Source organism: Drosophila virilis, chromosome 3 (assembly GCF_030788295.1).
Source record: "Drosophila virilis strain 15010-1051.87 chromosome 3, Dvir_AGI_RSII-ME, whole genome shotgun sequence".
Lineage (NCBI taxonomy): Eukaryota > Metazoa > Arthropoda > Insecta > Diptera > Drosophilidae > Drosophila > Drosophila virilis.
Window position 1 is genome coordinate 15,494,048 of NC_091545.1, and position 558,267 is coordinate 16,052,314.

General features: G+C 41.0%; 67 protein-coding genes, 4 long non-coding RNA genes and 1 other non-coding gene across 126 annotated transcripts; 31 read left to right on the plus strand and 41 right to left on the minus strand.

Annotated features, from left to right (window-relative positions):
• Positions 1–26,892: 26,892 nt before the first annotated feature.
• On the minus strand, positions 26,893–33,445 carry LOC6624603 (organic solute transporter alpha-like protein). Of its 3 annotated transcripts, none has more exons than XM_015175142.3 (4): positions 33,378–33,445; positions 28,587–29,075; positions 27,165–27,899; positions 26,893–27,099 (listed from the first exon to the last, which is right to left on the minus strand). In XM_015175142.3, exons 2-4 carry the CDS (start codon positions 28,717–28,719, stop codon positions 26,990–26,992), a joined length of 978 nt encoding a protein of 325 aa, XP_015030628.1. In that variant the 5' UTR covers positions 28,720–29,075; positions 33,378–33,445; the 3' UTR covers positions 26,893–26,989. The 3 variants fall into 3 exon arrangements, with proteins under 3 accessions (XP_015030628.1, XP_070064229.1, XP_032290674.1); XM_070208128.1 differs by lacking the exon at positions 33,378–33,445 and adding an exon at positions 33,130–33,249; XM_032434783.2 differs by lacking the exon at positions 33,378–33,445 and having other exon boundaries at positions 28,587–30,459.
• Positions 33,446–38,573: 5,128 nt separating this feature from the next.
• On the plus strand, positions 38,574–65,105 carry LOC6624574 (uncharacterized). Its single transcript, XM_002047544.4, is given in 8 exon segments — positions 38,574–38,911; positions 53,738–54,097; positions 55,338–55,425; positions 55,720–55,805; positions 57,991–58,098; positions 59,917–59,976; positions 61,696–61,767; positions 62,508–65,105. Coding segments are annotated over 7 exon segments (1,452 nt in total). The 5' UTR covers positions 38,574–38,911; positions 53,738–53,929; the 3' UTR covers positions 63,378–65,105.
• LOC26531358 (uncharacterized) lies at positions 60,173–61,161 on the minus strand. Its single transcript, XR_011416336.1, has 3 exons — positions 60,910–61,161; positions 60,651–60,827; positions 60,173–60,588 (listed from the first exon to the last, which is right to left on the minus strand). It is a non-coding gene; the product is annotated as an uncharacterized protein (transcript).
• A 418-nt stretch (positions 65,106–65,523) lies between the features above and the next one.
• Positions 65,524–66,943, plus strand: LOC6624325 (uncharacterized). Its single transcript, XM_002047546.4, has 2 exons — positions 65,524–65,693; positions 65,760–66,943. The coding sequence occupies exons 1-2, from the start codon at positions 65,540–65,542 to the stop codon at positions 66,893–66,895; spliced, it is 1,290 nt and encodes a 429-aa protein (XP_002047582.1). The 5' UTR covers positions 65,524–65,539; the 3' UTR covers positions 66,896–66,943.
• Positions 66,944–67,394: 451 nt separating this feature from the next.
• Positions 67,395–68,800, minus strand: LOC6624446 (uncharacterized). Its single transcript, XM_002047547.4, has 2 exons — positions 68,626–68,800; positions 67,395–68,553 (listed from the first exon to the last, which is right to left on the minus strand). Exons 1-2 carry the CDS (start codon positions 68,783–68,785, stop codon positions 67,427–67,429), a joined length of 1,287 nt encoding a protein of 428 aa, XP_002047583.1. The 5' UTR covers positions 68,786–68,800; the 3' UTR covers positions 67,395–67,426.
• Positions 68,801–75,408: 6,608 nt separating this feature from the next.
• Ir75d (Ionotropic receptor 75d) lies at positions 75,409–78,626 on the plus strand. The gene is made up of 4 exons (XM_032435207.2): positions 75,409–75,861; positions 75,925–76,630; positions 77,108–77,968; positions 78,026–78,626. The coding sequence occupies exons 1-4, from the start codon at positions 75,624–75,626 to the stop codon at positions 78,270–78,272; spliced, it is 2,052 nt and encodes a 683-aa protein (XP_032291098.1). The 5' UTR covers positions 75,409–75,623; the 3' UTR covers positions 78,273–78,626.
• Positions 78,240–81,404, minus strand: Prp6 (pre-mRNA processing factor 6). The gene is made up of 4 exons (XM_002047549.4): positions 81,202–81,404; positions 79,623–81,141; positions 78,611–79,564; positions 78,240–78,552 (listed from the first exon to the last, which is right to left on the minus strand). The coding sequence occupies exons 1-4, from the start codon at positions 81,297–81,299 to the stop codon at positions 78,328–78,330; spliced, it is 2,796 nt and encodes a 931-aa protein (XP_002047585.1). The 5' UTR covers positions 81,300–81,404; the 3' UTR covers positions 78,240–78,327.
• An 85-nt stretch (positions 81,405–81,489) lies between these two features.
• Positions 81,490–83,399, plus strand: CSN1b (COP9 signalosome subunit 1b). The gene is made up of 2 exons (XM_002047550.4): positions 81,490–81,640; positions 81,705–83,399. Exons 1-2 carry the CDS (start codon positions 81,608–81,610, stop codon positions 83,259–83,261), a joined length of 1,590 nt encoding a protein of 529 aa, XP_002047586.1. The 5' UTR covers positions 81,490–81,607; the 3' UTR covers positions 83,262–83,399.
• Positions 83,400–83,692: 293 nt separating this feature from the next.
• LOC6624016 (corepressor interacting with RBPJ 1) lies at positions 83,693–85,163 on the minus strand. Its single transcript, XM_002047551.4, has 2 exons — positions 84,977–85,163; positions 83,693–84,908 (listed from the first exon to the last, which is right to left on the minus strand). Exons 1-2 carry the CDS (start codon positions 85,046–85,048, stop codon positions 83,781–83,783), a joined length of 1,200 nt encoding a protein of 399 aa, XP_002047587.1. The 5' UTR covers positions 85,049–85,163; the 3' UTR covers positions 83,693–83,780.
• A 141-nt stretch (positions 85,164–85,304) lies between these two features.
• On the plus strand, positions 85,305–86,217 carry arx (asterix). Its single transcript, XM_002047552.4, has 2 exons — positions 85,305–85,705; positions 85,793–86,217. Exons 1-2 carry the CDS (start codon positions 85,532–85,534, stop codon positions 86,153–86,155), a joined length of 537 nt encoding a protein of 178 aa, XP_002047588.2. The 5' UTR covers positions 85,305–85,531; the 3' UTR covers positions 86,156–86,217.
• Positions 86,186–87,147, minus strand: LOC6624136 (gametocyte-specific factor 1 homolog). Its single transcript, XM_002047553.4, has 3 exons — positions 86,893–87,147; positions 86,581–86,835; positions 86,186–86,523 (listed from the first exon to the last, which is right to left on the minus strand). Exons 2-3 carry the CDS (start codon positions 86,758–86,760, stop codon positions 86,257–86,259), a joined length of 447 nt encoding a protein of 148 aa, XP_002047589.1. The 5' UTR covers positions 86,761–86,835; positions 86,893–87,147; the 3' UTR covers positions 86,186–86,256.
• A 181-nt stretch (positions 87,148–87,328) lies between these two features.
• On the minus strand, positions 87,329–88,418 carry RpL26 (ribosomal protein L26). Its single transcript, XM_002047554.4, has 2 exons — positions 88,270–88,418; positions 87,329–88,017 (listed from the first exon to the last, which is right to left on the minus strand). Exon 2 carries the CDS (start codon positions 87,997–87,999, stop codon positions 87,550–87,552), a length of 450 nt encoding a protein of 149 aa, XP_002047590.1. The 5' UTR covers positions 88,000–88,017; positions 88,270–88,418; the 3' UTR covers positions 87,329–87,549.
• Positions 88,419–88,779: 361 nt separating this feature from the next.
• Positions 88,780–93,408, plus strand: LOC6624036 (short/branched chain specific acyl-CoA dehydrogenase, mitochondrial). The gene is made up of 4 exons (XM_002047555.4): positions 88,780–88,978; positions 89,051–89,156; positions 92,037–92,515; positions 92,586–93,408. Exons 1-4 carry the CDS (start codon positions 88,943–88,945, stop codon positions 93,207–93,209), a joined length of 1,245 nt encoding a protein of 414 aa, XP_002047591.1. The 5' UTR covers positions 88,780–88,942; the 3' UTR covers positions 93,210–93,408.
• On the minus strand, positions 92,705–94,583 carry NijB (Ninjurin B). 2 transcript variants are annotated; one of them, XM_032435205.2, is made up of 3 exons: positions 94,289–94,582; positions 93,634–93,788; positions 92,705–93,560 (listed from the first exon to the last, which is right to left on the minus strand). In XM_032435205.2, exons 1-3 carry the CDS (start codon positions 94,515–94,517, stop codon positions 93,429–93,431), a joined length of 516 nt encoding a protein of 171 aa, XP_032291096.1. In that variant the 5' UTR covers positions 94,518–94,582; the 3' UTR covers positions 92,705–93,428. The 2 variants fall into 2 exon arrangements, with proteins under 2 accessions (XP_032291096.1, XP_032291095.1); XM_032435204.2 differs by having other exon boundaries at positions 92,705–93,788; positions 94,289–94,583.
• A 1,429-nt stretch (positions 94,584–96,012) lies between these two features.
• Positions 96,013–109,467, plus strand: LOC6623555 (long-chain-fatty-acid--CoA ligase 5). Of its 3 annotated transcripts, XM_032435198.2 has the most exons (8): positions 96,013–96,244; positions 98,057–98,238; positions 99,177–99,331; positions 105,979–106,152; positions 106,217–107,394; positions 107,454–107,682; positions 108,079–108,252; positions 108,331–109,467. In XM_032435198.2, the coding sequence occupies exons 2-8, from the start codon at positions 98,172–98,174 to the stop codon at positions 108,466–108,468; spliced, it is 2,115 nt and encodes a 704-aa protein (XP_032291089.1). In that variant the 5' UTR covers positions 96,013–96,244; positions 98,057–98,171; the 3' UTR covers positions 108,469–109,467. The 3 variants fall into 3 exon arrangements, with proteins under 3 accessions (XP_032291089.1, XP_015031342.1, XP_015031343.1); XM_015175856.3 differs by lacking the exons at positions 96,013–96,244; positions 98,057–98,238; positions 99,177–99,331 and adding exons at positions 101,566–101,639; positions 103,608–103,870; XM_015175857.3 differs by lacking the exons at positions 96,013–96,244; positions 98,057–98,238; positions 99,177–99,331 and adding exons at positions 103,774–103,870; positions 104,087–104,122.
• A 175-nt stretch (positions 109,468–109,642) lies between these two features.
• Positions 109,643–114,822, minus strand: Uggt (UDP-glucose-glycoprotein glucosyltransferase). Its single transcript, XM_002047558.4, has 2 exons — positions 114,388–114,822; positions 109,643–114,272 (listed from the first exon to the last, which is right to left on the minus strand). Exons 1-2 carry the CDS (start codon positions 114,632–114,634, stop codon positions 109,849–109,851), a joined length of 4,671 nt encoding a protein of 1,556 aa, XP_002047594.1. The 5' UTR covers positions 114,635–114,822; the 3' UTR covers positions 109,643–109,848.
• Positions 114,823–115,062: 240 nt separating this feature from the next.
• Positions 115,063–116,705, plus strand: Rad9 (cell cycle checkpoint control protein Rad9). Its single transcript, XM_002047559.4, has 4 exons — positions 115,063–115,172; positions 115,232–115,458; positions 115,518–115,669; positions 115,731–116,705. Exons 1-4 carry the CDS (start codon positions 115,139–115,141, stop codon positions 116,662–116,664), a joined length of 1,347 nt encoding a protein of 448 aa, XP_002047595.1. The 5' UTR covers positions 115,063–115,138; the 3' UTR covers positions 116,665–116,705.
• Positions 116,661–117,344, minus strand: Blos3 (Biogenesis of lysosome-related organelles complex 1, subunit 3). Its single transcript, XM_002047560.4, has 3 exons — positions 117,209–117,344; positions 117,031–117,154; positions 116,661–116,965 (listed from the first exon to the last, which is right to left on the minus strand). The coding sequence occupies exons 1-3, from the start codon at positions 117,338–117,340 to the stop codon at positions 116,724–116,726; spliced, it is 498 nt and encodes a 165-aa protein (XP_002047596.2). The 5' UTR covers positions 117,341–117,344; the 3' UTR covers positions 116,661–116,723.
• Positions 117,345–117,585: 241 nt separating this feature from the next.
• Grx1 (Glutaredoxin 1) lies at positions 117,586–118,434 on the minus strand. Its single transcript, XM_002047561.4, has 4 exons — positions 118,314–118,434; positions 117,981–118,206; positions 117,811–117,915; positions 117,586–117,742 (listed from the first exon to the last, which is right to left on the minus strand). The coding sequence occupies exons 1-4, from the start codon at positions 118,334–118,336 to the stop codon at positions 117,647–117,649; spliced, it is 450 nt and encodes a 149-aa protein (XP_002047597.2). The 5' UTR covers positions 118,337–118,434; the 3' UTR covers positions 117,586–117,646.
• Positions 118,435–118,685: 251 nt separating this feature from the next.
• Positions 118,686–123,816, plus strand: Pex23 (peroxin 23). The gene is made up of 5 exons (XM_032435195.2): positions 118,686–119,923; positions 119,985–121,366; positions 121,431–121,694; positions 121,762–123,040; positions 123,102–123,816. The coding sequence occupies exons 1-5, from the start codon at positions 118,838–118,840 to the stop codon at positions 123,138–123,140; spliced, it is 4,050 nt and encodes a 1,349-aa protein (XP_032291086.1). The 5' UTR covers positions 118,686–118,837; the 3' UTR covers positions 123,141–123,816.
• Positions 123,675–124,911, plus strand: FRG1 (FSHD region gene 1). Its single transcript, XM_002047563.4, has 5 exons — positions 123,675–123,816; positions 123,877–124,065; positions 124,122–124,320; positions 124,389–124,588; positions 124,650–124,911. The coding sequence occupies exons 1-5, from the start codon at positions 123,758–123,760 to the stop codon at positions 124,795–124,797; spliced, it is 795 nt and encodes a 264-aa protein (XP_002047599.1). The 5' UTR covers positions 123,675–123,757; the 3' UTR covers positions 124,798–124,911.
• A 133-nt stretch (positions 124,912–125,044) lies between these two features.
• in (protein inturned) lies at positions 125,045–127,934 on the plus strand. The gene has a single exon (XM_002047564.4). The coding sequence runs from the start codon at positions 125,317–125,319 to the stop codon at positions 127,930–127,932; it is 2,616 nt and encodes an 871-aa protein (XP_002047600.1). The 5' UTR covers positions 125,045–125,316; the 3' UTR covers positions 127,933–127,934.
• An 862-nt stretch (positions 127,935–128,796) lies between these two features.
• LOC6622907 (uncharacterized) lies at positions 128,797–132,148 on the plus strand. The gene is made up of 3 exons (XM_070208587.1): positions 128,797–129,031; positions 129,088–129,484; positions 129,540–132,148. Exons 1-3 carry the CDS (start codon positions 128,797–128,799, stop codon positions 129,880–129,882), a joined length of 975 nt encoding a protein of 324 aa, XP_070064688.1. The 3' UTR covers positions 129,883–132,148.
• Ide (Insulin degrading metalloproteinase) lies at positions 129,854–134,178 on the minus strand. Of its 2 annotated transcripts, XM_015175141.3 has the most exons (15): positions 134,015–134,178; positions 133,821–133,922; positions 133,624–133,761; positions 133,423–133,557; positions 133,068–133,338; positions 132,783–133,011; positions 132,514–132,716; positions 132,370–132,455; positions 131,857–132,316; positions 131,451–131,801; positions 131,163–131,394; positions 130,896–131,102; positions 130,530–130,822; positions 130,264–130,473; positions 129,854–130,201 (listed from the first exon to the last, which is right to left on the minus strand). In XM_015175141.3, exons 2-15 carry the CDS (start codon positions 133,901–133,903, stop codon positions 129,968–129,970), a joined length of 3,132 nt encoding a protein of 1,043 aa, XP_015030627.1. In that variant the 5' UTR covers positions 133,904–133,922; positions 134,015–134,178; the 3' UTR covers positions 129,854–129,967. The 2 variants fall into 2 exon arrangements, with proteins under 2 accessions (XP_015030627.1, XP_002047602.1); XM_002047566.4 differs by lacking the exon at positions 133,821–133,922.
• Positions 134,179–134,423: 245 nt separating this feature from the next.
• RhoBTB (Rho-related BTB domain containing) lies at positions 134,424–140,192 on the plus strand. 3 transcript variants are annotated; one of them, XM_032435197.2, is made up of 13 exons: positions 134,424–134,740; positions 136,237–136,433; positions 136,500–136,603; positions 136,665–136,862; positions 136,933–137,466; positions 137,534–137,792; positions 137,851–137,964; positions 138,026–138,112; positions 138,397–138,480; positions 138,545–138,787; positions 138,857–139,127; positions 139,449–139,638; positions 139,700–140,192. In XM_032435197.2, exons 2-12 carry the CDS (start codon positions 136,353–136,355, stop codon positions 139,613–139,615), a joined length of 2,142 nt encoding a protein of 713 aa, XP_032291088.1. In that variant the 5' UTR covers positions 134,424–134,740; positions 136,237–136,352; the 3' UTR covers positions 139,616–139,638; positions 139,700–140,192. The 3 variants fall into 3 exon arrangements, with proteins under 3 accessions (XP_032291088.1, XP_032291087.1, XP_002047603.3); XM_032435196.2 differs by having other exon boundaries at positions 136,237–136,429; positions 139,470–139,638; XM_002047567.4 differs by having other exon boundaries at positions 134,425–134,740; positions 136,237–136,429.
• On the minus strand, positions 140,177–141,781 carry LOC6624710 (charged multivesicular body protein 7). The gene is made up of 4 exons (XM_002047568.4): positions 141,311–141,781; positions 141,036–141,252; positions 140,766–140,975; positions 140,177–140,704 (listed from the first exon to the last, which is right to left on the minus strand). The coding sequence occupies exons 1-4, from the start codon at positions 141,779–141,781 to the stop codon at positions 140,259–140,261; spliced, it is 1,344 nt and encodes a 447-aa protein (XP_002047604.1). The 3' UTR covers positions 140,177–140,258.
• Positions 141,782–142,132: 351 nt separating this feature from the next.
• fbl (pantothenate kinase 3 fbl) lies at positions 142,133–148,486 on the plus strand. Of its 4 annotated transcripts, none has more exons than XM_015175860.3 (7): positions 142,133–142,653; positions 145,997–146,175; positions 146,977–147,269; positions 147,347–147,472; positions 147,531–147,707; positions 147,768–147,903; positions 147,967–148,486. In XM_015175860.3, exons 1-7 carry the CDS (start codon positions 142,611–142,613, stop codon positions 148,264–148,266), a joined length of 1,254 nt encoding a protein of 417 aa, XP_015031346.1. In that variant the 5' UTR covers positions 142,133–142,610; the 3' UTR covers positions 148,267–148,486. The 4 variants fall into 4 exon arrangements, with proteins under 4 accessions (XP_015031346.1, XP_002047605.1, XP_015031345.1 ...); XM_002047569.4 differs by lacking the exon at positions 142,133–142,653 and adding an exon at positions 143,493–144,128; XM_015175859.3 differs by lacking the exon at positions 142,133–142,653 and adding an exon at positions 145,010–145,132.
• Positions 148,487–148,662: 176 nt separating this feature from the next.
• Positions 148,663–150,871, minus strand: LOC6624090 (F-box/WD repeat-containing protein 4). Its single transcript, XM_032435199.2, has 4 exons — positions 150,855–150,871; positions 150,473–150,798; positions 149,835–150,413; positions 148,663–149,778 (listed from the first exon to the last, which is right to left on the minus strand). Exons 2-4 carry the CDS (start codon positions 150,658–150,660, stop codon positions 149,331–149,333), a joined length of 1,215 nt encoding a protein of 404 aa, XP_032291090.1. The 5' UTR covers positions 150,661–150,798; positions 150,855–150,871; the 3' UTR covers positions 148,663–149,330.
• Positions 150,872–152,770: 1,899 nt separating this feature from the next.
• Positions 152,771–159,605, minus strand: trbl (tribbles pseudokinase 2). 2 transcript variants are annotated; one of them, XM_070208584.1, is made up of 3 exons: positions 159,520–159,605; positions 157,875–159,051; positions 152,771–154,089 (listed from the first exon to the last, which is right to left on the minus strand). In XM_070208584.1, exons 2-3 carry the CDS (start codon positions 158,795–158,797, stop codon positions 153,456–153,458), a joined length of 1,557 nt encoding a protein of 518 aa, XP_070064685.1. In that variant the 5' UTR covers positions 158,798–159,051; positions 159,520–159,605; the 3' UTR covers positions 152,771–153,455. The 2 variants fall into 2 exon arrangements, with proteins under 2 accessions (XP_070064685.1, XP_002047607.1); XM_002047571.4 differs by having other exon boundaries at positions 159,389–159,577.
• Positions 159,606–162,462: 2,857 nt separating this feature from the next.
• LOC6624662 (cationic amino acid transporter 4) lies at positions 162,463–165,449 on the minus strand. 2 transcript variants are annotated; one of them, XR_011416495.1, is made up of 3 exons: positions 164,809–165,449; positions 162,736–164,734; positions 162,463–162,671 (listed from the first exon to the last, which is right to left on the minus strand). XR_011416495.1 is itself a non-coding variant. In XM_002047572.4 (2 exons), exons 1-2 carry the CDS (start codon positions 164,948–164,950, stop codon positions 162,882–162,884), a joined length of 1,995 nt encoding a protein of 664 aa, XP_002047608.1. In that variant the 5' UTR covers positions 164,951–165,449; the 3' UTR covers positions 162,463–162,881. The 2 variants fall into 2 exon arrangements, 1 of the variants encoding a protein (XP_002047608.1); XM_002047572.4 differs by having other exon boundaries at positions 162,463–164,734.
• Positions 165,450–166,828: 1,379 nt separating this feature from the next.
• On the plus strand, positions 166,829–185,271 carry zye. Of its 7 annotated transcripts, none has more exons than XR_011416492.1 (13): positions 166,829–167,058; positions 167,179–167,690; positions 167,947–168,029; positions 168,091–168,216; positions 168,267–168,519; positions 171,913–171,983; positions 172,048–172,289; positions 172,359–176,960; positions 177,180–179,884; positions 179,953–180,081; positions 180,138–180,244; positions 180,302–180,461; positions 185,077–185,271. XR_011416492.1 is itself a non-coding variant. In XM_070208582.1 (8 exons), exons 6-8 carry the CDS (start codon positions 171,942–171,944, stop codon positions 179,320–179,322), a joined length of 7,248 nt encoding a protein of 2,415 aa, XP_070064683.1. In that variant the 5' UTR covers positions 166,829–167,058; positions 167,179–167,690; positions 167,947–168,029; positions 168,091–168,216; positions 168,267–168,519; positions 171,913–171,941; the 3' UTR covers positions 179,323–179,903. The 7 variants fall into 7 exon arrangements, 1 of the variants encoding a protein (XP_070064683.1); XR_011416493.1 differs by having other exon boundaries at positions 172,359–175,262; positions 176,898–179,884; positions 185,077–185,269; XR_011416487.1 differs by having other exon boundaries at positions 172,359–179,884; positions 185,077–185,270.
• Positions 185,272–188,561: 3,290 nt separating this feature from the next.
• LOC6624673 (dipeptidase 3) lies at positions 188,562–190,209 on the minus strand. The gene is made up of 3 exons (XM_002047574.4): positions 189,376–190,209; positions 189,136–189,311; positions 188,562–189,072 (listed from the first exon to the last, which is right to left on the minus strand). Exons 1-3 carry the CDS (start codon positions 190,207–190,209, stop codon positions 188,727–188,729), a joined length of 1,356 nt encoding a protein of 451 aa, XP_002047610.2. The 3' UTR covers positions 188,562–188,726.
• Positions 190,210–190,276: 67 nt separating this feature from the next.
• LOC6624456 (integrator complex subunit 15) lies at positions 190,277–191,902 on the minus strand. Of its 2 annotated transcripts, XM_070208586.1 has the most exons (3): positions 191,742–191,902; positions 190,637–191,681; positions 190,277–190,554 (listed from the first exon to the last, which is right to left on the minus strand). In XM_070208586.1, the coding sequence occupies exons 1-2, from the start codon at positions 191,821–191,823 to the stop codon at positions 190,657–190,659; spliced, it is 1,107 nt and encodes a 368-aa protein (XP_070064687.1). In that variant the 5' UTR covers positions 191,824–191,902; the 3' UTR covers positions 190,277–190,554; positions 190,637–190,656. The 2 variants fall into 2 exon arrangements, with proteins under 2 accessions (XP_070064687.1, XP_002047611.1); XM_002047575.4 differs by having other exon boundaries at positions 190,277–191,681.
• Positions 191,903–192,149: 247 nt separating this feature from the next.
• Positions 192,150–197,127, minus strand: LOC6624632 (WD repeat-containing protein 26 homolog). Of its 2 annotated transcripts, none has more exons than XM_070208583.1 (4): positions 197,037–197,127; positions 194,824–195,815; positions 193,667–194,619; positions 192,150–193,607 (listed from the first exon to the last, which is right to left on the minus strand). In XM_070208583.1, the coding sequence occupies exons 2-4, from the start codon at positions 195,394–195,396 to the stop codon at positions 193,127–193,129; spliced, it is 2,007 nt and encodes a 668-aa protein (XP_070064684.1). In that variant the 5' UTR covers positions 195,397–195,815; positions 197,037–197,127; the 3' UTR covers positions 192,150–193,126. The 2 variants fall into 2 exon arrangements, with proteins under 2 accessions (XP_070064684.1, XP_002047612.2); XM_002047576.4 differs by having other exon boundaries at positions 196,907–197,102.
• A 247-nt stretch (positions 197,128–197,374) lies between these two features.
• On the minus strand, positions 197,375–198,918 carry Las (lipoyl synthase, mitochondrial). Its single transcript, XM_002047577.4, has 5 exons — positions 198,766–198,918; positions 198,348–198,680; positions 198,138–198,294; positions 198,025–198,082; positions 197,375–197,955 (listed from the first exon to the last, which is right to left on the minus strand). Exons 1-5 carry the CDS (start codon positions 198,802–198,804, stop codon positions 197,448–197,450), a joined length of 1,095 nt encoding a protein of 364 aa, XP_002047613.2. The 5' UTR covers positions 198,805–198,918; the 3' UTR covers positions 197,375–197,447.
• A 657-nt stretch (positions 198,919–199,575) lies between these two features.
• Positions 199,576–203,161, minus strand: M6 (neuronal membrane glycoprotein M6). 2 transcript variants are annotated; one of them, XM_015175139.3, is made up of 4 exons: positions 202,712–203,161; positions 200,522–200,681; positions 200,156–200,460; positions 199,576–200,076 (listed from the first exon to the last, which is right to left on the minus strand). In XM_015175139.3, the coding sequence occupies exons 1-4, from the start codon at positions 202,713–202,715 to the stop codon at positions 199,799–199,801; spliced, it is 747 nt and encodes a 248-aa protein (XP_015030625.1). In that variant the 5' UTR covers positions 202,716–203,161; the 3' UTR covers positions 199,576–199,798. The 2 variants fall into 2 exon arrangements, with proteins under 2 accessions (XP_015030625.1, XP_002047614.1); XM_002047578.4 differs by lacking the exon at positions 202,712–203,161 and adding an exon at positions 201,103–201,687.
• Positions 203,162–203,766: 605 nt separating this feature from the next.
• On the minus strand, positions 203,767–206,856 carry SAK (Sak kinase). Its single transcript, XM_002047579.4, has 7 exons — positions 206,529–206,856; positions 206,369–206,464; positions 205,532–206,309; positions 204,981–205,473; positions 204,409–204,925; positions 204,210–204,347; positions 203,767–204,148 (listed from the first exon to the last, which is right to left on the minus strand). Exons 1-7 carry the CDS (start codon positions 206,562–206,564, stop codon positions 203,861–203,863), a joined length of 2,346 nt encoding a protein of 781 aa, XP_002047615.1. The 5' UTR covers positions 206,565–206,856; the 3' UTR covers positions 203,767–203,860.
• Positions 206,857–207,164: 308 nt separating this feature from the next.
• Cdk12 (Cyclin-dependent kinase 12) lies at positions 207,165–214,149 on the minus strand. The gene is made up of 9 exons (XM_002047580.4): positions 213,805–214,149; positions 212,931–213,245; positions 212,578–212,854; positions 211,583–212,520; positions 211,061–211,232; positions 209,730–210,999; positions 209,274–209,662; positions 208,726–209,199; positions 207,165–208,650 (listed from the first exon to the last, which is right to left on the minus strand). Exons 3-9 carry the CDS (start codon positions 212,790–212,792, stop codon positions 208,491–208,493), a joined length of 3,618 nt encoding a protein of 1,205 aa, XP_002047616.1. The 5' UTR covers positions 212,793–212,854; positions 212,931–213,245; positions 213,805–214,149; the 3' UTR covers positions 207,165–208,490.
• Positions 214,150–214,212: 63 nt separating this feature from the next.
• On the minus strand, positions 214,213–215,374 carry Arv1 (ACAT-related protein required for viability 1). The gene is made up of 4 exons (XM_002047581.4): positions 215,144–215,374; positions 214,963–215,082; positions 214,770–214,902; positions 214,213–214,707 (listed from the first exon to the last, which is right to left on the minus strand). Exons 1-4 carry the CDS (start codon positions 215,243–215,245, stop codon positions 214,340–214,342), a joined length of 723 nt encoding a protein of 240 aa, XP_002047617.1. The 5' UTR covers positions 215,246–215,374; the 3' UTR covers positions 214,213–214,339.
• A 124-nt stretch (positions 215,375–215,498) lies between these two features.
• Positions 215,499–218,351, plus strand: Mkrn1 (Makorin 1). Of its 4 annotated transcripts, none has more exons than XM_070208585.1 (5): positions 215,568–215,762; positions 216,126–216,326; positions 216,375–216,978; positions 217,217–217,490; positions 217,685–218,351. In XM_070208585.1, the coding sequence occupies exons 2-5, from the start codon at positions 216,170–216,172 to the stop codon at positions 217,781–217,783; spliced, it is 1,134 nt and encodes a 377-aa protein (XP_070064686.1). In that variant the 5' UTR covers positions 215,568–215,762; positions 216,126–216,169; the 3' UTR covers positions 217,784–218,351. The 4 variants fall into 4 exon arrangements, 3 of the variants coding, with proteins under 3 accessions (XP_032291091.1, XP_070064686.1, XP_002047618.2); XR_011416496.1 differs by having other exon boundaries at positions 215,571–215,762; positions 216,126–216,978; positions 217,685–217,939; positions 218,030–218,351; XM_032435200.2 differs by having other exon boundaries at positions 215,499–215,642; positions 216,126–216,978.
• Positions 218,352–219,797: 1,446 nt separating this feature from the next.
• Positions 219,798–220,304, plus strand: COX8 (Cytochrome c oxidase subunit 8). The gene is made up of 2 exons (XM_002047583.4): positions 219,798–219,982; positions 220,084–220,304. The coding sequence occupies exons 1-2, from the start codon at positions 219,872–219,874 to the stop codon at positions 220,177–220,179; spliced, it is 207 nt and encodes a 68-aa protein (XP_002047619.1). The 5' UTR covers positions 219,798–219,871; the 3' UTR covers positions 220,180–220,304.
• A 99-nt stretch (positions 220,305–220,403) lies between these two features.
• Positions 220,404–221,915, minus strand: Rpn10 (regulatory particle non-ATPase 10). Its single transcript, XM_002047584.4, has 3 exons — positions 221,823–221,915; positions 221,616–221,756; positions 220,404–221,553 (listed from the first exon to the last, which is right to left on the minus strand). Exons 1-3 carry the CDS (start codon positions 221,846–221,848, stop codon positions 220,545–220,547), a joined length of 1,176 nt encoding a protein of 391 aa, XP_002047620.1. The 5' UTR covers positions 221,849–221,915; the 3' UTR covers positions 220,404–220,544.
• Positions 221,916–222,230: 315 nt separating this feature from the next.
• On the plus strand, positions 222,231–223,006 carry VhaM9.7-b (Vacuolar H[+] ATPase M9.7 subunit b). The gene is made up of 3 exons (XM_002047585.4): positions 222,231–222,479; positions 222,538–222,585; positions 222,709–223,006. The coding sequence occupies exons 1-3, from the start codon at positions 222,385–222,387 to the stop codon at positions 222,833–222,835; spliced, it is 270 nt and encodes an 89-aa protein (XP_002047621.1). The 5' UTR covers positions 222,231–222,384; the 3' UTR covers positions 222,836–223,006.
• Positions 223,007–223,421: 415 nt separating this feature from the next.
• Positions 223,422–233,939, minus strand: Wnk (Wnk kinase). Its single transcript, XM_032435194.2, has 12 exons — positions 233,828–233,939; positions 232,614–233,773; positions 232,381–232,553; positions 229,453–232,321; positions 229,253–229,384; positions 228,738–228,800; positions 226,933–227,814; positions 225,590–225,973; positions 224,390–225,518; positions 224,264–224,328; positions 224,030–224,201; positions 223,422–223,965 (listed from the first exon to the last, which is right to left on the minus strand). Exons 2-12 carry the CDS (start codon positions 233,601–233,603, stop codon positions 223,811–223,813), a joined length of 7,014 nt encoding a protein of 2,337 aa, XP_032291085.1. The 5' UTR covers positions 233,604–233,773; positions 233,828–233,939; the 3' UTR covers positions 223,422–223,810.
• Positions 233,940–233,958: 19 nt separating this feature from the next.
• LOC138911139 (uncharacterized) lies at positions 233,959–235,637 on the minus strand. 12 transcript variants are annotated; one of them, XR_011416499.1, is made up of 4 exons: positions 235,388–235,426; positions 235,182–235,300; positions 234,298–234,453; positions 233,959–234,099 (listed from the first exon to the last, which is right to left on the minus strand). It is a non-coding gene; the product is annotated as an uncharacterized lncRNA (long non-coding RNA). The 12 variants fall into 12 exon arrangements; XR_011416507.1 differs by having other exon boundaries at positions 235,283–235,300; positions 235,388–235,404; XR_011416497.1 differs by lacking the exons at positions 235,182–235,300; positions 235,388–235,426 and adding an exon at positions 235,526–235,637.
• An 860-nt stretch (positions 235,638–236,497) lies between these two features.
• CapaR (Capability receptor) lies at positions 236,498–238,987 on the plus strand. The gene is made up of 10 exons (XM_002047587.4): positions 236,498–236,574; positions 236,924–237,250; positions 237,307–237,457; positions 237,517–237,607; positions 237,663–237,862; positions 237,919–238,092; positions 238,153–238,227; positions 238,289–238,433; positions 238,504–238,714; positions 238,775–238,987. Exons 2-10 carry the CDS (start codon positions 237,059–237,061, stop codon positions 238,904–238,906), a joined length of 1,371 nt encoding a protein of 456 aa, XP_002047623.2. The 5' UTR covers positions 236,498–236,574; positions 236,924–237,058; the 3' UTR covers positions 238,907–238,987.
• Positions 238,988–239,813: 826 nt separating this feature from the next.
• Positions 239,814–242,662, plus strand: LOC6624495 (uncharacterized). Its single transcript, XM_070208426.1, has 3 exons — positions 239,814–241,566; positions 242,228–242,414; positions 242,480–242,662. The coding sequence occupies exons 1-3, from the start codon at positions 240,106–240,108 to the stop codon at positions 242,512–242,514; spliced, it is 1,683 nt and encodes a 560-aa protein (XP_070064527.1). The 5' UTR covers positions 239,814–240,105; the 3' UTR covers positions 242,515–242,662.
• A 561-nt stretch (positions 242,663–243,223) lies between these two features.
• Positions 243,224–247,311, plus strand: LOC6624553 (mucolipin-3). Its single transcript, XM_002047589.4, has 3 exons — positions 243,224–243,889; positions 245,065–245,915; positions 245,977–247,311. The coding sequence occupies exons 1-3, from the start codon at positions 243,494–243,496 to the stop codon at positions 246,713–246,715; spliced, it is 1,986 nt and encodes a 661-aa protein (XP_002047625.1). The 5' UTR covers positions 243,224–243,493; the 3' UTR covers positions 246,716–247,311.
• A 1,828-nt stretch (positions 247,312–249,139) lies between these two features.
• LOC116650662 (uncharacterized PE-PGRS family protein PE_PGRS20-like) lies at positions 249,140–251,330 on the minus strand. The gene has a single exon (XM_032434985.2). It carries the CDS (start codon positions 251,328–251,330, stop codon positions 250,986–250,988), a length of 345 nt encoding a protein of 114 aa, XP_032290876.1. The 3' UTR covers positions 249,140–250,985.
• A 27-nt stretch (positions 251,331–251,357) lies between these two features.
• LOC6623963 (frizzled-2) lies at positions 251,358–364,218 on the minus strand. Its single transcript, XM_032434983.2, has 7 exons — positions 363,642–364,218; positions 361,146–361,437; positions 319,351–319,427; positions 303,694–303,763; positions 295,719–295,763; positions 268,918–268,985; positions 251,358–253,600 (listed from the first exon to the last, which is right to left on the minus strand). The coding sequence occupies exon 7, from the start codon at positions 253,404–253,406 to the stop codon at positions 251,358–251,360; it is 2,049 nt and encodes a 682-aa protein (XP_032290874.1). The 5' UTR covers positions 253,407–253,600; positions 268,918–268,985; positions 295,719–295,763; positions 303,694–303,763; positions 319,351–319,427; positions 361,146–361,437; positions 363,642–364,218.
• LOC116650663 (uncharacterized) lies at positions 321,584–352,807 on the plus strand. 2 transcript variants are annotated; one of them, XR_011416454.1, is made up of 4 exons: positions 321,584–322,328; positions 325,957–326,655; positions 326,730–327,078; positions 351,877–352,807. It is a non-coding gene; the product is annotated as an uncharacterized lncRNA (long non-coding RNA). The 2 variants fall into 2 exon arrangements; XR_004303683.2 differs by lacking the exon at positions 351,877–352,807 and having other exon boundaries at positions 321,591–322,328; positions 326,730–327,399.
• Positions 364,219–372,213: 7,995 nt separating the features above from the next.
• Positions 372,214–373,068, plus strand: LOC6624730 (microtubule-associated protein Jupiter). Its single transcript, XM_002047592.4, has 3 exons — positions 372,214–372,541; positions 372,593–372,787; positions 372,852–373,068. The coding sequence occupies exons 1-3, from the start codon at positions 372,535–372,537 to the stop codon at positions 372,944–372,946; spliced, it is 297 nt and encodes a 98-aa protein (XP_002047628.2). The 5' UTR covers positions 372,214–372,534; the 3' UTR covers positions 372,947–373,068.
• A 9,135-nt stretch (positions 373,069–382,203) lies between these two features.
• On the minus strand, positions 382,204–383,022 carry mRpL21 (mitochondrial ribosomal protein L21). Its single transcript, XM_032434984.2, has 2 exons — positions 382,860–383,022; positions 382,204–382,788 (listed from the first exon to the last, which is right to left on the minus strand). Exons 1-2 carry the CDS (start codon positions 382,924–382,926, stop codon positions 382,250–382,252), a joined length of 606 nt encoding a protein of 201 aa, XP_032290875.1. The 5' UTR covers positions 382,927–383,022; the 3' UTR covers positions 382,204–382,249.
• Positions 383,023–383,140: 118 nt separating this feature from the next.
• Positions 383,141–385,071, plus strand: Poc1 (Proteome of centrioles 1). Of its 2 annotated transcripts, XM_015175862.3 has the most exons (3): positions 383,141–384,123; positions 384,184–384,381; positions 384,612–385,071. In XM_015175862.3, the coding sequence occupies exons 1-3, from the start codon at positions 383,242–383,244 to the stop codon at positions 384,744–384,746; spliced, it is 1,215 nt and encodes a 404-aa protein (XP_015031348.1). In that variant the 5' UTR covers positions 383,141–383,241; the 3' UTR covers positions 384,747–385,071. The 2 variants fall into 2 exon arrangements, with proteins under 2 accessions (XP_015031348.1, XP_002047631.2); XM_002047595.4 differs by having other exon boundaries at positions 383,144–384,123; positions 384,184–385,071.
• Positions 385,072–393,228: 8,157 nt separating this feature from the next.
• sens (senseless) lies at positions 393,229–399,330 on the minus strand. The gene is made up of 4 exons (XM_002047596.4): positions 398,908–399,330; positions 397,172–398,319; positions 394,830–394,980; positions 393,229–393,810 (listed from the first exon to the last, which is right to left on the minus strand). The coding sequence occupies exons 1-4, from the start codon at positions 399,056–399,058 to the stop codon at positions 393,581–393,583; spliced, it is 1,680 nt and encodes a 559-aa protein (XP_002047632.1). The 5' UTR covers positions 399,059–399,330; the 3' UTR covers positions 393,229–393,580.
• Positions 399,331–409,346: 10,016 nt separating this feature from the next.
• Positions 409,347–410,777, minus strand: LOC6623665 (tetratricopeptide repeat protein 36 homolog). Its single transcript, XM_002047597.4, has 3 exons — positions 410,408–410,777; positions 409,560–409,735; positions 409,347–409,485 (listed from the first exon to the last, which is right to left on the minus strand). Exons 1-3 carry the CDS (start codon positions 410,718–410,720, stop codon positions 409,414–409,416), a joined length of 561 nt encoding a protein of 186 aa, XP_002047633.2. The 5' UTR covers positions 410,721–410,777; the 3' UTR covers positions 409,347–409,413.
• A 3,997-nt stretch (positions 410,778–414,774) lies between these two features.
• On the minus strand, positions 414,775–416,622 carry LOC138911039 (sex-determining region Y protein-like). The gene has a single exon (XM_070207919.1). It carries the CDS (start codon positions 416,620–416,622, stop codon positions 415,915–415,917), a length of 708 nt encoding a protein of 235 aa, XP_070064020.1. The 3' UTR covers positions 414,775–415,914.
• An 87-nt stretch (positions 416,623–416,709) lies between these two features.
• dysc (whirlin protein dyschronic) lies at positions 416,710–451,846 on the minus strand. Of its 5 annotated transcripts, XM_070207918.1 has the most exons (17): positions 450,676–451,846; positions 438,142–438,991; positions 437,942–438,080; positions 436,215–436,345; positions 433,857–434,155; positions 433,470–433,790; positions 433,006–433,177; positions 432,826–432,936; positions 432,723–432,752; positions 431,205–431,299; positions 430,795–431,080; positions 429,891–429,962; positions 421,151–421,231; positions 417,990–418,076; positions 417,054–417,248; positions 416,903–416,995; positions 416,710–416,847 (listed from the first exon to the last, which is right to left on the minus strand). In XM_070207918.1, exons 2-17 carry the CDS (start codon positions 438,970–438,972, stop codon positions 416,719–416,721), a joined length of 3,072 nt encoding a protein of 1,023 aa, XP_070064019.1. In that variant the 5' UTR covers positions 438,973–438,991; positions 450,676–451,846; the 3' UTR covers positions 416,710–416,718. The 5 variants fall into 5 exon arrangements, with proteins under 5 accessions (XP_070064019.1, XP_032290444.2, XP_070064018.1 ...); XM_032434553.2 differs by lacking the exons at positions 416,710–416,847; positions 416,903–416,995; positions 417,054–417,248; positions 417,990–418,076; positions 421,151–421,231 and adding an exon at positions 421,671–422,655 and having other exon boundaries at positions 433,857–434,143; XM_070207917.1 differs by lacking the exons at positions 416,710–416,847; positions 416,903–416,995; positions 417,054–417,248; positions 417,990–418,076; positions 421,151–421,231 and adding an exon at positions 421,672–422,655 and having other exon boundaries at positions 438,142–438,985.
• On the plus strand, positions 423,918–429,658 carry LOC6623105 (uncharacterized). Of its 2 annotated transcripts, none has more exons than XM_002047600.4 (2): positions 423,918–424,077; positions 428,987–429,658. In XM_002047600.4, the coding sequence occupies exon 2, from the start codon at positions 429,012–429,014 to the stop codon at positions 429,327–429,329; it is 318 nt and encodes a 105-aa protein (XP_002047636.1). In that variant the 5' UTR covers positions 423,918–424,077; positions 428,987–429,011; the 3' UTR covers positions 429,330–429,658. The 2 variants fall into 2 exon arrangements, with proteins under 2 accessions (XP_002047636.1, XP_032290445.1); XM_032434554.2 differs by having other exon boundaries at positions 423,918–424,063.
• A 4,288-nt stretch (positions 451,847–456,134) lies between the features above and the next one.
• Positions 456,135–457,499, plus strand: LOC116650554 (uncharacterized). The gene is made up of 2 exons (XR_004303558.2): positions 456,135–456,960; positions 457,020–457,499. It is a non-coding gene; the product is annotated as an uncharacterized lncRNA (long non-coding RNA).
• On the minus strand, positions 457,152–476,976 carry Rgl (Ral guanine nucleotide dissociation stimulator-like). 5 transcript variants are annotated; one of them, XM_070208145.1, is made up of 6 exons: positions 476,611–476,976; positions 473,121–473,480; positions 460,499–460,600; positions 459,521–460,399; positions 459,307–459,459; positions 457,152–459,243 (listed from the first exon to the last, which is right to left on the minus strand). In XM_070208145.1, the coding sequence occupies exons 2-6, from the start codon at positions 473,145–473,147 to the stop codon at positions 458,068–458,070; spliced, it is 2,337 nt and encodes a 778-aa protein (XP_070064246.1). In that variant the 5' UTR covers positions 473,148–473,480; positions 476,611–476,976; the 3' UTR covers positions 457,152–458,067. The 5 variants fall into 5 exon arrangements, with proteins under 5 accessions (XP_070064246.1, XP_032290379.1, XP_070064245.1 ...); XM_032434488.2 differs by having other exon boundaries at positions 459,521–460,402; positions 476,611–476,975; XM_070208144.1 differs by lacking the exons at positions 473,121–473,480; positions 476,611–476,976 and adding exons at positions 464,784–465,377; positions 471,282–471,522.
• Positions 476,977–477,199: 223 nt separating this feature from the next.
• On the minus strand, positions 477,200–478,392 carry LOC6624588 (uncharacterized). Its single transcript, XM_002047604.4, has 2 exons — positions 477,924–478,392; positions 477,200–477,860 (listed from the first exon to the last, which is right to left on the minus strand). The coding sequence occupies exons 1-2, from the start codon at positions 478,344–478,346 to the stop codon at positions 477,498–477,500; spliced, it is 786 nt and encodes a 261-aa protein (XP_002047640.1). The 5' UTR covers positions 478,347–478,392; the 3' UTR covers positions 477,200–477,497.
• Positions 478,393–478,482: 90 nt separating this feature from the next.
• On the plus strand, positions 478,483–480,282 carry LOC6624592 (uncharacterized). The gene has a single exon (XM_002047605.4). It carries the CDS (start codon positions 478,528–478,530, stop codon positions 479,944–479,946), a length of 1,419 nt encoding a protein of 472 aa, XP_002047641.1. The 5' UTR covers positions 478,483–478,527; the 3' UTR covers positions 479,947–480,282.
• Positions 480,283–480,371: 89 nt separating this feature from the next.
• On the minus strand, positions 480,372–482,013 carry RpL10Ab (ribosomal protein L10Ab). 2 transcript variants are annotated; one of them, XM_002047606.4, is made up of 3 exons: positions 481,871–482,013; positions 481,232–481,387; positions 480,372–480,932 (listed from the first exon to the last, which is right to left on the minus strand). In XM_002047606.4, exons 1-3 carry the CDS (start codon positions 481,873–481,875, stop codon positions 480,440–480,442), a joined length of 654 nt encoding a protein of 217 aa, XP_002047642.1. In that variant the 5' UTR covers positions 481,876–482,013; the 3' UTR covers positions 480,372–480,439. The 2 variants fall into 2 exon arrangements, with proteins under 2 accessions (XP_002047642.1, XP_032290384.1); XM_032434493.2 differs by having other exon boundaries at positions 481,027–481,387; positions 481,871–481,885.
• A 28-nt stretch (positions 482,014–482,041) lies between these two features.
• On the plus strand, positions 482,042–486,273 carry LOC6624682 (NADH-cytochrome b5 reductase 3). 6 transcript variants are annotated; one of them, XM_002047607.4, is made up of 6 exons: positions 482,042–482,184; positions 482,256–482,461; positions 482,537–482,610; positions 484,295–484,948; positions 485,010–485,109; positions 485,949–486,273. In XM_002047607.4, the coding sequence occupies exons 3-6, from the start codon at positions 482,587–482,589 to the stop codon at positions 486,119–486,121; spliced, it is 951 nt and encodes a 316-aa protein (XP_002047643.1). In that variant the 5' UTR covers positions 482,042–482,184; positions 482,256–482,461; positions 482,537–482,586; the 3' UTR covers positions 486,122–486,273. The 6 variants fall into 6 exon arrangements, 3 of the variants coding, with proteins under 3 accessions (XP_002047643.1, XP_015031349.1, XP_015031351.1); XR_004303555.2 differs by adding an exon at positions 485,627–485,868 and having other exon boundaries at positions 482,047–482,184; positions 482,256–482,610; positions 485,949–486,088; XR_004303556.2 differs by lacking the exons at positions 482,042–482,184; positions 482,256–482,461; positions 482,537–482,610 and adding exons at positions 483,339–483,670; positions 485,627–485,868 and having other exon boundaries at positions 485,949–486,088.
• Positions 486,274–487,163: 890 nt separating this feature from the next.
• On the minus strand, positions 487,164–494,126 carry CycA (cyclin A). Its single transcript, XM_002047608.4, has 7 exons — positions 493,330–494,126; positions 492,278–492,471; positions 491,911–492,208; positions 488,614–488,837; positions 488,331–488,535; positions 488,011–488,258; positions 487,164–487,950 (listed from the first exon to the last, which is right to left on the minus strand). Exons 1-7 carry the CDS (start codon positions 493,540–493,542, stop codon positions 487,797–487,799), a joined length of 1,536 nt encoding a protein of 511 aa, XP_002047644.1. The 5' UTR covers positions 493,543–494,126; the 3' UTR covers positions 487,164–487,796.
• On the plus strand, positions 489,719–491,238 carry LOC6624595 (RIB43A-like with coiled-coils protein 2). Its single transcript, XM_002047609.4, has 2 exons — positions 489,719–489,971; positions 490,037–491,238. The coding sequence occupies exons 1-2, from the start codon at positions 489,846–489,848 to the stop codon at positions 491,054–491,056; spliced, it is 1,146 nt and encodes a 381-aa protein (XP_002047645.1). The 5' UTR covers positions 489,719–489,845; the 3' UTR covers positions 491,057–491,238.
• A 1,217-nt stretch (positions 494,127–495,343) lies between the features above and the next one.
• Positions 495,344–498,811, minus strand: LOC6624533 (lysosomal alpha-mannosidase). The gene is made up of 6 exons (XM_002047610.4): positions 498,677–498,811; positions 498,235–498,605; positions 497,702–498,172; positions 497,036–497,646; positions 496,714–496,982; positions 495,344–496,575 (listed from the first exon to the last, which is right to left on the minus strand). The coding sequence occupies exons 1-6, from the start codon at positions 498,758–498,760 to the stop codon at positions 495,376–495,378; spliced, it is 3,006 nt and encodes a 1,001-aa protein (XP_002047646.1). The 5' UTR covers positions 498,761–498,811; the 3' UTR covers positions 495,344–495,375.
• A 1,267-nt stretch (positions 498,812–500,078) lies between these two features.
• Positions 500,079–501,757, plus strand: LOC6624606 (alpha-1,3-mannosyl-glycoprotein 4-beta-N-acetylglucosaminyltransferase B). 2 transcript variants are annotated; one of them, XM_032434490.2, is made up of 3 exons: positions 500,079–500,207; positions 500,281–500,427; positions 500,492–501,757. In XM_032434490.2, exons 2-3 carry the CDS (start codon positions 500,388–500,390, stop codon positions 501,529–501,531), a joined length of 1,080 nt encoding a protein of 359 aa, XP_032290381.1. In that variant the 5' UTR covers positions 500,079–500,207; positions 500,281–500,387; the 3' UTR covers positions 501,532–501,757. The 2 variants fall into 2 exon arrangements, with proteins under 2 accessions (XP_032290381.1, XP_032290382.1); XM_032434491.2 differs by having other exon boundaries at positions 500,130–500,207; positions 500,495–501,757.
• An 83-nt stretch (positions 501,758–501,840) lies between these two features.
• On the plus strand, positions 501,841–503,129 carry LOC6624521 (cathepsin L). The gene has a single exon (XM_002047612.4). The coding sequence runs from the start codon at positions 501,984–501,986 to the stop codon at positions 502,977–502,979; it is 996 nt and encodes a 331-aa protein (XP_002047648.1). The 5' UTR covers positions 501,841–501,983; the 3' UTR covers positions 502,980–503,129.
• Positions 503,130–503,294: 165 nt separating this feature from the next.
• On the minus strand, positions 503,295–509,735 carry mop (tyrosine-protein phosphatase non-receptor type protein myopic). Its single transcript, XM_002047613.4, has 10 exons — positions 509,547–509,735; positions 508,890–509,240; positions 508,438–508,836; positions 505,766–508,378; positions 504,719–505,696; positions 504,534–504,662; positions 504,288–504,469; positions 504,037–504,224; positions 503,857–503,976; positions 503,295–503,796 (listed from the first exon to the last, which is right to left on the minus strand). The coding sequence occupies exons 1-10, from the start codon at positions 509,628–509,630 to the stop codon at positions 503,684–503,686; spliced, it is 5,157 nt and encodes a 1,718-aa protein (XP_002047649.1). The 5' UTR covers positions 509,631–509,735; the 3' UTR covers positions 503,295–503,683.
• Positions 509,736–545,169: 35,434 nt separating this feature from the next.
• LOC26531568 (uncharacterized) lies at positions 545,170–546,464 on the minus strand. Its single transcript, XR_001450402.3, has 3 exons — positions 546,150–546,464; positions 545,767–546,065; positions 545,170–545,425 (listed from the first exon to the last, which is right to left on the minus strand). It is a non-coding gene; the product is annotated as an uncharacterized lncRNA (long non-coding RNA).
• Between the last annotated feature and the right edge of the window lie 11,803 nt (positions 546,465–558,267).

The following is a 558,267-nucleotide window of genomic DNA, read 5'->3' on the forward strand; positions in this document are numbered from 1 at the left end:
TGCTGCTGCTGCTACGGCTGTTGGGAAGCCGTATTTCAATAAACTTTGTTGCTGCGCAACTTTAATGAACTCGATTGCAAACGCGGCGAGTGCAGCGGGCGCATGAAAATCGAAACCTAATCAAGCAAATTGACCATAAAAATAAATCGCATTAGCTGGGCCCAGGTTCGCACACCTCTAAGCCTTTAACTTGGCAACTCATGTGTGTGCGGCTGTGTCCTTGTGTGTATGCGAGTGTGCGAGTGTGTGTGTGTGGCTGTTTGTGGGTAAGCACAGGTTGCATGCTGCTGGACGCTGCCAATACACTTCCTCTCTTTCACGCGGTCTGCACACTCGGACCAAAGTGTACAAAATAGTTGACAAAAAGACAAACCCTAATGGATGAAAGTTAAAGTTCAGGCTCAACAGCCTGATTATAAATTTAAAATTGATATAGCCTCTTAAATATTATTGCTATCCTTTTTATATTCCATAAATCCCAATAAGTTTTGATAAAGATATTCAACAAAATGTGTGTTGTTATTGAACAAGCTTTTGGGTAGATTATCTTTTTGAATAACAAGAAATTGAATCAAGTCGTTATCAATTAAGTTATACAAAATGCACTATTTACACAGTTTAGTGCCAGTGTGAAGTGCTGTCTAGTGGCGAATAGCATTTAAGTTTGCTGTGTGTAGCCAGGCGACTGCTCGGGCGCGGGGGTGGGGTGGTGGTTGGTGAAGTGCATATCAAAGCGAACTAATGAATAAATTCATTGAATCCGTAGCCAGTTCAAAGTTTGCACAGCATTCGAATCGGACAGCGAACATGGCTTATGTTTTCAGCTGAGCAGCGAGCAGTATTTTAGTTTGAACACATTTCAAGAACTTTGAAACTTTCACGCATTTCGACAGCCATTTGTACAAACAGACAAACCGATCTAATCGAACTGCAAACCGAAAATTTGTAGCCAAGGGTTGTGCACAAATTTATGCGACCCTTTTTGGCTTATTTATGGGCATTACTCAGGCATAAAATTAAAGTGTTCTTTAAACCAGCTCCCTGGTGCCTGCTGCCTGCTGCTTCTTGAATGAGCTGCTAATTTGAAAACTGGCCATTAAACGAATGCATGCCAACGCTGGCAAAAGGGTGCATAGTATAAGGTTTAATTTGCCTGGCAAACATCGCACCTGTGGCTGTCATTAAGGTGGGTTACACACGATTCTGTATCTGGCAGGTTGCCGGTGGAGTAAGAACTTTTGCCTGCTGGCTGTTTGGCATTTGTCAATTAATCAAGGCAGGCAACTCAATTAAAATTTTACACAAGGCATTGGCTTAACAGAGTTGCCAATTCTGAAGTCCATAAAATTTTAATTTGCTTCAAGTGCTAACTAAGCCAACCGAGAAATCAGAAAGTATCATGACTGTAAGGCGTTCCGGTTGGCATTAGAAACGCCAGTCTATTATTTGTTTGCATTCTCTAACGACTTGTAGTCCTTTAAAAGATTTAAATATAATATAACAAATATTTTATATACATTAAAAAATATCTATTGACAAAGTGGCGAACTTACCTTGGAAAATAAAAATATAAAAAGTAATTTTTTACAAAAACCATAATGCAAAGATAATATAGGTAAACGACACAATATAGGTTTGCTTTCATTTTAAAAAGTATATTAATTTTAAATAACATGCAATTTATATACTATGCAGACAGGACAAAACCAATGTTCAGATAAAAAAGTATGATTTAAGCCAAGGAAATTGAGTTAATATGCGTCACGTAGGGTCTGCCACGTAAAAAAAGCTTATTTATATATTTATATTTTCCGATTAAATACCAATAAGCTGCAGAGCTTAAAGTTGGTTTGCTTTTTGCACATATTCTCAATTAAATTATTTTTTATATATTTGATAAATCAAAGCAAACAAAATCTCTTGCCGTCATGTTGTTGTTTGTTTTCTGTTTGTTCGCTTTAATTTTTCCTCTCGACAGTTTTCACTCGTTACGGAAGCTGCAAACTTTCGGCGTTTTCTTGGACAGGTACATATTAGACAAGTAGAGAGCGCATCTGTGGAGCGCCCGTCATTTGTTTTCCTCAGTGCCAAACTAGGTTTCAGTTGTTCATATGGAACATTGCTGAACATTCAGTTCGAATGACACATTCTCCATCGTTTGTGGTGCCTCCCAGCCGACACATGCCGCTCAGATGTTTGTCTGTTTCCACATTGAAAATGTGCTTAAATTGTACTTAAAATGCGCATTGCGTGTTTGGCAGGCACAGAACATGGCCCAGTTAACCGAATGCCCGCCTCATTGGTATGTGGCAAAGGCAATGTCTGTCAGGGCTTTTGGGACGGAAATCACTGGAAGCGACTGATGTGGCAGCGGCACCTGGGCACGTGGCCAAACAATGCTGGGGATGTTGCATATGCTGCAAGCGGATTCGTTAAAATTTCCACAACGCAAACAGTGAAACCTCCTAGCAAGTGATTTCTTGGCGAACGCAAAGATTTACCAAGGGGCAAATTAAGTTTTCGTTGCGTGTAGAAGCTTATGCTTTACATCAGCAGGAGCAGATTTTCAATTTGCAAATCAATTTTGATTTTTTTTTATTGCATGCAGCCAGACGCTATTTTAATTGATTCAGCCCTCCAGCGACTGTATAATTATGTGACAGCATAAATTGATTTGAGAGACAGACAAATTGAGAGATGCGTAGTGCTGACAGCTGTCAGGCTATGCCAGCAACAAAAAACAAAAAATACATAAATAAAAACCAACAACAAATAACACACGCGGCGTATGCGTGATATGAATGTGTGTGCCCTACGATACAATATGCCCAAGCGTTGACATTCCCTAGACATAATTCCATTTCGGCACACATTTATTATTCCCAGCGCAGAGGGCATACTTCCAGGGCTGCTTAGCTCTAGGCTATTAATACATGTGTCCCGGCTTAGCATTAAATTCTCGTTTCACAGTGCAAAACAAAATATTGAAAATGTTAAAAAATATCAATTTCCACGCAATTTAATGCAAATTATATGCAAGCACCAGAGCTGAAAGCATTTAAAGCCTTAAATTCATCAGCTCAAGAGCTGAACACCGCTCGTTGCCGCAGAAAGAAGTCCTCTAAATAAAAATACCAATTGCCACAAAGGCCAAGGAACGCACGCAGAGAGGCAGCCAGGCGGTCAGGAAGGCGACTTGCAGCAACTTGAGTGCTGTCGTCTCTAGACATCTCCCAGAACATGCAATAGTTTATATTTTATGCCTAACTTGAAGCGGCCCTGATGAGCATCCCGATGGACTTGTCAATTCAAATAGAATAAAGGGAATAAGAAGCTTTGGCAATGTGAATGCTTCTTTAGAGCAAATGTAAATGAAAAGCAAAGAAGTTCCATTAGTCATACACATAATTGTGATCTTTTGTTTATGGCAAAGTTCTTCAGGTCATCAGAATAGTTATATGCTAAATTGCAGTTATTGTTGGGTTCCACTTTGAAACATAGTTAAATATTGGCATACCTAACTATGTTATTGATAAGTTTGCAGTTCTGTAGAATTCTCTGGCCTTTCAAGCGTCAACAACAGCTTCACTCGCAGCGCATACAAATTTGTACAACACCCTGACTTTGCTAATGATTCTTGGAACTGTTGTGTGTGGTCAGCCAGTCCCGCTGACAATGGCTGCCAATTGTGTCTGTTGCAGAGCCAAACGGGGACTACTGCCACATAACAGAGGCAGTAGTAGGAGAGAGAAACAAGTAGCGGGATGCGGAAAGGGGTCAGCTGGATTGCCTGGTGGCATTGCAAGCTGTGCTACCGTTTATTGCGCCAGAGGTGGTCAACAGCACGACGGCCATGAGATGCGGTCTAATGCTTAGTGGACTTTACTAATACTTCCATACCACGACGATATACACATAACTACAATATGTATTTTTGTACTTTGTGCGTGTATGTTCATATGGCGAGCAGACCATTTGCACAGCATGTGGCTGGGTTTTAGATCAGATCAGCAGTTTTCCTGCCTTTGTGCTTGACAAAAAAATGGAAATTTCAACATGTTGCCAAGAGTACCAGCATCAAGGACATGATTACGGCAAACAAAGAAGAAGATTTAAGTGTTCCCACAGTAGAAAATAGCTAGAAACGTAAAAAAACACATTTTTGGTGATTCTCTCAGTTATAGAGCTAAGCTGGGGTTAAAAATATTATATTATGCTGATAATCAAAAGTATTATATATTTAGTACAATATGAATGCATCAAAATTATTCAGTTGTTGTCAGTTGTTATATGGAAGTAAAACTTAATTTCAGTTTCTTATCGCGTGTTTATAATATACAGAATTCTGTTAAGTCAACCTATATTGATCTTAACTTCGTCCAAGATCTTCAATCCTCCTTCATAAACTCGCTCTGCTGCAGATAGACTTGTCCATGACCATCCCAAGAGGGAAACTTTGTACTGCGCTGCGTTTTGAAGAAAAGTTTGTTCCCAACCAGAGCCAAGGCAACCGCCGTCGCAGTCGCAGCCGAACACGTTGCATGATCCTCTGCCACAGTAAGCGCCTCTGAGAGCTTCTCCATTGCCGCATATGGTGATAACACATTTGCCGTTACCGGATGCTTTTCCCCCTGCCGATGCGCATGTCCCATCCTCCACAGTGTAGTCGAGTTTCTTTGCATCGACGCAGCACTCCGACTGGACTACAGGTGCCTGAAGCACCATAAAGTAGCACATGGCGATAGCCATTTATACCAAAGCGTTCTGATCCATTGGAAAAGTGCCTGGCGGGATTAAATGTCTTCTGGGAACTGACCATCAGCTAGGTGCACAGAGTTATTTTATAGCAGAATAGCGGATGACATTTTTTGCTAGGAATTCCAGAGAAATGTGGAGATAAGCAGATGCTGATGGAATAAACAATTGCCGAAACGCTGGGTTTATTATTATTGTTGTATATTTCTTGATAATTGTGTGTCTTAATGGTGCAATTAGCATGTGCTGATAGGTCAAAGGTCTACAGACGCACACACATTTAAAAAAAGATTTCTTGCTGCTGCTGGGAGCTTCTTATATATATAATATAAAAGGCGAGGTCTCTCGCCCTAAAGAGCGCTACCCTACCCTCCCCAACCATTATTTCTGTGCGCATAATTAGCGAAGATCCCAACAAAACATATTTTTCTTGCTTCAATATATTTAATTCAGAATATAATTCCAGGAACCGACTCAAGCGGCACCAACAACAACAATAAAACATAAGTTTATCAGGCTCTACTTAGCCTGAAAATTGAGCTGTCGCGACGTTTAGCAATATAGGCTTTGAAAAAAAGTTGCAAACGTTTTGTAGACATGTTGCCAAAGCGCGCATCCATAATTATATGTTGCTAACATTATTCAGCGACAACGAATTAGTTTCTTATACGGAAATATAATCTTTTGAGACATTGCTGTAAGATTTTTCAAGCAGTCGCGTTAGACTAAGTGTTGATAGCCAATCAATCTATTAATCAGTCAATCAGTCTTATTTATATAAAAAGTATTCGCAATTATATATAATGTATGCCTCAACAGTTTAATAGATCTGAAATACTAACTTGCAATATTATTTAATCGTAAAATTTAATGCACCGATTATTGTTCACTCTCTTGTTGTTATAAAACATTTTCAGCTTTTTAACAATTATTGCTTTCATAATTTTGGTTAAATTTATGTTTGATCGATCAAGCGAGCCAACAGTCAAACTTGTATACAATAATTAAGAGCAGATCATACAGGTAAGCTCGAAAGAAGAAGCGCCAGCCGTATAAATAGGGCTGCCTGCTGCAGCTGCATTTCAGTTGAAGCCGCGAGCTCGCCCTGTGCAGATCTCAAATTCGTTTCAATATCACAGAAGTTATGAAAGAAGAAAGAAAGCGTGTTTTGGCGGACGCAAATTGCAAGAATTTCTTTATACATGCCCAAACACACCCTCACCAGCACTTGAAATGCGATTTTTTAGTTTCTGTTTTTTATACCCTTGCAGAGGGTATTATCAGGCATCTCTGACTCTGAAAAAGTATATATATTCCGTATCAGTATCAACGTACGTCAATATAGCCATGTCCATCTGTCTGTCCGTACGTTGTGGGTATCCCCAAGTCGGGAAATTCCGACTAGAGCCTCTTACATATTTATAATACTGTTAGTGAAAAGTATTATATATTTAGTACAATATCAATGCAACAAAAGTATTCAGTTGTTCTTTTTAAGTTGAACTCAATTTCAGTTTCTTATCGCGTGTCTATAAAATACAGAATTCTGTTAAGTCAACCTATATTGATCTTAACTTCGTCCAAGATCTTCAATCCTCCTTCATAAACTCGCTCTGCTGCAGATAGACTTGTCCATGACCATCCCAAGAGGGAAACTTTGTACTGCGCTGCGTTTTGAAGAAAAGTTTGTTCCCAACCAGAGCCAAGGCAACCGCCGTCGCAGTCGCAGCCGAACACGTTGCATGATCCTCTGCCACAGTAAGCGCCTCTGAGAGCTTCTCCATTGCCGCATATGGTGATAACACATTTGCCGTTACCGGATGCTTTTCCCCCTGCCGATGCGCATGTCCCATCCTCCACAGTGTAGTCGAGTTTCTTTGCATCGACGCAGCACTCCGACTGGACTACAGGTGCCTGAAGCACCATAAAGTAGCACATGGCGATAGCCATTTATACCAAAGCGTTGTGATCCATTGGAAAAGTGTCTGGCAGGATTGAATTTCTTTTGGGAACTGAGCATCAGCTAGGTGCACACAGTTATTTTATAGGAAAAATCAGATGATATTTCTCAAGGGATTGTGGCGGAATGGAAGATCATGAGGTTTGATTTTGATTTATTTCTATTATAACCCCATATACAGATGCTGAAAACAATGTCTTGCTGCAGTTGCCGAGACGTAGTGTTTGTTGTTAATGTTAATATATACAATCAGCATTTGCTGATAATGTTAAATGCTTTCGTATTGTATTAGTAGATCATTTTTATACATTTGCCTCTATGTTTTTTATACCCCTTTGAAGGGTATTATTATTATTTTGTTATAAAGTGCAGTCCCCAATCGGATCATTATTACGTATGGCTCACAAAGGCAAATAAATTTGTTGAATGGACAACTGTGTTCCTTATCAATATTTGCATTAAATCCGGCATTAGTTAGTTTTTCTTTACTTCCTATTTATAATCCATATCGTATCAACATTGGACTGAAATAACCCATAGCAGTAGATAATTTCCACCAAACTCAACGATTACTGGCTTCACTTTTCATTTTTCTCATTTTTTTCTCTTAAAGTAAATACATATAATTTTTGAATAGTTAAGAATATATTTAAAAGCATTTTAGTTCTCAGCTTAAATATAAATTCTTATATAAATTATATTTTATTTTGATTTGGAATTTGTTCCATTATTTCTCAATGATTTTTCAAGCAGCACACAGGCACCCAAGCAGCAGCTACCTATATAATCCACACATACACATATAATCCATTATAAAGCTGTGTATATAAGGTTTCTTTAAATTGGTTTATTGTTGTGGTTGCTGTTGCGAATGCTGTCGTCCCGGTCTCCTGCAGAGAGCAACTGGTACCACCTGGGTAAGGGAAGGTCCTTAAAATGTGTGCGGACCCGTTGTCCACTGCATGTGGTCTAAGCTGCCATTAATAATGCAATTGTCGGTGAAGCCGATAAATTGCTGTGGCTTGACAATTTGCAGTGCCAACCGCAATGCAATAAAACACACGTAAAAATCAACACCAAATTTGTTGCAAAACTTGACAAATCGTTCGATTTGTTGGTTGTAAATAAATGCTTTAAATTTTAATTTCAGCTGCTTTTTGGGAAATTTGCAATTCAGTTAATTTGGTTGTATGACTGTTGTGTTCTAATTTTAATTAAATTACAATACGTGATAAGCGCATTATTATTATGATTATGATTAGGAGTATGTGCTCGTGCCAAATTATTATACGAAAGTCAAAGCAGCAAGTTGAATTGGCTATTATTCATGTATGTGGAGTATATTTGTGTGCACATCATGTCGTATGTGTAATAAAAATGACACGCAATAATTATGCGTTATAATTGTGTGTCTCTGTGTGTATGTCTGTCGCTAATTTAATTTTCAATTAATATAATATAAATGATGTATAAAATTATACGGCAAAAACTTGTAATATTTAGCGAAGCTCTATATTTTATAACCAAAGACATTACTTTGCCACTCATGCTCTCGATCTTGGCGAATTTAAATCGCATTGGATATATTTTAAATTGAGTTTGAAGTCTATTGGAAGAAAATTAACTTAAGTTTTTTACATAATTTGTTATTTAAACTGATCGATTAAACGAGCGCTTTTATACAAGTAGATCAAACATGTAAGCCCGAAGAAGAAGAGCACGACGTATAAATATGACTGTCATTGCCGTTGCGTCGCAGTTGAAGCCGCGAACTCGCTCTGTGCAGATGGTCTAATAGGTGTGTGTGTGTGTGCCTCAAAATTATGAAATCAGATCATACATTAAATCTCGAAGAAGAAGAGCAAGCAGTATAAATAGATTTGCCCATTGCAGTTCGTTTCAGTTGAAGCCGCCAGGTCGCCCTGTGCAGATGGTGCGGTATTTTTTGATTTGTGAGTGTTCTTTAATAAAACTATTAAATCAGATCATGCATTTTAGCTCGAAGAAGACGAGCAAGCAGCACAAATATGGATGTGCATTGTAGCTGCATTTTAGTTGAAGCCGCGAACTCATTCTGTGCAGAGGATCTAATAATTTTTGTGTGTGTGTGTGTGCCTTAGCAAAAATATGAAATCAGATCATATATTAAATTTCGAAGAAGAAGAGCAAGCAGTATAAATAGAGCTGCCCATTGCAACTGCATTTCAGTTAAAGCCGCGAGCTTGACCTGAACAAATGTTCTAATAATTTGTATGTGCGTGTGTGTGTTCCTAAAAAAAGATGAGCAAGCAGTATAAATAGAGCTGTCCATTGCAGCTTGTTTCAGTTGAAGCCGCGAGCTCGGCCTGAGCAGATGGTCCCAAAATTTTTTTTTTTTGTGAGTGCCAAAATATAAATATTAAATCAGATCATGCGTGTAAGCGCGAAAAAGAAGAGCAAGTAGTATAAATAGAGCTGGCCATTGAAACTGCATTTCAGTTGAAGCCGCGAGCTTGGCCTGTGCAGATGGTGTGATAATTTTGTGCGTGTGTGTGTGCTTAAATAAAAATTAGAAAGCAAATCATGCATGATCATGATCATGCATGATGAGCTCGAAGAAGAAGAACAACCATCATAAATAAGGTTGCTCGCCGCATGTGCCTTTCAATTGAAGCCGTGAGCTCGCCCTGTGCAGATGTTCTAATAATTTGTGTGTGTGTGTGGGTGCCTTAAAAAGAAGAAGAGCAAGCAATATAAAAAGAGTTGCCCATGGCAGCTTGTTTCACTTGAAGACGCGAGCTCGACCTGAGCAGATGGTCCGAAATTTTTTGTGTGTTTAAATGCAACCATTAAATCAGATCATATATAAGCTTTCGAAGAAGAAGAAATAGCAGTATAAATAGAGCTGCCCATTGCAGCTCACTTTTAGTTGAAGCCGCGAGCTTGCGTTGTGCAGATAGTGTGAGAATATTTTTTTTTGTGAGTGCCAAAATATAAATCAGATCATGCGTGTAAGCTCGAAGAAGAAGAGCAAGTAGTATAAATGGAACTGGCCATTGAAACTGCATTTCAGTTGAAGCCGCGAGCTCGCCCTGTGCAGATGTTCTAATAATTTGTGCTCGTGTGTGTGTGTGTGTGCCTAAAAAAATATGAGCAAGCAGTATATATAGAGCTGTCCATTGCAGCTTGTTTCAGTTGAAGCCGCGAGCTTGGCCTGAGCAGATGGTCCGAAAATTTTTTTTAGTGCTTGAATAAAAATAATAAATCAGATCATATATCAACTTTCGAAGAAGAAGAGCTACCAGTATAAATAGAGCTGCCCATTGCAGCTCACTTTTAGTTGAAGCCGCGAGCTTGCGTTGTGCAGATAGTGTGAGAATTTTTTTTTTTTTGTGAGTGCCAAAATATAAATCAGATCATGCATGCAAGCTCTAAAAAGAAGAACAAGTAGTATAAATAGAGCTGGCCATTGAAATTGCATTTCAGTTGAAGCCGCGAGCTTTGCCTGTGCAGATGGTGTGATAATTTTGTGCGTGTATGTGTGCTTAAATAAAAATATGAAAGCAAATCATGCATGATCATGATCTTGCATGATGTGCTAGTAGAAGAAGAAGCATCTTAAATAAGGTTGCTCGCCGCATGTGCGTTTCAATTGAAGCCGTGAGTTCGCCCTATGCAGATGTTCTAATAATTTGTGCGTGTGTGTGGGTGCCTTAAAAAGAAGAAGAGCAAGCAGTATAAAAAGAGTTGCCCATGGCAGCTTGTTTCACTTGAAGACGCGAGCTCGCCCTGAGCAGATGGTCCGAAATTTTTTGTGTGTGCTTAAATACAACCATTAAATCAGATCATATATAAGCTTTCGAAGAAGAAGAAATAGCAGTATAAATAGAGATGCCGATTGCAGCTTACTTTTAGTTGAAGCCGCGAGCTTGCGTTGTGCAGATAGTGTGAGAATTTTTTTTTTTTTTGAGTGCCAAAATATAAATCAGATCATGCATGCAAGCTCTAAAAAGAAGAGCAAGTAGTATAAATAGAGCTGGCCATTGAAACTGCATTTCAGTTGAAGCCGCGAGCTCGCCCTGTGCAGATGTTCTAATAATTTGTGCGTGTGTGTGTGTGTGTGTGTGCCAAAAAAAATATGAGCAAGCAGTATAAATAGAGCTGTCCATTGCAGCTTGTTTCAGTTGAAGCCGCGTTCTTGGCCTGAGCAGATGGTCCGAAAAATTTTTTGTGTGTTTAAATACAACCATTAAATCAGATCATATATAAACTTTCGAAGAAGAAGAAATAGCAGTATAAATAGAGCTGCCCATTGCAGCTCACTTTTAGTTGAAGCCGCGAGCTCGCGTTGTGCAGATAGTGTTAGCATTTTTTTTTTTGTGAGTGCCAAAATATAAATATTAAATCAGATCATGCGTGTAAGCTCGAAAAAGAAGAGCAAGTACTATAAATAGAGCTGGTCATTGAAACTGCATTTCAGTTGAAGCCGCGAGCTTGGCCTATGCAGATGGTGTGATAATTTTGTGCGTGTGTGTGTGCTTAAATAAAAATTAGAAAGCAAATCATGCATGATCATGATCATGCATGATGAGCTCGAAGAAGAAGAACAACCATCATAAATAAGGTTGCTCGGCGCATGTGCGTTTCAATCGAAGCCGTGAGCTCGCCCTGTGCAGATGTTCTAATAATTTGTGCGTGTGTGTGGGTGCCTTAAAAAGAAGAAGAGCAAGCAGTATAAAAAGAGTTGCCCATGACAGCTTGTTTCACTTGAAGACGCGAGTTCGTCTTGAGCAGATGGTCCGAAGTTTTTTTTTTTTTTTTGTGTGTTTAAATAAAAATATTAATTCAGATCATGCATGTAAGCTCGAAGAAGAAGAGCACGCAGTATAAAGATGTCTGTCCATTAAAGCTGCGCTTCGGTTGAAGGCGTGAACTCTCTTGCGCAGAGGGTTTCATAATTTTGTGCGTGTGTGTGTGAGTGCTTAAATAAAAATATGAAAGCAAATCACGCATGAACATGATCATGCATGTAAGCTCAAAGAAGAAGAGCAAGCAGTATAAATAAATAAATAATCCGCCGCAGCTGCGTTTCAGTTGAAGAGGCAAGCTCGCCCTATGCACATGGTCAGCTAATCTGCTTGTGCTTCTTTTTAAACAAGAAGAACGTATCGGTGTGGACATTATCGGTTGAAAAATAAGAAAAGCAGATCAAGAAGAAGATGCGGTGCCGCTTGCACCTGCAAGGCAGTTTAATGCAGTTTATAAGGTGAGTACACAATATAAGAATTCTTATAATTTCTAAACATGACTTTGAATCATAGATATTGTTTTTTAGTTGGCTAGTTTTTATAACGAATTATTTACTATTTATACTATTTCACGTCATCAATTTATTAAATATGTTCTAGTTTTTTTCTCTTTCAATTGTATTTTTAAGCATTTTGTGCTTAGTCCTGCTGCATTTTAAATTCCCCTAGATTCACTCGCACTTAAGAGCTTGTTGCCGCACCGAAGGCAGCTCCAACTCGAACCTAATTATGCACCCTCAAGCCCGCATTCTAGACAAGATAAACTAATGTCGCTGATTACGGTTGTAGTCAGCGCTGCGTAGATGTCGCCACGACTGCCGAGCGTTGTGCAAGGCCCCAAAGTATGCTAAGCATTTAACAAATTGAAATTTATAAAACCTTGAAGGACAAGCCAAGCTAATGCAATGCCAGCCAAGATTTGCTCAAGTCAATGGCTTCAATTTGGTTTTATAGCCACTAGGGACGGCTAGGGCGCGGGGGGCTGAAAACTATTTGTCATAGAGGGCAGCGGGCGCACGGGCCCTAAACTGTGTGCTGATTCCCTTCACTTGTTTGCAGCATCATTTGTAGAATGTAATTGTCGCAATTATCGTAAATTCTCGAGCTGAATTGTTGGCGCATTAAAGTAAATTTCAGTTTCTTTGTTTCACACTTTTCTTGGCACTATTTCAGCATTAGGCGAACTTTTGCTAGGCGAAATCAAAACACGTTTGTCAAAACCAAATCGGGGGTTAAAGGAGCCAAAGTCGCGACGGCCTGTTGCACGCCGCGAGAGCTTTCGCTCTTAAGGTCGCCGAAGCGCTCTCTCTTAGCCGAAATAAGAGAAACCGCGTTTCGACCAATTTATCGTCAAGCGTTTCTCAATTTTGGCTTTGCTATTATGCTAAGTGCGCTGGCTGTACTTTGATGCTGCTAATGGAAGTCTTTGGTAGAGGTAGGGACTGGGGCTGGGGCTGGGTCTGACAGCTAACATGGGGGCAATGCTTTGGCTGCTTATGCTAAACAAAAACACATTAAGGCGCTCCTTATATGAGCTGCAAAGGTTATTAGGACCAAAGTTGTTGGCCAAAGCAACAACAAACACTGAGTGTGTATGTTTGTAAGCGAAGCTATCTGGGAGTAGGAGCGCGGGGCTAAAGGGTAATCAACAGAGCAGCAGGTAATATTAACAAACTTGCAGTTTTCGTAATGGAATTAGAAACGGGTACTATACAAAAAAAAAAAAATAAAATAAAAATATGGGAAAGCTAAGAGACAACCGGGGCTGCTGAGCTGATGAAAAAATACAAATTGGATTGGGCTTAATTGCATTAGCTTGTCAGCTAGTTGAGTATTCATGGCAGATGCTTGGCTAAATGAACATTTGCTCAGCACAAGTGCTGGATATGTTCATCAATTTAAACAACGAAATAGTGCTTAAAGCTGGATGCAAAAACTAAAATAAAGTTGATATATTCATTTAAGCAATTATGTTAAATTCATATTTTACTGCCCATTAGAGACAACGATTTTTCTAGTATTAAATATATTTTGTATAAACTTTATACATTTTAAAATTAATATTTTACACATTTTTTCGAATCGTATGGATTTCAATTTTCATGTAAGTTAACGAAACCGAATTCCACTGTATTTTGAGGTCTGAATATGCATCAACTTTAATTTTGGCCAAGTCTTTTTGTAACAGCACATAAGGCCCCAGGAGGCGGGTCGGACAAAATGCATATGAATAGCAAACGAAAAGTGTATGTAGCGATAAAGAAAATTTCCCATAAGGCATTTTCTTAAATGGCAAGCGCCTCACAAACAGACGCTTACAAGAATGCCTTTATTTGGCTCAAAGTACACTCAAAGAAAAGAAATAAAACTTAATTGAAATGTACCTCATATATATAAACTACTCTATGGTACAAATATGCTAGCATGTACGAGTAAGAATTTTATCATAAAAATCACTTTTATGATAGAGGAAACTCTCCACACATATATAGGGTATCTGCAGCATGTGTATATTCAATTTTCGCAACTAGCCCGCGCAATGTGAGATTGCAATCTCAGCAGCGAGTACAAAGTCGAGTAGCGCAGCAAACCGCCTGGGGACTGACATGTGCGGTAAATTCATCACACGGCCCTTAAGACCGAGTCCCCAAAATGTGTCAACATGGCGTGGTGTCAAAATGCCTCGTTGTTAACCGTGGCCGTAGCCGGTGCACCTGGAAGCCAAAGCTGAAGCTCTCTAGCCAGGCATGTTGCCTGTCTGCACAGCTTTGACGAAACGAAAATTTAAATATGCAAGCACACTGTGAGGGAGTCGGGAACGTTGACTATCTATTAACACGTGATGACACCTGCAGCTGAGATTGCCCAAGGCAGGGGGGGGGGGGGGGCAGGGTGGCAAGGTGACAACATTGACAACTAAATGTCAATTTATTTTACATCACACAAGAGACAACGCATCAAAGAGCAAGGTGGCAAAATTCTTGGTAGGTCTGTGCAAGAAAATCTGTGAGAAAGAGTGAAAGGGAGAGAGCAAGAGAAAGAAGCAATAGAGATAGAGATAGCTACAGATATAAAGAGAAGCCGAGCAGCAACTTTGGACAAGTTTTGACTTTCAGTTTTGCAAATGAGGTGCTAGAGACATGTGAAAAGTTTGCGATAAAGCACACACACGCACACACACACAGACACACCCACACACATATGCGACACGCTGAGGTGTTCAGGTATTTGGAAGAGTTTGCTAGGTGTCTGTGTGTTGTTTACAAGTTAACGGATTTATGTTTCCTGATTTTGGTAAGAAAGTTTTCATTTAACACATTTGGATGACACGACACAGCAGCACACCAACTGAGAGTGTGCGGTTGTGTGTGTGTGTGTGTGTTGGTGTGTGTAGAGCTATTTGCAGGCTCAAATGCCGCATTTAAACCGTGTTCAATCTCTGTATTGAACGGCTTTTGGGAAAATTAGGGAAAGAGAATTGTAGCGTGCAACTGAATAGTTGAAAGTGTCAACATCAATGCGAACCACAAATTGGCAAGCTGAATGTATATCTATTTAATTTAAAAATTGCAAAAGTTTGTAGCTTTTATTCTGATAAGCCTTATATAATTGCATATTATTTATTTCAACTAAAACCCAAAAATTTGTTGTACCAATCCAGGGTATAATAGCTGCATAATTTGCTTTAAATATTTATGTGACACAGCACGAAAATAGAACGAATTTCGAATCGCTTCAGTAAACGCGTAACTCATACGCCCCATGCGCCACAGTTCCAATCGAAAACTCATTTGACAGAACGCACGTCCCCCTGCAAGAAAAAAGAAAAGAATAGATGAAAAAATAATAATATAAAAAATAAGAAGCATATACTTGCATTTGCGTTTTATTCATGGCTTCATTTAAATGGAAATTATTAGTGTCATTTGTTGCCATCGCCCCAGGAACGCGCCGCCAACCAAAAACAAATTAAATTCTCATAAAATGGGCTTTTGGCAGCGGGAGGGGGGGGGCAAGAAAAAGCGACGCCACGGCGCATATGACCTTGGTTAAGTTTTGTTATTGTACAGCATCGTCCTGCGGCCCGTTGTTCTTTTGCTTTTTGCGGCGAGGGCCGACCATAATGTTTACATAATTTACTTGCGTCTTGCGTTTAAAGGTTTGAAATGACTTTTTAATTTGGCTTTTCCGTCTTGAGTTACGCGGCGGCAACAAAAAAACCAAAAAAAAAAAAAAAAACAAAATTCAACTCAAATAAATATGCAAATTTCTGCGCATTTTATTGAAAATGTTCTGCAGAGCGGAAGTGGCAGACAATCGGCTGTGCCACGAACGCGGCTTGAGGAGCTCGTAGCATATGCGGCGAGCCTTTGTTATATGTTTTGGGGCAGGCAATTGAAATCCTTTTCGTGTGTATTTCGCCATTAAGAGTTGGGATGAAAAGCATGTTTTTTTTTTATAGGAAAATAGAATCAGGCCATAATTCGTAATTTTATTATCGTCTATTGTACTCTATGCTTTCTTTACATGCCGTCAATATATTAATTTATGTTCCTAAAATTTGGAAGCTTGCATTCCCTTAAATCTCATCTTGATAAAAGAGATTCCAAATTGTGGAACCTTATTTAAATCCTCCACATGTCGCTCGCACTCTTATTGATTACCATACTTGACTCTGCATAATGCCGAACAAAGGCAGAACATACAAAAGAATCGTAGCATACATTGCGGCGCTGCGCGAGGCTGATAGTATTTTTCTTCTTTTATTATTTTTTGTAATTAATTATGCATATTTGCTGCGTACCTGAAGTGCGAGGCTGCAGTTGCAATGCAAGACAAAAGGTGCACAGCAAAAGTTGTCGTAAACTTCAGTCTGCTGGCAACGGGAGGGAGCGGCAGAGGGAGTAGTCGCTATTTATATTGCATGGTTGCTTGTGGGCCCAATGGAAACGGGGAGGGGGCTTGTGCCCAACTGCCGGGCCAAACAATGATAAACCTTCGAACCTCTCACTTGTGAAAAACTGTCAGCATCAGCAGAGACAGCTGCCATGCTGGCTCTCGACTTGGGCCCATTTGTAATTCAACTTTGACAGTGGATGCTCAGCTAAGCAGACATTGATGTGTGGCAGGACAAGCCGCAGGCTAACTCTGCCCTGCACTTGGCATCGATCACACACGATGCCGGCTCAACTCTTTTACCAGGTCACGTGCGGCGCTCTGTGCGCCTAATGGCCTCTGATGCAATCTGCCGTCAGCTGGCTCCATTTCAATATTGATGCATTGCCTGGCTGCTTAGCATGTGGCCAGAGTCAGAGTCAGGCCAAGTGCATGCATATGGCTTCAACGAGCTGCCGCCGCCTTCACCTGACCCATTGCACTCAGACTTTCCGCACACACACACACACTTCTCACATTTGCGGTCATGCCAATTCGGGGCAATTACTTCGTATGCCGTTTGGCATAAATTAGTTTCAATGCCGCTGTCGTTACGGTGCGCACTTGATATATGCGACACATTAGGGCCTCGTTGCCAAGTAATTAAATATTTTGCACTATAAATCAAGGCTTGTGTGCTTGTGTTACCATGTTAATTTACAACGAGTGAATGGCTTCAAACATGAATATGCGATGAGCCTTTGTGAATTACCCAGAATAATTGGTCAAGTTGACAGCATGAATTATTGCTTATGACTGTGTGCTGAATATGTGTTTTATTACAAGAATAATTAGTTTCTTGACGAGATACATGAAATATATCTTGATCTTAGCCACACGCTTGTTAATACGGCTTGCTCTCCAATTCGAATTTAATTTCTGGAAATCTTAAAGTTTGGGCTAGAATTGTGTTTAGTTAGTTCAATTGATTATTTGAAAATATAAAATTGAAGCAAAGTTGAAAATTCTAAGATAAACTATTTAAGCAGGCAGGCATTAAAAAGCCCATGCCAGTTTGAAACCAAAGTCACCAAGGCAAACAATTTAGCCTCTATCCAGGGAGTAAACCGCAAACTAACCACAATTTGCACAAACTGTCTTGAGCCAGCTTTTGTTGCATACCAAAGGAGCCTTAACCACAAATTGCAGCTCATTCAGGGCACAGCTTTAGTTGTCCTCGAAAACTTTAAAACTCTATTCAAAAGACACTGCCTACTTTTCCGGGCCCCGGGGCTATTTTCTTTTTTTTTTTTTATTTTAAGTATGCAAAGCAATCAACATGTGACCAACGCCATTTACTTTCGCACATTTCAAATGCGTATCCAAACAGTTTAACAAATAAACGCTAACAACTACAAATAAACAAACAAATAAATAAATAAATAGAAAGCGACAAATAACAAAAGAGCTAAAAGCCAAATAAAAACTGAAAGCCAAAATCTGAAAGTGAAAAGTTGTACACAAAATGCGTCGTATTAACGCCTGCCCAAGGCCCCACACGTCTCGACCCTCGCGCTAACCCCCGCTACCCCTTCAACTGTAGCCCGAAAATGCCAACACATCTACAACGCACACACACACACTCTCTAGCGTTTATATGCAATCAGTCCGACACGTATGCTCTACGTGCGTTTGCCCTACAACTCACACACCTTCCCCCTCACCATGCCCCACCCCTTTCATTCATCCTCACTTCACAGCTCCAAGGCGTTGGCCATCATTGACACGCCTCTTTCCCAAGTCATGCCGCACCCCTCGCCGACCCTGGAAAGCGAACATAAACCTAAGCTGAAGCCAGAAAAAACAACAACGCGCTCGCAAAACAAGCAAAACTCAATGACCTTTGCCACTAAGATGATGGGCGGAACGCTGGGCGTTGCTTAGTATGTGCCTGTGTGAATGCGGGTGTGTGTGTGCGGGTGTGTATGTGTGTGGGTGTGTGTGTAACTGGCAAACATTTCATTTGTCATGTGCTTTGCGTTTGTTTTGCTAAATGCGCATAAAACGGGAATCGCCGAGCTTGAGAAGTTTTCGAAAATGAACTATTCGACACGGTTATGTAATAGCTTAAAAGATCAAAGATCTCGGTGGCATAATTAGCACGTGCTATGCCATAATTAAAGCAGAGCTAGGCACAAAACGACACCTCCTTGAAATAACCCAAATAAATCCACACAAACATTATTTGGCATGCTTTTGGGCATGAGAAGCACCCAAATTCGAGACGGGCCAAAGAAATCCAAAATGGACGGCAAGATGTCTGTTTCCTTGTCCCCCCCCTCTCTCTCTCTCTCTCTCTCTCTCTCTCTCTCTTCGACTCTTTCTCTGCTGCCGTGCAATTAGCTCTGTTGTTAGCAACAATGCAACCGCAACCAGTCTGGTCCACACTTTTGGCTACCAATTAGAGTCCATTATGCAAAATAAACACATCAATGCACGCACACAGTCAAAACTATTTGTATGGCATTTAGCGCCCGGTCATTGGGTGTGGCATTAGGAATGGATGGATCGAGGGGCGAGGGGGGCAGTGAAGGGGACAGCTCATTTGCTGCCACAAAAATGAGCCTGCAAATTGGCAGAACTATAATGCAATTTGAACGCCATTCTGTGCGTGCTGGCTATCTGAGAATCTGACTATCTGACTGTTTGACATTCGAATTAACAGAAAATAGGGCGCATAATTAATGAACCTTTCAGTTAGTGTTTGGCATCTAACACCGTGTAATAATGCCACAGGCAGGTTGAGTTAAATGGGAATTCTAGCAAGAAATATAATAATAGCTAAAAATTCTTTTGAAAGTGAAATTTGCTGTATATTTAACTTTTATTCAATCAAAACCCAGCCTTATGAGCCCTAACTCCGTTTTGAAAATCCAACCGCTTTTCTTCGAAGAGCATAGCGCTTTGAAGAAACACTTTTGCAATGACAACAAAAAGGTAGTTCCGAAAATGTAGTTCTCCTCCATTCAGCCCAACAAAAAGGAAAGTAAAATGAAAAAAAGGGGGGAAAAAATAAATGCAGCTTAGAAATATAGAGTATAAAAGAGTTCACAAGCATAGTTTCCTCAACGAAATTGAGAAGAAAATAATTTTGTGAATGCGCCAGAAAACTATCTATACTTGGAAACAATGCGACTGGTCAGTATAGAAAATTGTTTTGGTTTGCTTTGAAGAACCCAACCTAAACGGAAATAAAATGGAAAATGTGGAATTTAATGCTAGGAAAACATGCGGGTGGTGCCAAACAGAAGCTAGAAAGAGATGGAAAAAAGGGAAGCATAGGACAGACTTCTAAACAAACACGCGTCTGTGTGGGTGCACAAACATTCCACTAGTTGAAAATTAAATGGATTTCTATTTGGATTTGCTGGCATTCGGGTCAGGCCAACCACTTGACATGCTCTCTCTGGCAAGTGTATAAAAGTGCGTTAAAGTGTAGATGACGACCAGCAAGCGCACGCAGAAATGTCCCTTTTTCGAGTGGGCCAACCCACCTACGCACCACTTGGCCCTGGGCCCTCGGCACTATGACAGCGACACCGCTGTCAGCATGTGACTGTCAGGCGAAGTCTTGAGTGTGCGTAATGATTGTGGCAAGCAAACTGAGTCAACTCACTCTGTCAACTCTCATTCTCATATACCCTACACCCAATGAAGCCACCCAACCAGCGCCTGAGCCACTTGTGAACCTTCTGAAGCACCACCTAGGGAAAATAGTGTTAATGATGCTGATCCCTGTGCATACGCCTGACAGCGTCGAGTCCTTAAATGGCTTTTGTCACTCTTGCCTTCCATCTCTTACTCTATATCTATTTGGTCAAGTGCTTAAAAATTTTATGACCATGTTGCGTACTTCAAGTGACAATTGTTCACGCAGTCACCATGAAGTTTAAACAAGAATTGGGCCAGCTAAAAATGCTCACTTGAACGAAAGTTAACGTTCTGTATCTAATTATATAAAATTGTTTTAGCCAACTGAAAGACCATACTATAAAAGGTTGAAAAATGGGGAGAACAAAATAGTTCACAATTATCTGTATAAAATGCTATTTAACATAAATGCAATAGCATACTCATTCTACTCTGCTACTACTCTTCTGCATGCCCTTCTGTCCGATTCTCATGAATTCAAGTAGCCCTCACAGTCAATACTGTTTGGATAGTAAGTGAATTAAATCCTCTTTCTTCTCCCTTTTTCAGGTAAGTGTATACCTAAGAGACTAGGAACCGTCTGCAAATGATTGTGAATTGTCAGGTAAGTACATGTTTAGATATTTATTTACAATTCATAAAATCGAGAATTTATGTTAAGGCAATTCAGAATTGATCACGGGTTATCTGCCTGTCAATAGTATATCACAAAGACATATCACTTTACAAATCCAATTGAGCATAAATGTAACTAAAAGTAAGAACAATTGAAATATTCAATTAGTATTATCATAAAACAATCAGCTTCAGATTTATATCAATTCGAGTCATTAATAATGAATTTTTCGAGGCCATAAATACTTTTATCCCTAAGAGATACGAGTTTCTAACTGCGACTGTCTAAATACCTACGTGCGTTTGTGTGTGCATATTAAGTATACACAGCGTTGTCCGCCACACATTTTCCTTGCTTGGCTAGCATGTGTTTGCCATGTCCGGTCAATAGCCTTTTGCCGCGCCCCGCATTCGATATTGTAATAAATTGCTTTTGTGAAATTAAATTGATTGCTTTGATCAACTGCGCCTCGCCTACAAACCGTAAGCGGCATTTGAGCACGAGTGGAGCCAAGCAACATGTGGCAGATAGAGAAGCAGGTGGCGTCCATTTAACGACAGCAGCGGAGGGCATCGTTTACCTGAGCGCCCACCTGTTCAATACACATATATTTACCTATGTCAGCATTCCCCTCTTCCTGCTGCCGACTGGTTGTTTATTAGACTGTCTGCCTGATTTGTAACGCCTCTGTGGTCGCTGGCCCCAGTCAATATCGAAATCCCTCAGGGAGCCCAACTGGCTGGAGTGTAATTAGGGTCTGCATTTGTGACTTGGATATCGATGAGCCTGTTGGGTCTGGCATAAAATTATAAATTAATTGTCATAAGAAATAATATACAAAAGAAATTTTAAGCCATGTAGGAAAGACTATATTAAAACTACAGGCATTGACTGTCCCTTTATGAAAGATATCTGATAGTTCAATATTTCGACCAATTGTGCCAATTATCTTAAAAATGAAACATCAAAAGCTATTACCATCTGCTGTCGGGCCTTCCAACACGCCTGTGCTTGTAATTGGACAGCTATTTAATCATTTATCCAATCAAACGGAATTCAAACAATGCCCATCAGGCAGCTCTGCGCTGAGGGATTGTGCCATTCAATTAAGCAGGCATTCGCTGAGGCTGCAACTTTGTCTGCATCTTAATGCAGGCAGCCATCAGCCATCAGACTGCAAACTGCAAACTGGCTTTCTGTCGCCTCCGCTCCACGAACCGTCCCAACTTACACTTGGGAGCATTTGACAAGCGTCTCGTGTTAGCAGCGCCTTATGCCTGCCTGCCTGTGTGTGCTGCATTAGCCCGGGGCTTTAGCCGAGCCACTCACACATGACACCACATGGCATTGGATTTGAATGGGAATGTGAATGAGGATAAGGATAAGAATGGAGCTGGGAATGTGTATTTGGCAGACGTTGAGGCTGTGGCCCAAGTCTCTCGCCTGCTTGTCACTTATGCAAAGTCCCCTAATGGAGGAATGGCAAGGTGTAAAAATAAATAATAAAAAAAAGATGAGAACAGCAAAAAAGCAACGCAGTGCAGCAGCACCCAGAGACGGAGCTGGTGTTGGAGCTGCCTTAACACGAACAGATGCCAGCGTTGCTTAGTCGGTTTTGGTTTTGTTTCTGCTGCCGTTACACACAAATGCTCTTTAAGCGGATTTGGCAGCGCTTTACTTGTTTGCCATTGTTAAACTGAGTGCTCAGCATAAGGCCGGGCCGAAAGAACAACAGGCCCGTTACCCAAACTTACAGACAAATGCCCCCGGCCAGCTGGCTTAGAGGTAAACGGCTGCTAAAGTCGAGCTTCAATTGAACACATGTATACCCTGCAAAAATAAGCCTAATCAGCAATAGCTTAAGCTGCAAAGGAAAACATCGTAAAATTGTTCCCCTAACAATAAAGCACAAACTCAACAGGCAGGGAGAAGAATGCTGCGAGTCCTGCTTTAAGCTCGATTGCAGCTGGAAGTCAACTTAAAACTGCAGTTTATGGCTTGACTGTGCTTTTATGATGTTTCAAGCTGATTTTTAGCAGAATTTATATGAATACATCGGAAATTGAGTGTTCATTTATCAAAGTCGCCTTATGCACTTAAAAGAATACATAGATTAAAATCCCTTTTTTTGTTACGCTTTTCACTGGAGTGTGCAAAGCCCTGTTTAATTATGCCAAAACATGCGCAAATATTTTTCTTATGTTCCGAACCGGCGCATTAATTAATTTAAGGCGCCTGTGCGGCTCCGGCGGCTTAAATGTGTGGCCTGCTGTGACTTTGGCCGAAAAAGTCAACGTTCTAAAAAGTTTTTAATTAAATGATACAAGCCGTGTTTGCCTAATTTCATAACAGCAGCGGGTAGTATAAGAATTGTACTCGGTTCGGCCATGCTCTGCTCTTTGTAAAAAAAAACAGAACTTTTTTATTGGACTCTTGTAAGGACTATAAGCCCAACGCAGGGGCTTGGGCAACGTAACAAAGGGATCTATCGAAATATCGGAAACAAAAGCTAACGAGAGATACATTGCCCAAAACAAAAGTATAAAATATCAAGGCAAATGCGGCCAAACGCAAATGCAAATATATTCAAATTTCCGACCGCCATTCGCTGAAAGTCAAAGCCACATTTCCTGCGAAACGTTGCCTAAAAAAAAACATTCATTTATGACAGTATTTTAATTAAAATTTTTAATAACCTGTAATGTATAAAAGTTGTGTTTCAATTGATTGCCGACAACACCAATAACAATTAATCCGCACCGATATTATCTGTAGCCCGATTTTCATGAATTGAAGTACGGATTGCAGGGACAGGAAATGCAAGGAAAAGTGACTGCAAGAGCGCAGATGAGGTAAATGATGTTTTGATGTTTGTTAAGTAAGACAGGGGAAAAGTGTAAAGGGCATAACAGCATTATCAGGCAACTCTCCTTTTTATAGGCGTGCACACAATTGCAATTCTTATAGTAAAAATCCTTACGATGTCTTAAGTCCATAAAAAAGCAACGAATGGTTATTCAGGACTAAGAAACATAACCGATTTAAAGCAAAAGTTTCGCAAACTCCACAGTTATAATTAACAAAAAATTATAACGATATTTCGTGATATTTCTGCCCAGCTAACAATTTATGAAATCCCCAACAACAAAATACATTACAATGCTTAAAGCGTGGCATTTGTGTTGGGAAAAATCAAAACCTTGGCAAATCGGGACAAAGTTGAGCCTGAAATCAATCAAGCATAAGACACAGACGTACGCAATTTTACGGGGCTGACAGAGAACAGCACAAGCGAAAGAAAGTCATAAAACTTATTTACTTAGCACCAGCGAAATGGGCGAGCAGCTGAAGAAATCGACTCGAGAGCGGAAGGAAAGCCCTCGACAAAGGACAGGCATAAATACTCAAAATGCTGAAATAAACAAAAGACAGAAAAAAAAAACAAAGACGCGAGAAAACATAAAAGGAATAAAAATAAGTAAAAATAAAAACGCCAAGTCAAGTCAATAATCATAAAATGGCTGCAGAAGTTGCGCATCATCTGGGAATCTGTTAAATTATCTGTGAATGACAAATATTGTGTTATAATTTCTATTAGTTGAATTCAACAGCCGCACAATACGGCGTATGCGCATTATTTAATTTGTCTAAGTGTTTTCGCGCGCAAGCAGCCATGAAATTTATCTGCTCATAAGTCATGTCTAGAGTCCAATGTTGCCCGCACTAAGGCCTCATGGCGATACAATGAATATTCCAGTATTCCAGCTTTAAGGAAGCCGGCGTAAACAATTCATTGGACAAGCTTAAGCATGACCCTCTGCCCATCCGCCAACTGCTCGCCTTGGCGTCTAATGGACAGTGACATAAGACACTGTCTGACAGCTTCTCCATTTGTTTGTTGGTGTTGTTGTATTGTCTGATGTTGTGTCAGCTGATGGCCTAACGTGCTTGGACATGGCCAAGAGGCGTAGACAATGCCCGAAGCAGAAGCAGAAGCAGACGTCGCCATCAAGTGGGCGTCACAGTTTTTTCGTGCCGGCATTTTGAGAAAGCATTATCAAATTTTTTATTGCCAAGCACAAAAGTATGCTATAATATTTTATTAATGCTAGCATAATATCAAAATGGCGGAAACTCTGAGCTAAAAATATCAAATACAAATCCAACGATGGGAAACAATTGATTTGTTGATTTATTTCATATAATATGATGAAACTAAACCCAGAAATGATTTAAATAGCCACATTTGGTGTTCGCAGTGGTAAACAGTAAAGTTTACTCAACAATGCCAATCATTTGCCCCTTGAAATAGCTCTTGTTGAACTTTTGTTTCTTTTCTGGTGCAATTGTTCGCCTTTGCTGTGCTCTAATAAAAATTTTTAAGGGAAACTCTAACAAAAGCAAAGGCATATTTTTCGCTTTTGTTCGATAGCTTGCATTTTAATTAAATTTTTTTGCACACAAATTGTGTGTAGTACGCGCGCATATCCGTTGCAAAAATCCAATTTGAAATCAAAAAGCCGCACACGGATTGCATCCCCGCTGCCAACTAATCGGGATGCGTGCCGCGTACTCGTCTTCATCGTTGGCACTTGCAACTCATCAAAATGAGCAGCGGGTACTTAATCTGATTTACTTGCCTTGCCTGGCCGGGCCGGGCCGAGCCGGGCCAAGCTCGTCGACTCCTTGGCGAAGGAGACCAAGTAAACAAGCGTCTTCATAAAAACCGACAGCTTCGGTCCAACACAAGACACAAGAGCTGACAGTGCGCCAAACCAGCCGGGCGGGATAAGGGACTAAGGGCACGAGCTCACTGGCAAAGCCTTTTCATAGCTGTGCTCTGTGGCGTTGTGTACATCATAAAAGAACGATAAGATAACAGCGACCGACCAAGGCACTTGACTGCTGTGGCTCTATTCCCAGCTCAGAACGTGGAAGGATGCCATGCAGGGCATTATGTTTTGCGCAGGCCGTTTGCTACACATAAGTATAATTTCAAGCAAATATATGGGCTGGCCCGAAGCTCAGTGAGAAGCGTGCAAAATTATTGTTGCATAGTTTTGAGCGCAGCTTTAATTAAATATTTATGCAGCAAATTCTGTGCTACACTAGTACATAATATTTTGAAAGGGATTTCTGAATTACTTTCAAATTAATCTTAGTATTATTTTTTGCTAGGGTAAACAAGCTGCTTGGTTGGTCTAACGTCTTTTTGGACTGCACTGCACTAACTCACATTATTTATTTGATTTTCGTTGGCTGACGTTCGTTTCTTCTCAGCGTCTTTGGTGTGATTTATTTCGGCAGCGCACAATGTACTTTCTTTTCAAATAAATCATAAATTTCAACGCACTGCCGCAGCAACACGCAATTGTTGTTGTTATTGTTCTTGTCGTTGTTGTTGTATCTCGGCCCTTGGTCGCTCGTGTCAGCCTCCCGGCCTGCTTCCTACTTCCCCCTATGCTCAAGCGACGGCAATTGAGTTATCCGAAAAAAGGCTATCTAGCCGGAAAGAAAAAAACATACTTATTTATTGTATTTTTATGGCGCCTAGGCATTCGGCCTAAGCCGCATACAATTTTGTTGAAAAATGTAAAGCACACCCTTACGCCTCCCCCTGCCCCTGCACCTGCCCCTAGGGGCCATTGAGAATTATGAGCTAAACGCGACACGCGTGTCCTAGGAGCCACAGGGCCTGAGCTGAGCCGGACACAGAATATATCCAGGCCAGCCCAGGACAACACATGATGATTTGTGGTCGGCTATTTGGCCAACAAGGCAACTGAGATTCGACCCATTTCGTTTGAATTACAACGGCAGCAAAAGTGACACTGCGGGGCACAAGGATTGTTAACTAAATGCGACTAAAATGAACTAAATCAAGCTGATATTTGTTTAAAAACTACAATTTATGTTGTTAAAAAGGTTAAATTGATGTCCTTGGGATTAACTTATATTGGACTTTTAAGCCGAATGCTTATGTAAACTTATTTTACACAGGGGAGGCACACAGAGGAAATGTTATATATTTCATTGATCAAGATAGGATATCGTACGTTCTTGGTACTAAATGTAGTACAAAAAGAAGTCCCATTGCAATGGGCGTCCAGACATAATGCATCAGCCACATATATGAAGATCTTGCAAATTCCCTGCTCTCTGTAAACAAATAAAATTAAATTCTTAGCTGCTTTTTATTGTAATCTAATTTGTCTTTATTATTGTAAATTATCACAATCATTTGCTATAACTCTTGTCCCTAACCAACTGAAATCCACAATCCTTTCAGTTCTGATTCGATTCGTCGATTTGCACCTGAATTGGTGTCCGATAAGCACTTTGTGCCAGCATTGAGACCAGAACCATTTCGACCAGTATCAGAATATTGATGATGGCTGCAAATGAAATAAGTCCCTTTTTAGTTAAGTTACCAAACAAATTGCCCACTCTAAAAACTTACTCTGTTTGTGAATCGTATGATTGATGGGATATTCACCGCCCAGCTTGAAGGAGTTAAGCTGCTCGTAGAGTATCAAATACTGCAGCTTGCAAAGCATCACCACCAGCTGCAGGCAGAACATCTTCTTCCGCAGCTGATAGTCGCCGCGAAGCTTGGTAATCATGCGCACCGTGATTTGCAGAGACCAGGCACCCAATACAATCGACATTATGATGAAGGGTATGAAGAAGAACACCACCTGGCGGTACAGATCCCTATCACGATAATAGAGTATATTCATGATCAGCATTATGCTGCCCTGCCAGAAGGGCATCTGCCAGACCATGTACCGTGAGATGCACAGCTTCGCCTTCGTCGGCACCACCATGGGCAGGCATAGGCAGCAACAGCAGCACGGGGGCGTAGCCAGCGTAACTGGCTCGCCGGATGTTTCCTTCAAATAGTTTTGCTCCGAGTCGACGTAGCGAAAGAGCAGCGTGCGAAAAACTGGTCCGCCTATCATGAACATGACATGCATCACCGTGTGGCACATGAACCAGGAGTACGGCACCAGTATGGTGACCAGGGCCGCCACCGATATGATCGGATACAGACTGACCATCATTATGGAGGGTATCCTGAGCGGTTTGTTCAAATGACGACGCAGCCGCGATACGGTCGTCAGGTATATGGAAATGTTGAGTATGGTCAGCAATGCGGCTATGAAGATGGCCAGCGAGAGAAAGGCCGTCATGTCTGTGAGAGATAAAAAAATAAACAGGTTATTCAATTAGCTTCAGCTAATGGGTGAAGGGGAAATACATGCAGAGTATAACCATTAGCCACATACTTTTATCAGCTTTAACTTATCTTTATCTAAAATGCAGCAGTTAGTTTGAACGGTTTGCTTTGGTAATCAAAGAGTGAGATTATCGGGCATGCATAAGGGGTGTGCTCTTTAAACAAATCTAAGCTATTTTCGGACAGACTGCGTCTATTTGATGTTAACAGGCCAGACAGCAAGCCATAATTAACCAAAAATTAAAGACCATGTTCTTTAAGTTATTTTAAGGTAAAAGCAGCGGCTGTGTCAATAATAATTTAACTTTGAGGAAACTAAATACCTAGCAAAAGATAAATATTATACATTAAAACTCAACTTCTGTCCCACATATACACACATGTTTTCAATGTCTGCAATATACTGAAAGTTTTTACAAAATGTGGCAGACAGACCAAATGACCTCGTTATATAAATATATAGCTTTGTTGTCCTCTTGTCCTGGATATAAATAAATAAAAAAGCACTAACTAATATGCCCTAGCCGAGCATTTGAAGCGTGAAGCCTATTTGTTCACATCCCGCTTGACTTTTTAACTAAGTACACATATTTTGTATGCAAATGAGAACTCATTTGAGCTCAGCTTTTTAGTTTTACTCACGTGTATAATACTCTGAGAGCTTTGGATGGCTGTGCATGCTGATGGTGCGATTTCGCTGCAGTTCCAGTTCCAGAGCGACTTGCTCCTGCTGCTCCTGCAGTCGCAGTTGCTCAAAGTCCTCGCGGGAACTCATATTTCTATCACCGTTTGAGTGTGTGTGCGGTATGTGGACGTGTGTGTGTGTGTGTGTTTAAACGTATGGTAAATTCGAACTAGGGCAAGTTTTAAGCTGACGGCTTTGCTGCTGACTCTTGCTGGTGTTTTACGTTTGCTTTGTTTCACTTCAGTAAACCGCACTTCACATTTTATCACTGTACAAACTGGGCGAGTCTGTCTGTTAACAGATGCGTCTACTTATCCGGCGTGCGGCTGCCTTTTTGTTAGCACTCATAAATGTATCTCAAAGTTTGCACAATATTTTATACACCCGCAAGCGCTGCTGTGTGCCGGAGAAATCTTCGCATAACCAGAGACTACAATGCCAATTACCTAAAGGGAAACATACGAATTTCACAAGGAACTGGTTAATTTAGCTGGTAGTCCACTGAAGATTGCGTGAGGATAATTAAGAATTAATTTGGTTTAATGATGCTAAATAAAAGTCTAGACAATGGCGATAATCAAATGCAAAGCAATGACCCTTAGACAGAAAGCTTAGAAAGTAACATTAACTTTCGGCTTTCAGCTGTATAGAAAATAATTCTTTTTGTGCACAGAAATCCTGCCTCGTTTATAAACTCTTCTCAACTCTGTTCCCAGCTAACCAACCGTTCCTACATCCTTTTCTACGCCCATTTTCGGTTTGATTTGCCGTGCGATCCACGCGAATTGCTGATGCCGACTGAGAAACTGGTCCACGTTTCAGTTTGGTTTCATTTTATATGGTCATGTGATCTTTATAATGTCACAAAACATAGGCGCAGGCGAGTGAGGAGCATGTATAATAAATTACAGAAAACTATTCATTGATTTTGCATTTAAATAATTCAAGACAGCCCAACAGACTGGCACAAATAGACAATCTTAGACTAGCTCGCCCTTTCGATGGAGCTTGTTAGACTGCCAAATGCCCTAAGTATGCCGGGAAACAAGCTCTATTAGAAAAGCATAGAGCAAGAACAAATCTCAAAAAAATAAAACAAGCGCACAAAATTAAACGATGAGTAAATAATGTAAAAATGTGAATCACAAGTCACTTTGTGAATGAGTATTAAAACTAAAATTAAAGACAATTGCCAAACTTAAATCTTATCTGCTTGAATAGATTATATTTTGTTGAACAAGGTGCTCGAGGTTCAGAATTTCATTAGTTCCAAAGTTTCGCCAAATTTCATGTATGATACCTCATGCTTTTCATTCGGCTCCCAAGTTGTCCAAAAAAGTTGATAAGATTCATAATTTTTCGGAAGTCATTTGTCCGAAATGCTATCAACTGCCCGAGGCCAAGTGTCGAGATCAATTTGCTCACGTGCCTGCAAGATCGAAATGAATATGGACAGACATTTCTCATCGAGCAATTGACGATCATAGTGCTAATTATTATCTTTACAAGGAACCAATTGAACGTTTATTAATTTAATATTTCAGATCAATGTAAATAATGTCGGAGCAGATTCGCATCTTTCATCACTTAAGTGATGCAAAACGACTCGTTAATATTAATGTATATAAAGTATTACAACACTGAACCCCTTAACCGAAACAGACCAAGCGTTACAAACGCAACAACAATATGCAGAATGCCTTCATCAAATTTTGGGGGGGGCGAAAAATGCAAATCATAAACGAACCTCAAATTGTTGAAGAGTTTTTAACAAGCCGGTCGAGAAGAAGGCACGTGACTTGGCCTAGGGCAACCTACTAAGCCAGAGAAAGAAAGATAGAGGGGCTGAGAAGAGTGTGTGTGGGAGGGAGGGGGGGGGGGCATCACTCTGCAACTGGCTGTCTATCTCTGTCTCTGTCCGGCCGATGGCACCCAAAAAACAGGTTTCAAAACATAATCAACAAGCGACCGGGCATACTTAAACATTGCCTGTATGCATGTGTGCGTATATACATATGAATGCGTGTACATATGTATGCGTGTACATATGTTTATATGTATATAGCATGTGGTTTGAGTATCTGTCTGTCTTATTGCGCTGGTTATGTAATGAATTGTTGTTGTTTCTCCTTTTTTTTTTTTGTCGTCCGCTTGCAAACCGGCAGTAAAGACAGTCACTGTAATTAAAATATCCAACTGTTGCAGTAGCTTCAAAAGCAGCGCAAAAATAAAAAAAAAAAAAAAAAGAGAGAAGCAAACAACAACACGAAAAATCGGTTACTTTTACCCGGTCTGCGACCTTCACAAGCAGCTGACAGAAAACGTGCCGAAACGCGCTTCAAGTCGTTCGAGAATTGTGACATCAACGAATGCCACATTGGAAATGTAATCGGGCTTTGCTGCAGCCACTGCAGCTAAGTGAAAACTCAGTTAAGCAAATATTTAATTAATGATTAATTTACAACAGCCACATAAAATACTTGATTTGCTTTTGTTGCACAATTAGCACAGAACTCGATTTTGGCATTTAGCATCTTTTTTTTTTTTTTGGTTTTTGATGCGTAAACGAAGCGTCCCCAATAAACGTCATAAAATCATTTTTTGTTTCACATATTTGTTAACAACTTGCAAATGGCCAACGCACGCAAGCGGCAACAACAACAACAACAAGAACAGCAACAAATACAAATAACAATCATTGAAGAACTTAAGCGGGGCTATGTAAAACCAGACAAAGTGCTAAGTTTGCAAAAAGGTTTAAATATATTGTGGCAGTCTCCATCGACTTGATTAAACGTCTATAATCGATAAATTTAAGACAAGTCGTGAACGGGGATAGACTAGATCAACTCTTGGTGAAAATTGTGAAATAATTTTAATTATAAGAAGAAATCTTGGTAATAAATAAGATACTTTTTATTTCATATAAAAACAAATTTTATATAGCCCAACTCTTAAGTGGATAGAAATTTATTGAATTTCTTAACCGGAGCATGACGTGCCAAACCGACCTTAAAATGATTAGATGCCGTCAAAAATGGCACATAAATTCATTATTTACAGTCAAATAGAGCACAAAAACATGAAAGCTGAAAAAATACTCCCTTTCAGGCATTGAGCAACTTTTGGGCAACAATGAACGCCTATAAAGCTTGTTGAAAATTAAAAAATATTTATTTGCCAAGATGGAAAAGTTTTGCAACGCGCTTTTGGCCCACTTAACGGGCAAATGAAATAAGCCAACAAGTTTTAATACCGTGAAGTACTCATTTGCTTTGCCTGCTTGGCATTACTATGTCTGACAGTTGGAATACACCTTTATTTTCCCGACCATGCCACAAGCGAGATTAACAAAACAAAAAAAAAACCCATGACAAGTCTTCATCAGCTTCGTCTTCAGCAGTCGCAGCCTTGTCCCTCGGCTGCGGTTGCTGCCCCTCGACATGTACCAACTTTTTGCGCTCTGCTTGGGGCTTTCAAATATTTCAAATGACACACACGACAAGAGACAAAACAAATACACACAAAAACTGTTAAAGGCTGAAAGAGTAAATAATGAAAAGCACAGCAAAACAAAACGATGCACAACCTCACACAGTACCAACAAAAATACAGAAAATAAAATGAAATTATAAATGCGCGTACTCAAACTGAAGTTAAATGTTTGGCAATTTTCTTCGAACTTGAGCAAAAGTTATTCGCAGCGGTAATCGAAATCACAAAACATCCACAAAATCGAATTTCGATTATTGTGTGGCCACAACTCGACCTCGCGACCTCTCTTTAGGAATTCAAAAGGAAAATTCAAGGAAATCTCATATCAAGCTGGCCCCAGCAGGAGATTGTGCGCAAAAATGTGCTAAATATAACAACGAAGCATCCATTTGTTTTACGCCAATATTGCTGTTGTATAAGGAAAAGGTTTTATTCAAACTGCATTCCAAAAACAAATGCCAATCAGCTCAGCTTGCTGGAGGCTAACAAAATAAAAGGAAAATAACTCTCAATAATTGCAGCTGCTAACTAACATTTTTTCACAAGCCAACACGAATGTAATTACACTAGAAATAAATCAATTGCTGTGCTTATAATATATTCAGATAAATCTGAGCCAGAAGCTTTTCTAAATTTACAATCTCACAGAGATTGCATTGAACACTTTCATGCCCAACAATCAATGCTCAGCTGAATGTTAGTGCTAAATATATATATAAAAAAAAGACAAAAAATTGCAAATTCATCAACATTGACGCGATTTCTAACAATTACATTTAAATGGTCAACTTTTTTCTTAGCTATTGCATAATTCAAAACTCTCAATGGACAAGCCAAAAGGCACGCATTTCGCATAAAATTCACGACCTTGACCATCAAAAGTTGAGTTCACAGCCAAATAGTTTTGTCTGTGACGAGTTTTGTGCACTTTGCATTGTAATTGGCATTTAATTAAAGACATAAGCCAGACAAATTTTAATTAATTTAAAAAAATATATAACTTGCACATAAACAATAGCCACAGATTAATCAACTGTCTTTGTTTATAAATTTCAAGTCGAAACAATTAATTTCATTCAATTGAATAGTGCGAAAATGCAAATGATTTGTTTATTGACAAACTGTTTAGAAGCCAAAAAAAAAAACCGCCGTCCCGCCGGCCTATGTACTCTGCTCGAACCCGAATTGATTTTTATTTGAAATAATTTCGAATGCCATTTCCGCTCTCACTCTCACTCTCACTAATACAGCACCGTTTCGCTCTAGCTGTCGCTTTTCCGCGCCGTGTGTCGTTCGCTCGCGCGCTGGCCACAAACTGAACTCAAATTTTGCTCAGCCCCAATGCCGATCACGAACGAAACAAAATATTATGCGCCCGGCCAAAACAGCCACAACACAAACAACAACAGCAACAACAACATTAATAATAATAATAATAATAGCACTCGCCGCTGACGTTGTTACAGCACCGAATTGGTTAACTGTCGAATTGGCGAATTGACGCACCGTCGAAATTACAAATTGACGAATTGTTGCAGAAATCGGAGAGATATATGTGCTAATCGCCATGTCTCCGAGAAAAGTTGTTGCCATTGCACGAAAATCCGGAAGATGATAAGTGGAAAAACTGAGCGTTAACCTGACTTGATCATAAACGGATTTGGCTGCAACTCGTCCAGAGTTTTTTTGTGAATGTACACCCATTCACAACTCACAAATCGCTGTTAAATCGTTTTTTATTAACGTGACAGATTCCGCAAGGCACAACCCAAAACTTTCGCACATGTAATGTATGAATTCATGTATTTAACATTTTGTTAAGTCAAAAATTTTAACGCAATCTTTGCATTGGCAGTGATAAAAAGAAGTGTTGACCCAATAATGCTCTAGTAATAGCAACGGGCTCGAACCGCAGATAAGGCCAACAAATTTCAAATAAAATGTGTTGCCAGTGGCAGATACTGATTATAACCCTCAAAAGTGACAGAAATAAAAACTAATTAATAATAAATAAAAATTAATAATAATTGTGGACAACGTTGCATATGATTTGATTATTGAAAAACGAACATGAAATCGATTATTATATTTATACGCCTATAAAGGATACTATTATTTTGTCATGAAGTATGTAACACATAGAGGGAGACATCTTTAAGCCCATAAAGTATAAATGTACTAGATGATATAGCAATGTTTGTCTGTCCATCCGTCCAATTGTCTGTCTGCCCATCTGTCCGTCTGTCTGTTTCTATGCGAACTAAGCGCTCAATTTTAAAGCTATCGCCTTGAAACTCAGCCTAGGTACATTTTGCTCTTGCGGCAGTACATATGCCGAAACCGGCCGTATCAATCAACTATATCATATAGCTGTCATGGGAACGATCCCTCGAAAAGTTGGTTCTGATGCGTAAAACCTTTTTATATCAAGATAACTTGACCAAATCCTCATATATATGCAAAATCTTATAAAAATCGCACCCTGCTATTGGAAAGATAGGCATAATAATAGCATCCTATAAGTAAAATACTCTGGATTCAAAGATATTTCAACAAAACTCATCTTCTAGCTGCACCAGTCTCACTTCCTTGCAAAAGGAAAATGTCTACAAGGAAGGTATTAAAGCTTCGGCATGCCGCGGAATTCCTTAGTTTATAGTTTTTATTGTTATCACTTTTAAGCAAAACAAAAGTTTATCTCTTTACATTGTGGCTACTTTGTTACACAAAGCATTGTAGAGCTATCAACAAATATTTAATGAATTGCTTTTATCACATAATAGAGAAAAAAAGGTTGTTGATTACTTAAAAGTTCTGGTGTTATTCAAGATCAACACTTTGTGTTAAAACTTTCGATTGATTGCAAAGTGGAGCAGCAATGTTTCTTCCGGTTGCAGCCCCGTTCCATTCAAAGATGAGCTTGGATTTTCTCCTCATTGCGATTAGCGCTAACAGTTCTAAAAGCTTTTGCTCCACGACAAACCAATTAACATGTCTGTCCCTGTCCGTGCGCTTGATACACCTGGCAACGGTCAACATTAGGCACTCCGATCTGAAATAAACGGGCGGTCGTGACATTTAAAGCCATGGAATGTAATTTGTAATTGCGCATCAATCAACCCGAATGTTTATCTGACACAGCAGTGAATAATTGTCGAACAGATGCGATTAAATTCATAAATTCACATGCTAGCACATCGGATAATTTATATTTAAAATGTATTGTGATTATGGCACACCCGAAATTGCAGAGCTGAGTCGAAAAAAAGGCAATTAACTTACATACACATAATTATGATTAGCCGCACATCCGTTAACTAATTTAATGAGCCGACCAATGAGCCTTTTTTGCCTGATAAAAATGTATAAAGCCGGCTGATATTAAATGCCAATTATAAAGCGCTTGCTTTGCGGGCCGCCCAAAAGTATGCTTTGAATTATGGCCGCGGGGCAACTGGCAACTTGCAGCTTTTTCATGGCACAAACTGCGGCGCCAACAACTCAGGCATAAAAAAAAATCTGTTTGGCCATGTGGCAATTTAAGTTATAATTTGCAAATAAATCTAATTGTGTGTGGCGGAGGGTCAACGCACAACGATATTAAAAAATAACGCAAACAATTTAAAACAAAAGTAAAAGTAAGCCAAGCAAAAAGGCTGCACAGTTCTTAAATTGATAGAGAATTAGAATATTATGCGAAGTGAGCAGCGAGAAGCGAGTAAACCAAAAATAGAATTAATTTAAATTGAATTATGTTCAAGGGACCCAAGTGGCGCTTGTTTGTGTTGGGTAGATGTCATGTGGACATTGCTCTTTGTTTCCGCACAGGACGAGGACGAGGCGTGTCTGCAAAACAAGCATCAAATAGTTGATATTTTCGAATGATGCTTGTCTAAGCGAAAGCAGTTATTGATATAGCACTAAAGGGATAAAAAAAATTGCATTTTAAATCAACTTTGCGCTCAAATGCAATCTCGTTTCTCTGTGCACTTTAACACAAAATACTTTCAACTGGCCAAAAAATATTACCAAATTGTCTTTGCTCACGCAATGCCCCTCCCAGAGTAGCCATCGCCACTTTGGCATCCTCTTACATTTGCTCTTGTTGTCGTCTAACAGTCATGATTGCTTTGGCAAACTGCCACCAATCTGCTGTTTCCTTACCCCCCCCCCCAACTTTCTCTCTCTTTTCTGCTCCCCTCTTTGGATATAGCCAGTGGCTACATCAGCTAGCATCGCTTTGTGGCGCGACGCGGATTTTAGGCGCTCGCGGCGCTGCCTTTGAAGCTGGCATCTTCAATGTCGCCGACATCAACGCCTTGCCACAACGACGGCATCCCATGTCAGTTTTTATTTTCTGAGCAAATAGGGAGCCATGCAATGCTTTTTAAATGCCAAAATGAACAAGTAGGAGTGTACTAGTCGGCTGTGGCCGAACAGAAGATATCCTGTAACGACCAGCTGAAAGCTACTTGAAAGTGCGATTTTAAAATGATTGTAATACTGGGAAGAAAGTTTTATAATAGTCTAGATTTCTCTTTACTAAACATGAAGGTGTATATCATAAGTTATTTCTAGTTCTTATAATCTTCAAGTTGTGCTCAAATAAGCCAATCTTAAAAGTCGACACCTATTGATTTTAGACAAAAGGCACAAGCTTCAGATAACTTGCGTCTCCAGTTCGTATTGTCGCAGAGTCTGTTCCACCCATTTGCACGAGAGCCATTGTCAAGGGTATATAAGAGAAACAGAGAGCAATAACTACAAAGAGCAGCCAGTGGCCGCAGCCGGCTTTGCCTGAGGCTGACTGCTGCTGCTTGTTCTTATGCTCCTGCGCTGCTGCTGCTACTGCTGCTGCTTCCTCTGCCAAGTCGTCAACGCTGTTGTCGTCGTCTTCATTTCAACTTTATCCTTTCGCGAGCCTTTTTTATTTTTGTTTTGTTTTTTTCGACTGTTGTTTGCTGTTTAACGAAGCAAATCAACAAATTGTAATGATGCCGGGCGGCGAAGACTGTTCTGCGACGCTTGCACTTTTCGCCGCGCCCTGCCCCCGCAAATTGGCCCCTACGCCTCCTGAGCTGAATCTGAATGTTAACCCAAGCCCGCAGTCCTTTTTGCATGGCTCGCTCCACTTGGGACGCACTGTAGCGTAAAATGAATTGAGACATTCATTTCGAACCCAAAATAAAAACGAAAAAAAAGAAACGAAAAAAACCGCAAACTGAGAACCCTTGCAAACTTTTCCAACAACTAGTCAGGCACTACGGCCATTACCACACATGCACACTCATAGACACTCAAACACACACACTCACACACACAGAGAAGAGCACAAAGCTGTGAATGCAAAAGTGGCAAACGTTTCACAGCACTCAGCAAATGCTCGGGGGCTGCTGTTGTGCATTCAGGTGTGAAGTTTTTGGTCGGCGCACAAAAGTATGCTACAATTAATTAAATCATGCAAAGGTTAGCGCAACTTTTGAACACGACATGCAAGTTGGACGTCAGCTGCGAAGGGGCAAGAGTCTGGTTATTGTGTGTAGACAAGTTCAATGTCGTCTTTGAGTCCTTGTCAGCCTGTCAGATAGTAGTTGGAGATTGTCTAATCGATATTTATATTTGCTCTTTGTAAAAGGTTTTTGCAATTTGCATACAGCAAATAGTCGAAAGTAGAAAAACACCGCTCTGAGCAACATGGTCCACGCTCGAGTCCCCCAAGTGCCCGCCAGCCCCATCGGCATGCCTTTTTTGTGCAAGCACTACTGCTGGCATTTCCGTTTCCGTTTAAAAAAAAAAAAAAAAAAACTGTACCAAGTCAGACGTTGACTTTTGTGCAGACATTTATATGCACTTTCTTAACTAGTCCAGTGACTGGTTGGAGTGCGGTATTTATCATTATATGATATTTGGTTGTAGGGAAAAACTGATTATATAAATTAAAGAAATGGTTACATTTTGTATATCAGGACACATTGCGAATACACAAACCTAAGCATACAAAATACTCTGCCCGAAAAAAAATAAATAAAACGTATCGCAAGTGCACTTGCAACTTCCAAGAAGCTGGACCAACCGAACGGCAACTCTAAGATAAATTGTAATTTATTCGCTTAGCTGACAGGGGCCCATAAATTATGAGAGCCAAATAATTTGCATGCAGTTTTTTTTGTGCCACCTTCCTGCGCATATGGACAAAAAATGGCCACAAAATAGAGGAAAGCCTGTCCAGACTGAAGCTGGAAATAAACCATGTGTTGGTTTCGCTGCGTCTTCGATTTGTTGCCTTCAAAACAATTGGCGGCAAACAAGTATCAAGTGGCCAAATGGCCAATAGCAAATTGGTCGAAACGGATGCCAACATTGGTCGAAAACTGACGAGTGTGCTCTCGTGAAAGCTCCACGCCCGAAAGCTTTCGCAGTCTCGCCTTAAATACTGGCGCGCTGATAAAACCCAAAGCAGTTGCCGTTTCGTACGCGTTGCCAACACAGCAACATCAGCAGCTATCGGTGTTTGTGTGTGTCTCTGTGAGTGTTGGTAAGAGAGAACAAGATAGAACGTAAAATCATACAAAAACCGTTGCCTACTTTTGAGCGCCAAGTAAAAAGCGCCGATCTAACAGTACCGCATACGATTGCCGGCAAAGTGCATAACGGTGCATGCATGATACGGGTCGGAAAACTTGTCTTAAAGCATTTATTGTGGATGCAGAAGGTGAACCACAAGTGAAAGGTGAAAGAGCAGAGTGAAATAAAATTTGAGTTTTAAATACAATTGCCAAAGACCTGGGTAAGTAGCTCAAGCTTAAGCGTTAATTAGTGCTTATGCTTCACAGGGGATTTGGGTAATTAAACAGGACGTTCTAATAAAAAGAAATTTAGAAGAGAATGGCATGCCTTTTGCTCGACTCCACAGCTGACTTAAGGGATGAATATGTACTGAATCTCTAGTAAAGCGGTCCATTAACCTTTTATAATACAAGATTAGGCAAAATTCATTTGTTAGCAAGAAAGTTTTAAAGAAATTATAACAAAGCAAGAATTTAAAGGCCATTCTCAACTAAAACATATGAGAAAACTTTCTGACATTTTAATTTTCATCTGACTAAGTTTTAAGCTATTCAAAATTGAACTTTATTGTTATTATTTGACTTGCAAATTGGTTAAATAAAAATTTGTAGCAGACAATAAGCAAATATGTTTTTGTGCATTTTCATTCAAGTGCAATGAAATAAAATGCAATTTAATTGTGGCCAATTCATTCAAATTGAGTGACAAGTAAAGCATTAAAAGTTTTGTCTGCCAACCATGCCAAATTGTCAGCAATAGTTTTGACGTTTCTTACAACTCAACCAATGTGAATTCCATTTGCAAATTTTACTTGAATTAAGTTCCGTGTTCAATCAAACATTTTTAAACATTTCTTCAACCGTGTAACTCCTGCCGATGCTACAGGAGGCAACGGAAAACTGCCCAAAACATGCACAGAAATCAGTCACAAAAATGTTGACAAAAAAAATCCCAACGGCATTACGCGAAGGCGGCAATTTTACGGCAGTTTGACTTTGCCAACGGCAGTCGCATCCTTTAAAGCCTACACGTGGAAATGTGCTCAAGCACAGGACGAGCGCGGCACAGGAGCAGCAACAAAAATGGCAATGCTCAAGTGGCGCAGCGCTTAACACAAATTAGACGCACTTAATTACAGCGCAAACAGTCGTCGGGAGTGGCCGTAAAATGTGCGATGAAAACGCTTAAGCCGCAAAAAAAAAATTAAATGAATTGAAGCCAACTTGAGGCGGACCCAAACCAACTTGGGCGAGGGAGAGGCGGATAGATAATGTGATAGAGACCGAGATAGAGCTGAGAGCGGCGCACTGGAATCGTCGACAATTTTCAATTTCAGCCCACAAGTTGCGGCTTAAAACTCAATTAAACGAATTGCCAAAAATTTAATTACATTCCATTTTGTTGCACTTTAAAGCAAATGCAAAGCAAAGCTCTTAAATATTTTTAAAATTCGCGATGAAAATCTTCTATGAAAGTAACTTTTAAGTAAATGAAGACAATTTAGTAGATTTTTAAGAAGAACGAAAGTTTAAAAGTCTTATGGTAATTGTTTTAGTTTTGTGTGTAATGCTTAACATACATCCATGAATATAGCCAGAATTTAGAAGTGAATTATACTCTATAAACAAATACATAACGAGAAAATATCAGATAGCCAAACATGGAAAATATTCAGATATTTTTAAAGCAAGAACACAATCTATGATTTGAACTAGCAACTTTTAATTTAGTCTAGTGGCTCAAGATCATACATTTGGGAATTTTAATCAGTTTTTGTTCTTTGGCACTTGGCCTAAAAATTAATACATATTTAAAGCAATATCTCATTTATATTTATGTAAAGCAATATTTGAGAATCACAACAACAAGAAGTACCAAAAAAAAATAACCCAAGCAATCCATAATCCATGCACATAAGCAGAAAACGCTGGCAAAAGTTTTCAAGGTTTTTCAACCCTTTTGCAAATATCCGAACTGCCCTCGACAACAACAGCTATTTCCTGTTCCGCTGCTGTACAGTTACCCCGCGCATCCGGCCACGCCCAACCATGTCGTTTATCTGGCAAACAATACGCTCATTAGTTGTCGGAGCCGCCTCATTTTAGGCCTCCTGTTGTAGCCATTGCCTCCTAGGCCGGCGACGTCAAACGCTAAGCTAAGTTTTCTTAATTTCGAATGGGAGGCACACATAAAATAATATTTTTGTTTCGGGAAACTTTGCTGGCAATTAAGTTGTAAGTGCCAGAAACTGGCCTAAGGCTCACATCGATGCGCCCCTTTCCAAATGAAGCAGTTCGTTTTAATTATTCAGATTGGGCATTAACCGTGCTGGCGAATTTCCATGCCAAAAATGTTTCAAGGCGAATCATAAAACTGAAAAGCAATATCTGCTGCATTTCGGGTTAACTTTTCCACTCGAGTTGCCCCAGCTGCCCATCCAATCGGGCAGCGGGACAAGCCAAAGCACTCCTCTCGAAACTGGTGACAAAGTAATGCAAAATGAATATGCAAATGGCACGAAGATTGACTGCCCCAGCTAAGTGCTGAGATCCACTCCGACTGCAGCCATGCAGCTGGCAGTCCAACAAGTAATGCCACTTTATTTAAGTTTCTCCTGCGGCCATAAACCTCTGGCCTCGAATTGTTGCCAATGAGTTCAACTTTAGAATGGAAATCGTGGCACTTTGTACGCAGTTCTGCTGCCAATAAAAATCCAACCGAAAAACTTTTGTCTATCAATGGGTGAAATCCTCCAAGGATTACAACGACCAAAACTGCAGAAACTGAGAAAGGGGCTCTTCAAACTTAAAACGATTTGAATGAGAATTAATTATTGGCAAGAGCTAAATGGAATCTCTTTTCCTAGTCTTAGTACTTGACATGGGAAAATCTTTTAGACAGTTCTAAAGTTGCCTTCTTTGTGGCCGTGAAATCAAGACAAAAACCCAACTAAATGTATGAGCTACAAATTTTATAATCAAAATAACATCTAAATAGAAGGATTATCTTAAACTTTCAAGATATTTAAGCGAAAAACTTGAGATGATAAAGTGAGAACTATAAAATTTATTTGGCATAGCTCTCGAAGTCTTTGAGATGCTTTTTAAAATAAAGTAAAAATCGGAATATTAAGAGAATTTTAATATGCCAATTTTGAGTAAAATGTGATGCCAATGTTCACTTAGCCTACAAAATATACTGGCTTATAGGCAGCCGCTTTATATTTATGCCATATAGAGTACAATAACAAAAGGAACATAAAGTCTACATTTTTGCATTTGTATAACCTCTTAGCGCCCTTTCGAGCGCCTCGAACGCCTCGAGTTGTGGCAGCACTTTATAACAATCTGCACTCAACTCAACGCAGCTCAGCTCAAGTCATAAACATAAAAGTCTTGGCAATGAAATGCCAAACAATAAATAATAAAACAAAATGCGAGCAGGACAAAAATCAAATTCCAAACAGGAGAATGAGACAAAAATAGGCGAATGAGCGAGATGGAAAAGGAAATTAAATATTCACGTATGAAAAAGCGAGGCGAGGAAATTACGCATACTAAATTATAAAAGCCAAATAAATGTGGCAACGGAATCCGGCGATTGGTTAGCATGACATTAGCGGGGGGAGGGCCAAGGAGGCTGATGGCTTGAACTAATTAAAACCCCCCCATTGAAACATTGGGTCTATTAGGCGTCGCTTTGTCCTTGCTCACCACACGCAGAGCCATTAATTTATTTTTATGCTTACCATAATTTCTTCTATTTTCTTGCTGCTGTTTTTGTTGTTGTTGTTGTTGTTATCGCAGTGGCAATATTTGTTTTCAGTTTCTTTGGCAAAAATTGGAACAAAAACAAAAGAGCGGCCAGACACGCAGCGCTGCCGAAGAGTATATTCAAGCAGGGACTTTAATGATGCCGCTTAACCAATACCAAGCAACGGGCGCTGGCCTGGAAAAACCAAAAATCTCTCTCCTGGGCATACCCAATATCCATCCCAGTGTGTGTGTGTGTGTATATATATAAATATTTGTGCCTGAGCCTCGCGCGCTGTGTAATTTGAATACGTATGCATACTTAATTTGCCACGGCTTTGGCTACGGCTTTGGCTCCGGCTTTGGCTACGGCTACGACTTGGGCTCTGGCTCTGGATCCGACTCTGATCCCAGCAATGGTACACTACATTATTGATTGGGTATTTGTGCAGGAATTTCATAATATATGTTAATTTTTTTATGGCACGCGGAATTAAATTCGTAGCCGATGACAATAACTAGCGGCTGCAATTGAGATGTTCTTCTAACAAAACCAAATCGAAATAAGCTGCCCACAGCTCATCATATTGATATGATATTGGTGCTGGTCAAGAATGTATACTTGATCTGGCTGAAGATATTTTTTATTCTCGTTTCGTAAGTAACTTTTCACACTGACATAAAAGAATTTAAAATCAACGATTCGATATGTATTATTATGCAAGCATAGCTAAAAGCGTTTTCTGCTTGACTCACATCTCAACTGGGCTTTAAATATCAACTCACCAGAGTATTGAGACTTAGAACACATTTGGTTGCCTTTTTTAAACATGAAATATTTCATTCTCGTAATCTTTGCCTTGGCAATGGGCTTTATAGCAGGAGAGGATAATTTTGCTATGCCACCATCTCAGGGAAAATAAATAATATTCCAAGTAAAATGTGAGAAATTACATTTCGATTGAAATTCTGTATTGTGTTTTATTATGTTCTATTGGCCTGGCTTTTGTATTTCAATCTCGATCTATTATACAATACCTATGCAACTGGGGTCAGTTCTGCTCTTCGTTAAATCACGGAAAACAAAAAACTGAATATTAATGTACAAAATTAGCATCTACTTTAATGTCATATTGTGCTCTGCTGTAGAATATTTACACAGAGTCAAAATTGGATAGTATCCCAAAGGAATTCCGTCGAAGATGTTGAATTTGATTGATTTCATTATCTTTCAATACGCATTGCATCTTTAGCTACACTCTCCGCACAGTCGTAAAAGATGCTCATCGTGAAGGAGGAAGAGGCGGTCATCAAGTGACAGGACGAGACACATTGAACCCGCAATTGTTGGCGGCAACATCAAATGGCCTCAACAGCTGTCCAAACGATGCCCGCCATAAAACGAGATGAGGCTAAAACAAAAAGCGAATATCACGTGGCCTGCATGAAAACCAAGAAGCCCACCAAAACGGCAATACCTCACATTGATTGACTATGGGGTACCCCAGAGTGCGAAATACCAATTAGCAATATTACAAGTATAAAATCCCTTTTTGTTTGTACTCATGCCTGACTTTAATATTCGATTCAACGCTGCAAACATAATGAAATTCTAACTGATATTTTACGATCTACATCATTATTGCGGGCACTTTATCATTTATAACTTCCGGAATACATTCAGTTTAATAGATTGGACATTTATCTTGTCCTTGACTATCTGGGATTAACAATGCAATTTATTATCTAAACTCTAGCTTTCCGTTAACAGAGACAAGCAAAGCTTTTCTTTTTCTTTTACAACTACCTATAATTTTATTTTTTTATTTTATTATGGAACTCGCTCGCAAACTCTTGCTACAAACTTTTTATATTAAATCTAATAAATATTTATCTGTTAGTTAATTTTAAGAAATTCTTGTTCCTCTCGGACTATTCTTGGCTAAGACAGCCCATATTCATAAGTACTTTTTGACACCTTTAGTGCACATACCTTGTCAGCTTGGGACTGCAGGGTAAAAGACTAGCAGATGGCAAAGAAAAGTTTTTGTTAGTCGACAATTGCCTGCAGCTGCACTGAAAGTCGCCCATCTCGCAGACATTGCCGCTTCAGCTTAAGCTGAAGTCCCAGTAAAGCCCACTTGACTTCCTCCCGGCACTTAATCAGTCAAATTTTATGCGTTGCGCAAATAGAGAGCCAGAGAAAGTCAAGAGTGCAAAATATGACAGAGAGGATACTGCCTAGGGGAGCGGGAGTGGAAGCGGGAGTGGGAGTGGAATAAAAATACGCTGGAAGCAGCTGTTGACAAGGGGCTTTAATTGCTTTTAGTTTTTGGACGACGGGCACATAATAATATGTTATTAAATTCGCGTTGCAAGTCTTAAAGCTGACAGCCAAAAGTTTCAGCTGTGCTGCGACTGCAATTAGGCTAAGTGGACTTTAATGTGGCACAGAGTGCTGCGTGTTGCATTTCCCCTCCTTTCCCGCCTGTCCGTTCCTCATCAAGCAAAAACCTAAAAAGACGCTGCAAGTCATTTTAGCGGTTACCAAAAAGTTGCCTACAACCAAACTTTGCATTTGCCCAAAACTTGCTCAAAAGCCAACGGGGGTTAAGAACTGTAAGATCGAGAGAGGAGGCGAGGGCAAAGGAATAGAGGGACGGCTAGATAGGGCAGACGTTAGTTGACAGTTTCAGTTAGGACTGACATACGCTATTGTCCTTGTGTTTTTACCCCTTGCTCAGCTATGATGCAATTTAGTTTGTGGCAAATTATTTTGTGTCTCATCCTCTGTGTTAGAGCTTAGACTGCGACACAGATAGATAAAGTTTCTGTTGTCGCAAAGTTGTTTCTTTTGATGCCCTAGCAAGGCGCACAGGACGGGTATACACACGCTATCAAGTGGTTGGCTCCACACTAAACAATCCCTCTTCTATGAGATTTGACTATCAGGCAGAGGCTTGTTTGTCTAGGGTATCAAATGCTTGGCATCTTTGTTTGCTTTGTCTATCTCTGAGGTCTTTTGTTTAAGTTGAACTTGTGGTTGAATTCGAGGCTTAGATAAATTTGATTCGCCTGCCCGAATGTGGCAGGTGATTTTCTTTTGGTTGCGGTTGGTCCAGCCCTTAAAATAGACAATGCATGTGAATGAAAAATTGATGATTTTGCCAAAGTGTTTTGAAGTGAATTTTTAGTTGTTAAATGACTTGACTCATTTTAGGCCATTTAACATTTGCCTTGAGCTTCATACATCTTCCAATTAGCATGACTCATCGCTGTGCTTAACGCTCATCCATGCAAATTCTATTTTTGCTCAGGAAACTTAACTAACTTTTACGACTCACGAAAATTTTCAGCTCACATTTATCTGGGCAAAGTGCGTAGTGAAAGTGCCTTTCATCAGCCTGAGCCTATTTTAATGTTGATTTATGTCAACCGCAGGATAAAGTTTACTTAACCGCGCCAGAAATGGCTGTGCTTTGCATAGATCCTAGAAGCGCGCCCCATAAAAGTCTTTGATTAAATGAAACCATTTATTACGTAGGTAAAGACAATGTCACGACACCTCTTTACCGGTTGAGTGCGGCTCAAGCTGGGGCATAAAACAATTTCTTTAAAAGTCACGAGCACACGCTGAGTTATGACAATTCGCGTTTAATGCCACGACACCGTCTCGTGCCAGGCCGTGTCGTCTACCGTGCCACAGATTCCCTGATGCAAGGGCAAGTAAATACAAACAAATTTTTAAATTTGTAAACACGCGCCAAACGAGCGACACGGTGGCTAACAGTAGCGTATTCAAGACCCAAAAAACCAACTGAGTCCCAAGCCACTTGACTAGTAAACACACACACACACACACACACACACACACGCACGCCGTCAGAGGCACTCGTGTGTGTGAGCGTGTGATATGTGCTGGTAACAGGAAATCCGACAATTTTTGAATTTCTCGCATGAGCCAAATAAAATAAACAACACGACGAAATACTCGTACACGCCTCCCTTACACGTTACGATTACGGTTAGTTCCCGAGACGTATTCCGGACTTCAATTCCGTCAATCTTTACACAATGGAAAACGGCATGAATATATTTTGCTTGCCTTCAAACTCATTTTTAAAGCAGAAAATTTATAGATTGGATCACCCACGATCAGTTCAGCGGAAAATGGATGAAAAATTGATGGAAATTGACAGACTAGATCATGGATCGGGGAAGATAGTTAATACTCTGCATGTCTGTTCTTCTCTACCAAAGACAGAGCAAGCTTACTTCCCACCGCTGCAAGCAGAAAAACGTATTTAAATATTGCCATACTATGTAATTCTCATTAATTTACATAATTATTATATTTGCAAGTTTTGGCAAATATCTACTAACAATTATTTTCCTTCCTGCTCTCCCTTTAATCAATTCGACAGCCATCTCGTTTTCCTTCGGTTACTCTTACTTATTTACTTATATATAGTTATAAGTTAATTAAATTTAGATTTTCTACTTTTGAGACTGTCCTCGTTACAGGTTCATGCTCTCAAAAAGTGTTGCAATCTCGTGTATTCAAATAGCAGCAGTAACGCTTTTTAATCAGAGTGTATGCGATTTTCTTAGAGCATTTTTGATTAGGCACAAAAACACAGCCCACGACGCCCACATGGGAAGTTAATGGCGCACTCGGCGTATGCGTAATATTGCCTGCTCATATGCCACGCATATTTGCATAATTTGTCTGCCAGCCTCGCACACACATAAAACACCCACAGACACACACACACACACACTTGCACGCCGACACACACACTTGGTTCTTGCAGCACACACATTTCCATCGTTTAGCCAGCCGAGCTGTCTGAGTTAGTAAATTGCACATACGCCTCGTATGCCACAGTGCCATTTGGGCTTAGGGCTTAAACCAAAGGTAGCAACAATGCTTGCATGGGCTAAATGCAAGTCTAGCAGATACCTTGTAAGCAGATTTCAGCTATATATGCATAATCGTATTCAGATGTATATTATGATTTGCAATATATCTACCCAAATGAGGATTCTAATGGAAAATATGCTTTATACGTTGTTGGGTGTTACAAGCTCCTTGGCTCCTCTGTTATACCCGCTTGCTATCAATGTTTAATGTGCACGGGGTATAAAAAGCATTGTTAAGGCCTGCCTTAGATGATTTGGCTGTGTCGGTGTTAAGTGTCTGTTGCAGTGTCTGACGCGCACTTGCTGACAAATTGAGCCTCCGATGTGCGCAAACAGGCAAAGGGTCTGGCAAATGAATAGAGCTGCTTGAGTGGCTAAAACGCTTGTTCCCAAAATGGAATGTGCTGCAGCAACAGGTACTTAGTATGGCTTAGACAACAAAAACCAACCGCTGACTGAAAGGATTGCTCACAAGTCTGTGCACGCCAGGTCTGTCAATCAGTTACAGATCAGATGTGAATGGGTATCTTTGACTCAATCAAACTGGCATGAAACATTTAATTATGTTGTAAACAGTATTTCATCTCTTCTTTATTAATTTACGTGCTCTTGTCGTGTGCTGATCTATTTGTGCTAGTCTACACATCATTTAGCTGCCTTGGCTATTCATTAATAAACGCTGACAGCAGCAGAAGAAGCAGCTGCTGCCTGCGTTTGTTTAACTGCAGAAACATTAACTTGGCTAAAGAACTTCAATATGTGGGCCTAATAAATCTTTTGGCTACCTTTTGACTGTAGGCCCAAACAACGAACAATGAATCATAATGCGCAGGCATGGCAAAACACCTTCGAGCCAAAGACAATATCAGGACGGGGGCACACTCATACGCCCCGTGGCACATGCAACCACCTGGAGGCACAACAACTTGTGGCCAACTGCTAATGTTATGGCGTGTCGAGAAGGCAGGCGGCAATAAAGCGTAGCATAAATTAGCCAAATAAGCAGGCGGCTAACAAACAAAGCACAACACAAAACTTTAATGTTTTGTGCTAGGCCTAACACAAAGTCAAGGCCAGAACAGAGCCTGGGGGCAGGCCAAACAGCTCGGCTTTTCGGAGCCCACAACTTGCGTAACATGTTTGTTATTGTTATTATTATTGTTATGGCTGTTGTTGTTGTGTTGGTTGCTGTGCGTTACATTAGTATAAAAAAGAAGCACACACACAGACTCGCATACATAAACCATAACCGAAAGGGCAATAATGAAATGTCTTTATGTGCCGATTATCTGAACATAACCGGGTCCAATGTGCAATTAACCGGCATGCGGTTTTAACCAACATACACCCACACACACACACACACACACACACACACACACACTTGTGTATATGAACTGATATACATGTGTCATAAATACTATGTGTGGCAGAGATTTGGTAAGCAGCTCGAAATGGTTGCCAATGGCAGCTTTTGCTGACTGGCTTTTGGGTATTAAATCAAAAGCCGCTTTTAGTTTCAGCTGATTATCTCCATTGTCAGTTGTGAATCCAGCAGCTGTTATAAAACTTAAATTTCTTATCAAGCAGCTGTCAATATTTCATAAGCCACTGCTCAAAAAGCATCTCCAACTACATCATAAGATTACATCCCTCACATTGAGCTGCCTTTAATTCAATTTTTTTTTTTTTTGGCAGAAGCTAAGCCCATTTATTTATTAAAAAAAAATTATTTCATACATTCATAACGGAGCTCATCAAATTGTGCGCTCGAAGTGAAAAAGTTAATAACATCAAGTCAAGTTTTGCGCAAGCCGGCAAAAGTCTAGCAAAAAAAAAAAAAAAGGAATCGTTGGACATGCCGTGTAGTTGTAGCTGATGTGTCCTGGCTGGCAGCTAGCCAATATTTATCCAACTATCTGCGGCTAGTCGGGCTTTCGAGCTGCGGGCTTTCGGTTTGTTTGCCATTTTTAAGCTCAACTGTAAATGAGATTTTGCACATTTGCTTTGTGGCCATCTTTCTCATTCATTTTTGCCCTTTGGCCCTCGAATGGCAATTTGCCACACAGCTTTGACGATTGCCCTAACACACGATGGACCTCACTTTCGCCCAACAGACTGCCCCTGATTCTGACTAATAATCAACTAGCTGTCGGCAGTTTCAATGTTATTCCAAAAAAATTCGCGAAAAGCGAAAGAAAAATAAAGAAAATAAATTAAATTAAAGAGTACTTCTTTACAGGCACGCAATATGCAAGGACCTTGAAGGAGGCTTCATTTTGTTATTGTTGATGAATTTAATTTGCAAAAAACATAAACTCAACAAACCTTGAGCCATAATGCTCGAGGTAATACCCTGCACCCAAATCCACAATTGGCTTGAAATGTATAAATAGGAATTAGCGTGCGCCAACAATAATTATTTTTGTGTAAAATTGTTTTCTCTGCTGGGATAGGCTATTATAATTTAGTCATGAAATGTATAACGCATAGAAGGGGACATCTTCAACCCCATAAAGTATATATATCTAGATCAGCATCCACGTTGATATGGCCATGTCCGTCTGCCCATCTGTCCGTCTGTCTGTTACCATGCGAACTAGTCTCTTATTTTTAAAGCTATTGTCCTGAAACTTTGCATAGTTCCGTCTTTCTGCAGGTGAGAACCAGCCAGATGGGATCACTATATCATGTAGCTGTGATAGGAAAGATCGGTCGAATATTGAGTACTTGCAGGAAAAACTTGTTAGTTTAATAAGATATCTTACCCAAATTCGGAATTCGTATGTTTTAATATACTTACCTTCGATATTTGGTCGAAAAGTAAAATTTTATATGGAAATATATTCTGTTCCAAACAGAGTATTTTCGAGCTTCACCTTTCTCACATATCTTCAAAAATGGAAATGTTTACAAGTGTATTAAGTCATCGGCGTACCGAAGAAGTTCTTAACTCAAATTTCTTTCATTTAATATACCCTTTCTCATCTGTTTTTGAACTGTACAGGGTGTAATCGGCAAAAAGATTGAAGCTAAAGAACGTTGTTTCCCTTGGGTCAAAATAAAAACCAGCTAAAGTCCAAATCTCTACTTATTTTATGAAACTCTCGCATAAGCCCGAAATTCCATTAGATTAAATTTAAATATATTTATAAAAACGGAATTAAATTGATGAAAAGTAACTAGATTCCTTTGCGCCACACTAGACACGTGTTCTTTAATTTAGCTGCATCTTTGGCGCTCTCTTTAAAGAAATGCCGAGTTCCAATTAAATTACCGATTAAGACAGCTGCGTGCTTTCACATACTGTGTTGCTGTGCTGGTATGCTTTTGCCTTACACTGTTTAAATTCAAGGTTTTCCATTTAACAGCAATCTGCCCATGGATTTTAATGATATTTTTTCGCTCGCTGCCACACAATGGCACTTAGGTGGCAGTTGTTACTGCGCAGAAAATTGCAATCGACAGGCTTTTCACTTTTCATGTGATTCGTGGAAGCGATGGCCAGGCCAACTGACTGACTGCCACTCGGGCGTATGCGTAATGCGTAATTAATGATGGCCACGAAATTGTCAGTTTTTGACAAGTATCGCTTGATGGACCACTGTCTAAGTCTGTGGCACTTAATCAAGACCAGACAAATCTCCAAGAAGCTTTCAATTAGTTGGCGCTTAAGTAATTATGTCTAATGCAAAAACTTGTGCCGCCTGATTGATGGCCATGGAGAGGAAAGGGCGCAAGTAAGCAGAGCCCATTTCAATAGATAACTCGTGCAAGAAACACAAGTTGGCCCGCATCTGCCAAGGCACAAACACACACACACACACACATATATATATATATATATATATAGTCAGTACTGTGAAGGACTCTTTTGCTATTACTGGCACGCTCTGCTGGTCAGCGTGAAAGGACCCAGCGGCCAACAAGCCAACTGTAGGCCACCATGAATACCCATTCACAATATAAAATGTTTACAGTGTCATAAAAATATCAGCAACAAATGCGAAACCAGAACAAACAAAAGCGAAAAAAGAGCGCAGAGCGCACAACGCGTTAGACAAATAAGAAAATGTTGAAAGCTGTCATCGGAAAATTATCAGATGAAAGCAAATGTTAAGTGCCTATGTGTTGACTTGCCAAAATAGAACTTTCCACTGAAACTAGATGAAGAACAACTAGAACTGCCTTTAAATTAAGTTCAAGTAGCAAAGTTTATCAATTCTATAAATACTATTTAAAAGCTGAAAGCTCGTCACAATTGTAATCCTGTCCAAGTCAAAAAAGCTGGCTTCTTCTTTGTGCATACTTTAAGCCTTTGCTATTCATTCCTTTGACAATATTCTGACATTCCTGAGGTATTCTGTTTTCTACTCAGCGAAAGTTAATTCTTATCTTCATTTATTCTGGAATTCCCTTACCAACCATTTTTCCAGCATTCATTTAGCATGCTAGAAAATGTCTGTTCTTTCTTGGGAAATCTTCTGGCACTCTTCTTGCTCATCTTTAGTCTCCCCATTGAACTTGCTTAAACATATAGTCCTCAATATTCTTCAATTCTAATGGCACTCTAGCTAAATCCTACTGATATTCTCTTTCTACAGAGCGAAAAAAATTAATTTCTCTTCTGGCTTGCTTTTATTCAAGATTTGTGTCAAAGGTTTGTGTGCAGCTCTTGCGTGGATTCCCTCGGAGTCAAGTGGCAAATGCATATTGCAAACATCAAGTGCTTTCATATCAAGCAAAATCATCTGACTAAAATACAATGTGCCATTCAACACCCACTCGCACTCGAATATGCACACGCCCACAATCTGACACACAAGTCCTACGAGAGCTCAACATGAAAATCAATAAAAAATATCGCATTACACACTTTACCCGCTTTGTTTTCGGTTTTATGCAGCATTTTTTTTTTTTTTTTTTGTTTGTGCTTTTATTGTATATGTGCTTTGTGTCGATTTCGATTTTGGCGGCCACGCTGGCGTATGATTGATTTTGGGGCGCAAAGGCACCACAGGCGCAGGCACTGACAAGTCGTCCACCGTGACTAGGCACAAAAACGTTGCATAACTAAAGGCGCCGGCAGCCGATACAAATTGCAATCGCAGCGTTGACATGTGGCAACGTGAAGCAGCTGCCATCAAAGAGCTTCACGAATTGCCAGTCAACAAATTCGATTCAATAAGCGCCTCCCACATGGCCTGCACCAATTTTACGTTTTTATACCCTCCACGCGACGAAAACGGGCAAAAAAGAGTATAATAGCTTTGCGCAAATGTATGCAACAGCCGAAAAAAACGTACATCTGCGAGCCAAAAAACTATATATTCGCAAAATGATGAGCCGAGTCGATCTAATGATACCTGCCTGTCTGAATATACAATAGCTAACGACCTGAACTCAAAGCCTATACTAAAATCTGTAAAAATCGATTATACTTGAGATTCTTTTTTAAAAGTCGGAAATGTTAGGAGCTAAGTACCAAGTACTTGGTATGTAAGCTATCATATGCATTATAATGATATAGAATAAATTTAACCCTTTTGATAACTTCTACCAATCCACAAAAATTAAGCTAGAGAATTGGGTCTGGGTATATACACATATTTAGCTGCTATATTTAAGCTCAGAAAATTTCCTAAGGATCGGACTATAAATACCGAAGTTAAACAAGACTTCAACATTCCAAGGCCTGAGGCAAAGGTAAGAAGAAGCGTAAACTAAGAGTATGTGTGTGTGTGTGTTTTTGTGTGTATAGAATTTAAATTCAGGGTATGTCGTAGTTGATCATCTCTGGCTAGGACACGCTTAGTTTTCATCTTTTTTTTTTTTTTTTTTTGATGATTTCCTCTTCACGAAAGCGACATTGGCATGACTGTGCTCCATATGCATGAGCGTGGGCGTGGCATAAGCTGATCAGAATGCGAGCCTATATCTGAGCATGGAGATGAGTTATTTCGAGTTGTTGCTGGCTTGTTTCTAAGCGGATTACGTGGCCGAATGATTGCGTGGAATGTCAGCTAAGAGCTTAAATTAAAAAAGTATTGAATTTTGATTGTAAACCGGAAAACATTGCGTGAAACACTCAATGCAACCGAATAGTCGTCACATATTTGTCTAAACGAGGCGGAAAATGGCAAAATGTGTACGACGCGTACAAATTGAGGCAATCATAAAGAGAATATGTTTTGAGTATATTGATTGTATTTGAGGAAATGCAAACAGCAAAAATCCGAAAGTGTTTATCGTAGATAGAAGCACACAAACACACACGCACAAAAATACACTCACGTACACGCATGCACACACTTAATGGCAACGATTTAACGCAATATTTAAAATTCGATTTTTATCTTGTATTTTTGCAGGCCAGCACCAACGGGCAACGGGCAACGGGCAACTGGCAACAACAGAGAACAACGTCAGTCAGGGAGGCAACCCTAATGGGCGGTTGCGCAACCAACAACAGCAACAACAACTGGCCACAATAGCGGCAGCAGCAGCAGCAGCAGGAGCTGCGGTAACAGGAGGCATCGCCAACGTGTTACGATGTCAACGTAATGAAAACAAAACACAAAACTTGCATTTCCGTTGCCGCTGCCACTGCGCGTAGTGAAAAAATGAAGTCCGTCATCCTTTATCCATATGGACCGCTAACTGGCGGCGCTCGCTGCTGTCGCATGTTGCATGCCAAAAATTTGGCCATAACAAGCGCAATTTACACAATTGTAAGTGCAACAACTGTCCTTGTTATTATTAAAACTCTGTTAACATCGCATTGCCTTCACGTCCCGCCGGGCGTATGCGCAATATCATTCTCAACTGTTCGTAAACTGTCCCAGTGGCAAAGTTTCTCAATTCTTCCACGTAATTAATACAAGTGCTGAACAACTTTTATGATAATTCCTTTTTTATCTTGAATGCAAATGGGAAAACCTCATTAAATTTACAGGCAACTGACAAGAGTATTAATACCTACGGCAATGTATCAAATATATTATAAATTAAAAGTCAACTTTACCAGTTCAGAGTATAGCTTTTATTTAATTTTTTCATTTCATAACATTTTTAAATATTATTTGTGGGGAATTTTTTAAGGTTTCCAAGTAAACTGAAAAATAGAAGCATGTCAAAAGACATTTTATATGGCAGATATAGTACACAGTAGTCCGATAAAGCCTACGACTACGATTTATATGCAGCCTACATTATCAATGCGAATCTATGCATAGTTTTATTAAAGTCGTTTGTAATACACGCGAAATAAGTTGAACTTTTGTTATCAACATATCTTAATTTACAGCCCGGGCACTACCTGAGATCTATACACACCCACCTTATAAGAACTATGGCCAAATATATGCCAGCTTTCCGCCACGTTGTGGATTCGCTTTTTCTTCATTTTGTGCCTTATAAATTACAATTACATGACGCTCATTATGCCATTTAATTTATGTTAATGGCCGAATCGTGCATGGGATTTTTCTATGTACTAGCAAATGCAAGAGCCGAGCCAAAGAACCAAAGGCAATGGCAACAATAACAACTGCAATTTGCGTATACAAATTATGTGCATGGAACCTGCGAGTCAAATTTGTTGTTGCATTTTAAGTACCTGGTTTTCTACTTCTTCTCTTTTGCCGCCACGTGCAATTAGTGGCACGCTTTGGTGTACTCCATCGGGTTGAATTGTAAGGATAGTCACGGAACGTAATGAATGTCTCCGCAAAGTGTAAAACTTTGTATTTAAATATTAATTGTGCTGTAAAATTGCAGCACATAAATTTATGGCCGTTTCCTCTTCGTTTGTCACGCAGCCATTTTAAGAGCAAAGACATGTTTTATGTACAAACAAAAAAGGGTTTCTCGTTTGGCACCTTTTGAATTGTCGGCACGCATTGCGTATGCGTAATATATGCGCTAATAATGTTCCCCTCTCATTGTGTTCACATTTCTCTGTCATTTTAGAATATATCGCTCTTAATCGTCCTGATCTATTCGTGGCGCATCAATGTTAACATGCACAAATCTGCCGAGCTACAGGATGTCTACTACGGTAAGCACATGTGTACCATACATATACATATGCAAATACATGAGAATGTGTCCCGGCTGGCCTTAAGCTGGGCATAATAAACGTTACACTTTGATAAATATGCAAAATGTGGCGTGTCTCCCAAGGCATAATAAATTAGACCATAATAATAAATAATTTAAAATTTATTTAACTACACATTTTATGTTTATCTTATATTTTATTTATATTTATATTGTGTAGTTTCACATATAGATAGTTGTATCTTTAGAATATTTGTGGAATTAGTTTTATTTTTGTCTTCTTATCTTGCAGGTGTGCAAATTGCATATTTTGCCATAATTGGCACACAAATGTCGATGATATTGTTAAGCATCGTGTTGATATTTGGCATCTGTCGGGTAAGTTTCGTTGTTTGCTAAAAAGCTTTTACCCATTTTACAAAACTCAACAATGGCTTGACAAACAAGCCAAGCACACACACACGCACACACACACACACACACACACACACATACACATACACGGACTGGAAAATCAAATAACTTCAAACCGAATATATGCAAATTATGCACATTTTGTGCCTGTGACCGAGCTGTTTGCAGGCCATAAACAAATAAGGCGCATTCAAATGTAAATTACCAACTTGTGCGCCCATAGGCGTATGTGCCACGCCCCCCAGTGTCTATCGCAGTGCGACGAATGATGAATGAATGAAAGGACCAAAATAAAAGCACATTAGCGACATTTTGAATTTCAAATGTCCTTTGATTATAGATTTCAGTGTGTGAATTTGAAATATTTACTTCAATAAATCAATTTTCTGATAAACATATTGACAATTTATTTAAATAATTAGAACAACTTTTTTGAATGTTAGATGTTAAAGTTGATCGAAATCTAACTAAGCTATTTGCACTTATTTTTAGAGAAGTCGTTATTCGTAATTCGATTTGGATATAACTTGGATTACAATTGAATATTTTTTAGAACAAAGTAAAACAAATAGAAATTTTAATTTATGCCCATTTATGTAAATTAACAAAAACGGAAGGGCAAAATATTTGAAGCTAAGTTCTAGCTTCCACAGCTTAACTATGAATCGAACGAAAGTAAAAAATATTTATTTTGGTGTCTGAAATAAACATATTCTAACGCAACTTTAAGCTCTATAGAATAAGAGATCGAAACATATTGAACAACTTATTCGGGTAAAAACTGACAATGGCTTGAACTTCCTGTGAGAGAATTTATGATGGAGTCATCGTAGAAAAAACAAAAAAAAAACGAGAGATGTAAATAAAGTCGAACGAACCCGCCCAACATATTTAAAAGGGTTGCCAAAAATAAAAATAAAATACCAAAAAAGGAAAATAGAATGCCACGATGGTTGAAAATGTAGACAATTTGTCACACAATTGGGTACACAAAACCATCTGTCGGTTGGCTGACGACTGGCGGCGGCGACACATGACAAAGATTATATATCCAGTTGAAGGGAGCATTGCGTGGCGCATTGTGTGGAATTTTTTAATTTCAACCTAACAACTAAAACAAAAAAAAAAAACAAAAAAATAGAACACAACCAGAGTAACAACAAATGCGAGACGGACGCCAACGAATTGCCCTAAAATGTATGCTACACTTATTTGTATAGCTCAATGTGTGCACAGCACACGTTTGTGTGTGTGTGTGTGTGTATGGGAAAACTGAGCTCTGTATGTTGGCCAAATTAATTGCAATTTGCTCTTAGGCGGCAGCAACCTGGCTGAATGGTAGCCTGTACCCGTTGCGTTTAAATAATGCATAGACCATTGGCATTAATTAAAGCTGGCTGCTTATTTTGACAACAATTTGTATGGAAAACAATTCCATGAAAGTGCACACATTTTTGGCACTGTGTGTGTGTGTGTGTGTGTGTGTGTGAGGATTGAGAGGAGCTTGGCAGAAACTCAGTTAAAATGAGAAATAACTGTTGCAGGTTGCCGAATGTGATATACCCTTGCAGACATTCGGCAGCTAAGTGATTTATGCACTTCATTGCTTATATGGGATTATATGGATTATATGGGATTTAAATGCCTGGGAGATTTCGCTTAAGAGTTTTAGTTTGAAGGATAATAAGTATGCTAGAGCTAAGACATCATGTGTGAATTTTATAGGCTTGAAAACTATAATAGTAAGCCCGTTAAATGTGCGCTATTAAAAATGTGAATATTGTTGATCTAAAAATTGCATATGCAAAATGCGCGGCTAAAACTGTCAGCAACAGCGAAGGCCCTGACCGGGAAATAAATTTAATAAATAAACCTCAAAATGCTACACGCGAAAAAGTGCCAAAAAATGCAATCACAGGTTTTGCACCCTAGTGAGATATATGACAGCACTCACATACGCACACACGCACACATACAATCAAACACACACACAGGGGGAGTGGGGGGCGGGCAGAAAATCAATGCGTTCAATTTGATGCCAGCTAAAGGTGTGCAAATGACTTTGGTTGCCTGCCCATCGCAACCTTTACAGACTATGCTCACAGAGGGATATAATATTTGTGTACCCGTTCTGTTTTGTTGCCCACAGGAAAACCCCGGCCTAATTGTACCCTGGATAATTGGCTATATTACGTTTATGGCCTTAGAAGCTGTCGCCATGGTTTATTCGAATGTATTGCGTGATCATGTGAATAAGGTAAGTCGATTCCTGTGGGGCGACCCGCAAACCGACAGGTGTGGGAATTCGGCGCTCCAGACAAACGCTTTTAATGCATATCTAAGCTGCGTAGCTGGTGGTCCATTTATTTAATGAAAACCCCCCCCACAATCAGCCTTATGCTCAGCCAGCAGTCCAACAAAAGCCTCGGCCCAGCGGGAGCTGCTTGTGAATGATATCAATGAGAGTTCTTGAATGCCGCGTTGGCATAAATCAATTCGAGCCGAAGCACAAAGATCTGGCAAAACAAACAAATAAATTGCACGGACTCAATGCTAGAAAATAACAATAACGAGAACAACAACAACAACAACAACAACAACAACAATGGAATCAACGACAATAACAAAAGACGAGGGCAAAATCCGTTACATATGTAAAAGTTGCTTTTTTATGCTAAAATCAAACAAAGAATTTAGGTTATGGTCGGATGCTAACGACAGTTAAATGCACTACAAACCAGAGACAATGAAATTGATATCTAAACACAAAACATATGCTTTCTTTGTATTGCTGTCTGTGACATGTTTGCATGTTCCCCCAATGACGTTTGGCTCTTTGCCCGGTTTCCGAAGGAAGTTTTGCTGGTTTTTTTCTTTTTGAAAAAACTATTTTTATATGTGAAAGCATATATATTGAATGAAAGTGTCTTAATATTAAAATAAATAAATATCATAGCAAACGAAAATTAAATATTCAGATAAGAACTTTCACATTAGTTTGTCACAGCGCAACTCTTTCGCTTTAAAGGTTTTAGGTTAAAATTAAGGTTTTTTAGAGCGAACGCTTTACCTTTGAATGTTGTGTTAGTCACAGTCTAGATACTAAAAACTGAAGTGCCTGATTAACCAAACGAAGCGCAGAGTCGAGTGCAAAAAAAAAATTAAAAATAAAAGCTTAAACGCACACTTAAAAGTAGTAGCAAAGCGAAGCCGCAAAGCTCAAAGCTGACAACGGGGTTCATTCACTTACTGCCACACATCCAACTCCCCTCTCTCTCACCATCTCGCTTACTCCTTTACTTAGCCAAAGCGGGCGCCATGGCATGCCATAGGCTTATTACACACATGCATTCACACTGTCTCTCTCGCTCTCGCTCACACACACAGGCAAATAGACACTGTATGTGTTGGGCATTTTTGCACGCCAACTTTTGCTGCTCTCCGCTTTGTCCCCGCCGCCATTTTTATTTGTCTTCGACATTTGTTTTTGCGGCTGCTTCTATTACGAACGTGCCCCGACGCGCCCGCTTTTTTGTTGCAATTGTTGCTTGTTTTCTTCCACCAAAGCGTTACAAAATTGCCGCCTCATGCATAATTTATTGCAATTGTGGAGGTAAAACTCATGTTTTTTTCTTTTTTCTTGCGCTCTCTTTGCCAGCGCTGCAAAAAATATTTGCCCCGTTAAAGTTTTGTTCCCCTTTTTTTTAATGCCCAGCAGCCCAAAAAAAGTACAAAAAATAAACGAACAGAAAATTGTGTAATAGGTTATGGGAAAACGTGTTTATATTATGAAACCGTCAATATTAAACAATTTAAAGCCGAATTTGTCAGAATTTCCATTGCACTCATTTAACAAACAAATAAATTCGAAATTTGTTAAAGGATTGAGCAACTTTTGGTTACAAGGTATCTCTTAGACAAACAGCCAAGTGCTTTAAATCTTACCTGGTTTCTTGCTAGCTTCAAACACACCTGAGTAACTAGAGCTGCAATTAGTTTGTCCTTAGTCTTTAGTATTTTAAATTGCATTAATTTTTGATTAATTATTTGAAATAAATGTATATTCATTTTACAGCAATTCGATGCCATGTGCAAAGCGGAGGTGGCATTTTTTATAGCACGCGCTTTTATCAATGTGAGTAATAATTCAAATTTTCGGTGATTGTGTGCGTGTGTGTTACCAATCTAAAATGTTATAAATTAAATTAAATGAATAGATGTGTAAAACAATCATTAAGCTGAGCTTGTGGCAAATCTAAAAAGCTCAATCAAGCGAAAAATGCTTGAAAAGGGTCTCCCAGGTCAACCAAAGTCGAGCATCAATAAATTATATGGAACTCTGAAAATTAGTTTTATTTGAATGTTGAAAATGAATTGAAAATTTGAATTGAATGGAATAACAGAAATATAGAATTATTACAATTGGACAGTCAGTCAAAAATTTGAGCAGGTCCCAGCTTCTAACTTTGCTTGTTTATTTTATACTCTACATTGCTTTAAATAGCCCGCATATTTAAAAATTCAAATACGCCTTCTATATTGCCATTGACTTGAGTATTGCTTCATAGTTTCTTTTGCATAGAATGACAAAGGCAATTTTCAGCGACAAGCCCATTAGTTTAATAGACGTTTGAATGCCCTCGCCCTGCATACTCTTTCCCAACACTTTGATGGACAACTTCAACAGGTGTAAGCCCAAGAAGCCGTAATAATATATCAGCCAGGGTATCATAAGTGCGGGCGCGAACTGTTCAAAGTGGCAAATTATTCCAAACTAAACACAAAAGCAGCGAAAAAACCAAATCTTACGGCTAAGGCAGCATAGGTCAAACCTAACCAGGCATTTATATGTAAAAAACCAAAGCCACAACGCAATTGTCGAGTTAGCTCGGGAGGAAGTATCAGAAATCGATGATTGTGCCACAGAGTCGGCAGCTTGATAGCCAGGGTGCAATAGTGGCACGTAAAGATATACAGACTCTCCAGCTGTTAGACAGTTCAAAGGAATATACACAGATAGATAGAAAGATATATAGATAGATGGGATCTTGGGATCTTAATACCATACCACGCCGTGTAAACACATTAATAACAGAATCCGATGCATTATGAAAAAATAATTGTTGGGTAAATTCAACATTTCCATAGATTGTCTAGATGCGTCCATCTTGAGTTTGTAAGTGCGGGCCATCAATTTAATTTGTTTATCGTATGGTATCAGCTGGAACATTACAAATGACAATTTAAAATATCGCTGAACACGTTAAAACTAATTACACAATTTTGAAATTCTATTTCTTATATATTATTATTATTTTTTTTTTTTGAAATTATACAACTTGATTACAAAAACTTTCTTTTAATTCGACTATTTACATAAATAACTTGGCTTCCTACAATACAACTTGAATAAGCCTCCAATCCAAGTTAACAAACAATACAAATTGATTTCTATTTCAGAATAATCTGTATGAATTTATGTATTTATTTATTCGTTTAGGCGAATTTCCAATAAATGCTATAAATTATTTGATTGTGGTACCATTAGCTTGTAAATGAACGACTGTGCAATACTCTAACTGCAACATGCCTGAACACTATAGAGTAGTTTATAAGGCTAGAAAATTTGTGACTTCAAAACCAATATACCTTCTCTTTCTGTCCATGGCAACAGAGTATAAGCATAAAAATGTTTTTCTGGTCATTTATAGTGTGAGTGTGTGTGCATGTGTGGGTGCTAAGTGCAATTTATGTGACTCAATTAAAACCTTTTTCTCTCTCCCCCTCTCTCTCTCTCCCCCCCCCCCCCTCTCTCTCGCTCTCTCTCTCTCTCTCTCCTATCTAAATCAAACAGGTGCTTGCCATGTGGGGCGTATTACGTTTCTATAATCTGGTGCGTTCGGGCATCACCTGGCGCGGACCGGAGGTAAGTGCGATACAATTCATTTTCCTCAATAAATGGGAAATGAAACAGAAAAACGCAAAAAACAAAAATCGTTTAACATTGTGTGGTCTGTGGCTTTTCATAAAGTAAAGTATTAAGGCGAATTCGGCAAGCCGAAGATTTAATACCCTGGAATGAAACTTAAGTTTATGTGAAGAGAATAGTGCTGCATATGGTTCAAGATATCTTGATAGAGAGTAAAATATATAGATGATTTATAATATAGTAGTTCGATCCAGCCAATTCGACTTATGCGACTCAATGCAAAGCTTCTGAGCAATTAGGAAACATTACGACTTGTTCCTGCGAATTATTCCTGATCAGGACTATGTAAACTTTATGATATCGGTATCCATTACAAAATTATAAAGTCCTCAACATTTGTTCGGTCATCACCTGCTGCGAGCCGGAGGCAAGTGCGATACAATTCATTTTACTCAATAAGTGAGAAATGGAAAAAAACCGAATAAGAAAAAATCAATTAAATGCGATTCGATACCCCAGACTATGGCAATTATGTGAGAAGAATAATACTCATACTGGCTCAAAATATATTCTTAAGGGGAAAGGATTCAGAGTTTCCGTTCGATTACGAAACAGGACAGGATTACTTGGTGCTGATCAGGAACTTGTGCATTGGATGGTCTTTATTCTTTGCCAAAAATTATAATGATTTAAGTATTTATCGGCCATTTGTCGTTGCTCTTTCCAATCGAAACCAGGCCAAGACCACGATCTTCGCGCCCATGTACAAGAGCGTGAGCACCCACAGCAAATCCTCGGTGGTCCATTTGGAGGGTAAACGTGCCAAGCAGCGCCAACGGCAGCGCCGCTACAGCGTCGAGGCGGAGACCGGCTGCTGCGCCATTTTCGACTTTGACTTTGACTACGATGACGACGATGAGGAGGAGGATGTGGAGGACGATGCGGTGGGCTACGATTATGACGACTACTATGACTACTATGAGGACGAGGATGAGCAGCAGCTGGAGCTGGAGCTGGAACAGCAGGAGGATGCGGACTGCAGCATGCTGGGTGCGAGTGCATCCAAGTCGCGCACCCGAACGGCAGCGGTTCGTGTGAAGGGTCAGCGCCAGCGGCGTAACAACAACAACATACGCAGCGTGCTGATCAATAAGCGGCACAACAAATACAAGATCAGCCGGCCGCAGACTCAGCTCGAGGTCATCAACGAGTCGGAACGCAGTGCGGGCAGCGGCAGCGACGAGAACGACTCTCTGCTGGTGGCCTATGACAGCAGCTCGTCGCTGGCGTCGGTTTGACATTGGCCGCCATGCCACAATGGAACTGCAGCAAATGGGAGCCGGAGCCAGGCAATGCCACCAGCTGATGACAGCAGCGGGAGCGGGAGCACAAGCGGAAGCGATACCAACAGCAGCAGCAGCAGCAGCGAGGACGACGACAGTCGCGAGCATCTGCAGCCTGGAGCGCGGCTCTCTGGCAAAAGTTGTGGTCAGCGTCAGCGTAAACGCCGACGTTCACTGCGACGCGTCTACTGCGCTGTAAATGTGTCCATAATGGGTATATTGGTGGCCGTGGAGATATACGCACAGCTGGCCATATTTCTATAGGTAGATCAAATCGCTTGAGGTCCTCCCAACAAAGAAGGCACAGCGATCAGCACGTGACAAATAAATGTAATAGGTATCAAACTTCAAAAATGAATAACCATTTAAAATATAAAAACATAATATATAAAGCAAACATTTGAGAAGATATGCAAATTAACAGCAGACTTGACCTTTATTAAATAAAGACAGCGAGCGGGGAAAAACAAAGATGCAAGAAAAGAAAAAGAAAATTCAAGTGTAGCTAATTTCCATTGCAAATAAGTTAATCTCCACATAGTCCAAGACCTAATCTAATCTAAGCTAATATTAAAAGGCTGCCAAGCCAAAATAGGATTAGTTTGATTCACGATTTGAACCAGCTTTCTGCGGCAGTGAAATGTGTTTGGAAGGGGGGTTTTGCTTTGTCAAACATTTTCGAACTTAACACAATTAAATTTTTTTACTTTCAGTTGCCCGTTGTGCTGAAAATATTGCAATCTCTAAATATTTTCATAAACAAGTTGCGGGCTAAATTAGATATTTTCTCAAAAATTGTCATTGGGTCAACCACAAAATAAATTTATTTTCTAGAAAACTGGGTTTCAGTTCGTTTGCTTTAATGTAAAGAAATACATTGCAGTTACAGCCTTGATATATAAGATATTACAAATACATTTTAAGATCATTTATCAAAAATAAACCATAAGATTATTAAAAATAAAAATAAGTAGGAAGTAGACAGGGATCTCAAGTATTGCAAACTTTAGTATTAGGGCAAATTCTCAACTTAAGCGGAAAGAAACAATATCAAAATGTGAACGGGTTAAGGAAGAGTGAAGCGGAACCGATTTACTAGAAAAAAAAGACCATTATCTAAAGATTATTTTCATGTTGAGCCATAATAATACAGTTTTCAAACTCTCATAACTGAGACTCGCAATTTACTCACAATTTTTGTTTTAATGGAGTGAAGAGCTTTTCGGTAAAATATCTATTGCATTAAATAAGATAAGCAACTTTCTCTCTATCAAAATAGTATATAAATATAAGTGTATTTGCGATGTTAAGATCAGATAAAAGTTATTAAGGAAAATACTTAATACATAATTATCGCACATTTGGCTCTTATCGTTGAGTCACGTACAAAAGCAAGGCAAACTTTAATTTATTTTTTTTTTTTTTGAGGCTAGCCAGAAACAAAGCTTTAAAAACTAACATTGATGTCCGAAGGGATAAGGCAAAGCTAAAATTAAATATTTGAATTGCCTGAGTGCGTTAAAAATATTAATTGTAAATAAACAAATAAAAAAAAAAAACGAATAACAAATCAGCCAGTTCATATTTATTATCAAAAAAAATAATAAAAATAGAAAACAATATTCATATCGCTAATTGTATTATTATTGTACATAATATACATATATATACATATATATATTTAAGTATATACTTGCTAAAAGTACAGTTGCGCCAAAAACAAAAGCTAATCAATTGAATGTGTGTTAATGTATACCCGAAATCAAACCAAAAACTGAATAAACACTTGATATTTGTGCAAACATAGAACACAAACGTGTGGAACACGTGAGCCATACCCCCATATCACACTCATTTTTGTTTCCCCCAGCCTATTATCGACCCGGCACTTGAGGAATGCCGACCCGGCATCGTTTACATTAAGTTTATCTCTATAAGGTGCGGGACTTTTTTTTATGGTTTTCCACACGATTAATTTTGAGCTGCGGGTTTATTTTGTTGCCGGATTTTTTTGCATGACCAAATGAAAAGTGTGTCGTGTAAAAGTGGCCTCTTCCTATCTCTTCCACTCTCTCTCACTCTCTCGAAGATGTCGCCAACTGCCCTTTATATATGTGAGGAGGCGTTAAAACGCAAACTTTGTGACGTCAGAGTGCTAGCCCATACTAATTAAATGATAAGGGGTAAAAACGCAAAAAGCGTTCGCACGACACGCGCAACACGTGATATAACCAAAATAATCAGAACCGCCGGGCGTACTCCAATATGTATATGAATTGACTCGGAGCGAGTTGAAGTACCCGAAAGTACTTGCAATGATAATGAAAATTGGGACTCATCATAGTGGGAAATTTGAGATCTAATCAGTTTGGGGCATTAGATTTAAAAGCGCTTGGGTTTTTCAGAAGGTCCAACAGTAGAGAAACATGTGGAGTCCGGCATTGATTACTCTCAGCGTGCTCCTGCTGCTAGCCAGCAGTCAGGCGCGTCTCCTGCCCATCCACAACGAGCAGCTGTGGGAGGCAGATATGATCGAAGTGCCGCAGATGTTGGAGCCAACCCTGCCGGCGAATAGAGCGGGTAAGAGCTTGGCCCAAATCCTAGACAGGATGACATGATGAACTGGAAGTTGTCTATTCCTCTTAGCTGGCTGCTCCATTAAGATACGAAGCACCGAGATGAAAAATCCACAACCGCTGCTCATTAAGCCTGGCACCACGGAATTCTTTCCCTTCTCGGCGGAAGGCTACGTGGATGTGGAGCACGACAAGACCATTGAGTTCCATTGCACCAGCAGCCTAGACTCGCCGCTTTCGGGCAAATCTGTGACGGCCAAGTGTGTGGGCGGCACGACCTTTAAGGTTGGCGACAAGGAGCATGACATCTCGGCCATCAAGTGCACTTCCTGGCCAGCTTTCGTTGGCAAGAAGTCCGGCTCCAGCTGCAACGGTGGCACCACCCTGATCAAGGTGGGCTTCGAACTGAGCGGCTCCCGTTTTGCCACCCAGTACGAGGTGTGCTTCAATGAGGACGAGGAGGTCACTCGCTATGTCCACCACACTCTGGACTCGGGCAGCAATTACTATGCAACTGGCGTGGATCGTATCAACTTCGCCCCCGGCGGCTATTTCGCTGGCAAAAACGTGGACAAGCTGTACACGCAGGCGGTGCAAAAGGAGACCATCGACAAGGCCCTAGGCACGGATTCGGCCAAGTACTTTGACTCGCCAAAGAACGTTTTCCTCGCACGCGGGCACATGGGCGCCAAGGCCGACTTTGTCTATGCGCCCGAGCAGCGTGCCACCTTCCTGTTCATCAATGCCGCTCCCCAATGGCAAACCTTCAATGCGGGCAACTGGGCCAGAGTCGAGGATGGTGTTAGGGCGTGGGTTACGAAGAACAAGAAGCACGTGGACTGCTGGACTGGCGTTTGGGGCGTCACCACGTTGCCCAACAAGGATGGCAAGCAGACCAGTCTCTATTTGGCCTACGATCACAATGGCAATGGCCTGATACCCGTGCCCAAGCTCTACTTCCGCGTAGTCATCGAACCCACCTCCAAGAAGGGCATTGTCTTTATCGGCGTGAACAATCCGCACTTGAGTCTCGACGAGATCAAGCGTGATTATATTCTGTGCGAGGATGTCAGCGATAAGATCAACTACATCAGCTGGAAGCGCACAGACCTTCTGGCGGGCTACTCATACGCCTGCGAGGTGTCCGAGTTCCGCAAAAAGGTTACCCATTTGCCCGCTTTCTCCGTTAGCGGTTTGTTGGTTTAACTGGTGCAGGATTAGCTTAGATTGAATTAAAGAATTTTTTGCGAATAATTATACATTTCTTTAATATTCATTTTCTACCCACAATGGGAAAGAAGTTGATTTTAATAGAAGTCTTAGTCAATTTTATCATCCAACCTCGATCAATATGCATAAATCCAGGGCAGCAGATCTAAATATCAATTGAATGTGGCTCGGCTCAAGGTTCGAACCAGCGCTTTTTCCTTTAACAGCTCTACAAATGTTTATAATCAGAATGCTAGGAAATAGAAGCTCTACCTAAAATTGATAACCTCCCAAGATAGCTAACTAAATGTAAAGCTTGATGCCAAGTTTAATTGTGCTCTGGGACTGGTTTATGTTTCAGTTCGGCTTGGAATTTAGGGCTTAAGCCCCTCTTGGAGCCTAGTTTCATACATCATACTGATTCATAAGTCGGAATGAATTGTATGCGATGTCAGCTGAACTTCTCAAATAAGTTTTGTTGCAATTTTTTTGAATATTCGATTAAACAGTTGTCTTTATTGGAACAGCCTAGACAAGTAGACCACCCTTGGCCGTCAGAGCGGGCAAATGTTTGACGGTCTTGAGGAAGTCGGCAACCTCGCAGGCATAGGACCAGCCAGCCTTGATGTCCGTCTTCTTCCAGTTGATGTAGGTGATCTGGTCGCTGACATCGTTGCAAATCACGTAGTCCTTCTTGATTTCTTCCTCGGTCAAATGGGGATTGTTGACGCCGACGAAAACGATGCCGCGATGCGTTGAGGGCTCGATGACCACACGGAAGTAGAGCTTAGGCACGGGAATCAGGCCATTGTTGTTGCCATCGCGGGCCAAGTAGAGCGGTGTCTGGACACCATCTTTGTTGGGCAGCGTGGTCACGCCATAGACGCCCGTATAACAGTTGACATTCAATTGGTTCTTGGACACCCAAGCCCTGACGCCATCCTCGACACGTGCCCAGTTACCGGCATTGAAGACCTGCCATTGGGGCGCCGCATTGATGAACAGGAAGGTGGCGCGCTGCTCGGGCGCATAGTTGAAGTCGGCCTTGGCGCCGAGATGACCGCGTGCCAGGTAAACGTTTGAGGCCGAATCGAAATACTTATCCGCATCGCCGCCCAAATCCTTGTTGATGGTCTCCAGCTGTGTGGCCTGCGTGTAGAGCTTGTCCACGTTCTTGCCATCGAAGTAGCCCGCCGTTTGGAAGGTAATGCGGTCCACGCCCGTCTCATAGTAGTTGCTGCCCGGGTACAGCTGGTGGCGCGTGTAGCGGGTCACCTCCTCCTCCTCATTGAAGCACACCTGCATTTGCTCGGCAAAACGCGACGAGGATATCTCAAAGCCCACGCGAATGACCACGCCACCATTGCACGTGGCGCCCGACTTTATAGCCTTGAAGCCAGGCCAGGAGTTGCAGTAGAGATCCTTGAATTCGTGTTCCTTGCCATCCACCTTGAAGGTGGTGCCGCTCACGCAGGTGGCAGTCAACAGGCTGTCGGAGTGTGTGCCAAAGCCGCTGGGGCACCACAGCTGCAGGGTCTTGCCATTCTCCACCTCCATGACGCCCAAATGGTTGAAGGGATACAGGTTCTCCGAGTTGGTTTCCAGATAAACTGGCTCTGGCTTGGGCAGACCGCCGCGGATGGTCACACTGCAGCCTATTCGGAACCGAGAGAGAGAGAGAGAGAGAGTTAGTCAGAGGTCTACACGATTTGAAGATCGATACTCACCGGCAGAACGGCTTTCTGGCAAAGGCTCGACATAGATGGTACGCTCGTAGATCTCATCCTCGAGAACTGGCGGCAACTCAATGTCGGGCAGGGGCTGGTAGGGCACGCGAGCCCAGGCCGCTTGAGCAGCTACTAGCAATAGGAGACTGAGGCACTTCATTTTGCGTATAACCAAAACATGGGATGCGACCCAAACTTAAATAGGCTCGACCACCAAATATAACTTAACATTATCTAATAACATTTGGCAAATTAATTAAAAATATTTCCCAAATCATCAACACGAATATTGATAAAATTCCATATCAATTTAAAAAGATTCGATGGGCTATTTAAGTGCTGCCTCGAGTGCCCCGCACAGATAACAATTGTCGGAGAGAATCTTCAGCTGACGCAGCAGGGAATACGGAACACTTAAGGTGGAGAGGGGCTAAGCTCAATATGTCAAAGTTCGACGGCCATTGGCTTTTATTAATGAAATGTAAAATGAACAAACGGTGTGGATGACAACAGGAAGCGCAGCGAATGAAACGAAAGCAATTAGGCTCAAGGACAAACGATAACAAGGATATGGCAGAAGCTCGAGCCGGCGCCACTTTGAGGGGCGCGCGTATAATTTGTGAAAATTGATGATTTGTTTAGATTTACGAATGAGCGAGCAAAACGAGCCAAATTGGCACGTAGCAAGCACAAAAACGACACCAAAAATGGGCCAAAAAAAAAAAGCAGAAAGCAAAAAAAAAAAAGGACAAGGCACCCGGATCACCAAGGAAACGGAATGTGCTGCCTAAGGGTCCGGTGTGCCAAGGTGCTTTGCTAATTGATTTGATGCAGATAAATGAGCTAAGCTCAATTCAGCCGCCGCCGCCGCCCGCTAGATGGCGCCAGATAATGATTAATGAGCGCCACGGGAACGCAAAACAACATTTCGCAGGCGTTAGGCCGTCTAATGTAATATATTACATGTACATATATATATATATATAAATTATATATATATACAGATTGGTCTGCTGTTCCTTGAATTTTAAAGCCCATAAGCTTGAATAACTTGTTGATTCTAAATAATTGGCATAGCTGCCAATAAATATATGCAGTGTGCAGGTTCATTAATATGCTTGAGTCCATTTGCTGAATAAGTCAATTAGTGGGCAACTGGCTTTGCCAGCCGCAAATATGCTGCCGAATTCAAGCACTCCATTTAAACAATAAATTTGTAAATGTATATTAAGTGTGCCATCCTTAAGCTTAAAATAAATTTAGCTTTAAATTCAATGCCAGCTTTGGCTAATTTAAGCTTTTGCACACGATTAACTAGACTGAGGTTTATATTTTTATAATTTTCGCATGACTACCTTTGGTGTACCTGCACAAATGACAGTTAAGTTAACAAGCTAACAACAATAATAATCTAGCCCCAGCTACATCAAAATTAAACTCCCCACGATTTACGGCATGACAATATAATTTCTGTTCAACGATGCAAAAGCACACATTCAATTTGTGTTCACATTGAATAGTTTGAGTGCAACAGAAATTCCATTCACAACTTTGCCGGCCCACCAAGTTGGTTGAGTTTATTTTAATTTAGCGGGAATATACATATATATTTAAACCGATTGTTCAAGAATGTTTAAGTTGTCTAAGGGATGCCGCAGCTTGTATGCCAGAGACGATGAGCTCTTGTGATCCTAGACATAAAACAACTTCGGATATAGATTTTAATTTTCGATTGATCTTTGCTTTGGCGGCCATCTACATTGTCGCTGCTGATTGATTCACTGACTGCTTAGTCCGAACTGTATTAGCCTTTTGTCATTGCTTACCCCTTGATATGTAAGGCTTAAAAACTTCGTCTCAGCTGCAAATATCTATGCAACATGTTATTTAAAACTTGAGTCAACGATTGTAAATGGAATCCCAGCTATTTCCCGCTCATGTTGTGTTTCCATCTTTCCCCTCTCTTTTTCACTCCAATTTTCTATCGGTGACTCATGTCAGTGCTGTTTGAAAAATTAAAGCTAGCAGCTTGGCCGAGGCAAGGCCGGGTAATACCCGCTGTGAGTTACGCGTATGTGCTTGAATGTTTATATGTATGTATGCATGTGTGTGCATGTGTGTATGCATTGGTGTATGCATGTGTATGTATGCATGCATGCTTGCTTGTAAGCATATGCATATGTTTTACTTTAACAAACGTCTTTTGAATGATGCCCTGCTATGCGATTCTCATAAATTCAAATAGGCTCCGTGGGGCCTCTTGCTTTCACAGTAAGTGAAATGTTACATTAAAAAGTGCGTGCATATGTGCGTGTGTGTGTATGTAAGTATGTATATATGTATGCATGTAATTAATCAGCCAGTGTTGGAAATCTACTAAATTATATGTATGTAAGTGCGTATGTATGTATGCAATCCTATATCTGTATGCCTTGCACGCATACAAGCTTAAATTTAAGATCGCCATTTTTTATTATTTATATATCATAGTACGGGGACTAATTAGTTTTCCAAGTTTGCTGAGTTTGATTAAGATATTTAAAGAATTCAACGATTTTTAAAGCCTTTTTCTCGTCTCGCGAACTTTTCCTGAAAAGAACAGTTACAAAAAAATACTACTAAAGTTATGATACCTTCGTTAGTATTTCCATGGCCAACAATAAATGAGTCATATTAATAACATATGTTTGTGAATGTATAGAAATGTATGTGCATGTGTATGTAGCACAGGCAGATAGATGCCTTTGATTGATAAGGCTGCATAAGCGTGTTTGCTTAGCCGAAGGAAAAGCGAGTCAAAGAAGCCACCGACATTTTGCACCTTTTCAACAGGTTGTAAATGGGCGACGGGCAAATTGAAAGCGGGACTCAATAAAGCTTTTGGACAGCAAAGAGGAGAGAACAGAGAACTTCAGGCTAACGACTATCTGTCTCCCAGTCTGTCTGTCTGCATGTCTGTCTCTTTTTGTGTGTGTGTATGTGTGTGGGGTATATCGACGCTGTCTGAACTCAATGATGGATTAAATGTATTTCAAGAGCGTGAAAGCTAAAAGGTAGCACAAAGTAGCGCATTGTGGTTACATAATAAACATGAAGCACACTTCAATTTGGCTTAAGGCAGCAACAGACACACACACACATACACACACAGATACAGAGAGGCGAATTGAATGGTTGGTCGATTCTGTGAGACCCAATAAAATGTATTGGCTAATTGTCAAAGGCTTACAGCTTGCGGCTTTCGGTCTTATGCAAATCAGGCCACCAGCTGTGCAGTCAGGTGTAACATGCCCGATAATTGTAATGGTTGCTTAAAGCCGCAGAACCGGCAAAATGGATAGGATAGGCAATCAGTTCACCCTTCAACAACAAAGGGATTCAAGTGCCACAAAAAGGGAGATGTAAGCGTCCTGTCAGTATAAACTGACAAACTTCGAGCAGCAAATGAAGCGTGTGCTAAAACACGAGCTACCAGCTCTACAAAGGAAAAATAAATTAATAAAAAGTATTGTATACTTTAAGTACAAACTGGGCAACCATATTTAATTCAAGTCATCTACATGATGCTTAGGGCAAAAATTATTAAATGAAACTCGTTGCTAGCAAAGACAAGGGCGCTTTAGTCAAGAGTGACCAACTAGCAGATACTCTGCTAACTTGTGAAGATCGGAGGCGAAGGATTTATAGAGAAGCAGTTATTTAATATTTATATATGAATCGATAATTGAATCGTTAGTGAATAGTTTTCTTATTTAAAATATTAACATAAAGTGGTAAGAAAGCGACAAGACTTTATGCAAGAGTATGAAATCCTGTCACCAATGAAATATTAAGAAACTTAGAGAAGCGTGAATATTATCAAAGTAGTTGAACATGACGGGCAAATGTCAAAAAATTGCGGACATGATTAATGAAACGCCAGCGCCATCTAGCGTGAGAACTGGGCATTGCATGCAGGCGAAAGGCAGCATAAATTAGTTGCGCGATGAGCTGCAAAGAAATATATATGTAAATAATATGTGCATATATGCGTATGAACAATAATATATAATGAGAAAAAAAAATAATAATAATAAATGATACAAAGAAAATAAATTATGCATATTGTATATTCAAATGCAACCTAAATGAAATCATATTGATTTCAAGCGGCGTATACGTAATATACGTCAAGTTTATTTTTTAATTGTAGGCTCGGTTAATTGGGAAAGTTCTGTAAGCTATATAATGCTTGAAGTGAAAATAAAATGATTTCAACTGCACAAATTGTGGAAAACTTTTTAAAGCAACTGCCATTAAACTGTGACAAGGAGTTAAAAAGCAAATTAGGGCAAAGTTCTGGTTGGCGGCGTATGACGCACATTAAGAAGCAATTAAGAAAATTGAAAGCAAGAAAATCTCGGACCGACAACTGGGAAAAACTGGCATTAGCCTGCTGTCACAAAAACAAGCCACAACAACAGCTCGACAAGCACACACTCTCACACACACAGAGAAAGAGAGAGAAATTAACACAATTACAATCTGCACATGTGTTGGGCTCATAAGTCGCCTAAGACATGCGTTGGCTATAAAGAAAAACCCAATTAAAAGTGATAAAAGTTATTGAAGCGTTGCCGCTGCCTTGGTCTTTGCCATTGCCTTTGCCGTAGACCGGAACGCGCCCGCCAATCGGCCGAATGAAGGAAATAAAAGGCGCAGGAAATACGAATGGGCAACAGGCGAAAGGAGCCAGAAACTCGACCAGGACCAGGAACAGCAACAGAAACACCAAAGATCCAGATTATCACACGTTTGTGTCTAGATGCGGGACAGATACGTGGCACGCGCGGATCCACGTTGGAGGCAAAACCAGCTGGAAAGCTTTTATTTGTTTTTATTGCGCCATTTTTCAAATCAATTAGAGGATTTTCCTTGCTTGCAACGCGAACTGACAAGCCAAAGAAGATAAATTGAAGTCCTGGCCAATAAGCTGGCCAGTTATTGATAGGAAAGGTGTTGAAAGGCAACGACCTAAGGAAATCCGGGAAATGGACGCCTGCTCTTTTTTATTGGTAAATAAAAACAAGCCAAGCTTATCTAATGCGTGTAATAAATATCTAAAAAATATATACAACGGAAAAATTGCCAGACTTTTGGTAAAATTGTCATCTGAAGTGATGTAAGTGCCCACTAGGACGGAGATTTCGAAAATTACATCCACATAGGTGGAAAATAATGAAAAACACTTCACAATTTTTACAAAATTTGATAACTTGATTGGGAAAAACATATTTATAAATATCGCCCTACTATGCGATTCTCATTAGTTTGAGATAGACATGTAGGTTTTCATGCTTTAATCAGAAGTGTTTTACAAATTCTTCTTTAAGTATTATATTAGCAAAATAAATAATATTCCCAGATGTATATGCCAAATTGATTTTGTATATATGTATGTATATGTATATATGTTTGTATGTATGTGTGAACGTATGCATGTGTATATATATGCATGCACTATGAATGAATGAATGAGTGTCTGAAAGAGTGTACGTGTTTTTCTATGTATGTATGTATTTATGTATGTATGTATGTATGTATGTGTGTGTGTGTTTGTGTGTTCGTGTGTGTGTATGTATGTGCGTATATATGTATGTATATATGCTTATAAATTGTCTAATAAAATACCAATAGAAGACCAATTTTTTTTGTTGCGCGGCAAATTTAATTTTTATAAAAGCTGCCGTCCTCCTCGATTCTCAAAAATTTAAGTAAGGCTTGGAGGCTTCACGTATAAGTTAGGCGCAGGTGGCTTCTTCACTGGGAGCTGAGGAGCCGGAGGAGCTTGGCGGAGGAGCACCAAGGGGTATGTAGGTATGTAGGTATGTAGGTATGTAGGTATGTAGGTATGTAGGTATGTAGGTATGTAGGTATGTAGGTATGTAGGTATGTAGGTATGTATGTATGTATGTATGTATGTATGTATGTATGTATGTATGTATGTATGTATGTATGTATGTATGTATGTATGTATGTATGTATGTATGTATGTATGTATGTATGTATGTATGTATGTATGTATGTATGTATGTATGTATGTATGTATGTATGTATGTATGTATGTATGTATGTATGTATGTATGTATGTATGTATGTATGTATGTATGTATGTATGTATGTATGCATGCATGTATGTATATATGTGTGTGTATGTATGTATGTGTGTATGTATGTATAGATGTATATATGTATATATGCAGTGTGCGTATGTATGCATTTTCAAGTAATACCTACAATTCAAGTAAGTTTCATAAGCTTCACTTCAAGTGAAGAAGGGAACGGCAGCTTCAACTATGAAGGAGATGGCAGCTTCGAATCAAAAGGAGGCCTCTTCAACAATAGAGGAAACGGCAGAGACTTTTATATGGAAGAGAACGACAGCTTCAACTTTGCTGAATAAGGCTTCCACTATTAAGGAGACGGCGGCTTCAGCTCTGGAGGAGGAGCAGATTGAGCAAAGGAGAAGTTGTTTTCCAAGCTAAAAATCTACTTTAGTGCTTCGTCTTTAGATTAATTTCAAGCAAGATTATCTATTTCATGCAGACAGTAAAAGTAAACTTTCTATTCTTCGATTTTATAAGCCGGCCATCAAAAGTCAACTTAGAAGTTATGGCTTGTAACTTATATATTTAATGGCATGTAATTGACTTTGGGTGGACAATTTCAGCACCAATTAAACGCCTTCGATGACCAATTGCAGCTGTCGGCAGAAATTGCTGCGAATTGCGGTGCAGGCAACGCGTCGTATACGTAATGGCAGCAGGGCGAAAAGTGAGGCAAAAGTGAGGAAGTCGCTGAAATGTAATCAATGCATAATTTTTTTAAAAATAAGAGCTCAATTATATTTAATGTGCTTACCGCGGTACTTTGCTGGCCAAAAGGTCGACAGGTTCGTATAAAAGCCGCCGCTTAACGGAAGCCTTCTGCAAAGGACTGGCAAAGGACGTACTCCGAGCATGAACTCGTTAATATTCCCAGAGCTGTTTGTGCTGCTCTTGCTGCTGCTCTGGCCGCTGACAGCGTCGACATCAATGTCAGCGCCAGCTGACGCATCAATCCCCCGCGGACAGCAGGAGCAGAAGCAGCTGCTCAAGGATGATTCGTGGGGCAATCAATTGCCGGATATGCTAGTCGCTTACTATCGCCAGCATGGCGTGCACAGCCTGATGCTGGTTGTGTGTCGCGGGGACATTGGTGAGCTGCGGATATACTATATTCCCGGCCGTAACTAAATGCGTGACCCATTCGCAAACACAGATGCGGCACGTTTGCATGCGCTTCTGCAACATTTCATGGCACACAATATTTATGTGCAGCTCTGGACGGAGCAGTGTCTGAATGACCTGCGCCACGTCGGCAACGAGACGGACACACCGGAGGCGCCACCCCCACGCAGCTTTCAGGCGGACAACGAGACCCACTGGGAGCTGGCATTTGTCCTGCCCGCTCTCAACTACAAATTGGGCATTTTGCTGCTGCAGTTCAACAGCTCGTGTGCCCTGAATCTGTTGCGCTGGTCCGCGGCCACGGAGCATAATTACTTTACCACGAATCGGTATTGGCTGCTGCTCACGCAGGATCTGCAGGAGTTGCAACTGCTCGAAGATGCGGAGATCTTTTTGCCACCCGACAGCGAGGTGCGTGTGCTGTGGCACGCTACATCGCAACCCTTTAACGCCACCCTGCTGGATGTGTACAAAGTGGCCGCCTGGAAGCCGCTCAAGCGCCGCTTGGTCGGCCATCGGCTGCGTAATCCGCGACACATGGTCCATGCGCTGCAGCACTTCGGCTCGGCCATTACATACAGACAGAATCTGGAGGGCATTGTCTTCAATACGGCTATTGTTATTGCATTTCCAGATCTGTTCACCGACATCGAGGACCTCTCCCTGCGACATATCGATACCATTTCCAAAGTCAATCATCGCCTCATGCTGGAGCTGGCCGTTCGATTGAATATGAGGTATTTATCAATATCTTTGAACGATTCTTGATTTGGTTTGGCCTGTCGTATTTCGTAGTTTTAAAAGCTTTTGGAAAATGCCTTTCTATGCGATTTTCATGATTTCAAAGCACACATTTATAATCCTTATGTTTAGGCTTTAGTATTATAGGAATCTATTTATTTGCCCCTCTCTACTCGTCTCACTTTCCCTTTTATCTTACTGCCACATCCAAGGGAAACGCATTTTGAAAAAAAACCTTGCTATGCGATTTTAATGATTTAAAGCTACACATTTACAGTCGTTATTTTAAGGCTTTAGTATTATATAATTTCATGATTTCAAAGCAAACATTTTATCTGCCCGATTCTCTCCGTCTCGCTTTGCCTTTTACTTTCTCTCACCAATTGTCTGCCACCAATTGCTACTCAATCGCCTTTTTAAGTTAAGCCTCTCTGCCCCCTTTCCGCCTTCTCGCTATCTCTCTTGCTGGCCAGCTACAACACCTACCAGACCGTCAATTATGGATGGCGTCAACCGAATGGCTCCTTCGACGGCCTAATGGGTCGCTTTCAGCGCTATGAACTGGACTTTGCGCAGCTGGGAATCTTTATGCGCTTGGATCGCATTGCCCTGTGTGACTTTGTGGCCGAAACGTATCGCGTGAGAGCTGGCATCATGTTTCGACAGCCCCCACTGTCGGCGGTGGCCAACATCTTCTCGATGCCCTTTCAGCAGGATGTTTGGATATCCATACTGGTGTTGCTAATCGTAACTATGCTGGTGATGCTATTGGAAATGTTTTTCTCGCCGCACACGCACAACATGTCATATTTGGATTCGGTGAACTTTGTCTTTGGTGCCATGTGCCAGCAGGGTTTCTATGTGAACGTGAGCAATCGTTCGGCGAGGATTATAGTCTTTACCACATTTGTGGCCGCCGTTTTTCTATTCACCTCCTTCTCGGCGAATATTGTGGCTCTGCTGCAGAGTCCGTCGGATGCGATACAGTCGCTGGGTGATTTGGGGCAATCGCCGCTGGAAATTGGCGTGCAGGATACGCAATATAATAAAATCTATTTTACCGAGTCCACAGATCCGGTGACAAAGAGCTTGTATCACAAAAAGATTGCCTCAAAGGGAGATTTTGTTTATATGCGTCCTGTGCTGGGCATGGAGAAAATGCGCACCGGACTATTTGCATACCAGGTGGAGCTTCAGGCGGGCTATCAAATTGTCAGCGATACCTTCAGTGAGCCCGAGAAATGTGGACTCATGGAACTGGAACCCTTCCAGCTACCCATGTTGGCTGTGCCAACACGCAAAAACTTTCCCTACAAAGAGCTGTTCCGCAGGCAGTGAGTAGCCGGCAACTGGATAGTTGCAATCTAATTAAACGAATTTCTCTGGAACAGAATACGCTGGCAGCGCGAGATTAGCCTGGTGAATCGCGAGGAACGCAAATGGATACCACAGAAGCCGAAATGCGAAAGCGGCGTCGGCGGCTTTGTCTCCATTGGCCTCACCGAATGTCGCTATGCATTTGGCATCTTTGGCTGCGGCGCCGCACTCAGCTTTGGCGTGTTCCTCATCGAGCTCATCCGCAAGCACAGCCATGGCATCTACACATTTGTTCGGGGTTACAAGCACACGCTGCATTAAGCTGCATGCCGTTTATTTCGTTCAGTAATTGGTTCTTAGATATGTTAAAAGTAACTTAAATTGGTACAGACAGCTCCCTGACCACGGCACGTAGCACGTCTGGCGTTTTGAACTGCCAGTTGCGGATGCACTTGCTCACACTGCACCATGATTCGCCGTGCGTGGGCTCCGCGGCAATGCAACGCTCGAGCACCTCCTGCTGCTGTTGTTCCGTGCCATGCAACAGCTCAAATTTGTAGAAATATGCCCAGGCATCGCCCAGATCCGGATCAATTTTTACCTGAGTTGAAATTGTTATTGTTGTTAATTTGGAAATTAATTAAAGTATCAGCACTTACCGTCCGATTGAACCAATCCCTACATTTGGAGAACTTGTGCTCCGACCAGAACAGCTTGGACACCGCCAACAGTACGTGCGGATCGTGTTCGCATTTCTTGAGTGCATCCACCGATTTGGTCTTGCGCTGTGGCTTCGTTTCCATGAAGATGGCCTCTGCCCACAGCTCGCCGGCATTGGGACACTCCTGCAGGGCACGCGCCATCATGGTGCTGGCAATCTCCTTAAGCCCGGCACGCAGCTCTACGCGGATGGCCTCCAGCCAGAGCACTGCCACCTTGGGATTGCGCAGCCTTCCTCGCTCCAGTATTGAACGCGCCTTGGTTAAGACACCTTTACGCTCCTCCAGATTGGCGGACAAAATCCATAGGGGTATCGAGGTGGGGCACTTTTTCAATGCCAGCGTGTAGGTGGCGGCCGCATCGTCCGTGCGTTTTTGCTGCTCCTCAATCTGACCCTTCATCATCCAGAGTTTCGGAAATTCGGGAAAGACCTCGACGGCCTCGGCTAGCAAACGCAATGCCTCATCGAAGCGTTCCAGTGCCCATTCGAGTCGCGCCGACTTCATCATAACGCGTGGCGTGGGCGCAGATCCACGTGCCTTGGCCAACAAACGTCGTGCACGCTCGTATTCCGAGTTCTCCGACTCCAACTTGACGGCTGCCAGCCAAATATCCTCGGAATTGGGATTCGCCTGGAAAGCCAACGACAAAATTCCTCGGGCAGCGGGCACATCGCCTGCCATCCACTTGGACTTGGCGCCCATCAGCCAAAGTATCTCCGACTTGGGACAATGCGCCACAGCGCGTTGCAGCAGCGCCTCCAAGGACTCTCGTGTGCCATGATTCTTCTCAAAGTATGCAGCACGCAGCCAAATGCTCTTCTTCGATGGAAACATCTGCAGGGCGTGCGCATAGACGGCGCGCGCGCATTCAAATGCATTTTCCTTGGCGCACTGAAATACAAATTTATATTAGACTAACTTGAAAATGGAATCCGTAACAAATACTCACAAATTCGGCATCATCGATCCAGGTTTGCTTGCGATCCTCCTCCTCGACACCAATCCCGATAACAGCTTTCACAATTGCCTGGCAGCAATTGACAGCGCCCGACTTCTCCGCCTCGATGGCCTCCTGGAACCAGTGATCCCGATTGATTTCGACGCCGTTCGCCGTAAGCGATGTCAGCGAACGATCGACAATCTTTTCAACCATGTGTATGTTGCCATTGGCCTCTTCCAGCTTGGCAGCCGTTGTCCAGATCTGGCGATCTGTGGGTATATTCTCACGCGCCTTGTTCAGCACCTTGCGCGCATTCTCGTAGGTCTCGAGGCGTGCCAAGGCCAGCCACAGCTCCACACTGGTGTTGCAGCACTCGACGGCACGCGACAGCAAGATCCGAGCATCATCGGGATTCTCCAGCTCCACGGCCGCCTTCCACAAACGCACCGAGTTCGGTATGTGCTCCAGAGCTTTGCGAAAGACGCGTCGCTTGGCCTTGGTTTCCGTCTCCAGATCAGCAGCCTTGATCCAAATTCGCACCGATGTGGGAATGTGACGTGCCGCCTGGGCAATGACAGCTTTGGCTGTGTCGGGCGGTTGTAGGCGCGCCGCCTCCAGCCAGAGATCCTCGGATTGTGGATTCATTTCGCAGCCACGCATTATCAGATTACGTGCCATTTGTACCTTGCCTGTGACCTCTTCCAAGCGCGCCGAGGCTATCCAAGCGGGCGGATGATTGGGATTTGTTTCACGCACGCTCTTCAGCAGCAGACGCGCCTTTTTAATGTCATTGATGTCGCCGCCATAGGTGGGTATCATGCTCTGCAGATCTGTCAGATAGCCCTTGGGATCGACCACCGTTTGACCTGTCACAGAGTCCGATACCTGCGAGAGCTTCACATTCATGAGCGTGTTTCGCGCCTGTCCAATTTTGCGCAAGTCCAAATCGCCGGTGGGCGTTAACATGCCGGGCGTGGCCACGCCGGGCACCATGGACGCCAAACCGGAGCTGGCATCCAATGAGGATGCAGTCTCACCGCCCAGATTCCGCGAGAGAACGCTATCCGGCAGCGGAGTAAACTTTTCGGCTCGTGGATTGCGCTGCTTGCGATTGCGACTGTCGCCCACTTCGGGTATGGTGGACCACTCTTCGGTGGTTACTGTGGCCAGCGAGCGCTTCAGATCGCTGAACTGCTGCTGAATCTTGGGCCGTTCCTGACGATACCGCTCCAAGTCCTCGCGCAAGCGTCTGTCGCGATATTCCTTGCGTTTCTCATCCATGCGCTTCTCTATAGAATCGTAAATTGCGTCCGCCTCTTCGTCGTCCTTGTCGTAGGGATCCTTGGAGAAGAGAGAGCCGCTATAGCCGCTAAACTCGTCATAGTTGGAGTCGTTTAAATCCTCATCTTCCTCCTCCTCTTCGTCCTTTTTCTTGCGCTTGGTGGCTGGCGGCGCGTGGCGATCATCGGACACATCGTTGGCATCGCGCGCCGGACCAATATCCGAACGTGTTGTAAAGCCAGTGGCGCTGTGTTACCAAAAAATTAACAATTGTCGAAAATTTGGTGTATATTAAGAAACTACTTACCCACGTCCCACGCCGGCAACATAGCCAAGCGGCGCTGGTACGCCTAGGAAATGCTTTTTATTGCGGTTGGCAATTACCGCAGCTGTTATATTTGACATATTTCGACGGTTTTACGTTATTTTCTCTATTATTTATAATAATATTCAATGATATAAACAAAACGTTTGCGAGGCGCTGGCTGCTTCTTGCAATTGTGCCATTCGCCCACAATGGCAAGTGTAGAGATGGGAATATTCGAAACTCAGTGCACAGGCTACAAAACTATCGTTTACAAATATCGTTGTCATGATTGTAATCGAAATATTTGACAATCTCTAACGATAGCTTATCGAACTAAAGTCGGCACAGAACAGAAAAGCAATTCAATAATTTTCGCAAATTACGCTTGCTAACAAAACGTTGCAAGATGCCCGTGCTGCCTATGCCGCCGCTTATGCAGGTGAGTGACATTGCAGTTTTCAAGCACCCATCAAAGTACTCACGTAGCCGTGACACATTTTAAGAATGCCGTGGAGCCAATGCAAGTGGATGCGCCACCGAACGAAGACAATGAAAACAATGAAGAGCATCAAATTGTGGTTGAAAATCCGACAATCGATCTGGAGGTATATGCCAATCAATATACGGGCATCGCGCGTCTCGATCGCCTGATTTATGTGGCCGACGTTTGCCCACTTCTGGCCCTGGAGGCACTCAAAATGGCCATCACCTACGTGCAGTCCACCTACAACGTGAAGGTCTATCAGATGCTGCACAAGCGTTTGGCTGATCTACAAGCGGCTGCTGGAGTTGCGGGTGCGGCTGCTGCCGTTGTCGCAGGCGGTGATCAAGCAGCCGGCGCTGCTGCCGCTGTTGCAGTTGCCGCTCTGCCCGACATCGCTGCACAGCCGGTAGCAGCAGCTGCAGCTCAGGCGAATGCCACCAGCGCTGGCGGCGAGAAGGATGCCTTTGCCTATGACGCTGTCTGGGTAGATGCCAAAATGAAGAAGGCGGCTCTCAAACTGGAGAAACTGGACTCGGATCTGAAAAACTATAAATCGAATTCCATCAAGGAGAGCATCCGACGCGGACACGACGATCTGGCCGATCATTACCTGAGCTGTGGCGATCTGACCAATGCTCTAAAGTGTTATTCGCGTGCGCGTGATTATTGCACCAGTGGGAAGCATGTGGTCAATATGTGCCTGAATGTTATCAAGGTGTCCATTTACTTAAAGAACTGGGCGCATGTCTTGAGCTACATATCGAAGGCAGAGAGTACGCCCGACTTTTCCGAGGGCTCCAAGGAGGCCAATGCACAGGTGCACACGCGCCTGGAGTGCGCCGCCGGCTTAGCCGAGCTGCAGCAAAAGAAATACAAAGTGGCGGCTAAGCATTTTCTGGCAGCCAACTTTGATCATTGTGACTTTCCAGAAATGATCTCCACCAGCAATGTGGCCGTCTACGGCGGCCTCTGCGCCTTGGCCACCTTTGATCGGCCGGAGCTAAAGCGTCTGGTAATTGCTTCCACCTCGTTCAAGCTGTTCCTCGAGCTGGAGCCGCAGCTGCGTGATATTATCTTCAAGTTTTACGAGAGCAAATACGCCAGCTGCCTAACGTTGCTCGACGAGATTCGCGACAACCTGCTGGTGGACATGTACATAGCCCCACACGTCAGCATACTCTACACGAAGATACGCAACCGTGCGCTAATCCAATACTTCAGCCCATATATGTCCGCTGATATGCACAAAATGGCCACGGCCTTCAACTCGACCGTGGGCGATCTGGAGAACGAGGTGATGCAGCTCATACTGGACGGCCAGATTCAGGCGCGCATCGACTCGCACAACAAGATACTCTACGCCAAGGAGGCCGATCAGCGCAACAGCACCTTCGAGCGCGCCCTGCTCATGGGCAAACAATATCAGCGCCACACCCGCATGCTTATACTGCGCGCTGCCATGCTCAAGAGCCACATCCATGTGAAGAGCGTCTCCCGCGAGACTGGCAGCAATCATGGCGCCGAGCTTTGCGTCTCCGCGGGCTCCAGCACAACCGCACAACTGGCTCGCATCTAAAGCCAACTAATATATATAGCAACATTCGATACATACGCAAAGGGACAACTGTGTTAACCAGAACAAGTTGATCCTTTTCATTTTTTCCTTCTGTGAATTTCTTGTGTGCGGCAAAATAAAGTCTTATAGCGAAGCTAATTAATTCAAAATAAGTTGAAAGTTTGATGCACTTGCTGAAATTAGTATAAATTTGTCAGCATATGTAAATATTTCTTCTGATCCATCTCATTTTCGAATTTATATTTCCACGCGCGGGGAATGTATGAATGAATGGAGCAATCCAAGCTTGTGTCTATGTAGATCCTCGATAAATCTGTCTTGTTTCAGTTTAAACGATCATCTTTCGCTCTATCTGCAGCAGGCAGATATATAGTTCTCCGATCCGTTCAAGCTTTGAGCTTCATATACATAAAAAAAAAAGACAGAGTAGCTGAATTTAAAAAGCTGGAATTCTATTTTAGTAAAAAATGGGTGGGTTTTGCTACAATTGCGATTATAAAAATGTAAATGCTTGCGAAACTAATGTCTCTCGCGTTTTTTGTGTTCCCGATCCCGCTCCCGGCGATTGTCGCCGCTGCGCGAACGCTGTCGCCTTTGCCTGGTTCGCTCCTCTCTGTTTGGGCTACGTGATCTTTCGCGTTGGCCATTGCTATGATGATGATTGTCTCTGCTGGCTTTGTGCCGTTCCTCTGCAGCTGCTTTGGAGCCATTGGTGTGACCACTTCGGCTGTGGGAACGTTCGCGTCCAAGAACGCGTTGCTCCCTGTTTTTGCTGCGGGAATGCGATCTCTCTCTGCTTTTGTGGTTGTGTTTTTGGCGCTTGTTTTGGTCAGCTGGTCCGCTGTCCGAGTCGGATGACGAGGAGGAAGAGGAGGATGAGCTGTCGTTGTTGCTCTCGGTCGACTTTTTGTTCTTCAGCTTTTTGCTGTCCTTTTTGGACTTCTTTTTGGAAGATTTGATTGATTTCCTTTCACCCTTGCGCTTCATGCGCTCAATTTTCTCCAGTTTCTTGAGCAGTTTTAGCTTTTGTTTCTTGCTCAGCGATTTGAGGAACAGCAGCTCGGGATTCTGTTGCTTGGCGGCACGCGTCGCCTCGTCCTCCTCGTCGCTGGGCACCAGCTGGTGGCGCTGCTGCACAGCCTTGATGCTTTGCAGCTCCAGGGCCGAACGCTTCATCATCAGGCCATCTTCCTTCATTTGCTCCTCGAGCACATTCTTGGACATGATGTCGTTGGCCTCCGACTCCGAGTGCAGCTTGCGCGCCTCGCTCATCGATATGCTGTACATGCTGCACTCCTTGTCCGTGTTGATGTGTCCCCATTTGTGGCACTTGAGGCAGCGCACGTTGCGCACCTGAATGCCAAAGGGCTGATCCCGAATTTCGGTGTCGCCCTTGCAATAGGATTCGCGAGGCGCATTGTATTTGCGCTGCCATTCAAACTTGTATTCCGGCTCGGCGTCGTCCTTTTCCCGCTCCTTGCGCACGCCAGGCGGCGGCTCATACATAAAATTAACGCTCAGCTTGTCTTTGCTGTCCTTGCTGAGCATGGCCTTGTTCTCGTGCAGATTCTGCTCCTTCTCATACTGTGTGCGCAGCTCCTCCTGCTTCTTCTTATATGCCTCAGCCTGCTGCTCCGCCATCCATACCTAAACATTTAATACATTTAGTAAACGATTTATTTCATAATAGACATAGTTGTCTGGCGGCTACCTACCCGCTTGAGGTTGTCCCGTGAGGCAGGATGAAAGAATTTCTTGCACATATAATTGTTGAAGCCCTTGCCCATTTTGTTGTTTTCTTAATTCCTATATTTTTGAAGTAAAAAATATTTCACAATGCGTCAATGCGTTCCCAAAATTGTATTTGTGTACGTGCTGCAGTTTAATAATACTAAAATCTATCGATAGATTTGCAATCTCTAATTTTAAAAAACAGCTAACAGTTGCTCATTTGAACGCTTTGAGCCAACTTCTGCAGTTGCTCCGATTATTTTATGCTAGTAACGTATCTTCATAAAAAGTTTCAAACAAAAAATATAGAATAATTTTACGAGTACGTGAAAAAAACTTGATTATTTCTAAGCAGCCGCGTTTGATTGAAGATCGTTTCTTGGTGATACGACAGTTTTAGTAAAAGAACTTTCGGAGCTGGATTCATAACGGAACGTTCATTTAGGCCACGCTTAAACGTTTGCCAACACTAAGCTAGTACGCCAGTACGCAATAACCTAGCTCATTTAAAATTGTGACCTGCGATCCAATTTTGAAAAATGGAAACGGATCCAAATGAAATGATTTATTGTCCCTATAACAAGGCACATAAAATGCTGCGCAAAAAACTGCAACAACATATACTGAAATGTCGGGAGCTGTACAAAGACGAGATTGAGCTGCTTGTGTGTCCATTCAACAAAGCGCATCTTATACCAGAGCCAGATTTTCTAGTAAGTGGCACGCTCGAGTCGATCAACTTGCATCTTGCTCTAATCTCCAGAGGCACACACACACACACACACACACACACCTTGCAGGCACACACAAGATCATGCATCGATCGCAAAATCATTGCGCATTATCAGCACAGTGCACCCGCTGAGCTGACGGAAGATACAAGACACGAAAAAATCGAAACGGAAGAAAACTGGGATGACGACGATGTGCCCGACTATAATCCACAGTTGTACGTTGCCACGGCAAATGTTGTCCGTGAGCCGAACGGCATGTTCCCCTCACAGCGCAAGGCATTCATCAAGGCGGAGCGGAAGCGTTTGCTGGGCCAAGACAGCGACGACGAAGCCAACGAGAAGACCCAAAGCAGAGGAGGACCAGGCAAAGCCACTTGTCAGACATCGCAACGCTCGGCGCCCTACAAGTTGCCAAATCGCCAGCGCTAAGCTAGAAGGAACTCGAATTTATAGCCAAAGTTTAAATATATAAAACATAATTATTTAATGCATGCATACAATCTATATGTATATATAAAATCTGCTGGAATTTATTGTTTTTCAGCAAAACGTCGGCGTTCCTTGGCCCGAAAATCTCGGCGCACGCTCTTGGATTGCCCGTGTAGGCCGCTTGAGCGTATCACCAAGTTCTCCTCACAATAGGCACTCGGATCGTAGGTGGGCGCATCCGGTTCGTTGTCCCAATCCTCTTCACATTCGATCGAAACTTGGCTAACAGGCTCCGCCACCAGCGGCTGCTCCTCTTTCTGTGCATGCCGCTCTAAGCCGGCACGTTCCGGACATATTTTTATGTGCGCCTGCGAAAATTTCAAATGTATTCCAACGAGACGCAACAGGTGGAACATTTTACCAACCTGCAACTGTTGTGCGTCAAAGCGATGGCTCTCGTTGAAGGGGCAGACCAGCAATTTGTTCAGGTTCTCCGGATTGCGGCTGCAGCGCACCAAATGCTTTGTCAGGCGTCCGCGGAGCACAATATGCGCCTTGTTGTACGGACATGAGACGAAATCGTCAAATCGACTTGTGGACGCCATCTTTGAAACCAAATATGCTGTTACAGCGAAAACTTCGCATCATCCAAATCACAAGATCTCGATAGTTGGCAGTTCCTAACGATAACGATGTATTTTCCATTTTCTTTTCGATATTTCAATTTTCGTACTTACCCAAAATCTGCGACATGCGTTAGCTAACTGAAAATTGTTCTAGTGGGATATATGTACATATATGAAATATTTTTTACATTTGCTGAAACTATTGTGAAACTCGGCTTTGCTCCATTTTGTTGGGATAGTGTTGTAAAAAGCAAGGCTTTTTATAGAAACGTATTTTGTCAAAGTCTAGTGTTAGCTGCCTGGATACCAAAAACAAGAGTTGTAAAGCACCAACTAAATTAAATAGTATTTGTAGTATGGGGAAGAAAACATACACCCCCCTCTCCGCCCTAGGTTTCAAATCCAACTCCACTACTTTGTACAATTTTTATGACCGAAATTCTTGATGTCACAGTCAAGGTTTTATCTTTGTATTACCATAATATAGCTTCAATTGCTAAAAATCGAAATTTTGATGCGCTGACGCGGCAAATGAAAAAGAAATAGATTTGTAATTTACAAATATTGGGAAAATTCAACTCTTCTTTATTGTTAAAGAATTGCGGCATTTTCTCACACTTCACACAATTTCGTTTTCTCATTGACACTAAGCGTTACGGTAAAAACTGTAAACAGTGGCGTTGGCATTGGATGTTATTGTTGCTTTTGCTGCTGCTGCGCTGCTGCTGCTGCACATGTTACTGTTGTGGTTGGGGGTGCTTGGGAGATTTACGCTGTCTCCATGGGCTGAGCGGCAGTCTCCTCGGTGTATTTGCCCTTGTCCTTGCCCAATGCAGCCAAACGTCCCTTGCTGCGACGCTCCAAAATGGCCTTGCGATCCTTGTCGAGCTTCAGCTTAACAATCAGCACTTTGCTGGGATGAATGCCAACATAGACATTGGTGCCGTTGGCATTCTCACGCTGGATCTTCTCAATGTAAACGACGAACTTCTTGCGGTACGCCTGCACCACCTTGCCCACCTGGCTGCCCTTGTTGTGACCACGGATCACCTGAACCTCGTCGTCACGGCGAATGGGCATAGAGCGCACGTTGTACTTCTGACGCAGCTCCTTTGAGAGGGGGGCGGACATCAGGCGACGGCGGATGTGTGAGGGAGCCTGGAAGTGACGCTTGCGGTTCTTCCTGCGCGACGACGACACAAACTTGTTCAATTTCATCTTGGTTGGTTGTGCTGGCTACGGAAACGTTAAACAATTGCAATGATTAGCAACATTTATATGAAAATTTCAAAAGTTTTGCATTTGCTCATAATTTGCATTTGTTTATTTTCGCGGGTCGATATTCACATATCAAACAGAGGAAAACCGACACAATTTCACTTAAATAGTGTGTGCCACTGCGTGTACTACACATTTTAATTATTAACTCGCCAAAATAAACAATGATGGCTGAACAAATGCGAAATTATATTGAACATGGAAACTTACACCAAACTACCGTCGTAACAACAACGAAAAGAAAGAATTTTGACAGCTGCGACCGGCGGAAATGTCAAAATTGAGTACTCAAAATGGTTACTATACGCTTTGCAACACTGTCGACTAGCGTTGCCACACAAAGTGGCAATGATTGCGTACATAACATGTACATCATCCGCATTCGGATAGGAATTAAAAAATGAATTGGAATTGTTGAATAGTTGAGTTTTTTAATAACATATATATTAACAATAATTGTAATAATCGCAATTAATTTCGCAAATGAAAACTCTTAATAATAATTTTATTTTAGTGTTGATTGGAATACTTTCTTATCAGTGTTGATCTACATAAAATGTTTTATAAACACATTAATCACGCTTTTTGTAAAAGCACCGTACCATGCATAACGGTCGCACGCTTTGAGCACACTTGCTGTGTTGAGTTTGTGCTCTGAGAGCTTTTTAATTCTTGATTTTCTTCTTACTGATCGCTAACCGAAATCTGCCACTGGAGCCTAATTGGAAATTAGTCGCGCGTGAGAAGTCAACTGAAGCAGTTGTGCGTGGGAAGAGCTCAAAATAGTGTCCAGTTTTCAGTGTCTCAGGTTGATTGAATTTACTGCTTTCAGTACATAACACATACACATACACACACACACATACACATACTCATACACAAGATGATGAACAGCCTGAAGAAGTTGCCCATGCGTATGGTAAGTAAATGCCACGCCTCCACAAATATCCCAGCTAATTATGAATTTGAATTCTTTGAATGTCTTTTATAGCTGGCCAATGCAGCACGTCAGCAAAACGCCGCCATGTCCTCGGCGACGGGCCTGCCTCCCCCGTTGACATACCTCACCGACGACGAGAAGATGATGAAGGAGACAGGTGAGTCCTGCCACTAGGCTATACTATATACAATATGTACGCTAAGCCCTTGCCTCTTAAGTTAGCGTGTTTGCAGTCGGTGCACAAATAATTTTTAGATCAGTTTTTTTTTGTGTTGCTTTCAACATCGGTTTTTGTTACGTAATTTAATCATCGCATATTTTAGTATTTAGTTATTAATTATTATAAAAATTAAGTTACAGCTGCCCATTTGGCCAGCACAATTAATGCATTTTATTAGTATTTTTTTTTATTCGGTTTCTAAAAAAATGTGTATGTGTGTGCGCGCTGATAAAAAAAAAAAACTGTACATGCTTTGTTTGACAATGCGGTGGGCTGGAGGACGTGTGAGGGCGGAGGGCGTGTGCCAGATGGAAGATAAGCGTATTCTAGTTACGATTGTGGAAAAATTGAATGAAAAATGAATTTTCAGCACATATACATATATATAATTTTACATATGACGTATATGTATATGTACATACATATATATAACATTACATATGACGTATGGCGTGTGCAGACATATCCGTTAACATAAATATGTGTATGTCCTGTGTGTATGGCACACATACATATGTATAACGTATATATACATATACGCATTAATATAAATATGCATGTATATGTACTTGTGCGTATATATACATGCATATACACACACATATATATTTTTTGCTACCTTAGCGCTTTATATGGTGTTTGCGGGCATTTATTTAAATTAATCAATTTACTCAATAAAGCCGGTCAGTTATATAATTTTCGACTGTTAAACGCGCTTTGAAGTTCAGTTTAGCTGAAGGAGCGTTATTCAAGGATAACTGTATCCTTGCATAACAATTTGCTTCTGCGCAGCTTTTATCCTTAGCTAAACGTGGCAAAACGCCTTAAATCAGTTTATATCATAAAAATATTTAATTTAATTTATTTGATTTAATTTTCTTTTAAATAACAATTCTCTTTGCTGCCAACGTGGCATTTTTGAGATGTATTTATTTTGTTTTTTATATAACTCAAGATTTATACACATTTCAAACACGCGAAGACAACAAACAATATTTGCATTTCAATTTTCACTTTTTGTTCTACTATTTCCACAATTGCGACGCGGCTAAAAAACAATAAACATAACACCGCACTGAGGGGTATGAGTGTGTGTGTTTGTGTGTGTGTATGTGTGCGCTAAAAATAGTTGCGTCGCAGCCGCTTTAACAGCATTTGTTTTCGACAGCGTAGCTGGCTGGACGTCGCTGGCGCAGCGCGTTAAGTTGCTGCCTTAGTAAATGTTTTATAAAGCTCGAGTTGGCTGAAGAGTCGCATGTTCGAGTGTGGGCAGCGGCAGCAATGAAAGAAGAATGAGAGAGAGATAGGAAAGAAAAAGATAAGAGCGCGTTGAGGGTTTTTAAGGATCATTTCTCTTTCTAATAAATTTCCCTTTATCAATTTGGGATCTGTTCACAAGTCAGTCAGCTGTTCAGTTGTAATTTACATGAACTCCACAGCGTTACACTTGTGATAGAGCAAATAATGCGGCTGTGCCACGCCTCCGCCCATTGTGTCCACTGTTCTAGTGGCGCGCGGGCAACGGATGTGCGAGGCACTTGGTCGCGTAATTCGCCTAGAGAGTTGAGTCAGTGGAGGAGGGAGGTAAAAGTCCTGAAATATGTACCGCTGATTCCTAGTTGGAGAATTGACATATATATATATGTATATGTGTATGTATTTATTTTTCCATAGATAACAAATTTAAATATTAATTGCATTAGGCGGGCGAGGGGGTTCAAGGTGCGACCTGTTGCATGATCTGATGTACATATATGTACATATATACACTTATCAAAATGTTGCGTAACAACTACAGCATGCAAAGTGATCCAGTGTTTGCGGTAAACCAGTTTCAGGAAAACACCTTGGGAAACTTGACAATAAAATGAAAAAAAAAAAAAAGAAAACGTAAGCGCTTTAGAACAGTTTATCGGTACAGTTGCCTCCAAACAAAAATGATATATGTACATACATACATACATACTTGATAAAATGTTAGGCAAATACGCAATTTAAATTAAATTAACTCAATTAACACCATCTGAGCGCAAGGACAGCGCCAGGACAACAGCTGTCAGCTAGTGCATGCACTCTCAGGTGGTTAGTTTGCAAATACAATAAAAGATTAATAAATGCTATTAATTAATCAATTTTTCCAACTATGGCAAAAAAAATTAGCATTAGTTAGCAAAGTGGGCGTGTGCACGGTGTCCACAGCAGCATTTGTTGGCTTTCCGAGCGAAACAACGCGTCAAATAAAAATGTCTCAGAGATACCAATAAAAAACAATAAAAATGTGCAATACATACATACGTATGTACATGTATAATAGATGGGTGTATGTATGTAGGCGCAGGCAGAACTATCGGAAGAGAGAGAAAGAGAGAGAGAGAGAGCGGCACGTTGAGAGAGCGCCACACGAGCTGAGAATCAGCGGCATTATTGATAAAGCGGACACACGCGTAGACACGCACACAGCAATAAAACAAGCTCTCACACACACACACACACACACACACATGCGCGCACACAGCAGCACTCAAATAGAAGCGTTATGGGAACCAGTTTATTTTAACGACTTTTAAAGCTTGTTAGAAAGCTTCCTTAACGGAATATAAATAAAACACAAAGCTTATTTGAAGCTCACCGATCTTATTAATAACTGTGCGCTTTTTTGAACTAAGACTAGAAAAGCTCGAAAGCTTTCGTGGAAAAGTTTTATCTTTGCTTATCTCCCATTGGGTAATAAAAGAAACAAGAGTCAATAAATTAAGAGCTTTTATGGCCGTTATATATTTATTTGATGGATCTTTGGATTGTTGCGTTCGTTTGCAGTTGCCAAATTGGCCCAGGATCAAATCCTGCCGTTGGTCAAGAAAATGGATCTTGAGCACAAATTCGATCCGTCCGTGGTGAAGGCCGTCTTCGAGAATGGCCTGATGGGCATTGAGATTGACACGGAACTGGGCGGCAGCGGCTGCAATTTCATGACCAACATCATCGTGGTCGAGGAGCTGTCCAAGATCGATCCGGCGGTGGCAGCTTTCGTTGACATTCACAACACATTGGTCAACTCGCTGATGATCAAGTTTGGCAATGCCGAGCAGAAGGCAAAGTATTTGCCCAAACTGGCCCAGGAATATGCCGGCAGCTTTGCGCTGACGGAGCCGGGCGCAGGCTCCGATGCCTTCTCACTGAAGACTGTGGCCAAGAAGGATGGCTCTCACTATGTGTTGAATGGCACCAAGATGTGGATCTCCAACTCCGATGTTGCTGGCGTTTTCCTCGTCTTTGCCAATGCCAAGCCCGAGGATGTGAGTATATCGCATCATTTAACTGCCATGAATCCATAATTAATCCCAATCTCAATGCTATATTTGGCAGGGCTATCGTGGCATTACCACCTTCATTGTGGATCGCGAAACTCCCGGTCTGATTGTGAACAAGCCCGAGGATAAGCTGGGCATTCGCGCCTCTGGCACCTGCATGATCACCTTCGACAATGTGCGCGTACCCGAGGAGAATATCCTGGGCACCTTCGGACATGGCTACAAGTATGCCGCTGGCTTCCTGAACGAGGGCCGCATCGGCATCGGCGCCCAGATGGTGGGCCTGGCCCAGGGCACCTTCGATGCCACCATTCCGTACCTGCTGGAGCGCAAACAGTTCGGCGACGCCATCTACAATTTCCAGTCCATGCAGCACCAGATCGCCACGATTGCCACAGAGATCGAGGCGGCACGCCTGCTCACCTACAATGCGGCGCGCCTGCAGGAGGCGGGCGTTCCGTTCCTAAAGGAGGCGGCCATGGCCAAGTTCTACGCCTCAGAGGTGGCCCAGCGTGCGGCCACCAAGTGCATCGACTGGATGGGCGGCGTCGGCTTCACGCGCGACTTCCCCCAGGAGAAATACTATCGTGATGCCAAGATCGGCGCCATCTACGAGGGCACCACCAACATGCAGCTGAGCACCATTGCCAAGTGCGTCAAGAAGGAGTTCTCGGGCTAAGCTATACAATCCGAGCCCCCTAATCCCTAAGTCTACATATATAAAGCTGAGATATCGTACGTCAGATACGTCAAGTGCATTTAGCTGGGCTGGCGAATGGTTTCTATCGATCGTTGCCAACGCATTTACAACAATTTTTTTCCTTGTTAACTTGTAAATACAATTTAATTGTAAAAAGAAACACACACACACACACAAAGGGGAGAGCATTTTAATAATTTAATTCGCATGTCCGTCGGTTGTGGTAAATGCAGCCAGCAGCACATTGATAACAGTGATAAGAAAAACGCCCATCACAAGCCCCTCGTTGGTTCGCATATATCGTCGACTGCGGCAGCGTTTCAGGCGGCGCTGTTGATGGACTCCCGAGTCTGTTAGCTGAATTCAACAAACAACAATATATATATATAACACATTGGCATACCTTAAAGATCAATGCAATGCCCACGAGCACCTGGAGCACCAGCGAGAGTATGACCAGCACCAGGCTGCAGTAGAACGTGGAAGCCTCATGATTGTAGGTGATCAGGAAGCGCAGCTGATTTGCATTTGCCGAGAGCAGGGCTATGTCCATCAGACCTGTAAGTGCAAAAAATCTTAATATAAATTTTCCATTCTATCCAAAATACATCTAAGTACACGCTTGTTCATCCAAGCTCAGGCAAGGTTCAAAATTATTTTAAAGTTATTAATTTATTGTTCTTACTTCTAAATTGAAAGTTTAAAAGTCAGACCTTAACCTTATTCTTTACAAAACAAAGGTTTCCCCCACATTTTCCGCGGTTATTCCACTGGGAAATGCGTATTTCGCAATTGGCAATTGAGGTTAGGTTAGATTTAGAAGAGGTAACAAAAATAACTTAATGTTTTTAGTTTATGCTCTAAGACTTTAACTAATTCTTTACAAAATAAGTTTTTCACCCATTTTCAGCTGTTATTCCACTCGGGAATTCCTATTTCGTAATTGGCAATTGAGGTTAGGTTAGATTAGTTGATTGGAAGCTGATTGTGAACTGATAGAAAAGCTCTTTCGAGCTTTATATTTGTTATACCCATCCATATTTCAGTGTTCCACTTACCCTCGGCTACATTTTTGCTAGTCGCATAGTTATGTCCACCGGATAATTCGCTGGGACTATTTTTGCCCTTGGCCTCGGCTGTGGCAGCCACATCATTTAGCTGCACTGCCTGCCGATCGTCCAATTCGTGCTCTGGGCCACAGCATTGTCCTGCCACGGTGCTGGCAAAGCTGCCCTCGGAGCTGAGCGCATCCTCGATCTCGATGACCTCCTCGCTGACGCTGACCATTCGCACAAATCTGGCTCAGCTGAGCGTTTTAATTGCCCAACTACTTAGCTGAATGCGATTAACAACTGAAATTATATTTACAACATTCTGAAGCTTTTTTGTGCCATTTGTAAACATTCATTGAAAGTTGCGGTTGTCCCGTTTTGTGGTCACTTCTCACTGATAACAAGAACCAGGCCCCACTGTACTGTGCGTTCCACACATGCCGCATAGCTGCCGACTCCCAGTCCAAACATGTGGGGTTCATGTCCGGGCACTGAACAAACAGCCCAATTGTATGCTACATTTTTTTGGGGCGCCCCCATAACTGGGCCAGCGCTGAAGACAGCCACACAAAAACGTTGCAGTACGTATCCATGAGATACTTTTGCTGGGTTGACGCCAGGCTGGCTAGCAAATATTATTTGCAGCCTTGGATTTGATTGGGGCTTAGGCTATAGCGGTCTAAAAGGTTACGGTATAATTTTAAATATTAATAGATCTGTTTTAAATCAGGCCACTGATTTCTTGAGCCAAAATAACAGCTGTCAAAAAGGTCACCCAAAGCGAAGCTAAATACAACTTCGCGCTAACAGCCAAATGCGAGGGTCGCTCAATAAAAACCGGCTTGTCTTATGCAACCCATGCACATGCTGTAAATAGACGGAAATTGAATTTGATATGAATATTCCGCACACGAACTTGGCATGATATATAAGAGGTCTATTAAATGGGATTACTGAAACCTGATAAGAATTTGGCATTAAGTGAGCTATTGCAATCAGATGTAAGTATTTTTAAAAATGTTATTTTCCATTCATCTTTGTATGTATACATATACATATAACAATTGGGGCATAATGGTTGTTAAATAACTAGTTTTTCTTTTTTCGTACTCAACTAATATAAAATTGCTTTATTTATATTTTATTTGCTACAATTTGATTTCGTTGAAACTCCCCTCGCTCTGCAGGAGCAAATGCGTCACGAGTAACGGCTAGCAGACGCAAATCCACCCCAGTGTTGGTTTTCCCATGCACACGATATAACGCATCCCTTTTCCCACCACACAGCCCAGTTTTGCTCAGACAGCAGTCAATACTCCCACGCCACCATGGCTACCGCCTCTTATCGCTCCCTCTGTCTCTCTCTCTCTCTTCCTTTCATTCTGTTTCTCCCGTTCTGCCAGCCTCAGCCTGGCGCTGCACGTGTAGCGTGTTTGCCTTTTAGCCGCTTGTCCGCCGGTTAAAATTGACTTGAAAATATTTGTTTTGACTGTTGTCCCTCTCAGCAATTTACGCGCCGTCTCTCGCTCTCTTCTTGCTCTCTGTCATTGCTGCTCTCGCGGCTTCATTCATGCCGCTGTCGTCGCCGTCGCCGTCAGCGTCGCCGTCGTCGATGCACGCATGCCCCGCCGCTCCATTGGCCATTCGAGCCGAGCTAAACTGACTTTGGGTCTTGGCTTGAGGCTCGGTCGAGGTAGGTTTCTCTTGTTTGGCTTGCGGCTCTGCGTTTCAGTTCAGTTTAGTCGTTCGAAACGTTTGGTTTGTACTTTCTGGTTTCTGGTTCTGTGTTCGCTCCTCCCTGTGCCGCCTTCTGTAAGAAGTGCCGCCGTCTAACCGTGTAATACGTTAAATTCATTGATTTTCCTTCAACATTTATTTATGGACATTTGGTTTTAAGCTGCCAAATCCCGAAATGCATTACAAATATCAGCTCTGATAAACAAACTGCAAGTTTCAGCCGTGGTAAGTTGCACACGTACTAAACGCACGTGTTTCGCCCATTCCATTCAGTGAAAAATCAATGCTCCCCAAGCCGCAATGCAGTTGCCAAAAAAACAACAACACACTAAAATGTAACAATACAAGAGACCAAAGGCCTCTGGAACTGCCTTGACCTCGCAATCAGCGAGCACGAGACCCGACTCTCTCCTGCTGGGTTACCTCTTGCTCCTGCTATTTTTTTAACTGGCTCCGCTTGACCCGGCAAAACTTCAGCATAGGTAATCAATATAGGCCTTTGGCTAAGTGCCATTGCATAATTCCTCAGCTCCAGACAGTGGGACAACAATGGGTCCGTTCTTAGCTCTTTCGCCACTCGAGTGCATAATCTCATTAAAAAGAGTGCAAAGTTTCAGTTTCACGCTGATAAAGTCCGCTTTGCAATCGGTCTATATACAAACAAGTTCTACATATATATATATGTATATACCATATAAGTATGCAATTATCAGCTCTGTCTCGCTGGGATGTGCCAGAAGTGGAGCTTAGAGACCGTTTGGCTGTGCTGCTCCAGCCGGAAGGGAGAAACATGAATAAATAAGCCACAAAGACTCACTGAAGGTAGCGAGGTCTGAACTATGCTATTAGTACTCACATATCTTAGCACCTAAATATCTTAGCTGCTATGAATAGGTGGGCTGTAATGCATTCTATTAGAGAATCTAGAGAATTTTACAACAACTTTAGCTTTGTAGCATTTGCAGCTGATCGTAAGTTGATTTCATTGACATAAATTATAAATGAGCTTGTTGTTTTTCCGGAAAAACCTTTGAAACATGTTAGCTGGGAATTTCGCAAAACCTGCTCAACAATTTATCTAGTTATATCAATCTAAAGCGTCGCTCATGATGTGATAAATTTAGAACTTATTATCTACTCGTATTTTTAAATTGCTAATTTTATACTATATTAATCCATATTATAGTATATATGATATATCTTTTAAGATATCAAACTTGTCGAGTCTGGGCATTATAATAATGGATGATACAAATAATGTTGCTATTTCCGCAATATATATTTTCTAGATATTTTCTGATTTAAAGAAAAAACAAAAACTATATAGAAAAACACTTAAAGTAAGTAGAAGATTTCTCTTAACAAAAATAATGGAAACCAAGAAAAAGACTAGGCACATATGTTATATAGGGTATCTACACGTCGACTAAGTACTTGATGACAATTGCGTACATAACATTTCAAAGATAAAGGCAATAGAACAAAGTTATCTCATATGTCTAACCTATTTGCCTCGGCGAGTAACAGCTGCAGTCGGAGAAGAAACTTTGAGCAAACATAAACAGAATTATAGACAACGGGCCGTCACATTTCAATTATATATATATTTGTTATACTATTTGTTCTAGAAGCTGAGCTTTATTGTTAATATTAAATATAGCTTCGTGCGCTATTCAAAATCCGAGCACAGGTTAATTGCCTGCTAAAAACGATTGGATTAATGTTCTCTCCCCCCTATATATATATATATATGGAAATTGCAGGCAATACAATTATTAATATGAGCGTTTTATAATCGCTTGTTATTGTAATAATGGCAATTATAAATTGTCTATTTGGGCGGAAAATTGATAACTTATGCTGGACATTTGTTTCTTTTTTTTTCGTTTTTTTTTGTTATGCTCGCTGATGCGGCGAAAGTTTGTTGGGGCCGAAAAATGTTTTTGAAATTCTATATGTACTTACATACATATTTATATTTAAATTTTAGCTGACGTATGCATTTTGTATTGATTTATTATTTCGTTTTCATTGCAGGCAAAGTTTTGTGGGCAATCATTAAGCTAAACACGTATCGTACACTCAGGTATAACTAGGAACTACAACACACAATTACAAAAAAAACAAAAAAAGAACAGTAACAACAACAATAATGACGCCAGAGAAATCGGTATTAGCCTATATCAATCACCTCATAGTCAGCAATTTTTCATATTTCTGTAAGTATACCAAGTGCCAAGCTTCGATAATCTTAAGAATTCACTTTACGATATTGGAATTTGATAAGGAAACGTAGCTCCTCATTTAAATAAGGATATCATCTCGGATTTCTATGAAAATATATCCAAAAGAATTGTAGTATTTTTATATCCAGTTTTCTGCACACTAACACGTCTGAATTTCATATTCCACCTTTTTATATAATACTTTTTATACCCATGCAAAAGTTTTCGATTTTGGCGATGCCATAAAGTATTTTTATTCTTGATCAGAATCAACAGACGAGTCGTTATTTCCGTCTGTCCGCCTGTCTGTTTCTATACGATATACTCTTTTAGTTAGTAAATCTTTCTTCATATAGCTGCCATAGGAATTATCAGTCGAAAAGAAGATGCTTGTATGAAAAACTTTTTTATTTTTCAAGTTATCTTGACCCATCTCGGCACCTATTGATTGTATTATGTTCCTCATATATTTGCAAAATTCTATCAACATGGGACTACCATATCACATAGCTGCCTTAGGAACGATCGGTTTAAAAATAAGTTGTTGTATGAAAAACTTTTTTGTTTTTCAAGATATCTTGACCAAAATCGCCACTTATGAGTTTCACTATGTTCCCTACACTTGTGGAAAATCTTATTTACATCGGACCACTATATCATATCGCTGCCAGAGGAACAATCGGTCGAAAATAAGGTTATTGCATTGTTTTTCAAAATATCTTAACCATACTCGGCATTGACTATTTTCCTGTGCTTCTTAGATGCGGGCAAGCCACTAAAAATATTATGAAAAGTGTGGGTCTGCAAGGGTATTAAGTCTTCGGCGTGCCAAAGATAGCCCTTCCCGTTTGTATATTTTAAAATGTGAATTACTCCTATGTCAATAACTCGTCAACTGGCGCTTGTAATTTTTAACAAATGGCCTTTTGCAGTGGACGAAATCGATGGGTATCTGTATTATTTTGGCGGAACCTTGGGCACGCTGACCCTGACCAGCGTTGCGGCCAGTATTGCCTATTACCTGGTAACGCGACCAATACCGGAAAAACCATTAGTGCCTCTGGAAAATCAATCACCATTGCTGGAGGTAAGAATGCACCGCCTTAATGCAGTTTATTTATTCTTTTTTGCTCGATTACCCACTTGCCACTGCCACTGCGGCCATTACATCATCAATTTGTCAATTTGTTTACCTTAAGTTTTCTATTTTGATACCCTGTTGCCACAGCAAATGAGGTTGATCCAATAACTGGCAGAGCATGAGACATTTTCGCTGGCGACAATCTCAGAGACTATTTATAAGAGTTTTCAAGCAGAAGAAGTGTGAACTGAATACTTTAGAGAGACGTTATAGCTGTTATCGATAAAAACAGGCTAGAAATCGATTAATAAATAGAAAGAAATCTACATTCATTTATATTTTTATTTGAAAACGATCTATATAAGTCCCAGGGTACAGGGTATCTGCTAGTCGAGCACTCTTGACTATACATCATTCTAGCTAGTTGCTTTTGTTCTTGATTTTTTATTTGTTGAGGTAAAACAGAAGTCTTTGGTCGGCCTTTGATGTACACATGTCTCTGCTTCTAGTTTGCTGCTGTTGTCGTCACATGATGTTTCACTTGGATTTTTCATTGTGAGCCATTTGTTGGCTCTATTCTGGTTTCTGGTCTATTTTTGCCATGACGCGTCTGCTACCGTGGTGCAAATATTCAAATCCCACGCTCCAATTGTCGGCCTATACGAATGCCACTTGCCAAAATGTGCAATATTCATGTTTCGTTGACGTTGTCGCTGTTCTTGCTAATAATTTATCAAGTGCCGTGCCATAAATCATGTCATGGCTCAATTGGTATAGTCTTTTGCCTTAATTAGTCGGCTGCAGCTCAATTGTTGCTAATTCGATAATAGTTCGATGTATGCAAATTGTTGTAAACATTTGGCAAATATGCATTTATTGACACTGCCGACAATTGTTAACTTTTGACCGTGTGCAAGTTCATTTCTCTTTTGTTTATTTCATTGTAAATAAACAATATCCGCACAGATTTTGACATGTAAAACAAACAATTTAGCCACACACAAGCAATAAGCACACAACAATGGCGCGAAATTCAGGAAAAATGGCCGCAAGCAGCTGATATCGATAAATTATAAGCAATAAATACCGTTACTGCACACACAAAGCATATAATCCGACTAGGTGGCAACGCCGCGCAATTAACGAATGATAACAAACAGAGAGCACAACACACACACACACACACAAACACAATACAATAAGGAAATGTGCACGTAATATAATTATGCACATATTTACAGCTGAGTGACAGGACAGGGACAACCTGTCTGCCGATGCAACGGTAATTTCTAGCGCCCACTTGGCACATTCTCATTTAAAATGTTGTGTGAATTACGAATGCGAAAATGCAAATTGGGTTGCTTATTAAATATCAAATAAATCACATATGTCAATTGATTTTGAATGTGCAATTAATTTTATGTGTGCGTAATGAAGCGAAACGTAAACAATCAGTGCAAATCATAATTTGCCTTGGAGACTCGACAATTATCTTGATTATTTGAGGTTAGAATTGAACGTGCGAGTTATCGATTAAGTGTTGTACAAATCATTTAGAATTAGAATTCGAGAAGTGAGGTTAAAAACGAGTTGTTTAAAGTTAAATGCAGCAATAAAATGCCTATTTAACAGGATTAAAGGCTTACCAAATGTGAATTCTTTTAATCACCACATGGCAGCAAATTCATTTATGAAACCAAAACAAATAATTTTTATGTTTATTTAAGTTTAAAATTGGAATCAATACCTTGCTCCTGTTATTAATCATAAATCATATTGCCCGCACATCAAAGGGCCTTCGAACCCAAATTCCCTGACACAAACATGTTAACATAAACCCCCCTCGCCAATAACCCCCGATCGGAACCACCTACCCCAACGACGACGACGACGTCACATGCCAGCCCCTGTGATCGCAGATCGCGTGCACATAGCAGAGCATCGCAGGCGGGTGGAGGCGGAGGAGACATCTTGATCAAGCCAAGAAGCGGGCATAATAATGGCAAGACAAGCTATATGTGAACGGCAAAACCGTTTAATATGAAAACTATAAACGAATAAAATTCCTAGGCATGCCCCTCCGCAATCCTTCCCAGAAACCATCTCCGAAATAGCCAACGATTTGATATAAAACACTCAGACGTTCTCTCGGCTGGCGAACTGTTAAAAATCTTTAGCCAAAATCATTTTTAGCCACGAGATTTGCCGTTCAGTCCGAAATTCAGCATCGTGTCGTCGAGATCTGCTCTAAAGAAAAGCAGCCAAGAAAAACTATATAAAATAGAATTTCGTCTGCTAACACAAAAAGCAACATGTACATATCGTATATATATGTATAAGTCACGCAATATATTCAATTTTTTTTTGTATATAAATAATAGCTCGCATATACTAAATATTATTATAAAGCGAACAGAAGAACAAAAAACACACACACACACACATACGAGTGGCAACAAATTGACGAAAATACGGTCGTTTAATCATTACGTAAAACGCGGGCCAAAAAATTGAATTCATAAAAAATATATATATATTGAGAAAATAACATATTTAAATGCTCAACGCCCATTTGTCAAAGTGTCAAAGTGCCGATGTCTTCGCTCTATTGCCTGGGCCTGTAAACCCGAACCGCGCAAGTTCAAGATCGCGACGCTGTTTTTACTAATACGGGCGAAAGGCCACCGCCCAGTCGATCTATAAAAAAAAAAAAAAAAAAAAAACAAAAAAAAAAAACAAAAAGTAAAATGAAAGAAAACTTATCAGAAATGAAAACAGAGAAACATGCATAAAAATCAGCTTTAATCGCATCGTTGAAATCATTTTCTTTCTAATTCGCGTTGATATATGGCTTAATTAGTAATAAATTATATTTTGCAGTTAACTTGCGATTCGAACAGGTGCAAAGGCTACTCTAGGTGTTTACTAAATAAACGGTGTGCCGAAATACTGAAACACTGCCATGTGCGTTTAATTGAAGCCTGGCAATGAAACATTTTGGGCAAATGGGCAGAAGCCATTAGAAATGTCTCATCATTTATGCATTAGGCCAGCTGCTGTTATTTGTTTGGAATACTCAAGTGCTGCTCTTTTAATAACAAGCATTACATCAGGAATTTCAGAAATTCAATTACTTTGTAGGAACTTAGACAAAATTCGGACAGTCTTGTGTCTTACGAACGCTCAATCTTACTCAATTGGAAAACTGTCGGAAGACTCTGTGAAGAAAGTAAAAATCTTGAAAAATTAAATTGAAAATATATTTTGAATTTACGCAAAGATGCCATAAATAAAATAAATTATTTGAACTATTCCTTAAGATAATGCTGTTTATTTATAAAATTATGGACTTTAAACTGATATTATTAGAGAGAGAAGAAAAGGAGAATTGGGCTGTTTATACTATTCTAGAAATTACTTTTTAATTTTGGACTCAATTTTTATTAAGAAAAGTATATTTTAAGTTTACAAATGCCCGTTCTACTGAGAATATTGCAATCCCTGGATATTTTCATATCGAACATTCGGGCTATATTTGAGCTCTACCGCAGCTAACAAATAGTTTTAGATATATCCAATCTTTAGGGTCTTATCAGGCTGAGGCTAGCTGAAAAGTATTTCCAAATTATTTTTCGGTTCGGATCAAAAACAAATTGAACCCATTCACAATTAGCCCGCATTAGCCATAGTTTATGGCATTTTTATGGCAACTACAATTACCATAATTTCAAATAATAATAATGCCCCATTGATATTACTCAAACTTCCAATGCCTCAGAGGCAGCCCAACGAGCCGCAATCGCCTTTCCCATGACTCAGGCCCGTTCTAGCATCGGATCCTATATATATATATATATATACGGATTTTTTTGTTTCTGTTTGAGTTGTGCAAAATATTTGACTATCTATTAAAATTGTGTTGTTTGTGTGTGTTGTTGCCTCTCTTTTTGTTGTGTGTTTTGACCGAAAGATAACAACAGAACAACAGAACGACTATTTTTAAACATTTGGGGCAGGCCAACCAAAAGTCGGACGCCTCGTCGATATATCGACTGAGTCTGGGCGGGGTCGGCGATTGGGAACTGGGAACTGGGGGCTGGGGATTGGGGATTAGGGCTACGGCCGGGTGCAGTTTGACAGCATTAAATAATTATTGAGAACGGAATTGACAGCAGGCGCCATAATTATAATTCGCCTTTGATCCGAAAAATTAAAATAAAATATATAAATAAATAGAACGTAGAGAAAGAAAAAAAATCGCAAACTTTGATTCGATTTGCAGCTATTTTGGAAAATGTGCATATTAAACGCGACAACGTCTGCTGAACTGAATAATATATAATATATATACATATATATATATATATATATAAAAGTGAGCTCGCTCTCTATCTGTTCAAACAAATTCGGGCATTAAAGTCGAATAAAGCAATAAACCTGTGAATTATAGTGTTTAAATCTTAAACAAAAACAATGTCTTGTTGCGGCCAAATAACCACCGTGCGCGTGCCCATCGAACTGAACAATCAGAGCGATGTGCTCAAGGTAAACACAACTGGGAATCAATATGCCCAAACAACTTCCGAATTCCCCCTTCCCACCCAAAATAAAACAAAGAACCAAACCTAACCCTGCTTTCTTGAAGATTCACGCCAAACTAATCAAAAACTATTTTTTGCTTCTTTTTATCTTTGTGTTTTTTTTTTTTCGTTTATTTTTTATTACTCTCACACATATTTTGTTCCCTTACCCCGCGGCCAGCTTAAATACGATCCGCAGCTAGACACACAGCACAGGGTAGGCGTGGCATGCCCCTAGGGGTAGGCAGCCTTATTTTCATTCAAAAATATCTATTCGCATCTAAACAAATCGATATCGCAATTCTAACTTAAAAAGCCAACGCATTATGATTATAGTTTTATAACCAACCAGATTTTTAAACTCATTCAAAATAAACAAAAACCATAATAAAAGGGCTTTCTTCGGCACGTCGAAGATTTAATACCCTTGCAGACCCAATCCTTTCATAATGCTCTAAGAAGCACAGAGAAAATAGTAAATTAGTAAGTTTGCATGCAAGAACCTTCTTTTCGACTGATGCCGAGTTTGGTAAAGATATCTTGATAAATAAAAAACTTTTTCATACAACAACTTACTTTTCCACCGATTATTTCTATGGCAGCTATATGATATAGTGGTCCGATGTTGATAGGATTTTGCAAATATATGAGGAGCATAGTAAAACTAATAAATGCCGAGTTTGGTTAAGATATCTTGATAAACAAAAAAGTTTTTCATACAAGAAACAAGCCTGTTGGAGTCAGAGATGTGTCCGTCTATGCGTTACAAATTTCACGACAAAGTTATAAGCGGGCTGCAAGGGTATTAAAAGTACCCTCCCCCCACTAGCCCAATCAGGTTCCCCCTAAAAGCCATCGGGCACTTTGGTCTATTTTGAATACCATTTTCATGCCTCAACACACTTGCCATAGTCCAATTTTCTATTCGCAGCTGTTCGCCATAAAGGAAGTGGCCTATTGCAATATAGTTTAAGTCGATCGCACTTTGCACCTACTATATCTCCGATTGACGTTCGTTTCGCACTCATTTTAATTGGCGATTGATGGTTTTATGCTTTCGGCCCAAAATAAACCATAGATCATGCCAATTGAATTTCCAACATCAACTAGAATCACTTTTTGGCTTATGTCCATCATTGCAAACAGATTTATTGGCTGGAAAAACCGCAAAACAATTTGTTTTTACGTCTGTCCGAAATTGTATTTGGCCGGCGACAAAATAAAATAAACACAATTTATTTAATGTTTCAAGTAAATTAATATTTATTGAAGTAAAAGAAAAATATGTAAGACAAAAAAAAGGAAAATAGCAAAAACTAAGCGCAAAGATAATCTTTGAGGCAAATTGGGAATACTTAAAGAATAAAATGAGGATTTTCTTATAACTATTTTTATTTTAAGATAATAAAATACTTTAGGCAAAGCGAACAAATCCAGTTTAAATGAAAAAATATCGCGCAAAATTATGCAAAATATTGAAGGGAAACTTAGATTCTATATATACAACATATATATACAAAAATTTGAATGCTAGATTACCATGATAATTTTAATATTATTCTGGGCAAGTTCAGTTTGCGAATCGAACCAGCATCCTGCATTTAGGTGCCCTGCTTGAGCCTGGCTTTTTACATTCATGAGTCCAGGTTTTGTTTATATATGTATATAGAAATATGGTTAAACAGATTCCGATTCGCAAGCCCTTGATCGCTTAGGAATGTAATTCCATGGATATTTCTGGACGAGAATGTGGTTCGATTCAAGGATAACTGGTTTGTTTTAAGGCTCTCGAATTATTTAAAACTTTGGATCGATTCAAATAGTTGGGCTTTAATTCGGATAAAAAGGCTATACGAACAGTTTTTGGAAAGAACATTTAGCAAAAGATCGCACATCATAATGTACTTATAATCCTAGAATAATACCATATTGACTTAAACATTGCCCTGACACAGTCATCAGACTATTCATAGTCTGTTTTCTGCCATCGAGAATCTCTTCAAATCCTTCACTCATTTTGCATGCGACACGATTTGTGTTCTTTTTTTCCGTTTGTTTCCAACTGTGTTGCAGGGTCCAGAACAAATACACGTCTCCAAGTTCTACAAGGAGTCCAAGAATGGCAAATTTGTATCCTACATCACAGAGAATGTGCGCACGTTGTACCAGACGTTCCGTGAAGGTGCCTACGCCTCCAACAATGGACCCTGCCTCGGCTGGCGGGAGACCCTCACGTCGCCCTATCAGGTGCGTGCCGAATATCCAATCCCATGCTCCACACTCTTTGGCTAATGAGTATTCCGTTTTACAGTGGATTAACTATGATGAGGCGCTGCTGCGTGCCAAGAACTTTGGCTCCGGGATGCTGGCATTGGGCGCACGGCCCAAGCAGCTGATCGGCATCTACTCACAGAACCGGCCGGAATGGATACTGTACGAGCAGGCATGCTACTCGTTCTCCCTGGTTGTGGTGCCTCTGTACGATACACTGGGCCCGGATGCCTGTGCCTTTATCATACGCCAGACGGAAATGTCCATTATTATTGTCGAGGACGATGCGAAGGCGTCCATGCTGCTGGAGAAGGCGCCGCGCAGCCTGAAGATCATAGTTTCCATTAAGCCCATACGCCAGACGACACTGGAGCGTGCGCGCAGTCGTGGCGTCCAGATCTTCTCCTTCATCGATGTGGAGAAACTCGGCGCCAAGGGCAATCATCCAGAGGTGCCGCCCACATCGGAGGATCTGTGCACGGTCTGCTATACCTCGGGCACCACTGGCAATCCCAAGGGCGTGATGCTCACACACGGCAACGTGGTGGCCGGCGTCTGTGCGGTGATCCTGCAAATGGGTGATCATCGCATCCGGGCCGGAGATGTGATGATTTCCTTTCTACCGCTGGCGCACATGTTCGAGCGCTGCTGCGAGAATGGCATCTACTATGTGGGCGGCTGTGTCGGATTCTATTCCGGCGACATCAAGGAGCTGACCAACGACCTGAAGATGCTGAAGCCCACGGTTATGCCGGCCGTGCCGCGTCTGCTGAATCGGGTCTACGACAAGATACAGAACGATATATCCGCCTCAAGTCTGAAGCGCGGCCTCTTCAATATGGCACTCAAGGCCAAGGAGAAGGAGATCGCGCGCGGCGTGCTGCGCCGCAACGGCTGCTGGGACAAGCTGGTCTTTAAGAAGGTGCATCAGGCCTTCGGCGGCAATCTGCGTCTGATGGTGGTCGGCTCTGCGCCGCTGGCCGGCAATGTGCTGACTTTCATGCGCTGCGCCCTCGGCTGCCTGGTGCTGGAGGGCTACGGCCAGACGGAGTGCACGGGCGCCATAACGCTGACCGTGCAGGGCGACCATGTGCCCAATCATGTGGGTCCGCCCGTCTCTTGCAATGCCGTCAAGCTGGTCGATGTGCCCGAAATGGAGTACTTTGCCAATCAAAACACCGGCGAGGTCTGCGTGCGCGGCTCCAATGTGTTCCACGGGTAAGCAGCCAGCTATTCCAATTGTGGCACTTACTTCTAATAAACGTGTGCACCTGCAGCTACTACAAGGATGCAGAGAAAACGGCCGAGGCCATCGATACCGAGGGCTGGCATCACACAGGCGACGTCGGCATGTGGCTGCCCAATGGAACACTGCGCATCATCGATCGGCGCAAGCACATCTTCAAGCTCAGCCAGGGCGAGTATATTGTGCCCGAGAAAATTGAGAATATCTACACATTGAGCCAATATGTCAACCAAGTCTATGTCTATGGCGAAAGCTTAAAGGTAAGTCCAACAGGGGTAAGGTCTAAGATTAGATATCAACGTAAATGCAATCGAAAGTACGAACTCATCAAGATAAAAGGAGGATTTTAGTCAGCTTTGTTAGTTTCGTTAATTTATCTAAGTTGTGAAAAGATTATGACTAGATAGATGCAAAGGATTCAAGTACAATCAATTGTGGGTGAACGTTTAATTTTCTAATTCAAAATACTTCAAGAAACATGGAATTTTTGTCAAAAAATACCATACTTAAAAGTGGAAAATGAGTGGAAATGGCAACAATTTGAAGAGAATGCTGATAAATGAAAGTGAAAAATATTTAAAGTGATTTAAATTTAAATTCAATTTATGAAAATATAATTTTGTTTATACATTATTATATTAAATTGTTATACGTAGAGCTGCATTATCGCTGTTGTTGTACCTGATGTCGATGTCCTGAAACAGTGGGCCACGGAAAACAATGTACGCGGCACATTATCCGTCCTGTGCAATAATAAGAATGTGAAGGAACTGATCATGAATGACATGCTCAACTGGGGCAAGCAAAGTGGACTAAAGTCATTCGAACAGGTGCTTAAGACTTATATACAAAATCGAACGATATGCAATAAATATATATATATATCATGTCAATTCATTGGAATTCAGGTCAAGGATATCTACATGCATCCCGATCCGTTTTCAGTGCAAAACGGACTCCTGACGCCCACATTCAAGGCCAAGCGGCCGCAGCTGAAGAGCTATTTCAAGCCCCAACTGGAAGATATGTATAAACATTTGGATTAAAGCAATAAACAAAACTAAAGTTAACCAAGTGCAACGAACAAACTAAACAGCATTCAAATTAAATAACAGCATAACTTTATGCCTAAACTGAACAGAACAAAGATTAACAAACAATACAATACAATATTTTGAATACCAAACAATAAGAAAAGAAAAACAATAACAATATTTATTATAGTATTTTAAAACGAACAGCAGTCAAATTTTTTAAAGTTCCGTCAATTCTTAGCATGTAAGCAGCGCAAGAAGATATATATATATATATATCTATATGATGATACAGATACTGATTCTTAACTGACAAACCACTTTTGGCAACAGCATTTTTCTATATAATTTAATCAATGACTAGCAGCTCTTATCAACAAAACAAAAATAATAACAAAGTTAACTATTTCCTAACCCCTATGGTTCTTTATTTAGAATGAGAAAATGTTTCATATATTTAGCAAGAAATGCGTAGTCTGAACGAAAACATATACATAATTGACATATTGAGACAACTTTAAAAAGAAAAAAAAAACCAAAGCTTTAATTACCTAACACTCGTATACTACACTCAGCGTTAGTTAAAACAATGAAAAAGAAAACATTTTTAAAAATTATATACTATGCTAAATTATAAAAAAAAACAAGGAAACTAATACGTTAGGTAACTTAACAAACACGCTTTAAGGAAAACTAAATTAAAAGTGAATTTCTAACTAAAAACAAATTCGGAGCAATTACTGAAAAAAAAAAATAAGCAGCATACTATATATATTTAAATAAATACTACTTGGACTGCACTGTCTGCCTTACAATTGATAGAAACCCGTAGTCGGACACAAAATCCAAAAAGTAAATCTCTATGAATATGCTCTAAACATAAACCAAACCCTATGCTAATAATAACATATTCCTTACATAGGTAAAAAAGAACTAAAGTACGCGAATTTATGCAATGAATTCAAGTTATAATTTTAAAATAAAGTAAACAAATAACAGCCAAGACTTAAATCCATAACGTTTTTCTGACAGCGTTGCCAGATGTCAAATTCAATGTTGGGCAACGCAGAAAATACACACCACACACCGTTTTAAAAATGGTTCGTACAGTTTTTATTAAATCGAACAAATATGACGTACATAGCTTCTTGCATTCAGTACATTTATTTATTATATATTTATCGAGTTCGAATCGTGGCGAGAAGCTCTTGGAATGCAAAATCTTTTTAGACTTGGAGCTTTTCGCTTCCACTGTTTTTTTTTTTCAATTTTAATTGCTAATTAATTTGTCTGTTGTTGCCTGCTAGATTGGTATTAAGCTTAGCTAATTCAGTATTTACCAAGTATAAGGGACATTAGTCTTAAATTTACTAAACAAAAGGTTGACAGCGATCACAGCTCGCCGTGCACGTACTCGGGTGGCGGCGGTTCTGTGATGACGACCACATGCTCCTCCTCGTCATCTTCAGTATTATCCTTGTTGCTGCCGATATTGTGATTCTCGTGATCCTCGATGCGTGCCAATAGTGCCTTCAGCTCCGCATCGTAATCCTTCCACTCGGGCACAATGCGCTGAGCTGCCGTCAGTTTGGCTTCCTTGGTCTGCGGATTGTTGCACAGATCGATTACCTTGGCGCTCTTGAAGGAGCTATCACTGCACCAGGTCTGACACCACAGCCACTCGTCCGGCAGCGATTTGATGGCCACCTGATGTATCATATTGTTGGGCAAATCCTGATCCAGATTGGACAAACTATTTGGATCCTGACTGAGTGCCTGATACTGTCCACGCAGTCGATCACCGGCCGCGATCTTGCGGAAACGCTTCAAGTCCACCACATACAATGCAGAGATATGATAGCGCCTGCCCATCAGATGGCTGCGCCAATAGCCCTGCTTCCAAAACCGAAAGCCCTCCATTTCCTTACGCGAATCACAGAAGGGTGTGTATGCATAGGGCGCGCCGCCCAAATTCAAATCGTAGAGCTCCTTAATGTCGGTGCGCACAATTGCGTCCGCATCCACGAATATAATCTTGCGCACGTTGAGCGGAAAGAGCACATCCAGGAAGAGTATCTTATAGCCCCAAATGGTGCGCTGTTTCTCCGTCTGCTGGTGCAGCCAACGTGGCCATTTGTATTGCACCAACTCGTATTGGAAATTATACTCCTTCGCCATGTGCGGCAGAAAGTCCGTGAATTGTGGCGACAAATAGTTCTTGAGGAACCAGAACTTCACCGGCGACTTGGTGTGCTTCAGCAGGGATACCATCATGATGCGCAACAGACGCTCGTACAAATGTCCCGATGCCACAGAGAATATGTTAATGGTTTCTGTATCCTCATCCGTGCCAGGCGTGCCGCTGTTTCCGCCAAAGCTGCTTGCAATGCTATTCCAAATGCCCGACTGCGAGGGCGCCGTATCATCGGAGAGGAGCTCTGCATGTTGCATGCCTGGCCGCTTGGATACGCGCAGCTTGGTGACGTGCGAACGCAGCGAGGTAATCAGCACCTGGACGGCGCCCGTCTGTTGCTGGTGCAGCGTGTTGGGCCCCTCCGCATGGCTAATGGCATAAATATCTGTGGATTTGCCGTCGCGCAGACGCAATGTCCAAGCGCCAGGATTTGCCTTCAACTGGAAGTAGCCCAAATTGGCCATCACAATGGTGTCCACCAGCGCGGGTTGCGATTTTGTGCCCAGCACCAGCTGCAAGCCCCGCGGCGGCGCACCGCTGGCCGCATCAAAGCAATGACCCTCCAGCAGCAGATACTCCAAGCCGAATTCACTGTGCACAGGACCACCAATGTCGTGCAGCTTAATGTTATCCAGATCGTAGACAGCGCGGACCGCCTCCACCAGCCAGTTCTCTGGCACCTGCAGCTGCTGTGTTAGCAGCGGATTGGCGGGCAAGCCACTGAACTTCGCCAGCGGACCCTCGGCGCGTGCACCGTTCGCCTCGAACTGCACCTCAGATTCGATCACATAGCGGTAGAAATTCTTGACAGGCATATCGCTGTGCTGCGCCACAGGAGTCAGATACAAATGGAGCTGGCAGTTGAGTGTTTGCCGCAATAATATTAGAATCGGGGTGAGTTTCTGTGCCGCTCTCGAGGCGGGATCCAGCACGGCGACAATGTCAAAGTGGGGCTGCGTCTGCTGCTTGGCAGGCAGCTTGACCACCGAGTGGTCCGTCTTCAGATCGCTGGGCAGCTTGAAGCGCGTCTTGGTCTGTCGGGGCAGCAGGCTGGCATAGAGCTTGAGCAGCGTGTCGCTGTTAAAGTCGCTGTCCACCTCGGTAGCGGATTCCTTGAGCACCTCGCGCACCTTGTCGCCGTACTGCAAGTCGCTGTATCTCGCCAGCAGCGCAAAGTCGGCACTATCGAAGCTCTCGGCGGCGCCGAGCGGACCGTAGAGCCGACCGTTGCCAATCACCAGACGCTGTGACTTGGACAGTCCCAGCACGCGCTGTGCATAGACGCGCAGCATCTTCAGATGCAGTTCCGTGCTTCCCAGTATATCCTCCATCTGTTTGGGTATATCCTCGATGCGCTGCTTCTTTTGACGCAGCCATTTGAGCACCTGGTCCGTTGCCTTCGCGGGCTCCAGCGAGTGCATTGCCGCCCAGGCCAAACGATTAAGACTGCGCTTATCGCTCACACCCTCCGTGTTGGGAATGAATGCAAGACGCACGCTCTCACTGCCACGCACATAGTCCAGGGCGTGAGTGAGCAGCTCGCAGCCTTCGGGCGTCTCCAGATCGGCAAAGACCCAAATTGTAAGGAACTGCAGCGAGGCGCGTCCAATGCGCTCGGTGCTCTGCTTGCCGCCAAAGTATTTCAGATTTGCCATCAGCGTGGCGGTCATGTCGCGATTGGAGAGCTTATTCAGCGCTGCAGCATTGCCGAGCTGCTTGGCGGGCATGCCATTGATGTCCAAGTACTTGACATCCTCCTGGCTAAGTATGCGCTGGTTGAGACGCGGCATCACATGCGGCTGATTCATCAGGTAGTTGATCATCTCATCGTTGTCGGTCAGTTCGCCGCGGTAAACGGACTTCTGCAGCGCCGTTGTCTGACTCATGATTTCCGTGAAAATCGCCTCCTCGAAGTCACTGTCCGCACTGATGATATTGCTCGGCATTGGTGCGCCGTTGAGTAGCGCCTGCGGCTGACGCACTGCGCCAAAGCCCAAGCGTTGCACAAATTCGGTGGCCAGTTGCCGTCCGTAATCGTAATCGGATTCTTCGCCGAGCAATTCCTTGGCCTTTGTGCTGCTCAGAGAGCTGAATTCCTTGGTGAGCTGCTTGACAATGTGCTGCTTGGTGACGGTTTCGGTCTCGCCCACTGCCGCATAAATGTCCGTGAGAAAGCTGAGCGCGGCGCGTGCATCCTTCTGCTGGCTCACATAGTTAAAGGCACACGCAATGGCCACATAATCAGCAGCCGTTGCATCCTCCTCAGCCCTAGCATCAAAGACCAGACCTAGGCGTATCGGCGCCTGGTGTATAACAAAGGATTCAGCCAATTTGATGACGCTGCGCGCCTCCGGCTGCAGTGGATCCACAACCAGCACCAGGTTAAACACATTCTTGCGTATGTTGCGCAACATACCGGGAAATGTGGGACGCAGCAGATCCATAACCGATGGCGGCCAGCGTCTGTACTGTGCATCCTGTTCAATATCATTGATCCACTGGACCGCTGTATCCCTGATATCGATCGCAAACTCGCGCTTGTTGGCGCTATTCAAATCCAGGGCTAGCAATGCGCTGGCCAAGCGGCCGTGCACATTATTGCCATGCAGGCTCTCCAGTACGCGTATCTCGGAGCGCAGCGTCTCCACAACTGTGTACAGGTCCATGGTGTCCGCATCGAAGAACAAGCCATTAATAAACAAAGCGCCGTCGGGCGGTGCCACGTTCAAGCTGCGTCCCAGCGATTCAGAATTGTGCTTAATCTCAGCGCGCAGTTCGTCGGACACTTTGTGGGCGAGCAGAGTGCGCGCCAGCATGGGGAAATTATGCGCCGTATACTGGAGTAACTGCAGCGCCTCATCACCCTGTATCTCGGCTATGGCTGCGGCTGCCTGTAGACCCAAATCCTGGAACTCCCATGCTTTGAGCTGAGCAATCTCGTCGTTGCCCTGCAGCAGACGCTGTCGCAGCTGATCCAAGGCACGCTTGAGCGTTGGATGCTTGGATTTTAGCAGCTTGAAGTCAAAGCCCTGAACATCCGTTTCGTTAGTTGATTCTTCAGCTTCGGCAGTGCTGCCGTTGCCAGCCTCCGGCTTGGGTGCATCATCCTGACTCTTGTACTCGGTGGACTTTAAATGTAACTCTACGCCGTAGCCGGACAAGCGCACGGGCCGTCCACTTCGCTCGGCCAGCTGATGGCGTAACAGATAACGCACTTTGCCCGCATTCGCCGCCTTTTCCAGCAGCTTGTGATATGGCCGAAATGCGGCACTGCCCAGATCTCCATAGAGCACCACGGTACGCGTATTATTCTCACTGCCGGGATACACATGATCGAAACTGTAGCTGCCAACCTCTGCATCCAAGCTGCTTGCAGCATGCGGTAGCTTCAGTTTTTGCTCCAGCTCCGCATATGTGCAGGCGAGCTCTGTGCCCACTTGTGCGTATATTGCTCCCTGGCAGGCGCCCGCGGCTCGCAGCTCGTCGGCCAGTTGAAAGTGCGTCTGTATGCGCGGGGTCAAGCTGTGCATGGAGACGACCAGTTTCAGGAGTGGCAGCTGTGGCACACTCAAATGCGAACGTACTAGTTGCAAGGCGGCATTGTACTGTTTTGACTCCGTATCTGCAAGGGTACACTATAACGTTAGGACTAAGCAGTATTTAGAGTACTTAATGCATTTTGCAATACTTTTCTTGTTTGGTCTGGACACTTAACTGTTTACACATAGACCACCTACCGTAATCGTTGAGCGCCGTGTCCAATGTTGTGACAGCCTGCACGTAGTCCCAGAAAAGACCTGCCTGCTCATCTGCTAAGTACTCGGCAATTTCTAAATATAGTGGCGTTTGCGTCCATTTGGCATTAATTAAAGTGGTAATTGGATAACTTTGACTGGACTCCGCAGCCTCCACCGAGACGGAAGCAGGCGACAATATCGTCAACGTCCCCGCCGTCAGCAACAAAACACACACAAGACGTAACATTTTAGTTGTGCGTATATTTATAACTTTTTTTGTTACGTGCACATGACGCACTAATAACAAGTTATTGTGGAATCAAATAGCACTAGTTGCAATATTATTTCACTTTAGCTTTTGTACTCCACTATTTGTTAATTAAATTTAAGGCGAAAACTGATGTGGCGTTTTGCCGGCCGAAAAAGCGTTGCCACCTTGTGTGGTTCTGTTCTGAACCATTTGGTATTTTAGCTTCTTGATTAGTTCCCCTTATATTGATTATCAGAACCAAATGCGAATATCTTATTGGTAGATTTAAGCTTATGTGGTTTGAGAAAATCATATTAGTTTAATTAAATAATTAATTTAATCAGTTAACACGGGTTGAGCAGCATATTTTGCGATTAAGCTAAAATTCTCCAGAGTGACCAAATCTGTATACTTAGTACAAAGTTGCCAGCCTGTTAGTCACATCAGCTGATCCTACTGCATTGTTTATAAACTAATGCGCGCCCAAATTGCGAAGAAGGAATGAAGTGCACACTGGAGGGGGGCAATGCACGCAGTAAGTAAAACGTAATTGTTTATGTTATTATATTAATATAACTCACAATATTCAACTAGTTGTTGCCAAAGCCATACAATCGCTGTCCAAAGTGGGCAAAGAGTTATTCATTGAAGCAGATATACATGGACTTCGTATGCGCTCCATCAATCCCACACAATCCGCTGTGGCCAGCATATGCTTCCACCGCTGCATGTTTGATACATTTCAACTGCCGCCCAGTGGCGATTGCTGTTGTAAAATAGCCATGAAGCCATGCCTTGGTGTATTTCGCAATATGAAACAGGTAAGTTGATGAGCAGAGATTTAATGTCTACTAGTGCCAATGGAATGCTGCTTTTACAGGTTGAGCACTGCGAGCTGAGCATCGTGTGTAATCGGACTAAGTTCCAAGTCAATCTGCGCTGCAAGCTGGAGACCACGAAGCAAGCGCTCATTGCCATTGTGGATGAACTAAATATTACGTCGGATGTTCCTACAGATCGGAGCTCTAACATGTAAAGTCATTTTTTACTACCTACTATTTTGTAGTCATATCATATACATATATTATTATAGCATACGGGGCGATCATAAGTTACTCATGGAAATTTCAAATAGCTTCAATTCTTCCGAAGAAGAACTAACACTCGAGGCTACTCCAGACAGTCTGTCGGCCAAGAACTACATAGAAGGAGCTCGTGTCAATGACAAGTTCATGCGATCTCAACTAAAACTGAAGCCAAGCGAATTCGACCATTACCAGGTAGCCGAGGGTGCAGTCATTACATTTTGCATCAAGGAATTTCGCGCCTTTCTTCTTTTTGCTGAAGCACTGAATGCACAATTGACGCTGGAGTTTGAAGATGCGGGCAGTCCATTCTTTGTTAAGATTAAGAAACACCGCGAAATTGAATGCTTGCTGATTTTATCAACTCTATCTCCCGATGATGTTAGCTTCTCGGAGGATTACCGTCCGCGCGAGATTAGCATGTGTAATTCTACCAATGTAGCGCAAAAGCGAAAGAGCAGTGGACCTGGACAAGATGTACAGCAGAAACGCCGATTGGCCGAAGATACAACTCTCTCGGATGTAGACACGGCGCTGTTTCAGTTTCGCGAGCATCGACCAGAACGGCCATCCGAGGCACCTTCGGTGCAACCCGCGCGACTGCTGGCCGATGGTGATACCGTGGATCTGGTTGAAGAAGAAGCCGACGAGGAGGCGCTACTGCTTGCAGTGTCAGATGCTATGGAAGCAAGCCAGATACCGCCGCCTGGCAGCACAGAAGTATGCTTCTACAATACAGAGGATGCGCCGCCAACACTAATTCCATCACAAATGGAGCATAACGACGATGAGGAGGATGAAAGTATACCGCAGTCCCCGGAGCGGGAACGCGAACAAAGAGTACGCACAATATTCTCGCGCTGTTTCCAAAACACTTACGTGCCGCGCGAGCCATCGCCCAATAGTCAAGTGTATGCGCCCAATTCGGATACAGAGGATTAGCCTAGTTTGTTCGTTTATTAATAAAAGGCTGTACAAACGTATGCGTTTGCAATACTGCCTTAGTTCCTTGCCTCCTTTAGATGGATAACGGGCAAAAAGCTGCTCGTTAACGCCGACGCAACGCGGATCTGAAGCTGTGCGGTATTTTTTTGTGCCTGCTGCAGCGCGGTGTGAGCTGATTGCAAGGAGACCTGGGATTTGATGAGCATTTGATCTGCGGTTAGCAGCTGCTTCGAGGCGTTCACCACAAAGTTGCGCGTGAAGAGAGTAAGTGCTTTCCAAATCTCAATGTTATTCTCGACTGAAGTTGAATGAATGAAAGGATAAGAAACAAATCTGTCAGAACACCATATTGGTGGCACGTACTCAGTTTGCGTTGCAGCAGATTATTGCGATATATTGAGGCGGTTGCACTGGCGCTGCTTGGCTGCTCGTAGATGTCTTCGTCTTCTTCCTCGGTTGCCTCGCCAGAAACTTCTGCTGCGTATATCTGCAACGACTTTGTTATAACAATTTCTATATTTTATCTGTCAAATGTAAATGCCTTCTGTTTCTCCTGCTCCTCATCCGATTCAGACGCTTCGCCACGCACTAAATCTGCCATAGTTTTGTTTATATTATTTGTTGCAATCGAATTGTCAACTTTACCGTATTGTGTCCATAAATCGATTGACATATCGGCAAGCCGATAAAAATATCGATTGTATTTGTGGACAATCGGCAGATTTCTTTTACCCCAACTAATTTTCCTTTATTTTATACCATAACTTTTTACAACATTAACTTCTTTTTGAAATTTATGAATGAGTTTTTACGTTTATTTTTACCAAGCTTACTCATCAACACAAATTTATAGAAAATGCTGACTAAGCTTACTTATCAACAGACTGCGCGCATAAGAAATAACATATTTTTTAGACATAATTGAAAAATTTGCACTACATTTTTTATTTATGTTTAAAATTTGTAAACTAAAACAGGATTATTCGAAGAATTTCTGCAGAGTTCCCAGTTCGTACATTCGCTTAATGTCCGTGCCGCCACCCACAAATTTGCCATTTATAAACACGCGAGGCACCTGTGGAGGGCAAATGTTGAACATAACGATTAGAAACAAATAAAATTATGATTCATTTATGGACTTGCCGTGCGGGCACCAGTCATCTCGCCCAGTACAGATTGAATTTCATTGCCATCTTTCCGTCCATCCAGCTCTACTATCATTGCATTAACCTTCAGTTTTCGGAATGGCTGAAAATTTGTAAAAAAAAAATAAATATAAGAGCATATACTAAACGACCGCCTGTTATCCTTACCTCCTTGGCCATTGTGCAATAGGGACAATAAGTTTTGCTAAATATTGCAACCTTATTTTTGGCAATTGTATCACGAACAAACTGAGCTTCAGCGGAGTCCATGTTTACCACAGCTTTTTTAGGTTTGCTGGAAAAATCCAAGAACGGAAAGGGAAACTTTTTCGATGCTGTTGATGAGGCCCGGAAGTGTAGCCTATTGATGGATTTATAACGGTTGCTACGAAAACTATAAATTTGGCGTCAGAGGTTAATATGAATAACTTTGTAATAACAACGCATTTCTACATGTCAATCGCATGTAGTTGCCAGATAATTCAGAGATGCATAACTTACGATTTACATATAGCAGAGGACATAATTAATATATATTAATATTATTGGCATTTAAATACACTCTATCTCAATTCGTAATATTTTATAGTTCCAAATTTGAGCCACACCACATAAATATTTTACAAGTTTATTTTCAAAGCAATCCTGTAATAGTCTGGCATCCCTCTTTAAATACATCGCTGCTGTTCAATAACTTGATAAAGCCGCTCAGCTTCTGCAGTCCAAATTGTCGAATATTTTGTAACTTATGTTGCAACGGAAGTATAAGCAGTTTCACAATTTAGATGTCCATGGTATAGGTGTTATATTAATATCATTTAATAGGAATACCCATAACATTTAGTTTATTTCTAGTGGACAGCGCTGCCACTCAGCTTTATCATCCAGCTGATCCTATTCGCGCAAAATGTGGCAACTTTGAATCTTCTTGAACGGAAAATCAATTTTTTTTCTAAATGAGTGTCACAATGGAATACAAAGGGCGACTGTTGCTGAAGAACTTTAGTTAAAAACGCAAATCAGCCATGCCCAGCAGTCTTTTGTTCGCTACTAGCAGCGAGGGACGCGTGCATACGCTGTCCACTAGCTCAAGTGGATGGCGCGAGTTTCCGTATCTCGGTCTGGAGTTCAAGAAAATCAGCGCAGTGCCAAATTATATGTGGGCCATTGGCGGGGATCGGCAGGTGTACGTTCATGTTCATGGACTTGATGTGCCCATACGCGTCAAGGAGGAGTCTTACGAGAATGAGCGCTGGCTGCCCATCGAGGGATTTGCGAAAACGCTGCTGCCCACCGACCGTTATAAGTACTCAAATGCTGATGGTAGCATTGAGAGAAGCGTGGACAAGATACGTCTGCCCTCCATGGCCTGGCAGTGGGACGGTGATTGGCATCTGGACCTCGAGCTGGACGGTCAACAGCTGGCCGAAGATGGCTGGATGTACGCACTAGATTTCCCAGCCACGTATTCAGCGAAAAAGTCATGGAATTCGTATGTGCGCAGGCGAAAATGGATCCGTTTTCGCCGATATGCCGCCCTTAACAGCTGGTGCGCAGTCGCACCCCTGCACAAGGACCCCACACAGGAGCCCTTCATCGACGTGGCCATAGGCGGTACACATGTACCCAATGCTAGAGCCGGCACGCTTTGTGTCTGGGCCATAACTGCACATGGACGCGCCATGTTTCGTACTGGAGTCACAGCCTTCGCACCGGAGGGCTTACGCTGGACTGCCATTAACACACCCACCGGCAGCGAACTGGCACAGATAAGCGTAGGACCAACGGGTCTTGTCTGGGCGGTGCTCTACAATGGGCGTGTCATTGTGCGTACGGGCATAACACGCGATAATCTATCGGGCGAGGGGTGGTTGGACGTGAAGTCACCAGTTGCCACGAGTGCACCGACGGACACGCCACGTGGTCTGCGCATTGTACAGATTTCGGTGGGCACAGATGCGGTCTGGTGTATTACAAACGATAACCATGCCTGGTTTCGACGTGGCATTAAGGGGGATGCAGCGGGCATCAGCGAGGATGCCGCCATAGGCAGAGGCTGGGTGGAAATGGTTGGAAATCTCTCGATGATCTCTGTGGCACCCAACGATCAGGTAAAAACATTTTATTTACCTATATTAACAATTTGATAACATTTTCATTGATAATCAACAGGTGTTCGCGATTGGCGCTGCAGACCGCGCTATTTACTACCGATCTGGCGTTAGCGCCGCCGATCCCACCGGCAAAAAATGGATGAAGATCCAATGCCCAATGCAAATCAGTCGCTCCTCCAGTTCCTTGTCAATAGTTTCACGCAAAAGTGGCGGCAGCAGCTCGACGCCCGGCTCCAAGCATCAAAGCTTCTCCAATCTCTACTCAAAGGAGAAGGAAAAGGGCGTAGTGGAAACGTGTGCAGTCATCGAAACCGTTACCACGCACAGCAACGGCTCCTCGAACAACGGGCTGAACAGTCGTTTGAAAAATGAACGCTGGAAGCTGAACGCTGACTCACCGCCCACCATTGGCAGTCTCAATCTGAACGAGCGTCAAAAGCATCGGGCCACAGCATTACGCGAACCCTTGGCACACGCCTCCAGTGCGCCGGCCGCTGAGGTTGCAGAGATCAGCGGCAAATTTGAGACGCAGCTAAAAAATCCGCGTGCCTGGTCGCCGGTGCGTAGTGTTGGATCTGTTGTTGGCACCGAAGCTCATCCGGAGAGTGATTCGGCTGTCTTTGAGTCGGAATCAGCGCATGGCTCCGATGCGTTCCTTGGCGAAGACGACGATCACAACGGCTCGCAATTTTGGACTGAGTGTGCGGTCATGTGGAGCTGTGTGACCACGGGCGCCGTCACTGTGGATGCCAACAACATTCCCAACTGGTTTAACGAGCATCACAATGATGGTGGCGCCGATGCGAATCCCAATTGGCGCAACGATATACTCGAGAAACTGAAGCAGCGCCAGCATTCCATCGCCAAGCTGCAGCAGGAAACACATTACGAAAAGGCAGTCGAGCTCACATCTTGGATTAAAACGGCGGATGCTCGTTACCAGCATCCAGCTGGCGAGTACGACGACTGCGTCATCGAGCTGGAGTGGGTCAGCGGCAATTGTGGCGACAGCACAGAGAACGACTCCGGCACCTTCACCGTGCTCAGCCCCGATGGTGCCGCAACCAAAATACAATTCGCACTCTCCGACATCACGTGCGTGCAGTGCTGCAGCGAGCCAGGTGCCCCGCGTCTGGCAATACATGCGATGCACTTGCGCGTCAATTGCAGCCCGGTCAAACTGCAATTCACCAGTGATGCGGACATGGAGGATTGGCTATCGCACCTGTCCTCGGTGTGCAGCCAAATCAATATGCTAATGGGCAAGCCGGCAAGCAATGCGATTTGGCTGACCAGCGAACTGGGTGATGTATTTGTCTTCGACGCCGCCAACATGAAGGCACAACAGCTGCAGAAAACCTCCAATGGACAAGCTCATTATGTAGAGCGAATGGATGTGTCCACGTGCGAGACACCCTACTACAACACCCTCTATAATGGGTAAGTCTTTTTAGCTATTGTAAAGGTTGCTGCATAATTATACTTTGCTTGAAATCTCTTTTAGGATGCCCTGCGGCAGCGAGCTGGAAATCTCGGGCTGTGTCTATGATGATGCCGATCAGATTCGCTTTGATTTGCAGTGCCATTCGAATATTAAAGCGATGCCGCATCGTGTGGAAAAGTTTCGGGTAATTGCGATGCATTTGAATCCGCGCTTCAATGAGCGCACAATTGTGCTGAACTCCATGATAGACTCGGAGTGGCTCGAGGAAATACGTAACGATCGTATGGTATTTGCGCCTGGTGCGAGCTTCACGGTAAAAATCAGGTAGGTTAACATACTTATCAGTCTTTTTAGCTATAATAATTAATGCTTATTGGAAACACTCGAACAGGGCACTTCAGAATCAATATCAGATTATTGTGAACAATGCGCTCTACACAGATTACAAATATCGGACAGATCCGGCGGCCGTCACGTGCCTCTATGTGAGTGGGCGTGTCAAGCTGTTTAATGTCGAGTATCGGTCGCCCTCGCTAATTGTCTCAATGCAACAGATGCACTGGCGCCAAATGGGCGGTCATTTGAAGCGGGTGTATAACAGCGGCGTCGATGTCGTCTGGGGTATATCCTGTGATAATACGGCTTGGGTGTACAACGGTGGCTGGGGCGGCATGTTCCTGAAGGGCCTGGAAGGCTCGGGCAAAATAAACGCCATGATTGACACGCACACCTACTATGTGTATGAGAATCAGCGCTGGAACCCCATCAGCGGCTTCACTGCCAAGAGTTTGCCCACAGATCGGCACATGTGGAGTGATGCAAGCGGGCGACAAAAACGCAGCAAGGAGCACACCAAGCTGCTGTCCACACACTGCGAATGGATATCGGATTGGGCCATCGACTACAACATACCCGGCGGTGCGGACAAGGAAGGCTGGCAGTATGCAATCGACTTCCCGGCCAGTTATCATGCACAGAAGAAACTGACGGATTGTGTTCGGCGGCGACGTTGGATGAAAAAATGCCGCCTCACCAGCAGTGGTCCTTGGCAGGAGCTCAGCCATTCAAAGATACTCGATGCCGCATTGCAAGTGCTGGACAGTGATGTCGACGGGGCATTAAATGTCGAGGATATGCCCGTAGCCGCTTGGGCCGTTGCCTCAAATGGCGATGTGTTAATTAGGCATGGCGTATCCACAATGAATCCACGCGGCGACACCTGGGAGCACATTGTGAGCGACCAGCCGTTGATTGGCATCAGTGTGGGACCCACAGGTCAGGTCTGGGCGGTTGCCCGCAATGGTATGATCTTCTTTCGCTATGGCATCAATAAGATGAATCCCTGCGGTGACGCTTGGCAGCAGGTGGAGGCACCGTCTGGAATTACCTTCAAGGCCATCAGTGTGGGCCGCGCTGGTATTTGGGCGTTGGACAATCAGCAAAGGCTGGCAGTGCGTAAGGAGGTAACACGTACATTTCCCGAGGGATCACATTGGCAATTTCTTCCAAATGCTGCCAATGTGCCGCCACACACAGAAGCACACTGCGGTTTTCGATCCGTATCTGTGGGCAAAGAAGTGTGGGCCATTTCCCTCAACGGCATCATTTGCCGTCGATGCGGCATAACCAGCGAGAATCCTGCCGGTGCTGGTTGGAACTTGGGCATTGCGGTACGTCTCCAAAAACATTGCATTTTGCAACAGCCTTATTGAATTTGTACATTTATTACAGGGCCAGTGGCAACAGTTATCCCTGGAGGGCTATATGTAACCATCACATTCCGTTTTCAGTATTTATATGTATACTCTGCACACGGAATGGGTATATAGAACGCATATACCTTAAACTTTAAGACGAACAGTGACGATTCAGCAGGCAAAACTTCAGCTGCTGGAAAACTGTGTGCAGAGTATAGTAAAGTCAAACTAACTTGACTGCAGTCTACTTCCTTTTTTCATTATAATATGAAAAGCTTATACATCAGCTTAATTGTATTGAGTGTATTTATTTCCAGAAGTCTGTTGTTTTATTAACTATAATTTATCATTAAGCCTACAGCCATTTCGCTTGATGCAGCATATTTATATATTTATTTTTCTGAATTGTCTTATATATATTAAATACCTATAACGTGTAATATGTTTACTTTGGTGGTAATATTTAAATCAAAGCTGAATTCGCGCTTGTATCGAAAAATTAATTTGAAATAATGATGTATCGATAACAATTATACCTTAATCGTACTTCGATATTGTAATCAATTCAACTCTGTAAAAAAGGCATAAGTGCTAGTGTTGCTTAAAACGAAAAACAACTCCACTTGAGAATCAACAGCGAAGAAAAGTTTATAAATGTATTTTAAGTAAACCCATGACAATAAGTAAAGAATGTCCGACTATGATAGTGTGCGCATAAAAAAGTTGGTTCTTAAGGGAGAAAAACACAAGTGAGCATATGAAAAAAAAACCAAACACGAGTATATTCTAACCACTTTTTTTTTTTGTAGAAAAAGTAAAAAGCGCAAGAAGGAAAAGGAACATAAACATGACGAGACAGCCAAACGTAGCAAGACGGTGACGGATGAGGATGCGATCCAACACGCTGGTTGGTGGACAGCGACAACAGCAGCGAGCATTGTTGGCTCCGTGGCCATTGAATTTGGCGAACGCTGCTATTTGAAAGCCCTGGACAATGGGTAAATTAGAAATTAGACTTAAATGCATATCGACACTAACCGAAATTTGTTCTTAGATTGTTTACTTTGGGCGCGCCTCACAATCCAGGTGAAGGCCCCGACCCGGAGGAAATATTTACGGCGTTTCCCATCAACGATCGCAAGGTCTCCTTCAAATCGGGCTACGGCAAATATCTGAAAATTGAAAAGGACGGCATGGTTACGGGACGCTCAGAGGCTGTTGGCAGCATGGAACAGTGGGAGCCCGTCTTCGAGGTATGCCCACAAAACCATTGATCAAATGTTTATAAATTAACCATTTGCTTGTTTAATTCATCGTTTAGGACAATCAAATGGCGCTACTCTCAGAAACAGGTCACTTTATGTCCATCGATCCGGAGGACGACGCTTGTGTGGCCCTGCACAAGAAAGTGGGACCCCTAGAAATTTGCCGCGTGCGCACCAATGCAGCCAGGGATGTGGTTGTCGACGAACAGCCAAAAGAGGAAAAAGGCGATCTGGGCGAAGTTGAGAAAAACTATGTGTAAGTGTAGCATTAGATTTGGCTTCATTGAATTCCGCATATTAAGTGAGTTCTTTTGCAGCAAAAAGTTTCAAAAGTTCCAGGACAAAAAGATGCGTATTAGCAAGAACGATGTGAAGGAGCTGGAGGAAGCTAAGGCCCAAGGACTGCTACATGAAACTCTGCTCGACAGACGAAGTAAGATGAAAGCAGATCGATATTGCAAATAAAGCGTACAAATTTATGAAACAGGCGGAAAGACAGATCCGAGCAAAGTATGTTTTTCTTTTCCATATGATTTTAATAATTAGAATAGTCATACTTCGAGTGATTTAAAAGTTCAAGTTGTGTGTTGTTTATATTGTGATAATTTGTCAAAGTTGGGTGCAGAGTGTCTTCCATTTAAACAACTGAAGCAGCAAGGAATGAAAAATGCGGCATTTGAAATGTTTTGTTTCGTGAGATAGAACAATAGACACTTCTTTTATTTGGATCTGAGAAAATTGAAAACTGAGATGCTCAAGAGAGCGGCGAAGAGCAGAGAACATTGGAATTTGCGCGAGCGTGAGAACGCCTCCCGACTGCCAGAGCCACAAGAAACCGGTTTGTTGTATGAGCCACGAACTGAGCTATAGATTGAGCTGAACATTCAGTTGGTTTTGGTTGAGGAACTGTGACGGAACAGAGCGCATAACCAAGATAGTTTGACGAAGTATTTGTCTGTTTATATATTTACCTGTTCGGGGGAAATGCGAAAATCGCAGGGTGTGTCGTTGGGCCCGGACAGACGCCTGGGCTTGGACGCCTCAGAGACGTATTCAACGTCGAGCTCCTCGCTCAGCAGCTCGTTCAGCGATGGCAGCGATCTGGTCAACTGGGAGGAGTACGTGGCCGAAGACGGCAGCCTGTTCTATGCCGAATATGTGCCCAGTGTCAAGCTGAATGTGGCGGAGCGACGCGGCGAGCTGCTGCGCCGTTCATTGCGCCTGGGAAAGAAAACAACGCGCCGACAGCAGCAGAATAGAGGCCAACAGGGCAAGCACAATGGCAACCAATACAGCGGCGGCGGGGGGCAGCAGCAGCAGCAGCAGGCACAGACCGAGCCAGAGAATGATGCCAGCAACGGGTTCCGATTCGCAGACATCAAGAGTTCGCACGCCGATGCCAGCAATCAGAAGCAATTGGAGCTGGTTATAACGGCAACGGATCGCTTCCGCTTTGGCCGTCGCTCCACCGCCGTCGAGTCCATACTGGGCTTTCGTGTGCTGCCCTTTCCCGACCAGCCCGAGTGCCTGATGGTGGACAGTTTTGTGCACGACATAAGCGCCATGCAGCATAACATAAAGCGCGGCGATTGGTTCAAGTCCCTGAATGGCATCGAGCTGTATGCCAGCAATGTGGACGAGCTGTTGCAGCAGTTCCTGGAGCCCACCCAGGTGTGTCTGGGCTTTCAAGGCGCCAGCCTTGCCAGTCCCGCTGCCAGCACAGACGAGGCCAGCGGCCAGGCTAATCAAATGCCGCAAGTGCGCAAGCTGGTCAGCTTTGCCATGTTTGCGGATCAGTTCGAGCAGCTGCTGCCGCCCGCTGTGACCGTGCCGGACACATTGACGCCCTTTGGCATGCTGCTGTTGCCGCCGGAATGCTATCAGCATGATCAGCACAAGGATTCGCTCTACTACTACCCAGAGTCGGCGTTGACCAATTTCCTGTACAAGGCACGCGGCAGCTTCCTGACGCTCTGCTCCGTGCTCAACGAGCTGCAGACGCAGCCGTTGACATCGCGCCTGCTGGTCGAGCAGGTGCCCTACTATGTGAACTATCGCAGCCTGAACGGCTTCCTGGTGCTTTTCGCCTATGCGGCACGTTTGTACAGCGCGGCCGAATCGAGCCTGAGGTCGGATGAGCTTATCGGCTACATTAGATTCTCGCTGCCAGGACTGAGTCTGGATAACTTTTCCACTGCCAACGATAGCTCCAACGGTCTGCGCCAGTTTCTGCGTCACTTTTGTGGCATTCAACGCTCGCGACTGCTGGCCCAGCCGCGGGGCGAGCTGCAGTTCGAGCAGCTGCTGAAGCAGTCGAGGAGCTTGCCGCTGCCCAAGGAGGCGCAATTGCGCATATTTGATGCCTTGAGCGAGATGGAGGCCATGGATTATCGTAACTGGAACGATGAGCCTTTGACCACGCATCGCGAGTTCTTCATCTACGGCTGCGCCCTGTACTACGACAGTTTCCTGCTGGCCAGCCTGCTGCCCGCCGAGGTGCGCTTCAATGTGGAGCTCTTCCTGCGCTGTCGCGGCATATTTGACTTTATTGGAGCCGCGCCCGCTGTTCGCGTGCGTGAGCTGTACGTGTGGGAGGAGATTGTGCTGGCCAATGCGACGGGTCGGTATTTTCTAACGGTCTGCTCGCGCAGCCATCTCATCCTGACGGTCATCCTCAAGATGTACGTTGATGCGCCCGAAATGGAGGCCTTTACCGCGGTGCCGCCATCCTTGTTCTACATCGAGGAGATACAGGAGACATTGGATCACCTGATCCAGTGCGGCATTGAATCATTGGCCAAATTCTGGTCCATATCCAATAAGCGCCCGGAAGTGCTTGATCAGCAGAAGCTCGAACAGTCCGGCGAGGAGCAGGAGGCCAGCCGCAAACTGGAGTCGTTCCTCAGGCAGAAACCCAACACCTCACACTCGTCCGCCGGCAACGATGAGGAGGCACAGCTGTGCTCATCCCTGGGCGGCTCCTCCATACACAGTCTGACGCCCAGCGAGGACGAAATGTCGCGCCGGCGTCTGACGCCCGCCGATGACTCGGACAGCGGCTCGGACTGGGAGAACTTTGCTGAGCAGCATCCGCTGCACTACGGCCTCAATCTGAACGCGGAGACCCAAAGCCAGATAACCACATCCCTCTGGAAGGAGATCAACAATGTGCTGCCCGTGAAAATATCCGCCGGCTGGAAGAATTCTGTGCTGCACTACGTTTACGTTGACCTCTCAAATGGCGTCTTGCTCTGCCCGTTCACAACCAGCTCGGAGAGCTTTCCATACCTAAGTGAGATACGCAAAGGCTGTCATATGATTCACCTGGTGCTGGAACGCTCGAAGCATCATCGCCGCCAAATGGTGGAGCCGCCCAGATCCGCGCTGACACATGCTAGCCATGATATAACCATTGTTAAGGAACACGGCATTACCATGGAAATTGCCAATCCTGCCAAGGAGCAGGCTGCCAGGCGCTTCGTTGTGGTCGGCCGACTCTTTCAATCGCCAGCCAAGGAAGTGTATGTGTGCCACTTGCCGGAGGTGCCACAAAATATGGTCGAAATGGCCTTTCGCTTGTCCTTCTTCTCCATGGGATAGTCGATGTTCATTTTAACCAGTTAATAGTATTATAGAAATTGAGTCCCGCTAAATTGACGAGATGGGGAAACATGAAAAGCTAAAATCTAATAATCAAGTGAATTTTATTAACGCTTAAAAATGAATTGGAAGACAGTCGTATAATTCATCATCAATCAATCACTCGGGATTAACATTTATGTTAATATAAAGTTCCACTCTCTTTCTGGAAAGTTAAGCTATAATAATTTCAATGGATTTTAATAATGCTTGAAAATTAGTTGAAAGTCAGTCGTATAATTCATCATCAATCAATCAATCAATCAGTTGGGAATTAAATTTTTATTTATGTAAAGTTCCAATCTCTTTTCGGCGATGTGGAAAAAAAAAACATAATAATTCAAAAGAATTTTAATTTAATTTGAAGATAGTCGTTTAATTCATTATAAATCAATCAATCAATCAATCAGTCGGAGTTTAAAGTAAGACTCTCCCTTCTTTCCATTATTTTATATATAAACAATTGTGGCTCCTTTGTGCGTTTTTTAATTTATGATACGAAAGTTTCTGCGTTTTTCATTCATATTTTTGATCGCAAGGAAAAACATTGGCACTAAATTTATATTTAGATAAACGTACGCACCGGAATATGCGACACGCGCCCTAGTCGCATATTTATAAACATAAATTCATAAATATATATATACATAAATATAGATGTGTGTGTACAAATACAATGTCAACGTTTCATTCTGCAAAAGCTGCCCGCTCGATAGGCTCATCCGTCCGTCAGTCAGTTGTCAATGCGGCCTCCCAGACAGCGGAACACCCAGGGTCTGGTATATTTCCGACGGAGAAAAGGGCTTACATCATTGTTAGCTGGAGATGCCGAAGTGGTTGCTGTGCGTGGCCTGCGTTCTTCTGGCCACGGTACTCGCCCTGGACGAGGTGGACAATAATAGCCTTAATGCCAACGAGACTGAAAGTTCGCCGGATGCGGGAACGGATGCCAAATTGCCCAGCGAGGTGCAAAGAGCCGTGTGTACCGTCAATGCTGGCGAGGTCAGAGCATCCGCAGAAGCCGTCACCACCAAGACCTTGAAGGGTGTCTGCGGATCGGGTAAGGTCCATGCCCAGCTGGAATACTGCATGTCCCATAATGTACTGCCCGTTTAGATGAATTGAATCTGGCTTTTCGCAATCTGGAGGAGAAACTGTTTGGGGAATTGCGTGAAATCAAGGAGCTGCTGGTGAAGTTGAGCGAGCTGCGGGCACAAACAAGCAGCAACTCGAGTCCATTGACATCAGTTCCCTCAACGAAGCCAACTGCCATAAAAAGAATTAAGTTTGAGCAGATCACCATGAAGCCCATCCCGGAGAAGCAGCCGATGCTTAAGCAATTGGAAAACACACCGGAGCGCGAGGAGGAAATTGGCAAGTTTAACAATACAATGCTGGCGGATCAGGATTTTCAGTTGTTCACCTACTATTGGAAGCTGGAGAACTTTACGGACCACGTTTCAAATGCGTCGACCGCAACCGTCAAGAGTCCAATGTTTAGCATTAGAGGCGAGTACTTAGATGGATAATAATCTCTGGAGTCTAATCTCTATTTACCAACCAGGCAGGACACTTCAATTGAAGTGCACATTTCAGCATTTGCATCGCGATATGATAAATTTGCAGCTGGCATTGGCCTATCCGGCGCATGATCCCGGACAGGGCAAGGAAAACAATATAATGCTGGATATGGGCGGACAATGGAAGCAGTTAAAATGGGCGGATCGTGTCGCGTTTAAGCATAAAATTTCACTATTGGATCAGAATCAGAGCCATCGACGCACACAGGACCTCAGCTCACAGGAGCTGACCAAACTCGATATGGGATTTTCCATACCGAATAGTGCGATTTTGGGCAGCAATTATGTAAGGCACAATTCGGTTCTAATACAAATTATTTTATATTTGTGAGAGGTTTACATTTTATTCAAATTAAACCAAAAAAAGCAACCATAAACCCAGACAGACACTACCCGATTAGAAACTTAAGACTACCTTAGAGCTTGCTGCGTGCGCCCTTGGCCTTGATGTCCAAGAAGGGCATCGCAATGGGATACAGCTCTTTGCAGGATTTGAATGCCACAATATCGTTAATTGTTGTATGACGTTCGGAGCTGGTCACCGGGCTTTCATCGTCCTCCTCCGTGCTGGGAGCATTCGGATCTTTCAGTGTCGAGACAATGTGCACGGATAAAACTCTTCGCTCTTCGCCATCTTTTGCTATGAATTTCTGTAAATTCAAACAAATTAGCCATACACATAATTGGAAATTGTAAGAGAAGCGGGTCGCACCTTGAAGTAGTCCACAAAATCGGCTTTCGTAATTTTGCGCAGTATTGCAACTTCGGCCTCCTCGCGTTCGAAGTGATACGTTTGCATGGCAATTTCACCGTAAAAGAGACTAAACTGCTGGAATATCGTTTTGGGCTTCTCCAGCTTTTTGACAATCAACGCTTCCTTATGGCGCGCAAACTCATCCAACGGCATGTCCTCAATGGTTTGCTAAAGATGCAAATGTTGAAAAAATATGGCTCCCATTTCTCTCAACATCTCCTTACCAAATAGGTCTGCAAGAAGTTCTCGATGCGATCTTCGACAAACGCGGGATGCTTCGCAGACTGCACAATAATGCGAATACCATTGGCGCCGTTCACTTTGCGCACGCCACTGAAGACAATGTAGCCTAGCTGCTCCTTTGTGCGAAGGCAATCGTAGCAGGGCTCGGAGAGCACTTGCGACACCAGATTGACCATAATATTGGTAAGATCCGTTTGGGCGCCACACTGCATATAGAGCTGTGTGCAGGAGCTCTTGTGATACTCATTTTCCTTTTCAAACAGATAACTATCACCTGCTCCACGTAAAGCAAATGCAATATGCATTAGAAATTTTCAATTTGTATATGAAAGTGAGTGCTTACTTACCCGGTACCAACTTGTACTCGCGCTTTTTTAGCATTTGGCGCGCTAATATTGGCAACTTTGTAGCGTTTGTTTCCTCTAATCGCTTATTGACGCGACCAGCGATGTCCGTTGCCTGTTGCTTGGTAACGTTGCCAAAAATGAAGCACTCCGTATGCAGTCGCTGGAAGAACTCCTTGGCAAAGTTCAACACACGGTCATAGGAAACAACTAAAATGTGTAAACAGGCGATGATTTGATTACGGAATGGATAACTTTCCAATAACTCACGTTCCATAGCATCTAATAGTTCCACGTTTGCCCAGGCGTTCTCGGTGAGTAGCAGGGCTAGATAATAAATGGAATGCTGATAGGGTTGTTCTGCCTTGAAATTCTTTAATGATCGTATGTACTCCTCCTTGAGTATGTCGAAACGCATCTCATCTATGCTGAAGTCAAACAAGTGATCCAACAGCTTCTCAAGCAGAACAACCTGCTTGTCATTGAAGCCACGTATGGTAAACTAAAAATGGATTTAATTTTTATAGCTGTGCATTTAATTTAATCTTTTTCACTTACATCGATGCCGCCTGGCTTGGTGGTAACGCTCAGCTTAAGGCTAGCCAGCTCTGCGTCATATAAATACTCATTGAGCTGATCCTTTAGCAGCATAACCATCATGTGGTTCAGATTGCAATTCAAGGGATCTAAATAGGCAATAGGATTAGACATATCGAAGGTCATGCATGCTTTGGGCTTGTTGAATTGATTGTCCTGTTTGTGCCACACGCGCAGAATGGGCGTATCCAGTATGATTATGGGATGCTTGGGGGCATCACTGGGCACATCGGCAATTTCAAAATTGCTCGGTATAAAACTGTTTGGCAGTGCCAGCTTTAGATTCTCATTAACTTCGCAACTCTCCCATGCCTATAAGTGATTTGAAATTAATATCAATGATAAGTTTGCTAAGGGCTTAACATACACAAATTGTCTTCTGAGGTATACACTCCAAGCCATATTTCGTTTTATAATACGGCTCCGTTTGATTGGTAGACTGCTCGAAGCTCTGGCTAACCAGAGAAATGCGACTTTTGCTGGGCACCAGTTCGTCTAAGAGCTTGCAAACCAATTCCGGACGCCACTCGTTGCTCATATATGGTGCAATGAGCACCTCTTCTAGTGGGAATATTTGCATGGATGATACTGCATGGGTAACCAAATTCTCGGGCTGCTCTTTCTCTTTGAAACGGAAGCGCATTTCGTTTAGCTTAACACATTCATCAAAAATCCATTTCTTGGGACCCTCTTTACGCAACATGCACAAATACTGAAATATTATGTTCACAATGTCATCAACATGCTCCAAGCCCTCTTGTGTTAGATCCACAACAATCTCAAAGAAACCAAAGCCATTCTGTGTGTTCTGATGGCCGGCCATTAGACTGCAAAAAATCAACATCGTTAGCTACGTATTGGTTAACCTCGACGCACTTACTCATTACACCAGCCAAGCCTGCGTAGCTCGGACAATATGCTGCCTTTGCCCTCGTGTCCAATAAGATGCGTCAAATAATTGTCGGGCTGCAGTTAATATTTTTTTTAGTAAAACAGTTTACCTTACCAATTTCAATATACTTACCCCGGATTTGTAGTACTGTGTCAGATCGTCGGTCGTAAAGCTAATCGTTAATGAACGTATGTCCTTAATGGGCACTATCATTAACTTCTGCCCGTACTGTTCCTCTCCGTAGGGATGCCTTGGCCACTCTGGCACCTTAACATTCTTATTTTCTATTTCTGAGAACTTTTCCATTACCATACTTTCAAGTTGATCTAACGATTCTGTCGAATTTAAATTACAAATATTCAAGATTAATTTGGTTTCACAAATATTGCTACAATGCCAACCTTTTCCAATAACAGCAAGGCACATGATGTTCGCTGAGTACCAATATTTGTGAAATTTTAACAACTCCTCACGCACATCAATGCCCTTGGACTTGGGTATTTCGGAGAGTGTGGCCTTGTTGCCGCTTCCGAACTTGCTGTAGGCATGATCCGACTTGGCCAAGTGCCGATGCACTTGCTTGATCCGCCACAGATCGCTAGATAAATTCTTTTCATGCTCCGAATTAACCTGCAACGATTGCATTTAATGAACGTACAATATGGTATTACTGATATTCCACATACTGCGTTGATTTCTCGCTCGGTTGCGCTGGGCGTGAACAGGGGCGCAATAAAGAATTGCGCGAAACGATCCAGCGCACCGTCTAGCTTGTCGGGGGCAACGTGAAAGTGATATTTTGTCATGAGCGGGTACGTGGCAGCATTGCTGCTACCGCCGCTCTGGGACAGGTACGTGGTATAGCCGTTTTCGTGCGGATACTTCTCCGTGCCCAGAAAGAGCATGTGCTCGCAAAAGTGCGCCAAGCCAGGCAGGTTCTCTGGGTCTGACATGTGACTGCAATAAAAATCAAGTGACGATTAATTATGCATATTTATGCAGAATACCTAGCAATACCTAGGCGCATCTTTGGACTCTTACCCAACCTGCACGGAAAGTGCAGCCGCCGAAACATCAGTGGTTGGATCCGATATTAGTAATACTTTTAGGCCGTTTTCCAACTGCAGGCCACGATAATCGCGCGTGTCCTGTTGCGATTTTTCAATATTGTTTATGCTGGGTAAAATAAATGTAATGTTATTATGTTTATTTTTCGGAAGGTTTTTGATAATTTATATGCACCGCATTATTGGCTCCAGCTGATCCAATTTCTTGGGCTGCGCCTTTTGGTGGGTTGCGGTCTCCGTTAAGGTCATTTTCCGGCTTGATGTATTTGAAAGCGTTCTATATCCGGATGAATTGTTAATACAGTTCCCTCTGCTGTTGATACAACAAACAAGTTTTATTATGTTAATTAATTTGATTGTTTTTAAGCGTACTGTCGATGTAGAACAGCTGTTATGACTTCTGCAAAAATCGATTTGCGGCTGGAAAAAGTAAGACACGTTCGCGGGACAAACATAGAAACGATGTTGCTTTTTCTGCAGAAATTGTTGACGCGTATAAGAATAAAAATCAATTTTAAGAATAAGTCTAATTTAAAAATATTTTTTCTTAGCCTCTAGACTTTTACCAATCCAAAATATTTGCAGATGATTTAGTTTCGCAACAACACCAACAATTCAAAACATGTGTTTCAGGGTTGCCACGCTTGAACACATCGTATAAACAATACTTGATAGTTATGTGAGATGGTTTTGATTATTTTTCAAGGGACCGGTTGTAAAAAATAAAATGAAATAATTGGAAAAGCCACGGTGGCATTAGTTTTTCAATTATTTCTTTAAAAAAAAAACAACTAAGACTATACTATGTACGATATACTTTTGAAAATTAACAGCTAAATCGATACAACTATGATAAAATCAGATCATGTACAAAAATTAATCTTGTCTTGTGCTTAATGTTTGTAAGTCTGGCAACAGCTGAAACTTTTTGATCCGACTCAACACTGGCAATTGCACTTATCGACAAAAACATATCGACTGCGGCGCACGATTGTTGTAACAGTTGTTGTAACTGCATTTTATTATTTAACAATTAATAATAATCACATGCGCATGCCTTGTGTATGTGATGCCAAAAGTTGAAATATAATAAAGTCGGATAGTTGGCAATTGCTGTGCAGAGAAATGCAAGCGTACGCAGTTAGTGTATTTATTTGTATTTGTATTGGTGCAAATATAAATTGCGAATTGTTGTGAATTCCGTCTGTGTGCGTGTATGATAAGTGCAACACGCAAATAAAGAACTGGGAGAGCATAGGACGAATAATACAAGAAAAGCAGCAACTTTAAAGGTATCTATTTCCTATAAGTTGTTCTCATTCAAGAATTCATGTGCACATATATAAAAGTTTATTAAAAACATCAGAGGTGATTGTTATTAAAAAAAAAAAAACAAAAAACAGTCGAATCGTTTATTGTGAAATTGATCTAAAATTCAATTATTGAATATGTAAATTAATACGCACGTATATCTTTTTATGCGTATAAATTTATGTATATTTTGGGAATATGCGCCTCATGCATAAAATTTCGTTGATTTTATTTGAAAATGTCGCTGACGTCGCTCCGACCCGAGTCTGAGTCTGGGTCCGAGTCGGTGGCCAGTAGGCGGCACCGCATTACAACGGAATGAGAAAATCAATAAGCTTAGCAATGGGGCATCTTAGGTGCCGGTCGTTCCTTCGAAGGAGCTCTAATTAATTTGATTGTGGTCTGCTTAATGCATAGCAATTACATTAGCAGCAAATAACATATATTTATACATGTGTTGAGATAAAGTCGTTGACAGAAACTGTTTGAAAGTATATTACAATTTGTATATAGACCAAAATTACAAAAAACTGCAAAGCTTGTGGTGCATTTTCTCAATTTAAGGTAGTGCATTCTTTAAATAATAGTCTCATTTCAAATATGCCAAAAAAAACGAATTTTGTGAGCAAGAGTAACTAAAGAATTTGAACATTTAAGCTATGAAACTGGTCCATACTTAAAAGAAATATATGTACGCAATATATATACTTGCATACATATAAATATACATATCTACAAATACATACATACATAGTACGGTACATTGTGCGTCTCGAGTGCATCCAAAATTAAACGGTATACGAGCAAAACGGCACGTTCAACATGAAAGAAAACAAAAGAGAACAGGTTTTATCTGTGCCGAAGAATAGATACCCTACAGCCATATGACATGTGGCATTTGCGCTATATATCTAAAGTTATTTAAATTTCTGGTCTAATTTATATACATATGTAAAAGCTACGATAAAAATTCTGAACTTAATCAAATATAAAGTGTTATATAGCAGAAATAATATAAGGTATTTTCCTTAACACGGATATATATACAGTAAATATGTTACTAAGCTGATTTTTACTGAGAAAAGTTTTATATCGAATTACTTAAATTTTTAAATCGAATCCTGAGTTCAAAGGTTTTGGTTTTTGATTTGATTCGATTTGATTTGCCTTGTTACAGGGTATAATTTTTGTGCGATTTTCGCTCGAAATTTGATTGAAGATATTTTTATTTCAGTTTCAATTGAGCTCAATTAGACTCTAAAAATGCTTCCCGCAGTATTTTTAACAACGCAATGGGATTGCTTGTGGGCTTGTTGTCGTTTTCCATACTTTTACTTTCATTATCCAGTGTCTGGACAGACTACGCATATCATTGGCAGCACTTGCGTCAATTTGATACTTAAGGAAGAGGAAAACGCATTCGCTAATTCATTTATTTGTTTAACTTCGCATGGTTCTAATCCTGCTCATACTGAAGGTGCATGCCGAAAATGGACAACGAGCAGCCACATCAGGAGTTGGTCAAGTGCGTGCTGGTTGGTGACACTGCCGTGGGAAAGACGCGCCTGATCTGTGCGAGGGCTTGCAATAAGCATGTGTCGCTATCGCAGCTGCTATCCACGCACGTGCCGACCGTGTGGGCGATCGATCAGTATCGCATTTACAAAGACGCAAGTGACAATTTGTCGACAGCAAATCCTGTGCCCTAATAACACACCGCTACAATTAAATGCATTGCAGGTTCTTGAACGCTCTTGGGAAGTTGTGGACGGGGTCAATGTCTCCTTGCGTTTGTGGGACACCTTCGGGGATCATGACAAGGATCGTCGCTTTGCCTACGGCAGGTGAGTTAGCGTCTCAGACTAAACGTTGGCTTATTAATTATGGCTTATTCATTTGTTCCAGATCTGATGTAGTACTCTTGTGTTTCTCCATTGCGAGCCCGATCTCGTTGCGCAATTGCAAAGTCATGTGGTATCCGGAAATACGTCGTTTCTGTCCAGATGTGCCCGTCGTTCTAGTCGGCTGTAAAAATGACCTGCGTTATATGTATCGCGATGAGAACTATTTGTCCTACTTTGGCGAAAAGGGCACCTTTGTACGGTGCGTTGAAGTTATGAATTAGTTTAGTTGGATAAATGCATTCTAAATTGCTTTCTTTTTATATTCGCAGAGCCGCCTTGAAGAGCGATTTGGTCATGCCGGATGAAGCGCGCGCCGTTGCAAAGGAACTGGGCGTTAGCTATTATGAGACCAGCGTCTTCACGTACTTTGGCGTCAATGAGGTGTTTGAAAATGCGATTCGATCTTCGCTTATTGCGCGCCGACAGCAGCGCTTTTGGATGACAAACCTGAAAAAGGTGCAAAAGCCCTTGCTGCAGGCACCATTCCGACCACCCAAGCCACCACCACCCGAGGTTACCGTCATGGTCGGCCATTATCGCCAGGATATCTACAATATGTTTCTTTCGCAAGCCTATGCCGACCTTGTTCTGGTGGTCGGCGGAACCAAGTTTGCGGTTCACAGATTTATGCTTGCCGCGGCATCTGGCATTTTCCAACGCATCCTCAGCACCGAATTGACAGACATGGGTGGCCGAAGCAGCAGCGAGTCGAGCATGGTCAGCTCAACGTTTGGAGAGGCGACCATAGCCGACTTCAACGACGACACAGAATATCTCATACGCTACGAATCACGCACACAACGGTAAGTTATCAGCTCAACAGGTTTTTCCGGTATATTTCTTACGCTTTCAACAATTCTCTTTAAATAGCATGTGGGAACATTTAAAGCGACGCTCCAGCTATCAAGCTTTACCATTGGTGGAGTCAAAACGCTCCGGTGATTTACATAAGGAGCTGCATCATCCAGTGCTGCAGAGCCTACGCCTAGTGCAGATGGAGAACCAACGCGGCGTCAGCTCTATCCAAACGATTGTTACTCTCAGCAAACTCGTCTCGCCCCAGGCCCTGCACCAATGCCTAAGATTCATTTATACAGGAACCATTGACAAGGATTGCACTAATCTGCAGGTAATGCAAACCAGGTCTTCTAGTCGTCGTGAGCTAAGTTTAAATTTATATTCTGCAGGAAATAAGAGAAGCTGCCGATTTATTAGAACTGCCCCAATTAACCATGTTACTTTCCAAGCCACAAAGTGTCATCGAGAGTCCCAGTGATGAACCAAATCCCCACATTTGTCTTGTGAGTTGCCTTAGCTAGTTTTTGTAAACATAACCGTTACTCATCATCTCTATATTTTCAGCGTATAAAGGAGAGTATGGAAAGGCATTGCATTGGAGACGGCTGCTTCAGCGATGTTACCTTTGAGCTGGACGACGGTTTGATGAAGGTGTGCATATATCGCAGCCATGTGGCACAAGTGCAATAAGTATTTAACAGCTCTGAGCAATATATTTGCTAAAAAGAAATTTATAACCTTTCTTGAAGTTGGTAATCACGATATTTTATTAATTATGAATGTTAGTAGGTTATTTAATTATTTAAAAAATGTGTTCCTTTTTCGACTGTCGGTCAGTTATGTATATGTATGTATTTTTAATAACAATCGTTTAGTATAGTATTTTTAACTTTAATCGCTTTTTTGTATTCATTTTCTAACTCAATCATTTACAGGCACATCGGGCTGTTTTAGTGGGTCGCTGCGATGTTATGCGCGCCATGCTCCTGGGCGACTTTCGCGAGGCACATTCTAATGTGGTAAGCCTATTGAATTGACACCAATTGAACATATAAAGGATACAGATGTGGTTTTGTTTTTCAGATTGTTTTCCCTGGCGTTACTATTTATACATTCCATAAGCTGCTGTGCTATTTGTACACAGATCAAATTCCGCCCATCTCAGCGGTTAAATGCCTCAATTTGTTGGAATTGGCCAACCGTTTGTGCCTGCCGCGCCTTATCAATCTGATTGAATGTCGCGTTATTGAAGATCTCACAATTATTTCACAAAACGAAACCAATGAAACGGTCGATCATTGCCTAAAGTTGCTGGAGCCAGTCAAGGTCTGTGGTTTCTAATACACCGTGCAGCGTGGTTTGAAATCATTTAAATATTTTTGTCGATGCTTATAGTTGCACAATGCCCATCAATTGGCCGAATGGTGTATGTCGTATCTGTGCGTCAATTACAACGTTATCTGTAAGTTTTCACTTAAGGGCTTGAAAGCACTGCATCAGGATAATCAGGAGTATTTACGTGAGCATCGGTGGCCACCAGTTTGGTATCTGAAGGATTACGATTACTATCAGCGCTGCATCAATGAGCTGAACAAGGAGCTAAAGCTAAAAAGCACTCGGCGAGATTTCCCTAGCGATGACGAAGGCTGCCTGTGCTTTTCCGGAGGTAAGTGTCATCATCATCCACCACTCACACATGCATATGTATACACCAGACTAGCAGCCGAGGCTTGGCAACGGCCTGCAACGTGATGACCAGAGTCGGAGGTGCCTTCTAATTCTTAGCATTCCTTTAATTATTGCCATTGAGATAAGTATGTAGCCAGACAAAGGAAATGGCCCGGTATAATCCAACTAAATGTTGTGTTTTGAGTGTACTTGGTTTGTATTTATTGTATACCCGATAATATATGTTATATATATCGGTTTCATTGAACACACTGTCCAAACCATCATCACAATATTAACGTGCAATATTTGGACAAAGTGTTCTCTTGCTGGCTGCTAGGTAAATCAAAGCGGAACGGTGTCGTCAGCGCCAGTGGACCCAATGGAGAGAGCAACGGAACAACGGCCGAGAATCAAATATTCAACAGCTCGGCCAACTCAATGAACCACATCGACCTGGAGGCTGACATTGATCTGAATCTCTGACACCCAGCCCTGGGACAGGGCAGGTATGTTATCCTTAGCTACTTTCAAATTAACCTGTATAATGTCTACATATATCTGCTTCAGGTCACTGCGATTTATTGTGATTCTGCCCGTCCTGATTTGTTTCATCTGTACAATTTTGAGTATTTTGATACTTTTCCAAATCCACACATAACGATCCCCGTGGGCAACGGGTTGGTGGCGTCTGCTTTTGGTATTTGAGCTCCGCACAGAAACACATAAGCATTCATTCAATTGCTTTTCTTATATGCTTCAAATATGCCTAACTATAGTGCAATATACATACGCATATGTACATATGTAGTATGTACATATCGAGCCAGTATGTACGATTATGTTTTATTTGTGCGCGCACTTTAAATGCAGAAATAATGATGGAACTGTATGATAAACCAAATCATGTGTATACTTATACTTATGTATTTAAATTTTAAATTCCAGTTTAGGGAAACATTTGTCTAGCCATAGCTTTTAAGCAACATAATATGACCTAAGGACGCATTTTGTACAAAATGATATAGAGTAAAGCCATTATGAATATAAAATATTTAGAAAACTAGAACATATTAAATTTATTAAGCAAACACAAAAATATATAGTACATATGTAAGTTGAATAGTTTTTACAAAGATGCTAATGTTTTTTGGCTAGCCTGAGAGATGGTGCCGTCCTCAACCTCCAGTTCATCCAACATGGCAAGTAACTGCTCATCGTCAATTACAATCTCAGGCTTATTATTATTTTTACAGACATTTATTGGTTTTGCCGCTTCCTTTTCGCCCATCAGATTGCTTAGCTCGATTTCCAACTCTTCCTCATCGTGGCTTGTGACAACTTCTGCCGTGTTACTTGACATAACATCTTGGATCTCCCGATGTTGATCCAGAGTCTCCCGCACATCGGCCAGAACCTCATCGACGTTATCATACTTGAGACCCGAATCGTTAAGAACCTTCTGCAAGGTTTTGGTTCCAATTTTGTATGCATCAAGCACCACGCCATTGTTTTGTGCTTCCTCCACATTTGAGAGCAGCGTTTCTATGTTGTGGAGCGCCAGACTGCGACGCTCTGTGGATTTTTGGAAAAACATTTGTTAAATATTTTAATGCATATGGCCTGTTTGACGCACCGTGATTTTTTTCCAACAAACGCCGCTTGCGCAGGTAAGTTTTGGCTAATTGCCTTTTGTTTTCTTTGACATATTGACGAGCTTTATCGTCGTTAACTTTAATCTCTTCCTCGAGCGACTCCAACTGTTTCATTAGGCTGGCCTGCGTCATCTCCAGGTTATGCACGGCAAGATCTGCCTCGCTTATAATCAGACTTTCATTCTCGTCAGCTGTAACGAAACAAAAAGTTTTTATGAAATCTTTAGCACATGCTTTTAGTAATTACTTGCCTGGAATCTTGATTAGATGAACGCGCTGCGTTTTCTTTTCTATTTTAAATTCTAACGCCACTTGCCGGCGCGCCTGTAGTGTAAGAAGACATAAATCCATAAAATCCTCATGAATGCGCACTTGACACGATTTGCAAAGCGTCTTAAAGGCTTCAAGGTGCAGCAATTTTCCACGGTTCTTGTCCAATACTTTGGTTTCCATTTCGCTGCAGATGATCTGGTTGACAAATGCGTATAGTTAGTATAGATTATAAACAATTGGAATCAAAGCTTACTCGTAAAGCATCCAAGTGAATCCATTCCACAAAAGACTCTGCCAGGGCATCCTTGGCGATTATGAGATGCTTCAGTTTTAGCCAGCTGCGCGATAGAGGGCGCTTCACAAAACTGGTAAGGAACCAGCCGCTCCAGCTGTTGAGCGGATCGTATTCATATTCGGTGCGTAGACGAATCTGTTTTTTTTGTGCCATTTCGGCTATTACAACGTCCAAGCAGGCAGGTATTTGTTCGCCACGCATGAACTGCAATTGCAGTTCTCGCAAACTGAAATTGGCCTTGCCTAAATATGTACAGTACTGATTTATAAGATCCATCCAGAATATCATCTTGCTGTCATATGCTTCAATGTCCCAGTGACGCGTATGAAAGTTCGCAAAGAGCAACCTGATTTTGTCTTTGTCCCGCCAAACTGGCGGAAACTTAAATGCCTCGTTATTTGCGTCCATTACATCATTTCTTAAACTCATTGTTTCCAAATTATAAAAATCATAAAAGAATACGCCAGTTAGAAACAAGCACACGCTTCAATTTTGTTTGTATAAAATAGCAAGCACAAATGCACAATTGTACTAACTCCTTGTTACTTTATTTGTGGCTGTTTTGATTTCTTCATGTTGTTATTGTTTTGTTTATAGTTTTTCGTAGTTATTTCGCAAAAATGCTCAAACTAATAGTAATCGACAGTAGCGCTTAATATATATTCATCGATAGCATATGCGCATATAACTTATCGATGTTTTGTCAGAAACCCATCTCTAATCTGGACCAGAAAACAAAGCAAACAGCTGTTCTGAATTAATGCAAAGAAGAAGATAACGTGCAAGGCCACTAGATTTAGATTTGTATAGTAATTGTTGTAAAGTTTTAATTACAAAGTGCGTACTAAAGTTATCAGAATCAAACTATATTCGAATTCAGAACTCAATTTGCCATTAACAGTTGGAGGCGCTCAGCTTTCAGGCGGCAAAACAGATTGTAAACAAAGCGAAAACATATTTTTGTGATTCGGTTTCCAATGCCAATGCCAACTTGAGAAGCGTAACGTGCTCAGTCGACACACATCCACGACAAGGAACCATCTTGTACAGAGACACCGCCAATGTGAGCACAAGCCTGCTCCGTTGCCATCGAAGTTCTTCCAAAATCCATTTTCCATTCCTGCCTTGTTTAACTATCAACAACGGCTGCAGGTGGCGGCTGACTCACGTTTTCAGTAGCTAAACTTGGGATATACGAAGAACGCGCCATTGCCGGTGTTTGATTATTGATTGCGACGTATTGTGTCTTAACTTGAACATGCAGGATGATGAAATTGTTTTCTGCCACCAGCTGGGGAGAGGTGAGTGTAAATTAAATGAATCTCATGTTGATAAATAGAAAAACCTGCTGCACAGCTTCAATCTTATTGTACACTGAAACACAAAAGTTTTGAAGTGTATCAAAGCAGCGACGTGCATTTGTTTGTGTCCTCTTTCAAAGTAAAATACATACATATGTACCTATCCACAGACATACATACATAGGTACATACGTATGCATATAAGTCTTGCTTTGACGTTTCTGATTTGGGCGCCGCTCTTTTTATTTTTATTGGTCTTTCTTTTGTTGCGCTCATTCTCTTGCTCACGCAGCAGCATACATGCATATACTAAGTACTTTTGGAGTACACGAGTCAAAAATTGCTTTTACAGTAATTTATACAAAATGCTTGCAAAATAAAGTTTGAATTAGAAACAAGCATTTGCATAACAATCAGAGCTGCAAGCCGCACTTGATGCTGTTAATGGCATACAAAAGTGATCTTACTTGACCATTGACCGTCTTGCATTCAGTTCGAGCTCATGTCAAGGGTATTGTTAGGTTGTGCTCGTAGTAAAGTTCAACTTTTGATCGTTGATTTTGTTTTATTTTTGAAATTTGCTTTCGCAATGCTTAAGTTCGGCTTTGCTTTGCGATGTCTCCTATTAATATTCATATACACACATACATATGTATACGTGTGTGCATGCATATGTATGTGTTTTGAATTTTGTGCAAGCGCGCTTCTGACGTAGACGCCAGCTCGGCTGTTGCTGTTGTGGCGGTTACCGCGGCTACTGCGGCCGCTGTCGGCGTTGCCGCATCGTTTTTTTAACGAAGTGACAATGAAATTTCATTCAAACACGTTTCACGCCTTCGAGCGGTCAGTCAAACGGATTGCGCCCGACGGATGCCCGAACCCCGACGCGCGCTCTATACTCAAAACAAAACAGCGAACAGCGAAATCAAAGCTGATCGCTTTTGAGATCATTTACCGTGCTAGCTGGCTGGCTGGCAGCAATGTAAATACAAATAAGCAGTTAATGCTCGACGGCTGCTGGCGAGAATAACTACTATGCTCGGCGCGAATTGGAGACAAGACTCGTTGAGGTATTGATTACACATGCGACGCATTTAAAATGAAAGTGCACGCGCGCGACTCGAAATATTCGTTCAACTTCAAAATATTCAAATTACATAACGACAAGAAATCAACCACACATGCCTCGCTGGCTTCGACCGCCAATCCGTCAACACAAATGATCTCCACTAAGAAAAATTCATGGCGCGCTTCGTGGCGCGCCGCCATTGGAGTCGGTAACAAAGCCAAATCCATCAGCAACTCCGGCAACTCTAACAACAACAGCAACAACAACAATAGTAATAATAATAATAATAACGTAAATGAGGGCAACTCGCAGTCATCGTCGACGAACGATAATTGTTTAATTGAAACATGCAATCAGCCCAAAATGAATCCCGCCAAACACATCCCTAACATTGATGATTTAATGTGTAAGTAATCCGCCATCCAAAGTCGAAACAACATCAAGCATCTGATCCATATCAAAGCTCAATTTTATGTGTTGTACCCAAAGTTGATAAGAACGTCGGCAGATAACAGAGCAGAAGAAAAATCAATTTTGAATCAAGACAGCAACAAATTGGAATTTTTTGTTTGTCTAACAACTAATAAGTGTGCAAGGCACATATACTTTATAAATAAGGAAATCCGAGCTCTTTGAGAAATAGGACAAAATCGGTTAGTTTATGTGCCACCAATTCGTTCAATATGGCAACCTTGCTTTCGTTAAGATGATAATAGAGAAATGAAAGCAGAGCTGTTTCACTCTCTCTCTCTCTCTCTCTATCTGTTGCTCTCTCACGCAATGCAGATAAAAGAAAGCTTCTGCTCTGCTCTCTTTAAGCAAGCAGCTGATATAGCGATTTAACGGTGAAAACGTATAGGATTTTTACAAATTTTGTTCTGGGTTTGTTTATTAATTTTCATGTGTACATACACATAAATGTCTATGTATGTATATGTAAGTTAGTTAAATTGTGATTAGATAGCAGAGTGTGGTTGATTTTGTGACTTGCCGCCGCTTATTGTAACCAATTCAGAGGCCAGCGGTCATTTTAGAAATTCTTAACAGTCGATAACTACAGAGAGTCTAAAGGGTAGATAAGCAGGCATCGATATCGCTCGCTCTCTCGCTCTCCCTCTCTCTCTCTCTCTCTTTCTGGTCGCCCTGAGCGTGTCGCACATGTTTCGCAGTTAGATTTGCCAATATTCATCTACTTATAATATATAATCTAGCAGTTGCCCCTCGAAGTTAATAACGTGTTGCTGCTGTTCACCCGTTAAAATAAAACAAAATGTTTTGGCTCTTAATGGGCACGCGCTAGACATACCCATTACAACCGTGAAACAGTGTATATACGCTATTACAATTACCCTCGCGCAATGACAGAGACTCTGGATTTTACGTCGATCTTTGATCTCATCATTCAAAGCGGTACGTGCCCGACCGACGCAGCCACAAAGAAAGCACAAGAGAGCGACAGAGTAACAGAAAGAGAGCGAGAGAGAGAGAAAGAAATGGACATCTTAAGCACATGTTGTGAAAATTGAAATCTGTTCAACTGATACTAGAACAATCTCAAGAAGCACTCAATATTATTAATTATTGGTGTACACGGTTATAATTAAAACAATGTCAAGTGTGCTAGAGTCAAAGTCAACCGGACAGAGACTATATATGTATATATAGCTCTTGCATGGACAATCGGTCAGAAAGCAAGGTCCGGCATGAATAAGTAGGGCCTTAAAAGATATCTCGGCAATTCGAATTTTTTTTATTATTTAAACAATGTTTTTGGGGCTAAGATCGAAAGAGTTTATCGTACAAGGCAAATTAAGCAAAATTTGTATTTAGTTGAAACAGTTTGATAAGATTAGATTACTTCATGGAAGACGCAGATCCAATGAATTCCTCGTGTTTAATATCTTCAATAACCGGATTTTGTTCAATATGTGTCTTAAATATGTTTTAACTTAATGCAAAGCAAAAACTACAGCTGAAAATGTGATTGTTATTATCGAAATTTGACACAAACCTTACGAATTTGTTTCGGAGTGCTGCAATCGAAATTGAATTAGACACAAAACCAGCCAAATCATAATGTAAATAATAATGCAGCCACGTAAATCTGCACGGGTCTATGTGCTAGTCAATCAAAGGTCCCCGACCCTGTTGCGATTATGCCATCAGAACAGGGTCCTTATATGTACATGCTGTATACCGTTCTACCCGCTATCAATAGGTATTTTATCTATACGAATTGTCGCTAAATGTGAATTTGGGATTGATTTATTGCAGCGATGCCATGGTTTGGCATGGATATCGGCGGGACACTCACAAAATTGGTCTACTTTGAGCCAAAGGACATAACGCCCGACGAGCAGGATTGCGAGGCTGGCATTTTACGCAACATCCGACGATATTTGACCAGAAACTCTGCGTATGGCAAAACCGGCCATCGTGACACGCACTTGCAGGTGAGTTCACATCAATAGATCTACCTGTCTATAACTATATAATATATTGTGTAACGACTTTGATTTGTTTTACAACGCGTGACTTGTTTTATTCCATTTATTTATTTTATTTTTTTTTTTGTTTCCTTCACAATCATTGGCGATAACGTACCGAAAAATGAAATCGTTTGCATTAGCCTAAACGTGAACATTATCTGCGAAAAATTGCGCGTCCAATCGGTAGAGTTCATTGGGTTCATAGCCAGGTCGAATGATTCGTTTGCTGATTTCGTGTTACTTTTTAGTATATTGCATCGATCCGTAAACTGGCCGTGAACCCAGCGATATTTAAGGCATTTCTTGAATTATGCATTATCCAAACTCTCAGAAATGTCAGACTTACAGAAGCATACGAATATGTCATTAGTTGAAAGTTAACTGGAATGAAAGTACGCTAAATAGGCATTCGAATAGCTGGATTTAGCTCTAAAAAGGCCAAATTGTCAACACTGTCCGGAACCTGAATCGTATGCACATCGACATCGTTGACGACAAGTTTACATAGAGGAGCATTCATTGACTTTTGACTTCCTGTTGTCCGGTTTTTTTTTCTTTATTTTTGTTATATTTTAAATGGTTATCGGCTTATTTGCGTCTCTAATTACGCGAATTTGTGTTTAAACTTTGACTAGACAATTTGTTGTTCACGTGCGCTTTTATTTTAATAATCAAGTGTTTTAATGAGCAGCATATTTTGTGCGCTTGGTTTTTCACATATGCAAGCATATTGGAATTTATTTTTCTCTCACACTCTCATTTCAGATGGACAATGTTGAGATCAGAAAGCGTCGGGGTTCTCTGCATTTTATACGCTTCCAGACGACAGATATGGGCAACTTTCTGTCACTGGCCAAGCAGAAGGGCATGGCCGAGCTGGTAACAACGGTTTGTGCCACTGGCGGTGGGGCTTTTAAGTTTGAAAAGGATTTTCGGGATCAGGTGAACATGAAACTGGCCAAGTTCGATGAGCTGGACACGCTCATCAAGGGCATACTCTTCGCCGATATGCACAATTTTACTGAATGCTATTACTATGAGAATGCGCGAGAAATTGTGTAAGTTCCGGACCCAGCCATTGCGCCAGATGCTCCGACTTGACCGCAAATACCTTCTCTTATTCTATGCTCTGCAGTAAAAGCGAGAAGCGGGCCTTTAATTTCTCGCAGCCGTTTCCTTTTATCCTGGTGAATGTCGGTTCAGGTGTTTCAATACTGGCAGTATATGGGCCGGACAACTATAAACGCATTTCGGGCACAAGGTAAGCGATCTCTGTGTTCCAATTATGATCATCAACTAACTGTTTGTCTTCCGTTTAGCTTGGGCGGTGGAACATTCCTGGGTTTGTGTTGCCTGCTTACCGGCTGCACGACATTTGAGGAAGCCATACAATTGGCCACAAAGGGTGACAATCGGAAGGTGGACAAACTGGTCAAGGACATCTACGGCGGTGACTATAATCGGTTTGGCTTGCCCGGCGATTTAGTGGCTTCCAGGTAACAAATAGATTACAAATCATCTTATGCGTAATATTTACCTTTCGGCCTTGCTTGTAGCTTTGGCCAGATGCATCTAAACGACAAACGCTGCTCGGTATCTAGAGAGGATCTGGCGAATGCCACGCTCGTCACCATTACCAACAACATAGGCTCCATAGCACGAATGTGTGCACTAAACGAGAAGATCGATAGGGTGAGTAATGTGCCAAAAAGTTGCCTAGTTCTTAACTAAACGCTTACCTTTCCCCCTGCTTAGGTCGTTTTTGTAGGCAACTTTTTACGCGTTAATCCCATTTCAATGAAATTACTGGCGTACGCTATGGAATTCTGGTCGAATGGCACCATGAAGGGCCTGTTCCTGGAACATGAAGGCTACTTTGGAGCTTTGGGCTGCCTGCTGCAGTTCAACGGCGAACTGGCAGCGGCGCTTAGCGAGAGCCTGGATCATTCACAGCCGCCAAGCGCGAACACAACGCCAACACAACCAACTGACGCGGAGACGTCCACAGAATGCCCAGCCGCAGCGGACAAGCCAAATGACAGCACAACCAGATAGTCGTTCCCTTAAAGTGAATATCAAACTGTATCATAGTGGTTGTGCATCTACAACAAACGGAAGAAGGCAACAGAGGGAATGACAAATAGATGCAGTGGGTGCATTTTCTCGCTATTAACAATATTTTTTCTCTTGGATTAAGTTTACACAATTTTAGAGGATGCACAAATTGTAATTGTATGAAATAAAAAAAAAAAAAAAAACAAAAAGAACGGATAAAGTGCCTGTTAAAAAACGCAACAAAATTAAGGCTTCAAAATATGCTGCTAAATAACTTGTATGATATGTGAACACAACTTGATGCCAAATATCAGCACATTTCAGTTGTTATTCTTGGATGCAGATAGCTCGGTAACTTTGTTTCCAAATCCATATATAAGTAAGCACACATAGATATATTAAAGTATTACCATTTATTTGAACGCATCAACTGATAACTCTTAAAGTATTTAAATTTTATATGGCATATACAACATGTATTTGTGTGCGATATGAAATTGATATATTTTCAGAGCGGCTCATTTTTAGCAGCCAGCCTCGGTTGCAATTCAAATATTGCTCACATAACACAATAAACAGCAAGCGATAATAAATACGCATAACAACATTTGCACTATTACATTTAAGTTTTTATCTTACACATCGATTATATGAAAGTTATTTGTATGTTTTCAATGGATCTTTAAAGGCTTCTTTTTGTTTAGCATAAGTTTGTGGTCTATTAATATAAGATTTTACCTTGTCGACTATTTCAATAAGCTGGCCAATGCAATTTGTTAACCGAAATCTTATTTCGTTTGGAAACAAGCCGCAAGGCAAATGCAAATAAATATATCATCATAATAATAATGGGTATAAAAATAAATAATCAAGTGCTTAACAATTTAAGAGTACAATTCAGAGGAAGCCTGCTCGCGCAAACACAAATTAATCTGCGGTCCATTCAACAAATAGAAGGTACTTTTTAATGATCTTTCTTTTTGAGATCCAAACAATGTCTCTACATAAAAACTACTTAATTTATTTGTGAGTTCAAGCAATTAATTACAAATTTTGTTGTTCGTTTATCTTAGGCTTTCATGAAAATGACTGTAATCTCTTTGGACACCATAGTTGGTTGTGAAATCAAGTACTTGCAAGTTGTGATCCGTGGCAATAAACATATATTGGCTGTCACAAGCAAGACTATATACGGGCGAACTTCTATAGTTCTGTCGTGCCGTGGCGCGTCCCGGAAAATACAATTGTATGTATTTGCCGGGCACACGAATGTCATAAAGGTTGACGCGGCTATGGTACTTGGCACCGCAGAGCACCGCATAGAGTCCATCGTACTCCAGACAGTAGATGGACGAGTCAAACGGATCCTCCCAAACGGCAACATCACGATCTGTGCGTCGGTCAAACATGCGGAATGTGGTATCAAAGTTGGCGGTAAATAATACATGTTCATCTTTGATTTTTAGATCGTAAATCGAAATGGTGTTCGAGTTGAGCACTTGTTCCTCGCCGCTGTAAGACTTGGGCATATAATAATGGAAGATTGCATGTTTAAAACGCGACTTTACCTGTCCACATTGATGGCGCGCAGCGCCTTGCGTCCGGTATCTGTGTAGAGACCACCATAGAGCCACTGGGCATCATCGCTGAGCTTCATGGACTTAAAGGAATGCTGCAGCTGCATGAATAGATCGAAATGGGTGAGTCCAAATTCCGTTGAACGCTTCCATAGCTTGCAGCAGGTGTCCGTGCTGGTGGCATACACCTCGTTAACAAAGTCCACAGAGAACATGTATTCCTTGGCATGATGCATTGCCTGCTCCGTGATGCCATCCGTATCGCTAACGAAGCATGCGCCGCACACGCGTCCAGCAAAAATGGTGTCCTGCTTCTTAACAAAATCGGATATATCCGACAAGGTGGGTGTAGTTATTTCCACTTCATAGCGTCGCTGCAGTGCCTCGGGACCAGCCCGACGATACTTGCGCAAATAGTTTGCATGCGTTATATACAAGGCGTCCGAATCCAGCCAAAGCTTGGATGAAAACATCTGCGCATGATGGTAATAATGACGTTCCATGTAGACACCTCGCAGCCAGTTTCTGGCAACCTGTAGACGCCGAAAGTACGTCAGCTGTATTCTATTCCTATTCAAAAGAAAAAGCGCAATAAGCAAACGAAATGTGGCATGAAAAAAGTATGCTACCTTTTCTCGACACTTGGCCTGTTTCGGTGTCCGCATAGCAGCAAATCCTTTGTCATAGCATAGAATATGTTTTGCTCGATGACGGCGTTAAAATAGTTGCTCGTTTCACACAGAATGACTAGCTCGCGTTCCGACAAATATTTAAAAATTCGCAAAAGACAGTCGATGTTTAGGTCGGTAATCTTCATTTTGATGGATTTTGTTGAATAAATCGGTTTCCTTAGGATTTATTAACGTTTGGAGATGCGAAGCGTTTATTACATAACTACGTTTGGGGATACAGATGGCTACTTTCCCTTCTATGGACATCATACGAACGAAAATATCTTGAAAAACACGGAACTTATATTTATTGAAAAACCACCTTCCTTTTGACACCAACCTCCGCTGTCTTCTTCTTACCTATAAATAACAGCAGCAACCCACACATTAACATTTGCTGTTACTAACTGCGAAATTAGCTATTCGATACTTGTGTTCGATATATCGATAGCTTGATTTTAACAGACCAAGCCACATTCAAATTTCAGTAATTCAAAACGGTCGATAAATTTTCGGCGAGCTTTTTTGTCGTTTTTTTGTTTTTAAATTTTATTTTATTTTCTAAATGTCAGCAAAGAAACGAGTGCTGTCTATGCACATCAATGCGATTAGAGTTATTTAGGACACTCTTTCTCTAATTAGTGACAGAACTTTACAGAAATAATTACGCTAAATACCAAAAATAAAACACATTCCATTGTCTTCATGCTTGCCATTAACTAAGAAGGCTTCGTTGCAAAACTCGCATTCGTTGCTTTTCATTGAGAAATAGAAAAAAATGTTCAAATTGCTCTATAGAAATGGAAAACATATCAATTTAGTTAGATCTTTAAAATTTATTAAGTACGACTACCTTGGGGAAATTTATGAAATAATTAAATTATTTTATTACTTGCTTGCAAATTCTAAAACTGACGTGGAACATTGAAAAGAGCTTGAATTATCATTTCTTTTCGACAAATTTGTCACATACAATATGTATTTATCTGCCAAATAGAAAAGCATAATCAAAATGTTCTAGAAGTACGACCACACCTAATTAAAATTGTTCCAGCATGCCAAGTTCGAGAGAGTCGGGAAGTCACATTGTCTGGCGCCTACGTTGCGCTCAGCAGGTTTAACGTTCTTACGAAATTCTCTCACCAATTTTATAATGATACGATACGATGACTAAAGTAGAAGTAGGCGAAGCTACGTAGAACTTGTCACGTCGGCAAATACATGCGTTGGTTATTGCGTCGCGAATAAAATAGTTAGTAAACACATTTTCGGCATGTGGTTAGGCTTTATCGTTGGCGAATTTAATTAATGAAACCTAAATATGCTATTGTTACCGTCTTCCCCAACTAAGTTTCCAGACAAATATTTAAGCTATTTCGTAGATACGTAAATATGAGCTGTTGCTTGGCTTTAATATGAAATATCTAAAGTAAACATTTTGCTGCTTATATTCTCTTTACCTAAAAGCATAAGCAGCAAATTTTTAAAATATCATATGTATATGTATTTCATCTGTTGCTCCAAGTGCAAATAAATTAGTACCAGGGCTGCAGCACAACAAAAATATTGGTTCGGCTTGCAGCTGGAACCAGCTCATTGAGGTTCAGTTCATTAACCTAGTTCCACATTCATAAAGCCGGGCTTTAGTTCTTGCCCCGATTCAATTTTTAATTCTGTTTTGCCCGTGTTGCTGAAAATATTGTTAAGCCATAAATATTTTCAAACAAACGTTGCGGGCTAGATTTTAGCTCTACCCAAAATTGGCATCTCTAGTTAGATAAATGCAATTATTTGGATCAGCTTTATTTTTACCTTAAAACTGAGGCTTTTTTTAAGTTATTTTTTTCTTTTTTACCAACTCTTTTGAAGTTCCGCTCATGGTGTTAAATTATTTCTGATTTCGAACCGGTTCCTCCGCAAATCGGTTGACATTCCCGATAAGTTAACGTTTATATAAACGTATATGTTTTACCTTGCGATTGGACTCTATATCATGTGAGGCCCAAAGTTGAGGAATTTTTCTGATTCTGGCATTGAAAATGCAATCTCATGTCAGGCAACAGCTGATAACGCTTATCAAGAGATAAACTCTTCCCACGTGCTTGACGTTCGGCCAATGTACACATTTATCAGAGCAATAAAGCACAAAGAAATACCACAATTTTATCGAGGGTGACTAGCAGATATCCTGTACACAAATTTCAAAAAAAAAAAAGTCTGGAATCGAATCAAATTTTAAATAAGTAAAAGATCACATTCGTTTTTTAAAGTGAGATCAAAGTTTAATGTTTTATTCGTTTCATAATTTTCACTTTTTATGCTATTTTTCTTTTTTTGTTTCTTTTCATAATATGCAAAACTTTAAAAAAAATTTAAATAATAAATAACAATTTGCATTCATTGCCATTTGTAAACATTGAAAATAATGCTTTCTATCAATTGATAAGATCAACAATTTACAGCAAAATATTAATTTATGTATTGTACATAAGTTGCTTTTAGGAAGAATCAATTGCAGTTGCAGTTGCAGTTGCAGTCGCAGTCGGAGTTGCAGCTGCTGTTACGAGGATTCGGCGGATGCGGATTGTAACGCGTGAAAGGATTCTTCATTTAGAACGAGCTAATTCGTTTCATTTGGAAGGCAGTGAGTTATTTTTTTTAATTGTATATGTTTACGTGTAAGGTGTGAGCGAGGCTACAAAGTCTTTTTTGTGTGCGAGTTTTGGAGGCTGAATCGCCACCTGAATCGAGGAAGGATGATGACGTGGAGAGCGCGGCCGCCTTAGCCTCGGCTATCGTCGTAGAGAGCAGGTAATGCGCCTCGGGGCGGGAGGTGAAGCATTGAATCCGAAAGCGAGTTAACGCCTCAAGATCACGCGCCAGCGTATACGAGAAAGCGAGCTTTCAGTGGCTTTGTGTCCGGCTCTGTCTCGGACATTGGTCAGCCCATGTCCTCGTCGGCGTCCGCATCAGGCTCGACGGGCAGCGAACTGGAGACGCTAGTCTGGGCCATTTGCAGCGTACTGTGCGTATAGTCTAGCGGCTCCACGCCAATATCCTCGTACTCGTGCTCCCGTTTATCACCCAGCTGACATAGGTCGCTCATGTCTCCCTCCTCCATGTGCTCGTGCTCATCCTGATCGACATCAACGTCCCAGTCGTCGGCAATTTGCACATTGACGGGCAGGTACAAGTGGAACGGCCGCTGTTCCTTCAGCCAAGGCGTCAGGAATATGTGTGTCGCCGTCATGCGCTCCGTGTAGTTCTTCCGCAGCAGCGAGAGCATCAGCCAGCGCACGGACTTGGATAACGACATGGGTATTTGGACATTGCCGTGTCTGATTACCGTTATCAGATTGCAGTTGGCCTTCTCGTAGAACGGATACTGACCCACAAGCATGGTGTACAGTATGACGCCCAAGGACCACATGTCCGCCGGCTTGCCCTGGTACGTCGGCTGCGGGCAGAGGAGCTCCGGTGCAGTGTACAGGGGGCAGCCGATCTTGTCGCTCAGCGTATCATCATCACCGTCGAGTATCATCGAGCCCTCCAGCGATTCATACTGCAGTTTAGTTCTGTAATCAAAACGAAAAAGAAGACAAAAAATCAATTTTAAGTGAATGCTTATCGCATATTATTTATTGTGTCTGCAATCGCAGGCAGCCAGATGCAGAGTTGCATAACGTTCAAAAATTGATGGTGTTGCCATTTAGTAGCGCATTACAACAGACACACACAACACACACAAATCGATTGGCATTGCGTTGGCGTTGATGGCGTTGCCAGCCTTAGTGAGCCAAACTTTGACGTGAACGTATCTATGTAATTGACAATTTAACATAAAGACAAGCCGTGCACCCATCTCTGACAAAGCAGGCGACCCCAAACACCCAAGAGCGGTGACACCATGTTGACATTGGCCTACATTTGCATGCAAAAAAGCTTGAGAGAGAAACAGAGCGAGAGAGCGCGCTCTCATTTAAGCCAGCCTACTTCCAAGTGACGCAGCGTTGTGGCAACTCCACCTACGGCTTCAAAGCTTCTTGCGCAGAGACAACAATGGCAACAGCTAACAAACATTGGAAATCAAAAGCCAAAAGATAATTAAGTGAGCGCCAAGAAAAAAATCAACATTATTTTTTCTTCGATTGTGCCATGAAACAAACAAAAATACATGCATACATATGCATATATATATACACACGAGCTCAAAAACCTCGAACTGACCCTGAGCAAAAAGTGAGCAACAAAAAATTATACTGAGCGCGCCTCTTGCTGCCGTCAAACAAAAATTACAATACGCCACCATCAGCAGCAGCAGCAGAGAAATACGATCCATGGAGAGTAAGCGAAAGAGAGAGAGAGAGGTGGCGAGTGAGAGCAACACGTAGTTTAGTTGTTACAACAAGCGACCTTGTTCGCTCATAGGAGAGGGGCGAACATTGCGCAGCCTATTCATTTGAAGAGCGTACACGATTGCTGCCTCTCTCTCTCTCTCTACCGCTCTTTTTCAGTCTTACGCGCTGTACAAATAATGCGAACGTTGTCGCTTTTTGAAATTAACAAATTGTATTTTCCGAAAAGATACTCGCACACTCAATTAGCCAGAGGAGAGGTGAGCTTGGTGAGGAGGACGGCGGCGTTAATACGTGCTGCTAATTTAAATGCTATTTAAATATCTATGCGCCAACCAAAAATAATAATACATAAACATATACACACAGAAGATCAGAGTCAGGGACGACGCAGCACAATTTGACCTTACAGCCGAATGGGTGCGTCTGTGTGCGTGTGTGTGTGTGTGTATGTATAAGTGAATATTTTTCATTTAATACACGGCTGCCAATCGAAGGTGAGTATGATTTATATTCATTTATCTTTATATTTTAACAATCACATTTATTTTAACACACATTCTTGCAAATAAGTACATTCAACCCAAAATATATAGCATCATTTTGGTACATGCATATGTATGTATGTATGTATGTATGTGTACATTCATATGTACACACAAAATGCTGTTTTAAATGTTTGTTGAGATAATTAAAATTGAGTCAAGAACCTATAATATGCAAAGAAATATGCCTGTTAAGTGAATAATACAGATGTATGTATATACTAGTATACAAAATCTGTTTATCTGGGAAAAATATTTATTCACGTACATACATATATATAAGTATGATTGTAGAAGACTTTTATCTAGACACAAAACTCTTACTCATGCAGAATCATGATGTATTCTGTGGAATACATTGATAGTACATATTTGATTGTTTACGAATGCATTTCATATTTATCAGCTGTTGTGAATTCTTGCACGATTTTATTAGAGACTCATTTTTTGAATTCCTAAATTACAGAGTATTCAAAATTAATACGTATGCATGTTTGTATGTATGTAAAAACAAGTTGGCAACACGAATAGCGGAAAACGCCGATGCAATAAATTTGCTAATTGCATTGGCAATGGAAACGTGAAAACAATACTAACGCAGAAAGTTCAAAAACATTCAACAAGTATTGCTTCATTCGTAAGAACTACACACACACACACACACACACATAAACCCAACACATACTAAGAGAAACCGTATTGCGACTGTGTGTCTCTCACAATCAACAGGTACAGCAGAGACAGCGAGGTACGAAAAAAGAAAAGTTTTTCCGTTCGCCACGAGTCAAGATTAAGAATATATACATTTGTATGTATAAACATACACACGTCTGACGTATGTACAATTGTAAAAAAAAAAAAAACAAAAATGAATTATTTTGCAAGCACACAGACAAATTTGAAGGTGAGCCTAACATTTCGACGTGTACTGTACTCACGTATAAGTACTCACAGCCACACACATACAAACAAGTAAATGAGTACAAAGTAGGAACCTCGCTGCGAGCACTTTGTACGCTCCAGATATACATACATACATACATGCATATGTACACAGTTGTTGTTGTTGTTGTAGCTTTTACTGTATTATCAGTGTTTCGTGTGTACAGTATTGACCAAAATATTGAATACGCAAAACCGTTTTTCATAAAAGAACGCAATATTCTATTTGGAGCCGATGTATTTCATCAGCTACAGTAATTTCCCATAGCTGACTGTATAAATACACACACATTCATATATGTATGTACACATACAGGCGTATTGTCGCTGCTGTTGATCTATTGGTTTTTTTTTTTATTTTTTATTATTGCAACACTTCTTAAATGTTCAATGTTACCCACAACTGGCCGACACCGAACACAACAGCAACAACAGCGACAACGTCGGCCAATAACAAGAGCAACAATTGTGGCACCAATAACACCAACACACAAGCAAAACAAAAAAAAACAACAACTGTTGCTCATAACGAGTTTTTATCGAATTGCAAAATAAAGATATGCAACCAGTACAGCGAGCAAATGTGTGCGAGGTGTGAGAGTGTGTGTGTGAGTTGATGTTGCCGTTGTTGTTGTTGGTGGGCAATATGCGGGTGCCGGGGTAGGGTCACCACCAATCGATTACGAAAGCCATCAACACATGTACATACACACATACATACATACATACATATTTATGTATGTACCGTAAATATGCTAGAATTGGAACTACTCGCATATGTTCATAAATGAACTTTATACAGTGGTGTCGCTCAGCGAACTCCAAGTGGATGCTATATACACATACGAGTCGCACAGTGTTGCCAGCTTTAGAAAAGCTAAATAATAAACTAGTTCTAGCAGCAAAAGTGGGTAAAAGAAAGCTAACTTTAAACGATTTCGTAGTTAATTACTTTTCATTAATGAAGAAACGTATCATTTGCAAGAAATATAAATATTCACAATCCATTATGACTATATGTATATACTTAAGGATTTGCCTTGAATTATGCTGCACGATTTTTTTATATATTATATTAATATGAGAACTTCCGCTGGGGGCAAATATCAAATTTTTCGAAACCTTTAAAACTTACGTAATCTTCAATTCGTAAATTTAACTATAGTCGTTTTATGGTACTCTAATCTAAGCACTAAACCAGCTTATTTTTCCAAATAATTAATACTTAATTTTGTAGGTTTCTATTAGTAAACAATTTTTAAATAATATTTGAAACATTTTGTAAAAAATTAGATAATCTGACTTAAACAGACGGACTTGTTGTTACATATTTCGAGACAAAGCTAAAATCTCCTCTGTAAGGGTATAAAAAACTAACTAAACTTTATCGATTATTCGGCTTCGCAATCGTTATCGATTTCGTATTCAGTGCGTTACATAATTCATGACAAAAGTAGATGGCCCTCGCGAAGGGTATACGAATTATATTTGTATGGCCGAATGGATACAGATACTAACCTCGCCTCGTCAATGAAGTAGAAACGCTTCAGCTTGAGGTCGCGCAGGATGATCCCGTTGCGATGGCACACCTGCACCGTCTGGCAGATCTGATGGAATATGGCTCGTGCCTCCGGCTCACAGAGACGCTTCTCGTGACGGATGTACGTGTGGAGGTTCTCGTAGACGCGCTGCTGGCTCTGCTGGACGGGTGCAATGATGATGTAGGTGCGGTTCTTGGAGAGGGGCACCAGATCGTGCACGCCCCGGATCAGTGTGTGGCCGTAGATGGTGCTGCGGCAGAGCTGCTCGTCCTGCTCCAGCTGAAAGTAGGCGCGTTGCACCTTGTGCAGCGGCTCGTTGATGATCTTGCAGAGAAACTGCTCCCCGGTGAAGACGTCCACGCATTGCAGATTCGACGACGTCAGATCGATGAGATGGCGATAGGAGGCGGGCGTCTTGGCCGCTGCCGCGGCTGAGATGTGACTAGGCTGGGCACTTATCAGATAACGGTTCTTGATCACCTTCACGGGCTGCTCGCCGCCAACTCCGAACGGGTTCATGCTGCCACCATGCAGGTTCGTCTGCTCCGCAAAGCTCAAAGCGTGCAGCTCACAGACGCCGCCGGGCGTGCGCAGCAGCTTCTCTCGAATTGTGCGCAACATTTGCGCGTTCGGGAACTCTTTTGTCGGCGTTGACATTGCGTACGGGTAGGCGTGGCTGGAGGTGGGCGTTGATGCGGCTGATGTAAACACAGTTAATGCGGGCGTCAGGCGCTGCTCTCTGCCAGCGGACGAAGCGTCGCTGTTGTTGTTCCTCCTGTTGCTGTTGTTGTTGTTGTTGTTGTTGCTGCTGCTCTCAGCAGATGGCGAGAGAGCCGTTGGCAGCGTATAGTTGACTATTTTGTTACCTTCCACTGCACTCGTATTGCTGCTGCTATCCATTTTGTGGCTTGTTGCTGCTGTTGTTGTTGTTGTTGTTGTGGTTCCAAATGTTATTTATGCACTGCTTGCCAGCTCACAATTATCACAGTTTTTGCTTTTAACTCGCTTACTAACTGTTGTTTTGACTTTAGCTCACGATTGGCATTTTCATTGTCTTTTCTTTGAGTTGTGTACGTTTTGTATGTTGTATATGTGTGTATACGTGTGTGTGTGCGTGTGTGAGTTTCTGTTTCTGTTTGTATGTGTGTGCGTGCCTGTGTGTACGAGTAATATTTTTTATTGATGGCTCTGGCGACCTTTCCATATTTCAATATTTATTTGTTGGCTGGCTCGAGGTCCGTGTTTGTTAAAACAAACAATGAAAAACAATTTTATTCAATTCTCTTCCGATATATTTCGGTTGCACATCGGCAAAAAGCGCAGACGTGTAAAATAATTGCCCTGAAGACGGTTTGCCGATGTGCAACCGAAATATATCGGAAGAGAATTGAATAAAATTGTTTTTCATTGTTTGTTTTAACAAACACGGACCTCGAGCCAGCCAACAAATAAATATTGTAATATTTTTTATTTTCGAATCTTTGTGCTGACTTCAATTTCACTTGGTTGACGCAATACAGCACATCGGTTGCGAAATATTTTTAATAAACGAATATTATTTCGCGTTTGTTGTTGCTGTTGTCGATTTTAAAACAAATCGAACGATACTAAAATTCACTCACTCGTACACGCGAAAAGGAACGAAACGCGCCCGACTGTCTGCTCTGCTCTCCGAAATGTAAATGGTTCCATTTTTCATTTTCGTTTCGCTTATGTACGCTACGCGTGGCTACGGGCCGAAAGGTTGTCAGCTTCAGCGAGAGATAAGGAAGCCAGACCGCGTGACGTCACTCACTCAACTACATCAACTGTTCTTGTGTATGTTATCAGAGAACACGTATAACTTTTAGAAATTGCTCGTTTTATTGGTACAACTACACAAATATTTGTTTTGTTTATAGAACGATTTTAAACGAACTTTTATGTATATTGATAATGGCATTCGTTTACGTTGTTATTACTAAATTCAATAGACAATGGCAAATATAATTAGGTATTTTATTATATTTTTAATTCTTTACAATATTTATTATATATTTCGCTGTTTTTCGTGTGTATTTACGCTGTGATGTCAGTTAATACAGCTTCCATACTCTTGTTTCAAAACGACGCATGTACATGCTCAACGAACAACCTTCTTCAGTTGATAAGCATTAACGTTAATGGAACGACTGGAATGGAAACATTACCAGGGCTCCATTTGCCACACTTGCATTGGTATGTGTGAGAAAGTTTGCTCTAGTGCGACGTTATTTTCGAAAACAATTGCGTGGAACGTTGAAATATCAGCGTTTGCCTTCGCATTGCACGCCTGTACGTTTACGTTTACAATTAAATGTATACGGAAATTCCACTTTGAGAATGAAACGTTGATTTTGAATGCCATATGCTAGCGTCTTATTTCTTTTCAATGCTTTAAAACTACCCCTATGCTAAAAATGTGTGTGCATACATACAAACGTATGTGTACATACATACATACTCATACAGTGAATGCCGAAAGACGCTTACTGTATCAGCTAGAGCGATCTTCACGTATTGAGCACACACATTTGTATGTATCTAGACAGTAAATCAGTACACCTTTCATTTGCATGCCATGATTCACTTTCACTAAAGATGATATATATTAACGAAATCATGTTATGATCTCCTATCGATATGAATTAATACATATCGATGTTATAGTGTACATGCCTATGCATGTGACAGTGATATGCTTGTATGTATGTATGTATGTATACTTGCAGAAATGGCTGCAACAATTATTCGATGTGCGCGGCGCAGTTTATGATTTCGGTGAGCAGCTGCAACTCGAAAATAAAGATCATTGGCCTACACAGGAATTATGCCAGAGCACAGCAGATCGCACACATGCACATGTACGCAACGCATATTTCGATCTGTATGTATGCAGGTAAAGACAACTACAACTACAGGTAGATTTCCATTTCCCGGACTCCGCGTCTGCATCATCAACCCCTAAATTGTGAGGGATGGCTGTACGTCGTCCAAGGATGTTGCAGCTGTTGCAAGGTGATTTCCAAGTATACATACATACATATGTACAAACATTCGTACAAACATGCAACCGAAGAACATTCATCTGTCGATACGAGCACGAGGTGCGCCCTAAAAGTTTGCACATTTGCGTCTCTTGTCACGTAAGTTTAACCTAAAAATACTAGGAAATGGGAGAAGAGTACGTTAGAGTACTTACTGCTAAAGACGCACGCTTTTTTATAAGCTACTTATTTTTTTATACATATTAAGGTGTTCAAAACGGTTGAACTACACCTCGCATACTTATTGTTTGTACATTTTGAATTCATCGCATCGCATCGCATCGCATTTGATACTTCTGCTTCATAAGGTTGCGTTTTTGAACAGCCGGCATCCATCCTATCACCTTGTGCTGCTTCAATACACGAATCTCGCAGAGCGAAACTTGTCAATGGCATTGGTACAGGCGCGTAGTCATGAATATGGTTTTTAGGGGCCAACGCATAGCCGGAAGACCTCTAAAGAGCAACATGAAAATCTGTTTCACTATCAAAATAATTCACTCTTTCAAATAGTCAATTACAGCGGTCAATATTCATATCATGTAATTTTGTATTACACATTGCGAAATCCAATCTGCATACACACATACACGCATACATACATATATCGCATGGAAGAAGCTGCAGCATACATTTGCTTGCACACACACATGCATATATGTACATATATTAAAAAGCATACACATGTGTGCACGCGGCGAGCGTTAATTTTTGAATTTGAATTCAAAATACTGATACGTTAAGCTCAGTGCCAACGGACTTTTTGGCTTACGAAATAGCGCCGAGTTGTTGTCTCTGCTTCTGTATAAGCGCCGTTTTGCCGCTCCATCAAAAAGTCATGCGTTCGAAACCCGTTTTTGACTGTTGAAGATATTCTAGCAGCAGATTTTGTTGTTGCCAAGCTCGTAAGCTCTCGCACGAAACACTTTTTCACTCTCCATCTCAGGCCTTGGGCTCGTATGATACGCACAGACACAAAGGCACACACACACACATACACATTCATATGGCTGCGTGCTCGTTTATGTGAATGTATTTCATACATTGTATGCGTCATCACGGCTGCGTCATCAAAATGCGAACTTGTTTATGCTGATGACGCGGTGGCGCCCTCTACCCACATCTCCCCACACCACGCCCCACTGCCCATGGAACTTTATTTCGATAGATAATTACAAATGAACGCCGCGACATTCCTTGCGCTCAAATTTGCCAGTCACACGTTGCAATCTACATGATATGGCTCTTCGTAATCTACACCGTGCACATGCACTTGGCCCCAAAAGGGCATATTTCCATTTTACATCGTGTTACGAAATAAGAAAGTGTTTGAGAATTTTTCGTATGATGTTTTTCAAGCATGAGCAAAATTCACAGATATATATTTAAATGTCCTTAAAACTTGCCAAAGAAAATCCATAAACGTTTTTGATTTTCATAAATATTTCATATTGTGTATATATATATAGATTTTTACATATGTATATGAAACAATTCAAATATACTTGAATATACATTTTTAATATGTTTAAATTATTATTTGTGTAACTCATGTACACAATGAATAAGCTTGTACATCAATAAATATAAGAGAATATAAGAGTATAAGAGTAGGTAGACACTTTGACAGTTTTGTGGTAGTACATAACGGGACTCTGAGAGGTACTCGTTTTCTTTAACAATTGTTGCAGATCGGGATCTATCGTCGACTAGGGGATACTCTGATTAAACATACATAAATTACTTTTATTTGTGTTCTTCTGACATACATACATATTAGTTTCAACGAGCGATAAATATTTGTAATTATATTTCAATACTTTGATCGATGTCAATTGAATAATAGCCAAGGATGTTTCGTCACAGACCGTTGTGCTTTGCTAAATACAGATGATATAATAATGTCCCCAGCAATTGGTTTAATTTGGACTATCCGCATTTTCGTCGGTTTCGTCATCAACAATGGGTTTCTTATCGTTCGGTTTCCGGCGTCCCAGGAAACGTTCCAGCACGGTATGCTTTGCGGGATTCTTCGAACCCTTGAAGGATCCCCAGTTCAGCTTACCTGCCTCCGATGAGGTCATCAGAATGGAGTACGAGGAACAGGCTTCGCCCTCTTTGCTATGGCCCATGCCATACAGGAAATAGACGACCATGCCAATCGATACCCAGACAAAGAAACGCACCCAGGTCAACGCGTCCAGGTGCACCATCAGCATTATGTTGCTGAAGATGCCCAGCGCTGGCACGAACGGCACCAGTGGCACCTTGAAGTTCAGGCCTCGCGTATTCTGATTATGCACCGCCATGATGGCGACACAGGTGCTGGCAGCAAAGATGATGAAACCATATACCAGCAATGCCCACCAGGTGCCTGTGTACAGCTGCGCCCAGGACACCTTCAGCTCCAGACAGATGGCAAAGCTCAGCACAACGAACAGCAACACCGCGCCGGATACCACAGAACCGGGCGCAAAGCGACCCAGCAGCGGATCCAGCCAGCGGAACTGTGGCTTAAGGCGACCCGCAAGGGCGCCCTCGATGAGATCGCTTGTGGGCGAAGCTGTGCCAATGCTAGACTGTGAATCGGCGTCCTCGTCGTTCTCGTCATCGGGCGTATCGGGCGCATAAACTGGATTCGGAGTACCCACATGTGGGAGTGGTCGATAGCGCAGAATTATGACGCTGGCGGAGACAATGGTATAGGCCAGCAGAGTGCCAATTGACATGAATTCCACCAGCTTGGCCAGGTCGAACACCAATGCCAGGGCAGCGCTCAGCAGCCCGGAGACGATCAGATTCAACAGCGGCACTTGGGTGCTCGCGTTAATGCGACCGAAGCAGCTAAAGAGCAAACCGTCCGATGCCATGGCGTACATGCAGCGGGGCAGAGCATAGAGGGAGCCCAGCAGCGTGGTGGTCATGCCGCAGAGGGCGCCGATCGAGATGATGTACTTGGCCCAGGGCAGATGCAGCTGCCCAAAGGCCTCCGGCAGCGAGGCAGCCGGATTAATGTCACTGATGGGTATCATGAGCGTCAGTGCGGCGCTCACCAGTATATAGCCGAGCGTGACAACGCACAGGGACAGGACGGTGGCAATGGGTATGGATACGGCCGGGTTTTTGGCCTCTTCGCCCGCCGTGGCTATCGAATCGAAGCCAACGAATGCATAGAAACAGGTCGCAGCGCCGGCAATCACGCCGCCAAAGCCAAACGGCAGAAATCCGCCCTGGGCCTCGGACCAGTTGTCGGTGTCCGCATACCAGAAGCCGACGCCGATGACCACCATCATGACGCCAATGTTGACCAGGGTCAGAATGCTGTTGAAGACGGCGGTCGCCTTGACGCCGCTGCCCAATGCCGCCGCATAGACAATGCACACGAGAAAGGCCAGCACATCCGGATACTGGGCCAGGCCAGGCTCATGTATGCCGCCCATCACCGCCAGCGTCGTGTTGGCTATCCAGCCGCCCAACATTGAGTCGACATAGCCGCTCCAGGCGCGCGCCACCGATGCGGCGCCCAACATATGCTCCAGCAGTATATTCCAGCCAATGACAAATGCCCAAAACTCACCGATCGATATATAGGTGTAGACATATGCCGATCCGGCCTTGGGCACGCGAGTGCCAAACTCCGCGTAGCATAGCGCCGCCAACATGGAGACGAATCCGGCGAGCACAAACGACAAAATGATGCCAGGTCCAGCCATTTCCTTGGCCACAGTTCCGGTCAGGACATAGATGCCCGCACCCACCATATGTCCAATTCCTGTAAGTACAAAAAATATATATATATATACATATTTATGTATATTAATTGAGAATATATTCTTGTAGGTATACCCAATAGTGCGATATCGAAGGTGGTCAGGCATCGCTTCAAGGGCGTCTCCATGACATCAGCGGGCACGGGCTTGGTGCGATTCATCTTTGTGCATAGTCCGGACATGATGTGCCCCAAAATGGCACGCCTTGAGCTGGGCATATTTCTAAAGGATATTCGGTACAGTATTTCCCTATTGCCACAAAAATCCCAGGACAACCATATGCCACATAATCAAAATCGGTAACTTTACAAAAAAAAATCACCACTCTCTTCTCCAATAATTGTTTATGCTTTTTCTTGATTATGGTTTATTCAATTGTTGCCCCTTTTTTTTTGTTTAAAAGTTATTTGTTCCTTTGATATTCTGTTTTACAACTTTTTTTCCGGCTACTCTCAGCGTTTCACTTGTTGTACACGAACAGCTGTGGCAATATCGATTTTTCCTCAAGGCCCCCCAATACTACTCCAGTGGCTCGTACACCCACAACATTTTCAGCGTTGCCAACACTGCCTGCGGAAAACCATTTGGAACAGTGTTAAAAGCTTTTTCTGTCAGTGGATTTTTCAAATGTCAAGAAGTCTGCTTCAGCTGAAAGTCCTGTTTGTTTGACTTTGAATTCGTTTTCTCTATTTTATATACTTTAAAAGAGAGCTTGTCCTTGTCCTCGTATTAATGGGTGGACATTCGACCAAAAACTATAAAAAATTGAAACCTTGAAACTGACACATTTCATTTAACTTATATTAAAATGCAAGCCCTGGTATTTGTTGTCAATGTCTAATTTTGTAACTTTAAAATATTCAGAAATTTTATCTTTCCTGAAATGTAGTTTTTTTTGGTAATATTTAGTCCCCGTTGGATAAAAAGGAGATACCTAGATGACTTCACATCCTTGTACAATTATATCAAAGAGGTAGGTCGTTTCAGCCTTAAGTAATGCATCTAAACAGCAAGATCAAGTTACTAATATGTATTTTTTCCCTAGCAGCAGTTCTTCGGACTAAACGAACGTTCCCTTTATAAGCAGAAGCTACGCATGCATCACATATTGCATTTGATGCAGATTACTGAAGGACTTTATACGAGTTCCTTGGAATCATGGTCCCTTACAGTATGGAGTGCAAGTAAGTATTAACGCTATTCTGCTAAGCACAATATTTCGATTATAAAATTAAAAGCACATTTTTGATTTCAGAGCCAAACCACTTCAAATAAGATGTTATACAAACCTTTGTAACTCTTGTCAAATTTGGTCTTTATTTTGAATTGGATGCTAATCCACAGTCGGAAACGAGTCCATAAGGTAAGTCGTCTACAATAGGAATAGGACATCTCAAATGAACTAATCACAATACTTTCTAAAAACCGTGTAAATGAGGTCCGATTATCCACGATCCTTTTTTGAAGGATTATTACAAAAATTATGTGTTGCACTCTCAATATAGTTATAGAATACGGAATTTACCTAAAATCGGTCGCTGTTTAGTAAATCCATAAGTATATAAACAGCAAAAGTTCAAGCAAATCCAACTAGACTATATTCTGAATGGGGAAATAATTCCCAAAATGTTCTACGCACTGTCATAAATTCAAATGATCCTCAAAGTATGCTTTAGATTTGTCAGTTTCAAAATCCATTGCATACTTTAGGGCATGATATTTATGCAGTTAAAAAAACGCCTTTTCAACAAAAGCAGAGTTGAGAGTATAATAATAATGTTTTGTTTGAGCTTCAAAAAATCCTTCCTTTTTTTTGGTATAATTAAAAATGAATTACTTTCGTACGCTTAATTTATATCGAACTTTCGCAAAAAAGTTATTGAAGAAGAAAATTGTTTCAAGCTGCCTTTTTTATTTTTGTCTGTTTAAACATGCAATATATGATTTAAGGCACACAGCCCCAGTCTGTTGAGTTATTGTTGTGAATAAGTATAATTTATGTTTTTGTAGCATAGTATGCCAGACCAAGCAACATGATTTGGTGTTCCCCGAAACGGGTTATCAGCTTGTTTAATATATTTACTTGGTTTTCCAGGGCCTGGCGTCTCACACAGAAAGCATTTCCGTTGCTCAAGGTCGCGTTCCCAGTGCTAAGTGGCAGGAATTTCGGATGTCATGTTCGCAACGCCCCAGTGCCAAACATTTGGATTGGTTTCCTTGAGTTTTTAGACCCTCTGCAGGCACATGTTGTGGATGGCCTTCGAGGAACGACAAAATATATTGAAAATACTCAAGTATTGGGCGTATTTTTACGACTTCATTTGTGGTTAGTTGTTTTTTATTTATTTTATTTTTTGACTAGTTATAAATTAGCAAGAAATAATGATAAACAATAATTAAGTATATGTTAATATCTATAATTGAATGTTTGTGCAAATGTCGGCAGTTAGGTCTAGCTGGCATCGGCAATATGCTGTTGGTTTTTTATACGTCCCTCCAACGTCAACGGCAGCAGCAACAAAGCTATACCCATAACGATCCGCAAAGGTACTACAACAGCAATCACCCATCACCAGCACCAGCACCAGCACCATCTAAATCGCCATGACCGCTTGCCGTCTGTCACCAGGCACGAAGCGGACGCTGGGCATCCAAAAAAGTATGACTACGAGCATTAATACCTGTTCGGGATGATCGGGCCCGCAATGACTATAGTTGCATGACCAGCTCGGCGTCGATGTCGTTGTCGAAGCCGGCCACGATTTCAGTTACGACAATGACGGATTTTGGCATTTTGGCCCTAAAATACATACTGAGGTGTTAGCCATTTGACGTTGCGGATCTTTCGGCTGGAGTTGTCGCCGCTGCAACGCCTCAGACCGGGGCCGGGTCAAGATGAAGAAGACGCAGAGCGGACAATGTTCGGCTCACGCGACTGCCTGCCGCATAAATATAAATGTAAGACCTCAAATCTGGTTTCGAACAAAGACTCACTCGCATGCCCTTTACAAACTTGTACTCTACAGTTTTCAAATGCATTGTAATTAATATAATAATAATATATTCTACAAATGCTTGGCAGCTACTTGCCAACTCTTGCGAACACTCTATGTTTAGTATAAGTAATCAACTATTGCGTATACTCTATGTCTGAGCAGCTTCTATAATCTTGAATGTTTTAATTTCAAAAGTAATGTATTTTGCCTTGTTTTAGGAATCCTTTGGCCAACTTATTGGACTGACCACACGTATTTGCAGCGATGCTCACTTCTATAAGATATTCGATATACCCATTTGGTAAGTGTATCCGCATGCATGCACGAGGCGTGATCAAAAACTTAACGGACATTTTTGCTAGATGGACTCATGCCATTTAAAAGAAAAAAAACACACACACACACACACACACTTGAAAAAGCGTTGCCACATCGAAGAATAAATATTTTGCCAACGGATATTTTTAAATACTTTTGAAACAAGCCTCGTGAGTATAGAAAAAAAAAATTGTAAAGTAAATAACTCTTTTGTGGCTAGCCGTGCTGCTGTTTTAGCTGCTGCTGCGGCTGCTGCTGCTGCTGCTGCTGCTGCTGCTGCTGCTGTTGTTTTTTGCATTTGCTGCGCCTTTGGATTTTGAAAGCCGTGTTCCAAACGATTTTAGTTAAAACATGCTACGTGCGAGTATATAAACGAAGACGCGTCTTTTCGTGGCTTAGTGCGACAGCGAACTCTTAACCAGCCGGCGATCAAACCAACTCTCCTCCAAAGCACCGACCAGCCAGCAATTCCAGTAAGTTCAATCAAGCGACATTTTTTTGAACAAAATTATATCTATATATATTCTCTGCGGATTTCTAAATAATCGTGACTCTGGTGTTCAGTGCGTTGCGTGGGAGTTTTAAAACTTGTATTTGCAAAAAAATGTGAAATGCAAAAATGTAAATAATGTGACATATAAAGCAATAATTATTGCCTAATTAGTAACTATTAAATATAAACAAGTTTTAAATAGACTTTTCGAATTGTTGAAAAACATTGCCTAAATGTTTGCAAGTTTTCAATCGTGCAGTGTGGAAATAATTGAAATTTTTATAACTTATTGCCAAAAGCAAAGTGATAAAAGCAAGTTAAATGGGTTTTGGAATTATTCGCTGTACTCAAATATCAAATTGGGTCAGAGGTCAAAATAATTGTTTTATATTTTTTCAAGAAATTAGCTTTTATGCTTTCTCAAGTGATCAGCTTTATCTTTATTTCTGATCTAGTCCGAAAACAATTGTCTGCTGAAAAATTATATTTAATACTATTCCATTTATTTTGATCGTAAAACTCACGAAGTCGTCGCCAAGTCTTTAAAATTAATTTGTTTAAATTTATAAAAAAGACATACGATTTATTACTAAAACGGTAGATTTAATTATGGATTAGACGAAGAATCTGTGCAAAGCTTGTAACCACTTAGGCAAGGCCGAATTAAACTGTTCAAAGCGCATTGGAGCCGGAAAAAGGCTTAAACTTAACGAGCGACAGCTTTGAGAGTCATTTATAATCCGAAGATTTATCATTAAAAGGCGCTTGCCTAAAGACTATAAAATATTTAGTGTGTGCTCTTGTCGTTCCTGTCGCAGCCTTGAAGCATTTATTAATGAGGATGCAAGATTCCACACTTCAGATTGCCGCAATCAGCTTATCCGCTGCGATTTGGGATTGAGCAATACACAAATAAAAAATCTGTCCCACTTTGCTTGCCCTAGACTTGAATGACCACCACAATATCGCAAACAAAAAAATCGATGGCTGACACCGAAGCGTACATGCCCTATTTGCTATTTTGTAAAGGGAAATATAAAAATATGGCTGACAGCTTGACTACATGAAACAAAACCTGAAAAAAGACAACCTTACAAAGCAACACACTAATAAGAGTTATATCCATACAAAACTAATGCGAATAAATTTATTTAAAGTCGGTTATTATTGGCTCACCTTTTTTTTTTGTTGATTCGCGAACAGCCGCATTAAATACTGATGATAAACATTTTGTAAGCGCATGTGAACAGATTTGTTGTGCAGAGATTAGCCACAAAAAAAAAAAAAAAACAAGAAAAAAATGAAACAGAAAAAGAAAAAGCAACCAAAACCAACATCAACTTCACTAATTTGACCGTTGTCCAAATCAAGCAATCAATTCCTTCAAACCAAACAGCAAATTGCCGGATTTGATGATCAACTCAATTCAACTTGACATAATTATCTTGATGAAGCCAAAGCATAACGCATAATTATCAAATATTCTTCGGGATTGCATCATTAAGTATACGCCAGATAGTACACGGCAAAGTGTCCAGTTGCAGCGTCCACAGTACACACCCAGTTTGACTGACGGCTGCTGAAAGGTGGGTGCCTGCCTGAGCACATATACACACATACACAGACGCATGCGTGGCTGAGGCGGCGTCAAAAGCCTGTTGGGTAATCACCTGCTTGCCGTGACGAATACCTAGACGAGCACGAATACAACAAGCGCATGTGTGTGAGCGCCTATGTCTGAGGCGCCCAAATGGCAAAAGTTCACGGCAAGATCATCAATGTCCAAGCTATTATTATTTATTTCATTTTGTGGGCAGTCAATAAAAAAATACGCCAAGCATTTGTGCTTGGGCAATGCTATGCAGATGCTGAAGATATGGCACTTATCATTAATGAGAGATTCGAACGGATCTCATTAATTCCAGCTATCAATTGCTACTAGCGCAAATACTTATAACATGTGTATTTACTTTTGCATACATTAACATATTTAAAACAAATTGACTAATATATATATATAGATATATATTTGGTGTATTGTCTAATTTATGAGCAACGGAGTGCTCTCTGTTATTGTCATTTACCTGTTTATGGGCCGCAGCCCGATGACATAAAATCCAAGTAAGATAAAGCACATTTCAATTAACGCCGAACTGCATCAGAGATTTTAACTGCGCACCAAAAGAATAAAAAAAAAAAAACGAATAAAGCAACTCAAAAACCAGTCAATATTTCAAAATTTAAAAAAAAACAAAATTCAAATCTGGCAACAAGTAAAATACTTATACTACACCTGTCAGCAGCAGCGGCAACAATATGCGCAAATTGCGCATTGATAATTCAACATAACAGCGAGAGATAATCATTTAGGGAATCCAAAACGTCGAAGGTCATGCTATGGCTTTATAATCAAATTGAATAAACACCAAATAAATGAATGCTATTCATAAATATACACTAAACTGTCGTTGCTTTGCCGTCTTCAAAAGTTAACTCATCATGCAAATACATTTCTTAAATTCAAACATACAACATTTATGTGCATATATTGCATATTTGGACAGTCCGGCGTGCTTGCCACACGCCCTCTCAAGTTAACACAATTTACTTTTATTAATGACGCCTTTTACCTTATAAATGACATTACATATTTTTCTGAATCTGAGTGCAAACAGGTTTTCAATCGATTTGGTGTCGAGTTTTAACGGTGTTACAGGTAAATTTGAATCTGGATCTGGGACAAATGCAAGTCGGGAGTTAATTGATTAATATGATAACCTACATAGCACCTTTTTGTTATTATAGAGCTGCATGCATATATACCAACTCATAATGTATATTAACTTAAACACCCGATAATTAAATTTAGCACATTTCAAGCAAAGCTAAATTCTTGTTTTCCAACAATTCGTTTTTTAATCTTACCTGTTCAATTTGTAACACAATGCCCCACGAAATTTAATAAGAATATAATCATCTTTAATATTTTGGTTTTTTTGTACAGAAACGAAGGACTTTAAAATTATAATTTTTAATAAATTTAAAACACCTTGGGAGCGATTCGTTCAGTTTTCGAGCGTCCAAGGTATTAATTAAATGCTCTGTGACATTAAAATGGCTTTGGAAATATTTATAGCAAGTTTGTTTCCGTTCGCAGTTTGGCAAAAAAAAAAAACAAATATGTGAATTCCCGAATAAAAATTGATTATTAGAGATTTATTCTTTGCCGCTGATTTGCATATATAATTATGTATTATTACGATATAAAGTATTTAGTTGAACAAAGAAACCGCAGCCTTAGCATATACCCAAATCAATTAAACAAATACAGCAAACAACAACTTTAATTACAACTACGTTTAATTTGCAACAGGTTTTAGATCGAGCGACAATCCACTGAAAATGGTCAAAGCTGGCCACATAATATTTTTGACTCAGCTTTTGGTATGAAATTTGCAAAACACGAAAAAGTATTGAATTTCAACTTATAGCTTATTGCATTTAAAAGGTCATTGCCAGCGGCGCAGATCTGAGAACAGACAACGACTACGTTGACAATGAAGTCAAGCCAGTCGATTTGGCGCTTACGTTTCCCAGGGTATCTCGGAAAACCTCTACATTCAATGGAAATATTGAAAAAATCGACGTAAAATGCGATACGTCGAATGGCATGATTGTAGAAGTGGAATTTTCGGAGATATTCAACGGAGTTATATACAGCCAAGGATACTACAACGATCCAAAATGCAGGTGCGTAATATATGAAGATTATTTATTTTACGTTCAAGAAACAATTCATGCTTTCTCACTTTTCTTTAGATATGTGAACTCTGGCAGTAATGAACGTCGCTTTGTATTCAAAGTGCCGTTCGATGGTTGCGGCAGCAAACCCTCCTGCTCGTTGTGTGCATCTGTGGATAATATTCTAATCATACAGAATGACCAGGATATCCAAGAAAGCTGGGACACAGCACGCAAGATAACGTGCAGTCGCAGCGATGAACAGGAGAAAACCGTTTATTTTCGACCGTTTGTTGTCGATATGCTAGAAGTGATTGAAGTAGAAACGCCCAGCGGTCCAGTTGAATGCTGGATGGAAATAGGAACGGGTCTTCCACCGAATATAAAGCCAATTAATTACACGTTGAAGCTGGGCACGGATATAACATTTACTATTAATGTAAAACAATTGTATCAGACTTGGGATATTAACATTTTACAATGTTATGCTTCTGATCAGCCAGACTTTGAAGCAGGAACTACAAACAAACTGCAGCTATCCGATAAAAATGGATGTTCGCTGAAGAAAAAAGTTTTCGGCGAGTGGAAAAAATTGGAATCACCTCCTGGTGAAACGTTAACATACTACAATACGCTTAAAGCTTTCAAGTTTCCCGACCGATCTCAAGTTTATCTAAAATGCGATATTGAGCTATGTAATGGACCCTGCGAACGATTACTTACTTGTGGTGAGGATATAAAAGAACCTTGTTCGCCTAGCTCAAGCAAGAATTGCGGACAAGATTCCCAAATAACACCGAAGCCCCGATGCTATCCTGGTTCAACAGATCCAAGTTGTCAACCAACAACTTACTTGCCTCCAACCACTGTTCGACCCCCAGTAACACCGACTAAGCCAAGGTGTTATCCAGGCTCAACCGATCCTCGCTGTCCGCAAGAACTAAAGACAACTGCTTCGCCTGACTGCTATCCTGGATCAAGTGATATCCGCTGTCCACAAGAGGCAAAGACCACATCGAAGCCCCGATGCTATCCTGGATCTACAGATCCCGATTGTCAACCAGCCACTTACTTGCCTCCAACCACTGTACGACCACCAGTAACACAGCCTAAGCCAAGGTGTTATCCAGGCTCAACCGATCCTCACTGTCCGCAGGAACCAAAGACAACTGCTTCGCCTGACTGCTATCCTGGATCAAGTGATCTCCGCTGTCCACAAGAGGCAAAGACCACATCGAAGCCCCGATGCTATCCTGGATCTACAGATCCCGATTGTCAACCAGCCACTTACTTGCCTCCAACCACTGTACGACCACCAGTAACACAGCCTAAGCCTAAGTGTTATCCAGGCTCAACCGATCCTCGCTGTCCAAAACAGCCAAAGACGACTGCTTCGCCCAAGTGCTATCCAGGCTCAACCGATCCTCGCTGTCCAAAAGAGCCCACTACAACGACCACAGGTCCCTCATGTTATCCAGGATCAAAGGATCCAGAATGCCTCAACTGTTTCCCAGGATCACCAGATCCAAGGTGCCCCAAAGTGCAAACTACTGAAAAGCCTGGATGTTTTGACGGATCAAGTGATCCAAAATGTCAACCAGCCACTTACCTTCCGCCAATAAAAACGACGAGAGTTCCAGACAATCAGAATACGCCACCAAAACCCTCTTGCTATTCAGGTTCAACCGATCCTCGCTGTCCACAACAACCAAAGACGACTGCTTCGCCCAAGTGCTATCCTGGATCAAGTGATCCTCGTTGTCCTCAAGAGCCCAAGACCACATCGAAGCCCCGTTGCTATCCTGGTTCAACAGATCCCGATTGTCAACCTGCAACTTACCTACCTCCAACTACAGTTCGTCCACCAGTAACACAGACTAAGCCAAGGTGTTATCCAGGCTCAACCGATCCTCGCTGTCCACAACAGCCAAAGACGACTGCTTCGCCCAAATGCTATCCTGGATCAAGTGATCCTCGTTGTCCTCAAGAGCCCAAGACCACATCGAAGCCCCGTTGCTATCCTGGTTCAAAAGATCCCGATTGTCGACCTGCAACTTACCTACCTCCAACTACAGTTCGTCCACCAGTAACACCGACTAAGCCAAGGTGTTATCCCGGCTCAACCGATCCTCGCTGTCCACAACAGCCGAAGACGACTGCTTCGCCCAAGTGTTATTCTGGATCGAGTGACCCTCGTTGTCCACAAGAGCCCAAGACCACATCGAAGCCCCGATGTTATCCTGGTTCAACAGATCCCGATTGTCAACCTGCAACTTACCTACCTCCAACTACAGTTCGTCCACCAGTAACACCGACTAAGCCAAGGTGTTATCCAGGCTCAACCGATCCTCGCTGTCCACAACAGCCAAAGACGACTGCTTCGCCCAAATGCTATCCTGGATCAAGTGATCCTCGTTGTCCTCAAGAGCCCAAGACCACATCGAAGCCCCGTTGCTATCCTGGTTCAAAAGATCCCGATTGTCGACCTGCAACTTACCTACCTCCAACTACAGTTCGTCCACCAGTAACACAGACTAAGCCAAGGTGTTATCCAGGCTCAACCGATCCTCGCTGTCCACAACAACCAAAGACAACTGCTTCGCCCAAGTGCTATCCTGGATCGAGTGATCCTCGTTGTCCTCAAGAGCCCAAGACCACATCGAAGCCCCGTTGCTATCCTGGTTCAACAGATCCCGATTGTCAACCTGCAACTTACCTACCTCCAACTACAGTTCGTCCGCCAGTAACACAGACTAAGCCAAGGTGTTATCCAGGCTCAACCGATCCTCGCTGTCCACAACAACCAAAGACAACTGCTTCGCCCAAGTGCTATCCTGGATCGAGTGATCCTCTTTGTCCTCAAGAGCCCAAGATCACATCGAAGCCCCGTTGCTATCCTGGTTCAACAGATCCCGATTGTCAACTTGCAACTTACCTACCCCCAACTACAGTTCGTCCACCAGTAACACCGACTAAGCCAAGGTGTTATCCAGGGTCAACCGATCCTCGCTGTCCACAACAGCCGAAAACGACTGCTTCGCCCAAATGCTATCCAGGCTCAACCGATCCTCGCTGTCCAAAAGAGCCCACTACAACGACCACGGGTCCATCATGTTATCCAGGATCAAAGGATCCAGAATGCCTCAACTGTTTCCCTGGATCACCAGATCCAAGGTGCCCCAAAGTGCAAACTACTCAAAAGCCTGGATGTTTTGACGGGTCAAGTGATCCAAAATGTCAACCAGCCACTTATCTTCCGCCAATAAAAACGACGAGAGTTCCAGACAATCAGATTACGCCACCAAAGCCCCCTTGCTATCCAGGTTCAACCGATCCTCGCTGTCCACAACAGCCAAAGACGACAGCTTCGCCTAAGTGTTATCCTGGATCAAGTGATCCCCGTTGTCCACAAGAGCCCAAGACCACATCGAAGCCCCGTTGCTATCCTGGTTCAACAGATCCCGATTGTCAACCTGCAACTTACTTACCTCCAACTACAGTTCGTCCATCAGTACCTCCGACTAAGCCAAGGTGTTATCCAGGCTCAACCGATCCTCGCTGTCCACAACAGCCAAAGACGACTGCTTCGCCTAACTGCTATCCTGGATCAAGTGATCCTCGTTGCCCACAGGAACCGAAAACCACATCGAATCCCCGATGCTATCCTGGCTCTACAGATCCCGATTGTCAACCAGCCACTTACTTGCCTCCAACTACAGCTCGTCCACCAGTAACACAGACTAAGCCAAGGTGTTATCCAGGCTCAACCGATCCTCGCTGTCCACAACAATCAAAGACAACTGCTTCGCCCAAGTGCTATCCTGGATCGAGTGATCCTCGTTGTCCTCAAGAGCCCAAGACCACATCGAAGCCCCGTTGCTATCCTGGTTCAACAGATCCCGATTGTCAACCTGCAACTTACTTACCTCCAACTACAGTTCGTCCATCGGTACCTCCGACTAAGCCAAGGTGTTATCTAGGCTCAACCGATCCTCGCTGTCCACAGGAGCCAAAGACGACTGCTTCGCCTAACTGCTATCCTGGATCAAGTGATCCTCGTTGCCCACAGGAACCGAAAACCACATCGAATCCCCAATGCTATCCTGGCTCTACAGATCCCGATTGTCAACCAGCCACTTACTTGCCTCCAACTACGGTTCGACCACCGACACCGACTAAGCCTAGGTGTTATCCAGGCTCCAACGATCCTCGCTGTCCACAGCAGCCAAAGACAACTGCTCTGCCCAAGTGTTATCCTGGATCAAGTGATCCTCGTTGCCCACAGGAACCGAAAACCACATCGAAGCCCCGATGCTATCCTGGCTCTACAGATCCCGATTGTCAACCAGCCACTTACTTGCCTCCAACTACGGTTCGACCACCGACACCGACTAAGCCTAGGTGTTATCCAGGCTCAACCGATCCTCGCTGTCCACAGGAGCCAAAGACGACTGCTTCGTCTAACTGCTATCCTGGATCAAGTGATCCTCGTTGCCCACAGGAACCGAAAACCACATCGAAGCCCCGATGCTATCCTGGCTCTACAGATCCCGATTGTCAACCAGCCACTTACTTGCCTCCAACTACGGTTCGACCACCGACACCGGCCAAGCCAAGGTGTTATCCAGGCTCAACCGATCCTCGCTGTCCACAGGAGCCAAAAACGACTGCTTCGCCCAAGTGTTATCCTGGATCAAGTGACCCTCGTTGTCCACAAGAGCCCAAGACAACTGTTTCGCCCAACTGCTATCCTGGATCGAGTGACCCTCGTTGTCCACAAGAGCCCAAGACCACATCGAAGCCCCGTTGCTATCCTGGTTCAACAGATCCGGATTGTCAACCTGCAACTTACTTGCCTCCAACTACAGTTCGTCCACCAGTTACACCGACTACGCCAAGGTGTTATCCAGGCTCAACCGATCCTCGCTGTCCAAAAGAGCCCACTACAACGACCCCAGGTCCTTCATGTTATCCAGGGTCAAAGGATCCAGAATGCCTCAACTGTTTCCCCGGATCACCAGATCCAAGGTGCCCCAAAGTGCAAACTACTCAAAAGCCTGGATGTTTTGACGGGTCAAGTGATCCAAAATGTCAACCAGCCACTTACCTTCCGCCAATAAAAACGACGAGAGTTCCAAGCAATCAGAATACGCCACCAAAACCCTCTTGCTATCCAGGTTCAACTGATCCTCGCTGTCCACAACAGCCAAAGACGACTGCTTCGCCCAACTGTTATCCTGGATCGAGTGACCCTCGTTGTCCACAAGAGCCCAAGACCACATCGAAGCCCCGTTGCTATCCTGGTTCAACAGATCCCGATTGTCAACCTGCAACTTACTTACCTCCAACTACAGTTCGTCCACCAGTTACACCGACTAAGCCAAGGTGTTATCCAGGCTCAACCGATCCTCGCTGTCCACAACAGCCAAAGACGACTGCTTCGCCCAAGTGTTATCCTGGATCAAGTGACCCTCGTTGTCCACAAGAGCCCAAGACCACTGTTTCGCCCAACTGCTATCCTGGATCGAGTGACCCTCGTTGTCCACAAGAGCCCAAGACCACATCGAAGCCCCGTTGCTATCCTGGTTCAACAGATCCCGATTGTCAACCTGCAACTTACTTACCTCCAACTACAGTTCGTCCATCAGTACCTCCGACTAAGCCAAGGTGTTATCCAGGCTCAACCGATCCTCGCTGTCCGCAGGAGCCAAAAACGACTGCTTCGCCCAAGTGTTATCCTGGATCAAGTGACCCTCGTTGTCCACAAGAGCCCAAGACCACTGTTTCGCCCAACTGCTATCCTGGATCGAGTGACCCTCGTTGTCCACAAGAGCCCAAGACCACATCGAAGCCCCGTTGCTATCCTGGTTCAACAGATCCCGATTGTCAACCTGCAACTTACTTACCTCCAACTACAGTTCGTCCACCAGTTACACCGACTAAGCCAAGGTGTTATCCAGGCTCAACCGATCCTCGCTGTCCACAACAGCCAAAGACGACTGCTTCGCCCAAGTGTTATCCTGGATCAAGTGACCCTCGTTGTCCACAAGAGCCCAAGACCACTGTTTCGCCCAACTGCTATCCTGGATCGAGTGACCCTCGTTGTCCACAAGAGCCCAAGACCACATCGAAGCCCCGTTGCTATCCTGGTTCAACAGATCCCGATTGTCAACCTGCAACTTACTTACCTCCAACTACAGTTCGTCCATCAGTACCTCCGACTAAGCCAAGGTGTTATCCAGGCTCAACCGATCCTCGCTGTCCGCAGGAGCCAAAAACGACTGCTTCGCCCAAGTGTTATCCTGGATCAAGTGACCCTCGTTGTCCACAAGAGCCCAAGACCACTGTTTCGCCCAACTGCTATCCTGGATCGAGTGACCCTCGTTGTCCACAAGAGCCCAAGACCACATCGAAGCCCCGTTGCTATCCTGGTTCAACAGATCCCGATTGTCAACCTGCAACTTACTTGCCTCCAACTACAGTTCGTCCACCAGTAACACCGACTAAGCCAAGGTGTTATCCAGGCTCAACCGATCCTCGCTGTCCACAACAGCCAAAGACGACTGCTTCGCCCAACTGTTATCCTGGATCTACCGATGTTCGTTGCTCCCAAAGCTTAGTGACTTCAACTTTATCGCCCGACACGACTCCTGTTTACTGTTTCCCCGGTTCTGTAGATCCCCGTTGTCCTGACACGTATAAGGGTTCAACGCCCATACCGGCAACGTATTTGCCACCGCTGAGCAATCCAGGCTATGACAGGACAGTTAGGGATGCGAAAAATAAGTTTTTTAATGAGATCAACAAACTAGCAATAACAAACAATAATGTTTTTGAGTTAGACGATGATGAGGACGGCGAGCCCACGCGAATTAAACGCGATGCCGTTAGCGTTAAGAATATAGATCCAATAACAACCGCAGATCAAAGCGAAGATCTTTTATCGAGGAAAATTATGAAGCGCGAATTTACCGATCGACAACCAGATAGGGAAGTAATTTCCTTTACACTCGGCATTCGGACCGCCATCAAGGTGAATTAATGTGGTAAAGTGCCAAAAAGTAGCTCTCGCGCACTTAAATAGTTAATCGCGTAAGCATGTATTATGACTACATATTTATATCTTACTATTAATTTTATTCATTCAAATATACTCGATTGTTAGTTGTAGTACTTGTAAGCTTTCTCAGCGTGTAACGCATGATTTATGTAAATGAATACTTTTAAATCAAACAATAAAATATGTAAGAATTCGATGTATTATATTTTTGTTTGCATGAAATGTTGTCAGGGCAATACTAAATGCAAATTGTAACTATCTGATAAGTACTTAAAGCTTTTTCAATTGTAATAATTGTAAGAAAACATTTTAAAAACATTTTGGGACAAGGAACAAACGTCATTCTGTCACTCGCGCGATTTAGAGGGCAAAAAAAACATTTTTTTTTATGTTGCGAGCTTCAATTTCTTAGTTTTCTAGAGAGGACATTCGTTTTTCGACCATAACTCGACCAATTCCTTGAGGATCTGGAAAGGACACATTTTATTAATCTCGCAGGATTCAGGACTATCGTCTGGTGGGTACATGGGCAAAGACAAAATAGGTAAGTGTCTGGATTAGTTAGTTTTCGTGGTCATTTGCAAAATTTAATGTTTTTGAAATCTTTTGCAGTTCTAGCAGCTGTGTGGATATAGAGAACGGTTGCGCATTACGAAACTCAGGTGCCTGGAGAGCAAGGGGACAGTTTTCTTGAACTTAGACTGGAATAGTGACACACTCGGCTGCTCGCTGCGAAACAAGGTAAGAAAATAAGTTAACAGTCTTTCTGTTCATATAACCTTATTTCATTATTTCAGTTAATTTTGGGGCAACAGTCTTACCTTATTTTAAAGAATCTTCATCTGAGCGTATTTGTTGCACGTCTTCCAATGATCTCCGTTAAGTTTGGTCGCTGTGATACAAGGTAAGAGCATAAGCTTCAGCTTCTTTCAGTTCATATTACAGTATACAATACTTTCAGATGTTTTTGGGACAGCCTCTTCTTCCAACAGCAAATGCAGATATATATTCTACTTTAAAAGCTATATGTCAAGTTTTGTGACTCTAGCTCTTATTGTTTACCAAAACTGCACAAAAAACACGATATCGATATCGATTTCTAACGATTGCTTGGAAACGGGGTAAGTTATCAATTATCGGAAACAAACCCGATCTGCGCAGGCACCTACATCTAAAATTTTAAGGCTCTAGCTCTTATAGCTTCTGTGATCCTTGCGTTCATACATATTAACGGACGGACAGACAGACGGACATGGCTAGATCGACTCTGCTATTGATGCTGATCAAGAATATATATAATATCTAAAATAATATATAAAATAAATCATCGAAAAAGTTTCGATTTTGTCACCGACCTCGATTTTGAAAAAAAAATCGTGATGCAGTTTGGAGTTATGTCGTTTTGGAACGTCATATCTCCGCGCGAAGTTATATCTCCGCGCGAAGTTATGTCGTTTTGGAACGTCATATCTCCGCGCGAAGTTATGTCATTTTGGAAGGTCATATCTCCGCGTGGAGTTATGTCGTTTTGGAACGTCATATCCCCGCGCGAAGTTATGTCGTTTTGGAACGTCATATCTCCGCGCGAAGTTATGTCGTTTTGGAACGTCATATCTCCGCGCGAAGCTATGTCGTTTTGGAACGTCATATCTCCGCGCGAAGCTATGTCGTTTTGGAACGTCATATCTCCGCGCGAAGTTATGTCGTTTTGGAACGTCATATCTCCGCGCGAAGTTATGTCTTTTTGGAAGGTCATATCTCCGCGTGGAGTTATGTCGTTTTGGAACGTCATATCCCCGCGCGAAGTTATGTCGTTTTGGAACGTCATATCTCCGCGCGAAGCTATGTCGTTTTGGAACGTCATATCTCCGCGTGGAGTTATGTCGTTTTGGAACGTCATATCTTCGCGCGAAGTTATATCGTTTTGGAACGTCATATCTCCGCGCGGAGCTATTACCCGAGATATTAAAAAAAGATCATCGAAAAAGTTTCGATTTTCGCACCAACCTCGATTTTGAAAAAAAATCGTGATGATTTGGAAGGTCATATTTGCTTGGTGTTATGTCGTTTTGGAACGTCATATCTCCGCGCGAAGTTATGTCGTTTTGGAACGTCATATCTCCGCGCGAAGTTATTTCTTTTTGGAAGGTCATATCTCCGCGTGGAGTTATGTCGTTTTGGAACGTCATATCTCCGCGCGGAGCTATTACCCGAGATATTAAAAAAAAATCATCGAAAAAGTTTCGATTTTCGCACCAACCTCGATTTTGAAAAAAAATCGTGATGATTTGGAAGGTCATATCTCCGCGCGGAGCTATTACCCGAGATATTAAAAAAAAATCATCGAAAAAGTTTCGATTTTCGCACCAACCTCGATTTTGAAAAAAAAATCGTGATGATTTGGAAGGTCATATTTGCTTGGTGTTATGTCGTTTTGGAACGTCATATCTCCGCGCGAAGTTATGTCGTTTTGGAACGTCATATCTCCGCGCGGAGCTATTACCCGAGATATTAAAAAAAAATCATCGAAAAAGTTTCGATTTTCGCACCAACCTCGATTTTGAAAAAAAAATCGTGATGATTTGGAAGGTCATATCTGCTTGGAGTTATGTCGTTTTGGAACGTCATATCTCCCCGCGAAGTTATGTCGTTTTGGAACGTCATATCTCCGCCGGAAGTTATGTCTTTTTGGAAGGTCATATCTCCGCGTGGAGTTATGTCGGTTTGGAACGTCATATCTCCCCGCGAAGTTATGTCGTTTTGGAACGTCATATCTCCGCGCGAAGTTATGTCGTTTTGGAGCGTCATATCTCCGCGCGGAGCTATTACCCGAGATATTAAAAAAAAATCATCGAAAAAGTTTCGATTTTCGCACCAACCTCGATTTTGAAAAAAAAATCGTGATGATTTGGAAGGTCATATCTGCTTGGAGTTATGTCGTTTTGGAACGTCATATCTCCCCGCGAAGTTATGTCGTTTTGGAACGTCATATCTCCGCCGGAAGTTATGTCTTTTTGGAAGGTCATATCTCCCCGCGAAGTTATGTCGTTTTGGAACGTCATATCTCCGCGCGAAGTTATGTCTTTTTGGAAGGTCATATCTCCGCGTGGAGTTATGTCGTTTTGGAACGTCATATCTCCACGCGGAGCTATTACCCGAGATATTAAAAAAAATCATCGAAAAAGTTTCGATTTTCGCACCAACCTCGATTTTGAAAAAAAAATCGTGATGATTTGGAAGGTCATATCTGCTTGGAGTTATGTCGTTTTGGAACGTCATATCTCCCCGCGAAGTTATGTCGTTTTGGAACGTCATATCTCCGCGCGAAGTTATGTCGTTTTGGAGCGTCATATCTCCGCGTGGAGTTATGTCGTTTTGGAACGTCATATCTCCCCGCGAAGTTATGTCGTTTTGGAACGTCATATCTCCGCGCGAAGTTATGTCGTTTTGGAACGTCATATCTCCGCGCAAAGTTATGTCGTTTTGGAGCGTCATACCTCCGCGCGGAGCTATTACCCGAGATATTAAAAAAAAATCATCGAAAAAGTTTCGATTTTCGCACCAACCTCGATTTTGAAAAAAAAATCGTGATGATTTGGAAGGTCATATCTGCTTGGAGTTATGTCGTTTTGGAACGTCATATCTCCGCGCGAAGTTATGTCGTTTTGGAACGTCATATCTCCGCGCGAAGTTATGTCGTTTTGGAGCGTCATACCTCCGCGCGGAGCTATTACCCGAGATATTAAAAAAAAATCATCGAAAAAGTTTCGATTTTCGCACCAACCTCGATTTTGAAAAAAAAATCGTGATGATTTGGAAGGTCATATCTGCTTGGAGTTATGTCGTTTTGGAACGTCATATCTCCGCGCGAAGTTATGTCGTTTTGGAACGTCATATCTCCGCGCGAAGTTATGTCTTTTTGGAAGGTCATATCTCCGCGTGGAGTTATGTCGTTTTGGAACGTCATATCTCCGCGCGAAGTTATATCTCCGCGTGGAATTTTGTCGTTTTGGAACGTCATATCTCCGCGCGAAGTTATGTCGTTTTGGAACGTCATATTACCCGAGATATTAAAAAAAAATCATCGAAAAAGTTTCGATTTTCGCACCAACCTCGATTTTGAAAAAAAATCGTGATGATTTGGAAGGTCATATCTGCTTGGAGTTATGTCGTTTTGGAACGTCATATCTCCGCGCGAAGTTATGTCTTTTTGGAAGGTCATATCTCCGCGTGGAGTTATGTCGTTTTGGAACGTCATATCTCCGCGCGAAGTTATATCTCCGCGTGGAATTTTGTCGTTTTGGAACGTCATATCTCCGCGCGAAGTTATGTCGTTTTGGAACGTCATATTACCCGAGATATTAAAAAAAAATCATCGAAAAAGTTTCGATTTTCGCACCAACCTCGATTTTGAAAAAAAATCGTGATGATTTGGAAGGTCATATCTGCTTGGAGTTATGTCGTTTTGGAACGTCATATCTCCGCGCGAAGTTATGTCGTTTTGGAACGTCATATCTCCGCGCGGAGCTATTACCCGAGATATTAAAAAAAAATCATCGAAAAAGTTTCGATTTTCGCACCAACCTCGATTTTGAAAAAAATCGTGATGATTTGGAAGGTCATATCTGCTTGGAGTTATGTCGTTTTGGAACGTCATATCTCCGCGCGAAGCTATGTCGTTTTGGAACGTCATATCTCCGCGCGAAGTTATGTCGTTTTGGAACGTCATATCTCCGCGCGGAGCTATTACCCGAGATATTAAAAAAAATCATCGAAAAAGTTTCGATTTTCGCCCCGACGTGGGTTTAAAAAAAATAAACTTTAGGTAACAATATACAATGTACAATATACCCTTTTACCCATTTTGAATGGGTTCAGGGTATAAAAAGGACGAAAGTCGGTAAAGTAGCTGAGGAAAATTCAAAATATACAATTAAAAGAACTAAAGTCCTTCAGACAACCTAAATATGAGTACAATTCTTTTGTAAATCAACAAATCCATAACTTGGTCGTATCCTTGCGGGTCCTGACAAGTCCTGTGTTAGGCAACTCGTAAGGACAAGGACCATAATCTGGCCAAAGGACAACAAAATCGTCCCTGTCGATTCCGAGATATAGCCAAATTTCTAAAAACGACATTTTTAAAATAGCCATATCCTGGCCAAATCGTTAAGGATATCGGAAGTATGTACCGCTTTGAACTCGTGGGATGCAGGACTATCGATTGCCATTCAAGGATTTTCAGAATTCGACAAAAAAAAAGGGGGTTAGTCGCAAAATTGGCCAAAATCGAAAAATTCCAGACTTACTATGCCATTTGAAGGACTATCGGGTTGTCCTTTGGCCAGTAGATAGTCCTCACCCTCCCATTAAAGAATTTACAAGCCAAAGGACGAAAGTCCTTCAGACAACAAAGTTTTAAGGACGATTTTGTTTGAAGATAATAAGCTATAACTCGACTATATCCTTGCGTATCCTGGCGAGTCATATGTGAAAATAATTGCATTGGCCAGGACTATCGACTATCATTAAGATCGTCCTTGTACTTTTGGAGATATTCATATGATTCTAAGATGACCCCATATTTTTTGAATGCAGATCGATGCAGTGGGTCTATACGATCCTAACGCACCATGTCCTTTGAAAATCTACAAGGACATGCTCGAGTTATGGCCTATTTTCCGCTTTTATTTATTTATTTGTATGTTTAATTTAAATGTGCTTTTATCTTTGCAGACTGATAAATTAAGGACTACAATGAGCTCTAAGGACCTTCACGAGTGACAAAGCAGATTTTTCCAGGATCGGACTGTAATTAAGCCAGATATAGTTATTTTAAGTTTCCATAATATAAAATAATAATCAATGTTCGATTTGTATTATTTTAAAAGAAATAATTAAGAAAATAACATTAGAAACAACAATTTTATAAATTTAAACATGAATAAACCAATTATTTCAAACTATTTCCTGTTTTTTTCATTTACAAATTCAAATATTAACGGTCTTTAGAAATACCCGTGAGAGGCGTCTATTGGCAACCGCCGGCTGCCGAGATTTTTCTTAAAATCTGCCAAAATACCAGGCGAACAGAAATGCCCAGAAGGTCGACAAAAACTATTTTTGCGTCCGAAAAATGACGTAGTAAAAAGATGGTAGGGATCGTTTTGTCGTTTTGGAACGTCTTATCTCCGCGCGAAGTTATGTCGTTTTGGAACGTCATATCTCCGCGCGAAGCTATGTCGTTTTGGAACGTCATATCTCCGCGCGAAGTTATGTCGTTTTGGAACGTCATATCTCCGCGCGAAGTTATGTCGTTTTGGAACGTCATATCTCCGCGTGGAGTTATGTCGTTTTGGAACGTCATATCTCCGCGTGGAGTTATGTCGTTTTGGAACGTCATATCTCCGCGCGAAGTTATGTCGTTTTGGAACGTCAGATCTCCGCGGGAAGTTATGTCGTTTTGTAACGTCATATCTCCGCGCGAAGTTATGTCGGTTTGGAACGTCATATCTCCGCGGGGAGTTATGTCGTTTTAGAACGTCATATCTCCGCGCGAAGTTATGTCGTTTTGGAACGTCATATCTCCGCGCGAAGTTATGTCGTTTTGGAACGTCAGATCTCCGCGTGGAGTTAAGTCGTTTTGGAACGTCATATCTCCGCGCGAAGTTATGTCGTTTTGGAACGTCATATCTCCGCGCGAAGTTATGTCGTTTTGGAACGTCATATCTCCGCGTGGAGTTATGTCGTTTTGGAACGTCATATCTCCGCGCGAAGTTATGTCGTTTTGGAACGTCATATCTCCGCGCGAAGTTATGTCGTTTTGGAACGTCATATCTCCGCGCGAAGTTATGTCGTTTTGGAACGTCATATCTCCGCGCGAAGTTATGTCGTTTTGGAACGTCAGATCTCCGCGCGAAGTTATGTCGTTTTGGAACGTCAGATCTCCGCGTGGAGTTATGTCGTTTTGGAACGTCATATCTCCGCGTGGAGTTATGTCGTTTTGGAACGTCATATCTCCGCGCGAAGTTATGTCGTTTTGTAACGTCATATCTCCGCGCGAAGTTATGTCGTTTTGGAACGTCATATCTCCGCGCGAAGTTATGTCGTTTTGGAACGTCAGATCTCCGCGTGGAGTTATGTCGTTTTGGAACGTCATATCTCCGCGCGAAGTTATGTCGTTACGTAGTTAAAAGGGGCACCCTCATCTCCGGGCCAAACTTGCACTAAAATTTCACTCTTGTACCAGGCGAACAGAAATGCCCAGAAGGTCGATGAGTTCTTCGAATAAAAATTTTCGTTGCATAGCCTTAAGGGGCAGAAATGCAACTCAAATAAAATTAGTACTGTTAAGTAACAGATCTAATAACATGAGCGATGTAAGGTGGCTGTAAAACAACAGCTGAAGCTGCAGCTAATGTAAAAGGGGTCCTGAAAGACAAAGCATACATGTTTTTGGACCATTTCTGATCCTTTAGGTTTCCAAGGGCTATATCGATGGTATGGTATAACCAAGGATATGCTAGTCAACTAGAAACCACCCGTTAATGGGGTAACCTGTAAAAAGGAGCATACATATTTCTGGACCCTGTTCTAGCGCATATTGCTGGAACTCGGTCCTTTAGGTGTCCAGGACTGTATCCTTGATATGGAATAATCAAGGATATAAAGGTCAACTAGGTACCATGAATAGCGATCATTTCCTGATTATATCTTGTCTATGAGCGTGACAGACTTGGCTGAAAAGTACAAAAGAAAAATTCTTTAATTATAAATAGATCGGATATAATACGCCCGATTTTGGAAAGATATACATATTCGATTTCGTGAAAGCCTTAAAAATCGACAGAACATTACAAATTTTTATATTTTAGAGCTTACTAATAAGGCCACACTAACTCAGAATAAATTTGAGCAGATCCATGAAAACGGCGCTCAGACAAAAGAGAACGTGAGCGGGCAGGCGAGAACATGACTGTCAGCATTTATTGATTGGACCAATCAGCGATCAGCACCAAATTGAATCGTGAGCGCGTGAGCGTAGGCAGAAAAATGACAGCGAACACCCACACAAACAGGTGAGTGCATACCTCTGGCCCTGGCGCATCTCTGAGCATACACGTGTTTGTGTGTATATAATAGTTAATGCGGCGCATCGATTTCACTCGCATTTTGGTCGCTTGCTGATTTTCTGTGCGCCGGTTTTTTCTAAGTCACTCAAAATGTAGCACTTTGTTAATTTAGTCAATTTAAACATGTTTTTACTAGGAGCTGCTAATCCGGGGGTATCCGAAGGGCATAAGTTAGGAAAATGAGCTCACGCGAATTAAATATGATCGAACCGAATATATAAATGCAATAACCTCCACAGATTACGCGAATATCTTACATCAAGGAACCGTTTGAGTTTACTAAGCCACAACAACTATTGGCTTACGAAACGCCATCTTGGTCAATTAGCCAGTGTGGTAAAGTGCCAAGAAAAAAGTAGCTCTTGCACACTTCAATAGTTTAAGCATGTAAGCGTGCATTGCGACGACATATTTATGTACATATGTATATCTTATTGTTGCATCCGCCATAAACTATTAGCTTTCTGAAATATGAGGTCTTTACATTCTGTTTATCAAAACCGATCTTCGCTATAAACAAGGTTGGCAAGCGTTTCTTTTACTTTTCGCAGCTGCAATAAAAACATATTTGTCTCTTACCTTGTTCTTGTCATTCTAGGAGAATCGAAGAAATCGTACTGCGCCACATCTTTCATCTTAAAGCGTGTTATAAATGAAGGACCTGGTGCTTCTCATTAATTCTTGGCTAGTTTTCGCACAATCGCTAGAAAAACATTTACAACTCAACACTTACTATGAAATTTAATCAATTGTAAGTTATCTAAGCGTGTACCGAATGATTTATGAAAATGAATACTTTTAAATTTAAACTTTATGAATTCGATGTAAGATATGTATATTGGCACAGAGCAGAAATTGACCGCATGGTTGTATTACGCTTTTATGGTATTTTTTAGCTGTTTTCGCAATATTTGTTTGACATCGTTAAAAAATACTAAAGTTAAATTGTAACTGTCTTTCGATCGATACATAAAGCTTTTTACAATGTAATTATTATAAGAAAAAATTTGAAAATATATTGGTATAAGAAACGACCTACATGAACATTAATATTTGTCTTTTTCGCGAAAAAACTTTTCCTTTTGAAAGTATTTATGTGTATTAATATTTACTGCCACTCGCTCGACTTAGAGGGCAAAATACATTTTCATTTACATATATCATCCTGGGATTTATTTATCTACATTGAGCATGTGACCCACAGAGAATTGTAACTGACGGAAGTCATAAAATATAAATTGAAAAACGCATCGCTTACGACTCTGGATAGCGGCAATATGAATTGCTTTCGATCGACTCATGTGGGATCCATTCTTCGTACAAGGGCAAGCGATTCTTAAGAGCTTCAATTTCACGCAAAATTCGCATAACATTGCCGCCAACCAGCTTCTTTATAGCCGCATTGCCCCAAACCCGATCTCGAGCCAACTCGGCCAACAACAACGCATAGCTTTTGGGGGCTCCGCCCAGGCCAATGTGATCCACGCCAGCCACCTTTCGCACATAGTTAATAGCCAGTATCGCCTCGCGCACGCTGATCTGCCGATCACCACAGCGCTCCAGGTTTAGCAGTATCACTCCACCATTTTCTGGCAGAAGGCTGGAATGTTCAAAGTGGACTACAGATCACAGGGAAACAGCGAATTCTAGATTGAAAACTTACCTGAGTACATGATCCGGTATGGAGGCCACATTCGTGCCATTACACATGGAAAGCGGCGTGGCATTCATTAGCAGAACGGGCGCCTTCGCAGTGCGCAGAGCTATTATCATTGCCGTTTCGCTCAGCTGTGATATTTCAATCAACATGCCCAGGCGATTCATTTCGTAAAGCATTGTCTGAAACAAACCAAAAACTAAAACTTTAAACTCTTCTAGTCTCATTCAATGTCGTTGCACCCACCTTTCCGAACTCGTTAAGCGAATTGGTCACATTCTCCTCAATCAGATAATCGCGTCTCCGTATGGCTGCGGCAGCCCAAGGTGTTGTGCATTCCAGGCTGGTAATTGATACGAATCGAGCGCCCAGCAGATAGAGGGAGCGCAAAACCGCGAGACTGGTGCCCAGAGCATGACCACCACCGATGCCCATGAGGACGGCCACCTCGCCTCTGATGTGGGTCTGCTCCATTTCATCCGCGGACTCCACAATATGCATCGAATTCGTGGCAGCTGTGATGCGTTTCGCTTCATCGATGCCCTCGAGAACAAGTTGAACTGCGTCCAGATACTGGGCACCACAGTGAACAGCTATAGGCCAGAGCACGGCACCAATATGGTTTTGCCTTATGTCGGCCATGCCACTGCTGTTCAGCTTGACATCACTGGGTGGTTTCCAGGAGCCCTCAATGAGCGGCGATTCCGTCAGCAGACGTCGAATAAATGCCAAGCGTGCCTCCAGCAACGAGGAGGAGCGCAACTGAAGTGCAAGCGGAATGCCGCCGGCCATGGCAATGCACACTAAGACCAGGCAAACGCCCACCAGAATTTTGCGGCTACGCGAACGTCCAGGACGCTCAACGGACGACTCGCTGCACGAGTCCTTCTTGCAATTGTAGCTCGGTATGCCGCCATTGGAGCAATGCAGCTTTTCATTGCCACCACCAAACTTCGTGATCTCGGCTGGAAGCTCAATGTCCGCTATCTCGGTGAACACAAAACATTGCTGCTTGCAATGCGGCTGATGCTGATGCAGCGGATGCACCTCCATAAAGTCACGATTTGGCATTGCGTTCATTGCATCCTTTCTATTACAATGGATCAAATAATTTGCGAGCTTATTCCAAAACAAACAGCACCACCGCAACAATATTTTCAGGTTTTATTTGGGATGCTCTCTGAACTTCACTTTATTGATTTTCCTTCAATTCATTCGGATTCGCACACGCGCAGGTCCTGCGCACTGCAATCCTTCGTTTGTTTCGACCGTCTGGCAGCATTTCGACGACAATTTTAAAAACATTTCAAATCCGTAGAGAATACTTGACATTTTTTATGCGATTACAAGAAGTTCAGGAAGTCTTTTTAGTAATCGCCGAATTTTCTCCACAACAGAATGGAGAATATATGTAAGATCAAATATCTTATTTAGTTATTTAAATGTAAGAATTAGAAATTAGGCTTCAAATTAATTTTATGTACAACTTATGGAATAAAAAACTAACCTATGGCTTCCAATATTTGATTAGAGCTTTTTATGCGCTGCCAACACAATTTTCATGAGTGCGTGTGGCGGCAGCGTCTCCAGCACGCAGAGCAGCTGAATGTGGTTTGTGATGCAGTTGGAGGCCAATGCTATCTGCACAGCTTGAGCGAAGCGTTCCATGGATTTTATATATGCTGCGTCCTCTTCGGGAACAACCTTTGCCTCAGTCAGACGGGCACAGTACTTTTGCAATGATGTGACAATTTGAATAAGCTCTTGGGAGTGCAAGGATATGGTTGATTCGCCATTGTTGGCCGTTTTAAGTAGCGTGTGCAGTAATGATAAATGCAAGTTACTGTAAGCTTGCCGGTTGGATACCAACGGGGCAAGCACTACCCAACGCAACAAGCCGGCCAGCGGAGTAGCAAACGGCATGGCAATAGCGCCAGCAGGTAAAACAAGTGGCTGCTGCGGTGCCTGGCAGAGCAACGGATTCTCCGTGGTCCATTCTGTTATTGCATCGAGTAGGGCATCCGGCGGGGGTGTCAAAACACCACCGCGCTTCTCATTAAGATACAGATCGGCAACAGCAACCATAAAGTTAGCTGCGAAATGCGGACCCACCATGGGCAGATGTCGTAACTGTTCGGGAGTTTTGCGCGAGAACGAGATAAAATCGCTGACAATATTCTGTGCAACTTCTAGGCTTGGCGACGTTTTGCAGCCAACTTGTTGCATCCATGTGCCTGCCGAGGAGAGCAGTGGAGCCACCGAGCCCGAAACCGCAGTACTGATTAGTCTGGATAACAGCCTAGATCGCTGTGGCGTCAAGTGGCTGCCAAATAGCGAGAGGAATATCGCATTGCGTGTCGCATCCCGGCCTGGCCGCGAGAAGTATTCGATGAGCGCTAGAATCAATTGAAACTCCTGATAAATATTCATCTGACTTATGCCGAGCGTTTGCATTTTGCGCACGTCTCCATCCTTGGTGCGCTCCAGAAAAATGAACTCGGAAATTATTTGCATTGCCAAGTTCTGTTTATTTCGGCTAGCAATGAGGCCCTCTGCAACAAGAAAAACATAACTATAGGAAAATGGTATTAGGGAATTTAGTGTGAGCCAACCTAAACGGGAAAGTGCCTCAACTGCACACATTGGATATTCTAATTTTCGCAAGCTTATTTTACCATCGCCTACAGACGCCATTCCTGCGAAAATGTTTAAAAGCCGACTTCTTAAAAATTGTGTTCGCTTAGTTGCTTTTTACAGTTCAATGTCAATGTTAAATTTATCGCTGTTTCAAACAGCTGATTTTTATACATGCTCATTTATCGATAAGTATCGATACGTAACGCAAAGCGCGGGATTTTCAAACACTGCCACTCTTCGCTTTATGTATTTTATCTGTTTCAAATTATGAAATCAAATTGGAAAAAGACGGCAATATCGTTTATTTTGATCAATGGTAAGAGTTTCTTTTTCCTAATGAATTATTACCAATCAGTTAATGTTTCAAATTTAAATTACATATGTATGTAAATAGCGCTATCTTTATTGCATGTATTGATTATAAAATAAAATTGGGGTTAAAGGCCCTTTTCGTTATATCATTAATTTGGTTAAACGTTGTTAACAACAATCTGTAAACGTTGAAACAAAAGTCTTCTTAACGTGAGATGCGGCTACGGCCTTCAATCTATAAGTAATGAACAATTAAAATGTACCGGGGAGTCCGCATGCTCAATATTCCGATAAAATAGGATGCATACACAACATTACTGAAGGGATTCAGGCTGATTAATTAATTTGAACCAAAAGCAATGGAAATCGTTCGAAATATCGAGGGAGTAGACAAAGTAGTTAAAATGGCAATTATTTGCAAAATGCTTAACCACATTTTGAAACTTGATAAAAACTAAAAGCCAATCGACAATACATAGGCATGTAAATAAATATACATACATATGAGTATGAAGTTTTAAAATATAAAAAAACAAAACAAAAATACTATTGTTTCTTGAAAAGCTTTGAACAGTATCCATACATACGCGCATCGTGCGTCTGCAATTGTGTCCGATTATGTGTGAGACAATGTCAATGTACCTTATTTAAGTTTAATGCTAATTGTAAGTCATGCTGCTCATCCACATTGTTTTGGATAATGGCAGTCTTGTGTTTTCGCCGCCCCGGCAACAAATTGCAACTGGTTGCAGGGGCATGCGCACCACATTTAGATCGACATTGGGAGTTTACTTACAGCTAATTCAGAGTAATCACGTACCTATTTATGTGGATTAACGCATTAGAGGATATTGCATATACAAAAAAACAGAAACGGACGAAACTTAAACAGCGTATAATTGAAAGTTGATTGTGGCAAAAATTCGATTGCAATTGAAATGTATCCATGGCTATATATTCTGGCCTTTGAACAAGAAACCCCAATTTCATACTGCAATCCCCTACTGCGCAGTCACCACATAAATACAACGTTAAGCAAATTGCGGTTTTAGGTCATGTTCCACGAGGACGATGACGAACTGGATGAGCAATCATCACTCTCTGTCGTTGCACTGCTGCCCGTTGGTTTCGGTCCCCAAATGCGCACGGTGGCATCATCGCTAGCGCTGGCCAGTAGGGACGGATAGACTGGATTCCAGGACACGCAGTTAACCGTCTTGGTGTGACCGGCCAGCTTAGCCAGGGGCTCCTCGCGCTTCAAGTGCCAAATGTACACAACCTTGTCCTCGCTGCCGCTCGCCACAAAACTTTCGTTAACGCCGCCAAAGCAAGAATGAATCGCAAAATTGCTTTGCCTTATGCCCTGAAAACGTCGCACTAGACACTTATCCTCGATATCCCAAAGATGCAGGCCCTGATTGGAGACATTTAACAAGGCCAAGCGATCTGCCGAATTGATGCTAAACGTCATAATCGGATGCGGCTCCCGCAGTATATCAAAGTCAGAGCGTGGGTTATCAAAATTATAGCTGCAATTTGATACGGATCAAGAAACGAGGATGACATTGTTGCATATATTTCTACTCACCCTCTTATGCGATAGTGATTATCGGCCGCCAATATGGTTTTGTTATCAGCCCGAAAGGCGACGCTATTAACGCGCACGCCCTCCCAGGAGTCGATTAGAGTGCCGTTCAGATCGCACAGATAAAGCTGTCCCTTTTGACCACCGCAAACAAAATGATTGCCATCACGACTGAATGTGCCGCACGCCAGACTATCATCCGGGGATTGCGAGAACTTGACAACCAGCTTTCCATCGTCCACATTCCAGATGAATAGCTCGTGCGAGTCCTCGGTGCCGCCCACTAGAATAAGCTTTGAGTCCGGACTCCAGCTAACGAAGCTAACGTTTAACTGCGCCTGACCATCGAGCACACGGCGATGTTTGAGCGTCAACTTGTACGGATCTACATCCCAGATGATCACAGTGGAATCTTTGCTGCCCGTGGCCAGCTTGAGGCCGTCGGGCGAGAACTTACAGAACCAGACTTCGTCGCAGTGATCGGTTAGCACCTGTATTGTCTGCATGGGAAAGCCATCTGTGGTGCAACAATGATCGGTCAGCAGGGACACTGTCTGCAGATTTGTCTCCCAGGCCATATCGTGACAGGGGCAGTTCTGGCTCTGCAGCTCAACCGCCTGCTGAAGCAATGTGCGCAGCCGACGCGGCGACATCATCACCGATGGCGGCATAAATGTCTGCAGACGCTCCATCACAAGAGCACGCGATGCTATGCCCTTGCCATCCCATTTGGCGCGCTGGTAGAGGTCTTCATTGGTCGAACACATCATGTAAGAGGATAATTGATGCACACGCGATATGTTGTGCTGTAGTGGAGTCAGTTCGCTGCGCAGCACGTGCAGTGCGTCCAACGGATTGCCATCATCCAAATGCTCCAAGTACTTTTGTTCCAGCAATATGAACTTCATTTCTGTAATTGTGGATGATTTTCCATTATCGATCAATGGCTCCAAGTCCTGCAAATATCAAAATGGTAAATTACAAAATGATATTGATACACGTTTGATAAAATATTGATGGAACTTCAGGCAAACAGGCTGAAGGATGCATTTCCTCCTCCATAAAGACACCATGTCAAATTACGCTTCCCATACGTAGATCAGGTTTATTTCAAGTTAACTTTATCCACTATTGATATTGTTTTTTGGCTCTGCTCTTACCTTCAGATCTGCATCCGCTTTGCTCCAATCGCCCACTAGGACATGCTCCCTGAACTTTGTAGCCGAGGGATGCTCCAAGTAACAGTTCGATTCAACCATTAGAGTCTTCACCGACTTTTCGAGGCCAACGTCGTGCAGATATTGGCCAATGAGCCGTATAATCTCTTGATTCGAATTGTCCAAATGAATGCCGCTGTAGCCACTATTATTTTCCCGATTGTTTTCCCCGTCCACCGCACAATTGTTCGTGCTGCCATTATTGTTGGCCGCAAATCCATTGTGCTTTACATCGTGACCGTTTGTCGTATTATTGCTATGGCCGCTCGAGGGTTGGGCAACCTCATCGGCTGCGCCATCGCCACCTGCACTACCGCTGCCGCCGCCGCCGCCCTCTCGGGTAACATTGTCGCCGCTGGTTGGTAACTCCACAGCGGCGCCAGTACCGTCTGCAGAGCCGGCTGTGGATGATGACAAGGCTGTTGTATTCTGCATATTCATGCCAGAGCCGATGCTATTGTCGCTTTGCCTGTTGCTATTGCTATTGCTATTCTGTGAATGGGTGGTGTCCGTCATGGACGTTGTGGAATTGGGCTGCAATCTATTTGCGTCCGAATTAGTTTTGCGGCTCGGCTGCGAATCACTTCTTCGTTCAGAGGCACTCGGAGTTTGCTGTTGCGCTGCTCTGGACGTAGACGCTGCGTTCGAGTCTGCGGCAGAAACTGAATTGGATCCTCCGGAGCGACGTCCCTTTTTGCGCGGCGGCTGGTCCCCGGCTGAGGCACCAGTTGCAGCAGCCTTTTTGTTCTTTCTATCAATTTTGAGTACTTTTTAGGAACCGCACGGCAACAAGCAGCCACCACTCTTCGTCTGTCCACCCGGCACGTAATTATCCGTATCGGCCTTTTTATTACCTCAATCACCCTCCACTCTGAAGATCAGGATCTTGGGACCGTTGATAACAATGAGCTCCGATCCACTGCCGTGATATGACACTGTTAAAAGAAATGTTTTCTAATATTAAACAAGCTGTAATTATTAATCTTAATTAACATTTGCTACACAGATTTGATTGGCTACAAAGATGTCCGAGGATTCTTGACAATTGTAGAAGAATGCGTATGTATATATGTATATATTTTACTACGCAGCACGCTGAAGGTATTCTTATCTATTTGTGTTTTCAGTTCGAACAAAAGGAAATATGGTATCTATATTAATCTAATCTAACTCAATTAAATGTATCATGATCAGCAACAATCAAGTTATCAAAAACCCTTTGGTAGATAGCTATATACATATACATATACGTATATATATATATATACATATGTACGTATATACCAAACTCTAAAGTTGTATTTTTAATACAATCATTTACAGCATATTTTAGTATTTTATATAATTTTTGTATATTTAATAATAACACGCACACATGCACGTACATATATATAAATTGCACTTGTATTCGTATATCTGTGTCTACATCAATGATGTTCAAAAAATGTACCCCAATCGCATGAAAATTGGTGTACACACATACATGCATACATAGACATAGAGCATGCATTTCTACATGTGTGTAAAAATGCATTTACTACTTGTAATAATACTGGTTCGGGTATATAGAGCCCAACGGCAGCCCGAATGCAATCGGGTTTTAACACAGACACGAACCGAGCATTAGGTAAAGGCAAAGAGTGTGCCAGAAAGGGAACAATTGCATTCAAAACAAAAACAATGTGGAAACAAAGCTGCTGTTGGTGAACACCAATACACTTTCACGTTTAGTTTGCTCTTCCATGGCCGTGTCTGATGTAGTATATATGCATGTACATATGTATTTATTTACGCCATACTTGCAAAAAATGCATGTGTAAATTTTCACTTTTTGGCCACACTCGATTGTCACTACTTTATTATCAATAATATAACATACTAAATGACTGGTTTAATAGGTTTCAATTTCAACAACTTCCTACTCTTTGTGGCACACATACACCAACAGTGTGTGTAAAAACAAAAACGCACTGCCACACATGCATACATATTCAGATTACATATGTATGCATGTATATGTACGTACATAAATACAGCAAACTGCATACATATACAGCTTATCTTATTTCATATCTGCATTTCTCTTTTAACGTTCTGTGAGCAGACATTAGCATTAATTTTGTTTAGTTATTAGTTTTTTACTATGTAAGTATTGCCTTTCAGAATTCACGGTGTACTTCTTTTATGCACTTTCAACTAAAAACAACGACAAATGGTCACACAATAGCAAAAACGAAAAAAAAACGTCGTTTAAGTGTGCCCGTATAATCTAAAGGTCAGATACCAAATTGGTATTTTTAATATGCACCCAAATCCATTACGTCCTAGACAAAACCTTCTTATTTTGCCCATCTTCAAATTCGGATCGTCAAAAACAGTCCAACATTAAACACGGATAAATATTAATAAGGATTTAAGGTTACATATAATCTAGAATTGTCTTTCTAACTATATTTCACATAAAATGTGTATACCTAAGATCATTAACAAGATACATATTTAACGATTTATTAGCAATTACCGCATATACAAGCAAATAAATTTGAATTCATTCAAATTTGGCTCAATCAAACTGACTTCCTTCTATTCGCCAATATACTCGTAATAAAGAACTCTCCAGCTTTGTAGGAGCTTCGCACAAGTGGTCCACTGGCAGTGTAGAGAAAGCCAAGCTCGTTTCCTCGCACTTCCCAATGCTTGAATTTTTCAGGCGTCACATACTCGATAACCTTAAGGTGCCTCTTTGTGGGCTGCATATACTGGCCCAAGGTTAGACATTCGACGCCAGCCTCTCGCAAATCTAACATGGTCTGCTCAACTTCTGCATCCGTTTCGCCCAGGCCCAGCATTATGGAACTTTTGGTTATGAGATTTGGATTAAAGCCCTTGGCTTCGCGCAGTACTTGAAGTGTCTGTCTATAATGAGCGCGACGATCTCGTACGAATGGGGTCAGCTTCTCAACCGTTTCAATATTATGTGCATACACGTCGAGCCCGCAAGTTGCAATTGTCTTCACACACTCCAAATCTCCGCGGAAGTCGGGCACCAGGCACTCTACAAATATATTTGAGTTTCTGAAAAACAAACGGGTTGAGGCCCAGCATTTTAAAGGCTATTAAAAATCGATATTCAACTTTACTTACCGTGCCTTAATTTCACGTACCGTCTCTGCAATATGTTTGGAGCCACCATCCGGCAAGTCTGCAGGTAGAATCCATTAGGAATTGTTTTTAGTACTTGGAGAGTTGAAACATACCATCACGATCCACGGATGTTAAGACTATATAATCCAGGCCCCAAGACGAAATGGCCTTGGCGGTGTTCACAGGTTCGTTCACATCTAAGGGCGGAGGAATACGCGCCGTTTTCACCGAGCAGAATCGACAGCCTCGTGTGCAAGTGTCTCCCATGAGCTGTTGTAATCAATAGAAAGCGTAAGGCTATCAGCAAATGTCAGAGGTCATACCATAATTGTGGCTGTCTGTGTGCCATGCTCGCCGCCGCCCCAGCACTCGCCAATGTTCGGACATCGCGCCTCCTCGCACACAGTGGACAGCTTGAGGTCTCGCAGCTGGGATTTAATCTTAGCATAATTCTTGCCCATAGGAATTGTCGTTTTTAGCCATGGCGGCAGGCGCAAGGTTTGATTCTCTCCTTTTTCACGACGCAACTTGCCGTCGTAATTCTCCCAGTCATCTTTAATACCGTCCGAATTTTGTATAAAATCTTGAAAATTTGGACCTTTAGACAAACGTTCTCGGATTTCTTCCAACTTTTCGACTCGTGCTGATGCTGCTCGCTGCAAAATAAAGCAAACGTCACATTTCACAAATAGATTCCAAATGACAATATTATAATAGGTAAACTATTTTAAAACTACTTGCCACGAAAATAGTTGTCGGTGAATTGAGTTTTCGTAACATAATTATAATTTTTAACGTTTCTGCATATTATTTATTAAAATCTTACGAAATAAATATACGCTAAAGAGCTCACTGGCAATCGATTACTATCGATTAATTTGCGTCTATCGAACTGAACAGCTGGCACTGTATTTGCGGAATAGTCGGAATTGGAATAGTCAGATGCAAATACAATTTAGGTAAATACAATAAGTCCATTTAAAATTGTATTACTCTGTATCTTAGTAAACTAACAGAGCGGCCAAATTCAATCATTTTATCATATTTACGCCTGTATTTTTATTAAAATATCGTTAATAAATGTTCCCTTTATGTATCCTTTTTGACGAGTTTGGCGGCAAATTTAAATATCCATAACATAATTGGATTTAGACATAGTTATGTTTATATTATTGCTAGATCAGGCGTAAATTATTAAAAATGCTTTATTTGTATGTAATTATATACATATGTTAATAATGTAAATACATAAGTATGAATAAGCATATGTACGTAAACATGTACAAATATATTTGAATGATCTTATAATAGTTATATGAAGTGTATAAAAGCGCAAGGTAAATAAAAGAAAGTTCAGCCAATTAAAAACAAGAACTTGTGGACGGAAAATATATACTTTGGTTCAAACATGTGTGTATGTCAAGTGAACCAACATTTGGACATAAGATAGTTATGTAGACTCTATCGATGTAATGAACACTTAAATTTGGAATGTTTTACGGTGGGGTACAAGTAAACCCGTTATTGCTTAAAAGGATACAATTCTGTGTGTACAATTTGCGTATCGTAGTCGTTACTGGCCTAAAGTTATATTAAAATAAAGAACAATAAATTAACCAATATCTAATACATAAATTGGAATATGCATATGATCAAAAAACAAAGTTTTAACGCTACAGCTAAATTTCGTTGCATTACTGTGTCATTGTGCTTCATTGTGCCAATTTGTTTCATATTATTGATGAAGCTCAAATTGAATAGTTCTAAATAAGTCCTAGAAGCGATCCTTGGAAGTGGCGCTATACTCCAGTTCGTTGAGATTTTGTATCTCCTGCAGTTCCTGGAACTTTTCATGGTCACGAATGTGTGCGTAATTGGCCGAAAGACACATCAAATAGTGCACAAGACTGAGTATGACCAACAGCGTAGACAGCGTGGCCAGAATGAACATGACTTCGGCGTTCTCAACGCCGTCCTTGCAGAATGCCTTGATCTCATACTTTTCGCAGACCTTCATGTCCTCAAGCTTGGTGTTTGGCGGAAACATAAAATCTACAAGAGAGCGAAGTTTAATTTGTATGTATTTTTTTAATGTGCCTGAAGTGAGTATATGTTTCGCTTGTCGACTTACGAAATTGTGTCAAATCAATACAGCTTAAAGAGTGCTCCACACTTGAGCACATGTTCCAGAACATGGTGTAAATGAACGTAACTATGACCAAGAAGCATAAAATGAGCGTCCACACGAAGTTAAGCATATACGTAATGCCCATGAGCACGGCGCAGGAGATGCGACCGCCGACGCGTGATCGCCACGCGCGGTAAACTTTATAGCGTGTCGCACCCGTTGCTAGAAAGCCCACAAATAGAATCATAAATCCAAGAGCAGCCATGCCAGCGGCAATTATGACAAATATCATCTGCACAGCCTCGATCCTGAAATACGTATGAATGTTATATTAAAGAAACATTTATTCAACTAACGCACAAGACTCACCATATGAGACGCAGGTGAAACACCTGATCCATCATAATAACCGTCAGCGAAGCACCTCGATACATTGTGCCGCAGAAGATGCCAACGCCGAGCAGGCACATAAGTGTCGCTATGAGCGTTGCATAGGGTATGCGTGCCATACATGACTGACAACACTCGGCTGAAAGGATGGACAATCATTAAAATGAATTTTAAAAAAAATTAATACATATAGAATTATTTTGAAAATTTTAATGAGTTTTATAGTATTTATGTGATCAGAAGTAGTTAAAAAATATTTTAGTTTTCAATTTCGGATCAATGGCAAACTCTTGTTTAAAGAAACAAATATATTACGAACTATAAACATATCAGTTACGCATATTTTTGTAACAGAGTGACGAAGGTGCAAACATACATATGTACATAACATAACACATATATGTATTCATGTATGTACATACACACAAATACAAAGACAAGATAAGAACAAGGTACTGTGATAAAGCGCACGAATCAGAATGTGGACAAATACGAACAATTGTGAGTGAGCCGTTAGGTGCTTTGTAATAAATGTACATATAGATTCACTGTCGTCCTACCTTCGCCACCGCGTTCAGTGTACCTATCCAAGGAGCGGTCCGACTGGTATGCGCTGTGCCGCCGATTCTGATAGGGATTATTATTGTAGGCGCGTGTTAGCACACCGCCATCATCTTCAAAGTTGGTTTCGAGCAGAATCTCTTCGCGTGGATCTCGTATGCGATCGCGATTATTGTTATTCCCTTTACCGGACATATTGCACAGCGGAATATCTATTGAATCGAAGCCTTTTTAGTGGGTACACTTGATATGAACAGCTGCCGAAAATGAACAATGTTTAACGCTCTCTACGCGCGCACTGCATGTTTTTTCAACGAAACTTGCACAAAATCTGAATCACACTCACTTTTCGACGTCACTGAAAACAGTCAGACTGAAGCTTTGCTCCTAGCCTGCGTATGCTACTACTTGTATGTATCTAGTGAGCCCTTCTCACTGAGCGTTAATCGAGATAGCAGCTAGTTCATTTCGACTCCAATTTTGTTCTCATGCTCGTGCTCGCAGCTGACCGCCTCTGTGTGAGAACGAATTTCGTTTTCGTGCTGAGCAAATTATCACTGGTTGTTGTTGCAACTGAGGTGCGGTTGGAGCCAGTTTGTTTGCTCAGCGAGCACCAAGAACCGTTTATCTCACACACGCACACTTTATCAATTTCTCTCTCTGTTCACATTATGGAGAGCAACAGCGCTGTTGTCCAACTGCTATTGGCAATGGTCATTCGAACTCGAAAACATTACAGTCTCTTCTTATTCAATTGAAGTAGTTAATTAAGAGGTCACGTACACTAAATGACACACATACATACACATATGTACACGTGCATATGTAATATGCAATTGGAAAGAATGAAGCTGATCTAGAGATCAGATGAGCACTGACTGTAAAAAATACTTAATGCTTCAAAACATCTTTAACTTCCAAGATACGAGATGGATTATAGTTTAACGCATTTCAATATTTAACAAACTTAGCGACTCAAACAATAATGGGTTTAAAATAGTTTTTAAATAAATAAATTCAATGTAATCACAGTTTTAATAGGAAGACCAAGGTGGAAGTTGCAAGTATATTAAAACTTTTCACATAGAAGTGATTGTTTCTCAGTTGCATAGGGGGGGGACATCAAATACTAAAGGAGCTGAGGACTTTAAAATTCAGAATTGTGGATTCATAGTTACTTAAATTGCTTAATATAGATTTTAACCTCGGCTATGAGCATAATTTTGTGACTATAACAGAGACTTAGAACAAATGATCAAAAAAATGTTAACTTTTGCAAAACTTTTCCCAGTTTTATAGTTTGAAACGTTAAGAAGTTTTACAGGAGAGTGCCATATTAAAGCTCTACGAATCTGCCAAATCGAATGATCTGTGTGCACTCAGAAATGTTAACAAACAAATTATTCCATGTAAGGGATAAAATGAACCAAAAGTGTGTACACACATACATTCAATTATGTATATGCATATGTAAGAGTACAAAATACGGGATATTGCCAGGGCGAGCAGTCTTATTGAAAGCTTGCATACCTTAATCAAGATGCTAACGGAATTATGTCAATTATTACTTAAAAAATGTTTAAAAATTAAAAGTCAAATAAAACTTACGCATTTTGTATGATTATTTTTTTTTTAAATAAAATCAAGAAATATCTATATATTTCACAAGCAGTTTTATGGTATTAAGCAGGAGTGCGCGGGCTTGGTACAATGTTGTTTACGGTTATTTTGTTTACATGTATACGAACATGGTGACTTTAAGTATGTGTGTGTTTGTGTGTGGCTGAATGAATGTGTATGGAGGTGTTTGTACGCACGAACGCAATCAACTCAAACCAGTTTCTGAGCTGTGGGCCAGACTGTGCGCGACTTAACAAAAAGAGGCTTGCCAATCACTAAATAATAATTTGGTTTTATATGTTGCAATTCGTATATGTTCATTCATTTGAATTTTAATATCGACTTTGCTAATTTCCGCGCACACATTTAATAACTGTGCTCGTAAGCTCAGAAATAAAATAAAATAAACTTAAACCAAACTGTTCAGCACTGACAAAAACACTAAACTCGTTTGTATCTACCAAAAATACTAGTGATGTTAAAGCTATATCGATTTTTTTTAGATCTATATCGATAGTTATGCGTACTTATAACTGGCGATATTTTTAAACTAGTGAGCACGTAATTTTGTACGTTTCGTTACAAATGAGTGAAATAAACAATGCATATTAATTATATTATTGAAAATATAGATGCTCTTAGATTTACAGTTTTAGTAGCATGGAGGTTTGTTTTTGTATAGGATCGTAGATAAAACATTTGAAATAGATATACATTTAAGCTCGCCTTTCTATGCGATTTTCATAAATTTTGATTCAGATGTCAATTTAGTTCTATTTTACACTATTTTCATATGAAATTTAACTTTACTTTTTATTAGATGTAGTGAACTCTTAGAAATTAATTAATTTTGAAATTTCCTAACGTCAAATTACAAAAAACAATCGATTCTATTTAAAATATGTTGTTTACATATTGCAAAATCTGTTGTTATATATATACATAGGTCTCCGTCTCGGACGGAAACTGAAAAGGAAAGCAAAGTTTGTACCAATTTTCAGTAATATATAAATATCAAAATATATAGCATCCTGCTATCAATGTAATAGATATAAAATATATTCATATAAAACATGAAAGCTACCTTAAAATACAAAATCAATTTTACTTTTTTCTTAAAAAAAAAATGTATACCATTTAGATTAGCATACGATTGTACCAAGGCGCAGACGCCGTCGACTTGGCGTTCATTGCATTGCAGTCAAACTTTTTGCTACTGATCAGAGGAGCACACCTCAATTTCATCTGCACCTGGGGCAGGTGCGAGAGTCGATCCCTTACCGATAATGGTAGGTCGTCATGGTCAGGAAAGTGGGTAGAGACGCCGTTTGACTGCGTGTATGTGATGCCACCACCTTGCGCCTCAGGTATGACAGAAATGACTGATCCATCAACGAATTGGACTTGCACAATTCCATGGGACAGCTGAAATTGAAATCAAAGCAGTTGTTAATCCCGCTGATTAATCAAACAGATTAAAACCCACCTCTGTGGCAGTGCCGACGCCCGGTACGTTCAGCCGCTTGATGGGAACATTTTGTTGGGCCGCCAACAGCTGGGATCCAATATTATCGCTCCCACTGCGCATCGATGAGATGGTGCTAATGGAAAAGTTGATTGAGCCCTGAAACAGCAAAATGTTATTATATTAGATGGGGATTTTAAGAATCTTCATATTGAATCACCTGTTGCGATTTTGGTGTGGAATACGCAAAATTTGTTGTATCCCGAAGTCCTTCCGGCCGATGTGAGGGCAACACCTCTACAACGGGTCGTCGTCCAATCGTGACGGGAAAACAAGTATTGCTGCCCGTTTGTGCCAGCTCCAGTGCATTGCAAATGCTCAGGCAATGGGCGAAACATTCATTGCTGTGCTCAATCAAACGCTTTGCTTCGGAACTCGACTGATCCAAAAGCTGTACGCCGTGGATATCAAACACTTTGATACCTTCGCTGGGAGATTTGGTCAATTTGGCACCCGAATAGTAGTTCATCTCGAAATCAGTCATATTTTCCATTAGGTGGCATTTCGCCAAGGCACTAAAGTATGTCACCTTCGGCGTTTTGCTCTTTACCAAGCCCACGAATCGCGCAGCGTACACGTACTTCTTCCAGTGCTTGCTGGGCAAATTATCATAGTTGTAAACGTTATCTGTGCCGCTTGAATGGGTTTCCGACGTTTGCTCTTGTATGGGCAGCCCTCTGAAAACAATTAATTATATAGATTATGATACGCTGTGGGTGCTTGTTATCTTACCGCCCAGGATCTGGTTGGTGAATTATGATGCGGCGTCCGTCGCCGGATATGCGGCAGATATCAATGATGCGATCTTCATTCATTTTACTTTTGCTCTTTATAAACTCGATGACTACCTCGCCGTTTGCCACAATGCTCATGATTGCATTTTTTGTCTTGTAACGTGTTGGCTGCAATCGGAGCGTGTTTAATGGGGGCACGGAAATGTGCTCTGTATTGTGCTTTCCAGCTTTTCGAATGACCGGTGCAGGCACAGGCGCTGCTGGCGTCGAGTGTGCCAAAAAATTGGCCTTCTGTGCATTCTGTCCCATCCTCTGCCAGTCCATTTCCGTGCTGTCCAACGTCTCCGCTGAACTCTGTCTGTACGCTGCGTGTGGCGCGTATTTCTGACGGTGATCCTGATAATAACCATATTCTTCCTGGATCTGCGGCATCATCTGCGGTGTGGCCTGTTGTTCAACCGAACGTAGCCGATGTGAGTTCTTTGAATCATCTAGGAATGAAGTGTAATTATAGTATATACGGCTATTAATCTTAGATATTTTGCTTACTGCTGGCAAATGTGACGATGCCGCTGTCTCCGCTGACAATACTTTGACCATAGCCGTCAGATGCGCCATTCGTTGTGTATGATATTGTGCTTCCGCCGGCCTTTACCATGAATGGGTGCCTGAGAACTTGCTCGAGTGAGATGCGTTCATGTGGATTTTTTCTCAACAGCTTATCGATTAAATCGCGCGCCTCATAGGACAGATGGCCCGGAATCGTATAGTCGGACTGCACCACTTTGTTGAGTGTTGACTGTACGGCGTCTGTGTCAAAGGGTGGTCGCCCCACCAGGAGCGTGTAGAGCATACAGCCAACGCTCCAGAGATCCGCTGGCAAGCCGTGTGACTGGTGTGAAACAACCTCAGGTGATATATAGTTTGGAGTGCCGCACATGGTCATGTGCCGCTCATCTGGCCTCTTTAGTTGGGTCGCCAGGCCAAAGTCAGCAATTTTGACGTGCATATCCTTGCTAAGCAGTAAATTTGACATCGATATGTCCCGATGCATGATGTTGTGCGAGTGCAAGTACAACAGACCATCCACCACCTGGCGCAGAATGGAGGCCGCTTCTTGTTCGGTGAATGGACGCTTCATTTGCTGGTTCATATAACGATGCAGTTCACCATTATCGGCCAGTTCCAAAATTAAATACACATAATTGGCGTCCTGAAAAAACGTATACAGCTGCAACACAGAAGGATGCTTCAGGCGGGAATGAATTTCCACTTCTTGCCTAACTCGGTTCGATAATCCCGAGCCCTGTATAAGTTTTTTGTCAATCTGCCCAATTATCAAAAGTTAGTATATATACTATGTTTATAAAGAACATACATATTTACCATTTTTATCGCCACGTTTTGATGCGATCGCAGACATTTTGCTTTGTAAACGCAAGCGAAGCCTCCTTTGCCCAGCAGGTGCTGTACTTCGTACTCCTAAGGAATATAAATGTATTTAAATTATGGTATTATTCATATTTATATTCATATTCATATTTACATCGATTGTTTCTCCATAAGTCCGGAATGGTAGCATAGTTTACTTTGTTTCACTTGCACTTTGCTTTCTTATTTTCATATATAAACAATAACAAGCCGAAAATCATTTAAAAAGAAGAACGCCAACTTGTTGGTGTTGGAAAACACTAAAATTATGTTAAATTAGTCCAAGCGCCCCTAAGCGCACTAAGCATACTGCTTCATTGTTATCGCAGCTATCGATATTTAGAACATTTTCTATCGTTAGCATCAAATCGGAGTAAATAAGGAATACGGATTAAAAATAAATATATATGCTAGGAACAGCGAACGGTTGTGAGTGGTTTTCATTGATTGAGTGTATTAATCAGCAAGTCAATAAGAAATTGACAGAAAACACTACGTTAAAATTGAGTAACTTGCAATTTGGAAATGATTTTCAGAACTCTAGACAGTATCTCTGGCAAACCCTAAAGACATTTGTTTATTGTTATTTCGCATATATTTGTTTCTTATATCAAATGCAGAATGAACCCGAGATAATCGTGCGCTTGACCCACATTAACAGGTGGTTTTCTACATGTACATCAAAAAAATATGTATATTTCTTGTCAGTTCACTTATTTTTTTGTAAACGATTATAACAAAACCGGCTGAGTCGTTAAACATTAGGCAACTTTATTTAAACCCATTTTCCATTTAATTACAAAACTGCAGCATTGATTATACGGCACTCGTTAATCCACAGCATTGCTGTGTCTACGTTCGATTATTGCATTCCTTCAAAATAAACCGAAATATGGTATATGATTTCGTACATGTGTGTTAATAATGCATTTCATGTATAGTTATTTCGTGTAAACGGATTTGCAGTTCGATATATTCTTATTTAAATATGATTTGGAAACCAAATAGATCCATTTGATTTACGCTTTGGGAGATTGGTGTGCTTTTCTTTTGAAATTCATCATTATCATTTATGATTTTACAACTTTAATTATTCAAATTGCACAATTTTGTGTTGAATTATTTTCAGTCTCGCACAGATTTGTTTTTTTTTATTATTAAGTAATTTTTATACACATTTATTCTTATCCGGCTTGATTTATGTATTAAAAAATATAAGCTTTTTAAAATATTTGTATGGGTTTTTTTTTTTTTAGTACACATTTACTTGATAAATTCATCATTAACTTTACAATTTTATTTAAATATACCTAACAAAATAATCATTTATAGCTTTTTACGGACAACATGAGTATGTTGCCAAGCTAATAATAATACTATTACTACTAACTTATTTGTAACTTTGTTATGTATGTATATTCTATGCATGTTTATTATCAGTTTGCATATATATATAAATATATATGTGTTTGTATATAACAATTTATTTAATAGTAAAATGCTAACCTTTAACTGCTTCAAAACCTCGCTTTTATTTTGAATCTTAGCGTTCTTTTCCAATTTGTTGTAAATTAAAATCTAACGTCATAGCTAAAAGCATTAAATAGTCAATTTTTGTAACAAAATAAAAGTTGATGTGAACAAAACTCGATACGGATTGATTAATTATGTTATTTCTCGTGCTCTTTTTTTTATTGCCAATATGTATGTAAGTTATTAGTCTAGAGAATAAAAAAAATTATAAACAAATTATGTTCCAATAGGTTATTTGTTTGAATATATAGCAGTAAATAGTATATACATATTACAATATTATACACCGGTCAATTCGAAATGCCCATTTTGTAGCAATTCATCACTATTTAAATGTTATCTTAGTTTAGTTATTTTGTTTAAGAGATGACTTAAAGAATAGAGTGCTTTGGTAGAGCAGCATGTCAACCCGAACTGATTCTGCCTGCCAACTATTTATATAATTCGTTACAAAACTTAGGTATTAACTTTGCCACCAGGCACACTCCACTTCTCGCTGTTTATAGTCTTCCTCTTCATTAAAATATGAAGCATAGAGTAAATGCTAGGCATCCCCCACCATCGTGGCACCGTGTTGTTGATACTTAGCTGAGCAAATTACACCTGGTGGCAGCGATTCTTGTTGTTCGCGCAGCTGGCGACGCCGTTTCTTGCTCCAAAGCTCATGACAATCCTGCCATGTAGGCAATTGTGGTATTGGCATTCTGTTAAATACGCAAGAAAAAATGGTTTTTGATTTGCTTTCAAGATTAGGTAGATAGTTTATCGGTTGAACTCACTCATCTGGATTGATGTTCTTTAGCCAAGGCGATCTGAGGGCATCTTCTGCCGTAATGCGTTTGTCTGGATCTAGGTCAAGCATTTTATCGAGCAGATCAAGTGCTGATGTTGGCATAAACTCAAAATCTTCACGCAAACGTCGACGATGCGTTTTCTTCTGCTTAAGCGTGTGAAAAAGCGGCAACTTAATAACGTTGGGCCAAACGGCGGGAATCGGGGAACCACATATTTTGGATATAGTTTCCAGTTGCGCCATCTCTGCATTTGCCTGAAATAGCGGGCGCTTCAGGAACAGTTCGCCCAAGATGCAGCCACAAGACCATACGTCTATGGACGGCCCGTAACGCTCCTCGCCAAGCAGCAGCTCCGGTGGGCGATACCAAAGCGTTATGACTTTGTTCGTATAGGGACGCTCACGGTCCTCGGCGTTGTACAATCGGGCTAAGCCAAAGTCTGCCAACTTAACTTTTCCCCTGAAAACACAAACATTAATATTAATAAGAGCAGAGGAATTAAATGAATTCAATGTATGTCGCTTTAAGCATACTTGTTATTCATCAAAATGTTGGAACATTTGATATCCCGATGAAGAAAATTCTTTTTGTGACAGTAATTGAGGCCATCCAATAGCTGTTTCATAATGCACGCATTGTTTTCCTCGTTAAAGTCAACCATGTTAGACTCTAGAAGACCCATGAGATCGTGATCCATGTACTCAAATACCAGATAGAAGGATCCCTTGTCCTTGCGAAACTCAACTGCATCCTGCTTATCCGTCACTATTTCATGTAGGTTCACAATATTGCGATGATTGAGTTGTCTTAATATTTTGATTTCGCGCACAGCCGTTATGGGAAAACCTTCCTTTTCGTGCTCCAAACGCACCTTCTTTAATGCTACCATATCGTTGGTATGATGATCTCGCGCTTTATACACCTGCAATTGATGAAATAAATGCATATATTAGCAATCCGTCTGTAACGAGATTTCTCCATCCCATTACCTGTCCATATGTACCCTCGCCAATCTGTGCAATCACCTCGAACACATCCACACATCGTTCGCCCCAATCTCGCACATTGTTTCGAGAGTCGCGTCGATTGAGTATCACTGGACGTCGACGCGTTGCAGCCTGTGTTGCATTTGAATTGGAGCTCGTATTTATGCTGTTGCTGTTGCCACTGGGCGTATCAAAGTCCTCGGGACTGTCGATGACATCATCGTCGCCGCTCAACTCCTCACTGCCCGGTATAACGGGCGGCATTGGCAAATTCAAAAGGCTCTTATTGACATTGGCATTCAGATTCCTATCATCGGGCGAGAGTTTCTTAATTGATTTCGGTGTTGTTTGCTTGCTTAAATCTGGAGGCGATGGCGTTGGTGCATTTTCTAAATCGGCTGCACTCATGCCCGGTGGCATCGGCAGGGCCGTAAGACTCTTCGGTTTTTGATTGGCGTTTATTTTAATGGGCATGGCCACTGCCTTGGGAGAGGCATCAGTAACATCTGCACTAACAACAGCAGCCGGATTTAGCTGTAGTGCATCATTTTCTCTGTTTGGCATGGGAATGTTGTTGACGTCCAAATCAGGCTTACCACCGCTAACAACTCCGTTTGGCGTCGCACCAGCAGACGATTGTGCTGTCATATACGATGCTGGTCGATTGTCGGCAACGTTGGGCGTATTTCCATCCACCGAGGAACTGTTTTCGTTGACAGTCAAGGCGCCGTTGCTGTTGCTGTTCTCCTCCTGTCGCTCGATTATTTCCTTCAACGCCTTTTGCCGTTTATGGCGATCCTTTACCAACTCGGCGAACAAGCTAGTCTCGCTTATCTTCTTGATATATTCATCGCGCTTATGCTTAAGATCACGGGACGTTGGCGACCGGGAGCTACGACTGCTGCCTGAGCTGGGGGAGCGTTTTCGGCTGCTGTTGCGATGATGCTGATGGGACCTTGGCGATCGGCGATGATGATGCGAGGTCGACGCTAAAGCGGCCGTCGGTGATGGCGGCGATGCCTCATAGTAGCGTGAACTTGGCCGTGGTGAACGCGACGAATAGCGGTCAACGGCAATGCCCATGCCACTGCCAGAACCTCGCTTGGAAGACGACCTCGTTGGCAGCGGCGGGGAAGGCGAATGGGGTGCGCTATATTTGTTGTGCTTATGTCTACTGTTGCTTCTTTGTCGGTACATATTACTGTTGCCTGAAGTGGTCCCTCCTCCGCCCGGCGACAGGCGACTGCGCGATAGGCGGTGCACGCTAGGACTCCTGTTCATATAGGTAAACAGTCACTATATGCTCTCAATTTCAGAAGATAAAAAATTCTTACCGGGACACCCGCCTTGAATAGCGATCTCTGCTGTAGCGTTCATATTTAACAGCATGGTGCCTGCCGTGCTCATATGGACCCACAGACGATGACAAGGATGCATCTCGTCCATCGCTATACTTTCGTCGCTTATGCGGCGGCGTGCTTGGTTGGTGATGATAGCGGTCCAACTCTGAAAAATGGAAAACTTAAAGTTAAGATCCATAACAATACAATAAATGTTTAATAAAAATTAGTCAGCAGTTATTGCCACGGAATATTTAAGCATGTTTCTATTTCGTGCTGGCAGACGGACGGACTAAGAGCTGTTTCAAAATATTCATGTTTATAGACATGTGCATATGTAAGGTCGTAAATCCTCCCAATCCGCAACTATATTAAAATGAGTTAGTGAACAGAAACGATCTCTCTTAGCCATTGTAATACTTTTGTGATCATCACGTATGTTTCTATTTGATCTTATTTTCCCCCATTTTATTTGCTTACATTTTTTTTACTTTATCGGTCAATATCTGCACTTACCTGGTGACATGCGCTTTAGCTTTCGCGCATCGAGACTACTACCCTGCCCACCTATGGATCCACCCCCTGAATAGCGCCCTGCATACGTATTTCCAGAGCGGTGGTGAGCATTCAAATCATCCTTCAGGGGGCTCTGCACATACCGAGAGCTGCGAGAGTCTCGCGCACCAACACCAGCGCCACCAGTGACTGCGTGTGAGTGATTAAGCGACTGTGGAGGAGTGCGTGGAGAGGTGGCATATCGCTGGCTGCTGCCACCAACGCCGACGCGTGCCGGTGGCGAACGATGTCGACTGTTTGAAGTCGTTTTGTTCGTTACTGTTACCTGTAGGCTGCTGCCTAGGGGAGTGCCTGGTGTAGCAACAGCTGCTTCGCCGTAATAGGCGTTGTTGCTATTGGGACGTCGGGCGGGCGGAGTGCCCACTGATATGGGACTGCTTTGACTGTCTTTGTGAGGCGTATATGAAGGCAGCGCAGCGCTGACTGTGCGCTCAGTGCTCTTGGCTCGGTTTGGTGCCGTTGGCGGCGTATACCGACTGTGCCTGTCCAGCAAATTATTAAGATTGCTGTCCGATAAGGAGTCAATGCTAGAGTATGACTTCGCTCGCTTCTTCTTGCGCTTCTTGGATTTCTTTTTTGACTTATGCTTGTGCTTATCCTTCTTCAGCTTTTTGCGTTTCTGCCGTTTCATTTCCGCTTCCAGCTCATCGGTATCGATGGTATCGCTTGACATGTACAACTCACGGTCCCACTGCAGGTGCTCCTCCTTTGAACTTTTGACTGGCGTCAGTGTGACTTCGGCACGATGATGATTTAGTTTCTCATTGACAGAGGCTATGCTAAGCCTACTGCCGCTGCTGGGAACAACTGAAACTTGCCTTGATCTCGATCCAACTGCAAGAATCGACGTCATGTCGTCCTCTTCAGTGCGTCTTTTCCTACAAAACTCAATATATAAAATATTGTGTAAGCATTTTCTTTTTATAGATAATTACCTATAGTCATTGCTCTTTGTAACGCGCAAAACCCCATCCGAATTTTGCTTTCTTCCTTGACATTCTGGGTTTCTACTTGGAGCTGTTGATATTGGAGCTCTGCCAGTTAACGCCACATCCGAATCAATTTCTCCTGCTTCGGGATCCGAGAAATCCTCCGAACTAACGTCCGAGTATTCCACAAGTGCGCTTGACGCCGCCGATGAGGAATGCATCTTTTCGCACTAGCTTATATATAAGCCGATCTGTACTCAACTGTTGCAGTAGTCCCGGTTTCCTGTTTATTCAACGATTAATTCGTTTATGTTGTGCTCCGTCCTTCGCGGTTTTGAGCACTTTGTGCGGAGACTTACAGCAAAACTCGCAAACACAACCGATGTAGCAGCTGACATTTGATTTGAGACTCTACGTGATCTTAGCCTTGCGGAGTTATAATAAATGTATGTACAATATTGTACATATGTATGCACCAATGCGGTCGGTCTGTTGGTTTGTAATTTTCACTTTTTGCTTATATTATTTACATCGTTGCATATGTGAAAACGGAAACGTCAGATCCACTTTTAGGCAAATCCATTATTAAACGTAAGATCGTAAGCAAAATCAAGTACAACAATAGGAGAAACTCCAGATAATGGTTTATATTGCCGTTGATTATGTTTAAGTCGCTTAAAATGAACAAAAAAGAAATTTGTCACTTGTCATTTTTTAGGTTATATGTTATGTGTGACCAGACATAGTTACGCACAAAATGCTTGCAGATTTTTACCAAAACGCAAACTCTTTAAAACATTAAATTAAAAACTTCGCACTACTCTTTACAATTTTTAACAATATAAATTTTAAATCATATTGTAACACCTTTTATCATTGCAATTGCGTTGATTATAAATTTGTACAAAATACTATAAAATGTAAAAATACTACATGTAGCCGGTCACATTGGTAACATGAATGAGCTGTCATATTCGTTTATAATGCAATTAAAAATCAACGTTTATCATGTTATGGGCTTATATGTGCAAAAAAAGTTGCATACGTATGTTAAGGATAGAATTTTTAAGAATTTTAAAACAAATTAGTTGTGTCCGGAATTTAACAAATAATTGTGGAGCGGCAAGAATGCAGTCACCTCGTATGTGTATGTCAATACATGCACAATATTCATGTACATGTATTTTTATGCATGTATGTATGTGGGTCATTTTATTTGTTCTATAGACTTACCAATTTTCCTTTTATAAGGCCAGCATCAGTTTTCCTGGTTTTTAGTCCTTTTTATTTTACAGTTACTTGTAATACCCGCACTCACTTGTTGTGTTGCGTCTTACATTATTAAATAACACGTTTGCTTGATTTTTAGACCATCGGAGCACACATTACGTGCTTAAAAATACGCGTAGATATTGATTTACTCCGCGATATTTGTTACCAAATTGCAATTATTCATGTTATGATAATAGTAATGCTTTCGCCAGAGTTAATTTTAATTTTGCATAATGGAAATAAGCAAAATAAGCATTTTAAGAATTCTCATAAATTCTGCATGCGACATTGACAGAGCTCGGCCGATAAGTGCAAGTACCAGGGCTGTATATCGATACAAATAATCTAAGAGAGACCAGACTGACTTAATTAATACCAAATATACTTAGCTTATATTTACGATCCATTTAACCACTTATTTAAATGCCTAACTGTCAGTATATATTGGATCATATATCAGACTATAATTTGTTTTTAAAAATTAATAGAATTATAATTAAGATATATGCAACTCCAACTTAAATGCTGCTAAATACCTAACGTACTCCTTAACAGCAAATGCACAAATTACCAATATTATAGTAAGCCAACGGAGACGACTGTTGCTGATACCGACTACGCTGTAAGCCATTATTAAGGAGCAAAGGTGATGACCAGTGACTAGCATATAGTGCAGGTTACGTCCAAAATCGGTCGTGTTACTTCTCCAGACCAATATAGGCAAGAGAAAAAACTTTGAGAAGTTAGAAATGGCCACCACTTTAAGAATAATTAATGTTACTGACGGCAGACCGACTTTGAGCAGCTGACGCATATTAAAAATTGCGGTAATTAAAATCAAGAGTATCGTAATCAAAAGATATTCTGAAAAATAAAAGTTCGATGTATGCAACAATTGATTCAATAATGTTTGTATGCTATATTACCTGCAATGTTTTGTAGCGTGCACATGTAAAAGCCTTTTTCATATAGTGCAGTGTTTGATCCATCTCCTGTGTTTTGTCTACACAACGCAAACGATTCCAAGAGCAGGACAACAAGGGAAATCTTCCAATATAGCTAAAACCGAATTGTAATATCAGTATAAAATATTCAGTATTAACGAGCCGAAGAATAAACCTTAAAGTCTCCATTACAGATCATGTGTCGGAACGCAGCGGAAACCAAAAGAAGAGCATCTATTAGGATAATGAATTCCTCGACCTCTATGTATTTATCTGTTATCTGATGACATTTGTCCTGTTGAAATATTAGCAGCAGCATAAATATAAATATGAAATTTACTGTTGTATGTACTTACACAGTGAGTAGGCTTAACAGTATTACTGTATTTTTTGATCAATTCTCGTGCCGGGTTCCCGCAGCTGACGCAAACGTATTTTTTTTCATTGTCACTAGTCATATTGTTTTTATAAATAATTTTTATAATTCGATTTTCCTAAAACATTTTAGCAAAACAAATATCGGAGCAATCAGCTGATTCGGAAAGTTGAACAAATTCGTTGACATCGATACAAATTTATTCGAGGTCAATAGCTTAGTTTACGAAATTTTAGAATTAAAAAAAAACACAAACAAACAATATTTCAATTGTGATAAATGTAAATTACACATTACAAGCATTTTATATGGAACACTTTTAGATGTCAGACATACTTTTAAAAAATTGTCAAACGCCTAGCTATCGCAAAAAAAAAATCGAATTTAATTTATCAGATTGGTCGATATACCATTAATTTTAGCCCATCCTTAGTTGAAATTTTGTGAGCATCAATTTGCAACAAAAAAAAAATAAAAACGTAAGAAAATCAAGTGTTCCTTTTAGCTCCACACAATAACAGTTACAATAATAGCCATAACGCTTCCTACGCAAGGCAGCCAAAGTGTAGGCGTGCTTGTTCCCGAAGTAGAACAGAAAGGTTCATGTGCATTCATATTCTTAAGTAGATACATATGTATATATACTCATCTATATACATATTAATATATATCAAACAAATAATGAATAAACGTTTACATATGCTTTTAATTCCAAATATTTATAAAATTACTTGTGTGTCTTCATACGTATATTGTATACACAGTGTTGTAATACGCAAAAAAGGAGTTATTGCGACATCTTAATTTTGTTTGCTCTACATATATACATATGTACACACTTGCATGCATACATTTGCATATATATATATACATACATACATACATATATATATATATATATGTATATGTATATCGATAAGTCGAGTTTATCGAGGATATAATCACATTTGCAAACGTTTCAGGTCAGAACGTCTAGTTTGGTCAGATCATCTGTACAAACTCTTGCATGTGCAAAATGAGTTCCGCCAGCGTCGCAGAAGCTCCCATATTAAATGTTGTGCCTGGACGAAGCCAAACAATATGCCGATATTATTTACGAGGCATTTGTCGATTTGGTGACCTTTGTCGCTTCTCCCATGACTTAACTCGAGGCCGACCCGAAGGTGAGCAGCGTGCCCCAAACACAAATACAAACAACGATGCCGACGCAGATGCGGATGCGGATGCTGATGCTGATGCTGATGTATTGCCCAGCACGAGTCGTCGCAATTGGGCAAACGCGCCAATATTTGTGCCCGGCCAGAAGAGCTTTACAGCCCAATGTCTGAACGAGGGGGACGAGGATGAGGTTGCGGCTACAAGCAGCGCCGTTGTGCAGAGTGGAATCTCATGGGCGGAGATTGTCGGTGGTCCGTCCACACATGACATTGACGTTGGAATTAAACATGGTGAGCCGCATTCTTTGGATCAGGTTTGTCCATACGAAAGTCCCTGCCCCTATGGCGAGTATTGTCCCTATCGCATACACCTGGAGCTATGCGAGATGTGCGACCAATACTGCCTGCATCCAACGGACCAAGCTCAGCGTAAGAAACACAATCGCGAGTGTTTACAACAGCATGAACAGGCAATGGAGTTATCCTTTGCGATTGCCCAGTCCAAAGATAAGACGTGCGGCATATGCTTCGACACCATTATGGAGAAAGCCGGACGAGAGAAGCGATTTGGCATTTTGCCCAACTGCAATCATATATTTTGCTTGGAGTGCATCCGTACATGGCGTCAGGCCAAACAGTTTGAACATAAAATTACGCGGTGAGTGCAGCATTCAAATTGTGCTTAATTGTTCCATAATAAATAGCTCAAGATAATAGATAATAATAATTCACACATATCTATTGACATGGCTACATAAAACATGATCATTTTGGTCCTTTGCAAAAGACCGCGTTAATAGTTCTTTTAACTACAATTTTACATTGCCTACTTTCGAGCAGAACATACCTTACAATATTTAAGCCATCCAACTTATTGATTCTCTTGATTTCTGCAGAGCTTGTCCCGAATGTCGCGTGTGTTCCGACTTTGTCTGCCCCAGCGCCTTTTGGGTTGAAACTAAAGAGGAGAAGGATAAGCTGCTTAATGATTATCGTGCAGCACTCGGTGCCAAGGATTGCAAATATTTCAAAAAAGGCGAAGGAAAGTGTCCATTTGGCAACAAGTGCTTTTACAAACACGCCCTGCCCAACGGCGAGATTGTGGATGTTGGTTTGCCAAAGCGAGCTCGAAAATTGCATAGCCAGAATCAGCTTATTGATTTACTTGATGTAAGTAATTTCTTATTTAACTGTTGGCGACTCATTTTGTTACTCTATTGAGATCTTGTCTATTTTGCACCTTAATAATGTAATTTATAATATTAATATCTATTTTGTTATTTAAAATTGTTGAGAGAGTGCATCGTTTGTGCATCGCGCACTCTATTAGATGTGTATCATACTAAAGTTCATATTTTCCGTAGATTTATCTTTGGGAATACGTCGATCGGCGCGATTATCACTGGCTGGAATTGTATTCAAGTGATATTAGCGAAAGCTCCAATTTAACGGATGAAGAATAAGCTTTTCGCGCCAAGAACAATAATATTATCGGAGCAACTATAAGTAACATATGCATAACTAAAAGTTAGAATCAAGAAAAGCAAAAATAACATAAACCTTACAATGCTGATATATATATATATTACTGCATGAGAAAATCAAATGTGTAATTAAAAGTAAGAGATCAATTAAGTACCAAATTTTTGTTTACATACGGAAATAAATATATATATTTTTTGCCCAACTTAACGCAACGAAATCAACAGAACATTTTCCGCAAATGCAAAGAACAGCAACTAAATTGTAAAGAAAAACCAAAAGATGCGGTTAAAACTAAATTTAAGAAATTAATATTGTAAAACACTTATCATTTAAAAATAATATTTTAAAATAAACAAAAAGCAGGATACATTAAACAGTTAATTATTCAAAATAGGTGATATAAAAATGTGTATACACAACTATGCCTTTCAGACTGAATTGTAAACATAAAAAATAAGCAAATTTTTTATGATGTTTTCCACTTACTGTCCTTTAAAGATTACTTATAAATAAGAGATGCGCACACAGGAATATTCAGATGCTCATGCACATACATATGTATACATATTATTAAACATAAAATTGTTTTTTGTCTATCGGAATCTATTGTTTGTATTGTTACGAAACTACTTATTACCTAATTAGATATTAACATATAATTGAACAACAAAAATGCAGCATACATTCTTTGTACTCAACACATATACATAAACTATATTAATTTATTTGATTGTAATGCTCTTTGCAAATTATTGATACATACTTAGGTATTTTATGTTATGTTATTACCTGTTATACCAACAAATTTCATAGAAAACAACCAATTTAAATAAATTAAACTAAACGAAATATTAAGTTTGTATATTCCAAAGCTTAAATTAATCAATTCTTGTTTACGATTATTTATCATTCCGCATAACATTACATTCTAACACTATGTAGACGTCTCGTAATAAAGTTATATTTATTTAATTATGTTTAACAAAGCTTTCAAAACCATCAGAACTACTCACATGTTTTTCATCCTTCAAACTGCGAATCCAGACAAGACTTGATAATAGATCCTTTAGCACGGGAATAACGCCAGCTCCGAGCATTGGACTTAGCTGTAAATCGAAAATTGATGCGCTTACTGCTTCAGCCTTATAATATTGATGTTTTCTAGTATTGCCAATGTATATGTATATACATATGTATGTATGCTAATAGGTAGATCTGATGTGAATCACAAGTGTATTATTAAAACGTAACAAGTAACTGGCTCGAATGTGTTAAGCCTTAACTATTTAAATAATTCTTAGTAAATTCAATATAGAAAAGTAAATAATGATGCAAGATCATTCTTATGTCCAATTGTACTGGTATTAAAGAATATATTGTAAACAAATATTTTACTACAAGCTATGTATTATAGTTTATAATAAGAAACAAAATCTACAAAAAAGGAAGAAAAATCTGGCGATAATTTAAACATTTAAATGAATTTAATGTGTACATTTTGAATGTGACGTCAAAACAAAAATTAACTACTGTTATCTTTCGGATGAGGTTTGTCCCAATTAATTGTTCTTATTTATTGCAAAGGTATAAGAACTATCAATAAAATGAAGCGTTCACAAACCGTTCTAAACACTTTTTTTTTTAAATAATGAATGTTCCACTTTATATCAATATCTATTTAATATTCGTACTTTGTCACATATTTTATTCACTATCCTTTATTTGTACCGTTATATTTTATTGAAGTTGTACTCCTAAGTAGTATTTGTAACATTCAGTTCAATAACAATAAACTGCTGAATCGATAAAAAGGGTTTTAAGGGCCTTATGTTTGCGTTTTGATCTTACGTTACACAGTTTTTATTAAAAAACTTTTCAAATTTGAATGTGTTCATGATTAAAATTAAAAAATTTGGTATTTTACTTACTTTTAGGATGGGCACTCAAAAAATTATCGACTTGTAAACATCACTAACACAGAATTGTTATCGATGTGTTTTTGTCATCTCAGGCGAACACTTATTACCAGCATTGATTTCTAAAAAAGAAAAATTGTGCTTTTAAAAATGTTCCAAAATAGTGCTGCTAAACTTTTGGTGCCTGCGATGCGTGGAGCTATGCAAAGGCGATGCCAATCCGTCGTCTCTGGTCCACCAACGAAACACATATCCACAGCGGTGAGTAATTTTGAAATTCTTGAGGGTTACGTAAACCCAAACTATGTCAAATCCTTACAATTTATTTGATTTCCTTAACATGCACATTTAATCTTTTCCAGGAGAAAGTGATTCTTGGCGGTGGCATGTGCGCTGCGTCCTTGTTTATCCCGGCTTGGGTTCTCTACCACATCCGCGACTACAAGGGTGGAAAGTAAGAGTGGCACATCTGGATGACTTTAAAACCATAAATACCATGTTGCTTGTAAATGTAGATTCAAAGTTACCATAATAAATTTAACTTAACTACACAAAGCGCTAAATAAATATTAACAGTATATTATGTATTGGATTTTAATGACTGCCCGGGGGACAAATTATAGGGCAATGAATTGTAGCTCGTCTGTCTAGAGATATGCTTAACTGACTAGCCAACAAGGACTTTCCCTGTGATAATATATGTATGTTTGTTTTATTAGAAGCATGAACATAATCTGCACATTGTATTAGAGATGTTAGCTCACTTATGATTTCTGTTTAATGCAAATTTAAATATATATATTTATAACGTGGAGATAGGAGTTCACTTCTTTTGTTCATCCTTGCCATCGTTTTTCTTGTCCTTGTCCTTATTGAGAGAACCAACAGCGTCGCGCACTGCCTCCGATTGTGGATCTACACCAGGCAGATTTTCAAGAACGCTCTGCAAAAATGCCGGATCACCAATAACCTCCGAATAGTCCTCATCGACATCCATTGGGGCAGAGGCATCATCAGTTTTGGGACGTTTGGCTTGTTGGGTAACGCTATCATCAGCAGCATCCTGCATAGACATTTGCATGGCAAACGCAATTTGCTCCTCTTCGGTCATATTGGCGAAATCTGGTAAATTATCCTCTGGATTTTCGGTCGACAAAGCTAGTGCACGTTGCAGCATCGCCTCTTCCGAGTTGGAACTGGGAAGAGTTACGGGTGGCGCACCTGTGCCACTCTCTCCGCTAGTTGCTATCGAGGGAGCTGCAGTTTCAGCACCTCCAGCATTGTCGCGACGCTGCTCGCTCTCTTGGCGTTGGCGCTGCTCCTCCATTGAGACGCGCAAGGCAAGAGCCAGTTCCGGATCCTCATTGGGATCAACACCAAATTCGAATACGGCACCACCCAGCCCAGCTGCACCCATACCATCCTCGCCCTGTATTATGGGCGACGACAATAGGGCATCTGACAGAGCCGAGCCTCTGGGAACACTAACTAAATGGGAGCCGGTGCCATCTTTTCCGTTCAGAGCGTTTATAAAAGCCGTCAAGGTTTCAATATTGTTTCCGTGATCGCCAAAGCTTACAATGTCTACGTTAACCTTCTCCTTCTTCAGACGCTTGGCCTGCTTAACAAGCTCCCCTTCTTCGTTGTTTATCGGTGAGCCTACAAAGACAACTATGCGCATTTTATGATTTTTACCTTGACGATGCTTTAACACCAAATGGGCAATACGAATTCCGGTTAGAAGGTTTATTTCGCCCTTTGGCTGAATCAAATGCATCTTTGAGAATATGCGACCCACATCGCTGGTTAGTGTAGCCAGCACTTCGACGGTGCTGCAAGAGATGAAAACGTAAACTAAAATATACAGCAGTAGTTAATAGCACTACAACCGTACTTTGATAGGGTCATTAGACCAACATTATTCTCTGGGTTGGATCTCAGCTTGGTGAGGCAGACAAGGTTGATACCATCTTTTTGTACATTTAAACGGGTGGGAAAGTAGTCACCATTGCGCTGGTAATCACTGTTATCAAAACTGCAAAAGAAAATATATGTAGATGTAATTAGCATAATCATTTAATGGTTTAAATCATTTATTTACCATATCATAGTACTTTCCAGGACCATTTTGTATTTTTGCTTGTCACTTTGCCACTGAACTGTAATTCCTAGCTGCCTGCGCAGGGTTGTTATGTTTCATTGAATAAATCGAGTTGTCGATATGTCGATATTAAAAAAGATGTGTCACTTACGTTACTTCATTTTTTTAAACTAGCACCTATCGAATACGACTTCAAATTTACTTTGTGTTTTAGTTTTCACTGCCAAATGCAAATGAGAAAACATTAAAAAAAAAAATGTGCTAGCAAAGTTACACAAACTTAATTGAAATTGATTTTGAATTTTGCGTTGCTTTTCTGTCAACAGGGACGCGACGGCGAGAGGTTCATGTCAAAAATGAACCAGGTTCATCAAGTTAAAGTTTGGCAGCCCTAGTAACATATGTTTCTGTCCCATGGCTGTCATGTGATATTCATACAGCTAGAAAAAGTGCCTTCTTCGTGATCACTTATTAATAATTTTGTGTTTTCTGTTCAACCAACAAATCTGCTGATTACGGCAGACCTGCAGTATTACTCTTAAGTTATAAAAAGTGCTTAAAAATGGTCGACGCTTATGTTCCCCCTCTTATTATTACCGTCATTTGGGCAGTTATTGGCATCATAGGCCCTTTCCTCGCTCGTGGCCCTAACAGGGGGTAAGTTAATTTAAAGTTATTCAACACAAATAATAATCAAATTTTCTTTTCTATTTAGCGTGACTCAATGCTGTATTATGCTCACTGCTGTTACCTGTTGGCTCTTGTAAGTTGCTTCATTTTGACCATGAGACATGTTGCTACATATGTACACATCTATATATGTACATATGTGCATACATATGTACCCTATGAGAATCCCATTAATTCTTATCGTCTTTTTATGCAGTTGGCTGTGCTGTTACTTGACGCAAATGAACCCATTGATTGGTCCCAAACTATCCATGAACGAAATTATGATCATGGCCCGTGAGTGGGGTAACGAAATCAAAGACACCATGGATGTCGTGGCATAAAAAGGGAAATATAATGTCATTCCTTTTAAATTTGTTATTTTTTCTTCCATTAATATTGTTTTCATCGTACAATTATGTTTATTAATTTCCCTTCAAAGAAAAAACTGTTTAAGTTTGCATTATAATATTTACAAATAAATAATTTCCATATGTATATATGAAGAAACGAAATGAATGTTGTGCTTTTATTAATAATTGTCAAAGGCAAGGCAAGGCCTTCAAAAGAAACTTACAAGCATCCAGCGACATCAGGCAAATGAGTAACAAGAGTTATTTGAAATTATTTTCTTTAGCCTGGGCATATGTAAATGTAAAGATATTGCCCGCGTCGCTCTTTTTGAAGGTTGGTGAGTGACTGATCTTCGAATATTTAAGCAAATAAGCATAAAAAACATAATATATAATACACTTTACGGCAGAAGGGCATGAGAAAGCCCTTTTGCGAGCAATACATCAATATTATTACTTTAAGTTCAATAAAAGTTTATTTATTTAGTAACTACGCAAAACATAAATCACTGAATTGTTTAAAATATATAGTATGTATATATATAATAATAAGTATGTATATTGATGTATGAGTGTATATGATATTATTGAAATATTTATTTACACTTTAGCGCTAATCAAATTTACAATTTGCTTAAATAAAATTCAAAACTTCATTTTGATTTAAAACAAATGAGAGGAAACAGCATTGCATAAAAAGAATGGGAAGAAAGGGTAAAATCAAAAACAAAAGTAAAACAATAAGCGAAACAATGGCAAATCAACTCAAAACTGTGTGACTACATATTTACAGACAATCCCCTCATAATTCGACAACTTTTCACTTAATAACTAACTTCAGATCCATATTTTCAAAATCGAAATCGTGCCAGTTCAGAACAGTTGCCGAACAATTGGGTAGCAATGTTTATGACTTGTCATGAATACGAGGAACGGCGGCTACGACAATTCTAAAGGAATTCATATTTATGTATTTGAAGAGCCTGCGGGTGTAGTAGTTGACGATGCTGGTGGCGGCGGTGCTGCTGCTGCTGCTGGTGGTGGTGCTGTCAAATTGGTTTGAACCGGTGCGGCAGCTGGAGAATAATACGCGGTAGTAGCTGGAGCGTTTGTGCTTAGAGCTAGAACGGGAAACACAACAATTTAAGGCACACGCCTGGCATCGATTATATAATTACTGCTTACATTGGCGCAGTGCCTTTTGAAACTTTTCGTATTCCACATAATGCTTAAGGCGCAGCTCGTCCTCTTCAATCAGCTGCCGTTGGCGCAGCAGCAGCAGTCGCTGATGTTGGTTGGTGCCCAATCGTGTATTGCACAACTGATTAACCAATGAGTCGAGATTATGTTTAATGTCCTGCAAGCAAATGAATTCATTCATTTAGTTAATACGTGTGGTCAACAAATCAACTTGCTTACCGATTGAATATCGCTCGGCAACAGGTGTGGATGAGTGGCTGCCAGGGACACGGGCTCCTCTGCGACTGCAATAGAAATACATCATTTAGATTAAAAAGTTAATTCAAGGCACCAGTGCTGATTTACCTTCAGCAACAGCTGGGTTAAATAGCGGCTGCAGGACATGCTGCATGCCCTGGGCTGTCTGCTGTGCCTGGCCTACCAGCGGCGCCTGTTGCAGTAGCTGACCCGCCGCAGACACTTGAAAATTTTGCTGCTGTTGCTGGTTGTAAAGGGATGTTACAGTTTGTTGTGGCTGCTGCTGCTGCAGATGTGATTGCAGTTGCAAGGTCTGCTGCTGCTGCTGCTGTTGTTGTTGTTGTTGTTGCTGCTGCTGCTGTTGCAGCAGTTGATGCGAGGCATTCATTTGCGTTGGCATTCCGCCCGGCATAGCAGCCAGCTGATGTTGTTGCATTGGCTGCCCAACGCCCACGCCCATGGCCATCACTAGCGGCGATAACTGATGCATTTGGTTGGCCTGCGCCTGCAAATACTGCTGTGGTGCATGCTGTGACGGCGGCTGCTGCTGTGGCTGTGATGTTGGCAACGTAAACTGTTGTGCCGCTTGCTGTTGCTGTTGCAGCATAATTGGCTGCTGCTGTGCCATGAGTTGAGTTGGCTGCTGTGCCTGTTGCTGATGCTGTTGTTGTTGCTGTGGTTGTTGCTGCTGCTGATGCGGCAATTGCTGCAAAGGAACTTGTTGTTGCTGCTGTACAGCATTCACCATTTGCGGCAGAGAATTTAATGGTGCCTGATGACGCTGTGGCATATTTGAGTACATGTGTTGTTGTTGCTGTTGTTGCTGCTGCTGCATTTGAAGATTTGATGGTTGTGCCGTGGCCCCAACTTGGTTTTGGGGCATCATCACGCCAACACCAACGCCTGCCGGTGCATTTTGCTGCTGATAAATCAATTGAATGCCATTAATGGCCATCGGAACGTTCTGTATGGGCGAACTAATGAGCTCTGTGGGTGTGTTGACGGCGGTGCCGTTTTGCACAGAGCCGCTTGCATTATAGTTTTGAGCCTGGCCACCAGCTAGGCCTGCCACCTGCAGATCGATCTTCAGCTGATGTTGCAGCGCTTCTGCTGCCTCTGCGGAAGTCTTTTGCTCCTGCACACGACTAACGCTAAAGCGGGATATTTTCCGGGCATTGACACTGGCCACAGGCTCGTCAGCTGGCTTGGTAGCTGCCGCAGTTGTTGTTACTGGCGTCTGCAATACGGATTTTAAATTTAAAATAATATATATCATCAATCGAAAATGTAAATTGTATCTGGCTTCACCTCCTCTGTGTTATCCGCATTGCGTAGTGCAGCCAATTTTTTCTCCAGATCTGCTATGGAACTCTGGTTGAGCGCACCATTGCTTGGATTTCTGGCCTCGCTAGTTACACTCAAAGTATTTGACAGTTTATCCAGACTTTCCTGTTTCGTCAGCTTCTTATCGGGGCCACCCTCAGCGCTGGCCGTATTTTCGCCGGCCTCGGCATTGACATTGAGGTTCGGTGCGGGCAGTTGCATATCGGAGCCCATGCTGTTGTCAATGGACGTGCGCCGCGAATTGTATACGGAAGAACCGCGGGCCGAGTTCAGCGCTGCAGTGGGTGTATTCTGGCCAAACGAGGCCGCTGAGCCACTGCCGCCTCCCACGCTGTTCGATTTGTTGACCTATGCATTGAAATATATAAGATTGGAGGTGGATTAAAGATAAATGCCCAAGCCAAGAGGCCGCAAGCGCAACACAGAACGGGTTAAAGCTGGCCAAAACGAAAAGCGTTAGTAAATAAGTAAACAAATCATAAAAAAAACACAACATCAATACGCAACAACTACAAATATTACTTTAACCATACGCTAAATCAGTGGACATGTAAGATGAGCTCGCAATTATATCTGTTAATGCCAGCCCAAATTAAATGATGATGTTTAAGCGAATACCCGAAACCAGTGCGGATTGAGATTCTCTTTCTTACTGTCTACATATATATATATATATATTTTATTTATCAGCCGGCTGGATGCAAGAAGAGAGCCGATTTTAATTTTACTACTTGTGAAATTTATCGTGGATTTTACTTTTCTCAAAATATTCCCAACACTCTGGGTTTTATATAGTATAATTAATTCAATTTTCAGAGTGCAAATTAATTGGAATCGTCTTTTTAAAATATATTAGATAACCAATTGAAAACTGTTCATTTTAAGAACATTTTCATTTTCAGAATTTAAGAAAAGTTAAGATAAAGAAGAGAATATGTTATTCTTAAATTCCGTTTTAAATTGGTTTATACGAACAAAAAAAGAATGTAACAAGAGATTAGATTTGTATTCGCATTTGAATCAGTTCTGCAACGAACGTTAGTTAATAAAACTCCCTTTATGCGTAATTATATACAATTATTGGCAATGTGATGTTTGCAATAAACGTAACGAGACGCCAGACTTAAAGACAAATATTAATAACAAAAAACAGAAAGCAGTATTATTATGCGGAAAACGATAGATACACAAATCTACATAATACATATAATATTAAAAGGAAAGATAAACGATATGGAAACGCAGACTACGAGTTACGTGTAACAACATTAACAAAGGTTTTTTTTCTTTTTATTTTTACTACCAACCACTGTGTCTGCCTGGGCCTGCTGCTGAGCGGAGAGCCCTTTCATCGATGCGATTGCCGGCGAGGCTTGATAAGTGCTGGGTCTGTTGCCAATGGAGGCAACCACCGCGGAGGCGAATGCATGCGCATGTGTTATATTCTCGAGTTCGATTTTTAGCTGTTCCAGCGTATTGGCAGCACCCGGTGGCTGCACTGAACCCAGTTGAACGCCACTCTCTTTGGATTTGTCGGCATTGGCATTGGCGCTTAGTTCCGTAGCTTGTTTGGCAGCTTTGCTGGGGGGCATATCGAACGTAATGTTCACTTCGCTTAGGTCATCCAAGCTTCTGGTGTGCTTCAAATCTTCCACAATCTTCAACTGACGATTCAATGGCAAATTCAAGCTTCTCGGTTTCGCTTCGCTCCTTGTTGACTCCAACAACATTTGCACACGGCTTATGGCCAAACTGCGTGCCTTCTGCTCGGATTGCGGTTTGTCCATGCCACCTTCCAGTTGCGGAAATGGCTCATTGCCTGTTGGCGTGATGGCGTTGTCCGGCATGTAATCAATGGACAGCGACGTGTACTCCGATGCGGTGCTGGTTTTGCGCGAGGCCGAACCAGATCCAATTGTCACATCATTGCTATTGTTGCCCGCATCCCTAGAGGTAGTAGAGGAGGACGACATGGTCGAAGCGGTTGTTGGTGGCGTTGCTGTATTCGTTGGCATTTCTAAATTACTTTGGACTGCTGAAGATTCACGTACTCTTGTCTCACCAGCCCCGGTTTGTTCTGTGTTGGTTGCATCGACAGCTCCTCCATTTGCTCCGTTGTTGGCCGATGCATCCGCACCTTGTGCTGATGGCTCGAACATCTTAGTGATGTCGCTCGCGGTTTCATCCCGCTAAAATAATTGTTTCGTTGAAATAATATATAGATATATATATATATATATTTACACATTTACGCCAATTTATCAATTAAGCTAATAATTAACCCTTGCAGACAATTAAACAAAGGGCCGAATCTAGACACATTCAGTTGACATCTAACATATTTTGAGCAGACTTTCATTTTACTAGCTGCAATCGAAATCGGACAAAATTTAACAAAAATGTGCAAATCGAGCTCAGCTCTGATATATATCTGCAAGGGTGTTTAAACTTCGGTTGTCCAAAGATAGAAATTCCTAATTGTTTTGTTTTTGTCGATCAATAACTAAGGTGTATATACGTAGGTGTATATACGTACTTATAAGCAATAAATTTGTATAAAACGAAAATACATTTGAAAGGGGAATACTAAAACAGAGCATGGAAAAATTTCGTCCTGATTTAAATACAATTGACATCAAGGGTTCTTTAATTATACAATTAAATCTCCTACTGTGAATTCGATTTTAAAACAAATACATGTTATCAATTTCGCTTACAAGAATATCAGAAATAACATATTTAAAATAAATACATCTTACAAATTCATTTTATAACAAACGTTTCAAATTCTTTATATGCCAATTGAATGAAATTTTCACTCTTACTCAAAAGCAAAACTTAAGATTGGTAAATTTAATCTAAATATTATTTGTTTCACGGATGTTCTGACATATTTAGTTGCGTGCTTAGTTTCGTATTCAATAGAAAATAAATAGAGTATTTAAAACAGCGTTTGAAATTAAATTTTTGTCAGTTTTGTTGAGCAACTTTTTGAATGCGAAAAATGATAAGCCTATTAAGTAAAGAAACAAGATCGCGTTTAAACTAAGTATATATACATCTATATATATATGAGAATATATAAGCCCTTAACAGTGCACTTAACACTTACAGATCTATGTCTTTGATGTGTTCTAAATGTGGAACGCTGTCGAGTTAGAGACGCGTGACGGACCTGTTTTATTATAAGTAGTAGAGATATATACAACATACAATCAATATGTTAAAAATGTATTTCGATTTCGAGAGTTCGCAATTAGAGAGTCACTCGCATAATTAATAAAGCGTTAATCAGATTTTTTAATAGCCCGCACTACATTTAGTCAATGTTACGAATCCGCAGTGATTGGATTGCAGTTATCCCATGTTGTTGTTGCCTGTAAGGCTTGCGCTCTCCATTGATTCAAATCGATATACAATTTATTTGAGCGCGACATGTTCCACTAAGCTTTGATCCAATGAAATATACAGGCTGTAAATAGACTCCGAGGCCGCGGCCGCATAGCTCCATATGGGGGAACTAGTAAACTTTTAATCGAACACAATACGGAACGCATTTTGTCTTAATTTTTTAAAAAAAAAGTTGCGACGGAAAATATGTCTGTGATTAGCTATAATTTAAAGTACCTTCTCAATGTTGCGGCGATAAGTGGTTGGGATTGGAATTTGGTTTGGATTGTGCTTAACCTGCTCAACAATATCGTTAATCATTTCCACAAACACGGTGCTCTGGCAATTCGACAGTAAATCTTGGGCAATCTGTAAAAATATTGATCATAAATTTTGAAGAATTCTACACGCTGTTATTTGGGATGCCAATTGCTTACCAGTTTGTTGGCAATCTCAACGGGATTGACATCGCTTATGTCAAATTTGAATGTTATAGTTTTCAGCTTGTTCTCCATGTGGCAATTAATGACGCTGCCCTCGTCCACGCTGGTTACGCTAAGCTTTGGTATGCGTTCGTTTCCGCTACGATTTGAACGTCGCGGCTTCTGCACACGCGATCCAGCAGCTTGTTGTTGTTTTTGTTGCTTCTCCGCGTCTGCAGGATTTGTAGTTGCAGTCTGCTGCGGCTCGACACTTGAAGTGGAAGCAGCATCGAAATTCGTTTGTGCAACAACTGCTGGAAGCTCCTGTGCTGCAATCGTGGGTTGTTGATTAATGGGTTTATTTGGCAACTGCTGTTGTGGTTGTTGTTCAGCTTGTGGTGGTGGTGCTGCTGCTGCTGCTGGCTGATGCACAATTTGAGCTTGTGGCGTACTATGCAATAGCTGTTGCAGCTGCTGCTCCAGCGGTATTTGCTGCTGCAGTGGCTGCTGTTGATTCTGCAGATATTGCTGCTGCTGTATTTGAGTGGTCGCGGCTGCATAGTTGACGTGTTGTTGGGCTTGTTGTTGCTGAGCATCGACAACATTTGCAATTGGCTGAACAATTTGTTGCTGTTGTGGCTGCTGTTGAGCAGCTGATTGCGGCTGATTATATGTAGTCGGTATTGGTTGCTGGTGCATAGCTGCCGGCACCTGCATCTGTCCTTGTATTAGCATAGCCGTTGGCTGTTGCTGCTGTTGCCCCATGATTTGAGCAGCACCAGCAACAAGCGGCTGCATTGTCGAAATTGGAATTTGATGTGGTTGCGCTAATGCATTTGGAAGGAACTGTTGCTGTTGTTGCTGTACGAACTGTTGCTGCTGATGTAACTGTTGCAAGTGATGTTGCTGGAGAATCTGCTGTTGAGTTGCAGATGGCTGTTGCATGGGTTGTTGTTGTATAGGTTGTTGTTGCATTGGTTGTTGTTGTATAGTTTGTTGTTGCATTGGTTGCTGCTGTATGGGCTGTTGTTGTTGTATGGGCTGCTGTTGCATCGGTTGACTTGGAATGGGTTGCTGATTATGCTGCGGTGGCAACTGATGCTGCTGAGCCATCGGTTGTTGCATTTGTTGTGATGTTTGGAGCTGCTGTTGCTGCTGAATTGGTTGTGGTTGCATTTGTTGTTGAATATTCTGTGGTTGCATTTGCTGTTGCTGTTGTTGTATACCATACGGTTGTTGCTGCTGCTGTGTAATTGGGACTTGATGCATTGAAAGCGACGCCTGCGCCTGTTGCTGTTGATAATATTGCTGGTGTTGTTGTTGTTGCTGCTGTTGCACCAAATCAGTTGTTGGCATATTATTTTGCATTAGTTGCTGCAGTTGCTGCTGCAATGGTATTTGCTGTACCTTTTGCTGTTCGGCTAGATGATGTTGTTGCTGTTGCTGCTGCTGCTGTATAACCGCAACAGGCTGTTGTTGTTGTTGTTGCTGTGGATGGGTAACTGCAACTGGCTGCACCTGCACCTGTTGGGGTAGCAATTGGGTTGGTGGCCCAGGCTGTGGTGGCTGTTGTAGCTGTACAACTGGCTGCTGAGCTGTCTGCTGTTGTTGATTGCCCGTGGGTGAGATTACCTGGCCGTGGCCATTCGCAATGTCCTGCATGGCGTTGGTCGGATTTTGATATGAAGCTATCTGAGGGTTCTGTATATAATGAACTGTCGTTGAATGTTGCTGCACCTGTGATATGGCCGGCGAGGCAATCACTTTCTGCTGCCCTGGCACTGACTGTGGCAGCTGTTGCTGCTGTTGTTGCAATTGACTGCCGCCGTTTTGAATGGAAGTGGTCGACCTTGTGAGCAGATTCTGTGGATCGGCACTATTTGTGGAGACGACCAGGCTTGTCTCTGAGTCAGTATTTAGCATTTCGAGCTTGAGTCGTTGATTCCATTTAACGCCATCCTCCTCGTCTTCAGACTCATCATCTTCGTCGTCCTCCTCTTCAACGTTGGTTGGCAGACTTTCGCGTTGCTTTTGCAGTGCCAGCTTTTCCAAACGTGACTTTTCGTTCTGTAGCTTAATTTGTGTTTGGCGCTGAGCACGTTCCTTAAGCAGTGACACCACCTGGACCTTTAGAAGGCGCGCAACAGCACGAGAATCATCCTCAGAAATGATATTCTCCTTCATCATGTCCTGGGCAATTTGCTCATACTCATCGTGCTGTATGTTGTACTCGAACTGAATGGCTTCGTTTTCCTTGTGGCGAGATGAGCGCTTCTTTGGGTCCATAAATCGCAGACGAAACTCAATGATGCTGATGCTGGGATCTGAGAGGAACTGTTCCGAGGCGGCGGGTTCCACACGTATCCCAATGTCCTCATCAAAAAATTCAGACTCCAGCAGCTCGTTGCATCTGGGACGATCCTCTTTTTTCAGCTCAATACAGCGCTCAATGATATCGCGCACATTGGGATCCTCTACCTTTGAGAGGGCTGCTGGTTTTATACCGGATATCACCTTCTTGTATATCTGAGCGGGGCCTTTGCACTCGCTGTAAGGATATTCGGATATGGCCATTTCCAACATGCACATGCCAAAGGCATACACATCAACCGATTCATCATAGTGCTCCTCGTACATCTCGGGTGCCATAAATTCAGGTGTACCAATCACAGATTTAGCATGGGACCGATTCTTTAAAGTTGCCAGTCCCAAGTCACCGATTTTAACACTACCAGTGGTGCCAGTTATAAAAATATTATCACATTTCAAATCACGATGAATTATAGGAAATTGACGAGTATGCAGGAAGTTGAGACCTTTTAAGATCTGACGACACCATGACTTCAATACCTTTGGGTGTATTTTTTTGAATCGTTTTAAATACCTTCAAATAAATTCGGTCAATAAGGATAAATAGCTCAATTGATTCATTATCCCACTTACGACTTTAAAGTACCAGATAACATTAACTCGGTGACTAGTACTATGTTTTTTTTGCGTCCAATTGGAAACTCCCAATATGTATAGAATCGCACAATGTTTGGATGCTGCAATTTCTTCAACATATCCGCCTCTTCCCGGAATCTAGTGCGTTCACTCTTCTTCACTTGTTTATCCTGCAATTAAAAAGAAATTTAGGAAGGTAAAATTAAAATTCGAATAGATATTGAACTTACCAACAATTCGCACCAGGCAACCGGCACACCGGTAAGTGTGTCTAGGCCGCGATAGACAGTTTTAAAGGAACCACGACCGACTTCTTTGTCGTATTTAAAGAAGCGTCCACATGGTGACATCGCAACCGGATCATCGTCTTCATCACTCTTGCGCTCTTTCGTTAGGGACGTGACCGATGAGGTAGCTGATGCGGTATGCGCTGATGATGGCTGCAATGACACCGATGTTTCAGTACCAGCAACGGTTGCGTCTCCGGAAACGCCTTCCCCTCGTTCAGACTGTTTGGACAAATCCTCGAAAACCTTTGGCTGTCTTTCACCAAGAAGCACCTCGCTGTCGTGCTTTTCCTCAACTTGGAAGCCAACGCGCTTTACACCAGTCGTCTGTTTATTGGCAGGTTTGGATGGCACATCAATTTGAGTCTTTTCAATCTTAACATTGCGCGACGCTTCGGTAATGATGTTCTCAATAATGCCGGCCACTTGATGGTTAGCTGCATCTGTGGTATTCGATCGGGTCGGTGTACGAAATTGCTCCTCCAAATGCTCCGCTTCCCGCGACAACATCTCAATGTTGTCATCGTAATCGCGAGGAAACTCCGTTTCCAGTTCCTCAAACTGTAAAGGGTTTGCATTTCTGTTGGATTGTTCGACGTTTTTGCGCACAAAGCGTATAGTCTGCACATAGTTGTCTGTCCCCTTGCCCGCTTTACTCCCCTTGCTGTGTGGCGACTTGAATGGTATTGGGCCGGTCATTGATTGAGGCCCAGTCCCAACGTGCTGCTTAAGCACAGGCTCTAGCCCCGTATCAGACGACGATTTTCTATTTTCCATCCTTTTTGGTTTGGCCTCAGCAGCTGGGGACGGGGACGGGGACACAACAGCCTTCGCTGGCATGTCTTTGTCTTTGCTCTTATCCGTGGACCCTACACCAGCGCCTCCAGAATTGGGGCTATTGACTGCATCTGACGGCTGGGCTTCACCATCCATTGTTTCCTCATTATGTTCCGCAACGGCAGTATCCGTTGCCTCCGGGCCAAGTCCTTCAACGACGGACAATTGAGTTTCTGTCACAGTCCCGTCCTTATTGCAGCTAATATTCGTTGATTCGTTTTCGTCTTCCACCTTTGGGCTCCTATTGTTGACTGTTGACCTGCCAGCTAAGGCGCTAGTTGAGAACTGACGCAGTAACCGACTCCAAATATTGTTCTTACTATAAGATAATGGTGAGGCTTCGTTGGGTTCCACTGCTGGTGCTGCTGTTTGATGTAACTGAAACTGAGTGTCGGTGTTGGTGCTACTAATGTGTACAGGAGCTGATTCCTGTTTGCGACGATATTTGCTCTTCAGTGCTGTGTTTTTTAATCTACAAGTCGGGCTAACGATTTTCCTTGGGGAGGCAGTTTTATTAGAAGCACACTGTCCCGGTTTTTGGATTTTAGCTTCTTGCACAGTTTGTTCCTCACCAGAAATATCTGAGTTATTTCTGCAAAGACAAAAAATCCAATTAATCCAATTTGTGTTCATATGTTAATGATTTAGATTTTTTTTTATATACAGCACCAATAATAGAACTATGCATCAACCATTTTTAATCAAGTATGCGCATTTGTTGTAATATTGTTCAAAGAATCTGTCACTTCATGATGTCTATGCTACATTGTTTTGCAGCAGGAGCTCTCACCTTTGAGGTTGCGTGGTACTGGAAGTAGTACCATCTTCGCTGATGGTGCTTTCCTTCCGAATACTGTTTGTGGGTACGACCTCTCTATGTCGTACAAAGTCGCAAAGGGTTTGTCCAATTTTGTAAAATTTTCAACAACCAATGGCCAGGTGGAATCTGCACAATAGAAAAAAAAATCACAAAACTTGAACACGTACCTAGATGCATGCAATTTGTTTGTAAAATAGCCCTATTGTGGATAATTGATTATATTTTTCATTTTGTTTCAGCAATAACAAAAGCCGATTAATAATCGATTTTACTCTCGTTACAGGCTCAATTCCGATGCAAGAAAACATTGTTTATTCAAGTTGTGCATTTTTGTTATGTTATGCATCGAACGTTTTTTATTACTATTGATATTTCACTGCGCCTGTGCTCTAATAACATACATACGTATGTATGTAAACGGTATACATATGTCTACATACATTTATATAAATACATAGCTCATACATATCTATGCACTGTTTGTATGTGCCTGTGTCTGAACATATGTATGTACTTTGTGCTGTTTGATTGCAAAACAGCCGTCATGCAGCCCAGCCGTCGGTTTTTGTTTCTTGGGGTGTATCTTAATTATGAGTCATAAATCCCAATTGCACCAAACTACGCCTACTTCTGCTGACTTCTGTTTCTTTTCTTTTTTTTTTTTTTTTTTTATCCGATCGCTCAGTGACACACGTTTATACGTGAGTACTTGACGGTGTACTCACCTACACATGCAAATAAATATTTAAGTGCATGAGTACGTGCAGACATATGTCAAATTGAGTAGTTGTACAATTAATATCCTTGTGCACTATCAAATTGCATTATTTATCCTGCTAGTTTTCACAACATACAAATTACTCGAGTCGCACTAATTATGATGTCATAGACGTGGAAAAGCACCAAAGCTAGTTGCATAGAAATCTCGGATTAGATGTCTGCGCCATGGTCATACTTGAAGAGCTCGTTAGCACTGTACGATATGCGAAAGATAATTGTGCAAAATACATAAATATAGTAGCACATTCATTAAATTTCACAACAAATTTACAAAATATACCGCCACATATGTAGCCGACCCCGCACCAACAAATGTCATTTATCGATAATTTTTACTTGTCTTTGTATAGGTGTTTTTTCATTTTGTTTATGCTAATATCTGAGCTGCCTTGCTTGTTGTCGCTTGGTTGTAACTCACTATTCACACTTGCATATTTGCATGGCTTTTATATTATTTTGTTTCAGCAATACTTTTGGACTAATTTTTGTTCTGTTTGTTACACAAGAGTAGCACTAGTTAGAGATGAACGATAGTGGGCTTACTGATATTTCTCATAAGTATCCCAATGTATCGAATCAAATTAATACGATAGCTATCGATATTTTTATCCGATATTAGTTACTTGGCAAATAAACTGTTAAATCTAAATTTCGGATTGGCTTATTGGTACTTAACGCTTTTATGTTTGTTTAAGGATACTTTTAAAAATCAAGTTATTTCATAATAAACGACTACTTTTCTTAACTCATATCTAACTAATAAAAATTAAAAAATCTGTGTCTCTATTACATTTCCTTAAAGATATACACCTTAAATGTTGCAACAATAAAGCTTTCCAGTTTCCTGTAGCCACATGGATTTTACCGGCATTATCTTTGCATATATGAACCGATTTGCATTATGAGTCGCGAGATGTGGGCGTTGCTAAATTTATCATTTTGCTGGTATTTGGTTAAGATGAATTTTATCTAATCAATTATATTGTTTACTTTTCTACTCATATATTTGCACGTTTAACTTAAAGCGTAAGCATTTCTGTTCATGCGTATTAAGACACACCAGTTGTTCAATAAAGACATTTTAAAAATTTGTAAATTTCATAATTGTTTTGTAAACCTTTTGTACCATAAATAAATGCACTTTCTAATTATGTTCAACGAGGTATTTAATTAATTTAAAAATATATCTATTTCGCGGTTCTTTTGTCCCGTCTCGTGTGCTTATGTGTGTGGGTAGGTATGTAGTTTACTTTGAAAGATTAATTACCCACCTTGGCGCATAGTAAGAAGAAAAGTACATATTTGCAAACCGTTCATTCTTATCTCGATATGATTTTGTGTGAACAGTAATCTGCGGTCATCTAAGAGATTCAGTTAAGAATTGCGGTTTTACGTGCTTGCAACCGAACCCGACGGCGTATTTTTTTTCCCGTTCTTGCCATTTTTATTCGCAATTTTATTTAGACGGTAATCCAATCGCACAGTTGCTCCAAAAAGTTGCTAAATATGAAAAGTATATGTTTTTAAATTTATTGTATGAATATTTTTCGAACTTTTTCTACTAGCGGAGGGCTTTCTTTATTTTCCTGTGTAATGCTGTGGGATATGTTCTGAAGACTAAATAGGTTACTGGGTCAGACTTCGTATGAATGTCGAATAAATCGAATAGCTATTTTATTTACTAGCTGCTTCTTTTAAAGTTTAAATCTGACTTAGTTTTGTGGCATATCAGCTGAACAATTCATAAAGTTTTAAATTATCGGAATGTGGCTCTTACTTGATCTTACTTTCACTTATTATAATAAAATATTTACAGTCTTTATAGAATTAAAATGTTACTGAATCATTTATTTGCATTTTAACCATCTGAGATAAAGCCTCAAAGCATTTGCTTTGCAATTTGGCCAATAAATGATTGGTTAGGGCAGAAAAATCTTGGAAGGCAACGAATATGAATATGAATATGAGTACGAATATGAGTATGGATACGAACTTGAGTACATATTTGGGCACTTCGGATGCGACTGCATTGCCCTATCCTGGAATGGACGACTATGGATGCCCTCACATGAATTGTACGGCAATGGAGTTTGTTCAGTTCGTACTCGGCCCACAAACCCTGCCGCTGCATAAGGCCTTATTGGTGAGTTTAGATAAATGCAGTAGATAAAGACATATAAACTTATAAACTATTTATAGATAAGCATAATTTTTAGTGGCATATTCATAACTGGCGTACTGGGAAACGTCCTGGTCTGCATGGTAATAATTCGGCATGCGGCAATGCACACGGCAACGAATTATTACCTGTTCAGTTTGGCCGTGTCCGATTTGCTGTACTTACTTTTAGGTTGGTAAGCTCATAAATTACCTAACTGCATTTAACATTGATTTTAATGATGACACTAGGATTGCCGGCGGAGGTATTCCTATACTGGCATCAGTATCCATATTTATTTGGTCTGCCGTTTTGCAAGTTGCGAGCATTTGTGTCGGAAGCGTAAGTATGTTGCTCTGGGCGCAGGTCAAATTTTAATTAGAGCACAATACAACAGGTGCACATATGTATCGGTGTTCACAATTGTTGCCTTCTCGATGGAACGATTTCTGGCCATATGCCATCCCCTGCACGTGTGTGCAATGTCCGGCTTTCAGCGGGCACTGAGGATCATAACGGCCCTTTGGATTGTAAGTTTCCTAAGTGCCATACCATTCGGTGTCAAGACTGAAATTCAATATTTGAATTTTCCAAACGGTATGGTTTAAGTACATTGTATATTGGAATCCATAACGATTGCTGAACACTTACAGATGGATCTCGTATACTGGAATCCGCATTCTGTTCAATCGAATTGGAGTTTCCCGAAGAATTCCCCTTGTTCGAAGTCTCCTTTTGCATATTTTTCATTATACCCATGATACTCATTATATTGTTATATGGTCGCATGGGCGCTCAGATTCGTTCAAGAGCCACCGACAAATTGGGTAAGCTTGACAAAATTTCAAGCCGGAACGCATTCGGGAATAAATACAATTCTCTTGCAGGAGTTCAGCAGGGTTCCAGGAATCGCGAATCGCGTAGCTCGCAGAAGAAAAAGCGAGCTGTTATACGAATGTTGGGTAAGGAATGCACATTCCTATTTCTCAATTTATATTACTTAAAAGCTATACCTTTAAATAGCCGCCGTGGTAATCACATTTTTCGTCTGCTGGTTTCCATTTCATCTGCAAAGATTGTGGTTTCTGTACGCCAAGAACATTGCCAACTATCAGGATGTGAATGAATGGCTGTTCTCCATAGCGGGATTCGCGTACTATGTCTCTTGGTGAGCATTTGCAGCTATTTTAAACTAATATTAATCTAAGTTTAATAATTGATTCATTGTTTCTCACCAGCACAATTAATCCGATTGTGTACAATGTCATGTCACAGCGCTATCGGGTTGCCTTCAAGGAGATACTCTGTGGCAAAAAGGCTGGGGCCTATTACAACAGCGGATTTGCCAGAGATCAATCGAGTTTCATTAGGGATGAATCCAGTTTTCGAAGGGGCAGCTCAGCTACTCCCAATCTGCGTGGAAGCACTCGCTATAGCCGCGTATCTGCTGTGAGTACAGAGCAATAATCCATTCGACCTAAGCATATTATTTCCTCATTTTTCTTTTAGAACGGAATGGCGGACTGCTCTTTACTAAACACAACAACAAAAATTGTTATTGTTCTTGGCAACAACTCGCCCCAAAGAGATGTGGACCGAAACATACCAGAAGAAACTGAGGCCAAAAAACAGGAAAACTGAATGTATTTCTGTTTTTTTTTTTATAATAATAATTACTAATTACTCAAAATAAAACCGAGCTAGCGAATGTACGAAAATAAACATTTTCTATTTCCATTAACATGTTCATTTGCAGAAATAATTGCTTGAGCTTTGCCTTAATTATGGGCAAAGACTTTAATATATCATCTCAGAAAGTCGCAACCGAAATTTCTTATTAGTGCATTTATTTATTTCTTGAGCATAACAGTATTATTTCAAGAAACATATTTTACGGTTAAGTGTGTTGGATTATTTGAATAACAATAAATGGAATCAAAAACAAAACCAAAAAATACCGTAGTGAAAGTTTTATTATAATTGGGGCTGAATGGGCATTAAAATAGTTTTTATTTGGCTTAAAGCTTCAAAAATGCCTGCTTGATTCGCTCAGATGCAAACAGTTATCGAATAGCAGATACCCTGTAAATTGGCTAAATTTAGACGAACTTGAAATATATAAATCAAATAAAGAATTTGTTAATGGCAATTATTCAATTCAATTATCTAGAAGAAGACTGTATTGTAATGCTGGTTGAGAGAAACCCCGAAACTGGTTTGAAGACACAGTTGCGAGACTTGCCGCGAGATGAAACCAGAATAGATGCCTGACGACTTTTGAATACCGTGCATTAAAATGGGGGATTATAATTTGGGTAAGAGCTGTTGCTTTCCTGTATCATGCTTGAGCAACAAATTGAATATACCCGTTTCGCCTGATCAGTTAGGATGTAATGAACTTGAATCTGAGAAGTTTGGCGGAGAAGGTAACTTGATTGCCTTTTCGCTGATGATACGATACAAAGCAAAAGAGAAGAGGCTGTTGCCTCGAATGCATTCAAGCTATTTTGTTAAAGTGAACAATCCGGTTTCCTTGCATGCTCCGTGGCTTTGTTCTGCAGTTAGTCGCAGCATTTGACCCAGAGACGACGCAGCTCTTCAAACGCGGATCGCCTTCAGACGCCGATAGATACCGCAATAGAGAGATCAATCGGACGCACAACCAGTTCGGCACAAAAGAAGCTCGTGTGTGCGTGTGTGTGTGTGTGTTAAATTTAAGAAAATTGGAATTTGTTTATTTCGAGTAAAAGTAAAGTAAAAGTTAAAGAAGAACCGACTGCAGAATTAAATGCTGATCGACAGTCGCAGCAGTAAGACGAACGCGCCGCGCCACATTTTCGATGCTCGACTTTTCATACAGACCAGCGCCAACTGTGTGGCATAGTAGAAGCAACTCCATGTCAGCCATTGTCAATGTGATAGTTCTCCTGGGCTGCATGCAGCTGATTCGAGTGGAAAGTAAAAAACACGATGTGACACTCGAGCTGAGCGCCGCGTCTCGCAGCGCGCGTCTAATGCAATTCCTAAGGGAGCCCCAGCCAAAATTCAATCCCCATCGACGAGCAGGTCCTGTGCAGATACCACGTGTGCGGACAGGTGCCGACAGCCTGCACCCGCCCCCAGCCTGGCGGCCCCCGTTGCCGCCTCCGGTGCTGGCGGGACAGCAGCTGATGCGACGCGAATACAATGGTAATTGGCCCTATAATGGTGGCAATTCGGCCACAAGATTTGCCCACTCCAAGGATGCGGCTCCAGTGCTGGATGTGGACAAGAGCCAGTTTTATCGGCCCAAGGAGGCAGCTCAGTACAACTACCAGGCCAACCAGTACACGCAGAATTTCAAGGCCTCGCCGCATTACAACGAGCCGACCAAGTTTCCGGGCTATGCGCCGATTCAGCAATATGCAATACCCGTTGAGTCCACCAAATATTTGGCCAACTATGGTGACTCAGCGGGCAAACCAGCTGCCAATCAATTGGGTCAAGCGCCAGCTGCAAATGGCTATGCTGTCTACGAGGATGCCGATTCGGCTGCCAAGAGTGCGGCTCAATTTGGTGGCAGCTATCAGCAGAGCGCAGCAATAGCTACGCAAAAGCTGTCCAAAGAAGCCGAGAGCTATTTGCATTTCATGAGCACCAACGATTATTTCCTGCCCAAGCGTGAACCCAACTACAAACAGCAGGACGCCGATCGCGACCAAATAAGCTATCAGCAACAGAAGCTGTTGCAGCAGCAACAGCAGCAGCAGCAACATCTGCAACAACAGCAGCAACATCTGCAACAGCAACAGCAGCAACATCTGCAACAGCAGCAGCAGCAACAGCTCCTGGATAGCAGTGGGTCCTCCAGTTTCAACAAGCCTTTGCGAGTGTCGGATCTGTTTTATCAGCAGGATCCGGCTCCTGCCAATTCGGCTGTGGTGCGTGGCAGTTATCAGGCCGGGCAGAATGCCTTTGTCGTCAAGTCGGATGGCAACAAGTCCGTGAAGCATATTGTGTCCACTTCGTTGACACCTCGAACAACTCAGGTGCCACCAGCCTCGACCTACTCGCATATTTGGCACAATGCCCACAAGACCGAAACACCAGAGCCCCTGCGCTTCGAGTTTACGGAACGCGATGCCATCCGCGGATCGGCCAGCTATACCAATGCGCCGCAAGGACACAAGCTCTACTATGAAACACACACATCCTCACCTCACGTACCCTCGGTCAGCGTGACGCCCAGCATCTCCGAGGGTCCAAAGTCAGTTAAGGAAGTTGTCAGCGAGTCCAAGGAAAGCCATGAATATGTTCACAAGGTAAGAAATCAATATGTTTCTCCATCGGTTACTTTCATTCTTGTCAAAACTCGCCAGTTAATCAATGAGTTCGGACATCAGGTTTATCAGATAAGCATTTGAGCACAATATCTGAGTGCGAAGAACTCAGCAACTTTCCACTATTAACGAATTCCAAACGCTCCATTATAAGTGTCGGCAGTCGATTAACTTTCTTCTATATTATTAACTGCCTAGGCAATTTGATATCAATCAAAGTTTAGCGACATTAAGATCAAAATCTGTTTTACGTTGGCCGAATGTCAAACACTTTTGTTGGACTCATTTTCTGTATACTTTCACTAAATTACAAGCTACTTAAAGTGTGAATATATGCAGATTTAAAAAAAAATATATATATAAGTACTATTTTATTGTATATTTTACAAATATACATATAAACGGATAAACATATACAAGCACATGCATAAACAAAGTACGAGATTGCTAAGCGACTTCTTGATTGGCCTGAATTTTAAAGGCTTACTTGATTTCATGAGAATCGCATAGTAAGGCGACCTACAGCAAGAAGTAAACTTGATCTGTATATGGTATAAATAAAAATGTATACCGCCATGCACGCATTCATACATATGTAACAAAAATACATTATATGCATAAACATTTTCTTGATGTATTCCAGCGACCCCAAGAGCAAGAGCCTGCACCAATACAACCAGTCGAGTCTCCTCCAAAGGACAACGAAGCTTATTGTGAAAAAATTTGCGCAAATGTCTATGATGAGAACGATGAAATTGTGTGTGGATCTGATGGATATATGTACACGGGAGAGTCACAGCTAGAATGTTATTCATCCTGCCTTAATATTGGTAAGCACGCTGAGACCTCGTTAAGCCAATTTATTTATATAATATTTTTTTTTATCTTCTTTCAGAGGTGTCGATAAAGAGTAAAGGATCATGTGCTTAAGTTCGAGCTTTATATGTAATCTATTTATTTACTTGCTTAGTTGTAATATTTATTTTAGATTAAGGTTATTTATTTTTAATCTAAGCAAAATAAAGCATGTCATTTAAACTTATTATTTCTTTGGCTGGCGTTGCTCAAATGGATATAGCATATATAACATGATCTTATAAACTCTGACACAAATGGATATATTTGTGTACATACTTATTCAAATGATTTGCACTGTTAGTTTTACTCTTCCATGATGGTTGAAATATGAAAATTTAAATAGCGGAAGCACTTGGTTTAAAAACCAAACATTTTTCGTTTTAAATATCCCGCTCGTGGTGGTTAATCGATATCGATTAATTTTGTGCATATATTTGAAAAGAATTTGTAGTTACATTTATACACGAGCTCAACTACGAAGCGCCTTGTCGTGACTTCGACCTATCGATAACACTCGAATGGTGTTGCTAGAGTATACTGAATACATATGCGAACAGCTGATCGTTTGTATTTGCCTACATTCGGGAAATGCGTTTTAAGTGTGTTATTTTGAAGAATACTTGTGCTATTTTTCAAATCATTCGGGTGTTCACGAGACAAAATTTCTTTAATTACTGGAATACCATTATTGTTGATAAGGCGAAATACTATACAGAATTGACTGTACGAGTATCGTTTTGATTCAATACCCCAAAAGTATCGATTGGTTTGGTAACAAAATATCGACCTATCGGGGCGATAACAACATTGACGAAAACAAAGCAATTCGCGTACATATATAATTTTTGGCAGTATTTATTATCATTTCGCCAAAAGCCGTCGCAAACGCGCCTCAAACAATCTATATACACAACCAATTTTCGTTTGCCTGCTGCGTTAGTGTGGAATTTCTTTTGCATGTTGGAGCGAACACAGCAAAGGAAAATCTCTACACTGAGGGAACAACGCAACGCCCTGCGACCTCGAGACGCAGCCAGTGCAATACATTGAAATGCAAAATTACGGCGTTGGAGCTGCTGCTGCTGCAGCTCCAACGGTCAAACGCCGTACGGACAGCTATGAGGCTGCACAAAACCATCCACATACGCCCAGCAGCGGCGAGAACTCCCGTTGCGAGAGTGATGAGGAGTATGTAAACACCAGGATCTTGCGGCGACGCATGGAGCTGCAGTCGACGCCTGTAGTGACTGTGGCACCAACATCGGCTACAGCAACAGCCCCAACAACAGCACAGGGTCATGTGGAGCAGCCGGAGTTTCCGGCGGCCACATCCTCGGCCTCATCGTACAACGAGGAGCGCATGCGACGCAAGCTACAATTTTTCTTCATGAATCCCATAGAAAAGTGGCAGGCCCGACGAAAGTTTCCCTATAAATTTGTGGTGCAGGTAATGTCCACTTACACATATACACAAATACATAAACATATCTCCCAGCAGCTCATCTGGTTGTGCTCTGTCACGTGATACAAATTTCAATTCCCATGCAAAGGGGGCCGAATGCTTAGCTGGTTTGTCGAGTCTGTTTGCATGACACATCTCTCGACAATAGCCACAAAATTAGTTTGTTGTGTTTCTCTATTATTTTTAATTAATATGCTATGTTTGCCTAACGTTCAGCGTGTAATTCCAAGGCACTCAAATCGGGCAGCTATAGAACATTGAAGCTATCTACCTTTTGTTTAAACAATTGCAAAGTTTACACACACATTACTTTAACGTTATCTGGTCGGTCTAACTATAAAAACTGCGTAATACGCTTACTTTTCAACTTTTGGGTGTTTACGGCGAACTGTTCAAGAAATTACTTAACCACATGATAAATACGGAGCTCTAATGGGGATTTTTTTGGGTGCCTTTTTGTGGGCATGATTAATAGTTGGTCTGCATAGTTGTTGCAAAAGTTCAAAGCCAAATAAAGATTTCATAAAGATATGCAATTCTGACGTAGATAGAACGAAACATTTATCGTATCTCTAGACAGCATTCATAGCCAATTATTTGAACTTGTCAAGATATACATATGAACTACACATGCCCAAATAGAATATGCCTCAGAGATAATTCCACGAATAATTGGCGCTAATTTTGGTTTACGTAAACGAACTAATCAATTGCTCAAGTACCCATTTATATGCATAACATATAAACGTGGGCCACACATCGTCTCTAATGTACTATAAATGAGATAACAAGAGGGGAAAATTGTCTTGAAAACACCGACGCTTGAATGCCCTTTATCGCATAAGTTAGATTTTTAGCTAGACGATCTGTATGTTATAGTAAATTAATTTTAAAAGCCTATGCTCAAAGTTTGTTATTGGTCTTGCGAAATAAAATTATGTGTACCATATAAAAATAGAGCATTACCCTAGTTCAGCGACCTGATCAACAATATATATTTACATACTCTATTTTGCGCTGGGAGATTTGTGTATGTTTTGTAAATGAACCGCATATTTTCTTAATGTTTGTATACAACCGCATATTCAGACTCATAATGTGGCTTTACTTATTTTGAATGAATTATTAATCTTAGTTTACCTGATTTGTGTCGTTTATAGATAGTGAAGATTGTTCTGGTGACGATGCAGCTGTGCCTGTTCGCTCACTCGCGGTATAATCACATCAACTATACCTGGGACAATCGCATCGCATTCTCGCACCTGTTTCTCAAAGGCTGGGACTCGTCGCGTGAAGTTGAGAGCTATCCGCCCGCCGTGGGACCTTTTGCGTTGTACGAGAAGACCGAGTTTTTCAATACGGTTCAGTTTGCGGTGGACGGGTACGGCAATATGAGCCGTTCCATTGGACCCTACTATTATCCCACGGCGAATAATACTATGCCACCGTTGACGCTGTGCATGCAGAACTATCGTGAGGGCACAATTTTCGGGTTTAATGAATCCTATATCTTTGATCCGCATATCGATGAGCTGTGCGAGAAGCTGCCACCAAATGTGTCCAGCATTGGGGTGCAGAAATATTTAAGCGATCAGGGAGTCGATGTCAATTTCGCATCGCTGGTAACAGCCGAGCTGACGTTTAAGATAAAAACGGTCAATTTTAAGGCCAACGGCGGTGCGTTGTCTGCTCCCGATTGCTTTAGGTTCGACGTATCCATACTGTTTAACAATCGGGATCACGATGGCCAAGTGCTGTTATCCCTGGATGCGGAGGCGACGCGATTGAAATGCAAGGGCGACACGGATTTCATTTCGGAAGCACGCTTCGATGCGATATTGCGAAGTATTCTTAATATCTTTGTGCTACTGACCTGCGCTTTATCCTTTGCCCTCTGCACTCGAGCGCTCTGGCGAGCTTATTTGCTGAAGTGCACCACAAAGAACTTCTTCCGTTCACATTTCGGCAAAGAACTCAGCTTTGATGGTCGTCTGGAGTTTATTAACTTTTGGTGTGTAAAATTCATGGCATCTATTCGATTTCATTTGATTAATGTTTCGTTTATCTTGCAGGTACATTATGATCATCTTTAATGATGTTTTGCTTATCATTGGTTCGGCACTGAAGGAACAAATCGAAGGCCGTTATATGGTTGTGGATCAGTGGGATACCTGCTCGCTATTTCTGGGCATTGGCAATATGCTGGTGTGGTTTGGTGTGTTGCGCTATTTGGGCTTCTTCAAGACCTACAATGTGGTAATACTCACTCTCAAGAAAGCAGCTCCGAAGATTCTACGGTTTCTAATTGCCGCTCTGCTCATCTATGCGGGCTTCGTATTCTGCGGCTGGCTCATATTGGGGCCCTATCACATGAAGTTCCGATCGTTGGCAACGACCTCCGAGTGCCTGTTTTCGCTGATCAATGGCGACGACATGTTTGCCACATTTGCGACCCTCTCCAACAAGGCCAACTGGCTTTGGTGGTTCTGTCAGATTTATTTGTACTCTTTCATTTCATTATATATCTATGTGGTGCTATCACTGTTTATAGCTGTTATTATGGACGCATACGATACAATTAAGAAGTACTATAAGGATGGATTTCCCATCTCCGATCTCAAGGCGTTTGTGGGCACTCGCACCGCCGAGGATATTAGCTCTGGTGTATTCATGAACAATCTGGATGACTTTGAGCAGACCAATTTTCTAGATATTGTGAGAAGCGTTTGCTGCTGCAGCTGCTGCAAACGCCGTTCAGAACCCACCCAAGGCAACAGCGGTTACACAAGCCTATCTAGTATTATGAAATAGTTTGATGCGCCATAGTATTTGCGGGTGTTTTGTTTTTATAACTTGTAGTTTAGTTCCAAATGTTGTTAAGCTTGTTGTATTTTGATTTTACTTTCTCTTTTTTTTTCGCCAAAGCATGAGCCCGAACGTACGTACTCTGAGAAATTTCTATAATCAAACTGCCAGCTACTAAGTGAAACCATTTTTTTTTTCCAAATCCTACAATGACGAGACGCGCGGCTGGCAAATTTAGCTAAGTTCAAAGATAATTTTTGATTCGAAACATTAGAGATATTATGAAAACAGAAAAAACAAAACCAACCAAACATCTGTGTGTGATATAAGACAGAACAATAGAAGTAATACTAGCATGGGAATTTGATTGCTATATATATATATATATATATATATATATAAATGTATATATATGCGGCTTGCATCGAGATCTTCCATGTGTACAATATATCCAAACGAGTTTACGTACAAATAAGAAAGTCACTGGGTTATCCAATTACAATATTCAATTGGATAATCCTATAAGTTTAATCTATTTATGTTTACAATGAAACGCTTGTAAAATATCCAAAAATATAACTGTTGAATCCGTTTAAACCTTTGATGTTTTTTATTCAAATTAGAATTGACTTAAACCAAAGTATGAATGACTTTGGACCCAGCCTTTGCATATCTAACCATATTTAGTAGATGCCAAAAAATGTAGCCCTTGTTTTGTATATGAAAATATTTATGGTATACAATATTTTCAGCACAACGGGCAATTATAGTTTATAAATTGACTTACGATTTTTTCAAAAACTTCAAATGGCCATAACTTGATGAAAAGACGGCCGATCGCGGAAAAATTGGGCGTTTTGTAATCGTTGAGGTCCTTAGAATCGAATTGCATCAAAAGATTTCATTTCCAGGATAAAGTCCATTTTCGCCAAAAACGTGATGTAACCCCTTGCCACTTTGGTCAATCTTGGACATCTTTCGGAATCAGGATTTTTGAATGCGAATCGAAGGTCCTGTCCTGTACAAGTCGAAAGAGGTATATCACTTCGATATCGAGCGGAAAATAACCGAGATATTCAAGTTTTAAGATGTTTTAATTGCTGGATAAATCTCATGTTCGAGAAAATACCAAAGCTTGAACCTAATTCCATTATATTAAATGGAATACGCTTAGAGTTCATAAAAAATCAATTTCTTGTGTCAATCGTATTTCTAATGTCCTGGACTGGAAATAAATGTTATTCAGCATTGCCAATAAATGGAAGGTACGACTGTTATCACCTTTAATAGCCCATTGACCATTTCATTAATCGGCAGGGGAAAGAAACCTCAACCCATAGCAGAGGATGAAAATCGAACTTTTATGTTAGATTTTATTTTAAATGGTTTCCTTTTGTCAATTACAAATGTATTTAATATTATTTGCGTCTATTGTTGGTTGTTTTTGTATACTTTTTTTTTTTGTTATTTGGTTTTTGCTTTTTGCTATATTGTTGTTTTTGTTGCTGTACTTAACGAATTTTAGTGACATTTTAGACGTGCATCAAAATCGTTGCACAATTTACAACGCTTTGTTTTGTTTGGTTTAATTTGTTATTTAACTGCATTTTCTTTTGATTTAAAAAATGTTTTGTTTGTTTGTAAATAAAATAATATCTGCATTATTTGTATTGTTAAAGTATTTAATGCCGTTCATTGCGTTTTTTTTTGGTTTTCGTTAAATATATATAAATATGCATTGTATATATAATTTTTCTTCTGTTTTTTGTTTTGTTTTGTTTTAATATTTATTTATGTTTTTAAATTACATTTCACAAAATACAATTCACAACTACACTTGACGTCAAGTTTCTGGTTTCTGTGTAACTTCAACTAATCCATCAATCACCCAGCTATTTTCCACGCTCTTCGATCTCAACCCAAATCCATTATGAGAAATATTTGTTTATTTTAATCTTAATTTTCAATTTTCATTTTTCATTGGAAAAAATTAAAAAATCGTATACATTCGCAAATTGCAATCAATTTATGTTCATCAATTTAGAAAATTAATTTTCAATCACAAAAAATCAACGTAAAATGGATTAAGAATATTAATCTGTTTTTCGTTATTTTTTCTTTTTTTTTTTACATTTGCCATTTGACATATCGTTTACGTATATTCGTTACACTTTTTAGCCTTTAATAAATAGTATATTTTTTGTTATTATTCATTATGATAAAAGCGTTAACTATTTACGCCCCAAACTAAAATTTTAAATGCCGAAATGCTGAGATCTCTTTGCAGACACCTCAAACATTTGCCATTTCCAAACTAAACGTTCTACTACTAATATTCTTAATGTTATTTTTTTTTTGTTCGTTTTGTTTTATATTTTGTTTATTAAGCTTATTAACAACATCGAATAGTACGCGTATTTTTTGTATTTGTGTTTTTTTTTTTTATTGTTTTTGTTTTCAATATGTATGTAAGTATATTAAACATTGTACGTCGTGTAGAGAAATTTGCTAATTAATGTTTACTTTTTGGTTTTCGTTCTTTGTTCTTTTGTTCGCTTAACTTGGAGAGCTTCGTTTTTATGATACGTATAAGTGTAGAGGGTTTCTTGTAAATGCTAAATGCTAAATATCAACAGAAGTGCAACTAAATAAATAAATCAAGCAAACAACCTCATTGAAGGTTCCAAGCTGAAATAAAAATTACTTACTTTACGCAACAACTCAAAATAAATCAAAAACAAGAACTCATAAGTTTGTAGATAATTTTTTTGTTTTTTTTTTTTTTTTTGTGGTAACTTTAATTACATTTGTTGAATTTTTTCGGGTTTTTTATTTGTTTCTGTTTATAGAAATAGTTATAGTTACTAAAACATTACATATAGAGTTGCTATATATATTATAATATATTTAATTATATGATTTTTGTTTTTGTTTCGTATGTGAAATTGGTTTCAAAATGCCAACAGTTAAATTGTTGGTTTTCCATTCATATATTTATATAAATGCATATATGCAAATATTAAATATTCAATAAAAATACAATAGATTTAATGCATGAAAGATATTATGCTTGTTTTGTTTGTTTGGGTTTCGTTTACAACTAACAATTACATTTATTTGATAATCTTAGATCAATTTTTTTACTTTTTACAATTTTCCTTTGCTCTCTTTAAATGCAAAAAACGCCCTCCATTTGGCTGCATTAGAAGTTGGCATAATTTTGTTTATTTGCTTCTTTTTTTAAAATTATTTTTCGTTAATTTCTTTGCTTTACTGTTGGGAGGTTTTTGTAAAAATTAAATTCAGTTTTTGAGCTTAAATGCAGCGCTGCCTTTGACGCTAAAATGCAAATTACTTTTATGTATTTTTGTTTTGTTTTTTTTTTTTTTGGGTTTATAGTTTAGGATGTTAAGTTATAAAAAAAACGATTACAAACTAAGCGCAATTTGAAAATATTTACAAAAAATAGTGCTGGGTAATGGCTTAAGTTAGATTAAATAATTTACAAATGCTTTTGCAACACTGTGCGCCCCAAAAAAACGCACTTCCACACTTTTTTTCAATGCGAATTCGAAATGTGTATGTTTTTATATATATAGGTATATATATATATATATATATGTAGTATATATAAGGTTAAGGTTAATAGTTTAGTTGGTTTGATTAAAAGTTACTTGTAATTTCGAAATATGGCTCGTGGCTCTGACTTGGCAGTGTGAGGGGGCAGAGTTGTTATGCTTTTCGCTTTGCTCTCTCTTTTTGTATGGTATTCTTCTATGTTTTAAATGGTATTTACTTATCGTTTCGTTTTCTCAGTCTATTTCGTTGAAGAAACTAATGGAAAGAACCAAAGAAAAGCCGCTCCAATGGCTGCAGAACACACGCGCCTCCGGTTTCTCGTGCTGCACGAGAGCCTTTTCCACTCTCGATCTCCTCGCTCGCTCTTGTCTTTGTTGTCGTCGTTGTTGTTGGTAATATTTTAAGGGCTTTTCGGACTAGAATCTTATGCAAATAGTTTAAAATCTGTATTGCGCCTTTCTCTAAACAAAAACTACAGCTACAAATATTAATATGGCATTGCTCTTAAACCTCTGAGAAAGTGTGACAGGTAAGCAGAGATTGGTAATCAGAGAGAGAGAGAGGAGAGAGTGAAAGAGAGGAAGAGTGAGAGGGGGAGAGAGAGAGAGTGTGTCCGGTGAGAGGGGAAACTGCACTCTTACAGCTGACTAAAGCTGCTTGTTGAGACCCAGTGCGCGGTGTCCGGGCGTACCATTAACTATATGGGACCGTAGTCGCTCAACGCCTGCCCCGGATGCTGGGAGCCGGGTCCGCCGGGCAGGGTTACCACCACAGAAACGGCTCGTGAATCGATAACGGAGCCAGGCGCTGTGCTCTGCCCGCCACCGCCAACACCACCACCAACACCACCGCCACCGCCGCCGCCACCATTGACATTGCCGTAGACATTGACGGGTGGGCCGCCGTTGGCGCCACCGCCTTGTAACAAGCTGCCAGGAGGAGCTCCCATGCCAGACATACCGCCGCCGCCAACCGTACTATTGCTCATGCCCGCCGTGCTCATCAGTGTGCCGTGACCACCCAGCACGCTGCCGCCACCCATGGTTGAAGCTCCTCCCGACTCTCCATGTCATACATGGCTGGCCGCCGGCTGCTTGAGAACATGGTGGTGCAAATGGTGGTGGCTCGTGGAGGCCACCGAGGCACCGCCCGCCTGTGTGTAGGGCGTGGCCAGCAGAGAGCCCGCCGCCGAGCCAACGGGCATGCCCATGCCGGAGCCCGCGTACGGATGCGGAATGGGCGGCCTTTGTTTGATCAGTGCCTGATTGGCGCCCGTGCGATCTGGCGCACCGAACAGTCGCCGCCAGAAGCGTCGCCAGCTCTCAAGGGTCTTGCCCGACCAGATCCATACGCCCGACGTGATGCCCACGGCCAGTGCCATGAAATACTTGAGCATTAGCACGGAATAGAGCGGCTTCTTGCCGGGTCCTTTAACCTGTGCACAGGGACAAGCCAAGGCCTTGATCCAATCCTCGAAGTAGGCTGCTTCGTACAGATAACATCCGATGACAATTGTCGCCGGCACGGTGTACAGCACCGAGAAGATGCCGATGCGTATCATGAGCTTCTCCAGTTTGTCTGCCTTGACGCCGGCGCCAACGCCGCCCTGTTGCTTGATCACCGAGCGAATCCTGAAGAGCGAGACAAAGCCGGCCATGAGGAAGGTGGTGCCAATGACGAGGTAAACGAACAGCGGTGCCAGCACAAAGGTCTTCAGATGATCCGGATTCAGATTGCCCACATAGCAAATGCCCAGAATGGGATCGCCATCCACGGCGGAGAGCAGCAGCACGGCAACCGATTGCACCGTGGGTATTAGCCAGGCGGCCAAATGGAAGTACTGCGAGTGCTTGGTGATCGCTTCGTTGCCCCACTTGAGGCCGGCAGCCAGGAACCAGGTGAAGCTCAAGATGACCCACCAAATGGACGAGGCCATGCCAAAGAAGTAGGTGAGCAGAAAGACCAGAGTGCACGAGTGCGGACCCGTTGAGCTCTCCCGCAGCAGGCGTCCATCGCAGGCGATCTCCTCGTTCTGGAGGAAGTTGCGGGACAAATAGCCGACGGCGACCATGAAGTAGCAGGCGGACAGAAAGACAATGGGACGTTCCGGGTACTTAAACCTTTCGGTGTCTATGATGAATGTGGTTAGGGTCATGAGGGTGCTGCAGAAGCACAGGCCCGACCACAGGGCGATCCACAGGCCGGCGAAGTCCTTTTCGTCGTTGGTGAAGAACGGACCCTTGCAGGGTATGGCGCAGTTTTGTACGCCGGCGATCCTTTGCACAGTTAGATTCATGTACCAGTGATGGTGCAGCATGGGCGACTGTTGCATGAGCTGTTCCTTCCCCAGGACGATCAGCGGCGAGCGGCACGAGCACGTGCACTCCTTTCCGTTTGCCTTTTCTCCTAGGGGATTTTGGCAGTTTTTTGAATTCTTGCCCTTGCACTTGTTCGCTGTCGCCGACGAGCCACCGGCTCCACCGCCCTGCTTGCGCTTGCCGCCAGATCCGCTGCCGGAACCGCTGCTGCCACTGCCGCCGCCGCCTCCGGTTCCACTGCCTGCTTCCGTATAAGATGGCTGCTCCATGCACAGGTTCTCGGGATCGCCATGCAGCGGCAAGTGCTCGCAGGCCATCCGCTCCGGCCACTCGAAGCTGTACTGCTGCATGATGGGCGCACAGCCGGAACGGGCACGTTCACAGACGCTGCGGCAGACTGGGAGAGGCTTGTGGTATTCCTCCAGGCAGATGGGCGTGTACATGCTGCAGAGGAAGAACTTAAGGTCCGGTGAGCATTTGATCTCGACCAGCGGCCAGAATTGGTGCACCTCGAGGCCCGCCTCGTCTTGCGTCTCGTGGTTCATTTCGTTGGGGAACGATGTCATATTGTAGCCAATGCCGCGGCACATGGGCGTCGTGATTTCCTCGCAGCGTGAGTTCGGATCCTTCGGTATGACCGGCACACCGTAGCCGGGCGCCGGACTCACGTCCATCGAGTGCGAGTGCGATCCCATACCCATGTGTCCGCCTCCTCCGTTGTCCGTCATGTGCTGTAAGCTGTCCGCCCGGGCGACGGCCGTTAGCAGCAGCAGCGTTGCCAGACTTAAAATGTGTCTCATTGTTGTGCGTAGCTGTTAGCTTTTGTCAATGTGTGCGAGTTACAACTCTGCGTTCTATTGCTATCTCTTTCTCTCTCTTTCACACACGATTCGCTTATTTCCTGTAAGCGTTTGGAGTGAGCCGAACTTTCTTTTCAAGGATTCCCTTCTGCACAGCGTCAAATTGTCAACGCTTGACAAACGGCGTGGCCTAGCTGTAATTATAAAAAGGGAAAGGGTACGAATTAGAAAGGGTAAATAAGTAAATAATTATTATTAACCAAGTTTATTTTGGTTAAAAAATCCTATGGTCCTTGGCTTAAAGCCTGTCGAGCTGGTGAACAAACCGGAATCATGTTATTAGTTAATGTAAGGACGAGCTTTAAATGGAGTCCAGCCTATATTTGGTATTTTTCATTCCAAAAAATCGAAATAGGTCTAGACCTAAGCACAGCCAAAATTTCACTGAATTTCACAATCTAAATTTCAACTAAATGTTGCAGAGATGGGAATAAATTGTTGCTGTCGAGCTGCTGATGAGGCGTCGACAAGTTGCAACTGCTCTTTCCTGTTTTGTTGCGCCCCTTCTCGTTGTTTTGCGCTTCATTTGTTTCAATTGGAGCGACACTTGGGCGACATCGAAATGTCACATGTCAACCCTTCCGCCAATATTTGCTGACGCTGCTGGGCTTGGAACTGGAACCCAATGGGCAATGGGCAATGGGCAATGGGCAATGGGCAATGGGCAATGGGCAAGTGCTGACCAAGAGGCGCATCAATCAAAATCAGTGATTTTTATTAAATTTGACGGCGTCTGCTGGTCGCCAGCCGTGGAAGCTGCTGATGTACTCAAATCAAAATGTTTGCTGAGCAGGGCAAAACTGGAGTAGGGTGTGAAAATTCACGGGGCAAGCGGCAAAGGGTTGTCGTGCTGCTGTGTGATGAAGCAGAAATTAATTCAAGACAATTGCTCACTTGATGACACACGCACAACTGCCAGCGGCCAGTTGGAGTTCGGGGCAACGTTGCGTGACCAGCGTTGCCACCTGACGTGCGGCAACTGTGGAAACTGTGTCAACTCTGGATATCGATGTCGATGCCAACATTCTGTGGTCTTAACGCAACAGAAAAAGATGCTGTGTGAGAACTCGGGCGAAAATTGACAGCTGGCCAAAAGTGAAGGGCGCTTAAACTTAGAGCCAAGAGATACGCAAGTACAAGTGGCAAGTGGCAAGTGTCAAATGACATACATATTTGTGGCTTTTGTGGGCAGCTCCTGCAGCTCCAGCAATCAGCAGATGCGTGTGGTCCGCTGCAAAAGCTTTAAAGGCAACTAAGCAAAACTGTCAACAGCAGCTGCAAATAGTTGTCTACAAGTCCTTTTTGTCCGACAATGTTGTTGCCTTTATTGTTTTTTAAATGAATGACGTTTTAATTAATAACATTTTGTGCTGCATGTCAACCAACCCCCAGCAACGAGTCTCCCCTTAGTCAGCGCGTCGCTCAAGTGCTTTTTGGGGGGGAAAGGGGCATCATTGTTGCTGTTGCTGCTGCCTGAAACATTTTTCGTGTAAAACTGTTTGCCAAGCACTTCAAAATAATTAAGTAAATAACGCTGCCAAAATGGGAAAATGCCAAGTGTTGTACATTGTTGAAACACAATATGCAAATGTGGGCGTAGCAAATAGTGCAGCGCGTTCGCACAGCTCAGCTATCGATTACAGCATTTCCTGTCAGTGTTGCATAACGGCACGGAAAACCGATCTCGATAACCGATTGCTCCTAGAGATGAGCAATAATCGAGATCTTATCATTGATTCGGTCTGTTGAACTTGCATTCGATTAGAGAAAATCAATTAAGTGCACACCGCTCAATTCCAACTAAAGGCTTACAATACATATGCGCACTCGCCTACATAAATATTGTACATGTGTACACACGCATGTACTTCGCCCCATTTAAATACGTGACCAAAATGGACGACAAGTCCAAAGAAACATGTCAAGCAGCATGGGTAAAAGGAAAAACACGTCCACTTCAACTTTTATAGTATAGTGGATCCAAGGTATGAAAACATTTGTTCGGGATGCCCTAAAAAGAACAACAACACGCCCTTATTATGGTTACCGTTGCCGTTAATATTGTCGTTCTTGTTGTTGTTGTTGTTGTTGTTGTTGCTAAAGTATCAAGTGGCATAGAAGTCACCCATTTGGATTGGTTCGCCCTACGATGATTGCCTACGAACCTTAGCCAACTAATAAGTACGCGCAGTTCTCTACATGTGTTCATGGGAAATGGCTTGGAAATAATAACAAACGTGCCTCGACGTGCCTCTTTCGCAGCTAAACAGAAAATGCATAAATATTTCGTTTAATAGAGAGAGTGCGAGAGAGAGAGAGAGAGAGAGCGGGAGGAAGAGAGAAAATGTCTCAAGTGGACGACAGTCCAGTCGAGGTCCATGGAAAGTGGTAGCTAAATATGTTTGTGTTTGTCTTGGCCCCGATCGGCACTCGCTCGTCCGTTCGTCCATTTGGGCATGGGCATATGGCATGTTTATTTAGTGATTTGTTGTTTCTCGAGCTAAAAAAGCGACTCATATTGTTTATTTAATTGTTTACAAGCGTGCGAGTCGGAGCTTGTTACAAGTAACAAATTATTACCAACAAACGGCAAAACTAAGCCCCATGGTCCCTGCCCAGAGCAGACCGGGCCAGACCCGAGACTTCAAGACCCGGTCGCCGGCATTGCATTCATTTTGCAAATCATGCAGCACAACAAGAAGTCGAGTCTAGAATTTATACAAAATCACGCTGCCAACAAGTCTCAACGATGTTTGCACAAGCTCTCGAACCGAACCAGCCCAAGCTGGCCATGTTTGCCCAAGACTTGAAGGCAAAAGAGCTGGAAGAGAGACTCTGCTGGAGAGATCGCTGGCGATATGCGTGCGTGCGTGCCAAAGCGGTTGGAAATTGGTGAATGGCTGCGCTTCAATGCAGTAAAGAGGCCAGCTCCGGAACGAGCCATGGCCAGCCATCATCAGCAGCATCAGCATCAGCAATGCAGACGTTGGCGGAAGCTGTGACCAAAGTTGGTAGCCAGGCAGGCAACGACAAGCGACAAGCGACAAGCGACAACTACAACTTGGCTGTTTTAATTAAACAAACAAGGCGCAGGAGCAGCCAGCGAAAACGAGTGACAAACAAACATACAAGACAGAGACATACAACAGGTAGCGAGTGATGTTTACTTTATAAACTGGGTACAGTTGACACTCGTTCATGTGCAAATGCGATAACAGTGTTGCGAAATGTAAACACTGGGCGACTAACAGTAAATATATATCGATAAGCTACTATGTTAAGTGTTGCCATCAGAGCCAACTATACAATTTTTTAAGTTTCTTTATGAACCTGAAAGGGGCTATCAGAAACAGAAGCACTTCTCATGGGCTTCTGTTCATGGGCAAATGCTTTAACAGTGTTGCAAAACGTAAACACTAAAAGACTAACAGTAAAAAAACCAAACATAGCACTTTTAAAATGTTACAATTCAACTTTTTGCTATGAACTTGAAAGGCGCTATAAACGAAAAGAACCACTTCCCAACTATTTTACAGGTACAGTTGACCCCCAGACAAAAGCAGACTCTGTGAAGTGGTTGATAAAGAAAGCCGTGATGAGCAATTAGACTATAATCAAGAGCATTCACTTTGGCTGGCGCATATATTCATAGACTTGCGCTAATCGATAACTTATCGCCTGCTCCAATGGAGCCAATCAATCAAAGCGTCTGTAAAAGGGCCTTCATACAAAACGGCTGCCTGAATGTTTGGGCCATGGAATGAAACGAAACGAACTGAAACGAAACGGCACGAAACGGCAAAAACTTTGCAAACCACAGAGCACTTAAACTTTTCTATGGATCGCTGCACACAAAGAAGCGTTGAAGCATCAGCAACAGGAGCAACAACAACAGCCTCACAGAGCACAGGTGCAACAGCTCTCCCTCCCTTCACGCCCCCCCAGGGCAACAAAAACAGAAAAAAAAAAATTGGAAGAAGATGTATACAGCTGGAGTTGGCCTTGGCTTCTGCACAAGCAAAACCGCGAAAATCAATTGAAAAACTCACAGCCAAAGGAACAAAAGTGCAGCGGGAGGAGCAGCTGCATCATTTGTGGGCGGGTGCATGGTAAGTAGAAGGGCTTGGGGGAGCGGGGGGCAGGAGACAGGCAACTGTTTGACTTGTTGGCTCAAAGTCGTCGGCGGCATCAAAAAGCGCGTAGAACGCCGCAAAATGAAAACAGTTTGTCGACTGACGGCCGAGTTGTCGGCGCTGAGCGGGGGGATATCGCAGCGAGGCGGCGGCGCAATGAAAAATGAAAAACTTTGCCCGGCAGTCGAGCTGGCGCACGGCACAGCTCACCTGCCCCCGCAACCGCAAAGTCAATGCAGACAAGTTCCATGACCTTACAAACGCAGCAGAAACAAATACTGTAAGCAACTGCCACAGCTGGCACACGGCATGTCCTGTGTGTTGTGGCTCGATTTCAGATGGGGGCCTCGTGGGTTGGTTTGCTTTTAGTCCTGTGCGAATGTTGGCGAACGTCAAAACGTAATAAACAAAACTGGCTCAAGAATTTTACGCGTCCGCGTCCGCGTCCGCCCATTAAAATCATTGACATTTAAATGCGCATTTGTTGTGACTCTGCCGCCGCCAGAGGGCGCCAGGATACACTTTTGCTACTTTTGAGGCTTGCTTAGAATGGCTGGCGAATTCGAGAATTCGCCCAGTTGCAGAGTTGATGCGGAGTTTGGAGTGGCCCTCTGCAGGCTTTTGCGCTTTGATGTTTTGTATTGTGTGTGTGTGTGTGTGTGTGTGTGTGTGTGTGTGTGTGTGTGTGTGTGTGTGTGTGTGTGTGTTGATGCTGCCTTTGTTGCTTTGTGCGGTGCATACAAATTGAATGTGTGTGTGTCTGTGTATTTGTGTAGCGCCCACTGGCGGAAAACAGCAGCAACGCTGGCTATCATTAAATGCTCTTTGGCTCAAAGTTGCCGTTGTAACTGTTGTTGTTTTCATTTTTTTTTTGTGCTTTACAATTAAATTTTAATTAAGTGGACAGAAGGATTTATCTTCCTCTCGCTCTTGCTCTTGCGCTGCCGCTCTTTAGTTTGTATTTCGAATGTTGCCCGCCCTTTCAACTCCATTGAGCTTTGGCTTTGCTGATTACGACGATTTGAGCGTCTCTCTAGGGATCGCATTTGAGGCTTTTTGTTGTGATGAATTATGTAATGAGGCAAATGTATAAATTATAGTTAAAGCAGATAATGTTGAGGAAGTTGTGGACCCACATAAAACTCTGAGCGATTTGCAATGTTCTTTGTGCGGCAACATAAATAACAATGCGACAGAAATTCTTCATTTTCTGTGTGTGTGTGTGTTTTTTTTTTACCCTTACCGAACTGCTTTTGCCGAGGGGTTGATTTCAGTTGCTGTCGTTCCACTTTTTGAGCTGCGAGAGTGTTTTCTATTATTAAATTTTTTGCACAAACTGTTCGGGGGCTAAATGACACCGCAGAAAAAATAAAAAGGACAAAGTGACAGGCGTTGAGAGTTTTTGGGTGACTCTGCCGGCGGGTGGGAGGGATGGTTTTTCTGAGGACAGGACACGCCGGACGGGCAGAACACGCCGGGACAGGCAACAAAAACATGAAAATAAAATTAAATTTCCGATTTCTTTGCCTTGTTGTCTTGGCAAAAGGCAGCAGCAAATTTTGCTAATAACAACGCAACGAGTGCAGCTGCAACGGCTTGAGGATGAGGGTGTGACCAAGGGGGTCGAGCGGGGGCTGGTTCCCGGCCAGGAGGGTTGCAAAGGGATGTGAACCGTCGGCTGGTTGACTAAATACAAAAGAGTGTCAAGTGTCGCTAAAAAGGCATTACATGTGGGTGTCCCTCTTCCTCTCCCTCTCTCACCCCCTCTCTCTGTCGCTCTCTCGCTCTGTTTTCCTTGCTCGGTCCTTGCTCACGTTTCCCTGGGCTCGGCAGATTTATTTTTCATATATGGAAATTTTGCTGGATGAGCAAGCGTTTTATTTTGACAGTTGGTCTGCATTTTAACCCTTCCTGGAGGGGACTCTGGGAAAAAAACAATTAAAAACGAATTGCCTTTGCATTCACTCGTTCTGTCATTCCGGCCAGTCCGGGGGAAATTTGTGGAAAAATTAAAGACAAGCAGAAATTAACTACCCACCACAAAGGAAATTGAATGGAAGTGTCGGGAGGTGATTTCTTTTTATGATGGAACGAGGCCTCCGTACGGCATTGGAGTCGTAAATTAGAGAAGTGCCAGCCATGAAATACATAAATTTTACGACCTCTTGAGTGAGAAGCACTAAAGAAGTTACATACGAGAACAAGTCGGAAGTGCATGTAATTTTTTTTTTTTTTTTGGGAGAGAGAGAAGCAAATATTACAAAGAATTTTGAAGGCATTTTTATAATATCGATTAATATCTAAATTATTATCGTTATTGTTTATTATATTATTATTGATTTTCCTTGAGTTATATTCCTTGAATTATTTTATGACAACCAATTTGGTTTTATTTGACATTTCAAATTTGATATTTTTTTTTTAATATTATTTTTATTATCATTTCGACAGCAACAAAAACGGTTTATTGCCATTTTAAAAGCCGACCATTTGTGCCTCCCGATGATTTACATTTATGGCATTTAATAATCGACTGCGTTTTATGGCTAATTTGTTGGTGGCAAACGCATATTGGAATCGTAAATGCATTCGAGCGGTATAAATGCTTCTATTATTATGTACAAGTATTTGTGGATGCAATTGAAAGTGCATAGAGCCGCAGCGGCTGGTGGCCGAGCCGGAGGTGATTTTACGGCGTGTGCTTTTTTTTATGGCAATTAAAGAAGCACACTAAAACGTTCGGGTCCAATGCGATTACGCTTGACATTGACACAGAGAGAAACTTGTTTTTTTTTTTGAGAGTAGAGTTTCTGCGTTGTCTCTAGCAATAGCACACACAATTTTTATGGCCATTTGAATGCGTCAAACTAACGACCTGTGGCCACATGAATGATGCATGTTACGAGCTATACGAGCTGTACGAGAATCGTAGCTGGGTATCTATGTAGTTCTGTCCCGAGTCCGAGTTTCAGTTCCCCTTTTCCCTGCTGCCCAAACAACGCACAAGCATTTTTAGTGCCATTTTGTTGTCGGCTATAGCAACCCATTGCAATGTTCCTCCTGCCCCTCCCACCCACAACACACACATGTGTTATGCACACGTATTAATTAATGTCTGTGTGGAAATTAAGTGAAATATATCCACACACACACACACATATATCTGCAACATGCTCGCGCTTGTACACATATATACATATCTATATGTATATCTATATATTCATATAAATGCGTTGCGAGGATGTTCTCGTCATCATTATCATCATCATCAACAAGGCGGCTGTTGTTCATCTCTGTCGTCGTCGACTATGTGACAAAATGTCGCTGACATGGATAATTAATGGTCTGTCAAGAGGGGGGCAGTAGCGGGAGGTGTGTGTGTGTGTGTGTAACCTCTGGCTCCTGTAACTGCTCCTGTTGTGCTCTTAATTGCTTGTTCTGAGCCTTGACTGGGACTACCTGGACAGCTTTACAGTAGAGCTTCACTATAAACAACTAGTTGGCAAATCTAATAAACTAAAATTCATGTCGTGCTTAAAATGCTTGCTCTTGCAAACTATTCCAACCGTTCAAGACATGTTTGCCTGTAGTTAGCAAGTTTTTGCCCATTTCAGCAGTCAACATTATTTATTTTGTTCTTGTCAGAACGAAAAACAAATATCAGAAGTTATATTAAACAATTAGCTGCTTTTGGCATTAATTGTTTGTACGTTCTACAGAATTTATGGCAATTTTTTTGTGTGTGCAACAAATGAATTAAGTTGAATGTGTTTAGCAACAATGTTGCGGCAACATTGTTGCTGCTACAATAAATTTGTGCATTTGAATGCAATAGGCAAACAATTCACAATTGCTCAACAACAATATTTTCGCATGGCTCATAAATTTAACTTTTTATTAATTGCTGTTTGTTTGTTTATTTAGCTATTTAGCTTGACTTTGAATTTAAGAATTTGGTTTGGCGAATTTTTGTTTGGCCCCGTTTTATTTTTTCGTCTTGACGTCTCGATGTCTGGTTTGTATTTCAATGCCATAAATTTGTCGCCGCTTTTCTGTGAAAATACGCTGACTATTTTATACACACGCACACACAGACACACGCACAGAGACATACACACATAGACACACCGACTAGATCCCGTTCTCTTTGCTGTCTCACAATCTTCTTGCTTTCAGTGCTCGGTTACATTACGCATACGCCCTGTGGCCAAAATCTGCTCCCTGCTGGGTGGGCGGCTTCCTGGCATTGATTTTTATATATGCTGCTTGCTGCTATTGTTGTTGTTGTAGCTGTTGTTGTTGTTGTAGCTGCTGCTGCTGCCGTTTCTTGGGGCTGCTTTGTATTATATTGTTGTATTTAATGGCATTTCTAGCGTGGTTTATTTGTTGGCATGCGTGCGACCCGACGCCGAGCGATAAACACGCGGCTGCCCCCACTTTCCCCCCGGCTAGTCGCCAGGCCGCCCTCTATCCACTGTCGACTGTCTCTGGCATGCGTTTAAGTTTTCAGTTAATGGCTTTTAATGGCATTCCTGTTGTTTTTCTTTTAGCCCAGTGTGTGTGTGTGTTTGTGTGTAAATATCTTGAGTTTCTATTAAAAATCTTAAATAAATATCAAAATCAATTAGTTGCGTAAATTTCGTTTCAGTTTACACTGCACTACAACGGCTCGTCTTCATTTCTGTAGCTCCGCAACAATTTATTTATAAATTTAAAAAAAAAAACTTCAAACTTAAAGCCACAAACACTTTAAAAAATATATATATGTTGAACGCTTTTGCATAATTTAACACCCTCGATGAGTTATCAACCTTTGCCTAATCCAAATGCATAACCAAATGAACGCTCACAAATTACCAAATACCACAAATTATTTTTCTTCCATACCCAAATATATTTTGATATCGATGCGCACGCCTCTCTCCCCCCAAGACCAGCTGCTCCACGGGCATGCGGCTCCTCCACTTGAGCATGGATCGGCTCTGGTGAACTTCTGGCTAGCGAGGAATTTCAATGAGGCATCTCGTATATAATTTATGGCGCTGTGGCTAATGGCCAAATTACCCATAACAATAATTTGCATGTATGCGTTGCCAGTTTGACTAATTTCTTGGTCAGCCGAAAAATATGAACAAACAAATCTAGTATTGTATGTATTATGTGCAGGGAGAGTAGGAAGTTTTTGGCTGCCTTTGGCAATCTTATCGTTTGAGAACAACGCTCGTCCATATATCACTCAATATCAAGTGTATCCGATATGGTCGCGGCAGAAAATCGAAACAATTTATAACAATTGCTTAATTGAAACGAGGGCCACACAAAAAATTTAAATTTATGAAAGCAGCAGCAGCAGCAGCAGCCACAAATCGAACGAAATCATAAATAAATCGTTCGCTTATCGCTCGACACGACCAATTTTTTTTTTTTTTTTTTTCATTTCCCGCACCGAATTCAAAGGGAAAAAGCCGCCTGGTGTTTTCTATTGGGAAAGTGGACGACTCTCAGTAAATCTGAAGCCGAACTTTGTACTCAAAAGAGTCGCTGACTCTCTGTTACCATTTCATATCGCTGTCAGTTTTAATACGAGAAAAGAGACCCGACCCGCAGAGTGCAGAGGTCAAAGCTAGCCGTGTTTTGTTTTGATAAGTTTTGCGGCTTAACATAACGGTTTGTTGTTATCACAAATGTTTTTTTTTCCGGTTTTTAAGTGAATTATATTGAATTGTAAACAATTTGCCGCGAATGAAACTTCGGCAGCGTCTTGCCAAGCCATAAAGAGAGACAAGTACCTGAGATCTGCTTATTCCCATAAAAAGCTCAAGCTATAGGAATAATATCTAAAGTACTCGTAAATATACAAGTTTGTACAGCTTTGTTTCATTCACTTGATTTTTCTTTTGGCCAATTTACAGAGTGTAGCATTTTGTTGCCTTTCGGTTTATGAACGCAGCCCGTTAGAATTGGCTCTCACATATTTGGCGCTATGGCCTCGTAAATATTTTTATTGCATGCCATAAAAAAAAAAGTGCAATAGACTAGTCGCTGGGGCTATCAACAGTTTCACGCCTTCCTGTATCGCTGTATTGGCTGCGTGTATCTTGTATCTGTTGGCTGCGAGTATCTTGTATCTGTTGGGCTTTGTTTATGCCACACATGTTACGCCTACGAAAAAGTCGTATAAAAAACGTAGTACGTCCGCTGCCCTGCCCATTGTAGTTGTTGTTGTTGTTGTTGTTTAAGTTGCCTGCATTGTCTGTTCGTCTGTTCGTCTGGCTGTCTGCCTGGTTCAGAGATTGGTGTTGGTTGTCGCTTGGTTCCTCCATTTGCCTGCCATATGTGGCAGAAATGCTAATGGGCCTGTGGAAAGTTCACATTTCGAGTTCTACCTTCATGCATGCTTCTATTTTTATATGTTTTTACATATTTAGTTGTTGTCAACCAGCAGCAGCAAGAGCAACAACAGCAGACGCGGAGCCAGAGCCAGGGCGCTTGTCAATCAAAAAATATTATGCGCAGGTTCTTCAGTAGACAAAAAACTCCTGCCGAGACGCGCTGCAGTCGAAATTGTGTACACACGGCTGTGCCGACAAATCTCATGTATGAAATTATTTCGAGTACATTGTAAACTCGTAGAGAGCAGCAAAAGCAGCTGTGTGTGCTGGCTTATTCCCAGCCAGCCATAGTTAAAAATATGCTAATTGAAGTCAAAACAGATAAAAGCAATCGAAATGCTGAGCATTAGTTTGAAACTGGGAACAAACAATGCTGAGTTCTAGCCGGGGCTCAAACCCCACCCCATCCTCTAGTCAGCAATAAAAAGAAATATAATATATCTACTCCAGGGAACTTAAGTTTAAACTATGCCTCTGGAAATATGCATTTTGATAAGCAATTTAATATTAAAAGAAAAACAAACTGTAGCCAACAAAGCGAAGAAACGCATTGTGTAGATATGAGTTACTAAGTATGCAATTAACTACTATGTTTAGTTAAGATCTACTTAAACACAAGTTAAGGCTACGAGCTGCCATTTGTGGCAGTTGGAACAACTGTTGCAAGCAGAATGCTTCTGAATACAATAATTTGCTTTCAGATTCGCACACAACTTGCCTAAAAACTATACATTTCAAAGGTCGTTTAATATTAATTAAAATTCGTGTTAAGCAATGCCAATTAAATTTCCAGTGCTGGAAAATTCCAAACTCATAAAAATAACACTTCCAAACTGCAAAACTTATCAAGCCGAATGCTTTAAGCTTGCATATTGCGATTTAATTAAATAGGTAAACTTGTATTTCTAATATATGTGTATATAATATAGGGAAAACAGATTTTATATATTATACTTATCATACCTCAAAAATGTCTAGTGCTGCAAAATATTGCAATCCAGCTGCTCGTATAGTTTTTCGATAATTTGCGCATTGTTGTAATCGATATCAGTTTATCGATGCTGCGCAATTGAACAGCAATTGTTTGCCTTTTGGCTTGCTTGTTCGACTTTTGATTTAACATATTTTGCCCGCTGTGGCTGCGCCCATTGCCAAAATGGCCAGACGTGCTCTCATCGAAGCGTTAAATGAGCAGAGTAGTGGGGCGGGCAGAAACGAGGGGTGGGCGTGGTGGTGCGAGGTAGCGTAGGCGATCTGAACTGGCTGGCAAATGCAATGAACTCTTGGCATCAGCCCGGCAACAGGCCGTACACAGGGGCAGACGCGGGCAGTTCTTTAAAATAGATGCGGCCCACACGCTCCTGCTGCATTCTTGTGTGTTGCAAAGTGCAGGCAGCAGCACTTGTTCCTGCTCTTGTTGTTGTTGTTGTTGTTTTTGTAGGTGCTGTTATTGTTGTAAACTATTTATGCATTTGGAAGTTTATTTGAAACACGCTAGCAAATGCTAGCCAGAATTCCATTCGAACGCATTTCATATGTTGTTGTTTTTTTTTTCTCTCCCGTCTCGCATCTCGCAACTCGGATCTTTTCTCGTAGCTGTTTGTTGATTTTATGTACTGTTTTTCTTGCTTCACTTGCTCGAGACCCCGTCGGGTGCGCCTGGCCTGGCCCTGCGGCCACATATGGTCACCTTAATTTGCCCGCACCCCAGGCTGCAAATAATTTATGCGTTCTCCCTGAGTTTTGGTTTATTTTTTCAAGCGCATTTCAACAGCCAAAGCAATCAGCAAATCGCTGGGCGGAAACAGCGCCAAGGGATGTTCAATGTTTGAATTCTGGATGATGATGATGCACGCACTCCATTCGAATACGCGTCGAACCGACGGGTGGTTCAGCTCTATACACTGCCCGCCCAACCCCCTCCCACCTCATTGTCTTGGGGCACTTTCGGTGCGTGCCTCGAACGCTCAACGCTTCTTTGGCCCACTTTTGTTTACATTGACGCCATCGAAGCGTTTCAATTGAAACGTTCCAACAGCATAGCTCTTGCAGGTATCAGGCAGCCTTGACAGATCTATTTATCAAGCAGCGTTCTGGCCATGTCGCCAATTCGCCAACTCGCTTCATTAGCCCTGAAGCAGACGGCAGGGCAGTTTTTATGGCAGCTTGCCACATGCTCGCATTCGGAGTATTTTGGCAATTCGATAGCTGCGCCTCAGCCATCCGGCTATCGGAATCTTGTCTAATATCTTGGCAGCTTTTATGAGTCAGCCTTGCTGCCAACTTTCGACACTTTTTTATATTAGCCATAAAGTTTTGCTATGCCGGGCTTTTTACTGCCGTCGCACATTGTCAATTAATGTCAGGTAATGGCCGCACCAGATGTCATATGGGACATTAAACGATGTAATGGCAAGTGAGAGTAGCAAACGTCGAGAGAACTTCTTTCTACTAGGCCAAACCTGCATCTCGTGGGAAACATTCTAAGTGCTGTCATCAAAATTAGATAAACCCGAAAAAAGCCCAATTTATTTGTACATCTCATTAATGGTGAATATTATGTGCCTGGGCCAGAGGTAAAATATATATATTTTTATGGAACTTTCAGTTAAATGAAAGAGAGAGAAAGAGAGGGGGAGAGGGGAGGAGAAAAAGTATTCTCCTTAGTGAATTATAATGTGCTTTGCCCCGAGGTATCAAATACATTTTTATGAAATTTTCAGAGAGAGGAAAGCAGAGAAGGGTTTTCACAGTATACTGACAAGTAATCTTTCTTTAGTAATTATTTAAGAATTTTTCCAGTTCCCCGAGCTCTCTGAGTAACTCAGTAGGGCTCATTGCTCGAATCCCACATACTGTATATAGGAAATTCATACTTGATTAACTTCGGCGTTTAAAGTCTGATATTTATGAAATATGACAAGCATGTGTACAAGGCTCTAACTTTAATACAAAAGAGCGTTGGCTTTTAAAATTTGGTGGGTATATATGAAATATTTCCAAATTGTGTAAAGCAAAAGTAAAGTTTATCTAGCTCATGTTTTAAATCGATTTTTATCTATATTCAATGGGTTCTGGGAATAACCAAATTTAATAGTTATGAATTATATAAAAAAACAGTTGGCATTATAAATATTTATCAATATTACATTATTATAATAGTCACACATATTAATTTCTCAGATCGATAACTGTTTATTGAAAAAATCTCAATTGAGATCTTTGCAGGGCATTTAACCACACCCTTTATTCTGGGCCGCGCCCATTTAGCCTACCTCAGTGGCATTTCTAATTAAAGGCCCAGCCCAAATGCTGAATAAACAATAAATCGACAAGAATTATGGAAATACTCTTTTCTGAACATTGATTGACTGCTCGACATGGTTCGTGATCAATTTTAACAGAGCCAGCAGCAGATGAGAGGGGGGCGACGTGCACAATTATAATTCAATTAACAGTAAAAATCAACTTCTCATGTCGAGGCTGGGACTAAAAAAGGCAGCGCCACATGCTGAGAGAGCTGCACTGCATCGGGTATAGAGTATCGGGAGGCATGTTCGGCATATTTAATTAATTATTGTATTTTTGTAAGTTTCATTTATTTTTGTACAAAGTTTAGTAAACAAGACAACAACAAGGCAATGTGTATTGCCTGAAATTGAAAAGCATTTATGGAAATATTCTCATGTTTAATTACAAAAACATTTCGATAGCGTCTGCGGCAGCCGAATAAGCCACAAAAGCTCAGCCCGAGCAAGAACAGCAAAAACAGCGCCAGATGGCCAGACAAGTTTCAAGCCAGAGCACAGAGAAACAACCTGAACAGAAACTAAGCCCAGGGCCGATGTGTAGATGGGGCAGGGTATAAGGTTTAGGCATGCTAACTAGATTGAAACGCCTGCCAAAAAGAGAGAGACAGACGTGCAGAGAGCGAAAAAATACAAAATCCAAACACAGCTAAAGGATATTTTGCATTAAAGGCAAGACCTGCTAAATGATGAAGATGCCAGGCAGGCAGGCACAAGAGAAAGGGCGAAGAGTTGGGCCGGAGAGTAGTGAATGCCCCTGCACTCAGCTGTCGGCGAACAGAAAGAAGTCAACAGCTCGTTAAGTTTAAAGTGGCAAGAGATATGCACGAGACGAGACGAGACGAGACGAAACAGGACGGGACGGGACGAGAAAGCCCAGAGACTCAAACAGAGACTACGCGACTCGACTTCGACTTGGAGCTGAAGCTGGAATCGGGCTGCAGGCAGAAAATGTATTTTGCTCGCGCTGTTGTTGCAAAGGGTAGCCCCAACAATGGGGCAACAAGTCGCGTCTGAAATGCGTCGCCCACGGCAACAGTTGCCATAGCCACAGTCAGAGTTGCCACAGCCAGGATGCCGCATTTTGAAGTGCAAAATTGGCGTTGAAAAGTATCTGACGACGACGACGACGACGACGATGGTCAATTGCACAGGGTCAGGCGTTTTTTTCCAGCAGCTTCTCATGCTCTGGCGCATTCTGTGGCAAACTAAGCGCATTGAAGTAGCCAAGGGGCAGCAGCTGTTAACTAAGGTCAAGTTTCTTCTTTCCCTTTTATTTTTTTTTTTTTGACTGCAAACACGAAGTTGTCCAGCTTCAAGAAATCTCAAGTAAGATGCAATTGCACACGACAGCTAGATTATGACTGAGGGATTGCAAGGGATTCAAGCAGAGCACTTCATCAGTTTGTGCCAGGCGAGAAGGCCGACCGCTCTTTTTTAATTAAGACAACCAAATTATGGTAAAGTTCCAGATTCTCGAGAAGCCAGCTGAGCTTAGGACTCGAGTTGTCTGCTCTTGTTTTAGTTGAGACTCATTTTCATCTAAGTCCCAAGTCTAAAAGTCTGACAGACACGGTTCATAATAGATTCGAGTAATTGAAAAAACATCTTAACTCACCATTTTTTCCATTCCGTTGTTGTTGTTGTTGCTATTATTTAAATTGTCCTAGCACAAAATGTGCTCAGCTGTAATGAGATGCCAAGAAAACAGGCAAGAGAAATTAGATAACTTGTCAAAAGTTTATATTGGATAAGCTTAAGCAAAGCAAACTCAATATATAATCATCATGATGTACTACTTATATATAACGAAATCTCTGTTTACCCAACTCATAAAAAAATGTTTATAAATTTTTAATTAGAAATTATTAAAACAAGACAACTTAATTATGAAATAAGCATTAAAGCCGATGAGCCCGGCATTTAGAAGCGACTCGCAAAACTTTGCTGCTCGACTGATTTATGTCGTGACAGGCACAAAAGAAAATGGCGTGAAAAACTGGCAAATAAAATGGACAAAAAAATTAAAAAGCAAAAAAAAAAAAAAAAAACAAGCAGTAATGCGACATAATTTACAGTCTAAACCAAAGAATGTGCTCGAATTGGGGTTGGGGCTGCGAGTCAAGTGTGGCGGCTAGAAAAAAGGGTTGTGGAACGGGGGCTAAGCTGCCCAAATTGTGGCCTGAGTTATGTGCCGCCCGGGCAAATATGTTAATATTTAGCTAATGAATGGCCCGAGCAGAACTGAGCCCAAGGAATGGGCAGCACATAGACGCAGAGACAATTGAAGTAGCTATTCCTACAGTTCGGGGGACGACGCCACACTTCAAAACGCGGCAGCCCGCGCCGCGCGGGTAAACAAGCGGCTTTCCAAACAGGAAAAACCAGGGCAGGGGAAAACGCAAATAGACAGAGAGTCAGAGAGAGAGAGAGAGAGAGAGAGAGAGAGTGGAAGAAAGGGAGAGGCACTTTGGACTACTTTAATCACGCCATGGGATTAAGGGCAACGCCGCGGATGATGAAGAAGTTGCGTGTGCCAAGAGTTTGTCTCTGGCGAAGGAGTAGCAGCTGAAGATGTAGATGAGGGGGCAACGAGGGGCAGGAACTACGCTTACAATTTAATTAACTTTTTGTTTTTATTTCTTATTAAAGACGCCCCTTGTTTGTTGTTGTATTTGCTTTAACGGCACTCTTTGTACGCCATAATGCAAGTTTAATCAGCGCGCGACAAAAAAAAAATAGAAGAACTCTATATAAAAAAAAAACACAAGTCAGATACAGATACAGATACTTGCGAGCGGCGGTTGCCGCATTTGTAGTTGTGGCTGTATCTGTGTGGGTGTCACGCAAGATTTGCCTAACCAAGTGCTTGCAGATAAGTCGAACAGCAACAACAACAATGAGAATGACAATGACAATAGTATCTTTTGTCTTCTACCCACACACACACACACACATACACACGGGGAGAGAGACGGGCCGCCGCCGCCTTTGATTTGCCTCCTGTGCCTTCAATTTGCCAGGTGTAATCTCTAGTGTAACAGCGAAAACAAAATAACAACAACACCAACAAAAGCAAGCAATAAATCGAGAGCCGTTGATAAAGTTAAGCAAACGACAATAAAATGACAATTTTTTAATTATAAACGTTTGCGCTTTTGTTTAATTAAAACACAAAAAAACGGAAAGAGAAGAAAAATGGCGCCTCTGAAGCAATTGCCGAACTACTTGAAAGATATTATAGAGCTTGAGAAACAAGTCTTTGACAATTGCAAGTCTTAGTAAAAGACTTTGGTTAGATCGATTTTGGGTTAGATCGAAACAATTGGACTGTAAACCAATTCCAATTGAATATGAAAGAACGAAGAACCAAAACTCGAACCAACACTTAGATAATATCTATCGAAAAGCGGGAATTGAATCTGAAGGCGAGGCCCAAGCTAATAAAATACTTGAGTGTCTAATAATGTTGTATGGCATTAATTTCTATGTTTATATTATTCATATTTTTTAAAAGCAACATGTAAATAAGTTTCAGTTTATTTCAAAGAAACCAGTTCGAAATAATCAGATTCCACTTTACAAAAAAAAAAAAAAACCCAATTCATAAAACTTGACTTAAGAACTGGGGAATTCGCATAGATAGACATCATCTTATCACAGATAGTTCTAAATTTTCCTGCCAAGCGCCAAATGTTATTTGACATATGATTATGCGCATAGTTTATAGATTATGATCAGCAGATCTTCATATTGTCATGCGCTTCAAATAAATCATGTCTGTTTTTATCTGTGTGCCAAAAAATACAAGAAATAAAAAGAAAAACAGCTTTAACAACAAATCAAATTCCGCGAAATATGCGAAACGAAATTTGAATTCAAATGTGACTGGCACATAAAAGATATATTTCAAAAGAAATCTAGACAAAGCCAGCGAAAACAACCTGCCACAGCCCAAAAGAAGCTGAGATCAGATTCTTCTGATTGGAGTGCTTGGAGCTCTGTGTGACTTGTTGGTCTCTGGCTTGGCTAATTAAATGGGCGACTCTGGGCAGGCAGGCCAATTAATTAAGCGCATAATTTATGGCAAAATGTCTGTCTGTCTGCCCGTCTGTCTGTCTGTGCTGCCGCATGTCAACGACGTCAATTGAAGGCGCATATAAACAATATGCGTTCGACAAAACGTGCATTAAAAACAACAAAAACCAAATGGCAAAAAGTATCTGTTTCCAAATGTTTAATTTATGACATTGGCGAAAATTTATGACTAAAAATTGAAATGCTCAGCGTGCGGCGTTGGAGGACGACAATGAATATGTATTGTATCTTTCAAATTGAAATTCCAATGAAGCTCAAGGAGTTGGCAATGATAAAAAAACAGCAACAACAACAACAACAACAAGATGCAGAAGAAGAAGCAGAACAGCAAAAACAAATAGCACTCATCGTCGCAGGAAGCAACAGACAGACCAGGCCCAGACCTTAAACAAACAAAAATTAATTATGTTTCGATGCGGAGAGCGAGAGAAAGATACAGATACAGCAACAGCAACAGCAACAGATACAGATACAAAAGAACCTGGCGTGTAGACTGCGTCGGCCTGAAAATAAAATAATTTCATTTCGTTTCGTCTGTTTATAAGAAAAATATGTTTTTGTTTGTTTTAACGCGCTTCCTTTGCACACAACATGTGCGTGAGCTATATCTGTGTGTGTGTGTGTGTGTGTGTGAATGCAGCCTAGAGATGCGTATCTGTTGGATACATGTGCAGTTAACTGTACATGTACACATACACGCACACGTGTCTATTCTGGCTATTTTTGGGCATCATTTAAATTAATTTGGTTTCGTCTAAGGCAACACATAGATACACACATTATTCTTTTTTAGCTGCCTCGCATCTGTGAGATACATTTTTATGAATTATATGGCATGCCTCAATGCATGCTGCAACTTATCTTTCTCTTTCCCTCTCTCTCTCTCGCTCTCTTTACCCAGCTTCATTTTAATTAGCTTGACATTTATTTTTTCGTTTGCCTTTGTTTTTTTTCGGTTTTTTTCGTGCTGATTTTCCGTTGGCTTCGGCCGTCTGTCTGCGGTTTTTAGGGTTAACAGCGCGTAGATTGATATCTTCAAGTTCATTAGAGTTGCAAGTTGCTTTAATTGGAAATATGCACAGATCTCAAGCAGCTGGAGCAGGCTCTCCAGTCGCAGCAGCCGTCCCGCGCACACTTGGGTGAGAATTAATGATGCCTGACTCTGACTCCGACTGCGACTCTCGACTCCGTGAATTGCCCTGCTCCTGTTGCAGCTCTTTCCTCAGTTCTGCTTAAACTTGGGCATTTCATTTTATATACACAGCGCGAGCATATCAACTCTCAGGGCCTCCTTTCTTCTGCATGTTTATTCTCCGGTTTTGTTAACTGATTTCAACGGAATCGGCAGTTAATGAAGAAGCGGCCAGCGTGCTCCTCCTGCCCCCTACAGGGCCTGTTTTAATTAAATGCTTTCCTATATAAGGCATATTAAAATGTTGCACTTTTATGAACTCGTTCCAAAAATCAAAAAAAAAAAAGGGAGCATGTTGGACTCGTGCTCTTTACTTATTTATATATACTTAAGGTCCTCAAAAAGCTGGAGTATCTCACAGTCAGTCTTACTTGTTGAGTTTATGAAATATTTGTGTTTTTCCTAGATTCCAGCAGAATATTGCGCTAGCATTCATTTATTCAGTTTACTTTAAAATGTTTATGCAAATATTATTACAATTAATTTCAATTCAAGAATTTTTAAATTAAATTTATTTTTATATTCTATAATCTCATAGAGCTCGCGTCGCGGTCTTTATGTTTTGCAAATCTAATTCTCAAATTCATTTTATTTATTTACATAAATTACTTTGTCAAGCGCACAAACACACACAAACTAATTTCCATTTAAATTTCCACTTGTTCTTTGTGTGTCGCCTCCCTCCTTGACAATAAATGCCCGCATGTCTTGTTAATTTTCATTTTAAACGAGTGTGTTTCTTAGCTTTTAGTATTTGTTCTTCTTAGACGCAGCGCACAACAAACAAAATTAACACCTAGTTGCTATATTTCCAGCTAAAAACCACACACACACACACACACGCACACACACGTACAGGCACATTTGAAAATAAAAAGAGACCATAAGTCAAACCCCTAACAAGGTGTCATTTGTTCGTTGGTTTTTGTGCTGGAATTGCTGCTAAATGAATTAGAGAGCTGCCCGTGCTTCCATATGCCATAAATATCATTGAGGGGGTAAGGGGCAGGGGTGCAGGTGGGTGGAGGGGGGAGGAGGTTGCAGGTGAATTCACCCACATGTCACGCCCGTTGAATTTATAGCTGACACTTTCGTTGATATTTATTTTTTGCAGCTCATTCGTTTAAATGCAAATTGTTCAACTAGGCGTATGCGCGATATTTGCACTGGCAATTAGCATATTAAATATTTGACTGATAGACACAATTTTTGGCTCAGCTTAGAGCATGTTTTATATTCCATTTATTTGCCTTTACACACAAAATGTTTCCATAGAAAAACAAAAATAAATTCTAGCTAAAATTGCTCAATAAAGCGTCGCGTCGCCTCGCCTCGCCCCGTTTTGTGTTTGTGTTTGTATTTTTATTTGTATTTTTATTTTTATTTGTATTTTTTTTTTAGAATATTTGTGTTTGTCGATTATGTTTGTCTACCTCTTGCTGGTTAGGGTAGGGGTGAGGGGACAGCTCCCCGCTGTTCTATTACCATAATTTTCTACTTGATTTCTGACGCTCATAAATCATCATCAGTTTTCCAGTCTGCGGCGCGATAGCGTCAGCAGCTAGTTTGTTCTTGTTGTTGTTGTTTTTTAGGTAGTCGTCGTTTTAGTTTTATGGAATTTATCTGTGACAACAAAAACAACAACAACAACAGCAACAACACTGACAACAACAACGACGACAACTTTGGCGACACAGTTAGCAGCAACAGCAACAAGTTTTATTGTTGTTGTTCTTTTGAGTGTAGTTTGTTTTGTTGTTGTTGTTGTCTATTTTTTTTTTTTTTGGTTTGATGTATCTGGCAGATACGCTTGGTGAAAAATTGATAGCTTGTTGTGTCTTCAAGCAAAACGATGCATAATAAATGCCTCGATAAACAATACAAAGAATTTATTGAAAGACAAAAAAAAAACAACGTATATAATTCCTATGAAAAATCGAAATGTATAATATATAGAGGCTAGATAAAGTTGGCAAACGTGTTTCTCTAGCTTGACTTACAGTCAAGCTAATTTTGGTAAAGCTCAGGTCTCTTTTGTGCAATCTTTCAGTTTTCTACCGCAGGCAGGCACATAAACAATAATTGTAAGGCTAACAAATAAAATGTAGAAAAAAACTTTAAGATATACCAAAAAAAAAAAAATGGGTAAAATAAATATCAGCCAGCCATAAACAAAAAGCGCTTGGCTTAAATGCCATTAAAACGCAATTTGACGCCTTGTTGTTGAACAAAGATAAACAACCAGTTAAATTTTGACAATGACTTTAGCTTAGCACCCAACAAATTTGCGCTTAAATCAAGTTTGGAGCTATTTGAAGATACCGAAAATGTGGGCAACTTCAAAGAGATCGAGCCAAACGAGACTATGCAATTTTTTGAATTAGTTAAAACTAAACAAAATACACACTCGAGCATACACACACACACACGCACTTGTTGCTGTCATTTATCAACTAAATAAATCGTCGTTTGAGTAGCATATTTTCTTGGTTGGCGCTACGCTGGCTAATTGCCGGCCAGGCCTATACAAACGAGCGGAGAGCCCATAAATAATCAGCCTAATAGACCGCAAACAGAGTATTCAAATAGCCCGAAAAGCATGGCCAAAACAAACAGCCAAAAGAAAGCAGCCAATGGTGGAAAATTATGATCAATGCAATCATGTCAAATTGATTTCTGAGGCCTGAGCCCAACCGCAAGCCAACAAAATACTCGTAGAATCTGTACGAGGGGTGCGAGGTCTAATGACATGGCCAGGCAGGCAGCTCGAACGAAAATTGAAGGAGCTGCAAAATAAATCAAACAAACGAGTCGAAGCCAAGCCAACTCCGCCAAGAAACCGCCGCGCAGTTTGATGAATTGCAGCACACGGGTCCGCTGACTTGGCCAGTTTTCAGTTGATGGACGATTGGTCGGCCAGTTACGGGTTACTCCCGTAGCCTCTACCTAGCTCCCCAGCATACGTTCATACATATATTTCTTATGGTTCGGGCTCGAACTGCGGGCTCGCCATGCCCGCTTGTGGTAAAAATTAATCAATATGCTGTGGCTGCTGCTGCTGCTCTTGCTGTTGTTGTTGTTGTTGTTGTTGTTAATTTTGTTGTTATTGCAGGCAGCTCATGTTGTTCAAACACGGCAGAAGAGTCCGTGGGCAGAGGGAGGGGGTTTGGCTCGAAATGGTTTTATAATTATAAGGGTCGCGTTCAGGTTGACTGGAAATTATCGGTTGTCCAACGTGAGCTCGTTGAAGGAGGGCCGGGCCCAATATAAGTACAACTTGTTTGTCAATAATAACAAAAACCCCAAAGACAATTCGCCTGGTCAATAATTAGAGACACAGAAACCCTGGGAAGCGGCCCAATGCGCGGCTCAGTTACAGACTCCTCCCTGCCAATGGCCAGGTATGTGTAAATGTGGCCAAGAACTACGCGGACTTGGCCAAATTTAATGACAAGCCAGCATAATGAGAGCTACTTGAAATAGGTCTAGGCAGGCATTAAATGCATACTAATCACATAGTTAAATTAAATTGAATACCCCTATTGCACATTTAACTAGCTCATTTCTCTGAAGGAATAGTTCAATGTGTCTTATAATACTTTGAAATAATAATAATTTGATATATGCATCTATAAACTATTATATATCTATATGATATCGCGATTCCAGCTAAAAACGGTTCAAGTTTCATTAAAATTGACAGATTTCTCTTGACAGAAGCGAAAATAACATATCTTGTACTAAGTACCTTTTGTAAAGAATATATACACTTGTTTGTGGTATCAGATATATCTTACTCTATATGATACACATTTTGTAACAGAAATATCACATTATTCGCTTCTCTATAAACTGAAAGCTAATACATTTTTATAAATTGGGTTTTTTACTATAAACCTAAACCAAATCAGTTGTGAAAAAAACAACCGAATCAACACAAATGAACCAATTTCGAACAAGCATAAATTACTTTGATCCTATCGGGCAGAGCTTAAATGTGGCCTGTATTTTGTATATGAAAATATTGGGGACTTGCAATATTTTCAGTACAACGGGCAATTGTAAACTTGAAGCTAAATTGCTTTCATTCAAAAACCGAACAAAGTTTTCGGGTTTGCAGACCAGATAAATTAAAGGAATTCGAAGATATTTATTTGGAATATCAAGCTGTTTGTTTTTTAAATTTCTTGCAGCTCTACTAAAAACATACTCTAAAATGTAAGCACACTTTCCTTCGCCGTCTAATAAGTTGCTGTCAAATGCAAATGAAGAGAGCTAAAAATTATAAAACTGTGCCGCATTAGTATGCACATTAGCGCCCAGCTGACAGCTGGCGGTTGGAGTCGCAAAAATGTTAAACAGGATACCAAATGACGACTTAACTCTGTGACAAGTCAACTTGTCTCGTGTCGTGACTGGCTGACTGGTTGACTGACTGACTGACTGAGTGTCAAAGTGATTGTCAATAAATTTTGTAGACTTTTGCGAATGAAAAAATTGGTAACAACATCAACGAGATAATCCGCACAATTAAGCGGGAGACACCCAAATGCGAATTGAACAACTTTGCGAGAGAAAATAACAAAGTCCACATTTATTTATGGCCAAGCCAAGTCGAAAGTCAGGCAGGCACGCAGGCACGGAGGCAAACCAGGCAAACAGAACGGCCATAAACCAGCGTTCGAACAAAAACATAATTTATGTTCTTTCGGGGCAGGTAGCGAGGAGCGTTTGTAAAATGATCACCTGTTCAACAGCGGGCCAAGTGCCGAGACCCAAAGATCTGCGGGCGGTAAAAGCAGCCAGCAGCCAGCAGCCATATGACAAAGTCAGAAAGGAGAGTCTCGTCTGGCATTTTGAGTGTCGCCACAGCATGGAGTCGCCGGCTCTGCGATCCTTGGTGTGTGACAGTGCGCAATATTTCGAATTGCAATGTGCGGGCTGCAAAAAATACACAAAAAACAAGAAAAAAAAAAAAAAAAAACGCCAGAGAAAGAGGGAAAAACTGCGCCGCATGGTGTCCCATGTTCAGTCAGGCAGCAGGCAGTCCCAGTCTCAAGCCCAGTTAGTCCATCCCTGCCCCTGCTTCTGCCTCTACGCCGGCCCGGCATTCGTGCCTCTTGGCTGTTGTATGTAAATTGATATTTTTTTTTTGCGCCGCGCAACACCTTTGGCCACTTCCTTTGGCCGAACGCTAACCTTGAGAGCGGCTGTCGTTAAATGCGACTGTGTTTTATTATTTTTTATTTTTATATTTATTTTTATTGTTTCATTTAACTGAAGTTTAATGAAATCATTTCGTGGCTACGTTCCTGGGCACCAAAGTGTTGCGGACTAATAAAAATTGTGTGCGTTTGCCGTAAACGTAAACAGAAACTGAAATAAAATATTAACGACAACAACGATCCTCAAACCTGTTGCAGTCAGATCGTCAGCAACATGGAAAAGGTGTCACGTTACGCATAATTTATGACCACAGAAACTATAATTTTCCCCAAATGCCAGTGACACGCAACCAAGACCAAGATCAAGACCAATACCAACATTCAACATCCAAGAAAACGGTCTTTGAGCATTTGAAAATCGTCTCGACATGCAAGGGGTAATCGTCATCGTCATCGTTATCGTTATCGTGCATCTGCATCTGCATCGAGTCAGACGCAGATTAATGAGCCTCCAGCGATGCAAGTAGACTGCCTCTCCCACCTCTCTCACCCCGCCGGCGTCTCTCTCACTCTCTTAGCCGCATCAAGGCTTGCCAACTTCGCTTGGCCCCAATAATTTTGGAACTACCAAATAGACGCGCCAGCGAACTATGGCTCCTCCGTAGAGTAGCTGTCTGTGTGTCTGGTAGTCGCTACGGCAGCCAGGTTTGACAACAAATAATGAAATAATGTTCGTGACAGCCACGCACAGAGATAAGATTTCAGTTCTCTTTTTTTTTGACAGCAATATTGATTCGAACGAAAAACGAAAATGCGCGTACTATAACGAAAATACAACCAGCCACCAGACAAAAGCAACAACAACAACAACAATATCGAAACAGCCGCAATTTTTTCTCCTCTTCTTCTTGTTCCACTCTTTGTTGGGTAAACAAAGCCCAACGGCACGTTGGAAAAACGAAACTAAACGGAATGAAATGAAACGAAAGGTGAGCAACAGTCGTTTCGGTAGGTAGGAAATCGAAATCAACAAAAATGAACCAGAGATAAGGCGCAAGCTACCAAAAAAAAAAAAAAAAAAAAAAACAGAAACAGAAAGAAAAACAAAAATCCAAATATAAAAAAAATGTATCAGAAAACAACAATCTCAACAAGGAAAAATATGAATGCAAATTCTGGAATTCAGTTAATGAAAGGGGATAAAAAATATCATCAAATGGATTGTCAAAAAAAAAGCAGCTATTAATTCCATTTATAATTGAATTAATTATTTTATAAAATTTAACATTTTTCATAAATAAATGTATTTTAATAATCAATATCAATAATCAATATTCAAATATGAGTTCGAATATAAGATAGATTCAAGTAAATTCTTGGGAAGAAGATCAAAAGCTTATTTTTGTATAATATTTTTAAATTGGCTTCAGATCTCAAGAAAAGTGTAAGAAATTTTGCAATTTATTTCGCTGACACGATTGCTTGGCGCTTGGCCGGTTCTCATTGGCCTAACTTGACTGAAAGATACATTTGTATCTGATATGCAAAAGATACACAGTCGTGCACTTGGCGGCATTTACACTGTCACTGGCCACACATACCTGACGGTTGCAGCTGCAGCCGGTTGCGATTTGTTTTCGCTGATGATAATCCCAAGCTCTGGTAATTAAAAAAAAAAAGGCGCCGTGCAACTGTTCGAGTTAATCCAATTTCATGAGACACACACACGCACACAGATACAGCTGCAGATACATTTACTTGTAGATACAATGTCGTTCGGTTGTCTCTTTCAGTAATTTGACTTGATATTTTTGGACAGATTTTTTAATTAAAATTTCATGTAGCCAACCCAGCTATCTAAACACTCACGAATACTCAACGAGTACTCAACTATGCGGATAGGTGTCAGGCTCAAGTAGACAGGCGACAGCTCTGCAATCTCCGGGCAGATGTGGGCCGCCGGGCCAAGCGTCAAGCGCCGAGCGCCAAAATCCAATTTCAGTTGACGCTTGTCGTCGTCATCGATCACAGATCACCCAATGGCAACAACAACAAGCGACAAATCTTGTTGTTGTTGCTGTTGTTGTTTTACTTTTATAACAATTTTGTATAGACACTCACACGCACATTGTTAGAGATACAATTTGTATTTTCATAACTCGTTTTGCCGCTCTCGAAGACTGGGGCGCTTCTTGTTTTGATGCCACTTGGCGGCTGTTTTATTAACTTCTTTTTAATTTATGACAGCCCTTGTATATGTATTTGTTGTATATATTTCTATTACAATGGCAGCATAACAAAACGTATTTCAATTCAACTATTTAGACGAGCACTGCAAATGTTTGTGTATCTTATGGATACACGTTTACCGTTCCGTTTATGCTGTTTGTATATTCAATTGATTAATTGAAGTTTAAAAGGTGTAATTAAGGCGTCTCACAAAAGTCGCGGAATCGGGCAACAACCGTGAGCCACACACTAAAATGCCCGACAGCACCACCAAACGCTGCGATCGTCGAAAACAAACTGAGGCAACGCTACGCAGCGACGCGGCTGCCGAGCGCAGAGAGCGCGGTCAACAAGAGAACGAGAGCGAGAGAGAGAGAGAGAGAGAAAGAGCGCAGAGCGTAAGCAAGTGTTTGTCGTGCAAGTAGCATGCGATAAATGCTGGCAGCAAAAAAGATGACAACAAATACAATTTGCATGCAGTGTGCTTTGCAATTTACCAGGAGCATATCCTGAAGTTAAGTAGCTGCCAGATTTGACATGCGCATATATAAGTGACTTGCAAGCGCTTCAAATTTGTAATGGAAAACTCTAATTAATTTAACAGAATGTAGCAATTTTGTCAATAAATAACATTTGAATTGAAATTGAATTAGCTAATTTATCTGCATGCGGCATACATTTTTAAATTTCTCTATACACTTTTTCTTTATGAATGTGTACCATATTTTCCTGTTTGTATAACTTGCATTTTCTCAACCCCCACATTTTAGCTAGTGTTGACAAAACTTGACTGGATTGACAGCCGCCTGGCATTACGCATTGCACATGTGGTGCATTTCGCATGCCTAAATCAGGCGACAACATCCCCCCCGCCCCTTAGAGCCCTGAAACACTGTGTGCCTGTTGGCTTTTGTCTGGTTCAGGTTTTTCACTCTCGCACTCTCGCAGTCTCTGCTCCTGAATGCCAGGCAATTTTGAAATGTTTTTCCAGCAGGGAACGTGCGTGCACCCTGCTGACAGTTGCTGGTGGTGGGTGAGGGGCAGCGATTGCTGCTGCTGATTGAGGCACGTTTCGCATACAGGGTGCTCGCTCGCTCTCTCTCTCTGACTCTCTCTCTCTCTCTCTCTCTATGTGTAGCTGTCGCTCTCATTAGTCGCTGCACTCATTAAATGCGCCTCGGGGCCTATCAGTGCATGATAATCACAAGAATTAAACCAAAAGAATACATGGCGTTAATTGCAATCCCTTCCTGTGCACGCTCAGCTCAACGTTCCATGCTCAAAAATTGCTAATGAGCGCACGTTCCATGCACTCTCTCGCTCTCGTTCGTTCTCTCTTCTGCTACTCTCTGCAGTTGACCGACCGGTTTTCAGGTTTTTATCTGCTAAGGGTCTTGTTAAAAGTAATTCGTAACACGTTGTTACCAGATAACGCCGCCGCCGCAGCACTGGGTCTCGCATTGCGCTCCTAACGAGTCGCTCCGAGTGGCTCCCGCCTCTCCTCCAGTTCCATCTCCATCTTCCTCTTTTGCTGTTGCTGCATGTTCCTCTTGGCTTGTTAGCGTCGTTCGCTGGCTAAAAGAGCGATAAAATGCATGGGGAGAGGCGCAAGTCAAGATCAAGGCAGGTTTAATGGGCAGATCCAGGCTCACGTTTTGACTTTTGGCTTCGTCGCCGGTTCAATACACCCTGCGCATAGTTAGCTGCAGGGTGCCCAGCCGATCGCCTCTCACTGCGCCGGATCGTGCAACACAGAACATGATTCGGTTGGAGCTCTCTACTCGCCAGCCGGTTTGCCCAAGCAGACAACACCACATGTGGTGATTGTTGTTCTTGTTGTTGTTGTTGTTGCTGCTGCTGAGTGATTTTGCCTAGTTAGGAGTCGGAAATGTGCAGACATTGCAAAAATCTCATGTTTATATGCATTTCGATTGTCGCTTTCCAGTCAGGAAAGCTACATACAGCTCCCCTCCATTTCCAGCAGCCCGGCGAGCAGCAAGCAAATCGTGCGCCTGGCCGCTAATGAACTTACAATGGTTCGCTTGTTTGGTCTGCGAGGGCAGGGCGACTGGCCAAAACAGACTTGGTCCAAAGCTCGGCACCCACACGGTACGGAATGCCCCGGCCTGATCGGAGATTCGCAATGTGAAACATGAACTTGGCTCCATGATTGAGCGACGAAAACTTTGGTCGTGCTTCAATCAGTTAACCACTGGCCAGTTCAGCTCCAGCTCAGACCGAGTTGGAGAACAGACCCTGATGATGTCGATGCCATGATCATGATCAGCAAAACTAACAAGAGGTGTTGCTTCTGTCGTTGTTCGTTGCAGCCAACAACAACAACTACAAGAGCTATGTATCTGGCCAGGCATCAGCTCGTCAGAGTCGAAGCCTGATCGTGATTTTCCTGGGTGGCACATACACAGCTCTCCCTTTCTCCCTCTTTCCCCCTCTCTCTCTCTCTCTCTCTCTGTTACTCCTATGGCCTTTGTTTCATGTACACTCGATGATCGGCTGGTCTGATTGTCTGCGCTTTGTTTGTTTCTCGTCTCGTCGCAGCTGCCCAAGGGGAATTCGCCTTAACTAGTAGTCAACCTGGCGCAAAAACAAAACATAAAGTAAAGTAAAATAAAAACAACAAGCAACAGGCGCGCCAATGTGCCCGGCGCTCTGTCAATGCTCATTGAGGGCACCAGCAGCAAACTAAACAGCTCACTTCGACTTAAATCGGGACGGACAGCCAGTTAGACAATCAGCCGGAGGGACAGACGGTGGTTAGCCTCGGCCTCGGCCTTAGCCTCTGTTGGTTAGCTGCTCGCGCTGGGTGGCAGCCGGAGCTGCTCAGTTCAGCTGACAAATCAATTGAACGTAGGACTCTTTAGTCCAGTTGCCCAGTCATGCCAATTGACAACGGATTACAAATGAGCCATCAATTTAAAGCTCATAAATCGTTGAGCAAACACAAGGATTTCATTGAAGATGAACTCAAAGCCCATCAATCTTGAAGTTGTTCCAAGATAAAGATCGATCGATGGCATCAAGGCAAATGGAAAAAGAGTTAATCATCTGTATGCTTACGCGATTTAAGCATAGTGTAATTTTATGATCACACGAAGAACACGATTGATCTTACAGTCATAATAATCGCTCGCATAGATTAATTTAAAAAACATGCCTTAGATAGATTTCGTATAGTTATTCAGCTGAAAACTTACACGATTTAAGCATAGTCAAAGATATTTTATCTCAATATACAATTTAAATTGAATTTAATTATCTGTTCGTAGAATACATAAGATATGTATCAGCACAAAAGCCATGTTTCAGATAGATCTAGATAGTTTTCGATAAGATAAAGTTAATCGGTTATAAGCTCACACGATTGATGGATTTGGATAAGATAGTCTGAGAAGAGTCATTCAGCTGTAAACTTTTATGATTAAAGCATAGATATTTTATCTCAGAATACAAATTAAATCGTAGTTAATGATATGTTGGTAGAATATCTCTTTGCATATATCATCACAAAAGTCATGTTTAAGGTAGATCTAGATAAGATCGTGCTTTAGATAGATTTCGATTAGATTGATGGATGCAAAAGGCTGTGGATCTTACAGTGAAAATAAAAATTATATTGTATCCAAGGATCTATTTAAAGCAAAGTGGCGATCTCTTCGCATGGATCATAATTAAAGCCATGTTTGACATAGAAATAGATAAGATAAAGTGGATCAGTTAAGAACTCACATGATTTAAGCATAGTCCGTCATATTTTATGATCACAAAGAAGTTATACTTTAGCTTATGATCTCTATGGAAGCATAGTGAAGCTCCCTGTGCATAGATCACCATAAAAGGCTGCAATAAAAGTCGTGTTTAGGATAGACCTAGTTAAGATCGTCTGGCTGCAGAACTTGTTATGCTGATTATCACGCCAAGAGCCGAAGATCATAGAATTAATGAGCGCAAACTGTTAGTAAGGTCGTAAAAGGGAGATCATGGCAACAGATTGCAGAGACCGACGTCAGAGATCATCGTAATCGTGTCAGCATTTCAATTAATTAACGCGACAATCTCCCCCGAGCATATGTACGACTACGTCTGGGAATATCAATGTCATCGCTGGTCAATTCTATATAACATACATATATGCGAGTGCGCGTACTGGACATTCCGATCGTGCCAATGGATGTGCGTGTTTGCCGATTCGACAATCAGACAGACGGACAATCGGACGGAGAAGCGCAGACCAATTAATGCCCCAACTACAGAGCCCATTTTCCATAAATAGGCAACACGATTTATGGCATAACAATATTATAATGGCATATATATTCTTATTATTACTTATTATCAGTATCGCAAATGTTCGAAAAATAATACAAAATAATAATTGTCAATCACGCGACATTATCGGAGTGCTTCCATGCGGCGAATACAGTTTATGAGCTGACTGCAGTCTGGAATGCATCGGGATCATAATAAACCATTAAAATAATTAAGATATAACAGCTCGGCAGCCGACTCTGCCCCACAAATGAGGGCAATAAACGAGACGGGACCAAAATAATTCACACCATTTTACAGAGCCAAGCAAAGCTAATTACGTTTAGTCTCTTGCTCGGATGGTCGGATTGTGGGATACGAGTAGATAAACGCATGTCAGAAGACCCGCGATAACCCGCATAGATAAGGCTAGAGTGGCTCGACAAAAAAAAAAAAAAAAAAAACTGACAATGAATATTAAAATTTATTGCCTGCCAAATTGACAGGCACCCACAAAGTGTGTGGAACTTATTGGAAATGCCACGTTCCATGCTGTTCATAGAGTATGCGCTAGTTGTGGCTGTATTAATCATAAATATCATAAACATGCCAAAAATTTGCCTACCAGCGGTGCCTTATTAGGATCGTAAATTAGTGCATTAATTTCTGTCTGAGATGTGGCTTGTCTGTCGTGCCCAGCAATTCACTTAGCCCAGTTGCTGTGTTGGGTCGTTTCCAATTCATTTAGCCAAAATACCAGAAAACACAAAAATAAAAACACGTTACGAAATTTCCAATTGAACAAATGAGCTCAACTTTGCGCAAACTGTGCGGAACAATTGCAGTTGCGGCAAAAGAATGTGCAACACTGGCATGTGACCGACCGTGCCACACGAGAAACAGCAGTCGGGCAGTGAGGAAATCAACCAACTGTGGCAGCCAAATCGAGCGACAACTCTGCCGAAGCTAAAGCCAATGACAGAGCTGAAGCCAGAGCCAAATCCAAAGCAAAAACTTTGCTAAACAACGGACACAGCCCGAAGAAGTTTCATCAGGGGTTAGCTTACGGGTTAGGTCGTGGGGGCCAATGCAGTTGCAGAAATCAGATAATAACAATAGAGCGCGAGCAGGGGCGAGCTGCAAAGGGCAAGCTCAAAGTTGGCAGCACTCGAGCGGACTTTGACCAACTAAAAAACTAAAAAACGAAGCAGTTTATCGGCCAGAACAACAAGAACTAGAACAACAAGCAGCACAGATACTATATCCAGATCCAGCTATATGCTGCTATAGTCGAAAATTATACAAATGACATAAAACTTTGGGGAGTTTTCAGTTTGGGCGTGCGGGCAATCGGGTGTTAAGCGACTTGTTTTTGCATTAACTCGAATTGTTTGCAGTTTGGACTCAGTTCAGTTCTTTTGGTTCTTTTTCAACAAGTTGTGTGCGGTTTGGCGTTGCCACCCGGCTTACAAATTTGCTCAAATTTTCTACACACATTATTTTGACTCGTTGTTGCTGGCAAATAAACTTTTTTTTTAGTTTAAAAACTTTACAATTTACGTGTCTCTGTTTCCTTCGAACTGTGCAAGTTTTTGCAATCGAAATATTTTACCATTTGATTGCTTTTTCATTGTTTTCAAATAGGTGCGGGAACAGCTTCTTGGGTTGGGCTAAGGAGAACTCGGTGAAGTGCAACAATGCAAATCGATTAAAATCATATTTATGAGGTGCTTAGGGGGTTGACTGGCGACCACAGCCAAAGTATTTACAATTTTTGATAGTCAACAACATTGGAACACGATTAAAAACATTGAGATTCTATTGTAGTATTACATTCCCTGCTTAAGCTGGCATCCGATCATTTCCAACTTTATTTTACCGTTTTTTTAAGATTTAAACTTAAACTCATATAGTATTCCTTTTCTAATCTAGTCGGTTTTCAGAGCTCTTTTAGAGCAACTGAGAATTCAATCCAGCTGATACTTTATTCGATTTGCATATGCATTTACACAGCTGTTTCAGAAATGGGGAACTCATTTAGCACCTCGTTGTCCTGCCCAAAATTTAAGTGGTACTCGTCAGAGTTACGTCAAATTGAGACAGCCTAGAGAGAAAGAGGGAGCGAGAGAGAGGCAGCGGGATAGAAAGAGTTGTGTCAACTACGTACACATTGAACTCTGGGCAGTTCTCAAACAAAATTCGGGCTTAAAAGGAAACACAAACAATAAAAAGGTTAACCGGAATTCGGAACCCGAACACCCTGTGAACGCATTGGAAGTCGCAAACGCGGTTAGCAGCCAGCACGATGCTCGTCAAGGCCAGCCAAGGGCCGGTCATAAAACAAAACTAGAAATCAAAGAAAAGGGGTTAAATAGTCAAATGACCTTTGCGCAACGACCAGCGACGGTTTAACACCCATCGAAGCCGTAAAATGAACTTTAAAATTGTGAAAAATAGAAATTGAAAATGCCTTGGCTGCACTTGAGTTCAATTTGAAGAGTCGTCGTTCGGCTTTGTTGTTGGTTCTGATTTGAGTTCTTTTTCGGTTTCAGTTTTGGTTTCTGGTTCGTCGCAGCCTTCAATTTATTAACCTCAATATCAATTGTGGCGCATAAATCACGATAAAAGTAAATACGCGCTGTGCATATTTCACAAAAAGCCGAAACGAAACGAAACGAAACCAAACGAAACGAATTCATTTGGGCGCAGTGAACGTTGAGCTCACAGGATGTAAAAAGGATTGGGCTGGCAGTGATTTTCAATTTAAAAAATTGCACGCAAAAGCGCCACAAATCAAAGGAATTGACTTTGCCAGAGGAAAGGAGGGGGGAATGGGAGAGCGAGCGAGCGAGAGAGATAGCAAAAGCGAGTGGGTCTCTACAATAAATTTCAATCTAAAACTTAACTAAAGGCACAGCTTCTGTTCAGCTCTTCTGTTTGGTTCAGTTGGGGCGTGAAGTTCTGTAAAGTAGTGCAAATGCAAAATAAGTGAAGAACGCCAGAGAAATGCTTCAAGCCCCACGCCCCTCTCCCCGCCCAAGCCCTGTTCACAGCCCTATAGCTGGCCCAATACACGCTGCAATAAATCTCAATTGAAATGCTTTTTGCTCTGCTCGCTTTGCCAGAGAAATTCACTTCAGCTTCAATGGACTGCAATGGCATGCTTCGTTGTTAACTTTGATGCGTTCAAAAGAAATCAATGGCAAATAGTTCATACAACAAGTTCAAATGCAGCGCGTTTTCTGTATGCGACCCACAAGATACCCATTAGTGCATTCTTTGCAATTGGCATTAAATGTGCAAAACTAAAACCGAACTGTGTTGAATGCGTACTTAACTATTTCCTCTTCACTATATATGTAGGGTATTACAGCATTGAAATACTCAATTCGCTACAAGTATAGCCTTTCTGCCCGTTCAATTCATTGCTCTGTCTAATATACCCTTTGATTACAGTGTAAAACGTTTATAACGCCGCCTTTCGTGCGCTTTGAGCAATTGACGGCATTTATAATTAATAAATGCCCCCCTACACAGGGCAGATGGCTCAAAGAATAGAGAGCTTAAGAGAGACAGAGAGAGAGAGAGAGAGAGAGAGAGAGAGAGAGAGAGAGAGAGAGAGAGAGAGAGAGAGAGCGAGAGCGAGAGAGTCGCTGATTAGTGCGCCTCAACGGCAATGACAAAGCAATCAAAACACTTGGCAAAAGCATTCGCACAGTGACCAATTAAAATGCACAAAGCCACGAAAAGGGCGCCCTCTGTCGACCGCAAACGCCAACTGATGTTTGATTACTTTCACGCATAGGAAGTAGGCACCGAAAGAGAGGACAGTCTGCATGGGTGTGTGTGTGTGTGTTTGTGTGTGCGTGTGTGAGTGTATGCTTGAAGCAATCACACCAAATAAATCATTCAATGCATTTGCACAACTTTTCGGTCGGCCATTTTGGGCAACAACAACGCAAGCCAAGAGCGAGATGGGGAGGGGTAGGGGGTGGGGGGTGATATAGAGAAGAGCATTAAATGAAAGGATTGGAGAAGTTTTCATTGAGAATTATTCATGTGGTTGTTGGCGGTTTGTGGTTAAGAGCATTTCAGGCAGGCTGCGTAACGGGGAGGCAAAAAGGCGGGGAGGCTTATCTGTCATCAACCGCATGCAGTTTAGTGGCTGCAAAGGAAATTACTCGACTCGACGGCAAAATGGCCACCGGAAGTTGGTGCCCAACGATAGATTAACGATGCGTAGCTATGTAAATTGAAGGTGTCGAAAACGTGCAAAAATCATTGAAGCCAATGGAAATGAGTCTATGTAAACGAACCAATATGCGTACTGGCTGTGGAAAACGTGCAGAGTTCACAATCAAAAGAAGAAAGAAGAAATGATGAGGCTTGAAATTGTTCAATTGTAAATAGATTCTTCACATTTTCTCACTGTGACGAATCAAAGAAAACCATTGCCAAATGTATTGACAAACATAAAAGACGGAAACTAAAGCGCATTAAATGCCCCAAAAATGCATTCAGTTCGTCTATTGCTGCTCTCTGTCTGGCAGCTGTGAAAATCCAATTTAGCGAGCGGCTAAGCGGATGTAGTCCTGGCATTAGCACAGAAGAAGAAACAAATGGTCACAGGCACAAAGGAAAGCCAGCGCAGCACATCAAATGAGGATGCAGGTCAGCACGGCGACTGGCACTGAGCCGGGTCAGGTCACGGCAGTCGGCGTCATTAGAGCGCAGTGACAGACATGGATGTCGCTGGCATTTAAGTGACATTGCATTGCGTCTGCGTCTGCGGCTGGTCCTGCTCAATTGACACAGTATGTGTGTGAGGCGGGTCGCAATGTGCAGAGATTTATAGAAATTGTTCGCTGTTTAGACAATATTATGGCTCGTTTGTAACTGTTGACAAATTGCTCGCCAGTTTCTAATCAATTTGGGCTATTGCCGTACAGTTCAATAAACCAGCAACGCCTGTCTGTCAGTCATGTCATGTCTGACGGCGATTGCCAAGCGAGGAGAAAAACTTTTTCTATTTCGAAAATTGGCTAGAAACGTACAAATAATTTCAACAAAATATGTGCAGAAACACGCCACGTCAAATTGAAGGCGCATTTACCTTCACCAACACTCACTCACACACAGTTGGGGTAAATACTGCAAAATATTTATAAAATTTTCTTCTAGCATTTATGCAGTTCTTAATACAAATCATCCAAAACATGGGGGAGAGACTGAGAGAGCGAGAAGAAAGGGAGTCAACCACACTGTCAGCCGTCAAAACTTGTCAATTTTCCATATAGTTAAGCAATTTCGAGCAGCATGATATGCAGGCATATGATTGAGAAGAGGAGGGGTTGGGTATTGAAAATGGAAAAAGCTGCGAAAGTACTCGTAAGAAGCATGCAGCTGATTTGGCATGTGATTTATGGGAAATTGATTAAATGTTTGACATGCAGTCGTTGTTGCAACCAAGTCGAAGGAGCGGGCGATGCAGCGCGTGTGTCTTGTGAGGGATAAACGCTGCATGAAGTGGGTTGCAAAGTGTAAATAATAATTGACAGTATGAAGAGTAAGTATTTATGTTAAAAAGCCGGAAGATGTTATGTACGAAAAAATGTGCAAAGACAGTGATAAGACGTAAATTCGAAAAGTTGCACTTACAAAGTACCAAAAGGGCGGGAGTCTGTTGAAGAAGGCTGCAAAGCGGTTTGGAACCTCATGAATTAGACGTCGGCATTCCAATTTTACTTATTCTTTGCTAGAAAATAATTTACTTTAGGCCCAACCAATACATTAATCTAATCATAAGAGGTTGATGCTTATTTTAAGCTGCGTTAAAATGTAGCCCTTATTTGATTTATGAAAATATTTATGGATTACAATATTTTCAGTACAATGGGCACTTATAAATCAAAACTTCAATTAAAGTTTAAATTTAAAACAAAACAGGTTTTGATAGAACTGAACAGATCATTGTTAATGAATAATTTGGGTCTAGTCGATTCTTTCTTGGCCAGATCGAGTTATTTTCAAAGGTTTGCAAGAAAGTTTATTTGATTTTAGAAAGCTCATCTAAAAAATATATTACCAGCTATGAAGTAGATAGAGAGATGCGAGCAGGCTAAGCAAGAGAGTAAAGGAGAATCAATTGAATGATTGAGAACAATATTGTTAAATTGTCATGGCTGATATGCTGTTATGCTGATTTATGATATGCATTTATGCTCTACAGCTATTGACATGCCAAACCGACAGATATGTCATTCGTGGAGCGACTTGCAACAGCCTCAACAAGCGGCAAGTCGAAATGCCAAAGGGGCAACTAATCTTAATCTAAGCGTCAGCAGCACCCATCTATATATACGTCTGTGTGTGTGTGTGTGTTTGTAGTGGCAACTGCGATATAAACCGCCTGATAGCACAACATGGCGACAACCAACAACAAGAGCAACACGAGCAACAATAAACGGCAACCGTGCAAACATGAAGCGGCAGCAACTCAAATAAATCGTTGGGAATCGAAAGAAATGCGCCATAAAACTAGGGGACAAAAACGCGTTGACAGTTTTAGGCAAGCTGTCGATCAAAAGCAAAGAGCCCAGCCATTGCTTTAGGGCATGGCTTGAGCAGCAGCAACAGCAGACAGCAACAACAACAGCAACTGCAATTGTTGCTCACAATTCACACCTTGCCGGGGCGTAGCCGGTTGTAAAACGCGCACAATCAGTGCTTCAAATCTAGAAAAATCAACAAAAGAATTGAACTGAAGTGAATACCAGCCAAAGGCAGCCGTAGGCCATGGCAAATGCACTCGTTGAAGAAATAATATATACTTATAATATGATAATAAATAAAAATTACGATAGAGCAGGCGCGCAGAGTAGGCTCAATGTGGCCGATAATAAATATAGTTGGATGAGACGGGAGAGAAAAAGAGAGCTACAAAGGGAATTAATACAAAGAAAGAGAGAGATCTGTAAGGGAAAAACGAGAAGGAACATGAAAATGGAAATATAGGCGGATATTCAAGATTGGCTGAACTGATATTAATTATGAGATTTATTTAATATTTATTAAAATTTTATTTAGAAAATTTATTCAATTTCCCAAAAGTTCCTTTTTATTTTCTATATCTGCGTAAAACTCAGATATACTTTAGCTAAAACGTATTCAAGAGCTGAGACATTTATGACAAAAGTCATCAGAGCTGAAAGCACACACAGGCTATGCACATACACACACACACGCAGACACACACTCTTTGGCATTTGATAGATATATGGAATGCGTATCGCGGTGAGATTGAGAAATGCAATAAAATGAAATTCAATAGCAAAACTAATAAACTGCAATTGCAACTGTGAGCTGTGTTGTGGCTGTAGTTGTTTTTATATGCTTGTGTGTGTTTGTGTATGTGTGAAGAGGGGTCTACTCGGGCCAGGTAAACGTTGCCAGTATTTCTATTTACCTTCAGATACAAACGTTGCGCTCCCGTCTAGCACGCACATAAATCAATGCACACTTGAAAGATACGCCAAGGAGCTGCAGTTGGGAGGCACAAAAGCTGTCGTCGTAGTCGTCGTCGACGTTTGCAGTTTTGGCTTATGGTTATCTCGGCAATTGCCGTTGCAGTTGCTGTGGCCTGTTGGGATTGGGTTTGAGTAATAGTCGGGCTGAAGAACGACCCAAGCGTTGATAAGAGCGCCGCGCCGAGTGGAGCACAGCCCGTTGACTACTAAAAGCTTAGAAATGAATTTTAAATATTTTATCGATGCGCTGCGTGACTCACTTGAGGCCAGACAACGGCAACGATGGCGACAACAGCGACCATAATTCCCGATGGACAGCCATATCCACATTGACATCGGAGCGCTCGCATTTTCATCAAATGTAAGCCAAGCTCGCCGCAGCGGCAGACCCAGACATGCACTGACATTCCCCAAAAGCTAACCGAATGCTTCAATATATATAACAGCATAACAAATATATGTGAGTCACGTAGCATGTAAATGACTTGGGTGACAAACAGACTGCGGCAATAGCAACAACATGGTCGACTCCATCCTTGTCGGCAGTCAGAGCTTGTCACATTGTCTCAAAGCACAGCAAAAATTAGGAGTAAGAGTTTTTTTCTTCGTCTTCTTGTATGTTCGGCTGGTTCCTTTGGTTATTCGTGACACGCGCCAGAGCACAAATTTTCGATTTATGCAATTGAGGAAATGGCCGGACAGACAGCTCGGAGATTGCTTTGCCCACCACCACGACCAAGCACAGCACTGTTGCAGCCGACCCATAATCGTTTTGTGGTAAATGCGAAATTAATAATTAAGTAGGCGGCAACTTTTGTCAAGGATGAAGCGTTAAGTATTTCAATTGCCACTAGACCGGATACCAAGCATGATTCACTTGGGCAAGGGCTCAAGCACTCGGGCTTAGAAAAGCGAGGCGCCATCAGAATAATTGGAAACTCAGCTGTACACGCAAGCGTCTAATGTTTTATAGAGCCGAGGGATATCTAACTCAAAATGTTTTACCAAGGAATACGACTTAAAGCGAAACATACACCTTAAATTAAAGCACATACTACTCTGTTAACTAAGTAAAACATTACAGAAAACTCTTTCTTTAGAGAATTTCTTTTTTATATTTTTTCTCAATTTTTTTTAATATTTTCCCCAACTGTTATGCCTATGTAAATATTGTTAACTTGGACCACACTTGATATATCCAGCTAATATTGCTCTTTCAACATAACACTTTAGTATGTGTGTGTGTGTGTGTGTTACCCAACCCATTTGAACCCACACACGTTGAAGAATTTATGTGCCTGGTATGTCTCATAACTTAAGATACAATTCTTTCTGTATCTTTATTTTGTGTCTGTTGCAGGCACTGTCACATATCCACATATATACATTTATATATATATATAAATGCCTACATATGTGGCAATGTCACAGATTGCTCATGTTTGGGTAACTTGAGAACGCTGTCCAGGCATTTATTTCATTAGCACGCAAAATGCAGATGAAGGGGTATACAGAACGCATAGTCTTTGATGAGGGGCGCACAGGGTAAAGGGAGGGTGGGGGCAGCATTGCGAGCCCAGACGACAAACGACAATATTCATTAAAAAAAAAAAAGAAGAAAAATTACGTATAAGAAGAATCATCGTAATCATTGGCTAACCAGTCCCTCTCTCTCGCACTCTCCCTCTCTCTGTGTATAGGATCGGTGACCAGGCGATGCCCGGCGTGCGATAATCCCGCGACATGCGCCCCAACCTCAAGTCCCCGAACTGAACCCGACTCCTCCTCGACTGCTGGGTGACAGAGCGTTTGTAATTTATTTAACTGCATTTTTGTGGATTCGATTTCCGAGGAGGCAACAAGAAATTTGTATACGCATGACACACTCTTCCACAGTATGTGTCTGTGTGTGTGTGTGTGTGTGTGTTTGAGGAGTAGATGCTAAAGATACGCGCCCATTGGAGAGCCAACAAGATGCTGGTGGCTGGTTCTTGTATCATGTTCGCTGCAGGTAAAGATGCCAGGCCCGCGATAAACAGGCATTCAGATAGCCAGACGGACAGAGCTGAGTGTGTAGTGTATCCTGCGCGTGTATGTATATGTGTGTGTGTGTGTGGCAATTGTACAAGGCAAATATAAATATTTATGTGGAAACAGCAGGCGTTTTGTCAAAATATTTGTGTAAGTCGGTAGGAGACAGCGCCCAGACGCATCGACAATTGACTCAAACCCGACATCTTTGGTTTGATTTTCTCAAGAACATTTCGTACAAATTGTTTACAACAACAAGAAAAAGATTATTTGTTTGTATTTATGTGCTGCAGGCCGCATCACAGTTGAATATTAAGTCATCCTGCGCTGTGGCCAAAAGAGTTTTGTGCGAGTTTTGAGTTCCGCTTAAGCCAGGTGATCCGCTTGCCTCCGGCCAGGTGACGGTCGTGCCAGTTGTGTTCTGCTCTGCCCCGCAGCGAAATGGGGTTAACATGAAAAATTGCAGGGCTTACGAGCGGACGGGCGAAAAACGAGCGCCTTGGCATTAGGAGCACGCATAATCCTTTCGCCTGTCATAGAGCTGGCATTGTATTCTATGCCCTTCCGTGACCCCCGACCTCTGTTGCCTTTTGCCGTGCTGCAGCTGTTCTCCTGCCAAATACCCGGGGCAAACAGCCAAATGCCCTTAAATTGGGCGCAAGCGTATTTGTTGACTTTTTTAAGGTTGTTTCTTATACAATGTTTGAAAATATTATTTCCAATTCAAGTTCTAAGTTATATATGTAGATTAAGTAACAACCCAGTTGTAATGAGTTTTTGTTCAAATTGATATAACAAAGATGTAAAGAATTTTCCAGAACGCAATCCCCAATTTTCAGTCTTTTCTCTTCAATCTGAATTTAAGATATTTTTTCATATATGAACTATTAAGTACTTTCACATGGCCGGAAAAGCGACGCAAGGAAAATGATAACTCTTGTTAACTCTTGTTAAAATTTCAAAATCATGAACTACAATCTTTTCTAAATTTAATTTCAAGTTTGATTTTTGCAGAACTTTATAGAACTGTATAGTTTGGATTCCTCAAAGTGCAACTGCGAGTCGTATATGCCCCTTGGACAAGATTTTTATGACTATATGCTTGTACTTTTACTTTTCTTTTTATCTTAGTTGATTTCTTTTCTTTTTTTTGGGAGCCACCGCTTTGCGGTCGACTTGCCGCATTATCCTATTTTATTTACTGCTAATGTTGCGCTTTGCCTCTTAAATCGCATTTGCAGTGATTTTTTTTCGACATAGCAACAACAACAGGAACAAGAACAGCATAAAACACATCATTAATTTAATATGAAGCAAACCAGAGAGCGGTAGAGTGAGGGATAGAGAGAGGATGGGGGGAGGGCGAGTAGAGAAACGTATCAAACGAGCCAAAAGTCAAAGGACTTAACTAGCAAAAGCAACAACAACAACAACAACAACAACTGCAACATGAGGAAAAACAACAGCAAAGCACAAAAATTAATTTAGCTTAATTCGTCGACGAAACTTAACTTGAATCGTGCCGAGGGGGCCAAGTTGGGGCTAATGGAGTGAGACCTTCAGCACGAACGAAAACATCCAGGGGCAACATGAACCGAGTGCCAGGAGCAGCAGCTGAGTAGCTCGAAAGATTCACCATATACATGACTCTTCTTGCTGGAGGGGGCGGGTTGGTGTAGGGAACTCTCGGCCAGGAATCCTTTAATCCCATTGCTGCCAGTTTAATTATGTAGTTTATTAGGCGGAAATGAAAAAGCGAAAGCCAAAGGCGGAAACGGAAACCAAACGACTTTGCCGACCAGCGCCAACTCCGCGACCCCTACAAAGTATACACACATAAACCCGCCCACTTAACTGGAACTACTTTGCATAGACTGTGTGTGTTGTAAAAGGTTAAGAAAAGGTTACTTACCGTTATTCGGTAGCTGCACTCAATAAACCAGACAAAAGTCAGGCGCTGCAAAAAGAGAAAGAAAACATGAATAACAAAAAAACCAGAGAGAGTAAGTATATCTTCTCAAGCCGAAGATTTAATACCCTTGCGGATATTTGCCTAATGTTGAAAGAAAAATGAAGCTTGTACTAGAGAAGTTGTTCATAAGAACTCCTTTTAAACTTATTTTTTACAGATCAGATTTTGCTCAAATGCAAGGAGCATATTAAAAAGCATAAATGCCAAGTTTTGTACAAAAAAATATATATCAACCTCTTTTAAAGTAAAATACTAGTTTGCATGTCCCTACCGACTCGACTGCTGATACTGATCAGACTATATGTATTTATAAAGTTCGAATCGTTCCCTTTCATGCTTCGTGATCAAATTATAATACCCACTGCAAGGGTGCAAAAATAACAGCATAGAAAAAAGAGATGCGGAAAAAGGTTAAAGGTTGTGTCATTGTTTCAAGGCTGAGTGCTTTATATTTATTGTAAACGCGCCGCATTGAAAATTTGTTGTTCTGCTTTTCTTAGGCTTTTTCTAGCTGTCGCTGCGGCTGCGGCTGCTACGTGAGGCAGCTGCAATTTTCCAGTTTTGGCTCTCAGTTTTCGTAAATTGCCGCACAATCAGCATAAATTTTGTCTGCGCCCCAAATTAGGCGGCACAGTTGCTGGGGCGTGCCAAGGTAGCTTCAGACTTCGAACCAGAATCAGGTCCATAGAAACGGCCAACTATGCAGCACAAATTTGTGCTAATGAGTTTTGAAAAGGGATTTGTAGGTGGCTGCTGGACCCTTAAAGCGTCCTTCGACCTGGCCAACGTTTGTCGAATGCCGCCTGCTCATTTGCTATTAGGTATTGGCAGCTCGCCTGGCCAGCTAAGCAGGTCAGTTCGGTTCGGCTCAGCTTGGTTGCACCTGACCAATCCTCCCACCCTCTACACAGCCTGGCTAGTCACGTGTGGCAAGTGCTGCTGCTGCTGCTGCTTTTGCTGCTGCTGCTGCGGCTGCTATTGGTAATTGAGTTAAGCTTTTGTGCTCCAAAGTAGGCCATGCCACAGGCTTCACTGAGCCGTGTGGCAGCGATTGCATCACAAGATGTTGCCAAAGCTCTTTGCCACTCAATAGAAAGTTTTAAAACACCCGGACATGTACATACTTGCACTCATACACACACGCACACACACACGCACACACACACGCACACATACTCGCTTGAAAGTATGCCCACATAGGACGTGCCAAAGTGTTGTATGCACGCAAAACCTATGTTTAAAATTCCGCGTTCATGCATGTACGAATTCATGATTTTCTATTTATCATAAGATATTTAAAGAAATGTTTACATAAATGGGAATTTGTTGAAATGTTTTCTCTTTCAACATAAGGTTCTTTGGCCAAAGATATTTCTTGTTGCTTGAATTAGTTTTGGTTTGGAAATATTTCAAATTATTTTTAAATAATTTTTAATAAATAGAAAGGCGTTTCGACTTCCTTATTTATTTATTTTGTGCATTTTATTCAGCGTCGGAAAAGCCAAAATTTTTCTTAGCGTATTATGCTATTGGGGAAGCGTTAATGCTATCTGAAGCATTATTAGTTTGAAAATATTTCAAATTATTTTAAACATTTTTTATTTAAATATAAAAATGAAATGCATTCTCGCTTCCCTAAAATTCTAATTGTTTTCCTATTAGTCAAAATATGACTTATGCTTTATTTGACTATTCAAAAAATACCCATAACCCTTTTTGAACAATAAAATATGGATATTGCTTTTCTCTTTTCCCATTGTTTTTTTTTTATTAATCATGTATGTTCTGGTGAATAAGTTTTGATTCTGGACTTTTCACGTTTAGCGCTTACGCATAAACATGCAACTCGGTGGCGTTGCATTTGGGCATTTGGTTTGGTTTGGTTTTGGGTAATCCAAATATGGCAAGTGCCATTGCTATTGGTATGGCTGTGGCTATGGCCATTGCCAGAGTTGAGTTTTGGAGTGCCAAAGCACTAGACACTCGCACACAATGGAAAGTGCATTTCCATTTGCGTTTTGTTGGCGAGCCGGGTTCGGGCGGGTGGTCCAAAATCCATACCCAATTGAGCCACCAGCCAGGCGCACTTCAAATGTTATTGAAATATTTATAAGTTAGACACCAGGCAGACACACACACACCCGCACACACAGTGGGAGCTCAACACTTACAGCAATCAAATGCACACAATAAAACATTTTCAATAACTCTTTCGACGCTGGGCCGGGTGCCATTAAGCAGCCTAAGCACCCAGCTCCTGCTCCATCTACTCCTGCTTCTGGTTCTGTTGCAGCACCAGCTGCTCTCCTGCCCGCACACAGTTACCACACAATTTTGGGTTTAGGTACTCGCAACTGCACTTGAATCTCGCACTGTGTTTGTCTGTCTGTTTTGTGCCCCACTGTGCAAAAGCGCGCGGCCCGCCCAATGTGCTCGGCTGCACTGTGCAATGTCAATGGGTTAAACTAAAGACTGAATGCAACAGCAGAGAAGCCAGGAGAGTGCGGGTGAGGGTTAGAAAGAGAGGGCAGCTTTATGTGTTTGTGCAACTCAAGTGGCTATCAATCGTTGCCATTGCCGTTTTCGGTTCTGGTTTTTAGTTTGTGGCTTTTTTGTGGCACTGCGTGTTGATGGAATTATTTGCAGTTTGAAAGTTTTGTGTTTGTTTGCTTTCCTCCCGAATTTTTCGTCTAGTATTTTTAGTTAGCTGCATTCGGGGCTTCATATGAATATAGACGAGCATTTGATTGCTTTGGCAACATGGCCCAGCTATTGGGCTATTGGGCATTCTGTGTTTGGCTCTGGCTCACTGCTAAATTACTAACGAGTTTTTCACAGTTTGGGCCGCAAAATAAATGCAAGTCACGTACAGCAGCCGCCACGGGATGAAAGGGCTCCACAGTGCCAGCAAGGACATTGTCAACACAAAGCCGCCGACTGCCGTCCTTGCGAATCCTGCCCACCCACTGGCTGCTTGTCTGCTCGTCTGTCTTGGCCGTCACTCAGCGGCGCTGTTTGTTTGTCAACACAACGGCAGGCAACAGCAACATCCCGAACCCTTCACGCAAAATAAAAAAAAAAAAAAAGACGAGAAAAGCCCTCCTCATTGCACGTAAATTGCGCAAATCCTTTTAAGGGCAAAGCAGCCGCCGCTCTACGCGCTTTTCACACCACCCTATGCTTTTAAGCTAGCTATCTCTATCGCTCATTCTATTTTATTCTGATGCGCGCCTCTCTATGCGCTTCACATAGCCGTGCACGTTTAAATACGCAAACAGCCGACGAGGCTACGTGCTTGGAAAATAATTTAAAAGCTCAAAAGGTGAGCAAAGCAGCGCGCATAGGCACGTCCTAACAACAACAAACAACTCACAACAGAAACAACGACAACAACAACAACGACAACAACAACAAAAAAACAGAGCGGCAACAAAATGGCGTAAAAATCCAACAGCAGCTCTGCTTCTTGCTATTTGTTTGTATATTTTTTGTCTGCATTTTTGTTTTTCATGTCCCGTGTGTTTGTTTTAAAAATTTATGAAAATTTGTTTTTCCCCAAAGCGTCGGCAACTTGGAGGCACACATCAAAAGGCAAAAGTCGTGCCGGGCTCCACAATGCAATCGGGAGCTGGCAAATCAGCCCAGCAATTTGCATTTTCAATTTGCAACAACAAACACGCAACAAACAACGCTGATGGCAACAACAGCAACTACAGCAACAACAATAAAGAGCCAATCCGGCTGAACCGCACACCAAATGCCGCCTCAAATGCGACCTAACGAAGCAATAATCAATTATCAATAAATTTAACGGAAGCTACACAGTCCTGCACCCTGCCCACCCTCAATCCAGGCACAAAGTGCGCCCAGGGAAAGCTGGGCTGCGGCGGAGAGGCGCTGATTACGGATATGATATGCGGTGGGGCTGAGTCTTTGAATCTTCGAGACTTTTATCTGCTCCGTTTGTCGTCTTTATGAGCTGTCGCTACAGTTGCACGTCCCTCCCTCTCAGCCACCATGCCCACATTCCCCGCCAGCCGCTGCTTTCAATGCTCACGCCCATTCAGGGCTTTAATGACATTTTAAGCACATACACACACATAGACCTTAAGGTAGGGCAAAGGAGAGGGCCGCACGACAGGCAAAAACAGAGTCAAATTTGTGTTTATGCGTGGCTCAAAGTTATGATTGCGAATTCAGAAAGTTGGGCATTCAAATGGGGCATATTATCGTTCTGCTTAAATGATATGTGAATAAGTTTTATTACGTTTCATTTAAATCACTTCAAGAAGAGTTTCAAAAATTTATTTGATTATTAAAACGGAAGCTTAAACCAAACCAAGCTGTTGGGCAGGGTTCAAATGTAGCCCGCATTTTGTATATGAAAATATGTATGGCTTACAATATTCTCAGAACAAGGGGCAATTATAGGGCGTAAAGTTAACGTAGAACAAATTAAGTATTTCAATGAAAATTCGCAAAAAAAGCATATTAAAATTCACCAAAATTTACGGAAACCCAGGCAAAATTCACCAAAATTTGAGGCAACCCAGCTACAAGAACTAAAAGGGCAAGTTGTTGGTTTGAACCAGCGACTAATTTTTTTTAAAGGGTTTAGAGCCCTGTATTAAAATTTTAATTTTCAATTACAAGCAAAGTATAATTATGTTGCTGTATCAACACAGAAATAATCGAAGGTAACGGAAACTTTAATTCGATAACTAAACTAATCTAAACATTTCAAGCTATCGATTTATTCTGTCAGCATTTTTCAACACTGCTAATGGGTTGAGGACCTTAAAGCTAAAAATTGGACTTTGTCCCGTCAATTGTTGGCTTTGAACTAAAAGATGTAAATTTTGCGCAGTTCATATCAATAAAGGCCGCTCTTTTTGCCACAGGCGGATCAACTGCTAACTCTGGGCTTATTCTGATAACCAGCTACGCATAAACGCATTCAAGCAATGACAGCGACACCTTAACACCTAGCAGCACCTCTCCACCTGGAGACTTTCTGCTGTTGCTGTTTCATCCTTGACTGCGCTTTGGCGGCACTTGCTTTCAGCTTTCTCGCCGCTGCTGCGCCTTGTGTTGGCTCTTTTGCAAATTACTTTGCAAAAATGAAGCGACAGTTGCTCTGCCTCTATAAGATATGCGCAAACACTCGGCAGCAAAGGAGCCAGGAACCAGGATCCTAGCAGCCAAGCAGCCAAGCAGCCAGGCAGCCAAGAACTCGACTGAGCACTTGCCTACCCCGCGGCAGCAGTTGCAGTCATTGCCATAGCCAAGGTGTTTGCCCGTGTGCCTCTGGCCCCTGGCAGTTGAGAAATACCGTTCCGCGTGCAGCTTCTTGATAACCTGCCCGTGGCCTGTGGATGTGGGTGTGGGCGTGGCCATGGCAGTTGCATATCCTGCTGAATGCTCGGCGCCCTGGCTTCCATTTCTCAGCTGTCTGCCAGCGCTGGCTCTGCCTGTTTGCTGCCAGGAGCCGGATACAGGCAAAACAGCAACGTAATCACCTTTTGCAATTAATTTAAGTGGATTTAGTGTGCAATGGTTTTGCGTATTTGCTCTAGCGCTTCCACTACCCCCAGCCCACCATCTCCCGCTCTCTCTTTGCCATCCAAGCCAAGCTAACAAAATGGCTGACTAAAGGTGTTGATGAGCTGTGTTTTGTTGCCATGTTGCTGGCAAATGACTTTGACTTGAGTCACAAAAAGTGCGGGAATTTGCCAGACTTCGAAGCGGATGATCATGGTTGCAATGGGCTTAGTTTAAATATTGCACCTGCACCTTGGCATCACAACTTTCCGCTAGATTAACTGCTAGAAATTTGAATACAGTTGAGAGAAAACTTTGCAAAACTTAATCGCATTTGTGTCCCACATTTCTAGCTTTTGCCAACACAAATATTCCATTCATGATTCACATTTATGCTGCAATATATTTTCTATTTTCCTTCAGTCATCAGCTCCACATACTTACACACACACACACACTCATGCTCATGCTCATCATATTGTTTATTTTGAAGTTCACGGCTTGGCTGGCATTTCCATGGAAACTTCATCTAACTCCACTCTGGCTGCCCATACGGCCCATTCCGATGCCGATGGCAGCTGCTCGGTTGCATTTGATTTATATTTACTTGGTCCGATGTGCGCTCTGTGTCTTGGGTTGACGTTGGCATTGTTGTTATTATTACCATGTCTAGTTGTCTGGGCATTCTACTCATTTTATGTACAGTAAAAATTCACATAGTTTATATTGACTGGAAAATAAATACAAATAAATAAACAAATTGTGCGAGTCAGGCCGGCACGTTGCGCATACGACGCGTTGTCTCCGCTTGCAGTTAATTTGTAGAGCTCACGTTGGGGCCCCAGCCTCACTTCACTTCACTTTGGGGCTGTTTATCTTAAATGTTTACGCTGTATTTTCACAACGGCATTTTCGTAGAAGTTTTCAATTGTTGCATGAAGTGCACCGTGTCTAGAAAAATTTCCCGTGTAGGCGGATCAAGTCCCCACTACCCTACGCCGTAGCTTCTTCTATTATACATTTGCCTGTTAATCATTATTTCAATTTTGAATTCCTACACTATGCGAAGCTGTGCTACAGTCCCTGTTTACTTAGCCCGACTCGTCTCATTACGAATGCAGTCGCAGATTGCAGCTCTAAACGAAATTAACATAAATTTTTATGAGCTCTTCCCGGTAAACGAGAAACGCAACGAGCATAAACAAGAAGAAAAAATATATTTCCTCGACGACTCTGGGCCATGACTGTTTCATTTTTTTTATGCTAAACTTTGGTAAACAAAACACAGAAACTCGAGTGACTGATGAACTAATGAGTTGTGTGCCACTCCAGCTACCACTTCCCAATCTCAGTGCACCGTCCGCCAGTCGGAGTCGTTGTCGGAGTCCCTCTCCTAGGCCTGGTCACATTATCGATCGCTAGTTCGACCAGAGTCTGACTGTTCGCTAAACTATTGCCACTTGAGCATTGCAATTCATCAATTTATCAAACGTTTGCACAGCCAATTCAATGACGGGCCGCCCGGACGGGCCCACAATACCCAGCCGAGCCCAGCAGACGGTATCTGGCTGCCATTCAGTATGCTCTTCTCTCTTCGTGCTTTTTGCAAATCATCATCATTCTTTTGTATCGTCATAAAGTCGTTTGTATCTATCAGAAACTGGAGTTCAAGTTGGGGGTTTGGGAGCGTCTAGTGCTTTGAAGTGTAGTCCATGACATGTGGGTTTCCTTCTTCATTTTTGTTTTTCTGTTTTTTTTTTTTTTGTTTTTTTTTTTTTTTTGTCTTTCTCTTGTTGTGTGAAAGAATCATTTTTATTGGTTGCTCCAATGGCTAGACTAGTTTTTAGCGCACATTGCAGCAGCTGGCGAGTTGACCAAACACGAAGTTTGGGTCGAGATTTATGGGGCTTGGCATTCAGGCTGGCTGACTAGCTTGCATTGGGCGAACGTTATTTTCAATGGTTTGCGTTTTGAATTTTTTGTTGGCTATTAGTTTAACTGTCTCTTTGAATGCCCGTTCTTTATCGATGGCTACTTGATGAATGTACTTCTATTAATCTATCTTAGCTGGCTACTGCACACACACACTTGCATATGCACTCTCATGCCAGAGCATTTAATTTCTTTTAATACTTCTTGAAGTCGCATCCTTAAGCGTTTAGAAGGCTCAAGGCATATTGAAGGGGTTTTGTACATCCACAAGGGGGAAGTCTTAGTGGAAAACTTTCGGCTTTAATTAATTTTGCAGAATCTATATTTATCCACCCCACTGGTTTAAATTTATTTGATACTAGGAAATGGCTCGCGCCCAGGTATGAGACTTAACCTAAATTCGTGTTTTATTTTTGATATATAGATGTAAATATGTACTTACCCAGAAATTTCAATTTGAAAGCGAGATTAATTTGTTGCCATCTCTTAGTAGGAAAGAGATATAGACATTCCTAAAGGAAATAAAGAAAAAGAGATTTAGAGTCAAGGTAATTTATAAGGTCGTAAGCACAACATAAAATCAACGCTTGACAACGCAAAAGACTTACTACAATATTTGAGAATCGCATAGTAGGGTATTTTCCTTTCAAATTTAATTTTTGCACAGCAAGAAGTAATCCTTAACCACTTATTTTTATTGCACTTATAATCAATGCCTACTTGAATTCATGAGAATCGCAGAGTAGGGCTGTTATTAATGTATTTTCTTAAACTTGCTGCGCAGAAGGAGGTAAACTTGGTAAGTCCTTATACCTAAGACATATAACATACATACATGCATTTATTTGAGTGTTAAGTTTCTCTGTTTCTATACTATATCCACGATTAAGTTAAGCTGATTCCCCGAAAGCTTTGATATTGTAGGGCCATCAACATATTATAGCTTAGGGTAACTGAAGGAGACTTTAAATATTCGCACTAACCAAGCGAATGAGCCGGTTGTAGGGCTCTGGTCTGTTCCCTTGTTGCACATAGCCAAACATCACTAATTTGCTCATTTCAATTTCATTAAGTTGGCAGCACTGTTTGCATATTAGCATGCCAAACAGTCTGTACCTGTTCCAAAGGGGGAGAAACAGTTGATGGGACACCTGAACAGCCCTCAGCTGGCCAATGACGAGTACGATGATGACGATGAGCTTGTGGCTCGCTGTTGTCCAATGTTGTCTACCGAAGGGCAATAACAACACAAGAGCCAAATGAGCTGCCGGCAATACGGAGCCCAAGACAACCAGTAACAGAGACCTGGCAACGGACAACTAAGCAGCAGCAGCAGCATCAGCAACAGCAGCAGCTCGCAACCCAAAGGATGTGATTCCGTGTTTTGTAGTTGTCGTTGTCGTTCTTGTTGTTGTCGAGCTACCGTCTATGATTCCAACACAAACTGGGCATATTTACAAACGAAGCCAAAGCCAAACACACAAACAGACCAAGAAGACCAGCAACGAGGAGCCAACGTGAATTCAACAAGAGTAGACCACAGCCTAATCGCTGTGTGTATCAACAGCAAAGTTGGCAACCAAATGTTGTTGCACCAGGCTGAAAACAAAGACTGCAAATGCAGCTTGGCTCTGATAGACTCGACAGATGCTCTGTACATACGCAAACAAAGCGTTCAAAACGAGCTTGTTTCAAGAGCTGGCAGAAGCTTGTCACAGATTCGAATTCCCAGGAAGGCAGGCATATTGTAATGCCTCATAGCAGGCAGTTTTAAAGTCTTTGCTTTAAGAAAATATATTTCTCTCTAAGCTTCTTAGAAGAATGGAGCTTAGGGCAATGAAGCAAAAAGTTAGTGGTTCAAATTCCCGGCGGAAGTATGCATTTTGTAATGTCTCGTAGCAAGTTTAGAATTATTTGAATTAAGAAAATATTCCCATTAGTGCAAACAAATAAAAAGTAAGTGGTTCCTCTGCATAATTATGCATGTTGTTATGTCTCGAGAAATTCTTCGAGAACACCCATTAGCTTAAACCTACCGCTGCCAAATATCTTTTGCTCTTCGCATAACATTGGAAACATATATATATATAAACACTTTGTATCGCTTCGCCATAAGATATACCCCGTTTTAGTCTTGGCTTATGATAATAAAAAAAAGGGCTTGCAAGCGAATAGAGTCGAAAACAGAAGAGGGCCGCATAATTGGCCAAGTGGTTCGGGCCTGCTGCTGCAGTCACCACCTGGACCACAACTCGCCAACCACAGACAGGCAGCGGGCGAGCAGGCACAACATCCGAATCAACTTCAACCTTAGCTTCTATCGCTGGCTTTGCATCTCGAGACGAGTTTGGCGAGGCAATAATTTTATTTTTAGCCATCCTCCTTGTGGTCGTTCGCCTGGCTAACTGGATGCCTTGTTGCCTGGGCTGCCGGGCAGGCCATAACGACTTGCCGCTTGTGTTATTATCTCAGGGCATAAATTTTATGGCCAATATTCACAGCTCCACCCACTGTTGAAAATGTTTTTTGTGTGTTCTGTGCCGCTGCTCCCTCCGCTAGCCAATTGCGAAAATTATTTGTGGCCATAGGCCCGCTCATATAAATTATGCAAAGCCGCTCCGTCTACAGCAGACCGAGCAAATTGATTTGCTAGGGGAACACTCCGACTGACAGTTCGCACAGTTGGTGACGGATTTGCAGTGGGACACCGGCTTGGCCGTCGAGCCGAGCAAATCGCTTAGCGCCACTTTAGGACAATTGACATAGCTGTGGGAGATGTTTCGACTGTTTCGGCTGTGACTGCATGTCTGTCAATCTTTTCTACTCTGTGACTTGTTTGACTTCGCCACATTTTTTGTTTTGCGCCAACTCAGCAATAGATTGCAGCCACATTGGGCGCAGCTTGACACAGTCACAATCCACATCTAGCAGCTGCTGCTGCTTTTCTTGTTGTTGTTGCTGCTGCTTTGCCAAGCCGCAGAACAAGTTTCCATTACAAATTCCAAAAGGCATTGAGTCCACGCTGCGGCCAAGCCGGGTTGAGTTATTAGAGCCGTTTGGGTGTCAACCTCAGCAGTTTATTGTTATACGCTTGCACCGGGTATTATTGTTTTCTCATAAAATGTGCAACACCTCCAAGCCCACTTAATGATATATCTATTCTGGATCCAACTGTTTTGCTAAGCTAGTCTTTCAGTATCAAATGCACATATGGGAATCTACCGAATCGGACTAGTATATCATATAGTTTTAATAGAAACAAGATATGTGAAAAGTTCTTACTAGAAAACATATATGCTCTATAATATATTTGATATACCATGGGATGAGCATAACATATAGGAAGAAATTTATAGGAAGAATCAATTACAATTCGGTTGTAGTTCAAGATAATTTCAACAAACTCCTAGAATAAAAGTATCCCCTATTACCTCAAGTTGAATAGAAGTGTATTTTTTTCCGGCTTGCCAAGGGGACAACCACTTTTCTAGTTTTTGTGTTTTTTACTTTTCGGCATTTATTTATGCTCATATTCAGATTTCACAGCAACAACAAATTGTTGCTAGCAAAAATTGACAGTTGAAATTGCTTACAAGTGGCACGAAGCGCTTTTGGGGCTTGGCGGACACTTCGCCGAGAGATCGACGCAGCGGCGACTCATCAATAAAGTTGTTAAAATCTGCGACAAGGGCCACTTGGGATTGACGTCTGCGAATGGCGAGACAGCAGTGGGAGCATCTAAAAGAGGTGGGCTTTTTTCTCTTTCTTTCTTGACAGCTTCAAGTGAGAGACGCAAAAAAAAAAACAAGTTGAACTTGTGGAGCGCCAAATAGATTTACCAGCGAAGTACGTTATAGAGTAATTTCACTGTTCCAAATGTTAAAGAAATATCAATTTGTGCAAGAACTTTAGCTGTCTTGGTGCTTGGCTCATTTGGCTCTACCTCAATAAGCGAAAATAAGATGTACAATTTGATTTCTCTATATTAACTGACTATTATCGAATCGTTAGCTGTCAGTCCTCACTGTACTTACAACTAAGCACCTACGAAAATATTTTGCCATGAACGACAAAAAATTGTCAGCTGACTATAAAAAACAAAAATATTCCATATACGCGCGCCCATTTATCCAGAAGGCTTCACAGGAGAGGCGAACAAAGCAGCCGCAAGGACACATGGCCTGGCCACCCGGCCATGGCGTGGCCATAAAGTGTCAGCAATTTGGGGAACTTGGGGAACCGGTAACGGGCGGCTCTCGAGCGGTTCTCCATATCGTGCTGGGGTCGTCATATTTTATGCCCAAATAGTTAAACGAATGCACAAACACACATAAAAAGAAAAGCTGGAAAATTGCTTGTAAAACATTTTTGTGTGTGACATTGACAGAGGGTGGGAGGGCGAGAGGCAGATGGCGACAGCGAGTAAGGCAGAGAGGCAGAGAGATGGAGAGAGAGAGGGGACACATTTATACCAAATCTCCGGGCTACGCAACACATTCCCATAAATCACAAAAAGCATTTCAATTTTTTTCTCAGCGCTATTTTTTTTGGTGCTTGCCTACAACAAATTCTTTTTTTTTTGTTTTGCTGGCTACATTAATGCGCCTACACACACGTGTATGGGGGCGGGGACGGGTAATGGGGCTCTCTGGTATGTAACTGACAGCCTATTTGCGCCTCGGCAGCCATCGTCACCGCTAGGAGCTGCCGCCCAATGCAAACAGTGCCCGGCTCCTGGCAGGCGGTGGCTTGGTTTTAAGCTATTTATGATTTTAGCGTCAGATACCCTTGAATTCTTCATTGAGGGGTATATTGAATTCGAATGGATCGGAATTTGGAATTATGTTATCTCTATAAACTGTTTCTCCTGACTATACAGTCTACAGCCTACTTGAAGTTATCTGTTGCATGACATTCATGATTCATTAAAATGTAATATAAATAATCCTTTTTAAGAATAATTAACAATTATAACTGAAAAATATAACTAAGAAGCCCCTCTCTCCACATATACTTGCAAGCCTTCAGGCATGCCCTATTTACACACCCGACGATTGCAGGGTATGCAGAAAATATTGTTATGTACGTACATTATTTGCGCGTCTAGGGTATTTTCATAGCTGCCAATATCCTTTTTTTTTTATTTGTTTTATTTTTATTCTGGTCATTGCATGCTTTATTTTTATTTTATTTGCATGCTGATTTTTCCGGGCCACAATTTGGCAGCACAGTGTTGTTTATATTGCTGATGCCCCAGGCAAGGGGACGGTGGTTCAGATGGTGAACAGGGGTGCAGCTCGTGCAGACTCGCGAATGTTTAACAAATGTGTGACATTTTTGTGTGGAACGAAGAATTGGACAAGTCGGGGTAACATCAGGAGTAGGGAGCTGAAAGCAGGGCGCATTGAAACAGGGGACTGGGAAAAATGTGTGCGCCTCTCGACAGACTCTCGACTGGCGCTGTCTGTTTGCTCTTTGCACACGCGTTTGGAATTGATTTTTATGCTGTGATTATATTTTCGAAAAGGTTGACGATGAGCCTGAATCAAGGCTGTGGCGGTTTGGGGCGCGCTACACTGTTTGTTTGTTTTTTTTTTTTTTTCGGAGCAACAACAAGAACAACAAGAGTAGCAACAATGAAGTGTCACCAACACGCTTGAAAAATAAAAATATATAAATTAAATTGTGCGTTCATGTTGTTTTAATAGGCTGCCCCATCGTCTGCTGTGGATGGGCTGCAGGGGCAGACATACTGGCAGATGCTGCACGGCCTGATAGTCGACGGTTCGCCACTTTTATGCGCCTTGTTTAACGATCGGAAGTCATATTCATAAAAATATGTCAATGAATTGTGAATTATTTATGGCTACGACATGAGAAAAAAAGCAACCCTAACAAGGCAAATAAATAAATAACCGGGCATAATAGCTTTTAAAGCGTATGCATAACTGTGGTATACCTTTACACTCGCAAAACATGAGTAACTTAGAGATAATATCCAGCTAGTTTGCAGATCGATTTCACTTTGCATTGTGGTCTGGAATATGGTATTATTTGGTTTATTGATTTGCGGTAATCAGTTTGTCAGCAGATCCCAATATACCCTGCCATAGCATTTGGCATGGGTATCTAAATTCGAGAGGTTTTTCAAAAAATATACGCCTAATGGCCGCACGGACCGAGCTGAAAAGTGTGTTAAGAGACGCGTTGGCTAAATTGGATTTTGCTAGTGGAAGGCCTTGCGCTCAATTCATGAAACTGAAATTGAGACTGAAACTAAAACTTAATTGCAATTAAAGGTGAGTCGAGGACCAGCAGCAGCAGCAACACCTTCTATTTTGCTAGGCGACCTACTTTACACAAACACACCCAAAAAGGCTGGCCGGAGCAGGTTCCTGGCCGGTTCCGGACGTCAATGTGTTGGCCAAAGGCTGAAATTTCAAACGACAATTAGAAAATTTGCAAATTACACGACGGCGACCGGTCGGAAATGTGGAGAGCGGATATTTTTAATGAAAAGTGCGCAAGGAAAAGCAAAGCGTAGAAAACTTGTCAGCCAACTAGCTGTCGTTGTCGTTGTTGTTGTTTTTGTTGTTGTTGTTGCTGTTGTCGTTGTTGTCAGGCGTGCCCCAGGTCCGGTCTGGCAGTCGCAGCCAGTTTCGGGCTCGCTGCATTGTCAGTCCGTCGATTCGACTTGCCATTAAATTATGGCCCAGAGAGGGAGCCAGAGATCGGCATCCAGCGAGCGGGTGTTAACTTGGTAATTTTATGCCTGAGTTAACATTTAATTTGTGTAAATGATTTTGTGGATTTTATGCCGCGCCATTAAAATAGGAGTCAAAAGACAAGGGGCGAGAGTTTTGTCTTAGCAGCGACCTGGGCCCAAGCGCAGCTGGCATTTTGATGGCCAGAAGATGCCCTGGCAAGATCGATGGTTCGGCAGACGGACAGCTTAATGCCGCATGATTTGTGCGCCAAGGGGAAGAGAAATGCATTTGTATATCGAAAACATTTGATTGCAACAATTTCAAGCCCTTAACTGAATGTATGTATGTATTTTATAATTGGCTTTTTGTGTGTTATAAGCTTAGAGGTGAAAAATATGCCAGCGAAACTGAATATGCATGAGTCCAAGTGGTGACAATGCTGACTCAACCAACTTGTGTGAGGGTTTTTCTGCATTTTCACATTATGCAATCAGCTTAAATGCATATTGCGCATACGCCACGCTGACCCCAGCTGACAATGTCATTTTGGGCGCCTAATGCGACGCTCATTTGAAACTCATTTCATTTTTAACACTCTGCTATGCTCCATGCTGCCTCAGACAGCGGCAGCGACGTCAGCGTCGATGTCGACGTCGACGTCAGCGTCGTCGCTTTACGGCTCGTAAAAAAAAAACTTTTTTGGCGCCGCACATTATTAAAATTTCTTTATGACAAGCGAGGCGAGAGCCGCACCAAAGAGTCAAGAGTTGTCGACAACGACGCGACAAAAGGCATAAAAACTGGTAACGAAATATTTGTGTTTGCCATACCCTGCAGTTATGTGTAGCTAAAGGGTATATGCGCCGGTATATGCGGTCTTAAATAATTTAATTCTTATCGCAATACCCTGTATATGCATGGCACATCTTTCTGCAGAAGTTTTTTACAGTTTGATTAAAAGTCTTAAAGCTATACAAACTCCTTCCCATTTACTCTACAGCAATATACAGGGTAGCTGCTGGCTCAGCATTCGTTTTGATTTACATAATTGTCTTTGATATACCCTGTAGGCATCTGTTGCCAAGAGGTACATGCATTGCACACACAACTTAACACTTCTTCCTCAAAATAATACTGCAAAAGTTGTCTAGTCTACATCTCCAAACAGGGTAGCTGCTCGTCTAGCAATCATTTTGCTTTGTCGCCACAAAACAAAAATTTGTTTTGGTCTTTAGTTTTTGCATAAATTAACATGAGATTTATGTGCCCGTTGCCATTTGAAACCGAGCCAAGCTCCGAGATAGCGCCTAACAAGTGGATGAAAAGTTAAGGATAGCCAAATAATAGTCGACAACAATTTGAGCCGAGGTTTCGTTTTTGGTTGGACTTTTAAAGCCAATGCGAATTTTTTGCTCGCTGCGCACGTGTCTGGCATAGGAAGGAGCTGCTGGCTTGGCAGGAGCTTGAGGGAATTTTGCCGACTTAAAAAACGCAACTCTTTACACTTTTGTTGTTTAACTTGGCAACTTTGCAGCCGTCTGTCTGCCTTTAAGTGCGGCGCAGGCAACCGCTATCATAATGAGAGTTTTCATTAAGCAGTGGAACGAATTTTATGTGCATATTTAAGTCACATTTTAACAAGACAGAAAACAAAGCAGAGCGCGACAACAATCAAGAGATGCGCTTCGTATATGGCCGTAACGCAAACTTGTTTTTAATTAAAACCTTTCCGTTTCGAATCCCAATTGCCATTTAAAAGATCGTACAATTCGATTTGAATATTTAAAAACGCATAAATAAAAAAACGCCAGATAAAGTCGTGGCTGCTGCTGCTGCTTATGATTTTTAGCAGCCAATTGAGGCAAAGATTTATGAAGTGAAATTGCGCAAAAAAAGGCAGTCAATAACCTACTAAAATTGACACGAAATCAAGTTGGAATTTAAATAGAAATCTTGAAATAGTTGAGAATAAGTTTGCCATAGAAAATGATAGTTGAAAAGCTCTCTAGGGCTAAGAAAATGGAATTTGCAACATTTGTATAGGAAATTATTTAAAGACAAATCAAAAAAAGTTAAACTTCTGTTGATAGATGTTTAAATACTCTTGACTAACTCTAGGAATAGTAAAACTAGTAATAGTAAAACTGAAAACATTTTCCTATATAACCATATGATCTTTTAATATGTGAGGAGAATGCTCAAGTTTGTAATTGCCGTACTTGATTTATCTTACAAGATGTTTCTACAAGAACATATGGGATCGACCGTTCCTTTGACAATTTAATTTTGTGATCCGGCCAAGTTGGACATACTATGTACTGTCTGTAATAGTAGCTCTCATAGGCCTACAACTTATAGATATTTAATGCTGATCGAGAACATATATAAAGTTTGAGATTCTTCCATCTCCTTGACAGACATATAGTCAAATTTATAAAATCAGGCAGTTTCTCTCTCAATGCGTTAGACATTTCGTGACTTACGTGAATTTACAGCAAATGTTAGTTAATGGAACAGAACTCGTCTAGCAATTGAAATGGCAGCCTCATTAGCATTAGGAATTATGTAAAAGGGATTTTGTTTTTCTGTGCTCGTGGCATGCTTCAGTTTTGGTTTCCGATGCGGTTGCCTGGCTGAGTTTCTTTAAGGTCTTGATATATTTTCTCGCGGAAGTCACGTAGCGATTGCACAATTTGAAAATGAGTTTTGTCGGTTTTACACAAGACTATAACAAAAACAGAAATCATTAATGTACAACACCCAACATGCCACATGCCATATGCCTTATGCCGCATGCCACATTCAACATGAATTGCTGTTCTTTCTGTTGCGGTCAATGGAAGCCGCTGCAGGAATTGAGCAATTTGCACGTCTGGTTAGTCAAAACAAAGTAAAACAACGAGCCCAGTAGGCGTCCAATGGACAATTGGACACATAGCGACCATCTAGCATACAGAAAACAATTCAAGTATTGGGGCGAGTACAACTATGAGTACCAGTACGAGTACGAATGCAAGTATGAGTACGAGTACCCTTGCTAGGTTCGTTTCCAAGAAGTGCCATAAATTCGTCAATTATGACGGCTGAGCATGCGGACGCTCGCATATGCAACACGAGGGGAACAGTCCTCTTCCCGGGTGTGCCAATGCCTGGTCAGACTGACAGCTGTCAACAATTGAATGACCAATGGTCAACTGGTCGAGATCCATAGATGGCTCAACATAACTTGATTAGAGTATAGGCATATAGAAACTATACTAGACGAAACTCAGCACCTAAAGTTGTATCCCTTAAACAAGTTATCATTGTTAAATATATATTTATGGGGTGTTTTACAAAATGTTTTTAATTAGAATCCCATTTCTGCATTTTCGCATTTAACAACTAGCTTTGATATAAGCAATTATGGTTAGAATATTTATATTAATTCATCGGATATTCAAATTCAAAACAACTTTGGAAAATTAAGACTTTTCTTGACTTCTCTTTTCTTTCAGTTTTGTTAGTAGAACTTAAGTGATTCCCATAGTTTTTTCCGAATTTTCATAAATCGAACATGATCATAAGAGCTGCGCACTATGGACGCAATACAATAGACCCTCGATAACATAAGCTAAGAGCCCCCATATTTCCCATTGATAATCATAAAAAAATGTTACATAAGTATAATTCCAGACTGTTGCCAAACGAGAATGTTTGATAAGTGCCCAAGCTATGGCTCCATACGGCCATCACAGCAATTCAAAATGTCTTTCAAATCCATTTACAATCCATTTACGAGCTTCTTTCTAATCCAATAGATCCCACGGCGCGTTCCCAGTGACGAGACCAATTTCAAAGCAAAGGGAGCAACCAAAATGCGGGACATTTGCCGACCGACCGACCGACCGCCCGTCCGTCCGTCCTCACTCTTACAGATCCCCCCACGCACAATTGCCAACACGTGTGCGGCGTGCAGTCGTCACGAAACTAAACTGGAAACCAACAACCAACAACTGGCAACTGGCAACTGGCAAACGGAGAGGCGTCATTTAATTAACCCGCGAACGCACACAGCCGGAGCCCCGGCCACGACCACATGATGAGGGTCACCGGTGGGGACCGGTCCGGTCCGTTCCCTGCTTGGACGCCTGCGCAGCGTTGGCCTCGTAAAACGGTAAAATTATTTTTATGCGCTTTTAATAGACTCACGCTTAGACGGGCTGCGGCTGCTGACGTTAGAAGCCCCCCCTTGCATTTCCAGCTCCAGACACAGTCCCGGGCACCGGAGCCCAGGTTCATCTCCACAGTGCATCGTATTTCATGTTTATGAATGCATTTTTATTATGATTTTGTTTTGTGTTGCTGTGATACCTCTGCCTCCCCTGTCACAGACCTTTTCCCACCCAATCTCTGCAGCAATTGCGCCTTCAGTTTCATTTTCATTTCAGTTTTCATATGTCTGCTTTATGAGCGTTGAGTTTTTACAGCGCGGGAAATGTTTACGACACAAATGAAAATCGGATTTGAACTCGATTTGTACGGAGGGCAGGCGATTTCTGTGTGTGTGAGTGAACGTTAAATGAATCTTACAAAACTCATAATAAAGTTGTAAATATTGATTTGCCAGGGCTGAGAGAATAACAATTACATTTGTTACATTAATGAGCAGTTTTATAAAATCGGTTAACTGACAAACGGCCAGCAATTAGGCCATGTGTGGGCTCTATGATTTTATTGAGACATGCCAGCAGCACGAGCTTTGCTTAAAGCCAACGGCAAAGGGGGTTTAAAGCTGAGACCCACAGCCGCAGAGCCCCATTTTCCAGGCAGACCAGGCCTGTCATAAATCTTGAGAGCTACCCGAAAACAAGCCATAAAACACATGAAGGCTGTGTAAATAACAGAGCAAAGGGATGTGTTTGAGTAAGAGCTCGATAGAGACAGAAATAGGGAGTGGCAGAGTGAGAGAGAGCGAGAGCGAGAGGGGGCAGTTGTAGCCGAGGCACCTTTAAGTTCTGGGTCTTCTAGTATGTAGCAATTTATGTGCGAAATAATGGTTTGTTTTTTTTTTTTTTTTTTTTGTTACGCTGCGGGCAGGCAGGCAGCAAATGAAATCAGGCACTGAAACTGGTGGCCATTAATTTATGCAAAGCACAAATTATGATTGGGCCAGGAAGTGGGCAGACACTGGCCTCACTGGCAGCCCTCCAAATAGGCCTACCAACTGGAGCAGGGCAGCGTCATAAGCAGCAGCAGGAGCAGGAGCTGGAGCAGCAGCTGTAACGCGATGATTATGCAAGCTGCCGAGTTCCCATAAAGCATGATGATGATGAGGCTGGTTGAGGGTTGGGCAGGAGGAGAAGTAGCAGCAGCCGAGGCATTTGAATTGGGTGCTGCGGTTTATATTTTTTTTTATTTTTTTTTTTGGGGCATCCAACAGTTAAGGGTAAGTGAAAAGCACCGCAAGAAGAAACGACTTTGGTTAATGGCGCAAAATGTTCGCAGTTGGCAGGCCCAGCCAGGCACGAAAAATGATTTATGGTCCAAGGAAGTTAATTTATTAATTTCAGGACGCTGAGAATGTAGCAACATCAGCAGCAGCAGCAGCAGCAACGGCGGCCGCAGGCGAGTTAAGGAAGCACCCGAAGCGGATCCCGACATGTTTACAAGCTGCCAGAGCCGCAGCCTTAAATTAAAGAAAAAACCGCTAAACAAGGTCACAGAGATAACAAGCGGGATGCCAAAATGGCTAAAGAGAGAGAGAGAGAGAGATAGAGAGAGAGAGAGAGAGCTGATGGGTATGTGTGTTTTAGAAAATATTAAAATTGCAAAAGGTGCAAAATGAAAATTGAAGGAAAAATCCAATTTATTACTCAGCACGTTTAATATGTATCGTTATATCAGGCAACATTATTTTTGGTCAAAATTCATAGGTCAACATTTCCCACCCTCATAGCTTAGTCAAATTTCAGCAGATTTTCATAAATTTCGCCCTTTGTTAGTGGTTCCTCTAGATCAATTTGGCATCCATATGTAGCAACATGATTTTTGGTCATAACTCATCTTAGAAACAAGGTACTTTGGTCTGGTAAGAATATCAGTATGAACATGGTTCGGTTAATTTCCCACAAAGGGCCTACCTCAATCTTAATGACTCTCAATCTTTGACACTGATCCGGGAGGCCTCAACTCGCCACGTACAACAAGCATGAATCTATTCATAGTCCCGAATGGGAACATCAACGTGTCTCTATTAGTCGCCTCGTACGACAAGCGATGACATGCTGTGGAGGTATTCTAGAGCCCGCCTACCACACGGGTATTCAGTTCCCGAACTTCATTTATTCTTAAACCATAAGTAAATGTTTTTAGACGTAATAAGGCAGGTGCTCAAATTTTGAATAGCTACACGAACTATTTACTCTCAACAACTATTATTTATTTATAAACTATTACAAAAATGTATTTCAATCAATAGAGTATGGTTCACAATAACGTGGCTTGCAGATCACATCAGAAATAACGTATACGTCAGAGCGGCCTGCCAACCACCCCAGCTCACCCCTTTCTAATTGATGGAAGCAAGTGCGCGCACACAACTCAATAAAATCAAATTTAGCTCATTAGCAACAAAAATTGATTGCAATATGTTTGTTTCACTTTGATCTAGAGGCACTTAGACGGGGCGGCCATAAATCGAGCAAACGAGCAAGCGACCGCCCGTCGGAGCGAGACGAACTGAAGAATCGGAACTGGCATTGGCCTGGGAAGGGGGAGGCTACATAAATATAGAAATATAGCGAGGCAGCCGGACTAAAAAGGGAGCGCTGAGTGAGCGCTTCAGAGCTGATGGAAAACGCATGGAATTGGCTTTGGCCAGGCCGCAAGTCGGCTGATTTTCTAGTCAATTTCCACAGCAAATGGATAACATTCAGCTCTTGATTAATTGCACAATCCGATGGCGGGCGTTCGGTTCGTACTCTTCAATCGACACTCACCGCATTCCGCGCCACGTTTTGCGCTTATTAAATCATCAGCGCACATTCTGATTCTCTCCGTTTCATTTGCAACGCGTTGAGAAATTGTCGCGTTGACAAACAATTTCATTGGCAGATTGCGAATAAGAATACAACAAATTAAGAGGCCTTGTAAATCAAATGATTATAAAAACATTTCGTTCAGTTCACTTTTATTTTTGATATTTTACATTTTTGAGTGGCGCCCATTAAACTGTCGGCGGGTTACCGCCTACGGAAATGCGTCTAAAAAGAGATCGGGGCAGGAATCAAAATAAAAATTAAATAAAAAAAAAATATGACGGAAGTGTGCGTCGAGCTCGATGCGTGAAAAGCTCAAAGGCAACAGTAAATAGACATTTGATGATGCCTTTCATCTATCCACTCTCCCAAACTTCACCATATCCGAAAGTTGAAAAAATAATAGATATCTATTCATTTCGTAGAATCAAGCAGAATGCCTTTAAGATAACTCAATTGTAGCTCTTGGCGAAGACGAAAAATGAGCTATTGAAAACATTTATAAAGCCATACAAATATTTTCCCCTGCCTTACACTCTTCCAGAAATCTAAAGTGTTTCTTTCCTGTGGAAATCAACAAACAATGCAAAACTGATTGTGATGACATCACAGAGCTCTAAACGAATTCTATATCAATAGATGTCTTATAAAGGCTACGCAATAGATAAATTAATAATATATTTACCAAATAAATAAATTTTGCGGCCTAATGGGCTTGCGTTCAACATATGTTTTCTTATTTTCAATTTGAGCGGCAAAACTTCGTAATAAATTCGATGGTCATAAAAATACATCATCAAATAAATAGTTGCCGTGCTGCACACACGAACAATGCTGGCCGAGCGATAATTCGTAGAGTTCTACTTGGCAAATACGAGTTAAATAAATTGCATCTACACAGCTTTTCCGGGTGCTCCAGAATGTCGAGCTTATCTCTGGCCACACCAGCAGCAGGAGCAGGAGCTGGAGCGGCGGGAGCAGGCCAGAGGCACAGGCAGAGCAACCCTTAAATCACATTTTGCCTAATTTTTCGCTGTCAAAAAAACTCATTAATCTTTTGGTCTGGCTGGCAATGGCAGTGCCATGAAAATGGAACAGGAAAAAACATACGCCGCACGGAAATTGCTATACGAGGGCGCCAAAGCGGCCGAGCCCAGCGACGCACACACACATACACACACACACACACACACCCGGACACACACCCAAAACCAAAAATCCGCTCTCACCTTGCGGAGTTGAAGAAATTGTTGCTGCCCTTGAAAAATGAGCCTCTCGTATGTCAGGCAGAACGCAAATGTCACCCCCAAAAGTTGGTCGAACCGAAAGTCGAACGTGTGTAATTTATTTAAATTTAAGGACAGGCCCAGACTCTCCACAGTACGCGACACTTTTTAGCTAAACTCCAAGCGGAATGCTTGGCTTTTAAGGGTTGGGGTTGAAGGAGGGGGTAGATTGTGAAACCCCGTTCGTTTGGCCCACTTGAATATTGATTTCTTGCGTAATCTTTGCGGCACGCCCGCCGGCTGACTCCAGCTCTAACTCCAAATCCTGAGCCGATAGTGGCCAGGCCTCCATTGACGTTTCATATTTATTAATGAGGCGCATTTGTGTTTGGAATTTTTAATTGAGCATTGGAGTTGGGAGCGGGGAGCCCGGAGTATGCCAGGAGGCTCAAATGTAATTGAGTAATTAACATAAATTATAATACATAATTTTCTTTTGGCATTTTCGTAATTATTGTTAGGTAAATTAGATTCTTAAGGCACAAAGTTTCCTCAGTGTTCGCCGCCTTTAATATACATACACATAAATGAGAAATAATTGTATGGCTTTATTCGTACTCCCACGAAATGTATTTGTTTTTCGCGATAAGCAATTTATGTTAAAAGTTTTCGCTCAAAACTTGGCAAACAGCTACCCACATTGGTGGCAAACCGTTGCCTCCAATGTCCTTTGCTTGAAACCAAATCAAACTAAATCAGCATCAGCACAAAATCTTAAATAATGTTTACACAGTGCCTGAAAAAGGAATCGACAGCAAAGCCGTCAGCGACAGCGACAATGATGACGACAACAGAACATCATCTCAGCATCTATGGCAGTTTCGCAGTTTAACCAGGAATGGAAGTAGACAGATGACAGCAGCCCGGGAGTTTCACACAAAGGAAGCAAGGATAAGTGCTCAAAGTCAGTTGACTTTGAGATGCACTTAAAGCGGATAAGTTAAGACATCTGACAGAAGTCTAGATAAAATTGTACGGACCTCTGATCTATAGGAAAGAGTTTGTGTCCAAGAACTTATGAACTTCAATTCGTCAAATTGCCTTTATTCTTATTTATACAAAAAAATATATGTAAATATGAACTTACCCGAAAATTCCCACACGCACGAATACTTTATTGCTTTTTATTAGTAGGAAGGATACGGAGTTTTATATAACACATTGCTGAAAAAGATAAACAGAGAACGGATTAAGGTAATGTATAAAAGAGAAGTAAAATGAGAGAGAGAAAAAGAGAGAGAGAGAGAGGGGGGGAGGGGGGATAGAACGATGAAAAATAAGTGAGTCAACTACAGCCTCTGGAACAAGGAGATTAGGTTTATTATATTGCAAAACACAAATTGTTAAAGGAACTCTTCTTATGATAGTATCAAAGCCTCACTTGAATTTGTGAGAATCGCCTAGTAAGGCAGTACTTAAAAATTCGTCATTTTTAATTTGTAGCAAATGGGAAAGTAACCTTGGTCTGCATTTGCTAACCACATACCTACATACATATGCACATACATATCTGCATATATACATACACACAAATATAGGTGCTTACAAGCCACAGACATATATATATGCATATGCGCCTGCATACATCAAGTTAATTAAATCACAGACACAATTTTAAATACCACACTTTTAATCAACGCATGAAAACCTGTAATGCTTAGTTGAATTCATGAGAATCGCATAGAGGGGCGATACGTAAAATGATGTGTGTTTTTTTTTTTATTAATTTTTGCGTTTGTTAAAAGACAACATCAATATATACGCACATTCATATATAGATATAAACATACACAAAGTAAAGTAAACGTTGCTGCGTTTTGTATACGCGAAATATACATATGCTTACATATACACACTTAAAGCAGGTAAGGGTATACGTAATACTTGTTATATTGCGTTGCAGTTGAGAAATTTAAGCCTTCATTTCTAGCTATATTTTAAAATGTCTATTTACATAGAGGCATCTATTTACATCGTAAGTCTTTGAATCCTGCGGTTATTTATAAAGTCCATGTATATTAAATGTTAAAAGAGCTTTGGCAACAATATAATGAAAAAGTTTGCATTAGTCTCAACCTATATCCCATCATATAGCTCCTCAAAATATTTATATACTTAGCATAGTTTCAAAGTATGCTTAAACAGCCCGAAAGTGTGTAGAGCATTTAAAATGCTAACAAAATTTCTACACTTTGCAGACAGACACCCAACACGCCGCACACATGACGATACAGGAGAGCAGGAGAGTCGGAAAAGCTGAGAGCTGGGAGTTGGAGTCAGGGCCAGTCATCTGTCAGAAGTTGGCTACCCTGCCGCCATATTGAATTTTGCTGTGTGTCTGGGCTGTGCCTGGTTGAGTCTGGTTGAGTTTGTCTGATGGTTTTCAACCCACCTTGTTGCTGATTGCTGCTGCTGTCACACACATCAACAGCAGCAGCAGCAGCTATGCTGCTGGGATTTACACACACTCACACACACGCACACACTCACGCACAGATAGAAAATGGCAACTTTGTGCATAATTTTGCGCCTTGTTGTCATGTTTCATGACTCCTCTTGGTGTCTCCTGCCTTCGCCCCTGCCTTGGCCTCGTGCTTATGTATGTTTTGTGCTGCCTTGTAAAATGTAAATAAATACGTTGAGCAGGAAAATAATTTTTGTTTGTGTAGTTATATGCCAGTTAAGAGGTTTATGCGTGGCAACAAATCAGGAAAAGTGTTTGCTTTAAGTGACAGACGTAAAAGACATAAGTAGTACCTGCTCAGATGTGGTACGAGCTATAAAAAAAAACTTGTTGTGTAGCTGATGGGCGGAATAATTAAATCACAAGTGAGAGTAGTTAAAAGAGATGTTTAAATTAGAAATGATCTATAGAAGGGAAATCAGAAAGTCATGATAGATAAAAGCAACTTAAATGTGAAGTTAGCTAAGTAGTTTCTAAATATATAAATAATTCATTTGATACTAAAAATTAATACAAGGTGCCCAGCCCATAAGAAAATGCATCTTACACTTGCACAGAAACTATTTCAAAGTTTGATAAATACGTATTTAATTATTATTAATAATACAACAATATTATAAATTATGCAAGTGCAGTGGTTTTTAGATGCTTTGTCTAAGTCCCGGTCATTCAGATAACTTAGCATAAGCCTTCAGATCTCAAATTCTAGGCAAGAAAAGAGTATACTCTGAAACGTTATAGAAGTTAGAGTTATAAGAATAATAATTAAAATAATAATAATAATAAAAAATAATAACAAAACTATAAAACTAATTTTAATAAAATCAACATATATATCTATAATAAACATAACAATAATAATAAAGGAAAAGCCTAATTTTTCAGACACCTTCTGAACTGAATCTTGATTTTAGCACGCATAAACCTAGCTGAGGTGCGTGTGAGGAAATTGCCTAAGCTTGTTAGGGCTTCATTGCCTTGCCTTTATGCTACCAATTTCCACGCACTATGAAAAAAGGGGTGGCCAGCAGCAGCCCTCGAGCAAGACGACAACAGGCCCGCCAGGTCCCGCCCAAGTGGTGCGTTGCTCACGCAGCTATCATCAACAATAATAACGAGAGTACAAGGCACAAAGGAACAGCCTCTGCCTAGCTGCGCCGCCTCTCCTCGTGCTGTTGCTGCCTTCTAAGTTAAGCGTCAAAAGTTTTGATAGCTTATGAGATGCCTACTGGAGCGAGTGCTTCGACTCCGGCGAATCCTTGCTAGAGCCCATTGAGTAGAAGCGGGCAACATTTTTCATTTTTAGTTGAGCAAAATTTTTAACACAAAACTTTTATGTAAAATGTCTTGCGAGATAAAAGTTTAAATTGTCAATTGAAAATGTTGTTGGTAAAAGTTTTTTTGATTAATTTTCACTGCGCTGTGCCGTTGACAATAAACCCGATGAGCTGATGCGGATGCGGGCGCGGAATGCGGGGCGAAGGGCAAGAAAGTGTGTTGAAGTCCCAAACATTTACATGTTCAGTTCGGCACGAGGCAGACAAACAATTGAGCACATTAACGCGCTCAGATATGAAGCAGGAAAGAGACAGAGCCAACGAGTAAGAGAGAGACAGCATATATCTTCTGATTGAGACAAAGAGAGAGATAGAGAGAAAGTCTACTGCGATTTGCATGTGAATGTGTTGAAATAGAATTTAATGGCAAAAATAACAATGAAAAGTGAAGAGCAAATAAATAAAAATAAGCTGCCAAAGTCTATTGAAAAGCCGAGAGTAGAGCAAAGTGAAAAGAGAATTGAGAATGTAGATGACAGAAAAATAAACGTAATACTTTTCTAGGAATCCTTTTATTACATAAAGCTGGGCTAATTTAAAAAAAAAAAAAAAAAGGAATAACGTTTTGCCACCCTATGTGCTAGTCATGCTTCCAAGCAGTTGAAGCCTGAATTGTAATAAAAATTCTCCCGAATTTGATATTATTTATCATCAATAGCATCCCTATTTCCAATATGCCTAGGTTATTTTGTGCTCTTTAGTGCAATAGCAGACAATTTTATTGCCCTTTTCATAATGTTTAGTTGTTGTTGAAAAAAGGACTGCCCTTTTTGCCATCACATAGGCTTTGTTATGTTAACACAGTTTCTAAACTACCTCAATGGTAGTTAAAGTGTTTCTTAAGCCGACTTTGAACGTAGCTTTAATCGTAATAAAACTGAGAACTATTTGATTTTTATAATATTAATCAATAACTTCTTTCTTCTGTTTTGTTGCCTTACCTCATTCATATTATTCTACAAAAATAATCAGATTTTTGCCTGGAAAAAATTATTACATGGATCAAAGTTAAAGAAATTTGCTTTTAAAATATTTTAAACATTTAAACAAATTGGAGTTTTAGCTCACTCGAATTGCCCATTTTACAGGGTATCTTGTAGTCTATCGTGTAGTGCCATGTAATTCTATATGCTCGTTGTCTGCTCTAATGCCATTTGCTTTATTTTTCATCAAAATTTCTCTACGCCTCAACCTTTGTCATTGCTAGCTCTCTCTCTCTCTCTGTGTGTTAGTGTCTTCTTGGTTTTCCCCTTCTTCGTGATTTACTGTTGGAAAAGCCATTTTGTACAATTTCCACACGATTGATTTCGCAAATTTTCGCCGCAAGTGCCCCCAGAAGCGAAATAGCAACCACAACCTCGCCCAACTCCTCAACACTTCCGCCCATCACATACACACACACACACACACACACACATATATTTGGCAGCTGGGTACCAGGCTGGTCTCTACACTTGTAATGCCTTTTGCCCTGTAGCCACAATTACCCAAAAAGCCGATCCAATTGCCGCTGCCGCCGCCCCACCGCGTACTCACGTTGTCGAAAAAGGACACCCTGCCAGGGTCACATGACTACTTTCCTTTGGGCTTATCGAGGAACACATCTCTCTAATGCAATTAAGCCGCCTCGCATTGCCTGCAATTCATAAATATTTTATTTGACCTCAGCACAGGAGCATAACTTTCAGAGGAGCAGAGAACTGAAAACCCAAACCCAAACCGAAAGCCAAAACCGAACGGTTGGAAAAAATAATGTTCACATAGACATTGCATATACGCCAGCGTGGCCAGCCAATATGCTTTGCTACTTTTTGGGGTCATTATTACTTAACGCCCTGGCAATGTTAGGCAAATTGCTTTTCGGACCAGCCACTGGAGTGGGCTGGCGTCAAGTAAAACGGATTCTCTGTTTGCCAAGCATATTAGAGAGCTGCATGTGCTGCCTTTTGGGTGTCTCTGACTCTGTCTCTGTCTCAGTCGTTGTCCAACCCCCACAGTTGGGGAAACAAATGGCGTGTGGCAAAGGCAAAGGGTTAAAAGGTGCGGTTTGCCACGCTCCACGGTCTACGCTTCCTCGTCGCGGTGCCGGAAACAACCACCTAAAATGGACACCAGCTGCATTTGCTTTGTCTCTTACTGTTTACTTTTCCTGGCTTGGGGTCCTTTTCTTTGCTTTGATGTGCCACAAATTAATTGCCTACAATTAGGCGCTCCGGCAAATGTCATTCACTCACTCGCTCGACTTCAAGTTGTAAGCATTTTTGACACTTACCGTTGTTCCTGTTTGTAACGCTAGCTTAAAGGCTTGCCAAGTCTGAAAACATAGCAGAAGCGGACAAAACTGTTTGTTAGTGCAAAGTTCCCAAAAGAAGTCCACTACAGCAATTCCTGACAAAACATATGCCATTACAGCATTACTTGTGTATACTTGTGGAATGTCTGTCACATGCAGAGAGCGGCAGAAACAAAAAAAAAAGAAGGGAGATAGGAAAGAGAAGGAAAGGGAATGCTTGTAGGAAAAAGTTCCTGAAAACTTTGCTTGTATCCTCGACCAAAAGAGGGACTTTTGCTAATGAAAAGTGTCTGCCGTTGGCTCTTGAAAACTTTTTCATTGACTGGAACTGCACCCGAGTCCAGTTATGCCAGCGGAAGTTACTTTCTTTTCATTTTTTTTTCTTCATATTTATTGAAAGTAATAAAGCAAACGATCGAATAGGGTGTACGAAAGGAACGCTGAAGATTTTATGCCCTTATTGTGGGCAACTGCCATAAAAATTTCAATAAATTTATATATATACATCTATTTATTTGGCTTAAGCAGGGCTAATAAATTATCGTTGGTTCGGCTATTGATCACACTGCTTACAATTTTAAATGAATCAATTCGATTTCAAGTTTTTAAAGAATCATTCTGCTTACCTACATTTATGCTGAAGTAAGAAATAAAATGGAAACTGAACTATGTCTAGATTTTAATACACCAGTCCGTGGCCATTATTCGAGTTATTGTTGCTTAGTGGACTGGAGTTTCCTTCATTTTTATATTGTTTCTTATTTTTTTCCAAATAAATGTGGTTCAGACCTGGCTGTTTTTTGAATTGCTTTCGTCTTCAAATCAAGCTGGCTTAAAATTAAGAAGCACTAACTAGGTATTACAAACAAAATAAAATGGGGTCTACGCAATAGAAACCAGCTAGAGATACGAGTTTGACACTCAGCCAGCTCTGGTGCTGGTCAAAGTTTTCGTGCCAAGCAGAAATTACATTTTGTGCCGCATTTGGGTTTTTATTGTTGGCCAAGTCCCCCGACACATTCTTAATGGCAAGCACAAAGCACTGACCAAAAGATTTATTATCAAATGTCATTTTTGCTCGCTTGCTCTCAATTCCCACACTCCATATAAATGTATACACACACACACACACACACACACACACACACACACACACGCACACACACATACAATCTCTGTGCGGATTCTGTCTGCCCTAAAGCATTTGTTATAATCAAAAGTTCTTGACTATATGCGCTGATTGCGCTCTGCGCTTTGATTTCACTGAACTTTCGCAAATAGTTTTGCCATTTCGCCAGCCGGAGTCGCGCCTCGTGTCGTATGCGCAATTTATATGGCTTAACGCTGACAGTTCAATAAGCCAGCCACAGCCTGTCGCTCACCAGCTGACTCCCTGTCTGTCTCTATGGCTCTTTAATTTTCATAAATAACCGAAAAGAAAAAAAAAATAAAAAGAAGAAAAGTTATAGGCCACCAACTATTGGCAAACTACCTGAGACCCAAGCCACTAATTACGCATACGCAGTGTTGCCGGGTTGCAAAAGTTCCAAAGTTCCTTAACCTGACTACCGACTGCCATTTCAATAACTTCTGTTGCAGTTCTCATATAGCTGCGAGGGATTTAGCCTAGACACAGGCACAGGCAGTGCCAACATTTTTGGCTACCATATATCGTTTTAACATAATTTCTGTGGCAAAATTAACTTTATGAACTGTTGAGCAAAACGAGGGAAGCAACCTGCAATCGGCAACTAAAGATAGAAGACAGTCCTTGGAGCGTGCGCCGCACAACCTGCCACTTAAAACAAATAACAAAGTTTTGCTTAACTTTGCGGCAAGTCGCTCGATGGGCTCGCCCCGAATCGGTTGCCCTGCCAGCCCTGAGCCTGCGTTAGATTCCTTCTCCTGCACCCAAGGAGCTGCCCCAGTCATGCCTTGTCAAAATTATGGCCAGACACAAAGCAATGTCGTCGTCAACGACGTGGTGCGGCTTTGTCTTGGGCGTTGCAGGAAATCATTCGCAGTGTGCGACTCGGAGTCGACCGCCCGACAAAGTCGACCCCCTTAGGCTAAATTACGTATGAAAATGGATTTTATTAAAAAGAAGTTGGCGACGGCAAGACATTTACGAAAGCAGCAAGGCAAACGACAGCAACTCTGTTTACGTTTGCCCATCAACAATAAATTGAGAGCTGTTCAAAAAAAATAAAAACATTCAGAAGCAATCAAAAAAAGCTGTACACAAATAAAATACCTTTAAAAGGTTCATATAAGTTTATGTACAAGTATAACAAGCAGGTATTACCAAGCTTTATAAAGGGTTTCTCTAAAATTTCTTTCATTTCACTTAATCCACTCATTTTCCGCCGCAGGTTGTGGATTGAATTTGAATATGATATGCATTTAAACTAACTTTTTAAACCTACACACATGGAGTACATTTTTTCCGGAGAATAATGGCTTTTGTCAAAATGTATGCAAATCATGGCTTTGCTTTGCCGAGTTTTGTGTGATAAACGGCTGCATTTAGCTATTAGCCAGACACGCTAATTGGAATTGATGGAGAGCGAAAAGAAGGAAACGCTTGAATAGCTGCAATCGGAGAAGTCTAGAGCTGCACATCGCCCATATTACTAAACGCCACTCAAGAGCCAATAAATGAAGGCAGCTTGGAGTTGGGAGGGGGGCATTTTTGGGCAATTGTCTGCATTGAAGCTTGAGGTAATTGCACTGCTTTCAACGCCCCAACAAAACAATAAGCCTTAACTGAGAAGCACAACACCTAACCGGCAAATACACCCACACACACGCACACACTGCCATCGATACGGCGCCAACTTTGGGCCAACTTCATGAATTTTGAATGAAACTAAGGCTAAGTCACAGCCAGAACCCTGCCAGAAGACGTGAGGCAGTCGCAGTTGAAGCCGGGCGTCGTCCTACTCGGTTCGCTTGCGCTGTCGTTTGTGTCGTTTGTGTCGTTCCTGACTACCGACGACTACTTAGAGACGCCTAAACAGCTTCATTACTTTTATGGGGCTGGCGGCGCGCTTCGTTGGCTCGCCCATTGTCTGGGGCCAGGCCAGAGCCGTTGTCTGCCCAGGCGCAAATTTGTTTGTGTAAATTAAATGAAATGACTGTAAAAATGCCAAATAAGCTAATTTGCGGTTAGTTTTCCACAACAATACACGCATACATACATACATACACATTTATACAAAAGGAGACCATAACTCTGCCCGGCGCCCATCATTATCAATCACAAACAAAATGGCGGCACAGACAGCCATTGCTCACTTTAACGGTTCACCCCATCAACACTGCATAAAACGCGCGCGCGCTCCGCGTCCAATTGGAGCTATCCACTTGGCCAGCTGGACGCTACGCGTTGTTGTGGTCCTACTCATCGCCCATCGTCCGAGCTGCATATTAAATGCAGACAAGTCTCTGTCATGGTTATTTGTGCCGCTTGGCCATGAATTTTGCATTAGAGTTTAGTTAAAGTGCAGCTGGTGCAAATAGCAGCAGCAACAACGGATAGTTTTCCGGCACGTTTCCAGCACTATGGAAAAGCGTAGCGAAACTTTTTATAGAACTGCGCGAACAAAGCACAGACCAGGGAACCATTTGCCATTTACTATGAAAACTGTTTTTTAAAGAACGCTTTAACGCAAAGCATTTAAAAGGCAAAACGTTTAAATAAAATATGTCGATAGCTCAGAAAAAGTACATACAGGCAACTTTTCCTTATACAAACTAAAAGTATTATATTATATTTATGAAAGTTTTAAATATTACATATGTCAAGAGCTGAAAGACAGGTGTCGTACCCACTTATTTGGCAATTCCAGACCCATTTCTATTTAAGTATAAATGTGTATATAGAGTAGGACATCTCTGCCTTATATTCACAGTATTAAACTGACTATTTAATATATAAATTATTATTTGGTAGCTTACACGGACAAGCAAAGCGGTATAAGGCGATTTTTTTGTATAGAAAGCGATGCATTCTATATCTTATACGATAGACTCAGCCCCTAATCGAGCACTTCGCTTCGAGTTTTTAGTTATTTTTAATGCTAACTATTCGATGCTTAAAAATGAATAAATTAAAGCCTTATGCCCAATTCAGGCGAATAGTATACTTTTACGTAGTCGCATGTATATAAATAATCGCACTGGCAATAAATTGTCAAAATCCCAAAAACGGAGAATAATAGCAGCAACAACAACAACAAAACATACAAAAACGCACAAATAAATTGCAAATGAGTTGCATATCAAATGATCATTAGCATTTCGTAGGCATTTTAATTGAAAATTTATATGGCCATTGGCGGAGGCGGAGGCGGGGCAAAGCAAACTTTTCTGTCAACGTGGCTGGATGAGCTGTACGCCGGCAGGGAGGTAGGAGGCAGAATTTCTGGACACGCTGTTTTGCATATCAATCTGAAAATCAATTAGAACTTGCTGGCACGCGCCAGCTGCCCAACTTTTTTCATTAAAATTAAGCGCCAGTGCCAGTGCCACAGCAGCTTGATATGGAAGTTCGGAGGCGGAGGTGAACCTGTGGGAGCCAAGCTCAACCTGAGCGCAAAAACTTTTACGCTGAACACAAAAATGTATAATTACGAGCGTTTACATAGAGTTTCACTGAATAACTCTCGCTTTAAAAGCAAAGCCCGCTTACAGTTTGCTATTCACCAACAACAGCAACAAGCCACACACATCCTTTCAGCAGCGTGTGGCTCTCAGGCATCGTTGGTTTATAGAAAAAATTTGCATAAAGTGCGCATAAATTATGCCGTGAAAAAAAGTTATAATACCATACTTACAGCAGGACTTGCGGGGAGCAAAAATGCTTCTATCTGCCCAATAACATATACATATACCCCCCATCCCATCAATCCCGACGGGCCGTAGTCTCTGTTCAGGTGTGTGTTGCCCGGGACGCATGTGACAGAAACTGCGCAACTTTCAACGTGGCTTTGAGCGGAGGAATGAGTGTAACAAGTCGGGTCTTCACTGTTTACACTTAAGCACAACAGCAACAACGACAACAACGGGAAGAGCAACAACTGCGACGAGCAACAAATTTGTTTAACAAAAATTTCATAAAATAATGCAAAAGTTTCCTCTGCTGTTCCTATAATTCATTCCGGGCGGGCAGCTGTTGTCGCCGCCAGTTGGTTGACACTTTCCGCCGGGCTCGATTGCAACTAGAAATTTGTTAAAGCAAAATGTTCATCAATTCATTAGATTGCCCGGCGCTAGAAATTGTTTCCCCATCAGCAACAATAACAGGCAGCTGTGAGCTGAGCTACTACGAGTTAATTTGTCACTTGTTATCTAAGCGAACCTGAAAAGTTTCTCAAATAAACCCAATCATTTTGCTAGTTGATCATCAAGCAGATGTCACATCATGACTTTGGATATCGATAAGTTTGAAATTGATTAATACATTGAATAGCTTAAGTTAACTCAACACAGATTCGCGTGACGCGTGAAAGTTGCTTAGAATACGTAGAGTAATCTACCTTATATATGTATAATATCTACATAAACGTCCAATCTCTAAGATCTCTCTATTATACCACCTTCTCAGTTTCGAAATTTTTCAATTTTTCTTACTTTTACTTAGTTATTTCATAGAGTGCTATAAAGGCGTCACTTAAATTCATGAAAATCGCATAGAAAGGCAATATATATGTCAAACATAACAAGATATATAGCAAGGCTCAGAGAGCGAGTAAAAACACGAACAGGTGAGATATATAAAAAATGAGAGATAAATAGAGATATATATATAGATAAATAGATAGATAAATGAATAGAGATGTCTTAAATAGCGCCGTTATAGGTAAATTTCATGAATTCAATAGAATTGTTTATTTTATTAGTATTATTCAAAATATTAATACCTTTTTAATACTTTATTCATTTATTATATTTACTTACTTAAATTAATATTAAATTTAGGTAAAAATTTCCCACCCCATAACTCGGCCAAATCTCATCCGATTTTTACGAGGTTGGGCTTTTTGTTCATGGTTTTCCCTCTAAAATAATCTGCCATTAATATCTGAACACCGATTTTTTAGTCAAAATTCATGTCTACATCTTACCCCAAGATTCGTATATAGACATGGGTCAAAATTTACCCACCCCATAACTCGGCCAGATCTCAACCGATTTTTACGAGGTTGGGCTTTTTGTTCATGGTTTTCCCTCTAAAATAATCTGGCATTAAAATCTCAACACCGATTTCTTAGTCGAAATTCATGTCTAAGTCTTACCCCAAGATTCGTATATAGACATGGGTCAAAATTTACCAACCCCATAACTCGGCCAAGACTCAACCGATTTTTACGAGGTTGGGCGTTTAGTTCATGGTTTTCCCTCTAGAATAATCTGGCATTAAAATCTCAACACCGATTTTTTAGTCGAAATTCATGTCTAAATCTTACCCCAAGATTCGTATATAGACATGGATCAAAATTTACCAACCCCATAACTCGGCCAAATCTCAACCGATTTTTACGAGGTTGGGCTTTTTGTTCATGGTTTTCCCTCTAGAATAATCTGGCATTAAAATCTCAACACCGATTTTTTAGTCGAAATTCATGTCTAATTCTTGCCCCAAGATTCGTATATAGACATGGGTCAAAATTTACCAACCCCATAACTCGGCCAAATCTCATCTGATTTTTACGAGGTTGGGCTTTTTGTTCATGGTTTTCCCTCTAGAATAATCTGGCATTAAAATCTCAACACCGATTTTTTAGTCGAAATTCATGTCTAAATCTTACCCCAAGATTCGTATATAAACATGGGTCAAAATTTACCAACCCCATAACTCGGCCAAATCTCATCCGAATTTTACGAGGTTGGGCTTTTTGTCCATGGTTTTCCCTCTAGAATAATCTGGCATTAAAATCTCAACACCCATTTTTTAGTCGAAATTCATGTCTAAATCTTACCCCAAGATTCGTATATAGACATGGGTCAAAATTTACCACCCCCATAACTCGGCCAAAACTCAACCGATTTTTACGAGGTTGGGCTTTTTGTTCATGGGTTTCCCTCTAGAATAATCTGGCATTAAAATCTCAACACCGATTTTTTAGTCGAAATTCATGTCTAAATCTTACCCCAAGATTCGTATATAGACATGGGTCAAAATTTACCAACCCCATAACTCGGCCAAATCTCATCCGATTTTTACGAGGTTGGGCTTTTTGTCCATGGTTTTCCCTCTAGAATAATCTGGCATTAAAATCTCAACACCGATTTTTTAGTTGAAATTCATGTCTAAATCTTACCCCAAGATTCGTATATAGACATGGATCAAAATTTACCAACCCCATAACTCGGCCAAATCTCAACCGATTTTTACGAGGTTGGGCTTTTTGTTCATGGTTTTCCCTCTAGAATAATCTGGCATTAAAATCTCAACACCGATTTTTTAGTCGAAATTCATGTCTAAATCTTACCCCAAGATTCGTATATAGACATGGGTCAAAATTTACCACCCCCATAACTCGGCCAAAACTCAACCGATTTTTACGAGGTTGGGCTTTTTGTTCATGGGTTTCCCTCTAGAATGATCTGGCATTAAAATCTCAACACCGATTTTTTAGTCGAAATTCATGTTTAAATCTTACCCCAAGATTCGTATATAGACATGGGTCAAAATTTACCACCCCCATAACTCGGCCAAAACTCAACCGATTTTTACGAGGTTGGGCTTTTTGTTGATGGGTTTCCCTCTAGAATAATCTGGCATTAAAATCTCAACACCGATTTTTTAGTCGAAATTCATGTCTAAATCTTACCCCAAGATTCGTATATAGACATGGGTCAAAATTTACCAACCCCATAACTCGGCCAAATCTCATCCGATTTTTACGAGGTTGGGCTTTTTGTCCATGGTTTTCCCTCTAGAATAGTCTGGCATTAAAATCTCAACACCGATTTTTTAGTTGAAATTCATGTCTAAATCTTACCCCAAGATTCGTATATAGACATGGATCAAAATTTACCAACCCCATAACTCGGCCAAATCTCAACCGATTTTTACGAGGTTGGGCTTTTTGTTCGTGGTTTTCCCTCTAGAATAATCTGGCATTAAAATCTCAACACCGATTTTTTAGTCGAAATTCATGTCTAAATCTTACCCCAAGATTCGTATATAGACATGGGTCAAAATTTACCACCCACATAACTCGGCCAAATCTCATCCGAATTTTGCGAGGTTGGGCTTTTTGTTTATGGTTTTCCCTCTAGAATAATCTGGCATCAAAATCTCAACACCGATTTTTTAGTCGAAATTCATGTCTAAATCTTACCCCAAGATTCGTATATAGACATGGGTCAAAATTTACCACCCCCATAACTCGGCCAAAACTCAACCGATTTTTACGAGGTTGGGCTTTTTGTTCATGGGTTTCCCTCTAGCATAATCTGGCATTAAAATCTCACAACCGATTTTTTAGTCGAAATTCATGTCAAAATCTTACCCCAAGATTCGTATATAGACATGGGTCAAAATTTACCAACCCCATAACTCGGCCAAATCTCATCCGATTTTTACGAGGTTCGGCTTTTTGTCCATGGTTTTCCCTCTAGAATAATCTGGCATTAAAATCTCAACACCGATTTTTTAGTCGAAATTCATGTCTAAATCTAACCCCAAGATTCGTATATAAACATGGGTCAAAATTTACCAACCCCATAACTCGGCCAAATCTCATCCGAATTTTACGAGGTTGGGCTTTTTGTCCATGGTTTTCCCTCTAGAATAATCTGGCATTAAAATCTCAACACCGATTTTTTAGTCGAAATTCATGTCTAAATCTTACCCCAAGATTCGTATATAGACATGGGTCAAAATTTACCACCCCCATAACTCGGCCAAAACTCAACCGATTTTTACGAGGTTGGGCTTTTTGTTCATGGGTTTCCCTCTAGAATAATCTGGCATTAAAATCTCAACACCGATTTTTTAGTCGAAATTCATGTCTAAATCTTACCCCAAGATTCGTATATAGACATGGGTCAAAATTTACCAACCCCATAACTCGGCCAAATCTCATCCGATTTTTACGAGGTTCGGCTTTTTGTCCATGGTGTTCCCTCTAGAATAATCTGGCATTAAAATCTCAACACCGATTTTTTAGTCGAAATTCATGTCTAAATCTTACCCCAAGATTCGTATATAGACATGGGTCAAAATTTACCACCCCCATAACTCGGCCAAAACTCAACCGATTTTAACGAGGTTGGGCTTTTTGTTCATGGTTTTCCCTCTAGAATAATCTGGCATTAAAATCTCAACACCGATTTTTTAGTCGAAATTCATGTCTAATTCTTGCCCCAAGATTCGTATATTGACATGGGTCAAAATTTACCACCCCCATAACTCGGCCAAATCTCATCCGATTTTTACGAGGTTGGGCTTTTTGTTCATGGTTTTCCCTCTAGAATAATCTGGCATTAAAATCTCAACACCGATTTTTTAGTCGAAATTCATGTCTAAGTCTTACCCCAAGATTCGTATATAGACATGGGTCAAAATTTACCACCCCCATAACTCGGTCAAAACTCAACCGATTTTTACTAGGTTGGGCTTTTTGTTCATGGTTTTCCCTCTAGAATAATCTGGCATTAAAATCTCAACACCGATTTTTTAATCGAAATTCATGTCTAAATCTCACCCCAAGATTCGTATATAGACATGGATCAAAATTTACCAACCCCATAACTCGGCCAAATCTCATCCGATTTTTACGAGGTTGGGCTTTTTGTCCATGGTTTTCCCTCTAGAATAATCTGGCATTAAAATCTCAACACCGATTTTTAATCGAAATTCATGTCTAAATATTACCCCAAGATTCGTATATAGACATGGATCAAAATTTACCAACCCCATAACTCGGCCAAATCTCATCCGATTTTTACGAGGTTGGGCTTTTTGTCCATGGTTTTCCCTCTAGAATAATCTGGCATTAAAATCTCAACACCGATTTTTTAGTCGAAATTCATGTGTAAATCTTACCCCAAGATTCGTATATAGACATGGATCAAAATTTACCAACCCCATAACTCGGCCAAGACTCAACCGATTTTTACGAGGTTGGGCTTTTTGTTCATGGTTTTCCCTCTAGAATAATCTGGCATTAAAATCTCAACACCGATTTTTTAGTCGAAATTCATGTCTAAATCTTACCCCAAGATTCGTATATAGACATGGGTCAAAATTTACCACCCCCATAACTCGGCCAAAACTCAACCGATTTTTACGAGGTTGGGCTTTTTGTTCATGGGTTTCCCTCTAGAATAATCTGGCATTAAAATCTCAACACCGATTTTTTAGTCGAAATTCATGTCTAAATCTTACCCCAAGATTCGTATATAGACATGGGTCAAAATTTACCAACCCCATAACTCGGCCAAATCTCATCCGATTTTTACGAGGTTGGGCTTTTTGTCCATGGTTTTCCCTCTAGAATAATCTGGCATTAAAATCTCAACACCGATTTTTTAGTTGAAATTCATGTCTAAATCTTACCCCAAGATTCGTATATAGACATGGATCAAAATTTACCAACCCCATAACTCGGCCAAATCTCAACCGATTTTTACGAGGTTGGGCTTTTTGTTCATGGTTTTCCCTCTAGAATAATCTGGCATTAAAATCTCAACACCGATTTTTTAGTCGAAATTCATGTCTAAATCTTACCCCAAGATTCGTATATAGACATGGGTCAAAATTTACCACCCCCATAACTCGGCCAAAACTCAACCGATTTTTACGAGGTTGGGCTTTTTGTTCATGGGTTTCCCTCTAGAATGATCTGGCATTAAAATCTCAACACCGATTTTTTAGTCGAAATTCATGTTTAAATCTTACCCCAAGATTCGTATATAGACATGGGTCAAAATTTACCACCCCCATAACTCGGCCAAAACTCAACCGATTTTTACGAGGTTGGGCTTTTTGTTGATGGGTTTCCCTCTAGAATAATCTGGCATTAAAATCTCAACACCGATTTTTTAGTCGAAATTCATGTCTAAATCTTACCCCAAGATTCGTATATAGACATGGGTCAAAATTTACCAACCCCATAACTCGGCCAAATCTCATCCGATTTTTACGAGGTTGGGCTTTTTGTCCATGGTTTTCCCTCTAGAATAGTCTGGCATTAAAATCTCAACACCGATTTTTTAGTTGAAATTCATGTCTAAATCTTACCCCAAGATTCGTATATAGACATGGATCAAAATTTACCAACCCCATAACTCGGCCAAATCTCAACCGATTTTTACGAGGTTGGGCTTTTTGTTCGTGGTTTTCCCTCTAGAATAATCTGGCATTAAAATCTCAACACCGATTTTTTAGTCGAAATTCATGTCTAAATCTTACCCCAAGATTCGTATATAGACATGGGTCAAAATTTACCACCCACATAACTCGGCCAAATCTCATCCGAATTTTGCGAGGTTGGGCTTTTTGTTTATGGTTTTCCCTCTAGAATAATCTGGCATCAAAATCTCAACACCGATTTTTTAGTCGAAATTCATGTCTAAATCTTACCCCAAGATTCGTATATAGACATGGGTCAAAATTTACCACCCCCATAACTCGGCCAAAACTCAACCGATTTTTACGAGGTTGGGCTTTTTGTTCATGGGTTTCCCTCTAGCATAATCTGGCATTAAAATCTCACAACCGATTTTTTAGTCGAAATTCATGTCAAAATCTTACCCCAAGATTCGTATATAGACATGGGTCAAAATTTACCAACCCCATAACTCGGCCAAATCTCATCCGATTTTTACGAGGTTCGGCTTTTTGTCCATGGTTTTCCCTCTAGAATAATCTGGCATTAAAATCTCAACACCGATTTTTTAGTCGAAATTCATGTCTAAATCTAACCCCAAGATTCGTATATAAACATGGGTCAAAATTTACCAACCCCATAACTCGGCCAAATCTCATCCGAATTTTACGAGGTTGGGCTTTTTGTCCATGGTTTTCCCTCTAGAATAATCTGGCATTAAAATCTCAACACCGATTTTTTAGTCGAAATTCATGTCTAAATCTTACCCCAAGATTCGTATATAGACATGGGTCAAAATTTACCACCCCCATAACTCGGCCAAAACTCAACCGATTTTTACGAGGTTGGGCTTTTTGTTCATGGGTTTCCCTCTAGAATAATCTGGCATTAAAATCTCAACACCGATTTTTTAGTCGAAATTCATGTCTAAATCTTACCCCAAGATTCGTATATAGACATGGGTCAAAATTTACCAACCCCATAACTCGGCCAAATCTCATCCGATTTTTACGAGGTTCGGCTTTTTGTCCATGGTGTTCCCTCTAGAATAATCTGGCATTAAAATCTCAACACCGATTTTTTAGTCGAAATTCATGTCTAAATCTTACCCCAAGATTCGTATATAGACATGGGTCAAAATTTACCACCCCCATAACTCGGCCAAAACTCAACCGATTTTAACGAGGTTGGGCTTTTTGTTCATGGTTTTCCCTCTAGAATAATCTGGCATTAAAATCTCAACACCGATTTTTTAGTCGAAATTCATGTCTAATTCTTGCCCCAAGATTCGTATATTGACATGGGTCAAAATTTACCACCCCCATAACTCGGCCAAATCTCATCCGATTTTTACGAGGTTGGGCTTTTTGTTCATGGTTTTCCCTCTAGAATAATCTGGCATTAAAATCTCAACACCGATTTTTTAGTCGAAATTCATGTCTAAGTCTTACCCCAAGATTCGTATATAGACATGGGTCAAAATTTACCACCCCCATAACTCGGTCAAAACTCAACCGATTTTTACTAGGTTGGGCTTTTTGTTCATGGTTTTCCCTCTAGAATAATCTGGCATTAAAATCTCAACACCGATTTTTTAATCGAAATTCATGTCTAAATCTCACCCCAAGATTCGTATATAGACATGGATCAAAATTTACCAACCCCATAACTCGGCCAAATCTCATCCGATTTTTACGAGGTTGGGCTTTTTGTCCATGGTTTTCCCTCTAGAATAATCTGGCATTAAAATCTCAACACCGATTTTTAATCGAAATTCATGTCTAAATATTACCCCAAGATTCGTATATAGACATGGATCAAAATTTACCAACCCCATAACTCGGCCAAATCTCATCCGATTTTTACGAGGTTGGGCTTTTTGTCCATGGTTTTCCCTCTAGAATAATCTGGCATTAAAATCTCAACACCGATTTTTTAGTCGAAATTCATGTGTAAATCTTACCCCAAGATTCGTATATAGACATGGATCAAAATTTACCAACCCCATAACTCGGCCAAGACTCAACCGATTTTTACGAGGTTGGGCTTTTTGTTCATGGTTTTCCCTCTAGAATAATCTGGCATTAAAATCTCAACACCGATTTTTTAGTCGAAATTCATGTCTAAATCTTACCCCAAGATTCGTATATAGACATGGATCATAATTTACCAACCCCATAACTCGGCCAAATCTCATCTGATTTTTACGAGGTTGGGCTTTTTGTTCATGGGTTTCCCTCTAGAATTATCTGGCATTAAAATCTCAACACCGATTTTTTAGTCGAAATTCATGTCTAAATCTTACCCCAAGATTCGTATATAGACATGGGTCAAAATTTACCAACCCCATAACTCGGCCAAATCTCATCCGATTTTTACGAGGTTCGGCTTTTTGTCCATGGTGTTCCCTCTAGAATAATCTGGCATTAAAATCTCAACACCGATTTTTTAGTCGAAATTCATGTCTAAATCTTACCCCAAGATTCGTATATAGACATGGGTCAAAATTTACCACCCCCATAACTCGGCCAAAACTCAACCGATTTTAACGAGGTTGGGCTTTTTGTTCATGGTTTTCCCTCTAGAATAATCTGGCATTAAAATCTCAACACCGATTTTTTAGTCGAAATTCATGTCTAATTCTTGCCCCAAGATTCGTATATTGACATGGGTCAAAATTTACCACCCCTATAACTCGGCCAAATCTCATCCGATTTTTACGAGGTTGGGCTTTTTGTTCATGGTTTTCCCTCTAGAATAATCTGGCATTAAAATCTCAACACCGATTTTTTAGTCGAAATTCATGTCTAAGTCTTACCCCAAGATTCGTATATAGACATGGGTCAAAATTTACCACCCCCATAACTCGGTCAAAACTCAACCGATTTTTACTAGGTTGGGCTTTTTGTTCATGGTTTTCCCTCTAGAATAATCTGGCATTAAAATCTCAACACCGATTTTTTAATCGAAATTCATGTCTAAATCTCACCCCAAGATTCGTATATAGACATGGATCAAAATTTACCAACCCCATAACTCGGCCAAATCTCATCCGATTTTTACGAGGTTGGGCTTTTTGTCCATGGTTTTCCCTCTAGAATAATCTGGCATTAAAATCTCAACACCGATTTTTTAGTCGAAATTCATGTCTAAATCTTACAAGATTCGTATATAGACATGGGTCAAAATTTACCAACCCCATAACTCGGCCAAGACTCAACCGATTTTTACGAGGTTGGGCTTTTTGTTCATGGTTTTCCCTCTAGAATAATCTGGCATTAAAATCTCAACACCGATTTTTTAGTCGAAATTCATGTCTAAATCTTACCCCAAGATTCGTATATAGACATGGATCAAAATTTACCAACCCCATAACTCGGCCAAGACTCAACCGATTTTTACGAGGTTGGGCTTTTTGTTCATGGTTTTCCCTCTAGAATAATCTGGCATTAAAATCTCAACACCGATTTTTTAGTCGAAATTCATGTCTAAATCTTACCCCAAGATTCGTATATAGACATGGATCATAATTTACCAACCCCATAACTCGGCCAAATCTCATCTGATTTTTACGAGGTTGGGCTTTTTGTTCATGGTTTTCCCTCTAGAATAATCTGGCATTAAAATCTCAACTTCGATTTTTTAGTCGAAATTCATGTCTAAATCTTACCCCAAGATTAGTATATAGACATGGGTAAAATTTACCAACCCCATAACTCGGCCAAGACTCATCTGATTTTTACAAGGTTGGGCGTTTTGTTCATGGTTTTCCCTCTAGAATAATCTGGCATTAAAATCTCAACACCGATTTTTTAGTCGAAATTCATGTCTAAATCTCACCCCAAGATTCGTATATAAACATGGATCAAAATTTACCAACCCCATAACTCGGCCAAATCTCATCCGATTTTTACGAGGTTGGGCTTTTTGTCCATGGTTTTCCCTCTAGAAAAATCTGGCATTAAAATCTCAACACCGATTTTTTAGTCGAAATTCATGTCTAAATCTTACCCCAAGATTCGTATATAGACATGGGTCAAAATTTACCACCCCCATAACTCGGCCAAAACTCAACCGATTTTAACGAGGTTGGGCTTTTTGTTCATGGTTTTCCCTCTAGAATAATCTGGCATTAAAATCTCAACACCGATTTTTTAGTCGAAATTCATGTCTAATTCTTGCCCCAAGATTCGTATATAGACATGGGTCAAAATTTACCAACCCCATAACTCGGCCAAGACTCAACCGATTTTTACGAGGTTGGGCTTTTTGTTCATGGTTTTCCCTCTAGAATAATCTGGCATAAAAATCTCAACACCGATTTTTTAGTCAAAATTCATGTCTACATCTTACCCCAAGATTCGTATATTGACATGGGTCAAAATTTACCACCCCCATAACTCGGCCAAATCTCATCCGATTTTTACGAGGTTGGGCTTTTTGTTCATGGTTTTCCCTCTAGAATAATCTGGCATTAAAATCTCAACACCGATTTTTTAGTCGAAATTCATGTCTAATTCTTACCCCAAGATTCGTATATAGACATGGGTCAAAATTTACCACCCCCATAACTCGGTCAAAACTCAACCGATTTTTACTAGGTTGGGCTTTTTGTTCATGGTTTTCCCTCTAGAATAATCTGGCATTAAAATCTCAACACCGATTTTTTAATCGAAATTCATGTCTAAATCTCACCCCAAGATTCGTATATAGACATGGATCAAAATTTACCAACCCCATAACTCGGCCAAATCTCATCCGATTTTTACGAGGTTGGGCTTTTTGTCCATGGTTTTCCCTCTAGAATAATCTGGCATTAAAATCTCAACACCGATTTTTTAGTCGAAATTCATGTCTAAATCTTACAAGATTCGTATATAGACATGGGTCAAAATTTACCAACCCCATAACTCGGCCAAGACTCAACCGATTTTTACGAGGTTGGGCTTTTTGTTCATGGTTTTCCCTCTAGAATAATCTGGCATTAAAATCTCAACACCGATTTTTTAGTCGAAATTCATGTCTAAATCTTACCCCAAGATTCGTATATAGACATGGATCAAAATTTACCAACCCCATAACTCGGCCAAGACTCAACCGATTTTTACGAGGTTGGGCTTTTTGTTCATGGTTTTCCCTCTAGAATAATCTGGCATTAAAATCTCAACTTCGATTTTTTAGTCGAAATTCATGTCTAAATCTTACCCCAAGATTAGTATATAGACATGGGTCAAAATTTACCAACCCCATAACTCGGCCAAGACTCATCTGATTTTTACAAGGTTGGGCGTTTTGTTCATGGTTTTCCCTCTAGAATAATCTGGCATTAAAATCTCAACACCGATTTTTTAGTCGAAATTCATGTCTAAATCTCACCCCAAGATTCGTATATAAACATGGATCAAAATTTACCAACCCCATAACTCGGCCAAATCTCATCCGATTTTTACGAGGTTGGGCTTTTTGTCCATGGTTTTCCCTCTAGAAAAATCTGGCATTAAAATCTCAACACCGATTTTTTAGTCGAAATTCATGTCTAAATCTTACCCCAAGATTCGTATATAGACATGGGTCAAAATTTACCACCCCCATAACTCGGCCAAAACTCAACCGATTTTAACGAGGTTGGGCTTTTTGTTCATGGTTTTCCCTCTAGAATAATCTGGCATTAAAATCTCAACACCGATTTTTTAGTCGAAATTCATGTCTAATTCTTGCCCCAAGATTCGTATATAGACATGGGTCAAAATTTACCAACCCCATAACTCGGCCAAGACTCAACCGATTTTTACGAGGTTGGGCTTTTTGTTCATGGTTTTCCCTCTAGAATAATCTGGCATAAAAATCTCAACACCGATTTTTTAGTCAAAATTCATGTCTACATCTTACCCCAAGATTCGTATATTGACATGGGTCAAAATTTACCACCCCCATAACTCGGCCAAATCTCATCCGATTTTTACGAGGTTGGGCTTTTTGTTCATGGTTTTCCCTCTAGAATAATCTGGCATTAAAATCTCAACACCGATTTTTTAGTCGAAATTCATGTCTAAGTCTTACCCCAAGATTCGTATATAGACATGGGTCAAAATTTACCAACCCCATAACTCGGCCAAGACTCAACCGATTTTTACGAGGTTGGGCTTTTTGTTCATGGGTTTCCCTCTAGAATAATCTGGCATTAAAATCTCAACACCGATTTTTTAGTCGAAATTCATGTCTAAATCTTACCCCAAGATTCGTATATAGACATGGGTCAAAATTTACCAACCCCATAACTCGGCCAAATCTCATCCGATTTTTACGAGGTTGGGCTTTTTGTCCATGGTTTTCCCTCTAGAATAATCTGGCATTAAAATCTCAACATCGATTTTTTAGTCGAAATTCATGTCTAAATCTTACCCCAAGATTCGTATATAGACATGGGTCAAAATTGACCACCCCCATAACTCGGCCAAAATTCAACCGATTTGAACGAGGTTGGGCTTTTTGTTCATGGTTTTCCCTCTAGAATAATCTGGCATTAAAATCTCAACACCGATTTTTTAGTCGAAATTCATGTCTAATTCTTGCCCCAAGATTCGTATATTGACATGGGTCAAAATTTACCACCCCCATAACTCGGCCAAATCTCATCCGATTTTTACGAGGTTGGGCTTTTTGTTCATGGTTTTCCCTCTAGAATAATCTGGCATTAAAATCTCAACTTCGATTTTTTAGTCGAAATTCATGTCTAAATCTTACCCCAAGATTAGTATATAGACATGGGTCAAAATTTACCACCCCCATAACTCGGCCAAATCTCATCCGATTTTTACGAGGTTGGGCTTTTTGTTCATGGTTTTCCCTCTAGAATAATCTGGCATTAAAATCTCAACACCGATTTTTTAATCGAAATTCATGTCTAAATCTCACCCCAAGATTCGTATATAGACATGGGTCAAAATTTACCAACCCCATAACTCGGCCAAATCTCATCCGATTTTTACGAGGTTGGGCTTTTTGTCCATGGTTTTCCCTCTAGAATAATCTGGCATTAAAATCTCAACATCGATTTTTTAGTCGAAATTCATGTCTAAATCTTACCCCAAGATTCGTATATAGACATGGGTCAAAATTGACCACCCCCATAACTCGGCCAAAATTCAACCGATTTGAACGAGGTTGGGCTTTTTGTTCATGGTTTTCCCTCTAGAATAATCTGGCATTAAAATCTCAACACCGATTTTTTAGTCGAAATTCATGTCTAATTCTTGCCCCAAGATTCGTATATTGACATGGGTCAAAATTTACCACCCCCATAACTCGGCCAAAACTCAACCGATTTTTACGAGGTTGGGCTTTTTGTTCATGGGTTTCCCTCTAGAATAATCTGGCATTAAAATCTCAACTTCGATTTTTTAGTCGAAATTCATGTCTAAATCTTACCCCAAGATTAGTATATAGACATGGGTCAAAATTTACCACCCCCATAACTCGGCCAAATCTCATCCGATTTTTACGAGGTTGGGCTTTTTGTTCATGGTTTTCCCTCTAGAATAATCTGGCATTAAAATCTCAACACCGATTTTTTAATCGAAATTCATGTCTAAATCTCACCCCAAGATTCGTATATAGACATGGATCAAAATTTACCAACCCCATAACTCGGCCAAATCTCATCCGATTTTTACGAGGTTGGGCTTTTTGTCCATGGTTTTCCCTCTAGAATAATCTGGCATTAAAATCTCAACACCGATTTTTTAGTCGAAATTCATGTCTAAATCTTACAAGATTCGTATATAGACATGGGTCAAAATTTACCAACCCCATAACTCGGTCAAGACTCAACCGATTTTTACGAGGTTGGGCTTTTTGTTCATGGTTTTCCCTCTAGAATAATCTGGCATTAAAATCTCAACACCGATTTTTTAGTCGAAATTCATGTCTAAATCTTACCCCAAGATTCGTATATAGACATGGGTCAAAATTTACCAACCCCATAACTCGGCCAAGACTCAACCGATTTTTACGAGGTTGGGCTTTTTGTTCATGGTTTTCCCTCTAGAATAATCTGGCATTAAAATCTCAACACCGATTTTTTAGTCGAAATTCATGTCTAAATCTTACCCCAAGATTCGTATATAGACATGGATCATAATTTACCAACCCCATAACTCGGCCAAATCTCATCTGATTTTTACGAGGTTGGGCTTTTTGTTCATGGTTTTCCCTCTAGAATAATCTGGCATTAAAATCTCAACTTCGATTTTTTAGTCGAAATTCATGTCTAAATCTTACCCCAAGATTAGTATATAGACATGGGTCAAAATTTACCACCCCCATAACTCGGCCAAATCTCATCCGATTTTTACGAGGTTGGGCTTTTTGTTCATGGTTTTCCCTCTAGAATAATCTGGCATTAAAATCTCAACACCGATTTTTTAGTCGAAATTCATGTCTAAGTCTTACCCCAAGATTCGTATATTGACATGGGTCAAAATTGACCACCCCCATAACTCGGCCAAATCTCATCCGATTTTTACGAGGTTGGGCTTTTTGTTCATGGTTTTCCCTCTAGAATAATCTGGCATTAAAATCTCAACACCGATTTTTTAGTCGAAATTCATGTCTAATTCTTGCCCCAAGATTCGTATATAGACATGGGTCAAAATTTACCAACCCCATAACTCGGCCAAATCTCATCCGATTTTTACGAGGTTGGGCTTTTTGTCCATGGTTTTCCCTCTAGAATAATCTGGCATTAAAATCTCAACACCGATTTTTTAGTCGAAATTCATGTCTAAATCTTACCCCAAGATTCGTATATAGACATGGGTCAAAATTGACCACCCCCATAACTCGGCCAAAATTCAACCGATTTTAACGAGGTTGGGCTTTTTGTTCATGGTTTTCCCTCTAGAATAATCTGGCATTAAAATCTCAACACCGATTTTTTAATCGAAATTCATGTCTAAATCTCACCCCAAGATTCGTATATAGACATGGATCAAAATTTACCAACCCCATAACTCGGCCAAATCTCATCCGATTTTTACGAGGTTGGGCTTTTTGTCCATGGTTTTCCCTCTAGAAAAATCTGGCATTAAAATCTCAACACCGATTTTTTAGTCGAAATTCATGTCTAAATCTTACCCCAAGATTCGTATATAGACATGGGTCAAAATTTACCAACCCCATAACTCGGCCAAATCTCAACCGATTTTTACGAGGTTGGGCTTTTTGTTCATGGTTTTCCTTCTAGAATGATCTGGCATTAAAATCTCAACACCGATTTTTTAATCGAAATTCATGTCTAAATCTCACCTCAAGATTCGTATATAAACATGGATCAAAATTTACCAACCCCATAACTCGGCCAAATCTCATCCTATTTTTACGAGGTTGGGCTTTTTGTCCATGGTTTTCCCTCTAGAAAAATCTGGCATTAAAATCTCAACACCGATTTTGTAGTCGAAATTCATGTCTACATCTCACCCCAAGATTCGTATATAAACATGGATCAAAATTTACCAACCCCATAACTCGGCCAAATCTCATCCTATTTTTACGAGGTTGGGCTTTTTGTCCATGGTTTTCCCTCTAGAAAAATCTGGCATTAAAATCTCAACACCGATTTTTTAGTCGAAATTCATGTCTAAATCTTACCCCAAGATTCGTATATAGACATGGGTCAAAATTTACCACCCCCATAACTCGGCCAAAACTCAACCGATTTTTACGAGGTTGGGCTTTTTGTTCATGGGTTTCCCTCTAGAATAATCTGGCATTAAAATCTCAACACCGATTTTTTAGTCGAAATTCATGTCGATTTCTCTTTAATTTAATCATAGCAAATGCCCTTGTATTGTTTTTTTTTTTTGCGTCTCACCCTAATTCCACTGATTATTTTGGCCACCCCTGCAAGATGCAGGTCTTATCCAATCCAAAACCAATTAATTCATTGTCTAAGCTAGCTGCTGGGCCAGTCCTAGCACCTGTCAGTTGGAGAGGTTGGCGTCCACTTGCACCTTAATTGAATTCGTGTATTTCGTCCGGCCCTTGCTGGGCCCGACGAGCTCCTCCCTTTGGCTCGTCCCTGCCAGTGCCTTTTGTCGTTTCGCGCCGCTTTCGCCCGCTTAATGAGGACTGACAGGCGACAAGCGTAATTAAATTTTATTTAAGTGTTACATGCAAATTTTGTTCGCATTTTGGCTTTCATTCGTTTCTGGAGTAGACGGGCGGACACGTTCTCTGTAAGGTTTGGTCTTTGTCTTTGATTTGTCTGGGCTTATCTGGTGTTGCAATGGACGGGGCTAATTTATGAGCTGCCCGAGCCGCGGGCGGTCTGAGGCACCGCTGACTATCAGTTCTCATTGCTGTTGGCCGCCACTTGAATGGGGTCTAATGTCTCACACGCAAAGCGGCTTATTGATTCCACCCTTAGATATTGCGCATACGCCGCGTGTGTCCTGCCTTTTAAGCCATTACTGCTTGTAGAACGGACTTGCCCCAGCTCTTAGTACTCTTGATTATGATGGAAGATGCGCTCTGGTCACAGACTCCCAAGCACCCACCACCCAATCCCTTCTCTTACACTCTCTCTCTCTCCTTCATTACAAACAGCTGGCACTGACAATGACATATTGTCATCATTAACACTTTCCTTTGTGTGACTCGTATTGCATAAGCTTTTTTTTCTTAATGTGTTTCGCTATATATTACTTGTAGAACTTGTTATTGTTGCTGCTATTTGTTATGCGCTCTGATTTCTGCGCACTCTCTACTGGCAATTTGTATGCAAATACTTAATTGTAAACAAATTTGCAATTGCCGCTTCTTATTGTAAAATGAGTCAAGTGCATTGATAAGTGTCTTCTGACTGCCTGCTGCACCGGCCTCTCAACTGCTCTGCGGCGCTCAGTTAGTTTCCAGTACAGTCACTCAATTGACATAGAAATCTATTCGCATCTAGTTGCAATAGAAGCTGCGACTGATTCATGACAACTGCACCCAACTGACGCCGACAACTGACAACAACAACGCCCACTTCGCCCACTACTTAGCCAGAGCCGCGAATGGGAGTAGAAGCTAGTCAAGCTAGTCGGCAAACGCTTTTAATTAGCCTATTGCCTTTTACATGTGGCTTCATTTGCATAGCTGTTGAGTGGGACAGCAGCCGCAGCAGGGGTTGGGGCAATATTGCAGCGGAAAACAGGTTGTTATTATTTTCAATTATGTTTAATACAAAGTACGGTAACAAAAGCTAACCTATTTAATACTAACTATAAAAGCACATTAAGTTTAATTGGACCAGTAACATTTGTAATAACTCTCTTGTAAAAAATTATCTGCCACTACGAGTTTTCGCTGGACTGTATTGTGGATATTAAATATAAAAGTATTTAAATTATTTTTTAATACTTTTCCATTGTTATTTTTTTGAGTTTTCATTAAAGTTATTGTAGAAGTTTCTAAAAGATTGGTATGCATTTTAAAATATTATAAACAATAATGAGAATCGCATAGAAAGGCGAACAAGGAAAACGCCATTTCCAATGGATTTTTGCTATGGGTCTTTGTTAATTAATAATAATAAATTGTGCAAAATAACGAAAAACAAACGAACCTTTACATGATTCATTTCCTGTGAAATATTTACTGTCAGGAGTCAATGATATGATTTCCATACTATGTTCTCGTTTCATATCGATTGGCCTTAATTTAAACCTGTTAATAATTGATAATAATTAAATTACATTTTCGCTGGTTCGGAATTTAGTTAAAGCTGACGCCAAAAGCTGATTGATTCCTGTCTGCTTCAGTGCATAGTAATTAAGAGGCGCTTGAAATTGTGCCGCGCTGTAGTTGCTCCACATTTATGAAGTTGCTGTCTGCAGTCTCGGTGCGAGAGGCCTGTGTGTCTTTGGGCCTATCTATAACGCCATTGTCAGCAATAAATAGTCAAGTACATAATACTTATAATTTATTTTGCATACAAAAAAACAACTTGGCTACGATATGAGTCGATTCTGATGCTGATGCTGAGTGTTGGATGTTGATACTCGTCGAATGGTATCGTTGTCGTTGTCGCTGCTGCCCCCGTCGCACTTAGTTAGATTTATGGCAAAGTCAGTCGAGCAATTTGCGTGGGTAAACATGCACTAAAACTCAATTTAGAGGCGGATATATGTGTGTGCGTATCTGTACTGTAGTTACAGTGCCAGCGGATTGTATGCTGACACAGCGAGAGCGACAGCAGCGCGCAATTTAATGCGATTTAAGCAGCGCAAATTGAGCGGGCCACTTGAATGGTTGCTTGAATGAATGAATGACTGACTGCTTGACTGGCTACACAGCGACAACAACAACAACAACAACCAGCACCACAACAATGGCAACTGATAACGATAACGACCTAGAATCTGCCTCTATCCTGCGTCCTTGGTGCCTGCCTCACATTATTAAATTATACACTGCAGATTCTCAACTCTCGCGTACACCAATTAATCCCAAATGGATTTGGCATAAAGATAAGACAACGCCGCCTCCATGTTGCCGTCATCGCTGCAGGGCAATCTGCCCAAAAGAAAAACTCCACGACCCCGACCCCGACTTCGCCCCCTCCGCCCAACAGTGAATGGCTCGGCCATTGCGGCGTTACTCCCAAATGTGCCGTTTGACAATTTTCAGCGCGTGGCAAGGCGGCCTCTAAACGGCCTCCATTTTCATTCCCAGCCTGCCACTTGATACCAGCAGATAAGTCATTTTTATGTGACACTTTGCCTTAAATATTTCACATTTTTTGCCTATTTTCCTGTTGTTGTTGTTGTTGTTGCTGTCGTTTCTTTCAAGCGGCACTTGCGGAAAATTCAGCAGGCGGACAACTGACTAAGTAGGCGCCATTATATAAAGCAGGCCAACAGCCTTACAAAATATTCTCCATATTCCACCCTCTCTCTCACTCTCTCTCTCTCTTCCTTGCTCTCTGTCTCATAAGCTCTATGTAGGCGGCTGGGCAATGACACTATGGTCGTAGATATATAGAAATTATAATAGAATACATATTATAATGAAAAAGCCATCTAATGGTTTATGATTTTGAGGCACTGATAGACGCAGCAGATGAATACGAATGACCTTCATTGGCCAGAACTGAACATTTGGTTAAGTTGATGATGTCTAAAATCTATTAAAACTAAGTGAATAACAAGCATGAGGCAACTTAGGCAACTTGCAGCAAGCTCTTGGATAAATATACGCGGCGTTTGTTTAATATGTAGCTAAGCATAGTTTTCAAATATTTAAGCATTCTTTGAATTCATGAGAATTGCGTAGAAGGGCGTTACTTGCTCACCTATTGTTACTATGTTGCGCTCTCATTAGCTTGCTTGCTCTTTGGCTATCTCTATATCTATCTATACTAAAGTCAGATTGGCATATGCATAAAAATATTATCAAAAGATTTAACGGAATTCTAGGGTAAAAGACAAGACCTGGATATATATTTAAACAGAAAGAAGAGCTTTGAAGAGTACTTCAGAAACTAACTATAAGTAAGGACAAGATATTGACTCTGCCAAATTTGAAATTGATCAGATTGTATATATAATGCACAATAACCAATCTTTTCAATAGGAATTTATATTAATCTTTTCACTTTTCTGTAATATTTCTCTGTATATCTGTATGCAATTTAAATGGGCAAAATTATCACAAATTTAGCCATTTTTATTCTCCAATCTCTTCCTGCTCTTTCTGTTTATCTTGTGAATCATCCAAGCATCAACAGCTATCATCTTTCGAGACAGCCGCAGTGCGAAGCATTCGCACGTCAAGTGGCCGCCAGTCAAGTCTGTCAGTTGGCCAAGTGGCGTGACAACAGCCGCATCTGGAGCCAAATATCCAAAACTGGGCAACATCATTTGCCACTTGTCAGTTGCCACATTGGTTTGGCTTGGCTTGGCTTGGCTTAGATGATTTTGGTTGCATTTTAGCATTTGAATTTGGTCAGTTTTTGCAACTTGTTGGCATTAATGGACTTGACGCGTTGCCCGCATCAAATTGGCGCTGCAAACCGTCGAGTTTGGAGTGCGTCTTTGGGGCGACCAAGTTGGCCACAGCCCGGGCTAACTGGTTTCTCAGAATTAAGCAATTTATCATTTTTTGTTGAACTTATTTTGCTATTTTTTGGCTAGCTGGAAAATGTACTCGTTTTGAATTGAATTGAGTGTCGTTGCCGTCGCCGTGTGGGCAAACATTTCAACAGCTATGCTTAATTATAAGTCCGGGACAGCGGCTTGTGTACACTTGAGCCCATAAGCCCTGGCTTTATAGAAATTCAAACAGTCAACACAAATTATGATTGTTATTATTTTTACGCATTATTTACACACCTTTCTGGTCTTGTTTACATTTGGCCATACCACAGTCCGGCCATCTGCAAGCATCTCCGTGCCACTCCATGTGAGGTGCCTAAGCCGCAGCTTTGCAGCCCGCTCACGTCCGCCCGGACACGACCTCGTCATTCTACAATTTCAACGCCTTCTCTTAAACCGAGAGTTGAGTTACATTCGGGCGGGTTGGGTACTTGGGGACTTGGAGCTTGGGGCCTGGGGGCGACTGGCATCAATTGACAGCAGCTCAATTTTGTCATGGCTCATTTTTTCGATTTCCACACTCGATAGTCTCTCGCCCGCACTCGCATTTGCGTGGGCAAATTGTTACGTTAATTTTTTAAGAGGCTTTTTTCGGAATTTGTCCGCAAATCAAATTAAAAATATCATATGAAATTGAGTACAACAGACATGCAGCTATATTAGACTGCGGCTTTTGTTTAAGGCTTTCGAATAAAGTTATCAAGCTGACACTGGAGTGTCGCACTCCATAAATTTCCATTGTTAATTAAAAACTAAATTCAAAAGCTTTTCATTTGATTGAGTTTGTGATTAAAATTATATAAACACAAATGTTAACTGGAAAATCTGTCGCTTTCCGCTAATTTTCCACACTTACAAGTGAAAACTACGAAAATCTCCTGAGCCAGTTGTTCAGTCAGGCAGATAAATTAAACTTTCTTCTAAAAATAGAAATTAGTTTTTTCGTGTGAAAAGTTCTACTCGTAATTTAACGCCCTCAATTACATCTTCCATTGCAATTTTCGTTTTTCATTTTAGGCATACCCCCAATGACATACAATTTTGATTGTATTTCTGTTTGAATTCCCCCAAGTGGCGCATTGAGAGTCCACTTGGCAAATGAAAAATTGTAATTTTACATATTTTACATATGCAAACATGTTGCCTCCACTTGCCTTTCACACTAGCTGAATTTAAAATACATTTCAATATGTGTTGTTTGTCTATTTGATTTTCTTTCTTTTTTTTTTTGCAGTACATTTTAAATTGGATTTGTGTGCTCAACGCTTTTCGGATTTTTAACAGCATAATAAATAAATTGCTCAGTCGACTGCACTTCAACGGCAAAAATTTCCAAATTTTGATGAAAATCAATTTTCGCTAAAATGTTTGCCACATTCTGCATACATGTAGCAATTGTGTGGCCCATGCCAAACGATGCGATTAACATCAGTTAATCAAAATAAATATTTGACGCTGTTGTCGCTGCCACATGGAAATCGCATTAGGCGCCATTGGTCAGCAACGAGTTGGGGGCTGGGTCGCCTGTCATTTTCATAATTGGCTAAAAAGCCAACAACGAACCGCGCAACTATTAGCCAGCTGCCAAACGGACGCAATGACAGACTGACAGACTGATAGACTGATGGACTGGCTGTCGGCCAGTTTGACAGCAGAACGCAGCGAGGACATGTCGCGGGGTGTTGCCTGTCAATGGCCATTTGGTTGGGCGGCCCCTTTATTAAAATTTAACGCCGCAAAAGCGTAAAATTGCCACACTTATCTGGCAATGTCCTTTCTCCTCTCCCCCCCACACACACACACACACACATTCCCCCGCTGTGCGTGCATTAAAAGTTTTTTAAAATGACACAAATTGACTTTTGATGTTTCGCGGTTGATTTTTTTAATGGTGCGTAAAAAGTTTATTAAATTTTAAAGTAATTTTTGGGTTTTTTTTTTTTTTTTGTACGTTTCTTGTTTGTGCGAATTTCCATAAAAATAATTTTTCAATTATGCTGGCAACGCGACAATGGTTTTTCACTGAATTTTCACAGTTGCCAACAATTGCTGGGATATGCACATGTGGCGAGCGGGTTGCGGGCAGCCGGCAGCCAACTGTTACAGGCGGCTGCGTTGTCCTCGTTGTAATGAAGTTTGAAAATGAAGTGCGACAACTAGCGTAGCAGGCGACACTAAAAGGATCCGAGCTGCACCAAACCGGGCGCCAACTGTGCTGTGACATTTTGTGGCAATAATGTTGGCAGCAAGGAACAGGCGGCCACAGCAGGCACAGCAACAGGAACAGATCCCGGCTGTACCCAGCACACATGGCACTGCATGAATTTGGCAGCAAGTGCTGCATACACCCAAACTTCGGGCTAAATGGAGCTCTGCTCTTTTTGGCTAGCAGTTTTCATGGATGCCGCCCGTCTGAGCTGCTCTGCATCGACAAGGCGTGTGCAACGAACTATTAACGACATTAACGCCGTCTGTTGCTGATATGCCAGTGTTGTAAATGATATTAAAGCCTTTATGGACAGCTTTGCAGCACTATGCAACAAAAGAGAATGACAGTCTTCAACGTGGCGAAGATTAAATAAGCTTTATTCTAGCCGATTGTTCCAATTGGAGTCACATCATAATCTAGTTCGATTGAGCAGAGTTTGGCGGAAGAGTTGCGGTTATTTTGACAGAGAAGTTAGGATCGTAATTGCGGAGTTTGGCAAAGGTAGCTTGAAAAGCAGATATGTGATCCATAAGAAAAAAACTTCAATTTCAACCCATATTTCCCATCGAGCTATATGCTAGAGTATCGCGATGTTCATAAGATTATTCCGTATGCAGGAAGCAAGTTTTGGTGAAAATAATTTAAAAGCAGAGCTAAATCAGCTGAGAGACTAGCTTAGATTAAGACAGACAGACACTTAGAAGCACAAGTGACTGATCAAGCAAACGTGTCTATATATAAATTAATTTATAATATAAATCAAGTGTTATAGTATTAATAAATGCTTTTTGTAAACAAAGTCGTCTTTAGCTTGTCATACAATATATACTATATGCATTGTGCAGTTAGTTTATTTATATTTAATATGAATTCCAAAAACTTTCAAACTGGGCTAGTTATAAGTTAAGGCCGTAGTTTTCAACTACGCAGACGCAAGCCAAACGAATTCATAATATGACTAATAATATGCGAACTCTTTTAAAACTAAATAGTCAAATGTTTCAAATGTTGTCGCTCTATAATTTCACTATAAAAGTGTTGCTATTTGCATTAAAGCCATCAACAATTTGCATAATAAACCTGACCGAAACAACTTCAACGCCATCGCATTAAAACTATAAAAAAAGTAACACGCATTAATTTTCATTAAAAGGCCCGAAAAAACACGGATACAAAAAAAAAAGAAACATAATACGAATACATTTAGTTAGCACCTCGGTTTGGGGCAATAAAAATACCAACAACAGACAAATAGACAATTAATTATGGGCTACAAATAATAACAATAAAAATTAATAAGCATTAATGTGAGTTATGAAATATTTTGTGCAGCGGCATCGAAGGCAAACTTTTAGCGCATAAATTTCTTTATAAAATGCGTAGCAAGCGGCAACAAATCACAGCAACAACAACTGCAAGTAATTATTATTTATATAAGGTTTTATTTCTAGGTGCTCAAGAAGTGCCTGTGTGTGTGTAAGTATGTGTGTGGGTGGGTGTAAGTGTGTGTGAGTGTCGGTTCCAATTTCTGTTCGCGTTGCCAACTATTTCGCTTATCTTTGTTGGCAAAAAGTTTTGCAGCAACTTTACAGCAACAAGAAGTAAAGGGCGCTTTATGACAATAGCCGACTAGAAGATACCCTAACTCATTTAAACAGTAAAAAGTTCCCATCAACATACATATTTACACCAAAACTCTAACACACACTTTATGCTTCTTATCTCTACACCATGGAATATGCATTGACTTTTATGGTCCGATCTTCATACAGCTTTCAATGCATAAACGACAATATCCAAAGCCCAATAAAAAGCCTCAAAAATGTAATGTACGTGATGAAAAATCAAGCTTGATCGTATTAGTATCGTAGTATCGATGAGTTAAAACGTTTGGTAGAAAGACTGCCTTAGCTAGTTCAACCCGGCAGCTAGCGCTGATCAAGAATACATGTCTTTTATATAAAGAAGCCTCATTTCGCCTGTTACACACACTTGCACAGAAGTAATCCACCCATTTTGAGCCATTCTGAGGGTATCAAAAACAACAGCAACAAATATCAACAAATTTTTACAGCGTCGTCGGCTTTTTGTCTTTGATACACAGACAGCCAAGTGTCGTCTGCGAGGGGTCTGCCCGGTCTATCGAGGGGCGAGAGGCGCCCTGTTTGATTGGAATTCGCTGGCAACAAAACAAAAAACAAAAAACGATAGAGGAAAAAAAAAAACGAAATTGGCACCGGCAGATCAAAAGGTGCCGTCAAAAGTGTTAGACGACAAATAGTCTGAGGGCTTCTCTCATTATTTTATTTATGCAGATGTCTCCGGGGACCTTGCATAATCATGACCAGCAGCGAGGCTCAATATTTGATTGGCGTTTAAACTGTTTTGAACGCGTATTGTCATCGATATGTTTTCCAATTTTCAATTAAAAAGCGTCAAACAAATTATTGGCATTTGTAATGTAGCCCCAAGAGCTGGCCATTTGTTGATTGATATTCACAATTAATGGAGGCCAATTACTCCGCAGCAGCTGGGGCCCAACTGGAAGTGCAACTGGCAAACAGCACCAAATGCTCAGCTCTGCACTTCACTCGGTCCTCATATGTCAAGTGTCAACCGGCGAAAGAGCCTGTGATGAGTGCGCGACAGGTTGAACCCAGGTCAGACGAAATTTGGCAAATGTAAACGTTATTTGACAAAGTGACCAACGTTTGGTGTTGAGTAATCGGTTCACAAGATTGAACATCGACAGACGAAAGAAAGAAAACAGTTCTCTTGTGGTGTCTAAAATCAAGTAACCTGCTGACCTTTGGCTAAGATTACGACTGAAAAGATGTTCGTCAGTGTAAATTATAATATTATATTCGATAGGTAATTCATATATGCCCCAACAGCACATATGCCACAAAGATGATCAAAGATTAGAATTTCAAGAACTCTATTTGAATTTCCAAGAATTTCATTATCCTTGACTCCAAAAGAAGCCTAATTTACTGCGAACAACATTCTTTAGCATAAAAGCTAGATATATTTCTCCTCAACTGAACAATTTTCTTTAATCGAATACCACTTAAAGACTTTTGGAATTTGTAGCTACCTCAAAAAAAAAAAAAAAAAACCACTCAATCACTTATGGCAAAATTAATTAAATTAAAAGCAACGCTTCTAGTTAATCATTCAATGCCAGCTGTTTTTCATCTGCTCTCCTGCATATTTATAATTTGGAAATTAAACGATTTGCAAAGTGCGTGGCCAACAGAGCTGCCAGTGAGCCAGGCAGCCAGGCAGCGAGGCAGCTGGCCAATCAATCAAATTCAGCAGCTCAACAACAGTTCCACCGCCAATCCCTAGTATCTATGCCCAAAGCCATCCCCTACTTTAGTTTAAGCTGCCCGCTTGATTACCGTTCAAAATTGATTGATTAAATGCCATTGTCAACCGCGTCGCCGTCGCCGTCGCCTCTGAGTCGACATCGAGGAGTTCCTACTACTACTACGGGAATCCCACAGTGCCGTTCGTCTCGTCTTCCAGGGCTGTCAGCGCTTTTGTCAACCCTCAGCGACGACAACGACTGCGGGTAATCCCCTGGGCTTGCAGCGGATACTAGGATGCTGCGAACGCTGTGAAAAAACACATGCTTGCATTTTAATTAAATTACTTACAGAACATCGAAAGGAGACACAAGGCACATTCACTCCTACAACAGTTTAATTGATTAATAAAGATTGTCAACCGAACCATTTTCGGCAGTGGGGATCATTCTACGTTCACACGTCACATTGTAGGCGCACCCCGTCCCGCCACAAACTGACAAGGGTTGCCACACAGATGGGAGTCAGATGTAGAAGAGAAATGTGACAAAATTATGGGCATGATAATGGCACTCGTGGAGCCTCATGAGGTGCCCCATTTGTATATGTCAGCTTGTTGCTCAAGCTGCGTTCTGTAAGGGTCGCTAAGTGAACAGAGTTGCCAGAGTGACGCAAAAAACAACAAGGGAATTGAATAAGAAACATAAGTAATAAATATATAGAACATCTAATGAATTTATGGGTATAAATTGAAAACAGCGTTGCCAGACGCTCAATAAAACATGTTAATATTTTCAGCAGGCAATGCTGCTCAGTGCAATGAAATAATGTGAGCAAAAGCAATAGGTCTCTGCTCTAGTCTTGGCACTTGCATAATAGAGTTAATATAGGATTTGAAAACTTCTTTATGTATATTATAAATCACGCTAACCCGGTTACACACTACAGAGTTGCCACATCGATTGCAGACTACGAGAGAAACAACTTAAAAGTCACATTTAACTCATCGTAAATCTCAACCAAATGTCAAGCGTTCGAGTTGTATGGCACAATTCAGTGAGTGGCTCTTCATAAATCTGGGAAACCTGCATAGGGCGTATAGATTGCCCAACCTGAACGAAGGTCTAACCATTATCAGGCACAACAGCCGCGTCGTGTTCCCGATAATTGCCTTCAATTTTGGTGTACAACTAAAATTACAAAATCAAGCATTTTTGTTCAAGAATAAACTAAATTTCTATGTACATAAAAATCAGATTAAACAACTCGATACAATGTAGAAAGCTAAAGCCGCTGCCAGATAACTGAATCGAGTGCAGAGAGTCCCACAAATTGAATCTAATCGTGCGGCTATCTACGTGTAATTACAATTAACTCGTGTGTGTGTGGCCGGAAAACTGAGCAGAGGGTAGGGAAAAACTAACGAGCAAAAAGATAATGAAATATATATATATATATAAGTATATATAACGATTGTGTGGGTCCAAGATAAGCCCGCTAACGGCAGGTTCATGTGCGCCAGCAGGTGGGGAGTGGAAATCGTAACGGGGTAGATTGGGCAGCTCTTGTGGTAGCCCCCCCCCCCCCCCACCAACAGTTTCCATTTTGGTAATCAATCATTGTCAATGCCGCCTGCCGCTGCTGTCAATGCGGTTTAGTGTGGGCGGCGGGGGGCTGGGCGTTCTGCGGGGTGGGACGGACGGGCTGACAGCAACTTAAATTGCTTGCAAGTATGTAGAACTAAGGGAAGAAAGTGTTTTTAGCCAGACTTAGAGATTCGCCCGACTGTGGGGATAACAAAGGAAGTCGACGACGGGCAAATGGGGAAAACCGAGTGAAAATGGAAAATGAGGGCAATGCATGGCAACTAATAAAAATCAAAATGAAATCAAATTAAATAAGCAACAAAAAGTGTGCTAAAATAGAAAAATAAAAGCAGAAGAGTAGCGCATAGAATAATGACAAGAAACAACAATAAAGCAGAGCAATTACAGTAGCAAGAAGGGCAAACGATAAAGGAAGACGAAGCTAAATTAAAGCAGGACTCTGATAAATTTCTAAAGTAGACACAATGAAAATTACAACAACAACAACAACAACAATAACAAAGACGACGACAACAGAGGAGACGAGAAGCGACATAAAATGCGTACAGCCGAGAAAGAGGAAAAGTCAAAGGAAAGCCATGGAAAAAAGCAGCGGAAGGAAATGCCATTATGACGTAAATGTGCTAAAATAAAACAACATGGCGGACAACGACAACAACAACAAGGACGAAGACGGCGAACCGTGTCGAAAGCGAGCAGCTCCCCGTAGAGCTCAGAGAGCGTAGCCCTAGCGTAAATGTGTGTGTGTGTGTGTGAGCTGTGAGCTGTGTGTGTGCTGTGTGTGTGTGTGTGTGTGCGTTTGGGGCTAATGTCAAAGTCAATCTTGGGAAAAACGCGTAGCGCATAAACATACAACAAAATAAAGTACAAGGCACAGGCAAAGGCAAAGGCAAGGGCGAAGCGACGGCAAAACCAACCCCCAAAAATCATTTTTGGGGACTCGAACCCAAAAGCGTCAACTCGATTTTTCTTTTGGCAGCAAGAAAAATTACCGAAATTAAAGCAAAAGAAAAACAATTTTCTTCAGTTCTTGTCTGCTTTTTTTTTCTCGCCCATTTCCCTTACTTTCTCACATGTGCACAAGGGTTAAGATGCGACTTTGAGAGCAACAAGAAAAATTGTTTAAAATTGCAAACTGTAAAATGGCAAAATGAGCACCAGATGAAAATGTAAAACACGTTTTCGTATTGTTTATATTTCAACATTTTCTTTTTTTGTCAAACGTTTTGGATTTGTCTAGGTGAAAAGCCAGTACAAGCCGCAAAAATGAATGGAGCCCATGTTTTGGGCAAAGTTTTGGTGCTCTTGCGGCAGAATTTACAGTATAAATGAAAAATATAAAAAGGGAAATTATAAACAAAAAATTAAGTTATATAACTTATTCATAAGCTCCTGTCACTTGCGTACATATATATTATTAATAACTTCTTTAAGTAATCAACTTTTTTACTGCATTCTTCTGTTATGTGTTTGCAAGTTTTCAGCTTGAATTCAGTTCACTGTTTACCATGAACTCTATCTTCAATCAAAGCAACTTGTTAAGCAATTCAAAACAGAAAATAAACTATTTACAAACACTCTAGCACCAAAACAAAAATGTTTTCAGCCCTAATCATTGCAGACAGTTTTGGTTAGAGCTCAAATGTAGCCCGGAAGTTCTATATGAAAATATATACAGCTTACAATATTCTCAGTAGAACGGGCAGTTATAAAATGTAATTGCAGATATAAAGATTTTGTAAATGTAATTGCAGATAATATTCTGAAAATATATGAAAAATGTTCCAACTTTGTCTGCGGTTAAAAGACGTGGGAGGATCAGATTAACGAAGTAAATTTCCAGGCTAAAACTTGATTCGAATTATAAGCAGAGTCATCGACAGCTCTTTTGATCTTGAATTCTTCTAAACCTCTGCGCTAAGCTCACTTAAAATTGTTAATATTAAAAGGAAATCATGAATTTGATAGTCAATTCGTAAATATGCTTAGCACGGCCAACTTAGTGTCTTATAATACATTTGGCTGCCATAGTTTTGTTTGAAGTCATGTATTTACTAACGCTGGTAATGCTGCCTGATTAGTGTTTATTTTGATGTTATCTACAAAATGTTTAATTTGCTAATAATACTTTATACATTTCTGGACTTGTACCCTAATTTTTGATATTCCTGCCAAAAGAAACTGAATGCGTAATGCTTATAGGTATTATATAGAAAAATCCAGCACGTATTATATCAAAGCTTAGCCAAAGGTTATTTCGAAACTATTATGCAATTCATAACCAAATCGATGGGAAAGTTGACATATACACGAATAACGATTATTGTGATAAGTGCGAATACTGGAGCAATGCCTGCAACGTCTAGAATTAAACTCGCAGCGCGCTCTTCTTGTGCCGCCCGCAGGATTTTCCCGTTTTCCGTTGCCAGCGACGCGACGTCGGCGCTGCAGTCGACACTTTGGGGGTGGTTAGATAAAGTGTGGAAATTGTTGAAAACGTTGCGAGACTGCCAGCCGGCCTGCCCGCCCGCCCGCCTGCCTGACAGAGCCTGCATCGTTATGTGCCCGGGTCGACGGACTTGGACTTTTGGGGGTGGTTGGAAGGTGCGCGACGCCGTCAATGGCGTCTCTTGCTCCATGTTCTGTGACCATGTCCTTGCCTGTCGCTGCTGGCAGGCATTTTCAAAATTTTCTTTCCTCTCTCTTCCTCTCTTTCTCTTTCACTTTTCTCTTTTGCTTTTTTGGGGGAAAACTGAGCAAAAATAATAGCAGCAGCAACAACAACAATAACATCAAAAGTGGCAGCAACAATTTTGCCACTCATAAAAAAGGAAATTTGAACTTGGCCTGATGTATGTACCATGTCCGGGCCGCGACTGGGCCCAAAACTGCCAATGTGGACGACCACTGCGGCAAGTGCCCAACTGGCGAAATGAAAATGCCAGACGGTAGCTCTGTTGGCCACCGGGTGGTGGTGCGGTGCCCAGCCATATAGCCACTGCAATAACAACAACAATTACAACAACAAGAACAGGAAGAGCAACGATTTTCACTCGAGAGTCGGTGAAAGTTGCCCTTGAATGGTGTTTTGGATTATTTTTACCCAATCCCCCGTCTCACTCAGCTCTATTTTCTCTCTTTGTGTTATCCAATTGAGTTTCGTGTTCAGTGTTTGCAACCAAATTCAAGTCGATAAACAAGAACGAACGTTGCACAAACTACAAATTTAAGTTAGGTTGTGTTATTAGACCAGGGATTATTTAATGCACACTGTGCTCCAAATGTAGACTATTTTATAGCTCATGACAGCTCTTGATGTCAATGTAAAAAACAGTTTAAGATAATTTAAGAAAATTATTTTCTTCAATATTTAATTTCATATTATTTCGTCAAATAAAAAAAAGACTTAAAACTCTTGTAGACATTTGCCTACCGAGTTTGCAAATATTTGAGAATATTGAAGATCGAAAAGGATGAGTTTTGCACAAATAACTTAAAAACCAATACAATTTGCTAAAAAAAAAAACCTTGATAATCTAGTGAGCATTATAAATGCCAAGTTTGGTGTAGATACTAATAGATATTGAATAACCAAAAAGTTGTTTATGCAATTATTTTATTTACGACCGATCTTTCCTTTGGAAGCTATATAATATAGCGGCCCGATGTTAATAAGACTTTGTATATATATGAGGAGCACACTGAAACTAATATAGCCGAATTTGGTTTAGATTTATTGAAGGAAAAACAAGTTTTCCATACAATAATCTGTATAATAATAGTGATATAGTAGTCCGATTCGACAGATTCTGATAAATCTACTACATTCAACGGAAAGACAAACAGACCTATGCAAAGTTTCAAAACGATATCTGAGAGACTTGTTCGCAGAGAAACAGACAGACGAACAGACGGACAGACGGATATGGCTATATCAACTCGGATGTTGATGCTAATCTAGAAATTAAATTTAACCAAATAAAACGATCTTAATGTTTATATACTTGTACTATCTAATATAGCTAAACCACCACAAATATCTCCAATGTGATCAGACATTTGGTTTGGAAAGAAAACATTCGATTAAAAATTCTAGTGACTAGGCTAACTAGTTAACTATATCTGAATTCTTTCTATAAAATGTTATATTAATATGCATGAGTATACAAATAACTTACCAGTTTAATGTTTTAAATAGTTGTCGGCTTTTGGAATTTTTCCTCAAGAAATCCGCATATATATATGAATTATATATTCAATAGGTTTGTAATATTGTTATTGCACTTTTGTTTTGGTAATAAATTTACGTGTAGGTCGTATACTTTTTGCATTAGCACGGCACGGAACGGAATGGTTGCATTTGCTTGTTATTCTTATTAATTACGAATTAAACATCGAGTTGTTTGATAAGATTACGATTTAATGGTTTCTGCGGGCTCTTTCTTAATCCATTGTTACTTTGTGGGAACCCTGTAAAAATATTGATTAGTAATTGGCGGAGCTATTAAATCGAGACAGGAAAACAGAGAGAGAGAGAGCGAGAGATAGGGAAAGCAAAACAAAAGCCGGCTAAAAAGAGGGTATACGATAAATGAGATACGCACGTGGCAACAAACACACACACGCACGCACACATTGACAAATAAACGGCGACCAAGAACAAACAATAAACAGAGAACTCAGAATGCAAGCCAGGTGCGAGCTTGGTGGCCAAAGGGAGCCAAACAGCAAACAGCAAACAGCAACTGGCAACTGGCAACTGGCCGCCCGCCCGGCAGGCTAAACAACTAAATCAAATCGCAGCCAAGTGGCGGGCCCACAACCAGCTGGCCTGGCTGTGCTCCCCGACAGCCCCCCCCCTCCCCCTCGCTCTTTACAGTGAACAATTTCAGGCGCTGCCCGGTTGGCTGCCTCTCAATGGGCTCTGGGGCAAATATTTTAAATGCGCAGATTTTTGGCATGTTTTAGTGGCAGTTCACGTTTTGAATTGTTGCCATCGCGTCAGTCCGGGAACCGGGAGCCGGCAGCCGGCAGCTGGGAACTGGGAACTGGCCACTGGATAGGCACAGGGCGCAGAGCAACTCGTTTCACTGACAATTTAATACAAAAAATGCCAAATATTTCAAAGGCGCACAGCAAATGCCAGCGGAATGTAGCAACAAAAATATAAAAAATAAAATAAAATATACTTTGTCATGCTCATTGCAAAGTGTTTGTCAAAAAGAAAGCAAATTGAATAAACAGAAAAACACATGATAAAACTAGCTGCAAACAAACTGTGTGATATATGCTATAGATGTAAACATTTCTGATAACAGGCCAAGTAAATAGTTAACAAAATTGGTAATAATATGAAAATACACATAAATACATATGTATAAAAAAAGCGAAATCAAAATTTATAAAATTTTAAATAGAAGAAATCAAACAATAAACAAATTCAAAGGCATAAAAAAATAGATGAAGAAATATGTTGAAGGATATTTGGGTAATTTAATGATAAGTCGAAAGGCATTTTAAAAACTTAAAGGAAAGTAACTTAAGAAGAAGACACTAAAAGATTAAAGACGTCACTTTGAAATCTTAAAAGAAAAAGAAAAGTATCTCAAAGATAAATTATGAGGTTAAATACGTCAATTTAAAATCTTGCAAAAATAGAATAGAATAGAATATGGGATTGTTTAACGAAAAACTTAACTAACTAAAAACTGTTGAAACAAAATAAATTATTCAATTTTATATAAAACTCAAAAGCCCTATACTTTTAGCTGACTAGTTTTAACTTATTTTAAACGCCATGTAACACATTGTATGCATGCAGAAGAAAATGTCGATGCGTTTAAAATGTTTGCAGTTTAAAGTCTGAACCCCGTTAGAGAAGGAAGCAAGGATTCGGTTTGTGCGTGTTGCTGTTTTTGCCTTGCCAGACTAACTCAATTAAAGCAGCAGACAGAAGTTGAGTGCACCGAGTGTTTGGTCTGCTGACGGGTTGCCAGCATGCGAGAGAGAGAGAGAGAAAGAGAGAGCGAGCGAGCGAGACTGCAAAGTAATGCTAGGTGGCAGCCCTTTGGGCTAACCAGCTCAGTCTGGCGACTCTTAGTTCATAGAAAAATATGTACATATTATATGTATATACATATATGTATGTATGTATATTTTAAATTAAAATATTTGCCGGCAACTTTAAAATTCGTTTTGTGTGCTGTTAAAGCGAGCGCCAAATGGCAGCGTATATAAAAGCTAAACAAAGCGTGTCTACAAAAAGTATCTAGATACTTTTTGCAGTCGTGCTAGCAGCTACAACAACAAGGCATGTCTGGCATGCCTCTTGTGGTTGTTGTCGTAAACTCGTCTCGTAAATTCACCAAAACGACAAAAAAAAAAATAAACCAAACAACAACTCTATTCGCAGCCTGAGCTGACGGCAGAGACGTTGACGTTGGCGTTCGCTCTCTTTGCTTTGTTTGTGTTTTGGTGTTGTCGTTGCGAGTTTTGTGCAACTGTTTTTTGTTGTGTGCTTTTTTCGCATTTTCTTTCAATGAATTTTCCTTCACTTTCATCAAACAGCTGCGCTCGCAAGCGAACAAACTTTTTGCAGGCACACACGCACAAACACACAAACACACACATATACACACACAATCAACTCATGTTAGCAAGCTTTTGTCGTTTACCGTTGTTTGGTTGTTTTGTTTTGTATTGATTTCTTTTTGCGTTGCGCGTTCGCCGCCGTTCGGATTGCAAATGCCGCCAAAATTGCAATCAAATGCAGTTTTTATCAGTTTGACTCTCACTCACTCACTCTCTCTCTCTCTCTGTCTCCTTTTGACTGTCTCTTACTCTCGCCGCACTTGCTTCGAGGAAACTGTTAACTCCCACACGCGACACTGCCGTCGACTGCGCTGCTGCTGCTGTCGGCTGCCCGCTGTCTGTTAATTAAACGCGCGACTTTTTGTTATTGTTATTAACACGATGTACGCTTTGTTATCAGCATTCGCCGCCGCCGCTGCTGCTGCTGCTGCTGCTGTCGCGTTTCGCATTCGCGCATTCTTTAACTAACACACACTGCAGCCCCCGCCGACGTGCTGCTGTCAAACGCGCTGCTCTGCTCTGTTGTTAGCGCTTGCTGCTGTTTGCCGCTAATCGCTTTGGATTTTGCCGCGTTGCGTAGTTTTTCCGGTGATTTCCACTTGCTAACTGACATTTCTAGCGACTTTTCCAACCGGACCGTTGTCTTCGTTTGTTGTGCACACCGAGAGCGTCGGCAAAAGCGCGACAAAAAGAGAGCGAGAGTGAGAGTCAACAGCTGTCTACTGCGCCGGTCACAATTGACACGATTGCGAATTGCCGCTGCCAGTGCTGCCAACTTGTTCAACTTTTTGAGCGTTAAGTTTGAATTTGCAATAGCATAAGCGCGCAAGTTCTAAAGAAATGGGCCAAAGAAAAGTCAATTTAAATCAAGTAAAAAGCTATTAACTTAATACTTCAACCTCATTTAGAGCACGGGTCGACACTTAAGCTGCACTTTGAGCATTTTTTTGAGGAATTGGGAACATTGAACATGGAACAGTCCGTGCGCATGTCCTTTTTCATTGCTCTTGCCCGTGCTCACCATAAGCTACGCAGACCAAGTACACAAAAACAAAGCGTCGCCAGCCCCTTAGGGCTAAGGGGTGGGCTAAATGGCAGCTATGTAAGCATGTTGTAAATGGCAGTGCCCAAGACCTGCCGGCCGGCTCACTTGTGGTCAGCCAGTTGGCTACCTAAGGGGTCGATTGTTTTTGTTGTCGACAATTGTCACTGACATTCGTGAGCATGTCGAACAGGACAGTGGACCCATAACCGAAAATGATGGACGGCTATACCAAAGGCAATACATTTGAACAGTTCATTCCTTGGTTAAACTTAACTTCTCCCGTTTCCCTACCTCACAAATTGGAATATTTGTTTATTAAAATAGATCAATATTGTTATATAGAAAGATATTCCTATTACCTATCGACTGCTCTCGTCTCCTCTGTCTTTTCAGTCGGAAAGCTTAAATTAAAAAACTATATATGTATCTATAAAGACAGGTCCTTGATCTTATTCCTATTCCTTTCCACCTGGCCTGTCTGTGCCGTCAGAATATCTTAAATAAAAACTATATTCGTTTTTTATAGAGCCGTCCTTCGCTTCGCTCTTTAGTCATATTTTTGGTATTATTTACCCCTGCTGCCGCTTCCACCTTCTTCCCCGGCTAATGGCACCATAAATCGTCATTGGCCAAATATTTTTCCAACAATTAATTTCATTCATGCATTTGTCGAAATTGTGGAACACCTGGAGCGCAACACAATTTGTTTGCATTGCAATTAGAATTGTTTTTCTTCTTTTTTTTTTTTTCTCAGTTGGAAAATATGTGAAACTATGCACGGCCGAAAGTGCCGAGCTTGTACCGATATCGCCTTGGATGCTTAAGGAATTCCAGTTTACCACACGCTATTTTATGGCCAAAAACTTGTTTGTTTACCGACCAATTGCGACTATGCGCCAAAAATGATGGCGTGCGTGTTGGCCAATTAGTTAAAATGCCAGCCAGAAACTGCAGCAGGGGGCGGGCGGGTATGGGTACTGCCTGGATATCAAACTCAACGGGGGCGGCACTCAATTTGCCATTTTTATGAGGCGCTTGAAGTCAAATTAAAAGCAGTCCGAGTTAATTTTTTGTTGTTTTTTTTTTTGGCGTAAACTAAACACAATCAAGTGTCGGAGTGTCGGAGGGAATTGAGTTATCCGCACGAATTCGTGAAAGGTCGCGGGGCATGGAATGGAAATTGGGGCAGAAACAGCATGAAGTGCACTCAATCAGTCGTCCGATCCGGCACTGAGTCGACTGTTTATTTAGCATTTTTACACACGCCACAAATCTGTCCACAAAACGCAGATGCCCCTAAGACACCCTACACCCGCCCACATGCCACTTGCCAGCAGCTCATTTGTTTTTATGTGCATTAACTGAGGGCCTCTTCAATGAATATTTGTTAATCGTAATGATTTGTGCAAATGCCATTTGACATTGGTTTGTGTGGAAGAGGGAAGGGCAGGCAGAGGATTTCTGTGGCTCCGCTGTGGGCGTAGGTTCTTGACTTTTGGAATCATGATCATTTGTCGCTTGGCAAGGAAACGCTTCATTGTCGCCACATCCAGTCGAAGTGAATGATGATGTGCTGCCCCAGCACAGGGCCCAATTCAATTGGACAGCTGTCAAGCTGGCAAGTGAGCCATCAGGCGGCGCTTTAATTAAAGCCTTGCCACGACAAAATGTTGTGTTATTTAATTAAAATTACAAAAATTATAAACAATAAACAATAAGTACTGTGGCCGAGCCTGTCAGCTGAATGCACTATTTACATTTCAGCCAGAGCAGCGAATGCTGCGGAAATGTGACTATTATGACAATTGCATTGCTTTTATTTTAATGAAGTGTATTAAATGGATGCATTAACTTGCTCAGCGAATTTGTAACATTTTTTTGCATTGAGTTGGCAAAACGCTTGAGAAAGTTCCCATATTTGCTTTAGATGAGAACTTAAGTTAAATTTATTATAGGCAGAAACTGGAAGAGCATAAAATCCCAGTTAACAAATATTTTATATTAAGTCTTTTAGGAATACCCAGAAAACATACTTGCTCAAAAAACAATTGCACACAAAAGTATTATTTCTCGTTCACATCTTAACTCAGACCTTTATACAACCCGTATATATTTTACAGGGTATACCAAATTCAGCTATAACATCCCATTTTCCCATCAGTTGTTTTTTTTCTGTTTACCCTTAGATCAATTTGCTTTATATTTTACAGAGCATGCCGCTTTCGGCTTAAATGGGTCTGCAAAAAATAGATTTTGCATTTTTTTTTTTGTTCATTCGCGACTTTTAACAATTTCCACTGATTAATTAATAACAATAAAAAATGGCACGCATAAAAACGTTAATGATTAAATACAGCAGCGACCAGGGCAACACACACACACACACACACACACACACAAACGCACACACAGCAACAATTGTTGTTGCATTTGATTTATAGTGGGAAATGCGAATGAAAGAGCGTAGCATACTTTTGGGCTGGGCATAAAAAAAAGAACTGCACTCGAGCAATAAATCAGCGAATGGCCAAATGTGGGCGGCCCAGTGGATGTGGGCGCGGCCGGTCTTGCATTGATGTTGCAGCTGTTGTTATTGTTGTTGTTGTTGTTGTTGCTGCTGTTGCCATGGACGCAGCTTTTAAACAATTTGATTTTATTGCATGGCAAAATTCAATGAAGCGGCCAACGACAAAATGACAAAACGACGAAGCGGCAATGGCAATGGCTGACAGCAGGCGCTAAAATTTGCATACAGGAACATACGCCACACACACACACACACACACACACACACACAGTGACAGAGAAAGAGACACACACACACAGAGACAACATGTTAATGCAAATAAATTGCCTGCTGACTTTATTTAAATTTCCCATAAGACACACATGGTTAGGTGCGGGTAGAAGCATCGGGCCCCTGCTCGGGCGGGAAACTTCTCCAGCTACTCTAAACACGAGGCGACGAGGCGGCAAAGTGTTGGAGGATTGGGGACCAGCGCATGAGGAGCCACAAGAAGCTGGAACATGTGTTGCCTGTGGGCAACGCTGGCGGTTGCTTTTTGTAATTTTAATTTTGATTTTAATTTGTGTTGAAATATTTACATAATCACTGACTGACAACAGGCTGCAGCAGCGGCAGCGGCAGCGGCAGGACTCAAGCTTCAGTTCGTTTTAGGAGCCGATGCTAAGCAGCTGCCGCCTCGCCAAAATTTATTAAACTTTAATGAAAATGTATAAGGCACGCCTGCATAAATGATTTAGCAAGCACACACGCATCGCATGTGTGTGCGTGTGATGTGTGTGTGTTATTGTTGTTGCGCATCTCATTAATGAGACATTAGCATTAGGCATTTGAATTGAACTAAACAGCCAACGGCAAAGCAGCTGTTAGCACGAGAATCTGCGAAACATTTATCATTGCGCAAAATCACAACAAGAAACTGTTGAATAACAGGTGAAAAGAGGTTTACCTATAATAATAATGATAATGATAATGATAATGACAATAACAATAATAATAATAATAATAATAATAATAATATTAATAATAATAGTAGTAATAATAATAATAATAGTAATAATAATAATAATAATTAGTATAATTCAAATTTAATAAAATAACTGAGAATCTGAGATTGAAAAAATTTCGTAATGTTTCAAAATAGAGAAAACTCTCTGTTTTACGCATTTCCAGATATTTACTATATTTCAAAATTTCAATTGTAGAAATCAAATCTAGCCCTCCTTTGTTTTTGAAAATACATACGGCTTTTAATATTTTCAGTGCAATGGGCAATTGTAAAGAAGAAGTTCAATTGTTTAAATAAAATTTTAAAAATATTTAAAAAAATATTAAAAAAAACAGGTAGAACCTAATTAAATGTACATATAAATAATAAATTAAATAATTATAAAAAAAAATACATGAATGCAGTACAGTTAATTGATTGTAGTACTTAATCTATAGCTTAAAGAGATACAAATTATATTATAAAAGTCGCATTATTTTCTTTAATTTTATATTAAAAAAACTTTTTAAAGTTTTGTGTTTTTAAAGGTTTTTAAAAGGGAACTCAAATTTTGATGTGTTTAACACATCAAAGGCATTTTCAAGGCTCTGGCAAAAATTCAAAATTAGAAGTGCTCTAGTAATTCGTAAAGGGGTGAGTCCTTCAGTTTTATAATCCTAAAAAAAAGCGCCTGTAGTTGGCATTGCTCGGCTCAACTTTGACCATTTTAATTGCGCTTAGTTAGCGACAAATGCAACACAAACAACCGCAGCGAGCGGCACTTGCCGCAACATGCAACAAAATATCAAAAAAGGGAAAATTGCAAAAAAAAAACAAGAAATATTTTTAATTAGAGCCCGCAAAGACAAGCTTTACGCATATGTGTATGTGCTATCAGGCCTTGCAATTAACTTTGGCAGTGCATTAGAGGAGTGGCAAGTGGCAAGTGGGCGTGGTACTATCTTGAGTGGAGGCGGGGCGGAGCTGGGCTGGGCTGAGCAGAAGTTGGGCGCCAACGCTTTCACTTGGCGAAAGATCAAAGGGATGCAGCCAGCGAGCATATGCAAACAATGGCCGCTTCATAGAGAGCTCCAAACTGCAAGCTGGAAGCTACTTCAGCTGCATAAAAAACAAGCGAGCGCTTAAAATGCAACTGCAACAACTGCAACAACAACAACAACAGCAACAATAACAAATGGCAGCAAGCGCTCAACAAACGCGGCTCAACTTTAGATGAAGGCATAAACTGCTAGAGAGGGGCTTAAAGAGCAAGAGAGAGAGAGAGAGATAGAGAAAAAGAGAGAAAGGGGCATAAGTGAATGAAAATTTTTCATGAATGGAATCCAACTGGCAGATAAAAGCCCCAGTGGAAACCCATAAATACAGGTAGTCGCATTTTGAATAGCTGGGTAAACGATGCCAAGTTGAACGTGCGGCGAGAGGGGGTATGGGGGGGAGGGGGATTGGAGAGGTGGTGCATGGCTGCGAAGCCTAAGTGAATTGCCGTTTGCCACAGGACCACAGACAACATGACAATGCCAAACACAACTCGAATCCTCGACTCGACTCGGCTCGAATCCTCGACTCAACTGCTCGACTTCTAGTGGAGCCTGATGCCTGGGACTCTATTGCATTGTTTAGTTGCAAAAGTCCCTGGCAAAAAGCCTTTGATTTATGGCATGTGCGTTTTAATTTTGATTGTATTTGCCATGCGAGGCAGCTCGCTCTCTCTGTATGTGTGTGTGCGCGTGTGTGTGTGTGTGTGTGTGCCGCAGGTACAGTTGCAGCATTAATTGGTCAGCAATCAACGAAAAAGTAGTTGCATACTTTTGCGATGAGTCTGCGAAAGAAAGAGACAGAGGAAGTGCTGGAGGCGGCAAATAAGAGATGGGGAGAGCGCGTGGAAGACAGAGGAAGCTGAGAGAATTCTCATCCTTAAAAAAAGTTTAATAGTAAAACCTAAAACTCATATTTCCTCCTAAGTAAAATCTAATTGTCAGTTGTGCTCAACTCTTCTCTAAAGCATTATTTAAACAGAAATATTTCTTTTATCTAAAGAATCTGTCCTAGCATACTTTTGATAATAAACTCTGGAAAAAACTCTTATTTCCTCTTAAGTCAAGTCTAGTTAGTCAGCCTGCTCAGAACTTTTTTATTGTAAAACTCAAATCTGCACTTAAAACACTTCTCTTAAGTCTGATCTGAGCTAGAAAAGCCTATGTATCTCTTATCTGATCTCTAGAGAATCTTCCCAAACAAGCTGAAGTCTGCAAATAATTGTCGGAACTTGTTGTGGAATATTGATCAGCACCTCCCGAACAGGCTATGTTAACAAAAGGTTAGCTGGAATAATTCTCCCACTTCAAACGTTTCGAACAACCAAACACTAAACTAATATACTCTTTATAGCTGCGAAAGCAGAGTATACAAAGGCGACAAGTCGCAACCGTAAACAACATTTTCCACAAATCTCATGTTAATTTTTGTGGAAAATGCAACACAAGAGCTGCTGCAAGTGCAACACAACATCACGGCCGGAGGGGCTGGTGCCTTGCATAGATATGCACGCGAGGCTATCAGCTAAGGACGCACACACACGCTCACACACACACACACACCTCTTCCTTGCAAGCGCCACAAATTGCGGCAAAGTGCATTTTTCACAAGACAAAACGAGAGCCGAGCGCAGTGGCAAAAGCAACGAGAGATGCAATCTCAAGTGGTTATCTCTTCTGCATATAGAAGAGAGTGTGCGCGTGGGGGAAGGAGGAGAGAGAAATGAGAAAGAGGGCGGCAGAGTTAGGGAGCAGATGCAGTCCTCAGCGTCCTGACAAAGTCAACATCAAAGTTCACGCCGACAAAGCGTTGCGAGTAAATGTTTAATGAGCGAAGTGTGTGGGGCGCTGGAAGGACGAGCTGGTAGAGGGTGAGAGGGGGTGGGAGAGTCATCATGTAGTTTAGGGAGAGCGTCAAGGGAGCACAACACAGCTGGAGCAGCTGGATCAGAGCGCACAGCGACAACTCCTTCAAGCCGGGTCGCATGCCAATTAAAACAAAAGCCAAAAAACAAATGCACTTGAAGTGTGGTAGCTGGGAAATGGAAGCCTGGTAGCTGGACGAGCTGCTGGCGCAGCACCAGCACCAGCACGTTTCACAGTGTCAAAGGCGAGCCTACCAGGCCAGGCCGCCTATCACGTGAAGTGTTTGGCAACATTGTTGGACTAGCTGCCTACTCCTTACCCGGCCATGTGCGCGCTCCAAGCAACAGTTCGCCTTTGAAGTCAAAAGTATTGGGTTGGGCTACTGTAAATTAGCCACTCTCGAGGCGCAGGGAGCTGAGCGAAAGTGCGGAACGGAGCAAAGGCAGAAGCTGCAGCTACAAAGTCAAAAAGCGACAGCTCTGGGCCACAATATGCTGCAGCTAATCAAATGCAGCAAGCTGCAATGAGAGGGGCAGGAAGTCAAGCTCTTCTAATAGGATAAGCCGATAAGAGATGTTTAGGCACATTAAGGCTTTCCTCCAGCTTCAATAAAAATCAACGATTATTTCGAAACATGTGCAAGAAAACAGCTTTGATTTTCGATCTATAAAAGACCTTAGTATGGAAGCTATATAATCTAGTGGGCTGATATTAAAACGAGTAAATGTATGTCATATTTGATTTAAAAGTCTGCGCCTTAGTCTTTGATCCATAGATTTAAATAATGATTGGCGCGTATTAAATAAATCTACATATTATATAATAACAAACTGGCAAATCACGAACAAGTAAGTAAGTTCAAGTCAGAAGTGCCCGACTAGCAAATACTCTAAGCCTTTCTCTTTCACCAAAACAAAGCCAAAGCTTTAGCAAAGACATATACGCGATCTATACAAACTATTCTAGAAGCTACATATATATATTTAAAATTTACCCAATGAGTACAGGGAAAACTATTATTCCGTTAACCAACCCACAGAATATCCAGTGCTCAACAACTGTGTCATGAATTTTGTTAGGAAACCAAAAAACATGGCAATCGTTGACTTAAATGCTTTCTAGTTTTCATCTGAAATATAACTTTTTCATACATCTCATATAAGGCAGTTGCTACAACAACTGAATAATCTCAGTGTATATTCAGCATTCAACAGCACTCATATATTTTAAATACTTCGGAAAAGCAGTTCCAGAAAAAAAAAAAAATAAACGAACACACACAGCTGGAGTATTCGTTGACTTAAATTTTTGCCTTTTTTTTTCGTCGGTTTGAACGTTAATAACAATTTTATATTTAGTTAGTACGTGTGCTAAACTATATACCGGAAAAAAGCAACCAAGAAAAAAAAATTTCCAAAAAGCAAAAGCCTTAAATTTTCGGTAGTTTTAATATTGTTACAAAACCAACTCGTATCTAAATTGATATTAAAAATCAACAATGAACGGTGAGCTATAACTTTTATATATTGCCTAGCTTAGCTAAACTTTAAATTTAGATTCGCAAGCTTTCAATCAAAACAATGCCGAGGCAATGTCAATGAAGAACAGCTCCGATATGGGCGACAAGATCTCGGAGCCAAAATACGAGACCAACGACCAAGCATCGAATTGCTCACGCAATCCCATAACCGGCATGGGCTTGAATGGAGATGGCGTCGGTGGTCTGAAGCCCAAAATAGCCAAGAACCGAGGTGCGTAATTGGACTCGAAATTTTCTGAATTACACATTCCAACATATGCGAACCTTCTCAACAGCTGGCAATCCGGTTACAGGCGAGGGCTACAAATCTGGTCACACCGATATGGAAGTGCTCCGAAAAATTAGTCGTCGACCAGGTCCATTTTCCTAAGCAGCTCGATCAATTGGTTTATTTGCCACAAGAAGACGCCCAGCATTAGCTCCATGTCGAGTTGCCTTTGTTTAACCACACGACGCTGTTTTCCATTTTAATTATACAATTTTGCAGCTCGATATTGCGACTACTCGGGTTTGTGGTTTATTTCAAGGCTGGCTTTGTACCGTACCTGGTTCAAAGCCGCAATTTCAGTTTACTTTTAGCCATGAACCAAAACAGTTGCCCGAAAAGAACAGCGAAACCGAATCATTTTTTGTAGAAATTTTTTTGGAATGTCGGTATTTTTCAATAATACTTTAGCTTCAAATAAAAACAATTTGCGGGAAATCCAGCTTCAAACTCAAACCGCTTTTTAATATCAATTTTGGCGGGTTCGTGAACCGAAACTAAACGCAGTATGAACCGAACCGGCGACAGTAGCATGCAGCTCCGGTTCCGTATGAACCGTTTTTGAATACCTTGTTATACCTTAAATATCTTACTAAAATACATAAAAGTCCAGAAATATGTGAAACAAAGGAAAGTGCGTTATTGGAACCGATAACTGAACTGGCAACAGTATTGCATTTGGCTTCCGGCCTAGTTTCTGACCTTGATTGGAATGTTTTTTTTTTTGTATAACCAGCCTCAAATTATTAAAAACTTGCCAATGTTTTCAATGCTCATGCGATTATAAAACACTATCTGAATGAAGCAAGATCTGGGTTGAAGGATATGCAAAACCAGGTTAGTGAAGCGAAACGCAGGCGGCCGCCTAATTGAAACCGCGAACTAACACGAGGTCGGTATTTTTGTAGCTTTCAGCCTGTCTTTTTTTAAGAATTTAATTCTGGTTATTAATTTATTGTCTAACGCGGCATTTGAACCATTCCCTAGCCAGTTTCCTTCCATTTTTTCGCCAGCTTTTAATTACGCCCAGCTGACAGCGCTGCTACCCACAGCAAGTATTGGAGGAGCTTAGGAACTGGGCGCCCGACGATATGTGACAGCCATTTAATTTGATTTATGGCCAGTGAATAGTCTTGATTAGAACGCGCCCGCCCAAGCATGGGATTACAGAGCGCAGTCCGAGGCGAAGGCGGGATGTGTGAGCGAAGCGAATTTAACTCAATTTCACATAAATCAAAAAATGTTGCCATCACATCGAGAGGCGCCCAGAAAACACAGCCAGCCGGGAGCCAGCCGGGAGCCAGAACCGAAACCCCTGCGAACACCTTGGCGCTAATCGTATTTCAATTGTTCAAACGAATTGCGAATTGAATGAAGTGCCGAAATTTGAGTGTGGGCTAAGATGTGTGTGAGTGTGTTCACAATTCCCTTATGTGTGTGTGTGTGTGTCTCAGAGTTTACTACTCGCTCTCGCTGTCAATGGGATTACCGAGGCAGCTACAAGTTCATAAAAGTAACGCTCACGATGCCAACAATGAGCGAATTTAGGTGTCAAACGGCAGGTGGCAATGGCAGCAGCCAAATCCGAAGCGGAAGTGCCCAACGTTTGGCCAGAACGGCGGCGGGAGCTGGGCGAGGGCTGGGACAGGAGCTGTGGCTGGGGTTGGGGCTGGAGCTGGGACTAGGTGGCTCGGGGATTTGGGGACTGGGATGCGTCAGAGACAGATGATATCTTAAACACCACACACACACACGCACAACCAGTCAGCAACACAATCACACATGACTACACACAAAAACACACATACATATATATAGAGGAAGAGAGACAGAGAGAGAGAGAGAGAGAGAGAGCACGAATGTTATCAGAAAAGCAAGCGCCCGGGCGCTGTTGTACAATTTTTGACATGGGTCCCCAAACAAACGCCAAACAAAGGGCCAACACATTTGTGTTGGGGTTTGGGTTTTTTGTCGGGATCTGACAATATAGAGGACAGTGTGTGTGTGTGTGTGTGCATTGGCAAACCGCAAGAACATCAACTGATGGCAGATAAATTAAATTTTGCGGTTCTAAATGGGCAATCAATGAGGCGTTCCTCGGCTAGCAAAAGGTAGTCCTTTCTACCTATCAAATAGTAAAATTTAAAAATTTAACAAACGACAGCCAATAAGTTGCCCACACACACACACACACACACACACACACCCAAACTTCCGCACATGCTCATCTGGAAAGTCGCAATTCTCTCAGTTTTCCTTTGAAATTTTCGCTGCATTTTCACTTTGTCAAGTTGCGACTGTTCCGCAAGTTCAAAGGCAAAACGCCAGAAACGCCCCGCCTAGACAAAGGCGTTAGTCGCTAGTCAGTTGCCAGCCTCAGGTTTTGAAGCTCCCAGCAGAGACTTAGTCCAAACTCTTTCCAGCTGTTGCCAGAACAGAGACAAGTAAAAGTATTATCTGTCGCGAGTGCCCGACTCGGAGATACTGCTACGCTTCCCCAAGCTCCTGAATATACAATTTGATGGACTTAAAAGCAAAGACTGTATCTATATACAATTTTTCGGGAAGACTTCCTGAACGAACCTCCATAACAAGTTTTAAACATTTAGCACTTATGATATTCGTTTTATGCTTAATAATACAAGACTCAAAATCGATATTTATCGATGCTATAGAAATATCGCTAATATATCGTATATCATTCAAGTTCCGTCTCTAGCTACGCACAAATTCGAGTTTCTGTGTGTTACATACCTATGCACAAAACTTATATACCCTTTTTACACATTTTCAGTGGGCTTAGGGTAGAAAAAAGTTGTTAGCGAAACTTTTGCTCGCCCTCAAATATTGACTTAAGCAGCGCACCACTCGATGACTCAAGCACCTCAATTGTAAGGGGTCCAAGTCTGGTCCTTCGACTGAGGTGTTGCGGGTGTGAGTGCGTGTACAGTTGACACCTTGATGCCCTGAAGTGTCTACTAGGTGTGTGTGTGTGTGTGGGCCTGCTTATTGGTATTTATTTGGATGCCTGCACGCCTAATCAAACAGACATCTCTGATACTTGACAATAGGAAATGAGAAGCACTTGCCACATACACGTAATTTTCTATTCAATAGACTAAAACGAACAGCTTGCCCTTAAGTTCTAGGCTTTAACGGGCAAGGTTATGATATGTTTAACAATATTATAAGGCCGAGAAAAATATATCTCTCTTCAAAACTAAATACATATATGTTCTTGATCAGTCATCCCATCTGCCCAACTGTCTTCATTATGCCAACTTATTCCTCAGTTTATCTGCTCTGCTTTTCTATATATTTATGTCGTATATATGTCGGAGCTAGCCGGATCGAGCTACTACATCGATTAGACGGAAAGACCTTTGCGAAGGTTCAGGTAGAAACAGACGTTGCACACTTCATGGCAATATTATGATACCCTCCAAAAGGGTATACAAAAACAATATCAATATAAAAACAGATTTTTAAATCTAGCTTTTAGCACATAATTAGCTTGGTCTAGTGGCTAGACAAAGTGTTCGACCCGTTTTTATGTGTGGGTCAATAGAACTTGAAAAATTATTTGCAATTGGCCGATTGAAGGGTCTCCTCTTCAAACCAATCTCAGTCAGGCTTATGCCATTTCAATGGACAAGATATTTATTAATTAACCATTATCGACAACTGGTCGCCGCACTGAACGCTGGGCATTGACGATAAATGGATGTCTGAAGTCTGAAGTGCAATTTGCATGCGAGTTTTAAAATCAGCAGCAGTCGGCGAGACAACAAAAAAAGCACATGGAACAGGTCCGACGGAGGAGCAGGAGCCGTTGCTGATGAGCATCATTATGGTAAGTGCGGAGCGCTGTACATGACATGGATGGATGTCCAATGGGGTTGACAATTATGTCAGCCGATGGCAGCATTATTGCCTGCTGGCTGTCCGGGATTAACGCCATTTTAATTGAATTTTAATATTTCACACACGACTCGAAAAGCCGGAAATGTGGCGAGCTGCCTGGCTGCCTAGCTGCCGGCGGCGGGGCTTTGCATTTGCACAAAAACCGCAAGTAAACGGGCTGCCCACGACTATCGAGTGGTCGCCCAGTGGAGCGGGCCGCCAATGAAATAGCCATTATGAAAATCTGTCAACTGACATAATGGGCCACAGCCGTGCATTAAATTCACAATTGGCTGGCTTTCGGCTTTAAGGGCAATTCATAAATAGGACGATTATTGTTCAAGTCCAAATTAAACAATTGCATTCGCACGCAATCGAACGTGCAATAACTATCGATATTCGATAGCCAGTGTTGCACAACGCAAGATTGTGGCACAGCTTTTCGAAAATCGTAGTGCTGTAATACAAAATTGAATAAAACTTATCAAAAAGTAAGTTAATCCAATGTAAAACTGGCTAAAGCAGCTCTGATCCCAACCAAAAATGCTTATAGAGAACCAGTACAAGCGCAGAATGTCGAATTACAATCCAGATCTAATGCAACAGCGACTCACAACCGACCAGCGCATCCATATGCTGGAACTGGAAATTGAGAAACTGGCGAAAGATGTTCAAGCCTACAAGGAGCAGAACAGCAAGAGGGCCGGCCACAGGGATATTATGCTTATAGCCGATTCGGAGGATGAGATAATTGACATTGGTGACGAACTGACAGATTTTCAAAATGTCGAGCAAGCGGAATTCGTAAAGCGATTGCTTTGCCCCGAAAGTTTTCCCGATCATTTAGTCTGAGCTCGAAACAAGCAGCAGACTTGATTTGGGGACTTTTGTGTTAAATAAGTACAAAATGATATATGGATATGCAGCTGTAGATTGCTTCGAAAATCACACAATGTATATATACAAAACTCTGGAACTAGTTTCATTCGAGCACTCCATCAACTGGTCCGACATGTGCGCTATAGGATAGACAAGGACCTGATCAAATATGTCGGCTCCAGCAAACAATTTCCTCGCACACAGACAATGCCAGCGACGAGTGCGAATGTCCAAATATTAAATGACCATTGTGACAATCAACGACAACTGACTATAAAACTGTCAACTATTGAATGACCTCTGACTCTCTACGTGTCGGAGAGGAGGTGAAATGAAAGTGGGGGGTGCGTGACAGAACTGTCTGCAATCAGAACGAGCGAACGCAGTTGGCAATTTCTTCTTCGCCTGCTTGTTACATGCAAATTTAAACGAGTTTCAATCACCAGCGGCCATTGTCTCTCTCTCCCCCCTCTCTTTCTCTCTCTTCGCTGTCTTTGCTGGCAGTCGAACAGTGCGTATGAGCTATGAAAAAGTAATTAAATTTAGGGGCTGCAACTGGGCAACTGGCTAGTTGGATCCGACCAGCCAATGCCCTCCCGCCCAGGAAAAAAAAGTGTCATTATTAACGCATTGAACGCGCACTCCAAACAAGCTGACAGCTGTGCCCAAACCAAGTCTGGGGCCTGGTTTGGGACTGGTCGCTGCCGTGTTGACACTTGGCACAGACCAAATGACATTTATTGAAATTTCATCATTAGCTGGCGGGTTAGTTCCTCAACGACAAAAAAAAACGAAAATGTTTGTCAACTTTGCTGCACGTCAAATTTATTTAAATCGATGCCTGTGACACGTGTGTCTATGCTAGGTGGCGGGGGGGTTGGGTTATCAAAAACAGAGACCGTTGACACCCCTTGCCTGAGCTGGGAAATCAGTTTGGCATTAACAACAAAATTCAGTGAACAGAAAAATATCCCCGAGGATACAACAACAAATAGCGTACAGTTTTCTTCTTTTTTGGATTTTTGCATAATTTCACAAAACTTCGAAGACAGTTTGGAACAGAATATGAAGATGCAAGATGACACAAATCAACCCCAAATCGCAGCATCAAGATACACACGCACACACACACATGTATGAACCATAATGTGAATATAATATGCTGCAGAAGATGGAAGATTAGCATCGAAAGAGGACTTGAACCCTAAAACAAAATATTAACATATAACTTAAAAAGAAAAATACAATATTTGAATCGAAAATAGCGACTATTATCGGACTATCTGATGTTCAAATATGGCTTCATATATGGCTTCAAAGTGCTTTTATAGAAAAGCTTTATTTACCACCGATTATTGCTATGGGAATAATATGATATAGTAGGTCGACTTTATGTTGAGAGTATGACTTTTTGTTGAAGCGAGGTTAGTTAAGGAATTAGTTCGTAATTGCAGAGTTTGGTCAAGATATCTTTGGAAACAGATAAGATTTCCATACCATAAATATTCTTCATAGATTCTTCCTACAGCGCTATATATATATATGTATGATACAGTAATTCTATGCTGTACAGATTTTGCTAGACGTTCGTATGATATAGTCATCTGACTAATTGTTTTGAGTTCTTACAATAGTGCTATATATATATATATATATATATATATTTATATATGATAAGGTTTTCCGATTTTACCTAGATACTAGGAGCATATTGAAGCTCCCAAATCAAATGTTTGTATCAAGATACTTTGAAAAACAACAAGTTTTGAATACTACAACTTAATTAGGAAACAATCGTTCACATGACAGCCATATTATATTGTGGTTCGATCCGGACTACTTCGACATATGTGTTTTCTGCTGAGACTCTTTCAGTTTCCATAGAAACAGACAGACCGTTAGTCTGATATGGCTATATCGACATGAATATTAGGCAGCACTATAAATAAGTGTTGCACAACATGCTTCTATTTCTTATATCCTTCTATTTATCCTTATATATCTAGACTTAACCCTTTTATATAAATTATAAAGGGTCGCAATATCTTAAGGTGGACACATTTCAAGAAAATATTATATAATATAAATGACATTTATAGTGTTGCCTTATTTTCTAAGACAAAATTGCTTTTGTTAGATAAGTCTAGCTTTATCTGATACATAGAAAATAAGTGAGCCAGTAGAAAAGAAAACAATAATAAGAGAATAACAAGCTTTTCCCTCATTATTTTCTTGCTATCGATCTTAACAGTAGTCCCACCCCAAATGCGATAACCCCCCTCCTCCAGCATATCAAACAGTTGCCTGTTCCGGCCCGCCCACCCTTCCATCAACTTCCCCAGCAGCGAAAGCAGCAACATTGCCACGCCCCTCCCAACAGATTCCTGGCGTGTTTCTGGTTTGCCTGCGGCAACATTTTCGGGCTACGGCTTAGGGCCGACTTCAGCTCTAATCAAAAATGCAATGTTTGGCTTGGTTAAGCGGAAATCAGTAGATTGCGTCGCACACTCGTCGCTTGTTGATATTAACACTTCCCCCGCCCACCGCGCCCATCCGTCCATCCTCTTCAGCTCCCTTCCACAACAATTGTGGAGCAGAGGTTAATGAAACGTCACAGTTGATGACGACGTTGGGCTAAGATTTCAATGATATGTCAAAACTGAGTGATGCCGTTGATGGATGAGAGCGGCTACCATGGTTGCCAGCCTTTGGCTGCCGCACACCCAGCTCGCAACCCGGCGCCCCCCTTCTCTTATATCAGAGACGCCGCAACGCATAAATTTAGGGAAATTTTTGCGACTTGGGCATCGCATTTACATGGGATTCGCCTGGCTGAGGGTGTCGGCCGGACAATTGTAGCCGGGGCCTGGTGTTTGGAATTTGAGCAGCAGTTGGAGGTGGGAATGGACCACAACAAATAAGTGAAGCAACATCCGCATGGCGGCAATTTCCGTTTATTCCAAACATCAAATGCAATTTTCATAAGGTAAATAACATAATCAGCATGGCACCGAATCGGGCGTAGGGGCTGATTTTTACTTTACACCTGTCCTAAAACCAATCCCGACCCGCCGCCTCATGCTCCACTAACCGCAACGAAAATGTTTCAATTTGCGTTAGCAAACGTAATTTTTGCCATATTGAAATTTGATTTGCGACAAGTTGGCAAAGTGCAGCACATTGACATTCCCGTCGACTGTTTGGCAAGAGACTCGCGCAATTGAATTTGCGCCTGGCAGCTGCAATTTCAAAATTTCAAAATGATGATGTGGCAGCCAACCAGGGAGAGGGTTTGTGCTACAATATATACATAATTTTTAATGGCATTTATCAAGTTTACAGAGGCAGCTGAGGCGAAAGTGATTTTATTTTTGGCAGCAACATGACGAGGCTTCACATTAAATTATCATCCAAATGACAGCAAATTAACGGAAAAACATTTGGGTGACAACATTTTAAGTGTTGGTAAGCGAATTATGAATCTCGAGAAACTAAACTGGGGTTTAATCGAACATCCAATATAATATTTAACCTGAACCGAAACTTATATCAAATCAGGGAAGAACAAAATCTTAATAAGCAAACACAGGTAAATAAAATGAAGAATCACGGCTCAAACCTAGATGTGGCAAAGCAGGTTCACGTATCGAATCTTAAGACAAGACATTGTTGCGAACCGGTTTGCAACCCTGAAGTATGTGTAAAATGACCCATAAAAAGATGACAATTTTTTAATTCATTGCACTTTCCGCATGTGCCACTCCTCATATTAACGCTTCAGTAAGGGCAGAGAACAAAAAATGGGGCCAGGGAAAACGTGTGCAAGTTTGCAAAAGGCAAAAAGCAAAAGCTTAAAAGTAAACGCTTTTGCTTAGCAAAAGTGAAACAGAACTTAAACAAATACGACGCGCAGGCAACCAACTTACATCTGCTGATAAAGAAAAGCCGAGTGTGTTCAGGTGCATGTGTGTGTGAGTGTGTGTGTTGCCCCCCAGACGTGGCGACGCCTTTTAATGAAAGATGACAACAACCACATGCCTGATAAAGGGTTGTCATTAAAATTGCAACAGTTACCGCAGCCGCTTCATTAGAGACTGCAAATGCGGCTGCGACTGCGTTTTGGGGCTAAAGTAGGTTGCCGTTTGGCAAATATGCCTCAAATGAATGTTTATACAAATTATAAAGGCCTAGCCAAAAGGCAAGGCATTGAATCAAGATGAAAGTAGAATTTTGAATTGATTAAAGTGCTTGAGTTTTTACGTCAAGCACAACGATAAAAATCTCTACGCCAATATTGCTTGACTGCGCCCAAAATTTGAAATGGGCGCCGTCGCTAGTGCTGCCAGATGGCAAAAAACGAACAGCTTGGCGCCAGTGTTGTTTAACAAAGTAAGCTATATAACGGACATGTGCCGCTAATGTATAGCAGATGTTAGAGGCAACAGTATAACAAATGTTAATGCTCTGTTAATGTTATGGGTGGATTTTGTACTGGGAGAAACACAATATCTGGGGTTTTCTTGAAAATGTGAATAAATGAAAATTAAATGTGTTGCTTTAAATAATTAACACATTTCATATATCATTTTAACACATATATTTAATTCAATAAGGCAAAGCCGTTACCTAGAACAGCCGCTTCGAGGGCTCCGCATCCGGCTCGCCGCCGCCATCCACCGGACGTGTCAGCTCAATGGAGTTGATGCGGATCATGGTGTTGGGCGAGCGCTGGAAGTTAATGCGCATGTATTGTTTCCTGCGCTTCTTTTTGAAATGTGTTTTTGTGTGCGTTAGCGTCTTCTCGATAATCGTCGCCTTTACCGTGACCAGACCCGGCTCCAGTATGGGTCGGCCAATCAGCGTAAAATCGCGGGCTCCCGCCAGCAGTACTTTGTCCAGGCTAATCTCATCGCCTATCGTCGGCGGCCAGTAGCCCTCGACGAGGATTATGTCGCCGGGAGTTATCTTAAATTGCTTGCCACACAAATGGACTACGGCAAATAGACGGCCCTGCTCCGCTCTGGCCACCTGCTGATTGATTCTCTCGCAAATTGTTTGGCATTCCCGCTGATGCTCCTTGGCAATAGCGGACACATCGATTGTAGCCGGCGCGGGTTTGTTTTGCTGCTGCAATGTTGGGCCTAGGCTCAAGGCACGCAGTGCACCTGCCGTGGGCGAGGGGGGGAGACGGGAACGTTATGTCACTGCGCCCAGAACTGGCTGTTTGCAAGCTTACCGCTTAATGTGGAACGCTGTGCTGTGTGGCGCAGCGCTTGGCGCACGCTTTGTGCTAACAATGACATACTTTTGCCACTTTTTAGACAGCAAATTCCAATAAAATTGCAATTACCAAAGTTTCGTGCGAGAGAAGTGTGCCGAATGGAAACGATAACAAAATAAGCGGCACCGCAACCTCTTTATGTTATCGACAGTGTTGCATAGCTTAAATGCCTTAACACTTAACAGCACTGCGTGCCATGTGCACGCGCTCAAGAGCTCTCTGCTATGCATATGTTATCGGCACAGTCGAAGCCTGCGTCGCTACGCACTTCATGTTTTCAAACTGAAGCGGAAATTTGTTGCTGTCAACGAATTTGATAAAGGTAAAAAAAAAACGTATGGAGAGCAAAATGTTTCGCGATCCGGCACTGGAACGCCATTTCACCGGACACACTGGCAACATCACGCAGCTGCGCTTCAGCCCGGATGGCCACCAGATCGCGACGAGCGCCATGGACGCCACGGTTATACTGTGGAATCTCAAGCAGGCGGCGCGTTGTATTCGCTTTGCCTCGCATTCGGCGGCCGTTTACGGCGTCAGCTGGTCGCCCAAGGGCAATTTCATAGCCTCGTGCAGCCAGGATCGCACTGTCAAGATCTGGGAGCCAAAGGTGCGCGGCGTCTCCGGCGAGTTTCTGGCCCACAGCAAGCCCGTGCGCAGCGTCGACTTCGACCCGACCGGGCAGCTGCTGCTGACCGCCTCGGACGACAAGGCGGTAAAGCTGTGGCGCGTGTCGCGGCGACAGTTCATCTCCTCCTTTGCCCAGCAGAACAATTGGGTGCGTGCCGCCAAGTTTAGTCCGAACGGCAAGCTGATAGCCAGCGTCAGTGACGACAAGTCGCTGCGCATCTACGAGGTGAGCACCGGGGAGTGTGTGCGCACCTTCACGGAGGAGCGTGCCGCACCGCGTCAGGTCGCCTGGCATCCGTGGGGCAACATGGTGGCCGTTGCCCTGAGCTGCAATCGCATCAAGGTCTTCGATGTGGTCAACAGCCAGCTGCTGCAGCTTTACGTGGTGCATTCGGCGCCCGTCAACGATCTGGCCTTCCATCCGAGCGGCAATTTTCTGCTGTCCGGCAGCGATGACAAGACCATACGCATTCTGGACTTGCTCGAGGGCCGACCCATATACACGCTGACTGGCCACACGGATGCGGTGAATGCGGTTGCCTTCACCCAGGACGGCAACAAGTTTGCCACCGCGGGCAGCGATCGCCAGGTGGAAGTTCATTTCCCTATTAATCCAACAATGCTTGACGATGTTCCTTAATCTTTACAGCTGCTCATCTGGGAATCCAATTTGCACACCTACGATGCCTCACAGTTTGAGGAGAAATCCCTTTCCACGTCCTGCTGCGACACCAGCTCGAGCTCCAAAATAAGCCTCGGCGCCAACTCCAAAGCATCCAATGATCTCAGCATTCGCATCGATCCGCGTGAATCTCTGGCCTATCGGGCACTGGACGAGCACTTCCAGGTGGTTGATAGCCAACACTCCAAACATCAGACACCGCTGGGCAGCAGCAATTGTGCCACCAAGTTGTCAGGCCCCAAACTTTCGGGTCGCAGTGAACCCAAGTTGTCCCTCGAGCTAAAGAGCAACTATACCACCCCGTTCTTCAACTAGTCTGACCCAAACACACTCGCACACACACAGCTGCCTCATCCCACTGCAAGCCCAGAGCATAACGAGCACACCTTCCGCAGGTATTGGATGTGTCGCTGGAGTCGGATTCGGGCTCGGATTGCTGCAGCTGTGCCGCTCAGCTTGACGAGATTTTCAACCTCTTGACGCAGCTGGACAAACGTTTAAGTCGATTAGAAAGCTTGCACTTTGACTAAAGCTTTAGCTTGTGCATACTTCAATTATTCCTAAACATAAGTTAATTATATGAATAGTTTTTGTAAACGTTGTTTTCCCATAGTCAAACCAGAGACAAAAACACTTTTCCACATCTGCCTAAAAGCCAACTTAGAACATTCCATTTATAGTTTTCATTTCAAGAAAGAGAATTCTTCATATTATCTAATCTCTGTTTTCAATTTGGAAGCAGTCTTGAACAAAGTGAAACTCTATTATTTACACGGACAATTTAAAAAACTAGCATTATAATATCAAGCGATTTCCTGGTCTGACTTGCCTTAAAATATATTCCCACAAAAATAAGTATATAAATTTTGACTTACCCAAAGATTTCACAAATTTCCATTTTCATATGTCTTTCCTTATACGATCCGATTTATATATATATTTATATTAATACACATCTCTGAAAACAAAAAAGATTGTAGAGTGGATTACGACATGGATAATTATATATATACCTATGTGATTATGGGTCAATCAACCGCCAGCAGCACTTTGTCCAGGCTAATCTCATCGCCTATCGTGGGCGGCCAGTAGCCCTCGACGAGGATTATGTCGCCGGGAGTTATCCTAAATAGCTTGCCACACAAATGGACCACGGCAAATAGACGGCCCAGCTCCGCTCTGGCCACCTGCTGATTGATTCTCTCGCAAATTGTTTGGCATGCCCGCTGCTGCTCCTTGGGGTGGGGGAGGGGAAGACACAAAAGTTATGTCACTGCGCCCAGAACTAGCTGTTTACAAATCCCTCTCATCCCAAATCATATGTGTATGTATGTACACACATATATGCATGTTAATATATGCAGACTCATATATACAGTCATGCATGCCTATACATACATACATACTTACACGCACATATCCATTTGCTTATGTGAATGCAAATATCTGCATACATGACCAATACATACATACATACATAAGATAATAAAATGTGCCTACATACACTTTCTTGCATATATACATGCATCCGTTATATATATACATGTATTTATACATACATATGTATATTTACGTGCACAATTATCACGCGTGATGCAAAGCAAAGTTAAAACGCACAAAGGCCAAAAACAACTCAAAATTGGTTTTGGTTTTCGTTTCTGCTTTATTTTGCTCATTTCTAACGGTACTCAGAAGTGTTGCCTTGCTCTTTATGCTAATTCGCCTTTCGCATTGTCGCACACTGTCATACATACTCATAAAAGGATGCAGAGTAGTTGTGTGTGAAGTGAAGTGGCAGAAAGACGCGTCGGCTGCGTCAAATTTGTTTTAATTTATTAATTACAAGTGCAAAAATCTATTTTTTTTATGTGTGCAATATAAAGTGTACTTACCCAATGGAGAAAGTTAAGATAAGCAAAATAAATAATGTGGATAACACATTAAATAGCTATTTTTATGGCAGCTGCTGAATGTAGCGCCAAATTTGTGAAAAACGCGCGAAATAAAAGAGTTCGATTAACCGGTTCGTGTCTTTACATTAACATTACATCTGTAAGTCGTTAACATAAACGGGTCGAAAGATCGTAAATAAGCTCTGTTAAAAGTGCAGTGTGCGGTAAATTGGCGCGCTACTATTGAAATTTCAAATACAAACAAAATTCAAATTAGGATTTAGAAAGCGGTAAGTGCAAGTTTTAAAATAGAGCCTTATTACAAGTTGTATATAATTAATTACATTACTTCTTATATTTTATTATTTTTATTTTATTGTACTAAAATGTACATTAAATTTTTTCACGCTGTCCGTTCGGGTTAAGCTGTTGCAAAAACATATTTAAACTTTAAGTTCTTATTAATTATCATATTTGGCATCAGAAGTCACATAATTGTTACCAATTTGACTGTCAAGTGGTTGAACTCTGAGCAGTTCATTCAACTTCCAAGACTCAAATGATCCTGCCGAGGCAGTTCAATGCCTCTGCAAATAACTTGTCGCTATGTTTATCAGGTAATTATGCGCTTGATATATTGGCACAAAAGGCAGTAGTTGAGAGTCCCGAAACCGAAACCGAAACTGACACCGAAACCGAACCCAAAACTAACGCTTCAAATATAAACACAATTCGTAGGACTTGTTGAACAAAGAAGCAAATTTACACTGCGAATGCAACTGTGCAACAAAAGGAACAAGCAGGCAAACAATCAACAAACCCACAAAGGGACTCTTGAGAAATTAGTGTGACATGCGGACAATTTCCACCTGTAGAGTTCGCTGCCTCGGGTTCGACTGTAACTGTAGTTTGTCCAAAAATGCAGTTATAGGGTGCTGAACCGCCAACCCTTTGGCCGGAGCAGCGCAGTGCATAGAAAAGGTCATTGTCATCAGCGAAAGGTTCAACAAACTGTTTTTTCCAAATATAAAAAAACCTCTTGCATTTTCAAATAAATAAACTAATGTGCCAAAGGACTCCAAGAACCGCAAGCTGACCGAAAACGCTTAACAAACTGCGCAGAGCGAAAGCGAACCCAGCATACTCTACATTTTGCTGGCAGCACAAAGACAGATCGGCTTGATCAAATGCGGCTGCAAGTCGGCAATGCCCATTGTAGGAGGCAGCCAAAATGGCAGCAGCAGCAGCAGGAGTTGAGGTCCTGTGCTGGCATGTGCCACAAACGAGCCGCAATAAGCGGTACCTTAGGCCGGAGGACCCTCTTTTGCTAAGCTAAGCTTTTGCTTTTGCTTCTGCCGCTGCTCCGGTTGCTCTGCGTTGGCTCGTGTCATCTGTTGAATTATAAATTATGGCAAGGAATTAATTTGGCCAGCGAACGAACACAGTCGAATCTGGCACAGCAGCAGCAGCGCTCTTGGGATAACGCCTTACGGCAAGAAGGACCCCTGCATTGGATCCTGCCATCTACCAACTACCATCGGGCCATCGGACATTCGGACCATCGGGCCATCTACCGCTATGCTCTGTTCTCTCGGCTTATCTCGGCGCGCATGCGTTGCGCACCTGTCGCTGCTCGATCTGCTGCAGACAAAATGAAAAGGTGCGCTTAAATTCTTATAATGACTCTGACAGAGGCCGCGTCTGAGTCCGACTCGAAGTCAGAGTCCTCGTTGTGCGTGTTTGTGTGTGTGTGTTGCATCTTTTGCGGCAATTTGTTGTCCTTTTGTGCCGCCGTCTGTTGCCTCCAAATCTGTCTATAATCTGTGTTTAGGCCATGCACATTGATTTCTGCTCAAGAAAAACACCTTGAGCCCGACTTTCTATACTCGCTCGCCAAGTGAAAATAGAGTATATTTGTTGCGCCTCAAGCTGTTCGTTAGAGGATCAAATATTTATGCCAGGGACTTGAAAGATTAAATATTTGCATTATCGAATATATCCGTTTATATCAGTTAAACTGCTAAAGATATACTGGGTAAAATATATAACTTTAACAGTTTAAACGGAATTTTCGCATATTTCAAGATGTGAAATTGGGAATCTTTATAAAGTGTGAAGATTTATGGCTAAGTCTAAGTGGTTGAGGAATGAGAATATATATGGATAGACAAGCTTTTTTCGAGTTAATACAATATTTTCTTTGCGAAATATTGAAAAACATTTGAGCGAGTATTCCAGCAGGTGGTTGCACCCAATTGCAATGTCTTTTTTTTTTTGTAGCTGTATTTTCTGTTTCTGGCTCGGGCAGCGACAGGCTGCACTCTTGGGTCTTCTTATTGGCCTGCACCTTTTGACTGTTTGACTGTTCGACTGTTTGACTGTGGCACATGGTAAAATCCGTACCATTTTGTGTTTAGATTTTGTCATTTTAATTGCTGCTCTTGGCTTTTGGTTTTGTGCTTTTGGTTTCGCCTGTTTTGTTGCACCCTCTGGCTAAGCTGCTGATTGGCTCATTGTCTGCGGGTTGTTTATTTGCTTTATTTTTACGTTGTTGTTGTTAAGTTTTAGTTGCTGTCTCTGCTTCTTGCTGTTCTTGCCAATTAAGCTGTTTAAATAGATTTCACAAACTGCTTTGTCTTGCATGCGCCCCTCCCTGCCACTTGACTCGTGCTGCCCTCCCAACCGCCTTCCAATACCCATCTCTACAGCAGGGGTTGTTGCATATCTGACTTGGATTTGTCATTGCTTTCCCTTTGTCAATGTTCGCATTCAAATCGAACGAGCTTAAGATTTTCCAAAGTAAGGTAAGGCTAATCTCTGACTGACTGGCTGACTGGCATTCTGTTGGCTTCTGATTTGGTCGGGCGAACTAGCTTAACTGTTTCCTATTGCATTTCCCTCAAGGTACTTTAATGCAAAGGCCAGAAGCTGGACTTAAGATTAGCGAGATATCTATTGAGCATTTATAGCTATAATAAAATCTTAGGTTAATGGAAGCGAGGGACACGAACCCGCAAGAAACGAAACGAATTATCAGGGCAATGATAGTCCGAACTAAATGTCCAAAAATAAATAATTAAGATTAATAATACAAATTATTTCTCATAAAAATATTATTATAAATTATACTAATATTATATCTTGGATGACATAATAATATTAATAATGCTAATATTAATAATAATAAAAATATAATAAATGAAATAATAAAAAAATCGGACTAAAAATTCGAAAGCAATCAAGCTGAGCGTTAAACAAATATTACTTTTTAATGCAGCATCTGCAACCCCCACACAAACACACACACACACATACTCAGCTGCCCTGAGGGTATCCCATTAATGTGTATCCCCCCGTCTCCTCTCCATGTCAATCTCTAACAATCAATCCAGCATATATTCCAAATGCCCAACTCATGCTGCAGGTGACAATGTCTATTGAGAGAAAAGTGCAGCAATCATAACTTATCCATTTCAAGCGAGGAAAAACACATAAAAAAAGGCCCACAAAGAAATGAGAGCAGGCTCTGGCTCTGGCTCTGGCTCAGGCTCTGGTTCAGGCTACAGGCCTGTAGGGCCCATGAAAATTGGGTCATTTGGCTTGGCCGTAGCCGTCGCCGCCGCCGCCGCCGCTTGTAATATCGATGAGCGTGACAGGTGCAGGCGCACTTGCAGCAATTGCTGTTGTTGTTGTTGGCTTTTTGTTGGATGCACCTTCTTTTGGTTTTTGGTTTTATATTTTTGTTTTTGTTTTTGGTTTATTTGTATTTTTTTGCATGCGTCAGCTTGCGGCACACTCCCTCAAGGTGCCTGGGCCTAGATTAGACAACGATTGCAGCCCGATCTCGATGTCGATCTCGATCTCGATCTTGGCCGTTTTGTGGTCGACTGAGAGATTTTTATGACTGCTGTTCAGTTGATGGCGTGTGGCCCATGCCAATTGGACCGGTATCGGTTGGCTACAACAGGCGCTGCTGTTGTAATTTGGCCGAGCTGAAAAGCTGGCTGGCATATGTTTGCTGTAAACCGGATTTGAGCACGCGTCGTCTGGCGCACAATTATTGAGCCAGGACAACGACGACAGGTTCCAGGATTCAGCAGGTGCTGGCGCGCCACTTGTGCGGCTCAAAATGGAATCGGAATCAGCGCCTGCTTACAACGAAAGGACATAAACATAAATGAGCCGCTGTAACATTGCCTTTGCCTTTCCCGGCTCCTGCGCACAGGTGCCTTTTGCCACATCCCTCGTCGGCCTTTTAATTGTGCCCTCGCTTAGCTTCACCTGCAGCAGCCGCAGTCGCAGTCGCAGTTGCAGTCGCAGCCGCAGTCGACGTCGCATTTGCAGCCCTCGACGGCAACTGACCTAAGACATCTTTTTTTTTCATGTGATGGCCTCCACGTACGCAGATCCTCGCTCGACCGCTTCACCTTTTTAGCCGCAACTATTATTTTTATTAATAGCCAAAGTCAAAGTCACCTGCCCGGCACCTTTTGGCTAGGGGTAGCCGGAAAACGGATATGTTGCGGGCCCAGCTCTGTCTAGGCCACTTCAAGGCACTTCTTCTAAGATGATTTCCTCTTCAAATTCCATTGAATCGTGCTCGCACTCCTCATCCTATTCAATTTGGGGTTGCAGCTGAGCGCAGCTTTTGTACAACTGTCGTATTTTCTTTCTTTTAGTTTTAGTTTCTTTTATGGGGGCTTGCCGTCTATTTGTATTTGAATGCTGTACAAATTCAAATGGCATGACAAATTATGTGGGCTCAGGTGTTAACGGCTTAGGGGTTAATAAACCTAAAGCCACCATATGGCAGACACAGTCCGAACAGCTCTACCCTGTGTAGACAACGCTCCTTCTAGGGTTTTTTTTCTTAAATAAAATATAGCTTGTGGGATTATCAATTTATATAAAAGAATGAAATACTTCGATTCCAGAGATAAATCGAATTCTACTAAAATTTCGGACTTAAATTAAACTAAGAAAGTTTTTAAAAATGAATATAAAAGTTCAGGCTTGCAAAGTAATGTTAAGAAAAAATTCTCTAAATTTCTCATAACACTAAAAAAAAAGTTAAATAAAATGAAGAAAGTTTTTGTTTAATTTCTATTATATAAAACCTGCATAGAGCAACATTTTATATTAAAAATCTGTTTTCATTGGAAGCATTTGCTCAATATCATTGAATTCTAATTCGCGGACAGCTCTGTTTGCCGGACATAACTTAAGTTACATTATGAAATACTTGGCGGCTGCCACATAGAGTCTTGTAGCTTACCCCAAGTGCTCTGCAATTTATCGCTTTGTCGGCACTTGGCCAAGGTCCTTGAGCTGAATTGTTTTGCAGCCGCCAATGCAATTGAACTGCATATTTTTGATCGCGCTTCTTCTGGTCTTTTTATTTTTATTTTTTTTTTGATCGTGCTTGTGCCCAATATTTTGTCAATTTTCGATCAATTTGTTGCATGCCACGGACACAAGTGGCAAAGCGGTTGAGGCGGAGAGGCGAAGAGTCCCACAGTGAAATCCTTGCCAAATGCTCGCTGATTTTGATTGCAGCCAACGATGAATGGCGATAATGAGCGCGGCCCAGAGTCGGTGATTTGTAAACTGCCAAACATCATTTCGGGCGTTTTAAAGTGCCGCAAAACGCATTGACATTCGGTTTTGGCCGAAATTGCGATCAGCAATCGACTGTCGATGATCGCTCCCGATCTGTTTCCCCGCTGACTTACCTGTCTTGCCCACTCAACTCAACTCAACTCAACTCCAGTGAACTGAACTTCACTCTCGGGCGCAATTAGCTGGAACTTTGAACACTTATTGGCGTTTTGCCGTGCCCGGTAGCTGGCCTGGCCACCCGTGCCCCTCCCTTTCCATTTGCACGCCGGAATGGAAAACGCTGCTTGTAACGCGGCGTTTTACAAAGCGCATTCCTAGCATACTGCAATGAGCGAAGATCAAAGATCACCGCGGCACCCGAAACAGGAGCTGTCCTCGGACCAAGTCCCAGTTGCCAGGAGCCTCGGTTGCCTGCAATTGAGTACGTGCAAAAATTTAACTATAAAATCAGGTTTTCGGGCTACTTCACAAAAAAAGAAGATATTTGGAGTGTTTTTCACAATTTGTAACAAAATGTTGCCACATTAATTCGGCTGCCAAAACGGCTGCCACCTCAACGTCCTTGATCTACAGGTATTTAAGACTAATATATAGACTAAGACTTAGCTGAGGTATTGGTACATAAGCTACTTTCTTAAGGACATTTTCCATAACTAACTTGGGGAACTATTCAAGGGCATAAGCTAAAGAAAATTCAAAGAATTTCATTTGACATTCCTATAATATATTAGCTGATATTTTACTTTTATTTATGCCAACTATAAAAATATATACTAATTTTTGTAAAGATCTGTTTCAAGTGAATATCAGAAGTTCTAAATTTAAGCGTGCTTGAAAATGGCAGATATTTTACTCAAAAAATGCTATTGTAAACAATTTCAGAATTAAGAATAAAACTTGATGGCATTAAAAATTGCGATTAAATCTCAGAATATTCATTGAATGGTTGAGTCCAAAAGTCTTTAAGTAAATATAGTTGGACTTGAACTAAGAGTTGGAATTTCTGATAAAGCTACAATCAAAAAACTAATTTTGTTTTACATCAAAAATCTCGACAGATTATTGGCTCAAATGATATAGCCTTAGGCTGTGCAACAGCTGTTTTATACGAATTGAAGTTTCTTTAGCTTTCAACTTTATTTTTGCTAAAAGGAATACAATTAAACATAATTAAATACAATGAAATGATTTTATAAATAATACAAAATGTTAATAAAAACTTAGGAGCTAACGCTAATCCATATCGAGGACATTTTCAATAAGGCTTAAATAATTTATATAAAAATAAATATTTCGTAAATTAAACAATGGTAGAGTCAAACAAATTTCGATAAGTTATGTTAAAGTCAAGCTTTGCCAAGTTTTCTTGTTGTTGTTGTTTTTTTTTGGAGTCTTTGGTACTTTTAGCTGCGTTTTCTTTGCCAATTTTGGATTTGGTATTTAGGGTAAAACAAATTGAAAAAAGATAAAAAACATTTTCTATGCAATAAATTATGTTAGCTTAGTTCTAAATAATATTTACTTAAGTATACAGTATTTAGGTCTATTAGAGAAGTCTTGTATGTGTATGTTTTTTTTTTTTTTGTCAGTATGTACAGAGCTTAGGTCTAGGATTGAGCAAATTAAATGGGAGAAATGTTCTTTCGGTTCCCTTAACAATGTTTACGGATGCCCAAACAAAACAAACTTTGGCTTCATAGCGACGACTTAGACGACTTTGCATTTGCAGGCGTGCCAACTTGGTGGTTGTTACTGGTTTCGGGTAATCCCCACTGGGTCTGGTTTGTGTCTCAGACATGTTCTATATATATCTACAGATGTTGCGATCCCATCGATCGCCCGCTCGCCCGCTTCTAGCAACTGCTGCTGCTGACCTCCATTTTGATCGGCGGCGTCAGGGCGCCAGCTGCCTCCTCGTGGCGACTCTCCCGATGACGGCGCAGGTCCACCTTGCGCTGGAAGGACTGATCACAGAGTCCGCATCCGAAGGGCTTGTAGCCCGTGTGCTTGCGCATGTGCGTGATCAGGTTCGAGCTTTGGCTGAAGGCTTTCAGGCAGACGGTGCATTTGTGCGGCTTCTCACCTGCAACGCGCGAGCAAATAAAATCAATAAAACAATTATAATGTAAACTAAAGTTTATTAATTGTACGATTGCACGTGGCCTTACTATTGTCAGCAATTAGACAAATTGAATGCCGATAAGCATCTGGAGTGCTCGCTGATTTTAATGGCCGCGACTTACAAATGAGGGTGGCTCAAATCACTTGAGGTCGGACATGCAAAGAGCTGCAAAATGAGCTGTTGACGTCGTTTATGCTTGACACATTGCCACAATATGTTTGACATTTCAAATCGAAATGCGTGAAAAGCAAACAGCCAGAAGTGTGCGCAAGTCGCGAGTGCCCGACTATGAGATGCCCTAAAGATGACGCTTATAGCTCCTAAAATATTCATTTGGATGGGTGAAATTCTCGAACAATGAAATATTGTGAATCTGTATTTAGGGTAGGGTTTTGGTGTCTCCAGTTCCGTGATATAGTCAAAAAACTGTATATAGATTCTATCGATTCCATGGATTAATCAATCTAGCTCTTGTAGTCTCATAGAGACAGGCAACTCAGTCATTGGTGCTAAGCAGGATAATGTATACTTTATGAAGTTAAAGATCTTTGCTTCTATCTCTTACATTTTCACAAAATCATGATACCCATTTAACCCATTTCTATGGGTACAGGGTACAAAAAGTTATACCCTAAATTTATTGTGCAATTAAGGAATTTAGCGATTAAAACTTATCCTTGAACCATCTACTTGATCTATTATCCATGATATTAGCCATGTATATATAACACAATCAGGGCATTTACTGATCAAAAAATAAAGTTAAAACTAGCTTGGGTCGTGTGGTTGCCTTTAGCACACGCCAAAGTCTATTTCATGGGGGTCAACAACTGTGCTCATTCATTTGAATTGAGTCGAAACCCAGCCTGCTTATCAAATATGCTAATATCAACCTGTGACAGTGACAGAGAAGGGAGGAGAGAGCGAGAGAGAGAGAGAGAGAGCGAGAGGGAGATAGATGGATAGCTCATTCAACTTACCCGTATGTATGTAGGTGTGCTTCTTCATGTCGGACTTCTGATGGAATCGCTTGCCGCAATACTGGCAGGGATACGGCCGGGTATCGCTGTGTATTAGCAGATGTGTGGACAGTGTTGAGGAGCGCTTGAACGACTTGCCGCACTGTTTACACTGTAAGAAAAGAATCCGAATTGGAACATGTTATATGCATACACATATTGATATTTGCACAGAACGAGTCAAAATAATCGAAAATAACGACATGTTTGAACAGCCTGAAAACGCGGCAAAATCCACAAATTTTTGCGACAAATAAAATCTCAAACAACATAATAATGTGTGTGCTAAATACTTATGAATTAAACTAGATTTGTGAGTGTGCAAATATTTGAAGACAGTTGGGATAAAACCCAGCCGACTGAGCGAAAATATGGCTGCCAGCCCAGAGAGTCCCATATATTAGCTTGGCGTTTATTTTTAAGAAACAGCTAAGCAAACAGCAGCCCAGCTCAATGTTAAATCTCAAGTGAAAAACATTTCTCCATATGCACAACTCAAGAGAAGCAAGTCTCTATCGCGCCGCGAACTTAAACGCTCCATATTAAATGATATTAAGCTATAACCGAATGTGCCTGAATGTATCTACTATTTGTAGGCCAAACACAGCTGGCCTGGAGAATTGGTTATTGGAGAGCAGAAAACTGGGCAGACACTGCTCGTAACATCTTCGCTGCGAGGAGATTAAATGTTTGCACAGTTTGTGCTGCTGCAACATGCAAGTCTCTAAACATTGTCGCTCCCGTATTGACACAACTCAATCCCATTCCCATCTACTGGGCTGGCTGGCCTAGCGATCCGGCCGAGCTACGTGTGTGACATTTATAAAAAAAAAAAAAAAAAATGGAATTTAAGAAATGAAAAAAATGAGAAAAACCTTTCGAAAACCTACGCATACTGTAAATTGACACAAGTGCGCTGCTTAAAAACAAAAAAAAAAAAAAAAAAAACATAAAAGAAAAAACAATTTCTTTTTTTTTTTTTTATTTAAATTGTTTTTGTTTTCTGCTTTGGGATTTTCTATTTGTGCGTTGCATTTGAGCCTAGACCGAGCCCCAATTAGTTGGCCCATTGTTACAGCCGGGTCTGAGCCATAATGTCAATTTGCTCAACTCGACCCGAAACGGAAGTTGGCAAAACTCTCGCGTAGAAACCCCAAACACATGACTCAGCCCAAGCTCAGACTCCGCTCAAACCGGGTGGGCCGCGCTTCCATATTCCAGCAGCAGATGTAAAGACTTACAAAAAAAAAAACACACACACACACGAAAAAAAATTCGCCGTCTTCGGCTGCGCCTGCGCCCAGGACTTGAGCAACTGTTTTGACCATATGTCTGCGCCCGCCATGGAAACCCTTCATGGCTATCGCATTTCACTCGAGACGGCAAACCCTCTTGTCAAATGTGTGAAAAAATATGAGTGAGAGCGAGAGAGAGAGAACGAATGCCTGTCGCGGGTGTTGAAGTGCTTTTGATAAAAACATTAACTGACAGCGGGGGTAGTCAGAGCATGACCATGCCCCCGACTCCAGTTCATGTGTCAGTCCGTGGTCCGTGGTCGTGTGCCCTCTGTTCTCATCGTGTGTGCCTAATGTGGCAAAAAATGGCTTAAAGGGCTGCCCTTTAACAAAACGACAATTATGATTATGGTAACAAAAATTGTACGCGTAATTTGTACATAAATCTTCGTGAGGTGCACCGCCAACTGCCCGCCTGCTTCGAGAAATAATCAAAATTATTTGATTAACTAATTGCGTGATTTCGATTGTGCCTAATTGAATTTCCATAGAACAGAGTTCTTTATTACATTACTTGCTGTGCCACTTTTCCAAATTGAAATGGTCGGGCGCTATGTGTCTGTCCATCAATAGCGCCGAGCAATTAAAACGCGACAGGACCTTCAAAATATGAAACAATTAACACGGGCCTGGCAACAGACACGCAATGCAATGCGATATGCCAGATATGCTCTAGACCTATGCAATCCATAAGGTTTTTCCCCCGTGGGGTTCAGTTGAAGGATTGACTACTTGAGACACAGCCAATGTCACGTAATTGTGTCATTAGAGACAAGGACAACGCACTGACAACCTACAGATTTCGCCTCTTAAGATATAGCCTAGACGCACTTTGACCTTATTTAAGTGATAGCAATTTTATATATGATATATAAACAGACTATCAAATCCTATACTTAAGCTGCTTTTGCCCAGTCTTTGCACTTCCGCTAGTTTTGACTCTGATTCAACTTTGCTCAATAAGAAAAAAAAGAAGGAAAAAAAAACTTGAACTTCCCGTCTGCTTACCTGAAAATTTCTGCCGCTGCGCTTCTCCTCGCACTCGCCATGATACGATGATGAGGAGGACGAACGACGCGCAACATCTGTGGCCGTTGAATCAGGATGTTGCTGCTGCTGCTGCTGCTGTAGATGCAACTGTTGCTGCTGCTGCTGCTGCTGGGTCGTGTGTTGCTGTTGCTGTTGCTGGTGTTGATTACGCATGTAGCCTAATTCAGCGACTGCCACAAGACCCATGAGTGCGGCTGCCGAACGGTTGTTGTCCTGCTCGGCCTCGGTTTCGGCCTTAACCTGATGCTGCTGCTGCTGTTGTTGTTGCTGTTGTTGCTGTTGTTGTTGCTGCTGCTGCTGCGTCTTCAGGTGCTGCGTCAGCAGCTCCAGATTGTTGCCAGTTAGGCCGGCCATGAATGCGCTGCGATGTGCGTACAGCTGCTGCTGCGCGGTCTCAAAGTCCAGATCCTGTGAAACATTGGTCTGCGGCACCAGCGAGGACAGCGGCGACTGCTGCGAGGATATGGAGGCAGCCGACCGGCGTTCGTACTTGAACTTGCGCACTATGGGATCCACTTGCTGCTCCTCATATTCTTCCGCTGATGCTGCCGCTGCTGCTGCTGCTGCTGCTGCTGCCACTGCCTCATGCCGCGTGGAGCGCTCGCACATGGAGGCTGGCGACCAAATGATGTTGCCTTGCGAGCGGCGCTGCTGCGGCGTGCCGCTGTTTGCCGTCTTCAGGTTGACAGCCCTCAAAGGCGGGGGCGTGGCATTGGTGAGAGTGCTCAGATGCAGCGGCTGCTCGGGCTCATCGCTGAGGCTGGCACCGCTCAGGCTGCCACTGTTGCTGCTGCTGCTGCTGTTGTGATCGTGATCCTGATCCGAGTGGGATCTGGCACGCTGTTTGGTGCTCAGATTCAGCGGCATGTCCTCGTCCTGCTGCAGCAGCACGTGTTTGCTGCTGCCGCTGCTGTTGTGCTGCAGCTCCTGCTCCTTTTCGGGCGTTAGTGCAAAGTCGCGATCGCGCTGGTTTAGCACAATGGAGGCGGGCGATTTGGGCGTCATGGGTGTCAGGGGCGTGCCCAGCGCCGAGGCCGAAGAGAGCAGAAACTGTGGCCAGAGCAGAGCACTGGAGTAGAGCAGCGGATTGTAAAGGAAGGGCAGTTCTGCAAGAGAGTCGGCGAATTATCGCATGAGTACGAAAGAAATGGTGAAGGAGCATGTTGAAGGAATATTATTCCAGATATTTAATCATATTACATGTGCCTTAATTTCACTTGTATGATTGCATTTTTTATGGAAATTTTGATGAGTTTTCAGAAGTTGAATCTATTAATACTCTAAATATTTTGTTAATGCAAGAAAGAGATACAAATTTTGAAAGCTAAAGCTTAAAGATTTTGTTGTCCCTGATCAAAGCTAAACTTTGCAAGTGCAATTCTTTAAGCCTTTTCTTTGTAACTTCTGGTTAAATAACTAGTTAAAGCAAATCTGCAAAGATCTTGTTGCTAAATTGTTAAAAGTTCTAACCGCCAGTTAAAACATATCTGCAAAGATCTTTACAAACATCAAAACAGATCTGAAAGGATCTTGGCGCATTAAAGCTGAGCTCTGGAGATTTCATTAAATCTTTTCCCAAAGCTAAAATCTTTACTAAAATGTTAACTTTTAGGTAAATAGAAATGAAGTTCCTTTTACTATTTTTTAACAAGCGGTTAAACTTTAGTCGCTTGATCGCCGATCGATGGACTCACCTCTGTTGTTCAATTTGTGGGCCGCTGCCGATGCTATCACGGTGTTGAAGGCCGAGGCCCGCTGCATCCATTGCTTGTCCAGCGATTGACCCGCGTAGCCCGCTGGATTTGGCTGCGAGTGCGGCGATGGCGGCGGTGACAAATGGTTCATATTTGGGCCTTGGACACTGGCTGTTTGCTTTGGTCTCAGCGGTTGGCCAACAAAAATGCACTTTATTCACTTGGGCCAACAATATTTGTTTATATTTATATTTAATTTTTGGATAAATTTGAGCGGCGACACGGCGTTAAATCTCGCGGTAAACGATCGCTTTAGCTGACTTCTTTTATTTCTTTTTTTTTTTGGTAACAGATCTTTGAGTATGAAACTTGGCTCGGCTGTGAGACGTAGACGTCTGTATCGCTCGGTGCTTCGCACCTGACTGAATCTTTGGCCGATTGTGCGGTTCTAAATTGAGCCAACGGTGAAGCGAGTGCCGGGCCCAGGCAACAGCGACGACGGCGACTTGGCCCGAAAATCGAGGCTCTGTCTGTGTGTGTGTGTGTGTGTGTGTGTGTGAGCCGAATCAAAACGAACCCTCGTTGCGCGCGTATTGGTGCCCGAATGTTGACTTTAGTGGTGGCTCTTGAGCCCTTTGTGCATGTGTGTGTGTGTGTGTGTGTGTGTGTGTGTGCGTGTGTTGCCAACTCTGGTTTTTCACCTTTGGCAGCAGTTGGCAGCCGTTGTTGCTGTTGTTGTCCTGCATGTTGTAAGGGTCAAGACACACAGTTACGCAGCGCCAGAGCCCGCGCCTCCTGTTCTCCTCTCTATCAGTTGCTTTGATCGTGCGCAGCTCATGTTGTTGCTGCTGTTGTTGCTGCTGCTGCTGTTGTTGTTTTTGTTGTTGTTGGCAGCACGCGTTTCTCAACTAATTGGTATGCAGTTAAAGTTTGGCGGGCGTTTGTTGTATTGTTGCTCTGCCGCCTGCGTCCCGCTGTACTTTTCGTATTGTAACTGTTACAGTTGTTATTGCTGCTGCTGCTGCTGTTGCTGTTGCTGCCACCAACTGTTGGCCAGCTCAGCTATTGGGATTGTGACTCAGCTAAGTTGCTCGCATGTGCGCGAGATCAGCGTGCATATTTGAAGGATATTTTGTTGAACAAGCATGAGCATGAGGCAAACTGTGATCTAACTGAGCAGAGAGTATGAAGGGAGTTTGGACACATATATGGTCAGATAATCGGCTTAAGATATATATAAGCAGATTATAATTTGTTATTGCTGCTGTAAAGCCTTGCAGCACACACATTTTCCGAAATATGTTGACTAACTTTTGCATTAATAAGTCTTTGGGGTTAAAAATTAATGGCAAAAAATTAAACATTTTAAAAATAATTTTGATTTTTTAAAAATGAGCATGAATCAAAAACTAAGAGTGAATATATAACTCATTGATAAATTAAATAGCTTTCAGATAAGCTCTATAACTTTATCTTAGATATATGATAAATTTTAAATGTATTTTAAACATTTCGTTTCGCCAAAGATAATATATTTAATATGCCTATATATTGTTTATATTCATTTTAATTCCTTTTACGTACTTTTATTTGCATATATATTTTATATATATATATATTTTTCATTATATACTTTTATTTGTGTGTATATATATTGTCCAGAGAAACCTATTGCCTTTTGTAATGCCCATTAAGATCGAATTAAATACCACAATAAAACCAGCCGAAGGCTTTCGCAGTAATGGCTGTAATCCTCCTTGCCGCTTTATTTTAAACAATTAGAAGGCAGCTTAGTTTCAGGACTTGAGTTTTAAGACTTTTGGCGTTTATCTTGAAATCTATGGCAATTAAAAATCATGGCGCAACACCTGCTGCTTGATTGCATTCTTTGCCTTCTCGTTTTAGTAGGTTATTCAACGTTTTTCCTTAGCGACTCGTCCTGATGGCACCCTGTCTACTCCATATCCTGATCAATGCTGCTCGCTTGGTCGCCTCCGCTGCTTAGTAATTTCCAGTTTATGTTGCTGTGGCCCACACCTGCCTAGGTTACGCCTGACAAGAAAACGCGGGCACACTTCGGGCAACTGCCATCCATTTAACGATCCTGTTCCGATGAGTTCCTTTCCTTTGGCGCAATTTTCTTGAACGCCTATGCATGCATTTAAAGGACATGTGCACGCCATTACATCAGTCAGCTCGTCCGCCCGTCAGTCAGTTAGTCAGCTAGCTTGAGAGTCAGAAGTGCGGAGACACCCCCGAAGACATTCCAAGACACGAGCGTGCCACAAGCCGCAATTGCGCTAGCCAAGCATGCCATAGACATGCATAAAACGGGGTCTATATAGCTATATGGCCATATTCAGCACTATATCAGCCCCGATAGTCATTCATTGTAGCTGCGATGAGGGCTGATGGTAGCTGGTTGGCTGCCGGATCGCCCTCGTTGCGCTTGAAAGCGCGAGGGTTCGCTCGAGGGTTAGCATCAGCCGCAACCGACTGACGCCGTTTGCGAGCGGGGCTCTTGTAACGGATTCACCTTATGCCAGACGCGTGCCCATCCATCAATGTGTTGCGATATGCGCAGTCGCGAGCGGCACAGGTAACAGCAACTGAGCAAATCGTAAACAATTTCCATATTTCATTTTTCAGTTTTGCCTTTGTTTTTCCCTTTACATTTCTTCTTTTTTTTTTGTGTTCCCCATCTTTATCGGCTGCTCGTTTATTTATGAGTGCGACACATTTTCCCAGTTACACCCTCAGCTTTTGTTTGCACTGCGTGCGCCTCTCTTTGGCTCTTTGTCAAACAAAAACAAATCCCACACTCGCTTCTGTATTTGCTGCCCCGCCGCATGCCGTTACATGCGGCCGTTTGGCTCGTGGCGATGCGCGAGCTCGTCGCTGATTGGCCCAGCTCGGCAATGGGCGTTGACCGAGCGCTCGCCCCTCGGCCTGGCCAGGCAAACGGGTTTGCCTCTGTGTGTGTGTGTGTGTTGCGTGTATCTTTCGTATTTACCTGCTGGCTGGCTGCATGCGTGGTGGAGGTGAGTTTGCGCTGCCGACCAACTTTAGACGAACCGTTAGAGCGCATGCATTGAATTTGATTTGTGCACAACGCTTGCATAGAATAATGCTCCATTTGACTGTCAAAACTGAAACGGATAAAAAACAAATTTGATTTATGACTTGATATTTTCTTTGATTTTGAAGAATTGTTGTTTAAGCTCACCTGTTAAGCTTCTTTCCAAATATAATTGATATTACGTAATGTATTTGCCTAGGCACCATCGAGGATGTGGGATCGAATTCCAACGCAATGTATGCTTGTATTATCATCTTTTCCGAACTGCATAGTCAGCAGCCGTATTCAAGTCAACAAATATTCAATAATATTTTGATACTCTATCCTATACGTATCAGAAATATAGTACTTAAATACCTTAGATACCTTAAATACCTTTGCTTTAATTATTCATCTATAAACTTATCTTAGTGTCACTAAGCTAGTTTTAAAGTAGAACTTACCAACAGCCTGATGTTTCGGGATATAAGTGTCAGATTCAAAATAAACAGGGTATTGATGCATGTCTTAACGATCCGAAAAATTCTCAAGAAAAGCTTTTAAAATGTATAAAAAAAGGCCGAATCGGAGCCCGAGGAAGGGTCTAATAAACAATACATTTGGAATTTATATGTATACATGTTTTTTTTATATTCTTTATACAAATTGACGCATGTTAATATGCCATAGATTCGGTTAATTTTGTTAAGGTTTTATCTATAAAGTGCACCAGTTAACAGTGTGTTATTTTCTGTTCTTTATATCTGGGCCAATTAGGGACTGTGTGGTTTGGCATGGAGTCAACTATTCGAGGCAGTGCGTTCCCGAGCAGCGCCGCTTCTGGTCTACGCACTGCAATCTGCTCCACTGATTTATCGCACAATCTGCCGTCATCTTTTAAGTGGGCAACCATTTAAGTGTATTCTATTTGTCTCACAGTGGGTGCTAGCAGTTTGTTATTTTCGTTTTTTTCCGGCTGGGCAATGCACAAATTCTTAACAACAAATCAGACGGAAATCTGTAATAAATTTATTATTATGTAGATGCGGCCGAGGCTAACAAATGCAAAAAGGCTAGCTACTGGTTATGAGCACGACCAGCAAGAACATAGACCTGCGACAAGAGGGTGGTAGGAAAGGGGGGGCTGCACTAAATGGGGTCCTGGTCCTGGCAGCAGACGACGTCGTCGTCGTCGTCGTAGCGTCGGTTCATATCGTGCAGATTGTTGGCAATTATTAAAATGATAATTGCACAAATCTGGCTATCAATTGACGACCATCGAAGACCTTAGACCAAGCGAGACCAAAACGAGCGAAAGCCACAAACAAAGCAACCGCAGCAGCCACTCATAGACGTACATAGATCCAAAACGCATGCGCAGCCTCAGCCTCAGCCTCAGCCTGAGCGCTGCATGCAGCCCAATCCCCAGCTCTGGCCCCAGTCCCAGCTCTGGCTTCGGCCTGAACCTGGTCTTGCTATTGCTGCTGCTGCTGTTGCTGGTCTGCGTCTTATCATGTGGCGTTGGTGCGGCTTGCAGCATTTTGCAAACGTTGACAATTTGGTATTAATTTAAGACAACAGCAACAAGCCTCCTCCTGGGCAGGCACAGAGCCAGGCCCGACAGTTGCTGGCCACTTGGCCACAGCCACACACAGCAGCAAGACGGACATTTACATGCTGCTGCCTCGGTGCTTGCTACCGCTGCCGCTTCTGCTCCCCCAACTGTTGCTGCTGCTGCTGCTCTTGGCGCGCTGCAAACAATGAAATCTGCGTAGTTTACTGTTGACCCAAGCGGAGTAGGACAGCGATGCAGTGTGACCAGGTGCGTTTGTTAGTTTCAAAAGTTCGGCAGCTGGTTCTCGCTGACTCGAAACATTTTTAAGCCTTAGTCGAAGTCGATCTCTAATTTGTACGTTCTATATAACGCAAAAAATTGACTTTGTTTTCGGCAATATTTTTGGCAAGTGGCCTGCATTTTAGCCTAGACATTGGCTATTATATATTTTTCAAAAATGTTAGTCAATTTTTTCTATCCACTGAGAGGTGCATCCAATAGTATTTTTACAGACGTCTGGTCACACTTTTTGCGACTCTGGCGTTTCAGCTGCGCACAATTATAAAGCAAAATTGATAAAATTATTGTTGTAGCAAGGAAGAGAGCGAATGGAACTGGGAATACGATGGCGATTAGCGTAAAGCCAAAAGGTTGAAGTTGCCCACTGACCAGGCGAAAGCTGCTCCAAAGGGGCAGCCACTGTTCCAGTTGCTGCTGCTGCTGCTGCTGCCTGAACGCATGATGAAAATCAGCGACTCGCAACGAGCCACAGGAATTGGAATGGGCCGAGGGCTAGTTGTGCATGTGATGTGGACATCGGTGTAATACGGTAGCAGAGCACTTTTTTGCGCTCTGACTGTAGGTGGCATCGCGTTTCTGTTGAAATTTATTTCAATTTCATTTGATATTAATTGCAAATGGCTTTAAGATTGAATTCCAATGTTACCATTTTTGGGGAGCGCTTACAAATGGCCCGGTCTTCGCACTCGACCCCTGCCCGGCCAGGGGCATGTTGTCGATGTAAGCGGTTTGTGAGCTTGTTAGGATCGCCTGCAACTGTGGCTGTTGTGCATTTGTTTTGCTGTAACACGCTGGCGCCACAAACAATTTGCTACAAATAAGGCACCGACCGGGTTCAGTCTGAGAGCCAGGGCTTAACTGTGGAACTGTGACTGCGGCTGGGGCTGGGGCTGGGGTTTGGCAATTCGCCCGCACAAATCTCTGACAGTTGAACGGGGCTGCGGCTGTTTGTCGTAATTAGCAGCAATCGTAGCAACTGCAGCAGCAACTGCAGCCAATTGGCCAAGTATTTTGACCATTTTGGGCTGTGCGAAAGTTCAACGGCTGCTGCGATGCTGACTTTCCCAAATGGCAACCCACACGCTGACACAATTAAGCCAAACACATGTCGCCGCACGAGCAGATAAGCCATTTATTAACTTTTCACAAGACTCTAAATGATGCCATAATCTCCGCATACGGTTAGACATATGAGAGAGCTATCCAGCTATCCAGCTATCCGGCCGCACACAAAAGATGCAAAGATATAAATAAGAAAGGGACACATTACCAGCTGCAGATGCTCGAATACCCTTACCCTAACTGATGTGAATGGCTATAAAAATGTGGCTTAAGTTATACAAGAGATGTGTGTGTATTTACTTAAATATTTTTTATATAGCACTCGCTTTTCCCGTCGTAAAATTTGTCTCAAGCAGCTTTATAAATGTGGGTAACCCTACCCCTCCCCCTCCTGTGGAAAAAACCCTTCAATTTTATATTTATTATTCTTTCTTTTCCAATTAAAATAATTTAATTTAAATTTTAAAATGGTAAATTTTTGCTGAGTTTGAACCGGCGACTTCTCGCTTGCCAGTTCGACGCTCAGACATCTAAGCCGTACAGACTCGTAACGTCATATTAAATGTTAATTTTGGTTTGTTTCTCTACTCAGAGTTCGAATTTTCTATAACCCCCAAAAGGAAGCTCACCCTAGTCAGTTAGTCGGTCGGGGCCAACTCTTTGATATATATTTTATTATAGAATATAGTTGTATTATTGCCCAGTTGCAAACCAGTTTCAAGTATCGATAAGCTCTGTTCGATACAACACAAAATGTGACTTGAACTACTGTTTGGCAGCGGGGTGCAGGGGACCTCCAAGGAGCACCGCCGCTTGACAACCCCAAGCCCCCAGTCAGGGCCAACAATTGAACTGCAATAAAACAATTTACCCAATATAGCGCAGCCCAAGAGCAATCGCAGTGCCAGCCAGCCCGCCAGCCAGTTAGCCAGTTAGCCTGCCAGCTATCCAGCTATATTCAGCCGAGAGCCTGGGCAGCTCCCTCGAAACATTTATCATTGAAATGTGGCGTGCTGCTCTACGCAGCGACTGCGGCGTCGGCGGCTTTGCGGCACCAAAACGAGACCCGATCACAGCGTCTTGACTTGGCGGTCGCTTTGCATATGCTGAAGTCCCAGTTCCAGTAGCAGCAGCTCTCTGCTCTCTGCCCTGCCCTGCCCTGTCGCAGGTCTCAATCTCTGGCCGCGGTTGGGCGGGCGATAAACTAGGCGCGCTCTTCTGGCCGAGGCCAGTCGCGTAAGTCAGTGTCAGCGATGCCCATAGAAAATCAATTCATTGAACTGAACAGAGATTTCTCGGCCCCTGCCCCACCCATCCATACCGTGTCAGCTACCCACTCGACTAGACTGTTGGCTGGTCCCGTCGAGTAGGAGCTGCTCGTATCTTCATAACAATTGTTGGCCCGCCTAATTTGCATATGTTTTGGTAGTTGCGACAAAGGCTCTCATAATTGCTTGATTTAGCGGCCCATTCATGAGCGTGGACGACGGCGCCAGAGGCGCATCCGACCGGACTGCGACTGGCTGTTGGTGTAAATTGCAGGCCAGTGCGGGCGGCTGGAGGCGGGCTTCCACTCTCCACACTCCACACGCCACACGTGTGCGCGGGTGTCTTCCGTTCTGTCGTGTAAATTGCCAAGCAATTCATAAATGTCAACGCGTGCTGCAAATAGACAGACGGGCAGCAGCGCCCAGGGTAGACTGGCCGGGAGATTTATGAGCCAGCTCTGGTTGGATCTATGGCAATTAGAACCCTGTCTACGGCAAGAGTCTGAAGGCAGTTCTTAGGTAAACCAAGTAAGTTGCTTGGATTAAAAGCTGCGACTTGCTAAATTATATATCTAAGTATATATATCCTAACTGACTATCTTAAAATATTTACTGAAGCTTCCTTTCGAATCGTAAGTTAGAACAACTTTGAACCTATACAAGTAAGTTTTGCATACTTGTTGTCATAAGCTTCGAACTAACAAGCGAGAAATCGCTGGTTCAAAATGCAGCAAAAAGAGAGCAATTAACTTATCTTTTAAAAAACAAAGAACAAAGGAGGCGAATAAATAGATGCGATTGTTAGACTGCCTGGAATTTGGGCAAATTTTTGACCCAGACGACGCCGGGCAATTTGCTTATAGCATAAAATAAAGTCAATAATAAAAACTCTAATATTGTTTATAGCTAATATTGTTATAGCTAGTAAAAGAAGAGAAAGGAAGTAAAAGAATACCCAAGTTCCTTAAGAAGCTATATGAAATCTTACGTCTTTAACGGTTATTTTACATGAAATAATTGAACTTAAATGCGTATATAACAAGAAACAGGCGCGTAAAAAATCCCACACAATAAAATATATGCGAATAATCATATAAAAATATAAATCCTGCCCTTATTGCACTTATGCGAGTTTTGTTAAATTTTTCAAAAATAGTCCCTGAATATCCCAAAGCATGAACAGATTTCGACAAAGCTAAATTTAAGAAAAAAATTAATCAATAAAATAAAAAGCAAATGCACAGATCTACCATATGGCATATGTGCATGCTGAAAGTGCTGCCAGACCAGGCAATAATATCCTTTTATAGTCGAAGTCAACTGCCAGACACGCTTCGGCCTGGCCACTACACCACATCTCATCGATGGCTTTTGGCGTTTTCGTCAATTAAAGCATTATTCATTGATGCTTCGAACTGTTCTCGGACTGATCAAAATATTTGCATAAGCAGGCCCGAAAGATCCTTAAAAGCCATATACAAAATAAAAATACAAAAAAAAAAAAACAACAGCAGAGAAAAACTGGTCACAGCGTCGAGAGGTCGGCAACAAAGGCAGAAGGGCAAAGGCAGCGTCATGTGTTGCTCAGAGCCCAGCTAGAAGTCAGGGCTGAGGGCTCCGAGCCCTCAACGACGACAGCAGGCACGCGCCCCGAACCAGGTAACAACAAAAGCTACAACAACAACAACAACAACAATAACAACAACAATGAATGCAGAAATGAGCAGCAGAGGGCAAAGCAAAGGGCACAGAGCAAGGCAAGCAGCTCGCAAATGCAACTGTTGAGCCGAGAGCTGAGGGTGAATAACCCAATGCCAGCAGAATCTCCACTCTAGGACGAGGCCTGCCTCAGCCAGAGCCAGAGCCTGAGTGAGATAATTTGGCAGGAAGAAAAACTTATGAGATGCTATCTAATGTCTATCTGTTTCGGGCTGGCTCTTTCGATCAAATTACAGTTCCGGCATGGTCAAGATTGGTATTTAGTTCCGCTATAAACTGGGAGCTAACCTTATGATTAACATGATGATGATGTTGCTGATCATGACGTTGTTGTCGCTGGGGAGCCCAAACGTTAGCTCAGCCTGCCCGGACACAAAGTGCAACATATGGCGTTCGTTTTTGGTGCGGCTTCAGCACAACTGACGCAGGATACGCAGGAGCTGGCATTGTTGCTGCTGCTGCTGCTGCTGCTGCTGCTGTTGTTGTTGAGCTACCTACGACTTCCTTCGGAAAGTGCATTGCATACTACTACTATATATGCTATATGCTCCAACTGCAAGAGATCAATCAAAAATTGGTTGCTGAGGGTCGTTCGCTGGCAACCCTCGTGCCTGGCCTAGAAGGACGCCTTGCTTGCGCATCTACTAGTCGCTGCGACTGCGACTGCGACTGCGCTCACCTGACTTGCATTCGAGTTGTATCTTTTAGTTTCTTTTCTCTTCGTTTTGTATATTTACCTTATGCTCGTTTGTGTGTGTGTGTGTGTGTGTGTATTTTATGCTGATGTTAGCTGCACCTGCTTCTGCGCCAGCAGCAGGACGCGCGCGTCTTTTGACCGCAATCGTTGCAGGTCGCATGAAAAAAAAAAACAGAGAAAAAGAAAAAAAAAAGCAAAGGCCGCTTACAACAGCAGCAGGCGACCAAATCGTCGTCATCATCGCTTAACTGTTAAGCTTGGCGCGCTTACATGTGTGCAGCGCGCAGGATCTCGTGCCAAGAAACCGCACAAATCCCAAAAAGCCTGAGCTCAATCCCAGTGCCAGTTCCTCGCCGTTGCGCCGTCGCGTCCTGCTCCTGCGCTGACTGCAGCACTCGTTATCCTGCGCAAACCACTTTCGTTTATTTTAATTTAGCTTGCGGTCGTCAACAGCTCGCAGTGCTGGGGAGCGGGCTTCATTGTGTGGATTCACAGTCGGATCAACAGCCGCAGCCACTGCCACAGTCGCTGCCACAGTCGCAGCCTGCTGCAATCTGACAAGCCGCTAGCCGGCCTGCTGCATTTAATAACTGTTTTCGTTTTTGCTGCCGTTTTAGTTTAACTCGTATATTGGCCCCCGAGTGCTCACGACTCCGTTCCACGTGCCACTTTTTATGCGAATTCGCTTCTAGACTTTGCAGCTTGCCACATAATGCGGCACCGGTTGCTTTTGCTTTTGCTCTTGCTCTTGCTGTTGCTTATCACATTAAATGACGCGTCTCGAACTTAATTAATTTTTATTTATTTTAACGAGCCTTCACTCCACCTTTTAGCCAAATCAAAGCCCTCACTTCAGCTGATCGAACGCTTGTCGCAGCATTTGATTGCAGAGCGCCGCAAAGGGATTGATTTCCACCAGCTGTAAATTATATTCCAATTATCCAGCTATAGAAACTATTAGCATAAACAGAGGTCTATTAATTGGGCACTCACCTGTTCCCGGGCAAACTTGCTGCCAAGCAGTGCAGCTGCCTCGAAATCGGCACGTGCTGCATCCAAATTCTCCAATTTTCTATATAATACACCACGCTGACAGTGGGCGTGGCATTTGGTGCGCGCCTGCCGCTCAGTAGCCAGTTCCAGAGCACGATTCAAATCCTTAAGCGCTTCTGTGGTGTGTAAGGAACAGACAAAAGTTGCGTAAGGTTTACTCGAATATTATTCTAACAGCCAAGTTTGTAAATAATAATCGTTATCGACATATATGTGATATGACCACATTTAGCTGCACTGCTTAGCTACATTTGCAAGCAGTGTAAATGCAATTAAAAATCAGTCGAAAGCGACTTCAAACAGTGATAAGCGACATCTAGTGCTCGAGCTTAAACTGAGCGTTGTGTTTGGGTTCGCGTCTTGGATAAAATAAATAAATGCTTGGATGGAACTTTAAATATTAAAATTAATTGCATTTAGAGAAATGTCTTCTCAATTTTCGTATGTGCAATAAATAGGGCAAAATACCTTAAATGATTTTTAATTAAAAGCGGCTCTCAGTTGCCCAAGGGTGGCGATGGCCTTGTGCCCTTGTGATCTATGAAGATTGAGAGAATTCATATTTAAGCCTTAAATGCAGCCTTATGGAGTTGTTATGTCAATGTCTGAAGCATATGGTTCATATGGAGCTAAATTTTTGCCAAGGGAATTCCTCTAAAAATTTCTCCAAAAGGATCAAGGGCTATCAACTGATAAAACGCCTTTAAATTCCTGCGGTTAGCTTAGTATATATGAAGGATTCTGTGCTTGTCTGCTTTTTGCTCTTGACAAGAATGTTTTTCTCTCACCTTGATCGCGCTTGGCCAATCGCAGTGCTTGTGCTCGATTGTTCAGGACGGAGGCGCGTTCCATCAGGCTTAAGGCCTGGCCAAATCGCAGTAGAGCCTCCTCCAATTCGCCGCGCTCTGTCAATCGCACTGCCTGCAGCTCCAGTTCTCGAGAGGCTTGCAGCAGCTGCGATTCGGGCTCCTCGTCCGCCAGCTCCGCTTCCGCTTGGATGGCAACGTTGAGGGTGCCCATGCCGCTCAGCTCCAGCGGATTGAATATGGACTCCAATACCTGCTGGTCATGTGGGCTCAGCTTCAGATTGGCCTGCGGCATGGCTGGACTTGCGTTTTAGTTACGTATTGAGCGCGTTGCGGAATTAAACTAAAGGCACAACACGAAATCGAATTCGAAATTGAAATCAAAACAAAAACAAAACAAAATGCGCTGAACTATGCTAAGCAGGCCGTTTAACCGGTTCATTTGTTGGAAAACAGTTTAGAATCGAAAATGAACTTGTTAAAGCTATTTGCGTGCACTGCAAGAAACTGTTTGTGGTTTATAAAAAAACGTTTTGTTTTTATTTTTCTTTCATTTTTTGTTTGTTTTTGTTTTGTTTGTTTTATGTATATGTAAATACCAAGGACAATATCATTTGTTTACTCTTGTTTTGCAATAATTTAATTAATAATATAATAATAAATCAGCGCTTGAATCATTTTCATATCTTTATATATATATATATATATATATCTATATATATATATACATATATATATATATTTGTGTATATATATATATAATTTATAATTAATCATTTGTTTTTAATTTTCTTTCTCTTGTTAATTTTTCCATTGCTATGCTAATGCGTTTACTTGCTGTTTAATTTTGATAAATACAATTACATATTATTAATTCACAATAAATGGTTTTAAATGTTTAACTTTATGCTCTGCTCAATAGTTCTTGTCTTTACAATATACACAACTGAAATATCATTTAAGACTATATATTATATATATATGCACTATGCCGTTTAGCTCGATCTTTTGCGTCTATGCCTGGTGTTCTCGTTATCGCCTAATACATGAGTGAGATGATATATGGGGGAAAACGAATCAAAATTATAAAAGTTGATGTCTCGCATGGAACTAAGTACATATGCCTGTCTCTATGGAATGTAATTCACTTTGAAGCAGAAGCACTTGGCAACTAGAAAGCTTCGATTTTGCCTAAACTTGTTGAGAATTTCTATTGCAATCCATTTCTATAGCTGCTAGACTTTATAAATATGCCTCATCAAGACTAGACGTAATTTCTTTTAGTTTTTAGCTAATTTCTGTTTTGGTTTTGTTATTAATCATTTGTTGTAGTTTCTTTTTTTTGTTTTTAGTTCCTTCAGTGTTGCAAAACGGTGCCTTGATTTCTTGTGATATATAGTAATGTATATATATATATATATATATATAGGTGTGTGTATATAGTATGTATGATAAAAAATATAAAAGTGAGCATTGAGTTTTGTTGTCTTTTTTTTTTCTATATGTATATTACAAGTCGTATCCTTTCTATATATTGCAGATATATAACTGTTTGTTGTTATGTACTAGGTGGCACAGTTTTGTTTGTAGTTGTAGTTCGTGTAAATAATCTGGTCTGATCTGGGCTTACAAGAGGTTTACTATATGTGAATCAAAAGTTTATGATTTGGGTTCAACTCAAAGGCGAGACCTTGAAAACAATAATTCGATTTCTTTTTTCGTAGAGTATACATTGAAAACATGTAAATATCTTTTAGCTTTTGTACACATTTATCTACAGCGTTCGATCTCAGTTAGTGTTAGGTCTATCTGTGTATATATATATATATATGTTATGCTTGTAAGTATGTGTATTATAAACATTTAGGTTAATCCCATTTAAAAGTCTAGCTCAATCTTTTATACAACAAGTTCCGCTGAGGCTGCAGCTCGGCTAATATCAACTAGTATACGCTATTGCTATTTACGTTACGATATTACGTGGTAGTTGTTTTAATATATATATATATATTAATTGTTTGTTTTTTTATGGTATTTATAAGCTGGTTTCCATTTGTGTTATGAATAAATGCCTTTTACCCTTTAGCATAGCATAGCAGCTTTTGTTGCTTGTGTTTTAACTAATATATATGTATATATCTTTAGTTGCCTCATCTTCAACTCAATTAGTTCGACGTATTGTTCTGTGTTCGTGTGTTAAATATGTTTCGGGAATTGAAATTGTTGTTTGTTTCGCTTGTTTGCTTCAAATTGCTTTTCATTGTCGATACGTTAGATATAGTTAGTATACGAGTATGCTCTATATGCGTTACATGTAATTGTATATATAGGTATATATATTTAATGTACTTGTGTGAGTTAGGTATTATGTTATATGTTATGTTTAAGTTAAGTTTAAGTAAGCCTTTTATCAGAATTTTATGCAATTTACAAGTCGCGCTGCGATCAGGCAATACACGATATCCTTCTGATTGACACGCATAAACGCTTAAAAAAAATCTTTTAACAAGTTTTTAATTATTTTTTTTTTTTTTGCGTTGACCAATTCAAAGTTAAGTTACAATTTTGAATTTTGAATTTTAAATATTTTTGTGGTTTTTGTTTGTTTTTTTTTTAAATAGTTTTATACACGAACAATTTGTTTATAATAATAGTTTACTAACAATAACTAACAGCATGCGCTTGAAAATTGTTTTGTGTTTTTCTTAAGAACTCTCTTGATTGGGTTTCGGCTAAAAATTTACATAACTAATATACGTACAGCAAAGCGTTATTACATAATAGTCAACAAAAGTACAATTACGATATCATTTAACATTTCATTTCAAATATCTCCGTTCTATTCTGTTCTGCTCACTAAAGTCACACACAATAGATATATAGAGAGAAAATAGAGCTTGGCAGACAGAGTTTGCGTTCGGTTATGAAAAACAAGCTAGGCGTTTAAATATTCCCTTCTGAATTAGACACAAAGCTAACTTTCGGCTCAATACGGAGCGCTCTTGACTTAAGGGGAAAAAATTTGCTCATACGACATTCAGAGATTTGTATTCTGATTTAACAAACGTTTACAATTCAATTCAATTTCTTTTGCTAGCATACACAACAAACAAGTTTTTAAAAAATTTGAAAAATTTGCAAATTTTGCCAAATTATTTGGGTACAAATTGTGTGTTAGCCAGAGAGAGAAAGAGAGAGATAGAGACTATAAGAGAAAAAGAGATTGTGAAAAATTTTGTAATATTTTTGGTTTTGTTTTAAGATTTTGTTTCTTTTTTGTTTTCTCGTCATATTAAAAAGTTAGTTTGTTTTTGGTTTTTGCTAATATTTTACAATAAATATATATATATGCATTTATGCATATTAAATTCTTGCACAAATAGTTGTTGAGTCGTGCGTTTGGATAGTTTGCTCGTTATCGCGCCCTGTCGGCCTTTAACATCGTTTTAACTTGTCTTTAATGCTTTACTTAATGCCAATCAACCTCAAATTTTAAGCGTTCGTTTTCTCTACTGCATATTCATCTGTAAATGGTATTTAAATTGCTAGTTGTTTTTAATGGTAGAGTAGCGTAGCTTTTTGTAGTATTATATAATTCGTTTACCATAGTTTGTTTTTTCTTAGTGGATTTTCGTGAGAGGAATACAATTTTGCAGCTGTTCTTGTGTGTATTTTCCTTAAAACATTTAACAAACATTCAAAAAGAGTGCAGTGTGCAGTTAAAATTGTACTAAATACGGTTTCTTCATATTGGTTATTAATATTATTTTTTTTCTTTTGGTTTGGTTTGTTTAATTTTGATAAGTATTTGTTTCGATAAATGTTATTTTGTGTGTCTGGTATGTGGTACGCACTGCTTGCTTTACGTATGCTTTAACGTCACATCTCCTGCTGTGGTGTCTCTGGTATGTGGTACGCACTGCTTGCAGTACGTATGCCCTAACAACACTTTGCCTGTCTGTGGTATCTGGTATGTGGTACGCACTGCTTGCAATACGTATGTATTAACGACACTTCGCCTGCTTGTGTTGTCTGGTGTTTGGTATTTAAATGGTATTTTCTTTCAACTATTAGGCTTTAGTTTGTACACATGTATTCGTGTGTGTGCATGTATGTGTGTACGTATGTATGCATGTGGTGTGCTTGTAATTATGCGTTTTATACGATTATTTTTTACAAATTATTTGCTTAGGTGGGCTTTATACTTGTTGATGTTGTTGCTGTTTCTGCTAATTACATAAATAGTCAAGCATTATGTGGAGGTGTGCTCTGCATGTGTGTGTGTGTGTCCATGTGTCCATGTGTGTATTATTGCATAACATAAGCTGATCTGCTCGATTATTTGCTTGTTCTTGTTTTTTTTTTTTTACAGTGACTGTGGCTGATTCTCTGCTTCTTCTGCGTTATTAATGTGTTCTTACGGTTAAGGGATCTTTAATTATAACTTTTTAAGCTCTGGTTTCTTCATCTTATTTACTTTTATGTTTGCCATATAATTTTTGTTATTTTTGGTTGGGTTTGTGGATATTTTCTTACTTTTTTTTTTTTGGTATTTTTTTTTCGTTTTTGTGAAATTAAATATGCCTTCATTTTGGTTTTAGTTTAAATAATTTTTAACGACTAACCCTTTAGACTAAGTTGCTCGTTCATAATCATATTATTAAATACATAATACAACAATATGTTAAATAGTTACAGCTTTACACATTAGCGTGTGTATGAGTGTTATTTATTTTTTAGAAGTCCTAAGTTCAGTTACGGGCTCTACTCTTGGTTTTATCACTGGCTAAAAAACGTTGGAAGTGGGTTGCATTGGATTTGACAGAAAGTAGCGAGATAAGAGAGCTGCTCTACATATTCTTTTTTTTTATTTTATTTTTTTATATATTTTTAATATTTTCTTGGCAGTGTGATAATTTGTATTGATATATTGGGAATAGAAACAAAATCGAAAATAAATGGAAACTATGACAATTATTGATACATGAGCTAAAAGTGCGCGATTTTCAAACGAAATTGGATATGTATTCAAAGAGAGTTTGGTCAGAAGTCAACAAAACTGTATCAAACACACCTAAATATTATTATTATCATTTTTTTTTTGTCTATAGAGCAGCTCTTAAACTACAACAAAAGAGCACAGACGTGTGGATAGTTGGGATGGGAAATTGTTAACGGGAGCTCAGACAACAACATTGAATTGCATATTTGCTTACAGCATATCGAAAAGTTTCCAATTTCTATTCTGTGTGGGGGGGGACTACTTTTAAGCAGCTGGTGTAGAGAGGCGTGCGTAAGAGACATTGATAACTAGATAGGGTTGAAGAGAGAGGGGAGAGGGAGAGCGATACATTAGCGTTGAGGGGTTTTTGTTAGCACAATTTAACTGTTAACTGTTGAAAGCCGTTTGAAAGAATGTTCCAAAATTGTTCCAATTTAGCGATTCTGATTGTTGCTGTTGTTGTTGTTGTTGTTGTTTTTCTCATTTTTCACTGGTAAACGGAATTATTATGATTCTTGTAGCTGTTGCTACTGTAGCGCTGTTGCTGCTGCTGTTGATAATGCGCTGATGATTGCTGCTGCTGCTGCTGCTGCTGCTGATGATGATGATGATTGTGATGCTGTTGATGATGATATTGCTGCTCGTGCTCACGATGCTCACGGTGCTCACGATGATAAGCAGGATGTGCGCGTAGATGATGCTGCTGGTGTTCGTGTTGGTATTCACGTTCGCGTTGCTCACGTTGTTCGCGCAGCTGTTGCTGGCGCTCGCGATGATGTTGCTCCCGTTGTTGGTGTTGTTGTTGTTGCTGTTGTTGACGTGTTGGTGTGTGTGGCTCGCATGTGGGCGTCGCATGTTGCTGCTGCTGCTGCTGTTGCTCACGGGTTGGCGTCGCCTCGCGCGATGCTTTTGTTGGTGTATTGCTGCTGTTCAAGTGTGGTCTCTGTTGCTGTTGTTGTTGTTGTTTTGTTGTAGTTGCAGCTGTTGCTTGTGTTGTTGGTGTGTTGCTGGGTGTATTGGGATGATAGTGTTGCTGCTGCTGTTGCTGCTGCTGATGATGAGGATGTTGATGATGATTGTTGAGCGCAGAATTACTGCCATAGTTGCTGTTGCTGTTGCTGTTGCTGTTGGTATGTAGCTCATGAGGCAGTGGCGGTGGATTTTTAGCTTTTGTCAGCGGTATCGGTGTTGGCATTGGTTTTGGCGTCTCCGTTAAATCGATGCCCCATTCATAGAGGAACTCGAGTTTTTGTCGTTCCAATGGGTCACTAGCCGGCAGGGCAAGCAAATGTTAGGCTTCTAAAAATATTAACGCTGTTGGCTTCGGTTCCAAATTTGATTTTTTTGCTTCGACAACTAAGAAGGTTATTTCAGCCTTTTCACGATTTGCAAAGCATTCGGCTATCAATCGAGCAACCTCCTACAATGTTAACAATGCTCGTCAGAATTCTCATATGAATATCAATGCAGCTCACCTGATGATGTAGACCTTCCACCTTGGTGCCGTCTACCTCCAGTATCAGTTGCCCGACTTCCAAGCCGCCCGCTTCAAATGCCGCACCATTTTCCTACCCCAATTCGATAACATTTAGTTGGGATCACTTTATGAGTATGTTGTGTACTCACATGGATATTGATTATCCTAGGAAGCGGGTGCTTTGTATTAGCACCACCTTCGATAGCAATACCTAAAATTGGTTTGGTTTTCTTAACTGTAATGTGTAAGTTGCCTCTATGATCAGGTACGACGTTTGGATTGTGTTCATGTGTTTGTTCAGTCGTTGAACCACCGTTCTGCTCAGTTGACAGACGCTGCATGGACTAAGGGATCATGAAACGAGAGTCAAGCATAATATGTACACATGAAAATAAACCTGAGAAACGCTCAGACTTTGCGTACAATCATGTTGTTAAGCATAGCATAACTTGCTGTTAAAAGCTGCAAGATATAGTTTATAGCCTAAATTTACTAATGCTTAGTAATATGATTAATAAATATCAAATTTGAATGGTGTTTGTCAAAAGCTAAATATGTATAGATTGTGTTTGATTAAAGGCAAGCAAAGCTAAGATATAGTTTCTTTTCAAAAGTACTTTTTACAAATTTTAAGTAAAGGCATTGTATATTTTTTTAAGTGTATGTGGGCGGCAAACGAAATGAAACTTTAATGCTAAGGGAATCCAATTCTTTGATATTTTTGGTTTATTTAGTGTTTCGTTTGTTTCTGTGAGAATGGAGCATGAGATGTTGGTTATTTTTCTGTTGACCAAATTGCATTAAATTTTTGGTTTCTAAAAGTTTGTCGTGTGTGCATTTGTATGTGTTCTTGTAGAGATTATTAGAGTAAAACAAAACGTACTGTTAGAGCGTAAATTTGAATTTTAGCGAATTATAAAATCAAACCGCAAACATTCTTTTATCTAGTTTTATTTTGTTGGCATTCTCTGCGGACGTAGCTCGATAAACACGAGTATTTTGGTATTATTATTTTGGTATATTTCATTGGTATTATTTTCTGGTATTTATTGTGCTTGCAGAACGCACTTAATTGTAGCACTCACCTGATGCCTTCGTACACCTTTATCGCCCAGCAAAGTGCCGCCTTCTTCCTTCATATCGAAACTTCTTGAGAGTTTTGTGGCCAACTCCTAATTTATTTTTTTTTTTAAATATTTTTTGTGTTTTTTTTTTTTTTTTGTTTTGCATACGGTCATTTCGTAATTTTGGCCGAATTTTATGCAGAGTGCGCAAAGTTGTAAAGAATTTGTATTTTTTTTTTTGTTTTTGAATTGATTTGTTTTTACAAAATGTTGAATATAAAATGAAAATAGTAGAAAGATGTTTGCATAAGAATTGGTTGTATTTGTACTAAGAATTGTTGCTAGATAATAAAAAAAAAAACATAATTATCGTTGCAAATGCTGATGTTGAACTTTGGCAACAACAAGACGATATTGCGTCCATGTAAAGTGTTCTTCTTGTAATATGTTTTATTTACTTTTTGGTATTATTATGGTACAATTGTTTTAGTTTGTTTACTTGCAGACATACAAATAGATATGCAGTTGAGAAAGTATGGTATTTGAAAATATATATATATATATAGATAGATATATATGTGTACGTAGTTGAGTTAAAAGTGAAACGTACTTTAGAGTGTGGGAGGGTATCGGGAATCGTGGTGATGGTAGCAGAACAGCATATGCAAAAGCTTTTTGCGTGCTTGAGTGAATCGATTTAAATTGAGAATTGCTAACTTTACTGTGAACACTTTCTTGTTTTGTATAAATTTCATTTGCATACAACCCAAAGTATGAATTTTATGCATTGTGTATGCAATTGGCAAGTTAAATGCACATGAGTACACTGCATCTTATTGAGATACTCAATTGAAGACAATTTGATAAAGGATTACAATGTTGCGCTGCTTTTTCAATAAGTTGATTGTGGCAATATATCATTTGATATATGAAAACTTGCTGTGGGACTTGAATTTATATGGAATTCTTTGTAGGCTTATAATGAATGTTAACAGAAAGATTCCGATTTTTGATTCTCAGAGTAAAACAAATGTATTTGAAGGCGTTGTCAAGCAGCTTTCAAATGTGGCTGCCTTCCATTTGTCTATGAGCATTCGTTCAAAGCAGAGTTTTAATTAAATTTCAGTTGTCTGCTGCCTATCGACCGATAACTTTCAGAGTAGATATATTCAAATAATCGGAGGGTAAACATTTTTGGGTATACCTTTTAGAAGCTTTGTCGTTCTGCAATATGCATTAGATATTTCTAAACCCAAAACAGTTTAAGCAACAGAAAGAACCTAAATCTATTTTGAATGCCGCAATGTTATCGATTGGCAAATAAATCGATAGCAGATGAAATACACATGGTATCGATACCGCAGATCAAGAATACTCAACAATGTATTTAACAACAAAAAAGTACAATAAATGTTGCTTTTTAGATAAGCCTAAATTGTAATAAGTGTACTTAATGTGTGTGTGTGTGTGTGTGTGTGTGTGTGTGTGTATCTGGGTGCAATTTATGAGAATGCAAGTGCTGGTGTATGTGTGTGTGTGAGTGTGTGTGTACGTGTGTGTTTAAGTGTAGTGTATAGGCATTGCAGCTATACAAGATGTGTAGTCGGGATGTGTTTAAATATTTATAGAGTGTATTTTACGAAAGAAACGGCTTGCAAAACTTGGCAACTAAGACACTTAGATTTTTGGCTAGATTTTCAACAAGACTAGATTTATTGGCTATTTAGTTTCGATTTGTAAGGGTTTGGTTTTATTTTGGACAGAAAAGCGCTAACTAAAACTTCAAAAAACTTGAACTTATTTTACAGATGTGGGTATCTAGAGCTTTAGCTACGACTAGAGGTGTACGTGTGTGTGTGAGAAAGTGTGTGTGTGTGTGTGTGTGAAGGGCAGCAGCAGCTAAAGTTAAGATGAAAATATAAGAGGATTTATATAAACGCAAATGTACAAAAGTATGACAGGAGCGGAAAATCTAATTACAGGGCGAAACAAATTACCAGATGTATGTATATATAAATATATATATATATATATATACATTTACTACAAACGAAACATGAAAAGTTGATGGAATTGAAATCAATTTTTGCATGTGTCGATGCCTTTTGGTGGGGTTTTGGTTTGTGGTGGATTTTGGTGTTAACAAATTAGGTTGACTCATGCGTAAATGTGCAAATGTATTTTTCAAGCTTTTTCTTTGGTTGTTTGGCATTTTTTTTTGGCTTTTGGTTTGTTTTTTATTTAGTTTGACCTTTTTGTTTAATTTGCGTTGACGTTGTTTGAAACGTGTTGAATTATGATTTGTTAATCTTGCATTCTTTTTTTTTTGTTGTTAGTTAATATACTTACATTGACAATTACTTTACAAGAGACTAAAAAAACTCTAGTTAGTTTAAGGGAAACGAGTATTTTTTCTTGGGTGCGCAAGTTAAGAATTCGTAACAAACATTTAAATATAGTTAAGTACGTTAACTGTTTACGTTTTGATTCGGCTAAGGAAACAAATGAGCTCAAGTCAGAGTGTATGTGCGAGTGAGTGTGTGTGTGTGTGTGTGTGCAAGCAATTAGTTGAATTTTGAAACAATAAACGAGACGAGACGAGGTCAAGAACTAAAACACAATTCCTACGATTACAACAGAAAAACTGTATGCATGTGTGTGTACGGTTGTGTGTGCGTGTGTGTGTGTGTGTGCGAGGAACAAATGGAAATGCAAATTTAGTTTTTTATTATTATTATTTTTATTTGCACTCGCATTGTGCTGTTTCTTGCAAGGCACATACAAACAGTTAGTTAGTTAGTTAGTTGGTTAGTTGGTTAGTTAATTATTTAGATAGAGATAGAAAATAGACAGAGAGCGTACTTAGAGAGTGAGAGTGAGACAGAGCATAAAATAACATTATTGCAACAATACTAAAGTCAGGCTAAATTTGAATTTATGCGCTGAAAATGCAACGAGATGCAAATCCAAAAGTATTTCAAACATTCGCAAAGAACTCTTCTATTGCTTGTGACACAAAATAATTGTGTTTTGTGGTTGCTGTTTGTATTATTTCCTTTTAATTTTTGATTTTTTTGTTTTGTATTTTGATTTGTTTTTGTTTAAGGTTTTCGTTTTTTTTGTTTCTTTTTTTTTTGGTTTATAGTTTACTTTCGTTAAACGAAAAATACATTGGCACTTACAAGAGGTCGTCCCCAATACCATGATTTGACACGTTGTGTTAAACCACCCAAATGTGAACGTAGTCCATCTAAGTAGCCGCCCTGAAATGCACACAAATGAACAAACGAGAACAATTTCGGGGGGAGAACGGGTAAAGGTTGAGAAAGAGAGCAAAAGAGAGAGAGAGAGAGAGAGAGAGCGAGAGCACACAAAACAACTTAAACAGGAACAAAAATTAAATACTAACAAACTAAACAAAAATCATTGGACTAAAAACGAATATGATATACATAGATGTATGCATGTATATGAAAGTATGATTGAAACTTAAAGTGCCAACAGAACGAATTGAGAATGTGGTCAAAAGAAATGGTGTCACGAACAGAATTGAAAGTAAATGGGGTTCTGGAGCTGTCTTTTGTGATATGTGGGAATTGTAGAGCCATCAACTGCGCTCCTTTACATACTAAGTATATCAATGTTATCAATATTAATATATACGATTTTATATATAAATATATATAGTTTCTTTTACGCTACGTATTTATACACTTTTAGCTAAATAGGTTTTAAATCAGGTTTACGGGTATGTTTCTATTATTTCTAGTAAATATGTTTTTCTACATTGTTTAAATACGGCCCTGTGTTGTTCTAAATGATTTACTTAATGTCAAATACGATTACGACTACATAAAATGAGCTTGTAATTTATTTAAGACTATTTTTAATGATTAAACTAGATATAAATGTCTCTATCTTTATATAAATTAACATCTAGTTATCTTGGACTGCTAAATATTTGTTTTTCATATTGGTCTGCAAAAAAGATTGTCAATAAGAAATCGAACTGCTTCCTAGCTACAATGTTGCTGTCTGCCTCAATGTTGCTAGCAGCAAATGTTGCTTAGCATCAAATGTTGCCAGCATTTGGTTAACTGTGCTCAATAGCTGTTGCATACTTTTAGGGGCGCTGCAAAGCTTTGCTTCTGCCGCTGCTGCAGCGTAATTTTCCACTTTACATTTGCACCACATTTCTATGACTTAACTCAAAAAAAAACTTGGTCTATTTACTCATTAACTTGATTATGTCCGCAATTTAGTTTTGGGGTTTCGTTTGGTAAAGCGCAACAGCGGCAGATCGCAACGCACATCCATATTTCCGCGGCCGATTACAGCTAATGCATGGCAGCCGTAGAGATATTAACAACAATCAGTGGGAAATACATAGTAAAAATAGCGCTAAATATTTACAACGCTTGGGCAAAAGACTTTTCTTTTAGCATGTGCAGCTAAATTGGCTGCTTCCTTATTGTATTTTGTTTGTGATGAAGTTATTTATATATGTTTATGTATGTGTGTGGCTGTGTGTGTGTGTTTGTGGCTGTTTAGTTGGGCATGTTGTGTGAATGTGTGCGTGTGTGTGTGTGTGTTTAAAAGATAGTTTTGAAAAAAGTGCTTAAATTGTAACAAACGACGACGCATACGAAAAACGAATGCAAAGCGAACGCAAAGCGCTTACCTGTTCCTGTATTTTTTGTATTTGAGGTTTAGTTTGTTATTTCAGCCAGTTCACGCACAGATTAAAGAGCATGAGAAAGAGAAAGAGAAAGAAACAGGTATATGTGAATAAAATTTAACAACAATGGCAACTGTAAATGCGCAAGTGCCTGCTAAAACTGTTAACAATTAGACACAAGTTGACCAAAATGAAAAAGAAAAACAAAACGTAGCTCATCTCTTTTCATGGCCAAACGTGGCTTTTGACCATCAACTCCATACACAACAAATCAACAGCAGCAAAAAAAAAAAAACAAAAAAAAAAAACGATTGAGCAGATTTTCTGTTTACGTCATGCAAGAGCAAAACAAAAACGCCGACAAACTGCGGTGAGCAACAACAAGCGATGCCAGCCGTAGCCGCAGCCCCAGCTGCAGTGTGTCAGCTGCAGATACAGTATCTCATAGATGCGAACGTATCTGCTGCTGTTGCCGCTGCTGCAGCTGCAGCCATTGCTGCTGGCCATTGCGTAAAGCTTACAACAGACCGCTTACAACTCACTTACACGTGTACTTAACTTACTTATACATACATACACTTATATATATATATATATAAAACTATGCCTATTTGCGTATGGAAAATGATATACTAATGGGTGTGTATTACTTTTCTATAATAATTTTTAGCCATAAATATTGACAATCTTTTGGACAATCTGCACCATTTATAATTGTTGTTGCTGTCGTTGTTGCCTTTGCCTCGCTGTGTCGCTGCGTGTCATTTTTTTTATTACTGAGCCATAAAAAGTAACTGAAACGCAGACAGTCGGAGAGGCTTAAAGAAAGCCACACGCAAAGTGAACTACGAGATATTTAAACATTACAATTTCACAACAACACTTGAATGCCCTTTCCCCCTTCCCCAATGCCATGCACTCAAATGCGCTTTAATCTTATATTAAAGGGTTGCTTATCGTCTGAATCCTTTAAACACAGTTAAAAAGGGAATAATAATTTTGTGCAAATGTATGTAACAGGCCGAAGGAACTTGACTTGAAATATAACTGAGGTTTAGGTATTTCCAAAACCAGCTTTAAGAGCTGTGTCGTTTCGCACTGTAAGTTGAAGCAGCGACTCGGTTTTAGGAGCTTGTCGAGCTGCTCCCAAGCCAGCCCAAATGTATGGGAAATTTACTATACCCCATGGCAGTAGTGTACAAACCAAAACAGCGGCACTGACGACGCCGACATCGCAGTTGGCTGCTGTTTTGGCCGCGTCTGCATTTTCAGTTTTTAGTTGCGCGTCGTTGCTTGAAGCGTTAGGTTGGCCCAGGCCCATCAAGAGTCGAGAGACAAGCGACAAGAGAGGCACAGACACAGACAAACTGGAGACAGAGACAGCGAGCGACAGCTTCTTCGGCTGAGTTCACAATTTGTAAGATACAAAACGTGCGTATAAATAGTAAATTACGTGTAAATACCAAAAACTTAAACAAGTTGCAGGCAAGTTGTGGCGTTGACAAATTTCGCGTTGTTGCCGCTCATTTCGCGCTCTGTTTGCCACAAATTGTTGCATAAACAACAGCCGACTCGAACTAACAAATAATAAACAACATCAATTGAAAGAAGTTACCTGGGCTGCGTTTTCTTGCGGCCAGGCGTCAATTGCCCCGGGCACACGATGCTTTGTGTGTTTGTTTTTACCATTTTGCTTTTTGTTATATCATCATTGTGTGTTTGGGTTTTTGCAACATTTGGCCGCAAGGCAAGTGCAATCTTGCCACACACATGTGTCTCAGCCGAAATGGAGATGAGGCGACACACAGACACGTTGAAAGACTGTGGCAAACACTTTTTTGCAATCGCATTTGCATTTGCATTCAATTAACTTCTGTTGTTCACCTTCTGCCTGTTTTTGGTCTTTGGTTTTTGTTGTTGCGCGCTAATTTCTTTTGTTTATGGCTGTTTTTTTAATTGCCTGCAGCTAGGGGCTATGCCTCAACAGCTTCAGTTTGATTTTTTGCGCCGACTGGTTTTGCAATTAAGTTGCTTTCAGTCACACACAACTGACGGAAGTCAAGAGATTCTGAGCACACGTCTGCGAGCAGCCGCTAAACATTTCGACCTACAAAAGCAAAAACTAACTAAAGACTAAAGGGAAAGCAGTTAGCAGTAGGACGAGCTATAAACCGCGTCAGACAAACAAGAACGAAAAACGAAACAAGGCAACTGACAGCCAACAGTTAAGTTACTTTTACCCATAGTTTTCACTTGGCCAATTAGTTCTTGCCAACAAAAATAATTAGTTGCGGAAAACTATTTTCAAAAAGTCAAATTGAGTTGGACTTTTCAAGGCAGAAGATCAATGTCAAAATATTTTTATACCGAATAATTGACAGGCAGTCTCAAACTTAACTTCAACTTAAGCAAAATAACGAAATTCACAAGTGCATTTGTGAATCATAATAAATTTTCATTTAGTGTAAAAACTTTTGGAGAGAAATGTGCAATATAAGAGTAAAATTATTTATTGCATCACTTGATCAATATTTGACTGATGCTGGTTTCATAATCAATAATAATAATAAAAATTCAATTTACCCACAACAAATCACATAATTGCGCCCAAAATAAACTTTTCATCAGATACAGTTAAATAATTTCAATTCAATTCATTTCAAATATGTCAAATTTAAGATTTTTCACCTTGAACATTATTTTGAAATACGCCGCATTAAAATCCAATAGCCCAATAAATTGGCAACATTAACAGAGTCATAGAGCAATACGCACAATATATATATTTATATATATATATTTATATATATGTACATATAAACATATGTCAATGCGTATCTAATGGCAGTTGGGCAACTTTGGCCCGGGCTACTCGAGTTAGCAAGTATCTGTGAGATACAGCAGACAAATGCGGCTTCATTGAGGTCAATGGCATGTGTATATGTGTATCTGTGTATCTGTGAGGCTGTCTGCGCCGTTGGATTTGGTTACAAATCAACCAACCAGCTACATCCATATATATATGTAATATACATATAGACGACGAACCGCTGTGAAGTTTGCAAAGTCATAAATTTGATTGATTTTAAATTGTTGGCTCTAAGCGGATTTCAAAAAACTGCTGACTGACAAACTCAGTCCGTTTGAAAAATAATCCGTAAAAAAAAAAAATAGAAATAAAATAGAAAAGAAAACCTAAAGCTGGGACAGCTGGAGTACAGTTAAATGTGGGCTGGGCAATTGAACGTCAATTTCATTATTCTAACTGTTGGAAAATTCTCTTTCTGCTTTGTGAAAGTTTCGACGCGTCGTCGTCACTTTAACTTTTCCGTGCACAGAACCCGCCAACTTTTTTTGTTGTGAAACTTTTCAGCAGCTGGTTCTGTGCTCGCATCCAACTCTCAGTCTAACTCTCTGTCTATTAATCTTTTGTAAACAAAAGGTGAGCAGCTAATTTGCTGTCCAATTCACACCATTGTTAGCTAGCAAACCGGCGAGCAGATCATGCGACCATCTATTGTGACACCGTCTACCATATGCATATAACTGGCCATAATAATAATTATTATTTCTCGCTGCCAGATCAGCGCATTGACCCACAAACTAAAAACATGACAGCTGACCGATCGCCAAGCTGTCTGTCAAAGCGGCAAACGCCCCAACTTGAGCATTGTGCAACATGATTAAATGTGATATTCAGTTAACTGGGTCACAGTCCAAATAAAAGAAAGATGATGTCAAAAGCTTGGGAATAAATTGATTAGATTGGATGATGTAGCAGAATCTGAGAACGTGTTGATTATGTATATGCATAAATGATAGCACACATAATAAACTTACTTTCCCTGAGACAATTTGTCTGAATGATCAGTGAAATATTAACTGATGTACATATTGAAATATGCCTTGTAGCCTGAGAGAGAGGTTATTAAGATGTTATAAAAATGAATGCATAAATCTTGTTTTAATATATAGTTCACTCTTGCAGAGGACATTTTAAGTCTATCATATTAATTATAAAATAATTTAAATCGTGCTTCATTTTTCTAAGAAACAGCTCTTTATCATAATCCGAACACCTTTGTAAATCCATCGAGTGAATTAGATGAACACCTGACTCAGATGCAAATTCGTTAGATAAGGCAATTTAAACGGAACCTTGTAGAGAATATTTCATTCGTGTTTTCCTCAATATACCCAACTTTTCATAGCCAATTAAAACGGACACTAATCGTTCGCCCAAAGCAAACTGAAGCTGGTCATTAAACCTATTCCTAATAAATAGCAGACATTTAACTGAGCACCCGAGCATAGTAGTTGCCTAAAGTGGAAGCTGTGAGAACTTTTCTGTACTCTTCCCGACAGTTCAAAAACTAGGTAACTGTAAAAAATAAAGTTGCCAGCATTTGACACTGGCCAACACAATTGGATTCATTAGTTTGGCTGCTTAATAATGTTTTTGAAGACATGGCGAGGGCGCTCCCTCTCTCCCTCTCTCCCTCTCTCTCTCTGTCTACCTTCTCCCTTAGAGACTCGACTATTAAGTGTGTTGATTATGCTTTACACCCATTGACTTTTTAGACCGGATTTTGGATGGTTTTGTTGGCGCTGCTGCTGCTGCTGCTGCTACGCATCAAAATGATTTATTTAACGTCTATTTACATTATAAACAACATTTTTCGAGTTGCTTGTTTGCCGCTTTCTTGGACGCAACAACAACAGCAACAACCACTATTTACTTTCCATTTATGCTGCTCTTGACAAAGTTTTGTACCTTATTTAGTACGTTTCTCTAATGACCCACTTTGAGTTTTGGTCTTCGCCTGGCTGCCTGCCTAACTGCCTGCCTGCCGGCCTGCCGGCCTGCATGGACTTGCTGCTGCCGTTGTAACTTCAACAAAAAGTGAGTGTCGCATTGCCCAGACATCCACTTACAGCAACAGCAACAACAACAACAACAAAAAGTTGTTTGTCTGTTTTTAGTTGAAATCAAACTGGTTGCTTGCTCAGCCGGTCGCTGGTCACCGCTCGAAGAAGTCGAACTTGCCCCCTTTGCTGCCCCGTCGCACAGTGTCAGCTGTGTAAACAGGGCTAAGCGAGTAGTTCCCTCTCTGTCTGCCTCCCCGTCTACTTCTCTCTTTCAGCTCCAGCTGCAGCTGGCCATATTACATCCCAAATGGCTTCTGACAGCGCCAGACAGCTAACACACACATTGAACTTGCAGTCGATGCGTTGATTTGGACGAACGCCTTTTGCGGAAATTATTGCAATTTTCGTGTCTTTTGGCAACACAATCCACAAGCAACATTTGTTGCTGTTGCTATTGCTATTGTTGATGTTATTGTTGTTGTTGTTGTTGCTGCTCTTGTTGTTACTTTAAAAGCGGTTAATTTACTTTCACTTTTCGTATACTCCTTGCAAAGCAGGCACAATAGCTTTATAATGCGACTTGTTAGCCATTGAATAATGTCTACTATATGTCCACAAATACATACAGATAAATTTATGTGACAAATAATAAACAGTCCAATCTATTGGCGGTAGCCAGCAAACATTTTAACAGCTGTATTCATTATTTTGAATTCCACTCCAAAGCGTGGAATATGGGTGAAAGCCCGTTAATCACAACTACTAACTTTCAAGACCTCGTTCTAAGATCTATGTGAATTTCTTATCTGTAAGTCATAGAGATTCTAAGATCTATGTAAAATTCATTATCTGTAGTAAAATTAAGTTTGGTAGAAATCCACTCAACTTCGTGGAATGGGAGGAAAAAGTTGTTGAATGATAACTATCCAAAAATATTTACATATGTTCCAGAGTATAGGCATACAAATATGCTGAGGAATAGTTAGCCCCAAAGTATAAATAACTATGACCCAATTATTGCATTTATCCAACTAAATTTGATAAATGCCAATTTGGGTGGAAATAAAATGTAGCCCGCAGTTTGTATATGTAAATATTTACGGCTTGCAATATTTCCAGTACAACGGGCAATTGTTAAATTATTAAATTGTTTCATTAAAATTTTGAAAATGTGTGACAAATCAAGGTTTAAACAAAAACCTGTGTGGAAGGCGCTGAAAGGCAGGATGCTGGTTCGAATTGGCAACCATTTTTTGTTGGTTTGGCAAACCTGATTTAGACACACATTCATTTTAAGCTGCACTAAGCGGTTGTTTGTCCTAGTCAATCGGTCGTATGTTTGGCTTTAGCTTTGTCGAACTGCCGACAACAAACAACCCACACCACGCACACACACACCGCTTGGCATTTGCAACTTGGTTAAAGAACAACAAATCGGACGATTCATTAAAACAACTTAACAAATCAACAGGCGGACAAACAATTGGCCCTTCAGCATGGAAACCTATTTGACCGAGATCAAACAATTGCGCATTCCACGCCCGAAATTCGAGCCGAATAGCTGCCACCAGCAGCACCAGCATGCAACGGCAACGGGAGCGACAGTGGCAGCGGGAACGGGAACCGCGACAGTGACATCGACGCCCCCACATCATCATCAGCTTCAGCTACAGCATCATCATCACCACGCCCATCATCAGTGGCGACACTTTGTGCGGCCCTTTACACCGCCACGCGATTATCACTTGCCAGTTGTTGGCGGAGCCGTCGTCTGGTCGGCAGCGGAGGACAGCGCCACGCACGACAAAATGTAAGGGAGGAGCCAAGAGTTAAGCTGGTGGAAAGTGCGGCAGGGCTCCACCGAGCTCGTAGCTCGGCGGTCTGTTTGAGCTCAATTGGATTGCATTGACGCTGGCTTTGCTGTTGTCGTATTGATTACACTACCAATATGTCGAGCGAGAGAGAAGAGATATATATACATATGGTATATATACACACATGCTATGTATAACTATAATCTATCACGAGTTTAAAGCTCTTTTGCATAATTTAGTGCTTAAGTTTAGTGTCTACAGTGGTAAGCTTAGGTTTCCTATATTAGCTATACAATAATAATAAAATCAAAGCTTGTCAAGTGTTTGAATCGATTTTTGTGTTACTTGAAAGAAACTCTGAAATGGTATTATATAGTAAGTATATTTGTATAGGCATGTTTGGCGATGATATGACATGAGAACTTCGTGACATGAAATTCAATACTAGCAACTGGGCTTATTCTGCAAATGTACCCCTATAGAATACCTCTAAATACCGAATGCCTCTACACGTTTCAAATTACGGCCCTAAGGGTTTATGACCTTGTTTTGGTTACTCACCGCATCTTGTTCATATTCCGGTAATAGGGTTTCGCTGCCCCGGCGAGTTCTATGCTCATCACAGCCGTATTCCTAAGCCGGAGACAGAAAAGCGAAAAAATCATTTTTGAGATTTTCTTTGCGTTTATGCATAACAACAATAGCCAATTTCAAAAGGCCTTTTCAATTATTTGGTCAATTAAACTACGACAATTAGCAGCCAATTGGACAACAGAAAAATATAAACTTAAAGAACATTAAACAATTGCACAATTAGACATACACAAAACATGAAAAGAAGTCCTCTTCAAAAGAGCACACACATATAGAAATGTCAAGGGACAGAATACAAAAAATAAATAAAACTAAAAAAAAAACACACAAGACAAGAGACAACACACAATATAGCGGCTCGAGACGCGCCGATTTAGATCCGAATGTCAATTTTTCTTATATATGCAATACAAATTAAGTTAATAAAGCAGAGAGAAAGAGCAGAGCAGATAAAATAAACCAGAGTTATTAAGATATCAAGAGCTAAGTTTAATTGAGAGTAAAGGCATAAAAAGGATTTAATCAGAGAGAGAGAGAGAGAGAGAGAGAGAAATAGCATATGAAAGATAAATTTGAAAATAAAAAGAAATGAATATTGTTTAGTTTAATTTGGAAATTTTCAAAGCTTATTGTTTTTGTTTTTTTTTTTTTTTTTTTGTCGAATTCGAAAGTTTTACTCAGTCTTTTCCAATATAGATGAAACATAAACAATTTCTGTTCGCACAGCTAATTATTTGCCGGTTCTAATGGAAAAACTATGGATAGTTCTTGGAAAGTATTTAGCAGAAACAGAGCCAGGAAAGAGTTTTGGAGTAGTGAGAGTTCTAAGTGGTGCCAATGGGACGCTAGATGCTTCACGCAAATTCCTGACCTGTTGCTGATTGTCTTTGGCTTGTTTGAGTTTAAATTGATTTGGTCCCAATTGCTGCTGGTGAGGATGACGCACATTTCCAACGCCGCCGCCCAGATGACGCAATGAGGTATGATGTGGTGGATAATGTTGTTGTTGTTGTTGTTGTTGCTGTTGTTGTTGTGGTTTTGGTGGCGGTGATGGTGATTGGTTGCTAGCTGCATGTGATGTTGCTGGCTGATAATGCTGTGAACGATGCAGTATTGGTCCCGCCGACATGGGCCGATAGGGCAACTGTAGTGCGGGTCTATCAATGGGTTAACGAATACAGATACAGATACAGATACAGATACGCAATGATCAGTTCTTGGTTGTTGTTGTAGTTGTATGTGTGTCAGGTCTATTTGATTAGGTGCTCAGTGTTTAGGTACCGTTTATGTATATCCGTTACGGTCATGCCCAGACCCGAGTCCGACGAGGGACTGCGTCCAGTAGCGGCGCTTACTTCCATGTCGTCAGCTGTTACCTGTTGGGAATGGAATGGAACGAACGTTTTGTTGCATACGATTCAGAGACAGACAGAGAGAGAGAGTGAATGTGAGAGTGAGACAGTGAGAGCGTGACAGAGGGAGAGAGAGAGAGAGAGAGGGGTAGACAGAGCGAAATATGAAATAGGGTCTACGGGCTAGGCCAGAACAGATTTACAGAGCTATCTACTGAGCATAGACAGCGCAGACAGAGTGTGCGACAGAGAGGATCGCAGAGCGAGAGAGTAAAGTGATCAGTGCATAAGTTCTTCACGAACTATACTTCATTTCGAACATATATATATTAACATGTATATATATATGTATATTGTATTTTAAAGCTTTGCTTTCGATAAGTGCCATGTTATGTATTAAGCAGAGTTTTGGGTGATTTATCGGTGACTGCTGTTTGTTATTATGCTTTAAGTGCGCTTTTGTGTGGCTAATATTACTTCATAGATATATATATATATAATTTGTTATATGTACTTAAATCCGATTATACATGTTTGAATTTCATATTTTACAATTAATCATGTTGCTTAGATATCTAAACCTAAACCAATGTACGGCTTGTCGCGCAATATCGATGCTTATCGAGGTCTTGCACTATCGATAATTTGAGCAATGCACAGCTGTAGCTTCATCTGAAGCAACTGTACTTGCTACTTATGCCTAGAAGAAAAAAGAATTTGTGCAACTACAAAAACTGCATTGTTTAATTTGTTGATTTAATTGCTTTTTGGTTAATTATTTTTTGTTTATTTGTTTTTTTTTTGCTTGTTTCTTTTCTTGCATTTTGTAAAGTAAAAATTGACATTCGTTTTGGTTCGATTTTTGTTTGCAAACCAAACAAAATCTGAAGCCGAATCAAAGAAAGCGAGTTTCAAAAAGCGTTTCAAATTGAGAGACATGCAGCAAACACAAAACTATAAACTATAAAGCATAAACAATAACAAATCAAAAAAAAAAAAAGAAAAGGAAAGTTAAAGACAATTATACATTTTCCTACTCGAAGAACAATTAAACTACAAGTTTTTGCTTTATCTGACAAGTGTTTTGTATTTTGCTGTGTATTGAGTACTTTTATTAGTATTTTGTTGATCGAAAGTAAAATTGAACTAAAAAATTACAACAACAACAACAAGGACAACAATTAACAACAACAATAATCTGTTAAACAAAATTAATATTCCGAAACACAGTAGCTGGACATATTCGTAGATACACCACATATAAGTGTGTGTATATATATTTTTGAAAAGAGTATTCAAGTTGTTTGCTAAACACTAGACGAATATTTAAGTTGTTTTCTTTTTTATGTCGTACAAAAGTTGAACATGCTTAACAGTTAGTTGTACACAGAACTTGCTAGGTATATATTGTGTCAGTGTCGTAGAATAAATCTTCTAAAAAGCTTACCGGCAAATCACGTGCGGAGTCTCCTTTACGCTGCAATGAATCAAGTGGGGAATTGGCATTAAACGTTTGCCAAAATGGAGTCTAGTTGCGGCTTGTATCTTACCCTATGCCTATCCACGCTATATGGATCGCGTTCTCTGCGATACACAAGCTCATCGTAACGTGTACGATCCTCCGGAAAAACGAGCTCACGAATTTCCGTCACTAGCGTGTGCTAGAAAGGAAATATATAGACATAGTTTCGATCATTTGGGCTTGAGGCATCTCCTGATGTGGTATTTACCTTTTCGTACGTATCTAACATCTCTAATAAGACGGCAACAAAGGCATCTATGGTCATTGCTTTCACACTATATTCGGCAATATAATACGAAAGACTTGCAAAATGATGACGTGGCAGCAGCGAGCGCGCCTTCTCCTCCACCATGGTCGTGATTTGACCTTTTCGGCGTGCTCTGCAAGCGACACATAGATCGATCGAGTATTAATATAGCTGGCATTGTATATGCATATAGATTGGTTGTTATAAACAGGGTGGAAAACCAAAAGGAACTTGTTGTTGATTACATTTACGATTCGAACCAACAACCTGCTTTAAAGTTTGATTCCTAAGGCTGGTTTTCTACATTCTAAAAGAAGCCTTTTCAAAAGAGGTTCGATAGGGTCCATAGTAAGAAATGTATAGGAATTTCAGAGCATCGAACCAGCTTGCAGCCTGGCTGATGATTGCTTTTGCCTTCTGCTTACCTCGTGCCCGTTGGACTGTACGCATCCCAGGGCTCCATTTCGATGGATGTGCAGGAATGCGGCACCTTGCCCACGTCACGTATCACCAAGGACATGCGCTTGTGATACTTCAGCTGACCGACGGCCTCGTCGTGCGTCACATCGAGAAACGACTGGCCGTTGACCTCCAGTATTTCGTCGCCAATCATTAGACCGGCACGATCTGCGACGCTATCCTTGTCGACGCCCGTGACAAAGATGCCCAGGCCGTACTCGACGCCGCCGCGTATCATCAGGCCCAGCGATTGGCCGGGCTCAATGAGCAGCTCGACGCGGCGTACCCTGAACGGATGCCAATTGGCATATGTTATATATATTGTCTATATAATCTCTAGGTAATCCGCTTACCGATCTCGGCGCTCGTTCCGCCTGCCACCATACTCCATGGGCGGTGAGGCCGGACGGCCGTGTCGATCCATCCAGGAGCAGGTCTGACGAAAGGGCAGACCCGATCCGCCGCCGCCGCCGCCGCCGGCCGCTGCCGCATGGGCCGCTGCAGTCTGTGGTAATAGGGGGGCCATCGACGCGTACATTGGATCCCGCGAGGGTGGACCAAAACCGTGCAGCGGCGCCGTCGAGTTCAGCGTGGGCGGCGCTCGCACCGTCATACTGATTTGACGTGACGATTTCAATATCTGCACACATCTCTGCGTTAAGAAAAAATGTGGCAATAGAAGAGACACAAAAGAGAGACGGAAGATGCAAGCAAAACGAACGAACGATAGAATGGAGCAAAGAGAGAAGAAAATTGTCAAACCAAAACCAAAAGCGGGTGGCAGAAAAAGATGTAAAATTTCCAAAAACTAAAAAAAAAAAAAACAAATTTAAAATTCAACAAAATATTAATTCAAGGCGGACATTTTGCTGTACTATTGTGCGCTTTATTGCGGTTTTACTGTACCATTTCCTCTCGTTTTAGCTGTTACAATTTTAATTGTCTCACCACAAAAACTCGTACGAGTCGAGTTGTTCTAATTGTTTGGGACAAAAGTGCGAAATGTCATTTGTTTTGTTTTAAAATAATCCCAAAAATTTACCCCATTTGAGTTTTATAGCTATTGTGGTTGGGCATTTGGACAAATTGTTAGATCCCCGAAACAAATGTGTTTCTGGGTGAAGTTCTTTGGTAACTTGTACTGAGCCCTTAGGACTTTAATAAATATATGTTAAATTTCTAATTTGCCTTGACTTTGCAGTTGATGGTTAAAGACAAATTTGTGACTGAAAGTTACGAAAGGTCTTTAATGGAATAGCTTAGCACACAATCTATAAGAACTCTAAGAACTCATTTCCATCAACCAGATCTTTTATATAGTTTGGCAATTAATTGAATTCTTTAAAAGTACAAGTTCATATTGCAGTACACTGTAAGAAATGATTGTGTTTATTGAGTGCTTAAGGCAGATTAAACAAATTCGTAATAAATGAAAAGCATATTGAGAACAAAAACACGATTCTAGAAATAGTTGAAAATAAATCAAATGAATATCTTCTATTTAAGAAAATAATGTTACAATGTGAATTCAATGCGACTAATCTATTGCCAATTTTTTCTCAGTGTATATTTGTATTAGTGTTTTTTTTTTTTTGTTCAATGATGTGTATATCGTTTTTCGTTTAGTAATATTTATACAAACAGTATCAATATATGTAAAGTGCAAGATATTAGAAAAAACTACCAAAAATCGTTTAGAGCATAGAACGAGTTCAGCAGAGAAACGCGAGAGAGAGACGGCGGAGGAGGTGGGTAACTACATGTACAATACTAGAGACCAAGTACGAGTTATTTCACGACTATTGACAAACAAATTTGTCGAAAAAATAAATTTTAAATTGAAAAGCAACGTGGGAAAAGGCACAACATGTGCCAGGCCCCGAGTTCCCGATACGCCGACTTTTCTAGTCTCCTGGTCCTAGTCTAATGTCCTTTGTTAGAGGCACGCATAGTGGCACCAGCTACTGCTGGAATATGAGGAATTATATTGACTATCATAACGTGTCACATAAAATATTCCACAATAAATTGACTTTCGTTGTCAGCAGCGTTGGCAGCGCAGCTGTCTAACTTGGGCGAGTTGGGGTTACAAGCGCCAGGGCCACGGGTTGCTGTCCTGGTGGCGGGGCTAAGGGGTTGATGGGTTGCGATTTAGGTACTTTGACAAGTGGCGCACATAAAAGGCGATGGCCTACAGCTACTCAAATGCATTGCCCCTTATCGCAACTATTAACAGGCAGACAAGCAGCCTATCGAGCGAAATCACATTAAAAATCAATAAAGTGTACAATTAAATTATCTTTTTGAAAGGAAGATTTTGTCGTTGTCCAAGCACAAGCTGAAGGACATGCCTTGTCGTTAATCATCCTTTCTTATAGTCACTTAATATTCTAACAAAAACTGCCGTTTAATAATGTGTAAGAAAAATACAGTGAACGCTCGAAAAGTTGCAACTTATAATTTCTAGAATTCTAGAATTTTAAGCAGCCACTTAGAAGTATATATATATGTCAAAATTGTTTCTCGTTTTAAAGAAACTGTGAGATTGCATTCTCTTTAAGAAAAGTTTTTGCTATGTTCGAGCACCCACTAAGACTCGGCTACTCTCTCATAATGTGCTCTAATCGATTTTGCGCTAGATAACAACATTAGCTACTGAAAGTACATATTGAAAAAATAGTTTTGTAGAAAATCATTTGCAGTTTGCTCACCTTAAGCGCCTCCTCGTGATTGATTGAGGTGAATGGCGTGCCGTTCACCTCTAGGATTGTATCACCGGGTCGCAGGCCGGCGCGCTCCGCCACCGAATTCTCCTCGATGCGTGAGATGTAAACACCTAAGCCTGTCGATAAAACACACAAAAAAAAGCACACACACACACACACACACAAAAATCAATTAGCAAGCGGTGCGCATTAAACTTTTATTAAAAGACACACCACACCACGCCCTGCACCGCCCACGGCTAGGCCCATTTTGATACCCTTTACCAAATTACAAAGGTATCACCAAACGAAGCGAACGTATGTAACATGCGGTCGGAAAGTATATATGTATATTCTTGACCAGCATCAATAACTGACTCGAGTTGTCGACTTTGTATTCTTATCACTTCGTATATTAAGCTTAAATGCATTCTTAGCCTAGTTTCAAATTGGCTATAGAAATTCAACAGCTTTCCCAGGTATCCGCAATTGAAGTCCAGAGCCTCGGCTCATACGAAAGCTAAACATATGACACGCGCACTCTGATAAGGGACATGGGAAAAATATTTCACCTTAGGTTCATCGTTCTCTGATTCCCCATTAAATAAATGTTATAGGCATAGACCATTAATGTTTAGTACATCTCTATGAAGAAGCAATGTAATTACGTATACGAAGCTAGATACAGGGTATCCAAGCACTCTCGTCGAAAGCATTTTAACTTAATTTGTTGTGTCTGTTTTTTGTAAGCCTTTTTCATTAAGCGGGTTTCTATTTGGGTGTGTGTGTGTGTGCGTGTGCGGCCATATGTGCCGAAAAGCGAGCAGAAGCAGCTCACATTGTGTGAGTCAATGGAGACGATAAATTGATAGATGAAACGACCCCGTATACGCGACTGGGCGACTTAAATAGATTTTTTTTTTTATCGATTTTAAAACGGTCGCACGTTGAAAGTTAAAAATAAAATGCCCGGCAATGAGTGGTGGAGCGTGCGATGGGCATCAGGGGTTGCAGGCAGAGTCATGGACAGGTGCAAAATGCGCTTGGAAATGTCAAAGCTGTTGGCGTTTCGTAGCACTAAATTGAATGTACAACAAACCGACAGACAATAGAATCGAATTGAAAATTAAATTGCATGAAATGCTCTCTAAATTCCGGCCAAATTGAGGTGCCACACATCGCCACACACGTGAGAGAAAAGCAGCTGAGCCTCGAATCGACTGGGCGTAACATTGCATCAACTACAAACGTCAAGGAGTTCCGTGCCCCCCTTTCCCCTTATACAAACATTCTCTGCCAAGCTACATTCACATATGCTTTTCGCTGTAAATATAATCCAATGGCAGGCAGCTTGGAGAACTGCGAAGTCTTGTGCTCTTGAGCCTGACAAGGATACCCAGGCAAAAAAGCCCCCTCTTATTTGGCCTCTTTGTACTCTCTTGACCATGGATTTTAAAAGTAGATTGGTTTTGCCCAATGCTTGTCTGACCGTGGACTAGCCCCCTTTATAGCCTCTAAAATGTTTAAATAAATCTATCCCCTGCAAAGCTCTAAGCACTTGAAGCCTTTTTACAGTTTTTGAATCCTTTTTCGCACATACAAAATTACTTTATGGAAATTGCTTAAAAAGCAGATTTTCTATGGTATTTGTCATCTTTTCTTTCAGTTCACATTCCTTTAAGTCTTAGAACTAAAGCAAGGTCGAATCGCAGTTTTTGCCCCCTTTAGCTCACCTGAGTCTTTGCCTCCTTTGACGCATATACCGAAGCCGTGATCGACTTGCTGATCACGCGACATTGAAACGGTGCGCGTCGTAAGTTCATGTATGTTGGGCACACTCCGATCCCGATCTCGATCGCGATCCCGATAGATCTGTATGAAAATGAAAGGTTAATCGTTTAGCTGCTGTAAAAATGGAATTGCTTGGATTTACCTGATGCGTTGTCGAGGGCGGACTGCTGGCCGGACTGCGTCGGCCTGCGCGATCCCGATCGCGTGTGCCACCGTTGCTGTAGTGATAGCTACTCGTAGGAACTGAAGACGACTGTGTGGCGCCGAACATGCGCAGCACCTGCTCCGGCGATATGGCCCGCTTCTTGTTGCCATTGCCCATGGCCGAGGCGGCATGGCGACCGCTAGCTGCCGTTGATGTGGGCAGCGTGCCAGCCGTGCCGGCGGCCATGTGGCTAGAGGGCGAGGAGCTGAGATACGCTGAGCCGCGACCAGGCAACGAACCACCCTTCGTGGGCACACCAGCCGAATTGTAATAGTAATGCGGCGAGTGTGGACGCTCAACGATTGTGTACGATGTGCCCGGTGGCGAGTAATAGAGACCGGAGCGACCGCTGCCGCCGGCACGCAGTGAACTGGTGCTATTGCCCACACGGGAGCCAATGCCGCCGGCGCTGCCGCCGTAATGAACGTGCCCGCTGCCAGGTGGCGGACTGATCATGCCAAAGGCCAGGCCAATGTCCTCGGCCTCGTAACTGTTTGGCGCTGCTGCGCTGCTCCGTAAATGATGTGCGCTGAGGCCAGCTGAGCCGCCCGTCGGTACGCTCGATGATGATTGTGTGGCGCCTGGTACGCCGATGCCACCAATGCCGATGCCGGCCGCATTTGCAGCTGCTGCTGTTGCATGGTAACCATAACCGCGTGCACTCCAACGTGATGGTCCAAGATCGCATAATTCGGCATAATCATTGCCAGCTGCGCTCATTGTCAGGGGGTCACCGTCGTATGGTATACCACTACCCCCAAGGCGCATTACACTGTTGGGGCTGCTGCTGACAGCAGAAGCAGACACAGACAGCGACACAGAGAGCGAGTGAAAGAGGCAGAGAACGGCACAGTTAGTTGTTAGTTAAACAAGTGAAAATAGGCTAAACCCCCCTCTCCTACCCCCTCCACCGACTCAGACCGACCGCAGCTTTTTGTTTGCATTCGCTCATTGCGAACGCAGCCGTTAAGCCGCAACTCAGCCACGCGCCTAGCTGCGGTTCCCATTACAAACAATGGCTTAATCTCCAGAGTCATATGTTTTCACACACACACACACACAGACACAAAACACACTCATGCGCGCACACACTCACTTATGCATACGCAAAACTATGGCCCATTTGTTGGTTGCCATCCTTTGTTTCGAAATCAATAGGAGAACCTACTACAAACTAGGCTCTCCATTATGCATGTGCATATGCTAACTTTGGGCCAAACAACTCAAGTCCACCCCACCCCCGCACTCCTGGCACTCTTTTCCCCGCATGATAGCAACGGAAAGCGATGCTCATTAATTCATAGACCAAAATTGCGATGCTCACTTTGGCACTCACTTAGCCGATGAGTCCAGCTTTTACATTGATATTGTTGCTGAGGTTTATCTACTGTGTAAAATATTAAAATATAAAATAATAATAATAATATTTTCCTTTTAATTATGTTAAAATATTAAGGAACTCTGAAGCTGTCTACATCTGCGATAAATATTTACATAGCCAAGTTAATCAGAGGCTAATTTAAAATATATGCATAGCTTAATAAATAATTCAATTACTTAAATGAAAGTTATAAATTGAAATAGAAATAAACGTATCTGTTAGTCGCCCAGTTTAGTATATTTCAATATTGGTTTTAATTCAATTTTCATAATTTGTCATCCTGTTTAACCGAACGTACAGTTTTTGCAGACACAGCCTGACTTTTAATATTGTGTTAGATAAATTTCAAATTATAATTTATGCTCAATTATAATTGATAATTCGACCTAAAAAGAAAAAAACAGATTCCAGCAAATGCACATTAATAAAGCCTCCCTGCAGATACCAGTCAAAATGTGCTCAATAAATATTTATATTAAAAACGTTCTCCATTTAAAATTGCAGCAAATTGATGAAACTATTAACTCGTAAATTGGACCTGCTTAACAATAACAGCTTGTTCACACATCTATGATTAAATATTTTGCTGCCCCTCGGGGCGGATATATCCATGCATAATGGCCAGCTATAGTGCTTAGCCCTAACAAGCAGCCAATAATGTCCTTTTTGATAAACGGATACACATTTGCATGTGTTTCCACTGCAAATTGGCAAGCAAATGCTCCATATGTCTATATGGTATGTACATGTGTGAGTGTGTAAGTGTGTGTGTGTGTGTGTGTGCATGTATTATAAATTCATATGTGCATTTGTATCAATAAGGAGCATCAAGCTAGATATATATACATACGTACGATTTACTATATATGTATGTGTGTATATATATATATAAATGTGTGTGAATTCATTTGTATATTTGACAATAAATTGCGAGCGTGTGTGTGAGAGTTTTTCGTTTTTATTTTTTGTGCTTGGCAGGGCTTTGTTGTAGAATAAACAGCCAGGCTCTAACGTATTTACTCATGACCTTGCTTTGCAAAGCCAACAACAATGAACACACACACACACACACACAAACACACGCACACTCGCATACACACTGATGGTTGGCGTCGCCTGGCGTTTGGCGCTGTCCCAAGGACATTTTTCATGTGCGCATTGTGACATTTTTGGAATTTGTTACTCGGGCTTGTGCCAGGCAGCAATCGCACAGTGTCTCAAAAAATAAAACACATTCGACAAAGCTATCAATTAAGGCAATGCCCATCGATGGCTTTTAAAGCGCATCAGACATGTTAATGATGCGCAACGAACGATAGTCGAGAGTTTAGCCAGGCCAATTATTTTCATCACTGAGCAATGGGCTTTCGTACCACTGTGCCTTTCGTTTTTTGTATGCTCGTTTTGTTATTGTCATTGTCAATGGTCGCCTGGTTTTATTTGATTTGAAAAGTAACTGTTGTACAAACATAAATACATACGTAAACATATTTATAAACGTACATAGCACTCATATTTATGCATACTTCCTTACTTCACTGCCCTTACGACGGGTATTCTAATTGTGGCTAGCGATATTTTTTATTTTTTATTTAACAACCAAACTAGGCCCTGAATTAGGAGTTTATATTGATGAGATTGTTTGCGTATGTCAAATCAGAAGACTACATTATCGAATAAACTGCATCAAACACTCTAAGGTTTAAAGGTTTAATTTCAATATATATCAAACATTCTCTATTTGCCGACAAGGGTATTAAATGTTCGTTGTGCCCTAGCTACTCAGCTGTTTATGGGCGCTCACAATGTGAAAAGAGTATATTAGGATTTCACATTTCCGTTTGTACATCTTCTCGACAATTCACTCAAGACGATTATATGATTACGCCCACTGGAGGCGTGATAAATCGAGAAAATCTATATCTATATATCGAGAGTTTAGGAAGTGGAATTGGGCATTAAGTTGAGCTCCTCTTAAAATCGATCGACATCAGATATTCAAATCGTGTATATCTCTCTCTCTCTCTTTTCCTTGAACAAAGCTAGCGGGTATCATGCAGTCGTTCACAGCCGGTCGCAACATTGCGACTTGATTATTTTATTTTTGTTTAAGACAGCATTTGCCTGGGCTGTCGTCATGAATGTTGTGGGCACATTTTATCTGTCGTTGTTTTATTTATTTTGCTGCTTATCGCATTGTTTGCTGCTCGTGACGCCAAACTGCAATTCTCAGAGTTATTTTTTGCATTTTATAAAAATTTGCAAGCGCAATTATGACTGGGCCAATATGGTTGTTGTTGCCTTGACGCCATTGTGTCGTGGCGCTCAGAAGTATGCTATAAAATACTTTGTGCGTAAGTGGGCTGCGCTTTTATTTATAAATAATTGATGCTTTATATGTGCCCCGGCACTTAATGCGTACTCCTCTTAATAGTTGCTGAAGGCATATTAAAACATTAAGCAGTCAACGAGTTTTTTCGCCCATTTTTTTTAAATTATCGCCTTTTCAAGGGAGGCTATCTGTGTGTGTGTGTGCGTGTGTGTGTGTGTGTGTGGTTGTGCGGGCAACTGCTGGGGTTCGAGCATTCATCAACTTTTTTAGCATTATTTTGGCAGGGCTTTGCACAAATATTCTGGGAAGTAATTATGATAAATGCAGGATGTGTCTGTGTGTGTGTGTTTGTGTGTAAGCCGCTGGGTTTGCCATGCGGCATGTCGAACTTGTAACTGGGTTAATTGCGCGTAAAAACAAAAAGGTAGCGCACCGCAGAGACTATACACCTATGCACGTACCAGCCTGTGCGTGTAAATGCTTTGTGTGTGTGCGTGCCCATTTCCGCTTGATGTCAATAAATCTTAAATATCTCAGAGCTTAGCGTAAGCCCTAACAACGTAATTGTTGAGTTATGCACAATGCACTCGAGCCGAACTGATTATTAAATAATATTAACAAGAAAAAACAGAGCTTATACAACATTTCAATCATAAAGACATGTATTCAATTACGATCGATTTTAATTAAATCCAAGAATTATTGCACAACAAATTCAAGCAGAAGAAAATTGTTAGGAAAAGTAAGATATCATATTTCATACGAAAACAAAACATATATATATTAAATTGATGGTAAATATGGGGAGCATGTTTTAAAAACAAATATGATTAAACCGATAGCCCAGCATCGCCATACACTGTCAACCCAACGCAAGTCGAATGATTATCAAGAGGATTTATACTGTCAGAGCCTGCGTCTAGTGGGATAATTATGTCACATAAATAATCTCAACTGGGCAGAAGACCAACGACAGCTTTGAACAAAAATAAACGCAAGCCAAACAAAGCAAAGCTCCATAAAGTTCACACAGATACACATACACACCACACACACATACACACGCACACATACACACATAATGCCCTTTTACATGTATTAATAAGCTTTGAGCATGTTAAGGCTCAATTACCTGCACAAGGGCCGTTGGCTATTTAAGCCAGCCAAACTCTGAGTTACGAGTATTGGTTAGCTGTGTCTCTCTCTGTGTGTGTGTGTGCGTTGGAGAGTGTGTGTGTGTGTATGTGTGCGGGTATCTGCTAAAAATAATAACAAAGTTCACTGAAACTACACGTGCCTGGTGGAAATATAGTATTCTCTGCCTATAATGACAACCCCACTCAACTTGGTGACAGCTTAAAACACGTGACAGGCCTTCATTAAAGAATAAAAAACAATTTCACTCCAAAATGAAAGCCTCACGCTCCCTTCCTCTCTCTCTCTCTCTCTCTCTCTCTATGTCTCTGCATCACTAACTCACGGATTACATTTACAGAGAACACTCACTTGTATGAATAGCTGCATATGCTCTTCTTTAATCAACCATATGATGAAATATTTACACATTATCCAGGGCTGTGCTCGAAATTGATTGTTTATACGTAGCAAGAGAGCATGTTTTGAATACATCATATAAAATGATGGAATTGAGAGTTCGTTATCTTAACAAGAACTTCAATTTCAAAAATGGATCTTTAATAGGATCAACAGCAAGTATATCTTTATCGAGCATTCACTGTAATTATTTTAAAAGCTTCAAAGTTCACGTTTTTTAATGGCAATAAGTTTTAACTGTGAAAACAGGAGAAAAACCATTTTTTGCTTTTAATTCGATTTTCTCAAATATATATTTACTATAATAATAAACTTTAGTCTCTTAAATTTCAATCTTACGTGCAATATTTAAATATTATGTAGGCCCAAATAAAATAAGCCTATCAATTCGGAAGCTCTACATAAAGCATAGACAAAAACGTCTCGCGCCAGTTTTGCATAATCCACGCACAGCTGTGGAAATTAAGTGGAAATGAGTTTTACATAAAGCATTGTATGTAAATCAGTTGAGCCGGACACAAATTGGTCAGACCAGCTGATACATTTCCAAATAAGAGCGATGGTTGTGAAAAGTGACCCATATAAATGTAAATATCCGTTTTAATTAAAAGGTTTTCGTATATTAAGTAGCTGGCATGCATATTGAATGGACACATTTCAACTTTAAGCTTTCAGTCCGCGGCCGGTCATTTACTTTGAGGGCGGATTCTTTGCGCTGCTCCTGTTAAATATGCAACACATTTTTCTATGCCTTATTCAATATTCTTTTAGGGCTAAGAAAAATATATAAAAAAGTGTCATGTTCCGGGGATTTAAAAGTGGAGCGTCACGTAGGTGGCTGGCAGCAAAAAAGAAAATCTGTTGTAATAAGATATGCGCAATGCATATGCATAAGTTAAGACGTCAAGGTATTTGAAAAGTGTACGAGAATACAAGAAGCAGCAAACAAGCAACAACAAGCAACAACAACAACAACAACAGCAAAAGCAGCCACGAAACGTCGCTAACTTACATGTCAACTATCGATTTTTTAATTAAATATTAATGAAGCACGAAAAAAAAAACACAAAAACGCGCCAAGGCACGGGCCAAGAGAGCATTTGAGCACGCTCGAAAAGCGGGACAGTCGTTCAACTGCCTCAAAATGGCGGAGGCTCGCCCCTAACGTGCTGCGGACCCAGGCGTGCCCCTGCACGCCCCAAGGTATGCTACGCTAAATAATAAAAAGGCTGCAACATGATACAAAGAAAACGATGTTCTCAAAAAAAAAAAAAGAGAGAAATAAAACAATCTAAGAAACAACGAACAGTCAATATCCTTGTAGACAAATTGCCAAGGTATCAAGAAATGCTTCATACATAAACCTTATCCTCCGACCGATAGTTGCTAGGAGAGAGCGATACCCATAGATCTAGATCAATTTTCAGCTTCGTTTTGCCTGATTGCAGACGAATATGGCTATATGAACTTTTCTTCTAAGCGTTACAAAGTTCATGCAAACATATAATACCCTCTTCAGGGTATACTAAAATGAGCGCAAAAAAAAAAACAAAAAGTAAAACCTGGTAAATTACGAATTTTTAATCACACGTCGCGTTATAAAGGACATAAAATATAATATATATATATACATAGAAAGGGGAATTATACGAAAAAAGAAAACCAAATCAAATAAAATAAAATAAATATGCAAAGCGGCGTTCCACGGAGTAGGTCGACGCTATCGTCTGTCTATGGGCAGACACGCAAACGAGCCAAGAAGGAAATGTGGAAATGTAAAAGGCAAATGAAACTACATATTTGCTAAAGGGGCGAAGCGCGACGGCCGAAGCGATAAGGATGGGCGCGTTTGCCAAGTCTTGCCGGGCCAAAAGATAGACCAGCAGACAGTCGGACACACACACACACACACACACACATACAGATACACAGCGCACTTGCGTCCAGTCACGAAAGTTAGTTTGAACAAGTCGTGAGTGCAGGTTAGCGCGACGCACTCGAGCTGGAGACGATAGACAACTATGGAGTGTGTACAATGTCTGAGAGTACAAGAACTCACGCAGCTTATAGACGAGCACACGCACACACATATAGCTCACACACACACACACACATACACAAACAGACAAAAGGAAAAACAGTCGCGTAGGCGCAAAAAACCAAAAACCAGGCATTACAGCCAGGCACGAGTCTCAGGCTGGGCTCCTCCACCCCAGCTTAACCTACTCCTCTTCCCACAACCCTCCCCCCCCCTTAGAAAAAATTTCCACAAATTATGCGACGTGGCAGTTGCCTTCGTGTCTGCTCATAGTATTTTCTATTTTCGCCAGAAACGTATTCCTGCAGCCAGCCTTTTATTTGGGCCTCATGTGCAATATTTTACGTGGCTGCCTCAAATTTGCAGCAAGTGGCCGCCAGAATATGGAAATAATAATATCTATATATAAACCGATTCGGAAATAAAAATCGTGTGTCACATTTATACCATAAATTCCCATTTAAAGTAAAATAGTTACAAGTCCCATTTCTCTTGCTCTGATGGATTATATTAGCGAGTAAATCATTTCCCATTTATTGTACGCCCTTTTAAAAGGTGCTATAAGTATATAAATATTTTGTAGATCAGCATCAACAGTCGTTGATAAAGCCAGAATCGACTTTCTATGCGAACTGTTCGCTCAGCTGTAAAGCTATCGTCTTAAGATTGGCATAAGTCTTATCAAAATCGTCCTATATTATAAAGCTATATAAAAAAATCGATTGCAAATAATGGTAACATATTCTCCTTTTCAAGATATTTTCAACAAACTCAGCATTTACGAGCTTCACATGTCAGCACAAGGGTTTTTAAATTTCGGAGTGCTGAAGATCTGTACACTCTCGTTTTTTTTATCGAAAAAGAAATTGATATCTAATGCTAATTTAAGGATAAATCATGAGAGAGTAGCAGAGCTTAAAACTAGAAAAACTCTCTTGTGATCAAAAATAACATCGGTCTTAAATATATTATCAGAGTTAATACAAACTTAATCCGAATCACAGTTTAGTACGAAACGAAACCATTTCATTTTCTTTTCAGCATAATATACATTAAAACAAAAATACTTGATGCATGTGAATTCTTCATAAGTATTTATTTACAAGAAGAAATTACCCGGCATCGTTCGGGCCAATTGAATAAAGTTGGAAAAGAAAGCTGCGCAGAAATTGTGTTGAAATGCTCGCCAACTGCGGATATATACGAAGGCAATTCTAAATTCAATTTCATCAATTTAAAAACACACGCACACAAATGCTCGCAGCAAAGGCAAATATATAGTAATTAGACCAGTATTTCCCGTGCTTTATCATTGACCCAGCCCAAATCGCAGCCATGGAGCTGGCTCTGGGCACCACAGAATTTCTACAAAATTATTTAGTGGCTGCCTTTTGGCTCGCTGGCTTCTCTGGTCTGCTCTGTCTACAGGATGCCAGGCTGTGAGCTTGCGGCTAGATTGGTTACTCTGCCGGGCCATAACAATCAATCTTGTTTTATTAAATAAGGCGAGGACGAGAGCGGGAACGAGTGCAGGCGGCGCACTTGAATTTAGACGCAACCAGGAAACGTAAACGGAAACGGAAACAGAAACTGAGACAGGTGGGCAGGAAAATCATTAATAGGTATTTACTGGGCGCTGTTCGGTGCCGTAAAACTAATCCGTTTTTATTTACGAACTCAATATTCCAGCCCCTCGAACACTTCACACGCGAAAGGGTCGCTCATTAAATGAAAGAACCTTGAGATCCCTGAGAAACACAAATAACGAGGTAAAGAAAATGTTACAAGTTTGGCTCTTAATTCACTTAAGACTTTAGTTTTTTTCTCCCTCTTCTTTTTCTTTTGGACAAGAGCTGTGCTGGGATGGTAGGGAGTGGGGGGGGGGGGCGTAGTCGCCTTACAACATCATTTGTGTTCGTCCTTTAAGTATCTTGTATTAGGAAAGTTCTCGGCAACGCAGCCACTCAGCCTTGGCGATGCCATTGAAACTGTAACTCAGAATGCGAAATGGGAATGTGGCAAATGAACAAAAGTGGAAATTCACACACACACACACACACACACACACACACGCACGCATATATAGCAAAGTAAGCAAAAAAAAAAAAAAACTACGATTTGTAGTCAAGTGCGCAGTAGTTTTCCATTCAGAGCCCAGAGCTGAAATTCGCATAGGCAAATGGAAATATTAATAAAAGTGGAATTGCGATTTGCCCTTCGCCCCAACAACTTTTTCAATTTGATTGCACACAAAAAAAAATACAAAAAAAAAGGAGGAAGGATACGCTAAGGAAGAGCTGGAATTAGAAAAGAACCACGAACGACTCGTGCTTAATATGCTCGAGTCAGTCGATTATCCTTTCGCTTTTTATACATTTTTATACCAGCATATCCTTTGAGCCGGAGTTTACACAATGCCAATTGCTTGGCCTGAACGCTTTTGGGGCTACAGTTGGCGGCAGCCTTATCAGATCTATCCATGACACTAATTGCGGGCTTATTATATTATATTATCCACGCAAGTCAACGATTATTGCTTTGTTTATCATTTGTTGTCAAATTGTCGATTGTGCAATTCTGTCTTTGCCCGGGTGGGGCAACAGACGCTTTTTAGGCAACGTTTGCTTCTTATTGATTTTGCCATAATTCACTGGTTTATTGTGGCCGCATTTTTATGACCACCTTTCATCAATTCACTGACAATACTCCAATTAAGTGCCGCCGTCTTTGTCATTTCTTTGTTTAAGCCATCAAAAATGCACTGATGTAGTGTAGCCTTGTTATAGTTTTTACAGAAGTTGTTCTACATTTTGATGTCGCGACAACAAGGTACAGTGAAAGCTCAGTTTAGCGTACAGCTGCTGAGAAAGACATACACCTTAAAGATTTGCTCAGGGAAACTTTTACAATTTCGAAAAGTTTTTATTACAAAAAAAAAAAAACTTCCAATTGTCAATTGTTTGCATGTTTCTTGCTCGATAAATTGCACGTTAGAAAAGTTTATTTTTTACATAATACAGGTATAGTTTGAGTAAAAGCAGAGCAGGAGTTTGATGTATACAAAAGTATAAAATATAAACTGGATGTGAAGTTGATGATTCAAAATGAAGATACCTAACCAAGGGAGAGATGCGTCAGTTGAGATTTGATTGCAAATTGATATATTATTATATTTTTAGAATTTTGACCAATGAGAGGATATTAATAGCCATGTTTATTAATATAGCTTGAAGGAACAAGAACACATCTGTCATTTCAAATGCAGCGTATCCCATAGTCGACTACTCTTAACGGACACGGCTTTGTTGCCATGTTGTTAAGCTGGCAGACAATACGTTTGTCTGAAATATCCGACAGTTCCCATGGCCACCGGGCTATCGATTCGTTTTTCGCATAACTCAATTTGAATCACATTTGACTTCACTTCATCTGCCACTCCCCGAACCGCACTCGACACGCACACGCGTCGCGGCAGTGCGATGGCAATTAAAGCACACAACTTCACTTGCATAAATTGCACACTAATTGGCGCCGGTGCCGCACCCACAACGCCCAGCGCCCAGTGCCGCCCACAATTGGCCAGCCACACGACTTGGTTGCAATTAGTTAGGCGAACAGCGAGAAAATAGAAAGAAAAAAAGGCAATACATAAATCTATTGCATACTCTAGGGGGCATTAATAGAAATGCATGCAAATGCGGGCATATTGTGTGTGTTCGCATATCTGTTTGTCGCAGTTAACAATGTTGAATGCGGCCATGCAAAATATTTGCGCAGCACGAAATCAATTTTAATTTGCAATTAATTGCAAACAGTCAAAATGCAAACGAGCAACAACAAATATAACAGGCCACTAAATAGACGCTTACAATTTAGCAATGGGTTTGGCACAAGTCAACACACACACAACCACACACACACACAGCCGCACACACACGGCCAGTTATTGAAGAGAGGAAATGCAAATCACTCATACGCCTGGTGCGCCTAGTAATGTCCTGTCAGCTGCTGAGCTCTGCACGGCACGGTTCGCGTTTGACGTTTAATTAGGCGCAAATTTTAATTAAATGCCATGGCGCCAAACAACTTTTTGGCCAGCATTCCGACCAAAAACTCATTAAATAACTATTACTTATGCGCCGATGTGAGCGTGCAACGGTTACGTTATTAATTTTCACCCATCAGACACGCCCCACATCTTCTCCTCTTCTCCATTGTGTTGACAATGTAACAATGTAATAGCTCGCTGGAAGCGGATGATAAATGATACAATGAGGAGACCACATGGTAAAGCACCTCGTTAAGTTTGAAACTACAATTGATTAATGCAGCGACAAATTCCAGCTACAGCAACTCATTTGTAAAGTAGTGTCTGGAAATGACGAAACATTCTGAAATCTTTAACGAATTTGCAGTGGTACATTTGCTAAAACTAACGATAATATTGGGATAGACTTTGAACCGACTTCATATGTACATAAAGCCGGCTAGAGCTCGATCTTGTCTATCCCGTAGATATTAGAAGTGGGTCATTTAAAATATATATCCTTAAACAAAAAATATAATAAAAGTCTGCTCAAAAGAGTCAAACAATTTGTTTGAGCAGTAAATTTATCATATCCATATATAAATTATCCTGATTTTATAGGCTTTACTTTAATGGATTGCTTGCATTAAATCTCTAAATATCGATGATAGATTGATCTATATTCCAATTAAATGTCAATATTAGGCGTTGATAATTTTGTACAGGCTACCTTAAATGAAGCGCTCAAAAACACAGATCGGAAATGACATTTTTTCTAGATAAACTTCTACTATATTATACTATATTATCTGCATTACCCATTGATCCCTATTATCCTTATTAGCTAGAATATTTCTTCTCTCAAAATCAGCAAATACCAGGAATTCGTAAAATTTAACACTAATTGACTCGGAATAAATCCAATCGTTTATATCACAACAAACATTCTAAGAAAATGTCACTAATTTAAAAAAGACATGTATTGCTGATAAGTTTCTTTTAAAAACATTTCGTGCATTCATTATCTGCATATTTGAATAGACTGTGCTCGCCTTTTAGTTCATTTCCCAACATAAACATTTAACTTTTTGCTAGTTGATGTTTTTTTTTGTTTTACTTCCTCAATGAATGTCGCTCACCTGTTTGAAATTCTAAGGATACATTTAAATTGCGTTGCGTGTGTGCTCGGCCTGTATCCTGTGCCAGTGTTCGTGTTGAAGAGGCCTATTCAATGGCTGTGACAGGCAGGCAGAACCGGACTGTCCGCTTCACTGGTGGCTTCTCTGCCCGTCCCGCTGCTGTTCCGCCCTCCTGGCACGCTTCCTGCAGCAGTCAGCTGCTGGCATGCAAAAACTTTTGCCTTGCTGCCGCCGCTGCTGCTGCTGATGTTGCGGATATTCGTGTTGTTTAGTTTAGTTTCTGTGGGCTTTCTCCAGTTTGTATTTGTATTTGTATGTGAATGTGCGTGTGTGTGTGTGTGTGTGTGTGTGTTTGCGTGTTTGTGTGTCACTTTATGCGCTTCCTGCTCGATGCTGTCGCACCGCCCGCCGCCACGTTGTGCCGAGAGTGAAAGTTTTTTACAATGTTGCCGTCGTCGACGTCGACGACGAGAGGCCAATGCGTGGTGAGTTTTGCGCGTCACGCTCTCCCACTCTCTGGTTAACTTGCGCTCAGAGCGGCAGCACACACACACTTTAGTACTTTGTAATTATTTTGCAAAATTTTTTAAATATCTTTATTAATTTTTATTTATCAATATATACATGTATATATATATATATTTTTTTTTTTTATTTGTTTATTTCACGTTTCTTTATTCTGGTCACATTTGTAGTTTGATTTTTTTGTTTCGCCCATGGCACATGGAATTGTTGTCTGTTGCGAATTCACCACGAAAGCAACAACAGCAACAACAATTGCTGGGCCTCTTTGTTATTGCGGGTGGTGTTTGCGCTCCAAGCTCCGAGCTGTTGGCCAGCTTGAGACGAAGACGACGCACCAAAAGAGGGAGGAGTAGCAGCAGCAGCTGGAGGTGAAGATGGTGGCAGCTGAAACTGCTTATAGTTGGTCGCACGCCTATAAATCGCCAAGTTGCGTGCTGCGATTCGGTATTGGTATCGGTTTTGATATTTTCGGACTCCGAATCCGAATTGCTGTACGTGGCGAATTTCGACGGTAGCCGTTGCCGTAGTAATTTAACCTTCTGCCCTACTCTAGAATGCGTCATCGAACATGTTGTTGTTGTGGTTGCCGTTGCTGTTGTTATTGTTGCTGTTGTTGTTGTTGTTGTTGTTGTTGTTGTTAATATTGTTGTCGAATGCCACATAAATACGAGTTAGAGCATATACGTGAATTAATTGGCTTAATATTTCATTTGGCACCATCACAAACACAACACACATCAATACACTAGCTCAAGCACATGCAGACATTCACACATGCACACACAGACAAGTGGCATGCCACACACACGCGCACAGTGTGTGCATAATGCAATATTTAAACACCGCTGCCTCGCACATTTACTGCATATGTCGTGCACATTCACTGACATTCATTACCCATACGCCATGTTGTACGGCCGTGTTTTCGGTGCACACGCACTCGTGCACGGCGCTTCAGTTTTTGTTATTGAATAAGGAGTTATGGATCTCGCACTCAAGGTTATTTTCTGTTACAAAAAACTGTTTCATTTGCTGGATTTTTTTCGTGCACATTACTTTGATTTTTATAGAGATCCGCTGGGCATTCCCATTGCTGCTGCTGCTGATGCTGATGCTGATGCTGTGCACATGGCTCCAGGCTCCACAATGTATCTACATATTTTGTGCATTCTCAACCTACACTTAACGGCGCACAAATTGCGCTCCCAAATCACAATTGCCTTTGGCGTTTGCCATGGCTTAAACACTTTTGAAATTAAATATTTTTGTGGAATTTAATTTTCTTTTTTTTTTTTTTCTTATTCTCTGCTTTTGCGTTTCCAAGGTGCGCGATTTTGCTGTATTGCTGCGGAGCGTCCCGTCTGGACCGTGTGGCTCCACTTCTCTGACTACTTGGGACCAACTTTCTCGTGGTCGCATTCGTGCTCGGGCCCAGAGCTTTTCCCCAAAATGTAGGCTTTGTCAGTCAACTAAATCGGGCCCGAATACGCAACGAAGTGAGCGCGACTTTCCCACCACTTCCCTTTAGCCCACCCCCCCCCCCCTACCCCTCCTAGACAGGCGACTGATTGGCGAGTAAAAATTAAAGCTCTGTCTAGAATCGCGGTTTACGGGCTCAGTCGCAGTCTCAGTTTCAGTCTCTGGTTTTGTTGGGTTTGCACTCAAAAGTTTGCGTTGTTTGGATTTTGTTATTTTACTGTAAACGTAGCCGCAGCCGTAGACTCCGTCCCGTGTGCTTTTTCAGAGGATTTCTTTCATGTATTTGTTTTCGTTTCGTTTGCTACATTCGTTACTTTTACAATGAAAACAGAAGCAAGAACAGAAGCAGAAAGAAGCACAGTCGGAAATATCTTTCAAATTTGGTCGTTATTGTGCACTGTAAATTGTGCGAGTAATAAAAGTTGCTTTTATGAAAAGTGCATTTTAAATATAAATCAAAGAGTCAAGTATGTATGAAGCATGAATAGCTGTTCGATATAAAGATACCCTGTAATTATTAAAAGTTTCAGTTACTACAAAATTAAACTTAGAAAAAATGTCATTTGATAGTAAACAGAAAAGAAGGATCAGTAAAAGTTATAATTATAAAAATAAATAATAATTATGATAATCAAAATTAACTCTTAATATTTTAAAGAGGGGGACGATAAAGATTTGGCCTCGTGAGAATCGCAAAGAAGGGCAATCCAGTTGTCACAAATTAAACTACTTTGGCACGTTTCCTTTTTTCCAGGTGCAGTAGTGTCCTATTTATACTATAATATAAGTAAAGCGCAGGGCACTTTCTTTTTGTAACTTTTTAAATGCTTGAAATCTTTGAAGAGGGTCGTTTCCTGCAGCAAAATTCACGAACTGCACTAAGTTTAATGTGCTTAATTGCTTATCAAAGTGATCTACTATTTCTTTAGGTGCCCTATTAAAACCTTGCAGTAAACGGCACGCAAGTTAAAGCACCAACAACTAACTCAACCGCCCAGCTACCACACCCACAACCACACCCACACCAAGGAGCAACTTTTTAGTGACTTCTGCACAAATCTCACTCAATAGTCCGAAAAACAAAGAAGCAGTCTCTAGGCCAGGTAACGAACCAGGCAAACAATGGCTGTGGTGAAAGCTTACACTCTCTCAGTGCTAGTCTCTCTCTCTCTCTCTCTCTCTCTCTCTGTCTCTCTCGCTTTCACGCTGTCTCTCCCACGCGCAGAACTCAACACATGGCAACGCGAAACGTCAAAAAGCGCTTGACAGCCAGGCGAATATTGAAGGCAAAGGAAGCAAAGCAAAAGCCAAAGTGAAGTTCGCCAGGTGCCTAACAGCACGCAACCACCTCCATCCCATTTGGAAGCTGCGCCTTGTACGAAAAATCAAGAGCGAGACTGAGAGAGAGAAAGGGAGAGCGTGCGTTAAAGGTGTGAGTGTGAACGACACGTTGTTGCATTTCGCACACTGACACAGCGGGCAGCATTTTTGGTAACTAGTAAAAAAGAAATCGGGTTTAGGCTGGACGAAGGTTGCGCCAAGGTGTTGATGGGCACAAACGAGTACACGTGCCGGGGATGAGGCCAGGGCATGGGTTACGGGCAACGGGCAACGGGGAATGGGCGAGTGGATGTTCGCTTGAAGGCTAAGCGCTGCGCTGCCGTCAGGCCCTGCACCATCGACAGATTTGTTGGCCGTGCCAAAAAGTTTTCTAATTGAATTCCATGTTGGGGCTGTTTACGTTTTTCTCAGTTGGCCAGGTGCGACCCACGAACCGCCACCCGCGACCCACGACCTGACCCTCGACCTAACGTTGTGGGTGCTGCTCATATTGGAATTATGTCACGTTGGCTGCGTCATTGTGTCTGCCTGGTTTATTGATTATTCTCGCTTATGACGAAATGCGTACGACAAAATAGTTTGCACACACACACAAACACACAACTATGACGTCATTGTTAACCCCGGAGCTTTTTAACCGCACACACACACACACACACACACACACACACACACACACACACACACACACACACACACACACACACACACACACACACACACACACACACACACACACTTACACACAGCTGCAAGCATTGCCCTCACTTTGATGTCAACTTGTCGCGCCCCATACTCCAGCTGTGCATCCATGCCCCTCCTCCCCCCAACAGCCATCCTTCGGGCTGCCATAGAAACGTCAGCTCAACTCAACTCATTTCCATTTTCATTTGAGGCTTGAGAATTTTTCACTAGTTTGTAAAAGTTTGCATGGAGAGCTTTTCAAGCATTTCACATTTAGCCGCCCACTCCACGCCCTCTCCCCCCCTACTACCAAACGGATTCGGTTTTGAGCCCTCAATCTCAATTTGTTTGACTGCTTTTATTATTGCAGCAAGAGATTTATGTTTGTCATTCAAGTGATCTAATTAAAGTTTCTTTGGACCAAATTATATCTAAAAAAAAAAAGGGGGGGACATCGTCTGGATATACTTGAGCTACGAGTTAAGCTTTGACCCGCCGCGGAAGTGTAACTTGTTTTCGCCTAAGCCAGAAAAGTTGCTAAAAAGCCAAAAAAAGAAAAATAACAAAAAATGAAAGTAATTTATTTTACTGTCGACGCTCGTGGGCAAATTTAATGGAATGTGCTGACCCGTTAACTTGTACACAAGCATCTCCGGGTCTTCCTTGCAGTCTGGCGAAAGGATTTGCAGCTCTGGCAACGGACAGATGACAGTGCTGATATAATCAAAGGTAAACAACCCTCTTCAACTTAAGCCTAGCAATTTGTTAGCATTCACAAAAGCAAAATTTTAAACCAATTTAGTTATAATCCCAATATAAACAATTTATAAGTACGACCAAAATTCACAGAAAATAATGGCTACCCGTTTAAATTACATTTATGTCAATATTATTAGTACCTATACAACTTAAAACTTTGTCTGTTTTAATAAAAAAAAGTTATAATACACATAATTCTTATTCAATTATTTTTATGCACTTACCCAAGAGCTCGCATGCACTGTTGACTTTTGATTGACATCAATTTGAAGGTTTTACTTTATAATAAACATACCTAGAGAAAAAAAAAACAATAAATAAATTAATTAAGAGCAGGGGCAGAGAGTCGATTAATTTAACAGAATGAGCCGGACAAACTATATTATATTGTGAACACAGCTTATTAATAAAGAGCTTCTACAAAAAAGCATGACAACCAGAAAGGTTTACTTAAGGATATGAGAATCGCATAGTAAGGTTATTGTTTATATGCGTATATAAAGGTGAATATACATACATGAACGCACCAATACATATGAACATACAAACGGAAATATTGGAATATACTAAAAACACATCATGATTATTACTTACCACATATTTCCAAATCATGAAAACCTATGTCGAGTTTATGAGAATAACATAGGTCTCCGACGCGACCAGTCAACTAGATTTTGTGTTATGGCTTTTTGAAATAAATCTTAAATTTTGAATATCTTCGATTTTTCTCGCCCGATATCGGAGAGATATGCCTCTTTCGACTCGTACAGATCAGGAGCTTCGATTCGCATTCAAGAATCCTGATTTCGAAAGATTTCCAAAATTGACCAAAATGGCAAGGGGTAACATCACGTTTTTGGCAAAAATGGACTTTGTCCTGCAATTGAAAACTTTTGATGCAGATCGATTCTAAGGTTCACCACGATTACAAAACACTTAATCCTTCCGCGATCGGACGTCTTTGAAACAAGTTATGGCCATTTAAAGTTTTTCAAAAAAGCTTAAAACTTGAATATCTCGGGTATTTTCCGCCCGATATCGGAAAGATATACCTCTTTCGACTCGTACAGACCAGGACCTTCGATTCGCATTCAAATATCCTGATTCCGAAAGATGTCCAAAATTGACCAAAGTGGCAAGGGGTTACATCACGTTTTTGACGAAAATGGACTTTGTCCTGCAATTGAAAACTTTTGATGCAGTTCGATTCTAAGGTCCTCCACGAATAAAAAACGTCCAATCCTTCCGCGATCGGACGTCATTTACTTGAGATACGGCCATTTAAAGGTTTTGAAACAAATTTTTTGACTTGAATTTCTTCGCTATTTTTCGACCGATATCGGGTTGATATAGTAGTTTGGTCCTGTTGGTTCCGACATACTGCGAGCGGATGTACGTAAAGATTCATGAATGGGTTTTCAGATAGCTTTTTGATAGTCTCAAAAGAATTCGGCGATATTCATTTCACTTACATAAGTGTTATTCACAAGTACTACGGTAAGCAAATTTAAAGATTATATAAAAAGATGAATACATAAATTTAAATTCTTACTCAGAATATGTAAAATGGAACGAAATTAAATCAAGATATTAAAAGAAAACAGGTTTACCTTTAAAAATTATATATCAGATTTTAAGTACTTACTTACTTGATTTAAATTCTTAATTGTTAGTAAAAGGCAGCTTACTTTCGGTTTTATATTTACACACGTTCTTTACTTAATTTTGTTTTAAATAGGGCTCATATTTAATATGCCTTCATAAAGGTATCGATATATATGTATAATTCTTTAAATTGTATCGCTAAATATACAAACAAATACAATATCTTAACTAGCTGTAAAATGGGGAGAGCTTACCAAAATGGTATATACATATAGATTATATTATTATCGTTTCTTTATGCAACCCCATAAAATATTTAGTTACAAATTTGTATTGTTATTTGTACAATACGCGTACAGCAATAAAACATCTATACAAATACATATCATGTTGGTTTGTTTGCTTCAAAATCAAGTACATACTCGTACAGCCCACGAGCCATATTGTGTGGTCTGGTTCCACAAAAACTAATATCGATGCTAACCTCAAAATTATTGTACTAAATTTTTGTATATCCATCGCTTAAACAATATCAATATCGATAAGTAGTATATATGTTTTTATAAATATCAGCAATTATTCCAGTTTTAGACTCCACATGAATGTGAAAAAAAGATTCCGACACTATAAGGGAATTTACGGAAACGGAGATTACAAAAGTTGCGGTTTTATCTACCGGCTAATTGACGGGTTAATCGATAAGCAAATTGTTATCGGTCTGTTGCACACAAGAGCGCAACTGTACTTGCAGCTCAAACTGTGCCAGCCTATCGATATTATTCGATTGCTGTCTATTCGTGTAATAAATAAATTAAAACATTATCATCTAAAACTTGTTGTCATGTGCGCGGATCGTGTTTTCTATATACTATATACAAGCGCTCCACCATCTTGCTCTTCGGTTCTGTTTCTGATCTCTGTCTCTCTCTCTTTATCTCTGCCTCACTCCTCGCCCTCATATCCCAAGCACCACAACTGGGACAGGGGCACAAGTGCGGACTAGCTGCCCCCGACGCCAGCCTCATCCTTGCGTGGACGCAGTATAAAATTGAGATTATAGTTGGTGTTGACGGCATAGTAGACATTCGCTGTTTTTGGCATGACAAGCTCCTTGTCCGGCAGCACCTGGGCGAGCGTATATCGATCCGGATCATCCTCCAGGCCGAGCTTCAGCATCGCATTCCTAATCACTTGCGGTGTGCGCTCGTTGTTGCCCAACATGATGCTCTTGTACAGCACAATGCCATCCAGCTCAATGTTATCCGTCTCATAGGTCACCCGGATGATGTAGAAGTCTGGCGCAGATTGGGTGGCCACGCCAGCCGGCTGCACCAGCTGTGCATTGATGTGGGTATGCGGCGAGCCGCCATTTGTGGTCCCATTGCCCAAAGCAGCATTCTTCAGGCCATTGCCGAGCGACTGGGAATGCGTGAGCTTGCTGTGAGCCGATTGGCGGCCGCCCGAGTTGCTCGAATCCATGGACAAATTAGAGGTGCTGCTCGAGGCGGACATCAGCGATGCATGATGCGCATCCCGATCCAATGAATTGTGCCTGGAGCTGGTGCTGCTGTTTAGCTCACAATAGAACTGCGAGCCGGCCCCGCTGCTCGAATTGGAGTGTATTGAGTCAGTCTTGCGATGTCCATGTCCAGCACTGCCCATTATGGAGGCCGTCGACGAGGCAGTCGTATTCGTTAGCGATGTATTGGTGCTGGCAACCGATTTGCGAGGCGCCGGCGGCGGCGGCTCCAGCTGGCAGCTGAGCGCAAATGCCTGACGCTCGTCCAGTAGCGGCATGGAGCCAAACCAATGATCGAAGAGCGCATCCTCTTGCAGATTGTATGTGTTGGCGGCGCCCTGGAGCAGCTTGATTTGAGCCAGCACCTCGAACTCCTTGCGCTTTTTGTCAAAGTTAATCAGCTTGTCCTCCGTGAGGTAATCCGGATTGGCTGTGTGTATCATGGTCAGATCCGTGAGAAATGTGCCCAGATACGGTATGGTCCCGTGCGAAGTCTGTGTGCCCAGATTCTGTATAAGCTTTTGCAAATGGCGATCCGTTTGATCGCCTGCCGGATCCGGATTTTTGGCAGTTCCTTCACGCTTGAGCACCTCGCGCAATGTCCAGGCATTGTTGTCCTCGGAACAGATACGCGCGAGCTCCGTAAAGATTTCCATCTGAAAAAAGAAAAAGAAATTTATATTAATGATAATTTATATATTTATTAATAATAAACTTACGCGCTCTTTGGGCAAAAACTCCCACACCTTGGACAGTCTATATATGGAATTGGAATTCAATCCAGAGATAATGGCCTTGAGGGAACTGAAATTCTTGAGCATGCGCAGCTCCTGCGCTATGTCAATCCAACGTGAAATGTTTAAGGCGCGTTCCTGTGGATTAAGATAAGAATGTAAGCTAACAGTTGGTATAACCAAGAATTCTTGGACTCACCTGTGGCTTGAGACGATCGATGAGTATGCTGGAGACGACGCGAAAGAGCACCGCATTGAACTGGTTGATGGTGGCCACCACCGTCTCGGAGCCGCCGCTGTCGCGACGCGCCCACGTATGGCCGAGACATTGATGCGGTATCAGGCGCTTGAAGAGCTCCGTGTCCATGCGTGTGAGCTGCTCGGCAAAGTGACGTACGGGCACATGGGGGAAGCGAAAGGCCTGCATAAAGTGCGTGGGTCCGCGATAGATGGGCGCCAGATACAGGCCGCTGAACTGTTCGCTCAGATCGTATGTGGAGCCGCACGGCGTGTGCATCATGAACTGCGTCTGCTGGCCACCTTGAGCCGCCAGCCAGGGCAGGCCATTGCCATCGGCATGATTGCTGGCGCCTCCCACTCCGTAAACCTGCTGTCTGAGCAGCCGTTCCAAGCGATTGAGCACTTTAATGTGCAGGTCGGAGCGTTTGAGACGCTTGCTGGCAAATGCCAGTATCTGTTGCAGATTATCCTCATGCCAATCCTCTGGGAAACCATCCAGCCACACGTGCAGCGCCGAGACTAGAGTTTTTTTATGCTGCTCATGTATGGAGGCGGGTGAGTCATAGCTGGAATCCTCGGCGGTGCCATTCTGTTGCGCCAGCTCCAGTTCCTCCATGTGCTTCTCGTGCAGCGCATCGTAGCGCTGTGTCAGCAGGCTGAGCACCTGTTTGGGTGTCGAGAAGGTGCGATATGTGGACAGAAACACATTGATAAACGTGGACTCCAGTTCGCCGTCATCTGTGGCCAATGCCTCGACGAGTCGCGCCAATGTGGCGGCCTTAACGAAACGCACGCGCACCGTCTCCCATTCCAGATGTGAAATTTCATCATCCGAGTCCTGCTGCAAAGCCAAACGAGAATTGGAAAATTGGAAAATTGTTAAATTGAAAAAGGCTATCAAGGTAATTGGTTGCCATCGCTTGCCATGATAACTTACATTGCTCGCCGTGGGCGTGGGCCGATGATAGCGCACCTTTTTCAAATAGACCGTGAATATTGCATTCTTCTCGTGCTCCTCGCCCCAGAGGCGCCACGTGGGCTATCAAAAACAATCAAAATGTCAAATTAGTTAAGTGCTACAAGCCACAAAGATTCATATAATATCGATTATATGGATTTGTACATAGCCTATATATAGTCTATGTCTGCGATTCATTAGCGCAATTAATCATTTGTCTAAATTTAGCATTACATTCCGACTATTTTTAATTCATTGAATATTCTAAATACGCGGCCCGTTTGCTAAATATTTTCAATATAAACATTATGTCAGGCGAACATTATGGAAAAGCATTTCAAAAGTGTTGTAGCACACTTTCCTTTTGGGTTATTATCAGCTTGTCATCAAATGTGTAACGCAGAGATGATTTATTTTCTATAAAAGTAAAGTATAAGTATAGAGCGGAAATAAGTTTTTCATTTGTCTAGCAGAGTATTTCATGTTCGATCTGCCGCAAATGGCAGTTCTTTCTTGCTTTTGTTTGCCATTCTGATGTTTATTGTGATGCCAACTGGCCGACATTTCCCATTTTCCATTTCCCGTCGACTGTTTTGGTCAAATATCATTCGTTTCTGTCCATTTCAGATATGTACAATTTCTATTTGGCATTTAAATTGCCTAATAAATATCTAGTTAATAGTCTGTGGCTCCAACTGACAAATGCATACATGAATGGAAAATAATTTTTAACTAAATGTCCTCGTGGCATTCTGAAGCTAACTTAAAATGAAAATTATTCCCAACGATTTTAGTAAATAAATTAATTTAATTTAATTATTACTGCATTATTTGTTATTGTTTAATATAAAATAAAATAATGTTAACCAAATACGAAAATCTGTTTTCGCATAACTAATTTTTCCGGCCAACAAAAGTTGCTCAGGCAACATTCTTCCATAATATAAGAATAATTTGCGTGTATTCAAATTAAAATGTAAAAAATATATTTTTAAGAATCTTAAAAGAAGAAAAACTATGCTCACTTGCATAAAATTAAATTTTATAAACTAAAAAAAAGTTGTTATTCGAGTACAAATGAAGTTATATATACCCTGACGTGTATGCAGGGTATCATCTGATCGAGCAAAGTATTTAAAAGAAATGTTTATACTTGTCTTTATGCATAAACATATGTCAAAACGTGTGTAAATTAACTTTTAATTGTCCTTGTAATTAGTTGAAAATATTAATTTTAAGGTTCTTTTTCGCATCAAATAGTTCCGCTAAATACAAAAATAAAACAATAAAAAATGTAGACAGATATGCACAATTAACAATGACGGTTCATCAATTACACGGCCACTTAATTGACATATCTATGTATTTACATATGTATGTATGTATTTACATATGAATGTGCATAAATATTTATGAGTTTGGGGCGAAAGAGAAATAGTTTAAGTATTTGCGCCTAAACAGCAAAAACATAAGAATTCTAATTGGAAAAACATGCAACAAATGAACTTACAAAATGGCTTTGTTTACTAAAAACTAGAAAGAACTTCTATATGCGACAAGCCGACTTTTAAATACACTTGTAGACAAAAAGCTTTTCATTTCGACCGATTTTGTTCGTGGGAACTCTAGAAGGAAGGAAGGTCGATTTGACAGATTTGTTGAGAGAATGTCGTATTTTCTGACATTAGAAAAGTAGAATACCCTGTAAAAGGGTGTGAAATACACCCACGTATATTTGAGGCGTGTGTGTGTGTGTGTGTGTGTGTGTGTGTACCCCATGTGTGCATGAATATGTGTGTCTAAGCATGAATGATTGCATGTGCACTGCAAAATAAAAAAACAAAACAAAACAAAAATTAATAAATTTAATTGCAAAGTGCAATGCCTAAGCGTGAAAAGGCAATCAACGCGCGATGAATGAATAAGCATGAAGAAAATTGAATAAATAAAAAACAAAAGCCATAACACGTAATTTTGTAATAGTATGTATGAGTGTGTGTGCGAGTGTGCGAGTGTGCGTGTGTGTGTGCGTAACAAATTATAACAAAGCGAATGCCGCAAGCTTTTTTTAAAGAGCCCCCCCCCCCCGCTCTTTGTTTTCCGCCAGCATATAAAAAGATTTGCCCACAGCGTGCGATGACTTCGTCCAACCCCCCCACCGCCCACCGCCCACCGGCCCAGCTGATCCCACAGCGACCCCCAATATGCAAAACATAAGCATATATACATACATATACACACGTATATAGATAGTATTCATATAGGGGCTTACTTGGATCGCGGGGCGTGTGGACAACGGACATTAATGAATCTCATGTTCGGGCAATTAATTGCCCGCATGCGCTTTCATTGCACGTACAAAATAACAACAACAAAAATCCTGTATTTAAATGTTTAGTTTAGTTTTCTTCTGTTTTATTAGCCGGGCAGTGTCTGAGGTCTGACCCCATTTCGTAAAAATTCGTGGATTGTTTGAACATTTCGTAAAAGTACAACAAACAGAAAGAAAAGATTTGGCCGTTAAGTGGTCGGCGCAATTTGTTTTATGATTTTTATATACACTCATCAAAGGGTATTAGAATTGTGTCACGCGCTATGCAGCGCGTATACCCTATAATAATATCATATACTCATATATCACATGCTGAATCTATTTCTATATCATTTCTGTACGAAGATCTTCTCATCTACAGTCTAAAGTTTAGCTTGTTTAAATTGTAGGGTATCAAAATCACCACAGAATGAATATAAAGAAAAACTCGATAATTTATGAATATGTTGTCATATTTTTCAACTGTTCCATATTCCAACGAATCAATAGATAAGAAGGGTGTACGATATTCGAGCAAGTCTTGTCCCTGCGCAAGTTCTCAATTTAATTGAGAGAGATATCTATAAACAGCTGGAAGTTTTCGTAAATGCCTGGCAATAAATAAGCTTTGGCAAAAAAATGTTGGAAATATTCTTGTGTTGTGTAAACTACTTAGTACTTATTAGGCCGCCCCACTATTTCCAGCTTACAACACTAAAGGCCTAAGTGTTGTGTAAGTCTCTTTGACGATGGCATCTTTAAAGCGCTTTTAAAGTACCGTAAACTGCCGTGTTGTATTATTTTAAAATTTAACATAAACACCACAAAAAAAAAAAAAACAACAGCTGCGAAAACATCGTCGCTGACTGTTTCCTGCGAAGACGAAATAAAAGCAAAAATTTAGCAAATTGCAATTTGTTTTTTTCTTATGTTTTTTTTTTCTTTTTGCTTTCTAATTGGTGTGTACTTAGCTTGTGATTGTGCGCTGTTTCTTTTTTTCGGCTGGCTGATCAACACATGCTACTTCCCATATAATTAAATACTCTTGGCGGCGTTTATATATGTATACACATACACATGCACACAGATATGTATGTAAATGTTTTTATGTAGCGAATGTGAAGGCAACATTTAATCAATTCACGGCGAAAGATCAGCCAAGTTGCTTGACTTTTTTGTTTTTGTATTTTCTTTTTATTTCAACGGCTGCCGAAATAAGAAATTGTATGCGCAGGCACACACACACACACACACACACGCATATGTGCATATTTATTTATTTAATTTATTTGTTATTTATTTGGCATTTTGTATGTTTTTTGTTTAAATGGCTGTGCCCCACACATTTGTATTGTACATAATATATTGTACATATGCTTGCTTTATTTGTGCTCTTGTTTAATTAATGACGCACTAAACTAGCTTGTTTCAGTTTCATGTGCGTCAAAATAACGCAATGTTTATAAAAAATAACAAATATTAAAACAAAAGCACAACTAAAAAGGTAAAGACAAAGGCACAACACTTAACAACACTAAACTAACGGGTCACAGAGCGTGTCATCGATAAATGTATCGATACAAATAAACAAATTCAAATAGCGGAAGTCGAGGGTGTCAAATAACAATGACTGCAGCTGTCAGCAATCAATGAGTATTTCAATGGCTAAATTGAAACAGATACTATGAAATAAAAAGATAATCAATTAAAAAGAGTGCAAATACAGCCGCTTAACAACACTAGACCGTCTTCTTAGAGAGCGCGGCATCGATAAATGTGCCTGTTGTATCGATAAATATGGCAAACTAATAACGGTCGCAGCTGTCAGTTATCGACAAGCAGAAACTAATTATAAAATATGCTACATAATGCTTAATGGTAAGGGAGAATTCAAGCGGCAATAGGTATACACTAGATATACTATAAACTGTGCACATGCATTTAACCAATTACCTTGGTGTAGGTATAGTTCTTGGCATGCAAATCTTTCGTCTTCTTCGACAAATTGCGCAGCGTGGCGCCCGTGCAGGCGCACAAATACTTGAGGCTGGCCACCACCTTGCGCTCGGCACTCGCGACTGCGGAAGATGCATCCAAATCATCGTAGGAATGATACGAGCTATTGCGACGCTGTTTGCTTGCCGCGGACGTGGACCGTGAACGTCGCTGCTGCTGCTGCCGGCACAAGGTGGATGTAGGCGTGCCACCTGCCAATGATGTGGGCGTTGAGGATTTCTTCTGACGCGGGCACGTGTTGTGATGATATTGTCGCTGCTGCGGCGATGACTTTGCCTTGGCCCAATGATGCTGCTGCTGCTGCTGCTGTTGCTGCTGGTGATAGCCGCAGAGCGTTGTGCTGTTGTTGTTGACATATCGCCAGGCGCTGCTGAAATCCGTATTATCCAGCGGCGGCATCAGCGCGCGATTGTAGCCAGCCAAATCTTGCAGCTGATAGGCGCAAGTGTGACTCTTGATAAGCGTGGGCTGCTGCTGCTGCTGCTTGTGATGGTTGTGCCGGCAATTACAGTTCGCTTGGCTTGTGAAATTCTGTAATTTGTTGAGAGGGGTTTTTTTTTTTTTGTTTTGGTTGGGACTGAGTCAATTGTTGGTTTTTGGGCGCACCGAGACTGAAACTGTGTTTTGTACTTGATCATGGTTCATTGATTGGCATTGGGCTGTATGGGAATAGCCGTGAAACGAGTTCATTCACACACGCACTCAACGCACTCACTTGCGAGTCACAGCGAGTTGAGTCTCTTCTGACAATGCCTAGGGCTTGTACGCCCCTGACCTTGGTTACCATTTAAACTTAGACACACACACACACACACATAACAACAAATATACGTGTATAAACATCAATTTAATGCTATTCAGCTGTCTTGCGGCGGCATCAAATAGACAAATATGGGAGCAACAACAAGTTTAAGCGATCTCGACAACAACTCGAGTGGCGTCTCGAGCTGCCGCTTCGCTCCGCACCTACCATATTTGGCTAAATGCTTTCGCTTCCCCAATTGCAATTATAGGCGGCGGCAATCGCTTCGGAAAGCGCTTTTGTTCAACAAATTTTACACTGTACTCCGGCCCGATCATAAACAACATAAGGTATTAGCCCCCAAACGTGCAACGCAACTTTTCCAGGAAGTTGTTATTATTTGCGGCCGATTTTGTTGTTTCACGTCCATTGACAGCTGCGCGCAATTTCGCTTCGATACCCTGACGAAAAGCGGAGGCTGGCAACTAATTTACGTAGCTTGTTAAGGCTTGAATGGAAAATCTTTCAAAGAAAATTATAAGCAGCAGTCCATCAGCTAACTGAGAGAACTCCGTTAAATGTCTTTCAAAAGTTGTTGAACACATTTGAGCAACATTTCAGCTCAAAGTTTAAGTTCAATTGATAGCTACAAATAAATTATAAATATCAAACAATATTTATTTAGAATAAATTTCGATTGAAATAATTTAAGTATTCAAATTGCAATAGAAACTCATTTGTTAGTGTATTTCCAGTTCGTTTTTGTGCAAAATGCGCAACTCGGAATTTTTCATAAATTTTTGCTAGTTGTGTTAGGAAATCGTTGTTGGAAAATGCATTTTGGCTTTTCCTTTTTCACACTAGTTTTATGGCGATTCGCCTTGAAACATATGCATGCCTCGTTGTTTTTGCCAGTTGCTCTTATTATTGTTTATTATACGTATGTGCATACTTATTTGTGACTGACTGTTATGGACCTGCCCATTTCATGTTGTGTGTGTGTGTGTGTTTTTTTTTTTTTAGCCATAAATTTAGGCCACAGCAAATGTTCGGTATGCTCTCAATTGTGCGAAGTCTCGCTCCAAATTACATAACTTGTTTGCTTAATGGCTGCTGTTTCTGTTTCCTACGAAAATGCCATCCACTTATCTGTGCAAACAGATCAGCGGGTCACTTTAGACGACAGCGTGTCCAGAGGGTCCATGGCAACAACAACAACAACAGCGGCTTTCAATCTGAAACGTGCCACATTTTGCGACGCGTAATAAATTGCATATTTGATGCCACAGCATTAAATTCAACAAACAAATATATATCAACCATAAAGGCTAGGATCGTTAATCTGGTATCCCAAAAATAAACGGATTTAACATTCAACAAACCGCACACAGTTCCGCACAGTTCGGCAGAGTCATAATAAAATAAAATCGCGCTCCATTAAATCATATAAAAATTGCCAGTTAATCTGGCACGTTCCGACACATTCCGCGGCCTGACAAAGAGACTTCCCCGCCCCGGCTAAGACTCATATATATGTGTAGAAATGAAACAGTTGCAACTGGCGTGATATGTTCCAGCTAAAAAACAATAACATGATCTCTTAAAAGTGTGGTAAATCATAGATATTGAGCAACTGGGCATGCCTGAAGGAATTCGGAATGAAATATTTGCAAAATTTGTATCGATTTCTCACGCTAATTAAATGCATATCAAAATACAACTTAATTCAGCTGTAGACTGTATAAAAGATATGTTTTAGCACTGGAATCCGAGCGTATACTGGGCGTATACGTAATTAAAGAGCTTGCCTGTTTCGTAATAGCTGAAGGAATGCACAAAATATGCACTTTTTTATAGGTAGGCAGATGAGTTTATTGGGGCGAATCAGTCAAGCGTTGCCAATAAGTAAATTGTATATTCAATTCAAACATGGCCCAAAAGAGGGCCAGAACATCCAGCCCTAAGAAACTAACAAGCTGTGCAATTCGCAGACATAAATCGGTTTGGAGTCACGTTTGCAAATTTGCCTGCTCGTTTATTTATAAACTTGATTGAACTTTTGTGCAATTTGCTTTGCGTACAATGTCTGATTAAAGCAGTCAATGTATAGCCCAGACCTAGATCCAGTTCGATAATGCAATACAAAAACTCAAAGCAAAATCTCGCTAAAGCATATGCATGCATATAAGTACAAGAATATATATGTATATACATATAACTGTAGTACTTCTATAGCATTTGCCGTTGGAACTCAATCAATATGCACATACATTGCACTCAATGATGGGGCGACTCACTCGAATTAATTCCAACTCTCGAATCGTGAGTATTCACATGTACGTACACACTCACTTATATTTGTTGAAATAATGCAAATCGAGTAGTCGTTAATGCCGATCGACCCCGCTCAGAACAAAAACTCTCAGTTTACGATGAATCATCAACGGGGGAGAAACCACCAAAATATATATATACATATATATTATAATGGGTTAATTATTCAGTTGCAAATGAAATATAACTATGTTGGGTATTATCTAATTTTGGGCGTCAATTGTCAAATGTGTCTTAAGTATTTTTGTTTTAAAAGCAATTATAAAGACATAAAGCTGAATTATGTCAAATTGCTCCAGATGATGATGATGATGATGATGATGATGATGACGAGGTATTTCTCGTGGGCTTTATGTCTATATATAGAACTGTGGGATTTAACCTTTGTGCGGCTAATAGCAAATGCCATTGACTGTGTGTGTGTGTGTGTGTGTGTAGATTGTGTGGGTTGCCGCTGTGGCTTAATTGACTTAGCTGCGACGCAAATGCAAAAGATGTTGCAAAAATAGCACCACCCTCCCTGGAAATGACCGCCCCCAACAACATCAAAGCCAACAATCGATGGCCAGCTGCTGGCTGCAGGAAGGTTTGCCCCGGCTATTTATATGCTAGACGTGACCCCAAAGCTCTGCCACGAGCTGGCTCTTGCATTGATAAGCAGCAGGAGCCAAACAAACAAATCCAAATGCACACAATAACAAAAAGCGAAACAAGTGAACCGTGCGGATCGCTGCCTGACTGCGAAATACCCTGTATCCTGTATCCATACATAAGAAATTCCTTTTTGAAACCTAACATGAAAAATCGATTGTTATCGATTTGGTTTTTCTATTATATAATATGAATAGAAACGAAGAACTGTTGAAAAATTACAAGGCCAACAACAATTCAACAGACAGATAAAGTTCGCAGTCTGCCGATCTGGAAATTATATATGTCATCATTATGTAAATTATGCTCCTTTTCGTTAGGCATTTCAAACGAGTGCACAGGGTATTCGAATGCAAACTACAGAGCAGATAAAAATGTACAAAAATTCAACTAAAACTGAAACGTTGACTGAGCTCGTCTCGTGTCTCATGTCTGACTGACTGTTTAAATGAGTGTACGTCAGTTACAACTGACTGCATCCATCTCTCAGCCACCCCCTCCCTCTCTCTCTCTCTGACTCTCTCTGTCTCGCGGATTTACCTAGTGCCGTCTCTATTTGCTGGAGGGGGGCGACTATTATCAAACCACATCCGCTGTGCAGCAGAAATAATATATATATATATATATACGGCAGACTCAACAAACAGCGGATATAGAAATATCAACTTGAATTAAAGCTTGAAGCAATGAGCATAACCAAGAAGCGAAAGCAAGCTCGTATATTTTTTTGTTGATGCACTTTTTGGTTCCCATATCTGGGTGTAAAAAGGGGGGCTTGAGAAATATGCATATGCATATATTTACATATATAAATCAACTAAATTTTACAAGTGATGAATGAATATAAATATGCATAGTGTTTTTTTTTTTACAAGTGAGTGTATGCAATTGATATATTCTCTGGTGAGTTTGTACAGATTAAACTGGAAGTAGACCGATTCGGGCTCAAATAACGATACTGTGACATCTTTTTTGAAATAGTCTCTATCTTATGAATTAGTTTAGGGAATCGATTTAATTCCTAGTCAATTGATTTATCGACTTTTAGTTGACATTTTTTTTCAGCATAACTCTGGGTTCATAAAAGATATGTTTATCATAATTCGGATAAAACTTTTTGACTATCTTAAATTGAGCCTCGATGGCGCTGGGTAACTCCATTCATGAGTCGGGCCTTCAGTTCGGCTCCCTTGAAAGTGTTCTCAAGTGTAAATACTTGATATTGATTGCCACTGAAATGCTCTTGTTCTCCATGCCATTGGCTGTGTCTATAGTTTCCAATATTTACACATAATCGCTGTTGACATTGACAACAACAACAACAAAACTCTATGCCGCATGGCACACATTTAGTCTTAAGCATATATGTATATATGTAAATGTCTAATGCATGGGCCATAAATAGCCCATCCAAATGCTATCAAAATCAAGTACAAAACACGCCGATTCCAGTTGAGATGGGTTAATGTTAATAATGGGTGGGGGGTTTGGGGGGGAGTTGGGGAATATGTGTATGTACAAAAACTGTGCGCATAAAATTGGCGTAGGCTCTATTTAAATTGTTGTTATTGTCGGAATTTTTGTGGTGGGTTGGGCTAACAACAACAACAACAACAACAAGAGGCATAAATAGCTTGTGGTTTTTGTTATTCGTTCGATACTCTTGCAGCTAGTAAAATATTGAAATTACTTGTGTGTCGGAAATAGTTACGATAAATTACGCATTTCTTTGCTGAATCAAAATTTAAGTTCATTTCTTCAATGAGTTTACGGCGCACAAAATGTTTTACCTAATTAAAGCAATTGATATTGAAGAATTTCAATAGGAAATAGCGGAAATCAAAATTGTTTCTGAATGATTATCGCTAATTTATTTGCTCTCAACTCAACTACTTTAGCTACTCGCTTGCAAGAGTATCGATACTTCGGCTTGGCAAAGCTTTACATTTAACAGTTTTGCTTCCTTGTCGCACACTTTTTATGCGCGCGTCTTTTTTGTGTGCGAACTCGTAGACAGTTGGGTTTTTGTCGCAATTTTACCATTTGAGATAGACTTTTTTCCTTGGGTTAACGTAGGTAATTTGCACGCTGATCCAATTGTTTTGATTTGTTTTGCACTGTTTACTTTACGCTGGCAATTCGTAATGGTTGCGATAAGATGAATGTAGAAAGCAAAATCAATAAATTTACAGCTCCTTTACTATTTCTTTTGGTTTGTCGTAAGCTGAGCCGAAATTGATGCGCATGTGGATACGATACGATACAATGCGAATACGATACGAATCGATGCGAGTTGCTTTAACTGTAACTCTGGCTTTTTGACAGTTGCCTGCTTTGTTGTTTTTTTATTCTTGCGCCAGCTTCTTTGCCCTGGACGCTGAAGATGATGATGAGTCAGTCGGTCAGCTGTGGGCAGGGGGTGGGCTGGGCACGTACAACCCCTGTTTATGCGAAGGGTTCGGTTTCGGGTTCGTTGCACTACGTTCAATTGGCAGGCGCGTCCTCCTTATGTTTATGTGTCTGTCTTGCCTCAACTATTGCTTTGCTTTCTCATACATACATACACATACACACACACACACTCGCTCGCGCACATACACATACATATGCATGTATGTATTATGTATTGCACTTTATCGCACTGTGCGCGTTTTGGACAAACCGCGGCGTCTGCTTGTTAATTTGTCGATTTATTTATTTATTTTCACCTTCTTAACATACACAAAATGAACCAAACAATTAGTTAACGATTTTGTATGCATTTTACACTATATTCCTTGAACGATAGATAATTGTGAACATTTTATACAGCATTTCATTTTTGTGGAGAAGGTGGCGGGGCTTCCGTATAAACGTATAATACACGACACAAAACACTGGGGGAAAAAGTTCTCCGGCGAGACGGTGACGGGACAACCGCCGCCAACAACTGTTGAAAACGCACTCAGCGGCCAGGTCGACCCGAGATCCCGAGACAGCCCCAACATCGCCGTACACACACAGCACTCGGCTATTGTTCTCTCTCTCTCTCTGTCTCTCTCTTAGAACAATACGAGCGAGGGTTGGTCGAGCGACCTCTGCCGACGCGTTGGCGTATGCACAGTACTCTCCCACTCTCCCCCCGCTGTTCGCTCTCAGGTAATTTGCCTGGGTCGTGGGAATTTCGCACCCACTCGTATATTTCCCATTACGCTCTGTTTATGTTTTGATGGACGGCTCTCAGTCTCGTACGTTCCTATTAGAAATAACGCAGGCGCCTCTCTTTGACATGCAAGTGTTGGTAAGTGCGTCAATGGGGAGCGAAATTTGAATAGAGTGGACAATGCTCTCTTAAACATTTTTTAGAACAAATTACACGCGCTTAAATTGAGTGATTTCTTTACTTTTAGACAATCGTGTTATTGGATATTTTAATGCACAGATAAGTCATACAAAACAAATATTTTTGTTGTCCTCGGCATGGGAAAACTTTTCTATGGCAACCTGACCCTCACAACAGCATATAAATATTTGATTTTAATAGTTTTCCAAGCGCTGTTCAACAATATTTATTAGACTCTTAAAACTTCAAGACAATCCCCCAGCATTTGTCTAAATTGATTTATGTGTTAAAAACTTTTAACATTTTTTCACGTTCCGTTTGGCGTGCCAAGTAAACGCATATATTTGTATTCGTTGATATAATTATGTAAATGAGCATAGCTAGGTTTTTGGCATGGACTAGTCTTTTATGCCCAATATAAAAGAGAGAGCCGCTCAAATGTGAATACGAGAAATTAATAAACCTCTATTACGTAAACGACAATCAAACGATTTGTTTTCTATTTGCTGGGCATAAAAGGGACCACAACACAAGTCAATTGATCAATTAAAGATGCAACGACAAAAGCCAAGACGGCACTGTAAAAAAACAATCGACGGTTACACTTGGACTAACTTTGTAAGCTTGAATTCATTCATAGAAAAAAGAGAGAGAGAGAGAGACGCTATCTCATTCAATAAGATGCTGCACTCAATAATCGCCTTTCTATGCGATTTTCATGAAACACATTTTTATGAATAAGCCATCGAATTGAGCTGAGAAGGAAGGTGGATTTCATTTAAAGCAAGGGAAACAAAATAAAAAATAATGTACACCCTAACAATTGACATATTATAGATTATTCTTTAAATGTGAATCAATAAATGGTAAACATTTCAAGTGAATTCTATTCGTAACTTGAAAAGATGATGCACAAGATGTCACAGTATAAACTAAATATGTATTTAATTATTTAGCAAAGCTTTTGGAGCTTCATATTCGGCCAGACAGCGACTATTTATAGGCCATATTAAATATTTGCCAAAGCAATTAGCAAAGCAAATAGGTCGCATATGGAGCCGAGAGCCTGCCTTTCTAGAGCTTAAAATAAAAAAATAGCTGACCTTAGAGCTACTTTCGACTTACTTTCTATGCATTTTCGATACAATTTCTATGGTATTTCCCGGGGTTGGTACATATTGTTGTATGTATATAGTTTATATATAGTAACTACTTTGGTACTCACCAGACTGTCGGCCACATTTTGACTCATTATACGAGCACACGAAGTCGGGCAGCGGCTGCAATTACTTCAATGTGCGTGCTTAGACTTTGGTAAGATGCAATTGCTGCTGCTTCTGTTGTTGCTGATGATGATGACTGGTATCTGCTGGATACGCGCATTTTGACTTGCCACAGCTAACATCTAACGACGACACACAGATACAGATACAGATACAGATACAGACGCTGATATAGATGGACGTTGGCTGGAATATTGTGCAACTGGCGCTGGCTGCTGGCAAGCGGATGTTGTTGCGGCCAAAACTTGCAATGATAGGTTCGATGAGACGCACCAAATTTCAAGTTTTCTTTTGTAAGCCAACTGTAAGAAAGCGACGGAGAAGAAAAAACAAACAACAAGAAATTGGTAAAAGCAGTGAAAAGCATTTAAAACTCGCACAAACTTAACGCGTTTTCTATACGCTCAATGGAAAGTGCGCAACGTTTCGACCGTGCCAACGAAATGGCCAATAAAATGCGTACATAGCCCATAGTCCAAAGGCCCCGTGCCCCGTGCTCCGTGCCCCACACCGGATCCCAGACGCAGACCCAAGCGACACTTAGCGCCCCACGGTAACAACTAAGCGTACTCGCTGCGCTGCGCTGCGCAGCGCTGAGCTGATGAACGTGATGAGCAGCTGATTTACGATATTAGGCGACAGCAAGAAGAAGCAGCAACAGCAGCAGCAGCAGCAACAGTGGCAGCAGCGGCAGCAGCGGCTACTGCGCACAGTGGAACCAACAAGCTGATTATTGCATTTATGTTAATTTGCCAAATTAAACATTTTTTAAGTACTAAATCTACTTCTAATTTTTATCAGCAAGCTCATTCTCAGAGAAGTCATGAAGCCAGCCAAATTATAACTTTTAAAATGTTTGTTTGGTATCATTTAAATTATATCTATGTCATGATAAGAATTTACAACATTGAACCATTTTTTAATTACTTTTTCATAATATACTTGACTATTATTCTAGACTTCCAACTCGGATCCGCGCTTGACTACTGAAGCCCGAAAGACTCGTTTACTTTGACAGCTGTTCACCAAGGATATGGGCTTTACTTAAAATTGATTAAGTTTTATAAGAAGCAAACTATAATGTTATAAATATTGTTGTAACTCATTGCAGCTCAAACGATCCTATAGTTTTATTATATCCTACTTTATTTTTTAAGCAATTTTTATTTTGTCTTAAGACAGACAGCAAATAAAAACCGATAAAAAAAAAAACATATTTATGCTTCCAATACAATTAAAAGAATATTTATAGAATATACATAAATATATAGAATATCGCATTTATGTTCTCTTCTACAAAAATATCAACTTGGACTTTAACATTTAATTTGGCTGCTCTTGCACCACTGTGCGACTACGATCACGCGTCAACGGCGACGCTTGTCAGTCGTCCAAATGATGAATTTCTTTTTTACCACTCGTAATCGTAGTGCCCGTCGTACGTAGTTCCAAAAAGATAGCGGGGCTTGTCGAAATGTTTTAGCAAACGCACAACGCTTAAGAAAGTTTTTTTTTTTTTGTTGTTTTTTGCCCATCTTCTCTTGTTTTTGGCCAGTTTCACGTGTTTCTTTATTGTTGTTGTTGTTGTTGTTGCATTGGTATGTGTTCTGAATAGCTGAATGGGACACATGGAAAAATGCGAAAAATGTTTGTGCAGACAATGCACAAGCAAAACAAAAGAGCGAACAGGTAGAGTTCAGTGTTGCGACGAATATCGTAAAAAATGTTCGAGAGATCAGGTGAGTTTTTGTGGCTTACAGAGCATAAGCGAAACTTAGCAGCATAAGAGAGCGCTTAAGCGCTTTCAGCAGCAGCATGAGAGCGGCTAAGCGAATATCGTAATTTTGAGAGCTGCTGATCGCTAGTCAATCTATATGGATTTGCTGGTAAATTTAAGTACATTTGCTGATGAGCAGATATTAGCTATGGTACGTGAGTATGTTAATATTACAAACTCCTCTCTTATTTAAATAGTCAGTAGCTAGATCATTAAGGGCAATTCTTTTTGCCTGAACAAGCCATCATCAACCTCGATTGCCTTGGAGTTTAACTGAACAGACTCGGAAACGGACTGTGAGCCAGATCACGGCCACAGAAGCTCTTTATTATGAGTAAAGCATGTACATATGTATATGTATGTTCTTATACTGTGTGCTGCCATGTTTGGGGCGATCTTTTGTGAAACTAATTCATTAGCATTTTGAATTTGAACAAATCAAAAAAAACAAGCTCTGCTATCTTTGCTCGCTCAGCTGCTCATAGTTTTTGTTGTTTTGTTTGTTGCAAAAAAAAAAAAAAAAATTAGTTAAACATAAAAAATAAAAAAGATAAGGTGACGCGCGCCTTTTGGTTCGTTTGCTTTTACACCTCCGCACGATTGAGTGAGGCCCAAATACGATATAAGCACACGCACACACACATATACAAAACGTATACGTGTGCATGTGCTCCTCCGCTTGTTTTTGTTGTCGCCGTGCAATATTTTGAAATGTAAACGCATTTTGATTGCTGTTATTATTTTTGGACAACAACACACGGCCTGGCCTTTTACGCTCCAGCAGAGCACGGCTTAGCGCGCTCTCTCGCGCTCTCAGCGTGCGCACAGAACTCTCTCGCTCTTTCAATGATCTCATTGCTGGTATGCGTGTGTGCAGCTCTCATACTTATTTACGATATCAAATTGCTTTATTAGCCAAAAACGGAAAAAAAAACCCAAATAGCGAAAAAAAAATCACAGCTTAATCTTTTATACTCTCTCTCCCTCTCCCTCTCCCTCTCTCGCTCTCTCTCAGCATAGTTTTATTTTTTTTTTTTGAGTTTTTTGCTGTTTTGATTTATTCTTCGCGATGATTTTTGTCTTCACACGCGTTTTGGACGTGTTTATATGCGACACAAGATTTGGCCAACAAAGCAGCAAAAAGTACACGAAAAAATATAAAATATTCATTAAGTAGAATCTTTTCATGATGTTAAATATGCTCGATAAAACCGTCAAATATTTAATATCCAATTAATTAATTATTTATTTTGGAAAATTCCAAATCTGTTCAGAGCTTTTTTGCAGCTTTTCTTTACTTTCAAAATTGTTTCGTATAACCAAGTTTTAGGTTTATTGTAGTTTTTTATGTTCGTCTCTTTGGAAAACACAGAAAACACGTTGCAATTGGCAACTGGTTTACAGCTATGCAACAGCACACACTCACACACACAGGCACTCGACACATACACACACACACATACGTGCACGCACACAGCTACACAAGTGCAGGTGAGTAAATGGCAATTTACCATATTTTTTAAGTATAAATTTTCTCATACATTTTGAGCACTTTGTTGGTTTGTTTTTTTTTTTTGTTTAGGTGCGCGCGCCAACAATTTTTGCAATTAATTTGTATAATATAATTTTAGATGTTGCAGAAACTTTTCGTTTACCTTTTACATTTCTATTTTGCCTTGACTCTGGCTGCTCTCTTCGGCTACTTTTGTGCACTTTTCACACACAAACTCGAAACAGAAAATGCCATTAATGATATTTGCTTGTTGTTGTTGTTGTTGTTGTTGTTGCTGTTGTTGATCTTGTATTTGTTGTTGGTTTTGTTGTCTTGAAAATTTTCGTTACGCTTTGGCAGACATTACGAGCCACTCGCCGCACTTTTTCGCGTCCCGCTTCACTCTACCACAACCGTCGCCCAACAACGCGCCAGAGTTGGCTTATTTGAGACCGAAACGAAAACGAACGAAACGAGCGCCAACAGCGAACACGTCTTTCTTTGGTAACACGTAGTTTGCGACTGAAAGGCAACACCGAAATCGAACACCGCAGCCGCACACACTGAAGCTGGCGCTTCGAGTGTGCTGTGCACCCAACTCTCTTAAATCAAAGAGAGCGGCTCGATCGCCGAAGGCGACTGGTTCGTCTGCCTGCTGACCTGCAGCCAGCGCGATGATCGTAAATTGATCTTTGAAAGCAAAGATACGATCGTTGATCAGATACTATTTTAATTAACACTGCCCGCAAGTGTTAGCTGAAGACTCTACATATATTTTGAAAAAAAAAGTTAAATGGCAAAATGTTAACTAAAAAACTTCTCTATTAAAGAAGTTAACCGATTTGGCTCATTCTAAGATTTGGCAAAACGTCTTTTAAATGTATAAATGTGCGAAATAAATTGAAAATTTGATTAAAATCAAAAATAAATGTGCAAATGTACAATTAACGGTCTTCTGCCAACAACTTTTCACACAAAAATACGCTACTTTTATAAAATTTTAAAGATTTTACATACTTCATGTATCTTTAAGGCATGTCCACATCCGACTCACAGGTTAAACAAACTTCTGTACAGACGCTTTTTCACCATGTCGAACATGAGCATGTTGTTGATCAGCTGCTGCAGATTGTTGCGGTAGGGCGACATGTTGCCCGTCGCCTGGAAGCTATGCTTGGCGCTCTGCAAACGTTTTTTTATTTTGGTCACATTGTGCAGTTCGCTAACAGAGTACTCCGAATGACTGGAAAGCATGGGCGAGAGCAGTGCAGCAATATCGTAGCTTAGCTGGAACTTGCGCCCAACATGCGGCACTTTATCGCTTCCAACCAACATTGTGTGGGAAGCATCTCGTGAGCCGGTGAGCGCATGTTTCTGAGATGACGCCCGACCCGGCCGATTGCCCTGTGACCGCTTGAAACGAAACAGCAAATGAATTATATTAATTCGAGTAACAAGTAGCTCATTTCGACTCACCAGTAATTTTGGTAGCTGCTCCGGCAGACTAAAATCACATTTGGGCTGCAGCACAAAATGCGCGCCCAGACGCTGTGGCGTGTATTGATAGCCTTGTGGAGTTCGTTGGAAGCACGGATGAAGCTGCACTAATTTCAGGCGCTTCTTAATTGTTGCCGTCAACGGGTATGTGTGCACCTTGGGCAAAACGGAGTTTAACATGATTTCGCAGAGTTCCATTGATGTATATTCGTTGAATGCTTCGTTAGTGGAATGAAAGTCCGCGTACACGGCGGGATCCTGTATAAACAGCAAACGGGCTGAAGTTGTTGCATATTCAATTAGAGCCTTGTGCAATGGCGATAGCGTATTATGCACTGGTGTTGATGTGCCGCCAGGTGCAAAGTTTCTTTCGAAATTGTGAACCGAGCTTGTTGTGTTCATTTTGGGTTGAGAATGTGCCGTTGCCGGGATTGCAAAAACGAATTCGATTTTTAAAAAAAATTGTGTACACACTTTTCGATAACACTGCGATGTTCGAACATTGGCCATTTGCCTATCGAATACACTTTGAAATGCTTATTTTTGTATTTACCGTGCGCGGTCACACTGCCGTGCTGAAAAAATGGACGAAGAGCTGCAAAGAATAAACAACGATTTAAACGATGCCTTGTCCAAATTACTTAGAAGCGCTCCGAAGTGCGAGGGCAGCGCATTGCAGCAGCGCAAACGGAAAATTGCCACGCTAATCCGACTGCACGTGCGGCACCTGCAACAGACGGTGATCGTGAGCCGCAGGCGTCAACAGCAGCGCACCAGACGTCGCCTCAAACAGTTGCGCTCCCTTTTCATGCAGCAAATGATCGAGCTGCAGTCGAATTATGTGCAGATGTTCGTCATGCTCCGGATGAAGCACGCCCAGCTGCAGCACATCGAGGATATGGAGACTGTCATGGACAACATTAACACGACCGCTGCCGAATCCGTGCTGGCAACTGAAACAGTTGGCCCAACGCTATTTTGGGAGCACACAATACCCCAGTACAGCGATGAGCAGTTCCTGGACAGCTTCCATGTGACCCGCAGCACATTTCAGTCGCTCTGCAGCCAATTGTCATCCAGCCTGCGCACGGTGCCAGAACTAGCGTCGTCTGCGGATGACATTGCGCCGGACAAGTGCGTCGGCCTTGCCCTCTATTTTCTGGCTAGCGGCGAGCGTATCTCCATTATTTCGGAAAAGTTTGCGCTGCCGCGCGCACACACCATAAAATGCCTGAAAGTGTTCTGCAATGCCGTCATGACCAGCTTGGGCAAGGCGTTGCGCCTGCTGCCCCAGAGCGAGGCGGACTGTGCGAATGTGGTGGCCGGTTTCCAGCGGGAATGTAACATGCCCGCAGCGCTGGTCGGTGTCCTGGGCGTTTGCTGCATTCCGCTCCGCGGCCCGAGCAAACAAATCGCTGGCTCGAGTGCCGCACTGCGCATGGAATTCCTTTTGGATGATCGCATGCTCTTCCGTGAGCTGCGCCTGGGCAACGCCAATGGCACCAAGGCGCCGCTGCCACCCATGTTTGCGGATGCACCAAACCCACTCACACAGCTGCCGCCGCGCTGCATCAACAACCGTTCGGTGCCCGCCTTTGTGCTGGCGCCCGCTAACCAAAACTATCCACTGCGTCCATGGCTGCTGCAGCGCTATTCGGAGCCGGCGGCGCCGCACGAGTACGACTTCAACGAGGTGGCCGATCATCTGCAGGAGCTGAGCGACTGCGCCATGCATCGCTTAATGTCACGCTGGCGCTTTCTCAGCCAGCCGCTGGACATCAGCTTCCAGACCGCATCCTGCATTATCACAGCGGCCACTGTCCTGCACAATCTGCTCGAGGAACTGAGTGAGCCCCATATGCTTGAGTGGGGCAACACGGTGGACGTGTCCAGGTTCAAGTCAGCGCCAGTCGATCCAAAGCCGGACACCAGCGCGGATATTGAGCATGCCTTAGACGTACGCGATTTTCTGGCGCGTACCATCAGCTCCACGGAAATATAAATGCCATTGGCAAGAGGTTAAGACTATAGTAAGGGTTAAGGGTCTACATGTTAAGGGGCTCCAGACGAAGATCAAATGATACATTTTAAAGCTAAATTATGCTCTGCAAACTATTAAACTGAATTTTCACAGTGTGGAATATTGTTAACTGCCAATAAATTTTAAATTAACAAAAATAATTATGTTGGATTTAAACCTTAGATTTTGACTCAATAGTTCGTTCAGATGTTTTGTCTTGGAGCACAGCTCTAAATTGTTTTGGATAGTAAATATATCATAAACAATTCAGAACTGTCCACAACAAATTAACATGCGAATTTTTGCAATTAAAGAAATGATTAACAAACTAATTTAAACATGTTTCGTGTAACTGGCATAAAGTATAACTATTTAAATTAACAAATTGATTGTCAAATGCAATCCAGTTACGTACATTGATGAAATGTAAATTTTATTTATATAAAATATTAGTTTGCAGCGAGCACACAACAATTTAGTACAGACGCTGGGGTGGGCCCATCGATGACTTGATGTGCAGGGAGCGAACGTTCTGCCAGTTCTTCTTCAGCAGCGAGACCAAGAAATTGATCGACAAGCTGACGTTTTGGGAGAGCTCGTCCTGTTTCATGCCGACGTGTCCAACGGCAACGGACAGACACAGAACCTTCTTCATCTGGAACTTGATGGTGGACTTGACCTCCTCGATTTTGCCCATCATCGACTCCTGATGCGACAAAAGACCAGGGAACTTGCCAGCCTTGTTTAGGCCGGGGCCCAACAGACGTGGAATTTGCTTGATCAGCGATTCGGAGGCCAGAAAGGCGTCATAGGACTTGGCCAGTTTCTTAACCAGCTTCTTGTTCTTGTTCAGCTTCTTGAGTGCCTCAGCATCCATGAACTCAACGCCATTGGCCTTGGCCTCGTCGCAATGCTGCTGATCGCCCAGAATGCACACCTTCATCTTGGGGCGTGGGATGTGCTTCAACCTGCACGATAAATACATAAAACAAATGTTTAGCGGGCAGAACGGATACAAATTCGAGCTGGAAGACAGAACGATGCAATTTTCAGAAAACTTACACAGCTCGCAGAGGAGCAGGCATTTGTAATTATGTCTTAACTAAAGGGTTCGGCACCATTGCTGGTGTCTACTCAATTTGATTTTAAGACCCTGAGTGCAGGTCCGCCGTAATGTGGTTTGAGCACAAATACGGCTGCCTAACGCTGAAGCCAGTTCCCAATGGGAATCATATGGTTCGCAGCGCAGGTATTTTAGCCAACGTACTTAACAGTGCCGGAGAAACGCTTGTCCTTTTGGGGATCATAATTTTTCAGGCCAATTTGCAGTTCCACCGTTTCCAGGAAGCCGCGCTTCTTAGTGAGCGAATGCTCCAGAATACCACTGACGCCCTCAAGGAGCGTGTCACGGGACACTTTCGACCTGTAATTGGAAATTAGGTTTATTATTTCTCAGTCGTACGAAATAGATGCGAAATAGATGTTTAAGAATTGAGCAAATGGTTGCAACTTGCATAAGTAGTCACATATTTGGCACAAAATTTAATTTTAATATTGCAATCATTTCCAAACTGATGTGGTCATTGATATTGGTCCAAAAAGTTGGTTTCTGATTGCCAAATACAATAAATATAATGTAAAACGTATAGCGCGGCATAGCATATAGACATATAGTGCGTTATTTTCATTAAAATATTCAAGATGCATATCGTTTTCAAGTTTTTTTTCTGTCCACTCATGTGGTCATTACAATCTTGGATAAAAAGCTGGTTTCTAATGGCCACATACAAAAAATACTGCACAGAACATATATAGCGGCACAGAATATATCATTATGCTTCTTTAGTTTCTTTAAATTATTCACGATGCATCTAATTTTTAAAGATTTTTCAATAATATCACTTACGCCATGTCTACACCTTGCGATGTGCGTTTCACGAAAGAAAGAGGAGATTCGCAGCGATAATCCTCCTAGATATCGATACACTTTTTAGCAGGGTTGCTGTGACGCTAATTGTAACAGTTGCTCATGGGTATATCGCTAACAGTCACCAATGCTTAACATTGCATATACTACTAGCAACAGGGTGGCAACGCTTCACTTTGCGTATGTAATTATAATCCATAAACAAGTTTTTAACTAAACGCAGCTGTTTTATTTTAAATTTGACCAATTTCAAAGTCTTGTAGCCTTTATGTGCACATTACTTTACTTAAACGGTAGGTGTCTCAGTCATAAACTGTAAGCAATCTACATTCCCATGTAATGACATACATACAAATTTTTGCAGCTAACGCTTCAACTGGCAAAACAAAGAGCTTTCGCAGAGCAATGAAAGAGAGTGGTACCTGATTCTTGGCGAGAGTGCAAGAGAGCAAACGTTTCGTGGTCAAACAAAACAATTGCTTTCACTATCTCCACGCTCGCATTCGTGTTGGGCCTGCGTTGCGTTTTAAAATAAAACTTCTGTCGGTGTGTGCCACTGTGATTGTGCCAGTGAGTGATGTTCCATCGTTGCAATATACAAATTATATAATTTATCCAAAAGTGCACTAATTGATTTTCCAACAGTCGCAAAGAACCGGCAAATTTCCAGTTAGCAGCGACTTCAGCCCTTGGAAATGGCGCGTTTAATTGAGAGCAATGTAAGTTACGAAACAAACTGTGCAGCTCAGCTTTTGCATAATTTTTGGTACGCCCGTTTTGATATACCCGCATTCACATCACACACGCATATCACATTTGGCTAGGCTATTTCATAATTCTTAAAAATATACATTTGTATGTACGCATATGTGTGGCTGCCATTTTGGCATCTCCCACAAAATAATGCAATGAAATATGCGGATATACCACAAAGGTATTTATAACAACAAACATACATTCTTTGCACGTCGCTATAAAATTGAGTTCATGACGTCACGCTTTTAATGTTCATTTATATTCAATATGTCTTATGAACAGCAATATCAAGTTTGTGTCACGCCCATGGAATTAATTACATCATTCTGGCAGAATTGAAAACATGAAATTCTGTAGTGTGACTGAAAAATAACAATTTGGCTCATCTCTAGTTTGTACAATGCATAAAGGTTAATATTTATGTATGTATGTGCCTCACGGTCGGCTCATTTACTTACAGACATAACAGCTGTTCATCCAGCACAACTGCCTTTGTACAACTCTCTTTGACAGCAGCTCTCTTTAAATGTGTACCCTGCTACGCTCACATTAAACTTTATTGTCATGCTCTCAGGCAATCTGAACTTTTCGCTTATCATCGTTAGAAAAATTCCGCTAGCGTTCACGCTACAGAGTTTAAATTAAATTTAAAATATAAAAAGTCTTCGCCATAAATATATATTAGCATAAGCCTGATAACAGTCAAATAGGAGGCATACTTACTAGCTAAATCAGTGCAAATTAGGTGATAGAAAGAACTACTAAAACGTCTGTCTATGCCTTACTTGATCGTTTACTTCTAACACGCACTGTTCGCATACGCGTGCTGACTCGGCACCGAGCCCTCGCGTTGACTCCACGGCTTCGACTTCATTTCAATTGGAAATTGTGCGCGGCGACTGTCGGTTGATCAAACGTTCGCTATTTCTAATTGTCGGTCAAGTTGAATATTTGAATAATTTAAATTGAAAATACATAATATAAAGCAAGCCATCAAGTGTGTGAAAAATGACAGATTTCGATGTAAGTCCAACAAATATATATTCGGAGAGAAAATCAACGCAAGAGCTGCCACGCACTGGCCACGCTCTCTTTCAGGCACAGCGTGCGCTCTCTGTTTATCTGCGCGTGACGTCATAGATAATTATGCATACATATGCGCAGCGCATTGGATCTCCGCCTGCCTGTGCAATATGAAATGTTGCAATAGTGGACTACGTTTTCAAGGTCACGGCCAAGACGTTATGGATGTCAGTTGGTTGCTTTGCAAATGAAAATAACCTCAATTATGTTTGACTTTAAAGAGAAGCCCTCGCTTTTGTGGCTTCATAGCGAGGGCTTAAAGTTCACCAAAGCCACAGAAAGATAACGGGCTCAAATTTCATATTGGCCAAACATAAATTGGTGCTAATACATGTGGTAATCAGTTGTAGTACGAAAACTTTGCAAATGATGTATGCGAAACGATGTCAATCGACTTTTTGAACTTTAATCAGCAAAGGCATCTGTCGGGCAAAATAAGTAAATGGAAAATCACGTAATGCCACGAAAGGTCCAGAAATAGTATAATGATCTATACGATTAATCTGTTGATCCTACATTACTCCGTCTTAATCCAAATCTCTTTGGGTTTCTCTATACTCACAGTTCGTTCCGATTGCCGTGGGCGTCGTAGCCGTCGTTGCCGGCGCCCTGATTGTCCACTATTTCATCAACAAGAAGTCAACGAAGCCGCGCCGTGAGCCGAACCGGACCGCGCGACTGCGCACACTTGTGGATCCCAACGATAAGTATCAGCTGCCGTTGATCGAGAAGGAGGTGCTCAGCCATGATACGCGACGTTTCCGCTTTGGACTGCCCTCCAAGCAGCATATACTCGGCCTGCCCGTGGGCCAGCACATACATCTGATTGCAACGATTGACAACGAGCTTGTCATACGGCCGTATACGCCCATCTCGTCTGACGAGGATGTGGGCTATGTGGACTTGGTTGTGAAGGTGTACTTTAAGGATACGCATCCCAAATTCCCAGCTGGTGGCAAAATGACCCAGCATTTGGAACAGATGGAGCTGGGCGAGAAGATATCGTTCCGTGGACCATCGGGTCGCCTGCAGTACCTGGGCAACGGCACCTTCTCCATTAAGAAACTGCGCAAAGATCCACCCAAACATGTGACCGCCAAGCGTGTCAACATGATAGCCGGCGGCACTGGCATCACGCCCATGTTGCAGCTGGTGCGCGAAGTGCTCAAGCGCAGCGACAAGGACAAGACCAAACTGGCGCTGCTGTTCGCCAACCAGGTGAGTTCCATTGAGCAGTTTTTTCAGCACACTTTCTAAAGTCACAGCGTTTGTTTTGCAGAGCGAAAAGGATATTTTGCTGCGTGAGGAACTGGATGAACTGGCCAAGAAGCATCCCGATCAGTTTAAGGTCTGGTACACCGTGGACAAAGCGGCCGAAGGTGAGCTGCGGCTTCCAATGTTCCGCCCAAATATCGCATCGAATCAGAATCATGTTCACATTAAGCCTAGATGTATATCACAATGGACTATCCAACAGACTTACAGTTGCACTTTTCATAAGTTTATCTCAAGTCTAGAAAGAAAGAAGAAACATGCAATTAATATAAAAATTAGGCTTATGTTTGAGAAAACTTTTGCTAGTTGTAAAACTAAGTTGTTTAGGGAAAGAAAGATTAAGAAAATAACTTTCATTTGTTTGTTAAAGGAGAATTCGCTTATAATTTAACAATTGAACTTAGAAAGTCTTTAGTTTAGTTTGTCTTTTATAAACTCACCCAAAGATATGCATGTTACATCATAATTAGAATTCATTCGCATAATCATCTCATCGATTCAGTGTAGCAATCGTAGTGCTAATGCTAAAAGCCATCTATTATGTTGAGAACTTTTGTGTTTGCTCCTCGCCACATGCTGCCCTCCAACGGATGCCCCGCACGGCGCACGCACGCTACATAGCCTGGTTGTACAATACCGGGCACATCAACGATGAGATGATGGGCGAGCAGCTATATCCGCCCGATCCAGAGACGCTGTGTCTGCTGTGCGGACCGCCGCCCATGGTCAACTATACCTGTATACCGGGCCTCGAGCGGCTGGGTCATCATTCCGAGCAGCGTTTTAGCTATTAAGTGTCCCCCAGCTAGCATCCGTATAATTTAGTTGCGAGTTTTGATTTCATATCACAATGCAGGGAAAAGGTTGCCGTCGAAACGCAGTTGTAATTGAGTTCTCTAACTAATCAATTTCTAATTTTTGTGCGTTTTCTTATCCCACACAGGCTGGACGTACAGTGTTGGATTTATCAATGATGAAATGATTGGAGCTCATCTGCTGCCGGCCAACGATGAGACGATTGTACTGCTGTGCGGACCACCGCCCATGATTAACTTTGCCTGCAATCCAGCGTTAGACAAGCTTGGCTATCATCCGGACACACGTTTTGCGTATTAGGACCGATCACCGATCTATATAGGCGCCATAACTGCACATTTGGCAACTCCCATTCATTGGAGACAAAACTAGCATTTTTGTTTGTCTATTGCTCTACGCTCAAGAGTTGCATTTGGAACTGACCCAAGAACTAAATAAGTATATAATACTGAGTAGCCTCTGCAGTTATAATTGTGTTTGTGTGAGGGTGTCCGGCTTCATGGGAATTTGGATCAAATTGAACAGATGCAACAACTCAATACTTCACATTGTTTTTCATTTTTTCAAATCACTTTCAATTTCGTTATCGGATTTACATAAACAATTTGTTGTCGTTGAACTCTGATTTGCAATAATTATTCGTTTCAATCGAATCGTTAATTCATTTGCAATCATTCAGCACGAGTATGTTAATTTGGGCCATTTGTTATACATTCACGAAATGTGGTGTAAAACGTGAACTTGTTTAACTCAGAGAGGCCGTAAAACATGGTAATAGAAATATATATAGATGGACACTTCCAGGAAAAGCATCATCATCAATAAAAACCTTACAATATATACAGATAATCTATAATTTATATATGTGTACATGAGAGATCAAATAAATGACCAAACCGAACCGCGCACAGATTTAAGTCCGATCCTCGAATGACTGGGGAACTTGGACATCAAGTACCGAGGACTGCAACTGAATACTATATAGCTAGGTTTATTTCTTACATAATGATCGAAATCAATGGATCACATTGCAACAAATCAACATTTATAAATATTATTTTTTAAAATAAACAGTTGACAATCCTGTTATTGATGGATTTTTGGTTCAGATTTGTCTCTTTTGTGGTCTGCCATTTAATTTTATTGATGGTTTGCAATATTTGACAATAGTTGTATAATATGTAAAAAAAAGTCCAGAAGGGAATTACATATAAGGTTTGCTGTCCTTAGACATTGATTTATAATAAAAACACAGTTGAACTAAACGTGTAGTAAGCGTCATTATATGTAAATGTTTATAGATAATATATATAAAAACTATTATTTAGAGAGCGAAATGTAATTAATATTTCATGAAAACTGATATATTTCTCATATTTGTTGCGGGGTTCACAGAACATTTATAGCCTATTTAGTTAGCATATGTGTAGCATAAATATTTTATGGTCTTTAGCTTCGGCCGATTATTAGTATGCATATTTGAAAGACATTGTTTACATACATATCTGGTTATATAAATACGTAAGAAATAATAAAAAATACGACATCGAACAAATAATGTAATCAATAACTTAAAATGTATAAGTAAGTAGCCTAAGATTGTTCGTTACGGTTTTTTCAATTCGATTTATCTTGTGATATGATTTGCTGCTGCGCACGCTTTGCGTGACAAGCTCTCGCCGTGGACCTGGACTTGAACCTGGATCGTATAATCGATCGCACTCCTGTGTTAGCTCATCTCATATATGGCCAGTTAGCATATACAATTGTCCAGTAGCTTGCCAAGTGTACGAATTGTGTAGGTGTGGGTGTGGCAGTGCTCGTTGTATTCAGCGTGCGCGTTTGCAGCATGGCAGTAAAACCTTAATGCAGTCGTACTTACATTTACAACGAATAAAACTACTAGAGGGTGTACATTGGAAAACGCTAAACTACAATACAATTTGATCATGGCTGATGCTGATGTAAAAAACACTTAAAACTTATAAAACAAATTGACTTTAGGTTTCATATTGTTGCCCGGCTGCTGCTCTGTCTGGCACTTGCTGGCCGCCTTATAATCCTGTACAATAATATCGATTTCAGATTCGCTCAGTTCAATGGGCTCAATTGTGGCCACTTTCTTGAATCTAAAAACAAAATGAAAGATATTTAGGCGCAGAACACAGCTAATATATTGCACGACTTACTTGTCCCTATTGTACTTTTCCCTTATAGCCTGCGTGCTTAGCTCTCTGGCTGACTTGTGCGTCTTGCACAGCGCCACAACTATATGCTTCAATTGTTCCAGTGTGTACGTGGTAATCTCCTCCAGCTGCGCCGTCCACATCGGCATACCAAGAATGTGACGTGCAAATGCAAGCGAAGCAGACGAAATGAGCGAGGGCAAATATTGCATATAAGATTCTCCCTCCAACAGGGACAGCTCACAAATGTACTGCAAATCGCAAAAAGCAAATCAGCTATTGCTCAAATCAACTAACTGGTTAGCATCCAAAAGATCACCTACCAATGTCATGTACTTCAGCTTCTCGGGCATATCGCACAGCACGGCATAGGTGTTGATGAAGACGTAGGGTGTTGGTGTGCACAAGTTGAAGGATAGAATTTTTAGAAACACATTCTCCATGCGCAACACTTGGGCCTTTGTATAGCTGTCGTCAGTGAGAAAGACAAACTCGCCAACATCTGGTGGGTAGATCTCCTCATATTTGCTGTGTGCAAAAAACAAAATGCATAAATGAAGCTTGACGCTAAACAACTGAAACTCGATTTTGAAAGGGGCTACTTACGAAGCAATGTACATGGCTGCCGTGCCAACCAATTGCAGCTTGGAGCGCTTCACCGACATCTGGCTGAGGAAGCGATCCAAATATGAGACTGATAAGTACAGAGTCTCCGTGTCCAGTTTGTATTCCTCGGCGACTTCGACCAGCCAATCAACCAGAATGGTGCGCATCGAGTGATTGATGTCAGTTTGACGACGCATGTATTGCGCTTTTGGGCGATGCTTTTTCTGCCAATGAATATAATAGGAAGGGTTAACAAAAATATGCTAAATATGCAATGTGTAAGCATAGCAAGAATTTATGAAAATCGCATAGAAAGGCTCTACTTATGGAAAGAATTAACGAGTCATTGAGAATTGCTCCCTACCGCCTAATACCTATGTTGAACTTCATGTATTCAAGATGTTTGGCACAAAATGTTCAATAGGGTAATTGAGACCCACGTAGACGGTATCTCATAGTCGAAAGCTTGCTGTCAGATCACAAAATACCTTTACAAATTTACTCATTTAATTACATATTTATCTTAACACTTCTTTGAACTATTTGCCTTGTCTTCTCTCGTCTCCTCCGCTATTCAAACAACTTGTATTCGGAGTTGCTTCAACTTTTTGACTACACGTGAGACTTGAAAACTTTGCTTGTTCGCGGCGAACCTCAGCTATCATTTGTGCGCAATCGAATTTACCAATTTTTATTTGTTTATTGGTTATTTTGCAGTACGTGAGCCACATATTAATTTTAGAGATACGCCGCTCCCATCCCACAAATCGTAGCCAAAAGCGGCAATACGAACACGATGTACATTAGGTGTTTATTTAATGGGCAGTTTAACGATTATTGGACACGCCAAGCGCCATCGCAAATGGTCAATACAGAAAATTGTTGAAATTGGGGAAATGGAGAAAGTATTCTCAATTTTGTGCATACATTTCTGATAATTCCTTATTCCTAAGCCCATTCAGCTCTGGATTACCATGCTTTAAGTAGTTAAATATTATGCCATATTATATATTTAAGTTTATGTCTTCCGAGTTGTTGTTGGGGTTGTTAGGCCATAAACAAGCAAACAGGGAACCAAACAACAATCGACCCGGCAACCGAGCAAACAAACTCAAAGCTCAAATCCGGTTTGAGTATCAAAAAGTGAAATACTTGTACACTGAAACAAACGGATAACGTGCATAGGTGTATATATATATTTTCTAGATAAAAGTAAGTTTTAAGTGGACAAGATGACGCTTAAAATGCCATTGTGCACCAAGGATGACCTCAGCGAGGCGGTCAAGCTGCAAAAGCGGGAGCAGTACGAGGACGAACGCAAGAAGCGCATCTTCAATGCCAGGCAGCGACTCTTTGGGGTGAGTACAGTGTACCTTGGCAGTCCCAAGCGTCTGTCATTCATTCTTCGTTGCACAATCTTTAGCTCGATTTGGAGACGCTGGAGCGCCAGATTTTGGAGAAAAAGAAGCAGAACAGTGAGAAGCTGGAATGTGATAAGCGCTATGAGGAGCAGGAGCAGTTGCAGAAACGCCTGATCACGGCCAAGGAAAAGGAACTGGAAAAGGAGAAACGCATTGTGGACTCGGATCTCAACTATTATCGCTGCCGTTATCAGCGTCGGGATCAGCGTCGCGAGTTCGATCTCAACGATCCGAACTTTCTGAAGAAATCGAAGCCGGCTCGCATTGCCGACGATGACACATCGCTTGGCATTTCTAGTGCACAAATCTTCAGCGGCGAAGATTTGCATAGGACCGATCGCCAGGTAAGGCAGCGCGAGCAACAGCGCGCTTGGCTCGATCAGCAGGTTATGGAACGCAAGCAGGCGGAGGAGGCACGCCGCAAGGCCGACAATGTGTACATGGAGAGCGTACAGTGCCGTGACAAGCATCTCGAGGAGATGGCCAAATCGGATCACCGCATGCGCCAGCAGATCATACACAAGGTGCGCCAGTTCAATATCAATTTGGCCAAGCAGAAGCAGGAGAACCGTATGCGCACCAAACGCGAGACATATGAGGACGACATGGCCGAGATCTACAATATGCTGTCCAGCGATATGCTGACCGAGAATCCGGATGTGGCTCAGTCGCGCAGCAATCCAAACAAAAAGATCGCCTTCATGTATCGCGGCATGACACCCGACGAGCTGCTGGACTTCCGCAAGGGCCAGGAACAGCAGCTGACCGACACGATGCAGCGCAAGACCGAGGCTGAACTGATGAACAAACAGTGGGAGCAGTATGCCATGAACATGGATCGCACCCTTATGCTCAAGCAGATCGAAATGGATCGCAAACACAAGCAGCAGCTGGACGATCTGGTGCGCGCCAATGCCAAGCTCGCCACCGAGCAGGATCAACAGCGCAAGGAAGCTCTCGTCCAGCTGAGCAATGCGGTCAGCGATGACTTCTACGATCAGTTCAACAAGACCTCACGTTAGTGCTCCCAAGCCACAATCATCACATTCAGTTCAATCAGTTCATCGTTTTTCCTGAGCTCTGTGTGGAATTGTTTCAGCAGCATCTGAACTCGGCTGCCGGCACAGTTCCACACACGAGCTCAGCAGCCAACGAATTGCAGTCAAAACCAACAAAAAAAAAAAGAGTTAATAAAGCTTAAATTAAAAGTTGAGAGTTTTGTTTAAAAGCAGAATCCCAATAGCAATGATTGTCGACCAACAAAGTAACTTTTAAGTTAGCCCATGCTGGAAGAAAAGGCTTCAAAACCTGAACTAGTCAAACTCCTTTGACATGCGCTTACAGCTCAAAGGGCACTTCAAAAAGGAATGTAAATGGCGCTGAGATAGAACCCCGGGTGCTTCACACAAGAGACAAAACCGGCGATGCAGACAACTAAACAATAAAGGAAAAGAAAAGCAGCGACGCGCAAAGACATCATTTCCACGAGGGTGCGGCTCGGGTTCAATTACTGTGAGCACATTTGTGTGCGAGTGTGTGTGCGTGTGTGTGTTTTTATGATAGCTAGTACACCCAGATCCCTAGGAGCTAAATGGGGAAAACTAACTTTGCTCAAGCGCGTGACAAGGCACACACTAAAACTGAGATCGGGTTAGAAACGACTCGCAAGGGAAATTAGTATCGAATCTCATGTTAATTATTTTCAAATATTAAAGATGAGAAGTTCACGTGCTCACGTTGTTGTCGACATGAACCGGAAGCAAGCAACCCAAAATGTGAGGCCCGGCCTCTGATATGAAACGCTTCTAATTTTCAAAGCATTCCTATTTCCATTGAAATGTATTTAGGGAATTCCAAAACGAAGTCTTGCACTTACCTCGCACTCGCGGAAATTCTGCAAAATATCGCGCTGATACTGGACCACCTCGAAGAAGCGCTGGCGATCGTTGCGCGGCAGTAGCGCATTTTCCGTGGCTGCAGCGGCATCAGCAGCATTCTTAAGATCAGCCATATCATCGACATGGCTGCTGTCAGTTAGCTGGGCGCTGCTGATATTGCTGGCATCCGCCATGGACCGGTCCACAGACATGGGCGATAGCACATCGGTGACGGACATGGGCGTGCCATCCAGATCGTACGATTGCTGTAAGGCAAACTCCTGGTGCACCAGTTCGCTAAAGCAGGGTTATAGCGATTACAATTTAGGCGTTTCAGACGGTTTCTTGTGCTCAGACATCACTTACAGCTTCTGGGCGCCAGCACATTGTATATTCTCCTTGTCGGCAACGTTGGCCTGGGCTTGTGCCTGTGTATCGACATTGTCCTCGTAAACGGAGAATGTCTTGAATTGCTCCACAACGGGCACAACGTTCGATTTCTTGGCGCCGCCATAGCCAATGTTTTCGTCCACCTTTAGCTTAGCAATTTCTCGAAAGCCCTGCGAAATGTAAATACATATAAAACAAAAAATAAAGGCAAAAGTAACGCAATTACAACATGGACTCTCGGTGTGAGAGCATATGTGTGTGTGCGTGTGTGTGTGTTAGAAGGGGAGGTCGCATAGCGAACGTTAGTTGCTGTCTCGCTCTATAATTTTTGCCCTGCTGGGAAAGATCCTGTTACGTGCGCTGCGCGCAGTCGTTGTTCGCTTTTGTTGTTTTTGTTTTACTCTGCGCGCCTTTTACTGGCTTCCCTGCCTGCTAACATTTCTTTCTCCTTCTCTCTTACACACACATGCACATGCACACGCACACGCACACAAGCGCACGCTGTGCTTGTGTGTGCGTCTAGGTGCTGTAATTGCATTTCAATGCACATCTCCGCCTGTTTTGCCTGTTTGCTTTAATAGCCCTTTCCATTTTCGCTTTATTCTGCTAGACTGTGCCTCTCGTATGAAAAATCGCGCGCAAGATTCACTTTTGCATTGCGCATTTCTAGGTTAGTTTTGCTGATTAGGCGCGCAATCGCAACCAGGCAAAAAAAAAAAAAAGCTGATGCATTTATATACTTAACATAATATGTAACAACTTATATAATTGTCAAATGCAACATTTTAGGGCGCCTTTCGATGTGAAAGACTGCAAAGCGAGATAGCAACAAGGAAACAGACACAGGCAGACAGACAGACAGAAAAAAAAAACCACCACCGTTCTGTCTAGTGATCGCACTACCACCACCACCAGCAAAGCTGAACGAGGCAGCTGCATTGGAGTGCCCAACATACATACATACATGCATACATACATGCATATATATACGTAACAAAATTAGGATGTGAAATGTGATGGAACCTTACCACTTTGCCAGGGGGTGCGGGGTTGCCGCGCGGCACATTGCCATGGTTGTTGTTGGTATTCAGCACAACTAAATTGGCGCGCGGTGCCAGAGCCTTCTCCTTGCCACCAATTACAGCGAGTGGCTGCTTTGCAACGGCTCCCTTTTCCTTTAGATTCAGCATGCCGGGATTCTCCTTTTCACAGTTATCACGATGTATTTGAAAGCTTGCCATATTATTGGTTATGCTTGCCACAAAATAATTATTTAAATGCCTTTATTTGTATCCAAAGGCGCAGAGTGCTTTGCTTTACGCCTAGCTCTCTTCTTCGTCACTAAAAAAATGGTGGCTTTATCTGCGCTTCTCTTTACTTTATGTACGCAAGTGTGTATGTAATTTCGTTTCTTTAGCTCAGCTGCTGCGTCGGCGGCTTCGAATCGTCGTCGTCGTTTGTTGAGTCGCTTGAGTTTCGGTTTTTACTCACACTAGCATAAACGCATATGTGTGCGTTAGTACAAATGCTCAAAGTCGAACACATTTACACACAAGCAAAATTTATCATAAATATTTGAAGCACAAATTACATTCAACATTCACGACGCATACGATATATTATAATACAGTTGACTTTTAATTTTTACAACATTTTTTTCTTCTCTTTTGCGGCACTTGAATTTAATTTACATATAAAACTATGCTCATGCTAACACACCAATCTCGATTTGCTTTGCTCGTTTGCTTGCACCGTGCTTTAGATCCGTCACCGTGTGCCAGTCCCGAAATTATGCTTGATGCACGGCCAAAGAGCTATTGCTATTTGATTTTTTCCCGGTCAATTATAAGCGAGCTCGTTTATTCGTTCAATTTTTCGATACTTAACATTTACTATCGATATTAGCATGTTGCCGATATTTTTCGAGTCATTTATAGCGCAATAAAATCGTAATTTCGAAGCTGGGTATCCAAGTTTTGCTTCTTGCACATCAGGAAATACTTGAATGAGTCTTAATGGTTTTAATTAAAATTATGCTACTAATTGTAAATTAAATATTTTATATGCGATATAACATTCGGAGTAGTTTTAACATGATTCTGTTAACGCACTGTTATGCACACAAGAAGTGGCAGCGCTGTATGTTAAGTATTGCCAGATCAGCGAGTAAATTTATATGTTTGGAAATTGAATTTAAATGTAAAAATATTCTCTTTTTTCTTACTAGCACTTTTAGCATTCAATAATGTTTCAATTTTCTGGCCTATTCCTGCATAACCTAATGACAAATGGACAATAGCATACATTAAATATATACAAATATGTACGACAAGCATTCTTTACCAATTGATTAAAGTAGATTCTAATTATATATTATATTATAAAATGTATATGTAGTTGGGTTAAGTTTAGTTGTATTATCTGAACCTTTTATAGTTTAGGCGTTGCAATTAGGCTGCCTGGTCGACAACTATACCAAATTAGAACAACAACCAAAAGCAATGAAAAATCTGTCGTAATCTGTAAACAATGAAAGTACATTATGTGTGAATAATGGAGCATAGAATCTGTCGTCTTGTGTTTTGCGCAACTATATGTGTACATAGATACATGCATACATATGCATTGCAAAAATAAGTAGAACAACCTTTCTTCAGGTAGCGAATAAGACGGACTACTGGTCACACACACACACACAACACACACACAATTAGATTTGAAGCGCAAACAAAAACTGTGTTACATGTCCAGCCGCCTGCCCCTTGTCTAAGGACTCCCTGGGCTGCATTAATAAACATCTGCAAACGGCCCGGCAACACCCGTCGATCTGGTAGCTTGCCGGCACATTTGTGACATTTACAGTTGGCTCAAAGGAGAAAAGTACTCCAAATATATGTACTAATACATATATGTAATATGTACTACGCTGGAAAGTAATTCTGAAAATAGACTACACTAAAAATGTAATAAGCTAATGTCACTAACATTGTAAGCAAATGGTAGTTTAGCTGAAATAATCGGCGAATAATGTGGTAACACTGATATTACTTAAATTGTTTATTGTCGACGAAGTCCTATTGCCAGTGGATGATAAATGTACGAATTTGCATAGGATTCAATGTGACACTGAATTTGGAGGAGTCGCTCGCGTTATTGGCCAACAACGGCTCAAATGAGGACGTAATATACTCAACAGTCTCTGCCTGAGTGCCTTCGTGATGGAACTTAAATCTCTTCAAATCGGTCAGCGCCATGCTGCCATCCAAGGTTGTTTCACGTATTTCCTGGCCACCCAATGCATCGAAAATGTGGCGAATGTTGAAGCTGACCGTGTGACCCTCATTTTGATCCATAAAGTTCTCAACACGCAATAGGATTTCATTGCTGGAATAGGGTTCCAGTGTTAGCAGATTTACCGATTGAGGGAAGTCGCTGAAATCGGGAACGCTCAGGGGTTTCACAACACTGGCCGTGTTGGAGTTACTGAAGAACTTCCAGAAAGGCAAATGAATTTCCTGTTGGGCCAAGCGTTCGGCAACAGTGGGCTTTTCGTCTGCTGCGTTTAGGATGAGAAAAACTTTACCGCGCGCAATCAGACCCGTGCCGTACTGTGTCTCATTCAGGGCTTCGCCCACACCAAAAGCATCGTCCCTTAGCAGGCGGCGATGAAGCATAAGCTCGACCTGGCCATCCGCCAGGCTGGAGCCGCCCTGGGCGCGGTCGTTGAGCAAACCAATACGTTTCTGCGCATCCTCAATGGAAATGCGAGCAGTTACGGGATAATAATTGCCGCTCACAGATTCGGACAAATCTGGAGTAAAGTATTCGCGCTTGTTTCTCTCACGCTTGATCATCTCACGGCCATTGGAGTCGGTGTAGAAGACACCATTTGTGGAGAGGCCACTTGTGAAGCGGGTAACAATCTCTCGGCCATTGTCATCGTCGATTGGAATTGGGCCAACTAGCCATTCGAATTCTACACGATTTACGCCCTCGTAGATGCGAATCACTTGTGAGATCCACTCGTTCACGTGCTGATGCACCTCCTTCACCTGGACACCATCGTAAACCGTATAGTCAACCGTGTCCTCCAGCACAGTAATGTCGCCATCCGGACGGAAAATGTAAGCTCCAGATGAACGCTTCTCGGAGGCGCTGTTGTCGCCCAGCGCACCCTTGTATATGGCAAAGTTCTGTCCAATATTCTCCGAAACTCCGTTCATTTCGACTGATTTAAGGTGACCGCTGCTTTTGCCGAAGACAAGCTTGATATGCTGCAATCGAAATGGAAGATCGGTAAAGCCAGGCGATTCTGTTCGTTATATTTTCTTGATCAGGAACATATTATATTCTAAATGGTTTCGTTCTCGTGCCCTGTTCCATGTAAGTCTCTCTGTCTTTCTGTTACTTACCGAGTTCTGAACAGTAAACTCATCTGTTTCGTCATCATCAGCCGTGGGTTGCGTCTTGGACAGCTTTTGCTTTATTGAATGCACCTTTTCGAAACGCTTGAGAGTTGGCCTCTTTGAGTTTTTGGGAGCCGGCAGCACGCGTATGTAGAAGTTGGCAATTTTGTTCACAGTTGCCTTGAAGACCAGCTCATGCTGCGTCTCGTTGGAGCGGTGCTGTATAGACAGGACTTGCCATGGCACCGGTACCAGCTCCGAGGGCACCTCGTGACCTATAAGAGGTGCAATTGATCAATTGAATAACTATACCAAATCTTTTACATACCCTTCTCATCTGTGACCAGGTAGTTCTCATCTTTAACCGGCACACGAACGAATTGCGACGAGGGATGAGCGAGTGGGTTGAACAGAGTCACGACCACATTGTTGGCGCTCTCTCTGGTAAAAGCACAGACACTTATGTTCAGTTCCAAGCAGCTGTCGAACTCGCCTGTGGTCAGGTTGGTGAGCAGCCTGAGCGCATCCCGGCTGTTATCCTGAGCATCGATCATGGCATCCGTTAGCAGGCGATCGTAGTCGCTGGCCACGGCCTGTTTCTCTGTGCCCGTAATGGCATCGTGATGCTGCATAATGCCCATAACTTGACGCAGCGAGTCCAAATCTTCAGTTTGCTGTGCGCTCGTCAGTTTGGCGAATGCGCTCAGCTGCTTAACCGTCTGGAGCAAATGGTTGCCATCCCGCTCGAAACGCTTCTGGGTGGGACGCGAGGTGAAGTAGCCGGTCCAATAGGAGTGCGAGTCACTGGAGTATGGAAAGAAATCTTGGGTCTTCTCGGGCCATGTCAGCTGCATTTGGTGCAGTTCGTTGAGGTAACACGAGGGCGTTGAATAAAACACATTCACCTTGGAGCCCTCCACTTGTCGCGCATTCACATATCTGAAATCAATACGATTTACAATGCTTCCTGAATACTTGATAAGGTATTTCTTACTTAATCAGCTTGTCCATGTTCTTGTAATTGATTTCGGCATCCTCGTACTGAAAGTCATCGCCCATGGGCACCATAATATGTGTGGCACGGTATGAGTTGGACATTGTCTTCACATAGCTAATGAAGTCATCCACTCTGGACTTTACATTATTATCATAGCTCTTGCTATCGATAATGGGTTCATCGCTGCAGAGTATGTCAAAGCAGAAGCCGGGCGGTGCGGAGTAGTGACGGTAGAGCAGACCGGTAAAGAGGTCTGAATCACTAAGGGACTCGCTGGTTTGCCAAATCATCTCCAGGGCCACTTCATTAATGCGCTTGCTCTTCTCAACATGATCCATGCGTGCAAAGAATTCACCGCTGTAGCCCATCTGCGCAAAAATTGATGCCATTTCACGCGAGTGACCAAAGGGATCAATTTGCCAGCCAATGCGCGGACGTCCGCAGGAGCCAAAGGTGTCATTTAGTAGCCTGAAAATTACAATTAAAATTAGCTATTTTATCTAATCTTAAGCATCTCCCGCCAGCCTTACTTTAAGCCCAGTGCAAACTGATCAATAACGCTTTGATAATGGACAGCGGCCTCATCGTTCATGCTCCAGGCACCACCGATGAACTCCAAGCGGCCCTCGTTCACCAATTTCTTGACCAGACCCTGAACTTGTTCCGTCTGTTCCTGGTACCACTTGAAGAAGAACGCCGTCTCCACCTGTATGAAACGGCGTTTCGAATCCTTCAGGAGCTCCGCAACCACCGAATCCAATATATATTGTACACCAGCGTGCTGTATATTGTTTTTGGCTCCATAATAATACTGATCCACAGTTTTTAGCCAGCCGACATCGTCGTGCGAATGTGGCACCAAATGCACATTGATCATATTCGGCTTGGTTTCAGGACATGACTACAATTTCAGATAATAAGGTAAAGTATGCGAGATTAGGATGCGATTGTTATTAATTCTAATTCATTTACCTCATAGCCACAAATAGCCTGGGATTGATTTGTGCTGATCAATAGCACAGCTGCTAAAAGAACTATGGCACTCAGGCGCCGCATTGTTCCCAATTGTTTCCGGCTTTTCCACAAACGTCTACAATTTAGAACTGGAGGCCAGAGCGAAGCAGCAACAGCTTTTATATGCGCCCAACCATGCGATTAGACCCCAACCAACGCTGCCGCTGCCATCCAAAAAGATAACGAAAACGCGCCCGGATTAACTACATACTCGTATGGGTGGGGTACATAAGTATGCATAACATTTTCCAAGTAGATGATAAGCCTTCAATCGTAGCACTTAACCAGCTTGGATACAATTCGTTTTTGTCAATAACATCAATTCATAAAAGTTGCGCGACAATCAATATAGAAAGTTGTATTCAAGATGGAAAGTGCATAATTATAAAAAAAAAAAAAAACAATTATTAATCAAATATCCAACATAAAGATCAGAATTCGGAGTGTCAACCAGCTAGGACAAAATGTAATTTATCCGAATATTTTTATATTTAAAAATTAAACATGATTATTAGTTTAAGCATAGTATATATGGCTAATATGAGGATATACAGAAACCTGTCTGTTCCTCGTTATAATTGTTTTAGGAAGCGACTTAAGCGCACCCAAACTTGTCAGAGAGTATGCAAGATTCGGCATAGCATTTAAAACATAATTCAAATTATTTATGAAAGGTGCTCGATGAGCACTCTATATATGCATATAGCCATGCCAGAATGTCCGTCGCACTTGTTTGTTCGTTGCGATAATATTAACGTTATCCCAAGTGGCTATAATAATTATTGAAATACTCGTAAATTCAAAGTCATAATATTGGTAATCGTGAGATTATTGGCTTCATTTATATGGATTTTAATTGACGATTGCAGCAATCGATATTTGCGTGCCTTACTGTTTTACTATTTTTTATGAATTTGTACCAAGTTGCCGCATTACTCGATAAGAAACTAAACAAAATATTCATTCTTGATAGATTAACGCTTTATGTGCCGGAATTTAGACTCTACTTTGGCTCAGAAATTAATTGGATTTTATGCATACGAGAAAAGTGAGAAGTAAAAGGCCTTGACGCAGCCCAACAAATATATTTTGTTTATTATTTTCATTCTTTGGATTATCTAAACTCCACCGGCAACTTTTCCATTTGGCATCCAAGCGAAGGTGGATGAAACCAAAATCAAAATAAATATATATTTTGTTCTAATCTTTACCTAAAATCGGCAATGGAACTAAAGTGAGAAGTAGATAATAGGTAAAATAAACAAATTATTTTCCCAATAACTAAAACTCCGATTAGATATACACGAATACAATTTAGATAGAACTTAATATATTTACTTGAAAACAGAACGAAAGCAGATTAGGGCCTTACTCATTGACCAGTTGATTCGGCGCCCGAAGTTCACCTTGCAGTAGCCCACAGCTCGCCGGAATGCGGACGTTTTGGAGCTTGTCGTGCAGAAAACTTAAAAATGTAATTATTTACAATGTAAGTGTTCCTTTTATGAACTTCTATAGACTAGCCACGATATGCTAAGTTATCAACAATCATATTTACTCAGTGACCGTTCAGATGGATGGCCAATCAATTTGTGTTGCATTGGATCGGATTGGTCATGGAATCGATAACGAATGCTGCGTCGTCAGTCGGCAGTCCAAATAAACCGAAATGAGTAGAGCATCTCTCAAAGCTCCACAAGGATTTTCAGGTGAGTACACAACAATAATGAACCAAAATTGGTGCACTTATAATATTTTATTAAAAAAAAATAGAAGACCAAGGCTATGAGGAAGCGACATGTATCTTTAAAATACGTTATTGCAATTGCATATTGATTGCTACGATAATAATACTGGCATCTTACCGACTGTGCCTTATCGTATGGGATCCACAACTAAATTTCAAACAGTTGCCGCTGCGCAATGCATCGCGTCTGACCCAAGCACCTGGCCTGCTGCCAGCTGAGAATCGAGACAAGACTGCGGCATTTCGTTTCACACCACATTTGCTGGACATCGTGGCATCCACACGTCCTGCGTATCTAAGAAGCCAGGGTCGCACTGGTGTTAGCATTGTGCTGGGCGTGCCCACAATGCAGCGCAGGAAGCAATCGTATCTGCGAAGTACTTTGTACAATCTCATAGAGCACATGCATGTGGCGGAGCAGAACGAGACGCTCATCATTGTCTACATTGGAGAGACGAATGGGACAGTTATAAAGCGGATTGTTCATCAAATCGAGTTGAGTTTCGGAGCACATATTGCGCGCGGACTTATTGACATCATTGCGCCAGCGCCCGACTACTATCGCGACTCTGAGGAAAATGTGAGCTGGCACAGCAAACAGAATCTGGATATTGCATATCTAATGACTTATGCCCACTCCAAAGGCACCTACTATGTGCAGCTGGAGGACGATATATTGACCAAGCGAGATTTTATAACGACCATGAGAAAATTTGCGCTCATTAAACTGGCTTTGGCTAATCCGCTTGAACCTAGCTGGTTCGTCTTGGACTTTTGTCCGTCCAGCTTGGCTGGCAAGCTGTTTAAAGGCGCCGAGCTGCCCTATCTGATAACCTATATGCAATTATTCAACAAGGATATCGCCATGCTCACGATGCTCTTGCACTTTATAGAACACACACTTTGCCACAGCGATTCGCTGGATTGTCAACGAGACATGCCCAAATATTGGCCACACTTCGATGTGTCTTTATTCCAGCACATTGGCACGTTCAAGCAAAAGTTACGAATGTTGGAAATTAAGAAAGCCAACAATTCAGAGACCATCAAATCTAATCGAGATTAAGCTGCGAGAGCTGTCCAACAAAGAGGCCAAGGCATCCAGTTCATTGCCAACTAATGCAAGAAAGGATATACGTAGGATATTGTTACGACAAGCCCGGAATTAGTTTTGGATAGAGAAAGCAGCCCATTGATGCCAGCATAATTAAGTAAGCAACAATTAAACATGTTTTGTTGGATGCAACTGACTGCGGAATACTCTGTCACACTTCAATAAAAGCTTAAAACAAGCTACCTATCCAATTTTATATACTTCGGATCAATCTGGTTGCAGATGTAGCCAAACATGAAGCCTCTAGCTTCAATAGCGGACAATTTCATTTCATCTCTGGACGAGTATATAAATAAACCTATTTTTCGTTTCCCGCATAAAAGGTCGGCGGTGACTGTTCCCGACGATCGGAGTGGGTATATAGAGGGCGTGATTGGGCAGCTTAATGTTAGTCGGCTTCCAACATGAGGGCAGTTGTTACGTTCTTGACCCTCGTGTGCTGCGTGCAGGTCTCATTAAGCGAAGATGTTTTCGAGGTGGAGTGGATTAACTTTAAAGTCGATTACGAAAAAATATATCAGAATGACAGCGAGCAGTTGCTTCGCAAGCAGATCTTTATGCACAACAAGGAGATCATTGACAGGCACAATGAACGATATGCGGCAGGCGAGGAGACCTTTGAGATGGGCGTCAATCAATTCACCGATCTTCTGTCCCATGAATACGAAACATTAATCCTAGGCGGACTCAATGCAACTGTCGATGAAACCGAAATAGATTTTATATACTCACCAACAGGCAATGTCGAAATTCCGTCTGCGGTTGATTGGCGTGAGAAAGGCGCTGTTACCAGAGTAAAGGATCAGGGACACTGTGGCTCCTGCTGGGCCTTTGCCGCAGTTGGCACTCTGGAAGGGCAGCACTATCGCAAAACTGGAGACTTAGTTGAGCTCTCCGAAAAGAATCTGCTGGATTGTACGAGTGGCGAACCCTATTACAACCACGGCTGCTTTGGTGGACGGATCACAACCGCGCTATACTATGTCAAAAGGAATCATGGCATAGATACGGCTCGCTCGTATCCCTACAAGGATAAGAAGGGCCATTGTCGATTTGATGGGCGTAATATAGGCGCAACAGTCAGCAGCATTGTACGGATTAGACCGCGCTGTGAAAGTGCTCTGGCAGAGGCTGTCGCCACAAAGGGACCCATTGCGGTGTCCATCGAGGCAACACATCTACATCATTACAGAGGAGGAGTAATACGCGAATCCTGCCACAAAAGATCCAATCATGCAGTCCTTGTTGTCGGCTACGGCCACGACACCCACGGCGGGGATTACTGGTTGGTCAAGAACTCCTGGGGTAATCTTTATGGTGAAAACGGATATGTTCGCATGGCACGTAATCAGAACAACATGTGCTTCATTGCCAGCAATGCCGTCTATCCATTGGTTTGACCTGTCAAGAAAGGCGTTTAGTTAGAAGTATTTTAAAAATTACAATTTTCTTAATATTAAGTATATTACAATGCAACAATAGCTGGGTTACGGATTTCATATTGAGGATGGGGCACTGAGTAACAATTAAAATAAGCTTTTATCAATGAAGTTGAATTTCGTGCCTTTGATATTTAAATAGCTTTGACCACATTCTTATATTTATGCTAAATATGCTTAAAATGTTTTGAATGGTCAAGCCTCCATTTATTAAAATTTAAAAATTAATATACTTTCTTTTGCATGCGTGTCGTAATAACAAATTCACTTATTGATTAATTTATTTGCATACGTTTATTGATCAATTTGCCGTTAGATACGCGCAAAATCATGACATAGAGTTTCATAAACGTTTTTAGATATAGAGATATAGTCAGCATTAATAAACATCACCATAGTTTGAAATACATTTGATATAACAAGTTAATAGAAGGACAAATACAATTCAAATGTTTTGTTAATTCAATACTATGTTTTCTTTTTATCGCCCATCAATTGTTTGCAACAATCTTCGAGCCGTGTATAAATATGTATATATGTGTGTGTAGGTAGTTGATAGTTGTAGTAAATAGTTGTATAAATATTATAAACATTATCATTTTGATTAAAATGTGTGTGTATATATATATATTAAGCAACTTTGCGATGCAAGCATCGTCAGTCGTTTATTTCATTTTCCACAGCGCATCCAGTTCGTTTAATGGATCCTTGGTCTCCTGTTGCTCCTTGGCTGTTACCTGGGGTGCCATTTTCATTTGATATGATGTCATAATCCCACCTAGAACGTAAGGTTAACTATATATTTTGCATATGCCCAAGTCAAATGGCGTATTCTTACGTTTGTTGAGCACATTATGAGCATTGCTCAAGACGATTTGCATGGACTGCTCCAGGATGGCTGCGTCACGGAGCGAATTTTGTCGCTGCATGCAAATACGTGACCACACATCGACCACATCTGATAAAAATCGTAATATTTAGTGCAAATCAATAAACATGCAAACGCTTTTATGCTCACTTATTAAAATGGGCCGCTTGTTTTGCGTGCCCATCAATGCACAAATTGCAATGGCCACCAGCTCGGAGCGCTCGGAGCCCGTCAAACAGTTCAAAATGAGCGGTGATGTGGGCGCATTGGCGGCCAGACAACGCTGCTGATGCGTCTGCAGCGCATTCTGCGCTATGCCCAGCAATTGAGTGGGCGAACTACAAGCAAAGTTAGGAATATTATTTACATGACAAAAGGCAACACATTTTTGATTTAGTTACGCTTTGGTCCATTGCTTGAGCTGCAGCAGCGACAGGTCCAGAATAGCATCGGCGCCATGCATCGATAGCTTCAGTTGGTACTCCGTGCAGTGGCTGAGCTGCTGCAGCTTTACACAGTTCACAGTATAGTCGTCGTAGTGTGTGGACTGGTTGAGCAACTGCGGCCAATAGGGATCAAAGAGCTGCCAATAAAGAAATGTGTCTGGTTAAATTGGAAAACAGCAATGAGTTAAATGTTTCACCTACCTCATTGGTGGTGTGCAGGCAAACTACAGTGCGAGACTTTTCTGACCAAATCATGGACCAGAAATCGTTGATGGTGTTCGCTTGCGGAGTTTGTGATACGATAATGTTTGGACAACCAGCGCTGAGGCACTATCGAGTGTAGATCATAATTAAGAGTTAGGAAAAGTACAACACACAAGACTCACCTTCATGTAAGCCGCATTGATATAGTCATCCGTCTGCTTGTCCAGCTTGACGCGCGCATGATCGTAGGGCAGACAGTCCAGTGAGCGATTCTTCTCGGGAAACAGCTTTGCTATGGTCGTCGTGCGTTTCACGATGGTGTCCTTATCCAGCTTCTGCTGCAACTCCAACCATTTGCTGCCCAGCTGGGTATTGCCATTTAACATTTTGACATGTAAATTCTCAACGAGCTTCTCGTAGCTCTCCACCTCCTTGTGGAAGTATTTGAGCGTCTTATCATCGCCGAACGGATCGTGAGCGCGCATTTGGAATGCAATTAGAGGATGTCCATTTGTTGCCTGTTGCTTTTCGCTGGCGGAATGTGTCAATGAAACCGAATCCCAGTCAAAGTTCTCCAGCGAGCTCAAATCTGAGCAATTGGAAAGATTGTCAATACTATTTTTACGCAGCGCTGCAGCCGCTGACACTGAAGGCGAGGCCATCGGCGAGATTGCAGCAGCTGTGGGTGTGCCGGCAACGGCATCCACGGCACAATCGCTCGCAGCCACGGAAGGCGGCGGCGTTGGTGTTGCCACAATCTGTGGCTGCAGCAACGGCGGCGGCACCGCGCCCGCACAGTCCAAGTCCAAATCGCTAAGCAAGTCCACATTGCTGACATCGGACGTTGTCGGCTTGGTTTCGCTCTGCAGCGCCGATGAGGCATAGGGTGCGCTGCTCGTGGTCGTCTGGGTGTTGGCAATGCTGCTGCCGCCGCTCTGCATATAAATTGAGGACTTCGGATTGATGGGCGCCGCGGCAGCTGTTGTTGCAGGCTGCTGCTCCGCCTGCAGCTGCGGCTGTGGCTGCTGTGTGAGCGTTCCGCCAGCCGAATGATAGCCATATGGTGGTGTATAATAGTTACCCGTCACCTCGGCCGGCTGACTCGGAGCACTAGAGTCGGCGGCGCCACTTGCTGCCTTTGTATGCGAAACGATGGGCGACTATATAAAGGCAAAACAATTAGCAAGCGATTAAGTTAAATAATTCGCTAGAATCTGGTGCGTACTCACATCAAAGCCCGTGGCCAAACTGCTGCGATTGGCTTGCTCCGAGTCTGTGGTGCCCACAATGGCCGCCTGCTGTTGTCCGCTTTGCGTGAATTGGCCAAATTGTCCATGCGAAACCTTTGGAATATTGTTGCTCTCATGCTGATAGCCACTGCTGTACTCATAGATGCCCGTTTGTGGATTAAAGCTGTAGCCAGGATGATTTGAGTAGCTCAAGAAATTGGTATCAACACTGGGAACTGGCACTGAGCCGGCGGTGGCCACTGGATATTGCATGGCTGCTGGCGTTGATGGCACCGCCTGTGAAGGATACAAAGCTGGCTGCGCTGGCATCTGAGGCTGGCCAAAACTTGAAGGCTGACCATAGGCTGTAGGCTGAGGCGCAGCAGAATAGGCCGCAGTTGGCTGCTGCTGCGGAGTTTGGGCTTGAGCATAACTGGCTGCTTGTTGGGGCGTCTGCGATTGGGAATAACTGCCAGCTGGTTGGGGTGTCTGAGATTGGGCTGGCTGCTGTGGCACTGCCTGTGCCTGCTGACCGTATGCCGCAGCAGCTGGCTGCGGATACATAAAACTGGATGCCTGCTGGGTAGCAGTCACAGCTGGCGGATAAGCCTGTGCAGCATTGGCTTGTTGATGGGCCAGGGGCTGCTGTGTCGTCTGCTGCTGGGCATATCCCAACTGCTGTGGCTGTGAATAGCTCAAAGGCTCGCTGGGCTGCGCGGATGTGGCCACATAGAGCGGCTGCTGGTAGTTGTAGTTCTGTTGAGCAGGTGAGGCTGCAGGCGCTGGATACGCCAGTGGATAATTGTAGCCATAGCCCAATTGTGATTGCTGGCCATAAGCTGCGGCTGGCTCCGCCGGGGGCAACTGATGTTGCTGCTGCTGCTGCTGTTGCTGCTGTTGCATGCTGAGTTGTGCCATGGCGCCATGCAGCGTTTGTGAGTTGGGCGAGGCTTGCGCCTTGTAGGCGGGCGGCGCAATGTGCTGCTGCTGTTGCTGATACATTGGATTGGTATAGCCCGCGGCATTGGGATCGTAGTATTGCTGCTGCTGCAGGCTGTAGGGCGGCGGCGGCTCATTGGGCGGCGGTGCGCTAGCATAAACAGAGCAGGCGGCCTGCGTGGGATTCTCAGAGCCCACCGGAACCGGGCGCACAGTGGGCAGATAGGCTGCGGCATCCAGTGTAGCTGCGGCAATGCCATTTTGTTTAGCCTTCAGATAATCACGTAGTTTGGGCGCGCCGCTGGTGGCAGTGGACACAATTTCTGGCTTGCTGACAGCGGGCATTGCGGCAGCAGCTGGCGCCGCTTTGACGCTCTGCAGACGCTGCTGTCGCTCCTCGGATTGGACATCGCGTGCGGACTTGAAGCGTGTCAAGAGTTTTTGCACATTGCCCGCTAGCTTCTTGTAGAACTCCAGACCCTTGGCCGACTTGGCCAGCAGATCCTCATACACATCATAGGAGGCAGCCAGCGAGCTGTAAAAATGCTCGCGCTTTTGTTTAACATCCTGCAGCGTTTTTAACACGGGTGCGGCACGCGCATACGCCTCTGTCAGGGCCTGCAATATATTTTGTTGGGCCAGCATATTCTGATCGAGCAGCTGGGTGAGGCGATCGTGCTTGGCCAGCTCGGTGGCGAAGAGCACCTGCAGGCCCTCCTGGCCGCCATGGGCAATCACCTTGGTCGTGATGTCATCCTCATTGATGGCAATGCGCAGATCCGCATGGAATTGTGCGCGCTGCGCCTTCATCTCATTCACCTTGTTCACAATCAATTTGACATCCTTGAAAATCTCTGTGGTGTTCAGCTCCGAGCTGAGCTTGGGCATCAGCTGTTGTATTTCCTGCAGTGGACGCGCCAGGATCTTTAGATTATTCACATGCAAACTCATGGCCTTGCGCAGCGTATTGTTGGACTCGCCTGCCCTGGCGTGCGCTTCGCTGTATTTCTGGAACTCGCGCGTCAATTCCGTAATGTGGGCATTGGGTGTACGCTGCACGCCGCTGGCTGCTTGAAATTCGCGCTCCGCTTGGGCTTCCGCCTCGAGCATGTGCGTTAGCTCACTTAGATTGGTCTCCACATCGGCTGTGATCTCTGCCAGCTGGGACATGGCCTCGATCAGATCGCTGATGGCTGTTTTGTTGGCATGCAGCGCCGCACAGCGATCGACAATGCCCTGGGGCAGCTTGTTGGCCTGCTCCTCGTTTATGTTGAGATTGTCCAAGGTTAGCGAGCTCATGTAGCTATCCAGCTGTGTGTCCTTCTCCTCCAGCAATGCGCCATATTTCCGCAGCAATTTCGCCTTCTCCTCGCTGTACATGGAGCTGGCCTCGTGCGCCTTCATGGGCACCAATCGCGCAAATATATCGGCGCCTGCAACCTCCTCATCCGTTACGGAAAACCCAATGCCATTTACCAGATTGGCGCCCTGCACAGCTGCAATGGTGGTCAGCTCTGGCACAGCCTCATGGTAGATGAACTCGTTTTCGTTTTTGGCATTCTTGCGCTTGCCCTCGACCACATCGGCGGTGAAGCTGAGGGACTCGTTGATTTCCTTTTGGTCTGGCAGGCCCTTGGACTCTTTGCGTGCCTCCTCCAGTTTGTCCCAGGCCGCCTAAGCATGGCATTATGTCAGAGATTCCTGTGCTTAAACCATAATTACCAGCAACTTACCTGGTAGAGCGTCAGACGTTCGCCCATTTTGCGCTGCTCCTCAGCTTGTTGTCCCTGATACAAGTACAATATGCAGTGCAGATAGTTTATCTTGAATTTGACATATTTCTTCCATAGCTTGTAGACGGAGCTATCGATCACCTGAGCAACGGGTCCATCGTCGCCGCCGGTTAGCAGCGCCGCCAGAGCTGCGCCATAGTAGACAACAATTTGTGCCGTCACCTTGGCCACAATGTGCGGCTTCCGGTTATCAATTAGCGACTTTTCCAGTATACATTCCTGTGCCTGAGCAAGGCAAACCTGCTGCTGGAAGACCAACAGTTCGGTGGTCATAAAATCACCGCCACTGTTGACATTCGCATAGCGTTCCCGCAGCTCGTTATAGGCCCATGCAGCGGCCTGAAATTGTGAGCTTTAGAATGCAGTTGTACACTCGGAGCACATGAACCCACCTGAAAATGTGTGCAGGCCATTTTCATGCCATCGACATCGCCGCGCGTCACCGAAGCGCCCGACTGTGTGTGCGAGGCGGCAATATTGAAGAGTACAGCGGCACGTTCGTAGCGTATGTCGCTCACCTCGTGCACGGTGCTGTGATAGAGATCCTTCCAGGTGAACGTAAAGATGCTGCGCTCCGCCAGCTGCGGAAAGCGGTTCTGCAGCGCATGCAGCTGGCAATAGTAGCGCTTCATAATTGGAGCGCCGTCTTTGGTGGTGCGCATCGCCTGGTTGCGCAGCGTTTCCAAAGCGTGCACCTCCTTGGAAAAGGCCTCCGGATCTTCGTGATAGAATTCGGCTATGTACTGCATGCGAGAAGAGCAAAAGAGAGTGTGTGAGAGAGAGAGAGAGAGAGAGTGAACAATGGCTCATTGTTTGTTTTGCAATTTTCAACTACATCAATTACGATGACTCAGCCTTAGGGAATAATTTACAAGCACCACACGGGAGAGCAGGCGGGCGGCATGTTGTCGTAAAGCTTAACATTTTGCGGATCAGCTTGCGTCGCAGGTGCTGCCCCCTCCCCGCCAGCAACCACCTACACACTTAATTGGTAAGTTCGTCGACCGTCGCCGTTGGGTCTTTGTCGTAATTGTCTCGTTGCAACCCACCTTTTTTAGGGCTGCGAACGATGTGCCCTCCGGGCTGGATTTGAGGGCAAACCATAGCATGTGCAGACGCGGCACGGCCTCCATTGTGTCGTTTTGTTTAGCCTGCTCAGTTTATTTGTAATTTGGAAACGTTTTTCGCAGAATGTACTTCAGAAAATTGCACTGCAAGTGCAGTGTGACCGTAGATGTGGTATGTATAAAATCCCAAAAATGCATTATATAAATACCAACAGAACGCTAAAGAAACTGAACTAAGCGCAACTTAGTCCTAACGAAGCTGGCGCGCAGTGGTTCTTGTCCATGATATTTTATTATGAACCTCACGAATGAACTAAAATGCAATAAATCATATATAACTTACTTATGGAATATATATAAGTACTTGTTAAGGAATTTAAATATGCTTTCCGTCTTTAAATATTTAAAATTTGCAATTTATAAAGATACAGATAATTCTATGAGATAATCCTAACGAATCACAGGAGCAAACTTTCGTTAAGTTTAGCTAACTTGTTTTGTCTAAAATATAATAGTTCACACATTGGCCGGCAGAGAACGTTTCGACCAAAATCCGTTAAAATTGGGACAATATTTAAAATTAGTTTGGATAAAGTAATAAATAATAATTTTTGAGGAGAGTTTTAAAAACATAACACAAGTTAATAATAATGAAAATAAAACTTGAATTTAAAAATGTATCCATGCCAGGATGAGCTTGAAGCACAACAAAATGTTGCTTACTCCGTTTGTTATCTGGCACAACCTTAATAAACGCACCTAATCCGTTTGGTAAACCGAAATAAGCAAAAATAATACGCAAAACTAAATTACGGCTGTCTGGCATAAATGAAAATTTACATTTTTCCCAGCATCCGTTGACAACAAAAGACAACAAGAGCTGCGACAAATGGCCAACTCACCGGCTCAGCTGCGGGTTGGTGAGGGCAGAGGGGCGGGGTGCGGTATAAAGAGACCGTGAAAGAAGGGGGGAGTTGAGCTTTTCCTTTTCGTTCGCCGCATTTGCTCGAAAAAAATAAACCCTTCTAGTTAATTTAATTATTTATATGCATTTTTTGTACAGCACTTTTGTTGTTGTTGCTCTTAAAAAATATTTTTGGCACTTCCTGTGCGAAATTCTAACCGCAAATACTAAAAAAAAGCAACAACAACAACAACAACAACGACAAAGAGAGCGCAAAGAGAGCGCGGCAGTTGCCCAACTATGCACTTCCTGTCATTGTATGCTGTCAGGCCCGCTCTCCGCACCGCACAGCGCCCTCTGTTGACTGCTTTGCAAAACCCCGAAACGTTGTTGTTAACATTTCCGCTTCTCGCAAAGGCGTCAGATTATTGTTGTTGTTGTTGTCCCACATAATTCGCATGGCTAACAACTGCGCAAGAAGAATTTGCTGCGAAATTATTATGAAACATTTACAATTTGCACATGGCAAGCGGTTCACATTTTCATTCCTATTTTTGCATACCCTTCTAGTGGATATTGTACATTTTTAGAAAATCCGAAAACGGACATTTTGGATCGTAGATTCGTTGACTTTCATGTTATGGCCTACCGGCTGCATCTGAACGAAAGAGCGAGGGTGCGGGCACTGTGGTTGGTGACTTAATTATCTAAGCACAATATCGTAATGCTTTTGATCCCGTTACCCGGCTTTGGTGTGAGCGCAAAACGGAGCAGATTTTAGTTTGTGCGCATCATCTCCTTTGATCGGTCGTTTTCCGTGCGCGTGTGTATTAAATCGATTTAAAACCCAAATTAATAGTGTTATATAATTGTTATTGTGTTAAACGCGTTTAGTTCGTATCAATTGTCATGTGTAATAGTGCTCCACTTATTCTGCGCGCTTTGTTGTTTAATAAATGTGTTAAAATGTGCACTCGCTGCAGTTTTGGCGCAAAGCTTTTTCTTTTTGGCGCACTTCGGATCTAACCAAATCACATGCAGCGAGAGAGAGAGAGAGAGCAGTAGAGAAAAAGTGAGTACCAAAAAGTTGCGGTAATTAGTTAACGTTATGTAACTGTATATGTATGTATATATGTGTGCACGTACATTCGCGTTGAAATATGTAGAGAAAATGTATTTCTTAGTTTATAAATGTTTTATTCTACAATAAAGGTTGCAACTTAAGCAATTATATAAGAGCCATTGTGTGCTTTATGCCGACAAGGGTATTAAAACATCGGTGTGCCACAGTTAACAGCTCTTCTTCTTTGTTGATTGTTATTGTTTTTCGTTTTTCGTATGCACTTAAAAGTCAAACTAAAGTTTTTGCATTGTTGCGCGTGCCTGTGTGTGCGTGGCTGCCAAAAACTCTGTCAAAATGTTTATTGCGTTGTCATGCGGCAAATGGCAATTATGTGCCTACTTGAGTGATTGTGTGTGTGTGTGTATGTGTGTCTGTGTGGGTGTGGGTTGCGCCCACTTGGTACGCAATTCATATTGTCCTTTTCTTCTTAAGTGCGGATCGCCTTGCCATGCGATTCTCAGGATCCTTGATGTTCCTTGTAACTGCTTAATATATTCAAAATGTAACTGCTTCTTAAAGTTAATGTGCAATTGCCTGTCTCTTTATTTCTTAACAGAGTTCGCACAATAACAGTCAAATAAAATGTCTGTAAAATAACAGTTTTCCTTATGTATAAAGGTATATTTTCTCATTTAGTCTCTCTGCACTCTGTTGATCGCTTACTTCTTCGTTTGTTCTGACTCTTTCTTTCTCTCTCTCTCTCTCTCTCTCTGTTTTCACTTTTTTTGCTTTTGTAATCTCTTTCCATTCAGATGAAGTCTCTGCTATAATGAGAAGTTCTGTTAAAAAATCATTTTGTGAGTCTATTTAAATCTGGGCTTATTTATTCAGAGGTTTTGTTTAATTCCCAAATATCTTGAATTGCGGTAATTTTGTTACTTAAAGCAATCAAATAAACAGCTTGTGAGCGCATCATTGATTAGGTGAGTAATCTAACACCGCAAAATGCTAAAATACCACTCATAAATCCGAAAGTAAAACTCATTAAACTTATCACTTAATGCTGAAAACAAAATGGCATCGCCATAAAAAAAAAATACAACAATAAACATTACTCATAAGCCCCGAGACTGGACAATGCATTGCATGATGTGTGTGGGCAATTAAAAAAAGGAACCGAAAGAAAGCACAAAATGGCCGTTAAATTTGAAATGGGCTCTGGCTCACATGACTGTGTGTGCGTCTGTGTGTGTGTGTGTGTGTGTGTGTGTGTGGGATGTTGGCAAAGCCAAGACCCACAAAGATAAACAGCGACTAAACAGGGACTAAAAACAAAGCCAAACAAACCGACGAACCTTCGAAAGGGGGCGGGGACGAGCACAAACTTGTGCCTCGCACATAAAATCTACGCGCGGCCTCAAATTAATACGAATTTATGACAATTTCAAATGCATTTTCAACGTTCGTTTCCCGCTCCCGAGGCTATAAAAATGTTTATGCCAAAAACCAAAAAAACAAAAAACAAAAAAAAAACACGCGCGAATTTTTCTTTAGCAAAAACATTTTTATGTGCTGCCTGCCACGCCTCAAAAATATATATTTAACTATATACACACATATGTACATATATATATATATAGATATATGTATATGGCATGTGTTTGATTCAGAGTCTTGCGTCTTGTTGTTTGACCATTTTTATGAGCCGCACGAATCTGCCAGGCAACCGCCCATTTTGTAGGCTTTGTCTTACGAGCTTTTCACAGTTTCCCCCAGTTTCGTCGAGTTTCCCCGCACTCACTTATTCTTATAATTTTATGGCTACTGACAATGCCATTTCCATTTCCCATTTGCCGGGCACGTTCCATGCTGCTCGTCAGACTTTATGCACTTTATGCACAATAATAAATAAATTCGCATTAAATTTTTCGTACTCTTTTTAGTGTACCGAACCCCCCTCCCCCCACCCAGGCCAGACACGAGGCAGCAACAAACATTTGCGTAGCTCATAAATACTTTTAATGATCTGAACGTTTTGATTTTGCGTTTTTATTAATTTGTCACAGCTTGTCAGCAAGGAGCGTGGGTCTAGGGGGGTGGGCTGGGGCAGAGATATGGTTGGCTAATTTGTTGGCCATTTATTTAAACAGCATACTATAATGTTAATTGTCGTGCACTTGTGTGTGTGCCATAACATTTACAAGAAGGTTGTATAAATTTAGAAAGGATTGCGTCCAATTCAATAAATTAGAATGTTAAGTATGCCTTTAAAAAGACCGTAAAATGGCAATGTCCTGCCATTGATGGTCTTTCAAAAATATGTGTTCTTAAGCTAACAAATTGAAGCACTTTGCAATTGTTTAACACTTGTCCAGTATTTCCAGCTTTCTGTACTCTGTTTACACTTGTTCATGTACTATTTATAATTATTTTACGCGTGCGTACAGCTTTTGTGCATATTTTGAGAAAAGTTGAAGTGAAACTTAAATGAATTCATTTAAAATAGTTTAAATGCCTTGAGCAGCTGAAAAAGATGTAAATAGAATGGGCAATTGACAGGCGTCCAAAACATTTGCGATACTTTTTTACGTTTTACTTAATACGCGACGGAAATTTTTTCATGCTTTCCAACTTGGCAATTGACAGCATTTTAATAGAAGCGAGCATCGTGATTTTCAACAAAATATAAAAATTAAAGTTTCAAAAAAATCAAGTAAGAGTAAGAGGAGCACGAGTAGAACATACCCTGCAAAAAGCTTCAAATAGCCATTAGATCTCTATTTTATATATATTCTTTTATCATTTTTGTCGCATACGAAGAGCTGCTTATCGATATGTATCGAGTATGAGGCTCGATAAAATGCTAAAATCTTGATTTAATGTCTTGAGCTCAAAAATGTTCTACGATTCACAGGCAGACACTTGCACATATTCGGACAGGTCGGCTATGCCCGCCATTTACAGCCGCAGCATACCCTTTTACTTGAAACTCATTTTCAATGTGCAGGAGCTATTAAAAAATAAATAGCAAAGAAAACTCATCCAGGCTTGTCAGTCAAAAGCAGTAAAAACATTTTGCAGCACAATTTTCTGTCTGGCCAAGAAAATTTTCGAGCTTAACTTGTTTTTGCCGATTATCGGCAATGGACCGGAGTGGTCTCTGTGGCGGAGTGGGCGGTGTGGGTTGGTGTTTTTTGTGTCTTTTGCTTGGAATTTTCGCTCTGGATGTCAATTGATGCGCATTTCGTGATAATTTTCTTGTTTTCCGCATTAGTGCGTCGTCTATGTGAAAGATCAAGCGGGCTGCGAAAAGAACGGCATCTACAACCCATTCAAAATCAATTGTAATTCCTTTTTCTATGTATTTCTATACTCTGTTTAAAAACTGATGGTGAGTATATAGGCTTATTGGACGTGCTGTGCGTGCTGCACTTATGTTTTTTGCTCTACCTTATCTTTATTGCTTGATTGATTGATCTTCCTCAAAAAACTATTAAAATCCTCAACAGTTTGAAATTCAAATTTGTTTGAGCTCAATATTAAAGAAGATCCTTTTCGAGCTGTTCTTGGCTAATAAAAAATTGCGCGAATAGTGTATTACGCAGTCGGCTACATTTGAATGCATATTTTGCACTTGCTTGTATTGTTGCATTAAAAGTTTAAATTGAAATACAATAGTTTTATGCAAAATGTATTCAACTGAATTCGCCGAACAATTTCCTCAGTCATTCAACATTTTTTAAAATGGTTTCTCTAAGTGTTTGCAATTACTTGAAGTTTTAAAATTGTAATTATATTTTAACAACTGCAGATTCCACTTAAGCAAAAGCAAAAGGTTTCCGATTAGTTTCTGCTAAAGAAATGTTTAATAATATTTTAGTATTAAAAATAAATTGAAGAGTATCAAATAAGACCTGAAACTCAAAATATTCCTATTTTTTATATTAGATATATTGTATATATGATTAGAAATTTATTCTTAAGAGCTGTTTCACAAATTTGTAATCATAAAAGTATAATCAAAGTGTGACCCTTTTTGAAAAATAAAGCTTTGTATAGGAAGGATGTGTTTTTGGCTTTAAATTTAACGCTTTGCGCATGTTGTGCGCTCTTTTATAAACTTTGAAATCCATGCTGTGAAACAATCTCACAGTTTAATATAATTTGGTAGACAGCAGACAAAATTCAAGTGCATAAACTGCGCACAATTCAATTATAAAAGTTAATTTCAAAACTTGCAGAAAGACTTTAAAAGTCACAAAACTTCGTTGGCAAAAGTCGAGACAGGCACAAGCGTCACACAACAGAACAAACACAACAACAACAACAACAACAACAACAACAACAACAACAGCAACAAAAACAAAAGCATAGACAGAAACGCACCGCGTGAGGACATGGAAATAGAGTTTGAGCTGAAGATAGATGCAGAAATTGGCATACAAAGAATAATTTAGTTTTGGCAGCCGCAACTAATTGAAAGGTATTTGTTTAGCGAATGCAGTTGGCTGCCTTCTGCGTGGAAATTAAATTAGACGCAGACATGGAAAGGCGCAAATGCCGCAAGAGTCATGCACCCACACACACACACACACACACAAGCATAGAGAAAAGCAGACAATTGTGTGTGTGTGTGGGTTTGATGTCGTTGTCGCGGCAATTTTCGCATATTTGTTTTGCTAATTGGATTAATTTTGTGAAAATATTGAAGCCAACTTTGCCCTTTACTTTAATCATCTTGATGAAGTCACAAAGCGCGACAGACTGAACAACTAACGAGCCCATCCGATTAACATATCTTAATGCCCTGTAAAATGCGCAATGCAATTTGATGTTGCGCATGCGCAGTATAAAGGATCAAGCTATGAGTACTAAGTGAGCTTGTTAGAGGAGCATGAAATGAAAAACTAACTTCAAAGGGAAAGTATTTAATGCAATTAAACTGACAACGGAGAATATCTATAAATTAAATACAAAATAGAAATTTTTAACTTTTGTAAGGACCAATATGAGTGCCAACAAATCACGTTGTGATTATGAATGTCTATAACTGACATAAGAAGAAAATTCAAATAAAAATACGCAAGCAAAACATTTTTCTATTTTTACTTATAATAATTAGCTAACATAAATGTAAGGTAAATAATACAATATTTTAATTTACATGAATTGAAAAATAAACTAGTGTGAAAGGGATGGTATAAAGGTATATCATGTGTTAAAAGCTTGTTCTTACTTTGATATATTTACCCCCCTTATATTATATTTTTAGATATAGTTATTGGTTAGAATATATTATAAGAGAATATCATATGTTTAGAGCTTGCTGTTTTATCATTTTGATATATATCATATTGTAAAACCCTTCTAACTTGTTCTTACTTTGGTTAGGTTATTTTTCGGATAACTGCTTTGGTTAAGGTTTTTGGCTTAAAGTCTCGGTGTTCATGTTAGGTGGAAGTAAGTGGAAGAGGGAGCATCCGTTTAAAGGGTAACATTCGATATTGACCCTTTTCTCGGAGCTAGGCATATTGCCATTCGCTCGCCCCACAACTCACACGCTTTGTTCGCTTATCAATTCGCAAACACGTACCAAAAACAAAAAAAGTGGCAAAACGAGTTTTCAACAAATTGTTATCAGAACTCTTCGGGCTAAAATGTCGACGACATTAATTAGCCAATGCGTCGATGTAGTGCTCAGATAAACAACTAGTATTCATTGTCTGAGCTACTGCCTGTTGGTTGGTCTACTCAAGGGGTGGTCGAGGGGGGGGGGGGTGGGTGTGCCCTCCCTGCCCCACTACGCTGTCTAGCACATTTTCGGTTTCAATTGAACTTTTGTCTGGTTGGCAATTTTTCGCAGCTTGGTTTTTGTCGCGTCTCGTTAAATGCGTTGAAATGCAGCTGGAATTGCAGCTGTTGTGGGTGGGGCGGGAAGTATAGTGCAGTGATAACGGGGACGATTGCGTGGTCTCGTGAAACTGATGCGTTAATTTGATAAAGCTGCTTTAGGGCACTTTTGTGCATGGAGCATGCCAGCAAGGCTTGCTTTCTATAACAAAACTCGCTGTGCTAATTAGAGAGCAACATGATGTTAGAAATGGGATGGCTGTGTGCGTCCGTGCGAGTGTATGCCTGTGTGTGTGTGTGTGTGTGTGTGTGTTTGTGTTTGTGTATGCGTTTGTAGGTATTGTGTGTGCACAGATTCATGTATGAGTTCATGTGGCTGCATTGATGAGCTTGATATTTGGGCTATAATGGCGTTTTGAGGTTTTGCGATGCGGTTTTCATATTGATTTAAGTTTTCACTAAGTAACAATTCGTATGAAATTAGCAAATTGTTTGCAATTTATCTTTGCATTCGTGATGTGCATCGGTGTTTACTGTCCGAAATTGTTGGCGCATATATATAGCATATTAATATGTGGCAAGCTCTTGATGACGGAAGAAAGGAGGACGTACATGCATTTACGTATTACGGTACTACACACAAGAATTGCAGTTAAAATATATTTAAATATTGAAATTAATCACCAAGTCATGAAGATATAAGGTGGAACCGTGAGTTTAAGCAATAGACCTGTGACCTCTTTAATAAATCTGGCCTTAAAATTCGCAATTAGTTTGGTGAAATCTGTCTTTAGATATACCTCTGCAAAATGTTTAAAGGCTCATGATTTTTTTATGTTTTGTATTTTCAATTCTTAAAAAAAAAGAATGCTTTAATTAAATAAGATGTATATAAGCGACAAGTAGAAAAAAGAAAATATATTCCTGCCTGAGACGGACTTATCTTAAGCTCAGTTGAATATGAAAACAGGTACATTTAATAAAGCTACAGAGCAAGATAAGCCAATAAGAAGTTCAACATTAAATGCTACACAAATAAAATAAATAAAATGAAATATGTAAGAACCAAGTAAATTCCATAAAAGCATCTTTTATTATAGCAACAGCAAAAGCAACAGCAGCTGGCACAAAAGTCATTCGTATTATACTGCGGAATGGGGGGGTTGTATGTGTAACTGCATTAAAAATTACGTATGAGTAATAAGAAAAAGAAAAATACTTTCGTCTGTAAATGTATAAATAGAAATTGCAAGAAAACATTTACTTATGTGTGTATAGCAGCAATCGCAAATGGCCTTATGAAGGGGGGCGGCAGACGCTGTCATGTTAAGGGGCATTGCAAGTCGGCGCCCTGGGGTAGGCTACAAAGACAAAAACCCAAGTACGAAGGCATGAGGCGAGAGTACTGGGCTTGAACTTACCCTGTAATGAATATTTCTCGATATATACATACATATACCCTTAAAAATTCAGCACAAGTTTGCCCTAATTAAAACGATTTTATCTGCGTAAAGGTTTATGGAATAACAAGGCCTAATATTCTATTTTTCAACATGTCCATTTGAAATGTACAAAATAATATGTATATATATATATATGGGTCTAGTGGAAGAATTTCAAATAGGTTGCACAAAATTGATCATCCCGGTTTAATCAAATCAACTATATTGCACACAGGGTATACAAATGTAGACTAGACACTGGGGAATTCGACTTTATTGGAGTGCGGCAAGAAGCAGCTCAAAATTGGGCATGAGAATGCGAATGTGACTGCTGCAAAGAATGAAAATGCCAGGCAGCGCCAGCGCATGTAATAAATATAAAGATTTGCAAAGCGGAAAATTGTGCGCTTTTTTTTCGGTGTCTCTGCCCACTCAACACTTCCTCCCAGCGCTTTGGTTGTTCTTATAGTTTCCATGCACTGCGAGAAATTACTAACGATCGATAGAGCTAAAATACTTGAATATAAAGAATTATAACTTCGAAATACGTAGTGAAAAATTGAAAAATTATTGTGTAGATTTCTTAATTTTTAAGCCAATTGGAACAGAACGTTACTTAAATGTACAATTTACTAGCCCATTCCGCTTAATACGTTTTCTGTGAAATTATTTGCACAGTGCATTATGTTTTTCTTATTGCCTCATCCCACTTAACAAGAAGTACACACATATATATAATGTATTGTCTGATTTGCAAAAACAAAAAATTATATATTTATATATATATATACTCAAAATAAATATTAAAGGAACCAGAACAAAAACGAATGTTAAAAATGTGTACTAAGTTGTATAAATCTGAAATGGAAGTCAACAAAAATGCGCCATGGGCGACGATGGGCGTGTGCCAAAAGAATTTTTAGTAGCAGCAAACGCGGCGTATACGCAACATGCGATATGCAATCCGATGTGCATGCATGTGTGGGTGTCTTCTTGGTGTGTGTCTGTTTGTGTGTGTGTGTGTGTTTGTGTGTAAGAGCATGTAAAATTATTGCGTTTGTAAGCGTATTTCCGCTCTTATGACACGCAGACAACAGAGGTTGGGTGGCGTGTTATGTGCAAAAATCTCAACGGGAGCGTTCGTCGTTTTGTGTTTATAGAAATTGCAACACAGACGGAACGCAGACGGCGACGTCGTCTTTACTTATCGAGAGACGACGACAATATATTCCCTAACCAAATGCTCATAACGATGAAGAAGATGATGATCATAATACTAGGATAATCATCATCCTATACTCATGATTAAATTGCCGTCGCCCCGTAGCGACGCCGTCCCTGATTCCGTCTCCGACAATTGCTATTATTGCTCAAGTGTAATGCCAACAATAAAGTAGCTGTTCATATCTACGCCATTTGCCATGCAATATTGTTTAAGCATACGCCGGTAGATACATCTCCGATATGGAAAGATAAGGACAGAGAGATAAAGAGAGAGCAGCAGCTTGTGCGGATAGTAGAAGGCAGGCAGTTTAAAACATAAATAAAATACTTTCCCGATTTTACACTGGTTGCTTAGAAGAATGAGAGCATATTTTCTATGTCTATAATATGATAAAATTTCTCTCGACAATTAGGAAAATTGTGTATTTATTGAACAAAAAATCACTTTAACCAAATGTTAGTATACTTAATTAAATATTTACCGCACCAAAAGTGCCAATGCAATTTCAAGCTGATTTTCGTTGCATTGTTGTGCGTAAATTCTGCTGCAACACCTTGAGAAGACACTAAAAAGCCACAAAAATGTACAAAATCAATGAAATACCAACGGACAGCTCACAAACTGCAGCAGTCAAAAGACAACAGAGCTGCGTTAAGTATCTACAGATAGTTGGTATCTATATCTTGCTGTATGCACTTGCGGTTGCCGTTGCTGCACTAAAACTAATAAATTTCCAGTTCATTTATTAAAGTTGCTGTAAAGTTGCCATCAAAAGTCTAATCATGCCGGATTTGTGGTTATCTATAGCCAGAGCTTACATGTGTTTGCGTTTGTTGTGTGTATCTTGTAGATACAAAAACTCTACAGAGCCAACATAACATAAATAAACAAAATGCCACAAAATGTGGATACCCAAGGGGACGTGCAGAGGTCTACAATGTTTGCTTTGCACTGCCCAAGTAGCTCCTGCTCCTGTGTATATGCAACTATATATGAATTTGTGTGCTTGCGTGTGTTTGTGTATATCTATGAGATAGCATTCAATAACATGTCAATATGGATATGTAATTTGGCCATTTACTCTAAAAATTTCAACATAAATATGAACGGAATTTTTGGCCAGCTCTCATCAAAATAACTATATTAAAAGCGTTAAATAATTGAAATGGACACAAAAGTGTTGAAATTCAAGCGCATTTTCCAAGTGCCACAGCTCAAAGTTCGTAACTGTAATTTTCGTTGATTTTCGGGTGCACTCAATGCTTGAAATGAATTCAATGCATTCCGTTAGTTTATTTTGTGTAATTACATATTTACTTCGGTTGCGGTATCAATGAACATTTTAATGAACTGCGCAGAGCGCAAATAGATATTCATTTGCCGCAGCAAATAGTTCGAATATTAAGGTTTTTTCTATAATAGTAAGAAAATAAAAACAAAAATAATAATTAAAGTGATATATTTGATATAATTAAAAATATGCATACACATGTTTAAATAAAAATCGAAATTTGAGTTTCTTGAAAATTTACGAAAAATTATTATCAGTTATAACTTTAATACTGTATTTGATCTGATCTAGGCCCAAGGCTTCTGGTATGCATTGACTCGATTATTCGAAAATTTACGCTGAGCTTTAAATGCCTTTTAACTTGTTTTCATATTACACTTTTGCTAGAGCAACATCATCGTCAGATGCTTTCATAAAAAAAAAAAGAAACTGCGAAGCACTTTGCGTGCACAACAATTAAGCCCAGAGTGACAGGGCGGTTGGGAAGCAGTAAAAAGTAACGGTCGCCAAAGAGCTGCAAAAAAGAAAAATAAAAAAAAAAACCGGAAAAGAAAAACTATGTAAGGAGCTCAGAGGTGTCGCTCAGCTCTGCGCGCAATACAAGTAATTTTATATGACCCGAACGGCCAAAAAGTCGGCGAGAAGTTCGTCCCGTTTCGAACTCTTGTAATTAACTTGTGTCAACGACGGCGTCATCAACCTTTTGGGCCGTGGCTTTTGTTGTCCGTTGCGCTCCATTCCTTTAATGACTTTTGCATGTCACTTTGTTGCAACCGCAGTGGGACTGAGCGGTCCGCGCGGCGTATGCGCAATGTGCACTCGTGCATTACGCACACGCCCAGTGCTCAACGTATTTCCTTTTCTTTTTCATTTTCTTTCACCTCTTTCCTCATTCGTGCTGTTTAATTGAATAGAGCGCGCTGTAAATCCACTTAATGTCATTCGCATTTAATAACTTTGCCGGCGTCCATGTCAATCAGGCAATTGCTCATGAAATCCAGCGGCCAGGTGTGTTTAACAGCTGCCTTTGCATTTTCAACTAAATATTACAGTCGAAGATTTAATATTCTCACCAATTAATTAGGAATATGCATATTTCTTGTCAATACATTTTACAACACATAATGCTTCAGATTAAGCTGTGGACGTAGCCTAATCTATTTATTTTTTATGCTTTTAATATTAAATTTTAGCTACCCTCATCAAAGGTGTACATAAGAATATTTAATGGATAATTACAATATTTGCAACATAATGCGAACAGCGTTGCCCTTTCCGTATTTGTTGTTTTAAAAGAGGGAACATTAAGCTGACAGCAGCAAATGTTTTGGGCGGCTGCTACCACTGTTTATCGTTCATTATTTGATGTGGGTTGTTTTTTTTTTTTGTATTTACTCAAAAATAAATTACTTTACATACGCATTAATTGCGCGTGCATTAAGCCAAACAAATTGTTGGCACAATCTCCACACATGTCGCTGTCAATTGCCCTTGCCACTAGCCATTGGCCTTTGCCCCAGCATTTTGCCCACCCTAACCAGGTTATCCTCTGTGGATGACAGGCAAATAAATGTTGACATTTGAATTCGATATTTAACATGGATTGCCACTAAACAGTCAGCAATTACAGAGTCATCAGGATTAGTTACATATATAGAAACGGAATCATGATAATGCTTTAATAGAATGCCAAAATACTAGGAGATAACTGGTTTCTAGGTCTAAATTGGCTAAACATATATTAAGTTTTTTATATATTTACACATGTACAATAAGTAACTGAAGGCTGTAGAAAAGTGGAACAGGTAGAGATAGAGGGCAGGAGAGAGATTGAGAGACAAAGAGATAATTTTTATTTATAATTTTTGTAAAACTTCTCTTTTCGAGCACGAGGACTCAATATAAGTCCTAAGCTTTTACATAAGTGTAGAGCTAATCTGATATTTGCTCGCATTATTATTAGGAATTATTAGTCAATTAATAATTATAAGTGAGGTTTGTTATTTAATAAGCGGTACGCACCGAATAAGCCCAATTCATTCATTAATTATGCGTTTAAAGTAATAAAACAAGAAATATCGTTCCTTCGTCTTCATAAATTAATGTGAAAATTGCAATAAATTTCATTTATATAATGGGCATTAAGAAAGTGAAAATCTGTACTCATCTATTTAGTTAAACGATATTTTGATCAGAGTTCACATAAGACGCAGCTTGTACTTGACCTTCAGCCACTTGTAACATTCATTCGAAATATATTTCGATTTAATTTTGTTAAAACCTCATGATGTGGCCGCCCAGACATCAGCGGGCATCACTTGGGCTGGCCTTTAGCAAATATAAAAAGTAAATCGCTAAGTAAAATTTATTTTTATGGCCAAATTTGCAACAGCTGCTGGCCCAAGCCGCAAAATGGCCGCATAACATGGCAACTACGCAGAAAAAGAAAAGAACCAAAATGCAGAGAAGAAAAAAAAAAAACAGACAGAAAACTTGGCCGCATATACTCGTAGATTCAACTAAATTGCGCATATATCAAATTGTAATAGTTTCCAACAATTTTGCGCACATTTCGCTGATTTTGCTGAGCGACCATCGCGTGCGTGCAACACGTACAAGCTATAAAAGCCCTATGAAATACTTCTATGTACTACATACGTACATACGTACAATCGTACATATATAAAAACTGGGCGTAACCAAAGCATAGATTATTTGATTTGAAAGTTAAAAGTGGGCGTGGACATGGCTGAGCATTTGGCAAGGCACTTGTATTTTATTTAATTTATTTTGCTTGCCCAGAAGCTGTTTAAATTGGGGGTTTCGAGCAAATTGGAAAAAAAAAGCTGAAACAGCTGTCAAATATGAGTGTACATGTTTGTGTGTGTGCGTTAGTGTGTGTGCGCTCAAAGGGTTTCGGTTCAAGCACTTGATTAGTCCAAGGAAAAATCAAAAATAGGGAAACTTTCAATTGAATTGGCAAAAGGCATACCCTCCCCCTCCACCGTTAGAAAATTGCGTTGTAATGCAGCCAAAAATGGAACATCATAAAAATCAGTGAAACTCTTGTAACTCCCCTTGTTGCCAGCACTTCGCTGATTGCCATTGTTGCTGAGCAATGGAAATATATTACGCATACGAACCGTTGACGCTTCCAGTTACACTTGCCAGTCAGCTTCAATTGCTATAGCTTTCCTAGTTGCCACTAAGACACATACAAAATGTTCAGCACTTCCTTGCACACACAATACGCAAATAATTTGAAGGAACTAGAAGAGCAAAGTAAAAAAAAAAAAACTACACACTTACAAACGCACACACACAAATTACTTTGACTTTTGGAATTTTCCGTTTGTTAAGTGGCAAAAATTCTTTGTGTTCCAGATTTTCTTAGCTTGTTCGCTTCTTTAGATTTTCTGCTGACCGCAGAGCATTTGCCTTTTGGCCACATTTGTTGGCATTCTTCGTATACAGCGCAATTTGCTTGCCTTACAGAATCTGTAATGTGATTTTCCCTTGCCATTGTGGCACGAGCCATGCCGAACAGAGTAGGGACAAGTGCCTCAGTTGATTTCCAATTATTGTGGTCTCATTTATAATAACCGAAAAGCTGACTATAGTCATAATTTGTTTGGGAAATCCCTTCAGTAACTTCCCCAATATGGATATTATATATGAATAGGGTGGATTGATTCACAGATATAATAATTCTTAAATTTAAAAATTCTGCAACGCAGCTAACTACATAAGCCCAAACAACTGATCCTTCGCTCTTATTTGTATGGCAAAGCACCTCCTTATTTATCCCTCAATTTGCGCTCTCTTAGCAAACAGCTACAAAATTTGTTCTCAGCTGACAGCTACAAAACTCTAAAGAGCATTTACACCCTGCAATTACAAAAGTTAATTGATACAAAACAAATAAACAGAGTTGTATTCTCTTAATTTGCCTTTTATATATTAAGTTTGAACTAAATTTGAAGACGTGTTAAGCCTGGAAAGGAGATAGCACTGCAGAAACTAAGTAATTGCATCTACATGTCATTCATCAGACACATTTTGTGTTTAACCTGAACGAGCCCCAAAGTAGGCAATTGAGAAGGCAAAGCAAATGGCTAATGCCTTAGGTGACAGGCACAGTCAGGGATAGCTAGCTTGCCCAACCAATATTGACTAGCTTGTTAGGTCCCTGGGCATTTCATATAAACAACATATTATAATGTGCAGTCAAATTTCTGGATTTGAACACGTAACATATTTAATTAGCGTCTTGTAGTTTTGACTGGAACATGCAGCAGGCTGTGTAGACACTTCGGTTTGAGTGTCCTTTGCATGCTTTTGAGGGGGTTTCGGTTAGCCCAGAAATTACGATACACTTCCAAGATGTCCACCCCCGAAAATACCCTACAGCTTCTACAGTCTGCCTGTGTTTGTCCCATGTAATTTGTTGACCGCATGTTGTTTTGAGGTAGTACTGAAGCAACCACCATTCCGCCCGCTTGCCTCTCCTTCAGTCGACAGCCTTAACCATCCCCCTTTACTCAACTTGAACTCAGTCAGAATTATAATCGATGATTTTGCCTTGACATTGGCAAGTTGCAATTAATTTTAATCGGTTTTATTTATAATTGAAATAGATTTCAGTTCCAATTAAGTTTACTGCTGCGTCTAGAACTAATTATTCGCCGAATTTATAAAAAATCGAATTTATATATTTTATCAAATAAATAACTAAATCGTCTATTTACTTACACAAGTTTATTGTTCATTTTTTTTTTAAATTATATTTTTAGAAACTTTTTATTCACGTTTTAATATATCATTTTTATAGTAAACTTTCCAAAAGTTGTTGCCATTGTACACATATAACTATTAATGCTCGTAAAAAATATGGAATATTCAGCGAACACAAATTAAACTTTATGCTCAGCTAACAAAATGGCAACAATTTTTGCAAGTTTTATGGATCAACAACAAATGACAGCAACAAAAATGCAGTTTATGGCCAGATACCAGCTCATAAAACTGTCAGGCACACAATGGCGCACAGTATCCATTGGTATTGGTAGTTGGGCTCAAGGTAGGCAGTAGGTGTTTTGATTAGCAGGCAACTAAATGGCAAACACTCTCGCTCTCTCGCTCCTCTTCAGCCCTGTCTGATTGAACATTACGCACGCATAATTAAACCGTAAGCGAAAATTTCGTGCGATTGAATGCCGCTTGGATCAGCATTAAAAATGTTTGTGCTGAATATTGCATTGCATTTTTCACGCATGCTGTTTGTGTAATGCATTTGGCATCAGTATGGCACGTGTGACAAGGCGACGGACGGCCGGGCGGTCGGGTGGTCGTAAAGGGGCTGCATTATGCACAGGCGATTAAGCAATTTGGTCTCAGTGCGAAAGAGAGTTGCACAAATCAAAAGCATTTTGGGGCATTACCGATAGCCAAACCCGCTCCAAACCACCCACAGAATGTGCACACATGATGGGTTTGGGGCTGATTATGATGGGGCTGGGTAGACACCCTTCTGATGTGTGTGCATCGCCTTTCCGGTTGCAGTTTACATTGTCAAGTGGCCTGGTAGTAAAATTGTGCGGGAAATTGTTTTAAACTTTCCTTTGAAATTGATGATCAACGTTGCATAACTGTAGACATGCAACAATGTGAACATTACATTGTTGGGGTGCTGCTGCTGTTGTTGTTGTTGTTGTTGTTGTTGTTGTTGCCGTTGTTGTTGCGGATTGCAGGACGTCAGTCAGCTGTTGCAGTTGCAGTGGCAGCTACAGGACGTTGTCTGCTTGTCCTGAAATTGAAATTTCAATTTTAAACACATTTACAAGCAGCTGGACAAGTCTCATCTCGTGCCACCATCAGTTGCCCCACACTCTGCCACACTCAAACACAGTCTGCCACTGTTGATTGTCGGTCCTGTCTGTGGTTTTCAGCATGTGTGTGAGCTTGTGTGTGTCTTTGTGTGTATGTGTGAGTGTGTGCATCCTGAGCCATGTCCTTAACCGCACCTACGCCATTTTCGTAAGCTTCATGTTAATAAATGAGTATTTCGCACTTTTATAGCTTCGCATGCGTGTGTGTATGTGTCTCATGTGCATGTCTATGTGTGTGTGTGTGTGTGTGTGTATGTGCCGAGGTGCGTTTTCATTGCAAATACAACGCGCGCTTTGTGGCAGCTATAAAATTGTGCAGCACTCGCAACCGAATTGCAAAAATAGCAAATGTTCAACGCCTTTGTTATTACGCAAGGCAGGGCGCAAAAAAAATAGAGAAATGAAACTATTGCCACTGCATACACTTAGAGAAATCAAAGAGAAGCTCTGATATGCGATGGAAATAATTAAGCAAATAGGTTTTATAATAAGTAATAGAAGATAATCTCACTGAATACAAGCGACCTGCCAGAATAGCTATCAAAATAAAAATAGCCACAATCGACCGTTCGTTATTCAGAGCAGATATTTTCAAAGTTAAATTAAAGCGGGTGCAGTATTAGAAGCCGGATCTCTTACACATATAACATAAGCTTTGACAATTTGATAAAGCGTGGCCTCTATATATTGCCACACTGGTAAAACAAAAAAAAAGTTAACTTATCATCAAAATAGAAAGAGTTATTTCTTAACAATCTGCCTTCTTTTAAAAAAATCTTTTCTTTCTAAACCGTTTTCACCAGATGAGTAACATTTATTTATGGATTAAATTAGATGTAATTAATTAAATTAACATTTCCATTGAACTCATTTCGTCCTTTCGATCTAGTCAACCATTTCTGTCAGTGTTCTTTTCTTATATTACGACAACTAATATCCGCATTTGAAGCATCCACTAAACACACAACACATCACGCCCCTAGCACGCCCGTACACAAACACACACCTACACACAAACACACACAGAGATATATATACTTTTGCAGTACTCCAACACTAAACACGCCCCCCACATAGTGGACGTGAATATATCCCCTGGACTATGTCATAAATGCGACGACGACTATCATAAAAACGCTGACTTCATTTTGTAAACGCCTCGTCCTGGTATCCCATATCTGCCTGCGTGCGTGTGTGTTTCTCTGTGTCTGTTTTTGGTATGTGTGTGCGTGTGTGAAAAATATTTAAGGCATCGCATGCAGCTCGCTTCAAAAAACACAAACGCGGCCAGCGTAAAAGTTGTTTTTGCTTTTCGCATCGCTAGGTGGCGCTGTTGAAAGTTATCTCTAATGTAGAGGAACGGAACGACGGCAACTTTTATGCCACGTGTGAGAAAATTTCAATTGGCTTAGTTTTTATTCGCCATTCCAACCATAAATAATTGAGGCTTTACACTATTTCCTTTGGGGCGTGGCTCAACACTGAAAAGTGTTTTGCAATTGAAATTAATTAAACGCAATGAGTGTGCAGAATATAACAAAATAACCCACATAATGAGTCGAGAAAATGCAATTAAAATAAACTTAAGGCAAATGTCGGCAATAAGGGGGTGTGCGGGCAGAGGTATTTGAGTCTGGGCCCTGCACTAAATTGAAATTTTATTTAAATGTTTTTTAATTTGATTTGCAAGTGAAAGAGAAAAACATTTCTTAAAGTATTTTATTTGCAATCTCTTGATCGATAAGCAATAAGTTGTTTTTGTAAAGGCCAAATAATAAGAGCAATACATTTTGTATAAAAGTAACAAAAAGTGAAACAATTGTAGCTAATTCTAATCAGTATTCATCTAATCTTAAATAAAATAACTATAAGATCCTCTTTTATTATGCTCCCATCAACTCCCAGCAACTATTAGTATACTACATTTTTGATAGAATCCATCAATTGAATTTCAACATCAATGTCTTATAGAGAATCACATGAAAACTGCAACTTTGCAATTGAACAACAATAAAAGCCAAAATAAAAATCGACACTTAACAAGTTGAAGCATCTTAAAAAGTTCTTAAAAGGCGCCATGTCGTGTATCTTCTTACGCATACGACCGCCTACCACCCTCTCTGCCCCGTCACTCCCTTCCGTGACACACACACACGCACACATACATTACGATTTGCTCTTTCAGATGCGTAGACAACGCAATTCGATGACAGCAAATAGCAATCGAATTGGAAGCCTGCTTAAATATTGGAAGGCACTTAAGAATTGTTTGCCTGGCAACTCTCGATGGCTGCCAATACCCCTTAACTTCTGGTATTGCTGTTCCTGTCAGTTGGAACCATATGCAGCAGGCATAAAACCCGAAAGAGAACAAGTAAACTGTAAACTGCCAAAGTGAAGTGCATTTTGACTTGAAGATACTCTGTATGCAGTTAAAAGAGAGCTTATCCTTCTGCATGTCAAGGCTATAGCTTATGAAATTGTCTTTAAAATGCGTTCAATTGGCTTGTAGCTTGTGAAGTAAGTCATTTAGTTTTTAACAGCATCCGTTTGGAGCTTAGCTGGTTGAGAATTTCTTTGTAGCACTTAGTCTTGATTTCAGTATTTTTTAATATGTATTTATAATCAGCCAAGCGCAGGCCCTTGTATAAACTCGTCTCTGGTTAATATAATTAAAAGCAAATACATTTTTGTTTCATATTCACAGTCGTGCGTTCTATTAAATAATATCCCAGTTAAATAAATTCGACCCGCTTTAGGGTATACAAAGGTTCTAGTAGTGCTGGCAGAGGAAAATAGGAAAAAAATAACAACTAAGAGTGCGGATCTGCGAAAGGCAAAGCAAACATCGCAGAGTTGCAAAATGCAGTCGAGTGGTTTAAGCGGCTGCCGCAGGGCAAATGGCTCCAAGTTAGAGGATTGGCAAAGGGAACTGTGCCTAGTAGCGCCTAGCCTATGACGAATGCCTGGGAAAGAAAACTCTTCCAGCAGCAGTAGCATAACAAAGTTTTTCCATTAAAAAACATTAAATACAAAGTGCGTTGACGTTGATGATGATGATGGTGGTGATGATGGTGATGATGGTGATGATGATTATGCTGATGCTGAGCTGTGTTAAAGATGTGAAAACAAACAGTAAAAACCAGCAAACGATAAAAGAAAACGTACACACATATGTGAATGTGTTGTGGACTTACGGTTATGGGGTGTAATTATATGATTCGAGACCTGTGCCAAAACTTGAAAGAACCCTTGGTTAAATGTTTTATAGAAATTTCGATAGTGAGCTCTATCGTAGTGTCTTACTGTTTAGTTAGTTTACTAAAATACGAACTGGAATCGAGAAAAAGAAATTATATTTATAAAAATGTAAGATTTAAAAAAAGTTATCAAAGTATATTTGATTATAGACTGTATTATAATCTGTCCGATAATCTGTCCCATAGAGACAGACCTAGTATGTCACATATTTGAGGTTAAAATGTTTCTATAAAGTTATTTATTTTTCTTGCTTCTTCTTTTCTGTACAGACTATTCTCGTAGGTTTCTTGCAGTTCCTCTATTTCTAGGCTCACTTAAATTTGAATATTGTATAAACTGAAACCAAATACATATTTCACAATTTCCTTTGAGAAACATATACAAAATTCTTTTATGTTCATTTTTGCTTAAGTCTCAATACTGGAACGGATAGTATAAAACATTTTGGGTACATTTTTCTGTTGGTGGTCGGCAGCAGCTGGACATATTCAGGCCGAAGTGACATATAAATTAAAAGTCATGTCACATGCATTCCCTAATGAAAATGAATGCAAAAACAATCAGCTTACGTAATTGACAAAAGATGAAACAAGTGGGAGTGTGACACTGAGAACTAGAGACAAAGTGAGAGAGAGTCGGGAAGATAGAGAAAAGATAAAAAATATACTCAAAGAAGATGAAAACATCACAAAAATTATAAAAAATATTCCATTTGCATTTTGTTTGACGGCATCTTCCGTTTTCCCAGATGCAGACAGAGATAGAAAGAGGACCCTGGAGGTGGTTAGATGAAGAGCTTCTAATTGTTGGCAAACCGAGTTCTGTTAGATGTTAGATGCCGCTGCATTGCATGCAGACTACATCTAATTCATTCACATTCCCAAATACCACTTGTGACCGGGTGGCGTTTCTCATGTTTTCAGTCTGGACGCTTTGCATTTTGTTTATTATCAATTTGGCGGTTAGATAGTGCTTGCATGGTGCGGTACAGGAAGTGGTTATGACACATTTGCCAGTGTTGGTCCTTGGGGAGACATATCACATATCACATAACGCATCGTTGAATCTCTTCAGAGCAGTTTTTATGGTTCGATAAATCTGTTCGCCTTACTTGGGGCATATTCAAATTTTTTATTTTTTTTTTTTTCAAAGAGAGCTGAAGATGATGAAGCGTTAAAAGTTCGGCAATAGCAGGGGCAAGACGCATGTGCATATGGTAATATTTATGAATACTCACTAATACACGCTCTTATGCATTTTGAGCACAATTTTGTCAGAGTTGCCACCAATACAGCTCCTGCCCCGCGTTGCGCAACGCTTTCATCCTTGGCTAAAATAACATTGCTATAGCAAATTTGCATAAAGAAATCCCTAAGCTCACATACATACCCACACACACACACACACACACATACACATACAAATTGCTCTCTCTTACACACAGCCAGTGCATATTTGAGTTTAGTGTATGACTTTCACATAAACTTCTTTGGTTGTGAGCGATGCTCAGTATAGTGTAAGCAGTAACTGGGGCGGGGACGAGTGCTGCTAAGCTGGGGGAATTAATTTCGTAGCCAGCCAGAACGGTTAGAAATTTTGCACGTTATTGTATTTATTAAATATTAATCTGCACAGCGTATAAATTTCATCGACATTGGCCACCTCGGCAAAGTGTGAAGTGAAGAACTTAAGCGAGCAAGTTGCCAAGTTATCGCAGCAACTCCGTTGGGTTTTCGGGCGGCGGCTGGGTAGAAGTATTCCCTATACCAAAGACAGACAGGCAATATTTATATTCAATTACGCTGTTTGTGAGCGCCAAAAACTTGTGGCATGAATTTCGCCGAAAGGTCTTTGGGTATTGAGAAACTTTAAGATGCTGCAATTTAATAAGTAGTAAGAGGGATATATTAATTGTTCAAATACTTCTTGGATGATACCGATAAAATATAGGAAAAGCAAAGTTTATCAATTCAAGTTAACATAAGCTTTTATTTACTTTCAAAAGTATAAGCTTTAATGAGCTTTCTAGTACTTAAGCTTGAGTGTGCTTTCAAAATTGTTTAAGAAAAAGCTTTTGAAATTATGTTGTAAATACAAATTCATTCAGCTTAAGCTTTCAGGTGCTTTCAAATCGGCTTTTAAGTAGAAAGTACAATATTGGAAGCTTAAGCTTTAAATTACCTTCAATGTGTGAACAACGAGCTTCAATAAATAACACAAAAGCACAAAACACGAAGCCCAGCAGCTCTTTACCAATAATAGTATATGTAAATGTACCAAATAAATTAACTAGTGCTGCAGACGACACACCTAAACTAAAATATTCCTTATGAAAATGCAGGAAACTTGTATTAATTATGCATAACTGGAAGCTGGCTAATAAACAATGAGAATCCAGGCAACATCAATAACCAGAACGACAGACAAACTTGAAACACTTCAATTAATTTAATACAATCATTGCGATTGCAACAAACAAGAAATATAAGATTCCATAACATATTCAGGCGTGGCACTCATCAAGCGAATTAGAAACAATTACAATAATAATATTTGTAGCAATAACAAACTCAATTTTATAGCTAAGAAAGTACTTAACACACAAATAATCTGAAATTGAGGAGCTGCTTAAATTTTCAGATAACGAATTTAGAGTTGAAGGCTACAAGACAAATGAGAGAAATTTGTTGAATTAATTAATTGTAATTTGCAGCAAATTTTCAGTTTTTCGCTAAGACAAATTGACATGACAGTTGTATAATGAAAACAAATTGTATCTGGAACGGTTTGTAGGAGGGAACGAGAAAGAAATATATTCCACATAGTGCAAATAGTTGAAGTGCAATAAATCCACAACTTGTTGAAGCCGAATTGTGCAGGCATTGAAATCAGCTTAAAATTGTTCAAAAATGGTTACAGCTCCAAAAATGCTGTAGGTGATAATGAACGACTAGGACTGATAGTATACACAAATATATATGTCTAATGAAATAAATATCTTGCATGACACCCAGACGACCCTGTAGTACCCTCTATACCAACATAATGTGGGCACAGCTCGAAATAACTCATAATTCAGTGCAATCTGCAGTGCTCATTCTTTGAATTATGTGTATATTTGCCTTTACAATGACAGCAGACAATTCAATTTTGCACAGGTGCAGAAAAGATTTGCAGGCAAAATACATTGAATGGAAATTTTTATTGGCTGCAATTTAATGCACATGCACTTGCACTACGCAATTTGCAGAAATATTTTATAGAAAAAATGTGCTCCAAGCACAGATGCTTTTCGAATTCAAGGAGCAAACATTTTATTTATAATATGTGTAAAATATCTACGTTATTAACATACGAAAGACAATAAATATTTGCTTAGAACAGATTTTCAAACAATATTTTATTGCTAGTGCTGTTTCAGAACAGAACAGATTGCCTTTTATGTCGAGTGCTTATTAATGAATATTTTGGCTAAAATATAGCTCAAGGTTGCTGGTTTTGGTTGAATATCGTTTGGCATGTTTTACGCAGTCTCTCAGTCGCTTTTAGATACAGCCGAAGGATTTTCCTGTCCGCAGAGATTTTTAATATTACTTTTTTTTTTTCAATTGTACAATAGCTTCTTTTGAAAGAAGCTTACCGACTATTTCAATATTACTGAAAGTGGTTTAGTAAAATGCGACAAGCATGTTAGGAGAAATGAAAAGCTCGTTTTTTAGTAAAGATTTAAGTTATAGATATTTTAAAGTAGCCTCAGCATGCTACAAGCCTAAGTAGTTTGTAGCCAAGAAAATCCGACAGACAAAAGACTAGAATAAATGCAAAACACAACAAAGTACGAGAGCAACAGAAACGGGAAAAATGGGAGAAAAAAAAATACTGCATAAAGGCAGCGGAAAATTCTTTGCCACTTGCAAAGGCTGTGACTGTCATAAATTCAATTGGGGCTCAGTTTTATGGGCAGCTCTCGAGGCGTAACTGGGGCCAGCCAGGCAGCAGGAGCTGCTGCTCCTGATGGATCCTACTGCTGCTAAATGTTGCGCTAAGCAGTAAAAATTACATTATGAAATTAATACACAACAAAAGGGAGTAAAAAAAAAATAGGGGAAAAAATGAGTGCAACCAGGTAAGCGTCGGAGTTTCTTCTATTGCATTAGTTAGAGTGCAGCGGGAAATTGGTAAATGCAATGAGGAGGGCTTAGAGTGGGCTGTGGAAATTGTGGTACGTGTGTGGCGTAATGGCATTTATGGCGGCGACGACGGCGACGACGACGACGACGCAGACGATACCGTAAAGTCAAACAACTTTGTTAACATTTTGCACGCGTGCAAACCAACAAAGTAAAGTTAAATGAAATTCAGTTGATTAATTGCTGTTGGTTGACCTGGCAAAGGCCAAGATGATTACTGTGCTATTAAAGTTGTGTGAGTGTGTGTGTGTGTGTGTAAAACTAACAATGACACTGGCTAATTACAATTAAAGAAGGCGAGGTTCGAAGTTAAAATGCATCCTTAAGGAAATCAGAAATTTAATTCTATTAAATATTCCTTTTGTATAGCACAGAAATGCATTCAAAGTCGAAAATTGTAAGTTTTGCACACAGTAAAAACCCACCTAAACTCCGTATTCCTCTCATAGCATCATTGATGGGTATCACTTTACGCGGGAGAGATGGCATAAAAGTCTCAGCAAGATTCTCATCTATGTCTGAAGTTTATTTTTCATAAAAACTATAAACACAGTTTTCTCTAATCTGAACACGAATATTTCACCAACAAGTCAAGCTGTTTTTTATATGTATTTATATAGGGATATATTTTGGGCACTTACATAAAGCAGGACAATACACTTAATCCTTGTGCTGTTGGCACATGAGTCGGAATGAACACATATATTTTAAGAAAACAGTTGTTGCAAAAATTATGAGCACAGCAGCAGCAGTCACTTTTCTGACGAATGGCCAATGCTAAGTTTAGAAAAACAAGAGAAAATATTATAAACAAAAAGCAGGGGCATTGTTTAATTGCCTGTTGAACAAATTAAAACTGACAGTTCTACAAAATCTACAAAATCGGGCCAACTGCAGCACGAGCTTGTGCTTGTCGAGTGTTGAAGTTTTTAATTTATTTATCTGAAACTATGTCGGACATATGATGAGGTGGCGGACGGGCATTGGCGGCTTGGGGGTGGACGTGAACTCTGAGTCCGGCCTCGGCATTAAAATAGTTTTAGCTAAAAGCGCAAAAGGCAAGCTGCAAATTGATGTCAACATTTAAAATGCAAGGCACGGGGCATAGTCACAGCCGCCACAGACGACACAAGGACACGAGGACGCAACGACTGGGTAATAGGGCGACAGGGCGACAGGACGAGAGGCGACAGGGCGACAGGCGACGAGCGACGCTTAATGTGCATTTTGGTCACTTAAATGCGCCTCAGACAAGTGGGGCAGCTGGCTAGCATTAAGGCGGGGCTGGCGAGGTACGGGCGGCAGCTGAGGCTTTTTATTACTGCAGCATATTTATCTTCATCTTGGATGTCGGCGCGTTCGAGACGTGCATTTGATGTGCCTCTAGGCAGTGTATATGTGTGTGTGTGTGTGTGCGTATCCTGCAACGCCAGTGGCCAATGCAGTCAATCGTCCTGCATTGCCTCCTCTTTGCTGTTTTGCGTTTTGATGTCAACGCTTTGCTTTTGGTTTTTATGGCGCCAAAGTTGCCACTTGGGCTGACAGTTACTGCACACCTCCCGCTCGGCCAGCCCCTGGCACTTCAGCTCACGTTGCACTTGGGGCTCTGCCGCCGCCGCTGGACATTCATAATTCTCTTTGAATTTATGAACACTAAACTGTTATTTACGATACTCAAAGGCATTTAATGTTATACAAATGTGACTGTGGGGAGCTGAAGCTAGGTCCAGGGCCAGTGCCTGGACAAGGACCAGTGCCAGGACCAACTGACTAACCCATAAGGCAGTAGCAGCACGATAAAAAGTACAATAAGGAAATTAAAGAGTGGAAAGAAGAAGCAGCTGATGCCACATGCGGATATTAGTTTTGAACGATAGTTTTCGGTTAAAAAAGTAAGCAAAGGGCATTTGACTCGTGTTATGTTTTTTAACCCTTTTTTCAAAAGAAAGCCCTTTTGTAAACTGCTTAAAATGCAAATTTACAATTTTTCTTATTAGTTTCTAAAATACTGAAAATATTTCAATAACTATTCTCTTGCATAGTTTATGCAATTATGGCATTATATTGTTGAATATTTAAAAAATTATTCTTATGTTCTTTTCGAAATGTGTTCAACAAGCGATTTATGACAGAATATTTGTTTAGTTGGCCTTGTTGACAGGCAAATGTTGTTTGACTTTTATGTGGCGAGTTTCTTTTGTTTTATTACCATGAATAAATTATAAATTATGTGCTGCAAATTAAGCGTGTTATAATTAATGTGTTCGCGAACGCCTAAAAGCATACTATAAAATTTATAATATTTGCGGATGTGTGCAAAAATGCTGAACTGTGTGTAAATCGACAAAGACACTGCAAACATTTCAAATCGAGACTAAAACTAGGTTTTCACATGACAAAAGTTTAGGTATGCCAGTATATTCTAAGCTAATTCGAATGTCTTTCTACTTCACGTTATGTAAACGTCATGTTAGACATTATGAAACAGTAATTGGATATTAATACCGCAAATAATGCGTGCAATAACAAATAAATGTTAAGTTCAGTTCTTGTTAGCTACTTTATGCCAGCAAAATCTAAATATTGATTTATTGCCTTCTAGCAACGGGCATGTGTTCATGGGTGCTTGTCTAGATTTTGCCAACGTCATCAATATAAATCATTCACTTATTCATTCAGTGAGCATCTCTCATCTCGGCTCGACTTCTCTATTACTCGCTCTAATTTCCTACATGCAGCTGAAAATGATTTGATAATGAAAAGGAAATTAACTGCACATTGTGTTGGGCTCTTTCTCTCTCTGTTTAGTACTGTCTGCCTCTTTCCCCCTCTCTCTTCCTCTCTCTCTCTCTCTCTCTTTTTCTCTCTCTTTCTGTCTCTTTCGTTAACCTTAAACCCTGACAAAGACCAGTCCCTGCAGGTCGCAGCTGTTTGTGTCTCTACATCTCGGCCTGCATTTGAGTGCCAAACATCCGTTTCCGCTGTTTGCCAATGTTGCTGCTCCGCCTGTCCCAGTCCCTGTTCCTGATATGATGTGATATGTTGCAGCTGCGTGTGTGTATGTCTTTGTGCATGTGTGTGTGTGTGTGTGTTTTATGCATATTTCAAATAGTGCTGCATATTGCAACTGTACACCAAGCCCAAACGAACAGAGATTCCCATGAGTATCCAACTAGACGAACGCCATTGTTTTCCAATTGTTGGTTGTCTCAGGTCCACATTCTCTCAGCCCTTCAGTTCCTTGGATCACACAGTTGCTAACTGCCAGGGTTGCTAGGCAATTGGAGGCTATTTGCATGGCTGTCTGGACACTGAAAGGAAGCTTATACGGCGCATCTATTGGTTTAGCTGTCGAGTTGGTTGTCTTCGAGCCTGGTGACTATCTGTTACATGCTGGCCTATAGATTTACTGTAATTTGCACTAATTTGATAATTTGTAACTTTAGTCAATTGATTTCGTAGCAAATAGCTTAGGCTATTGATGTCAAAAAAAAAACTTAAAGGTGAAGGCAATAAATTCATGTGCTGTGAATTGAACAAGTTAAGTTAGAGACACACCGTATAGACTCAGCTGATTGTGCTGCCCAATTATTAAAATGTCTGACGGATAATACGTACTGAAAATATAAATATAATATAAAAATTATAATCATCATTTGAGTTGACCCCAGGACAAGTTGTGGTCAGTGCCACCAATCAGGATGTCCAGCCCATATTCCTATTAAGCACCATCCTGTCTGTCATTTGTTAAGTCCCTGCCCAAGATGGAGCTGAACGTAGTCTTTTTCTCATTGTTGTTGTTGTCGCTTGTTTGTTTTCATTGCTTTAGGCAGAACTTAATTATATTTTGCGCGCTGCTTTTAAGTGAACGAGGCGCCATACCATACCCTGTTACCCCTATGTGGTAGGGGCCCAATGTCTTTGTTTACTTTTGCAATTGCTCAATTAACTCGACCGCGGGATAATAATCACAATATAACAATAAAGACAACAACAACAATAGCAGCAGCAGCCACTGCTATAATAAAAATCTCAGTCCCTCGTTCTGAAATGCCGCGAGGCAAAAAATCATCGCTTCACTGAATCAATTGAAGTGGGGGGCTAGGCAAGAGCTGTTATTGTTCTTATTTGTCCTTTCCATTCGTAATTATGCGTAAACAATTCTTGCTTTTCAAACAAAAGCATGAAAAACCCAAATTACTCGTCAAGTGTACGTCCGGTTGGGGGTAAATATGGCATGATTTCTGGACCTTTTGATGTTTTGCCATATTTAAAAGATGCCATAAAATATGCAACAGTATTGTGAATTGATTTTTGCCATTCAACGAAACAGAAAATCTATTTTAATTGGCTTCGATCCAAAACTGGCAATTTGTGAGCGGCTCGTTTCATTTCAAGGTCCGGCATTTGGTAGGGGCTCTATTTGTCCTGGTCGGCACTCCCTGCTAATTACCATGCAATTTTCTACAAATATCGAGACCATGTTTTGTTCTTGTTGTTGCTGTTATTGGTGTTGTTGTTGCTACTGTAGTTGCAGCGCCAAATGTCATGTCAATGTTAAAGCCATAAATCTATGTGCAATATTTGCCGAGGCTGCCAATAACGGATACAACTGTGGACTGAGCGCCATTGGCTAACAGGGCGGATGGGTTGTTGGGGGGGCATAAATTCGGTTGGCTCTGCGACATATGCAAAACTTGGCATTACCACATGCAAAATGCATCGGCAAATGGCAAGAGGCCTTGGCAATTGTCAACAGGGCTAAGGCTGTTGGCTTCTATACCCTCTGCACCTATATTGTCTGTAATAAAGTTGGTGGCAGCTTTGACTGTGAAAACTATTAAAATATTCTTAATATGTAACTACAGCTTAACAATTAATATTTTTAAATATCTATCTTTATCGAATCTAAGCTTTTTCGAAGTCACTAAATGTTCTCGTACAGGGTATTTGCTAGTAAAGCACTGTATGCTGCTTCATTCATACTTGTTCAATTTGGTTTAGGGGTGTTGAATAGTGTGCTGGTATGGCATATAGTACAAGGGGAGGAGTTAGGGGAGGCGGGCACTTGCAGGGCTGCTAACAGGCCAAGTGTGCAATTTGCTGCTTGTTTGGGCCAAAATGACATAGTTAGGGCAAGGATATTGTATTTAACTTTAGCTACGAGACTTGACTATCATTTATCCTGCATAGGGAATATGATTTAAATGGGGTTAAAAAAGAACTCAAGTATATTTGTTGTTCTAAATCAAAATAATATTTAATTTTACATTCTTTTAATTACTACAGCTCCATTTAAGGTCTCTGGTGACCTTTATATGTTCTAAATTAACTTTAGTTCATGAAAATTTGATCAGGGCTTATCTTAAGGGCCCGAAAAAACAGAAACCCTGTCACTTTGACTTAATGACACGTACATATACTGCACGTGAATATACACACGTATTTCATAATTACATACTTTACACACACACACACACACATGGAGATGCATATCATCAACATTTTTCGCATTTAGCATGCGATTTATTTAACAAGCACTTGAATTACAGCATTCAAACGTGAGTTGGCAGCTCGCTTACTCTTTACACCTACCTTGAGTTGCCCGCCCTTCACTTGCCATTTGCGTGTGTACCTGCTTATGCTCACCCTCTCCCTACCTCGAGCTGTTTGCTTTACGTCAAACTGTCAACACAACTGTCAAGTCTCAATGCTGCTTCCGCTCTGAGCGTACATTTCCACCTCCCACCTACCGCTTCCCGCCTGCTCGCTGGAGTTGCTGCTCTTCTGTTTCGCATCTTCATTTGAATTCACACGCTGTTTCTCTTTGGTTTTGCTTTTTACAGTTTCTGTTTCTCTTTTTTGCACGTAAACTGTTTACCTTAATTAAAATTATGTGCAGCACACAAACAGTTGGCAACGCGGTGCCCAAAAATTGTTTGAGCGTAATAATAAAGTCATTTCCGTTTCCCAGCTGTGCAATCGTTGCCAGAATGAAGTGGGGTTGGGTGTGTGTGTGTGTGTGTGTTGTGGAGGAGGGGGAGGGGGGCGGTTAGTTGGTCACAGATGGAGGAGGGTATAGACGTTCGTCCATAACCTGTAATTGCATGTGTAATATCTGCTGCCTGTGAAAATATGTGTGTACGGGTGTGTGTGTGTGTGTGTGTGTGGGCACACACACGCGTGGCGTGTCATAAAGTTTGGTTAACAGCAATTCATGCGTAAAGCAATGTGGCTTGTTTTGTTTTGGGCTGCCCACGAGTTCATGAGAAATAGAAAATAGCAGGGACCTTGGTCAAGCTGTTGGCACCTCAAACATGAATATACTATACGATTACCTGCATATCTCTATACCTCATAGCTCTATGGGATCGAAGTGTTTAAACATATAAACGGACAGGCACACAGATTGGCATGCCTTCATCGACTCAGAAATAAATGAGAGCTAAGTTGTTGCAAGACTAAGTTTTTGTCTTATTCAAGCTATATTTAAAAAACTTGCTTCATTGCGCTCTCTACATATAAGTTTGCCAACAGCTGCCGCAGGTCGTTCAAAACTTAAAATATTTAGCATTTTTTGTATGGAAAACTTTTTTGTTTATTAGAAGATCTTGAATACTTGGAATACTACATCATCGAAATACTATATTATTAGACTTTTAGAGGAACAAAAACCTATATTTTTAAATATTTACTTAGGCAACATATATACAAAAAAATACCTGCAACACTAGACTCCTTGATATGACTGTTGATGCTGCTCAAGACTGTTCTGGAATAGGATATAGATGCTAATAAAGCCGTTTTAAACCATTTAGGATATTGGGATTAGGATTTACGATATATTCATATGCATATGTGGCAATTTCAATATTCAAATTCTGAAAACTTAAGTCTTAACTAGTGCTAACAACTTAAATAGAGCAGTACCAATCCCTTGGCTTCAGCTTATAATCGTCTTATTTATAGTTATCTGCTCGGGAGGAGCGTAAAACACTGCGCAGAGCACAGCAGCGGACCACATTCGTTGCCCTGCAGCTGCTCACATGTGTCAGTCAGCTGCACCGTTCAACCCGGTCCAACCTTCCAATGCACACACTCACGCGGCGGATGCCTTGGCAGCGGCTGTCTCTGGTTGTCAGTTGGTCTGGCAACGCCAGGCGTATGTGCTGGCCGGCTTGGACGGGCGCGTTAAGCGTGAAATGATGCAAATTACTGCGAGGTGTAACACCTTTTATCAAGGACTCGGCGTTGCCACAAAAATGAACTGCATGCACAAACTGACGCAATTTCTTCTCCGTCCCCAGCTGCTTTTGTCATTTTCAGCATTTTGTTTGGGGCCAACAGGAGAAGAAAAGTTTAAACTTTTAGGCTGCTGTCCGGCATTGCTGGAGCTGACAACTGAGAAATTAAAACGTAAAACTAACAGAGAGTATTTTTCCATTTTTTTTATTTTTTTTTTTGACTAGAGCTTTGGATCTGACAAGATGATGCTAGAGCTTGGCTGCTCCAGCATGAAATTATATCATATCCATATGGCAGTCCTCATTTGGCAATAGGCTTTGCTCTCAGCTCTCAGTTCCCAGGCCCAACGTGCCCAATCAATTTTGTAAAGCCTTTTCAGACACATTGACAAACTGAGAACAATTCAATTTTTGGCTTTGCTTAGGGCCTTTTACCCTGTCGCCGCTCGCTTTTGTTGTCGTCTTATTATTATGCTTGTGGGGCTGGAAAAAGCTGGGCGGCCTGGAGGGGAAGCTTGTCTGTGGACCAAGTGATTTACTAGCAGCAGCAGAAGCGCTGCTCCTTTAACGTATACTTATTATTATTGTCGTATATTTATCTGACGCCTGCGTTTTGTGCGAGCCGCATAAAAAGCAATAAATATTAAATTGTATAGGGTGGCAAAGTTGTCTTGGGTGGGCGTGTCTTGAGGCTTACCACACAGTGAATAGACAGAGAGTTCTATTTGATGTGAAACTTAAACAAGCAATTAATTTATTTTCTGCTGCGTGAGAGTGGGACGCATATTCAAGTAGGCAATGTACCAACTGTGTAAATTATTTTAATGGACCTTTTGTTTAAGGCGGGCATAACAATTCCAGTTCAATTCCAATTCAATAAGTTTCTTTAATATTTAATGGGGCTTTGTGAACAAGTATATTATATTTTAATTTCGCTAATTTCATGACGTTCTTTGATTAAATGCGAAATTATTTTCTTATGTCGCATTATTTATTTTTGATGTTTTATGAAAGCTTCGTACCTAGTTTCCTTCAATCATATTCTGATTTATTGTCTTTATATTGTTTAATTTGTGTATTTAAAAATTTACTTCAGTTGGATTTCGACTGTTTCATAATCCACTGTTTCATTAACAGAATAACTTTCTAATGTTTCATTTCCGTTGTTTAATTAAAACTGTTTCTTTTCCACTGTTGCATATCCAGCACTAATATGTTATTTTTGCATTTCCACTCTTTTACTGTCACAGTTCCATTTTCGCTCTTTCATTTCCAACGTTTCATTTTCGCTGTTACCTTGTGCAATTTTTCCTTTTTTCGACATATCTATTTACACTTTGATTTCGTATTTAATTCTTATGAGAAATGAGAATTTTTATTGCTTTATTTAAACTATTTTATTAGCTCAATGCACAGGTTTTCTTTGAAAATCCCTTTTGCACTTTTGCCTATAAGTTGAACCAAAGCAAAATGCAATCAAGCTTGTCAGAAATTTCGCAATACTCAAACACAGTCTAGCAATTTATTTTCGTATTTAATTTTCGTTCACTAAAGTTTTTATTTTCAGTTTGCATGCCCTAAACCTATTGAAAATGGAAACAAAGGGGCATGTTGGTGTTGTGAAAATTTGCGTTAGAGACATGCATACAGGTATATTCTTGGGCAGCATCAACAGCCAAGTCCATCTTGTGTCAATCTTAAGGACTATAAGAGCTAAGGTTGCAAATTTTTATAACTTGAAAGTGAAAGTCAAATTATCTATAACTTCCCTGCTTTCTGCAATATCTAGTTTCAGGTACCGGGTATACGGTATCTGCTTGTCGGTCTCGACCTTTGCAGTCTTACGTATTTTTTGTTGCATAAAATCGGTAGGGGTTGCCCGTTGGCAATGGGCGTGACGAGTACAACAGCAGCTAAAGTTTGAATTATGAAAGAGACACAGAAGCAACGGCAGCAGAGCTCAACCCACCAATACAAGCAACAACGTATGCTGTGTATCCTGTATGTGTGTGTGTGTTGACATTTCCGGTGGCCGCATGATGCTGTATGTGTACATCTGTGTGTGTGTGTGTGTGTGTGTGAGTGTCCGTGTGTGCGGTGTGTTGACAACAGGCAGGCAACTATGGTCAAGCTATTGGCTAAAATTGTTGACGTTTTGCATACCCTGTTAATGTCTTGTGCTGTTGTTGGTAGGCTTGGTTAAAGGAAAGCCCCAAAGCACTTTAAGACTTATGAGCTATAATCAATTTTCTTTTATTTTCACATATGGGCACTTACACCTTGAAACTCTCTTAGATCTTTAGTTCCGATCATTACGATAGTTCAGAGAAGCATTTGTTGTGCCTTTCGATGGCTTTACAGGTCATAAACCTATTGATCAGCTTACATTTGATATTCTCTTGTCTTTCACTTTTTTTGTGCTGCTTACGTGTTGATGAGTCGTCGATGAACTCTCCGGTTGACGTTGTCACTGAACATTTTCCAGGTCTTCCTCTACAACTGCCCACTGCTGCTGTCGTTGATGATGACATTTTTGTTGATTACAACATTGTTGCACATTGTTTGTCTCGTTGCTGTTGCTGTTATGCTGTGGCTGAACCACACCAACCAAGTGCACTTTCAATATTGAACCGAATTCGCCCACGTATCTCCACACCCCGCCCACCATCCCTTTACATAGCAACTATGCATTTTTCAAGCATTTTGCATACAAATTTTGGCCTGGCCAAAGGTATCGGATGCCGTAGATAGGGGCAGGGGCTGCTATATTGGATTTTAGATAGTTCAAATGTTTTTACTAAAGCATTATTTTAAGTTTTTTTTTTTTTTTTGCTGCCCCAAAGCTGAGATGAGAATGGTGGGATGAAAAAAATGGTTGCATTTCATTTAGAAATCGTTCACTCATGCGATATTGAAGTCATTTGCGGGTTGGTTAATGAAAATAACGATCATCTGAATTTTATTTAAGTTATTTTATTGAAATTGTACGAGTATTGAATTTGTTGTGTTTTTTTTCATTTTTATTTTAATACATGATTTGGGTATGGATTTAGCAAAAAAAAGTTATCAGCATTTAAAATCAATTTATTTATTGTTAACGCTTTTTATTAAACATGTTATTAATTATAATTACCAGCCGTAATCGATAGTTGGTTCTGTATAAATATGATATTTATTAGCTTTAATTTTAATAAATAATAAAAATGTTGAAAAAGTCCAAGAACAGGTTGCTCTCTTTTTTCTTCTATCAATAATGCATGTATTCGCAACACTTAAAAAATAACAACACAAAAATAAAATTGAATATATATATATTTGCCACGCCCATGGCAATCAACTGCGCCCAGTTGATTTGTCAAATCAGTTGTTGATTCTTGTACGCATCTACGCTTTCTTATTGTGTTGGCAACTTGTTGTGCAGTTTGTTGCTGTCTGTCAATTTGAATGCAGCGCGATTTCCGTTTCCGTTTCACAGACAAATGCAGCAATGCTAATGACTGTCCCTGTCGTTGTAGTTGTGAATTATGTGTGAAAGATAGCTAAATTATAGCACGCATGTGTATTGTTGCCACTCAATGCTGTCTATGCTACGCTAACTGCCGCTGCCTCCACCCACACACAAGCACCCACACCCATCCACACACACGCACACACACACAATGACCGACAACAATAACAAGAACAACAATAGCAGAAGCAGTAGCATAAACACAAACAACTTTGAATAGCTTCCACGCATTGTGCCGTCCTGTAAATTGCTGGCTCAATTATGTGACTAGCCCTGCCCCACGGATCTATTTTCTCCCTCCAGCGTACCCCACCTCTTGCTCTCAGCATACCATACCTCTTTTTGTGCCACCAGTTTATCAGCCAGCCGAGACACATGAATCAGTTGGGCCGCATCGGTACATTGGGACATCCATTTGCAGGCTCGTTGACGGGGTCCTGTTTGGCTGCCTTCTTGCTGGGAGCCTTGTTCAAACAGTGCGCCTGCACTTCATTGATTCTTCAATTGATTTATGCGTCTAAGCACCACGAGGCGGATGAGTTGCAAAGTCATCGCCTGCGCTGCATTGCGGCACCGAACAGTCAACAGATTTTGATTTAATCCATTTGGCGTGGCATGCCACAAACTGAGAGTGCCTGCAACGTGTGGATGGTCCAAAGTAGGGTATAAAAAATAGGGCTATTTAAATGTAAGTTTTAGCTTTAAGCTGCATTATTTACTTGCATACTATAGAAGTTGTATACAATTTTGTCTTCTTCAAGATATTTTCACCCAACACAAGCTTTCTTATTCCCCTCACACATCTGCCAAGCCGCAAGCAAAGGGTTTTTATTGTTCGGCTTGCTGAAAATTGCCGTTCTTTTATGTTTTTGTTTAAACAAATAATTGCGATTTGAGCTGCTTCAGTTGCATTTATGACGACTCTTGAACTGAATTAATTTCGAGTGCTTCTGTTGTTCATTTCAACTTTTTAATTAGAATAGCTTCCAAGTCCTGTTGTTTGAAGTATACTTAAAATGAAAATATCCTATACAATTATTTGTTAAAATTCTTGTATTTTTTGAGTTTGTTAAAGCCTACTTCAACTGTATATTTAAGAAAGTAGTGAGTGCAAATTAAATAGAATTAATAATAATAACCAACAGACAGATACAAATAAGAGTGTCATGCTTATTTCTGATATAAATCGAAATACTTTCAGCTAGCTGCATACAAAGAGAAAAGTTTTTGATATTTTTTATAAGCGGACGTACCAGTGTGTTATGCCCACAACTAGTTGCTGCCCCCAATTGATTCGCATGCTCCCACATTGTGGAACTGCACATGACAAGCTCAACATGAGCTCGTCGCAGTGGCAATTGCAATTATATGGCAAACTGTATTTGGCGTTCAAATCACTGCAGCACCACTCGAATGTGGAGGCATTGATGTTTTGGTATGATGGGCTATATTGGGGTTTGGTCAGCGCTGTTTGCTCTGTGCCCCCCCCGGTCTAGATTTTGGTGTTCAACTCGTTTCTGTTCATTCGCTTGAATAGCATGCATGAAATGTTTATTGCATTTCACAAGTGCTTTATAAAGCTGTGGCGATAACTGACGAATATTATTTTATTTGCCAAGGGGGCAAATAGATGAAGTAAAAATTGAATGCGCATCGTAACGAAATTATAAAGCGGCCATAAAGTTTCTTGGCAAAGTTGTTGGCTTTCAATTAAAGCAGCCAAGCAAAATTTGTGAGCGCAAAACTTTAACAATTTTGCAGCAGTCGTTGCAAGTCGCCAAGTTCAAGTCAGCATGAAAATCAATTGAAGCGTGAATTTGATTTAATTCACTAACTTTTTTCGGGGGCGTGGCCCGCTAGCCTGTTGGGCAAATTCTGCGACTTGGCATAAACTAACTTCCGTTGCAATGGCAGCCAACTGCAGCTGATGAATAAAACATGTATTTATGCGATAGTCAAGGGGTTGCCAACGAGACGAATTGTGCCCTGGTCTTGCCCCCAGCCAGCGGGTGGCGATCTCCAGTTGGCAAGTGGCACCATTCAGTCATCCAGCTGTGAGTGTCAAGTGTTTTTGGAATGCCTTTCCAGCTCGGCTACAAGTCTAATGGCATTTTAAGTAAATCACAAAATACATTCCCGTATTTATGCGTCTGTCTTTTTCCTCTTTAAGGTATTATGTTACTTTTTAAACACGTTTTGATCTTAGGGCTGCTGAAGATTGTATACTCTTGCAAAAAAAGTAGATACTCATATTTATTAGCATTTTTATACAAATACTCAATCATTTCATTTCAAGGATTTGGTATGCCGTTTTGTTTTAAAATCTCTTATAGCATAGGTAAGCTTATAGCGATATGATGAAGTGATCTGACTCTCGCGTATGCCTAATATGGTATGATCTAGACGACTCTCACATATGTAATCTCAGCAACAAATAACAATAAACAACTATGCTATGTTTAACTTAACCAAAAAAGCTTTAAGCCCGACAGACTGCGATAAATAGAAACAGAAACAGAGCGGCCGACAGACAGATGGACGGATAGATAATGTTATGTAAATGTATTACTCATATTATATTGAAATACTTTAAATACTCTATGCATTTTCTTGATTTGATTATGAATCTGCAGTTTAAGAGAATTTAGCATGAGATTATATAAGAAATAAGTGCCTGAGCTCTAAGTCCTCAGTCTTAATAAATATAAGCAGGAGTGTGATTGCCAAAACCTTATACAAACAAGATAGTGTTTCTCACATATTCACTCATCATCAAAAGTAATTTTCCAAGTCTGCTTAAAATGTTACACCAGAAGTCCACAGATAAAAAACCTCTTATTTGCCATTTCCATTGTTACGTGGCAGAAATTTGCCATAGAAAACTTAAATCACAATCCTCTGGCAAATTATGCAAAACTTAAGCGCTAAGCGCTGGTTGGTGACAGGACATAGGGCACAGGACACACCAGCGGCGAGTTAAGAACAGCCTGTTTTGAGGTTCATTTCATGGCCGCTAAGCCGTAACAACTGTCAAAAGCATTTGCCAAGTACAAAAACCCCAGCATACATAAATAAATAATTGTAAGCTACTTAGTGCGAGGAGTTAGCTGGGGTCAGCTGGGCGGCCCGTGGATTTGAGAAATGTTGAGATTCTCAGCATTGCTTTGCTTTTAAAGCATGCAAATGCGACGAGCTCGTGCGGCATGCCAGACGAAACTATTGGAACTGAAGTATAAATAAAGCCTTATATGCTAGCGGCCGAGCATGGACCGCGGCCACATATTAGTTGGAAAATTAATTAAATGTTGAGGCACAAAGCCACTAAACTGCAGAGCTTGAAAATCAATTCCGCCACGGACCACCATTCTGTAAGTTTTCCGAAAGCGTCGCCAGAAATTGCACTATTCGAGCTGGCGAAAACTTTTGAGAAACTGCGTTCCTTTAAAGTCTCGTCTTGGTTGTCTCGTTCTGGGCCTGTTTCAGCTGCAGTTGCTTCCTATTGTGTTCGCCTTTGTTCGCTATATTTATATTTTTCAGTCTAAAGACTCAACAACAAAAAAACAACAACAACAACATAGGCAACAATTAATCATTTTGACTTTTAATCTTTCATTTGTCCACAGCGTCGGCATCTTTATCGCGTCTCGGGCCTTGCCACGCCTCGCCTTATAGCCTTAACCCGTTTTGTTGTTGTTTGTGTCAAAAGTTTACATAAACCTCCGCATGTCAATCCCCCTTGCCTCTCTCTGTCTACAAACAAGAAAATGTCTTCTATCTATCCGTCTGGGGCATCCATCTAAGGCTCAGTTTGTTAAGTACGCTTTGGGTCGCTTAAGCAGACTTAATCGCATTATTACTTTTACGAGAGTTTTTCTCTATGATTTACGCTTCCCGAGTGCAGTACGCACAACTTTCCTTTTACCTCGCCCGATACCCGGTTTCTCATGGCTAAATTTGTTGGAAATGAAAACATCAGAAATGAACTTTTAAGTGCGGATTTTGTGGTCTGACATTGGGTACCAATGTGAGCGTTTTACTTTTGAATTCAAATTAGTCTGAGAATTTTTGCAAATGCGATAATACAGTAAAATGGCATTAGCTTAAAATATGTGTAAAATTTTGCATAATTCGGCGACTTAAGAGTTTCCAAAGCGCAGATAAAAACATATTGAGTTCTGTACATTAAAAATTAAAGCATGTTTATGCTACGTTATATTAAATATGAAAAGACAATTGACAACTGATTTAAGTTAACTTTTCTAGTATAAACAATAATACTTTTTTTTAGCCTGACGCTTGCAAGGCTTCCAAAGAGGATCCGCATTTTGAAGTACTTGAATTAATGGCAAAGTCTGTTAAGAACAGAATTGAGAGTTGAATAAATCAATACAAATAGCTTGCAAATAAATTAATGTTTTCAAAGAATAACGTTATTTAAATCAATATTAGCATATGATTTCTTTGAATTTATCAATCTTATTCTGTCTTTCAATATAACAAATATTTTAATATATTTGTTACAAAAATCATTTAGTTCTTCTGGTCAATGAAATCTAAAGAAATTCAACCTTTTGTTATAAGCAAATATAACAAGGAATTCTTAAGAAAAATTAAACGTTTTATTATAGTTAATCTTTATAGCTGTAAAATATGAAATATTTATTATAGACGCAGAAAAGTATGCAACGAAAATGTGAATTGCCTCAAAAGGACCAAAAGCCTTATACAGCTGCGTTCTTTGCATGAGCCATAACAGATTACCACACAATCTGTTGATGTTATAGACCATTACCCATGTGCAATAAAAATCAACACACTTTTACTGGTCATTTATAACTCAATTTCATTGGCCGCGCACACACACGAGAAATCAATTGAAAAATCACATTAACTGCACACGCAATTATTCCGATCATCATCGCCATTATCATCCCCATCATTCGCATCATCATCTTCAGCGTCATCATCATTCGCATCATCATATCCATCAGTTGAACAGCAATTGGTGTAAAGGGGCATAAAACTCATTACATAAACGTCCACAACAGACAAAAATCGCATTTGACAAATTATTATGACTCTTTATATTATGATGACTGCACGAATCCTTAAATGCTATTTCGATTTTATGCGCTGCTCATTTCAAAAAATGAAAACCATCCAGCCGAAACAATTTCCAAAGACGAGCCGCAAAAAGGGTACCAAATTCGGGAGTTGGGCTACTCGGTAATTGGGTATGTGTGTGTTGCTGTGCGCGTGTGTGTGTGTGTGTGTGTATTTGTGCGGCAATTTTCTGTCAAAGTGTTGAAGAGTTTGAGTGTCAAAAAGCGTGTGCATGTGTGTATGTGAATGTGAATGGAGGACTCCAAATGATAAATGACAGCAGCGCTGTTTTGCGGTTCACAAAAAGGGCAGCAAATTTTCAATGGGGGTGCGAAGAGATTTGAGCACATTTTGAATTGTGCGGCAAGCGTTAAGTGTCAAGCGCTAAAGCTGTCCAATTGTTAAATTTTCAATGACACTTGTCCTAAATGACATATTAACACTGGAATTACAACTAGCCCGCCACAATCAGTGCTGGCTACCGTCGAAACAATCTTGATCTTAGCTTCAAGGAAAAAAAGGAACGATAAACCAATTTTACGCAGTTCAAAGCTGAAATTGTGGAAACAACAATGGTATTTTAATATTTATTAAATTTAAATTAAAAATTGCAAATTAAAACATTTAAGCAAAAAAGATGTGGGCGTGTTCTCTGCGAAGCGCAGACAAAACAATTAAAATATTTTTAAACAATTTTCGACGCAATTAATCAACTCCACAACTCACTCAATTCGTCTCGTTCTCCGTCATTTTTTTTTTGGGGTTATTTGGAAGTTTTTCTTTTTTTTGTTTTTTTACTCCCCTTCCCACTGAATTTCAAGAGTAAAGCAATTACAAGCATTTAAAACCACAGTGGCGGCAAATTGAAAATGGAACAGACAAATTAAAGAAAAATACTATCAGGCCCAACGCAAAGCCAGAAATGGGTTCATAAGTATGCATTAAGCATATACATTGTTGTTTAAAATATTTAACAAAATACTCATGCACACAAGTACGACAGAGCTGACAGCAGGCCACAACCACAATCAAACAGACAGAAAAACAGGCAGAATGACAATCAGACGGACAGACGGACAATCAATAACAACAACAGATTTTTATCGTCATCAGGGCAGAGCTGAAAAGGCTTATGGGCTAAGTACATAAGATTAACTATTTTTAATGCTTTCATATCCGTTTTTAATGTGTTTTACTCAGTGCAAAAAGTATATACAGCGCAAGTGGGAGAGAGAGCAAGAAGTTGGGAATGAAAGGTTTTAGTATTGCAGTATAGAAAATAATGCAGCCTGCATACAAATATGTTAATAATAAATATATATTAAAAACTTAATGTTTATTTATGTAATATATTAGCACTTTCCGAACAACATAGTAGTACAACATAGAATCGTATATATTATTCAGTCACCCCATTTTTGTAGCTCTAACGGAAATTGTAATACTCATAACCAATCTAATTAATAGCTCATAATACATTTATCATGAGCAGCCACTCAAAATCAAACTCGTTCCTTATGACACCAACTAAGTGAAAACTCTGCCTTTATGACGCTTGCCCTTGTGGCGCGCTCGGACATCCGGAAGCTTCCGAAAACACTTCCGCCCTAAAAAAAAAAAAGGAAAATGAAAATGCCGTAAATCAACCGCAACACTTTAGACACTTCCTTCCGCAGCGTCTTTGCCTTTGACAGAAAGTCAAGGCTGGCCCATGGACTTGCAAAATAAGGGCAAATTCTAGGCAAAACGAGACCAGTAAAAACGGTTCGCATGTGATTTATTTTCTTATTAATTTCCGTTATTCACGCCGCAAACCATTTCCGCTACGTGGTCCAGTTAAGCTGACCAGACAGCAGCCACTGATTCCGCCCTCAGCCTCAGCCTTCAAATACACAAACAAGCAAGAAAATAAGAAAATTATGTAGAAAATTGTGAATACATTGAATACATTACGTACACTCCTCAGGCATCGCTGCCTTTGCCTAACAATCTAATTAATCAGCAATAATTCATAAAATTAGAGCTACACAACAACAACAACAACAGCTGCAACCGCTGTGCTGCTGATGCGTGGGCGTGGCTGTTGCCTCGTTTATTCTACACATAAATTATACTTGAAAAGTGCATAAATTAAAAAGCGCGTTGCGCATACGTCGTGTGGTCCTTGCTGATAGAGTGCTGAAAAGTTGGGTAGGGCGAATGGTGGGGGCAGGCAATAGATGAGGCTGTGCGCCTGGCTTGGCCAGCAAGTGGCGCCATTAATTGCATATTAATTTAGACAAATTTGTTGGCACTTTTATGTTCCACTAACAAAATACAAAAACAACAGCGGCGCATGGAGAAACGCTGGGAAAAGATTTTCTTACTTTAGTCTGTGCATTGGTTTTAAATTAGCAAATTGCTTGCTTCTCACGAAAATAATTTAAAAAGAATTTTAATAAAAAAGTGTTTCTTGAGTTAAATTGAGTTAAATAAATTGAATTGAATTGTGTGTAATAAATATATAATCTTGCCATACAGCTTTTCTTCATTGCCAGTTGTAGTAAGGGGTGTGTTGATGAATATTATATATTGAGTATACTCTCTTCTTTCTTTATCGTAGTCGTCATCGTTAGATACTTTAGTTTTCTCATCAAGAAAAACATGAGGTTCTATCATCAAAAGTTCTTATATTTTCTTATATTACGAACTACATGTTTTATTCATCGTTAGAATAAGTCATGCAGTAATCACAACTCTTGTTGAATAAACGAGTTATGAAAAAATGTTAAAATTCAAATTAATTTGAGCTTAATACTCATCTATCATCTACTGTGGCATATACTCAAAAATTCATTAATTACCTGTTGACAAATTTTGTGTTTATTTATTTTTATTCATGTCATTAATTTAGAACAGATGCAGAGTATATAAGCTTCGGTGTGTATTCTCTATGGGATTGTCCTTATTTTCTTGGCATCTTCAATAAATTTATTTAAAAATTTAACTTTACATTTTTCCACCGTGCAGCTTTCCCAAAATACAACTGCTTCTGTGTCTATTCGCTCTCGGTTGTCTTTACATCGTTACATGGGCTCAACAATTTGTCTTAACTTATAATTTAACTTTAACTTTAACTTTATAATTTAACTAAACTACAGCTTTTGCCAATTGTAGCTGTAAAGTAAATGGCTACGGCCTTTATTATATTTCGATTGTCTTTACTTTCGTGGCATGTTCTCAACAAATCATAAATTATTTGCTGTCAATTTTGTGTTTATATCAGGGGCGTATTAATTCAGCTGATGTCATTCATTTAGTTGCTTTAATTTGCTTGAGTTTAGCTTGAGATTCATCTGAAATATTAATTGAGCGACTCGGTGCGGTAACTTGATCAAGGACAATGGATAAAAGGAAGCTGCGTATATATGTTATTGTATTTGCTTGGAAAAGCATAAATCTTGTGCACAAACACAATTGATTTGCTTTATTAGCGACCACTTTGAGCAGCAACAACAATAATAAATGCTTCATTTATTGAAACAAAAACAACAACAAAATCACAAAAAAATAAATACGAACTTTACTCGAAGTGGATGATAAAATTCCAGGGATTGTTAATCTCAAAGAGCTTTGTTTTTGTTTATTTGCCGCACAATTTCACACATACATATGCGGGTATCTCTGCCTCTGTCTCTCTGTCTCTCTCTCTCTTGCTGTCTGCCCGTTGTGTTTTCTCTCGCTCGCTCTTAAACTGTATTTAGCTCATTTCCTTTTGCGTGAAGTGATTTACGAGTAATTCGCCATTTAACCTGTGGCTAAATTTGTAATTAGTCAAGTTTTGTGTGTGGCGCATGCATAAAATTTCCCTTTGCTGGGCTTAGCGAATTTTCTGTGGGCCTAAGTCTATTAATAATAAGCTGCGCGCGTGTGTGTTCGTATGTGTGAGGTTTTTATTATATACCATACACACATATTGCCTTGGCTTACTGACACTTACTTACATGGTAGCCCAGAGCTCTTCGGGCGCACATGTGACAAAAGCCAATTTCATTTAGTTGATGGCTGCGAAATGCTTGCATGAACCGCTAATTAATTTTGATGGGTGTGACAGGGGGTGCGGAAAGTGTTTAATGTGCGCCAGTGTTCGGTCGACAGGAAACATTTGCCCATGAGCCAATACTTCTAGAGAAGTAGTGTATAAATTAGAATTTCAAAAATATTCCGGGCTCATACCGATTCGATTTAAGACAAGCTTGTAGACCTCAAGTCCATGGTCAGATATCTTTTTCCTATAGATTCTATTTTTTTATAGTTTATAAAATTAATAGCTCTACTATATGCTAGGTTCAACTTCTTTTGAGTCCCCGAAGGTAAAAATTAAAGATCCTTACCTCATTCCTTTGGATGGTATTTAGTTTTCTTTGCTTTAATTGCGTAATTATTCTTATATATCTGTAAATGGTGGGACTTTAAAACATTATAGTTTCGTGCTGATATTTTCTATTTTAAAATGGGAATGTATTCTGTAGCTTATGAGGACCTCTGCTGTCGCATCTCGTTTTGGTCGTTTGTTAACCGCAAATGCCAGGTCAACACCTTTTGTGATACTATCGAGGTTCAATAAAATCAAATTGATTGAAGTCTCGCACGCTCCTGTATTGCCATTGGGTGCAGCTGTCTGCCACTTTTACGTGCCACCACAGCACTCCGCGTGCCAATGTCTGACCGGCTGTCTGGCTGGCTGTGAACATCAATTAAATTCATTGCCAAACAAATATTGTACAAAGGAATTATAAAAGCAGCCAGGCGATTGTCGGCAGACACATGTTCCACCCTTCAAAAACTGGCAACGTTTTGTTTTGGCCTGTCTAGCTGAGCTGGGGGAGACAAGCCCAAAAGAGTTGCAGCTTCTGTTTCTCGCACTGCAGATGGTTGATTGAATGTGGAACCAATTTCGGTGTTTTACCTCAGACCCTTAACCCTGCCGCTGCCCTCAGTTGTTGAAAATTTCTCTTTTCTTCCTTTTTTTTTTCTTTGGCACTTTGCACTGGAAAAAAAGCGCCGAAATTTTTGTAAACAAAGCGTTTGACGTGCCAGAGCTGCGCCTGTCCATGTGACGTTTGAGCTGCCAGCGCAGCCAGCCCCTAATGCCAAAACCCAAACCGAAGCCCAATACCTAACCCGAACCCTGTTATCCGATGGATTGCAGCTACAAAATGCATAGCAAGCGTGTTTTTTCAACGCTTTTATTAGTGTGTGTGTGTGTGTGCGCTGTGTGCGTGTGTTGTCATGTTTTGTATGGGTTTTTTAATTTTTCGACTGATTGCTTTATTACAGAGTGCAGTCCACGACCTGTGGAAAGCTCTGGCTTTGCTCAGGCTTTTCGTCTATAGGCAGCTGAGTTTTAAAATTTTGGTTACTGCATTCTGGCGTTAAGTTCTCTAGTTGTAAGCCACCTTCAAAAGTAGCCAGTAGGCTTTTAAGGCTTTCTCCAGACTGATAATTTTTTTTCTTTTATCTTGACCAAACTCGGCATACAAAAGATTCATTCTGCATCTTACTCTTATTCATCTTATTTTATTTTATCAATATCGAACTACTATATCATATAGCTGATATAGGAACAATTGGTTGAAAAGTAGGTGTTTGTACGGAATAATATTCTATTGTCCCAAATCAATCTCAGCAGTTACGAGTTTCTCAGTTATCAAATATCTGAAACACCATAGACCGTGACGAAGTATAGATACTTTGTCGTATCGTTTTATTACAGGGTATAAATAATTTATGTTGCAAGTTTTAAGTCTAAGTTACTCAACCCTTTTTCACTCCAGATTTCAACTGGTTTTAAATTGCTTGTTGAAAAATCAATTAAAAATGCCTTAGAGTGTGCAACACTTAATTTGCTGCACAAATATATTGTATTGTGTGTGGCCTTAAGGCATAATTTTGCATTTTGCGAAGCGCAAGAAAATAAATTGTACAAACAACAAGCAGCACACAATACAATGGTCAAAGGGGGGAGGGAGCTCTGGTATGGTTGTTGCATGCAACAAAATGCATTATAAAAGATTGCAAACAAATGAAACGCATAAAAGAAGACAACAAAATTCACGTACACTCCATTTCACAGCGTCAACATAATAAATCAACTTTTGCCGACCGTCCGTCTGTCCGTGAGCCGGCTTGAGTTTTCCATTCTTGGGGCATTTAGACAACAAATTTCCTGTCTAATTTCCAGCAACCAAAAGCTGCCTTCATTGTGCTGCAACAGAAGCCGTCAAGCAGGCTATAACAAAATTTTAAGTGCTTTTGCCTGAAACTTGTCTGTTGCCGTCAGCATTTTATTAAAATGACGCTCGCTCGATTAATAATGCAGTAGAACATATGCATATACGTATGCTTATAAATAGGCACTTTATTTGCATATGCTTGTCCTCAGATGTGCTAAGTAGTTTCCATCGGAACCGCGCATCCTCATCTCATATAATACGCTGCACAATTTTTCCAACTGCTAACCAAATAATTTTTTATCATAATTATGCAATACAGTTTTTGATTCAGCTATAAGAAATTTGAGGACTTAGATTGTATAAGGAGGTATTTATTTTAAAGAGCACATGAAAAAAAACCTAAGCATTAAATTATAGAGATAGAAGAGGGAGAGAAGGGAATATTAGAAGAAAAAAGTTTGTTTTTAATGTAACACATAAAACCACAGCTTTGAATTCTTGAGAATCGCATAGTATGGCCTAAAAATTATAAAAATTAAAAAAAAAATTAAACAAAATACAACAAATGCACAGCAAGCTGGAAGGTCGCTTATGAATACTCGTTAACATTAAATTTTACGCCAGGTAAAGGGCAACCCGCAAGCTAGAGCGACCAAGTCTAAATATCTAAAGGTCGATAACTTTTTTAATTTAATATTATATGGTTGATGGCGTGCTCACTGCATTTCCAATTGGATAGGATCCTTAGCTGTGTTTTCGAATATCAAAAGTCAAGCTGTCAGTGAGGAGGTAGTATTTGAAATTTGTATAGAAAACATTTCTCTTTTCTCATTTTCCATTGCATTCTTTATACTTCACTGACAACGATTGAAAATGTCACGTAGGCTGACACTTGGAGATAACAATAAACATTTTACTATCACAGCAAAGCGTTCCATATGCGAACCCAGAATGGAAACTGAAGCCAAAGGCATTTGAATAGATGTGAATGGCGCCTTAAAGTATGCAGCAATGCGCACGTTTATGGCATCAGAGTATAAAAATATTCAATTTCATATGCATTCAGAGAGCCGCATAAAGTCGCACAACGAATGCGAGCTGTGCGCATTCCGTTATGCATATGGGGACAAAGATAAACAAAAAAATGCACAAAAAAAAGGAAACAAGCAAACGGCCTCTATTCTAGAGTCAATGACTTAAAGATATCCTGTATTTAAGTAAACACAGACTTACTGACTGAATGACTTGTTGGCTGACTGACTGATTGGCTAAAAGACTGACTGACGGGCTGATTGACTGATTAACTGACTGATTGATGATCAACATATAGCTTACACAGAAATAAATAGAAATGTATGGCTTTTTAAATACCTAGAAAAATGATATAAAGCTTTCAGTCAGACGGACGTACACACAGACTAACATAGCCCTTTAAGCGAATATAGCTGCAATATACCCTATTATTTTAACAAATTTTCTACGGGTATGGGGAATGAAAAAGGGACTAGAAAAAAATCAG

Bases quoted from the DNA above. Each gene is read 5' to 3' on its own strand.
- LOC6624603 (XM_015175142.3), bottom strand. From the start codon at position 28,719: ATGAGTTCCCGCGAGGACTTTGAGCAACTGCGACTGCAGGAGCAGCAG. The intron at 27,900-28,586 runs GTGAGTAAAACT...TATCTCTCACAG, and splicing joins GCTCTCAGAGTATTATACAC to ACATGACGGCCTTTCTCTCG. The intron at 27,100-27,164 runs GTAAGTTTTTAG...TTTCATTTGCAG, and splicing joins TCATACGATTCACAAACAGA to CCATCATCAATATTCTGATA.
- LOC6624325 (XM_002047546.4), top strand. From the start codon at position 65,540: ATGTGGAGTCCGGCATTGATTACTCTCAGCGTGCTCCTGCTGCTAGCC. The intron at 65,694-65,759 runs GTAAGAGCTTGG...TATTCCTCTTAG, and splicing joins CCTGCCGGCGAATAGAGCGG to CTGGCTGCTCCATTAAGATA.
- LOC6624446 (XM_002047547.4), bottom strand. From the start codon at position 68,785: ATGAAGTGCCTCAGTCTCCTATTGCTAGTAGCTGCTCAAGCGGCCTGG. The intron at 68,554-68,625 runs GTGAGTATCGAT...GGTTCCGAATAG, and splicing joins GCCAGAAAGCCGTTCTGCCG to GCTGCAGTGTGACCATCCGC.
- Ir75d (XM_032435207.2), top strand. From the start codon at position 75,624: ATGAACTCGTTAATATTCCCAGAGCTGTTTGTGCTGCTCTTGCTGCTG. The intron at 75,862-75,924 runs GTGAGCTGCGGA...TCGCAAACACAG, and splicing joins TGTGTGTCGCGGGGACATTG to ATGCGGCACGTTTGCATGCG. The intron at 77,969-78,025 runs GTGAGTAGCCGG...TCTCTGGAACAG, and splicing joins AAAGAGCTGTTCCGCAGGCA to AATACGCTGGCAGCGCGAGA.
- Prp6 (XM_002047549.4), bottom strand. From the start codon at position 81,299: ATGTCAAATATAACAGCTGCGGTAATTGCCAACCGCAATAAAAAGCAT. The intron at 81,142-81,201 runs GTAAGTAGTTTC...TTGGTAACACAG, and splicing joins GTTGCCGGCGTGGGACGTGG to CGCCACTGGCTTTACAACAC. The intron at 78,553-78,610 runs GTAAGTGCTGAT...ATTTCAACTCAG, and splicing joins GGGATTGGTTCAATCGGACG to GTAAAAATTGATCCGGATCT.
- CSN1b (XM_002047550.4), top strand. From the start codon at position 81,608: ATGCCCGTGCTGCCTATGCCGCCGCTTATGCAG. The intron at 81,641-81,704 runs GTGAGTGACATT...ACACATTTTAAG, and splicing joins CTATGCCGCCGCTTATGCAG to AATGCCGTGGAGCCAATGCA.
- LOC6624016 (XM_002047551.4), bottom strand. From the start codon at position 85,048: ATGGGCAAGGGCTTCAACAATTATATGTGCAAGAAATTCTTTCATCCT. The intron at 84,909-84,976 runs GTAGGTAGCCGC...TTAAATGTTTAG, and splicing joins CACGGGACAACCTCAAGCGG to GTATGGATGGCGGAGCAGCA.
- arx (XM_002047552.4), top strand. From the start codon at position 85,532: ATGGAAACGGATCCAAATGAAATGATTTATTGTCCCTATAACAAGGCA. The intron at 85,706-85,792 runs GTAAGTGGCACG...CACACCTTGCAG, and splicing joins TACCAGAGCCAGATTTTCTA to GCACACACAAGATCATGCAT.
- LOC6624136 (XM_002047553.4), bottom strand. From the start codon at position 86,760: ATGGCGTCCACAAGTCGATTTGACGATTTCGTCTCATGTCCGTACAAC. The intron at 86,524-86,580 runs GTTGGTAAAATG...AAATTTTCGCAG, and splicing joins TTGACGCACAACAGTTGCAG to GCGCACATAAAAATATGTCC.
- RpL26 (XM_002047554.4), bottom strand. From the start codon at position 87,999: ATGAAATTGAACAAGTTTGTGTCGTCGTCGCGCAGGAAGAACCGCAAG.
- LOC6624036 (XM_002047555.4), top strand. From the start codon at position 88,943: ATGATGAACAGCCTGAAGAAGTTGCCCATGCGTATG. The intron at 88,979-89,050 runs GTAAGTAAATGC...TGTCTTTTATAG, and splicing joins AGAAGTTGCCCATGCGTATG to CTGGCCAATGCAGCACGTCA. The intron at 89,157-92,036 runs GTGAGTCCTGCC...GTTCGTTTGCAG, and splicing joins GAAGATGATGAAGGAGACAG to TTGCCAAATTGGCCCAGGAT.
- NijB (XM_032435204.2), bottom strand. From the start codon at position 94,517: ATGGTCAGCGTCAGCGAGGAGGTCATCGAGATCGAGGATGCGCTCAGC. The intron at 93,789-94,288 runs GTAAGTGGAACA...TTGCACTTACAG, and splicing joins TAGCAAAAATGTAGCCGAGG to GTCTGATGGACATAGCCCTG.
- LOC6623555 (XM_032435198.2), top strand. From the start codon at position 98,172: ATGACGCCAGAGAAATCGGTATTAGCCTATATCAATCACCTCATAGTC. The intron at 106,153-106,216 runs GTGCGTGCCGAA...TCCGTTTTACAG, and splicing joins CCCTCACGTCGCCCTATCAG to TGGATTAACTATGATGAGGC. The intron at 108,253-108,330 runs GTGCTTAAGACT...ATTGGAATTCAG, and splicing joins GACTAAAGTCATTCGAACAG to GTCAAGGATATCTACATGCA.
- Uggt (XM_002047558.4), bottom strand. From the start codon at position 114,634: ATGTTACGTCTTGTGTGTGTTTTGTTGCTGACGGCGGGGACGTTGACG. The intron at 114,273-114,387 runs GTAGGTGGTCTA...GTACCCTTGCAG, and splicing joins CACGGCGCTCAACGATTACG to ATACGGAGTCAAAACAGTAC.
- Rad9 (XM_002047559.4), top strand. From the start codon at position 115,139: ATGAAGTGCACACTGGAGGGGGGCAATGCACGCA. The intron at 115,173-115,231 runs GTAAGTAAAACG...ATATTCAACTAG, and splicing joins GGAGGGGGGCAATGCACGCA to TTGTTGCCAAAGCCATACAA. The intron at 115,459-115,517 runs GTAAGTTGATGA...CTGCTTTTACAG, and splicing joins TATTTCGCAATATGAAACAG to GTTGAGCACTGCGAGCTGAG.
- Blos3 (XM_002047560.4), bottom strand. From the start codon at position 117,340: ATGTCAATCGATTTATGGACACAATACGGTAAAGTTGACAATTCGATT. The intron at 117,155-117,208 runs GCATTTACATTT...AAGTCGTTGCAG, and splicing joins AGGAGCAGGAGAAACAGAAG to ATATACGCAGCAGAAGTTTC. The intron at 116,966-117,030 runs GTACGTGCCACC...ATTCAACTTCAG, and splicing joins TCTGCTGCAACGCAAACTGA to TCGAGAATAACATTGAGATT.
- Grx1 (XM_002047561.4), bottom strand. From the start codon at position 118,336: ATGTCCTCTGCTATATGTAAATC. The intron at 117,916-117,980 runs GTAAGGATAACA...ACAAATTTTCAG, and splicing joins ATTGCACAATGGCCAAGGAG to CCATTCCGAAAACTGAAGGT. The intron at 117,743-117,810 runs GCAAGTCCATAA...TGCCCTCCACAG, and splicing joins AGATGACTGGTGCCCGCACG to GTGCCTCGCGTGTTTATAAA.
- Pex23 (XM_032435195.2), top strand. From the start codon at position 118,838: ATGCCCAGCAGTCTTTTGTTCGCTACTAGCAGCGAGGGACGCGTGCAT. The intron at 119,924-119,984 runs GTAAAAACATTT...GATAATCAACAG, and splicing joins CTGTGGCACCCAACGATCAG to GTGTTCGCGATTGGCGCTGC. The intron at 123,041-123,101 runs GTACGTCTCCAA...CATTTATTACAG, and splicing joins GTTGGAACTTGGGCATTGCG to GGCCAGTGGCAACAGTTATC.
- FRG1 (XM_002047563.4), top strand. From the start codon at position 123,758: ATGTCCGACTATGATAGTGTGCGCATAAAAAAGTTGGTTCTTAAGGGA. The intron at 124,321-124,388 runs GTATGCCCACAA...TTCATCGTTTAG, and splicing joins AGTGGGAGCCCGTCTTCGAG to GACAATCAAATGGCGCTACT. The intron at 124,589-124,649 runs GTAAGTGTAGCA...GTTCTTTTGCAG, and splicing joins GAAGTTGAGAAAAACTATGT to CAAAAAGTTTCAAAAGTTCC.
- in (XM_002047564.4), top strand. From the start codon at position 125,317: ATGCGAAAATCGCAGGGTGTGTCGTTGGGCCCGGACAGACGCCTGGGC.
- LOC6622907 (XM_070208587.1), top strand. From the start codon at position 128,797: ATGCCGAAGTGGTTGCTGTGCGTGGCCTGCGTTCTTCTGGCCACGGTA. The intron at 129,032-129,087 runs GTAAGGTCCATG...CTGCCCGTTTAG, and splicing joins GAAGGGTGTCTGCGGATCGG to ATGAATTGAATCTGGCTTTT. The intron at 129,485-129,539 runs GTACTTAGATGG...CCAACCAGGCAG, and splicing joins ATGTTTAGCATTAGAGGCGA to GACACTTCAATTGAAGTGCA.
- Ide (XM_015175141.3), bottom strand. From the start codon at position 133,903: ATGTTTGTCCCGCGAACGTGTCTTACTTTTTCCAGCCGCAAATCGATT. The intron at 132,317-132,369 runs GTAAGTGCGTCG...GATTTTTTGCAG, and splicing joins AGGCTTGGCTGGTGTAATGA to TCTAATGGCCGGCCATCAGA. The intron at 131,103-131,162 runs GTGAGTTATTGG...TACACATTTTAG, and splicing joins ACTATTAGATGCTATGGAAC to TTGTTTCCTATGACCGTGTG.
- RhoBTB (XM_002047567.4), top strand. From the start codon at position 136,241: ATGCCGAAAATGGACAACGAGCAGCCACATCAGGAGTTGGTCAAGTGC. The intron at 136,430-136,499 runs GCAAGTGACAAT...AATGCATTGCAG, and splicing joins AGTATCGCATTTACAAAGAC to GTTCTTGAACGCTCTTGGGA. The intron at 138,481-138,544 runs GTAAGCCTATTG...TTTGTTTTTCAG, and splicing joins GCGAGGCACATTCTAATGTG to ATTGTTTTCCCTGGCGTTAC.
- LOC6624710 (XM_002047568.4), bottom strand. From the start codon at position 141,781: ATGAGTTTAAGAAATGATGTAATGGACGCAAATAACGAGGCATTTAAG. The intron at 141,253-141,310 runs GTAAGCTTTGAT...TTTGTCAACCAG, and splicing joins TTCACTTGGATGCTTTACGA to ATCATCTGCAGCGAAATGGA. The intron at 140,705-140,765 runs GTGCGTCAAACA...AAAAATCCACAG, and splicing joins TTTGTTGGAAAAAAATCACG to AGCGTCGCAGTCTGGCGCTC.
- fbl (XM_002047569.4), top strand. From the start codon at position 143,753: ATGAAAGTGCACGCGCGCGACTCGAAATATTCGTTCAACTTCAAAATA. The intron at 147,708-147,767 runs GTAACAAATAGA...CCTTGCTTGTAG, and splicing joins GGCGATTTAGTGGCTTCCAG to CTTTGGCCAGATGCATCTAA. The intron at 147,904-147,966 runs GTGAGTAATGTG...CCCCCTGCTTAG, and splicing joins TAAACGAGAAGATCGATAGG to GTCGTTTTTGTAGGCAACTT.
- LOC6624090 (XM_032435199.2), bottom strand. From the start codon at position 150,660: ATGAAGATTACCGACCTAAACATCGACTGTCTTTTGCGAATTTTTAAA. The intron at 150,414-150,472 runs GTAGCATACTTT...TCTTTTGAATAG, and splicing joins AGGCCAAGTGTCGAGAAAAG to GAATAGAATACAGCTGACGT. The intron at 149,779-149,834 runs GTAAAGTCGCGT...CAAGTCTTACAG, and splicing joins CGCGCCATCAATGTGGACAG to CGGCGAGGAACAAGTGCTCA.
- trbl (XM_070208584.1), bottom strand. From the start codon at position 158,797: ATGGATAGCAGCAGCAATACGAGTGCAGTGGAAGGTAACAAAATAGTC. The intron at 154,090-157,874 runs GTTAGTATCTGT...TTTTGATTACAG, and splicing joins TACTTCATTGACGAGGCGAG to AACTAAACTGCAGTATGAAT.
- LOC6624662 (XM_002047572.4), bottom strand. From the start codon at position 164,950: ATGCCCAGCTCAAGGCGTGCCATTTTGGGGCACATCATGTCCGGACTA. The intron at 164,735-164,808 runs GTATACCTACAA...TTGTACTTACAG, and splicing joins CTTCGATATCGCACTATTGG to GAATTGGACATATGGTGGGT.
- zye (XM_070208582.1), top strand. From the start codon at position 171,942: ATGGTCAAAGCTGGCCACATAATATTTTTGACTCAGCTTTTG. The intron at 171,984-172,047 runs GTATGAAATTTG...TGCATTTAAAAG, and splicing joins TATTTTTGACTCAGCTTTTG to GTCATTGCCAGCGGCGCAGA. The intron at 172,290-172,358 runs GTGCGTAATATA...ACTTTTCTTTAG, and splicing joins TACAACGATCCAAAATGCAG to ATATGTGAACTCTGGCAGTA.
- LOC6624673 (XM_002047574.4), bottom strand. From the start codon at position 190,209: ATGAACGCAATGCCAAATCGTGACTTTATGGAGGTGCATCCGCTGCAT. The intron at 189,312-189,375 runs GTGGGTGCAACG...GGTTTGTTTCAG, and splicing joins CGCTTAACGAGTTCGGAAAG to ACAATGCTTTACGAAATGAA. The intron at 189,073-189,135 runs GTAAGTTTTCAA...TGAACATTCCAG, and splicing joins ATACCGGATCATGTACTCAG to CCTTCTGCCAGAAAATGGTG.
- LOC6624456 (XM_070208586.1), bottom strand. From the start codon at position 191,823: ATGGCGTCTGTAGGCGATGGTAAAATAAGCTTGCGAAAATTAGAATAT. The intron at 191,682-191,741 runs GTTGGCTCACAC...TTCTTGTTGCAG, and splicing joins TGAGGCACTTTCCCGTTTAG to AGGGCCTCATTGCTAGCCGA.
- LOC6624632 (XM_070208583.1), bottom strand. From the start codon at position 195,396: ATGACGGACACCACCCATTCACAGAATAGCAATAGCAATAGCAACAGG. The intron at 194,620-194,823 runs GTAAGAGCAGAG...TGATATTTGCAG, and splicing joins AAGCGGATGCAGATCTGAAG to GACTTGGAGCCATTGATCGA. The intron at 193,608-193,666 runs GTGAGTAGAAAT...ATCAAATTGCAG, and splicing joins AATCACTATCGCATAAGAGG to CTATAATTTTGATAACCCAC.
- Las (XM_002047577.4), bottom strand. From the start codon at position 198,804: ATGTTACGAAAACTCAATTCACCGACAACTATTTTCGTG. The intron at 198,681-198,765 runs GCAAGTAGTTTT...TTTATTTTGCAG, and splicing joins CACCGACAACTATTTTCGTG to CGAGCAGCATCAGCACGAGT. The intron at 198,295-198,347 runs GTATGACCTCTG...TGATTACAACAG, and splicing joins CACAGACAGCCACAATTATG to CTCATGGGAGACACTTGCAC.
- M6 (XM_002047578.4), bottom strand. From the start codon at position 201,298: ATGTCCGGTAAAGGGAATAACAATAATCGCGATCGCATACGAGATCCA. The intron at 200,461-200,521 runs GTGAGTCTTGTG...TACGTATTTCAG, and splicing joins TTTCACCTGCGTCTCATATG to GATCGAGGCTGTGCAGATGA. The intron at 200,077-200,155 runs GTAAGTCGACAA...GCTCTCTTGTAG, and splicing joins TATTGATTTGACACAATTTC to ATTTTATGTTTCCGCCAAAC.
- SAK (XM_002047579.4), bottom strand. From the start codon at position 206,564: ATGCTACCATTCCGGACTTATGGAGAAACAATCGAT. The intron at 206,310-206,368 runs GTAAATATGTAT...ATAATTGGGCAG, and splicing joins AAAACGTGGCGATAAAAATG to ATTGACAAAAAACTTATACA. The intron at 205,474-205,531 runs GTAAGCAAAATA...CTTCATTCCTAG, and splicing joins CATCGTCACATTTGCCAGCA to ATGATTCAAAGAACTCACAT.
- Cdk12 (XM_002047580.4), bottom strand. From the start codon at position 212,792: ATGCATTCCTCATCGGCGGCGTCAAGCGCACTTGTGGAATACTCGGAC. The intron at 212,521-212,577 runs GTAATTATCTAT...TGAGTTTTGTAG, and splicing joins ACAAAGAGCAATGACTATAG to GAAAAGACGCACTGAAGAGG. The intron at 211,000-211,060 runs GTAAGAATTTTT...CTATATGAACAG, and splicing joins TATTCAAGGCGGGTGTCCCG to GAGTCCTAGCGTGCACCGCC.
- Arv1 (XM_002047581.4), bottom strand. From the start codon at position 215,245: ATGACTAGTGACAATGAAAAAAAATACGTTTGCGTCAGCTGCGGGAAC. The intron at 214,903-214,962 runs GTTTATTCTTCG...ATTCGGTTTTAG, and splicing joins TCTGTAATGGAGACTTTAAG to CTATATTGGAAGATTTCCCT. The intron at 214,708-214,769 runs GTAATATAGCAT...TTTATTTTTCAG, and splicing joins CACGCTACAAAACATTGCAG to AATATCTTTTGATTACGATA.
- Mkrn1 (XM_032435200.2), top strand. From the start codon at position 216,170: ATGTGCAAAATGAGTTCCGCCAGCGTCGCAGAAGCTCCCATATTAAAT. The intron at 216,979-217,216 runs GTGAGTGCAGCA...TGATTTCTGCAG, and splicing joins TTTGAACATAAAATTACGCG to AGCTTGTCCCGAATGTCGCG. The intron at 217,491-217,684 runs GTAAGTAATTTC...TATTTTCCGTAG, and splicing joins AGCTTATTGATTTACTTGAT to ATTTATCTTTGGGAATACGT.
- COX8 (XM_002047583.4), top strand. From the start codon at position 219,872: ATGTTCCAAAATAGTGCTGCTAAACTTTTGGTGCCTGCGATGCGTGGA. The intron at 219,983-220,083 runs GTGAGTAATTTT...AATCTTTTCCAG, and splicing joins CGAAACACATATCCACAGCG to GAGAAAGTGATTCTTGGCGG.
- Rpn10 (XM_002047584.4), bottom strand. From the start codon at position 221,848: ATGGTCCTGGAAAGTACTATGATATG. The intron at 221,757-221,822 runs GTAAATAAATGA...TTTCTTTTGCAG, and splicing joins CTGGAAAGTACTATGATATG to TTTTGATAACAGTGATTACC. The intron at 221,554-221,615 runs GTACGGTTGTAG...CATCTCTTGCAG, and splicing joins GGTCTAATGACCCTATCAAA to CACCGTCGAAGTGCTGGCTA.
- VhaM9.7-b (XM_002047585.4), top strand. From the start codon at position 222,385: ATGGTCGACGCTTATGTTCCCCCTCTTATTATTACCGTCATTTGGGCA. The intron at 222,480-222,537 runs GTAAGTTAATTT...TTTTCTATTTAG, and splicing joins GCTCGTGGCCCTAACAGGGG to CGTGACTCAATGCTGTATTA. The intron at 222,586-222,708 runs GTAAGTTGCTTC...CTTTTTATGCAG, and splicing joins GCTGTTACCTGTTGGCTCTT to TTGGCTGTGCTGTTACTTGA.
- Wnk (XM_032435194.2), bottom strand. From the start codon at position 233,603: ATGGATGGTGAAGCCCAGCCGTCAGATGCAGTCAATAGCCCCAATTCT. The intron at 229,385-229,452 runs GTAAGCAATTGG...ATATTTTTACAG, and splicing joins TTGAGATTGCCAACAAACTG to ATTGCCCAAGATTTACTGTC. The intron at 225,974-226,932 runs GTTGGTAGTAAA...TTCAATGCATAG, and splicing joins AGGCCCAGGCAGACACAGTG to GTCAACAAATCGAACAGCGT.
- CapaR (XM_002047587.4), top strand. From the start codon at position 237,059: ATGAATATGAATATGAGTACGAATATGAGTATGGATACGAACTTGAGT. The intron at 237,251-237,306 runs GTGAGTTTAGAT...AACTATTTATAG, and splicing joins CGCTGCATAAGGCCTTATTG to ATAAGCATAATTTTTAGTGG. The intron at 237,458-237,516 runs GTTGGTAAGCTC...TGATGACACTAG, and splicing joins TTTGCTGTACTTACTTTTAG to GATTGCCGGCGGAGGTATTC.
- LOC6624495 (XM_070208426.1), top strand. From the start codon at position 240,106: ATGCTCGACTTTTCATACAGACCAGCGCCAACTGTGTGGCATAGTAGA. The intron at 241,567-242,227 runs GTAAGAAATCAA...GATGTATTCCAG, and splicing joins GCCATGAATATGTTCACAAG to CGACCCCAAGAGCAAGAGCC. The intron at 242,415-242,479 runs GTAAGCACGCTG...ATCTTCTTTCAG, and splicing joins TTCATCCTGCCTTAATATTG to AGGTGTCGATAAAGAGTAAA.
- LOC6624553 (XM_002047589.4), top strand. From the start codon at position 243,494: ATGCAAAATTACGGCGTTGGAGCTGCTGCTGCTGCAGCTCCAACGGTC. The intron at 243,890-245,064 runs GTAATGTCCACT...TGTCGTTTATAG, and splicing joins CCTATAAATTTGTGGTGCAG to ATAGTGAAGATTGTTCTGGT. The intron at 245,916-245,976 runs GTGTGTAAAATT...TTTATCTTGCAG, and splicing joins CTGGAGTTTATTAACTTTTG to GTACATTATGATCATCTTTA.
- LOC116650662 (XM_032434985.2), bottom strand. From the start codon at position 251,330: ATGGGTGGCGGCAGCGTGCTGGGTGGTCACGGCACACTGATGAGCACG.
- LOC6623963 (XM_032434983.2), bottom strand. From the start codon at position 253,406: ATGAGACACATTTTAAGTCTGGCAACGCTGCTGCTGCTAACGGCCGTC.
- LOC6624730 (XM_002047592.4), top strand. The intron at 372,788-372,851 runs GTGCGTAATTGG...CCTTCTCAACAG, and splicing joins CAAAATAGCCAAGAACCGAG to CTGGCAATCCGGTTACAGGC.
- mRpL21 (XM_032434984.2), bottom strand. From the start codon at position 382,926: ATGTCATTGTTAGCACAAAGCGTGCGCCAAGCGCTGCGCCACACAGCA. The intron at 382,789-382,859 runs GTAAGCTTGCAA...CGCCCACGGCAG, and splicing joins ACAGCGTTCCACATTAAGCG to GTGCACTGCGTGCCTTGAGC.
- Poc1 (XM_002047595.4), top strand. From the start codon at position 383,242: ATGGAGAGCAAAATGTTTCGCGATCCGGCACTGGAACGCCATTTCACC. The intron at 384,124-384,183 runs GTGGAAGTTCAT...TAATCTTTACAG, and splicing joins CCGCGGGCAGCGATCGCCAG to CTGCTCATCTGGGAATCCAA.
- sens (XM_002047596.4), bottom strand. From the start codon at position 399,058: ATGAACCATTTGTCACCGCCGCCATCGCCGCACTCGCAGCCAAATCCA. The intron at 398,320-398,907 runs GTGAGTCCATCG...ACTCTCTTGCAG, and splicing joins CCACAAATTGAACAACAGAG to AACTGCCCTTCCTTTACAAT. The intron at 394,981-397,171 runs GTAAGCAGACGG...CTTTTCTTACAG, and splicing joins GCAGCGGCAGAAATTTTCAG to TGTAAACAGTGCGGCAAGTC.
- LOC6623665 (XM_002047597.4), bottom strand. From the start codon at position 410,720: ATGCCGCAGGCCAATCTGAAGCTGAGCCCACATGACCAGCAGGTATTG. The intron at 409,736-410,407 runs GTGAGAGAAAAA...TACACACCACAG, and splicing joins ATTGGCCAAGCGCGATCAAG to AAGCGCTTAAGGATTTGAAT. The intron at 409,486-409,559 runs GTGAGTGCCCAA...TATAATTTACAG, and splicing joins GCAAGTTTGCCCGGGAACAG to CTGGTGGAAATCAATCCCTT.
- LOC138911039 (XM_070207919.1), bottom strand. From the start codon at position 416,622: ATGCCAACACCGATACCGCTGACAAAAGCTAAAAATCCACCGCCACTG.
- LOC6623105 (XM_002047600.4), top strand. From the start codon at position 429,012: ATGGAAACCTATTTGACCGAGATCAAACAATTGCGCATTCCACGCCCG.
- dysc (XM_070207918.1), bottom strand. From the start codon at position 438,972: ATGCGCCTTGGGGGTAGTGGTATACCATACGACGGTGACCCCCTGACA. The intron at 432,753-432,825 runs GTAAGATACAAG...GATTCATTGCAG, and splicing joins ATAGCGTGGATAGGCATAGG to CGTAAAGGAGACTCCGCACG. The intron at 431,081-431,204 runs GTACCTAAACAC...ACCCATTGATAG, and splicing joins GTAACGGATATACATAAACG to ACCCGCACTACAGTTGCCCT.
- Rgl (XM_070208143.1), bottom strand. From the start codon at position 471,335: ATGCATACAAAATCGTTAACTAATTGTTTGGTTCATTTTGTGTATGTT. The intron at 460,601-464,783 runs GTAATTGGTTAA...TGTTTTTGATAG, and splicing joins AGAACTATACCTACACCAAG to CCCACGTGGCGCCTCTGGGG. The intron at 460,403-460,498 runs GTAAGTTATCAT...TTGGCTTTGCAG, and splicing joins CCACGCCCACGGCGAGCAAT to CAGGACTCGGATGATGAAAT.
- LOC6624588 (XM_002047604.4), bottom strand. From the start codon at position 478,346: ATGAACACAACAAGCTCGGTTCACAATTTCGAAAGAAACTTTGCACCT. The intron at 477,861-477,923 runs GTGAGTCGAAAT...TTTCGTTTCAAG, and splicing joins AGCAGCTACCAAAATTACTG to CGGTCACAGGGCAATCGGCC.
- LOC6624592 (XM_002047605.4), top strand. From the start codon at position 478,528: ATGGACGAAGAGCTGCAAAGAATAAACAACGATTTAAACGATGCCTTG.
- RpL10Ab (XM_002047606.4), bottom strand. The intron at 480,933-481,231 runs GTACGTTGGCTA...TTTATCGTGCAG, and splicing joins CGTTTCTCCGGCACTGTTAA to GTTGAAGCACATCCCACGCC.
- LOC6624682 (XM_015175865.3), top strand. From the start codon at position 484,173: ATGGAAAATCACGTAATGCCACGAAAG. The intron at 484,200-484,294 runs GTCCAGAAATAG...CTATACTCACAG, and splicing joins ATCACGTAATGCCACGAAAG to TTCGTTCCGATTGCCGTGGG. The intron at 485,110-485,948 runs GTGAGCTGCGGC...TATCCCACACAG, and splicing joins CGTGGACAAAGCGGCCGAAG to GCTGGACGTACAGTGTTGGA.
- LOC6624595 (XM_002047609.4), top strand. From the start codon at position 489,846: ATGACGCTTAAAATGCCATTGTGCACCAAGGATGACCTCAGCGAGGCG. The intron at 489,972-490,036 runs GTGAGTACAGTG...CACAATCTTTAG, and splicing joins CCAGGCAGCGACTCTTTGGG to CTCGATTTGGAGACGCTGGA.
- CycA (XM_002047608.4), bottom strand. From the start codon at position 493,542: ATGGCAAGCTTTCAAATACATCGTGATAACTGTGAAAAGGAGAATCCC. The intron at 492,472-493,329 runs GTAAGGTTCCAT...TACATTTCGCAG, and splicing joins CCGCACCCCCTGGCAAAGTG to GGCTTTCGAGAAATTGCTAA. The intron at 492,209-492,277 runs GTAAGTGATGTC...ACCCTGCTTTAG, and splicing joins TGTGCTGGCGCCCAGAAGCT to CGAACTGGTGCACCAGGAGT.
- LOC6624533 (XM_002047610.4), bottom strand. From the start codon at position 498,760: ATGCGGCGCCTGAGTGCCATAGTTCTTTTAGCAGCTGTGCTATTGATC. The intron at 497,647-497,701 runs GTAAGAAATACC...TATTGATTTCAG, and splicing joins AACATGGACAAGCTGATTAA to ATATGTGAATGCGCGACAAG. The intron at 496,983-497,035 runs GTATGTAAAAGA...CACCTCTTATAG, and splicing joins CCTGGTCACAGATGAGAAGG to GTCACGAGGTGCCCTCGGAG.
- LOC6624606 (XM_032434490.2), top strand. From the start codon at position 500,388: ATGAGTAGAGCATCTCTCAAAGCTCCACAAGGATTTTCAG. The intron at 500,428-500,491 runs GTGAGTACACAA...AAAAAAAAATAG, and splicing joins AGCTCCACAAGGATTTTCAG to AAGACCAAGGCTATGAGGAA.
- LOC6624521 (XM_002047612.4), top strand. From the start codon at position 501,984: ATGAGGGCAGTTGTTACGTTCTTGACCCTCGTGTGCTGCGTGCAGGTC.
- mop (XM_002047613.4), bottom strand. From the start codon at position 509,630: ATGGAGGCCGTGCCGCGTCTGCACATGCTATGGTTTGCCCTCAAATCC. The intron at 509,241-509,546 runs GTGGGTTGCAAC...TCTCGCATGCAG, and splicing joins CGTTCGCAGCCCTAAAAAAG to TACATAGCCGAATTCTATCA. The intron at 504,225-504,287 runs GTAACTAAATCA...CTTTGCTTGTAG, and splicing joins CTCAAGCAATGGACCAAAGC to TTCGCCCACTCAATTGCTGG.